Source organism: Falco punctatus, assembly GCF_963210335.1.
Source record: "Falco punctatus genome assembly, chromosome: 11".
Lineage (NCBI taxonomy): Eukaryota > Metazoa > Chordata > Aves > Falconiformes > Falconidae > Falco > Falco punctatus.
The window spans coordinates 409552-986267 of NC_137591.1; the positions used below are offsets into that span (position 1 = coordinate 409552).

General features: G+C 44.8%; 6 protein-coding genes and 3 long non-coding RNA genes across 16 annotated transcripts; 6 read left to right on the forward strand and 3 right to left on the reverse strand.

Annotated features, from left to right (window-relative positions):
• Positions 1-12244: 12244 nt before the first annotated feature.
• Positions 12245-22804, reverse strand: LHX8 (LIM homeobox 8). The gene is made up of 9 exons (XM_080406827.1): positions 22788-22804; positions 22390-22561; positions 21978-22136; positions 19384-19505; positions 17681-17901; positions 17118-17221; positions 14803-14898; positions 13159-13342; positions 12245-12381 (listed from the first exon to the last, which is right to left on the reverse strand). The coding sequence occupies exons 2-9, from the start codon at positions 22468-22470 to the stop codon at positions 12305-12307; spliced, it is 1044 nt and encodes a 347-aa protein (XP_080262953.1). The 5' UTR covers positions 22471-22561; positions 22788-22804; the 3' UTR covers positions 12245-12304.
• Positions 22805-100853: 78049 nt separating this feature from the next.
• On the reverse strand, positions 100854-108625 carry TYW3 (tRNA-yW synthesizing protein 3 homolog). Its single transcript, XM_080406834.1, has 6 exons — positions 108351-108625; positions 107962-108042; positions 103244-103342; positions 102351-102422; positions 101914-102047; positions 100854-101135 (listed from the first exon to the last, which is right to left on the reverse strand). Exons 1-6 carry the CDS (start codon positions 108522-108524, stop codon positions 100913-100915), a joined length of 783 nt encoding a protein of 260 aa, XP_080262960.1. The 5' UTR covers positions 108525-108625; the 3' UTR covers positions 100854-100912.
• On the forward strand, positions 108564-117973 carry CRYZ (crystallin zeta). 4 transcript variants are annotated; one of them, XM_080406829.1, is made up of 9 exons: positions 108564-108680; positions 110595-110719; positions 111030-111182; positions 112833-112996; positions 113818-113869; positions 115937-116086; positions 116192-116293; positions 116387-116482; positions 116743-117973. In XM_080406829.1, exons 2-9 carry the CDS (start codon positions 110609-110611, stop codon positions 116902-116904), a joined length of 990 nt encoding a protein of 329 aa, XP_080262955.1. In that variant the 5' UTR covers positions 108564-108680; positions 110595-110608; the 3' UTR covers positions 116905-117973. The 4 variants fall into 4 exon arrangements, with proteins under 4 accessions (XP_080262955.1, XP_080262957.1, XP_080262954.1 ...); XM_080406831.1 differs by lacking the exon at positions 108564-108680 and adding an exon at positions 108725-108835; XM_080406828.1 differs by lacking the exon at positions 108564-108680 and adding an exon at positions 109470-109633.
• A 360-nt stretch (positions 117974-118333) lies between these two features.
• Positions 118334-164459, forward strand: ERICH3 (glutamate rich 3; the record flags this gene model as incomplete). Its single annotated transcript, XM_080407693.1, has 15 exons — positions 118334-122655; positions 131765-131858; positions 132666-132791; positions 133390-133461; positions 135217-135345; positions 136004-136087; positions 136585-136740; positions 138100-138318; positions 138965-139145; positions 140623-140809; positions 142690-142988; positions 145458-145679; positions 153661-154164; positions 159650-159796; positions 162886-164459. Coding segments are annotated over exons 1-15 (4014 nt in total), but the record flags the coding sequence as incomplete, so codon positions are not given.
• A 3-nt stretch (positions 164460-164462) lies between these two features.
• Positions 164463-175734, forward strand: LOC308071432. Its single transcript, XR_013931203.1, has 3 exons — positions 164463-164939; positions 165393-168429; positions 168541-175734. It is a non-coding gene; the product is annotated as an uncharacterized lncRNA (long non-coding RNA).
• Positions 172315-287703, reverse strand: LOC308071422 (serine/threonine-protein kinase TNNI3K). 2 transcript variants are annotated; one of them, XM_080406822.1, is made up of 27 exons: positions 287569-287703; positions 287305-287472; positions 286184-286276; positions 263920-264028; positions 259219-259304; positions 257590-257687; positions 254217-254327; positions 243822-243920; positions 242016-242154; positions 235950-236094; positions 235756-235860; positions 235015-235109; positions 234204-234353; positions 232957-233043; positions 231251-231307; positions 230135-230227; positions 229992-230049; positions 229682-229876; positions 229232-229336; positions 207931-207983; positions 206314-206366; positions 204959-205091; positions 199231-199340; positions 185273-185332; positions 183468-183637; positions 177546-177625; positions 172315-172438 (listed from the first exon to the last, which is right to left on the reverse strand). In XM_080406822.1, exons 1-27 carry the CDS (start codon positions 287648-287650, stop codon positions 172362-172364), a joined length of 2811 nt encoding a protein of 936 aa, XP_080262948.1. In that variant the 5' UTR covers positions 287651-287703; the 3' UTR covers positions 172315-172361. The 2 variants fall into 2 exon arrangements, 1 of the variants encoding a protein (XP_080262948.1); XR_013931199.1 differs by lacking the exons at positions 172315-172438; positions 177546-177625; positions 183468-183637; ... (19 more) ...; positions 259219-259304; positions 263920-264028 and adding exons at positions 279611-281024; positions 281395-285322.
• A 133-nt stretch (positions 287704-287836) lies between these two features.
• LOC308071430 (uncharacterized protein) lies at positions 287837-383908 on the forward strand. Of its 4 annotated transcripts, none has more exons than XR_013931200.1 (6): positions 287837-287964; positions 287995-291711; positions 334526-334573; positions 334732-334880; positions 345079-345171; positions 358508-383801. XR_013931200.1 is itself a non-coding variant. In XM_080406836.1 (6 exons), the coding sequence occupies exons 1-6, from the start codon at positions 334851-334853 to the stop codon at positions 374444-374446; spliced, it is 633 nt and encodes a 210-aa protein (XP_080262962.1). In that variant the 5' UTR covers positions 334750-334850; the 3' UTR covers positions 374447-374545. The 4 variants fall into 4 exon arrangements, 2 of the variants coding, with proteins under 2 accessions (XP_080262962.1, XP_080262961.1); XR_013931201.1 differs by lacking the exons at positions 345079-345171; positions 358508-383801 and adding exons at positions 336386-338554; positions 338670-338768; XM_080406836.1 differs by lacking the exons at positions 287837-287964; positions 287995-291711; positions 334526-334573; positions 345079-345171 and having other exon boundaries at positions 334750-334880; positions 358508-358638; positions 362131-362300; ... (1 more) ...; positions 363053-363254; positions 374432-374545.
• Positions 383909-405160: 21252 nt separating this feature from the next.
• Positions 405161-416098, forward strand: LOC308071431. Its single transcript, XR_013931202.1, has 5 exons — positions 405161-409419; positions 409715-409809; positions 411471-411668; positions 413433-413520; positions 414781-416098. It is a non-coding gene; the product is annotated as an uncharacterized lncRNA (long non-coding RNA).
• A 39942-nt stretch (positions 416099-456040) lies between these two features.
• On the forward strand, positions 456041-468696 carry LOC308071270. Its single transcript, XR_013931033.1, has 2 exons — positions 456041-462948; positions 464867-468696. It is a non-coding gene; the product is annotated as an uncharacterized lncRNA (long non-coding RNA).
• The last annotated feature ends 108020 nt before the right edge of the window (positions 468697-576716 follow it).

The window sequence follows — 576716 nt, forward strand, 5'->3', positions numbered from 1 at the left end:
GGGGCTTTGGGCTCCCGGTTGGCCGCTAAGGCAGGCGTTGTAAGTCGTTCCGTATGTGGGGAGCCTTGTCTGAGGGTGCTGTTGGCATTCAGCAATCGCTGCAATGAAACCTCGAGATGAAGTTCTGAGTTAGCACAAGCTAACGATGCCGACACATGTGGCCAGCCAGGCAGAAGAGTGCAACTGCAGCGGGAGGCGACATTGGCGGTGCCTCGAGGGGGAGGGCATGGCTGTGTGTTCAGGGTTCGGCGACTGACAGCAAACTGATGCACTGAAGCTCACAGGGTACACAGAAACTTTAAATTCAGAGCTCAGCATATACCGCTTGAGGGTAAATGGGCAGTATATCAGGCCTACACTGTAGGATGCTGTTTCTTAGAGAAGGTTTAATGCCGTCGGTTCTGGGGGGGGGCTGGTGGGTTTGTGTTGGCCAGCCAGCTGTGCCACCGTGGCTGTGAGCAGCGGGACTGGCCCAGCACAGCAGAGGTGCGAGGCCGCTGTGCTCGGGGGGGTGGCGGGAAAAGGCACATTGTGAGAAGGCAGAGCCGCACGGGGAGCAGAATGGCTCAGCCCGCGTGGTTTAGAGGTGGGCGGTTTGACAAACTGAACAGGGTAAGGTGAACTGTAAAAATTCTTCAGGGGGCTACCGGTGTATCCCTCGGTGCTGGAGCCCAGCTTAGCAGTGAGGCTGCCAAGGCCATGCCACACAGGCAGAGGTACAAGCCTGGCAGAGAACAGTTGCTCAGAAGAGCTAAGGGATGCTGCTGCTGCTCTACAGTAAACCTTCACAAAAGCATACCCCTTCTTGTTCTTTTTCTTTTAGCATTTGATCAGATGCAAATTTGGCAAACAAAGCCTGCATGCTTTTTGTTCTGTAACGCATCACTGTGAAGTTCAGTTCTGACCGCGGCAGTGAACAACAACAATAGTAAAGCACTGTGTATGTTAAAGCACAGTTGTAAGGGGATTTTTGGAGCATAGAGGACCTTTACTATGTGTCTCATATGTATGTAGTTATTTTAATTAAATTTGGATTAGTTATTTTTTAAACTACATCAGTATCTGCTGTTAACACACATGGTCTGTTGGAACTGACTGCAGCTAATAGTTGTATTGTCCTCCTTCAGAAAATGTCAGGCTTACTAACAAAATTGTCTTCTTGCCTCCTTTTAAATGTGTTTGCAGACCGATATGTTTTATATCACGCTTGGTTTTCTTGCCATTCATATTGCATTTAAATCTATTGCTGGCTGCATGCCATAGAAACTTTAATCCACATCCAGATGAATTCAAAAGCTGCTGAGTTTTCTCTTGTGTCCTGGCTGTCTAATCTCCAGACTTTTCCAGGGATCCTGCTTCTTTTGCAAGGTTTGTTCTTTCTAGTTACCCTAGGGGAACGTTGCACCCTGCAAGTCTCCCCTACAGGCCTGGGGTGTGCACCAGTGAGCCGTGCCATCACTTGAGCAGATGCAGCACAGCTGCTCGTCTTTAATCGCTGGGTTTTTTGTGGGAAGCACCAGCTTCTGTGCCCTGCTTGGGGAACTCTCCTCACTGGCATCAGTGCCTGCGCAGGGAAAGTGGCTGCCTGCCTTTCCACTTGGGCACGTTCGGCGGTAATCCTGCTGCAGTTGCGCTGGGATGGAACAGTGGTGCTCTCAGCAGCGGTGCGGGCTGGCTGCAATATCCACTGAAGAAGGAAGTGATAACGTAACCAATCTGTTACAATGAAACAGACCCTGGTCATAAACATGGGGTAAAATGTTTCTGGTTTTGTCTTGGCTGATGTTTGATATGTACCACCTGTGATGTTTGCCTTTGCAGATGAAGGTTGCTGGTGGTGCATTTCCTTCTAGGAACTGGCATGCTACTTTGCAGATCACACACAACTGCAGGTGGCTTGGAGAAGGAAAAGAAGGGATTGCTTCATACAGAGCTTCATAATGTAGTTTCTGGTTGCCATCATTTTCAACACATCTGACAAACTCAATTTCCTGTCTTGAATCAACTTTCATTTCATCAAGTCCCTGGTTCTCATTTCAACATGTTGGTTTGGCTGGGCTCTATGGGTGATCTATTTTAATTTTGGAGTCTGAAGGAGCCCAAGTTTGGGAAAGAATCATAGTTGTCTCAGGAGAAGGTTGCGTGCTTAATTTGCTCCAAATGATAAAGTCAAAGGGGGGGTGGGCGTTGTTCCTGTGGTTTGTTTTTGTTTTAATTTTTTTTTAGTTTATGCAGTTCCAGTTTCTTACAGGAAAACTAAATACTTGAATAGCGTTATCATATTGGTATGATTAAGCTCACAGCCGGGTTATTTCATGAGGACACTAAGAATGGTCCAAAACAGTTCAGCACATCATAATATAATACTCAGCTGTATTGGCTCTGGGCCACCACAGCTTAGAAAAGTCAATGTTATCTTTGTGAGCTTAATATTAGTGGCTCTTGGTGTCCAGTGGTGGCAGCTCTTTCTGAACTGATGTCATGACAAGAGAACTGTAGCTGCAGGTTTGAACATACCCTGTGGAGTATGTCTTGGTGTTTCAGTCCGCTACCAAGACACCTGCACAAATTTCTGCACAGACACTGAAGATCAAAATGCATATTAAAAGGTAATATTTCTATGAATTTAACTATGTGTAACATGCATATGCACATATTTTTTGTCTTAAATTCGTATTTTGGGTAAGTGCCTGTATACATGTTTTAGAAATGCCAGTATTTCTGCTGATTATTTCTGGAAATAGTAAAAAGGGTGTCTGTTAGTTGTTCCTGAATTCAGCAAACTACAGTTTACATCCTATTTAAATGATAGTTTTACAGTTAGCTTTCTTGGATGACCTGCTAACTCACACTAAAAAAAAAATCGTTTCCTTGTGTGGTTTTGTTTTTGGGTTGTTGTCTTTTTTTTTTTTAAATGGATTAGCTGACTTTCAAATGCAATGGCTTAATTTTAACATAAGGAAGTGTGTAACTTTTTTATATACTGGTGTACTGTTATTTGCTCTAGGTTTCCCATATTTTGGTGATAAACTTTGTTTGTAGGCGGTTTGGAGCAGGAGACAGCTTTCTCCCAGGAGGTCAACTTGGGAAATACATTGGTGCAGTTTGCGATGGCAGCTGATAGAAGTTATCATTCGGGGGATGGGGGGGTGGAATTGGTTCCTGTTGAGATGTCAGAGGGCCTTACAAAAAACCACACACACACACAAACCCGACCAACCACAAGACAGCAGTGTCTGAAAGAGAGCTGATACATAGTCATGTGTGTGCCCAACAGGGAAAAGCTTTTTACAAGAGGGGTGGGGAAGAAGTCCCCGGGGGTGGGGGGGAGCGGTGTAGAGAGAGGGATGTGCGGTCTGCAGGCAGCAAGGCAGTTACGAGGTCTTTTCCCAGGACTGCTGTTGGTTTGCTGTATCCTTACTTGTGTGGGGAAAAAACCAAATTAGCAGGAGTAGAAAAGAAAAGATGGGCAGGGAGGCGAATGGCAGATGGAGAGTCAAACATTTGACTTTGGCTACTCCACCTGTGCTGCTAATCCTGGCCATGATTAAATACTGTAAAGCTCACTTATCTTACATTGTGTTTTTAACTGTTTCAACCAAAAGAGTAAATTCTTACTTCATTATTCCTTTTTTAACTTAAGGGCTTCACAGCTATATGAAGTAAGTACATTTTAAAGCACAAACCAGATGAAGAGAGAAAAGCACACACACATGCATACACACATACGCACACATATATATTTATAAATTATGGTGTTTTTAAAGCATTTGTCTAAACTGGTCTGAGCTACACCCTGGTTTTTTTTCTTGATAGATTTTACCCTGATCAATACCTGTTTGCCAGCTCATCCTGGTACAGTCCATTCTGAAGGTGTAAATACCCTCTTATAATGATGATATGTTGGATGGCTTTTTGTCATCTTAATATTTGCATGAATAATTGCTCCTGCATAAGATCACCATGTGTTGACATAAAAGCAATTATGATGGGAGCGTAGCTGTGCTGGAGCCGGCAGCATGACACAAAGAGGCGAAATCTGTCCTTGTTCTATTGGATGCTTTAAAAGCATGTTCCCACACGTTGCTTTTTCGCACACACAGAAGTCACCAAAACCTTTTGCACATTTCCATTAATATAAAATGAGAGAGAAAACTGAACAGGATCAGGAAAAGGTGCATCTTTATAGCTCAGTGTTTAGATTAGATTGTGTGATTTTTTTATTATTATTTTTTGGGGCTCTTTTTTCTTGTGGAAGTAGTATTGTTTCCTTATTGGTTTTGTTCTGTTTTGAGCCACTTTGTCAAAACCTACTCTCAAAAGTCTCTTTATATAGATTTGATTTTTCACTTCTTGCTCTGCCTTTCAAAATGGTAGTCCAGAATACTTACTGACAGAGCCCAGGTGACCTGATTTAAGACTAGTCTGTTGTAGTGCCAGACATAGCTTACAGATTATTTTTTTCCCCTAGCCCTGATCCTGCTCCTGGAAGAAGCTGTAATTCTTTCATGCTGGAAGTACCTTTAATATTAACAGACTGACTGTGGGTGTCCCCATCAAATTGATTTACCCAGTTTTTAACAAGAAGGGAGTGATCAATAGCCTGCATGAAGGTATCGTATTGCACCAGCAGCCTGGTGAGAAGATGTTAGACCTCAGAAGAGTTATGTTGTGTTACCTCATTTGGTGACAGCAAGTCAGTAGGCTGGGAGTCAGCACTGATTCTAAAATCAGTCGTATTTTTCATCTCAGGGGAGTATATTTGGAAAATACAGAGTACACTGCACAGACTTAAATTACTAGGAAAAAAATGTGACTGCCAGACAATTTATCCCTCAAATCCAGTAGATGAAGAACAAAATTTTGGTTCTAGGGCAAGTTTACACTTGAAACCACCCTTACTACTCCACAGAAGCTGTATGGCTGGGCTGGCTCCCAAGCAGTTTTAAGTAATCTCCGTGATGCATCTCTGGAGAAGAGGATGTATTGCATTTCTGGCTGGTGTCCTTACACACAGAGCCACATTTGTAAAATGCTTAGAAACCGTATGGCCATTATTGCAGCAGCTTAGAACAAAGAAATAAGCCCTGAGGGTCTACACCTGAGTGCAGAAAGAGAGCCACTGCCTTTGTTGTGAGTTGTGAATACTGTCTGTTATCTTGGCCTTTTGTGGTTTTGCAACAGGGCCCTTAAGCAGCATGAGCGAACTAGGCTCCTCTCAAGGATTGGTGGAGAAGGGGAAAATGAAGGAGAGAGTGCCACGGAAGAGGATGCAGTTGTAACAAGTAAGTTTGGTGTAGCCCAGAAAGATTTTGCACATTTTAAAAGCTCCTCTGCTAACAGGTTCTTAGTTTTGTTCTTTTTCTTCCCTGGCATCCATTTCATAGAAGATCAGATTTGAAGCCATTTGATTCTAGAAGGTTTAAGTCTGCCTAAGTCAAGATCAAGTGTGGAATATAAAACCATCATCCTTAAAGAGAATGAGAAAGTGTAAGTGATGATAATGAGCCAGCTGGGGATAATGATGGATGCCAGGATAGAGGATGAATGCAGATAAGAATCAAGATTTATTTTTCTCTTGGAGACTACTCTTGATGCGTAATTTCTTTAAAACAATGCAGAAAACATTTGACAGGGAGTTGTTTTAGCATATATGGAAAAACTATGACTCAGTAAGTCTTTAACTTCACTTTATACAGCATATCAGTCTACAGTAATCCTTTTCCCCACGGGAGAGGAAAATAGCTATCGTCACAGACTTGTATTGCAGTTATTACTACCAGACTTATTGGAAAAAACTGTAAATAATTTTAGTGGTGGTCTTGTAAAAAATGTAGACCTCTAGAGTTTGAGATAATATTCTTCTAAGTGACATAATCCCAAACATACCTGTTTTTCAAAGTTAAGTTGTTGATGAAAGCACACAGTTAGTACCCACAGTATTCCTTTTTTTTTTTTTTTTTTTTTTTTCAAACCTCCAGGAACAGAGAAGCTGCATGAATGTCACCTTGCTCAGAACATGTTCTGGACTCGGCATTTCTCAACGGGCTGAACATCAGTGACAACCTTACCTACGAGTGAAAAGGCATCCTCTTGTAACTTGAAGGAAAACTATTCTGCTTGAAACCAGGGTAGCTGTATAAGACAACAGAAGGTCATTCTCTAAAACTGATGTTAGAATTGCATTCCATTCCTGTGTGTTAAAGCCAGTTAGAAGTACCCACTGTCACAGCAGAGACCCTCTACAGTATCTTGTTCTCTTAGGTTCCATCCAAGAACACGTGTGAGAGAGAGTGCTAACAGAGTGGTGTGTTTTCAGTAACTATTCATTCTGTTTTAAAAGGAAATATAGGAGCACTAAAATGTGCAAACATATACTTCAATGTAAATCCATTTACTAACAACTTAGAAGCAGTTTGTCTTTCTTGTTATTAATCTTGTACTATCTTTCTCTGTCCCTAGATGTCACCATTCTGGAGGCTCATCCACACGTAACTAAACTGGATTTTCAAAAATGAACTAAACCAGTTCAGGGTTTTTTTTCTGCTCTACATTTAAACTAATAAATTGTTTAATTTTTTTTGAAAAAGCTTGGTTATCATGCTGTTAGTGACCTGTATGACAAGTGTAGTAGCTTAATTTTTAATTGTAGAATGAGCAGGAGTTAAAAGTTAACAAGCAACAACAGTAATACATTGAATTAAGTTGGCAGAAGTTAAGTTTTTGAACTTGCAAATTTTTTTCTGCTGCAGGTGCACACCTTTTTCCCAAGTAGTCGTCTAGGGACTACATATGGAGTAGCTGGATATTTGGAGCTTAAACATAAGTTACTGTAATGATAACAGCCACGGGTGAAATCGGCAGTATGGAACAACGTGAAGCCTGGGCCAGGGTCGGCAGGGCTCCGGGCAGCTGGTCACTGGCCCTGCACGGGGCAATCAGAGCGGTGGCCTTCTGTGAATTCCTGCCTTGGCATTCATGTCGCTAGCACAGCAGAGAACGGGGATGATCATTACAGTGGGTTACACGTGGGTTTGTACAAAAAGCAGAAGGCTTGCAACTTCTTCTTTAATAATATATACTTCATAAACCAGCAGTCATTCTGAATGAAGGATAGAAACAGGTTTATCTGTCAGAGACTATTGTGACTTTTGAATCAGTAATGATTTTAAATGCAGTGTAATTTTTAAAAGAGACAAGGAAAAGGGGGACAAAAGCACAGGTACATGTGTTGAAATATTTCTGGAAACAGTGTCTTTTATGAAGACGCTATTCCTTGTACGTCTACTTGACTACCCATCTTTATAACATCACTAACTTCACATGTCCTAAGGGGTGGCGTAGTGCAAAATGGTAACTTGGGGGTTCAAGAAGGCATACCACCCACCCAGAGCTGAGCTGTGACATTTCATAGGCTGGGGGAGGAGACAAGAATCATCAGTTTTTTCAGAAGCGAAAAGTATTTGTAACAGTTATCTATACCTACAAAAACTGAAAGAGTAAAGGAAAGGTCAAAGTGTAGTAAGATCAACTTGCCTAAACTTTAAGCAACTCTTCAGCTTCAGAGGTAATTGCAGAAGGGACACAGAAGGTAGTTATGGCTATTGTAATGCAAATATAAAAAACGCGGACTTCTGGCCAAAAACCAACTCACAGAATCAGGTAGCATTAGCAAATGTCAGCAAGGGTAAAGAAAACAGCATTCTGTACATTTCTGAATGAATCTAATCAAAAGTAAGGCTAGTGCTGATCTGTTACTCAGATCAAAACTACAGCCAGTGAATACCAGAAGGCCAAACTGGATCTTCACTTGTATCAGCTTTGACCACAAAAAACCCCAATCAAACATAGAGAGAAATCTATGAACAAGTCACTAGTACAGTTAGTACCAAGGTCAACAAAAGCAAGCTTTCTAGATAATTGCAAATTAAATGTTTTCAGGTAGCTTGGGCCTGCTGCACTTTCTCCTAGGGCAGTTGAGCTAGATAGCAGCCTCTCCAAACCATCAACTCTTATTTTTGGAGAGACACCAGGACTGAAACGGTGTCTAGAGCCCAGGAACTGTGCAGAGGAAAGCCAGGGAATCCAATAATGCAGTTTGTCTAATTTGTCTAATTATTTTATCCAAGAATTTTATAATCTCAACCACGCCAGCATTAATAAGAATACAAACAATGAGATTGCCTGTAACAGTGGTGTGTGTGGTCAAGAAGCTGTACACATCGCTGTCTGGCATAAGCAAGACAGGGACATAACCTAGGATAGCAAAGTTGGAAAGTAAGCTGTTGCAAGCAGTTCACACGATACATTCTCTTGTTTGAAAAAACGGAATTACCGAAGGGTCAGGTTCTAGTCAGTATTTTAGGTAATTACCTGAGTGACAGAATAAAGAGATTCTTAGTGAATTTTTGACCACACAAAAGAGGCAGAACCGGGGAAACTCAGAAATGGAATTCAAAATTATTTTGAAAACTTGGAGAAATAGTAAGAAAGAAGTGGGGTGAAATTCAGTATGGTAAAATAGATTGCAATAATCTATGGAGAGGGGTGAACATCAGGGGACAAGATAACAGCTGGTGACAAGCAGAACGTGGAGGGCAGTGTTGTTAGAAGAAAAGCAGTCATCATCCTGCAACACACAGCAGCAACCAACTTGTGTGCCCTAATCCTCCTGCTGAGCATCAGTAGGGGCTTGGCTAAAACTGAGCTTCGTGCTTCAAGAAGATGGACAAAGAAAACAGCATAGAAACAATTAAGACATTTACAAAACATGACTTGGTATGAAAAACTCAGTGAATCGGATTTGTTTGCAGGGAGAAGTCTGGGGGGTTTATTGGAATTTATTTATTTATTACCCTAAGAAAGTGCCAGAGTTTTTGTGGATTTCTACTATTGGAGAAATTGAAGAACAGATTAGTCAAACATCTCTGCTAGTGGTAGCTGAAATATTTCATTGTGCCTGAGGGTGAAAAGCAGGCTAGAGAATGCCCAAGTACTTTTCAGATTTACCTTTATATGAACACAAACCTGTATTTCCACTGAACAGCTGGAATGTCAAAATATCTAGGATGCTATACCAATAGGCTACTGCAAACTGAAATACTACCAACTTCTAATAATAATCAGACATCCTTTAGAGATTCTGTGAAGTTTGCACTAGGAGGATACTTTTCGTGTATATTTCTCCCTCCTTCTACAGCAGGTTGAAAACAGTAAGTTTTAGTTTGCAGTGTAGTTGCTTGTTGCAACACACAATATGCCAGCTAGCCCCAACCTGCATTGGTTGGACAGGTCAGGGAAGGAAGGAGAAAAAGGAGTGGAAGTTGATAGCCAGTCTCCTCACAGTACTTTTTTGAGACACAACTGTTAGAGTGGTAATTCCTCCTTTGAGAACCTCTTGATGCAAAATAGGCTCTGCATCATTAGTTCTATTTTGGATTTTTTAAGATATGTTGTATTGCAACTTAGCATAGAAACTGTCACCCTACCTTGCAGGCTAAGCACTTTGGGATCAGAGGGGACACATTACAAATACAGCGCTCTGCAAAAGCACCCACGTAGCAGAGCACTAGGCAGAGCTCTGTATTGTTCTCTGTTCAAGGCAGGTCGCTTTTAAGTGAGATGTTAAGACCAATTTATTTCATATGATAATTTCATACATCTCCTCAATTTTACATTGAGCCTGTGCAGTCTAAAAGGCCCCGACTCAGCATTCTACCTGTTCCTGCTATAGCTGCATTCTCTTCTAGTAACAAAAGTCCATAAATTTCCTCAGCCCGGCAACATCCAAGTTACTCTTTTAACAGCAAGAGGCAGTAAGGATGGCTCCAGGGTGAGAAGAGCTCAGCAGTATTCACAAATGCAAGCCCATGCACAAGCAGGAGAAGACAACAAGCATTCAGACCTGCACGTCAGGCTACAGCAACAGCTTCAGCTGAGAGCAGCAAACTAACGCTGTCCTGTTTTCCACGTGCTCTGTCAGCCCCATGCAGCCTAACACCAGCCGCAACGGCTGAAGCTACCACGGCACAGGTCTGGCATTCTCAATTGGGAAGACTCGAAAGTCCACATCCTCTGCTGGGGCTTACCATTTTCAATGCTACATTTCCCCAGCTGCACTTACAAGTAGCTGCTCAAGCACTCACAGCAGCAAAGATCAGTTCTGCTGCTTCCTATTTTCATAGGGAAACAGGAAAGCTGCTCCCCATTTACTTCAATCCTGCGCTGACTTTGGAACTGAACAGAAGGCAGTGTTTCATACATAAGCTTAGACTTATGTTTCAGACAACCTGAAGCTGTTTAGTCCTTCAAATTAGAGTGAATAATTACTTCTTTTTCAAGGGACTTGATAGAAGTCAAGTCACATTTTAAAACAAGACAACTCAATAGTATTTTAAATTGCCAAGTTGCATTAAGATCTAGATTAGCATTATTTAGCATTTAACTGGTAGAAGCTGAGCAGTAATCTTGTCCTACTTGCATATCAGACCCAACAAATGAACAAAAACCAGTCTGTCTACCAATATGCATGCAGCTTTGTATCAAAGATACATGGAGCTAGCTTAGGTACTGAAAACAGCATACCAAATTCAGTGTTCCACCCAGAGTATTTCACTAAGAAGTCACGTATGTTAGAATAAAATGTAAAGTCAATCAAGTTCCGCAACACTCCATGTCTTTAGTGTTCTGTGGAAAAAAAAAAAAATGTGGCAGGATAATATTAGCCTAGACAAACCACTGTGTCAGTGCAAACAGATTGCTTTTGCTACTCAGATTAGCTCAGACATCTGTGAGTAGCACTTGAAACAGTGCCAACATTTAATTTATGGAACTTGAATAATTCAGAGCTCGCCATTAAAGCCCATGCCCTCAGAAGCCATCATCTTTCCACTGCAGCAGGGAGAATGCTACCTTTTCCACATTGAAATGGTTTGACCAGGAAGTTAAAAAAAAATTCACAGAGTAGTGACACTAACTCAAGAGTTAGGAAAGAAGAAAAAAAAACAACAAAAAATCCCATACACATATGGACAAACCCCCTGCCCCCCGCTTCAAGAGTATGATTTCCTTCTGATGCAAGTAAAGTTTAGGTGTGCAGACAGGACCTACTAGTCTTAAATCCTTGAAGGAACTAGTCTGTGAAGGCAAAAATGAGTTGAATCGATAGTACACAACTAGCCTTTGTCCATCAAATCAGTGTACCAAAACATGCTTTGCCATTAAATCTTAGCACATTAACAATTTAAAACACAGTAGACTTGTGCATTTGACTGAATGCCAGTCTGTTCACATGCAGTTCTATACAGGTCAGTTAAAATACTGAACTAAATTTACTTTAAAAATGCAGACTCTGTTTCAAAGTATTGCGCATTGGTTACCAACCTGCTTAACAAAATCATGAGGTAAAACCATGGAAGAAAAGAGAAGCTGAAGTAGTAAAAATTCAAAATGTTAAAGAAGATGCAAATTCAGGCCCTCTACTTGCCAACTTAAGCCACAGTTAAAAGTCTAGCCCATACATCCACCATCTCCCTCGCCCTGCAGTTGTGCACCTTCAGGAGTAGCACTGTTTTGTGTATACTTAAAGTAGTAATTTGGAGTGTTTCAAGACTAAGCCCATTAAAGTTTTTTTTAAAAAAATCAATCGAGACAGATGTGAACACTCCTGAAAGGGTTTGGTGTAGTGTATGTAAGGATACTAGGGACCTTCTCTTAAAACTGAGGACTCAGGTTAAGCACTTGACAAATGATCACAGTTCAGCCATAAACACAGCAACATTTTTGCTTGGCATGCTACAGCAGAAACTTTATTCAGTTCATTCTGAAAATATTTGCAACCAAAATTTATTTTTGTAAATTCACAGAAATAAGCTTTAACATATAGGCTGTATACAACTCAAATACAGGTAATACTTTCAGCAATAACTTACAAACTAATGATAAACTACAATTTCACAAAGAATTGTAAACATTTTGCACAATTGTCAGTCCTTTCTTTTAGGCAAAGTGCTCTTTCGATGACAAATAAATTAACACACATAACTAGAGTGGACTACTTCCAGACAATACAAAAAAAAAATGTTTAATAAGGCTTGTAAACAACATAATAGTTATTTATGTAGAATCCATAAAAGTGTCTTGCAGGCTAAATATACGTACATACCTGGGCAGCAAAAATGATCTTGAAAATGCTTTAGATGTTAAATAAAAAGTTAACATTAATACCTTTCCAATGATATTTTTAATACACAATAAATGACTTCAGGTTATATCCTTAATAGCTTGTATCCCTGACAGAAAGGAATTAGGTGTGACTTAGTGGCAGTTGTGTCATTGAATGGGGTAGCAAAGACTGGAGTCCAAGAGCTGTAGGTGAATGAGCTACAAAGACAAAAATATTTACCCGTCAGATTCATCTGTGGTAGAAAAAAAGATTATAAGCCAGTAAATCCCGCTGGGCAATAACAGTTCACTGCTCCCAGCTGCTGCAGCATGCTCTGTTTTCCCTCGCCCAGCATTCACACTTCCTCCACCCGCAGCCCACCTTACACCACTGCCTTGGAGAAAAACAGGCTCAGGCCACACATGCAGCTCAGAGTCCAGTTCTCCCCAAACCCTCACAGTCTCTTCTAATCACAAACACAAGCCAAAGTTGACTTGCTGGGTCAAAGTATTGACGACAAAATAAAAACGACGACTGTTTCAGTACTTCTGACCACCCTGCTCCCTGCACTATGTGTTACTGTGGGGGAAGCTTAAGTTTCCAGTGAAGCTGCTGGACTGAGTTCACCTACAGTCCCCAGGGGAAAAGCCAAGGAGTAGGTGGTAAAGTTTCATTAAAATTACACATTAAAAAATGTGGCATGGGTGTTTAAAAAAAGCCAAGCATTTGATTTCCTATTACTAGCATTCATAGGCTGGAAGAAGCACAAAAAGTGGTCTTCATTCCCAGATCTTCAGCTATGCTCTTACAGCAAAGGACTACTGCTTGATGAGGCGCCCTTAATGAGAGACAGATAGCAAGGATAGTATTAAGATACTCTATAAAGGACACTAGAAATTAAAAATCCACTAAGTTTCATTAATCAGTACTTGGTAAACTGTTCTTGCTACAATGAAGAATGGTTTTACGTGGCTACGCGAAGCGATTACACCTACCATCCATATAGCTGTGCAGGGCAGTTAGCATGGTCCCGTCCTGGGGTACGTACGCAGAGTATGCCATTTCTTCTAACATGGGCGGCGACAGCCGGGAGGGCTGAACTGCTGTGACAGGAGCAGTAGACGAATGATTAGGACTAACGTGTTTCTTGTGGCGTGCTCTGCAATTCTGAAACCACACCTGAGAAGGGAGAAAAATTTCTGTGATGTTGATAGATTGGGTTCTGTTTCAACATTAGCATAATAAAACCCTCAGCATTCTAACTTCAGCTGAATTCAGTTAGTTAATCAGGCCTCTCACATAACCCCAACTGTCCAAATGAAGAAATACCCATTCTCAGCCTACACAGTGCCACAAGCAAGCACGGTCAAGCCAGGAAGGCTTCTGCAGGGACCAGCAGCACGAAGGACAGTGAGGGCTGCAGGGTCCCACAGGCTGAGCGACGGCACCTGCAGCCCCATGCCCTGCTGGGGCTGCTGCCCACGCACATAACGGGACACAGCCCGAGCCCCGCTGCCCACAAAGCGGGTTTCTCACAGGATACCCACTTTCCTTTTCACATTGAGAAGTGTGAAAGTGTCACAGCACTCTCCAAACTAGCCAGCTGCAACAAGGTCTTTTACCATCTCATACCAACATACTCTTCACACCAGTCCCTCTGCTGCCTCCTCCTCGTCTTGTCTCTCCTCATCCAGGACGCACGTGCTCTCTCTCTCTCTCCTTCCTCCTCTCTCTTCCTTGGCTGCCCAACCCCTTAACAGAACCAGCCACAGCTGCACCTTGTCTACATCAGCCAACCCACCGCCCAGGAAGCCAGCCCACAACTGTATATTATCAATGTTAATTAACCCAGCTTCATTCCTCTACAATTCCCCCCTTTTTTTTCTTTTTAACATTTCATACCTCATGGTTTTAGCGATCACCACAAATTTTTTACAAATAAACTTTTCATACAGTCCTCTATAATTCCTCTACATGTAATCTTCTGTACTTTTTAAGGCTTGATTGCAGCTGCCAGATACCTCATTTCTATATAAACACTCCATTTTTGCAAGCTAGAAAGAGCCCAAGGAACCGCAAACTTTTTATTTATACAAGCATATAAATACATAATGTGTACTATATAAGAGTTCATGCTTGTGTATAAAAGCACACATATGGTGTTTGCTGAGAGACATCTTCAGGCAAAGATTCTAAGTTCCTGTTTCTCTCAGTTTTGCATGGCATGGGTATATATTTTAACTCTGCTCCATAGAACAGATCACCAGGTGCTTGCACCTAATGTGTCAAACCTAAAGATGTTTGCAAAAAGAGTGCAGGTCTTAAGAACAGACTATTAAAGTCAAAAACTTGTATTTAGAAGAGCTCAGTGCCATTTTCTGTGCTATTTAGTCTGAAGAGTTTCTTCCTGGAAGATTATTAATCCTCCATACAAAGTGCAAGAGGAATACAGCAAGATTTCCAAATTAGCAGGTTTGTTCTAGACCTATTCCTGACTAAGGATGCTGTCGGAATTTACGCTAAAACTGCCAGCTTAGAACTTTTTCCATCTCAGAATAACAACCTGGAGAAAACTGTTATTAAGTATTCCCAGTGGATGAGTACCAGACTTTGTTAATCAACTAACTTTGCACAATTACCTGTATAACACGCCTGCTCAAGCCTGTTCTTTCTGCCAGTTTCTGAAGTGTTTGTGCATCCGGATTGTTGTCCTGAGCAAACTGTGCTTGCATAACCTGAAAAGGCAAGGTAAGAGATTGTAGTTTTTGTGTGTGCAGTCCTGAGAGCAGCATTAGAGACTCCTCTCAGACCGTGCAGAAGGAAAAAAAAAATAATCAACCCTCGAAGCCAAAAATACAAGCTACCCCTTATTATGCTTAACTATGCTGAGACGTTTACCAGAAATGATATAAATTAATTCCGCTTGGTGGCAGTAAAAAAAAATAATGGAGGAGCCACTCTGTTACGGTTGCATTAAAAGGACTGTGGGAGAAAATATACTGCAAAGCAATTCAAACACACTCGATAAAGAAAACTTCCGTAGCAGCAGACCACGGTGCGCCGCATAAGGAAGGAAGGAACTTTGATCCACCTCTGAACTTGTCAGTTGCTATCTGCATCTTGCATATACAGAGCAACCTGACCCTCTTTTCAGCTGCCTGGAGGACGCCGGCAACTGGGAAGCACTTTGTGCCTTGTTTACCTTTAATCAACCCAAGGAACACAGAGGCTCCACCTTGGCTGACCTGCACCATGTAATTGTTTGCTTACACTTTTTTTTTTTTTTACAGGAAATTTAAGTGAACACTTGTCATTAGGATATGAATTATGTTTTTTCTGTGAGGAAGTAGATGTCAGCTTGGCCTGCATCCTGAACAGTTTTAGAGCCTGTAAGAGTTTACCTTATTTAAGAAAGTAAGGCTTCATGGATTTCTGCATGGTACCTTCAGCAACTTAGTAAACTGTAGTTTCTCATTCCTGGATTTTGACCTTTGATAGTCTGCACATTTTCCCTGGTTTCATCTTTAAAGATTCAGGCTACTGCTCTCCACAGTCAGAAATGCTGAAACTATTTACCTTCCTACTGTTTCATACCAAGCCATCAAGAAGCGTGGACACCCTTTTGTACAAGTGCTTCACGAGGTGTGTTACTACACACTGCCACTCAGACAATCCGTCACCTATCGGGCTGATGCTTCTCTTATTGGAGGCAAAGCCTTACACCAGCATCAAGGACAGCTATAGACACGGTTGCCCTGGGCAGACAACAAGCGTCATTAAGTGAGGCCCTAAGATCTCCAACACCTGCTGAAGTAGGTTATGACCCATTTAAATCAGGAAAAGAGGGGAACATGGAAGTTTCAATGACAGCAGAGGGGAAAAAGCCCTGAATGCAGTTCCTGCCCTGATGGCTGGGGCTGTCTCCCCTTCAGCTGCTGCTGGAAAAGAAAGCTCCCTTTCGCAAAAGTCCAAGCCTGATTTGCAGAGCCCTTGCCAGATCATTGCTGACATGCTTGTTTGGTATTCACCACGCATTCTGTCTCCAGCCACGACTGAAATACCAAACCAAGCTTTGGACAGCCACATGCTGTGTTATATGGTGATGTTTAAATGTCTCACATGTTTTATGACAGCGCAGCTTTAGTTTTTCTCAACTGCTTTCACCACGAACATGGGGACAGGCCGAGAAAACAGAACTCTGACAGAGACAGTAGCAAACGAACAGTGTGGTGGCCACGTGTGACCAGAAATTCAGAGACACATTATAAACTGAAAGCACGGGTGCATAGCTAGGTTTAGGTGGAAAGCCACAGCATCCTTCCCACTACAGGCTGAAGCCTCTACACCTGGCCTCACCACTACCCCTTTCACAGGGAGCTGGCCCCAAGCACAGTGCATTTCCCTAGAAAGCTAATTTAAGTGAAGTGGTGATCCAGAGGGCAAAATAACTCCTATTTGAGGCAGTCCAGAGCTAACTCTTGCCAAGGCAGCAACAAGACAAGAAGCGTTGAAAACAGAGCAGACGCAGGCATTACAACAAAATTCAAGCTTCCACCCTGTTAATGTCTTGAAGTTCTACACAGTACCCATCTCTAGTACAACTCTCACATTACATAATTCTAAAAATATTTTGTCTTCATTATGTGTAGCGATGTAAATGCCTGATTAAATAGATTTTATCGAGCAATCAAAATAGAACCACCTTTTTGTTTCCACTCTGCAGAATTACTGGCTGCCCCCAGGGAAATAAAAACCTTGAAGAATAACTATTTCATATTAAACTGCTGAAGCTGACAAACAATTCCAGAAACATGCTGTGTCTTGACAGTTTATGAAATAGTTTAAAAGCACGCAAGCTTTCTGTTTTCCACACACACGCATCCGACTTCCTACCAGTTCAGCACCCATGTCCTGCGCCAGCCTGAGCTATGCAAGTTTTTAGCACTGCCTCTACCTGGAGTTGATCTGCTGTGAAGCTGGTCCGAGCTCTTTTTGCTGGTTTTGGATGGTTAACATCTTGTTCTGTTAGTAATGCACCTTCCACACTAATCCCATTACCTGAAGCATTAAAAAGAAAACAACATCATCTGCTAAACATTCAAAATGATGTTATTTGTAAGTCAAACTGTCCTCCAACAATAGCCAACAGTACTTAGGCAGCTGAATTTCAACTGTAAAAAAAAAAAGCTGCCTTCTGTTCAAAGTTAAATTGATCTGGCACCGTTACCCATTACACCCCAAATTACTCCCTTGCAAGCGAGGGAAGAAATAAATCCAGCATGACATTTTATCAACTAGATATGCCCTTGCTCTCTTTTCCTTAGGATAGAAAACAAGTTACACAAACTGAAAAAAATTAAAACAAAATAATTTGCACATTATTTTAATTCAAGAACCTGTGCTTCCAGCCTTAGTAAAGCCAGGTAATTACCACTTAATAAGGAAGATGAGGTAAAACCCAACAATTTGATTAAAACTAAGCCACAAACATAGTTCTTAACAAAAGCAGTACATTACCATTTTCAACTTCTCTTTTCAGATTGTCCAACATGCAGTCATAATGTACTCTACAAAGGACCTTCTCTTCCACCAAAGCAAACTCCTCTCCAGTGGAGAGTTGTCTTTTGCAGGAGAAGCACGCAAAACATGCCAAGTGGTACACGTTTCCTTTAGCCCTTCGGACCCAGTCAGTAGAATGAATGTGCCTCCCGCAGCGGGAGCAGCGGGTGCCATACCGCCTGCAAGAATAAAGGCAACAGGAGGGTGAAGGCACAGACACTAACCATCTCGGGTGAGATGGTGACTCTGGGAGGGCTAGAGGCGACCAGGAAGGGGTAGCGCAGCTGAGACCTGCAGGAAATGGGCCACCCGCAAGGGATAAGGGATGAGGTGACAGCGTAACTGTGCTTTTATTGAGGGGGGGAAAGCAGCAAGTTTGCATCTGGCAGCTTAAGGCAAGACCACTACTGAACTACGGAAGTTAATATTTTCATAAGGCAAAGAGTAAAACTGAAGCATCTTAACTGTGACATGAATTCACCGCTCTTCATCTTCCCTGTTATAATTACTTTTTAAAAAGCTATGAGTGGGAGATGGAAACAGCTGACTGCATTCAAAATTCTCCCCATTATTCAAATATATTTCACATTACTCCAGTGGTAGCCTGAATTATTATATTTAGCTACATCAACTTTCAACAATCACTCGGTCCCCTTCAGCAGAAGAGGGACAACCTGTATCTTCATAGTTATTTCCTTAATTACCGCAACATTATGATTTTAAAAGAAATTCAAATATCTGCAAGTATTTACATTACTGCAGAAGAATATTTCTCTTTGAAGTGGAAACTAGCCACCAAGATATGCTGATTATTTAGATAAGAATTTGTCCTGAAAATCTTTGCAGACTCGGAAGGTCTTTTTCTGAAGTCCCAGAACACTTTCCAGAAGTTCACAGTATTCAACTTGCCCTCTCCCTCTCTTTCAGCGTCAATACTGACTAGCTGAACATCATCCACTCACTACACAGGTGAGAACCCCATAAATGGTTTAGTCTAGGGAAGCACTAGCAATCACATCGAAATTAACAGCAAAATTTTTTTCCTGCTTTCTGGACTAAAGATTTTTGTATCACGAGTACTCTCAATGCCAACACGAATAAATAAGTTTTTTCCTTACAGGAATAGACCTTAAATTTGGAGAAGGGTTCATGTTCTAAATCAGATTTATCACAGAAAGGTGTAACTGCTGAAAGTTTGTTTTAAAGATCACAGGATATATTCTGGGTTGTTTTTGTAGTTCCACGTGATGCCCTAAACCTCACACCAGTGAAGTGCTAGCCCAGAGTACCACCTCAACTCTTCCTTGTACCCACCCTCAATCGACACCACCTAAGGATGATTCTTTGCACATACGACAGCTTTACAACCTTGCTGTGGCAGGGACTCAACCTACTTCCCTGGCCCCCGCGCATGCAGAAGTGAACTGCTCTATAAATGTTGTTACAGAGGGGCAGAAGGCCAGTCTTGGGGAGTAATTACATTAGACAGGCTTGGGGTTTCCCAAGTACCTCTACAAGATGTGTCAGAGTTTAACTACCAAAAAGAAACCTAGCAAATAAAAAAACCAAAGAGCCTCGTTGTGCATTTTAGTTGTGGCTTAAGTGAAGAGTAACAAGCAAGAGTAACATTATCCAAAAAATTGCAATCTCCTACGATATACCTGAAATAGTCAAGTTTGCAGAAGATATCTTTATCTTTGATGTAACAGCTGGTGTGCCTTCCTAGAGAAGTCCTGCAAACACTGCATGAGAGACAGCGCACGTGCCAGCAGAGGTCGTTTACCTGCAAAAATGCAAAAATACCCCTCAGCGTTCGTGCTACTGGTACTGTATTTCATGTTTACAAAAACTATTTTTTCTATCCATACAGATGAGGCCAAAAATTACACGTACTACTATTCACAGAAAATTTATCTTCAAGGCAAAACATTTTTCCTTTAGAACTGCATGCGTATTAAGGATTAAATAATTTGATAGAGGTCTTCAGAATAAGTTCTCTTAGTCTGTAATTAAAAGCACCAGAGAGGAAGCAAAAGATTCAAGCTGCACGTAGATATTTTGTGCCCAGGTCTGTTCTCATCACATTAGAGTAACAGAGCAAGTTTTGGCCTCGCATGACCTCAGGAAGGCAGCTAACTTACATACTTGTATTTCCCAGTCTGTAAAAAGTCCTGCTTCACAAACAACAAACTCTGCAAAGGGATTAATTTGAAATTTTAAGATGTGAGTATTGGGGGAGGGGGGAGGTCTGCAAAACAGAAACACCTCATGAATCACATCTTCTTTTGCCAGGTTTCTGTTAAAGCCAAGTCAGTGAATGAAGCGTGAGTTTCAAGATACCAGCATTTGTTTTAATAGCAAATTCAAGAATTCTCCAACATGTAACATCCATAGTGAAACTAGACATAGTCACGGAAAGCAGCAGAAATCAGCAGTTTTGAAATCTTGCATATAATTTTGGGGCAAATAAATTGAGTGCAATTACTTTCATTCCTTCTTTCCTATAAAGACCACTCTTTGTTGTACATTGCACATCATGCATAAGCCAAACAAATTATTTGAAAGCCCAAGACTCCGAGTGACCATAAAAATGAAGTAATAACCCTCTGCATAATCCCATGCTGCATGGGAGGAATTATGTAAACCAAACAATGACTAAGTTCAGAATTTTTTTTTTTTCTCCTGAGCCAATTTCTCATCTCATACCAAACAGCCCAGATATTGCCTACGGCAAAGCAGCAGATCTGCGATAACCCAGAACGTGCCTTTCCTCAAAGCGCTGCCAGACAAAGCACGGCGAGCGCGAGGCACCGCCTGCGGCACGCGGGCTGGGACCCCCGCGCCCGTCCCGCCGCACCGCACCACTCTGCGCCGCCCAGCGCCCTTCCGGCTGCTGCCCTTGCTGGCAGCCGTCTACCCCGACACTGGCAAATTCACAACACCGCGATACAATGCCACGCTGCTGGTAACAGCTGTCAAGCCGATCCTCCTGAGTATTTCCCAGGACGGCTGCGCCGCGGGCAGGCCCGGGGCGGCCCAAGCAGTTGTGCCCCCGACGGGCCCCGGGCCGCCGCTGCGCTGCTCCGCCCGGCGGGGCTGACGGCCCGGCCACGCACAGCGCATCTCGCTGCGGCCTCTTCGGAGGCCGATGCTCTTCCACGGAGCGGGACACCGATCGCTTCGGTACTCGTCCCATCTGACGTCACTTATCTACATTCTCATTAATTTACAGGGCTGAAGTTGGACACCACGCTGGTGGTCATCAGCAAGACAGCAGTTCCCTTGCACAGATGCCTTTCTCTCTCTGCCTATGCGGGAAGCGGTAACAGCTAACTCGAACCTCAGGCTAAACCATTTAGAGGTCTGTTGCTCCAAGCCGTACTATCCCAGTCCTTTAGACAGCAGAGATCAGTGAACGAGCTATCACGGGAGTTAGCGGGGCGGGCACCAAGTTCCACTTAGCTCTGCTCCCAGTCCCAGCACACCTTGCCGAGGCAGCCGGGGCTTGCTGGAACAGAGGGTACATGGCACCCCCTGCACCCACTCCCACGGGAACACATACCGGCCCAGCACACGCCTGCCTTCGACCCCTGCGCTCCTGCCGAGATCTAACAACCGATCTAATAGAGACGTTTTCGGTGGTGTTACGGACTTCGGCTTTGCGGGACACACAACGGCTTCATTTAAGGCTGCATCTAAGTGGAACCAAGCGACTTCTAGCACGGCTGTCTGACCTCCCTTCTGAAAGGGGAGCGGGAGAAAATCTGAGCCAGAACAATTCTACCGGCCGTAAAACAGAAGGAAAATACCCACCACTGCATTAACGCATGGCTTTCTTTTTAAATGATCTTACTCGGTCCCGAATCCTAAGGCCAGCAAAACCGCTCCGCGGTCCCGCAGCGCCTTTCCTTCCCCGACGCCACCAGGCCAGCGAGCCGCCGCGGCTCATGCCCGCGTCCCTCGAGCGGCACCTCCGCAGCCCGGTACGGCGCCAGCGGCGGCGCCGCCGCCCACCCCCCACCCCGCTCCCTCCCGGCGCGCCAGGGAATCGCTGCCCGGGGCGCCGCAGCCCCCGGCCCGAGCCCCGCCGGGCGCAGCGGGGGCGACCCGCGCCGGTGCCCGCAGCCCGGGCAGGCCTGCGGGGCTAGGCCCCGGGAGACGACGACGCCAGCCCCAGCCGCCCCGGCTGGCTATGCCCCGGGCGCGGCACCGCGGCGCCACGTCGGTGGGAAGCCGCCACTCGCCGGGCGCTTACCTTCAGCAGGTACTTGTCCACGATCTCCAGGCCACAGCTGCTGCACACGCACTTGCCGGGGGCGCAGCCGGAGCCCGAGGCCATGGACCGCGGCGAGGAGGACGGCGACAGGGCGGCGGAAGAAGAGCAGGAATCCTCGTCGGCCGCGGCGGGGCCGGCCTGCGGGGATCGCACGGGAGACGGCGGTCAGCGCCCGGCTGCCGCCCGCCTCGCCCAGCAGAGGCGCGGGGCCGCGCCGGCACCTGCGGCGCCCCGCCAGGAAGGGCAGCGGCTTGGCGTCCCTCCGCGGGGCCGCGCCCGGGGAAGCGGTGGAGCCGCCGGGCGACCGGAGCGGCCGCCACCCCGCAGCCGGCACCGGCGCCGCGCTCGCCCCGCGCCGCCCCCGTCCGCGCCCGCTCGCCGCCCCGCGCACCTTCTCTGAGGGGCCGCCGAGCGCGGGAAGGTCCTTGTCCTCCAGCCTGCAGACGAACATCGGGTCGCTCTTCCAGTACATGGCACTGCCCTACCGCATACCAGCTGCGCGGCGCGGCGGGGCGCGACGAGGCTGCTCCGGGGACCCCGCGCCAGCTCTCTGCTCGCAGCCCCTGCAGGAAAAAAGTTTTGTTTTCGAGGGGGTGGGCCCGGCCGCGCGGACCTGCCTCGCTGGCCTCACCTCCTGCGCAGGGCCCGCCTTCTGCCGGCGGGATGGCGGCTCCGCCGGCGGGCCGCGCGGCTCTCGCGCAGAGGAGGGGGGGCACCCCAGCAGCGACGGCAACGAAAAAAACCCAGAGGGTCCCCCCCCGTTCGCCTCCGCCGCTTGCCACGGCTCACCCCGCCGCAGGCCCCGGTGACGTCTGTCCCGACACAGCCGGCGCGCGCGCGAGGGGGGCCGGAGGGCTCCGCACCGCCCAGCCCCAGAGCCCGCGCGCGCCCGTGACCGCCCGGCAACCCCCGCCCCGCGTCCGCGGCGCCCCGCCGTAAAACCTTCCTCATTAAGCCCAAACGGGAGCATCTGAGCGGCCCCAAGGCCGCCCCGTCAGCGCGGTTCAAAGCAAGCCTGACCGACCACGGACGTTGCTAACCTACATCGGTGTCCGCCGCGGACCGAGGCGCCGGGAGCCGGCTGCTCGCCGCTCCCGGAGAACTAGGACACTTCCTTCAGCCGTAGGCTACCGGCACGCTTTTTCCACGATTACAAACCTCCCCCGCAGAGTTCCCTCAAACCAAATAATGCCGGTGCTCGCGGGACATTTCGGGAGAATAAAGCAACAGCTTGTCCGTCGCAGGTGAGGTAAATAACCGGGGCGTCTGCTTCTCTGCACGTATTTAACTAGCCAGGTGTTTTTAATTAAACTTGTCGTTATGTTTCCATCTTTCCCCCGTCTCTTTGTTTCAGCTCCGCCCGACGATAGACGCAAGACATGTTGCAGAGCCTCAGTAAAGCAAACAGAGAATTGCCCGTACGCTTAGAAATACGATAAGTTTGATAAAAGGGAATTCTGCTTTCGAGAAGCTGTACGAAAGGAGAAGCCCCGTATTCTTCTTCCCCCTAAAAATTACGACCGTTGGTTCAAATTCCAGGACCCGATTTTGCAGGACCGTAACGGAACGAGCGGCGGTGCCGAGCCCCAGTAAACTCGGGACGTCCGTAGTCGGTCACTCGTTTGTCCCGGGCTAAAACTGATCTAAACCCTGGACAGAATTTAGTCCTAATGTCCCTGACAGCCGTTACCGCAGCGAGGCAAGCAGTGTTGTTTGGTTTGGTTTTTTTTCTGGCCGCGACGAGGCTGAGAGCAGCGCGACAGCCCACCCGGCCGCCCAGCCACGGCGCGGCGCGGCGGGCAGAGCGGGGGCGGACGCGGGACCCCGCCGTCCCCGCCGGCCTGGAGGCGGCTTTCGGGCGTCTCCCCGGCGGGCCCGGGTCTGCCCGCGACGCCCCCGGCCCGGCCCCTCTCCCTGGGCGGCCCGCGGGGCCGTATCCTGCAGACCCCGGGCACTGCGCACCGGCGCGTCCCCTCGGGGCCCCGCTCCCCTGGGCTGCGTGGGGGCGCGGGCCGAGCGTCCAGGCCCACGCGTCGGCGCGACCCTGTGGGCTCCGGCGGGGAGGAGCTCGGCCCGTAGCCCGTCGGGCCCCTGCCTCTGCGCGGGGCTGCCCGCCCGCGGCTGCCAGAAACACGACGCAAGGACTGTCATCTGTCCCGGGCGGCGCGACAGCAAGCGACCACCTGGCGGGAGGCCCCCAGAGAGCCGTGCCCGGGGGAGCGGGGGCCGGCCCCGCCGGGAGGGGAGCCACTGACAAGCGCAGGGCGCGACGAGAGCGTGGCACGGCCGGCAGCAGCGTCGAGCAGGTTGCCCGTCGCTCCTTCCCTGCTCTGTTAGAGAAGTTAGTTCAGGGTGTTCGTGCGCGCTTCACGGAGGGCTGCGCGTGGGATTTCTATAGCATAACTCCTTTCTGCGTGCATACACCTTTTCTCTCTGAAGAATACAGCAGTAGGAGCCAACAAAGTCAGTCCGCGCGCTGCTCCCCGCGGCGACCGTGGACTTGCGGCAGTAGTTCACAAAGCGGTTGCTGGCGGAAAGCCGTGGACCGGGGATGTCTCCGTGTCTCTTAGCGTTCTCGGCGCCCGGCTGCGCCAGACGAGGAGCGAGTGCGGCGGACATCCGCGGATGCACTGGCAGGCCCCCCCGACCACCCCCCAAGCCGCGGTCCTCTCCGCCCCCTGCCTCAGCTCGGGCCGCGGCGTCGGGGTCGCCCCCGGGTGTCCCGCCGCCCCCACCCCCACTCCCGAGGACCTGGGGTGTAAGGGTCTCTGTGGCGGCGGAGTGGGGGACGCGCTGCGAGGGTGCGGGGCTTGTCCGGGGCATTCCCGAGGGCTGCGTGGAGCCCGGGGCTGGGTCGGCGGTCCTGGGGACGCGGAGGGGCGTGAGGACGAGTCCCCCTGAGAACCGGCGTGGAGACACTCATGTAGCGGAGCCTGGTTATTGCTACGGCCAGGGGTGTTTCGCGAGAGGTGAGCGTTTTTTGCCGAGCTGCTTGGAAAGGGGCGTTATTTCCGAGAAGACCTGGGAAACGCTATGGTGTGTACAGGGTGGACGGGGAGAGTGCACGGGCTTGGTTATCCGCGCTCCACCCGTGCTTCGCCTGTGTGCTTTTACACCTATCCCCCCAAAGTCTCCTCTGAACTCCATCGTTTCAGTTACACACCCTCGCTATTTCATTGAGCGTTCCCAGCACCGGTTTTGGCGGAGGTGAAAGCAGGCAGGCACGCAGGCTTTAGGGGATTCCGATTGCTGCGCGCCCCCGTCTCTCTTGCTGCTGTCTCCGAGCCCCGGGCAGGACCCCGCGGGGACCGTCGGCGGGCTCTCAGCAGGGAGAGATGGGGAGGAAGGGAAATCTGCCCGGGGGGTGGGGGGCAGGCAGCGCGCCGCGGCTGGGCTGGGCAGGGTGGCCCCGGCCTGGTCCTGCCGAGGTTGCGAGCGGAACGGGGGACTCCCGCGGGACCCTCAGACGGGGGTACTGCGTCTGGTTCTGATTCTCGTCTCTCGCAAGTAATGCAAGGATGTGAGTGGGTGGGAGTGCTAATCAGTCCGCTTGTAGGAGAGATCTCTTAACACCTGACGGAAAGGCACGGCGCGGGGGAAGTGCGGGAGCGGAGAGCGGAGGCTGCTCCGGCGAGAGGCGGTCGCCATACGGGCTTCCTGACCAGCGACGGCACCGCGCTGCGAGCCTCTGGAGGTTCTCTGGAGCTTGCTCCAGCGAAACTGGTTTTTCCGCTAAAACAAGGTCTGCTGAGAAATCACAAACGGCATTGTGTCCAGCTCACGAAAAACGGGTGCCGAGGCCCGGGCCACGGTGAACACGGCTGCCCACCCCCGTCTGGCCCCGTCTGGCACAGTCCCCGGCGCTGGCCGGTGCCGGGCGCGGCTGTTGGGGCGGCGGCAGGGACGGGCGGCCCCGGGGCGGAGCTGGCCCCGCGGCTCGGAGCCCGCCTCCCCTCCCCGCTGCCCCCGGCCCGCAGCCTCACCGCCCCGCTCCTCGGGGGCCGGCGGGGGGGTCCCGCAGGCAGGCTGCCCCGGCGCCCCGCTGCGCTGTCGCTGCGGGGCCTGTTGTCGCCCGCTTCGCCAGCAGCTCTCTGGCAAGGGGGGCAACCCGGGGAGGAGAGCCTGACAGCCGTTGCCGGACAGGGCTCCCTTCTCCGCAAGCCCCCCGCCTTCTCTCAGCCGCCTCACGCGTACTTCGGTGCTTGCACACCTGCCAGTGCCCAGAGGCTTTCCACCTGTGGGCCGCAGCCTCCTGGACGGAGCGGGGGTGGGGTGGGCCGGGGGGTCGGCGGGGGAGTCAGGCCGGCGCTCTCGGGCTCACATTTCGCGAGTTTGCATCCCCGCTGCCTCCAGCCACTGGTAAATGCTGCAGGGTTTGGACTAGCCCTGCATTCTTGGTTCTGGGCTGGTTTAACGAGTAAACGAACCCAGTCTCTTACCAATGACTTGTTTTCCAAATCAGTGCGATACGCTTGTCTTGGGCCAGGCTGCCTGTCTCGGCTGTGTGGGTCCAGGACCTTCCAAAGCTGCAGGCGTGGCTTTTGTTCACGGCTGTTCCAGTGTGCAGCTCTGCGTTGCTTAATGGGGAACGACCAGATCAGTCGAAGGGAAAAGTTTCTAATTCCTAATTGGATTCCCGAGCCAGTGGTTCCCCCACCAACACTCAGAATTCGATGTAATGTGCCCTCCCCCGCCCCGGGGAAAAAAATGGGGGCTGGGGCGGGGAGGCAGAGGGCAAGAAGGGAGTTAGTGGGATGCAGCCCTGCATCTTTCTAGAGCACTGCCCCTTGCACTGCGGAAGGAAGCGCAGGGAGTAATTTCGGCACCCCAGTGTGTAACTGCAATAATTTTGCTTCATTTACTCAGATCTACTTACTCCACCTCTTGGTCCCCGCAGTAGGAACAAGGCTGTCTGGATGAAACCTGTGCGTGTTCGATTTAAGCGTTGCACTTCTCCGTCCCTGAAAATCGGTGAACGCTTCATCTAGAAGTTGAATTTTTAAGAGTCTGTGCTAATTGTGTCACGCTGTCATTCAGCTAGGGAAAGTGCTGGGGACAGAGGAAATTAAAGCAGCGATCAAATTATGTAAAAGAGCATTTTGCCCTTAACGCCCTGGAGGGCAAAACCAAAATGGAAACCATCTAGGTTTGTTTATAAATACATAGCTGCAAAGCTCGCTGCATGTTTTCGGTTGTAAGGATGGCCTGTTTTCCGTGAGCACGGTAACTCGGTGCTGAAGGGCCTGAAAGGTTCCCCTGAGCTATCCTATCTGCCAGCTTAATGCCTTTCCCTTCTGTTTATGCGATGAGTAAACACTGCTCTGGCAGCAGACCGGGGCCGTCAAATGGAACCGCGTGTGCCGGGGGGAGGAGGGGGCCCGCCGGAGCTCGGCAGGTTCTCAGCTCCTTCGGCCGCCGCCGGTGAGGACCGGGACCCTCGCTGCCCCGGCGCGGGGGGCGGGGGGGTGCGTACCGCGGGAACCTGGCCCTGGACGGACTTGTGCCAAGCATCCCTGGGGCTGCGGCAGCAGCAGGGCTCCCCCGGGGAGCGATCCTGTACCCCCGCCGGCTGCCTGGCTTTCCCGCTCCCCCCGTGCGCCCCGGCGGGGGGCGGCTCCCACCGACGGCCGGGCGACCGACGGCTCTCCGCAGCTCGTCCCTCAGGACGCAGCGAGGCCCGGGAGGGCGGGCTGCGCCGGGACCCCGTGCAGGTGTGGCGGAAGCCCTAAACCCTCCCGGCTCCCCCCCCCCGGGAGCCCGTATCGTGGTGTCCCGCCCCGGTAGGGGCGCGATCAGCGGCTCCGCGGTGTTGTGCGCATCCTCCGCGCCGGGCATTGCGCCTGGCACCCTGAGGCGACCCGCACTGCCCCCCTCCCCGACGGCTCTCGTACGGCTCCGCACTGTTCCCCTCCCGGTCCCGCACTGTCCGATACCCCCCCCCCCCCTCCCCGGATCTCTCATTACTGCCCGGTCCTCTTCCGCCTCCCGCCTGGCCCCGCGCTCTCCCTGGTCTCTCACGGCCCCCCGGGGACCCCCCACCGCTGCCCGTCCCCGGAGAGCATCGCGGGGCTCCGCAGCAGCGCTGCCCGGGGCCCCTTCGTGCCGCCGGCCCCCGTGAGCTCGGCCGGCCGGGAGCAGAGGTCGGCCCCGCCCTGGCCAGGGGGCCGCGGGGAAGCGGCGCGGGAGGCCGGAGGCGGCAGAGACCGTGGGGAGAGGCCGGCCGAGACGAGACCCGACGGCAGCCCTAGAGACCGCAACCGGCGGGCGGGCTGCCGGGGCCCCGCCGGTCAGGGCGGCCCTGGGCCCTGGGCCCGGGCGCGGCTCGACGGGCGGCTCCGACAGCCGCTGTGGCCGCCGCAGAGATGGCCCAGCACGGTGGCTTCCCCGTGGCACGCTTGGGGGCTTCCCCGACGGGCCGCCCGGCTGCGCCCCGCGGTCGGCTCACTGGTAACCGGCCCTGGAGGGGCGGCTGGGGGCAGGTGTGGGTCACGGCCGCGGGCGGGGGCAGCAGCAGCAGCAGCAGGGCCGGCTGGCAGGACGCGTGGCTGCCTCTGTCCGCCGCAGGACCTTCTCCCTCATTCGGGCCGCGCGTCTGAGCGCCCAGCGCCGCTCCGCCTGGGGCGGCTATGGGCAGTTCCCTCTTTCGGCGAATGAGAACTCCCTCCCCCACAGCAGAGCAAAGGCTTTTCAGAGAAAAATCGCATTTGCTACCTTGGGATCAAATCCCGCCTCTTTCCAGCGTCCCAGGCCACGCTGCGGTAAGCGGGGTGCGTGATGCCCTCAGCCCTGTCTCCTTGCGCAGATACAGCGCCCCGAGCACGGCACAGGCTTTGGAACGTCTTTGCTTTGCTTGAAATTTACTCAGGGATTTCCAGGTGGCTGGCTTTCAAGTTTCTTGGGGCTCAGCTGCAGACACGTTGAGGGGACTTCTCCTCACGTTGCGCTTAGCGCGGTGAAGCCCGACAGCCGGGAGGTGTTGTACTGCCTCTGGGGCTCACGCTCCTGCCTCCCGGCCGAGCAGGCGCCGGTGGGAGCGCTGGCTGCTGCTCGGAGATGCGGGTGGCAACGGCTGCTGCGTGGTTAATGCAGCGGCACTGCCCGGGGCACGTTGCACCGCAGCTCGGTGGTGGGACTTGTGGCATGTCGCCGTGAAGGACTGTTTGCAATGTGAATTAAAGGGCGGATTCACTGTACTTCAAGATGAAAGCTTTCAAAGCCTTCCCCAGCTAATTTATGACTTTGCATGCTGATACGATGTTCAGCATGTGTATTGAAACGAAAATACGTCAAAAACTGAGCGCATTTAGGACTATCTAGTTAGAGATGTTTTGTTTACTAAGTGGACAAGCTGGGAAGGGAGCTGATGAAAAAAGGTGATTCACTCATACCCGATCCGAAAACCACAGCGTGCCTCCAGAAACAGGATCCCGGTTTGCTACCCGCCGCTTACAGTTGCTGAAATGTTTGCATCTGTACACAAGTAAATCAACATTCATAATTTTGTGACTGGGGTGTACAAAGTGCTACTGTAATTCTCTGAAATAAAATACACTTCCTTTGAAAGTGCAGAGGCTGCAGGTGTTCAGTGTACTGTTTTAAGTAGAAATAAGGAATCTTACTCGTCTTTGTGTTTGTCATTTTTACGCTGATATGGCTGCCTTAACTCTTGACTGACACTCATAGAACTAAAGGGGGAGATTTTACCTGGTGCCAGAGTGGTGCTGTTCTGGTGATGTGCCTGGGCAGTGCTTGTTTCCGTCCAGGCATCTACTTTTATTTGCTTTAGTGCTCGAAAAGCAGGCCGGTACTTCTGGGCAGGGGACAAGATAGGGGAGATGCCAAGTATGTTTAACACAACTCCCTTTGTCCACCTGCTTGTTCTGAGCAGTTTTCTAAGATTAACTAATCTGTTCACACATGAAAGCACAGTGGTCAGGATTTAAAATGCATCTTTGATCTGTGAGCATATTGCGGCTTCAGGAAAAAGTGCTGTGCTGTGCTACCTTGGCAGTAAGTGTTGGGGACCTGGATTCAGTCCTGCTTCTACCGCAGTCAGTAGCACCCCTGGCTATTGTGCTACTGCTTTTGAAGGGCAGCAAGGAAGTGTTTCACTGAACACATATTAAAAAAAACAAAACAAAAACAAACAAACAAACAAACAAACAAAAAGGTAGTAAAAAAGTAGCAAGAGATTGATTACTTAAGCAGCACATGAAGCAGCTAAAAGATACTGGTTGCAAGCATAGGAGTAGTCTTGTTCACCTTACTGCTCTGCACAAAACTGCTTGTTCCCTTCATGTGGCTTAAGAGCCATCGCACTCTCTATGATACTCCCAGTTCTCTTTGCACTCCACAACAGAAGTCTGACAGAAGGTGATCTTTCTTTACTGGTGATCAAATGATAATCTTCTGTCCATTGCTTCAGTTTGGGATTGCAAGAAGGAGAAGAGAGTGACAGAGGGAGTGACTGGAGATTTTAAAGGCAACTGTTCGTTTTGATCTGTGCAAACAAACATTCAAAAATGAATCAGCTCTGGCTGGTTACCTGGAAAAAGCTTTACATAAAGCAGCACTTCACCGTGTGTTTTGCTGTTCCTTAGGACCATCTGAAAGTCAGTGCTTGAGCAGAAGAAAAAATTACTTATCTAACTCTCAGGGATGAAAGAAAATTCAAGAATTCAATGGAGAACTGACTTGCTGTCAGGGTTGTGCAGGTTATGATATTGATGCTATTCTACTGCTGTGCTATAAATACCGAAACATGAGATGCTCAGCAACCAGCCCCTGATGGCATCACAAGGCAGGTTTACAGAATGAAGAATCCCATGGGCTGGTGCTCAGCACGCCATTCCAGAGGGCTGCAGAACTGCAGATGGCATATTGCCCTGCTCCTTACCACTGAAACACTCCCAGTTCGCGGAGCCCATTGGGCTGGAGTCCGTGATTTTGGCAAGCAGAAAGATGACTTCCTGGAAGCCTGCCTGCTTTGGGCCCACCACAGCAGCGGCTGTGCTGCCATCAAGGTCTGTGTGGTTTTGCCTTCTACCTGGCTGCAAGCAGGGTGGGAGACGTGGCCCCTCTCTATCTTGTCTTGCTGTTTAAACTCTGCAGTTGTTTTGCTATGTTTCCATGTCTACTTTGCACTGTTGTTTTGAGAACCTGTGTTTTCTTGTAAGACAAAATCACAGAGAGTTCAGAAATGGAAATTACATTTATTCTGTCTTCACTGCATTCCACTGGGTGTATTTGCAGTTCATGCCAGTGTTTTGGAGGTGATTTTCATACTGATGGCTGATCACACCCCACATTCTCAAGGAGCAACAGACCAGGACATATGATGCTGCTTTGTGTCTGAATGTTGGTGCTAAATGGGATATGCAGGATCCCATAGCAAGTATCTTAGACAGCTAAATTTCTGCAGAGGGATGAGAGGAGAACAGATCATATGGATTCTATTCAGTGCTAGAAGCTGTGAATGTACTATTCAGCTATGATAGGTATGGCTAGATGATATATACAAGAGGAACGGAGTCTGACCAGGCAGCTATTACATCTAGAGACCAAAGAAGGTGTTGTTACAATGAGGGACTCCTTCCCAGAATGAAGGAATAGTGACACTAGGTTTAGAATGTTGATTGGTGCAGCAGATATGTGAAAAGATCAAATGTGTGGTGCCCCTCTAACCACAAGTATGTCTTCTGGAACAGGCAGAGGCACTAGCTAGGGCTCATTCCTGCAGTAGGATGGTGACTGGTCTGGTCTATGACAACACTTCTTGAATGAACACAGTTCATGGATACACTTGCCCAACTGACAGACAAGGTGCCTTCCTCACTGCCAGCTGCCCTGTGCATAGTTAAGAGCTCTCCCTGCAATATTTCTTCATTTATGCTGTTGTTTGCCGTCTGAGGCATTTGAGGTTAATGTTGGCTGCATCAGAGGGGCATCCCAGTGGAGCAACATTTGCTCCCTGGTGCTCAGGTATCAGGCTGGCTGAAGATCAGCAGCTATGTGGTAGATCCCCCTTCTTGGACTTCTCATGTGCAGTGTATGCTGCTGCAGGCTCCAGCTCTTGTTGAGCTCCAGGAGCATCCCTGCAGTATGGGCTCACGTGTGCATACTCAGGGTGAGAGGCTTGTCCGTCCATGCAGGGGGAAAAGTCTGGGCACCATCTGGAGAAAAGCGAGGTGAGAGGAGAGATCCATGAACAGCATCAAGGTGATGGGAGAGCAGCTGGACCATCCAACAAATCCTTCATGCTGTATTTCTTTTCTGCTTTCTGGCAGGATTATGACTCCTAGGCTGGGACTTACCCCATGAGTCTGGCAACAGGTATAGTATATCTTGTGTATGTACATATATGTACATGATGTACAGACTTGTGTACAGTGGGCAGGTGGCTACAGCGTCCTCTGTGTGTGCAGAGGTGGGCTAGTTTGGAAGACCTAACAGGGACTAATAACCCTCTGACGTCTGATTGTCACGTATGCGTGATACTGTGTATGATGAAAGAACTGTGCGGAGGCTCAGCTGTCTGGTGCCTTCACACCACCTGCAGCTCAGGCGTTACCACTGCAGTGGGGGTGTGCATCCCTCTCCACACTGTGTCCCCATCCCTCCCGCACAGTGCCCTCAGGGATGGCAGCAAGCTCCAGCCCTTCGCCAGTCACTGCAGTGCTGTTCTTAACACCAGAAACCCAGACTACTGCACTGCTACTGCTCTGCACACAGCAGCACTCATTTGTCTTCTGCTGGTGTCTCCTGAGACCCTCCTCAAATGGGGTCTGTGGGCCATGTGTCTGATTGTTACCTGGGCATATGCAATGGCTTAGCTAGAGAAATGAGTCTGGGTTCCATGTGGGTACTTCAAAATGGACAGAGCAGGCTGCCTTGGAATGAGGTGCCCTAAAGAAGTGTCTGTACCAAGCAAGAGGGAGATGTCAGCTCAGATCAACGAAGCATTTCTATGTTTTCCTTTGTTTTTGTTTTTGTTTTTGTTTTTTAACAAGTGTCAGACTTTCCTCATCCCTAGGCTAATATCTTTCTAATATCTTTCTTTATATTATACATTGTAGTTAAAGTTTCCCTGCACTGATTATTCCAAATAGCAGATCCTGTGTACAGTCCCAATACTTCTGAGCAAGTTCCTTACCAGAAATCCTAAGAAGCAGTGAAAGTATTTGCCTCGGAATCAGTGGGAACTGTGTGCTATACATCTATCAGCTCACACCAAATGAAAGGCTTTGTTTTGTTTTGTTTTGATCTAGATGTAGCAATTTGTGATTAGGATTTAAAAAGAGGACTTACAATGACTTAATTGTGTTTTGTGTACTTACTTTTAACACTGCAAGCAAGTTAAGTCAGAATGGGATTAATTCATTTTAATTTGTTGTTGTTACTAGTTATATGATTAAGATGTCAAATACAATAACATTTTTATTTGAGTAGAAAAAATGTTTAAAAATAGGTATGTAAGAGAAATAGCATTTATTGTCAGGACCTGTCTTAAGAAATACTGTTACATACATTCCTGGATTCTGCTTTTTCTGCAGTTCATATCACTAAAGAAGTTCTGCTCAGTGCAACGGGACCATCCCTTCTTTCTAGCTCTGTTACCCTTCAGGGTTTGTAGAGATGCTATAGTTAGTAGGCTGTTTTTACTATAAGTGAAAATTTGAACCAAGTATGCTTTCACCAGTTTGATTTAGCAAATGAACTTGTTTATATCCCCTGTGTGTAAGCACCAGTTGCATTTTGTTAATAAGAACAGTTAACGTCGGGCCACCTGCTCTGCCAGTGCATCTTCACAGTTTCACTGACCACAGCAAGTCTTGTTTTGTCACAGGGGATGAGGCAGGTAATTCCTTCACCTCACTTTCAGGGAACAGTTATATACTGGCAACAGAAAGTTCCTAACTTTCAAGACCCGTTGAGCTCAGATGCTCCCACAAAGCGTATGCGTTAGGGTTTGTCTCAGTCTTCAGTAAGGTACACATCAAGACGTGCAAGGAGACTCCATTCAGCTTGGTCCAGCAGAGGGAAGAGCTCACATCTTTTCCAGGGTCCAGCACCATGCTCCTATGCTGAGCACCCATGGGCCACATTGGTGCAGGATTTGTCTGTTCATGACCTTCTTTCTCTTGTTTTAGATGTGAGGTAATATTCAGGCAGAAGCACAAGCTCGTGGGTCTGATGCAAAGTGCTTTGAAGACCATGATCAGGAATGAGTAAGGAAACAGAATTAGACCAGCTCAGTGAGCAGAAGTGATGCTTTAAATATGTTCTGGCCTATGTATGTATGCTTCCTTCCACTTAAATTCCCGAATCAAAACAGTTATTTTAGGGAAGCACTGGAAGAACAATGGATCCAGTTAAGGGGCATTGGGATACTGGAGGAAGGGGTTATTTTAAGGTTGTATGCATACAGTTCGCAATACTAATAAACAGTCCCAGGGGTGGATTATGTAAACTCACATGCATCTATGAGTAGGTTTCATAGTCTGTGTTTCACTGTCTGTTCAGTGCTCTGGCCTGCAATCTGAAACTGTGGATTCCAGCAGCAGCATCTCCGCGCCTCATGTAAGAGCTCCACAATCTGCAATATGCATCAGAAAAAAAAGTAATTTAGACCCCCACCAGCCTCACATTAGGCTTACCCTGCTCAGGGTGAAGACAATCTATTGACTTTGGTGGGACAGCCCTGGGCCCACCGCCATCGGAAGAGGATGTTACCCAGGCCAGCAGGTCCCTGCGCAGATAGCTAGCACTGCCTCCAGCCCTGGCTTCTGCTGCCTCAGCCCTTGCCTCACATGTAGGTATTGGGTGATGGGAGGGTTAGCACAATATCCAGTTCCAGAGTTCTGGAAGTGGGAAATGTGCTCTAATGCTCAAGACACGTTGCAGCCAGGCTGTCAAAGGTGCAGGGCACTGTCCTGCAGGGTGCTGGTGAGGCCAGTGCCCCTGCCTGCAGGGAGCTGTGCGGGGGCAGCCAGCATGCCGGCCGTCACGGCGGGGCACCAGCAGCATGTGCTGGCATGCCAGCTTTTTCCGGGCTGCCTGTGCATGTGAGGCAGCAGCGAGCCAGAGCGTGGCCCATGCAATGGCTCCCTTGGTGGAGAGGGACGGGCTATATAATTCTGTGGTGCGTATCTCCAGGCGTGCTGCTCGGACCTGTTTTGCAGAGGAATGATGCCTGTTTTACTTGGCAGGGCGGAACTTAGGAACTTCGCCTCTGGGATGTTTTGAGGCTTTTTGACTTACTCTGTACACAGCAGACTGGTTTTGAGTTAAACAGTCCCTCCTGGACTGGAGTCACAGTGATCCAATTTACTGCATTTTCATATAGTTCATACTCCTCTTAATTTTGTCTTTCATTTCTAGGAAAGGCCACCCTAGACAAATGGCTTAATTCATGTAACGTGTTACAGTTTTGGATGCAAAAGCTACTTGCGTATTTAGTGATGACAAGTGTAGGAGTTCTGTGTTTAAAAATGAAACTGCAGCACCATTCATGCAACAGCCCTGTGGTCCTTGCTCTGTCAAAGTGCCCACTGCCTTCAGTCTGAAAAATGACTGCAAGATTGGTCTTCTCTCTGTGGATTTTAAGTTTATCATGGAAGTATGCATGTACACAGATGAAATACATATGTTTGTCTGCAAAGGAATGGTTATGCTGACATTTTAGATATGCTGAGTGAAAGACTGTAATCCATAACTATGGGTAAATTCTTCGAAGTGCAGCAGTGCAGGTACAGACTTTTAATTTTGTAGTGTCATTTATGATTTCAGCCTTTCATTCTGGAACAGGTATTTTTTCCCCCCCTTCTGCTTTTCTTCAAGTGTGATCTCAAATTTAAAAAAAAATAAGTGAACAGTCTGATTAACAAAATCAAAACACTGTATTGAGATTTTGATCTTACATTTTTCACTTTATTGGACAACATTACTTTCAAAACCTGAAAAAAGTAGGTTGAAATATCATGTTTTGTTTTACTGGAAATGCTTTCTCTTCATCTTTATTTTAAAACTAGCATTCCTCAAAAGTGACGTATTTTTCCCCAAATTGTTTCATTTCTGACAAGCTGGTGTTTTCTGAGGTACTTGTGTCCATTGGAAATTTTCTGACTGGTGCTGGTATAAAGTCCTAATTGTTTTTTGTTTTGAGATGAAGCCCATTTTTTTTGAAAGGTTGGTTGAATTTAGCCTGTGTCAAGTTCGGTGCATGAATCTTTCTTTAAGCACGGGCGGGGTCCGGCTGCGTTGGGGGGGCAGGGCTGGGATGGCTTTGCTGATCCAGGAGAGGAGCCATGGCCAAGACGTTTTCCCTGCTAAATGGCTGCCTTGGCAGAAGGCCAGGTCGGAGCTGTGTGCCAGCTGGGCTACCGCCTGCGCTCTCAAAGTGGAGACATGCACTTAAAAAATGTTATCTTATATTTTCAAGTTAACCAATCCTGGGAGGATTAGCAGATTAAATGCTGGTCATCCTAACTTTACTTAATTTCAGTTGTTGTGCCATTGAATATTTTCCTATAAAATATCGGGGATCAGTCTGAATTGCTTCTGAAATCGGGGGCATTTTTCTGTTGAGCTGAGTGGGCTAAGCTTCACTGCTGTGCTATGGACTCAGAACAGGAGGAACTTGCCCATTTTCTCCAAATCTGTTACCAATGCGCAGAAAAGCAACTGCAGCTGCAGCAGCCTACAAGTCAGCGAGTGTGTGGGACACGCTGCTGGCCGCTGAGGTGTGCGTGGCTTATCGGGGGGAGGCAGCTGGGGATCGCAGTGCTGGCAGTGCTGGCAATGCTGCTGGTGCACAGGGGGCACAGGCTTCCCATCCGATGGGCAGCCCCATGCCGTAGTGCCCTCTCCTGCCCGTGACAGGAGGGACTTGCCCCAGCCCTGCAGGGACATGCAGGAGGGGAGAGCTGGGCGTTAAACCTGTACGTGCCCCGGGTGCCTTGCATGGATAACAACATTTATTTTTGGCAAATGATGCTGCCCTTTGGTGAAGAGCTGTTGAGGACTATTCCACCACTGTCCAGAGTATGCTTGGAAAGCCTCAACTTCGAGGCGTTATTGGTCTTGATCCAAAGCCAATGGAAATATCTGCATTACATTTAACGGCCTCTGGAACAAGCACTTACGGAAATGTAATGTCTTATTTATTGGCTTGCTTGATACAAGAACGCCAGCAAAGGAAAGTTGTTCAAATGCCTCCAGATCACTGGCTCTTGAGCATCAATCTGCTGCTTTCTTTTTTTGGGGGGTGTGTGTGCTTTTTGGAAGGATGGGTAAGTTTTGACTCAAAAGTGAGAAGTCAGGCTTTAAGAACTAACACATACCAAAGCAGGGAGCTCCAAGAGCTTTCGATCTGTGCGCCAGGAGAGATGCTCCCCCACCCAGACAAAGGTAGCCTGCAGTCGTCCTTGCTGCAGAAAGAGCCCCTCACCGTGCTCCCCTCAGGCCTTAATGAGTTTAGTCTGCAGGATTTCCTCTTCCGGTGACATTATCAGAAGAAATTACTCTGTACCATTACCTGTGGCAAATGAAGGCTGACAGGCGTCCCCCTGCCCTCCTCTTCCAGACTGTGTGTGACTCCCCGAGACAGGAAAGTATTGTCTGGACTTGACCCTTTGAAGTTTCCCTCACCTCCACCTACTGGCTTGCCACGATTTCAGCACTGCGGTCCCCGGCCCCTGCCCCATGCACTTGGAAGCTGTGGATGCTGCCGTGGTTACATCTGGATGCCATGGGCACACGTGGGGGGCCTGCTCTTGGGAACCTGGTGGGGGGAGCCTGCAGGGGGTCCCCAGCACCCTTCCTGCCCAGCCCTGGGTGCCAAGGGCTGGCCCGTGGCTCACCGAGGAGGGGTGCGTTGGGCTCTGTGGCACGTTGGGTGGGGGCTGCTGCTGTGTGTCACGGCTGGGCCAGGGAGCTGGCTCAGGGCTGGGGGGCTGGCAGATTGCGGGGATCCAGCTACGTGTGGCCCCTGTGCCTGAGCACCCTCATCCTGAGTATCCCGTCCAATGGAGATGAACTGCCTCATGGCAGGCTTGTAAGGCTAACCCAGGATTTTTGCCTTTTTGAAAGAAAAAGGTTGTATGGAATTGTTCATAGAATCTAACTCTTCCAAGAATGACCACACATGAGCTTGCCCATGTATGTTTTGCAGCAGGCAGAGCAGTGCTCCCCTGGCTGTAAAACACTCGGTGCCGCAGCATTCTGCTGGTCCTTCTGCAGCACGAGCAATGGGGAGACGTGGGGATCTGTGGCCCACATACTGGTCTGTCATGTGTGCAGCCTGGATAATCCCAGCACCTGCTCAGTCCCTAGCACCCTGGAGTCAACAAGCCTAAATGTGTACTAGCTTGCTCGGCGGCAACAAATTGTCCTAACTATACCCTGTGAATGCTGAATTAAGCCCTCGGTGAATGAAGGTTGAATTTGGAAGCAGCTAAGTAAGCCTGATATGTGCTGTGTATTCTGTGGTTTTATACATAACTGTTCAATATCTTATAAACTTTCCCACAAAATCAAACAACACCCCTCTTAAGGGAGTGGTTTTCCAGCAGTTCTGAAAAACAAGTTGTGTGGCATCTGGGTACACAGAACTATAGCTAAACACCACTTTGTTGTTGAGTTTTTCCTTTCCCTCTGATTTTACTTTTAAACATTCATTGCATGGCTGTATCATTAATCTTGACAATTTTGGAAGGGTATACCTCAAGAGTGTTTTCTCTGTTTAGGACTCTGCTGGCTTCACTTTATATCTTTTGGCTATGTCCACAGCCAGGCGTTGTTTAGCCTATGTTATGTGACTCAGATCGGTTTTGTTTTACATCCACTTTATCATTCTGTATCTCCTATAGAATTACACAGAAATTCAGACCGCTGTCTGTACAACTAGATAAAGAAATGTAACTCTGTGCATGAGCTGCAAGGGCACTGCAAATACCACAGCCTTGATTAAAAATGTCTACCTAGCAAAAAATGGGGAAGTCTTTTTGCAGGACAGAGTGTCTCAACCCTTATCTGACAATACTGAATAACAAAAGGTGATGTCTTGGGGCATCAGCCCTGGGAGGGTGAAACAAGCTTCAGGAAAGCATTTACACCATGTGCCTTGTGGCTTCAGTGCTGGGATCCCAGAGACTGCAGGGAGGACACCCAGGAGAAAGGCGAGTACCTGCCTGGAGGATGCCCAGGAGAAACATCTTGGTCCCTGATTGTAACTTCATTCTACTTTCCTTTCACCAGCTGGGGGGATGCACTCTCCAGAGAAGGATTTACCGTGGTTGTCAGCAGCAGTAAGGTCTGCTATCGCTTTCTTCTCTGGCCCAAAATGCTGGCTTGCTGGGGAACTTTCTGAGGCTGTTGGAAAAGCACCACCCTCTGAGCCCCATCTGCAGGGAGGTAACTTGGCTCAGCTCCTTGGCTTTAACATGGATAAGGGAGGACACAAGGGGGATTACTGCTTCTTGTGGGGCATTTCTTTCCATGGCAGCCGTCTCTCCAGGGGAACGGAGGGCCTTTCCTGCTCCCAGGTGAGGCAGCAAGAATGAAACCCTGACTGGGGGACCCGGTATGGATTTGCATTGCTGTCGCTGCATCTGATTCTACAGCTTTTCTGGGGCTTCATTAACCCAGTTACTTGATTCACAGCTTGGAGAATTAGCATGGTTTTCTGTAACTGGGAGGCGTTCATGTAAAGCTTGATCTTGGTATAATTCTCAATCAGTTTGGTAATTTTATTGGGCCTCAAATATTCTGTGGCTGGAGGAAATGCTCTATGTAAAACTCACAGCTTCATCTGGTAGTGATTTGTCATTTACCATGTTTTGGGCTTGCTGCCAGCTCAGCTGTTGCCAAATGAAAGGAAGACAAGGGAATAAAATGATTATCAGGAAAAAGGCTTAGAAATGTTGCAAATGAAATAAATGAAGAATAACTTAAAACTAAGATGAGGCTATATATAATCAATCACAGGAATCATGGGGGCAGGCAGCAAGGGAGTTCAGGTTTCCCCCAGACTAGAGTTTTTTTCACACTGAGAACATTTCTGTGTTATCCTTCAAATATATGTGATTAAGTGGACCACCAAGACAAAACTTCCTGTCAACCTGTAAAACCACACTTATCTCTGTTTTCTGTGTCTTTGTATGGGTTATCTATTATTAGTGGTTAAAAAGCCTGTTACTGTTACTCCCTGTGGTGGGAACTAAAGGTCAGGGAGGTATGTGGACAGGCAACAAGGCCAGTCTCTGACCCAAAGAGGACAGGACTGCGGTACTGTTTGGAAGGAGATGCTGTCCCTGAAAGGGCTGCTTTGCAGGGCTCAACAGCCTGTCTGGAAACTGCTGGTGAATTCACCATCACAAGATGCAGCAGCCCCGGGACGGCGCCAGGACACCTTCTACCAGCGCGGACGTGTGATGCTGTGCTGCTGAGCCCCAGCCCTGCGCCACGCGCAGCAGCTGCTCGTCTGTTCTCATGGGGCTGGGGCTGTGCGGGAGGTACCTGGTAATTTCAGAAGCAGTGTGCCTGGGCCTGGGAATCGACTGGTGTCCCTCACCTATAGAATAGATGGAAGACTATTTTAAAATGGACTGCCTAAATTCATAACCGCTTTGAAAAAAAGTCCTGAGTTTTAGTTAATGGAAGTTTTGCTTTGAAGGGCTGAGCACTACAGGTGAAAAAATTTTGTATTCCATACATGAACTTTCAATGTTCGTATTTAATTTGTGTAAGGAGCTGTTTCTTTACACTTCCACTACTGGGTTTTGGTTTAATACAGATATGTGCATTTAGGCAGAAGTTGTGACTTGATGTTGTGAAAAAATAAAAGGTCAAAAGATAAAGGTGATTCAACAAATACTTTATCTGAATATCAGGCACTTCTAGGGCTTGTAAACTGTTTTGGAGACAGTTCCACAGCTCTGTCAGCAGCCAGCTGTGAGGGGAATTTCCCCCAACTTTTAGTATGCCCCTAATTTAATAGTTTTTCTTCTCAGCTATGTGAGGCAAGTTGGTAAAATTTAATAGAGGCAGAAACAGAGGTGTAGGGAGACAAATTACTTGCCTAAGGTCCTGCAGACCAGGGTGTGCTAGCACACTGCCAGCCCAGCAGCATGTCCTGCTGTGGGTGCCCACAGGTATAGCCTGCTGTGAGGGTGCTCTTTCCAGTCACACCGAACCCTGGCTAGGCAGGAAAGGGGTGGCACTGTGTGGAAGGGGCCGTGCCAAGCGCAGGGCCGGGAAGGCAGAGGGACAGACAGGGAGACACCCTTTCTGTTACTCATTTGGGTTGGGGTGGGGGGGTACAGGCATGCTGGAGCAGAAACTGCTCCCGTTTATCCACCCTGCTGCAGTAGTCAGAGGTGAGTGACGAAGTCTGGGCCCACAACAAGAGCAGCAGCACCGTAATCCTGCTGCATGGTACCTGACCTGCAGAGGTGGGCTTCTTGCAGGCTTCTTATCTTTTGGTAGAAAGAAGTTGAACAAAGGAGCAGTTATTCTGGTAAACATGCACTTCTTCCAGCTCTAACCCTGCTTATGATGTCCCAGTTTTCTCGGTCCAGACATCCCCTCCACTAATGAACTGCAAGCACTGTGTTTGCTCTTCTTTGCCCACTGCCCTTATCATGGTTATCCTTCCCACGGTTACTACTGCTACTTTCATCCCTTACTCTCCCTTCCAAATCCACTCTTCCTCCTCCTGCCTTTAATTTTTCTCCTGCTTTGAGATGCATATTGCCTTAGCTACTTTTCCCCTGCTGTGCTAAATTGGTCCTTGAGGAAGGTAATGCCTTCCATCATCATGTATCATTGCTGATTTTCCCTTATAGAAAGGAATGGATGCTGTCGAGGGGGTCCTGGCCTTGATGATAGGCGGCTTGATGTCTGTTATGGTTGTAGTCTTCAAATACATGAGCAAGAGAAATTTTCTTGACTTGTGGTCTTTTTATTCTTTCTTGAAGGTGCACTGGTACACTGAGAATAAGGAACCTAAATTGAGCTGGCAGAGGCTTCTTTGTGGTATCAGCACGCTGGAATACAGTTCTGTCTTATTCAGAGGGCAGAATACTGTTGCTCTCGGTGTGAGATGCACCCCTACTCCACCAGCTCTTCTCCCTATCCAAAGCTTTAGCTGATATTGAATACTTGTACACTTTTAATGGTGGTGAGCTATATCTTTCTGATATAACTAAAGAAGCTATTAGTGAGCCTAATGGAGAACTCAGATCAAGAAAATGTCAAGTTTTATTCCAATCCTTGAGACCAACTTCCTTGGTAGTACTGTGTACAGTGCTATGTACAAACCTAACTTAGGAAGTGTTAATTGAGCTGAAACCTGTAGGGACAGCACACACTCAAAGAAATATCTGTTTGTTGTGCTTGAACTTTTGGTTAGTGAAAGACAGGATCCATTTAGAAAAGGAGATGAGGAAAGGAAGACTGCTGAGGTGCTAAATAGACATAGGAAGGCAATGATAATTTAGAAGAGGATTTGTATTCCATGTCTGTAGAGCAGTGACAATGATATACAAAAAGAAAGAGGTAAACACATTTATATATATGTAGAGCAATGATTTTTGATATTCCAGAAATGTGAATTCCTTTTCCATGCTGCGTTCTGATGACAGTGTGCTTTTCCGAACCATGAAAATGTAGATGGTCACCACACTGAAAACTCTTCTTTTGCATACTTTGGTCACCTGTTACCCTATTTCCAATCATTTGGTGTCATTTGCATGAAGTGAAGTCTGGAAATATGATGTACTTGGGGCAGCTGCTTGAGCAGTTTGGAAGATCTGTGGAGTTCAGTCTTTGAAATTAATGTTAGTATGTCTGGGTGCATTATTTGAGTCTGTGTAAGAAGCAAAGAAATTAATATGATTCAGCCTGGTTTGTTCTACACTGGGGTCCATCGTGATTGCTGTGGTTTAATCTCGGTAGGCAGCTCAGCCCCCCCAGCCGCTCGCTCCCTCCCCCCAGCGGGGTGGGGAGAGACTCGGGAGGGTGAAAGTGAGAAAACGGGTGGGCTGAGATGAAGGCAGCTCCCCAGGTACAGCACAAGCTGTGTGCACAAGCAGAGCCAGCCCAGGCGTTCCCCCAGCACCTCCCAGGGCAGGAGGTGCTCAGCCCCCCCAGGGCAGCAGGGCTCCAGCACACCTAACGGGGCTGGGGGAGACCAGCGCCATCGCTGCCAGCGGCCCCCCTTCCTCCTCCTCCCCCCAGCGCTCCGTGCTGAGCGTGAGGCCGTACGGGGTGGGTACCCCTGGGCTCGGGGGGGGCAGCTGGCGCGGCATGTCCCCCCCCAGCTCCCTGTGCCCCCCAGCTGCTGTGGGGGGTGAGGAGCGGAACAGCCCCCGGCGCTGTGGGGGGGTGAGGAGCAGAACAGCCCCCGGCGCTGTGCAGGCACTGCTCAGCAGTAACAAAAACCACCCCTGTGTTATCAACTCTGTTTTTATCACAAATCTAAACCATCGAACTGTACAAGCTACTACAGAGAAAATTAACTCTAGCCTGTCCAAAACCAGTACAACGATGCATCAAAGGTCAAAGTTAAAAAGAAGAGTTAATAGGAAGTCAAGATGCCAGAAGGAAAAAGTTGTGTAATGATCTGAACAAAAAATACCGGTTGTACCTTGCTGAGAGACCAAAGTGTTCTTTGCACCCGCAGGTTTCTGCACCCGCAGGTTCCCTCAAGCAGGGTCTGGCTGGTTAGCAGCTAGTACAGAATGGCTAGTGAGAAAGTGTGTTTACCTTTTTTTTTTTGTTTGTTACCAAAATCATGGGTAAATGCAGGCTACAGAGGTTCACATAGCAGCTTTGTCAGAAAGATTAAGAAGTGAAAGTAAATGTTGTGGGGGCTGGCTAGTCTTTGTCTGCTGCCATCCTCGGAGATGTTCAAGCCTGATCTCCTTTCGAAGTGTCCCTTCTTTGAGTAAAGGTTGCCAGATCGCCTTCTGAGGTTTCTTTCAATCCAAATTATTTTATGATTTCTGATAAGAGAAATTTAGCAAAAAAGTTTGACTTATTCATTTATTCTGTCTAGATATTTCTTCAGCATATCCTTGCTTACTGCTGCATTTCTATGAGAATACCCTGTTTTGATTAACTGCCTGGAAAGATTTCTGATTATTTAATGATATGCTTATGAGTAATTCATGCTCCTTCCAGATGAGTGAGTCAAAATCCAGGCTAGCCAGCTATGAGTTATGCACCCAATTCGAAAATTCATTTTCATTTATTTTATTAATCTAAACTGTAGGATTTCTCTAGTATTTGTCTGCTCAAAACCAATGAGAATGCCATTTCTAAGCCCCTCAGCAGAATAATGGTAATATGCTTTGGAAACAGGAAAACCAGAAAGAAAATATTTACATTTCTAAACAAAGTATCTATCCAAGCAGGTAATCACTCTGAGGAAGGCGGAAGGAATGTCCCCAGGCTGAGAGCAGCCCATGCAGTTGCACCAGCAGTAGGAGTGGTGGGGAAGGGTAGCAGCTGTGTGCCTATTGCCAAACAGAAAGAATACTACTGCACTGTGAGTAGCTAGTAGAAAAAGCGCAAATTAAATGGGCTTCCAGGAAGACTTTCTAGGCACATCAGAGTTGTTTTACGCTAACAAACAATCATTACTATTGTCACAAAATCAGGATAGCAACAGCTGGGAGTGGTCCCTGGAGCTCGCCCAGTGCAACCCCACCGCCCCAGCAGGGTCAGTTCCACCAGGCTGGGTTTTGAATATCTCCGCAAACGGAGAGTCCATGGCCTCTCCTGGGTGACGTCTGACAGTGTCTGACCACCCTCACAGTGACAGGGGGTTTCCTTACGTTCAGGTGGAGCTTCCCGTGTTTCAGTTTGTGCCCATTGCCTCTTGTCCTGTCAATGGACCGCCTCTTCTTCCTCCCCTTCCATCAGGTATTTATACAAATGGATAAGACACCCAAGCCCCTTCCTCCCAAAACTGAGGAGTCCCAGCACTCTCCAACTGTCCTCATTTTCCAGCCTAGGAAACCAGTTCCTAGTGCAGAAGATGCAACGAACTTTTTCATGTCAGATGACTTCCATCTGCCCACCTCATTGAATCTTGGTTTGTGAACACCAGGGGTTTCTCAGAGCAGGCCATGCCCGCTGCCCGCGGCTTTCCTGGCGTACTCACCGCCGGGCGGCAGACGGGGCTGGGGGCTCTGGGCACAGCCTGGCGTGGGCAAGCGGCTGGGTGGGTCTCTGCTCTGAGGGCGTTTCTGCACAGAGCTCCCTGCCAAGCTCCCGCCCAGGCTGGCCTCGCCGCTGCCAGCCAGCAGAATGACTCAGTTCCCCTGCCTGGGATGCATTCGGGACATGCAAGGTCAGCATCTTACCTCACGTTTCTGTGTTTTACCTGAAAGTTTGCTAGTCATGGATAAGCTGTTCCAGACTGAAATTGAGGATGTGACCCAGCTGGTTTTCTGGTGTAGTGAGCTGCAGGGGTAGAGGGCTGAGATCAATCGTACATGGAGCGTCTGTGGGCATATGGACACACTCTTTATGTATAAAACCAGTTGTGAATTAAAACTGATTAGAAAAAGAAGAGCCACAAAAATGAGACTCTTTCTGATGACAGGATCAACTTCTATTAAACTCTCCGCAGTTTAGAGTTTGCTGCTTTAAGAGGCAAAAAGCAATCCTGATTTAAAACAAACAAATAAATCTCCCTTTTTTCCTGTTTTCCTATGCCACTATTCCCACTATGTAATCCGAGCATAAAGGAAAGCATGCTGCTAAACCTTCTGAAGCCTTCATTTAGCATCTGCATGAAGAACTTTAAGAGAAATAATGCAAACAAGTTGAATGTATATAAGGAGCCTTAGAAGATTATATCACAGATAAGGAAAATGCTTAGGATTTTCTTTTTGTATGTGTAATGCCTTTGCAACCTACTCGCAACATTATTCCCTGCATGAGGGCCCCCTAATTATTTCATCATGCAGCAGGAAATTCTGGTAGGTCATATATAAACAGCCTGAGGCAGAGACCTCTTCATCAGATAGAGCGTGACATCTGACATCTGTGCAGCCTGCCGTTCGCATGCCACAATTAGCCAGGCGGTCCAAACACTAAGTAATGCAGGAGCAACTGGGAGCATGGGGCTAACTAGTGGTGGCAAAGGTCTCCCCTAATCCAAGACTAAAACTTCTGCATCCCTTCCCTTCCTTGACGGCCACATCCCACCCCTTGCCTGGCTGAGCCCACAGCAGTCTTGGTCAGGGTGTGGTGTCAGCCTGGCCAGGTGGGGTGGGATCCTGACCCTGCTGTGCACAGAGGCTCTCCCCGAGGATGGGGCATTGCAGGCATCCCGCGCGTGGCCCTTGGGCAGAGCCGGGTGTGCAGCGGCTGTGCCAGGGCCAGGCTGGTGCGCCAAGCCCGGCAGAGGAATGGCGTGGTCACTGCTTCGGCTGGGGCTCAGCCCGACGCCGCGCTTAGAGCACCCCCAGCACCCACGCACCCTTAGTGAAGGCACCGGCTCCCAGTGCTGCCAGCTGGGAGCCTGGGATGCAGTGGTGAGGAATGGCTGGAAGTATGGGGACAGCTAAAAATTGGGTGACTGTGATGGACTGGGGCTCTGCCTCAGGCATGATCCATGACCGCTTATTTTTTCTTCTCATGGTACTTATCTTTATGGTTCCTCAACAACAAGGCAGGTCATTTTTCCTTCAATGAGTAATGATCAGTTGTGCTTCCTTGGGGAGGAGCTGGAGAAGTGTAGGGAAAGCATGTGCCAGCAGCTGCCACTCTGCCCTTCCGAATTTCTTACCTGAAATTCCCTACCTCGCTGTATCCCCCTTCCAGTGCCAGCTTGCCTGGGCCACGCTGGGTGCCCAGGAGAACCACAACAGCATTGCTAGCTCTGGCATTGGTTAGTTCATCTAGCTTTCTTGGGTGAAAGTAATAGACTGCATGAAAAACAAAGGAAAATTCTCCAAAGGAACATTCTAGGGCAAAAGCCGTTCCCTAGTGTGACATGTATCTTCCCCTCCAGTGTATATTTCCACTGTCTTCAAATACACAAGTCTATTTCATTATTATTGTTCAGACTATTGAACTCTGTTTTCATATGCCTTGGCTGTTTTGAATCAAATAAGAAAGGGTTTTTTACATATTTTTTGACTTCGGCTTTTTTTTGACTTAAGCATGGTCCTAGAAAAATCTGTGTTCAGCAGTGTTCTGCGCTCTGTCCAAATCTATTTACACAGGAAAAGGTTCTTTCCATTACTGCATTTAAGGCCATGATAAATTCCACAAGTTTTAAGAAATTGAGGATAGCGACAGTGTTTGAAGATAGGCTTTTAGTGTTAATACTAGGCGACTGAGGCTTGAGCTCTGCTGAGTCTCTGACTACAAAATCTTCTTCAGGCAAACAATTCATAATCAGTCTTTTGTCCAATTTCAGTCATTCAGTAATGCTAAGGATTTCCTGAAAAGTCAGTATTTTTTTCCCCTTGGGTATGTGGCTGAATCAGGTTAAATTTGTTTGCTGAAATCAGCTATTTTGAAATCCAATTGTGTCACTGACTGAAATAGCTTCCTATTTTCTTCTGCTGCTTTCTGATGTACTTTTTACATCAGTTGCATTTGTAATCAGATAATTCCTCGTTAACGATTTTTTCTAACCTACCATTCCTTTATTGCATCATTGTAAACTTCAGTATGCATGCATTCACTTTTAATTTGAAGACTGTAACAGAACATTTTTTGCACTTAGTGGAAGTTTAAAATCTAATCTCTGAACTGGACTAGAAAGTCCAACAACCTCCACCTGCATCTTTAAGACTCTCAGATAATCCTGACCCTGTGTACCTGGGTTAATTCCTGACTTGGGGGATATTCCTTTACCATCCCTTTGTTTCAGGATTAATAAAATGAAATGTTTACCCTTAAGACTTTCAGTATTTCTGGCAAATGAAAATATTATTTAAAACTGCCCTTGTCCTTATGGGTGATTTTAACTCCCCAGTGTCAACTGGGAGCATTGTAGGGCGGACACAAACAGGTCCAGGAAGTTCCTGAAGCCTGCTGGAGATAACTTGTTGGTGCAGGTATGGAGGCAGCAGGCTAGGAAAGGTGCCCTCCTAGATCTGTTGCTTGTAGACAGAGGGACTCGTGGGTGAAGTGTGGCTGGTGGCTGTCTCGGTCGGAGTGGCCACGAAGAAGTAGCCGAGTTTCAAATCGTTGGTGACAGGAGAAACACTGTCACCAAAAGCAAAGCTTTGGCCCTGGACGTGGGGGGAGCAGGCTCAGGTCCCCCAGGTTGGTAAGGTCCCCCAGGAGTCTGCTTTTGAAGGTACAGGGGTCCATGGGTGCTGGTTACTTTTTAAGAGCCATCTCTTAAGAGCAGAGGAGAAGGCAATTCCAAAGTGTGGGAAGTCAAGCAAGTGGAGAGATCTGGATAGGCTAGAGAGCTGGGCAATCACCAAACATGTGAAATTTAACGAGAGAAAGTGCTGGATTCTCCACCTGGGATGGGGTAATCCTGGTTTCATGTACAAACTGGGGGACGACAGGCTGGAGAGCAGCCCTGCAGAAAGAGATCTGGGGGTCTGGGTTGACGGCAAGTTGAATATGACTCAACAGTGTGCCCTGGCAGCCAAGAGAGCGAACCGTGTCCTGGGGTGCGTCAAGCACAGGACAGCTGGGCCGGTCGAGGGAGGCGAATGTCCCACTCTACACCATGCTGGTGCGGCCCCACCTTGGGTTCTGTGTGCAGTTTTGGGGGCCTCAGCACAAGAAGGACATCAAACTTCTAGATTGTGTCTGGAGGAGAGCAACCAAGATGGTGAAAGGTCTCGAAGGCAAGACTTACGAGGAGCACCTGAGGTCGCTTGGCTTGTTCACCCTGGAGAAGGCTGGAGGGGTGCCCTCATTGCTGAGGGGTGGCCTCATCACAGCCTACAGCTTCCTCAAGGAGGGCAGCAGAGGAGAGGTGCTGATCTCCTCTCTCTCCAGTGACCAGCAACAGGACACAAGGGAATGGAATGAAGCTGCGTCAGGGGAAGTTCAGGTTGGACGTTAGGAAAAGGTTCTTCACTGGGAGGGTGGTTGGTCCCTGGAACAGGCTCCCCGGGGAAGCAGTGACGGCACTGAGCCTCCCAGAGTTCAAGGAGCATCTGGGTGATGCTCTTAGTCATACAGTTTAGTTTTAGGTAGTCCCACAAGGAGCAGGGAGTTGGACTCCACGATTACAGGTCCCTTCCAGTTTGAGAACTTCTGTGATTCTGTGAGTCTATGACTTGTTTTACACCTTTTAAGGTGAAACTCTGATCTGCTTAGAGCTTCCTCTGCTCTATTTTGCAGCCTGGAACCTAGACATTTAGCTGGAAGCAAAATAATATTTATTTTTCATTAATCCATAAACAAGAACAGTATCCCATGAAGTTCAGGCTAGTATTACCAATGGTGGATGATGGTGCATTGCCAAAGTTCAAGCCATTCAATTTACTGTTGGCTTGAAAATTACTAAGTAAAGAGATTATTTCTTCCTTCCATTATTACTGAAGCATTAGTGGCCACAGAGGGGGGGAAAGCCCCTTTCAGGGAAGTTTTTAATCATTTTTCAATGCAAAGAGGATCTAGTTTCCTATTCACAATGCAAAAGCTCACTTCCCCACCATGATTCAGCTATTGGAAGATGTTACTATTAGATTCGCCGTAATCTACGCTACTGAATACAGAACACTCCTGTAGCTTCAACAGTCACCTTCTCATCATGTGACAGTTCTGTGTTACGAAATTTGTCACAAACATTTGTGAGTTTTCTTTTTAGAAGCTACGCGAGGATTATTCTTATGATTCTGTCTGGTTTGCACGGTCGTACATCTAACAATTCATGAGAGGCAATTGGGAAGCTTCTGCATAAACTCCCCTAAGCCTTGTAGCAATCATCGCTGATCCTTGTAAAATGACTCGGATGGCCCCAACCACCCGCCCCGGGGTGTCCAGCCGCTCCCTGCCCACGGCCTGGGCCTGTCGGTGAGCTGCCTGCAGCAGGGTCACCCCAGCTTGCCCTGGCGTGGGACGCCCCAGGCCCGCCCCGCTGCCGCTGTTCCTCCTGCCGTGGCTGGGGAAGGGGGGTGTGGGTGAGGGAAGGCTGCTCTGGCTGAGCCTGGGACAAAATCCCGAGAGAACAAGTGACTGTGGGAGACTGGGGCTTTTGTCAGGAAAGCCAGGAGTGCTCGACCAGCCAGCAGTGCTGGGCAGGGTGAGCTGCAGATGCTGCGAGCAGCGGCTGAGCAACGTGGAGCTCAAGCTGCCATCTCAGGCAACCACGCCAAGACCGACACACCCTGTGGAAAATAACACAGCCCGAGGTGATGGCTCTCGTCTGGAAATGGCTGCGGATTTCATCCGGGCAGGGGAAAACGTGGCAGGGATGGAGGGGATGAGTGGGGTGGCAGGCAGGGGGCCGGGGAGCTGGCGAGGCCACATGGGGGCTGGGGGCCGCAGCCGTGCCTTTCCAGAAGCAGTGGCACAGGGCGCAGCTGAGGACGCCTGTGCTAGGGTGCAGGGAAAGGCCGTTTGTCACGGATACCCACCGCGGATCAAGTCCTTAGTCCTGCTCATCAGGTGCATTAAGCAAAAAGGCAGCAGCTCTAGGGCGCGCCCTGTTTTTTAGCAGGGCACGCAGGAACAGGATTCCTAAGTCACACTCCTGGAAGCTGCCTCTCCTGAAGGCAGAAGCCAGGTACGAAGCCACCCATGTGGCAGGCAGGAGAGCTAGAGCAGGACTGGGTGCCACCCATGGTGAACATTCAAGACATTGTCCAACCCCCCTCATTTCTAATCCATTTGTAATATGTGATGGATCAGATTTTTAATGTCTCTACTACAGTTACAGCAAGAGTTCAACACTTAACGGATCCCAGAGATTCTCCACAGGAGTGACAGTTTCCCTGAACACGGTGCTGACTCGCTCCTTTGCTAGGTACAGATTTTCACCAACAGCTGCTCCACAGTCTCTCCATCATGCGAACCCGCCGACGCTGGAGGCAGGCTTTTGTTGGGCTTTCTCCATCAATATGAATATTAGTAAGATCCTCCTGCCATTTGGCCACCTGTTTTCACTAAGAATTTGGGAGACAGCATGCTCTTCCTCTGTCAGAGCTAGCTGAAGTTGATGAAGGGTTACAAGCCGATGCAGTGGGGACTGTCAGAGAGACTGTGTGTACATGAATATACTCAGCTCGGCTTCGCCAGTGAGCCTGATTTGTTAGGAAACTGAGCTGAATACTCAAGTCTGTTTTTTCCTGAGTATCTTTGCAGAAAGAACACTTCTCATTTCCTGGAGTGGGAGAGATTTGGGAGAGATGGTCAATGCTAAAAATATTTTTTTTAGCCTGGTGCCTCAAGTTCTGCCAGGTGCCTTCAGGAAAACAGGTCACACATTTGTGAGTGCTCAGTGGTTTGTCCAGGAGATGGCTTCTGCCCACTGCCGCTTGTGCTTCGTACCCGAGATGCTTCCCCATGAAATGGAACAAGCTTTTGATGGTCTTGAGGAAGAGTCACGGCTCTGGCCAAAGGTAAGCAAATCACGCAACTTTATGTAAGGGAAATAACAGACCTGGGGTAGACGTGAACACGGCACACTTTGAGAGGGTGGGACTGCTGCTGATACATGGTATTGATGGAGAAGAAAGGGATACTGAGTCAGATGATGACGAGTGCAGGAAAACTGGTGTCTTCAATCCGCTGCCGAGAGCGCCACTGTGTGCAGCTGTCCTAGCTGAATGAAGTGTTTGAGGAACTGGAGAGTGCAGCACTGTGTCTGGATTAACCAAGCTGTCAGTGCTGAATAAAGTTCCCAGAAGAGTGTTGACACCAGCTGGAATGAATGTGTTTGTTGCTTGACAGCAGTGAAAAGCAAGTTTGTGCAACCGTGCAGGGTACCCTCAGAGGCCTTTTTTAACTCTGTCCTTCATTTTAATTTGCAGGTAGATTATATGCTCTTGCAGTTTTGTCATGATGATTGATTGTTAATTGTTTTTATTCTTAATTTTGCTGGGAAATGCTGGTATGGGAAATCAGAATGAATTAACTGGAAACATGCTTGTTGCTAATGGTGGGCTCTATAAGCCACTTAGAACTGAACCATGGAATGTAATAGGCCCGTGGCCTACAAGGCAATGACTTGAACGACTCCATGAGACTCAGCAGTCTGTACAAGCAGCTTCTCAAGCAACTGTTGGGACTGAGCCAGGCTACTCCAGTGGCAGAAAAACAGGCAGAGGTGTCTGTGGATGTGGATTGCTAAGGAGAGGAGTACATTACCAGAAAACCTGGCTCTGTGTTCTGGAGCTACAGTTGTCTCCATGTAACCTGGGGCACAAGAAGGGTGACATCCCACCTGGCAAGGCAGAAGGGCCCTGGACTTTCCACTCTGGGAAAGGATTTGTTCAACGTGCAGTGATTCCCATGAGCTGTCCAGGAGATCAGAATCTGTGTACGACGGGGCAGTTTTTGTAGGTTTGCTGGGAGGCAGAAAACATGGAAGGTACTACAGTAAATTCAATACTATATTTTTTGAGCCTGAATTGTACTTTCTTTTCCTTGATCATGCAGTGCTTGTACCCCTCTTTGGTCCTCAGTTCTGAGAGCACCAGAACATTGATATATCCTTTAGTATGTAGGTGACCGTGAGGAAACTTTGCTTTTCCCATCACAAAAACTCATTTGGTTGTCTCTGGTGCACATGTTCTTTTTAACTTTCTGCCAAGTGCGCACTAGTGAACAAGAAGCCAGCTAACAGTTTACCAGCTACATTGCTATTTCATCCTGTAGAGCTGTGCTGCTTGGTGTTCAAGGCCCATCCCTGCCAGCGAGGATGGCTGGTGAGCCATGGCTAAGGCTGTGAACTCCCTGGGTTCCAGGAGAATGCCTGGATCCTTGGCACTGTGGCCACATGAATAATGAATGGGCTTGTAAGTGAGATGCTATCACTGCATCTCTAGAAGCTGTGGGTTTGTCTGTTTGTCTAGTTCATTGGCTTGGCCTCTGTCAACAAAAAGTAGTTGAGTTCTGAGATAATTATACTTCTGAGGGCATGGATATATGAGAGTCACTACACATCTTATTCCAGATAAGGTGAATAAACAAATCATAACTGATTCCTGTTTGTTTTGCTCTCTTGCTCCTGCAGCTCACCTGACTGCACTCCATGTGGCATGCTGTCTGGTGGGAATGGCACACAAGCTGCGTTGCCTGGCATTACACTATCTCATAGCTCCTTTCTAAGGGGCAGGAATGTGGAAATCTGATGAAACTGAGACAGTTCTGTCCAGCTCAATGAACGTTACACTTTTTGATTCTGGTTCAGAAAGCCTCTTAGGGAAGTTTCTTGCATGCATACTTAAGCGATGCTGAAACCCATGGGATTCAAGCTCCCATTAAATTCTGGCCTGATTACTGCTTGAGTTCAGCACGTGCTTGGGGTATTTTAGTGCTGGCAACTGGGCCACATGTTTGACACATGGGATTATTTATCAAGAAAGCCAAACATATTCTGCTCTGGGGCTTCTGCCTGTTCCATTCTAGGTTCAGGGAGACTTTTTTCTCCACAAGGCAGCACAAAACTTTAACTAAATTTTACTGGTTCTTTAGAGCATATAGGCAGTTAGCTGTGTCCGAGACAAAACTCTGAGTAAACTGTGCTGTGGAAAACAAAGATACTCCCCTCAGATGTTTTGTTGCAGACTAGTGATTCTAGCAGTCAGCAGATCCATGGTCTTTCCCACAGCAGAACCTTTTTGCATTATTTTTTTTTGCCTTCTTTCACATCCCTTGGTATGCAACTTCATTTCTGAAATCAGCTGTCTAAGTCTCTCATGTTGATTTCCTGTGAGTGTAGAAGTATCAGGCAGAGGTGGCATGATCTCCTTGGTTCTCTGTTAGTAGCATGTGGGTTTTGCTGTAAGACTGAAATACTTGGCTTAAATTAAGCCTTTGTTCATGTTATAGCACATATGGATGGTACCTTTTTGGGCAGTGATACGACAGAGTAAAAAAGGATGATTGTCACTCTGTCTCTAATCTCTATGAACCTCTGAAATCCAGTATCCTATGAAATCTATGACACCCTGTAAGGATGTGGTAGGTAATGCTCTGGACCTCAGCAGTGTGCATGGGCACAGCTTTTTGCCCAGTGTTTGCGTGGAACCTCCTAGAAATGTAGACAGGAAGCAGTGGAGTGGGTGGAGGTGAAATTCATTGTTGTGGCATCCAGGCAGCCCTGGTGAAGATCTCAGTCTGGGCTTGATGCTGCTTACCTGTGCCTTTAAAAATCCTTCAGTAATAAAAGTTGAAATGTAATCATTACTAATTATGTCATCAGCACCATCTGTTGGAAATAGTTGAGACTCAAGATGCTGAAGATTTTGAGCAATTTTGCCCTTATGCATCAGAAAGTGAATGTAACGCATACCTCCTGTGGTTGTCTTAAAGATCTTTATCTTCTCTTAATACTTCCCTCTCTCTGCACCAAATTCCTATAATTATTGCTGAAGAAGAATGAAAAATATCTGGTTTTTAGTAGGCATTACATAGATTTATGCATAGAGAGAATTATTACTGCAGATGGTGCAGGAGGAGAACATTCAAAAGGCATAAAGATACATATGTTGAAGGTAAAATCTAAAATAAAAAAACCTTGATATGGATGGGAATTTCATGAATGAATTTCTTTTCCTTTTTCCCTCTTCTTTAATGAAGAACACAAGTAAAATTGCAGATTCAAACACTTTTGAATACTGGGGCAGGCAGGGGGTTGATTAGAGTTCTCTAATTATAACTAATGACAGAAATAACATAGGCTCCTGTTTTGCCTAGATGATACAGGAATTGAGCCACCTCATATAAATACAGCACATCTCCCCTTATTTTTCTTACGGCAGATGGTACAAAACCGACTCAGTAAGCCAGGCTGCCGGTTCAGGTTCTCAAGAACCAGACACCTCACACTATCTCCCAGCGCCTGGGACTGTTCACTGGATTCTTGGTTATGTGAAATGGTATCTGACAATGATGTAGCAGCAGGTATTTGCGATTAGAGCTGTTCTCGGCACACTTGCCCTCATTTCAGCTGCAGCCTGTTACTGGGCTCTGTGTAACTCCAGGTACTCCGACTTGGGCATTTTGGTGCTTCCAAATGTTATGCTGCACTAGCAGTTACAAGCAGACAGAATTCCCGACCCAAATGGCAAGTGGTGCTTCTGTGGTGTTATTCTAAGAATCCTTGTGTATATTTTGATACTTGCTCAAACTTCTGACTGTGTGCAGCCTGGGAAGCACGGGCCAGGAAAAAAGCGCTTTTTGCTGGAACGTAGTCTGAGCAAGACCTCTGTAAAAGCACCGCCGGCGCTGCGCGTACCACGGGGAGTACTGAGCCCAGCGCCGCGCAGGGAGCGGGCCGGGGGCGCCCTCGGGTGCGGGGTGCGGGCCCTGCGGCGGGGGCCGGAGGCTGCTTTTCAGTGAGGGCCAGCGCCACCGAGCCTGTAAGGACGTGCCCCCTAATGCTGTTTGTTTTGTCTGCTAACGAACGCGCTCGCTGAAGCGGGCACCTTGTGCCCCAGCGCCGCGGACAACAACAGCGCCGAGCATTTCGGTTACGGACAGCCCCGGCAGTAGTTACGCGGCTCAGCTGCCCCGGCAGCGGTGGGCGAACGGACGGCGGCCCCATGCCCGCTGCGAGGGCACCCGCCCGCCGCCCGGCCCCGCCCTGCCCCGCCCTGCCCTGCGCTGCCCCGCCCTGCCCTGCCCTGCCCTGCCCCGCCCCGCCCCGCCCTGCCCTGCCCTGCCCCGCCCCGGCCCGCCCTGCCCTGCCCTGCCCTGCCCTGCCCCGCCCCGCCCTGCCCTGCCCTGCCCTGCCCCGCCCCGCCCTGCCCTGCCCTGCCCCGCCCCGCCCCGCCCTGCCCTGCCCTGCCCCGCCCCGCCCTGCCCTGCCCTGCCCTGCCCTGCCCTGCGCCCGGCCGTAGTCTCGCCGAGCGCCGCCGCGGGCCGGGCCGGCTCGCTGGGAACGGGGCGCAGGGCGGCTCCCCCCCGGCGGGCCCCGGGCCGGCCGAGCAGCGGGCTCGCCCCCGGCGCCCCCCCGGGTTGCGAGGGCAGAGCCGGGCGCTGCCGGCGGCGCGGGCGCTGGGAGCCGCGGGAAGGGGCAGCGGGGCGGGGGGCAGGAGTGAGCTGGCGCGCAGGCCGCAGCGGCCGCTGCCTTTTGTAATTTTTTATTTCCCCAGGGAACCCCGTGTTTATTAGAACGTTAAAAACCATGGCCTCACACATCCCATGGCTAATCCCAGCGCCGGCCAGCAGCCCCCTCCTGGGCCCGCTCCACTCAGGCAGGGCTGGGGGGGAGCTGGGGCCAGGGCAGCGCCCGAGCTGCGTGGCCCCCCTTGGGATGAGGGCACCCACGCACGCATGCTGCACCGTTCCTCAAACCTCGGGAGAAGGTGAGTATGTGCGACATGTGGTTAAGTGTAACTGTGGAAGTAGCCCAAGTAACTGTTTTGTAAAACACAAGTTTTTATATGTGTTTTACGCCAGGACACAAAGGAGCAGAATCGATGTTTTTGCCTGACGTCGGGTGTAGGGCAGGAATAACTCTAGGCTGCTGCACAAAACAGTTAGAAGCTTTTCTCATGAATAAAACGTTTGCAATGCAAGTGTTCTTCTTGTTTTAGACAGCTCCATCTTAAAGTCCCATCAGACCTTGCCCGGCGGTGGGCCTGGGGCCACTGTCAGTGGCAGTGCCTGGGCTGCCGAGCTGTGCCCCTGCCAGCAGCGCCCCGCTGCCTGCGGGGGACGGGCCTGCTACAAGGAAAGCAGAATAGGGCATAAAGAAGGAAAGTAACTGGTGGTAAATCAAAAAGAAATGCAATCCTTCGGAAGTTAGCAATCTTGCCTCCTTATTTTCCTGCTCCTGTTTGCAGACCGAGTTAGCAAGAGCTGGTTATTGCACCAAACACAACAGGTAGCCCTTAACATGACTGTGTTGGAAGAAACATGGATGTGTGTCACATGCGGTGTGTCACTGCAAGTTCTCATGTGTTTTCAGGCACTGGGTTGTGTCTGCAGATGCATCTGATCAGTGTGGGTCCTATGCTGGGTGATTTTTCCAGGAATAATTGTATATGCCTCCCCTTCAGTGACAGTGAGTGCAAATTAATCTTGCCATTTGGCAGGGTAAATTACAGGATGTAGAAGTTATGGTGTGGCCTGATGGCCTGTTAAAGATGACATGCTCCAATAAACTGTAGTTACTGTAGTGGTTTCTACAGTATTAGTGGGTATTTTGCAAATTAAGGTGACAGTGAGGGCAGTCCAGGTAGAGGAGATACTGACAGTAGAGAGGGCAACTAAATTTTAGAGGAATCTGATTCTTGCAAGAACCTTAAAACATGAAACATGCCTTTAACTCTTCAGTCTCCTTCACAGTAAGACAATACAACATGCAACTCAGTTCTTATGGTCAAAGCATCTGAGCTACATACTCTTCCTCGGTTATGCCTGTGTTTATGCCTTAAGTCCATATGATTTAGATAATAAGGGTTGTGACATGACTCTTGTATTCAGTGAAATAGTTAAACAACATTTTCATTTGTAAAAGTCCCATGGTTCAGGGGACTCAAAATGAATTTTTGCTTCAGTGGTTAGAGGAACTTCAGACACACATATCTTCATGAAAAAACGTTTGTGTACACATATCTATATATACACACTTATAATTTATATTTATTTAGATTTATAATTTCTTTTTATTTATAATAGACCCATCTATCAAATAGACTGGTGTGCCTTCAGGTCTTCTTGTAAATGTAAGATATGCATCAGTGACACTAGGGATATGACCCATTTGACTCCTGGTGCAATCCCTACGATTTAAATAAATGACAAGATTTGCATCTGGTCGAAAATATTTCTATTTGCCACCAATGAAACAATGCTTATCTGCAGGGCTTTCATTGTCAGCATTTTCTTCCCTTTCTGTATTATGATTCTTTCTTGGCTACTGGCTACACACATCAAAACACAATAAATTATCTCCTTAATAGGGGAATTTCGTAAACAGACATAACCCAGCCAGGGAGCCGCTTTTAAATGTTGAAGAGATCTCAGTCTGACTTACAAGTGGCATAAATAGGGGCCTTGAGTTTCAAACATAGCTGTGATTTTGCCAAAGGTGGTGTTGCAATGCCAGCTGGTGGAAAGCAGCAACTTGGACAGTGAGACCCGTCCCCTTCCTCCACCCGTTGTATTCTTCCCGAGAACCTGATCTTGAAGTCAGTGGTTTTCAGTGGTCAGGAGAGCCAGCAAACTCAACGTAGGAGGCCGGTAGCAGCAGACAGGAGCAGTTGGCTTGGGACTGTTGTGGTAGCAAGTTCTCGTCCTCTGGGGAGTGTCTGTGCATGCGTTAATCTGGGATAGCACTGCGCACTAATGACCTGATGACTATAAAGAACAAAGAAGGGCTAATGTGTATAGAAACCACAATTAGTCTGAGTCGAAATAATTTTGGGAAAGGATGTTATAAGAGGCTTTATTGGGGTAGTGCCGGGTGTCTGCTGTAGGCCCTCAGGGTTGGATTTGGAAATGGAGAGAGATCTCAGCAATGTTATTTAGAGAGATAAGTAGTACCAGTAATAGTATCATTATGGGAGACTTTTAACTTTCCAGATATAGATTGGAGAGCAACTGCTACTAATAATTACAGGGTCCAGATATTTCTGGTTGTGTTGGTCTTGATGTTTCTTTGCATATGGAAGAGCTTTGGAATTTCTTGAAATCAAAGGTATAAAAGCTATCCAGAGTCTGTATGGCAGACAAAGAAAAAAAATTGTTGTGGGGAATGACTCCAGACTGAACTGGAAAAATACCTCAAAAGGACACCATGAATAAGTAAAGAGCCTATTATGAAAAGAAAAATATATTAATCCGAACAAAAAGTTGTGCTTTAGAGGTAAAAAGTGGAAAATGAAGACTACCAAAGGCTATGTGAGCTGTATTTTGATGAGGGAAATTCAGAGTTTCTTCAACCAAGTCTGCACTGAGACTGGAAAAAGAAGTAAAAGGTCATTTAAAATAAAATGCATTTAAAATATGTTGATCATAAACGGATATAATAAACTAACACTTTGTCCAAGTTTCCCATAAATAATATTTCAGCCTTGTGGGCAGATGCTGGATGGCTAATGAGACAAAAAGACAGGGAAAAAGACCTGCATTAGAGACAGTCTGTGGTGGGTCAACCCTGGCCACCTACCAGCTTCTCACTCATTCTTCCTCACCCTGCAGTGGGATGGAGGACAGAATCAGAAGGGAAAAAGCCAGAAAATCTACACGGTAAAGACAGTGTAAGTGAAGGGAGGGGGAAAAAAACCCAACAAACCAAACCCGAGTGATACAGAGGCAATCACCTACCACCTCCCTCCAGCAGAGTGATGCGATGTGCTTTAGTAAAGCTGCCTGGCTGAGGCGGCGGTGGGTGGTCAGAGACCAGTGGTCTGTAACTCCGGGGCAGAATGAGGAGGGGTGCAGAGGGGGTGGTTGACAGCTGCTGGTTTTTCAACTGGCCCAGCAGAGCAAAGCAGCTTTACTTTGGAAAGGGTAATGAAAGGTGTGGAGGTAAATGATAAATGGGATAAAATACAGCATGAATTTGGGAAAGAGAGGTCATCCCAGACTAATGTGGTATCTTTTGCTTAAAGAAGTTTCCTATTTCTTCTTCCTGGAGTCTCAGTCCTTGGAGATATTAAAAATCCAACTGGACATAGGCCTGGGCAAGTGGATCGGCCAGCCCTGCTTGAGCAGGGGGGGTTGGACCAGATGATGTCCAGAGGTCTCTTCCAACCTCAGCCATTCTGTGGTTCTATGAGAAGGAGCATGGTTATTGGGCTGGGTGGGCTTGCCAGCCTCTTCAAGGGCTGTGTTATCATCTGTGAAGATCTGCTGTGTTACCATCCTTGGAGATCTGCTCTGTTTTCATCCATGAAGATGTCCCAAGAGGGACTGGTTGCCCCAGGAAATGCAGGACTGTAATGGTATTGTGTAACCAGAAATGGGCAGCCAGCCTCATGCAGACAGTATTTGGGGTTATCACTGATATTAGCGATTTTAGCAGAAGGGTGTGAGGGGTAGCACCTTGGTTCAGAAAACAGCTATCCCAGAGGCTTTGGTGACTCAGTTGTTGACATTGGAGCATCTGGGCAAACCACAGACCTGCCACATGAGTTCATCCTGGCTGTGCTACGGCAGGCAGCATGCATGACTCCTTCCAGCCCAGGTGCTAAGAGGTGCTGGACGAGGTGCATTCATATCCCAAGTCTGTAGCTGAGCACTTTTATGAAAAGGGAGCAAGAAATTAGCTAGAACTGTTTGAAATTATTTTTTTTAAATATTTTTTTTAGGAGGAACATCTTCCAATTTTTTCCTCTGCAAGTTTACAGAGGGAATAGTCACTTACAGTTAAGTTCTGGGGGTGTTACCACTGAGTGGAAAATGATTTTTCAAATTATTGAAAGATGGAATGTCTTCTCCTTGGGTATTTCAAAGAAAACCCCCGAACTATTGAAGAAAAATGTTCAAAAAGAAGATGAAAACTTTGTCACTTTTGTCATTTCCCCCACCTCAGGAACTGAAAACAGCCCTTGGTCAGCTGTTGGACTCTGCTCTTGCCTGCTCTGGCACAACAGTGCCATGCTCTTCCCAGAGCGCAGCCTTGAGCAGTAACGGTTACAGAATTGTCCAAAACCAGATGGTGGCATTGGAGCCTAAATGACTCACAACTGAAATGCTTTAGTCTTAAATTCCTCCCTGATGTTACTCCATCAAAGCCAATTAATTTGGCCTCCTGAGCCAGCATCCTCCTAAACTTTGCCAAACCTCTTTGGCTTGTTACTGTTGCTTGCAAATGGTTTTAGAACGCAGACGTGTGTTCAGAGAGCATGGTCAGTGGGCAAAGACTTGTGATTAGAAAAAGAGCTCTGCCCGCCCAGAAATCTACAGTCAGCCTGAAGATACTTGTTACTATTCATTAACAATGGGTCTGGTAAAGCTGGAAGGTTTTTAGAGACAAGTATTGACTTTTACCCGTTTGAATTTGCTGGGTTTTTCCTTGCCTCAAATTCTGCCAGCTGTTATGAATGCTCTCCTCTCTGGAGAAGGGAAAGTAATAAGTAATACTCACATGTCTATCTTTTCTTATTTGTTGCTAGAACATTTGTCTTTTCCATGACACCGGTGTTTTAAAACAATAAGAATTGCACTGAGGTCCACGTTTGACAGCAAAAATTCTGCCCAGATTAAGAAGCGCTGGATGGCTTGGCAAACGATAGCCTGACAAGGTCCCTTCTCTCCCGGTCACTGATTCAGATCCAGACCAGATCAATAATCACCAGATGCTCACTCCGGGGGAATGTAGTGCAGCTACCCGACGTGAGCCAAGTGCTGTTGGAGACTGAGTGGTCCTCTTGCCTCCAGCCTCCCCTGCTGCTAAGCTGATCTCCAGTCTCAAAGGCAAAGCTGTGGCTTGGAGAGCCAGTGGGCTGAGAGAAATGGGGGGAGGATTAGGCAAGTGTCAGAGTGGGGTTGAAAAGCTCTCCCTGCCGGTGTCACACTTTAAATTTATCATTTATGTTGTAGATGCTTTGGTAAGTATCTGTGTCCCACTGAGAGGGTCTTGTACAACTTGATCTTACAAGCAGGGAGGGAAACAGATAAACCATTTCTTCCCGCTGTCTTGCTTTCCACCCAGAAGTAACTCGAGAGAATTTCCTGGAGTTACTCCAGTTAAAAATTGGAGAAATAGGGGAGTCTTTGTTTAATGCAGTTCTTCAGAAATGCCATTTCTTGTGGCTGATGTCACCTCACAATGCCACATGCATCATTATGTAATGTAGGCATACTGTATTGGTTGGAAATGTTTCTAACACTGTAAGGCTGAAGTCAAAGTAAAGTGGAAGAGCATACGAGTGGCTGAACATTCAACTTGTCTTCAGCCAGGCGTGTGTGTGGGGTGAGGGTGTTTGTCCTTGGGCCCAATGTTTCTTTCCACAGGCTTCAGTTTGATTATATTTAAACTTTTAAGAAGCAGCAGTACCTTCCCAGGCTTTTCAGGTGCATTTTCCCTGTGTTCCAGGGAAGAATATAAAACCACAACACCGGTGCTGAAGCAAACAGCAGACTGAAATGTTTTGGCAAGGAGTCATCCTTCCATTCAAAGAGCCAGGGCTCATGGTGGGGGGTCAGGTCTCTGCTGATCTTGGTGCCCCTCATGTCTTTCTGTAATGCAATGCTGCATTTCCCTTGTGGAGGGGGAGAATGCCGTTCCATCTGGTAATGATGTTATTCTTATTGCATTCGTGTGTTGCACTGCTGTACAGACCTTGAAAATATACATCCAGCCATCTGATCCAGCTTTTTTTTTTACTATACACATTCACTTACTCTTCAGCTCTGAGGCATATTGACTTAATTCCCTCTGTTTTCTGATGCTGTGTGTGGTTTAATCACATCCCCAGGAAGAGGTGTAATTATTAAACCACAGGAAAGTTAATGACTGGTATTTGCTCTTCAGCATAACCCATTTTGGTGTCCGGGGTTTGGCGTGTCATCCAATGGGAAAACCAGCTTGGAGGCATAATCCTCAAACCACACATGATTTTCCAGTGATTTATACATCTTTTTTCACATACCAGTTAGAACAATAGTTTTGCTGGTTATTTTAGAAACCTGTGTTTTTTCGATCAAGCTGTGAGGTCCTTACCATGAAGCAGAAGGTATTACCTGCTGAAAATTCTTCCCTGGAATTAACTCATGTTTCATGTGGGGGATGGGTATTTCACCGTATGCAAACTAGATTTTACGTAAAATTTGCATACATGTGTAAATGTTGCCTGCAGTACTTGTCATTACACAAATGCATAATTCAGGGTTTTTTGTTAAATCAAGAGCTCCTAATGTACTTTGCTTATTATGTATAAAATCCCTAGGAAATTGGCTAACAATTGCTCAACATTTTCTTTACTGAAGGGATTTCCTGGCAGTCTTGCAATAGCAGTTGCTTATTAGTAGCTTTCCGTATGTCTTATGAATTCTATTTAACTAAAGATCCATTAAACTGTATCAGTTTTTATATTGGTCAAAAGGAAAGGCTAGAACCCATTAGAAAACAGCCTTTCTGCATTCAAGTTGGTATTTTATTTAGGAAATGATGATCTGGAATCAAATCTCTGCTTTTTGTCTGTGAGGTTCATTAAATGATAATAATAATAAAGGCTTGGAAACAGTGCCAGTTTAATCATCTTTCTTAGTCCCCACATGAAGTTTGCAAACCAAACAAGAAATCTGTGAGCCGTGGTTACCTGAACTGCTGCTGCGCTGATCTCTCGCCGATTGCACGCGGCAGCCTGCCCTGCGTTTGCTCCACCACCCATCCAAACCAGTGAGCAGCTGTGGAGAGACTTGGTTCGTGCAGGAGTAGGGAATGGCCAGAGTTGTGCTGTGGGGGTGAAGGAGGCTCGTGCAGGGCTCCTGCTGTTTGTTAGGTGTGAAGTGCTAAGGTGAAGAGGGAAGGGCACACCAGTGACAGGACAGTCTGTTCAGGGAATAACTGGGTGTTATCAGGGAAAACACCCCTGGAATAAGGTGCTATTCTGTGTGAGTAAAGGTATCAGAACTGCAATAAGTAAACTCAAAACAACCCTGCCTGTTTAAAGGTTGTTAGTTCTGGAAATGGAGGATTAACTATTTGCTGATGTGAAAATGACCGTGGTTTGCCTTCTGTTTCACAGAGCTGAATAAACTGGAATTCAGCTGTAAAATTGCTCAGTTGCATGCTGATAGTTCTGCTTCTTGAGCATTTGTGAGACTTCTACTCTTACCATGCATGAAATTAACTTTCCCCCTTTTTAAGATGTTTAGTCTGAGCTTTACATGGGACTGCTCTTAAAAACTACAGAAACTTTAAAGAGTTGGTTCTGGGCTCACGCACAAACTTGACGCTGGTGGTGGTTTACTACATTTGCTTTAAAGACTGTTTCTGATTTCATATATTTCAGTTCAAGAATGCCAGGTTTCCTGATTTAAACTGGCCTTGAGGTCAAAAACAGGCTTTAAATTTTTGCGTAGGAATTTATGGTCGTTTGCATATTGAAGGGGATGTAAACCCCTTCCACAACACAGTGACGAACCCTCCATGGGTGTAAAGATCGCACATGATTTGGACACTGGAGAATCCGTCTTTGGGACAGAAATTCATCCTCCCTCAGCCCGAACACCTCATCTACCTCCTCATCCTGGCAGCCTAGAGAGGACAGCAAAGCTTCCCCATCACCAACCAAATTTCCCCACCGTTTAGGCACAGGTGAGTTGTATCAGTGAAGGTGATCCTCAAAAGAGGCACTTCTGCACATCCCCCTTGGCGCTGACAGGGGCCAGGAGGGCTGATGGGCGGCGAAGCTGGCTGCGTGCTGTCAGAAGTACGTGGCTATGCAGTCTGAACTTGTGAAAATCAGATGATTTCTGAATGAAAATGTGCATGGCACAGGAATTATTTCCATGTTTTAGGGAAGATGAAATGTGGGAATGTGCCTTTGTTTTTGTACAAATGGGGCTCAAAATAAAAGAATGTCATTGGGGAGTAGGGAGGCGGTTGTTCAGTTAGAAAGTTTGAAACTTGTTTTTGAAGCAAGAGAACGTATTGGGGGTTTTTTCCACTCTATAAATAACTCTTGGCAGGCAGAAACAACCTTGATTGCATGAGATGAAGTAGAGCAACCAGCAGGCTCTACAGCAGAATAAATGGCACTGTGCCAAGAGCTTCATCAAATGAATAATAGCTTCCACTTGACAATCAGTAAAGTGCCTCTTCTCCTGTGGATTTAGTTTTTAATGATGATTAGAGAGGATGGGCCCCTAAAATTTCTCTGGTAGAAATGACCTCCTATTAATTTCTGTTACTTGAAATGCTGAATTTCAAAGCTATTTTACAGCTGCAAAACCAAAGGCACTGACATAAAGGAACTATTATCTTTGTAATTGTAGCAACAAGTACTAAATTTGTCATTGATTAACAGAGACTTTTTAACTTCATGATCCTTCTGTTGGCTATGTCCCTCACATAATGTTCTGAGCTTTCTAGATTGTTGTCCTTTGAAAGTAAAATGTTTGTTAGAGTGTGAAAGTACATCTTGTGGACTAGAAACCCTTTCTGTACTACTGCCTTTTTCTAATTCAATTCCTTTGTGTGTTTTTTTTCTAACATTTGGTATTGATCATTGTGGGTAGCAAAGGGTATGTTTCAGTACATGTAGCGTGGGAGAGTCCTTCCCAGGTGCTGTATTCAGGGGGAGGTGGGTGTGCTTTGTCAGCGGGGTGCCTTGCAGACAGCCAGAACAAGTAGGTAAATCCCAGTTGCCATTTTCCCCACGAACAAAGGCATTTCCCTGCTCTGCTGGGTAAAGAAACACGGGGATTTTAATGCAGAAGGAGTTTAATTGCCTTGAAAACCTAGACCTGCAAACATATCCCCTGCCTCCTTTCCTTGTGGCTTTTTTGTGTGTTTTGTTTTGTTTAAAGAACAGTTGTAGAAAGAAACTTCGGTGAACGCTGTTAGAGCCTCCATGATGCTGTTTTAGTGGGGAGTTCTAAGAAAGGCTGGTTAGGTCTTATTTCTAGTCTAGACTTCAGTCCTTGGGCTGGCGCTTTGGGACAACACATGCTACACGGTGTTTAATAAGACAGCGTAATTTTACAAAGCTATAAACCGCTTTGTACGATCCCCTCAGTGTTTGAAACATCCAGAAGGTGCCTGTTTCATTGTGAGCAAGGAGCCAAGGAGTACTCCAGCAGTGTGCAGGTGTGGGCGCGGGGGGGGACAGGCTGCCTGGTGCCTGCCGCCTCTGGCCGCAGGAAGGAGGGCGAGGCGAGGAGCCCCTTCCCCAGCCCTGCCCTGGGCCGTGGGCGGCGGGAGCAGCAGGCTCCGGGGGGGGCTGCCCAACCCTCCCTGCCCCTGCACCGAGGCAGAAAAGGATAGACGGGAGCAAGAAAGAAGGAGCAAACGGTAATTAATGGTCATATGGCATAAGGCTGTTACTAAGTGAGCAAAATGGTGCTTGAAGGAGGTAAAATAAACTTTCTTTTTTACATCCAAAGGGGATTTCAGAGTGCTGTCTCCCGTGTGCCATGCTGCGATGGAGCATTAGCAGAAGATGACGTAAGGAGCATTGTCATGGGAAATTTTTGTCGGTGCAGGTACTCAGACTTGTTACATGCGGGGATGTGACTGCCTTGGCGTGTCTGGCTTGACTGACTGCATTGTGAGCCCTCTGAATCGTGCTAATAGGAAGCTTTCCCAGCTACTGATGGTACTTAGAAGAATGCTGCAGGAAAAAAATCACGAGTAGAGACTTACGACCACTATCCAGATTTCTGGATGTACAGTTAGGGTGTGAGTGACTACTGACCATAAAAAAAAGCAGTCAGTTGTAACTGCTTGCTTAGAATATTTTTAAATATTTTGTTCTGCATTTCAGGTTTTTTTTTTTTTATGTTACGTTTATACTACCAGTGATTGCATTTTCTTAGTAAAAAACTGGCTTTGAATAAAAAAATTGGAAGTTGTCATTTAGACTATTGAAACTGGATTTTGAATTGCATTTTGAAACTGGCAATATGTCATAACCAACCTTTTTCCCTACATAAAAAGTCAGTGTTGATGAATCAGCATATTTTTGAAATAAACATTTCTCTAAAATGTCTTGGCAAGCAATGTAAGTATACAGAGCAGAGCGTGCAAGCAGATATAGGATTTTATTTCTGGAACTGGTCATTCTATATGTGTACCATGGGAGTTGGGATTTTCTTCAGTTTTGCCACGAGTGAAAACTGTTTTGCAAATCTTTTCTGTAGATACTTGTTTTGGCTGCCTTTGTGTGTTGTGTGATACGGTGGGGTTTTTGCTACATTAACAAAATAACTCAAATTAGCATTTTAAGTAAGAGCTTTGCATTTGCAAGTTTGGATGTTGGGTGGTGTGAACCTTGCATAATATTTGCATAAAAGGCGTTGTGTGTGTGATACCTGCTGCTGCGAAATTACACAGCATTTCTGTGGAAAGCCCACTGAAGAGAACAGCAAGAGAATGGCTGAGGTGCGGGTTCCCCCTGCAAAGGGAGTGGCTGTGGGGGATTCTGGCCTTCCCGGGGCTCCATCCCTAGCAGCATGCACAGCAGCTGGAGAAGGACTGGGCAGCGCGGTGCCTGGCTCACTGAGGACCAGGGGGGCTTGTGCGGTGGAGGAGCGAGGGCTTGGTGCTGTGGTTTTGTTAGGACACGCAGTCCTGCCAGCTGTTAATGACTGGCCTCAGCTTTTGGATGCCTCTTTTCTACCCACAGTCTCAGGGGTGATGGTTTTAAGGACAGGTTTAAATTAGCTATTAGGAGGAAACCCTTCCCCATGGGGGCGGCGAGGCGCTGGCTGCCCGGAGCAGCTGTGGGTGCCCCATCCCTGGCAGGGCTCAAGGCCAGGCTGGACGGGGCTGGGAGCAGCCTGGGCTGGGGGGAGGGGGCCCTGCCCGTGGTGGGGGGTGGGACTGGGTGGTCTTGATGGTCCCTGCCAACCCAAACCATGCTGCGATTCTGTGATTCTATGACTTCTGAACACAGCTGGGCAGTTTGTAGGAAACCAGCAGTTGCTGCCTGCAACACCCAGGTGTAATGTGGAGATGCTCAGAGCAGTGTTCACTGGGATGAGTTGACAATGATGAGGCACAGTATCTTGGGGATGGGTGCATCACCCTAGCAGCAGCCCAGCTCACTGGGCTGCAGAACATGCCTCCACCCACTCTTTGCAATGGGATTACAGTCTGGATTTTTCTCCTTGAGCAACTGGGACCTATATTAAATACTTGCACAATAATATTTTTATGATTATTGGCAGAAGTTGGGTTTCATTTAGCAAGTAGTGCCCTATCGCTTCATCTAGAGTTCTCTCACAAATGGTGTGTGATCAGCTAACAGCATTTAAATTACATTTCTGTGCTATCAGACATGTACTTCAGGGAATTTTCACCGAAACTGTTGGAGCTCTTATCAAGGTTTGGAGAATACAGTAGAATATCCAATGCTGACAACACTGAATTGCTTTTCTGAGATGCCACAACACTTCAAAAATTGTTTCCTGCTTTAAAGTCAGGGGAATACGGCACTATCTTGGATACTGCTGTGTGGTAACTGTTAGTAAATACTTCTTTTACCACAGTAACCTGTGTGTGACCGAGGTAACACCAGACAGCACTGAGACAGTAATGCAACCTTGGTTTGCGGCTGAGGGGCTGGGGAGGAAAGCGGAGGCACAGGAGTGTTCAGAAAATCAGATTACACTAGTAAGAAGGGCTTGTCTTCTCAACAGGCAGGGGCTTGGTAGCATATACCGTGGCTCTACAAAGTTCATACTCAAACGAGACGGTAGCAAGAAGACTGCTTTTACAAACTCCCTACTGCTGATACATGTCCTTTGCATACTCATGCATCTTTAAGAAAAAACCAGCATTTTCTTTCAAAATTGATGACCCGTTTTTCCTTTCTTTTTGTGCCTGCCTTCATCACAGAAGGACTTCCCAGTATTTACAGGGGGCTCCAGTGTAAATGCTGGCACTGTTGGCACACACTTGGTAAGGCTGTGGCAGCCTAGTGTTTGTGCTTTTATGTAAAATTAAACATACCTGGGCTATCTCAAAGGCACTAGCATTGCCCTTGGAGCTTTGAATCACTGTACATCTGTGAAAGCCAAATAAGGTTGTGGATAATACCCTACTAGGGATGCTGCCAAGACTGAGTCAAATTCAACCCAAATATGTTAAAGTTTGAGTTTATTGTGTCAAGTTAATAAGCACAGCTTTAACACAAGACAAAGACAAGAGCTGAAACCAGGTGAATATGGCTTCAAACCACACAGGAGTTTCCCTTGTGATTTTTTTTTTTCTGTTTGAGTTTAGTTGAATAAAATAATCAAAATACCCTGTAGGAATTATAAGCTTTAAAGTGTTTTATTCCAGTAATGTGGTTTGGATAATTTGTGGCAGCCTGGAACTCAGAAATTGGTCAAAATAATTTATGGAAGGTATTAGAAATAAAAATTACCTTTAGAAACCAACCCCTTGAAAAATTCTTGTGATTTAATCTTGTGGAGACTGATTGGACTAGCCTGAAAAGCTTTGTTACAAAAGATGTATTTTTTAGGTGATCAAGTTTTAGAGATCATTCGTATTTTTCCACAATAAATCTAACTCTTCTGTATGCCGTCATACTTTTTGTCATTAAGAGCAACTATAATTATTTTTCTAGAAGTTTCTTCACTCTTCCAGTCTCCGTTTACTAGCTACCTTAAAGAGAAAAAAGCAATCAGTCAATTGTTTCAAAGACTGGTAAAGCCCTGAAGCCCTCTGAAATCTAAACATGCAAGAAGGAACAAAGAATCCAGCTTTCCACAGCAGCCCTCTAGCAGCTTCCTCAGCTGAAACAGAACTCACAGGTTTTGTCCTGCCACAAGTTGTGCGCTGCTGTGTCTGTGGCAAAACAGAATTATGATCTTGAGGTGCACTCTTTTCTTAACTACAGCTTATTTTCATGTTATGGAGCAGATTCTTCTCAAACAGATGGTCACAGTCCTATTTTATCGGCTGGAGAAATTTCGGAAACTCTAAATGCAAGTGGAATTGAATCTACTGCTTTATTATTTTGGATTTAGCATATTTTCTACAGGTTTTATAGGTCTGAGATAAAGTTAGCTACCGAAGTGAGAGACTTTCTTCACAGGGGATGAAATATGTGTTAACAGATTACAAGAAAATGCTCCAGCAGAGCCTCTGCAAGACTCTGAAAGGGTTGCTTGATCATTTTTGATGTTCAGGACTTTTATTTTCTCTTAAGAGGCAGATTTTTGTTTTTCTTTGCAACAGGCACAAGATCTTGACATTAAGAGAAATTCAACCAAGTAAAACTAAAGACAGAAAGAAAAAGTGGAGAGCTAGATTGTCAGATGCTGTTAATTAGCTTATTTCATTGGCTTTGGTGCTGCTTTTGAGCTGAGGGAGGTGGACTCTAGTGTATCTATAACCCAGAGTGAATTAGCTAGCAATCTTAACTGAAAAGAAAACCAAATTATTTATGCATCTGCTTTGGCATAACACCTCCACACCACTGCTCCAGAAACATTTCAGATGTGAACTAGAACCCTGGAGAACTGCCTTTGTGTTTGGGGTGGATGTGCTCTAAATGAGCAATGTCTCCTGCCTCCGAATGGCTGGTGGTGAATCCCACCCTTGCTGCTGAGAAGGTGACAAAAGATTTGGCTCCATTGACTAAATGGCAGCAAAAGTCTCTCTTCAAGAGACTTTTATTAGTGATGCAAAAGCTTCTTCTACAAGGCTGCTTATGAATCTTGGCTTCTCCAGTGTGATATTCCTGAAAAAATGTCTAAATAGGTGCTTAGACCTCACTGAAGATGGAGTTTAATCCTTACTGCTCACAAGTGATTACTTCTTGCTATAAGGCAATTGGCTAAAATATCCTAATAGTTTCCTGAAGTCAGGATGAATTTGACTTGAACTGATGAACTGCAAAGCTGTAGTATCTCACGAGTGGGATGGAATAATAGTTATTCCAATATTCCCAAGGAGCCCTGAGAAACAAATGAACGTGTTCAGGGCTCTGCTTTGTTAATATGGGAGTAATAATAGATGTTTGTTGCGAAATTTAAGATCAGAACTTGCTGCCCTTGCTCTTGCTGTGGTAATCAAAATGATTCTATTTCCCTGGTATCATCATGCTGATCTTCCAAAATGTGAAAGCAGTACATGATGCAGCTCAGTGACTCACCCCAAAGAAAACAATGCTTAATTGTCTTTAATAAAAGCTGCATTTTTCAGGAAATTTAAGCCCCAGAACAGCCATGTTCAGGCAATCTGGTATTTATCAGTGAAGAAGGCCCCTTGTGGGGTGTGTAAGTGTTTGCCACAACGTCTGGGGAAGAACTGACTGATCCCTGACTGTCTGCATCGGTGGGTGGGTCTCTGGAGGGTCCTCAGCCCTGGCCCACCCCTGATGCTGTTAAGCCCCTGATGTAATCCCTATCTTTGCCCCTATCTTTGTTTTTTGATGCATTTCAGTGGAAGGACAGCAACGAGCTGTTAGAAAACCCTGTTCACTATAGAAAGCTGCAACCACTTGAAGACCTGCCAAAATGTAGGCTCATTATTTTTTAGTTAATTATATGGCAGAGGTACATTTGAGGGAAAAATGCGTATCCAGGACCCCCAATGACACCGGGGCTGTAATGAGCTGAATTCTACTCGCTGTGGCTGTGATGAGCTAGCACCTCTGTGGAAGGCTAGCGTCAGACCTACCTGCCACTGTAGCCTTATTCTGAAGCTGCCGAGATATCTAAGAAGTCCTCTCCCCTTGGCTCAGTAACACAGGTGAGCTGTTTGGTAGCAGCGATACTTTACCTGTTCTTGCTGCAGACAAAACTGATGTCTCCCGCTCACCAGACACAGCTGGCTCCTCTTGCTCCTGCGACTTCGCTTTGCCTCTCCATGCGTGCTCCCGTCCCCTTGCTCACTAACCAGCTCGCTGAGTGAAAAATATAGTAAAAGTGTAGTTTTTCCAGTTAAGAGAGAAGGAACTTTGATGGTTTGTGCAGGTAGGTTCACTGGAAATAATGCAGCAGGTAGTCCTTGTCCCTGAGTATATCGACTCAAGGCTTCCTGGGCTGTTGCAGTTTGTTAAAAGTGCAATAGAAGTAACGAGGCATTGAAGTTCTACCCATGGTGCTCCTCACACGGGACTGTAGGGCAGGTTTTAGCCAGCTCTGCGCTGAGCGGCACACCGCCTTGCCAGCCCAGGCAGATGGCTAGGTGTTACTGCTAGCCCCGAGGATGACAGCAGGGAGCTTGCAGCATGCTCCCTTCCCTTCTGGAGAGTCAGCCAGTGCTTGTGTCTCGGTGCAAGGGAGGGAAGAGCAAACCCACAAAGCTGCATCCCAAACCACTCAATTCTTGCTTTGGCACTGATTCTCAAACCAGGGCATACGCTTCCCTCTTTGCTTCAATGGGACTTTAGTATGTGTTTAAGGTTAAGCACATGCTTAGATCCTTTCCTGGATTAGGAACCACTGAAAACTGGTAAAGCATCTTGTATAAGGGTGTGCAAGCCAAAAGGATGGTTGGCATGACAACAGCTGAAAAATTCCCCCAGTTCAAAAAGCTAGAGCACAATAAGGAGAGGAATGCTTCTTCCCACCTTGCCCGTCTGGCTAATAGCTTCAGGCATGTTCAGCCAGCTTTCTGGTCCTCCTAACCTCTTAAATGTGGTTAGCTTCCACACCTTGCTCAATGCTGGATGAATGGTTACAGATATCAGAGTGTCTATTTTTTGGTCACTTTTGCTCATCGCTATGTTATACTTGTGTGATCTCAAAATGGACCAAATTTAGCCTTCACTCAGGAACTTTTTGTGTAATTGTTCCTGCCTATTAAGGTAATCGTATGCGTTTGATCATGGTTTTGACTTTAGCCAGAGAAATGTCCAGCGCAGCTCCAACAGGTTGTTAAGAAGACCTCTGTATGTCCTTCTAAAGTGACAAGTTTGCATGCTTTTTAAACACGGTTGTTGTGGGTACTTTTAAGTTTGCTCAGCAAAAAGACTGTCCTGAACTGGAAGGGACCTGTGAGGACCGTTGAGTCCAACTCCTGACTCCACACAGGGCATCGTAAAAGCTAAACCATGTATCTAAGAGCACTGCCCAAAGACTTCTGAAACACTGACAGGCTTGGGGCCATGACCACTTCTCTGGGGAGGTTGTTCCAGTAACACCATATTTTATTTAGAGTGCCGACTTTGATGGAAAACTGTAATCCAGAAAATCATTTCAGCAAAGCACTATCTAAGCAAAGCTTTACTTAAGTCTTGGATTTCTTTATTTAAATCTTGTCCCTCAGTAATATGCTTTACATGCGCAAAAGGAATCTTTTATGAATTTTATTTGCAGAGAACTTTTAAAGAGAGTGAATGAAGAGCCAAGTTTGCTTTACAGACTGAGCCCCTGAGATCACATTATTGACCCATCCATGTTCCTCTCCTGGTGATACAGTGCAGCCTCCAGGCAGTCTGGAATGACAGTCTGACAGTGTGAATCATCATGTTCTGAGAAGCACCTATGAATTCTCCAGGATACCTCTGCTCTCCAATGGGGAAGGTGGAAGAAGTGTGCTGAGTCCTGTTATTCATCTCTGCTGGGTTCAGGTGTGAATAGATCCTCTTTAGCATGGATTTTGTAATGCCGTGTGTGCACTACTGTGAGTAACAACACAACTGAAATTTTTTTTTCCCACTATTGATTCCATTTTTTTCTTTGTTGTGTCCTGTGGCAAAGATAAGCTTTTATGTAGAGAAAGAAAGACACAGATAAAATCTCTCACAGCATTAGTAATTAATGAAATTGTTATTTTTTGTTACTGTAAGTAGCAAGTGTGCAATGTTCCATGTTGGTATTTAGGCAACTATTCTATAAGGAAGGTTCCAGCACTTCAGGAGTGTATATATATATATATACAGCCTAATTCCTGGGTTTTAGAACCAATAGAAATAATAAGTGGTGACTGAGGATGATTCTTTTGTTCAGCTGTTAACACTACATTTTAGCACTGAAAAGCAAATAGGGGCCTGGCAGTCAAAAATGCTGAATAAACTGAATTGCACAGGAGATGCCATGATCAACAATGCTGTCATGACCTTGCTGTTTATTGGGCTGGGTTTGCAAAACCGCAGTGTTTTGAAAAAATCATTTCCATATGAATATTGGTGTGAGATTTTACTTTCTGAACATATCTTCCTCAGTTTTTCATGGTTTTCACTGCCATGGAGCTATGAGTAGAAACCTATCTGTTTTCAATTGGTTGCCAGAATGCTCACATACTTAGACTGTGCAGTTAAAATTGATTTATTTTGTGGATGTGAAGTTGCAGTTACAAAGTTTTATTGAATAGTCTTCATTGGTAAAGAAAAAGCTCAGACACACTGCAGAGAGATTAAATACCTGTGAACCCATAGGCTTTGGTCTGAGTAATGAAGCAGAAAGCCGTCTTTGATGATCCCAGGGAGAAGGGCCTGGGACACTGTGTTGTCAGCCTGCTAGGAGACCTCAGTTTCATACTCAGTGTGGAGTGTAGGTAGTAATGGATGTTTGATGGAATATTCTGAATAAGGTCACAATTGCCCTTTGCTTTTCTTGCCACAGTCCTTCTTTAGAAGGAGCTCTGTTTGTTAGCCAGGTTACCACCACACTGTGTGTCACAGTAGCTGGGGCTGGACCACTGATGGCTACAGCTAGAGGGTTGCTTTGAATGAAGCTGGTGAAGGGCCTAGAGCACAAGTCTGATGAGGAGCAGCTGAGGGAACTGAGGGTGTTTAGTCTGGAGAGGAGGAGGTTCAAGGGGAACCTTATCACTCTCTACCACTACCTGAAAGGAAGCTGCCCAGGGAGGTGATGGAGTCACCATCCCTGGAAGTGTTACAAAAAAAGTGTAGATGTGGTGCTTAGAAGCGTGCTTTAGTGGTGGGCTTGGCAGTCCTGGGCTAACAGTTGGACTCGATGGTCTTAAAGGTCTTTTCTAGCCTAAATGATTCTATGATTGCTATGCCTCTGCTTTTCTGCTCCTTCTTGCTGGACTACACATGCCTTTGGGCACAGATGAGGTGTGGAGAATGGGCCTGTGTTTGGTGAACAAGCTGAAGACTTTGGTCATCAAAGTTCGGTCGCCTGCTGTGACATGACTTCTCGTGTGCCCTTGGGTAAACCATTCAGCCACTCACTACACCACAGCTCGTGTTATGCAAAATGGTGCACAACCTCACCTCTCAGGGGTTTTGAAAGGAAAAAATTACCTAATACAAATCAAGTTGTGCAGCTTCTATGGCAATACAAAGTGCTACGCGAGTCCTGGAACCATGATTTGGCCTCCCTTGGGTCCCCTGGGTGTTTTGCTTCTGCTGATCATAGAAGGAGTTCACAGTCACTCAGCGCAGAGGAAAGGTTCAGATTAACAACTGTATTTCTTACGCTCACATTCATCTGTCATCTTTGCTCAGTCTCCCAGCATGATTAAGTCATCCAGGAATGGGTTGAAAGGGCTGGGTTTGTAATTAAAATGGGAACACATGTCTGAGTTTTCTTTTACCTGTTGCAGAACATGGAGCACAGGGCATGTAAGACATGAATTAGATGTAAACTTCCATGAGGAATTGAGTAATCCTTTCAGTGATACTGCCTGCAGCTTGCTTGCTTGCTTTTGATGCAGCTATAGGGTTACTAGAGGGTTGTTCACATCTCTGTGACTCCTGGGATCCTGGGATTTTGATGACATTTCCTTTCACTGTCTATTTCTCTTCTGCTCATTTGTAAAAGCGCATAATTTTTTAGTTTGTTTAAAGGAGTTCTAGTCATGTTTTTCACGTAATTTCTTTCTCAAGGCATCTAAACTGAAAAGAATAGAGTCTTGGCAGCATTTTGGCTCCAGTCTTTGGCAGGTATTGAGGAAAAGTATGGTGTGAAAAGTGTAAGCTTACACTATTTACATCTACAGTGAGTAGTTGATGACAATGGATTACCGCATTGGGTTTGTTACCTTTGAGTACCAGTTGCCTTTTGCAGATCAAAACCCACCATGTGCAAATGTCTGGCTGCCAGGTTTTTCTGAGTTAGGTTTTGTCCGTGGATGCACAGGTAAGCTTCCCAGAAATGTCTGTAACTTCAGCCGGTGTTTTCCTGGGTAAGCAGCAGAAACCTCAAGGTAATTCCTTATTACATGTTTGCGTGTCAGCAGGTGCTCAGTGCCTGTGCCTGGTGCAAGGGTGATGCTTTGTACCAGTGTGGAGTGCTTGCAGGGTGATGGGCTGCCCTGTCTCCTCCTGGGTGGCCCCAGGGTTTCCCAGCTGGCACCCGTGGTGCCCCATCGCCAGTGACCCATGACTTGGGCTGGTCCACGGGTTGTCCCCAGAAAAAACTGTAATTTGGATATGTTTTTTAAGAGCTCAGCCTACCTCGAAGACCTCATTGAGGAGTTTTGATACCTGATGCTTGCAAAGCAGCCACCCAAAGCTCTGCTCTGAAGGAGTCTTCACAGAGCACTGTGCTGGTGCAGGAGAACTGGGTAAGGCTAGGGTGAAGGTGGCTGGCACTGCAGTTGTTATTAGCACGTTATTTACCTGCTGCTTCAGGTGTATCACAGTCACCCTTTGAGATTAAAGCTCATGTTAAAAGGGCAACTGTAGTTTGCTGTGTTGAAAGATGGGGAAAACACAGGACCAAAAAACGGGGAATGTATTTATAGTTGCACAGAGAATCTACAGGAAAGCAAAAGAAAGATCAAATCTCCCAACTCCTGGGCCTCAGCTGTAACCACAAACCCATTTTAGTCTCATTCATTTGTATTGTCATCATGAGATGATTTATTAAAATCCCTAAAGGTCACAGTCCTCCCTATAGTAAGAATGAGACAATGAGACAAACCGTTATAATCTGTACTTGCCATAATCTGCTATAATTGTGTTAGCATTTATGTTTATTGATATACCTAGGAAACTCTTTTTAGAGTTTACTTTTGCTTGCTCCAGTTGTACATTCTCAGTCAAATAAGTAAACCTTGATATCCCACTGGAAGCCATCATCTGTCCTCAGTTTACTCAAAGAACGACCGAAGCAGGAGGAGTGCTTTGGTACAGACCCCGGCTCGTCTCTGTGGAAGCACACCTTGCTCCCACCGCGCCGGTGCTCCGGGCTGGGTCTGGCACTGTGCTCCGTAACTCGGGCAGGTGTGCTCGGCTGTGGTTGTGCGCTGACTGCTTGTGGCGCGTGGTTTTAAGCTACTAAGGTAGTGGAAGGATTCAGAGCTATCCTTGTTAATGTCAGGCAAAAGATCAGTAAGATTTGCAGGAAAAAAAAAAAATTCATGTTTGTGAAATTTCCCACTCCTGGTTTTGTCCTTACTCCTTTTTCTGGTTATGAAGGAAATTGTGTTTTTCCCTTCAGACCCTGTGCTCAGATAATGGAGATTCCTGGTCTGGGGACTCCATGTCTGACAGCCTGTGCCGTATTCTTCTTTATGAATGCGAGGACCTAGGTTGAATGTGTTTGTCATCCAGAGCCACAGTGGCAGCGAGTTCCCCAGCAGACCTGAAGAAAGTCTCCGGCTCCCTTCTGGAGCTTGCCACCTGGTAATGTCGCCTGGCCCTTGCCCTCCCGCTGGTGAAAGGTGGCGAGGAGGCTGGCGGCTTCCCTGCCTTCCCCCTCGCTGGCAGGCTGCTTGCTTGGCCAAAGGTGGGGCTTGGGGCTCCACACTGCCTGACTGTGTTTTGCTGCCTAACAGCTCTTTAGGAAGTCACCTCTTCCCTCGGGAGCGTTTTGTGAGCTCAGCAAGGGGGCTGGGGGAGCCGTCGGGTTCTGGCCAGTGGCACCAGGTGGGAGGGTGGTACAGCGGCTGCTCCACGCTGGGCAGCTGTAAGGAGTCAGCAAAAATTTGGTTGCTTTTTATTTCAGCCACAGCTTTCATTTTCACTGGTAACAGTGGGTCACCCGTGTTCAGATGCAGGGGGAAGTAATTTTGCAGAAAACAGAAGCGTTGCTCCTTGACCTGAGCTGGCAGGAAGAGGGAAGGCTGCCAGAAACAGCACAGGAATCGATGAGATTCCAAGGACGTGAGGAATGGGCTTGTGTGCCTTCTCGGACAGCAGCGGTATTTTTAAAATGTAGTTTGCATAAGCTGGGAAGGGTTTACTCATTACACTGATTTCAAAACCGGCCCCAGCAAGCCTGCCGTCTGCCAGCGGCCGGGGCCAGCTGTGGGCTGCGCCGGGCCCCTCCAGCACCGGCCACTGTCATCTGCAGCACTGCCAGGTGTCAGCACTCCTGTCCCCTCTGGGCCCGGCTGTGTTCGCCCCTGTGTCGGACCAGAAGGCAGCTGGGTTCAGGCTTGGATACTTTCTTTTTCCTTATTGGACTCAAAAACTGGAGAAAAAAGGAAAAAGAAAATGAAAAAATATTTAATTTGGGATTTTTTTAATGCTTTTGCCTAACTATAATGGAATTTATGAACACAGACTTGAAATAATTTGGCTGAATATTTTTCACTCAGCTATAATTTTCATATTTTAAGCTTGTATTAAAATGGAAACTGCTGAACAAACATTTCTGAAGTGCCACGTCTGTATCTGTGAAGAAGATTAGCATCTTTTCCACAGAGAGGTAGTATTGCTTGTGCCTGTCATTTCAGATTTGACTTCTGATCTTTTAAAATGCATTTTTCCACTTAATTTGTGCACTGCTTTATTTTTCTGTCCTCCGCATACATGATGCTAATAATAACTCCAAACAATTGTTATAACAATAGTATGAAGAAATGGTGGTTACTATCAACTGTAGGAAAAATCTGAGGCTTATCTGATATGAAGCTCACTGAAAACAATATGCCTCTATATGACAACCAAAGCAAAAAGGTGTCTTTAGATTCAGCTATTTGAGTAAGAACCCACGTTCAATCTCTTGTCATTCTGAATTTTTGTATACCTCATTTTTAATTTATTTTGTGAAAAATCGATTTAATGATTTTATTTTCATCCTCACGGCTTCATTTTTGCTATTTAATTCTGCAAGAGCCTGGCTTTCCACTTGGGTATTCCTCCAGGCCCCAGACTGTGCTGCCAGCGGTGGGGAGGGTCGGAGGAGGAGACCCCCGTCTGCTTGGGGACCGCTCATTTGCTATTTTTAATTCACTCCAAGCTTCAAGAACTGTGTTTTTTTGGTTTATTTTGGTTTTCTCCCTGACGGGGCAGGGCATCAGCTCATCTTGGCAGTTACTCTGCCCATCCCAGTGTCTCGGGCTGCGGTTTCAAGCACAGGAGAGGCGGCGTAGGGCTGGGAGCGGTGCTCCATGCTGGGAGCACTTCTGCTTGGCCAGGCCCTTGCGTGGTGTTTGCTGGAGGGGCAGGGCTTGTTGGGCCGGTGCCCCTCGCCCCGCCGCTGCTGCCAGCTGTGCCACAGCCCTCGCCACGTCTCTTCCTTGTGCGCACAATGTCAGCCGCGGCAGCCTGTCCCCTGCGCAACCGCACGGGGCTTGTGACAGATGCTCTTCTCCTGGCAGGCTGGATGAGATCTGCAGGGGAGTGTAATGAGGATGCTGCCGTAAGCCAGCTCTAAATGCACCTGGGTGCTCTAGCTGCTTTGGGGTTCAGGCTTGGCAGAGCCCGAGGGGGCACTGCTGTGTCTGTGTCCAGGTCATGCTACAGCTGCACCAGTCCTGCGGGTCCTGCGCAGCAGCCAGAGCTGTTACTGGATGTGGCTTTGCTTCCTCACCTGCTGCAAGACCTCAGAGGTTCCTAAAGTGTTTGTTAATTGGTGGTGCTTTTTCCCTGGCCTAGACTCGCTCAGTTCAATGCCTGTTTCCAGGTGCTGAGCCATACCAGCCACTGCTGCATCACCAGGAACTCCTGGGCTTGTGGTATCTTGTGCATCTGTTGGTCAGACTGTATCGTAATTTCATCTTAAAGAAATTATTTGTTATCGCCAGTGAATCCCTTTAGAGAAAGGGAACAAATAATGTTCTCCTGTGCCTCATCAGCTGACTTGGTGCTAGCTTTCAACAAGCAGCCTCAGGTCTGGAAGCAGCCTGGGCAGGGAAGCACATAGCTCAACATGAGCAGAACTGCATCAAAAGCAAACAGAATAGTGCTACAAGTGCAACTTTCCCTGAATGTCAGTGCTGCCGGTGGCAAGCCCATGTAGGTGTATCTGTAAAAGCTGCCAGAGGTGACAACTGGGCTAAACCCCCTGCGCAGGGGCCCATCTGTCCTGCCCAGAACTAAGTCTGCTTCCTCTGCATGTTCATCATTCCTGGGCTGTGGAACTAGCTGTGCATAGAGCTTAGCTGCTTTGCCTTTGACCGACCAGGTCAACGGGGATGCGGCTTCACCTGGAAGAGGGCCCTGCTGCCTCTGGGTCTCGGCGTGGGCAGGTTCCCTGCCTGCGGCTGCGGGGGCCCTGGGCCCGGGGAAGTGGGTGCCTGTCCTCACAGGGGTGCACCTTCCAGGTTAGGGAGGCTGAGCTGTGCCAGCAGTGGTGGGCAGCCCACCTTGGGTTTTTGGTGCACTTCAAATACTGGTGAGAACTATAAAGATCTAGCATGGCTGACCAGAGGCACCAGGATTTTGGAGATCGGCTGTCACTCTGTGGTTTCCCAGGATAAGGAAGACTGACCAAAGATGTCTTCTGAGTTTGCAGGGTGAGAACACACACATCTGTGCATACAAGCCCTGACTGCAGTTCAGCACAAAGGCGCTGGGGAAACGCTACTGGACTGGGTGGTGGGATCTGCAGCCTAAGGCCACATGGTGGGGATGAGCCTGGGATGGCTGGACAGCATAACGTGAGTGCTGTGCTCCCCTGGGGACACACTGAGGGGAAGCGGTGGGCCATGGGCTGCAGCTTTAGTCTTATGAAATGACTGAAGGACCGATGTGACTGCAAAACATGGTGAATAAACTGCTTACGACACTAAAGACAAGCAGGGAGCCCGAGTTCAGAACCAAACATTTGAGGAGGGGTAAGGGGAAGGAACAGTGAGCTAGTCACTCCAGAAAAAAACCTGCCTTGGAACCTGGCTGTCGGTGAAGTCACTTGACTGTGCCTTACTTTACAGTGTGTTACTCAGCAGTGGTTACTGTTGAAAAGGAGGAGTTGCAGCTAATTTTTGGAGGAGAAACACATTCCGTCCAACACTGGAAAGGCAAAACCCCCACTATACAGTTCTACCAGTCAGATTCTGGGCTGCGGTTCTGGAGCTTCCTCCCTGGCAGGTTGCTGGAGAAGGAGTACATCGACCCCGAGGGCATGATGACAGTCCGGTTCACTCTAAAGAAAAAGGAAAGTCAGAGTTTTACAAAGGGTTTTAATTATTGTCACTAAAGCCCTTTGCTTTGGGTTAGTTCTAGTAGCACACACCAGGACAACTGGCACAAAGGCAGTTGGAGCTCCTGTGAGAAGGGGAGACCTCCACCTCTGCCTCTCCGTTCTCAATTTTTTATGTGGAATTGTTACACTTTCCAGAGTCACAGCGCTCTGCTGCTGCCAGGACCACTGATTTCCTTGACATCGTTTCTACCCAGGGTTAATAACATCACACTTTTTTGTTTAAAACTACTAACAGCATTCTCAGAGTGCACTGGGACCTGGATGTCTGAATTATAATGTCAACATCCTCAGCTGTTTTACTTCTGTGGAATGAGCTGTAGTTACCAGAACTCAAATTACTCCCTCTGCTTCTGCTTTTGCTCAGATGTCTCCTTGTGCTGCCTTTCTTGAAAATTAATCTGTGAGTCCTTTCCATGTTTCCTTAGAGCCCATTCCTGAAGCTACTGTGGACATAACTCTGTGAACTGGGAATGCTTACACAACTGCTTTGTTAATTAATTAAAGTAAAATGACATAGCTGCAGGTAGTGGAGACAAAGCATAATCATTGTCCAGCTGTTTTTCTTACTTTTCAACCACTTATTTCTGTCAACATTAAGAAGTTGGGGTTTGGTGCTGAGACACCTTTGCTGTGCAGTGGTAGAACGAGCTGGCATATTTGGGGCACAGCAAAGGTGTTTGTGGGTTTTTTCAGCTCAGTTTTGAAGATAGGTTTTATGTCTCCATGTGCCACTTTGATTGATTTAGCTTTACTGCTCACCTCTTGGTTTTTTAAAAGTTTCCACCTTACTACTTTCTGACCACAGAAAACACACATGCTAGAAGTTTTCCATGACAGAAAGTTCAAACTCAGTACAAAGTTTTTTTCTTGGAAAGTAGCTGAGGAAATAAGTTTTACAGTATGCCCTGAAGATCAACAGACCTGGATCCCCATCAGTCAGTGACAGAAGATAATTCCAGAGTCAGGGAGCTGAAAGACTTCATCTTCTTTCCCAGGATACTTAAATTCAATGGCAATGAACAATTAGAAGGTATGGAAATCCCGGGATCTCTCAGTGCCTGCACCCTAATTAGATTAAAACAGAGTGAAGGATGAGGGAAGGAATTTAGGGGAACTAGGCTGAAATGAGTCTGCTGTTGACAAACTTACTTGAAGAAGCTACCCTGTTTAGATTAACTTCAGTGAATGATAACCTTAGCTGAGAGATTTATAAAGATATATAAAACCATTTCTGGCACTTTAGACTGTTTGAAATTTCTACCCTGAATTTTTTATTGGTTCCAGCTCTAAAATAGTGCAAGCCATTTATGTAACTCTCTGAAGACTCTTGATATGGAGCAGCTATACATCCTATTCCTAAACAACTCTGCATGAAAAATGTTTTTCATTCAGCTCTTCAAGGAGGCTGGAGAACTCCACAATGGTATGTTGCAGACCCTTGAAAATTAGCAAAAGTGGAAACAGGAAGGTAATGCAATAGTAAATCACAGATTCAAGGGGAGTGAGCTAGAACACTAAATCCAAAATTATTGAATGAGGGTTCATTACTATATGCTGTGAGTGCTTTGCGATTAAAGAATTGGGCCAGATTTCCTGTGGTAATGCTGGACTAATCACAGTGATTTTGTCCCAGCTATGTCAATATAATGCAAAGGAAAATGAGACCCTAGAAATGCTTATGGTTAAGCGTTAGCAACTCAAAGGTTAACAATCAAATTGTGTGGTTTCCAATGACACGGAGCTCCTGGTGAAGTCAGCAATTAAAACTGTTGTGTCACTGCAAGGAATAACTTCTGTGGATAGGAGCATCAGGGAGCAAGAGCAGCTGCTCCGAGTACCTCATCCTGTTACATTTCTCTTGTATCAGGTCCCTGGTCCTGACCCTGACAGAGGGTTACCCCTGGTAATACCACAGGGTTCAGTCCTTCGGGTGCAGATGAAGAGTGAGCATCAAAAGTGAGTTATTCAGAATGGCTCTTCAAATACTGGCAGCATCTGTACAACTTTCATGGTAATCAGAGTTTTAAGAGCTTATTTTCAGTTGTATCTGCTTTTCTGTAAGACTGCAAAGCTGCAACAAGGTGTCCAACAGTTTTGCAAGTTTTTACATTAAATCGGATGATGATAGACCAAAGTATTTCAGAAGACCTGTGCATATCTGCACATTTTTGTAGCAACACACCTCCAGTTCCACCAATAATGGAATTTCACCAACTGGCTTTAAGTGATACCACTACGAGAACAAGATGTGCAATTGTAGACTCCTGTGATTAATAACATCATTGATGTCATATGGTTGCCTCAGGAAGACATGTTGCTGTCTTATAGTACTTTCTCAGACCTGTGAAGTCAGTGACTGTAAAGGCACTCAGGCAATGCGTTCATCAGATTGCTTTAGTTAGCATCATAAAGCTCTACTCACCAGGATAACCTAGGACCATTATAAGGGATTTTCATCCTGCATGTCCTTTTGGAAGGATGCGGGCTAAGAAGCAGTTACCTTTTCGGTCCTATATTAACTAGAAAAGCTGAAAGTAAAGGTGAGAGAATGGAGTTATCAGTCTCAAAAGCAAAGATTTGTGTTTGCTTATGTTTTAACTCCCTGTGGATTAGTCAGTCTGTTGTGATCAGTAACTTCTGTTCATCTGATACCCTGAACCTTCTTGTTGAATCACTTTTCCTCTCTGATTTAGAGTTGCTAGTTCTTTTTTTAAGCTCAAGTTAACTCCAGCTGGCATTACATACCACTATATATTATGTTAGAAGTTTGTTTAACTCCACATAGAAATATGTGGTGACAGATTGATCCTCAAAGAATTCATTGCTTTCACCTATTCTCTGGCTTGACACTTTGCTAGCTATTTTGGAGACCTATTTTTCAACAAGGATCGTGGATGTTACCAGAAGGGTTAGGGTATTTGAAGGTGAGAGCCAACAGTCTCATGCTTTGCCAACTATGTGTATTGCCAAGGTAAAGCTATCATGTTATAGGCAAATATGCTCTAAACTGTTTTCACGTACTATTTATTGGAGCTAGAAATGACCAATACGCTCATGGTACAAAATACGGGACTAAACTCTGTTCTTGTTTTCTTAAAACACTTTGTGGCCCTTCCCAAGGAAACTTTCTGCTGCTGTGCAGGTTTCAGCTGTTTGGGCGCTGCCTCCAGGTGCCTGTGGAATCAAATGCTTAGTACCGACCCCCCTTAACACCAAGGAGTGCTGGTGGTCAGGACCCCCATTCAAAGGCGAAAAAGCACTGCTTTGTCTTTGAGCTTGTTAAAGGGCTGTATGGCTGAACAGATGCTGCCACATCTAACCTCTGTGACAGTGACCACCTTGAATTCAGTCCTGTGCTGTGGCCATGTTGTCAGAGAGCGGGGTGCAGCCCTTACTGTGCCGTATTGACTGCCAAAAAGGCTCTCACATAGACCTTGTGAACATCCGATTCAGTGCCGTTGCTTTCCCTCTTTAGACCGGGTGTCTACAGAGCTGTGCCCTGCCTTTTGGCACGACAGCCCAGCAGTGGGGGTCAGGCTGCCCCAGGTCATAAAGAAATGCACTGGGGTTTTGTGAACCCACCAGGAGCTCCCATGCGTGTAAGCTCCTCAGGTTTGAGGTGATGCTGGTGTTCGTCTGCTAGGGATAACCTAGGAGGCCAGGCATCTCCAGGCTGAGAGAGGAACGCAAGCTGGCTAGATGAAAGCAGGCTCCTGTGCTCAGGGGAGGGCTCTGGCAGGTGCCTGTGGCTGGGAGGAAGGACCTACACCTGGGGAGAGGGAGGAACCTTTGATGAAGGGCCCCCAGGCGAGCCAGGCATTGCAGGTGAGTGTGGTGTGTTGCTCTGTGCCTTTCATCTCCCTGTTCACCAGTGTGTGCAAACAAGTATCTCAAATTGGGGCATCTGACTGTTCTCCTACCTTCCCTGGAAAACAAGGTGTATGGTGCTGGCAGCTGCACACCAGTAAGTCATCCTCTGGAATGAGGTGAGTGGTCCTGGTGCCCAGCTTCCTCACCGGCCCTGCGAGTGCCGTGCATTCTGGATGTGGCATGGAGCAGTCGCTGGCAGCGCTTGCCTGCTCAGGGGCACTTTGCCACCTTTGCTAGGGCACCTCTTTTGGTAAGGGGAATTTTCACTGTCCGGTTGGGATTTTAATTTCGTGTGAGGTTTCCAGTCTTGGGCCTTGGGTAACCTGCCTGCTCCAAGAGGCGACAAGTGCTCAGTGGCTGTGGATGAGCTTATACCCTTCCTGTGTGAGCTCTGCCTCACTGGCATGTTTACTACATTGTTGTAACTTATTATGGGCAATCTTTAGAAGCTCGCCCTCACTGGTAGAATAGTGACCTTCCTAAGTCCTACTAGCCAGAGGAGTCCCACTGGAAGCTGCTATGGCTGAGGGCAGCAAATTAGCAAACGACGCAACAAATAAACGAGGGTTAAGAGAGGAAGCGTGGGCGCAATGCATGTTCTCGGTGAGCATAGCTGACCCTGGGGGTTGCCACGATGCAGTTTGGGTTGCTGCTTGAAATTCTGTAGTCCTGGAGAAAGGTGGAAGCCCAGAAAGAGAGACTTGTGTTTTGTGGGCCAGCAAGCAGCACTGAACATGGCAGTGTGCCCCAGAGCCTGCTGACTTCGTCCCAGCACACTCCTGTGCGTACCTGCATGGAGCTGGGGTTTCTGCCTCTGTGCATAGCTAGATAGGGGCGTCTGCTCACCCACTGGCCTGATAGTGCAACGCTTACTGGGAACAGCTCTTGGGAAAACAGATTTTCATTCTAAGGAGGACAGAAAATTTGTTACTTAGCAGTTTTTTTGGTGATTTCTCATGTCTGTGAACCTTGAATATTTAGATGCTGGCACAAGTGATTTATTTTTTTTTTGTTAGTGAAAAAAAATGAGTTGTGTAATGGAAAGCTGCCTGAAAATGTCTGGGTTGGGCTTCCTTAATATGTAGAACAGTGTCAATGGAGCAAAAATGTGGAGGACAATAACTGATTTGGCAGGTCTGCCCATTGGAATGAATGTCTTTAATGAAGAGGAGTTCAAGAACTGTAACTGGATCACAGAAAAGCCTTAAAGCTTAGAATAGACTTCAGAAACTGGTTGAAAACAGTGTAAGGACAAACCAACAAAGAACTACTACCCTGACTGTCTGGTAGGCTCGAGGTGATGGTCTGGGTCTTGTTGCAGGCAGGTCTTTAAATCCCAGAACCTTACTTAACTTGCTTAAACCGTGGTAAACAATGATAAAAATCGGGTAATATATTAATAATAGCTTTAACAAAGTGACTCTGGGTTAATGCTTTTTCTCCCTGCCCTAACCACACACCCCGGGGCCGGACTGATGCAAATGGCAGCCCCTCTGACCGGCACCTTGCTGGGCATCTCCTTTGGGAGCGCGATGCCACGAAGGAGCTGCAGAGCTCCCGCCCTGCACGTAGCGTCTCACCCCTGCTGAGCTACCCCGCTGCGCCCTGGCGCGTGTCTGAGTGCAGAGTGCCTGCTCCGTGTGATCAGGATGGTGCTCCCACAGCCGGCTGGGGTCTGGGACAGACCGGGCAGATGAGCTGTCTGGGATCTGATCTGACTGGTGTTTCAGAAGCACGCATCCCACAATGGAGTTAAGCCAGCCTGCGTGGCAGTGCTGTGGCAGATGCAGCAGCCGACGACGTGCTGGCGCTGAGGAGGCGGTGGTGAGTCCTGAGCTGTCTCCTACCAGCAGGGACCTACCTGCACCTTCTGGGTCAGCATATCCCCACCCATGAGCAGGCATGGCCGGGGCACCACCCTCTGTCCCCCCCTTTGATTTGGTTACCCTCTATGTAGAGGCACCAGGTCGCTGCAGGGGAGAGAGAGCACAAGGGAGGGTGGGAATCTGCTCCTTGGCCTTCAAAAAGGGTGTGTGGCAGCCCTGGGAGCTGTGCCGGTGTCCCACGCTACGCCTGTACGCTGCCCAACGCAAAATGTAAAAGTTGTCTTGCAAGCAGACCCACGAAGTGAAGACGTGGGGTGGTTTTCCTGGGGAAGGGCCCAGAAGCTGGTGCTCGCAGTACCTAGCTTGTCCCTGCCTTGGGCTAGGGCCGGTAAAGCGCATCAGGAATATGTTGTTTGTTAAATGAGGGTTTGCACTCTGTGCCAGACTGCAAAAGTATCTGCATGATGTGAGTCATTCCACCAGAAATAGACCCTAAACAACCAAAAGCTTGTTGCACTGTGTCAGGAATAAAGTTTGGACAGGAAATGGAGGTTTTTTGGCTTCAGCAGGCAAAGTGAACCCCTTGTGAAAAGAATTTGCAATTTCAAGTGGAAAATGTGGAAGGAGAGAAGAATGTACAAATAATGCCAAGAAACAGACTCACTTCTCTGGCATGAAATATGAAGAAGTCTTTCCAGCTGATGGTGGGGGACTTGAAGGCAATGTAGTGGTCAAAGGTTAGTAAACCAAGTTGTCTTTTTATTCCAGTTAGTATGAGTAATTTTCAAGTAGATTTTGAGGACCCTACGGTATGTTATAAAATCCCTTTTGGATGACAAGAGTGAGAACAAAAAGCAGATTTGAAGTTTGTCAGACACATACATTCATGTTTCACTGGTGAAAACAAACAGAAGGGACAGTTCTTTTGAACTTGGGTGTAGGTGTATACAATGAGCTCATGTAGATCCAGGTGCAGCCATTAAGGAAACATTTGATATTGTGAAGTTCCTTGAACTTCAAATGCTGGTACTTCTAGAAAGTGTGTTATTTAATGTAAGTGTAAATACCAGGCAAGAAAGGGAACTGCTTTTTATAGCTTGGGAAGTAATGTGCTTTCTCAACGATAAATACAATTAACCATTTTGTACGCCTTGCACACAAGGAGGAGGTTTTAATGATGTAGAACCTGTGACATTATTCCTCCATACACTGCTGATAAATGAAACTGTGACAACATTGCCCACTGACAGTCTTACCAAAACCCATGCTTGAGCTGTCTTCTGCCTACAAAACATACACCCCCGCCCCCCCGCCCCGCTTCTGAGGCTGTTGCCAGCTGTTTCTTTGCAGAACTCATCAGTAATTTTCCTGCCTTCGTACCTCTGAACTCTTTCTTAGAACCAGCTTAGGAAAGTGCCAAATCCATTTCCCATGCTGGCAGGTGGTGCTGAGCAGGACGGAGTGGGGCAGTGGTCCTGGCAGGGACCCCGATGGCTGCACCTGGGGAGCACCGACTGTTGTGGGGGCGGCTTTGCCACCTCTAGCAGGGACTTAGCTCATTCCTGCCAACGGTGAGCTTTCGGTGTGGCGTGCCTGGAACACTCCCTGTGAGCAAAAGCTGATGGTTTGTGTTTATGAATGGGTTGGGAACCGGTCTCTGACAAGGAAATCGCTTTCGTTTGGGCTAAACAAAATGTTAGTATGGTGTTAAGACAGGCCTTGTCCCGCACTCCAAACTTGTTTGTTTCAACATTGTAAAGCAGGAATTCGTATCTTTTTCACTGTTCTGACTCGTTAAAATGATTTCCATCTTCTAGCAGCCTCTAAAGTTGGTAGAGAATTAAGGCACTAAATAGTCTGCTTTTGGGATGGTGTTAAGTGTTGGGAGCATCAGCATAGTTGAAGGTATTTGAGGGGGGGAGTTAAATGACAGATAATTGGTCAACAAAACTTTAGACCAAACTCTACTGTCTGCAGATGTTTATCCTGTGAAATGCAGACACAAGGCCTCTTCAGATTTTAAAGGCTGTTACGCTTTTTTTTCTCAGTTTCTAGTCTTTTCAAAAATACTGCCTAAAATTCTTATGTTCTCGCCTTCATCAACATATTTAGATCTTGAAATGTATTGATCATATCTCTTTAAGTTCTTTTGTGCAGGACTGGAAAGAAATTACCCTAGGTCAAGTTCTGTTTATACAATGGACTGTTCTTGCAGAATTACCTTCTTGACTTAATAGCTTCCTTTTGGATGACATTTCTACCAGAAAGAAGACAAATTGTCTAAGGTCAGTGTGCAGATCAGCTCAGAGTGTAGGAGGAAATTGTAGCGGATCAGCTAAATTGCAGCAGGTCTGGCCGGCAGCGGTGGGCAGCACGCTGTGGCAGGCACCGCGGGGGCATGGCCCCCTCCCTGCACGGCAGAGCACAGCGAGAGCCCTCCGGCTTTCGAAGTTGCTGTGCTGTAGTTTGTCCAATTCAGGCTGTTCCTGAATCTGACGAATTTAACTAGCGTGGTGACAATGCATTAGATCAGCATCGCTATCCTTTCAGCTTAATGTTTATGTGTTCAGTGGTCCCCCAGACTCCTTGTATTAAACCTACCAATTACGTGGCCATATCCAAAGCGGTCATGTTTCTCTGCAGATGTTACACGGTGCAATTTTCCCTGCACCTTCCCTCCCACTCATTCCTGCAACCTTCTTCAAAACGTCTTTGAATTATCTTATGAGTAGTGGGGAGCTGAAGCCTTGCAGCTGAGTCTGCTCTCATAATTGCACAACGGTTCTGATGTTGAATTTGTTTCCTGATGTGTAACATTGGGGGACAGCACTAAAGGACCTGATGCAGACCCCGTAATCCTGCTCTTGGTGAGCTTGATGCTGTTCCATTTATGTATGTATGATGTATAGAACACATTATGTTATACAGAACACATATATATGTTATATATATAACATTCTTTTGCGTATATATATAAAACAAAATAAACATGAGTTGATGGAGAATAGTTCTGCTGAAGTTAATGCCTTTATATTGCATGAAATTTATGGTAAGAGAACAACAAGGGCTGCAGGCGCTGGTCAGAGGGACACCAAAACCTGTATGTTTTGCAGATGTGCTTAAAAAATTAAGCTAAGGCTTGACTCCGTGCCTGTCTTGCAATAGACCCTGTTCCTTGAGGCGGGGGGTTAGCTGGCTGCTCTGTTGCATCGCTTGTTACTGCACCTTAGCTCGATCTGAAGTGCACCTCCAAAGCCTGTGCACGTGGGGGGAAAGCACCGAAAGCACAACTGCATCATATCTAACCCGATGAAGTTACCTTTTCCCTTTGCAAATTCTACTATTTATTCTATGTTCTACAAGAGAAGAAATACAAAAGCCCCCTTTTAATTAAGCTCTCCACCCTTTGAAGTTATTTTGGATTTTTTTTTTCACATCGGTGATGTAATTTATGTAAATAATCATGTATCTATGAAAGGAGTGTGTCTGTCAAAAGCTAAAATAAAAAACATCCGTCATTTTGAAGTGATTAACATTCTCCAGATGTTTAAATCATCAGATTTCAGGAGTTTCCCTTTGTTGTGATAATGATATAGTATCCAGAACAAGAATGTTTACTTTTTTGTATGGGTCAAACACAGATTTTTCACAATCCTATTAAAGCATGCAGTTTATTGTAATTGTATGTGCAGATGAAAGCGTATGCAGTTATTATTATTTCCCTTAATTGTAAACTGCTGCTGGTAATTTTACTGTAAAGCTGAAACAAAAGGAGCATACTTGAAAGGACCACCACTGCCCACTTATGTAATCAATTTATAGATGTCAAGTTTGTACAGAGATGGTTATCCCTCCCGTTAGAGGACCGGTGACATGCTACCACCCTGCAGCGCGTGCTCTCCCCCTCCTGTGTTTTGGGAAGTTGCTTGGCCATACAGTAGATGTAGCTGATAATATTAAGTGACAGTTCTGAACCGCTGTAGTCAAACGCGTTCAGCTTTAGACTTTGGGGAGGAAATAAGGCACGCATTCCTCTCTAATGTGACGGACCTCGTGGTTGATCAAGAGAGCTTTAGCCATCCTCCGCTGGCCAGCTCGCAATGGTAACTAGAGCCACAAAGCTGGGAGTTAGGGGGGCTATATAGCCAAGGGGAATGGCTACACGTGTATGAAACGGGTCGCTTCCTTTCCCTTCTGTGGTCCTCGCAGAGCAACACCCTTCCGTTCGTAAAACTAGCCAGAACACAAGGGATGTGTACAGATCTTGCAAGTCACCGTGCTGGCAAACCCAGGTGTATTTTGTCAGTTCTGAGAAAAAAAGCTTTGAGTAGACTGTTGGGTGATGGCAACTGGCTGACGTTTTTCAGCGTTTGTTTTAAACAAAACCTCCCCTGAAATAGAAGTTTTGAAAAAAATTCCCTAGGAAAATAATAAACAGTTGTGCCAGACAAATAACTGCTTTTTCTGCCCCAAGACTTCATTTGAGCTGAAACCTTAACCAAGTAATGGTTCAAAATTCAACATTTTTTTCAGTTGATGGAAGGTTCTTGTCAAATGAATCGATACACCCTGTGGGAACGCGGAGTTAGGTGGCAAAGGCAAGGGCTATGGCTGCTCACTGCCTCCGACGCCTTCCCCTCAGGGCTTGTTTTAGGGACAGCCACAAACCTGTTGAAAGGATTTCTTCCTTGTACCACCCAGAACTCGCATTTCTCCAAAGCTGCACTTGGATGGAGTTCGCAAGGGGGAAGTTCAGCTGTGTGCCGATCCCCGGGGCATGCTATGGAAAACATGCCTTTTCCCAAGCATTATCTCACCCCCCTCGCTGGCCTTTACACCACGGGGGAAAAAGCAGATAAGTGAAAGCTGTGTTCTGTGGAAGATGAGAAACCAGAATCTCTCTCTGTTTCTCTCCAGGGCCCCCCAAAGATACTACACGTGATTTAGTCTCTAAAATGTTTATCCTTTTTAATCTGGCTTCTCGGCTCTGATCTTGCCTCAGGCAATGTGAAATAGAAAACTCATTGAAGTATAGCTTTTTAAAAGTCTAAGCTCTCCTGAAGTAAGTTTTCTGCAGCATGTAGACTTCACAGGGTCATCAATGCACTTGCTTAGGATGGCCAAAATTATTTATTAAGGACTTTAAGATTTATTTGCAGATAAAACTGCTTGTTCCACCAGAGACTTGCTCTGCGGCCAGAGGGCTGAGATGGTGAGCTGGATCAGCTGGGCAGCCAAGACATGTAGGGAGAAAGAAAATGGGCATGTGGTCAAAGCTCCGAGTGCTGGCCCCAGAGTGGCTGCCGCGAGGAGAAGGGACACAGGACAGGAGGGCAGAGCAGTGGCCGTGGGGGCAAGGATGGGCAGGGTCCTGGGGACAGCAGGAGGACAAGGCGTGGGGAGACGGGGCATGGAGTGGCACTGGCGGAGCTGTCCTCCTCCAGGCAAGGGCTCGGGCAGCCCTGGCCACATCGCAGAACTGTCCTCACCGAACGGCGACTGCGGTCGGTGCTGGCACGGGCTCGCGTGGGATGTCGGCAGCTTGCATGGGATACTGTTTTCAAAAGTGGCGGTAGGGCCTGGATGCTCCAGTTTGCGTTATGTTTTGCAAGGTGTTTAGCAAGACCCACTGCCTGTCGGGGAAGTGCTTGCCCCCCTCGTGGGGCAGGCGGGCAGTGGCCAGGAGCGGGGTGTCCCTGGCCAGCTGCAGTGCCCGGGGCGGGCGGACCTCTGGGTGCCTCTGTGCACCCATGGGCAGCCTAGGAGCCCGCGCTGAGCAAAGCCTTTCACTGAGACAGTTAGAGCCTGGCGCTTCTTTGCAACCACGTTTCAACATTTTGATTGCCCTTGTGTTATTTTTGTCATGCCGGACTTCCTGGTAATTTTAATTACCTTAGACAGAAGAGCTGGACAAAGGGCAATTATTCTGGGTCATGTTTTGCATAATTTTGCATCTTTTTTTCCTTCTCTAGTTCTATTGGCCTGATTGCAATGGATGCGTTAGCACGATTTACAAAGCTAGTAACAAATGGAGGGGGCTCGTTGTGGGTCTTTGCCCGTAGCTGAGATGGCGACATCAGGGAGTCCAGCAGCGGCTCGAGGCTCGGCTCTGCTGCGTGAGGTCTGGCTCTCCATCCCCAGAGCTTCTGTGGTGCTCGGTGGCTCTGCCAGCTTTGCAGGCACAAAACCCTCACCAGTCAGTGTAGCTGTGAGGATAAGGTCAAGCTCCTCACTCCTTCCAATGTACTTGCACCCTCCCTAGAAACCAGTGTGCTTCAGAATATATGTGATTAATTATGTAAATGCTCCCATTATAGTCTGGGTGAGCTGCTTAGATGGACAAGTGCAACTAGGTACATTTATCTAAACACAAGGAAACGGGGTGGATGGGTTTGGTTCTTGGCACTGGGATCAAGCGGGAACAACAGTTCTCATGCGGTGTTATGTTAGCAATACCTAGCATAAATGAAGGATGACTTAAAGGCAGAGGCTCTCTTCTGTCTGCGTCCCGCCTTGGTATTTTCACAAAACAATCCTTTGCACTTCACTCTGTACTCTTTGTGCTTGTTAAAAAGGTAAAGAGGACGCAGCACAGTGTTTTTTGAGTCTGTGTTTGGATTTTGAGTGTGGTTTGTTAATTGCTTGTGATGTCCTGGTCAGAAATGTGCCTTGTGTTGCCGCTGGTGAATCGTGCACCCAGTTGTCACTTTTGGAGCCGGTTCTCCCATTTGTTCCCAAGGGCTTACGGCTCCGCTTTGCCCTCTTTGGGGCTCCTCGCTCACCCCTTGTAAGTGAGATGAGCACGCTGCCTTTCTGATTGCCCGAGCAGTGGAAGCCCAGACCCCCGGCCCTTGCCCAGGGGCTGGCGAGGGAAGGGTCCAGTCAGGCACAAAGGAGGCAGCGGGAGCACGGGGAGTGGATGGGTGCACGGGGAGTGGATGGGTGCACGTGGCGAGGGGCCAGGGAGACCCAATGCCCGGCTGCCAGGCCTTGGGAGGGAAAGTGGCACCTGGACTGTGCCCACTGCCGTGGCGCGTTTGTGTGGGACAGCGCTTCCTGGGCTGGAGGTGCACAGGGCTGGTCACCGCACCCTGGGGCAGAATGCTGGGCAGCTCGCTGGCATGAGCAAGGGCAGGAGAAACACTGTCTTTCCTTGGGTGAAAATTTCATCAGGGTTGTATCGACTCTCTCCCCACCACTGTCCTGGCAGGGCTTTCAGGTGAAGGTGCGTGTTGGTGCTCTGCAAGAATGTGCTGTAAATACAGATTTACGAAAGCAAATAATTTCTGCCATTGCATTTTGACTTTGCTGTGCATTCCCTCTGAGTCTAACGTGTTTGGTGGTTTTTCCTGGGTAATGCTGAAACAGATTCTTCCCTTTTCCAAAGTAATCTCTTTTTGTGAGTCTTCCATTACCTTATTCACATAAGCTTGCTAACTGGGCTGAAATATGAGCTGGTTGTGTGGCTAATTTTCCCCTTGATATACGGGACCCTCCAAAATGATGGCTTTGGAAAACAAATGACTGCAAAACAGAAAGAGAGTTACAAACCTATACTGAAATATCTGTTCTGCTGCATTTGCAGTCCTGTTGTTTTCACTCTTCCTGTTTTTACACACAGTAGCCAGTACTACCTTTCTAACGCAGTGCTACATTACATAGCACAGCCTGGCTTCTGTGCTCCTGGGGCCTGTCACACCATGCAGTTGTGGATTTGGTAGCATTTCAGTGCTACACTGCTTATTTTAGGGATACACCACTGGACCAAGGAGGTGTGTTTTATGTGGTTAGTTGACATAGAGTTTCTGCCTGCAAATGTACTCCAAAGCAAAATACAGCTATCTCAGAGCAGGAGAAGTTAAGGAAATAAAGTAGGTATTTGTGGCTTCCTATAGGTGTGCTTGTGTGTTTCTGAATGCCACGAGCCAGCAGTTTCTGCAGGTTGGCATCTGAGCAGGGCTGGCCGCAGCGCAGGCTGCACTGCCTTCCCTGAGCCAGCTTTGCCTCGCCAGCTGTGCACAGGCTGGGCGATGCCAGCCTGGAGATGCTCGGGGGACGGGGTGACACAGGTGGTCTGCGAGGCATCTGTCCCTTGCACCGCGACTCCCTCAGCCGTGTTGCACACCTCTGGAGCCGGTCTGGGAGAAGCTGTAAAATACAAGATACCAGCAAAACAATGATTTCTGGAAAGAAATTATATTAATACAAGCTCTTAGGCTTGAATCTAGTTTTCAGGCAAACAAAACTGTGAACCCTATCACCTAGACACCCATCGGTGCTTTTGGTTGACTTCAGTCATTTGAGCAAGTCACTTCGTCCCTGTTTCTCATGAAACTGCAGGTTTGTTATATGCTGTGGAGTACAGATGACACCCTAGGTGGCTCCAGCTGTCTTCTTTCAACTTCATACTTGGAATTAAACTTCACACAATATTTTCATCCCCCCCCCCCCCCCCCCGAAAGAAGAAGTAGGGGGGAGGAAAAAAGGAAAGAAAAAAGGTGAGGAAGGAAGGGGTGGGAGGAGAAAAGACAAACACAAAATGCAGTTCATGGAAAAATATCTCTGCTCGATGGAGGCTAAAAGGTGGCAGCTGTGCCGAAGTAGTGGACCCTAAATCACTGAGCAAAAAAGCAGGGAAAGCTCTGATTGCTCCTAGTACAGTAGTGAATGTGTGCTTTCAGCCACAAATCAAGCAAGCTTAAAAAAAAAAAAAAAAAAAAAAAACCCAACGGAAAAAAACCCACCAGACTCAATCAAGCAATAATGGCCTCCACTTCACAATCAGACAAGTGCTTCTACTTCAGAAATCCTACCATTTATGGCTGATTGCTAACCCTGGCCTCATTTCTCATCTAAAGGGCGAGTAATAATTTGGAAAAGGAATTATAACAACTTCCCAACCATTTGGTAAATCGTTATTATTTTAAAGAGGTGTTGGGAGGCTGTTGCTGTTTGTCAGATATTTTTTTTTCCTGCTGCTGCTCTACCACTTCCACCACACTGATTCTCACTGATGTCACACTAGAAGGACAGTAATGTGCAGAGAAAATATGTAAGAAAGAAAAGCTCAGAGCGATACTCTGATCACAGGGCTTCGGCGTGCTAAAAGTTGATATGAAGGCACACAAAGAGGGACGAAATGGCTCTTTCCCTTTGTCACTATGTAGTGCCCAGAGCCTTGCACCGGGATCCGCGGCTGCGCTGAGAGCGAATGCTGCTGCCGCCCAGCAGCTCCTGGGTGGGTGACTCGAGTGGAAGCCGCCTGGCTCAGGACCTTCCCAGAGGAGGGTGTGTGTGGGTGTGTGGGTGTGTGTGTGTGTGTGTGCAGCCGGGGTTCCGGGGGGCTCGCTACGGAGGGGCTGCCACGCACCCAGCCCGGCGAGAGCCGCCTCGGCAGCACCCTGCCCGGCCGGGGCTGCCCAGCCTGGCGGAGCCAGCGCTTTGCGGTGCCGGTCCCGCTGGCACTGCCTCCTCGTAGGCAGCATCGGGAGGGACAACGTTAATCGTTTACCCGACGGGTTATCGGGATGGGAAATGCGCGGTGCTTTCGTCTAGGACCCTGATATGCCAAGTGCATTTATTGCACTTGTTTTCCGGTTTCAAGCATGGAGAACCGCATATGTAAATATTTCAGTATTTATGTAAATATTTATTCCAACATCTTCCGCAAGTCTGTCATGATTTTCATATGTGTATTTTCTGGGGAGAAAACGCTGAAACAGACTCAGACAGTGTGCCTTCCAGCCGTGAATGTCGCTCCTGCCCCGGGTCAGAATGCAGGCTCCGGTCAGACGCCGCTGTTCCGAATGACAAAGCATTTAAAACCAGATGCGATGTGACGCAGAGAAAAAAACCCAGGGGGACCTGTGTGCACTTCACCTGGGTCAGCTCATCCTGTTGAAATCATGGTAGTGTTTTGATAACGGCAGGCATTTGTGATCAAAATACCTCTTATTTTAGTGAATTGAGGACAAAATGGGATGCCATCATTTCCCTGGATGGATGTGGTATGTGTTACGAAAGGGATGATCAGTGTGTTTTGGAGGATGGCAAAATTTCATTCACTGACTTGGAAGATAAGCACAGCAACAGCTTTCATGCAGTGTTATATCCCTTATTTCTGGTTTGTGTTGTCAAGATATCTGTTGCCACAGTTATTTAAGTCTGTCTTTTAAATGTGATTTGAAGAGGGACCGATTCAAAAATTTTCAGTGACCCAGTGATATCTGAACTACTTACTGGAAAACAAAAAGTATAATGCTTCAGTCGAAATAACAACTTGGAATGTGTTTTATTAAATAGAGTTCATTTAATATTACCCTAGAGTGCCGTGGCTTTGGAAAGTGCGTTCTTGAGCTTGAACTTTCATACCTGGGTAATAGGAAGGAGGGGAAAATGGTCGTTTGTAATATTGCACATTTTGGGCCAAGTTCTGATCCCACATAAGCCCAGCCATGGCGTTTCTGCCTGTATTTTCCAAAAGTGCCGTGTCCCTGGGTCCTGTCTATTGCTCCGAGGTGAGGATGGTGCAGGGAAAACACGTAGATCCTGCACAGAACTGTACATAAAATTCGGCTGTATTTTACTTTCGCGTCACTGCTGTATTTCCGCAGTATTTCTGAGGTCGGTGGATTCTCAGTGAAACAGAACCAGGTTCAGTCTCAGTGGAACTGAAGAAAATTGGGATGAATTTTGCCGCTGAAATTGTTCCACAAAATAATGGAAAAAGGTCGCTTATACGCATAAACTCGGGGCGCATTTAATTTGTAAATATTCCCTGATTTTTTTTGTGGGCAATGTTATGCAAAGATATTTAAATTAGCAGATTATAAAAGAGCAGCACTGCCAGTTCAGCACTGACACAGGAGCGAGTGTTCAGGGGAGGAAAAACTCAGAAAGCGAAGGGATCCGTTTACATCCCCGTTCGCGGAGAACCGGTGGCCACCCTGCGGGGAACGGGTCTTGCCGGTCCCGCCGCTCGGTACCTCAGGGCTCGCGGCGGCTCCCGCCGTCCGCAGGCAGCGGCCGCCGCTGGGTTCGGCTTTTGGAGGGGCGGCGTGAGCGGGGCCGGGGCCGGGGGGGGCAGTGGCGGGGTCGCGGGGCTCGGGCTGCCGCCGCGCACTCGCCGCTTGGCGCCCGGCGGTGGCTCGTTCCCCCCGGCGGGGCGGCCGCGGCTCGGGGCGCGGAGCGGGGCCGCCTGGCAGCGCCCCCCGCAGCCAGCCCCCGGCCCGGCGGGGCGCGGCCGCTGCGCCGCAGGGCAGCCGGCAGCGGGGGGTCCCTCTCTGCGGGGCTCGGCGGCTGCGGGCGCCGGGAGCCTCGGCGTGGGGCTGCGGCGCCGCTTAGGAAGCTGTCGGGCGGGCAGGGGGTGCGGCGGCTCCGGCCACCGGAACTGGGAGCACGGCGGGGCCGGCGGTGGGCGGCCCCGTGGGGGGTCCCGCGGGGCACCGGCCGGGTCCCTGCCCTCGCCCAGCGCGGGGCCCTGCGCCCCAGCCCCAAACCGGGACCCAGGGAGCGGAGCAAGCATCTCTGAGCCTGCGGCCGCAGGGCAGCGTCACAAGTAGTGCGGAACCGCGCCGGAGCGGTGCCCCGGCGGGGCAGGCGGGACGCGGCCGTGGCGCGGGCGGGGCCGGTACGGGCCCCCCGGCACCTGAACCGGCCCCCCGCTCCGCCGAGCGCAGCGCATCCCCCCCGCGCCCGTTCCAGCGGCGCTGCGGGACGGGAACGCAGGGAAGGCGTGTGCGTCCCCAGGATGCGGCGCTGGAATTAGCGTGTCTGCCGGCACGAAAAAGCGGTTTCACAATTAAACCGTCAGTTTGTTGTTTGTTAACGTTAGGATTCTTCTTCTTCAAAAGAATCTAATTACAGTAACTACAAGACTTGATTACAGCGTTATTTGAGGAAAGGAATTATATTTTTTTGATAAAAATTCAACTGGTTTTGAGAAAAATATTCACCCCCCTGCTTTTAAAAGCAACAACTGCCACCTCCGCACACAAAAGCTGCCCACTGGGGCAGTGAGGAGGCACCTGGGGTGACGCTGGGGCCCCCACCAGCAGGGATGGGGAGGGGGACAGCCAGCCAGCAGCTTTGCCGGGGGCACTGGCCTGCAGGATCCAGCCACCCCTTTGTGCTGAAGCAGATGTTGCTCGTTGTTGATGGAGCTCTGAGGCTTCAGTTCAGCTCCATGCAAAGAAACAGTTGTGCCTCAGGATGGGAAGGAAGCAGTATGAAAACTCACCGTGGCAAAGGCCTGAGGCAGGCACGAGCCATGTCCCCACACCCCGAGGAGCTGCTGTCGCTTTGGCCTCTGTGGGGACCCTCGGCTGCTCCCCCGCTGTGTGCACAGCTGTCTGATCCCTGCTTTGCTCACCCACATTCCCGCTGCCATGGCCCCACTGTGTCCATGCGACATGCTCTGATCCCACCAGGCAGCTGGCACTTGCTGCACACCTCCCAGCAAGCAGCTTCATTGGCACCGGAAACAATCCCCACATGGGCTCAGTTAGAATTAAACGAGGATCAGTCCACCCAGATGCACGAGGTCTGAAACAGCATACACAGCGCACTACTTCGGAAGGTTTCTTGTGGTATTTCATCATCTTACACACTTCGTCATCTCATGAGCTGATGTTCTTTAATCTTCAAAACTTTTCACCAGTGCCTCTCCCCCTCCATGAAGGAGAAAAACAGTACAGCCTGCTCTTCCTGCTATTTGCTTAATTTGTGCTTGCAGCCAACAGTCAAGGACAGCGTCAGCCACTTGGCATTTCACTTGACACAACTGCAACCTTCTGGCATGGACAGAAATGTGTTGGCCTCTCACTTTCCCATGCCCTGACTGGGCTCTGAGGTCTTTCAAGTGACCAGCAACAGTATGAAAGCAAGCACACCAAACTACTCAAGCTGTAAGTTAAAACACAAACAAGCAACTCAAAAGGTGCAAGTTTTTTTTTTTTGAATGCCTGCTACTGGAAACGTAGCCTAACAGATATTTCAGAATCTATTTAAAGCCACCAATTACTTTTCCTGTTGGCTGCCACTTAGTATATAAAATTTTTACAGGGGAATTAAAATGATCCCAAGACGCAGGCTTATGTAATGGAAACAATGACAACTCCCTACCTGTATGAAATGGGAGTTTCAGCGTTTCAAATAAATCATGTCCTTTAGTCACGGTCTTGCTTTGCAGTGATAGCGATCACCCCGTCATAGAGGGAAGGGCTCACAATTCACTGTTGCTAAGGTTTGCAAATTAACCATTTTTCTGAAAAATACAGTATGGAGCGACTACTCCAGTGGTACAATACAAGAATGCATGAGTTACTCCACTGGTTTATATTTAACACTGATGGCACGTCAGTGTTCACAGCCTGGTAAGAGAGCCTGTTACTGTGTGCTTCGGTTGACTTTCTGCCCAACAGCCGGACCTGAGGCTGGGTGCTGGCCGCACAGAACAATACGCGAGTGAGCTAACGAACTGTCAGCGTACAGAGCTGGCTAAAAGATACAAAGAAAAATAACGCTTAATGGCCGCTGGCCGAGGGAAGCAGAACACACGAACACCATGGGGCTGGAGCCTGCAACACAGCGCAGTGCAGGAAAACAGCATCAACCCTGCTGCCCAGAGCAACGCTCGGGATGGACCCTGAAGCTGGCACAGAGCAGCATGTAGCTTCTGCTTTCCTATTCTAACCCCGCACCAGGCACTGCTCTTCAGCTGACCAGTATGTGGTTCTGAAAGGGCCATCTGTGTTGGTGCACACTGTTGTGCAGACGTCATACAGGCATTAAAAACCTTCATGGATATTAACTCGGTTTTTAAGAGTTTCTCTGCTCTGCAAAAATCAGAAGGCCAAAACCCAGCACTGGGAACTGAAATGCTTCCATGGAGAACATGGCTGAAGGCTGTAGCAGTTATTTTTGTGATAACTGATGGACAGAGTAAAAGATTGTTAAATCAACAGTGCTGTTAAAAAAACCTGACAACCCAAAATATTCTAAGGGTTTGTTCTCTCTGCTTCTGTGGCACTAAACCTGTTTGCAATTCTGTTTAATTACCTTTTTTTCTGGTAAATGTCCATGAGAGTGTTGCTACCTAGAAAAGAGTAGTATTTATATCTCTTACAAAGAGCATTACAATTATTATTCAGTTTGCCATTTGCTTTCAAATGCCTTAGTCTATATCAGGATTTCAGCAAAAATACCAAGACTGCTTTCTGTATCATCCTCGGGCTCCAGTGCTTCATTGTGATCCTTTGGAGAGGTATGTACGTCTTGTTCTTGAATGGTCTTTCTCTTTCTTCTGCGAACGTACACAGCGCGACTTTTCGCTGTCTCCTCAGACGGTGAGTTGTTTGCACTGATGGCAGTTTTCAAAGCTAACTCTAAGCGTTTGTAGAATCTAGAAGGAAACAATTGTGTAGTTGTTATTTTTGTAGGTTTGCTCAGGATCTGCTACTCTGAGAAACTAATGCTTTTGTAACATAAAACATGCTAAGAGAAGAAAATTGTTACTAATGTTGAAATATTCTAGCCGATACTGGACGAAAAATTAGAAATATCAGCACATGTCCTTGTGTATGCCATGTCACTTCTCTCTGTAATGTTTGTATGTTAGAAATCAATTAGTGGATATACTCATGTGCCATTAAGACCCTGGTATCAGGTTAAATGTTTGATGAATGATGGCGTTAATGATCAGATGGACTGCAACTATTAGCAATTACTTTTAACAAACAGGGAGATATTTTAAATGTGGACATATAGCAAGAAACTGGTCTTAGTACATGTAGGTGTCTCTCCAGAGTCCTTTTCATCCTCGTGCACTTTTGGATCGTCTGCCTGTTCTGTTCCTCAGTTGGATACAAAGGTAAAGACCCAAAGTTCATGTCACCTTCCACCACCTTCATAAATCATCAGTTTTGGAAACTATACAAAGCATTTAGTGGATTAAAGTGTGCACTGTGATCTAAATACTTCTGAAATGGTTACTGTCGTAGAATAGCAAATGCTGTTATCATTGGAAAAAGAAACTTAAGCCCCATTCAGTAACAAAGAGTCTGCAAATTATAGGTTTTCACTTAAAAAGTGTATAGTCTTCAGAGCTCAAAAAATTAATTTAAATTCCATTTCACACTTTGGGGGGGTTGTCTGGTTTGTGTTGGTGTAATCTTACAAACCTGTCAATCCTTCTTATGTTTTCTTCCATTTTCTGATTAGCTACATGTATCAGAAATTCAATATATTCTTCAGAGACCATCAATTTCCCCTTGTGGCTCAATGGAACTTCTAAGCAATGAGTGCTCCGGACAGCCTAAGAATACACACACACAGATGAGTTTATCTAGAATAATTTTTTTCATTTTATGAAGGTGATTTAAATAAATTTTAATATGGGGAGTTCATTACAGAAAAAAAACAAACCCAAACCAATCCCACTTATCCACACAACTGGTTCGTTTGCTGTCAAAGCAGAAGGGTGTTTCTTTGCTACAGTGTGCCCTGTGACAGCTGTCTATCACATTACAATTTAGATCTTGGCTTGTAAAAAAATCAAGGTTAAGAGTAACCATATGATTTTGTTACGTTTCTTACAGGGGAGTAGGAAAGTCCTTACCATTGTAATTTTTCCTCCTCTGCCAACTGTAATACCAGAGTTCCTGAACCCAGATTCAATAGCCACTGAATGCTGTGGAACAAATAAATGCCTTAAATAGGTCTTATACACTTTCACAGAGCAACAAACAATTACGGATGGGTTGCAATGCAACTTACAATTTCAGTGTTGCAAAAAAACTTCTTCAAAGCCATCTCCCCAAATTAATGCAGTAATAATTACATTGAAATGCTTTTAAGATCAAGCCCACGCAGCATCACAAATCGCAGCTGTTTTTTCAAAGAACCACAGTCAATCTTGGTTGTCTAATCTTAGCCCGTTAGTGCAGGCAGGACATTAACGTCTCTCTGGGTGCTGTACTATTTTATCTTGAAAAGCTGGTAACCATATAGACAGTCGTGCAATACTTTTATAGCTAAAAGTACAGCAGTACTATAAAAGAAACTAACCACCTCTCTTTTTACATTAATAAAGGAACAAACCCATCACACGTTACTCTCCAGAATAATTCTGGAAAAGCAGAAGGCAAAAGTACCACACAATTAGTTGAAACACTGGAGCCAAATGATATCTAAAATACCCCTTCGCTTTTAGCCAATGAAAGCAGCCCCAGCTCACTGGGATTTTTTTTTTTTACCAGGCAACCTGCTTCAGCTCGAAGACTGAACTGTATTCAAGTAATTTTGTTTCCTAAAAAGTACAGCAAAACCTCTATCAAGTTTAAAGCTGTATTTTCTTCATCAGCTTACTTTTACTACCCTAGTTACTAAACATACAGCACATTTGGGACTATTCTTAAGTGCTAATGCTTACTCAGGAGCCAATACTGTTACTTCTACAGCAAGGAATATAACGGAACAGCAGCGTAACATTGTTGCTTCATGTAATTTTACCAGAAGCTGTGCATCTTGCAGCTCTTGACATAGCACGTGAAGAACAAATGGTTCAAACTTCAGCACAATGTCGCCAGTGGCTTTCTCTAGTGCTTTCATCTGGAAAATACACCAAAATATTTATATTAATACTGCAAGTGTGTACTGTTAAAAAAAAGAAAATAATAGCTAGTCAGTGTGAAACAAGCACTGAAAATGCAGCAAATGAGTTCCACGCAATCAGGTTTGTTCATCTGCTTCTGATTTTTCATTGCTCGTAATACACAAAAATTCCATGGATTTCCATGATACTGTTTACATAACTGATTAGGTTTGATAGAAATTAATCACAAGATGGACTTTAAAAACTTGGAAAAGTGTGCTTGCCTGTTTATTTCTTTGTACATTCAAACAAATCTATACAGTTAGTACAGCATTGGAAGAGGACTGCCTTATTGCAGTCACGTGCAAACCGAGTAGGTTTGGGTTGGTTTTTTTGTTTGGTTAGTTTTTTTAAACTGTTCTTTAAAATCAGAAGCACTTTAAGTACATTCCCTAACTTCAGGAAACTTTATGGGGTTCAGCATGTTAAATTCATGGCCTAACATACTTGATCACATTCTAATCTTAGTTTAAATAATAATGTGTAGCCCTATGTAAGAGTTGTAAAGATAAAAAAAAAATCAGGGGTTGAAATTAGAGGATAAAACCCACAAAACAAGAAAAAAAAAAAGAAAAAGTAGTAACGTCATAATTATAAAATTCAAGAAATTACCTTCAGACCCCTCAGTTCTGCTAGAAGGCTGAGATGCTAGTGGCAATTTTTCCTGGATTTGTGAGCGTGGAGAAAGCTATGTAATAGTAAGCCATGCAGAATGTTATAATAACTCTACTTTTCTATGCTATCTTTATGCAGAGAAACCTTAAGAGCCAATATTACCTTCCTCCATTCAGAAAGGTTGCTTTGAGGCAGTTATATTACTTATTTCATTGTATGATTATTTAATCATAAGCACTGCTTGCCCCCCCCTTCTTGTCTGCCTTCGCTTCCTTAATTCATAGCACAAAAAAAATTTGCTGTGTTAACTTGGGAAATTTCAGCTATTTTCCCATACTTTGGTGTTTTGTCTAGCCCTTCTCATCTTTTTTGTAAAATGAAAATATTAAATAAAACCTCCAGGAAATAATCAAATTCATATGCTTTTTAAAGACAGGATGGCATAAAAGAAAACTGCTGAAGTAACACTCTCTCGTCCTTTCCTTTAAACACTGAAAGGTATTTAAATGTATTTAAGCAGCATGTCCTCCGTAAATGTTCTTGTTTTAAGTTGAAAGGGAGGTCTTTCTGCATGGATAAGTTTGAAATTTGTGTGCCAGATTAAAAAAAAAAAAAACCACAACAAAAAAAGCCCAAGCAACACAGCTGTACTAAAGCTGATGAGAACAAGAAACAATCAACGCTGCGTAATGCAGTGTTGTACAGAAATACCTAAGGTAACTTATTTAGCATTTGCTTGGGTCTGGAAACGAGTTGTGTTGACACAGTGCTCCACTGAGGTGAATTCACCCTGCCCCGAGAGTGTGCTAGCATGGTCAGCTTCCTTATCCAAAGCTGGGCTCTGCAGAGTTTGCATGGTTTCTCCTCGTGCTCAGTGTGCCGTTGGCTCGGTCTGGGTGGATTTCAGCAGAACACACATCCACGCAGCAGTCCGTCGGCACTCACGGTGCCCAACACCAGCTGGGACCCGCCACGGGCCTGTGTGTCCCCCTTCAGACACATTTCCGTGACCTCTTTTCAGACATCTTCCCACGTCTGAGAGCTCCGTTCGAGCCACCTGAGCAACAGAGGGTCCTGCTGCAACAAAATGGTCTGTGTCCACTGTGGCTGGAAGCCAAGCCAGACAGACTTGTCTCTGAGACAAGCATTGTAACAGAGAACACAATATGAGTGCGTGTGATATTGGTGAGGGTGTTTTTAAGGGTTTCTGTTTCTCTGAAAAGGCAAAGTAATTTAGCAGATACCCTAGAGGTAGCTTTTCAGTGGGAATACAACTAGTTAAGAAAGTCATACCAACTGAAATAATCTATGCATGTTAGCACCACCCCAAAGCTGTCTTACAATACTTGTATCCTTAAAAAGCTTATTAACAGAACGAAGTATTTTCAGTAGAGGGTTTTTTATTATCTTACTGTGTCTAAGTAATTAATTTCCTGCAAACTCAATTTAACAGGGAAATACTGAAAGCCATTTTCTATTAAGTCCAAGAAGTCTGAGGCCCAAGATTTGCTCCCAGTGAAGCTGATGGGAAAAAACACCCAACGGGAATAGGATTAGGCCCCTCACCTCTGAAGAGTTGGTCTAACGGCTCTTATGAAATGACAGAAAGTACCTGCCTGTGCTATCTAAAAAAGCTCACACTAATGAACCCCCCCCTGTTGCAAACACTGGAGCCAAAGCAGAGAACAACTGACTGTTACATGACTAACCACGGCAGCACGTTCATGCAACGCAGAACACGGCCCTTTATCTGGAAAGGGTGTACCTTGGGGTACAGCGAATGCATTCACTGCAGCGCTGCACCACTGCAGCCACGTCACCCACTCGGGCACGAGTTAGTGTGGTATGGGCAGTGCACAGCCCCACTGCATGTGGCAAAACCTGCTCACGAGAGAGGGATGCACTGACACTCAAGCTAGATGCTTGGAAGGTTTGCCAGCAGTACACCAACCCAGCAGCTGACGGAACATGATATGGGTCCGGGTGGGCAGAACTATGTGCACACAGGTCCTGGTGGAAGCAAACGCTCTGCACACGCACGTCTTAAAAGTATTAAATGGCAGCTGGCCAAACGTACGTTCAAAAATCCAGAGTCGAAGGTGGTTGAGATCTGCACCAATCGTGTACAAGGAAACAAGTATACCAGTTCAGTTTTACTCTATTGTGTAATAACAAGGTTATATTTGTGTCGTATCAATAACCTTGCAAAGTACTGCGTAATAAATGATGCCTTTTCTCTAAGCATTGGGAGGATAAAGGGATAAAAATAAATTACAAAACAAATATCCTATGTTCGTATTGTTTGGGTTAATATCTGCAGTGAGGTCAAATGATCTGACAGCCGAAATGCACAACACACAGCGTACAAGATCCTGACTTCCCTTCTCATCTCCTAAATACTGCACTAGCAAAGCTTTATTACACATTAGAGTACAGTAATTTCAAAATTAATCAAACACTTTTTTCTTACATTTTCAACTCATGTATAAAAAAACCCCACCATCTACCTGTTAAAGGGAACAAGAAAAAAAATATCAGAGTATTTCCTCTCATAAGAAGAGTCAGCAACAACCTGCTGTGTCCTACTCAGCCTCAAATTTGCTAATGGAAATTTCAGCAAGCTCTGCTTTGCTAGAACAAATACTAATGAAGGCAAGTATTTTGGAGTAGATTTTTTTTGTACATGTCTGAGAATGCATGCATGCGGTAAAGTGAGCTATGAACCGAATGAGAGAATTCTGTCCTTGTAACTGCTTCTTTTTTGGGACAGGCAAAGCAAAGAGATGTATGCAAAGAGCAGACTATTTTTGAAGGCATACCAGAAACCCCCCCTCTCTATTTTTTTCAATTTCAGTGGATTTTAAGATACTAAATTAAAATGCAGTATTAGAGATTCACCGTTAGACTAGTTCCAGATGTCTGTACATAAAAGGCTGTTAGCACAGCAAGCTGGAGTCAAGATTGTTAAATTAAAGACAGGGGTTTTTAACTCAAGACAGTTTAACTGACTTGAAGGAGTTACTATATACAAAGCGAATGTGCTCACTGGCATGCTTACCTGAACACATCTACATTTAAGGGAAACAAAAGCATTCACTTTGGTTGCTTCTGGAACTGCTGACTAAACCAACAAAGCAAGAACGGCCACAGCTTATGAAACAGTTAATGAACACAACACAAAATATTTGTTAATTACCATTACTGTGTCAACGTGCATGTCGGGCTCTAACTGCTGGAGAATGGGATAAGGGCCACATCATCCTGCATCTGTGTCCTGCAGGTATGTTGCTGCTTGAGTAAGCGCCATCTCGGATGCTGCCTGGCACAGAACTTTTACGAGGCAAATGCCTAGCATCGTACAGCAATTGTTTATGGCGTTAACAAGGAATATATGGCTTTCATTTAGCCCAGCACTGTCTGCTAATGCCTAGGTCACTGCTGTCCAAAGACCAAGCGAGTATACTCTACAGAAATTAAGCTTATTTTACTTAATAGTAAGATAGGATAGGATAGTAAAATAGTATACTTAATAAAAGATAGGATAGGGAGCTTTTAAAATCAAATCTAGTCTCTGGTCAATACCTTGCCAGCAATCTAAGAAGAAGGAAAAACAAAGAGCAGATAAAAACTGCACAAATGAAAAATGCCTTGTTATACTAACAGTAAGCCTTCAGGAAAGGAAGAACACTTGCTTAGAAAAGCGCTGTTTCTGCTTACTTGGAATAAGGAAAGGGCTTTGAAAAAGTAGGTTTTTGAAACCTAGGTCTAAGACCTTCAAAACAGGTCGTAAGAATTTACCAAGTAAAAAACCTAAAGAGAAGTTTATTTTGAAATTAAGAGTGTCAACTCATTTCAGTACCGGGAACGAAACCCAAACATTTCTTTGCGTTTCACACGACATTTTGCGTTCCGATAACACGAGGAGCACCGCGGGGCACGGCGGCCGCACCGCACCGCTTACCACATCGGCTTTGCCGCAGGCGTCGTGCGCGACCATGAGCCATCCGCAGTGTTTCTTCTGGATCCCGCAGCCGCCTGGGCCCTGGCAGTGAAGAGAAACGCCTGAGCCCGCGCTACGGGCAGGCGGTGGGGGATCTGCTGCGGCCGTGGGAAACGGCCCGGCACAACCAATAGCGGCGCTTCCAAAAGCGCCCGTTCTCCGAGCGCACCTCGTAACGGCGGCTTAGAGCGGCCTGTCCGCACCAGCCCAGGGGCACCCCCGGCACCGCAGCGCCGCCGGGACAGCGAGCCCCAGGGGCCTGCCCGCCGGGCCCGGCCCCCGCCCGCTGCCCCGCACCCCCGGCCCAGCCCGGCCCCCACCGCCGGCCGCGCCGCCGGGCCCGCACTCACCGCCGCGCTGCCCTGCGCCAGCACCAGGCGGCCCGAGCAGGAGCTGGTGGTGCAGAACCGCGCTCGCCCGTTGAGGAGCTGCACGACAGGAGCAGCCCGCTCGTCCAGGCCGCCCTTCCTGCTGGCATCTACCCGTGCCAGGCGCCGCGCCTTCTGCTGCCCGAAGGCCGCCATCAGGGGGCGGCGGCACCGGGCCCCGCGCCGGCCCGACGGCAGCCCGCGAGGGCCAAGCCTCCCCGAGGGGCGGGCGGCCGGGCGGGGCGAGGGACCGCCCCCCGCTGCGCCCGCGCTCCGCCGCCGGCCGGCCCGGGCCCGCGCTGCGCCGCGGAGGTAGGCGGTGGGCGCAGGGGCCCCGGCGGCTGCGGCAGCGGGGGGGGGCTCGAGCAGGGCGCGGCGCGGCGCCTCCCGCCGGCGCTGAGGGGACGGCGGCGGCGGTGGTGGGCCCGGGCTGTGTCTCCGCGCCGCGCTTCCCGCCCGAGCGGCCGGTGAGCCTCCCGGGAGCTGGGGCGGGCCCCGCCGGTCCCGTTGCGCCCAGGACTGCGGCGGGGGCCCGGACTCCGTTTCCCGAGCGGCCCGGCGCCCGGGCTGCCGGCGGCGCCCTGAGGCGGCGGAGGCCCCGAGCCGGCGGGAGCCCGCCCTGGCGGCCTGCGGCTTGGCCCCCCGGCCCGCGGCCCGCCCGGCCCGCTCCCCGCCTGCCTGGGGCCGCGCCTCAGGCGCCAGGCGGGGCCGGCGGCGAGGCGGAGGCGGCCCGAGCCCAGCTCGGTGCCCGCTCGGTGCCGCGCTTGTCCGGCGGGGCCGCTGGGATCGCAGCGGGTCAGCTTTGACTCTCGGGGCCCCCCATCCGCGGGGGGTCTCCAGTGGGGCAGCGCCCGCACCCCGGCCGGCGGGCTGCGGCCCTGCCGCGGGCCCGCTTTCGCCTCCCGTGGCCGCGGCTCGGCCCTATCCCGGCGGCTCGGCCTGTCCCGGCGACTCCGGCCGTGCGGCTGCCGCCTCCCCGTGGGGCTGCGCCGGGCCGGGTGTGCCAGCTGTGCCCCCCGTGCCGCGGGGGTGCGCTCGGTTGCCTGAAGGCCTCGTGCTGCGGGGTCGTTTGTTAAAATCTGCATCGCCGGTTTTTTCAGAGCAGGCGAGAGGCTGCCGTGTAATTGGGTTTATTACTGCTGCGTATAGAAGTGACCTGTACTGCGGAGTTACTTGGCAGTGTAGATTGATTGTCGTGACCTTTTGTCAAGGGAGGCCTTGGCAGTGTATGACCCTGCGAGCAGTACTCTTCCTGATTCAAACAGGTAACCAAGGATGCGAAGCCTTACAGACTGTATCAGTTAAGAGAAAAGAAAAAAAAAAAAAAAGCGATTAAGTCAAGTACATTTAAAAGCTGTAATCATCTTTGGGAAAAAAACTGCCTCTGGCTACAACCCTGAAGTTCTTCAGCTGGAGCTGGCCAAAAGCCTGATCTCTTGATGTCTTTAAGGTGCCCATCTGCCGTCCTGTGATTAACCGCTGAGTATCCAGTGAAGCTCTCTGGAGTCCGTCAAGATTCCTGAAAGAACCGTGTGTAGCTGTTGTGTAGGCAGTGTTTTCATAGAATACTTCACAGATGAGTGTAGTTGGAGTAGCTTAATGTGTTGATAAATCATTATCACTTCCGTTAGTGCATATGGAGCTGTGGGCTGCAGCAGTCGAGGGCTATGGTTGATGGTCTCTGTTACATATGGCAGCAGTGGTGAAATGCAGCTGGAACTAGGGACTGGAATCTTGAATGCCTGCACTTTTTTTCCTGGATTGTTTTAATATCTTATGGTATCTTGGGTTTTTGATAACTGATTGTAGTTTTTTATCGCTTTTTTTTACATACAGGGTTCATAGTAAGCAGGAGCAGTGACTGGAATCTCACTTGGCTAGGTTACCCAGTCAGCTAATGTACAACAGGCTGTTTTGCCAGTCAGTGTTTTTCCCCAGAGTACTGTACGTGTCTGTGTATGTCATATCAGTGCCATGTTCACAGGAGCTGCTCTAGAAATACTTCACAGATAAATTATTTGCATGTGATTCTCTTAAAATCCATAAACTCCTGCAAATGGTATTTTCTGCCTTTTGCATATTTGGGGAAAAAAACCCAGAACTAAACAAATACACCCCCCACCCCAGTTTAAATCAGCAGTGAGGCTGTTTGATTTCTTTATTTTGAAGATGCAGAATAAATTATGAAGGCAATACAATATTACTGTGGTTTCCTCCCCTCCCCAGGTATTCTGATCGCTATGGCAGCCACAAGAAATGTGATGAGAGCTGTCAGAGTTTTTGAATTTGGTGGCCCTGAAGTACTTAAGCTCCAGTCAGATGTCTTAATTCCTGATCCAAAGGAAAATCAGGTATATATGAGTTCTGCAAACTGAAATCATGATGTTGAATGATAATAGGTAAACTTACAACAGAATGAAGCATACAAAATAAAATTTTTTCGTCGCTGTGTTCATACTACCTGAGATGTCACAGTTTAACAAATGTGAGCTTTTTACAGTTACACGGGCTACATATTCCATATAAAGGATTTCCTGAAAATAGTTTCAGTTCAATGCTGAATTTTTGCCGACTCTGTTTAAGAATTTAGTTAAAACGACATGATACTGTGCGGGTTCTAAATCTTTTTAATTAACGCTTAAGAAGCATCTTTTCTTTTAGGTGTTAATTAAGGTCCATGCCTGTGGGGTAAATCCTGTTGAGACATATATTCGTTCTGGAAGTTATGCTAGAAAACCAGCTTTACCCTATACTCCTGGCTCAGATGTGGCTGGTGTAATAGAAGATGTTGGGGAACATGTGACTGTATTCAAGGTATTTATGCATTGAGTTTTAATTCATTATTTATTGTATCTTCTTTGTGTGATTGCTATACTGCTGTTCCTGTTTTTATTGCTTATAATCATGTAAGCTGCTTGGGGCAGGGGGTGGGAATCATCTTCATTGACTGGTAACAGCAACATCCTATTGGCAATCCAGTCTGCAGACTTAACTGTAGGGAAATCTGATGCTGTTGAGCTGCAAGAGTTAAAAGGTCTCAGAAGAGGCACTTCAGTTTGTCTGCTTAAGCAATGATGTCAGGTGTACAGAAGTTGTGGTTCAGAAGTGCTTTTATGGCATTACAGAAATATTTGAACGTGGGTGCTTCCTGTTTGAGGTAAGAATTTCATGCAGAAGTGAAAAAAATTCTGTACAGTTTTTGTTTTTTTAAAATGGAAATAGCTTTTATTTTGCTGACTTACAGAGCCCCACAACTTACATATTTGTTGTTAAAACTCTTCAGATATTTTATTACTCTGGTCTAGTAATTTTACTTAGATTTTCTCAGGAGGGAAGTGCTGGAACAGGAGAAGACTTACTGGTTTGCTAAAAGGTATCTTTGAAATCTATTTAAAACCTGTTCTTCCTTTCAAGTCATTAGACTGCAGGTCTCAAACATAAAAATTGTAGTTAAAATTGTGTTGGAATTTCCTCATTTGGGATTTACATAACCTAATCTCTCATCTCTCCCAAAATAGTTATCTCAGGGGAGAAGGATCATGTTTATTCATATTTTCTATTTAGTCGTTTGCTATATCTGCTATGTCTGCTTTTTGTTTCTTACGGAAATTGTGATGCTCTTGGCTTGAATGAAGGAGAGAGATGGGATCAATATGTGCCACAGACACACATCCTGAAAATGCCGAGTAGCCAAGCTCACCCATTTGCATACTCATAATGCTTGAGAAACAGCTATGCTGATACGCAGCTCTCTGCACAGTAGTTAATACCCAATGTCTGTAAACCAAACTGACGTAGCCCACATGCTGTATTTTTATTGTGATCAACACGCAGACAGTAAAAAGTCAAAGCTCAGTGGCTGCATGTCAGTGGATACTGATGATGTTCTGCAGGTGGGCTTGGACAGTCAACAGGACTGAAGTGCCCAGGCGCGTGCACGTGCAGCACGCTGCCCAGGGTGTGTTCCCTGAATCGCCTGCTGTGTTGCTGGTTTGAGTATTCCCTGCTGAACAACGACAGCAATATTTAGTTGCCTTAGGGTGTATTAAGAGCATTTCTGTTTTCCATTCTTGAAACAAAAATAATTGAGAAATGTTTCTTCTGTGTTTCTCAAAGCTTTTGAGGTTTTGCATTTGGAATCTGTGGATAGAATTCTTTAGTGTTCAGGTTCATTAAAGGTAATATTAATGAGACAGTAAGTTTGTGCGTTAACACTGTAGAGTGGGGTTATAATTCTGACACTTTCAGTACACAAAATTACAGTTTGTGTTGCATTGATTGTGTGTATCGGCGTTTATAAAAATATTCTCTGTGAAAAACATAACGGGTTGTTTTTAATAGGAGAGCTGTTAGAAATAGCATAAACTTCCGTGAACTGGTGCCTAATGAACTGGTGCCTAAGGTATATTAAGGAAAAAATAAGGGCAATGATTGATTTCTCTATTTTATTTCCCTCCTTTCTAGAAAGGTGACAGGGTATTTACCACCAGTACAATCTCTGGAGGATATGCAGATTATGCAGTTGCTGCAGTGAATAGCGTCTTTCCTTTGTCGGATAAACTGGACTTCAGGCAAGGAGCAGCGATTGGAATACCCTACTTCACTGCTTATCGTGCTCTTTTCCAGAAGTAAGGTGCCAGTCTAAGTTTGCACATTTCACTTTTGAGTATTTTAAATGCCAAAGTTCATATTTCCATTGTCCTGTAAAATGGGGGGAGATCAATGACTGAGAAATGTTTAAAACACTTAAGTCAAATTTGTTATACTGATGGAATTGTCAGATAATCGTTATTTAGAAGCTAGTGACTGTGTTTTCCTGTTACGTGTTTCCTCTTAAGAGAGCAAACCAGGAAAGGCGCTTCTTCAATAAGTACCATGTAATGAAACCATATAACACTTTTTCAGTACTCATTGGTAATTTTAGCTAGGGAGGAAAACCAAGAATAGTTCTAATTTCTTAATTAAATGGACAATGTGCTATAGAGCAGACCCACCTTTCTTCATGATCCTCTCTGCCAGAGACTGCCTCGCTGTTCAGTCCTGTCTGTTGCCATAGGACAGCTTAACATAAAAGCCAGACTTTGCATCAGCTAGGTGAGAGCCTAGGACTGGAAGTCTGGTTTAGTTTGATAGAACAAATGATTAGAACTCGTGGTTTATTTTAAGATCTGTAACAGGTGAACATCTTGAACTGAGGTTCGGTACCAGACTGTTACTTCCTGCTAGTTGCATGTTGACATAATTGTGTATTACTTAAATTCATAAATTATATGGTTTATTTTGCCTCCTTGCTTTCCTAAAGAGGCTGATTATACCTGTTTAGCCATAACATAAATTGGAAGTAATGCTGTGTGAAAGATGAGGTTTGATGTCATTATGTGCAATCTGATACTTAATGATTATATATTGCAATCATAATGCTAAATTTTCTGGTTTTTTTTTCATTCAGAGGGTGTGCCAAAGCAGGGGAAAGTGTGCTAGTACATGGTGCAAGTGGGGGAGTAAGTATTTTGAGAAGGCAAGTTATAAGGAATGCTGCTTTCTGTCCTTGTATCTGCTTTTGCCTGCTTGTCTTTTTATCTGCTTATTATCTGCCTTTTTTTTCCTGCTTTTTTTGTGATAAGATTTATGGTTGCATTTATATCAATAAATGGATTAGAAAAATTAGGGTTTTATTTCAGATGCTCTAGGATACATTTTTCTTAGAGCAAACCCTTTTATTCTGAAGAACTATGAAACTGCATGAGTGATTGCTTAAGGTCCCTAATACACAGGGTCACATAGTGAACATACTGCTGCATTTGGAAGTTGGTCCAGAAGCTTTATAACTGGTCTTCCACAGATAAAGCTCATAGCAGAAAGCTGTAATTTTAAAATATGTACAAGTTGTTCTCAGTTCTCTGAGAAGTAATCACTGGTGCATAGCAACTCTGCATTTCTGGGATATTTTTACCTATTCTCTGATAGCTAGCAGCACAAGGAGAGATACTGGAATATGTAAATTCATGACTGAATAGTATGTGAAACTGCACATCTCTGTTTTTTTGGTTTTACATGACAAGCTAATTTTAGATTTCTTTCACATAACATTCTAGTTTCTCTCCCACACTCTGCACTTTCTTGCTTCTGCTGATGCACTGAACAGCTGCTATAAATGGGCAAAGTTTCCTTAATTGTTTGGTAGACAGCAAAAAGATGCATTCAGATCTTATTCTGATGTACTAGAATGACATTCAGCATCATAGCCTTTTTTTTTATTACAAACTAAACATAGTGTTTCTATTCTTACTTATTTTATATGTTTCTTGAAAAGATACATTGCTTTTCATTTACAGAAGCATGTAATGCAAGTCTCTTGTTCTGTGGACTTGTAACCTTTTTTGCAGGAATATTTGTAAAAGCAGCGAGATGTGTGTAGGGATGAAGCACATGCTGAAGAGAAAAGGCAGTTTGTGCTGCATCTTTGTTTTTTTTCAAATATGCTGACTTCCATAATAATTCTTTAAAAATTGCCTTCTTTTGACTTTTTCTCTGAAAATCAGTCTGGCCATGATGCATTTTAATTAATGGCGTGGGTTTTTTTTAAATTTAGTTGAAAACTGACGATGTACTATTGAGAGAACGTCACATTTGGCAAACAGTTTGGGTAGATCCTGGCCAGACAGAGGGTCATGGTAGATTTTTTTGAGAAGCCTGTCCATTTATTTTGTGTGTTATTCATAATGCAAATGTAGATAGCAGAACCACAGAATGGAGTTTATATGGTTGTCTTTGTGTATGTGTTTGTGTCGTGTCCTGTCCTGTCCCCCCGAAATCATGCATAACTTAATGTATCCTGGTGGAGGTATCCAGCTGTATGGCCGGTACAGTGGGCTGCTGAACCCGTAGCCTCAGGAAGCAGATCAGTGGGGACTGAACCCCAGGGAGGCATTGTACGTGTCAGCTTTTTCCTCATTTTGCTTTCGCATTCTGTTGCTGCCACACAAAGCAAAACGAGGAGATGGCATTGGCATGTCTTGAGTGATTATTGGCTCCAGCATCAGGTTTTTATGGAGGCATCCCTCACCTCTCAACATCCTCTGAAGTGCAAAGCTGTTATGAGATGCTGAGAACTTGGTTTCTAAAGATATCATCTAATCCATTTGTGAAAGGTGCAAAAGCAGTGTTAATAAAATTTGTACTTGCAGATTTTCTTTGCAGTATATAATGCTGGTATCAGTATCAGGTGATTCTGGGAAGGATTTTCTTGGCTTTGTATCAAATATATATGGCCCAGCTTTAAGAGATAGACAGCATTCTTCATGGATTTATATCAAATGCTGATAGTTATTAAAAAAACCCACAGAACTTTACTATGCCTCTGTAAATTCTTTTCTTTTTTTAAAGGCTATTAGGTGACCTTTAAGCGCCAAATTACTTATTATGGCTAAAAAACCATATGTTACCAGGCCAACTTTTTAAATATGTAAGTTACAAGTTGCTGGTAGAATATATAAAATTTAAGATGCTAAGAAAGAGAAAAAAATGCTTTGCTTTTTTCCTTTTTTGCTTTTCTTTTTGACCCTCAGGTGGGAATAGCAACATGTCAGATTGCGAGAGCTTGTGGTTTAAAGGTTTTGGGTACAGCAGGAACTGAGGAAGGCATGAACGTGGTTCTAAGAAATGGCGCTCACCAAGCATTCAATCACAGAGAAGCTAATTACATTGATAAAATTAAGGTAAGCAGGTATTTACAGTTTATTATTTATCTGTAGCATATGAAATAAACAGTCATACCCAAGCACTAATTGGAGTGATTTAAATAAATATTATGTCCTGTCTAGGAATACACAGGGATGGAAGGAGTTGATATAATAATAGAAATGCTCTCTAACATCAATCTTGCCACTGACTTGCAACTGTTGTCCTGTGCAGGAAGGGTTATGGTAAGTTTTGCTTGTCACTGACTTCAGTTTGTGCATTTAGCCACACAATTCAACAGTTACAACTTGAACTATCTTTTAACTGGTTTGTAACAGGTTGTAGGCTGTAGAGGTCCTATTGAGATAAATCCAAGAGACACTATGAGTAAAGAATCTAGCATAATTGGAGTCAGTCTGTTTCTTGCAACTGAGGTAAGAAACATTTTTATTTTAAAGAATGTATTGTTGACTTACTAACACCTCTCTATTTCCAGTTAAAATCATTTGTAGGGATGAAAGCATAATTTCACTGTAGCTAACTTGTTTTTTCATTCCTTTATGTTTTGATTTAATCTCAGAACATCATGAAATATTTTGGGTTGGGAAATTTGGTTAAACGCTGGGATAAATAGTCAATGCTTTTCTAAAAATGTTATCTACCTTGTGGTAAATGCTGTCTTTTTTACATGCAGGAGGAGAAGCATGAATGTGCAACAGTACTCCTTGATGGCATAGAAGCTGGCTGGCTGACACCCACTGTAGGCTCTGAATATCCGCTGGAGAAAGTAGTTAAGGCTCATGAAGACATTATTCATAGCAGTGGTGCTCGAGGAAAGATGGTGCTCCTTCCATAAAGTATTTTTCCAATTATTTTGTAGCTGTTCAAACTGCACCTTTGCTTATGTGAGTCATTGAATGTATGTTATAAAACACACTTTTGATCAGGTTTCACAGAACGTAGCAAATGCTAACTGACATAAATTATCAATCTATTTCCTTTTTGTAGTAAGCAGAGTTGCATATACTTTAAAGTAATTTTTGTAGCTTTTTTGACTGATGAAGAAATAATTCTTTTCTGCTTTTGTGGCCTTGTGATGCAGGGGAAACTTAAGACAGAATTTGATATCATGCTGTATGTGATGTTACAGTGAAGCCACTGTAGGTAGTGCAAAATGAAGCCTGCTTTTTAAAGAGATACACAGATGCATATAATGAACAATACACATATAACTATGACTTTGTAAATTCCTTAGCCACAAAATTTGTCTCATTCTTCTTTTGTCACGTAATTGACTTGGAATAAAAGCTTTCACTGCCAAAACAGTTGACTTTCCAGCTCAAAAGATGGCCAGAGAATCTCTCGGATATGGACTGCTTGGAAGCAGAGGCAGTTTCCTTTTGCTATGGCTAACTTAGTACCTGATGTGGAAGTGTCCCAGTTAATCCATAGAGACCGTAACTCTGAAGCTGCATGCTAGTATTTGTTACTTTGCAACTGATTGTATTGGCAGAAGCTGCTGATTCCTTGGTTGTAAATGGTTGGGTAGTGAGGACTTAAATTCTTTCTGTGACCTTTATTAAATTTAATGTCACCTGAATCCCTGGCTACAATGAGGAGAAAAGAGAGCCCTGCGCTGCTTTCATGAGTACTTAGAATTTATGTTACTTCATAAATGAATGTGTATGTGTTCTTGACTTGTTCCAAATACAATCCAATTAAGGAAGGACAATTTCTTTGATAAGTTGACAGCTTTTACACTCAAAATACCATTTGGTATTACAGGCACTTCCTTTTAATAATATAACCCTGTAATGGGCAGTGAAGTCATCACTTGCAGAAGAGTTTTCTCAACTTCAAGGGTTAGCTTTTCTGCTCCTTTGAGGAAAAGTGATTCCTTACTAAAAAGAAACTTTTTAGAAGTATCTTTGTCTGTGAAGGTTACTTGCTTTTTAACATTTGGTCTGGATTCTTTTGGTATCATACTGTCATAAATCAGCACACGATCTCTGAATCCATATACAGTTTCCTCAGGGTGGTAACTTCAGCACACTACCATTTTCCAAGTTGTGATTTTTTTCCTGAACAGACATTAATTTCTACTGACGTTTTGCTTAATCTAAACTAAGAAAATAATTGGTGAAATCATTTGAAATGTCTGGATTTCTCCTCTGTTTGTCATCCCTTGTTAAAAGGTAAGACAGGGCCCTGCAATCTGTCTCTTTGTAAGCTTCTTGATCAGACCTTAATGTTTTGTTTTAGTACTTACTCCACTGCGATCGTTCTGTGTGTAGTTGGGAGAAATCAAATCCTGACACACTACTTGTCTCTAGAACCTGAAATTGGTTAGTTGTTTTACCTGTATGTCCTCTACAAACAATTGGCTCCTTTCAGAAAATTGGATACTGTGTTGAACTCTTGCTGACATTCAAGCATTTGAGTGTCTTCATTGTACTTGGCAGACATATTTAAAACAAAACCCCATGCCTGATCTCTGTTTTTGCGTGGTGGGTTGGTTTAGCTTTTTTTTTTTTGGTTTGGTTTGGTTTTGGTTTTTTTTTGTGTGGGTGGTGGTTTTTTGTTTGCTTGTTTGGTTGTGCTTTTTTTTAGAGTAGTTGGAATTGAAATATTTTCCCAGCTTACAGGCATGTTAGTATACAAATACTAGGTATACTAAAAAGTGTGGAAGAAAATTGTTGACTTATTTACACAGAAAACGTTGCAAGTGATAGCATCTGTCACCTGTAAGGTCCTCCTTCTTGCTAAGTGACTTACCCTTGGAGGAGACCAGGGACAGCTGGATCATTACAACTGATGCAGTGCCAGCTTCTTTAAAACCTGTCTCAGAAAATATCCAGTCTTTCTGCTTGATTTTTCTCTTGTGCATAGCTATGCAAAGAGATGTAAAATACTTGCTTGCAAATGAGATAATATGGCTTTACTTCCTTCCACTCTCCAAGTGCAGTCCTAACAGACCTGGAAGTGGGTCTAGACATTAATAGTTCTGGACTTCATGTGGTCGTCCCCAACAGCCATGTCCCTTGTGCTGTCACTGCTAAATGGATGAAAGTATTTTGGCACCTTGTTAATGGCAAGTTGATTGTTTACTATAAGTGGGTGGAAATTGATAGAGGATTTTCTTCAGAGCTCTAGCAAAAAGACATTTTTTTGTGCTGTTGTAGTTGTTTGAGTAACAGTGGTGTAAGTGCAGAATCATAGAATGGTTTGGGTTGGAAGGGACCTTCACTCCAACCTCCTTGCTGCGGGCAGGGCCATCTTTCACTAAGCCCAATCCAACCTGACCTTGAACACTTCCAGGGATTGGGCATTCACAGCTTCTCTGGGCAGCCTGTGCCAGTGCCTCACTGCCCTCTTTGTAGAAGAGTCCTTCCTTAGGTCCAGCCTAAACCTGGCCCGTTTCTATTTACAACCATTGCCCTTACTAAAAAGTCCATCTCCATCTTTCTTATAAGCCCCATTTAAGTACTGGCAGGCTGCTACGAGGTCTCCCTGGAGCCTTCTCTTCTCCACACTGAACAGCCCCTGCACTCCCAGCCTTGCCTCACAGCAGAAGTGATTGTTGAGTATGTCTGCATTTTCCAGGTCGGTTGTCACCAGCTCTCCTGTCTTACTTACTGTGGGTGGTACATTTTCTTTATTCTTCCTTTTCGGGCCAATATATCCATAAAGGCTTGTACCATTCTTTGCATCCTTCACCAAATTCAGCTCCAGCTGTGCCTTAGCTTTCCTAATACCATCTCTACAAATCTGGGGCAGTGTCCCTGTAATTCTCCCCCGGATACCCATAGAATTATGTGTGTTCACACTATAAATCTAGCTAGCACAGTTAATGAGACTATTGGTAACCATTCTTTGCCCAGTTGCATGTTGTTTTCTAATTTGAGAGAATTTTTGAGATAATTTGTGAGATAAATAATAAACATAGATATTTTTTCTAAATAGGTATATTTATTAATCTTTTCCATTTTCTAAATTTTAAAATTCTCACACTAGCACTCACTTTTGGCTGAGCTATCAATGATAGGAAAGACTGGTGTCAGATCTGTTTGGGGCATCTGTCTTTCAGTCTGTAGTCTGTCCCTGTATGTCACATGCTGCATAGGAGTGGGGAGCTGCGTTTCTTTTTGAAGGTTTATGAATGATTAATCTAGTGTTAAGTGATCTGGGTAGCTAGTTTCTTAGCTGATTATTCAGGTAAAAGATACTGATGATTCCTATTCATTTAGGTAGAATGCAGTCTGAAGCAGTGATGGCATGTAGGGAATCTGCAATTCGGCTTGACAGCACTGTTAGAAAAAACAAAATATCTCTTAAGAGTAATGGTTAGCAATGGATATGATTATGGAGATGATGTGCATATAAAAATATACATGTTCCTTATACAGTGTATGTTTTAAATATTTAATTCCTTTTAATTTGGCCTTTGGTCAGGGGGTATTATATGAATGAGAGGCTTATGATTTACAGTGGCTCTTTTCTTGCTTAGTGCTGCCTCTGCTTTGTGGCCAGTGTTTAGAGACAAAGTTCAGCGCAGTTTTCTTGTACACATCACTGCTGTTAACACGGGCACTGTTTGTTACGGGGTTTCTCACCAGAAGGTGTCAGAGTAGTTCTTCCATTTTTATTGCATTGCAGCCTGCTCTCTACAATGGTAACCCAGCAGAATAAACCAGCATAGTTTAGACTGCTTTGTGAAGAAACGGAATATAACATTTAATTCTTTTGTCCATTTTTTGATGTATTGTACTAATGGAAGGGGAAGTTTTATTCACGCTACTTTTTCCAAAATTAGAAGTAATGACGTAGCACTGAACACAAAGTGCAGGAAGGAGTGAGGAAGCTGTAGTGGGTGCACTCAGGCTGTGGGCAGAAGATAGGTACTCGAGAGGCCTGGGTTGTGCTGCTGGTATTGTACAGAAAACAGGGTTGGGCTCCAGCTGTAGCAGTGTAAGATCTTGTCACTGCCATGGTGATGAAGGTGGGGGGCATTGGTTTGCCCATGACTCAGTTACAGGAGTCCAAGCCTTGCATATTACTGCAACCCACCTCCACTGTGATCTGCAAGGGAGGAATGGTGGAGGTGTGCATGGTTGTTTCAGGCTGTGTTCTCTGCTGCAGACACTGATGTTCAGTGGTGGGCAGTTAATCTTGGCTAGGTAACTTCTTCAGCTGTTGCAGCTGAAGTCCTTCCAGCTGCTATTTGGTCATGTTTGTGGCTAATCTTTCAGGTGTATCTGATCTGTGCAAGCCACCCATCTAGAGAATGTCAACCTAGGGAATTGGTTGATTCAGCTCTCCTTTTGGGACATGCCATCCCTTCGGCAGAGCGAAGAAGAATGGAGGAATCGATTGAGGATCATAGACAATTGAATTAGGCAGACTAATTCTGGCAGGTTGTTTATTTTTTAGTAACTTGTCCTGATTTAGCCACCGGATGGGGTTTCTGAAGCAGTGGTTCCCAGTGGTAACCTGCTTACTGCTGCCTGGGTGGTGGGACAGGTTGTCCAGGCTCTTGCTTTTGTGCTGGCCTTTGCCTGCACAGGTGAGGTTTGAGGTTCAGAGTGTGCGGTTGTGTACACATGCCACGGTCTGGAAGCTGCTGCTATACATGTTTCTGAAATAGAAAAGCGTGGAATTATTCTGAAAAGCAGCTGCTATTTTTTGATCTCATTGTACTTAAATAAATGCTGCCTAAGCTTTCTAGTCACGAAGAGTATCCCCTCTCCATTGTAATCATGCGGTCCATGTGTATTCCTGACTTTGTGTGCTATGGCATGATACAATATATTAGTGAGACTTTAATGACAGGGTTGGGAAGGTAAAAAATCAAGAGGATATTGATGTTCTTGATAGTTGCTTTCATCACAAAAGACAAGTCGGTATTGTGCGTGGGTAGTTCCTGACACACAAGACCTGGGGGCAGTGGACTTCCTTCAGCTCTTTGGAGCAGGTGCCTCAGCGCGGGAGGCAGCCCCTGCCCCCAGGCACCGGAGGTCTGCGCTCCTGCTGCTGCACTACCTGTGTGTTGGTGCTTCTACTGGAGCTCACAAGGAGTGAAGGAATAAAGGAAAAAGAGGAGCACGGAAGGATGATTGAATCTCCTTTATTCAAGTAAATCTAGAGTCCACTGAAATGCGTGCTTTGGGGCCTTGTGTCATTTGTACTGGAGGATGGATGTTTGAAACAATTGTGCATCTCGTCTCACGGTGCTGTATTTTTCAGTTTGTAGATCTGTGTTGTACCAAAAGACCTTATTCATTGCCTGCCCCCACCCCCTTTTTTTTTTTCTCTTTTCCCCTCTTTTTTTCCCTTCCGCTTTGCCTTTCCTTTCCCCGGGAGCTTGCAGCCGCCGCAGGGCACAAAGCGTGCGGCCGCCTGCTCGGCCAGGGCCGGGCGCTGCGGCGGGGCGGCCCCCCGCGGCCTCAGTGCCGACCGGCCCCTCCTGAAGGGCCGGGCGCGGCGCGGCCGCCATTGGCGGCGGGAGCCCCGCCCGGCCCGGAGCGTCCCCGGCGTGTCCAGGCGACGGGCGGGCCGCGGGCCGTACCGGTCTCCTCGGCGCCGGCGCCATGAGCGGTCCGCGGCCGGGGTGAGTGGGGCCGGGGGGCGGCGGGGCGCAGGGTCTGGCCGCCCCGGCCTTCGGAGCTAGGTGTTTAACATTTAATTGGCTGCGCCGCTGGCAGGTGACGACCGATCGCGTTATTCTGTGCCGGGGACGGAGGCGCCGGGCCGCGGGCTCGGGGCGCCCGGGCGGGGCGGTGGCGGGCCCCGGGCCCCGGGCGGCGGGCAGGGCCCCTCGGGCTCCCGTCGGCCTGCGGCGTGTTGCGCGAGGCGGGAACCTGCGGCGCGGTTCGGCCGGGGCAGCACCCTCGCACAGCGCCGTGCGTGAGAATCTGTGGTGAGGGCTCGTATGGAGCTGCAGGCGAGGCACTTGAAACCTGCTCCTGCGAGGTTGCCTCACTCAGGTTACCGTGCAAGGGGCTTCGGGAGCCCGGACGGCATTTGTTAATTCATTTTTTGGGAAACGGTTATGCCGTGGCTGTGTTTACCTCACAGGTATTTGAAGAAATACCTTTGGTCTGCATCTGACGCAGAAAACGGCGAGAGTTACAGAGCTGTGGCTTACGAAGAGCTTGCTGAGGTGGCCAGGGAGGGGCCAGCACCTGTGGGTTTGCGGCTGCCCCTCACTCGTTCCCTTCTGGCAGCCCTCAGACAGCAGTAGCCCAGTGCAGCGGCCCAGCGAGCCGCGGGCTCACACCGCGGGAGGTCTCCAGCTCGATCTGCTCGAAGGGTCAGCTCTGAGATCAGGCCAGGTTACTTCCTCCAGACAGATCCCCCAAACCTCTGAGGGTGGGAGCAGCACCCCCTGCGCCTCCCCCGCTGCCTGGCCCTCCTTGTGAGGGAAGCGCTTTTGTCATCGCTGCCTCAGCCCTTCTCCTTTCAACTTGTGCCCATCATCCCTCCTCTGGCTTCGTCTTTGCCGCATCCCTGGGCCCTGACAGGTCCCCGTGGGGCCCTGGAGCTGCTGAGCAAACTCTGGCAGCTGCTCCTCACACACATGCTCCAGTCCTGCCATCCCCAGGGTTGCCCGCTGCTCGCTCCGCTGCATCCATGGCTTCCATGGGCTGGGCCCCAGAAAGGGACACAGTGGTGCACATGGGGCCTAGCGGGTGCCAAGGAAAGCGGATGATGGCTTCCCTCATTCTACTGCCTGTGCCCCTCTTACTTCAGCCTCAGATGCTGCTGGCACTCCTCGCTGCCTGGCTGGCTGATGCTCAGCTCGTGCTTCCCAGGGCCAGCTGGGCCTTTCCAGCAGAGCTGCTGCCCACCCCGGCTGCCTCCAGCCTCTGCTGTTGCACAGGGTTATTCCTTCCTGGGGACGGGACTTTGGTCTGGCCTTAATGAAGTCTGTAGGGGTCCTGTGCCGTGGTCTGGTAGTGTTGGGTGAGCCACTGTCTGCCTTTTGGAGCGCCATGCCTGCCTCTGGGTGCAGGCAGAGCAAGCTCATTTCTGTCTACTCTCAGAGTTACAGGTGCCTTTGGGCTTGGTGACAGTCCCCTGGGGCAAAGTATTAATAAAATAAAATAATTCTCACTAAGTATCTAGGCAAAGAATCCTCAGTGGTTTGGCTGTTTAAATAGTGAGGTTAAATGAGGAGTAAAGACAGTAGCATGTGGTTTTTGAAACAAAAACCCAGGTGAAAGTGGCCTGCGTGTGCATGGGGCAAGACAAGGGTGGTCTCACGTGTCGCCAGGGCTGAAGGGTCCTAAAGGTATTTAAGCAGAGGTCCAATGTGACTTGGAGAGACTGTGGCCTCTTCCTCAGTTACCACTTCAGTCAAACTGTACATGTGCTTAAGGCTTTTGTGGGCTTGCAATAAACCAATCAATTATTGTTAGACTCCAAAGCCCTGTCAAAATTTCAGGTCATGTGCTGACTTGAGTGAGTTTCAGTTCAGTCGGTGTGTTCCAGCATGGCTTCTCATAAGCACAGCTGTAGTAGTTCAGATTAATAAAGGTAGAGGCCATAGCTGTTCCTCGAGGGCAAGTCCAAGGGTGCTGTAGCCGAGGGTTGAGGGTCGGGAGGGTCGGCCAGTGACAGCAGCAGCTTCCTGGTGGAGGAGGGTGGCCCTGGGCGTAGTTGGAAGGGTCAATTTACACGTGTTACAGCCCTGTCTCCTGGCAAAACAAGAGCATCCTTTTGTGGGGGTTCCTTTTGTGTTTTCGCGACTTTTCATCTTCTGGATAGATGGCCCTTTCTCAGAGAGAGGAGCCCCGGCACAGCATGGTCACTAGCCCTATTCGCTTGGCTTGGGCTTGGAGGCACCAAGCTAAGCATTTATGCTGAATAGTGTAATAAAGGCAGCAGTTATCTTCTGAGTGCCTGTACTGGCGAGTAGATGGCAAACCCACATTCTCTGTGGTGGAATTGCATGACCTTTTGATTCCTAGGCCCACATGTGCCTGCTAGGCTGTTCCCAGCTAGGATTCACAAAGTCCTGGCCTTCAGGATTTAACACCAAATTCCAGTTTTGTGGGATACCACTTTGCTACCATCTGCTTAATCTGTCTGAAGACCCTGATGGCATTTTTTTTGAAAGTGGAAATACTTCATGGTGGCTGAAGAATTTCCTTAGGGAGGGAACGTCAGACAGGTGCCAGATCTCTGGAAGGTCTCCTAAGAATAGTCTTTGCTTTCACATGGAATGGGCCAGGCAGGCGCCCTCACCATGTGGGATGTTGAACTTGCTGTTTGCGGCTGACAGCCTGTGGTGAGATTTGTTCTGTCTGAAAGCTAATCAAGTCTTTCTTGTTTATGTCCCCAGCAGAAACAGTGCAAGATCCAGTAATGTGCTGGAATGAGGAATGGTCTGCATCAGGGGCAGGGTTTGTTTGACTCAAGGGGCAATAAACACCTGCTGCAAGAAACAGCACAGGGGCTGGGATTCCCTGTGAGACACTACCAATCAATAACTAAAGTTTTTCTGCTCTCTTAATTTATTTGGTGAGCAGTCACTGATTTAATTGCACTCTAAATTATTAACTGTGAAGATTTGCTTTACGAAACTAATGTAGGATGCCTGCTGTGACTTTGTTGTGATATCCTTTGAGATGAGTAAGAACAGTCTTAAAAATCATTGTGATACACAGCACTGGCTCTGCCTATAGTGCACTGTGTGCTGTAAGCTGAGAAAAACCAGATACTGTTAATAAAGAACATTATAGAGTTCCAAGTGGACAGTTCCTTAATTTACTAAAATCGTAGTCATCAGCTGTAGTATGTTTTATGTTTTGCATACTCATCAGGACAGCTGGACTCCCTGCCGCTGCAAATCTAATTCTTCCTGGGCATTTTGGTCTGATGTGTGTTTTACTTTGGCCCCCAGTGCATTTTTTAAAAGCAAAATAAATTGTGGCTCTCTTGTTTTCTGTGGCTTCATTCTGCCTGTTAATCTGGTGTTTGTACTTGCCTTCAGCTTTTGTTAATGGGAAAAAGATTTTTCTCAGTGACAGTGATTTATTTTTCTGAACAGGCAGATCAGATGTTACCTTGGGAGTGTAGATGATACTGAAGTATGAGTGGTGGTAAGCACCCAGACTTCTGCTTGTCTTGAGTGGCAGAAGGCCAGGCTACGCACGTGAGGCCCAGCTGGACCTGGGAATGGGATGCACCTGCAGGTCCCATGGCTAGTCCAGGTGTTGGGCTGCTTCTTCATGTGTGGAGTTTCTTTAGGGTGTTTGTAGAGGGTATGTACTCCACACATATGGTGGCTTTTGATAGATGCTGTGCCATGGGGAAGGAAGTTGCTTGGCTTCTTTCCCGTTGTTCTGGTGGTCCAGAAAGTCTTCGTGTTCAGAGAACTTCACGGATGAGTATTATGGCTGGTTTCACCTGATGGGCGAGCTTGGCACCTCTTCCCCGCCTTGGCAGATCCATGTTAACTGAGATCCAGAGGTTTGCTCTGTTTCAGTAGCACTGGCTAGGTAGTAAAAGGTGTATGTGAATTGGGGAATTTTTCTTGTTTCTTATGGTATATGGTCCATCACTTTAAGATTCTAGTCAGGTGAGAAGCAGAGAGAATTTTGACAGTGACCTTTTGCTTTTAGAAATTTGAAAAATGTAATCTGTAATACAGTGCAAAGTGTATTCTCATCTGTGATAGTAAGGAAGATAAAGAAAATTTATTAAAAAAAAAAAGCGGACGCCCACTGAAATGTTATTGTTAAAACAGGGTGCTGCTGTTTCTTGATGACTGTAGTAAAAGTCCTATGTCTGGAATATCACCGTTGAAGAATGTGAGGAGATTACTTTGCTTGAACCAGTATTGATTGGGCATGAATTTGGGCAACTTGGCTCAAATTTAGATGCAAGTGAGGGAGGATTTTTAGCAAATTAATTACCTCCCCCCCAAAACCAACAGGAACAAACTGTGTACATTCAAGCATTCTAAATAACCTTAAACATGAAATTACTGAACTGACAGCGGTATGTAGTCACTGGCTGTGATACCACAGAAACAAATGTGATACTAATTTTGAGAAGAGCTTCAAAATTAGGCCTGGGAACTACAGATCAGGCAGTCTAGTTTCTGTGCCAGGAAAATTGTCTGTAATTCTAATAAAAACCCAGAATTTGTAGAGAGAAGAATTAACAGGATAAACAGGTAGAGAAAAAGGACTCCCAGAAATATCCAGAAAAATGGGCTTTCTGGACTTACATGATTTGACTGTAACAAACATTTTCTATAGTACTCTTTGAGACTGATGATTTTCCTTTGCTGTATGTTTCTCTAACATGCTTTTTTGTCAGTTCTGCACTTCGATCTGTTGTAGAGGATTTGGAGGTGACATTTGTATGTAGTTCTTAAATGTCTAAGTCTCTGGAAGAAAACTTCTCAGACATGAACTACTATTATGCTGTTATTGATAATAGGAGCAGGAGCAGAGACATAAATGAGACCAATGGTCTGCTTTGCTGAAGAGCTTGGTTCTGGCTGTCATCAAGTTGGGTAATTCATGACATTTCTGAGATAAATTGCTCTTGGGGAGATGCCGCAGAAGTGAGGGGTTGCATTACTTTGTGAAGCAAACAATGAACCCGAATCTGTGTCATAGCAGTTCTGTTACTGCATCTCTGAATATCTTCCTGTCTGTTTCACCCTTCTCATTTGTAAGCAGCATTCTGAATTTTATCTCCAGGCATGATCTGTGAGCCAGCAAAGACCGATGGAAGGAGCAGGTGGGCTGCCGAACGGGGAGGGGGGACATGCATGGATGCTGCTGGTGCCCTTTCCCCAGCGCCACACATGTGTGTGCTGTAGTCATCTGTTGGCACGAGGGAGCGTGAGTCTCAGCTGAACCTTGGGCTTAGCAATAAGTTGTGTGTTTTTGAGTGAATGGCACAGATTCCGTTCGGAGGATGAGGTCTTACCCTGGTTGCCCTTAGCCTGGAAAATATGCTTGCACCCTGTCCGCTGGAGCACTGAGTGAGTCTGAACCATTGGTCTCCATGGGAATTTCCAGAGGGGTCTGGGCCAAGCCCAGGCTTAGTACTAGTATGGCCCACTCCCAACTAAACTTGTCTCAGATCTGCTGGTGAACTGATCAGCTGAAATAAGCAGGAAAGCCGGCAGAAATTCTAGGTGAGCGTAGGCTTGCAGGGCCAGCCCCTGTTTGCTGCATGTGATTTAAATCCGAGTTCAAGCTGGTGCCCAGGGTATTCTGTGAGGCTCTGTCTGTGCTGGTTATTTTTGACAACGGAGGCATTCGCCTGGGCAGATAGCTCGGGCCGCTCTCGGCAGCGTGGCTCTGCCAAAGCCCAGTGGATCCAGTTGTGTTCTTTCCAATGGTTTGATGGGTTTTGGTTCAGGCCCAAAACATTTCCTTATTTCCTCCAATACCCTTTTGAACTTTGAATTTAATTCAGCATTTTTGAGGACCAGCCTGTTCATAATTTAAGTGAGAAAATATAAATACAGAGACTTCTTTGAAACTAAAGTTGCTACATCACTGTGCTCAGGAGGGAGTTGCATTTTAACTAGTTATATGGTCCGTGAAATATTAGATGAAGGTAGTAAATGAAAAGGAATGGGATTGAGTTTCTCCTCTGCCTCTGCTTGCAATTGCCAGTTGATAACATAAATCAGTACTTAGCACAATCGATGTAATCTGGTGGATTAAAATGCAAATGCAAACAGTGGATTAAAAAAGTAATGTAGAACAGTTGTTATAGTACCAGTGTTTAATCAACATTCATAACAGGGTAAGATAAATTGTTTGTTTAAAGTTTAATATATTGTTGGTAGGCTACCTGTGAGATGATTTTGAAACTCCAGATAAAATTCCAGTAAGTCTGTAATCAGTTTGGGGTTTTTTGATTTTTTTTTTTTCCCCAATTGTTCTTTCTTTCCTGGAGTATACTTGTGTGTGGTAACTCAGCCTAGCAACAGACATTTATTTTGAATTATCCTATTGAAAGATATGCAATCTTTCAGTACAGTGGCATTTAAATTTAAAGCCAAAGGAAACAAAAGAGATTGATCTTTTGTTGTGTAATTAAAACATACCCTGCCTAGAGAGCCCAGAGGTCAGGCTGAACATATTATGCAATATGTTGAGTGTATAAATTTTGCAAATGTGAATGGATTTAGAGTATTAAAAACTCAAACCATGTCATTTACTTTGTTATTTTCCTGTTTTCCATAGGGTGAAGTAAGATAAGGCTGTGCTAAGAAGTATTTAAAATATATCTGCTAATTATGGATGCTTCAGTTTCTGTATTCAACTGTCAGATCTTAGGTTCAATTTTTGGAAGTACTGATCTTAGATAGCTGTGATGGTTTAGCTCATGGGCAGAGCAGGGGAGGGCCCTGCTTGGATGATCTGCCTGGTCTGGTTCTCCATTTTTGTTGGTCTTACAGTTTTTCACCAATAAATAGAAGAGAGATGCAATTTGTTCACTTTGCGTTGTTCAATGAATGCATTAAAGAGAATCTTTAGTATATTGACTTGGGAACTGGAAAAGACTTGAGAGGTTCTTGCATTTCAGTTTTACTGCTCTGGATACAGAGGAGGACTTGTCCACATCAGGGGTCTTTACAGGGGAGAAGATTAGCAGAACTGTCCAGCCCAACTGTTCTGGCCACAGCAGCAGTGTGGTCCCAGAAGTCTTTTAGACCAAATGGCACTTCAGAGCCGTCATAGTACTAGCTGGCTGGTCTCTGTAAAATCTTGGGAGCACGGTATGGTGAAAGCAATCCATGTCTTTAGCTTTGACCTGTGCAGGCTGGTAAGCTGAGCGATGGGTTGTCCAGTGTCTGCCCACCGACCCGGGTGGGGCTGGTATCTTGCAGGAGAGGCACAGTCTCTCACTGCGCAGCTCTCTTCTAACGCCCTGGCTTGGATGAGGACTCGTTCCTGTCCTTCCAGCACAAAGCATGCTCTTCACGGGAGGACTGAGGCTGGCAGCTTGCTGAGTGCCAGAGCAATAGTGCGTCAGGATTCATGCAGACAGATGAGTGCACTTGCTTGCCTTTTGCTCAAACACTTTGGTTTCCTGCAGAGTACGTTTGTTTAGCTTGAGCAAATCAGTCACATAGAGCAGATCTGAGGATTTTTGGTAAAATGTAGTAGCTGTATTTAGAGGAGGGGGAAGAAAAGAAGTATTCTCATCAGTGCAAGCTGCACTTCAGACAAACTGCTGCTGTAGGTGACAGCCAGCAAAAACACACTACAGTAACATATGCTTTCTAGCCTGTAAATACCACAAAAGTGATGAATCTTGCCCTGTACAAGTTTTGTGCAACTGAATTTATGAATAAGTTTGTGGGACAAGCTTCCTTGGCTGTTTATTTAAATATCCTCGAGTCACTGTTGTGTTCAGATAAATGGTCCTTGAAACAGATGGGACAGTTCCTAAACTTGTTGTTGTGGGTTAGATTTCCTGAGTGGTTTGCGAGTTCTGTTGGTGTGAAGGCCAGTTGTTTTTTGAAACAGGCTTTTTTTGTTCATGGACAAATTAGTGGTTGGCCAGGCAAAATTTTAACAGGTGTGTACCTGAATCCCAATTGAGAAAATGGTTCAAAAGAGCAGTGTATTTTTTTGACAACTGAAATGGAAGCCACTTAGTTTTCTGTGGATTCCATTCACATTCCATTCCATTTCAAAGTGATGAATTTGATGTGCAGTCCCTCTGATGGTGAGAGCATTAAAATGAGGGAAGTGCCATAAAGAAATGAGTGGAAATGTGGATACTGAAGGAGACTTTGGCTGAAAACACAAAGAGGTAGTCTTCATCAGCACAGAGATTTGCACCCACGTTAATAAAGTGGATGCTAATTTTCAGTCCAGTGAAAATACTATGGAAACAGCATCCTGTCTTAAAAATATTTTTAGTGCCAGCAGTTTCTGCTAACATGAGTAGACTGAAGAAGGTAATTCTTTTGCATTGGCAGACAATAATGGCTGAGAGCTAGCAATGAAGACCAGCGGAAAATGCCCTTGTGTAGGTAAAGTCTGATAAGTGATACGCGTGGAGCTGGAGGCAGGACTGAATGGCCTCTGGAGGTGCCTCCTAGCTGACACTATTCTTGCGGGTCTTTGGCAGTGCTGCCAGAAACTCCCATCACTGCTGTGTCTGCTCCCAGTTGGGAGGCAGCAGCAGGAGGGGAGCGCAGGGTGTGTGGTGAGAAGGGGTGCAGTGGTGCAGGAGGTCTGGGGCAGGACATCCCCGTCCCTGCTGTTGTATAGTATGCTCATCTGCTTCCAACAGGGCCTGCGGCAGGGTGGACAAGGAGCCAGGTCTGTGCCTGCTGCACTCAGCCAGGAATCCAGCTCCAAATGTCGTGTGGCATGATACTGACCTGCCGAAGGTTGGAGCCTGTTTTCTGAGGAGACTGTTGCAGGAATTGGTCTTGAAGGAGACATTTGGAGCTGGGCACTGTTGGACCCTGTACCCTGGTGGTACACCGTTCCTGAGCTGCTGTATCTCATGTAGAAATCATGTCTTTCTAATACTAATCTTCTGGAGGCGATAAGATGTTCCTTTTTCATAATCTAATGGGCATTTACTTGACAGAATGCTGTGCACAATTCATCAAGGCAGCATTTTGTGCAGCAAAATATTGGGTAGGTCTGTATAACTTAAGCTGTAATAAACTGCCTGTCAAGGGGATTATATGCATCTGTATTTTATTTCAGATTTCTTGCAACCTACAATAGCCTTACAGACAAACACCTGGCTGGATATTTCAGCAACACCAGGATAAGACGACATCTTCAGAGATCAGGACTGGTGAGATTGAAAAGTTTTCTTTTATAAGAAAAAAAGAATTCTTTGTTTCTTATAATGTTGCACAAGTCAAACCACTGATGGTTCTGTTGTTTGTTGAAGGTATGTGTTGTCATTGGTAATGATGTGACAGCTAGCCAAACATGTGGAATTGTGCTGTGCCAGGACAAAGCCACGTGATCACACTGTGACTGAGGGTGGGTTTATTTAATCAAAACATTTCCCACTGCATTATTATCTACTGATGGTCAGCTAGGTATTGCAGGGACACAGGGCTGTGGTGCATAAGGCTGTGCGACTGGAGGCAGAATGACAAAGGACAGGTAAAACTGTGAAATCTAAGCATCTTTGACTCTACTGGTTGTTTAAATAGCTTCAGTGTTATTCAAGAGTATTTAATGAAAACAAGGATTTGGCAAAGGTGAAAGTGCTGAACATTTTTAAAAATACTTAACGCACTCCTGGGTGTGACTGTTTAGCACAGGCAGATGCGACCCTTGCACAGTAGGAGGGCAAGTATCTAATTCCCCTCCACTGACTTGGGCAGTGGCCTGTGAAGAATAAGATTGAGCCCTCAGCTGTTAGGCAGTATCACTGCTGCTCTCCTGCTTTCTCCATTTGGCTGATGGGACCCATGGGGTCAAAGAAAATACAGTTCTGTGCTGGGAAGGTGAGTTCCAGCACCGTGGCAGAAGCAGAGGTGGTAGCTAACCAGGAAGGGAACGTGGTCTTTCTGGGAGATTGTGCTCTGTTTAAAAACATACTTTATTCTGTCTTCCCCTTTTTAGTTGTTATATTTGTTTACGGCAGATCTCAAGGAGTGGAAGAATAGTATCCGAGAAAGAATACCAGCTAAATGCGATGAGGAGGGATCACCAAAGATATGTGCAGGAGTGCCTGGCTCACGCCATATTTCATAAGGTCCTTGACATGGAGGTATGCATTTACTAGTGAGGTGTAAGCCTGTAAAGACACTTCCCTATTGACAGCCAATGGCTGTCAACTTGTACTGGACTATTTTCTGTAGCCATGCCCTCATGCTCCCCTGAAAGGCACTCTTATACTGGGAAAGTCTTTGCGCTTGACACCCCCCCACATGAAACCTCCGCTGGCCTCTAGCTGTTAAACCATGCTGTCACTAGAACATACACTGTCCTGGCTCACTCACAGTCACCAGATTATAGCATGATGTTCACAGGGCTAGTTTGCTTAAAAAAATTCTAATCAAAACAAATAGTTTGAATGTGATTATGTATCTTACCTGAGTACAAAGTTTGGGCACGTTCCTGTTACTTATCAGGAAGGGAGTTGGTCCCTACAACTTTATAAACACTCAGTTGTTCCCTTGACAACGTTAACATGTACAGGTGTAATGCAAATGGATTGAATCAAAAGTAATTTTATAGCAGGGCTCAATGAGGGTAATGACCAGGGAGCAGACGAGTGATAAGCAGAACAGAAGCAAGTGTTCTTACATTTAGTTGACGTCTCATAATGTCCGTTAATGAGATTTCTCTTTCTCTTACATTGATAGAGACATCATCAGTTGGAAATAAAAAGGAAACTTGAAAATTCTGTGAGGAAGGAGAGGGTGCAGAAAATCAAGGTAAGACCTGACTGCTATGGAGTACTGGTGGGACATGGCAGTTTTGCCTAGTGTTAAATAACACCCACGAGCCAGGCCAGAGATTCACTAAGCCAAGTGTTCCATCTCTGATGTTTATGGAAAAGGTACAAGAAACAGGCAAGTAGAGGATGATCCTGCCCCAGGTTACATCTCTTTCTTCCTCTGTCTAGTAGTTCAGGAACTTCCGTTTGTGCACCTAATTCCTTTTGAGTCTACTTGTTTTGGTTCTGCGGTATTCTTGGTCATGGAATATAATTCTGAGTTGTATGAAATGGTACTTCCTTGCATTTCTGCACAGTAGTTAATATATCTGCTGTCTACTAATTCTGTTCTTTTACAAGGCATTTGTGGTTTTACATACATTTTCCTATTTCTTTTCAGTTTGCCAGGCTGAAGACTCTCAGTCTATTGAATCTTTCATATATGAGCCGTTCTGGGCTTCTCATTACTGTTTCCAATTTTTTGCCTTTTCTAGTTCTACTGTTTCTGTTTTGAAATGGGGAACCAGAACAGGATGAATAATTCAAAATATGTGTTGCAGTTCTCCTAGTAATTCTAGACATGATCTGCTTTTGATGGCTGCTGAGCGCTGAGATCACATTTTCAGTTGTTTGCCTCTCCACATGATATTTAGCAGAACCAGCATGTAAGTAATGAAAAGAGGTTTCAGAAGTCTTCACTTTGGTTTCCTGTAGGTAGAGCTTGATTCTGTAGTTGTAAGTGTCATGGAAATCCCACAGAATTCAGTGGTTCTTCTCCCCATGAAGACACTTGGACTCATATGGGAACAGTTGTTTTCATTTTTAGCTGAAATACACTCAACATCTTATTTCTTTATTAGGAGTCTGCATACATTGAGAAGAATGGATTGAGAAGCTAGCTGCTTCTCTGAACAGTTGAAAAGCAATGTCAAATCTTTCTGATTTTAAATAATGCATTTATGAGCAATTCATCAGTTAGAGAAAGATTTCAATGAAAAATGCTGATCACTATGGTAATTGCAAAGGCATTGTTTACTGACTGAACTCCTGCTGATAAAAAGTCACCACAGCGCAAGCAGCAATTAAAGCACCCTGTCAAAGGATTCTGGACTTGGATGATTTTGTCTATAAAGCAAAACAGCTTCTTTCGGTGCAAAGTATAAGGGAGACGCCTGCAGATATGTGATCTGTGTCTTTGTGGTGATGCCACACTGGGACACACAAACCTGGCTGGAATTAGCAGTGTAATTTAATTCTCACCTCATACATTCAGTGAGTTCAGCTGAGTAGCTGCTCTAAAAGGAAAGGAGAAAAGCGGATGACTGAGCAAGGGAGAGTGAGAGAGCGCTATCTATTTCCAGAAGGCTGGTCAGCCCAATGTGGAAATTTTGAGAAGAAAAGTTAGGGAGGTGCAGCAGTTGGAGCAAGGAAGTGGCAGATGCACTCAAGTTTAAAAAAGAAAGAGACCTTCAACCAAACCAGGAACTGGATGCAAAAACAGGCAGATGAGTTGAATCTGGGGGGATCAGAAGCTGGAGAGGGCTGTAGGCAAATGAATCAGAGGGGCGAGAGTCTTTTCCCCCGCCCTCTCTTATTCTCCCCATGATTTCCTTTCCTTCCTTAACGAGGTGTTTCATCGGATCTAGGCAAGCTGATCACCATAGCTGTCCAATGAAAGACAGACAGAAAGCAAGCTCAGACATTGCTGTTTGATTATCTAGTACCTCAGAGACATAAATTTCTGTTCTTTTAGGTGGAACAATTCAGAAGATTAGTGGAAGATGCTAGCCCTATGCGTTCCCCACATCCACCACTTGGTCCAAGAAATCGTTGTGGGTTCCATTCTTCAGTGGCTGGAGAACCAGCTGGTCGCTCACAACTGGTGAGTTTTTCCAAATCCTCCATATGCTGTAATGTAAGCATGCAGAGCTGGAAGTGTGCACATACACCTGTGACACTGTGCTTACTCTAGAGCATTGACTGCCAGATTGTTCCAGCTTAGGGTCTCATCTTCCATCACTTGAGGCTGATTTCCTGTTTGCAGGGTTGTGTCATCAAAGAGAAATCTGGAGAAGCTGATGTTGCAGGAATGGCACATCATAAACTAGAAAAAAATAGCTTTGCTTTGTGATAAATCTGCTTTAATGTTTCCCTTTTATCTGCCTTGTCACCTAAGGTTAGGCTGGTGTCAGTACATTAAGTATTGTCAGTGAGTACTGTGGCTGTAGGCAAGTTTACACATGTTGTAAAATCCGGAAAGCAGTGGAGGTCTTCTAGAAAACAGACTTGAAGGGGTGAAGTAAGACTAAAGCTCATTCCAGAAGGCTGTGCTGTGACCTCTGACTCAGAAACCTCTTACTCTGTTAACAGGCAGAGAAGGAATGTTAATATACTCTTGAAATATAATGGTACTAAAGTCTATGGGCAAAGGTCAAAGGTCAAATATATAGGTCAGTTTTAATTGAGTGTCCATTTCAATAATGATAATTGGTGCAGATTGAAGAGACTTTGTCCTGAATGACCTTCTTCTCTCCATACAGAGGGCACCTGGACCTGTAGTTGGTTATAATGGTGGACATCCTTCTCATCAACACCAGTCTAAGGAGCCTGCGTTTTCTAAGGTGGTGAGTTAACTCAGTTAAATGGTTTTCTTATGTTTGAACATTTTAACTTGATATTCTGAAGGGTATACAAAGAAAAGATGAAATTAAAATGTCAGAAAAGTGCTGAGTATTGAACAAAAATAGGCATCTTTTTGTTGTGCATTCTCTGTGTCCATGTGCTGAAGTCACCAAAGCAGCACACTGCTACAGTTTATGTGAGTTCAATAAGTTTGCTTTAGGGCTGCACTGTGAAGACACAGTAGCAAACCCCATATTTATGGCTAAGAGTTATTTCAGATGCTCCAGCTTTTGGTTGCTCAGTTAGAGATGCCTAAAGGGGTCTGGCTCTTTGGAGGCAGACCAGAAAATTTTATTTCCTGAAGGTACCTGAGACTCAATCATCACTTTCAAATATCTTGATCAGTGCTACTTTTTTTTTTCTTTTTTCTTTATGATGCTGATCTGCACTGGGAGCTATGCACTGAGATTTTGTAGCTGTTTTCTTTTTCCTTTTCTAGACTTCCTGGCGACCAAATACAGCTCCAGGAAATACGCAACACCCACATCGACTCCAGCCACTTCGCAGCTGTGCTGCAGTAGGTTCTGTACCAAAGACTTCAAGGCCTAAACAGAAGCGCCACACACTTGAACATGATCAGCAGTTTGCCGTTGGGGTGAGGCCATATTTCATTCTGAAAATAACACAATTTTAGGGACAGCTTTATAATACTGCTTTAGTACTGTAGTTTCCAGAATTGTATACTGCGGGCAACATGCCTTCCAAATGGGTATCACCTTTTATTTAAACTCTCCTTTTTAACCTTCTCTTAATTTTCAAGACATTGTCTTACTGGCTTAATGCCCAGTTCTTGATCACAGGGTGGGAAAATGTGGTGACTTATCTTTTATAGTATAAAATCTCTCTGTGTGCAAAATTTTCTCCCTCTACGTAGATTTTCTGTTATGTGGAGAGGGAGGCAGCCACCTGGTTAGCACCAAGAACTCAGGAATATTTTCACACAATCCTACAAGTTTTCATCTTTATCTGCAGCTGCAAAGTAGCAAAAAGCTCCTTTCTTTTGTTTTACCATTCCTCCTACTAAGTCACACTAGCGGGCTCAGAGAATGAGAGCTTTTTGGAGTAGCCAGACATGATCTTTATATGTATGCAGTTACTTTCAGGTGAGATTTGGACTTGCCTTCTGCTCTAGAAAAACATTATGTAATTGGCTTTGTGTTAGGAGTCTTCTGTGACTGGAGATTTTAGAATGGCACTGTGACCTGCTACCACCGACTGGCAAACACTGTCTGAATAGCTTGTTTCTGCTGTGCATTTGCTCTGTATTGCAGTGGTCACAATCCTTTCTCCAAGAATTTGCTGGCACTATCTACATCTACTCAAATTAGGGGTGATTTAAATGGTTTCTTCAATGCTCACTACTGATAAAACAGCTAAATCAGTCATAGATGATGAAGACATGATGCAGATGCAGAACTCTGATCCAGAACACACTGTCTGCAGAATTTATTCTCCAGACATGTCTTGCTTTGCAGGGCCCTGGTCCTCTGCATTTCATCCTGAAGGAGGACTAAACCTCTGCTACAAATGGGAAATAAGTGTTTTGAACCATTTCTTGTACAATTGGTGCAAAATGATGTGACTGTTGGAAGATTCTAGCTGCTCTGGAATTTGCTTGCTGGCTGAGAGAACTCAGCAGTGCTGTGGGGTTGTGCAGTATTCTGTCTCCTTGTGAGCAGAACTTTGCATGCTTACAAGTAGTACATAGTTTACAACGTTGAATGTATCTATGAAGGTGACATTTTCAAGCAATCTCCCTGTTGCTTTGCAAATTAAAAGGAGGGAGTTAGCACAGAAATGTTTTCATGAAAAAATTGCAGGCACCAAGTTACGGAATTGTTCTGGAAGTATGTGTGTTGCTAAATGTGAAGAGCAGTCAAACTATGGTTAGTTCAGTATGCTTGGTAACTATTTTTGCATAACCTATTTAACCTGGGAAAAATGTTTTTTGCAGGCGGAGAGGAGTGGGTTAAGACTTATGAATTCAGTGGAATATGTGACTGGTATATCCCCATATCAACTCCCAGTCATTAACAGTTACATGATACCAGTGCCACCTCCCCCCTTGCATAAGGGAGACAAGAGCATAAATGCCGTGAGAAATGGGATGCCCAGAGGGAGGCGATTTCGTCCCACCACTGCACCAAATGATGTAGAGCAACTTTTAACAAAGGTAAGTTATCTCTGTCTGCCTGTTTGTGTATATTACTTTCCTTATCGGTGTATTTGCCTAATGCTGAAAGATGTGTATACCTAGTTTGCATAAAGATTCACTGAATTTTGGAAAGGAAAAAAACTTAAAATATATAGCTGCCACCCATCTCTGTATACTAAAACATTTGGGTTTTTTCATCAGTTGGGGGGAAAAATGGTGCTTGAACAAAGAAGCCATAGGAACTCTTACTTAAGGCCTTCCATTTTAGTCAGTCTGATCCTGTCTCTGACCATATCTGGTACCAGAACTTCAGAGGGGTATATGAAATTCCTTGAGTGTAGGAAAGCTTCATCTGGTACACTATATCTTCAGCCAGTTTTGACTCATGTAAAGGAAACTGTAGGAACCCAGGATTGGGAAGGACGATACGGGTTGTTAAACGTGGTCCCTGCAATTTTGGGTAATTCAACACGATGGATTTTCAGTTCAAAATATTTTCCTGCCCTTCTGCATGTTACAAAACACTTTCCAATATAAGCAGCTCAAGGCCTGTCTTAAAAGACTGGAAGTCTCAAGTGTATGCCATACATATATATGATCTTTTTGTTCATCGTTTGTTAGAGTTGGAAGCTGAATGCATTTTTTTGTGTATTTCCTGCTGCAGAATGCTGGAGGATTCCCCAAGTCCCCATTACGCAGCAATGCATTTGTTACCATGGTTTTTCTAGGAAAAAGTGTGCATTTATCTCATGATGATGCTGATTACAGAGATGAAATCAAAGTCTATCAGCAGCATTGTGGAGGAGAAAACCTTTGTGTCTACAAAGGCAAGCTGTTGGAAGGAGGTAAGGATAAGGAGTCAAAGAGTTCATACTGATTTGGGCAGCATCTTTTTTTTTTTTTTTTTTTTTTTTTTTGCTAAAATGTTGATGTGATATCAAAATGATTTCAGCTGAGCCCAGTCAAGATGCATGCATCCAGGGATTTTTATACCACCTGCCTCCACACTAAAACTGTACCTGCTGTGCCATGATTGAAAGTTAGGTTACAATTACTTTTGCAGGTTATGGTAGAAGGAATTTAGAGAACTGATTTAACAAAATACTGTAGCTTAGATTAATTTTGTGTAGATATGTGTGGTTAATAAAGTAGTTATAGCAGTGAACTGTCCTTAAATAGGGGTTATCTATTTCTGACTTGCTATAATACATCAGTGCATGCTGCTTATTATTCCAGAAGAAAAAGTACATAGTGGGAACCCAGTTCCCATCTCTTTTATGTGGGTGCGATTCCATCACACCAGTAAAAGGTGAATTGTGTTCTGGGAAATTGTGGAGAGGAAATGGCTGGGAGATTTTCATTTATGCGGAAGAGTGATTTCACAGGTTGTAGCCCTCATTACAGCTCACAGAACCCCCTGTGTTTGCATTTGCATTTTCACTGGATAGGGGAAGATGGTGCAGAGATCCCTGAACTTCAGTCTGTCCCCTGAGGTTATGGGTGCGCTGCAGTGTGCCCACAGGTCTGGTTTGGGTTGTGTCCCAGCTGTGCAGTAGGTGTTCTCTGCGTGTGCCTCTGTTGTCACAAGCCCCATCCACACCTCTTCGGGAGCCTGCAGGAGTACAGTGTGGCTTCCTCCCTGCTGCAGTGTGCTCAGTTGACTTTAGAAGGATACTCTGACTTGTGAATAAAGGGAGTAAGACCCCGTTCCCCTGGCATGGAGCTGAGTGGCAGCCTCAGTGCCCTTAAGGCCTGGATGCCGAACAGTACCCTGAAATGGCTCCAGAAACAGCATCTTTCAGCTGCTGGGTGTTGCTGTGAGTACACCTGTATTAGCGCAGGTCCAGAGCCACTAATGTTGCAGCTGTACTGATCTGGAGCCTGAGTTGCACGCTGCACTGTGCTGTGCTGAGGAAGGCGTGCGTTGCACTGCCAGAGCTCTAACATACTGCACTGCACCATGTAGAGACACGCCAGGCATCCTGAACTTTGTGTGCATAATGTGCACTCTCGTAAGGCAACCAGCAGAGAGAAAGTTTTTGAGATGGGAGGCTCTGGTCCCTGTTCTGCTGTAGCAGAGAGCACCAAACTGACGATGTATTCACTTGTCATGGGGGTGTCCAGCTTGGTACTCTGGGGTTGGAAAGAGACAAGGCTGTTGTGTGGGAAGGAGGTAGAATTTTGCCAACTGATTAATACAGCCAAGAACCAAAGTACCTCAGAGGGCTGGGTGCTTTTGTGGTGGTGCAGGTGAGATGCAACAACTGCAGCAGGCTGAAGCGTAACCTTTTTCTTTGAACACTTTCCTTTCTGTGATTGCAGAGACCTTCCATTTTGTCTCAAAGAGGCACCATGGTTTCCCATTCAGCCTCACCTTTTTTCTCAATGGGATACAAGTGGACAGGCTGAGCTGTTGCTGTGAGTACAAACACCAGAAACGTTCCAGGCTGGGAGGCAGACATGGATACTTTGGGTTTCTCAATGTGGAGGGAGCATCTCCTTGCTACAGGTATGGAGATGAATACGCTGTGCTCACAAGGACTTAGCAGCCCAGTTTTTAGAGAGTTTATCACTTGCTTCCTCTCTTTTCATCTTTCTGGCACCCCACAGCTCTGTAGAACCTTATCTGTTTCTCAGCGCCTCTTGAAAGGTGCAGAATTGAGCTTATCCCTCAGGGTCTCACATCCAAGGATGCCATCAAAGCCAGCTACTTCTGTGCTGCCTTCTTCAGTCACTCTGTGGAGTGTGTGCAGCAGTGGACAGTGTTTGCACGGGATCTGTCAGCTTGTCAGGGGGCAGTCAGCTCTTCTTCCTCAGCGGTTGAGTCTGGAAGAGTAGGTGTGGGGTGGCATACAAATACCACTTACATGTTTCTGGTGGAAGTGATAATGAAATAAATATCAAGAGTGCTGCTGCTTAGTGAACTCTAGTTTTCAGGGGTTTCTTTGCGGTTGTGAGAACAAGATAATTTATTTTTAAATAGCTCTGCCTCTAAGGTGGGATTCTGCTGTAATACCCCAGGCTGCAGAATAAGACAGTACTAAATGTTACACAAGTTTCAGAAAAATCTGTGCAGAAGATTCTTGGGTTTGGGCAAAAGTCAATGCTGGGAGCAACAGGTACGGTTTTGCCAAGAGGCTTTGATTTTAATAAAATCTTCCTTTTGTGTGATTGTGAAGTCATGCCAGACAAGTAAACTTCTGCACCCATGGATAATTTAAAAACTTTTGTTCTTATTCTTAAGTAATTTTCAAAAGGGCAGCAAGTAGTTGGAAGAGGAGAACCTCCAGAGAGATATACTCTTATTTTTTCAGTAAGGACTGAATTCTAGAAAAAAAAAATCTACTTCGTTTTACCATATTTTTTCCTACTACAATTGCTACTACTACACTACTACTACAATCCTAACGTGATTTATGTGTATGCCTTACTTAGTATGTTTGAAGTAGTGACAAGCATCAGAATTCAGAATGGATATAATTGCTGCAGAGTTTAGGAAATGGCCAAATCTCAGGTTTTGTGTGATTTCCAGAAAGATTTGAAGTGAGTTTCCTGAATTAATACAGTCTCCAGAAATTGGTTAATTTCTTCCTGAGTCACCCCAACTTTCTGACCACCTTCCTCTTGTTCTTAGCAATATATCAGTTCTCCTGTCTCTTGTCAGTCCAGCCAACCTTATCTGGTGACTAAAAAGCATCTCCATTAACCAGATTCTCCCAGTAAATGACAACTATTTTCACGTTTCCTTCAGGTCAAATAGAGCAGTATTTGTTTTCCTCTTTGATTATGACACCACACCCACACATTAAATACCCACTCTGATTCTCAGTAAAGATCCCTGTTGATTTTCCCTGTTGGCTTAAGGCTTTGGTTCACAAAGAGGTGATGCTGCAATGATTTCTACACTGATACTGTGATCCCCACACTGAGAATTTTCTCTTGGCCTAATTCCAGCATTTCTGTATGGCAGAAGTGCTTCAGTATCTCAAAGGTCCCTGAAAAAAATACCAGGAAGAAATAATCAAAAGGTAGGGCTCATCAGAAATTGTCACGTTATGCCTGCAAAACTAAAAGATTTCTAGACTGAGTGACTGTAGGATATTTCACAGTAGTTTGTAAACAGCTGGAATGTTGGGGGAATTGCAGTCAAGCCTTACAGGAAAAAAGCAGTTTTGCGGAGGAAAAGGTTTTAAGACATAGGTGTCTGTGAACAAAATATGGTTTTCCAGAGAGACTTGTAATTACCTGAAGTGAAGGTTCCAGTTTCAATTTCATTCTCTGCTTGCAGATTTGAATCAATGTATGACATACAGCACTGTTTCTGCTGCCCTTCCATTGTTCATGGAAAGAAAAACGTGATATTTCCCGCTTACTCTGGTTATTTTATAGGTGCATTATTGCAATGGGTCTGGACAAAAAGCCATCCCCTCCCAAGAGAAAGATGGAGGAAGACTGTGGGGAAAAGCGTGTGGGTTCCTGGGGAGCTGGAGTGCACAGTGAGCCAAGCAAAAGCAGCGTTGAGCAGAAATCGAGCATAGATTCAGAGTTCATCATCTTACCAGGTCATGAAGCAAGTGTGGAAACTATTGAGGACAAAATGGAGACCAGACAGGAGTATAAAGAAGAAGAAAGGAAAAAACTATCTGATCGTGAGAGTGAAGATAGTCAGGAAGACACCAGTAAAAATGGTATGGTATTCCAAAACACAAGCAGGGGACAAAAAATGGGAGAGGTTGATTCCAGAGAAGGTATGGAATTGTGGGTCTCCAACTTCCCCTGGGCCATCCTCTCTTAGGATACCTCCTGTGTGAGAAATGTGGTGATGCCTGTGTCTGGGCAGTAAAATCAGTGGGGCTTCTGGCCAAGCAATGGGATGAGGGGGTTTTGCAAGAGCCAAGGAGGTGAGTAAGGAAGGCCTGGAGGGCCAAACAGGAGCCTGAAGTAGATGGAAAGCAGGAGGGAAGGGGCACAGGGAAGGAGGAGAATGGCAGCAGGTGGAGGACAAGTAGAGCAGAAGGAAGAAATGGGGCTGGGTGAGGGTAGGTGGACAGCGGGTCTGAGGTGAGCTTTGGGGGAGGCAGGACATTAGCATCAGGTGAGTGGAGAGGCAACGGTGGCCGTAGGGGCAGGAGATGGAGAAGCCTTCTGCTGCCTGCTTTGAGATGGGTGGGAGGGAGGGTGGAACTCTGGAGGGGAGGAGGCTGAATGCTGGGTGCAGAAGGGGAGGGAAGGGGGGAAGAGCACACAGCAACAACATGTCAGCAAGGTTTAGTGCCAGCTGAAATATTTTGGTCTCTTCTGCTGTCTGTTGGCAGTGGGAGCTTTGTTGACCTATGGCTCTTTCCAGCCCCTTCCCCACAGCACTGCCGCAGGCACCTCTTACCTGATGCCTGCCCAAACCTCCAGCTTCCTCATTTCTCTGAGCATTTGTTCCCTCTGCTCCAGGTGATCAGCTCACCTTTCCTGCCTTCCCTGCCCCAACCCCACCGTGGCTGTCATCCTTCCCCTTCACTGAATGCCTGTGTTGCCTGCTGCAGCTAGCTGACCTTGCCCCTTCTGCTTGAGTCCCATCTGCTGGCAGAGATTTAAAAAGAAAGACCGGAGAAAGGCTGCTCTCGCTGAAAGTTTGCCCAAGGGGTGTTTCTTGTGACAGGCAAATATAATACCTGTGGTATAAAAATGATGCATGGCAGCTCCGGCTGCATGCTCAGAACATGCCATTTGCCCCATGCCAGCTCGAGCCCATTCCCGCTGCCGTCCGGCTGCCTGTGCCGCTGCCTGCCTGACGGGAGGAGGTGTGAGCTCAGCCTGTGCCTTTGCTTATGCCTTACTGTAGAGTTTTTCAGAGCAAGTCATATTTAGAGAGGGATTTTAATTCTTAGTTCCTATTTTTACTTTCATAATTCTGCAGTGCTACTGCTCAGTTTCCTCGCTAGTGCCTGTGGATGTGCGTTTGTGACTAATCAAGCCTTTCTCCTCCAGGAGGTGGGCACCTTTCCGACAGTTACCTGAGGAGGCCTCACTTCCAACAGTGCAGTTGGAATCTCAAATGATTTTTTAATGCAGAAAATAAATCTCCTTATTCCCTTAATTCTTATTGTCTGGGTAATTGTATATTTGCCTAATTGGTTCTGCATCAGATATTCTTCATTTCTGTCCTTGGTGTTCTGTCACTTCAGTACTTTATAAGCACTGATGGAAAGAAAAAGAAGTGAGCAATAAAAGCTGAAAGGTGAGAAATTATGGCCATGAGGGACAGCTGGCATGTCAGTAGTGACAGCTCTCCTTCACAATGTAGGTTTGTTGCCTCTGTGCTGCACGTAGTGGGAGCGGTGGAATTACTGAATTTTCAATGGAAATCTCTGGCATCGCTGTATGTGCTGGTCCTGGGATTTTAAATAGTGTGCAGCCTTGGCTGGAAAGGGGAGGATTCTTTCATGCATATGCATGAAGACTGTCTTACCTATAGATCTGGGCAAAGCTATCTATCAAGTGTTACAACTTGTCAGGCTAGTAGCCTGGGATGAAATCCAGGCCATGTTGATGTAAAAATGGCAATTGTGCCGTAAGCTTCATTTGTACTAGGATTTCACCTGGGACCTGAAGGAGCACATTAGAACAGTGTGATAACAGAATGTTCCTCTGCAGCACCCTTTGGCTGGATTTAATGAATTCATGTAGTTTGTAAGCTACTTCTTTGCTAATTAGCCATGTCAATCCACATTTATCTTACTTTGCACTACAGTGTATTACCTTTCTCCAGCTTTCTCTGTTGCTTGCATATTTTTTTTCATCGCAACAAGTTTTTTTTCCCCTGTGATAAGTGTGTTGTATTTTATTTCTGAGTTTGCCTAGCTCTTAATTTTTCTAGTCCTTTCAGTGGCAGTGATTTTGTTTGTTTTATTTTTAATGTGTTGATGATCCTTCATGCATAATTTACTGCATTTCTGCTACTCTAAGAAGAGCGTGATGCTTTTTTGTGATAATGTGCTCTTATGATTCCTGTCTGTGGTCTTAGATTCTCTCATGGCTTTAAAAAGACTGAGCAAATGCCAAGGCAAAAGGAGTTTAATGAAGTCAACCTCTGTCTGCCTAAAAGGAGCTTGACTTGTTGTGAATTCCATTTCCTGCCTCATAGTATGATTCTTTTATTTTAGAGTATGATGAAGATTTTGAAGCAGTTGAAGAAGTTAATGAAGAGGGACAGACTAGTGATCAAATGAATGAAATGTCAAAGTCATCCTCAGATGATAAAAAACATAATTTAAACTATGAAAAGGAGAGTAAAACCTCATCACAGAAGTCACTGCAGGCCTCTGACAGCGAGAAAGGTGAAAGTGGTGGGTATTCTGTCAGTGACTCCGAGGATGATAAGCGAGGTTAGTTTTTTCATAACAATGCTTAGAGAAGTTAACCTGATGCATGTTTTACATTTTGTGCGTGTCCAAGTATGTATGTTGAGTCTGCATAGGAAAACCCCGTACAATTCCTACTGAATTGGTAAAAGCTAGCTATTTTATCTGTTATTAATTCTGCCATACCTCATAGAAATACTGCCAAAACCCACAATAAACATGTGCCAGCTCACAGCAGACTTTGCTGAGCTATTTAGTTGTAGAAATGGAGATGGAGCCATTCAGCAGATTCACTCTAAATAATTGGGCGGATCAGCACTTAATGTTGGTGGTCACCCTACATCTGAGAAGCGATGCCCAATGCCCACATACGCATTCTGAGGGTACGCACTTTTATCTCAGAAGTCACCAAGAAAACCCATGTACCTCCTTGTATTTTAGAAGTGCTATCTTTAGTGGCCCTGAATAATCAGAACCTCAGCTTTGTCTCTGGTACATCCCTGACTCTGCCCTGGCTCGGAGCAAATGCCATCAGCTCAGCTGTCTGCTCTGCCTGTGGCAGTTCAGCAGCTTGTGAGGGTCCTCATTGGAGTCTGGCTGTGAATGAGAAAGATTCGGAGTCAGTAGGATAGTCTGTGATTCTTGATCCAAACGTAGGTACAAAAGCATGCAGTAAGTGTCCAAGATCATTATTATTATTATTAATTCAGAAAGATTAAACTGTTCTGGAATAAATTTTCATAGAATAAGTTGTGATTTCTGTCACTCAGTTTTTTGAATCAGCGCTTTCATTGTCTAGTGTTTTAGCTATTGGCCTTCATGCAGTCCAAGCCATGTATCTTCATAAATGATCCCACAGAAAACTTGCAGGCTATTCCTTATTTATTAGATGAACAATAGTATTCCTTTCACCATGTGGTGAGTAAGTCAGATGTTGAACTGCCTCTCCTTTGTGTCACGGTGTTTTATCCCTCTAACACTTCTCTATGGCTTTGTTAGATCTTGAGCTGACTTATGTGCCTCTGGCTTGTTGTAATCTACCAGGATTTCTCCATTTACTGCTGTTTCAAAATTAATTACTTCATATTCCTTACATTTGACAGTCTGATGTGCAAACTATTTCTCAAATTAAATGGAAACATTACTTTCACATTTGTATTTCTAGGTGAAATAAGCAGAGGTAGTACAGCTGTTTCTGAAAAGGTTGCAGCTGCAATAAAGATACAGTCTTTTTATAGAAAGTATAAAACCCCAGAAATTCAAATCAGGTTTGAAACATCCTTGCTAATAAAATCATTCCAATGATCAAAAATAATCTTAATTTTTGTTTTCTCATGATAATCAGAAATGGCTTTGGTTCATGAACAATCTGTATGATTAAGCATTCTTTTCTGCTTGTTAGTGCATGGCATTGCAAACTTCTTTGTGACTTTCATCAGCTGCTTCTCAAGCTCTGGCGGTGTGTGATGGTCAAGTGAAGGTGTATGAGTGTAGATGTGTATAGGTGGAAAGGAACAGGTAACTGTAAGGGCCTTTCATGGCTACCTTTACATTAAAGCCTTCGTTAAGGGCCAACCTTATTCACCTTTGTTCGTACTGGGATGTAATAGTGCTGCATGCACCAAAACTCACTGATTCAATATACATTTTTCTGTATATTGAGGATATATATATATAAAATATATATAAAATAATATAAAAAATATTTTCTGTATATTGAGGGTATAAGAGGAAGGGCTGTTGGGAAGCCACCAAACCTTGAATTATGGACATTTAACATCAGCAGCTAATAGTGTAAAACAGCTAGTCATCTAGGCAGGGGTTCCTTACCGATCAGCGGGCAGGCACGGCTGATGTTTTTCAACTTGTATTTGTCGCGGCTTCCCATGTTCTCCTTTTCTGCAGTAACTCAGGACATGGATTTAAATCATTTACATTTGTTGTGTATTTAAATAAGACAGGTTTAATCTTCTTTCTTAGCAGCCTGATTTGCTGCATCTATCTTTCACATCAGCACACTATAATAGAGCAGTCATCAGTTATTGCTTGCATCTCATTTGGCAATCAGCAGTGGGCCGTGGGTGTCCGGCGCTCAGCAGCATTGTCTCTGGAAATGAGGGAAGCTGATCTCAAAGGTGCTTCTTGAGAAGCTCACGACTTGGAATCAGTTTCCCTTTGGCCTACGTGAGCTTTGACGACTTAACCTTTGCACTGTGACTTTTGGAGAAAGGAGGCAGGGAAGCTGGCTTTGCTTTGTTATCCCTGTTGAATTTTCTGAGCATGTAAGGAAGAGACAGATAACACCCTTATCTAGCATTTGGTATATTAGTGTAAGGAGTGGTTACCCAAATATTGGATGGGGACCTAGAGAGGCTTTCAGCAGTCTAAATATATAAGTACAGTAAATAATGGAAGAGGCATGGATTAGGAGCTAGGGCTACCGGTTGAAGAATGTGAATTTCCGTGGTCGTTGGTTAAATTGTGCATGCATCTGTTCTGTGCTCTGAGCTCTGACTGCTCCCCATAGGTGTAAATTACTGTCAACAAGAGGAGCAGTGCTTCCAGCATTTACCTTCTTGGGGCAGTAAGCCTGAAGGAGTTCTGCAGTCCATATTTACCATTAGTAAATGGTAGACTGTTGTGGTGGGTTGACCCTGGCTAGATGCTGGGTGCCCACCAAGCCATGCTATCACTCCCCTCCTCAGCAGAACAGGGCGGGAGAAAAAAAGATGAAAAAAACCAAAACAAAACAGCTTGTGGGTCAAGACAAAGGCAGTTTAATGAAGCAACAGCAAAAATCACACGTGTGGAAGCAAAGAAAACAAAAGGTGTTATTCCCTACTTCCATCAGCAGTTGATGTTCAGCCTCTTCCCAGGAGGCAGGGAAGACAAACATCATAAATAATGAGTGTCCCCCCTTACCTTCTCCTTTCTCTTAGCTCTTCTATCTGAGCAGACATCGTATGGTATGGAATATCCCGTTGGTCGCTTTGTGTCACCTGTCCCAGCTGTGTCCCCTCCCGCAGCCCAGTGGTGAGGGGCAGGGGGAAGGCTGGGGAGACAGCCTGGACGCTGTGCGAGCCCGGCTCAGCCGCAGCCAGAGCGCTGGTGTGTTACCAGCACCTTTCTGGCTGCCAGTACGAGCGCAGCGCTGTGAGGGTGCTGGGGGCTCAGCCAGACCCGGTACAACTGCAGCATCAGATAAGGATGTATGAAGGTTACTGCTGGCTTTGGGTGGCATTTTGGATCGCTGGAATTCCGGATTTCTAGGCACTTTGCATTTAAGTTTGAAGGTCAGGATGATCTTTTTGTTCTGGCTGTAGTTATTAATCTTCAAAGAGATTTCTACACTTGGGGTAGTAGAAGTATTCAGAAACCAGTTGGTATTGACTCCTTTGTGCTTGCATAGAATGTTTTTGTAAACAGTAAACAGTGGAACCCAAACTGATGCAGGGCATTTTCTTCCATATGAATAGGAAATTCCTTGTAGGAAGGGTTTGTCATCTCCCAGATGTCTATTTATTGTTTACCCGATGACACTGGACTCCTCATCTAGTTTCATCCAGATTTGTTTTGAATCCTTTAAAGAAAATGACAACTTTTTTGCATTGTTTTTGTTAACCACTCTGGGCATTGATACAGTGAACACAAAATGCCTGTGATTTTTCATTCCTGTTTCCTATTTGTTGATTTTTGATATGTTCCCCTTTGTAATGAAATCTTTCTACTTTTTTTCTCCACAACTGAACAGAAGAGGTAGAGAGAAGGGATAAAAGAGATGCGGGCTTTTCCCAACTGAGATAGAATAATAAATTTATGAAAAATAAGAATTCATTGGTTATTTTGAGGACAAGAAGAGCTTTCTGTTTGAATGAAGGACCCCTGCTCTCTGAAGATAATATGCATGGAAATATTTCAAGCAACTTCAGTAGCAACTACTAGTTCCATTTTTTTTTTTGAAGATTAAAGTGCGTAATAGTGGCACTGTGGAAGTGGAAAAAAGCAGTGGAAGATTTTTCCGGATATTCATTATTAAAAAGATTTTTCTTTAACACCATTTTTTTTTTAGTTACACCTTTTTGCACATCCTTAAGCAGTTCTTTTCCCTCCTTTATGTTTACATTTACAAATTCTGCAAGACAGCACGTCCCCTGCCTGAGTTATCACTTTCCCAAATCCTACGTAGTTTTAATCTTATAACAGAATCCATTTACCTCTTTAATAGCCATCTCTTTTCCACTTACCTGAATTGCTGCTTCCCTAATGTATGTAAAGTTGTGACAGAGAGATCTAGAAATTAATATGCTGTCTCAGGGGAAGCATCTGTAAAGGAACTCCCTTCCTCAGCCCCTTGAATTATCTGGTGGAGGGAGAGTGCTACTGTGAGTGGGGTTCTTTAAACTGTGGTTATTAAGATTTCTTTGTACACTATCTTTTTCTGAACATGCTGTTCTGCATGGGTGACAGTTCTGGCATATGGATGGCACATGAGCGGAAGCTATAGTTAGAGAAGGAATTCGCCCTCTTCTTGCTTCCGCAGGAGCGCCTAACATGTGAAATTCCGTGACTGTATATTTTTCAATATTGAATGCGAGGCCCTGCTGAGGCGTCAAGTTCAGTGCTCCATAGCGCACCTTGCAGAGTCCGGTATTGGTGACAGGGCTAGCCTAAACAGGGTGTTACTACATTTGCAATTCAGTCCACAAGGTGAATTAACTTTAGGTGCAGCTTTGTTTTGCATCTATTCACAGTCATGCACAGCATGCAGAAATGCACCACTGATGTCCCCAGTACACTTTTCTATGTGACAGAATCAAGATGGAGGCTCCCTTGCAGGGTGCATGCAGGATCCTCCAGCATCTAACATTGTGCACACACAGTGCGTGCCAAGGGCTGGGAGCTGGTGTGAGCATCGTTGCCAATGAGGTAGGACATGGGTGCGCAGTCCTGGAGCTGTATCAGAGTACAGCGAATCAAGCTTTGGTCCTTCCCTCTTTGGTAGTGTAGATGTACTTGCAGTGTACATTCAAAGTAGCCCCACTGACATCTATATATACTGTTTTAGCTCTCATCTTCATTAAATAATGTTAGGCATGTGAAAACTGTGTTGGGAGTTCCTTAAATATTGTGTCTCTTAGCCCTAAGGTATGCCCCATTTCCCCTTGCTTTAAAACTGTGTTGTCTTCTGGACTCGCGAGGCTTACAACTGAGTGTGAGTTGTCAAGCCTGCAGTTAGAGATGTCCAGGTTAAACTGTGAATCTGTTATTCACAGGTCCCCTGGAGTCGGCCCACATGGACTAGTTTGCTCTGGTAACATGTGTCTTTGTGGGAAGCATTATGGGGGCATCATGCTAGTGATAGTAACTCATTTTCTCTTGGCTTGCAGAGAATAGTAGAGCTGTGTTGGGTTTTAGGTCTGCTACTTACTTTTAGATCTGTTACAAGTTCAGCTCTTGAATTTGTCTTTTGGCACATAAGTAAGTGATTTCACTTACAAAGTTATTGAATACCTGTAACTGCTCTTACTGTCCACGGCTGCTCAGCACCCTGAAATCACTCCGTTCCACTGTGGTATGTACATACGCAGTTAGGTGGCCAGCAGAACGTGTTCAGCTAAAACATGTAGGAAAGTTCTGCTTCCAGCCATGTTATTTTTTCCTTCTTTTTGTGGTTGTTTTGTTGTTAAATGAGTTTTTGAAGTGTAGGTGAATTTTTGCACTGTATGAAATTTCTTTTGGTACAGATTGCCCCTGCCTCACAGGGGTGTGTTGGACACAGGTAGTGCAAGTTTCCTTTCTGTCAGGCTCCTAGAGGCAAACATAAACCTGTGACCACCTAGAGATCACCTACACCACGTGTTTCTGCATAATTCAACTTTACTTGTTGCTAGCTTCAACTTTTATCTCCTTGTGGCCTGAAATTCCACGTGCTCTGTACATTTACTGTTTCTTGAATTCATCTGCCAAGCCTTGGACCCGTTTGAAGAACTCCTTACCCACTTCAAGTGAAGCGTGTGTATTAGTGTTGGTAGAACAAGATCTTGGACAGCAAGCTTTTGGGCATAGATGCTATGTTTTTGTGTTTCAGTATCAGTAGAACACTAATCCACTTGTAATCTGGGAGTGCTGCTATAGTAGAAATAACATGCTAATAATAATGGGATCTGAATTTTTATAAGCATATGTTATGGAGAGGTTTTGTCTCTTCTTAGTTCAGTATATCATTGTGCTTGTTCAAGAGTGTCTGAATTCCTCAGACCCCTTGGGTCAGTTCAGCCAGCATACAGAGTTTTAGAATAACATCCAGATAACTGAGGTGCCAAAGATGTTACTTTTGCATGCAATATTATGAATCAGACATTGATAAAGAGTATGTAAGAGAGACCTTGGCATTCAATCCTTGTGGACCATAAGCCTGTGAATAAATTGGAAAGAATCACTGATAGTTCCCATAGTACAATACGTAATCTGCATATTTGAGTTGTTCTGTCTCTGAACATGCTTGTTTATATTCTTATAAGTGTATTTAGGAGCAATGATGTTTTTGGGGAGTCTAAACATACCTACTGTTAGAACACAGGTGCAAATCCAGGGGAGACTGGAAGTGGCTGAGAGTCATTACCCGGTGGTGGTTCTCCAGTAGTTTGTGCCTAAAATCCATTGCTGTGGAGGTCCTAGGGGGTGGAGGTCTGCTCCGTGCTGGGTACCACTCGTTACCCCTGCTGCCAGTCTCTGCGAAGATGACAGAATGAGCGTACACCTGAATAACTTATCCAGAGATGCAGAGGCAGTTTTCTCACACCACCAGTAAAGTGTGCTGGGAGGTGGAGTTGCGCTCTGGTCCTTTTCCTTTGCTACTTTTAAGGAATTCTCTTGAATTGATAATCTGGCATCTATACAAGGCAGTCCATTAGTTTATAATTGCAGTTTCCATTAAAACACACCTTCTTTGTTCTAGTTTTAAAATTAAGGGAAGTAGTTGACAAATTTTAGGGAAGGTTTAGCTTCCATATTTTAGGTTTTTTTAAAAGCAGTCCTGCAAAGCTTTTGTAATACATTGCAGATGAAAAGAATAATTTAAAATATTACAAAAAATTGCAGTGAGCCTTCTTCAGATCCACAGAGGAAGGAGAGGCATAGAGGCTGCTGGAGGACTGTGGCTGCAAGAAGAAATGATGTGGTGCAGATTGGCTCCTGTGGCTCTGAGAATTTGGATCAGGGGTCTAAATTCTACCTCTGCCCTTTGGCCAGCAGTGGGTGCCTAGAAAAAATACAAGAAAATGGCAAGAATACTGTGCTGCTTCCCACCCGTGTAATTAGCTGGTGTCAGGGGTGGTCCCTTTTACTTACGAGGCCTGACTGGATTTATCTTCCTTGAGTTTGACTGATCTCCTCTTGAACCTGTGTGAACTTTGGACACCGGCAATGCTGTGTAGCAGTAAGCTCTACTGTTCAGCTAAATGTTAGATGAAGAATTATTGCCTTTTTTTCCCCCTCAAATTTTCCATTTATGATTTCATATTATGGTCCCTTTATGTTTATTTAGAGGAGACAGTGAACTTCACCTCCAGTTCAGCTTGAATGATTTACACTTGATTTTGGAGATCTTTATCATATTCACTGAGTTAACAGGAGTGCACCAAAGGATGTTGCTATGGTTGAAATCTTTTATCAAACGGAGCTTAAGAAACTATTCTAAAAACTGAGTCATATTTAGAGGTGCTTCTGGAGGTGTACTTCTGTGTGATTGATGAAGCTAATCTTGTTCATTTCCATTACTAAAAAAAAAAAGTTAAATGGCTTTGATTTTAACGCTTTGATACATCTGGGCAATGTTCTGCTGCTGCGCTTACTGGCATTTGTCACAGTATTCTTAGATGGTGTAATTCAGAGATTGATACCAGGTGAGCATCTGTCCCTTTGTGCATAGCAAAGGGAAGTAGTTGCTGATGAATGCAGATGTTTTAGTGACAAATACTGAAACAAAATTTTTTGCTATTTCTAGGTCAGAGGTCTACACACTCACCTTCATCCATCAGTACTCAGTATAGCAGTGAAGATGACTCTCATGTTGAAACGATAAAAGACAATGTTAAAGGCAAAGAGGATCATGATTTCAAAAGGGCATCTGATAATGCAGCACATGCACAATACGGAAATGAGAATGGGGAGAATGAACTGCTCAGAATGGAGGAAAATCAGGAAACTTCTGTACTGGAAAAGGAAGGAATAGAGGAAGCAGAAAAGGCAAAACCAGAAGATCTAACGACAAGGGAAGATACTGGAATTTTTCGTGAAAATACAATGGCAATACAGCGTCAAAGTCCTAATGTTAATGGGGAACTCAAACAGGCTGAGTCAGTAGAAAGTAACGTAGGGGAAGATGGGGAGAAGAATACAAGTACCAGGAGGGGTGATGGGGTGGAAGGTCTTCTGGTGCCTTTGGAAAGCAGTATGACCCAAGTAGAGGATAGTGATGAAGAGTCTCCTCAGAGCAACAAAGGAATTGGTGAGTACAGTCCTTCTGCGCAGCTGTGAGTGGTGCGTACAAGTATTGGCTGTATTTGCCTTTATACTAAGCCATGGTGCAGCATGGGGAATGCAGTTGCTGGGCTGTTTTCAAGCTACTAAAATACTCAGCTGCTGTGAGTGCAGTAACCACCCAGACTGTAGCCTTGGTTTTCTGCTTCTTTTCTAGTATTTCCAGCATAAAAGCTATTCTTTTTTACTGCAGTAGCTGGGTTTCACACATCATGCAATTATTAGAAAATCCAAATAAGATTTATCACCTGTAGGAGAATCTGTGTGGAAAATGGGGGGACTCTCTTTATAATGTCAAAATACTAGATTCAAAAAGAATACCAAAAATTACCATGTGAATTATAGTCTTTCAGACGAAGGTCAAAACTATGTCAGTGGATCCATGGTTGTGTTGCTTCACTCTGTCACAGATTGTTGGCAAGGAGCAAATCAGTTGTGTGACACCTTGTTTTTACTGTCGATAAAATGGGTATCTTGCAGTTTCAACCTTGCCTTTATGGATAAGGGACAATTAATGAAAGGCTGGTCACATGAGCAAGGCTTTGCATTGTTATATCTGAGGAATGGAAAAAAATGTAAGCCCTTGCTTTGCAATGTCATTCAGCTCATGGGGGAAATGTCTTGGATGCTGTTAAATCAGGGAGAATAAAAGAATAGCTGTCTGCACTGGTGCTGATGTAAAGGAGAGCCACAAGCCACGGTAGATGAAATTTCTAGTTGCCTTTCTGGATGATGAATTTGCAGTGGAATGTAGAATGCTTTTCCTTTATTTTAATAGAAGTTTTTGGTTCTGTTTCTGTTGCTTTCTGTTCACTGCAGTGCATCCATTCAAGAGAGCTGTGTGTGGGATGCTGGTTTGAATGCTGGTGCTTAATGATTTGCAAGTCTGTTGCTCCTGGGTTACTTTCTCTTGTGCATTGCTTTTGCTTTGTTATGCGTTCTGAATTGAGACAGTAAAGACAGTAGCATACTATTAGTTGAATAATGCTGAAATCTTCAGAGACGTTTGCTTCTGGAACGCCTCTCTCCATTTGTGTGAAAGAAACTTAAATTTAAGCACCTTAACCACTAGGCTCAGATGAGTTGATTAAGGACTACTGAAGAAGAAAGAACTTTAAAAACCTAGACAGAATATTATGCTGTAATACGTAACCCAGGAAAGATCAATCAGATGTGTCAAGCTAGTAATCTGGTACTGAGTTAGCCTAAGACAATAGCATTGTTCTTTTTTAGCGTGAATTCCAGTGTGCTTACATTCCACACACATGGTTTCATGACTCTAGGTCTGAACAGAGGTCCTCTGTCAAATGTCCCAATGTTATGTAGGTAACAGCATTTACATTTTAGTCAAGTCCTGCATCATCCCTGCTTCTGGGAGACTACCAGAGAGTCAGGAACAGTGCAGGTCAAGGAAGGACAAGAAAAATCATTGCATCATAAAAATTACAGATAAGAACAACTTCCTAAATGGCATACAGATTTTTCCCCATCTACATGCAGGTTGTCTACGTAAGTTTTGTTGTGAATAAAGAATTGGCAACAAATGGTGCATAGAGCAATGAAAGAAAAAGATAACACCTTTTTTGAGTTACAATGAGCATGCTAAAGGGTTATTGTGGGGTAACAAAGGCCACATGGGAATCCTAGCTTCTTCTAGCCACTGAGCACAGTTGCTGCCATGATAGATTCTGATTCAAAAATTTAAGGATGTCTGTAGTCTTGAAAGAAGTACCAGATGGTTACAACTCCCACTGCTGCGGTCCCCTGCAAGGCTGAGGGCTAAAAGCCTCCAGAGACACCTGGAGGGCTGAAGCAGCTCAGTCCCTTGCTGCAGCTGCAGAATTGGTTCTCAGTCCATTCCTGGGCCTCCCTGATTTTTTCACGTGATCTTCTCTCTAGGGCAGGTCATTCTGATCGGCTGTCCAGCCTGCCTTGAGATGAGACTGATATGGCACGGTTTTGGTTTTGCCCTGGTGAGACCCATCATGCTCTGCTTATGACAGGATTTCTCCTAACTGGTGCTGCCGTTAACAGTGCAGAACTAATTTGTTGGAGAAAATTGTATATGCTGAGGAAAGCAAAAGGTACAAAATGCTCCTCTGGGGTTGTGTAGTTGCAGGCTGAGTCCGGGCAAATCACAACTGGTGGTGTGACAGGATCTGTCAGAAGTGTGGAAGTATCTGGGATGGGCTCCTGCTGTGTGTTTTCTGATCTTGCTGTGCTCTTTGTGACAAGGAGATGCTGCTGATCCCAAGAGAGAGAATTATTGTGAGCAGTATTTGTCATCCTTCCCTGGGCAATGTGTTTTGATAGACTGCCAGTTCCCTTTTGTCAAATGTTATGCAGGCAGTAAACTGCAAAGAATGGGAACTGCCAGCTAGTCAGGCTTCAGGCCTTTAATCAAGACGAAGTACAATATGTGCACTGTACCTAGCAAAGCACTCGGTATTTCAGCAAGTCGGAGAAAGCACTCCAGGACAAGGGATGTCCTGGAGCAGAAAACTTCTTGTCTTCTCTGCAGAGCTGAAATGTCAGAATGATTCAGGCAGGTTGTGCACTGTTGCACAGACACCTTTGTCAGGATCTTGGTCCCAGGAGGGACCTTATAAACACTGTCCTGGGACCTTCCCTGCTCAGCTTTCATGGTTTCTTGCAGAGAAGTTCTTTGTGCTTCACCCAGGTGAAATGTGACAGCAAGGAGTGAAGCCATTGCTGCCCTTTAGGACCTGTGGTGTAGGCAAAAAGGCATTCATGCTGAGCCTGTAGACTGAAATGGTCTTTTTCAAATAATTTTCTCAAATTTCAGTTCAGAGCTATGTGGGTGCAGGGTACTGATGGGGTAGGAATGATCGGTGGAAGCATAGAGTAGGAGGAACCACAGGAGGAGAAAGAAGAAAAAGTAAAAGCAAATGTGAAAAATTTGATCAGAAAGACAGAATCATTGGTGTAGAAAAAAACATCATAGGAAAAAGGTGAGAGAGCACAGGCTGTGCGTTGGCAACAGAGAGGCAGGGATTTGGGAAGGGGAGAAGCAAGCTTGTGGCAGGGAAGACAGTGTTAAGTCTTCTCCTCACTGCCAGCCTGTGGGAACACCACCACTCCCACTCCTGGACCTTTCAGTGCCCTGACTGACACTGAAGCAGCAGGAAGATTAAATCCCATACATACAGCTACATGTGTAAAAAAAATCAGCCTTATAAGAACTGGTAGCTATTTTGCTTAATAAATTGCTGGAGGAAACATAATGCCATGTGCAAGTAAGTACATGTGATTTCAATACATGACACCCAGACGCAGCAATCTGTAGAAGGCATGTACAAACACTCTGAGGCAGGACAGTATTTCTGGGGGTTAAGTGGGCAATTCGGATGAGACTGGCAGCCAGGTCGGGCAGTCTTACTGTGCTTATTTTTATGCAGCTGCTTTTCTTCTAGCAGAGCTCCTAGTAACTTCAGAAATGCCCAGCAGATCAGCCCAAAGGCATGTCTCTCACAGTAGTCTGCATCTCACAGTGGCAAGAGAAGATGCTGTTCACAAACACGGGAGGCTCTCTTTTCTGGATTTCCCTCCTTTTGTAGCTCTCCTGCAGTCCGATCTGTTGTATAATGGCTGTTCAAAAAAACCTCCCGCCTAGTGCTCTTGTATCCATTTGTAGATCTGATGCCCATGTGTTTGTCCAGTCTGTGTTTGAAGCTGCTGAGACTGCCAGTCCCTCAGGCTCCTGTCACAGCAGTTAAATGCTTCTGTCCTGTCCATTCTTTATGAAGCCCAGAATTTTGGCTACCTTTATTACATACTCTGCTGCAGAGTGGCCCGAAGTCAGCCAGCCAGCTCCTTAGTGTGGGAGCATTAGCTTTTTACTCATGGCTCCTTGTTTTTATTTTCAGAGAAGCTGAACGAAGGTGTTACTTGAAAGCCGAGGTGTTATACCATGTAACACCCCTTTCTCTAGGCTGTGTGTCAGGATTTAGCCAGAACGTGTTGAGTGGTTTGTTGTGGCAATTGGTTTCAGTCTCCATGTTTTTGTAATAGAAGGCCAAGTCAGGATTCAGATCTTTTCTTCTTGCTGGCTGAAACCCTGCTCCTCTACTCTCAAACAAAATACTCTGTCTGAACAAAATGCCGTAGGCTGATTCTGGGAAGGTCATTGGTAAAGATACTGAGAAGTGTCCTTGTTCTTGCTGAGCCTTGATGTAGAACTTGTCTATAGAAACTGAAACTTGCAACAAGTGTCTCTGCAGCACTTCCACTGCGTAGATGAAGCTGACCAGTGTACCCCTTCCTATCGCATGCGGTAATAAGATCTAGAAATGTTGCGACTGTCTCCTTTACGTTTTGAAAGTTATGCTTGACATAAGCATTGAGTACAAGCAATTGACTGAATTACTCCCTTTCAGTCAAAGCTTGGTTGTTCCAAGCTGCAGGGGAGCAGTCTGAAATGTGCCACCACTGGCACCATCCAGGCAGCAACAGGAATTAATCAAGTCTCACGCTAACAGTCGTAACACTGGCAAAAGCAGGCAGCTCTTTCGGACACGTACCTGGAGGTGTGTGGCTCCTCACGGACGTGGTATACTGGCAGTAGAGCCCATTTGGCAGTAAAACCAAGCGTGAGATTTGACGTTAGGCTGTCAGTCCACACCAGTGACAAACTGGCAAGCTCTTTGTGTAAAAGGCTAACCCAGTAACTACAACAGGAAAGGTAAGATACAGAAAGCAGATGGAACTTGAAGGGAGAAGCCTGGGCTGCTGGAGGGGAGAGCTCTCAGAGGAGATGCTGAAGGGACCGGACTGCGTACATAGCTGGAATACTGCTCATAAAGAAGTCCTTTAGTATTACTGGCTTGAAATCCGTTTGCATAATCATCCAGCAACTCATAAAGCAAAAAATGGCACTGATAGCACAATCTGAACAATCTTGTCAAGTGTACAACTTGACAGTGAAGCATCGCAATCATTGCATTTACAGAGCGGAAAATACTTCCCTACTTGTTTATAGGCAAGCATAAGTCTTCAGTCACTTACATTAGTTTGGGGAATTGAGGAATTCTTAGAACTGTGCTTGGGAGCCTAACACAGATTTAAAAAAAAAAATACTGATGGAACAATAACAATTTAATGTCTGTAAAACAATGTTGTCGCTTGTACGTTGAACCCCCCTCAGAATGCCTGACAAAATCTCATTGTTTTGTGAAAACGTTGTGGAAGATTGCCGCTCTGTGCTTCAGTGGATGCTCCTGTATGAATTTTCCCTTGGATTTTTAATGGTTGTCTCCATTTGGTTTTAATCTGCTTAACAGAATTATTGCTGGTGAAGATTTACATGGCTCTAATTGGGTCTGCCCTAACATTTTAAATTTTAAACCAAGCTGACATAGCTGGATGACTTCTTCTCCCCTTTTGCTTTTTAATGGTTTCTCTTTCTTGCTTCCTCTTTTGTAACTTTGTGATAGTTTTTGAAGATTTCAAACCAGTCCAGGAGGAAATAGCAAATGCAATTGGAAATGATCACGATGTGAATTCTGAACCTGAATCTAGCAATTCCCATACAGATGAGGAAGAAGAGAACATAACAAATACAGAGCGTGATGCTGCTGAAGGTGAGGTGGGCCATCAAGTGGGGACATGGATTAAATCTTACTCATCTGAAAGCTTTTTATAGAAGTGTTTGCCCTTTCCCTTTCATTTCTAGGCTGTTAAACCCTCCTTGTGCTCTTTTCTTTCCTAACTTGTATAAAACTGGATGCTGACTAGCTGGCTTCTGTAGTCATGTATAATTAATGCCTTTTTGGCAGTTACAATGGTCTTAGGCCATGAAAAAACTGGCTGCCAATCAAAAAAATAGCTGTGGAAAGCAGGAATCCAGTGAGTTTCCCTTTGTTTCCAGGTAGCATGGGGCCTCTCTGGGAAACACGTTGTCAAGACAGGCAGGATGGGACTGACAGACTGGGAGTGAAGCTGAACTGCAGAGCTGATCTCTGTGCTGTGCCCTGTTTGTCTCCCAAACTCATCTCCCTGTTAGTAGTTGGCATAATTGGTGGTGAGGAAATTTCAGCTTGATCTTGGTTCTCTCCAAAACCATTTCTGGTCCTTGCAACCCTAGCAGTTTATTGCTGGAGATGTGATCTGCCTGACAGAAGAGCCTTGTGTGTTAAACAGGGGATGTTAAAGCCAGCTACCCTGCTGCAGCAGTGAGCCGCAGTGACAGTAAACGTGGTTCTACTCCACACTAGCAACGAGTCTGAAAGAGAAGAAAACCATAGGTTAAAACTGACCTCGGTCTGCACTGTTGCTCTTATATTTCCTTCTTCCATCCTCTGAGAGTCTAACAGCTGGCAGGAACAGGTCATATATATTGTCTTTAAATTGCTAGTTGTGCACAGTCTTGTACTTCAGCACATTAATCCAGGGTGTTCTAAGTTTGTTCCTGGTCAGCTGGGAGCCTTTTGATCTTCTTCTTCTTCTCTGTAGTCCAAGAACATAGTCTCTTAAGGTTTGTTGTCTTTCATCCAGAAGGTATATACAGGAGGCTGGAGATTCCTTCTCATCTCTGGTCGGTCAGTAATCATCTTTTTCTCAGTAGTTCTTTCTCAAATGAGATTGCTTCTGCCTTGGTCTCATCAGCTGACCTCAAACAACTGTCTATAACATGTAATTTCAAAGTCCAGTAGTCTTCAGGTGTTGGTCTTCATTTCTGATCTGTGTTCCTGACACATAGACCAGGGTAGAGGATGTGGTTCCTGGGCAGCCTGACTTGTGTGTCCATTGTCCCTCCAAATCACGGTTGAAACAAGATTGCTTTCCAGGCAGGTGACCTTTGGAAAGCCTGGAATCTCCTAGTTGTTAACTGCTCAGGTTCACACGGTGCCTCATTCCAGCCCAGTGCAGGACCTCACTTTACAGAAGGGAATACTATGTAAGCAGCAACCAGAGCAATTAACTCCTCTCTCTGCTAATGAAGCAGGTAAACATGTAGACTATAGCGCACACAACACAGCATTTGGTTTCTTTTAGACAAAGTGAATAAAGCATCTATTTTACAGGAACTGGCAAAATCCATTACATTAGACTCAGTCCAGTATTAGCAGCCAGACAGTTCAGACACTGTGCTTTTGTGGAGGCAGTAATATTTAACACTGGGTGACAGTTTGGAATGTTTTATTTTGTTTTGTACCAAAACTTCCCTTAGAAATTTTGTAAATGATTACTTGTTACTGATCTTGATGGTGGGCCTGAGCTCTCCCAGATTCAGGAGGTGGGATTTTCAGTGTGAGTGCTGTAAAATTATGATAGTGATTGATAACTGATTTTTATATATGTGTATAAGAGAAGAAACAATTTAAAATATAAGGGACAGAAAGCTAGTAGTAAGCATAAGCAACCAACTTGGTGCAAGGCGCATCTTGAGTGAAGGCATGATTTCTCATATTGCAAAAGACAGAGTTTTTAATTCTAAAGTGTGGTCTAGTGTTCAGGTGATGTGTGGTCTGGTGGGAGGAAACAAACTGCTGTGCTCTCTTCTCTCCTTCCCCGACCACCATTCTCTCTCTGGAAACTTTCTTCTCAGTCTGTCCTCTCTTCTTCTGGTTCCTTTACTGCCTGCAGCTGCTTGAGCTGCCTTGTGCACCTTCTGCTTTCCTCTGCAGCAGACCTGCCCCATGAGTGAACCGGGTGCAGCTCTGAAGGGCGGGGGGGAAGAGTGGCAGTGGGGATTGGCCAGGCCAGCGGAAGGGCTGTGGAAGGCAGGTGCAAGGCGCAAGCTCTGCTCTGCTGGCAGAGATGGGCTGGACAAATAGTGTCCTCCAGGCCTGTTTGTCACCTGGAATCTTCTCTGGCTGCCCTTCCAGAGATGGGGTCCAGTTGCACAGCAGCTGCCTGAGCAGGCAGCAAAAAGCAGTAATTGTGGAGTGCAGTAGTGAAAGAAGGTAAAAATTAAGTCAGAAGCAGTGGGAGATGATTTGGCGCGAGACAGCCTTTGCCCAGTTTGGGAAAGGGCAGCTTGGGACAGACATTGCTCCTTGCTCCTTTCAGTGGCACAAAACTTCTCATTTTCTAAAGAATGGGAACCTGCCACATTCGTACATAACATCAGTGTACAGGCTTTGTGCAGACTGCTGCCGGTGCCTGCCTGGGGATGGATCCTGGAGCGCCGAACTCAATGAGGGCATTGCCGTTAAGTTCCCAGGGGGCAAGAGTCTACCCTGTGTTATTTCCCTGGTGTAATTAAGGAATCCATGGGAACCCATTTTACAGGAACAGCTGACTGTTCTTCTTCCTGTAGAAATGACTGTGTGTGTATTTCACATGAGCAATTTACCACCTATTTGTGAATATTACTGTGAAGCCTGTAGCTATTTCGTACACACACCTGAGCTCCCTGCTGGGCAGATGAGGGAGAGAGCGAGAGAGAGAGGAGGCAGGGCAGGCAGAACTGCCAGAATTGAAAGCTGGTCACGTATGAACATTTTTGCTTGAATTAGTTATGCCAGATGCCAGAACGTCAGCACTAGAAACATAGTCAGAGCACAGGTGTGTGATGAGAAGCAGCACAGCACATTTTCTTCTTGTCACCATGCTGATGTCCTTTCAATGCTTGGGAGAGATAGCATCTTTAATAATAACCCTGTAAAACAGCCTTAGCACTAATACAGTTCTCAATAAAACTTATGTTTTGATTATTTCTTAATAGCACCAGATGGAGCTTTCTTGGCAGAAGCCACAAGAGCACTTGATGTGCAAAAGGCAGCAGAGCAAGTGGTACAAGCGGGGTGGATTGCAGGGGAGAGACACGCGCTGGAGAAGGAAGGTTTGGTTGCTGAGGGAGGAGATGCTCGCACCGAAGAAGCAGGAGAAGAAATGGCATGGGCAGGAGATTTGTTGCCCAAGGAGGACACAGTGGCCGCGCTGGAGGCAGAAGGCCAGCCTGCGGTGCTGGAGTCTGCACCTGGGGAGAGTGCTGTGGCAGAAGATCCGCGTGGAAAGGGGGCAGGGAGGGGAATGGTGTCTGGCGTAGAGGTGGCAGCTGGGTGGCAGGGGGCTCTGGTGGAGGGGACAGAGAGCGAGGCAGCACTGGGGGAGCAGGCACCCGGGGGAGAGGAGCTGGCAGGGGCACTGCTAGGGACAGGGGTGGCTGGAACGGTGTGCGAGCAGGTGGAGGTGTCTGGGGGCACCTCTCAGGCAGAAGAGGCTGCGGAGGCAGCCCCCGAGGCAGGGGAGGCCGTGAGGGTGATGGGCCCTCGGCTGCAGGTGGTGGCCGAAGCAGAGGGGCCCGCAGCAGAGGGAGGTTTTGCAGGGCAGGGCCTTGCCGCGGCTGTGCCTGAGGGAGAGGAGGCTGCGGAGGATGCCAGCCTGGCAGAGGGGGGCATTGCCGGGGTGGTTGGCCCTGAAGGAGAAAAGCCCGTAGGGGAAGCCTTTTCTGAATGGGAGGTGGCTGTGGAGAAGCCTGGGGCTCTCCTGGAAGCATTAGGGGACACAAACATTTCCCCAGGAGCTGCAGTGCCCGGAGGACAAGAAGGCTTTGTAACATCAGATGAGTTTGCCCAGCTGAAAGCACCGGGGGAAGAGTGGATGGAGGTGGGGAAAGTGGCCATAGGGGCAGCGACATCTGAGAGTGGCGAGACATCAGCGGTGGAAGGGAGCTCTGCCCCGAGAGCAGAGGATGTGGTGGTGGAGCCTGGTGGGGGTCCTGTGTGGCAGGTGGCACCTGTGTTAGAGGCAGTGGTGGCTGCTGGCGGGGACCCCCTAAGCCAAGGGTCACCTCAGCTGGAGGAGACCGCTGCAGCGGAGAAGGAGGGCTCAGCAGAACCCCTGTGGAGTGGAAGCCCATCTCTAGGCAGCAGAGCAAGGACAGACAGTGCGATGGACGGTCAGCCTGGTGGAGGGGTGGGGGGAGTATCCACCGAGGGAGCCAGGACAGAGGCAGGAGGTGGGGAGGTGGCGGCGGCCGGAGTGCCGGGCCCTGGGGAGCTGGCGGCGGGGCCGGAGGGGTCTCCTGCGGAGGGGGTGCTGGGCAGCACGGTGCTGCCTGCCCCGGGGCTGCGCGTGAGCGGGGCGATGGTGGCAGGGGAGGTGGGCGGCCAGGCAGGGCGTGGGGCAGTGGCTGCCGGCGATAGTGGGTTGGGGGCACAGGAGGGGGTGACAGGAGCAGCGTGTGGGGGACAGAGCGGGACGGGGGCGGCAGCAGGGGGGGCAGCTGGGGAGTCTGGGAGGCACCGGGAAGGGCTGGCTGATGGAGCTGTGGCCTGTGGGCGAGGGGTGAAGCAGGGAAGGGGGACAGCGCCGGCGGGGTCTGAGGGCCAGGGCGAGGTGGAGCAGGAGTGGGGCACAGCGCGTCTTGTGTCCCCATGGCCTGGAGAAGTGCGTGGAGCGATGGCCTCTGGGGAGCGGCCGATTGCAGAAACCTCGAGTGCCCCCGCACTTGGGGATGGGGGAGTGGAGCCAGGGGGGAGAGTGTCTGCAGGGGGCGAGGGGCTGTGGCCGGGCACCCAGCTGCAGCGGGCAGCCCGGGGCACAGGGGCAGCGGGGGGCAAGGATGGGCCACAGGAGGGGGCAGAGCAGGCAGGAGCCAAAGCCGAGGAGGAACAGCCAGGCCCCTGTGAAAACACAGCGGGAGAGGTAGCGAGCGCCTGGGCGAGGGCACCGAGCGCTGCTGGGGCCGGGGAGCCACGGAAGGACGGTCCCGTCGGAGGGAGCGCCGGCACCCTGGCAGCTGATGTGGGCGAGAGGAGCTGCGGTCCCTGAGAGGTGAGTCCTGCGTGAGCTGGATGCTGCCCCCACGCCCACTCCGCTCCCCACGCTGGTCCTGTCAGAAGTGGAGGATGAGCCACTTGGTCCCATTTCTTGTACTTCCCTTCAGTATCGGCTGCTGGTGGCTGGGGTAAGGGACAATCAGTCCTTTCAGGTGGGAGCTTCTGCATTCTCTCCTGTTCCTGAAATCATGTTGCCAGCACCTCTGCTCTGGCGCTAGTGCCTGCAGCCCCTCCGTTGTCTCGCCCCTCTGGCCGCACGGAGCAGCTCCCACCACCCAGTGCGCAGCTCCTCTGCCCAGTGCTGGCGGCAGGCGAGCCTTGGCAGCGCTCATCTTCTCTGCTTACTCCTTACTTACATCTGCTTGTAGGAAATCTGTAACAGCAGTATCTCAGTAGCTGAAAGTTCAGCATGTTTCCTGTAAAGCTAATGGTTTTTCTTGTATCGTAGGATGCTTTAAACCCAGCCGCAGTTGTGGTGCCCTCAGTACAGCCTCAGGATGGGGAAGAAACTCTCCTCTGAGCTTTTTCTGCAGCTCCTTCAGTGCCGTGTCCTGCAACATCTACACAAATCGCTGTGGATTTGTGCCAGTTGGGATGTTCACTTCTTTATTTTACTCTGCAAGTACTGCAACCATCTGTCTCGTTTTACTAGAGCAGCTTCTCAGTGTGTGGCAGACAACTGAAATAAGCCTGTATATTCCAGCCCAGGAAAAAGCACTCCATAATTATGAAGATAATAATCACAAGGCTTGTGCCACAGCTGTCATGCTTGTTTTTCCCAAAACACAGCAAAATATTGGACTGGCTGAACCTCCCCTCCTCCCCTAGACAGCGCTTGCTTCTGCTGGCTGGTGGGAGGGAGGGCTGAGGGCAGATGTGCCGTACGTGTTTCCATAGGGCAAGGAGCGTGTCTGTGAAGAGTGCCGGTGTTTGTGTGTCTCTGTGTGCTGGCTGCATTTTTCTGCGTGTCATTTACCTTCCTGAACCACAGGCTCTTCGCCCCAAGCTGGGGCCGTGTCTTCAGTGCTGTGCGTAGGGACATGCCTTGGTTCTGGTAAGAGCATCCGGGGGTGCTCGGCAGAGGTGTGGAACAGCAGCGTTGCTGGGGGAAGGGTGGCCTCGTGCAGGGGTGTTTAGCTTGGGGGCTGCGGCCACCCACCTGCCAGGCCAGGGAGCCCTTCCCGGGTGCCGGGCGGGTGGTGCAGGGGGCTTCGTGGGAATCCGGGCTTGCTGCTGGCCATGCTTCAGGGCATTCTTGGGACCTTGAAATGTTGTTGAAAATTGCTAAATCGAAACCGTTCTAATGTTTGTCACTGAATAAAGCCTGGCCTTTTGCTTTTGCTGCCGTCTGTCAGGAGTAGCTCCCTGGGCCCACAGAGTCCCTGGCGGGAACGGCAGGAGGGGTGGTGAGCGCAAAGCTTTTCAGCGCGGTGCTGGCCGTGGGTCTCCGTGACTGCAGTCTCCTTTCCAGCTCTGCCACACCTCCGAGGGCTCCCCGAGACCCTCCTGGGCTGCAGCGTGCAGGGCAGGGTGTGCAGCGCCTGGCGGGCCTTGCTGGGGGGGCTGCAGGGTGCTCAGCCCCCACAGGGCGGGACTGCAACTGTTTCACTTTGGGAAATAGAACTGAAATGAGCAGGAGTTTCAGTGAGTGGATTGTTACCGTAAGTCACTTAAGATCAATATACATGGGATAGGGCATTTAAATGGGATCAAGTAATCCATGTTTGTTCCCTCCTGTAGTAAAGATGTTGCATTTGTATTTTCAGTCTGGATGCTAGGGAGTGCTTTGGGAGGGAAAGGCAGACAAAAAGGGCTGGTAATAGCTTTACAGTTCTCAGTAGTCTAAATGAAAGCACTGTGTCAAGTGATCCTGAGCAGTGCGGTCGAATTCAATGCAAGATCTGCAGTATTTGCTTAAAAACAATATTTGACTTTTGATCATTAGGCAATGGGCTTTTGCTTTTAACTAGGGAATGTCCATGAAGTGTGAAGGGGCTTATTCACTGGACCAAGATTTCTTCAGTGTTGTTCAATATTAAAAAAAAAATAATGCAGTAAATAGCTGATTGGTGTTTACACACTCCACAGTTGAATTCACCTGGTATGTGAAGTGTTCAGAATTTAAATTCATTCTAAAGACCTTCTCCAGAGGTTTGTTTTTTCTCTATACATGTGTGCACATGCACATTTACTTGGGTCTGTGAAAAAAACCCACACCAGTCTGTGCAGTTCCTTGGCTTTTTGCACACGATATCATTGTAGGAGTAACACCTGCCAGTCGGGTAGGGCCCGGTCTCCGGTATTTCTCTCTGCTTTCTAACCAAATGGCTAATGTTGGGTTGAGTATTTGTGCCACTAAAACTGCATCGTGCAGGTATCCACGCAGAGCAAATGCCTGTGGCTTGTGAGCGTGCCTGTACCAAGGCCGTTCACATGCACAGGCTCCTGCACACGGGCTGCAGCTTGGGTGCGAAGGATGGACACGGGCAGGGGGAGGAGCGCAGGGATTTGCCTCAGGGATTCCCAAGGCCAGGCTGAGGCTGCACTGGGGCAGGCCTTGAGCTGCTTTGCTGAGCACAGGATGGAAATGTGAGAGGTAGGAGGTGTGATTCTTGTAGGCAAGTGCCGGAGTCATCTGCAGTGTCTCAAAATACTCTTAACCAATACTCCTGCTCTGGGAAGGGAGAGCGTGGGGAGCGGGTCCGAGCTCCGGCGCTGGCTGTGTCATGTCAAGGGGGCTGTGGTCCTGCCCTGCCCAGCCCTTCCTTGGCAGGGGTGATGCAGCGGTGGGGGTCAGCACCCGGGGCAGCTCGCCCGCGCTCGGGGCTGGCTGCAGCTGCAGCCGCTGAAGCGGGTTTCTCCTGGTGCAGCCTCTCACTGGCCACCAGCCTCCACTCCCAGCACTGGGGGAGAGGTTCTTTCCGTGCGGGCAGCAGCTTCCTTTAAAGAAAGGCGGCATCCAGCGCATGCTGGGGATGATTAAGTGGCAGTAAGAGTTAGCAGCAGCAGCAGCCTCAGTGAGATCCACTGCAGCCTTTTAGAAAAGAAGGCAGGAGCTGGTAATCAAGAGGCAGCTGAACTCCCAGGGTGCTCTCAGGCTGTAGAAGACCTGGGGCACCAGGGAAGCCCTGGATGAACAGTGCAGTGGTGATGGTAAGGCACTGGAAAGCGGACAATTCATCACTTAAAATAGTTAAAAATATTTTTAAATGGCACTTGTGTGTATGATTTTAAAAATTGGGGAAATGAATCCTTTGGTGAGGAGGACCGTGCAGACTTGTACAGGCCCTTGTATTGCTCTAAAAAACCCACACTTCAAATACTCTGCTTTTATATACTGATAGAAAAAAGATTTATTAAATTTCCCAAGAGCACTCCATATTTTTGGAGCTCATATCATATTGATGAGATCATCTGCTCTCTTCCATGCTGCTTTCTCTGACGGCTGTATTTATGGGATGGATCCAGGCGAGCTTTGATCTGTGGTGAGGAAACAGCCCACCCCCCACCCCAAGAGCTCGCCCACGCTGTGTGCAGACTGCCCCTGCACGCCCGCCACCCCCCTCGCCCCATCCCCTGTCTGCTTTGTTTGCCAGCGGCTTGGGGGGATGGCACGGCGGCGAGGGGATGGTGCGGTGGCACGGCAGAGGGACGTGAGCTAGATTGGCACCTGGGCCCACTGAGACAACTGATTTCTGAAGTGGTCGGAGGACTTGAACCAGGTATGGAATTGAGTTTCTTTTGGCAGTTTTGGCTCCCAAGAGCTGCCCTAGTGCTGCTGGTGTGGCTGTTGCACATGTACCACTTGTGTACTTTCAAAACGTGAGTATAGCTCTCATCTGAGCAGGTGGAATTTTGGTAAGAAGCTAAACCACTGAAATGGATAATTTTACAGTTTTGGAAATGCTACCCTGGTCTCCTATCCATTGCTAGTCAGTATTTAACTTCAAAGTGAAAAAATGTAGGTAGCACTTAGGGAAAAACAAAATATGCACCACACACACACACACAAAAAAAATAAATAGCCTAATTAAACTGAACCTATGTGAGAAAAGCTACCACCTGACACAGTTGCCACTGGCAAAACTCATTTTTGGCTCATCAGAAAGGCTTTTTTCTAAACTGTCTAAGCCACCAGGTGTTCTCGGCAGCCTGCAGCCGTGCTGGTGACTGCTGCACCTGCACTGTTACTGGTCTCGCAGCCAAGTCGTGCCTTGTGCCACTGCTCAGGCCATGCATTTCACCCACTGGGAACCCAGCTGGCTGCGCACTGTGGGCACGGTGCAAGACCGACTCTTCAGCTGGCACCGGGCACAAGCCTCGGACATCGCTGGTGGGGATGTGAGGTGGTGCCCAGCGGTTGGCGGGGGAGCACCTTGCACGGGCGTGTCTGTCCCAGCCTCGCGCCAGCTCCCAGGTGAGTTTCTCTGGCGGAGCATTTTCTGCAGTGCTTGGCAGGCTCGGCTGTACAACGCAAGTGTGACCGAGCCCTCTGCCTGCCTGCGCGCCCGGGCCTCGCGGTGGCCGTGCCCTGGGAAGCTGGTGGGGGCCACCCTGCAAGAAAAGCCCTCTGGCTCCCGGGCTGCCCCTGCTGCAGAGGCGCTGGGCTCGCTCCTGCTTACGGTGCAAGCACTTGCTTGGTTGGACACCAGTTCATTTTAATCTAGATCATCTATTACTGCTATGTTAAACAATTTAAAACATTGCTACAGCTACCAGGCACTGGCTGGTCTTAAAAGCATGGTAAGAATCCTTGGAGCATCTTATTCTTTATAAATATTTCAGTGTGCTGGGCTCCTTGGGCTTCTCTGGGAACACTGCAAACTCATTTAATTCCTGCAGATAACCTTAGAGCATGTTCTATTCAGTAATTTACATTTTTCAGAGTTTTCATTTGTATTAATAACTGATCACTCCTATGAAAGACACTTTCCCCCTAAGCCTGATGATCCTTCTATAGGGACCAATTAACTAAGACACTATTTTCTTCAAGGACCCAGTAATTTTAATCACTAGTAAAATTATTTGCAAGCCCTTGGCCTTGTAAAGACCTTTCTAAACTACAAAAGTTTTGCCTTCAAAAGCTTTCTAACTTTTTTGTTGGTGGTGGTTCCACGTGCCCACTTCTGACGCTTGCTGAGGCGCTCAGCAGCCATACCAAGCAGCTCAGGTACCGGTGAGTACACAGAGGTATTAATGCAGATGCAGTCTGCCCTCCTTGCTCTATTTTCTGTTCTCTAATCCTGTTTAGTTTCTGGTTTTTTTCTGGGTTTCAGGTGTGGTTGCTGTATTAATGAAGAGGCATCGCATAATCAGTTTAAGCAAGGGAAAAAGACATGGTGCAGAGGTATTTGTAAGAAAAAATTCCTGTTGAAAAGGAAGCTTAATACTGGAACGGATTTTTCAGCTATGACAATTGATTGATCCTTTCTGCCCTGTTGGTGTCTCACACACAAGGAGTGAGATCTGACCTCTGTCCATCCCCACCTTCTTCAGCTTGTTCCCTACCTGTGCTTCGGTAGCTCTACCATAGGAAATACCTGGTCAATTAGAGTCAGGCCAGGAATTTTCATTGGCATCCCAAATGCACCCTCTCCCGTCTGCTGTGCACGTCTTTCCTCAAAACCTGTCAATGTCCGGTGTTGCTCTCACTTCTAGAAAGAATACAATCAATTTCCTCCAGTTGCAAAGAAATCTGGATGCTGTTTTGTTGCAGTTTGCTATCACAGAATCACGGCATGGTTTGGGTTGGCAGGGACCTTTGAGACCACCCAGTCCCACCCCCCACCACGGGCAGGGCCCCCTCCCCCCAGCCCAGGCTGCTCCCAGCCCCGTCCAGCCTGGCCTTGAGCCCTGCCAGGGATGGGGCACCCACAGCTGCTCCGGGCAGCCTGGGCCAGCGCCTTGCCGCCCTCATTGTAAAAAATTTCTTCCTTATACTGAGTCTGAATCTACCCTCTTTTAATTTAAAACTATTAATCGTCATGGGGTTAATGAAACAAGGGGCAAGTGAAACAAAACCAATAAAAAACCACCTCTAAATCTTGCTAAGTGAAATCTTCCCCAATTTTATTGCTTCATGATTGTGAAATTAATGGCATGCATGGAAGGTGTGAGTTGGTAAAGCCTACTATGCATTTATAGTTCACATGCATTGCACTGTACGACGCCTCATGGCAGACCCTGGTTCAGGGACCACAGCTGTGAGAGACCAACACCCTTATAACATCCACAGAGCAACACACAGCAACTGTGAATGCACATTTCTGCTCAGCCAGTAAGACAGCTGTGCCTTTGAGGACAGCTGAGGAATAATATTACAAGATTGCTTGCAGCTAAATGTTGCTAATTTGAAAAAAGACCTCAGAAAAAACCAGCATAATTAAGTTTCTAATTGCTTTTAGAAGAGTTCAAGTTTTCCTGCCCTACCTCTTTTTCCCCGCCTTTTTTTTTAATATTTAATTTCCAGTGATTAGAGCTGCTGTTGCAAAGCCTGGTGGTGGCTCTGGGTGTGCAGCATGTGGGAGATGGCACTCTGCTGCAGCTTTGCTTTGAGTCAGAAATGCAGTTTTGCACTGCGTTAAGATTATCATATTTGTGACACCATTTTACATATTCTCCTTCTGGTTTAAGGTTCTGGAGTTCCCGCATTGCTTTCTGTAAGCAAATGACTGAAAAAAGCTTACACTCTGGTAAAAACAATCACTCAAACCAAAACAAGAAAGTGGATAAGAAAACACAAACCTCTGGAAGAGTACAATTAAGATGGCCACCAAAATACCTCTGTTCTCAGTGAGCAGGAAAGCAGCCAAAGATCAGGGCTCTGAAGAGCCGCTGTGCTGGGGAGCCGCGTGAGCCCATGGTGCCAACAGAGAGACATGGGATGTGCCTGGGACGGCAGAGAACTCCAAAAGAAAGCAGATCTGGTTCAGAAGCTGGGGGCAGGAACATCTCTGCCTCCATGGTGGCCTAGCTGGTGGGGGGCGGGGTCAAGAGGCTGCTTCTCTCCGTCTGCCAGCCAGGGAGGGGTTGATAGCCCCACGCCTTAGTGCAGTCCAAGCTAAGGACGCCTGGACTTGGAGCTCTGAAACTGCAACAGATGCGTTTTTACTTTCACCTTGTGATACTATTAATGCTCAAGATGAAAGTGCAGCATTCCTTGTGGACATTCACTTTGTTAAAGGGTAGATGCACACCACCAAAAAAACCTCCAACCCTCAGGCAGGTCAGCAGAGAACGATGCTAAAGCAGAGCTTATGACAAGGACATTCACCATCAATAATAAAGCGGTTTGGTTTAGGCACCCTCAGTGTACCACACGGTGCCTGGGAGCGAGGCTGGTGCAGTGACAACTGTTGCTGCTGGTTGATGGCGAGTCTCTCTGCAGGTGGACAGTGCAGGCGGCCGGTTCATGCTGTCAGTTGCTTTCTTCAAAGCTGCCGCTGCTGCTGCAGGAGTGAAACCTCATGGTACTCATGGGATCCGACACGTAGCCTACAAGATGCAGAGAGAAGTTCACATGTGGCTCAACATAGCAGTGACTCTCCCCCACTTTCCCTGCGGTGACAATGTCAACAAAATAACGTGCGTATCAGTTTGAGATGAGCAGACACAGATCTTTTTGCTGGCTGCAAATTTCCATTCAGTATCATCTGCTGCAGAAAAATTTTAATAAGAAGTAAACTGACCCTATCACTCAGGATGAATTCACAATAATCAAGCACAAAGAAACTTTGGTGTAACAGACAATATCAAGTTTTAGTAACACAGCGGAAATTTGCTATTCAAAAATAATACCTTTTGCCCTTTCTGCTAGAGCTTTGGAGGGCTCAAAATAAGCATTTTGGTAAGCATTTAAATAATATTATAGGTCTTGACACTACAAAACAGAAAGCAACTGGTCTTGCCAGCACAGTATTTCAAATCATGAGCTGCTCCAACAATGCCAAAGAAACCACGTCTCCCTTTCCAGTGTCACTGGTCAGCTGCTCCCGTTCTTATTTTACTGTAGTAACAAAATACAGTGGGACCAACTCACATTTCACAATGACCAGGCATTGTACAGAGATACTCGGATGCTTGAGAAACAAGTGAGCAGAGGAATTGGAACACAAAAACTTTCTGGGGCGCTGGCTGGGGTGGGAGAAGGGTTAGAACACATCACTAACACTCCTGCAAGCCAGGTTCCTGGTGATAAACAAAAGACACACAGCTGCACAAAATGAAGACTCTGGTAATTATGACAGTACTGACCACAACATCGCTAAACTGTAGTTCATAAGCAGCTCTGGTTTATCTCCTAATCTCGACACACCAGGCTTTGAAAGCTGGCAGCCAAGGTTTTCCTTAAGGAATCTCGCGCATATCCTAAATATGCCGGGCCTTAACACTGCCGCTCTTCTGGCACATGCTGGATGTACCCTGGACACTGGGAGGTGAAGGTAGGCGTGTCGGTGCTGAAGCCAAAGCCAGTGTGTCACTGTGTACGTGAGGAACAATGGTCTGTGGCGGGGCACGCTGCAGGAGCAGGATGTACTTCTGAGGGCCTCTGCAGCTGTGGGGACAACGCTTGGCACTGTGCTGCAGTCCACTGAGCATCTGGGTGGGAGACCGTCCGCTGCTCCACCCTCACTTCCCTTTGCCTTCCTGCTGCTACACGGTGGGGAGCCTTTGCTTTACTAAATGCTTTCATGTTTCAAATGCCCTTGACCGTATCCTCTGGTGGGGTTTTTTTCCCTTGCAGTGCTTGTGAGTTGCATACTAGCCAGGATGAAGACTTGGAGGGTGCTTGGCTTGGCTGACTCCTGGGGGTCTGGCTCTTCTTGCCTGCCAGGGATGTACCTCCTCTCGGTTGGAGGGTGCCCTTTCCAAGCGCCAAGGGGGATGACAAATGCTCTGCCAGAGCTTGCCTTGTTGCAGAACTGCTCAGTGAGTGCATGCACTTCCCTGTGTCGCAGGACCGCTTCTGTGCTGCAAGCCTTGCCAGCGCCTTCTCTGCAGCTGGGAAACTGGTGACTGTTGCAGCAGCATCATTGAGCTTGTCTGCCAGCGTCTGAGAGCTGCAGTGAGCAAGGAGAAGCCAAAGTCAAAATTAAACTCTGTTTACGGCAAGAGGACATACAGTTTTCTTTGGGCAGTGTGTACCTGCTTCATCAGATTTCACTGCTTTCAAGGTAGTGTTTAACTCAGAATTTGTGAAACTTCCTGTGATGAGCAGGGGCTTTGCTTTCACTGTAGAATCCAGGGTTGTGTTTACTTGCAGAATTTCTATTTTCAAATATAGCCAATGAAAAAAATTGTTGGCTATCACAGAGGCTCTTGCTGGAATGGGAGCAGGGTGCTTTTGGGGTTTTTGCTGAGAAAGGAAAACAGTGAGTGTATTCTCTATTGATAACAGACTGCAAGCACCAATGAGGATAATGGGAAACATTAGGCAAAAAGCAAACAGAAAGAAAAAAGATCAAAATGGACATGAATGGGGAGAGACAGCGGTGAAATCCGTTTATGTGGGATAAATAAAGAGTGCAAATATTTGCAATCATTGCACCAAGCACACTAATAAAAAAGGGCTCAGGGCTTTCTGTCTTCTGGTGTGCTGCTGTGCATTGTAATGGCTTCGTCACTCTGCCAGGACCTGGAAGCCTGGGCTGCAGCCAGGGCAGCGTGGCTGGGCCTCTGGAGCAGCTGGGTTTGGTGCTTTGCAACGAGGGATGGCGATTACTCACGATACATATCCTGGTGACACTGCAGGACTCAAAGCTGCAGCGGTCTGCTGAAATGAAGTACGTGGCAAGGAGTAGCTTTTCCAGTCCCGTTGTGTCTAGCAGGCAGGTTCTTCACTTTCCTCTGCACCTCCCTGGCTTTTTCCACTGCTCACAGTTAGTGCAAGGCTCAGCTTGGCCAGCTCTTGGCTGTGCTGCACTGTGGCCCTGATAGCCCGACCAGTGACACGGGCCTCTGGCTGGGGCTGCCTCCTCTGCTACTCACACACTTTCAGTCCCTTCTGTGGAAACTATGATTCAAGGAACAGCAATATGTGAAAATAAATCTTGAGGTCTCGTGTGTGGAGTCTGAAATCACACCTTAATCCCACAGTTTAAATGCAGCCACTGAGAGTCTCTTCTCCACCAGCCCTCCGTTCCCTGTTGTCCCTTTTTAATACAGACTTGAGAAGCCCTCTTCAGTCTTGCCTGGATGGTCTTACTCTAGGAGTTCAGTAAAGATTTCTGTTTCATTCTTGTTTTCTTCCTCCTTGAGTTTTCCAGTTGCCAGGTACCTGATGAAAGCTGTGCCTCGAGGAATGGCTCTCTGCAGCTGTGAAATGCACACACAATGCAAAGGGTTTGTTATTTTTCAGTTTTAGAGGTCGTTACCTTGCTACTCATTATGACAGCAACACTGCTGTTAGCATTGTACTCAATAAATATTTATATGACCAGGTTTTCTCTTTTTCTCACCCAATGTGCTCTGTTCAGAAAGGGGCGAGAGTGCGAGAGTCATGCTGAGGCCCGTGAAAAACAGCAAAATGACAAGCTTCTGACATGTGCTTCAGGCAGAACAAAACACTGAATTCTCCTGGTCACATAAGAGGTTGGAACGTGGTAGAAAAGGGAACAGATGCTGGGAGAGGAGTGAGAAGGCCCCAGGGCAGGGGACAGCAGCCAGCTCTGAGGATGGCAACCCTGTGAAGTCAATGGATCCACTCAGCACAGTTGCCATCTGAACATACAGAAAAACGTATGTAAGCACAGAGCATACAGAAAAACGTGTTTTCCTTGTACGTACTTATGAGGTGTGCCTTGGACAAACGGACGCTTTACACAGCACGGAACACCTCTGCTGATGGCAGATGCAGAGAGACCTTCCTGCTGGGGTGCCTGGTGTACGTATCTCCTTCGAAGTCAGTGTTGCTTGTCAAAGCCCAGCCCCACGCCTTGGTACTGAAGATGTTGCTGTCATTCTCTGCCATGTCAGCCTCACAGCTCCTGCCGCCTTTTTGCCTTCTTTGTCCATCATCCCAAAGCCTGATACAAGTATTCATGAAAAAAAAAGTCCTACCCACCTTTCAGAACAGACGTGGCTGGTGCTGGCCATGCCAAACCCTCGTTGTCTGCCGGCTCTGTGGTGCTTTTGTGAGCGTATCAGAGTCTGGGTTTGCATCTGGTGTTGCTGGGCTTACGGCAGCGCTCTGGTATGGTGAGCCCTCTAGCAATGGGTTCAGAAAATACCTTCTTGCACTGCTTCATCTCTGGGGCTCCCTGAGCATTCACACTTGTCCAGGGGGGTGATGAGATCCAGAATATCTGCGTGGCTCCAGGCAGATGGTGGAAGCATGGCCTGTGGCGCTGTCATCAGGCAAAGGTAACTGCGGATGCTGTGCTGCTGTTTGCTCAGCAAACACAGCAGCCAGAGCGGGCAGGCCCTGGCCGCGTGTCTGTGCTGAAGTGGGGAAGCGACATCCTGTCACCATGGCCCTGGAGCAGCTTAGGATGGTTCAGGCAAACAGATCCACTGGTGCTGGCGGACGGAGCAGCAGTGCAGGACAGAAGCTGGAGGCTATCCAAACCCACACACTCGGTAGGTGTAGTCCCGCTTCAGCAAGTTACTGAGCTGGGACGTACTGCTGTCTCACGCTTGAGCGTTAAGCACGTACAACCCTGGCAGCACGTCCTGAAAGCAGCTTCACACCAGTGGCAGATCTTTCTAGAACACAGCAGCTGAGCCTACTGCGAACGAAGGTTAGCATGAAGGTGAAATTCAGAGTCTGACCTTCAGTTTCACACCAAGAAAGAAAGATTAACCCAAGATTTATGAAATCCAGTCCGCTTGATACCACTCTAATGCCAACTACATCTTCATATGCTCTTTATTTTAAGGTTTCACTTGTATGTTATGCTGCTGGGCTAAAAATTCTTCTAAGCTGATGATTATTCTGTGCTGGGGACACTGTAAAGAACGAGCTACTGAGCTTGTAAGCTGTGTAGAAAGAGTGGGCGAGCCACCCCACGGAGCCGCCTGCAAGACAAGACCTGTGCAAGGGCTTTTAGGTTTAGCAAGAGAGTTTTACTGGGGATGACTGCAAATGCAGGGGCTAGGAAATGCTGGGAAGCTGTTTGTGTGGCAATGCATAAACACACACTTCAATGTGGCAAAACAGAGCGCCAGGAAGGCACGAGCAAGCAGCAGTCAGGACATCTCTGTTCTGGAGGGAAGCAAAGCGAAGCGATGCCCTCTGACAGGAGTGTGAATGGTAAAAAGGATATGCTGTGTCATTTTGTGCTCCCACGGAACTCCAGAAATAGGACTGTCTTACCCACTTTTTGCAGAAGTAGCCTTGAGGATATAATGCCACATCTCCTCCTTATTCACAGATCCACACACGCAGACAGAAGGTCCAAAGTGCCTGGGGCATGCACGCAGTGGGAGCAGCCATGAGTGCCAGGGGCACAGCACGAGACCTTGCCAGCTCCAGCTGACTGCATGCAGCAGCCTGCACTCAACAGTATTTTTCTCATGAGACTTTTTAATACCTGAGGAAACCGTAGCTCTGCAGTGGTTAACCACAGTAAGATGCTCAGAAGAGTATTCTGCCTTAACTCACCGTTTTTGTCGATTGGTGGGTACTGGAAGTTTCTTCTCATGTCATCCAAAGACAGACCCTGAGAAGGGTGTTGTCCAGTGCTGCAAATTAAACAGGAGGTGTCGGTTTAGATAAGACTGATAAAGCCAAGTCTCCAGACCATAAGAACTTTTTCTATGGACTTGGAAGGAAAAGATATTAACATGAAATATATCAGCCTGATGCCCAGCCACTGGCACGTGCAGTAAACAAAAGGCAAGAAAAAGTTATGAAGCAAGAACATGAATCACATGCATGCTTGCATTTCATCCATTCTTAGAGCGACTTCCCTCAAACATACTGTTTGGGGCATCACAACTATTTTAAAAGCAACTCTAGGTATCAATTCAGGATCATAGTAACGTACTTTATGCATCACTGCTAACAGACTCCTGCAAATAAGTTTCTCTGGCAAGGAAGATCACTAAATTATCTTCCAGTTATCGACCAAAACCACTGTCCTGCCAAAAGGTTGTTTATCCCCAATCCTTATCATGTACAGGACTGGCCTCTACCAGCTCTCCTCTGATTACAGGCAGACAGAAACCAAGCGCAGACAAAAACAAAAGCCCAAACTTTTCTCACTTAGCCCCTATAGTTCATTTATTTCTGAGGAGCTGTCAAAAGAATAAAGCAAGCGGTAATGGTGACAGTGACACAGCCGAGGCACACGGAAGCAGTGCAACACATGGTCGTAATGCAGGGATGTGCTTCTGAGCAGTTTAGATATGATGGAGAGCCCAGATCTATCACAGCGTACCCCATCTTGATTGGGGGACTAAAGACAACCTACTGGATTTAAGTACTCCATGAAAATAACAGCTCTTTAAAAACGACACTCATTCATTTGACCTGCCTTTTCCAAGTATGCTTACATAAACCTTGAGAAGCCTTTTATTTGAAAATACCATTAGCCACAGTTCTTGGGCTTTGACATGGTCCAGGCAGAATGCACAGTACTAAATGGAACTTTATATCAACTTCATTAGCCACTGTGGATATCATTTATCTCACAATATATAAAAACCCAAAGGTCTGTTACCACCAGACTATCTAAACTTAACAGATGTTTTCACGGCTTCTGGCTTCTATTGAGAAGTCACTAAAATAGTCTTTTCTTGTCATCTCTCTGTGCAGATGTGAGGGGTTAATAGGATTAGGTTTACTGAATTACACTACCTGCAAAGTAACTTGCCACCAGCTTCACTTACTTTTCAAGTAATTTCCTCTGGTAAAACTGATCAATCTAGCTTTTCAACCTCTAAAACGTGAAGTCATGAAGTGGAAAGGGCAGTTCAGTGAATTGTCCAAGCGACAGAACATGAAACGTTGACACCAGCTGGCAGCAGCAGGACACAGGCTCCTTGTTTCAGGTTTCCTTGGGGCTTTGCCCCAGACACAATTTTGTACCACTGATGAAAGCGCAGGGAGGCTCAGGATGTGTCCTGTGGCTCTGGCTTTCCCAGCTTCTTTAAGACACAGCTTTAAGAAGGATGGATGGATGGGGGTTCCCTGTAGTGACATTGCTTGTCAATGCCTGGAACGGCACTGTGCCCCACAGGAGGAGGCTGGGCAACTGCCTGGCAGGCTGGAGGTAGTTTAATGAGGATCAGGATATCCTAAGGAACAGGCAAAGCTTGCTCCAGCTCAGCTGGAATCTCTGGAATATTGTTTCTACCCACTTTCCCACTGTCCCGTCCTCCTCTGCACTGCTCCTGGCTTCCCTCTCACTGGACCATTCACCTCTGTCCCCAATCTGCTCCCTGCCATCCCAAAGAGCTGTCCCTCCCCTGCCGCACAGCCGCTTGCCCCCCTGCCATCACAGCACCCTCTCTCCTGACCCCTTGCCTGCACACCTGCGAAGGAAAGCCCTGTGAGGGCTGACCCGCAACGGTATGGAATTTGGGTTTGCTATATCACTTGCATTACTGAGGCTCGTTCATAATTAAGGACAAGAAGCCCTTCTTTGGGCAGAGGAAAACAATAAGGAGGTCTATTTTGGGAAAACACTGCCCAGTCAGAGGCTGAAGAAAAAAAACAAAAAAAACCAGTGAATACCTTGTTGGCAAATCTGCATCTGAAACGACTGCAGACAACTATCACAGCATCTACAGGCTGTGGGAAGAACCAGGAGGTCTCCAGGGGAAGAAATAAAACATACACTTTGCTTGAATTCTGAGCACAGCATTCACAGAGTAACTCCTGATGTGTTAGCCAAGAGAGATGGGCTGGAGGCCCAGGGACACCAGCCTGGAGCTACAGAGGAGCCACAGCACTGGTCTGTCTTACGTGAGGATTTCCTCAGAAAAGGAGAAACTCTTAAGCAAGTTATTTGGCCTTGTTGCCTTTGGAGCAATGTACTCAGAAGCACACAGGTATCCTCTGTTTTTGTAAACATAAAAAGAAAAAAGATGGAGAGAATTGCTGCTAATGAACAGATGTTGGGAACAGAGCTATAACAAAACATCAGACATGTTAATACCACTGTGCAAAGATACAAAGAAAGGGCATGCCAAATATTTCTGACTTGGGTTAATTGGGAGCTACTTAAACAAAAAAAAAGACTCTTCTGCAGATGTTGTCCTTGGACTCTGTGGGAAATGCTAAAGGTGTAAAGAAGCAGAAAATCAACACTTAAAGCTTCTATACAGTGATGAGTTGACACATTAAGCTGTCCTGCCAGACAGACCATTAAAATGCACTGCTACTGCATCCCATTTGTTATGCACCTCCTGCATCCCACCTCTCACTACCTGGCTCAGAGCAACAGCTGCCGTGCTGGAGAGAGATCCACTAAACAGACCCTAAAGTTACAGGGCAAGACACAAACAGAAAACTCGGTGCCGTGGCTGTTTAACTCCATGCACGGTACAAGGAGATTTCATGAGACGAATTGTTTCTGCCATGGTGTGGAGTTGCATGCTGCAGTGTGGACACAGGGCATGAAGTCATTGGAGCAGATGGAAACAGGAGGCAGCCCAGGAAATACAGTCCAGCCTGGGAAAAAGCAGCGTTACCGCACCCCTCTAAAAATGCCCACGCTTACCAGAATGAAACCCCAACAAACCACTGTCATTAGGAAGTGAAGCCGTTAATCATCTCCGTGTGTTGTATAATTGAAAAACTACTGAAACTGTGGAAACCATTCCCTTTTCATTGAGCACTGTGCCTCTGGGTGGATCCTTCTGGGTGCTATTTATAGATTTGAATGTTGTTAGTTTGTATGGCAGAGCATTTGATAAAAAAAAATCCATCTTTAAATAAGTGCTGGGGTTATAGAGGAGCCCATTTTAGTGGGCTAACGAGCCTCACTACTGCGCCAGGAACACTGAATTACAGGACAAGAGGGCACTTGCAAGTGCCCCTTCTCTCTCGTGCCTACACTAACCTAGATGTGCCACTTGTTTATTCCTCTCAATGCAAATTATTACATTCAACAGCAAAATCTGGCCCTTTACAGAAAATAGAAGTCTGACTCGCATTGCCTTCATCCTCACCTCAGTGCCACCTCCATGTCCTGCTCCATCAGCACATGACAAAAGCAAAGCAATTTATGAGACATCACATTATGTCAGATGAACGTTTCAGGTCTGGTTTATATTTTCATGTAAAAGATCTCGGTGTCTGTCTGCAGGTGTTTGCCTTCTGCCTCTCCATACGAGCCCCTGAACAGGCAAGGGACTGAATCCTTTTGCTGCTCTATTCCAGCTCCCCATTTTAGCAGATTATATTTCTGTCTCTCCACATCCCAGTTAGCAGGAACGTATCACGAGGGCATGGCTTGCTCTGCTGTTACTGTTTCTGACTGCTAAGCGGTGCTAAAGGGTGAAGTTTAGACTAAGCGCACTACCCTTCTGGCAGAGACTAAAAGCACCATTTCATTTTCACAGCACTCTCACTCCCCATGGGATAGAGATCAGAGATTGCTAAATTTGCCCTCAAAACCAGGTCTCCCAAGTGGTAGGGTAGATTGCCTCAGATGTTCACCGTACAGTAATATAGAGAACCCACATGTCACCTTGCCTTGTAAAATATTGGGAGTTCTTATCCTTCTAAGGACATAGAATGACAAGTAACTTTTAGGATGTACTCCAGTACAGCCGACTCCCACGAACCTCTGTGAGGCTCTTCCTTAAGGAAAAGGGACTTGGCATTTTTATCTCCTGCCTCTGTACCTGCTGGGACGGTCTGCTTTCTGTCTGTCTGTCCCTCCCCTTCTCGGCATGGACACCTTCACCCGCTGCCCTCCCCAGACAGCCGCCTGGGATTTGTGATGAGCACAGGTGATAGCACCAGTCTGGCAGTGCTCTCTCCTGCTAGTGCATCACCATCTTCCAGTAGCGCAGCCCACCTCATTCATGTAGCCATATAACAGTTTGAGATCAAGGTGAAAAAACCCAAAACTAAAATCCAGAACTCAGAAACACAACATCAAAAAATGGCACCTCTTCAATCTCTTTGCTTTTCCACCACGGCTGCTCTCTGGGATCACTAGTCTCTCCCCATGTTTTATCTTCATCACAGGCTCTTATGATCAGGGAACCAGGTGTTCTTCCTGTCCATAAAACTCCCTCTCATTAAACAAACTCCACTATTACTAAGAATCTAATAGAGGTGGTGGCATGTTAGAAAATAGTTTCCAGACACTTGGTCAGACAGAAGCTATGCACTCCGTAAGGGGGACATATACATACAAGTGTAAGAGAAACAAACTTTCTCACACATAATAATCATAACAGCACTTCAGCGTGACCTTTCCTCACAAATCTTCTTATTTCTAGGATTTTCAGCTGGATTTTTCCCAAGCGTGCCCTATTCCTCTTAATCAGAAGGACATGTCTGCCTTGTATTTGGGCAGAGATAACAAGCCATGTGTGTGACACAAGTCAGCAAATATACTTCACCACATTCCTGCAGGGCTTGGATTTCTGCCGAGAGATGAGCTCACCAGGTGACTCTGGCCCCTTACAAGGACCAGCAAATCCTGCCCTCCTGTTTTGATGCGACACACTAACACAGCCCTCTATTTTTCAGACAGTAGGTAGAAGTTATGTTGCCTCCAGTGTAACAAACTGGTTCTTCAACCACAATAAAGCTCCTACACGAGTGAGCTCCCCTAAACAGCATGACTGCACAGAAGTAACTATATGAGCAGTTCTTGGAAATGTGAGCAGTGCCCACACTGTGAAGGGGGCTCGGAAGGCTCTGAGCCACAGGACCACCCCATGCCTCCAGCCATGTCATTTGGTACCAAAATGTTGCCCAAGGTCTAATCTCTGCTTTCCATCCTGTCACTGATGCCACACACTCAAATACTTTTATTTTTTTCCAAAGAAAAATGTCTCTTTTAGCTTTTCTCTGGTGAAATTTTTCAAATTGAAGACACATTGTGATATAAACACTGGCCTTGCCAGACCTGCTGGCAGATAGTGAAGGTACACCCAGCTAATGACCACTCGCCTCCATCCCCTTGGATGGGCAGTCATCAGTCTTTGGTTTCATGTCATAAAGCAGCGGTACTACATATAGAGCCCGTACATGGCAGGACTTGATTTTCTACTATTTTTATGTTACTCATAGTGAAAAACGCAAATGCTTAGCTGTTGTCTTGGCAGCAGGAAGGCTTCCACAGCATTCAGATAACCCAAGCACCCTGTGCTACAGCAGTCAGAGGAGAAAACAAGATGCAGAAGTGTTTTCCCCGGCTGGCCCTGGCAGTGGGTCATCCCCCCAGAGCGTGTTTCTACTGCTGGCTTCCCACGCAGCCACATCCCCTAGTGAGGCACGATCCCTGCTGCAGGGAACTCCCGTTTGACACATGCGGGCTGTGCAGTTTTGGGGAGGACTCTCTCCATCCCTTTCAGAGTAAGTGTGCTCCTCAGCCCTGCCATGACTGCTACATACCTCTGCGACCAGACAGCATAAGCTCGTGCATTCAAGGCATATTCCAATTCAAACCGACTACGCAGTGCTGCAACGTGACTACGGCCAGGACCACCTCGTGCAACAAGACAGTCTGAAGATGAGGAGGGAGACAGGGAACCACTGCTGTTGCTGGAGGCTGGAGACATTAACTGGATGTAAAAAGAAAAAGAAAAAAAAAAAAGCACTGTTATTACATATTTACAAGTCTTCCCTCAGCTCTTTCTCTTGTGTCCCCTGTATTTCCTTTATAATTTGGCTGCAGAAAGCAGTGCCTCCTGACTTGAATCAGCTGCAGAGAACTGGATGCTGCCTGCCAAATAAAGTGGTCAGTTCATCATTATGTGGGGTTTTCAAGGTGGGGCTGGATGTCTTTCCAGAAGATGCACTTTATTTAGTTCAGCCATGAGGTATATGGCTTGCGAGCATCAGCTGTGCGGGTGGGAGACATCCCTGCCTCCCTGGCAAGAGCCATCAGCTGAGACTTTCCAATCTGTGCTAGAGAGGTGTCAGTGCTGCCTGATCACAGCGTCCCAGCATAGGAATTCTGACTGACAGGGCAGCGTAAATGCAGGGCTAGCACATCAATATATGTGTTTATATATACGGACCAACTGTGCAATACAGGTTCCTGCAGCAGCAGGGACCTGAACATGGTGTCACAAACGGTACCTGCCACTCCTGGTTTCAGAGACACTTAAAGGGAGTAGAAATTATTTGCAGAGAGAGAAGAAAAAAAAAAAAAAAAAAGAGAGGAAATAGAGGGAGGAGGAGAGAGAAAACTCTCCACCTTCATCAGCTGCAGTACTGAACTTACTAGAGACCTTGTTTCTTAAAACTTCTCTCAAGCAAGGCTTTGCCCTGGGCACAGGGGAGCTCAGGTCTAACTCTCCACCTAAATAATGTTTTCTTTATTTCTTTTTGTATGTAAGCACTTGCCCCAGATTTCTTCCTGCATGCACTGCTGCCTGTGTACCACAGAAGTCAGGTCTCCCATGAGATGACACAGTTTCTTGTGATACAGTGCTTCACTTTTTTTTTTTTTTTTTTAACACATAAAAGCTTCCACCTACACATAGAGCAACCAGCTGCAGTCAGAGCGTGAAGAAATGTAATAGATTATGGGTGTCTTTTCTGACCCTTAAGCTCAAAAACAGCACTCCATTTTAAAAGGAGGTAGTGGTTTGTTTCGTTTTTGGGGTTTTTTTGTTTGTTTTTAAAAACCTCTTACTTGCATACACACAGAAACACAGAGAAAATATAACTTCAGGAATTGCAGCCCTGAATCATTAACTTTCTATTTGACCACTTATCTAACACCAGGCTGAAGGATGATACATCCATCTGTGTCATAGCCACAGTCCAAAGCAGGAATTGCCTTTGCATTTATCCTTCTTACATTTTCTCTTTTTACCTTTCTCAGTTTGTCTTTTCTTCTTTTTAACCCAAACAGTCTTGATGGGATGAACGGGAGTGAAAAATTCTGCCCAGGTCTACTGTGACGGGCATTCCCACAGCGTCACACTCTCATCAGCGTACCTCCTGGAGTAGCTCCTGACACTCACAGCAATGTCTGGTCCCTGCCTCCTCCTCCTGGCGCCCGTATAAGCTGCTATCAATAATGTGCCTTAAAAATACAGTGTGTTGGCCAGTGACAGCACGGAGCTGCTCCAGTAGCTTTGCAGGCTCCAAAGCCACCACTTTCCTTGGCTGCTGCTGCTCTTCCTGCTTGTACTCCCAACCACGCAGCACACATGGATACTCCACAGTGGAAATAAGGTCCTTACCTCAATATTGCACAGACATTCTTCTAATTTTGTGACTACTTCTGAAAACTCTGGTCTCCCCTGTGAGCACAACAGAAAAAGCAGAGCTCTGTTAAAAATTGAAAGGGGGGCATATCTTCTGTGATTAAACCGACTCATAGATAACGTGATGAACCACAGGTTCCCTCAGTTTCCCCTTCCTCTGAATTTCATGGCATTGCTTTCAGTCTGCTTGGGAATCTGATGGGAACTAGGAGTTCAGTACTAAGCTACAAAACTAAGAGGTGGTGTGTATAACAACTTTAACTGCATCATTCTTCTCTTTTCCTGTAACAACTGGATTTGAGCTAATAATGACTAGATCATAAGATTACAAAAATACTAACAATAAATTCTTGGCTCTGCTTATATATCTGGTATGCTTCCTCTGCCCATAAACAAGACTTTGAAAACAGCAACCGCTGCGAAGAGCACTGGGCAAGCTCCTGACCAATACTGCACTTACAGCTACCCTCTTCCTTCCCTGGCTGGCGTGCTTGGATCACCCCATGCACTGTCCCCACGGCCGCTCCCCACCACCCACCGGCCCCATTCCCAGACACGTATCTCCTTCTCTGCATGTTTTATGCGGCACAAGAGTTTGCAGAGGCCATGCCAGGGACAGGATCAGGCAACGGAGGGCAATGACAAATACACCTCCTTGTTATTGCTGATCAATACCCTGTCCCTGTTTAACAGCGCAGTCGTTCCCAGGGAAGTTCAGGCTTAGCTAAAGCATTGCCGACAGCGGCATCTGACAGAGGAGGACTGGGAATACCTCAACTGAGTAACAGTTAAACAAGCTCTTTATTCCCATCACCACATCTTCCTCACCAAAACTGCCTGTGAGAGGCAGGCATAATTTAAGAGCTCTTGGACAAAGTCCTGCAGCCCTCACATCTATAATTTATGCAACAGCAGAGGGATGACACACACAAGTAAGGCTTCAGGTTTTAGCCCTTTGTGGGGAAGTATAGTAACAAAATGGGTGTGAAATGCTTCTTTTTCTCAAAAGGGTAAGAAAGAAAGTGACTAGTCCATTCTAGGTTCCATAGACTTGCCCTTGTCTGCAGTTACACGGGAAAGGGAGGGAGGAAAGTGCAGTTACTGGTGTCCGCGGCAGTGCCCTGGCTGCTCCATGCCCCTCGTGGTAGTGGCTTAAGGCAGCGAGACAGTCCACGTCCTCCTCCTGCCCGCAGGCACCAGCCCGGGGCAGCAGGGTCGCTCCCCCGCTGTCCCTGCAGGCCAGCTGCAGGGGGCTGCTGGCAAAGAGGAGCTGCGGCGGGCTGGGCTGCGCGGGGTGCAGACCTCTGCCCACCTCTCCCGATGCCTTCCACCAGCCTTTCTGTGATGGTGACAAGCCGTGGCAGAGAGGCAGGATTTCTCCACTGACATTTGACAGTCCCATGGGTGCCTCCTTCCTCAGCAGCCTTAAAGACTTCTGCGCTTCTGACAAATTCCATCATTCTGCCACATGAATCCAACCATCACACCGAGATACTCCACTTGATTAAACCCTCTGGAAAGACACTGTTCCCACAAGAATCTCAGGCTCCAGTGAGCACTGCCATCAGTAACTTACATCTAGGAAAGTGCTGGGGCAAACTACCATGGCAAAACCCGCCCCCTGAACACCACGTCCTTCACAGGGACAGGGAGTCCTTAGAGCTGGCTCTTCTTCAGCTGGATGAAGGCTGGTGGGAAGAAGGGAGATGCCAACCGATGACTAGACAGATGCTTGATTATGAGGTGATTCCAGTGGTTCCTTTTATAAAATATTCTGTTATAAAGCAGTATATGACCACAGTAGAGTGTTTCTGAGCTCTAACCTACAATGTGCTCAAGAAATACTGCATTTATTGCCTGTAATAAGCTCTGTCACTTTCAATGGAACTTGGTTGGAGCCTGTTGGAGACCACAGAAGAACTGACTGTAACATCAAATTTGTACTTAATAAAATCAAAACGATGTTTATTTCCTTTATGGAACAAAGCCCCAGGTACTGTGGCAAATACGTTGACTCTAATTAAAGCTTACAAATCAAAGCAGTGAATGAAAAATGCTGCTTAAGAGACACTGTCTAATTTTCTAATCATTAGTTTGCCTTTGGAAACAACTACTGTCAAAAAGTTTCTGGAAAACAGATGTTCGAGTACCTGATAAATAGTAACACTGACATGACACATGGGAACTAGTTTTTAGTTGGGATGACCCTTGAACAAAATCAAAGGCAAACAAAAGGATACATTTTCAAATTTGGAGGCATTTCATAGATGCCTAGCAAAATCCATACAGATAGACTCCATGTTCTGCCTTTTTTTTTTTTTTTTTCTTTTTTTAACTGAGCAAACCTCTTGGAGAATTCTGACCTATGAACAGTCACTGAGCCCCAAAATTTACCATTTTCCCCTGAAATATAACCTCTCTTTTAAGTAAATGTCTTTACACATCTACAGTGAGATGCTGTAAAATGGTTATTGATGTGGTGATGCTTTTTATCTTTTGGATATTTTGCTCATTCTGCTTGTTGTGGTGTTTCACTAACAGCGTTTAGTCCCTGCTCGAGTGGTATGCTGAGGAGATAGGACTGTCGGGGTTTGTTATACATACTAGCTAGCTAATTGAGACACTTTGAAAGAACTTCTTGTTCATCTCTGCAGCGAATTTACGGCAGCACTGTAGATTTGTACGGACTGTGTTAGGATAGGCTTTTGACAGCATAGTAAACTCTGCAAACTTTGCTGTTGAGAGGGTGATAATACGCTTTGTTTTTCTCTGACCAGTGGCCTCCTGAAGCTATTCCAAGGCTCTTAGAAGTAACTTAAACCTTTGTTACTGAGAATGGTAGCAAAACACCTTTAATAAGGCCTATTTTAATAAGGTTTGCCCACATCTTGCACAAAGTTCAAGCCACCCACTGGCTGATTGAGCTACTGGTTGCCTTACAATTTTATCACGCAGCTCTAACACATTAGCAAGATTAAGTGATGTTGGAGTGAGTAGCAAAGTGCATTAGGATTCTGAAAAGATGGTTTATTTTTATTGGGGCTATATAAGCTCTGGAAATGCTAACAAGATGCAGTGACTATATCCATTACGTAGCACTTGCTTAAATCAACAATTTAATACAACATCTTATTAATAAATTTAAGTAGAATGTGAGTTAAATGCCAGTTACTACTAGTTGCTACTATGGAGTTACATAGAAAACAAACCAAACCTCACCTCCCTCCCTCGACTTAACATTAGCCCATAAAATGCAAAGACAAGAGCGTATTCAAGGATCCTGGAAACACTAATAACAGTAAGTGAATTAACAATGAAATAAATTAGCTACACCCTGCACTGCAAGTATGTTTTATCTGCAATTCTTACCCCAATATGTTATGTAGATAACCAGTAAGGAATACAGTAAGGGGGCAAAGCTTACTGCAGTCAATCAGCTGCCCAAAATCTCACAAACCTACTACCTCTTTCCCTGTCCTGGTAGAGCATGTCCTTTATTTCACTACACCAGGTAAGAAAGCTCTCAAGTATCCAGGACAAGGACAGGTTTAGGCTCATGAAAACCCATCTTTCTAAGCTAGGCTAACTAGAAAAGGGACTCTAGGGCACAAATCCAGGACTCGAAGCAAGCCCCTATAACACCGGAAAATCACACAGATTTTAAAATCTGCTGCCATTCATCAGAAATGAAACTTCCACATTGTTCAATGAAGACCCTGAATGCCAGAATAGCACCAGAAAACCAACAGCCAAGCAAAGCGTCCAAACCCAAAGCCTGTCCCTGCCAGGTGTCACCTAAAGCAGCTAACCCACTTTGTGGAACATTTATTAAGCAATCTGAAATTCCAGTCTCTGGCATATATTTCTGACTTTTCAGGCAGTTTAGAGTCACGTACAAGAACATCCGTGCAATTGCCATGGCGGCATATGCAAAGATGGCATTATAGAGCACACAGGGTCCCTTGCCTGGCACACAAAAGCACATAAAGAACATAGCCATCTCCATAGTCCTCCGAGAGGAATGCTTCACAGAGATGACAGTCATCTGGCTCCTTTCTATTTTCCATCACCAAGGAACAATGTCAAAGCCCAGAAATTATGAACAAACCCATCATTCTTAAGCTCTACAAATGCCAGAACAGTAATGCTGTCAGTAAGACAGCCCTGACTCATCTCAGCCAGCACAGGTGCCCACACGCCCCACTATCTGCATTTTCATATGCAAATACACAAATCTGTGTATAATCCATCCAGTCAGGAGATACTGCTGGCACACAGCATCAGAAAAGTGCTGGTTCTCAACCCTGCTTTTGGAAGACCCTCAATATAAGCACAGAGATACAAAGATTAGTTAAGGGAGGGTCACTGCTGTCCCTCTACAATGGATGGTCTCAAGCACCATTAAATCCTACCATGGTCCTAAAGGCTACCAGTCTCAGGATTATGGTGCTAGTTGCTGTCTTGCAACTAACTGACTTTAGTTAGTTCACATTCCCTTTAGTGCAGAAATAGCGACAGACTGCAAAAAACAATGTGAAACAGTCTTTCTTTAATCACCACTTTATAATCTCAGAAGGGATCACTTCTGTATTTTATTTCTTTAATGCTGTTGCTATTGACTTAGTTGGTATAATCAGATGGATTTCTCCAGCCGTTAAAAACCAGTCACAATTACAGCATGTGAGCAAGGTGCAACAGCAGCAACCTTACTGCAATAACTCCTTGTTAAATCAGACTCCTGTCCTGCGGACATTGCTGGCGTCCAGAAGACAGTAGTTACAGCAGATGCAGCACACAGTTTGGAAACTCACAGTACAGTTACTTTCTATCCTAAAGAAGAGTTTATTAATTGTAACATATATCTGCGATTTGTCTTTTTCAACATTAATCAGAGTCCCACATGAAAATTCCCAGGGTATCAGCTGGGGAAAAAAAAAATATCCGTTGTGTTTACTATTTTAAGCATCTGAAAATTAAATTCCTTGTCATATAGAGGGAAAACTGAAATAATAGGAAGACCCATGAAGGGTTTAGCTGGAATAGGAGAGGCCCATTTTAGGATTAGCAGTGATGTAGCTGATGAGAATGAGCCATTCCCAGCTCGCCACGAGTGTGAAATGCATACAGCATTGGCTTGTATGCTGCCTGGCTCTCAGTGTTGCTGCTTCCTCACTTCCCTGAGCAATGAAAAAACGCATCCCAAAAAACCAGCAGTGATAACAATAATAAGCAATGTAATCACTTTGAAATATAACAGAACAGATGGCTTTCAGTTTTTCAAACAAGTATGTCATGTCACGGTATAGCAAAAAAACCCAATTTAAAATCTAATAGACGCACAGGGGAATTACATGATGTGTCTGATAAATGATCGAGTGCCTCGATGAAGAAAGAGGCTGGAGGAGGGCTGGGTCCCTGCAATTCCACCCAGGCAAGATGCAGATTATGCAGGGCGATGCAGCTGGACAGACTGACAGAACTGGGCACTGACAGAGGCTGCAGCTCAGCATGAGGGGGATCTACAGCATTAATTCCTGCACTGCTCCCTCAGGGACCGTGGGGAACAGCATTTTTGCCATCTGAGGCTGGCAAAGCAGCATGTGTGAACTTTGTGACTGCCAACCCTTCCCACCTGCCCACACTGCATTCTCTCCACAGGACTGCTCTTAATGATTGCTTGGAGTCTTGCCATGTATTTATTCCTGGTCTCATCCCAGGATACACAATCACAGTTACCAGTAGGTTTTGGGGGAGCTGGTGTAACCTCTAGAGCTGTTAATGCTTTGACATGTGGTTGTCCAAGAGACTCTCCACATGCTCATGCATTGACATTCTCCAGGCCACAGCTGGAATGGCCCTGTATGGAAAGGAGTCCTGTAAGTGACCCCTCCTCTGTCCCAGCAGACACAGAACCAGAGGGCACCAGACTGTGACTTCTGCGAAGTACAGCTGTCCCCAGGCCATTGGGAAAGATTTGCAGCTGACTGTATTTGTTCAGTTTTAGTACCCAAAATGTGTTTGCCACTGGTTATTTAGAGAACTGTCAACATAGTACGAGTACTCCTTGAATAAAGCAATATTAATCAAAGGAACAGACATGTTCCTGGGATTTCAGAAGTTAAAAAAACCAAAGAGTAAATTATTTCCCCCCCCCCCCCCCCCCAATAATCCAAAAGAACCACTCTTTTTGCATTGGAACAAGTGAAAAACATGGTTTGCCAGCTCCAAAGATCACAAATACGATCTTTTTAGGCTTAAAGCTATGATAGGAAACAGAAATCAAAAGCCAGAACATTTCTACAACTTGTAAATCATGTTCCTGTTTCTCTTTTACAGCTGCTTCTGTAAAAACTAATGCCTTAAGCATCCCTTAGGGGACACTTACAAAAAGTCAGAGGTGTTTCACAGATGTTCTGTGCCCCAGGCAAAAAAAAAGGAGCAGTTCCAGAACATGGGAAGACTCCACAGGATGAAGAAAAAGGGCTGGACTCCTGACACAAGTGGTTTCCCTGCCTGGGGTTCAGTGCAACTGCCTGGTCAGCACATCAGTCACCTGAGACACCAGTGAATATTCAGTGCTGGTTTTGAATGTGACACCCCAGGCAGTGTGCATAGTTGTCACTGTCACATCTTTTAGCTTCTTGAGGTGGCTACTGTTTTCTTTTCTCAAATCCCACATAACACTTCACACCTATCACCTACATTTCCCTCTCCTGCTGAAGTGTGGGAACACTTGTTCCTGTGTGCTGACCCTCAATTCTGTACAGCTGCCAAAAGCCATCCTTGAACATACTCTCTTTCTTATAGCTTAAAATTTCGCCTGCAGCCATACCACTGCCTGCAGTCAAATCACCTAAGGCTGAAATCTCATGTGAGCAGATGCAGAAAGGTTAGGCATAGTCCATGCTTGGACAAAGACCGCTGGGAAGCAAACCAAAACATGACAACCCATCCTGGAGCCTAATGGTTGTTTTCTTAGCTGCTTTTATCTTTTCCTATCGCTTGGGTTAATCGTGGCTTTGCATTTAATATTGCTGCTCATGCAATCTGACCCCTGAATGCGTCATCATCTGGAGAAAGTCTGTGGGGTCACCGTTGGGTGATTAACTGTCAGGACTAATGGGACCTTTGCTCTGCCGCAGAACATGCCTGCAAAGCTGCCACTGCTCTGCATCCAACAGGCTGCTCTGCCAAGTCTCACCCAGTATTGCAAGATGAGATGCGTGCATTGTGCTACCTGTGAGGTGATATGGCAGAAGACTTTTACTGACCTTACTATTCTCTCTCAGTTTTCTTGTGGTGTGCAGTGGCTGGAAACTATCACAGTATTTTCAGATTTATAGTTTCCTAACAATATGCTTATGCATGCAATTTTGTCTTTTATTTGTAACAGGAGTTTTTCTTGTCTTGGCCTTCTTTACCTAGAAACTGAAACAAGGTAGAGCAAATGAACACACACCAGAAAACTCCAGATGCATCCCAGTGTGAACATGAGCCAAGAAGTTACCTCACTGTGGGACCCTGTTACTGCTGCTTAGCTCAGGAAAATGAGATAATAGTCATGTCTGTTGCTGGGTCTGACCAAGAAACGTGCCGCTTTCCACGGGAAAATGGGCCTCATGCAATGCTAAGGGGAAATGAAATGTCCACGTGCCAACAGATGTTGCTGAGGAGCATTCAGAGGGACACATCACACAGAGTGGCTCATTCTCATGCCTCAAGCGTGGGTTGATGGAGTTGTGCTTTTAAGAGCTTTACAGAAACGTGTCTGTGAATGATGAACCAGAACCCTGAAAGATTTCTGTGGAGCTGATACTAAGCCAAGCAGTCTGGGCCAAAAGGAAGATTTACAGACTACAGCACTGCATGACCTTTCAAAGATTGATAAAGGTATATTTTCTTCTAGAACAGAACAGAGAGGGCTGTAAGGTGAGAAGCAGAATGAAATCAAAATCCAGAAGGAAAGTTTGATTTTCTATTGTCATGCATTTAATGAGGACATATCTGAGTAAATCAGTAGCTATAAGCAAAATTCAAGGATATGTTATATCTCCTGTATGCTCACATGTGGCTATAGAAAAACCAAAGCAGTGATGACCAGGCCTAAGTAGGAGATTGTCGTGGTTTCCCAACCTTGCAGTCAGGTTAAAAGTAGAACCCATAGAGGATAATATTGGACTAACATCAGGTAGAGACAGGAAAGCAGTATATTTGGTGTGACTCAAAAGCAGAGAAACAGTACAAAACTCAAGATTTTCCTACTGTACCCTTCAGAAAGCTGATTGATATTTTTAATCAGCAAAGTTATCTTTAAAAACCCCCTCACGCTCACTCAAGTTACTCACACATGCACTGTACTCCCAAGTAACAGCATGCCATTGAGGACAAGAGCATTTGAATAACTTTCACACTAGTGGGGTTATCTTTAGAAAAATACAGTACTATCTGCATTACATTCTGCAATACTCTTTGTGGAAGGGATCATGAAGGGGATCCTCTACCTTCTTGAGAACAAAAGCAAGAAATATGCCCTGGTTTTGTAACTGGGATGATGGAGTAGATCAGGAACTTCTGCCAAAGAGATGCTGAAAAAAAAGATTTTTAGTGTGTTTTTGAAAGGAACCCAGATAACTCACTGAACTACATTACTTTGAATTTGAAGGCAGTATAAAAATCAAGTTTTTATATAAGTGAAAACAATTTCTGCTAGAGAAAATGATTTAGTTTGCATCACCATCTCTGAGGCAAGGCTTTCTTCCATTCCACATCCCTCTTCCTGTATTTCTCTTTAGTTCTTCTCTCCTTCTCCCCAGACAGGGTCTGCGTTCTCTGAGCAAATCCCTCCCCTGAAAGTGCCCTTCTCAAGAAAGTGATACCAATGTTCAACCATCCTTAAAAGTTTGTATCTTTCTACCATGTTAAAAAAAAAAAAAAAAAAAAAAAAAAAAAAGAGCAATAGACAGACTGTTCTTGCAGCCTTTTCACTGCATTGCACATTTTTTCTGAGTGCCATATAAAGCTGACTGTTACTATTCAGCACCCCCAGATTACCCATTCTGGTTTCACAGAGCAGCACAAGAGCATCCAGCCCACAGCCACAACCTCCCTGGCACCACCACCAGCTCCTTCCTCTCAGCACTCCAGTCTGCGCGCAGGTCAGAGGAGGAGGACAGGGCATCCCTCCCTCCTGAGGCTGCATCAGCAGAGGGGAAACCCACCCAGCCCTACGTCCTGTCTGAGTCACAAGTGGCCACTCATTTGCCATGACAGCTGCACTTCCAAAAGCACTTACGCAGCAGTATCTCATCAAACACATCCTTAATATTTACAATGAGATTTTTTAAAAAATGTATGTAAATGCCCAGCTCCATCCAGCTGCAGACTAGAGGTTTTTTTACAAACTTAATGAGTCCAAGCTATTAATAATTAAGTGCTTATGAGTCCAAGTCCCTTCAATCAGATTATACTCCCCAATCTTTTTTTTCATGGTGAGACAAAGAACTTTCTGAAAATGTTGCCCTTTATGTCATTTCCTTTCTTTCTGAAGACCATACCAGGTTGGTCCAATCTATCACCCCACCACTGCGGGCCGCTGCAAGTAGGAAAAAGTTACAGAGAAAAAAAACCCAACCCAACCCTCCCAAATACAGATGCCAAAGGAACTATACGGAAGACAGAACAGTACCTGCTCTGACATTGTTTATTTGTCCTCTATTCAGGCCACCTCATGGATCAAACTTCATTATTTGATATAAATAAACTAAAAAAAGCACATAGTTTTAGCCAAAACTTTCTCATGACCTTGAATCTTCACAGGTTTCCCTATGCAGTACCTTTGTCCAGGACGGCCTGAGAACATCTAAGACTTCCATGGTCATAATGAGAGCCATTATGAGTCAGCAGAATCATGACGCATCCTTACACAGCCCTCTATGCACTGGGCAGCAATGGGATTAAAACGCTGCACTCCTGTACCCACCTCACCCCCAGTCCTGGCTCCTGGTGATGTTGGTGTCTCTGTATTGCAGGAAAGGTTTTAAAATTCAATCAGTTTTATTGGACTTTATACAATGCAGTTGTAACATGAGAGTGTTGTCTCCATAGTGCCCTAAAGTGATAGCATCTTATCCTTCCTGTGTTAAAATGTTAAGTTGTTGATGTTACGCTGCAACTAGAGAGGCTTTTTTTGCACTACGTATATAAGCATCACAGCTTATAAATAAACAGCTATTTAATTGGTATAACAATAATAATGAATGCCAAGAAACAGCAGCTTTTATGTACCTAAGCTAGCAAAGGGGACGGGCAACTGGCTCCTGTGAGACAGGATCACAGGAAAAGTGATCCCAAAACATTGGCATCAAACCCAAAATGGTTACTTGTGAAACTGGGAGACACAGAAGTTCAGAAATAACAAATGGGAAAAGTAAACAGTCTCCACTCAGGATCTTCCTGGAAGTCAACACTGGGTGACAGAAGATGAAGCCAAATGGAAAAATAAAATGAAAATAAGGGGCCATGACTTGTTGACTACAAAATTTAATTTGCATCCAAGATTAGAATCCAACCAGGTGGACTGGCCTGTAGTTAACAGCTGGAATAGGAAAAAAATCAGTCACCAGCACAAGGAATTGATGAATGAAAACATGAGAAAACTGTCAGTGGTTTTGAATATACGACTGATGAAAGCAGAAATAAAAATCAAGAGAAATAAAAATAAAGCAGATCTTGTGCAATCACCAGTAAGCACACTAAGACTCATTAAGAAAAAGATTTACCCCAAAAGCGTTGCTCTGCATGTTGTGACAAGCAGCTATCACCTGGGAGCAAAACCACAGGAAGTGCAGTTATTGTAACAAATCGTGTTAGATGTTAGAAAATTGTCAAGTTTGCAGTGTCTTGGTAGTGGATGTTAAACATCCTCCCCACAGTCTCTTTGACACAAGAAGGATGAAGGGCCCAAAGGCAGAAGTCCTAAAGAAAACAAAAACCTTACCTCTGTCTTCATCCCCTGAGACAGTAAGAAGTCTCTCTCCTATTTTCAACCCTGAATTGCAGAATTTATTTCCCACAGAGGGAAATGAAGATGATGTGAGGGAGGCCACAGGATTACATGTGGACAGATATTTAAAAAACAGGAAAGAAATGCCATTTCTTCTTCAGGTCTCACTAACAAGACAGGAGTGGTAAAGAACTCAGAAGAAAAAAAATCCTAGCATTGAACTGGGTAGAGAATAGGACTAGTTTTTGAAAAATACAGCACAATACTTCAGCCAAACGCAGTAACGCAAAATCCAAAGCAAAAATGTAACTATATTAGAAACGTCAAGGATTTGGGAAGCACATGAAAACATTCACCAGGAGGCCTGCCTGTTCTAAATCCTGCAATTCGGCTGCTGTGGCCCAGGTTTCTGCAAAGAATGGTACAACAACACAAATGAACACTGTTAAGAATTGCCATGTTTATAGTTGAGTATTCTGGTTAACCGGCAGTTAACTAGAAGTACAAAGAAGAAATCGATATTGCAGACAACCTGAATAGGACTGATAACACTGGAGGTGACTGAATAAAACTAGAGAAAAGAGGAAACACAATGGCGCTTAATGAAAATGAGCTGAAGTTGAAAACATTATTTTTCAGACACACAAATAATCTCAGATACCAAAACAGAAAACGTGCTACAAATTTTGGATAATGTGAAGAGCAAAACATACCAACACCATAAAAAAAAAGTGCCAAGTTACACCACCTAGTACAGCCAGCATCCTTAGTCCTACAGAAAATGGAAATGCATTGTTGGGTGGTAATACCAGTCTTCAAAGTAACAGTGCTGTGCATGCCGAAAACTTAGGATTTGCCAGACCTTAAAAACAATCAACTTTATCAAGACAGCCAGGAACCCAAAGAAGCTGAAATGCCACTGGAAGAACATGAAGAGACTTTATTACCAGGATCAGGAGACAGTAGCTTTGAGGCAGAAAATGAGGTGCCTTTAATTCTTTGCAAAATACATGAAACTGAAAACTGCACTGCAAAAGCTATATTGTACCCACCATCTGTGGAATATGCTAATGCATCACCTTTGGAGGTAAAAGAAAGTGAGGAAAAAACCTTCATAACAGTGCTCATTTTCTTTCTTCAATTCTACAGACAAACTGCTCAGGTTTTTCTGGAAGTTATTAGCATCATTGTGGTGGGAAATTTCAGCAAATCCAAAACAATAAAATAGTTTTTGATTAAAATATTTTAAAAAGTAAAAGTATTTTGGCTCAAGAAATTTTACCCAACTGAATAGTACTTTTGGTAATCACATTTGGTGGTGTCAGAGCCAAATGGAACAACATGAAATACAAGTGAGAGGAAGATAAACCACGAAAAGTTCACTGACCAGAGCAGCCTGTGGTGCTTATGAGCTGGAACATATAGTATTAAATGACTTTAATGTAAAGATTTATATTTACAGTTCTCAAAACCACATCTGCTCTCTGTAACGTACAAGCTGCAGTACTTAAAAAATTTCTGTGCTTGGATTATTACTGTTTGCTTGATGGAAAGTACAAATTTTTTTTTATACCTGCATCTATTAAATTCTATCTTAAATTCATATTGCTTGCTCAGTTTTCTGGTCTTCCTCCCATCGTAAAGCACAGGTACCTTTTCAGGTACACCTTCTTAGTGGCAGGACTGATGCTGGGCTGTCTCCAGGACAGGGGCCCTTCCACTCACAGCCTGGTAGGCTGCCTTCAAGATTGCTGGGTGGCAATCCCATAACCAGACACTGCATGCTCTCTAAGCTGTTAGCTAGAGCTGCTGCTAGGAAACTAAATTTTAACAGAGGAGGAATTCTGAGCAGATCCAAAATAGTATTAACTATTTCCTTAACTTCCAAGTCTGTGGGTCTGAAAATTTATCACTAAAAGATTACGTTAGGAGGACTTGTGTCTTGGACCAGGCAATGTGTCCTTATTGGTCTTATCTACTCTGTGTTTGAGAGGAAAAACATATATTGCTTTAAAAGCAAAAAAACTGTGATGAATAAATATATGTAAGTGGTTTTTCATGGAATGCACATACACAAGACCAGTAAGCAGAGTTTGTCTTAAAGCAGCTTAGGAAAGAAACCCACAAACCACTGAGAAGATTTGGGTATTATGAACTGAGAACAGCTGCCATGAAGAAGAAAGAGGCCCCAAGCTGATCCCTATTTCTCTCAGGAACAGGATTTCTCATAACTTCTGATTGACCAAGGCCAGGCTGGATGGGGCTGGGAGCAGCCTGGGCTGTTGGAAGGTGCCCCTGCCCGGGGCAGGGGGGTGAGACTGGCTGGTCTTGAAGGCCCCTTCCAACCCAAACCATGCGACTGTGTCCTACGCCCAGCTGTTCCAGGAACAGGGACTGCAGCAATGTGCCAGAAACGGCAGTGAGAGCATTTCTGATTGTCTTCAGGTCATTCTGCCTTCTACACACCTCCTGTGCTTTTATCCTATTACTGTATCAGGGAATAGCCTCAGGACATGGTATAAAAGTACACAGAGGTTTATATACTTCCAGGGTGTATGCTTAGCTCCTCTTTGTGATGGTACAGATTTTATTTTTCATTGTAGAAAAAAAAAAAATCAAGAATCCATAGAAAATACCTACCGAAGTCTGAAGCAGCAAGTTTCTACTCACTCAGTAACAGTCAAAATCAAAGTTACATAAATAACATGCGGTTGAACAGCTAAATGTTAATTTACTTTCTTCCTCAATTCACCAGCTCTTCTGTATTTTTTGGCATACACCGTTATCTGTCTCAGGGCTTCCTGCAGTGACACCTGCCTCAGAAACCGGGGCTTTTGGAAAAGCCGTGTGAAGTCAGACAGAAAGTTGGTGGCCAAAGCAGAAATACCTGTTTTCCCACTGCCTTTCAGCTGCAGGAGGCTGGGGCACTCACCTCGGGACAGGCGTTCCAGCCCCTCATCAGCAGGGCGGAGATGGGCTTGGGGATGGAGTACCCGATGGGTGGGCGGATGTGGTGGTAGGCCATGTCTGCCGCCGCCGCCGCTGCAAGCGAACAGCCCGACAGAAACCTGTTAGCACCAGCAATCACACACGTCCCCAGGAAAACACAGCCTATTTGCTACTGAAATACACCCCAGCAGGCACAGAAATGCTGAACCACCAAACCCCTAAAGACTCGTAGCTGAAAAGATGCTTTCCAATCCTTGCTGTCTGTAAAGATAGCTAAGGCAGGCCATAACCCTGAATGGAAACGCGCTGCTGTTAAGACTAAGTGTGGGTAGAGACGACTGATTTAGCTTAAAGGCTATTACAAAAAAAAAAAAAAAAAAAAAAAAAAAAAAGCCTTTGGGGAAAAAAAATGAGTTAACCTTCAACTCACTTTAAAAAAATTTGTTATCTTCATTATTAAGACAGCATGACAGGTAAACTCCAGTTGCAGATAAATTGGTAACAGACTCAGATCTCTTACAATAACCCAAGGCTAGCTCTGTTACAGTCCAAGACAAATTAATTCTAAGTGTTTCTGTAGTAAAAAGCTAGTGAGTGCCTTTTTATAAATGTCACTACTATAAAAAGCCACTACTGACTGAGACAAAATTGCCAAAATGTATTCCTAATTAGGTGTACACATTTAGTGACTCTAAATGCAAATGACAGTTAATCCCTCTCATTCCTTTCAGTAAGATTTTTTTAAAGTCAAAGCAGATGTATTCTGAACCAATATCAAACCCTAAGTAAAATCCTTTGCCCAACACTTTAAAACGATGTGATCAGAGTATATAGGATATGCAGGGAACTGTAAGATTGCAACCATGAGACTGTAATAGGAATGGTCTGATTGTCTTAACCATATCCCGTTCTCATCACAGCACTCCTCGTAAGAATAGGTTAATGTCAGCCATTGTCTGTCCTCATTGCAGGTTTTGTCTGCATAATGATGTTTCAGAACGTTAATATCAGATAAATCCTGTGATATTGTAACTATATGTAGACAGGAAGGGCAAACAGTTTGCCTAATTTTGATTCCAGCCTAACAAGGTTTTGAAGGCGTGACTCAGGTACTACCAGATTCCTCTTTTGCCTAGCAGACACTATGAAAAGAGGGCAAATGCAAATCCGATTAAGACAGCAATGAAAAATGCTCCATTTTTTTTCTGCCAAAGGTAATGTAAGTGATGTATTACCTACTGGCAAGATCTCACCTTACCAAAGTTAATAGGATTTATTCCATCAGTTTAACAGGGTCAGGATTAGAAAAAAAAAAGGCAAACTGTGTGCCTCTGTGTGCTTTTGTAATACTTTACAAAGTTTGTTTGTGTCACTGTCGTTCGGACTCTCCTTTCACCATGGTTAGGTTTTTCCTTCAGGTAAAAAAAATGTACTTTAGAATGGCTGAATTAAATGACAAGAATACATCCTTCACAAAAATGAGGAAAAAAAAAAAGTTTGGGTCATCCCAAAACTCTGAACTTAGTGATGCTTTCCAGTTGTACTATGTGATAGCCTGAGTATTTTCTGATTTGACTGGTTGGTCAGATCCTGCCTTTCTTCTGGGTCAGAGCAGCTATAAACTATGAGAGGAATCAATGACCACCTACCTATGAAAATACTATTTCAGATCTATTTCTTGCTTATAGATCAGGGGAACAACTGAGAACATTAATCAACATCTGTATCGGACATATGTATATTTATAATTGTAACATGCCATCTCCTTGTGCAAGTGCCATCTTTACTTTTTTTTTTTTTTTTTTTGCTATGTGGGAGGCAGTGGTTCAGATTCTGAATCTAGTTTCACACCTGCAATTTCCAGACACCTATATCTTTGCGTTCCCCCCCAAAACACTACCCAAAGCTTATGTGCAGACAGTTTTACAGGTCTGAATTGAATGCCGTCTGTGGAAAAGGGCCAAGGAAGAGGATGTTCAGGTATCAGAGGGTGTCCTCTTGCCACCTGGGCCTTCCAAAACAACTTTTAAATGGAAGACTGTACACCAGGTAACTGCCAACTTTACTTCCATGTACAGACCGTGCCCAGAGCACAGAGGGACGCCTTTGCAGTCATGCCTTGTGCAAACATATACAAAAGGCACGTAACGCACAAGTAGAGAACTGAGCCATGGCTCTCAGGAAAACAGGATGGGATCAGCCTGGGAACCATTCATGGGTTTGTAATTTGGTGACAGACCCAATCACCTCGACTACTGCTCAAGGAAGTGGGCAACTGTCAACGCATCTGCAGAAGAGCCTGCTTCCCAGCCACAAAATCCCCAAAGGAAAACAGCAACAACAAAGATCAAACACATCACCCACATGCGCTGATTTGCAAAGCCACTCTGTTGGCTTACCTAAGCACAGTCCTGCCGAGGTGATGCAGTGTTGTTGGCATACAGTTCTTGTGCCTTCTGTGCACATGTATTTATGCTCATGCAGCCTCACCCTGCATGTGAATCCTGACTGTTTCCTGACTGGCTACAGACCTGAAAGGCATTTGCAGCGTAGCCTGGGCCCTAACAATGTAATGATCTGATAATGACACAATTGACTATCAGCTGTTGCCCCATTCCTATGTTTGAAGTATATGCAAACTCCCAGAATGTGAAAACCTCGGCAAAGAAGTAATCTCTGTATTTAATAAATATTCACTTTTGCATTCTCCAGTTACTTCTCAGAACCATCATTATTTATGTTTTTTTCACCGTGTCCATTTTACAGGTGACTGTTGAGCACATTCAGTAGGTTTCCTTACTAACCAGAAGTTATGTTGCAGGCTTTGGTTCTGCAAGACTGCGTGATGTGCACCCCAACAAGCATTATGCTTGACTTAATGATGAAGTGATTTAATTGGGGAACACACCTGTTTTAGTAGATGTTCCATTTGATAAATTAAGCAGTGACATTGATCCAATACCTCTAAAGATGTTTATTCATATTCATCAAATAGAAACCCGAAGAATGGATATCTTATTCAGTATAAAGCATACCCTTATGTAATTGGATACTGTACTAGATTCAGCAGAGAACATGGAACTGCTTTTAACGGGGCAACTACTTTTATTTCAATGGGTAACATCTAGTTTTTGTTATAATCAAATTTTATAATCATATATTCCTTTCAACACATAATTATTTCAATGAACATCACCAGAATGGCTTCCTGGACCTCTAAGCCTACACAAAGGTAACTATAAGCCAGAAAAAAAGTGATGCATAATTAGTTTTTGCGGATAACATCCATGTTTTTCACAAAGAAAATCCTTCACCTTGAAATACATACTTTGAGAAAAATATGGGATTTGTATTTAACTGAATAGTCATTACCTGAACATATATCTTAAATGTGGGAGTTTTATATAGACTATAAAACATAAAACAACCTCAAAGCTGCATTTTGCAGAATATCTATCTATCTATCTAACTCAGATGCGCACATTCAATATCTTTTCTCATGCATAACTGTGTCTTTCACAAGCAGAACAGTACCACAGAGATGAGGAACTAGTTGTAAACCATGACTGTTGCATCTGAAAAATCACCTGCTTTCTGACCCTGTACAAAGTCTCAGTTTCCTTATCCATGGAAAGGGGAAAATTACACTTATTTAGGCCATGGAGAGGACCAGAATTAGGTACTAGATGGGCTCAGTTGAAGGAGAACAGGCCCAGATCAAAACTGAGCATTTTGGAAAACTGCATTCCCATGTTTGTGGGCACCAACATGGTCTTTGGAAAATGTGTTTTCTAACAGGATTCAAACAAACTGTTGGTGACCTGGAGATGAGGAAGAACTCATCACTACAGTGAAGGACAAGGAAAGAGCCCTTCCCTAGACAGAGTGTCTCAGCAAAGAAAGAAGGGACAGAAAATACTTCTCTGTAAAGCTACAGAAATGAAAAGCCAGCAAGCCCATGGAAGTCAGGATAAAAGGACCTTATCATTCAGTTGATGCAATACGGTAAAAAAAGAAAAGAAAAAAAAAAAGAATTGTGGCAAGAAACAGTATTCCTTGCCTTTTGCCTTTTATTTCACTTATGATGCTCCCAGTGAGCTTTAACTTCTCTCGAGTCTTCTAGTCCTATCTAGACCAGACTACAATTTGAACAGAGTAGAAAGTTAATTCCAAATTAACTGAGATTAATGTTAGAAATGGTAACCTTACAGAAGGTTGTGACACTATGGATGACTGTGTACCAGAACTGCACCCAAGAACATAGGGTTTGACCTTCAGTTAAATGGCCATGAAAAAAGTACCAATGGAAAAGGAACAGAAACACAAAAGTGATTCAGAACTGAAACATTTCTAGAGCCTGAAGTGGAACTGAGTCAGATGTTTGGCTTCTGCATCACTTTAGCAGTTAGAAATAAAGAGATATGAAAATCAGCTAATACAGTGTAGAAGGTCATACACAAAGCTGGCACACTAATTGCCAATGATATTCATGGCAGCTGCCTTCTGCATGCGAGAGGCTGACCTTCTGAACATCGCAAAGGCATCCAAAGGAATTTAATAGAGGTATAATATCAAAATAGCAGAAAAGTGAATACTTAATGAAACAAAAAAAACTAATCAAGGAAGGTATTAAAAAGTAAGACTCTGCATGTATCAAAAATGACTTTCAAAAGTTAAGAGTAATGGCCTAATAAGAAAAATACATTCGATTTCATTCAGTATTTGAGCAATTTTTAAAGCAATCGACTTAATAGGAGAATAGCATATTGGTCGGTACCTAAGAAACAGAATTAGACCTACAGATAGAAGCAGACACACAGCTGCATGAGCACCAAAGGACTATATATTGTTACCAATATTTACAATCTGCTTGGGCATAAACATTTGTACAAACTAAGAGAAATTCACCTTTTTCAAGGTCAAAATGCTTCCATAGGCCATGCTTTCTCTAAACATCAGAAAATCTATTTGAAATCCACCTGAAAAGCTTTGTGCATCTCTTCCTGCAGCAGCTGTTCCCTTTGCACCCCAAACGCAGCTAAAACACAACAAAAAATCCCCCTATTTTGGTTGTTGGAGTGAAATGTCTCAGTAAGGTCGCTACAGGCCTCCTCCTACGCGGAGAGGGCTGCGCAGCACCAGTATGGCCACAGATCCACCCCAACCACGGGCGGCGGGCTGCAGCAGCTGGTGTCTGGTGGCATGGGTGTCCAAAACCTCCCTCATGACCTGCGCTGGCTCTTCCCCATCCCATGGCACTCTCGGCCTCTAACAACTGCTGGCAGACAACAAGGTGCCAAAATCTCAGGGAGTGAAAACTGTGTCCTGGAAAGGTTGATTTGCTGTCGGAAAAATCAGGTACCACTGTTTTCAGGTGCTTTCTTAACCTACACAAGAATAGGCTCAAGGAGGAGATTTATCAAGAAATGGATTTACAATCCCAGCACAAACATGAGACAAAAGGCCTACAGTTAGAGTGAGTTGTTCATAACCCTAGAACTGTACAAGGAATTGTAAGTTATGTAGATTTATTATAAGTAATATATACGATTATAGTGGGGTAGTTCTATGCTTTTCACTGAATGCATATTAATGCATATTAATAATCTTAGCACTCAATAACAAGCCAGTAAACTATTGGTTAATATTACACCGTGTAGCTACTTCTCTAGTTCAGAGAAATTTAAATATTAATTCATTGAGCATCTTACCTGGTTTCAGGTGAGCAAATGGAATTTCACCTGTTAACAGCTCCCAGAGGCACAAAGCATAGCTGAAAACATCGGCTTTTATGGTGTACCTTGTACACTGGGTGAACACCTCAGGGGCCATCCAGCGTAGGTTCTGCGCATCAGGAAACATCAATAATACATTCTCAATGTTTTCTTCCTCATATATGCATTTTTTCCTGTATTTGTATGCTTGTTTTCCCTTCTTTTCTTAGTTCCTTGCCTCCATTGCTCCATAAAATAACTGGTAAATTTGCCAGGAAAAATTTTCACCTAGCTTGCAAAATCCAGGTAACATATTACTGCGCATTATACATAACAGCATTAGTATGGTAGCTGCCTCAACCCCATAAAGCCAGACTGATCAGGCTTTAAACATGAGCATAGTGACAGAATAAAAGGAGAACACCCAGCCTCAAAGTCTGGAGACCAAATCATAAGGTCCAAGCATGTCATATGGTACCAGCTAAGTACTGCTCCAGTGGCTAGATGGAAAAACTGATGACAACTCATTGGGTTGGTGCCTCCTCTCTTGGGATCTCACTGCTTTCTGCAGAAACCCAGTTCTGAGGCTGCTTCACAAGGAACCAGCCTCTCACTGGAGTGATGAGTTCAGGGTATTTTTGCAGATTCCTTGCACCTCAGTATCTTAATCTACATTCTTTACATGACAGCCCTTCTCAGTGAGACATTATCAAACCCTGGAGGACCCAGGTCTGCAGCAGCAGTATTCACTCCTCACACAGGGAGTGCATATTACAATTTGTTAAAAAGATGATTGCAAATGCTGGTTTTAGCATCACTCATGCTACTCCACAATTAATCATTATGATGATGCAACCTTTCATGACCATGGAGTGATGCACAGAATGCATCTGGACTAAAACTTACGAAAACAACAATACTGTCTTGTAAAGCTGGCTGGCTGTAAGCCATAGACTTGCAATGGAGAAAAGAACTCTGAAAGAAAATTGGTGTAAAAAACTAATTCCCTATTAGAAATAGGAACCACCTGCCAGCAACATGTGTACATGAGTAGGGCAGGATGGATTAAAACCCAACATTTTACTAAGGATTTGGGGAAAATAGAGCTCCAAAACCAACCTTTATAAGCATTATTTTCTGCCACAGATATTGCATATTCACTTGTCTCTGCTATTAAAGAGGATTAAAGGGGAAAAAGAACCCAACAAAAAACAAGCCACAAAGAAATGTTGAGAGATAAAATACTTTACCAGTTCATCTTTTCCAACAAAAATATTTCAGATGTCATTTCCTCTAAACTATGTTTGCCTGTATGTTCATATTAATTATGTGGAACAAAACAAGAAACAAACCCCAGGTTGTTTTGTCATATTGTCTTCATCCAGGGACTGCAAAAATCTAGATTCTGAAACACACAGAACAAAAAAAATAATTACTGTGAAGCCAATAGATACCCACTTTATTATATGAAAGTCTTGAGGGAAAAAGTGCCATATTTTTTATTTCTTTAAATAACTCTCAGGTTTTTAGAGTCCAGGAGAACTGTGATAGCTGTTTTTCAACAAGGCTGTGTACAGACAACGAGGCTTCTGAAACCTGCATGTCAAATTCAGCACTGGCATAAATCTACAAAGCTCCACTGACATTAATAGCAGTTTACAGCAGCAAGGATCCAGCTCAGAATTTGTGACCTCATGGTTATTTGTACTGGTTCATACGACTGTATCTAGATTTACAACAGTCAGTCACTGAGCCCTGTATTAAAATGCAGTCCCACAGAAGCCTGTCAGTTTTATCTGATGTCTCTGCATGAATATAGCGAGGGTGGTATATGCTACATTTTGTGATACATAGGTAAGTCCCCAGGCAGGACTGAAATGCCTTTGACATACCAGAAAAATACACTTAAGTGTGCATCTGCGTGAATACAAATATCATCAAGAATGCTGCAGACAAGACATAGCTATTCCCATGGGGTCCAAGCCTTGTGCTCTTCCTGCTTCAGCAGGTCTTCAGCCCTGGGTCCCTTACAGATGTGGTCATGCTGCCACCACCTTCCTCCTATATTAAGCTGGCGTTCACGCATCTCTGCTGATCACATCTGTGGTGATACTGCACAGTGACCATGGCTGTGTCTTAAGCCAAGTAGTTCCTGAGGAGTCAGGTCAAACCCAGCTCCCTGAACTCCACCTGGCACCATCAAAAATGTGTTCCCATGGAGCCTGACTGATAAACACCAAGAAAATGCATGAAATACAGATTCATAGAAGTATAGCCTAGTCTAATTTTGAACAGAAAGTTACTAAGGTCCATAACTGAAATAACAAGCTACATTCTGCTCTTTTAACTAAAATGAAATAAACCTGCCCTATTGCCATGGGGCTTGGCTGCCTGCAGGCAGACTTGCACATTAACACCATCCTTGGATCCTGAGCACTTGCTATGGAAAAGGAGGGCACATCTATTACAGGCATTATCACTCAGCTTCTTCCTCTAACCTACCGCTAGAACTTACTCAAACTGAGATGCATCCATCTCGCTATCAGAATCACAGAATCAAAGAGTGGTTTGGGTTGGAAGGGATCTTCAAAGACCACCTAGTCCAACCCCCTGCTGCGGGCAGGGACATCTTTCACTAAGCCCCGTCCAGCCTGGCCTTGAGCCCTGCCAGGGATGGGGCACCCACAGCTGCTCCGGGCAGCCTGGGCCAGCGCCTCGCCACCCTCATGGTAAAGAATTTCTTTATATATACCATCTGTGCTTCCTCTCAAAAAAACAGCGGGGTACTCCACAGCACCTGCTAAGCTAGATGAGACAAAAAATAGGGGTACTCTCAACCTGAAAAGCCTTTTGTGTCTTCTCATAATAACAAAATGAAGAGCAACCTCCTCAGCATTTTGTTAGCCAGGATGTGTTTAGTTTTAGAGAATCTGAGGTTAATTTATAAACGTTCCATAAAAACTCCTTACCTCCAAAATCAGCAACAACTGCATGACCATCCTCATACAGGAGAATATTGTGACTAGGGGAAAAAAATATTGTTATAGGTAATTGTTTAATAGTGTCTTAAAGATGGTGAAAATTTTAGGGTTTGGTTCATAGCTAAACTTTTGAGTTCAAATCACCTGCTTAAGTAGATACATTCTGTAGATAAACCACTTTTAGCTACATCTCTTATTTATTTTTATAAAGTAGGCATTAACTCTGGGAAGGCAAACCCAACAGCTTCATAAATGTGAATGTCAGTTTTTAATCAATACTAGAGCAAAACAATTTCTGTCATTATTTATAGATCAAGTATAACAGCTTTATTCAATATGTGCACTGAATCTCAGTGATGAATTGAAAAATATTTGAATATAAACACAGTGGAAGCCTTTAAATAAAATTATGTGGACTGATTCTTTTCTTTTTTAAGGCTTACATAAGTGTAAATTCATAGTGGTAATTCCTAATTTCTGCTGAAGTATAGAAGGGAACGAACAGATCTGAAAAGTTCATATAGAAAGGATCACTAGAAGCCATAAGAAATCCATTAAGCTGGGGAAAAAAAAAAAGATATGATAAAATGGTAAGCTTTATTCAATTTAATAACCACACTTAATAATGCAAATGTTACTTTCATGAGACAAAGGTACTTTATTTCTTGAAATATCTCCATTTGTTTATGAAAAGAAGACAGATAATTCATCCTGTAACTTATCTCAGTGTCAAGGAGGAAAGCTTCTCCCTGCTTCACTAATGGAGATTTGTCCCCAGAGGTAAGATTTCAGTCCTGCCCTCCATGCGCATTCCACTTCTACAGTGTCACATTTTCTAATGCCTTTGAGAGCTAGCAGAGCACGACTGCTGATGTGTGCTGAGTTATTCTGGACCGGAACCAAGTCTCAGGTAAAGTGCCAGATTTCCATCTGCTTAGTAAGTCAGGAGCACTTAGTGATTTTTTACTGTTTCAACTTACTGTCCATGAAATGCATATTCCTTGTCATTGTTTGATGGGCATAACTGCAAGCACAAAGTACTGTTCATTACTGGACATCAAAAGGACCACAATTTGCATTTATCCTTAAAAACTACACTTGCAAAAATTACAGTGCATTCTGACTGTGGTAGTGGAACCTCTTGGTGGCATCTCCTTCCAAAGCTCCCTAGGCAAAGTGGTTCATGCAATGAAGTTAGCATCCCTGCAGACTGGTGGCTGCAACTGTGACCAGTAGCAAGGAAGGGTTTGGGGCGATGGCTGGTGCCCCGCGGAGCGCAGAGCCTGTGCTGCTCAGAGCTCATGCTGCTTGGGACTGCAGCCGGAGCTGTGGTTTAACCAAGCAGGATTTGGTAGACAGGAACACTGTGCAGCCCAATGCTTGCGGGAAACACTGCAGTTACAGTGCGAGGGCTGCAGAGCTGACCTGTGTCTGTTCCCTGCTTCTGCTCACGCCGACTCTGGTGCTACAGCTAGAACTGCCTCTGCACCATGGATTTCAGGTGTACTGCAGCCGGGGTGAGGCTCGTGTTCACATCTTCTAACTGAACTGCAGACAGCAAGAAACCCCAGGAAGATGTGATAGTCATGTTAGATGTATATGTTAATTTTAATTTCAATATAAATTTTTCATCTTTGCCCCAGACAGTTTCTGGAGTTAGGAAGAAATGAATAAATGTGGGACAATTCTTGTTTGGTCAGCACATCTATGGGGCAATCTCTGTCAGGACATCTACAGATCAGAGAAATCATTTATCAAAGATAATTACTTGTACTGACACCTATCAAAGTGTTTTGATTCCTGTGAAATCTCTGAAACCATAGCAACTGCAAGCCTCAGGGAATGTAAAGGACTGGATAACCAGAACTTTACCTTAGATTGTCAGCAGAGATATTTGGAGGCTTAAAGTTAAATCTGCTGTATTTGTCCTAAAACTACTAGAATGAAAGAGGTGAACTATGGGATTTTTGTGGTGGTTTAAACCCATTTCTTGAAGGTAATGTGAAGAAAATTCAGCTTTATTTACATATTATTTGCTCAAAGACAGTGAGGGATATGGATAATGACTGGGAGGAAATCCAACCCTACATATGCATCCTTTCTATCAATTAGAGGATTTTAAAAACAACAAGCTTCCATGTATGAACAAAGCAACTACAAAAAGATTTCTACATAAACCCAGAAATATTTCTTATTCATTTTGTAAAAGTGCCATCTTGTGAGCAGGTAGGCCGGAGAGCTGCAAACCAAACCAAACCAAACCAAACCAAACCAAACCAAACCAAATCAGAGTATTTGTAACACTGAAACTGTGAAAAGGAACATTCTCAGATTAGATGAAAATCAAATGGCAATTTATTACACATTTTCATCTTGACAGCTTCAAATCAGAGAAAAAAGTAACATTCCTCTTGAAAAACAATGAATTCTCACTTGGGGGCACTTTATTCTTGCACTTGGACTGGACAGATAAAAGGCTAGATGATAGAAGTGAGAAAAGTATCAGCTCCTGAATTCTGAGATTTAGAGCAGATCAAATACAAGTGAACAAGACAGAAGTTCCCAGTCTTGCAAGCAGAGTATCTGCTCTGAAGGAATGCGCAACCTGAATGAATTAGCCCTCCTTAGGGGCAGGGATATGTCTTACGGGCAGACTGCCATGACAACATACCAGCGTTTTTAGCTCAGGGTTGGTATTCTCATGCAGGAGTATGGGTATGTGTTTGGTACAGCTGCACCAGCTCACCTGCGACTAGCTCAGGAATGTTTCACATGGGGTTGGCACTTGGAAATGCCTTCTGCTGACTTGGAAACTCATGTTTGAAAAGGAACTACTAAGGGTGAACCGCCATGACTGCTTAAGCAGAATGGAAATAAGAAGAAATTTTGTCTGTGTAGGAACTTATGGTAGGAAACCCCACCCCTATGTATTTGGCATTTTCAGGGAGACTTCAGTTCATTTAATGTACCAGGGGACTTGGAACCAGTCCCAGGATCAACGGGTCTCTATACATACATTGAAAGTTGGAGAATATCAGCATATAGAGCTGTGACACCATTCCAACCCATGCAGCGAGGAGGTGGATATATGAGCTGCGGTCCAAGGTGGCTGGCATTTACAATGACTATGCAACTTACGTTTTTGATGAGGATGGAAGAATTTCTTCCTCAGACCAACATACAGAGCTTAAAACAAGGGCTCCTCTAAAGTCACTGCAATTATTGCACCTTGATTGAAACTTGTGGCTCAAGAACCTCACTTCTCCAGCATCACCTGGCAGTTGGATGGCCACTGCCTACAGAAAGGTACTCTGGATTTCTGAGGTTGAGAACCTTGTCAAGAGGAAGGGTTCCTCCAAAGGGAGGAAGCAAGTGTGTCAGCATGTGTAGCACAAACATCAGCTCTGTCAAAGGAGGAAAAACAGAGTTGGGCTGAATTTTATCCACATTTAATTAAGAGCAGAGCTTCTGAGACCCTGTAGGCTGCATTCAAGTTAGAAACAGTGTCTTAAAGATACCCATATATACAGTCCATAGCATAAACCGGGGACACTTTGGATTTGCTGCCTGCCCAGGCACTGCTGAATTATCTGTTCTTTGAGAATAAAGTTTTCTTTTAATTTGATAATGATGATGTCTAACTCTGAAAGAAGATGACACTATTCTCCCTTAAGCTCAATGTACTATAGATACTTAATCAAGTGACGTCCAAGCTCTTGGTTCTGTTTCCCTGATGGATGTTGTATAGGAAAAGATTCAGAGCTACAGGGTAGCTGGAACTTACTTCCCTCCAAAAAGGACATGGTGAAACTCTTGTTCAGAGATATCTTATTCCTTAATACTTACTAAAAGCATATTGCCAGGAACCTAAACTGCTGTAATCTCTTGTCTCTGCCATACCCCATAGTTTGAAAGTAAACAGATAGCCATCAAATTAAGCACACAACTTCAGTTTATAACAAATTAAACAACCTGTCCAGCTCTGCCTCAGCTCTTAGTTATCATTTTGCAATTTCATTAAGAAAAATCCACCAAACTGAAAAAATAGAAATGAGATTTTTTTCTTTAGAGAAGCAGCAAATGATAACTGAAATTTGAATCAGTTTCAAAGTGAATGTCAGGTTTTTATATCATCTTTATCTCTATAGTATACCTCATCTCTCACTATTTCAAGAAACGTGTGAGGATTGCACAGATGATTTTCTATAACCACGTGGCAGAACAGACAGCACTCTGCTCCCGGCCGCATCGTTTTTTAAGATCACATTTACAGGAGAGAGTGGATCCAGTTCCACACTGCTTTTCACAGGAGGAACAACAAACACTGACCTTCACACACTTCTGACCAGCTGCAGGGCTTGCCCTTGGCCATAACCCCCTGCAGCGAGCCGCAGAGGTGCTGTCGCATCCTCCTCTTCCCTGCGGAGACCTCGGGGCTGCTGTGGGCGTGTGGGGGCCATTCTGCCTTTGCCTTCAGGCTCCCGAAGTGCCAGGTTGGGTGGCTCCCAGCTGTGCTGGAGCGCTGCCCTCAGCTTTCTAGCACGAGCCAAGTGGCTTAAAGGCATTTGGCTCACAAGCAGACTCCTTTCAAAAGCTCTGTAAGGTCATGAATAAAGCCAATCACAGAAACAGATAAATATATAAAAGAAAAGTAATCAGGGAAGGAGAACTGAGTGCTTAGCAGGTCTGGAGTACTTCTGTTGAGGACATGTACTTTCAGATACTTCTTTCTTTCCCTCGAAGCAATCAGACATTCAGGTAATGTTACTGTGAGTCAGTGCACCCTGGATTAAGGTGGTGAATCCTCAGCTGCCAGTAGCTGTCCCCACACCCCCAGCTCCACCTCTCGAGGTCCTGGTGGGTTCCTGCCTGAATGAAGGAGTGTCGGGCGGGCAAGGGGACAGATGGGGTTTGGTCCAGTTCATTTTGGGTGGTGCAAAGCTGCACTGCTTGCACCTGCAAGCACTGTACCTCACTGCTGGAGATGATCCCAGGCCGACAGAACAGAGAGGCAGCATGAACCCATCTCTCACAGCGCATTCAAGAGGCTGCAACAGCACAACCCTCCTTCTGCATTGGTTTCCAGGGTGTTTGATACATGGGGATGGAGCTGCGCAGCTCTGAAGGGCAGTAATATGCATTGCTCTGGTTTGAGCGAAGAAGTCTAGGGAGTCTGCAGCAAACACTGCTCACTGTTAGAGCAAACTGCAGAAGGGGCATCCTGTGCCATTATTCCAGAGAGTTTTATGTACCACTCACCAGTGAAACAATATTTGCTAAGCATTAGTTTTCTGAAAAATTAAGAAAAGAAACACGACAATACAGAAACATGATTGGCCAAAGTGGGAATTCTGTTTTCTTTTTTAGCTGGGGGACTATTTGTCTTGATAATCTTTGCACTGCTGACTCTTTGCTTCAACAAGCAATACAGTCCCCACCACTGCTCACTCATCCTGCTGTCTCCTCTGCAGCCTTGCCCCAGCCAAGAAACCTGACCACTAACGAGATCTGGAAGAGAGGATTGTGTCTTTCAGCACAGCCACATCTTGCTTTGGCTGCATGTCTGTTAACTTTTGAAGGTCAGCAGTAGGGCAGGGTAATTCTTGGCAGTGTTTCTGCTTGTTTTTAAGCTCAGATCTAAGGGGCAAATTGCAGCCCATTTGCCGCTTTCCCAAATGAGCCCAGAGGGGCTTGTTTGCCAGAGTCCAAATCTCTGGCAAACCAGCTTGATGTAGCACTTAATAACCAACACAGAATTTTATTTCGAAGCTTCAAATAGCTACTTTTGGTGGTAGAAAACAATTAGTGCATTGCTATTCCTCTTTCAGCTGTTTGTATCTGAGCAGCAGATGTAAATCTGGGCCAAGCTGTGATTTGCCCACATGAACAAAAGTTAAAAAAAAAACAACCCTTCCTCTTCTTATTTGTTCTCCTGGCCTGCCTGTGATATACATAAATATATCTGGTGGTCATGATGGTGGCATAATCAATGTTAATATATATCTTCAGAACCACAGAAGTACTGATAATTTTAATTAATCAAATGCAACTAAATAATGGTAATTATTTACTCTGACTCAGGGTTTTTCTCAAGAATAAACTCACCAAGAGAAATGACAGAAGACAAATAACAGTGTGACATTTAAAACAAGACTGCATGAGGATGTAGGAAAAAGATGACAGGAAACAATTCTGCAATAACCTACAGCATTTATCTGATCTGAAGTCCAATGTAACGCAGGACATTCAACTCCTCCAAATTCTTGCTCTGATGCAAGAATTGTGCCTGAACCAGATCATATGTTTTGGCAAAAGAAGATGTGTTCCTCACTGGCAAGACAGTTACTTTGCTCTGATGTTGAAAGAGCCAAAAGGCTGTTTGTACTGGCATAATCTTCCAAACAGTTACGTGGTGTAACCTACACTACTAATGTGTAGCCCTCTCTGGAAGGCTTTTAGCTGGGCACATGCATTCCATTTGTAACTCATAATAAATCTGCAACTGACATGTCACCACAATGATCCACAAACCAAAATTCCTCTAATTGACAGTGGCTGGAAAGTCTAAACAGCTCATGCAGAACACATACACAGACTCTCACACGATCTCCTACTTACACCTATTTTATAAATACTCCAGATGTTTTGTATCATCTTTTTAAACCCCATTATCTCAACACAACTACCTGAGAAGAACACAACAGTGCAAGACTGACAATAGCTCAAGGACTTCTTGCTGATTTTCTGCTACCCACTTGGATAAGATGCACATCGATAAATGTTAGAATCATTAGCAAAAGGACATCGGGATGGAGGCATTTGCAGAAAATTGGTAATATACAGAGACTAGGTTAATGTCCCAAGAAAAATTAAGCCTCAAAGGTCTTGGAAATAAACTCATTTAGTAGACTGGGTTGGGAAATAATCCCAGGTATTTCTGGAAATTTTCAAGATTGCAACTTTTGATTTTGTGCCAAATTAAGATGGAAAGCAGACATCTCATAATGTGCTGAGCAAAGAAAATTACATTTCCCCCCCTGTAAGTAGCTAAATAACTTACTGAAGTTTGTTCTGAATTTATCTCCTAAACTGGCCTATATTATGAATTAAGATAAATCCTAGGAGCATGCCTTCTTCGACTATCAAACAACTGCATGTAAAAAGGAAAATTTTGGTAATTCTGAGGCAGAATTTCCATGAACTTCATGCCTTACTGAAAACACAACAAAACCATAACTTCTCTGATAGAAAATACTTCAGATGGGAAGTTTTCAGTCAGTCCTACCAAGGTTTATATGCAGACTGGTCACTAGAGGGGGATGCAATGCACAATTTGTAAAAATGTCGTATTTTCTCTGAACTTTCTTTCACTGTGATCTTTATGATATCAATCAATTACACCCTTTGGCAACACTTGTTTTAACTTAAACGCACATGTTAATTCTGGAGAGGTAATTCAAATTATATTTACTTTGCCAAAAGTATAGAGAAAAAGATCAAACAGAAAGCATGGGAAATGTTGGGAGTAGATAATACTTTCTTTTTGAGGACTCTGTTATCTTACATAGCACTACAAATTAAGATAGTTTTGCATGTTTCTTGTGCTTGTCAATATGTTGTGGAACTAAGCCATTTGGTAGCAATAGGCTTTATCAGGTATGCATCCTTTTCAAAATATTTTTGGTTTCTATGTGCTCACTCTTTAATGGACCAAAAAAGGAGTAAGAAAGATGGAAGAAAAGGAGAGATCTCTTTCCCCTTGTCACAGTCTTTTAATCTCTAGTGAATGGCGAGAGCATTAAATCAAATGCGTTTCTTTGACATTCTTGGTTACACCTCTCAAAGACAGACACGTTCCGTCGTTGTTTAGAAGACACTACTGGTTTTACCAGCACTGTGATACTGCAAATACGGCTTAGTGAATCTTCAAGACCTTAACCTTGAAAATCTGTCTTTCTCCTAATATCGTTCCCTATTTCATGGCTTTTGATTGGACTGTGGAACTTGAAATTAAAGCTGTTGGCAGCAGTCCTTCCTCTTCTGCAGTACTTCGGGGAGGGATAGAGAAGCAAAGAATTGAAGCTCTGTCAATCAAAATGACCAAAACTGAATCCAGTCCAAAATGCCTTCTCTTCTGTGTTTTACAAGGGGCTCAGTCTAATCTGCTGGTAGGTTTTGCCCTATGAAATATTCTGCCAGAGATAAGGTTTGAAGCCAGCTTTGTATTCTATGACTAGATTTCATATAGGCACTTCGTTTTGACGTCAGTCCAAATCTGGGGAAGGTTTTGGACTAGATGATCTTGGAGGACCCTCCCAACTTAACTGTTCTATGATTTTATTAACTGTAGCTTTACAGTGGCACCTCTAACCTTTCAGCACGCAAGCAGCTCTTGATGTTACCAACTATACAGGGATTTGTTAAGGGAATTAATTAATTCCCCAAGCATTGAGCAAACACCTATATGCCTATTTATACACATATGGACTTTTGCTTCTCTGGATCCATAAAGGCCTTTTGAATGCACTTATTTTCTGCTCTTCTTCACACTATACTGAGTACACAAAATGATGTGTCACTTTACTACAATGCTGACACATTTGACAGCATATAGTTATCAGAACTGAAGTGTTCCAAATGAATTTTAGCTACTCATGCTCAGAACCGGCTATAGAAAGACCCTTCTTTTCATGCTGGCGTAGCAAACATGATGAGCACTTTTGCAGAAGGTAGCTAACCAACAAGAAGGAAACAGCATCTCTCTCAGTTCTGCAGGCTGGAATTTTTCCAGGCCACTGATTTCAGAGGTCTTTCTCAGAATGGAGAGGATACATTGAGTGTAAGACAATCTTGGTGCAGTCTGTACACTGCTGTTTGAGATAATCCATAACCATAGTTTTCTTATGCACCATAAAGAAAGATGGTTGCATTCTTAGGACTGCAGTATTTTCACTCACCATCCACCTGCTTTTGCTTGGGAAAACTCATGGTGCAACTCATTCACAAGGTCTGACAGAGCTGTTTATAATTTGGAGAGCTGAACAGAAACATGTAACATTCATTTAATAAAATAAAAGTGAAGTCACTAAGGAGTTAGGAACATAAACCATACAAGACAATGTGACATCAAATTGGAATTAGGGTTTACAATGGTGAAAAACTAAGGTGAGCGCCTACACTGCTGTCACTAGGACAAAATATGCAAAGCTTGTCTAAAGGGAGAGAACACAGTGGTTTTGGAAGGCACCTACTTTACATTAAGAGACTAAATGTCCTATAAAAATAATTTCATAATCTGATCGTAATCATACCATAATCCTATGATAAGAGGTCAGTCGATAGATGTTGGCAGATCTAGGGCACTTTCAACTTTTAAAGTGAAGAAGGTAAGATATGAAAGGATCATCTGTTCCTTAAAGTCTTGAATACATAGTGGTGTTCCAGCAGATTTGTATGCACTAGTCAACCAAAGCTACAGCCCACGTCATACACGCCACACTCTGAAATGGTTGCCTCTAACAGCAGAAGACTGGGTTTGTTGACTCACGTAATGTCTCACAGTCCTAAGCTGAGCGATGACTAAAATGATTCTGTTTGGTTTTATTATTTGCAGACCAGGATGAACAAGTGACTAAGCATGGTGTTTGAAAAACATGCCCCATATGGGAAAAATCAGGTGCTTTCATTCCTGGCTGTGCAGAAACAGGCTACTTTGAATTGAAGTTTGTTTTCCAGTCTTTGGAATTATTCCAGGTTCATGTCTTGTTCAGTATGATGCTCAAATTGAAGGTTTTTTTAGAAAAGAAGCTGAATTCTAAGATATGAGTGTTTGGCAAACCACAGTTTGAGGTCAGTAAATTGCAAAAAATAAGGGTAATAGTTTTCAAGTAAGGATAGCTACTAGTTAGACTAAAAGGTGATCTGATTCACTTCACTCTATTTACAGCTTCTGAGATCCTTTATTCTTAACCTTGCAGTGGATCATTGCAACATCAGCGCAAAATTATACATGGCTGTATCCTGCAATGGGTATTGATTCCAGGGGATACTGCTCTATACCAATGCCTGATGTGAGCCATAGGACTTACTGATTTCATCAGTGTCCAGAGTGCTTTTCTTCTAACATTGACATCTTTCTGCAAAAGCGTGTATATGTGAGCAGACTAGCTTTCACAATTAAAGAGTCTGGCTCTCAAAACAGTTAAAAACATTTCTGTGCTACCCTTTCAAGCCCTGAGCAGTGTTTCTGAATCAGATGTGGGCAGACTGTGTGTAGCATGGAAAAAAGGCTAAATAAATCACGAGCCAGTACCTGTCCTGCCTTGTGTACAGGAGTCCCACTGAACTCCCTGCAAACTGAGGTTTTCAACACCTCTCCTAACTGTGGTGCTTGTTCAGGTGTAGAAATGAAGATGTAATAGTTTAACACAACACATCCTGACTTAAAATCCTTGCTATGATGCCCTGCTCTCTCTTCTGTGTACAGAAATACAAAACCAGGTCTGCTATAAAACAGAAATGTAATTTCTCAAAATGCTGACGTAAGGCCTAAGCCGAGTGATGGTTTCTAAGCTGTGTTCAGGACTCGAGACCAAGAATGTGACTGAACAGGGGACACCTTAGCAGAGTGGTTCAGGTGGGGCTGTGAGCAGGAAGCCCTCTGTGAGTGCCTCTCTGGGCAGATGCAGACAGATGTTGCTTTCCCTGTGGGAGACAGGCCAGCACTGGGGCTGTGTGTGTCTTGGTACGACGCTGTGTTCAACATGCTCTGCTCTGTCAGCAAAATGCTTAGATCAGACACAGCGCCATGGGCATGTGTCATTTCCAGCAGCCTCAATGCAGAGACAGAGAAAGTCATGCCAGTTTACACCTGTGGGGAGATGTCTGCCACATTTCCAGTGCAGCTCTTTGCTTTCCCACCATCCATTACAGGACTGTATTTTCCTCCAGTCAGGATGCTATCTCTTGAGCTCCCCTCTCTTCCTTTCCCTCCTGCCTGCTCCCATGTCTGATCCTGGGGTTCATATGCCAGCTGGCAAACACAGGCTGCTTCCTTGTGTGGCTGTAGGGAATGGGAGTGCTACTCTTTAACCCTTTCTACTTTTCTGACTGTTTCACTGATTTTTATTCCAGGTAAACATGTAGCTGTGACTAAACCTGGAAGGCAGCATTTAATGGGTGTTTACATACCCCTGTTCATGTAGGGAGGCACAGCAAAGGGAAGATGGCTGACGAGAGGAGCTTGTGCTTGGCATGAAGATGCAGGTACTTCATGGTTGGGTCTTTCTGACATTTTTTGGGGGGTTGGTTTTGTTTTTTAAAAGGAATCACTCTAAAGAAAACCTCCTAGCTTGAAGGATGCTCCAGCCAGGACTCCCACCCATGCTGTCCTGGAGCTGGGTCACCCTCTCAAATCTCAGTGTGACACAAGGCAGCATTCTCCCTCCTGGGCACCCGGCCAGGTGCAGCTCACAAGAATGGTGATTGCCAGGGAAAGCTGGTGGCACTGGGAACAGCAGAGAGCATGAGAAGCCTGCTACAGCCAAATCAGTGCTATGGAGTGGGGACCTGAAGTCAAAGGTACGTACAAGGGATGCTTTCCTCGGCTGTGCCCTCCCCTTGCCCCGAAACCCGGCATCCCCCAAACTCCCTTTGTCAGCCAGATCGGGATGCCTGGTTGAGGGTTCCCCAGCAGAAGCAGGGTGCAAGGCATGGTGGCAGGTCTTATAAATGACCTGAAAAGGAGGCTGAAGCACACTGGCTTTGGTGGGATGTGTGCCTTTCTGAACTGGTGATTTTAAAACAATCATTACAAAAGCAGAGGCAGGCAGTACTCAGTCACTACTAAGAGAAGTAAACATGCGCTCAGTGAAGAGGCAGCATGGTTATAGTTCAGAATGTAGAGGAGAGCTAACATTTCTGAGTTCTCTAAAAGGGCTCAGTAAAATCCATTTATTGTGACAGAACTGTAACAATGGATCAAAATTCATTATTATGCTGTAATGACGCCTGGAGATATAACCTTTTCTTTCAAACTTTGGAAAAGCTTTAATGGAGCTCAGTTTCCTGGGGGAGACTTTGTAGTAAGTATATAGAATGCAAAATGGAAGGCAAACTTGTGAAGAGATACCAGGATTTAATAAAACTGAAGCTTTGATTAGTTTTCTTTGTTTGCTTCTATGCTTGATCAAGATGAAGCACAGCCAGCAGCCAAGTGAGAAAGGAACTCAGTGTGTGTGTTCCAAACAAAACATTACATTTACCTCAGTTTGGAAAGACAACTCAAGCATGTCAAGATTTTGTAACACTGAGGTAGCGAAGCAGCACCATGCTGCACAAATTAGGATTATTTAGAAGGTATCCGTGACACTCTAATCAGCAGGGAAGTATCTACCTGCCTAAGAGGAGTTAAAATATCTTTAAATATCTTTAAATGTGGGGGGGTCGGAGAGGAAGAGCCACACAGCAGACCCACTGCTGTATGTTTTTGCACAGAGGCTGCCCCAAGCAGGATCAGCTCTGTGCAGAGTTGTGGTTGGTCCCTCCTTCTCTGCACAGTGCAACTGCACTACTCTGCTGTCCTAACAAATCCACAATTTAGGAACCAGCTGTACTTTTCCAAGCAGCCCATAAATAGGGTGAAGTGTTCCAAGTAATTCTGAGTGTTTACACACTAATTCGTTTTTCAAGCCATTGTGATACTATCAGAGAATGTAAATATATATTGCTTGCAGGGACAAGTAATCTACCATAGACCCTAGCAACCAGAAAGCTGGAAAGAGCTGGAATAACATCTGCCCACTTCTGAGCTTAACTAGGTCTAACTGGACGTCTAGCTGAAACAGCAAGGCACTGTTCAATTACTGTCACTCTTGACAGAGAAAAGAAGAGGTTCTGTACCTGGTACAGAAACTTGATGAGAGAGGAAACTTTTAAAAATAACTGGAAAAGTGAGCTATTGCCACATTTGCAATCTTTTACTGCTCTATAAAAGTTGGATAGAATCAAGCTTAGGGACAAAGACAAAATACTTGCTATTTAAATGTTTGCTAGTGAAAGGCAGGCACTATATCCAAGATGCAGTACAAGAATATAGATTATGACCATGCAGGCAAAATACCTTTTGCTTATTGCAAAATGTCATTTAGCAGGAAAAGTGTTTATGAATCTATTGAAAACTGATTTCCTGATTCAAGGAAGTGATTGCAATTGATTTAATTTTCAGTAAAGAATACACAAGAGGAGGAAGAAAAATGCCAGCTGAATGCAACAAATAAAGAGCAAGGCTTTTAGAAATTAGCATCACAACACAGATTTTCAAACAACCTGGGAGTGCAGGGAAAGATTCACAAAATGCTTTAGCTAAGTCAAGGCTTCCAGTAACTCTGAAGATGAAGGTTTTCACACAACAGTCACTATGCATTCATGGCACATGGCTTTTGAAGGGCTGAGCAAATTACAACATAGAAGGGTATGAATGTGGACACAACAATGCTTACATGGTATCTATCAAAAAGTTGACTGATCCAAGTAAATTCAGGAGAGTGAAAAGTATATAAAAAAAAAGTGAAAAAGTTGGCGAAAGCTTAAATGATGCAAGGAAAATGAAAGCAATATTGATGGTCTCAACAAAAAAACATAACTTGCCCATATTAGAGCTGTAGATACGAGCAAGAATAGCCAAGGAAGGAACACGAATTTCACCAGAAATCAGCTTTTAGGACAGAAAAAAATTAAGTTCTCCCAACCAGGACTCCCACAAATCACTGCCTTCAGGATTTCTAGCTTCACCTGAACCCAAATCTTGGGATGATAAATTTAACCATCAAAGTATAATGGGTTCATACAATGTAGCCATGACTCTTTCAGTTTATACCTAATCTGATTTTAGCTCCCATATATACTTTCCATCAAAATGTATAATTTGAGTATGATATTTGGAATTGTTCTGAGACCCCCACCAGATGTCAAATGAAAATTTTAATCAAACACAAGGCTGAAACTACAGAGACTCTTGAAGGCTGTACTCTGGCTTGAATGTAGGCACATGAATTGTAAAAAACTAAAGACTTTTATCTGGTCTTGGTTCAAGTTTGACTTCTGTCAGTAGGGACAAAAATCATCACCATTTCTCAATGTGAATAAAATGTATTGAGCCCAGGCTTTAACTTCAATTTACTTAAGGGCTGTGCAGACGTTGAATAAACCCAACTTGGCCATACACACAGTCAAGACCTGGGTTTATGGTTTTTGTGGAGAAGCCAAGAAATCAATAAACACACCCTTTTCTATTAATGTTGTGCATAAGTCTTTCCAACAAAAAAATGCTGAAATGCTCATCTTGGTGCTGAGTGTAGGGACATATCTGAAAGTTGGAGGTAGTCTCTGGCAGGGTTTTGTCAGTCTGCTACCACCAGTGAACACTACAGTTACTAATTTTTCTTTTCTAAAGTAAAAAATATAACCCACAGAAATAGGGCTTGGAAAGTACAGCTCAAAAAGGCTGTTACTGCCTCAATGGCACTTCAAAATTTGAGAACCATAGATGAGAAAGGAATTCTTAAGCCTGTGTTTCGAGAAATACAGCAAGATAAATCTGATCTCAGCTGAGATGACAGAAGGTTAATAATGAGTTCAGCAGAATCAGAAATTAATTGTCTTCTGTTAAGGCCACATAGAGTTTGAGATGGTGAGATCAAGCATCATTCTCTTCATGAAACCATGGAAGGGAAAAAATGAGAAAAGAATCAGAAGTGTGTAATCATCCTGGCTTTTGAAAAAAACAAGTAGTTCTGCGGGCCTGCCAGATGCAAGGGCTTCCTCCTCTCAGGGCAAGCGACAGGCAAAGCACATTCAGTGCGTGTCCCTTTCCCAGAGAACAGGGCCATGAAAAGATCCTTCTACCTTTAACACGCTGTGGGTTTAATGAAAAGCAACTGCTATTTTAAGATTTCATAGGGGATTTTATAACAAAGAGGAGTTGCAGACACCATCCCCATTACCACCAGGCTTCCATCCTCTCTTTCATCTTTCTCACTAAGCCAGCTTTCAGAAACTTTTACAGATAGTTAGAGCTATCAAATGAAGGTTAGTTGCTCAAAGGCTTGGTCCAGCCATGTTCAGCTGTTATGGCTTAAATTAATTTGATACTAAAATGGTCTTCTTTTTATTAAAGTGCTATAATCATTGTGGCTACAATCCCTCACCACAGTATTAGTAGTAATAAGCTGATACATGTCACCATTGCTGATAGCTGTCAGAACTTCTTTTTCCAGAACTGGAAAGCAAAATATAACTCCCAATTATTCTCAGAATGGAAGGACAAACTCTTTTCCAGAGTAGAGACATGAAAGATCCGTTTTCCACTCTGTTCTGTCAAGCCCCATTGCAGATTTATTTAATGCATTATGTGCATTGCATTTAATTTCAGAACTCACAAAGAGGGTTACAAGCTATCTGAAAATTTAAGGTAAAAAATTGGAGGCTCCTGTGGAGCCAGTGGCAAAATTTAACACAGAATTTCACTCTTGGTCTTTCTCTTAAGTTGTTGTGAAGATTTTCATCTGGTAATTGTGCCAGTGGGCTGACTGGGACTCACGCTGACAACACGGCTCCTGCTCTCGCACTAAAAAGTTTCAGAAGTTAAGCTACTCTCAGCACCACACATCAACCACTGATGTCCTTATAGCAGATTATCTTTTGACCCTCACAAATATGATCTGGTAAAAGTTCTGTAAGGCAATGATATGCTTTTCAGCTCTCTAGAGGGATACTGTTTTGGGTTTTCTTTTGTGGAAAACATTTAAAATCTTTCCATGCAGAACTATTTTTCTAACAGCCGGTAGTGACAAGGCGTAAAGCTGAATTAGAAGCTCTGGACATCCGCTGTCCTAAAACAGATACACAGATTGCAGTGTTCAGACATGGGGCTCCTGGCTTGCACCATGACTGAGGCAAGAACTACAGCTTCAAAAAAGAAAGCATCTCCCTCTGAGCTCTGCAGTTTGGTGGCCCAAAAGGAACCCATGGAGGGATGCAGGTATATGAAGGAGACTCAGTGTGAAAGTCGAGGATATGTGAAGTCAGAGCCAGTGGGGTGGGGAGAAGGGAAGCTTGACTGTAAGGAGAGCAAGAGGTGGTGGACACAGATGGTATGCAATGGAGAAATGAGGCAAGTACCATCACAGAAAAAGAAAAATGGGGTACTAAGACGACATTCTTCCAGGCTTTTTTGTAGGTTGATATGCTGCTTGCTTTCTGCACAGCGAATCCTAGTGAATCTACCTTATACTTTGAAAAATGGATACTCGCTAGGGTCTGGCCTAAACAGCTTGTGTTCATAACATGTCCAAAGGCCTCTAGGAATTGTGGAGGCATGTTGCTCTCATCAATAGCTTTTTCTTTTTTTTTTGAGAAAGAAAAGTTGATTTAGAAAAGCTCTGTCCACTGCAAAGCTTTTCCTCACAATTTAATATACTGAAAGTCTGCAATATCAGTAATTTCTCAGTATCAGTAATAAGTAATTAGACTTTGTCATACAAGATGGGGTAAGATGCATTTGCCAAAAGATTAAAAGTACCTAGCTAGAAAGTGTTGGCAGACCTGACTTGGGCCAAAACTGAAGAGCTGACTGAATGTCCATCTCAATATTCTGGACTTACAAGGGATGTCTTGTAAAGGCAGAAGAAATGAAAAAGGCAGAAAGCTGTTTGTTCAAAGCAGTGCACAACCAGTGAGAGTAAAGCCCAACCATCCTCAGTTCAAATGATGTGCCTTTTGCATCAAAGGGCTAGCAGAACTAAGAATCATGTTTTGTCTTTAGCAAAAGGATCTTTTTCATCTAAATCTCACCATTCAATATAGTTAGGTGTTTCACCACCCTTCACTGAAATATGCTGATCACGAGACTACTTTCATAGCTAGAACAGCAACAACAGATTTTTCTCTGCATTCATCAAGGACTCAGTGCTTCCACTCAGATATCACCAAAGGAATGGAAGGAGTGCACAGTGCTGCACTAGGCTTTAGCTCTTAGCAGTGAACCCATCAGCAAATGCTTTTACCTGTAACAAATGGGCCAAACAAACCAAGAAACAGTCAGATGAACTCAGTGATTACGGAAAAATATTTAAAGTAAAAATCTCAAAACAAAGGAAACTAATGAAAGAAAGTGGCAAAATGTTATATGAAAGCACAGTGAAACTACACTGAAAATAAACTGAAAATTCCGAAACAGAGAATTAAAAAAGCCTAAACAGATTAAACAAGTATTTGTATCCATCCTTGCGGGACAGTAGAAGTAGTATTTGCCTGTGTGGGAAATTCAGTCAACAAAGACAGAAACCAATGAATTAAGTGTTTGGCATATCATCATTTCAGTTATTAAAAAATCAGAGAGTCTTCATAATGACAAGATGTCAGAACTGAGGAAAAATAGCAAGACTTGGAGGCAGAAACTGAAGAAGCCTTAGCTGATATTATCAGAAGCTGACTTAATTCAGGAGACACCCTAAAGACTAGAAAGCAGCAGTACAAGGTACCAGGAACACACCAGGAAATTACGAGACCAGGCAGCTCGCTGCCAGCTGTGTGGGGAGCACTGGAAGCTGTAAGGGGATCAGGAGGTGCAGCATCTGCTGCAGTGAAGCACTGCCTGGTCAGCAGCAGCTGACGGCTGCAGGGCAGGCATTATAGATAAAACGGTTTGGGTTGGAAGGGACCTTCAAGGTTGTCTAGTTCCACCTCTCCTGCCACGGGCCTGGACATCCTTCCACTAGACCAGGCTGCTCCAAGCCCTGTCATACCTTGCCCTGAACACTGCCAGGAATGGGGCACCCACAGCTCCCTGTTGATCCCCGCGGTCACTGCTGCCAGGGCAAGTGAGGTGCCACAGGGCAGAGAGCATGGGGCTTTTCAGGGTGTGCTTGCTGCCCACCTCCGCTTCATGGGGGAAGGTGAGAGCCGAGACCTCTCTACCTGCTCACCCATGCTGCGGAGAGCCCTAGCGCTGCTGAGGAGGAGGATGCCCAGGGGATCAGCGCCACACCAGCAGCTCGTGTTGCGGGCAGGCATACCTCAAACACAGTGGAGAATACAGAGTTTGTGCGCGCCTTTCCAAGACTTCCCTCAATTCATCCTGAATGGCTCGGAACTGCTTACTGCAAAGCGTTGCAATCAAATAACTTGCTAATGAATTGTAATTAGTTCAAAATGTATTAGAAGAGAATCTGAATTGCGCTTAACAGTTTGATTGTCCTAATGGCTCCTGCTAATTAATGGCACTGTTTGAGTAAGTGACCGTTACGGACTGTTTCATTTTGCGCTGACTCAGAATATTATATGGAGTTTAACATTACTGAATAAAAAGTGAGGAACAGACATTTCTTGACAAGATTTACTTGATTATGAAGACAACAGATTCAATTTTTCATTTGAATTTTTTTTTAGTTTTATTTGCTAAGCAGAATTGTATTTTATAAACTTGGAATTTGAATTTGAATTTAAAAATCTAGGAAAAATAAAAAAAATGTATAATGTCAAAAAGAAGCATTTCAAAGGCCTCTGAAGTGTGGGTTCAAGCTTTCTTAGAGTAAAAGAATTTTGGTAAGTGACATGGGTTTTGAAAGTATTTAGTCAATCCAAAGCGCACTGAAAATACTCTTTGACACACAAATTTTATGTAGCTCTGCTACAGTAAAATTGCAGAATATGGCTTAAATTAATATACTTAGATTAAGCCTCCATCTGTATAGTCAATATACACAGATGAACATATCAGCAATAGTCTTCTAAACATCATACATTTACCAGAACCATGCAGAAACACCGTATCTGCACATTTAAATAAATTGGGTATGTAATAGGTAATGGTTAACAGTAACCATTCTTATGTTCTTGTAGCAGTTTTAATGTGAGCAGATGGATGCACTCATACATTGCAGTAGATGAATAAAGCAAAGTGTGCTGAAATTTGGAGAGCATAAAGCATAATTTTTGCCAGTATTGCTAACCTAGGGCACATAAATCTGTGTGGTTTGAAGTGATACGGTTTGTAGACCACATTTTTCAGGCTAAATTAAAGAAGTGTGCATTTTCTTTTGCATTAGTGATCTGATTTTCTTCTTTAGTCTGCAAGGATACTTTTTCTTTTGTAACCACAGAGTTATTGTTTCATATAAGAAATAACTTCAAGAGCAGATAGTAATTTTTGAAAGTATCCTTTTGAACCTAAAGTTCTTGCGCACTGAGAGCAAATTCAAGAGTTTATCATCATATAGATGCTCGGCTCTCAAGTTTGTCACTACAGGCCACTGCCGGAGGCAGGACAATGAGTTTGGTGGGCTTCAGCTTGCACACCTGTGACTGGTCTTAAATATACACACACTGCCTCCTTGTTACGTTTCACATCCCAAGAAAATTCCTGTTTATAAAGGACAAATGCTACATTTGAAGTTGCTCCCTTCACAGGTGTCCTTTGCACAGCTGTCAGCATGTGTACACCTGGAGCAAGAAAACAGACCTCTCCCATGTGCAAGCCATGCTATGTTCTTGAAGATGCCACAACGATGCCCAGAAAATTGCTCCTGCCTCATATTTTATGAGAATTTCATACCAGAACCCTGAACTGGGCACAGTCTCACAATCAGTTTACTTCTTTGCTCAGAAAAGGGAAAAAACAGCTTTTTCCAAGAGAATGAGTGTCTTTCACAAGGAATCTTCCACTGCAGCTATCAGTGTCACCAGGAAATGAAAACTTACAGCAAGATGCAGGAAAATGTTATTTATGGTATCACCGCAACTATAGGACTGGTCAGCTGAGATATAACCAAAATGTATGTTTCTGTAATGTGGTTTTAAAACAAGTGGTTAAGCTAGTGGAGTGACAGTGAAGGAAACCCATTTTGTAACTCATTACATTTGTAACTCACTTCACCCTACTTTTTAAAACACTTTTTTGTAGCTTTCTTTTCACAGCGCTCATACATATGAAGGAGCTGTTTACAAGCCAGCTATTGCTGCTAAAAAGTGCAACAGCTATTCAGCACTAACTCTGCCTGGTTGCTTTTCTTTCAATACAGCTATAAGTAATTTTGATTGGCCCACTTCCAAAGCAGAAGTTAGTGCAGAATGGATAGTTAGAGTGATTTCTGATGTAGACATGACACAGAAAACTTCCACTTAGTAGAGATGATGTTTCCTGCTTCTAACAAAGGCTGAACATTGGTGGGCCAGATGTGACAAAATACTGGGTTTTAGCAGTTGCATCCTTCAGTGACAACTGCAGTTCCACCAATGTGACTTGTAGTGGTTTGTATAAAACCTCTGAGTCTGATCTAATTCAGTTTCATTTCCAGAAGGGAATCTGGATACTTGACTCACACAGACTCTCTCCTACTTCTCTGCCAGTGGCAATGTCAGCTGGCTCCCAGGCTGGGGTTTACCTACCATACCTCTGAGTGTCAGCATTAGGCACTCGGTCTAAATGAGATGAGTACTTCCCTCCTCACAACAGGCACAGGCTCATTCAAGGTTCCTCCCTTTCCAAGACAGGCACAGATGGGAGGGATTGCCTTCTAGAGGTCTCTACATTTCTGCATCGACCTTAGCGAGGCTAGTGACTAGTTTAACTCAGGCATCAGAGGGGCAAAAGTAGGTGACATGAATTAATATTTTGGATTAAAAAAATTATACTGGGGAAATATACTAGATAGCATAAATTGTAAAAAGACTGTCTCACAGGACTAGCGTATGCAGATAGGGCATAAATAATTTGTAAATTTCAGATATCTGTCAGTGAAATTATTGTAAGCTTGAAGTGGACTACCATCTGTTAAGTCACTCAACTAAAATGTATTAAAGCCTCCCATGAATGTGAAAGCATCGTGCCACAATTCCCCAGTCCAATTGCTGCAAGCAGACCTTCCTCCAAGCTCCATCAGTGTTAATATGACACTGCATAGTTACCAGAGTTTTCATACCTTGGTGATTTTTCTAAGAAATGGGGAATAATGATTACTATAGCTTTTTATTACACACGTATTCTAGCTTATTTGTTCCATTTAGCCAATATATTACTTGGAGCTTCTGACATGCATGACAGTTTAGGTGCTTCGGGACATGGGTTAGTGGTGGGCTTGGCAGTGCTGGGTTAACAGTTGGACTCAATGATCTTAAGGGTCTTTTCCAACCTAAATGATTCTGTGACTCTCTAAGTACAGGTGAGACCACAGACCATCACTGTTGCTTTGAGGCTTCACATTCCCTGAATTTTTAGGATAAAGAAACCTACCTGTTCAAATCACGATGTATGATTGGTTGTGTCAGATTGTGGAGGTACTCCATGCCTTTGGCAACATCTACAGCAATGATTAATTTAGACTGCAGATCAAGAGTTCTGTATTTTTTTGGGGAAAAAAATACTCAAAGTTAATAAACAGACAAAAAGTATCTGTAAATTATTCTTATCATTAATTCATGGAAGCTTTAAAATTGTTTTAAATACAAACCAATGTTATATAATCTATGCAATGTAAATGTACACAATCCAAAATAATGACAATAACAATTTTGTGATTACTTATTAATTTCCCTTGTAAACCAAATAATCTGAATAAAAGCTAAACATTAGTGTTATTTCCTCTGTTGTTTTATATTGAAAAGAATAACATTTACATCGGCATAGATTTACTAGTTTTCCAAATTCTGTACCGCAATCCCAAGCAGAGAACAAGCAGAATACCTCTTCTGTTCATGAAGCAGGGAGAAGAGTGATCCTCCAGAAATATACTGAGTGACTATAGCAAACTGGCTTGGGTCATCTAAGCAAGCTCCCACAAACTGGATGACACACGGATGATTCAGTCGGCAGAGAATGGAAACTTCACGGCAGAACATGTCCACATCAGATTTGGAGCAGTAGGTATTGGCTCGATAGCTTAGAATTTACATGAGAGAAAACAGTAAGGCAAAAATACCCTAAGATATGGGGTTTTTTAATACTTCAAACTAGGTCTTTAACCAAACAAGATGCAAAAGTCTGATAAACTTACCGTTTGATTGCAACAATTTTATTCCTGCACCGTCCCTTATATACTTTTCCAAAAGATCCTAAAATGGTTTAAAATAAATAAGAACAAAGATACTTATTATGAACATCAGACATCTAAAGTGCATGCGTTTTTATTTCTGGTACCTGAGCCGATGATCTCATGGAACTCTATTTCAGAGAGCTGAAGATGGAAATGTGATGGCAAACCAGCACGAAGGAGAAGAACATCTGCCTTTTCTGCAAAAAGAAAACACTTACCCTATTTGTAAAATGCAGGGTCACGGGGAAGGACAGAATATAAGCATTTACATTCACAAAACTGTTGCACAGTAAAAGCTCATTTTCCTCCTGTAGATTGGCTGACTGGTAATTCCATTGCCTTTTCAGTAAACACAGTAAACCCCAATAACAGACAAGTACTTGCAATGCTACAGTTGCCTTGGGCTTTCTTGGCTTTAAAATCTTATCACTGATGAACACTGTCCCATAAGTATATTCTGCCTGTATGATGTGATGGTTGTGTAAAATTCTTTATACAGAGAATTAGTTCTTTTTTCTGTATAGCTAGTGCTCATTACTAATGCAGGGTATGTTTTTCCAGATCTGACTGACTCTTTACCGACATGGGGAACCTAAATTTTGCAACTTACTTCAGTTAGCAAGCATCTCTACCTTGTTAATCTTTTTGGTTTATTACTATAAGGTTTCTCAGAATATTTCTAAGCCAAACATTTCAATGCTGTCATGTAAAGGATGCAAGGATTCGATTATATCCAGAGCAAGTATCTGAAGTGGAAAATTGAAAGTACCACAAAAAATTTAGTATTTTAAAGTACAAATATTTATCTAAATATTTTATATGTGTTTCAGATTAACACAAATTCTTTTTGGACATAATTTTTCTTGTAAAGATAATCCAGGCATTTTACAGTGGAATTCAATACAATATTTGTTTGCATTCATGGGTATGTGTGTATTTCATTAGTACTAATTCACAATCACATCCTTTTCTCCAAATAAATATATTTTTTAAAGTAAATGAAAATAAGATCAACGCAGGAATTATGATGATGCTGAGCAACAAAACTAAGTATTTTGTTTCCTAAAATTATCCTAGGGATATATATCTGCTGCTTATGCACATCATTACATTTCTAAACAATGAAAATTCCAGGAATCTTGTGTAGTATGTTCAGGCTGACAAGCACCTTGGATAAGAAGACCATAAAAGTTTAAGTTTTCCCTTGCCATTGAAAATACCTTTAGTCATGCTTTTAATCTTTCCTAGAGGGGATGGAACTGACACATAGGAACCATCTGAAATAGAAGAACACAATGAATTTTATGGAATTCAAAGACAGTTTAAACACCTGTACTGATAAATTGATGAGGTAATGATTGCTTAAAGAAAGAATGAATAATAAGGGGGTGAAAATACACACAAGCAAATGGCTTAAAAAGACATATGATTGTTTGCTGGTCTTGGCTGGGAGAGAGCTCCTTCCCTTCGCAGGAGCTGGGATGGGGCTGTGTGCTGGGTCCGGCTGGAAGCAGCCCTGGGAACGACAGGGATGGCTCAGCCATTGCCGAGCAGCGCCTGCACAGCGCCGGGGGCTGTTCTGCTCCTCACCCCCCACAGCAGCTGGGGGGCACAGGGAGCTGGGGGGACACGGCCGGGCCAGCTGCCCCCCCCGAGCCCAGGGGTACCCACCCCGTACGGCCTCACGCTCAGCACGGAGCGCTGGGGGGAGGAGGAGGAAGGGGGGCCGCTGGCAGCGATGGCGCTGGTCTCCCCCAGCCCCGTTAGGTGTGCTGGAGCCCTGCTGCCCTGGGGGGGCTGAGCACCTCCTGCCCTGGGAGGTGCTGGGGGAACGCCTGGGCTGGCTCTGCTTGTGCACACAGCTTGTGCTGTACCTGGGGAGCTGCCTTCATCTCAGCCCACCCGTTTTCTCACTTTCACCCTCCCGAGTCTCTCCCCACCCCGCTGGGGGGAGGGAGCGAGCGGCTGGGGGGGCTGAGCTGCTGGAAGGCATTAAATCACGACAGATTGTGATGTTATATTGCTGTGCTCTTGAAAGTAATTTTTATGTAGCTTCACTAAACACTGTAGAACAATACTGACTTTCCCTGCTGTTAATTAAGGACAACATAGCCTTTTCTGTTGGAAGGAACTCGGATCAGATTCACAGATTCTAACAATTGGGCTGTGAACACACTGCAGTGTTTAGTTCACTGATGAGATTTTCCAAAAGACCTCAGCTTTCTCCATGTACCAAAAAAATCATCTTTTGTTTTTCTCCTTAAGTGGGAGTTGAGTTCTTTTAACAATGAACATCAAAAAATCTGTCTGGGTATGTTAATTGCTTGCCAAAAAAAATTTCCAGTACATGCATAACTTAATTCCCTAAAGATTTACAGACATTTGAGATATACTACACCTAAACCTGGAACAGGTTGAAGTATGCAGGAAGCAGATCAATCCTGCTGCTGACCTTAGGGCTCCTTCTGCTTCTGCGACAGGAGGAGTCAATGACGTGGCCAAGCTGCAACATATGACATACCCTTTCTGTTGGCAGCATTCTCAACACACTGCAAAATGTTTTGTTTATCCAACTGCTTGTGTTAACATTCTTCTTGGCACTTGTCATTTAGTTGCCAATACAAATTAGTATTTTTGTAGCAAAAAAGGTAACTAATTCTTCCCAAAGGGGAAAAAGATATCCAAAGATACTAAAAAATATGAAGAGACCGAGTATAGAAATACACAAAATGTCAGCAAACAAACATCAGAAATAGACATAAGTAGAGGGCACCTCGAGAATGACGATTCTTAGGACACTAATTTTATTTGTTCCAGACAGAATTGATCCAAATCCCCCTGACATCAGTGGAACATTTCCAGAGACTTCAGTGGTCTTTGGATCAGACCCTTCAGTTAGAGAATAAAGTGATTTCTCAGACCATACCTCCTCCAGGTTGCGAGTATTCATTACAGGGTGATTCATCTTGAGGTCTCTTATAATGCTTCAGAAGGGTCACAATGGCATCATGACCTAAGAAAGAAAGAGGAAATACAAGGGTTTGCAGGTAAACTCAAGTTGTTTTTTTTTTTTAATTCACTTATAGAAAATTGGGGGATTTTAAAAAAAAAAGTACAATGTGCCTATAAAACATGTAAACAAAGATACAGCGCTGCTGATCTGAAACATACTAGTATTCTTTACTACAGAAATACAGGGAAACACCTACCAATAAATACAAGCATGTTATGTTCGTGAGTCCACCTAATCCTAAATGGTGATATATTTCAATGGAAAAAGCCCTCCTACAGAAATCCTGAAATGGAAGTTGGCAATAGTCTTCAATGGGCCTTACAGAGAAAACAAGTGCCTGAAAATATTTCTTTTGGTGTCCACAACTGGACAAAATGTGTATATTATATATTGCTGTAGACAGCTGCTATACTCATCATTCTGCTTTGCAAGAAGCCAGAAGAGAGCATGCACAACATGCTCCCCCTCTCAGATGTTTGATGCACAAAGTTGGAAATATTCAAAATTCCTTTCTAAACCTTCCAAAGATGAGTTTTCCCTCAGTAATTCCACAATTTTTGCCAATATCAGGTTTTTGAAAGGCCTTTGAAACCCATAGTTTTACTATATTGCAGTGATTCTCATAATAAATGGTACTGCAATGCTTTTGGAGGAGGGGGGAATGACGCAGAAGTCATGGAGTCACGAACAGGACAGAAAATTAACACATTGCTATACATGTAGGACAGTACAACAGGAACCATGGAAAATGCCTTGCTTTGATCTATATATGCAAGAATTTAAGATTACTGACTGATTCATTGTTCCCTGTAATGCCTCCTTCAGTAATAAAATTAAAACTCATGCACACACCAGAGGGACAAATAGCCTTTTCTGAACAGGCTGCATGTTTGCTATTTTAGCAGCACATAAATACTCCTGTTCTTGAGTTTGTGTTTTTGTGTTGAATTAAACTGACGTTTAACAGAGTATCTGAGAAGACAAATAAAAGGGCTGGGTTTTATTATGTTTCATGCCAGGAACTGGAAATCAGATGGTGACAGCTCTTCAACTACAGGGTCTGAGGGGTTATTTTATAGTGCTGTCTCTTTCCTGTGCTGTTCTTGCCTTCCTGTACTGTTCCTACGGATTTTGTAGCAGAAACTAGAAAATGGAAATACCTTTCTCATAAGCCCACATCAAACAGGTCTGCTCATCCTTTTCTCCACTGGATCTGCTGGGATCACAAGCTACCAGATTCATATCAGCTCCATTATCCAGTAAAAACTGTACAAGTCGAATATGACCATGGTAGCAAGCACAGTGTAATCCTAGAACATCAGAGAAGTGTGGTAAGCACAACTGTCACAGAACCATTTAGGTTGGAAAAGACCTTTAAGATCATCAGTCAGAACATCATAATAGGACTTGCAGCAACAGCTATAAGTGCAAATTTATTTTCTCGATAAAGGAATATATTATCAAAAAATACCTGAGGCAAAAGGTGAAAATAAAATATTAATGCTGCAAGAACCAATCTATTGCCTGCTACTTAACATGTCAGCATTTACTCTGCCACCTGCAAATCACATTTAACAACTTTGTGAGGAAAAGCAAGTAGAAACAATGAAGTTTTTTTCTTTGTTGCCTGCAGCAGGAACATGGAAGTATGCAGCCCTTCAGACACTATATCCTATACACCTACTACCTAGCAGAATAATACTTGGGCCCAATTCTTAAAATGACTTAGAATCCTATGGGAGAATCAGTTTACATCATGTTTTGTTACTTATATACAAGCTAATGAGCCTGACACATTCTCAGTGAAGTCTTATCACTTCTACACCTGCCTGCAAACATATTTCAATAGAATTGTGATCTGTCCGAAAGGTAAATGGATGTTGATCATCAGACTACCATGGGAATTACCCTGGAAAAAAATTTTTTGGTGCTGGTATATGCACTTGCACAGAATAAGGATGATGATGTTACCTGTATGTCCATCTCTTCCCTGGTGATTGATGCTTACAACATTCTGGTCAAGAAGAAATTTTACAAGTTCTATGTTCTTTCCATAGGTGCAAGCACTGCAAAAATAAAGGGAGAAGGGAACATTATAGTCCATAAAAGGACAAATATTTTGTGTAGCTAAAACTTTTAAAAGAATTACAGAGATAAAAATGTAGTGACAGAATAAAGGATCTTCAGAAATGTGCAAATGTGTGATTAATCCACCAAAACATGTTCATTTCTATTGTTTCAGAAACACTCTTAATTATTGCTGTATAAATTAATTTTGCATAGCTATGCGAAATTAATAGTCTGTTTTGCAAAGTGCCTCTTAAATAACACTTTACAAACATACGGCACCACGAGCAAACTGTGTTCTGCCAGCTCATTTCTAATTTCCAGCAGGTTTCTACCCAAAACAGGCTCTAAGCTCAGCTTCCAAACTGGACAGAAGGAGAAACTGTTATTCATCCAGATGCTGATGACTGATGACTTTCCTACTTTTCTCTCTCTTGCTTGCTCTCTCTACCCCCATTCACTATTGGGTTCTACCCCTTACTTCATGTCCTCTCCTGTTTCTCAGGATACAAACCTACCATCCACATTGAGCTCACTGCTCGCTTTGTTCATCTGGCTGTTGGTGGGACATTTGTAATTTTGGGTGTCATGTTGCATGCATGTGTAAGTGTAATTCTATTGATAATAGCATTTTAACCATCTCACCTGTGGAAAGCTGTTTCACTGAATATGTTTTCTTTAGTGAGACTTTCTGTTCCTGAGAGCTGAATTATTTCCTTGACAACTTCAAACTTTCCATTGTAGCATGCGCTGAGGATGAAGTCAATAAAGAGTTGTTAACACCACCAGCTTTCTAATAAGGCCCAAACCATGTAAAACAGCTTCTCCACGTGACTCACAGATGTAAAGGTGTGTCTCCATAGATATTCACCACATGGGGCTGAACTTCAAAGCTGCTCTGCAGTAAGAACTTTACAATTTCATGGTGTCCAAATCGACAGCAGAAGTGCAGAGGAACATGATCTTCATTGTCTTGAGCATTCACTGCCATTTCACCCAGAAAGAGACCAAAGAAAGTATTTTATACTTAACATAGCTTGTTTTGGATATTTAGTAATGCTATATGTTTTGTACTTACGTGTTTTGAAACCTCCTGCTATAATATTTATGGCCCTATTTCTTTAAAATTGAAATTTCTGTGAGCTTTCATATATCAAAACTGTATTACTCAGTGACACTTGTAGTACATTGTCAAGATGATTTTTTGGACTTAGGGTATAATTTCTTTCTTCCAGTAGCAGATGTATTGAATATTTTGATGTAGCTTTCCATGAACAAATCACAAGTTATAAATGACCCCCAGAAAGAGCAACTGCGAAGCAAGCTATGTAGTTACCACAGGTAAGAAAGCAATTCACTGAGTTATTCCAAATGCATGGAAAAATGCAGATCCCCATTTCTGAAACCATCTAATTTTGACTGCTGGTGTTTTAGTATAGCAAACATTGATACTACACACTTTTTACCATGAATGTCTATTAAAAAATGATTCTGTAATAGAACAGCATAAACCCAACAATTCTTGAGAACTGCTATTACCAAGTGAACAGTGCGAGACTATGGCTGCATGTGTACTGACGTAAACACGACTGGGAACCTTCCTGGCATTGAGGCCAAGTATCACAGAACTGCTGGTATCTACCAATACAGCGAACTATTTTAAGGGCAGTTGCATGCAACCTGTCTACTGGGGAGCCATCCCCGGAAGATCTTTGACCCACAGGCACGAATCGTTTGACACTGCCATTTATTCTGGAACACAACCATACTGGGGAGTCTTCTGCCTGTTTAACAGGGCCAGCAATTGCATTCCAGCACCTGGGAACCTTCTTAAGCGTACCTGAAATGGATATGAATATACTTTCTGTGGCTTACTCTTTATCTAGTAGGAAGCAAAGAAGAGACTGGACAAGGCTCTGGGCAGAGTTCTCCATTGGTACAGAGACATACAAATACTGGTTTAATTATCCAAAAAGGGTCTTTATTCAGTTTTAAAAGACAGCATGTATTTCTGTGATTCTTAGTATATTTTTTCTATGTTTAGAGATAGAACAACCATAACTGGTTGATATCACAATTGATAGAACTGACAAATTCAGTCTACTTCGTGCAATTTTTAGTTCTCAATTCAGTCTAGCATGAGATCTTTGAGACCATTTACAAGAAATTAATAGATTACTAAGGAATAATCTGTCCATTAGAGGTGTCCAGACTTGTACCACACAGGCTTTTAAGCCCAGCTTTGACAAATGTCTTGCAGGAACAATTCTTTCCTATAACTGAACCTCCCTGAGAGAAAGGGTAAACCAAACACATTCTGAGGTTCTGTCTTCTCTTGATTTTCTCCGAGTATAAAATACAATGAAAATTAAAATAAATCCATTTAAAAACCTTTCTGAAGTAATGCTGAATGCTCACAGAAATGGACAGTCCTTTAAAATAATCTTGTTTTATAACATCACTGATGTCTACTGACAGATGTTTCCAGAGGTGAATTCTGTTTCAGGCCAAACAAACAAACAAAAAAAAAAAAAAAAAGGAAAAAAAAGGAATCCCTGTAACTTACATTAAGTTTGCGGCTCACAAATGTCATTAACTGCTCCCGCTAACCTTCCTAGCAATCTTATATTAAAAGGAGTAAAGAAAACTGTTTTATTTCTCTATTCTAAAATGATAATCCACTTTATAGATTCATGTGACATGGTATCCTTTATTTTTATTATGATGCAGTACCAGACACATTAATTCTAAAGTACAATAAATAAGAGGGAAATAAATGTCAAAGTTTTATAATAATAAATGTCAGCATTTTAGAATATATACCCTCAGAATGGCCTAAAGGTCATCAGGGGTCTCAGGACCATGAGCTTCTACAACACAAGGTCTAAGGTGGAACAAGGGAAAACAATGTACCTTCTCATTTGTTCATGCAGTTGGAAATTATGTCAAATACTTGCAAGCCATTTCCTTTGGCTCTGGAAGGATATATAACTAAAACAACTCTGGATGGTGTTTTTTGTTTTAATTGATAGCTTTTTTATTTCAAAATGAAATATGACCGGTAAACTGGAATATTGTCTTAAAAAGGAGAAGTTGAGAGCCAAAAGAAAATAATATCAGTGCAAACCACTTTAGAATAGAGTTATAGCAAAAAAGTACATCATATTGACTCAGAAATTACTAAAAAAAAAAGTACAGGAGAGTTCTTCAAATTTAGATTTAAAAATATTTTTCTATTAAATTGAGGATAGATAGTACAATTGTCATGGTAGTCAGAGACTAAAAATTGAGGGTGCCTTACAAGTAAACAGTAAAAATGAGCAAATGCTAAGTTCTTGTCTGGAACAAAATGGAGTACTGTAGAAATTAGTCTTCAGACTGAGGCATTATGTAGGTCAAAAGTAACAGGTGAAACCATTACAGTAAATAAAAGGATGATAAGAAGACAGTGCAAGTCTGTTTTATAAAAATAATGGAAATTGTCCAAGTCCCAATGAGTGATAACACTTTAATATTCAGAGAAGCATGACTGAACATGCCTGGATTTTTAATAACAAACTCTGGTTTTAAATTTACAATTGATTGTATTTGGCACAGGTGGCAGCAATTTTCAAAGATACTTCAAAAAAGAGGAACTGCAACTCTAGGCAGCTCAGTAGTACTGAAAACAGACAAATTTTATTAGAAGTCCATAGGAATTATAAACCCAAAAAATATATTTTATATCACATGGTTCCTGAAAGAAACCACCAGTGTGAAGAATAAAAAATAGCATTTAGCTTATGTGAAGCAAAGGAAATGCTTGCTTCCTGGCCACCAACTAGTTCTTCAAATCTGTAGATATTCCATTTCTTAGCTACCCCATCAGGCTATAAAACAGTTTTTTACATGTAGTTTCTTTCTTTCCTTTGGAAAGGAACAGTTTTTGAAGGCATGCAAACATTTACATTAGAGGTCCTACTTCTACATTCATGGATTTGAGAAGCAGTTATTTCCAGGCCCTTCCTGATTTCAAAGAACTGGAACAATAGAAAAAAAAAAGTGGAATGTACTGATAATTCTAAATTACCCTTACTTCTTAGAAAAGACAACCAGCCTTTCATTCACCCATTCCTTTTTCTGGTGGGGTGTCGGGACACCACCAGAAGCGTGGCCATACAATCAGGCCAGCTGACAGCACAACAGGTGAAAATCACAGCTCTGTTTTCAGTATTCAAGCTTCTCTTCCTTCACATACATGGCAGGTGAGACTGAGAAACAACAAATAAATACGTGACTTGGACTTTGGTTCAGAAGTCAGCCCTCTTGAGACCCAAACATGTACCCTTCTGGTTACCTAAAGGGCTCAGCAGCTAGACAACACACCTCTCAGGGTCAAGACCATAAACAGGCAACTGCTAAAACAAGCAAGTCATCTGGATCTAACACGTGTTGCTGAATATCCGTTCTTAGAAACTATATAGAGAAAAGTTGGGCATGGACATGAGTATAGTGAAGCTACAAGAAAAGCAAGGAGGAGACAAAACAGTTCAGTGCAATGAAATGAGGAAAGAGAATGGGTATGTAGGAATCTTGATGGTTTCTCATTTTAATGATCTCCCTTTTCTACTTTACTTACTTTAAAAGAATAATTCTTTTCATTTTGTTTATTACAATTACCCTAGGAAAAAAATCTACCAGATTACAAGAATGAATCAAAACTTATGAAGTGAAACTTTGTATCCCAATTATTGCTACATTCTACCATTTGAATATTCTAAAATATAAAACCGAATTTCCTGACAGAATAAGTAATGCAAGTTGGTACCAATCATACTGACTCAGTAATGTAAAAAAAAAAAGTCTCTAGGGTTTTGGAAGGTGTAAAAAAAAGAAAGAAGGAAGTAGAAGCTGTTAAAAATAGAAATGAGAAATTCCATGCTAAATCAGTTTGTAAAAATCTCAAGATAGTTAAGGTGCTTTAAGTGATAGCAGCTAGTAATGGCATGCTGGTCTTTGAGATACATTAATGATCTCAAAATGAATTTAGAGCTTAAAGGAATCTGATCAGTACCTCAAGAAATGTGCTTGATAGGTCTTATGCAATTTCTGAAAATACAGAGAATTTACTTAAGTCCTCTACAGTTATTTACATTAAAAAAAATTACCAGATTAGCACCTGGAGAGCTGACTGTACATGTAACATACTGGTTGTCACAGCACTCTCCAAGCTAGCCAGCTGCAACAAGGTCTTTTACCATCACCTACCAAGTTAACTTCACCAAGTAGTTAACACACCTTGCCCCAGCACAGCCACCAATCCCCCGCAAGACCTCACAGGTCCATCTACTGATTAAGTTGTTCCTTCATACTCTTTGTGCCATTCCCTCTGCTACCTTCTCCTAGTCTCTCCCCACCAAAGGCACACTCGCCTTCTACTCCCTCCTCTCTCTTTATTGGCTGCCCAACCACTTAACAGAACCGCTGCACTTTATCAGCCAACCCCAAGACAGCCCACAGCTATATATTATCAATGTTAATTAACCCAGCTACATTCCTCTACAATTGGGTTTATATATATGAATAGGTAAAATAATAACATTTGTGATGATATATACATGGCTAGTACATTTCTTTAATATCTTTTTCTTATATATTGTGGTTGAGTTTAACAAGTACTTTGGCTATTGTTAGACTGCAGATGTTGCTATATTTCAGCAGTATTCTGACCTTTTCAGTCTGATTCAGTGGTCACTTTCTCTTCAGTTCCCATGGCCTCAGAGCTGATCGAGTCAGTCAGGTTTTGTTAAAATAGTTCAAGTTTATGACACCAATTACTGGTCTGCACAGATTACTACCAAAATTTCTTCACATTGTTTCACCAATTACTTTAATTCCTAGGAATATAAGAGTTGTTCCTCCACTCTTGTATGGACATAGATTTTCAAAGTATGCTACTTCATGAGTGATAGACTTCCCACTTCCCGTCACCTTTTACCAATGCTGAAGATTCTGTTTGTAAAGAAAGAATTTGAAACGGTGTTCCAGATTTCCTTCCTTTTGGAATAAACTAGCTAACTGATAGCAAACTTCCCACTGCCTTGTTATGGTGAGTGAACATCTTTTCTTTTCCTCCTCTTTATTATAATTATATCAGCTCAATGCGCACACATTGAGACCGAAACATCAAGAGTGCACTATTGAAAAAATACTTTAAAATCTCATCATCACTCATCATTCTGTTTCCCTCCACGCTTTTTTTTACTGTGAGAGTAGGATGTGTGTACTGTAGGCAAGACTCACAGAGAATGTGGTAAATTTACACTGTTAAAATCTAGCAAAGAAGAGGAAATTGGGGAGAAACACAGTCTTTGTGCCATTAGCAGAGTAGGAACAGGGGTATGTTAATGCTGCTGCTTTTGGCATGACTGAGCATACTGAACAAGGAAGAAGCCTCATGCTTGTGAAGCATAGTAAAGCATGTGCTAAAAAGGTTCCATTTTCTGTGGAAGTGTTTGTGAACCATTTCAATTTCTCATCTGAATTATTTTAAATTCCTTGCTGTGTAATTTTCATTCATTAGGAGTTCACTATGCATTTAAGTTGATACATACCACACAGCCACATGTTTCCTTATTGGATCAATGCCTCAAAAGTAAGCTACTTCTGTATATTAATTTTAATTTCATTTTCTGCTGCTGTTTTTCACCTCTAACTTATCAATGGAAACAGAATGCACGTGAGAGGACAAACCAAGCATACTTAACTGAAGAAAACTCTCCAACTGCTTTTTTTTTGTTTCGGTTGCCAAAAGATGATACACAAACGCACAGAGTACGTGTTAGGAAGGTAAACTCAAGATTTAACACCTGACTGTCTATAAAATACAATGTTAAAGTAAATTTCTTTAAAATAACTTTTCTTACCATCAGCTTTGCTTCCCTCTTCCATCAAGAGCTTTGTAATGTTGAGAAAGCCTTTGGCAGAAGCCAAATGGAGAGGTCTGTCTCCAACTTCACCACTTGCATTCACATCAGCTCCGAATTTCAGTAAGAGGTGGGTTACCTAAGTATTTCATTAAGGCCAATTAAAATATCACAGGAAAATAAATCTTTTGACAAAATCAGATAGAATATTGTGTTAGGTAATACTGTATGTGAGCATCTCTTTGAAGTTAAAACAAGGAGAAGAGATTCAATAGAAAACTGATTTTTAAGTTACATATCTATAAAAATATCAAAATTCACAAAAGCAAGTGCTCATTCATTCTCTAAAATGTTATTGATGGTAAAAGGCTAGACACATGTATTTGTTTAATTGACCAGTCAACATAATAAAGCAAATGCCCTCAAAGTCCACAAATGCCAGAGCCTTAGTTTCAGTGTCTCCGATTCAAACAGATCAGTCTCTTACCACAAAAGAACGATACGAGCTTTTAGCATAATTTCACAAGACTATGACTACTTATTCAGAAGTGGCTTATGGCAATAAGCAAACTATTCTCTAGCCCAACATGCAAGGATTTTCTTACTGGATGATGAGGTGCATAAGTATCCAAACAAGCATCTCAAGACCACATCCACAGTTCAAATCCTTGCTGTCGCTCAGCTACAGATGTAGAGCACTTTCAATTATCTATGCATCTGGACTCCGTTTTTTCAAAAGCTTTTCCTACAACTCCTTAATGCACTCAAAGTAACATGTCACTGGAGTGAAAAGTACACTTTACCTAGAGGTCATCCCTTGAAACATGAAAATATCCCAGAATACACGCTTTTAGCCAAAGAAAGGTATAGTGAATTATTTGCATAAGCCTAAATAGACCCAGTATTACATGTCACATAAAATGGCTATTCAGGACTGCTAGATTAACCACATGTCAATTATAATTTAGTAAAAGAAAGATAATTGAGAGGTTCAATGACAGCTTTGGTCAGAACTTCAGATCACAGAATCATAGCATCATTTATGTTGGAAAAGACCTTTAAGATCATCAAGTCCAGGATGACCAAGTTAACCCAGGACTGCCAAGTCCATCACTAAACCATGTCCCCAAGCACCATATCTACATGTTTTTTAAACACCTCCAGGGATGGTGACTCCACCACTCCCTGGGCAGCCTATTCCAGTGCTTGACCACTCTTATGTTTCAATAAGTTTGTGATCTGTGTGAATGAAGCAAGCACATTTGCATTTGTCAAGTGCACAGTATCTCATGGAAAATCCTGCTCCCTAAATGATAATTTTTTCCATTAACTTAAGAGTGGCCACAATTTAGTTTGTGAATTCCAAGGAAAACCAATAGAACTGACATTTAATTATTACTCGGGAATGATGTTCACTTCCTTGGAGAGGTATAAGGAAGTATACTCATGTTCCTTATGCAATCTCTGAAATGTAGGATAAATAAACATCAAGTGAAACATGTGTCTGGGTCCAAGTCTGTTTATAGGTCATCAAAGCTAGCTAGATAATCACTTGTTTCAAGAGGTCTAGAAAGCAAGACATCAGTTTTTGCTGGGGTCTAGCACAGAGGATTAAAGTATAGAAATTTCCTGTTGATATTCAGACTCTTAAGGCAACCAGAGATTGACTTAGAACTGTAACTTCAGTACGTATACCCTTTTCATGGTAAGTTCCTCTGGAATGTAAAGCAAAAATATCTAACACTGAACCTGTAGTTGCCTTGGTGTTCTGCTTATCAGCTTTGTGAAATCCCTCCATTTAGTTACCTGTTCATGGCCATAATATGCAGCAATATGCAATGGGGTGAAAAAAATAGCATCCTGGACATTCACATAAGCTCCATGCTGCAAAAGAATATCAACAGCCTAGAAGGAAACAATCAGAAAATCCAAGTTAGAAGCACTGTATATATGTGGTCTGCTAGTAAAACAAGATTTTGAAACCTTACATCACTGGTTTAAAAAACAGCAAAAAGCCCCGAACAAGCAAGCTCTGAAGGTGAAGGACTGTGTACAACACATAAAAGTGATTAACTTACAGTACTTTAACTGAACACTGAATGTCACTGATGCTTTATAAATAAGCCTGAAAATCTGTTTGGCAGTAAAAAGACTGATTTGTGAACTAAAAGGCATGGAAATCTCTGGCTGGATTTTCTCAGAATAACCTTTAATTTCCTTTTAAACATTATGAACAAAGAGCAGTAAATATACCGGAGTTTTTAGAAGTAAAAAACTGCACCAAAATGAAAGATCCTTTTAAATGTAAATGTGCAAAGGTAAATCCTCAAACATAATTCCCTCAGTGTGTAAAGATTTCTTTGTATTTTAGAAGATAATAGACCTTTGGCTTCAATAAATAACTCTAAGTGTTTTCTTTCAAATTTCCACTTTTTTGGTCTTTCAGAGGGCCAATGTTTTCCTGGACAGCCATGAATTATCAGACATTGGCTTTCTGAGTAACTGTCAAAATAGAAGTCTGAATAAAACCACTTTGGATTATATATTGAAGTCTAAGGGCTGCTAATTTTTTTGAAGCACAAGGGAGTCTTTAGGCACACTAAGGGGCTTGTACCATGGGTTATTTGAGTAGTTCTACATATCATTTTGACGGATGTTAATTTTTGAGTCTAATGATGATGAAAGATGCTGGACCATGAATCACCCACAGTACAGTGAGCAACTGGGAAACATCTCCCTGGCAGCTGTAAGAAATGACAAAGAAGGTGAAATGGTCAGCTTCTGTGCTATGCTATTTGTACCTGCAGTTCCCCATTGAGACTTCCACTGATGATGCCAATTAATGCTAGCTGCGATGATGCACATTTCTGTCAAATGCTAACTAAGCTGAGACCACCAAATCATTCCACACATGTAAGAAGGGTGCCAGTCATTTAAATCCATGTCATTCTCAAGTACTCAGAGAACGAAAACCTGTTACCAAGCAACATTAGCGTACAGGGATTATTTCCTCACACAATTTAAATTGCAATATTTTTTTTCCATGTGACTGCCTCAGTAAGTTTTCTGTGTAAGGTCCATTCCCTGACATATGCAAGTGTGTCTATGTCCCATCATTTTTAACCATTTCATCATGGTATCACCTGTAAGCCTCCCCTGGAAGCTGCGCTGCAGGGCTAACTCTGTCTCTTCAGAACCCAAAGGCTTCAACAAGTCCAGCACATTATAGGAGGCACCCATGTGTTGCAAGGACTAAGCCCTGCTATTGAAGATAGGCTGGAGGAGGTGAGCATTGCTGTGTTCCTATGACAGTATTCTTCAGCACCTCTCTGAGTACAAATGATGGGGAATGCTGGCCATCTGTGCCCGATATTATTTTCCAGAATCTAGAAGTATCCTGGGATAGGTAGGGAAGGTAGGAGCTAGCAGGAGTGAGAGGACTCCTGAATAAAGGCAATCCTGGGGAAGAACAGCATCCCAAGCAGCCATAGCCAGACTCTGCGGATAATACAGTCACATAACCTTTGAGGTTGGAAGGGAGCTCTGGAGAGTGCCCAGTCCAATGCCCCTACACAAAACAGTGTCTCCTAGAGCAGGTCTCTTGGGGCCATGTCCAGTCAGGTTTTGAATATTGTCCCATTTCTAAGGATGGAGGCTCCACAGCCTCCCTGGAAACCTGTTCCAGTGTTTGAACACCCTCACAGTGAGAAAGAAGAGTCCTCTGGACGTGTCTAGTCACCTTCTTGATCAAAGCAAGGACTAATTTCAAAGGTCAGGTTGCTCAGGGCCTTGTCCAGTTAATTTTGATGATTTCCAAGGATGGAGGTTCTGCATCCTCTCTAGAAAGCCTTCAGTGCTGCACCACTCTTACTGTGATCCCCTCGCTCCCTTGATATATAATCAGAATTTCCCTTGCTAAATGTCGTGTGTGTTGACATCCTTTTGCTGTGCACCCTTTTGCTATGGATCTCAAAAAAGTCTGACTCCATACAAAAAAATAAATAAATTCTGAAAGCTCTAAAGCTGATCTTTAGAGAAGCTGCTACTCCCACATCAGCTGAAGAACAGCTCAATCACAGCCTTACAACGTGCACTTACTAGCTGAGTGCTAATGTGTTCAGGTAGTGAATAAAGAGCATGCTCGGTTACTGGTTGGTTAATACAACTGACTCCCTCTGTTGTGCATCCCATGTCCGGACAATTTTCAGTATAGTAACTTGATGGACGAGAGGTGGGGAACACAGAGTCAGTTAGTCTGTGATTTAATGGCTTGGTGGCTTTCGAGTGATTCATCTTAGACATTTTTCAGCAAACTACTGTAAGACTGAAGTTGTTGTTGTTGGCTCTGAAGAGAGATGTTTGGACCTGTAGCTTTTACAAGAACATGGTTGAAACTTCTTTGCATCAGTTTGGTTTTAATTTGGACAAGCAACTGTGAGGCTATATAACACATTTAGGGATGTGACCACAACTCTGATTCTCCTTAATCTCTTTGGAAGCTGGGATTCAAAATTTAGATTAATCTAAAAGCTTCAAGGTGGATCTTCAAGATGAAAAAACTGTGTTGAGCAATGTGGATCCATTTCTGATGATAAACATAGAACTAGATGGATTTTGACACATTTTTCCGGGCTGTAGAAATGGCAACCATGCTAGCTACTTTATGATCTGATAAAAATAATTTTGTGAGCTGTATTAAGTAAACTCCACTGTGAATGATGACGGGGGTACAGAGACAATCTTCATAGTTTCACAGGCAAGCTATCTTTCTAAGAAGAAAGGAAACTTAGAAAACACTGAAAGTTGTCACAGGCGTTATAAGTATGCCTGGTGGGTATGCTGGAGTGATGTGTAAGGATAAAATTACTTCAGAAAGTAAGGGAAAAATTTCTGATGCAAAAACATCTTTAAATTCTTATAGAAAGACCAAAAAGATTTTCATCCTCAGGAGACAAGCTATGACTAAAGACACAGCTCGTAACCTAGGGGAAGTTTTGAAGCTGCAGAGAAAGCATTTCTCAATGCCTCAGTGCAACTGGGTACAGTCAGCTGGGATTTACCAGGAGTTAGTCTTGCCTGACCAACCTGATTGTCCTCTGTGATAGAATGACTGGATTTTTGGGTGAGGGGAAACAGCAGAGGCCATTTAATTTGACTTCAGAATGTCTTTGACACTGTCTCCCAAATATTCTTGTGGCAAAGCTGAGATTTTATGGTCTGGATGCGTGGAAAACTAGGTGGGTGAAAAAGCAGATGATGGGGCTTAGAGGGTAGCAGTTAAAACGTTGTGCTCTGCCTCAAGGCCAGAACTGAGTGCTACAGGGGTCTATGCTGGGGCCTGTTCTTTTTCATACCTTTAGCAATGGTCCTGGAGGCAGCGACAGAGTGCACTCTCACTGCATTAGCAGAGGACATCAAATTATGTTCTCGGTACACTTGAGGGTGGGGCTGCTGTCCAGAGGGACCCACGCAGGCTGGAGGAATGGGCCAACATGGCCCATACAGAGTTCAGCAAAGACAAACACAGATGCCTCCACTGCAACAACACAGGCTGCAGACAGCTCTGCTGGAAAGAACCTCGGGACCCCGGTCGACAGCAGGCTGGATATAAGCCAGCTGGGTGGCCTGGCCACAGAGGCGGCTGGCAGCTTCCTGGGATAGGTTCACAGTTGCACGGGCAGGAGAATGAGGGAACAACCACTCCCCTTTCCCTCGCATAACTCATTTTTCATTCAAAACATTACTTCGAACACTTTGAACAATGCTCTTTGTATTTGTTTTTTAAAATTCTCTTATGAAATGTTTATTTGGAAGCTTTTTGAACATTCAAGTCAATTATGTTCACTTCAAAGACAATTAATTAAGCTACTCTGAAGGTTAAAAGGAGTCAACAAAATAAAATGTAAGACAGACTACACTTAAGGACTTTGTCTTTGGGACAAGGGCAAGGGACAAGAAATCCTTTAAGAAAATAAGATCAATGATTATTGGCTTTTTAGCAGGTAAAATTTAAATGAGAAGACAAGTACAACAGTTAAGGCCTTTGCACCAGTGCTAGCCTCTGTACAGCCCTACACTAAAATATCTAAGGAATTTATCATTATTTTCAGAGTTGCTTTATTAATTAAGCTATTAAAATAAAAATATGATTAGTGTTAAGCGTCTGCCTAATTCCCTCCAATTTAGCAAATATAGATATTTCATGTCCTGCAAAGTGTCTTTTCATTAAATTATTACAGCTCTTAACTCTCTGTGTATCTTTAAGAATTTTAGAAGAAATTCTATCAGACTGAATTAAGAAACTGCTAAAGGGGATTCTGAATGTTTTAAATACAACTTGCTGATGAATGTACAATTAATTGTCTTAGGAAAAAGTCTATTGAAATATTTAATACGTGCCCTTCTGTAACACATGAGGACAGACATCAGACCAGCAATAAGCTTTTGCATGTTCTTTTATCTTAGCTCTTCCAGTCAGATGAAACACAGGTCACAGATAAATCATTAATGAAAGACGCAGGTACTGATGTCTTGAAATATAATGCTTTCCCTTGATTGTTTTTGCTACAGGGTAGCCAAAAAATGGGATTTAAAAAAATATTTTGCCAGTATTGGTAGATGCCAGACACTGAATATTTAAAAAGTTTTGTGCAATATTACTAAAAAGTAACTGTCCTGGGCAAAGAGATTGCTGTAAATTTAACAATACCATAGTTTTTAAATGTTGCATTTACTTTGAGTTCTTCCAGCTTAAAAATGGGTCGCATAAATTTGCTGCACAGGACATTCTTGGGGAGGGCGCACAGCTGAAGAAAACTGTTGTCAAAATTTGTCATGTTTTCAGACAACTTAGCATCATCAGGTTAATGTAAGCTCCTTTACTGAGCCACAACTCAGTGCTTTTTCATTTGTGTTGGTCAGACACCTCATGCTCCCACTTGTTGTGGGCTATGAAAGGCTTCCTTTGCTTCATTCAATCTGGACAGTTTGTTGGTTGCTATTAAAAATAGCTATTGAATTCAAAACTCATGGGTTTCATTCCTCTTTGTCACTGGTCAGATCCTCAGACAGAGGCAAATTCAGAGGATCTTTGATTCCCCATTACCCTGCAGTTTGTGTAGTTATGTATACTTATGTCATGTGAATACAATTCCTGCATTCCTGGTTCTAGAATGATTCTGAAAAGGTCTGAAAAATTGGTGTCAGATAAAACAAAGGGCTGGGAAGATGAGGGCTAGCATAAAATGCATGGAATGAAAGAAGAAAATGGGGATTTTGTGAACCATTTAAATAGACTCACATAAATTTAATTTTTTAAGGCTTCTTGAGTCCTTTGAACATACTCTTATTACTAGTAAAATTCCAGTGAAGACAGGAGGCAACAAACATGCTGATGTAACATATGACTTGTAAAGGAAAAGGGATTTATTAATGTAGAAATTCTGTAAGATGGGACTAACTCCCTTTTCTCCAACAGGTCCTTGCTACAAACACACTCATACTTCAGATTCTCAGGTTTGCAGATTGCAAAAATTAAGTAGCGCTGGTTCATCCTGCCTGCAACCCTCAGTCCAGTTCACACATCTGTAGATGTTGCAATCTCATAATAACAACTTTAATTTACAAAGTGAAATAGGCAATGGTTTTCCAGTGGGGTAATAGTAGACAAGACATACATGTCTGAGGCACACGCATTATTTATTTAGTAATGACCTCTCTGGGCTGGAAACATATAATGTTTTCAAAATAGCAGACCTAATGAGAGATTTTTTAAACTTATTTGGTGATGTTTCTAATAACGGTCATCAGCTTATTTTATAATTCTTTATTACTTTTTCATCCTTCCCATTAAAACCTGCAATTTCCGCTGATAAAAATAAGCAAACAGCATAGTGTTTGTGATGTAAAATACAGCACTAAGTCGTAGAGCACGTGACACACTTATAAACCACACTGGCTCAAATGAGTTGGAAGAGCCCATTGACGCCGATAGCCTTCAGTATCCTCATTTTAGAGAACTGATCACTCCAGTGGTTTCAACTGTGGTGATAGACCCAAAGCCAAAGACTGACTCTTCAGGGAAATGAGGAACAAAGCATTTATTTCTCCCCAGTTCTTTCTGTCTTTCTCTTAAATACTGTCAGTCCTCTTCTATAGTAAAAGACTATATTGCATAAATTGGTGTCTATATCTCTGCTTTTTATTTATTTAATAGTATAAATAATTATTTATCTTATTGGAATTAGGGCAATTGTAGAGCAATGAAGCTGGGTTAATTAATATTGATAACATACAGCTGTGGGCTGGCTTCAGGGGCAGGGGGTTGGCCGATGTAGATAAGGTGCAGCTGTGGCTGGTTCTGTTAAGGGGTTGGGCAGCCAATGAAGAGGGAGCAGCCAAAGAAGAGAGAAGCAACAGAGAGTGAGTATGTCTTGGATAAGGAGAGACAAGACGAGGAGGAGGCAGCAGAGGGACTGGTGTGAAGAGTATGTTGGTATGAGATGGTAAAAGACCTTGTTGCAGCTGGCTAGTTTGGAGACTGCTGTGACAGATGATGACCAAAAAAAAAATCTATTTTCTCAATCTTAAATTTTTAGGGAGGGTTGAAAAGTTATTCCATATTCCATGAATATTAATGAAATTGTGGACAAAATAAGCTATTTAATGTAGTAGAGGAGTTTCTAAGCTGACTGAAAATTTCAAAAATGTGTAAAGAAGGAAAGAAAAAGCTTGCACTTGGACTATACATCTTCAGTCCCCAGACCAGCAGATGAGCTGAATGAGTTATACACAGTCCCACTCCATGTATAGAGAATACTTCTGATAAAGATCTGATCATTCCCAAGGAAGAAATAAGAGGCTTTTCAAAACTACTCACATTAAGTTATTTCTTATCAAGTTAATGGTCCTAACCTTGTCAGATTCTGAGCACCCTGATCTTTCAATATCCTCAGTAGGAGCTAAAGACATGAAACAAATAGTAGGCCTTCCTTTGACATTTGCAGGACAAGGCCCAGACTTTTTAAAAATTACTTGAAACCCCAATGCAGATAAGAGTACTTTGTGTTTCCTAGAGAAGGAACATTAAATACATACTCTATAGAAGTGAAAAAGATCATTGAAGACTTAAGACTCTGGTTAATAACTCCATTATACTTCTTGCACAGAGCAATTAGATGTGGAGATTCCTTGTCTGTTTTTTAGTAATGGGATACACAAAGAAGGATTTCCATTAAGTTAATAAAAAGAGTTGTATGTGTCCTTGAACAGAATGACACGATGCCCTGGGAGCTCAGAGGTGTAGTGCTACAGCGCAAATGCCCCCAGCCCTGCTCACTGTCAGTGCCCACGCTTGTGGGCAGACACACCAAGGAGCCTCGTTCTTCCACCTGGAGAGGTGACATTCAGAATATAAATGGTTAGCTTGCCCTGTCAGCATGCTTCCTTATTAACCTGCTTAAACAGATGCTACAGATTGACTTGTCCCCTGATGACCACTGGAGTTGCTGACTGAAACACTGAAGGTTTTTTTAATTGAGTTCCTTGGTGTGACCACCCGTATATTGTTTTAACTTTCTTTCAGCTTAACCTTCTCCACACACAGAGTCTCTCTAGGTAACACAAGGTCATCACCAACTGTGTCTTTATGCATCCTGTCTTTAACAAGCACAAACACACCTGCTGGATTTAAATCATTTTGGAGGCTGCCATGTAAAGCTAAATTTGGTTGCTCATAGCAGCCCACAAACCTGAGAGAGGTCCCCAGCAGACAAAGTATACACACACAGATATACATATACACAGTCACATACATATAGGCTACATATGTAGCTCTTAAAAGGGTGAAACAGCAGAACGTGTATTGCCATTAAAAATGGGGGAGCTTTTTCACTGACACAACTTCTCCCCATCACGGGACATACCATGCGCTCATTACACCAAGCAGTGCTAAAACTGTTGCTCCAGTAAATCTCTGCCTCCTTCACTCCCACAGGTAGGCAGCCTTTTACAGCCAAGCTACAGTAGAAAATTTACTAAGGGTATACAGCTATTACTTGCACTTTCAAAAGTGCTGCTACGCAAGCTGTTCAGAGCTGTATTGCAAAGCATACTTGTTTCTCCCAGCGAGTACTTTACTGCTGGTATTATATGCATCAGTGTCCATAGACTCCAAAGAATTTTGAGCCCTGCAATGACTACTGTGACGTTAGGCGCTGTCTCTATGTATGCGTACGTGCAGTTAATGCACAAGGTGAAATACTCAAAGGCATTAAGTACAAAAATTCCCAAAGGGTGACCGGTGTATTTTCAAAAGCTTCAGAGTAACTCAGATAGGTAATTAACTTAATAAGAAGTTAAAATCCTGACTGCAAGTTCCAGTAGGGATTTATCAGCATCTTTGCAAGCTTAAATAAAATAGAAAATATAGCATAATATTACTGATCCACAGATCTGATAATTTCTCCAGACTAAACAGAAACAATAAGTTAAAGAAAATCTAAACTCCATGAAGGAGGAAATATTGCCTTTCCTCAGCTGAACTTCAGTGGCTAGCCTCATAATTTCTCAGACCAGGTATTTAAATGTTAGCAGATTTCTTGAGATATTTCTTGAGATATCTTATTGTGCTTCCTTCACACTCAGAAAGATGGTATTTGGAAGCCTCAGTCCATATCCAGGTTCAGAAATCTAGACACATATGAGTGAGTGTTTCATCATCTATCTATTGATTAACACTTCTGATATTCAGAAAAGAGTGCCGTTTATTGCCAAGACTTTAAAGACATTTTATACTAATTAGTTATCAATTCCCCAACAAAACTACCTGTTTGAAAAAAGGTGTCTTTTCTCTCTTTCAATATATAACTATGTAACTATTTCTATATGCATACATATAGTAAATAGTTGATAAAGACGGCTTTCTTTACACCAGTAAGCTCAGTGACTGCTGTAACTTGAGAGTTCATAAGACACGTATTCTTTCTTGCCATGTACATTCTACACAGAGGTTCTTCTTTTCCATCAAGAACTGCACACATGCTTTGTTCTCATCAACCAGCCAAACTATGATACTTGAAGGGAATTTGTAAGATGCATAACTAAATTCACAGCATAAAAGCAATTATTAATATCACCTATATTTCCTTCTTTGGACTTAGTTATTTTTTCTTGCATTTCTTGCTGATTATCTCTCTTTAAAGAATGCTGATGTTTCTGTCTCCATAAATTAGTCCAGCACTCTGTGTAAGTTAAAACTTTTACTCAAGCACAGGACATAATCTTTGTTTGCTTAATGGACCCAAAGGACATAAAAAGCAAAGTACCTGAATTCATGAGTACGTTTACAGTCATAAATCCTTCATGACGAAGGTAATTTTGCACACCCAGTACTTTAAGAGATTAAAAAAATAAATAAATTACATCGAGTGAGCTGTTGCCAGGGTGACAGAAATGAGATGATGTGTGAAATGACTGAACTGAGGTGGTGAATGATAAGAAAATAGATTCATGATTGACAGCATGTCTAAAAAGGGAAGGGCCTGATTATAGGCATCTGGGGAATCTCATCCATCTCTTCCTCCCTCTGCTCCCCATAGTGGTAAGTCTCCAACTCACAGGAGACTTATCAATATGGATGTTTGAGATTCACACAAGACTTACCCTGACAACAGTTTTCTCTGCACTAATCCGAAGTATAAAATAGCTCTAAACCGAGAACCTCTGTCCCTTTCTGAAGTGAAAATCACAGAGCTGTGAGGCGGAGCCTGTGACATCTAAAAGAGGGAATAAAACTCTTATTGTGCTTCCTTCACACTCAGAAAGATGGTATTTGGAAGCCTCAGTCCATATCCAGGTTCAGAAATCTAGACACATATGAGTGAGTGTTTCATCATCTATCTATTGATTAACACTTCTGATATTCAGAAAAGAGTGCCGTTTATTGCCAAGACTTTAAAGACATTTATGTAAAGGCAAGAGATGTACAAATAAATCTATGTCCTTTGTGCATGACTATGACTGTTAAATGTAACAACATAACCACAGATGTGAGTTTCCCAAAACGTACAAAAACTTAAATAAAATTCAGCTGTACTTATCAGTTCTGAGTTTTGTTTTAAATGGCATCAATCGAAACTAAAATAACCTGCTAATATTAGCACTCACTTCTACAATTTTCTGTACAGAAAAGGCAAACCATACCTTATGATGACCAGCAATTGTGGCAATGTGAAGGGCTGTCAAGGCTCCATACCCAACTTGCTGAATGTCCGCTCCACCATGCAGCAGCGCTGTTAACAGTTCTGCGTTGTCCTAAAAAGCATGCATTTAGAACATGATATTTCTGGGACACAGCTGTAACAATTGCAGGCACAGAGACAAAGCAAGCTGCATATATTCAGGCCTCCCCAGCTATTACATTGCTGCATTTCAAAAAAAGGGATGGGTCATGACCCCAGAAGCACAAGAGCACAAGGAAAGGAGTGGAGGGAAGATTTGTTCCAGGCACCAGAAGTCTCTCTTTTGCTATACTAAAGCCTCTGTCTTTAAAAAGAGTCTCTGTTCTGGTTTTATGAAGTCTTTAAAGATCTCTTGGTCTCCAAGCCATTATTAAGTGCTCACATAAACTGTTTTACATGTCAAAAAATTACAGTATCTAACATAGAAGGGCACCTGAGGGGTTCCTAGGATAAATATATAGCACATATGCCAAGTTCTGAACTGTGGGTTTATTTTTTGTATTGTTCCACTTCTTTCCTGTCATGCATACATTTTTTGCTATGACTTCTTCCAGGTATAACAGCAGCAATGGACACTTATCAAATGGTAGTAACAAAAATAAACTTGAGAAACACATTAAGACGTGTAATGCCCAGGCAATATGAATGTTAACAAATTCTGCTTTACAATGCACATAACTCAAGTGCAGAAGAGATGGTAAAAGCTCCAAACTTCCTCACTATTCTCTACTCCTTCGAAGTAGATACTAAAAGAAGGGCAAGAATTAATCGATGCCAGCTGTTAAATTACATCTGTAAATGCGTAACATTTGTTCATACTGAAATGGTTTTCCTATTTTCAGAAAACATTAGAAATTTCTTTTTGATAATAATGTACAGTAAAAATGTGTATCAGTTTTCCTATGAAGTAGTTTTAGACCTTGAAACATGTTACTTGGTTAAATAATGGATTGAATATTAAGCAGCCTGGGAAGACAGGCTGAGTTTGTATTATTTTTAAATGTTCTGCTCAAATTAGTGACTCAGTCCAGTTTTCCTAGTTCTATTTACCTCTTATGAAATGCTACAAAAAATTCATATTACAGATAAGAAATAGTTAAGGATTTTCACAAGAAGTTGCTCTATCTCAAAATACATTGCTGTATTGTTTCAGAGGTATCTGTAGGCTCCTTTATATTTTACTTAGAAAAGAACTATAATACAACAAAAGCTGTCATTGGGTAATTTATGGTAAATCTTTAAGTCTCAAAATGTCACTTATGGGAGAAATGCTATATTGCATTTTACTTTACATCCCAAAATGTACACTAGTTTGCTTAGCTTTGTGCAACCTGAAGAAGACATTGTATTACATGACTTAAGTGATTAAATAAGTTGCTGATACAGTTTTGTGCCTAAGTGGATGCAAGAGATTTATCAACTTTATAGTGCAGGGAAAACAGACAAAACAAGATTTGATAGCAAAATCAAAACTATTCCCAAGTAATGAAAACATCCTAGAAATCTGTTATAAAAGTCCTTTTAAACAAAGGAATGTTTTTCTCCAGCTAAATTATTAATTGGAAACCATTCACTGAGGCTGACATTAAAGAAAGGCAGAGGAATTCTTTAGGCAATTGGCTAATTATGCAACATTGCACATGGGGGAAAGTTTCTTTTATGATTGCTGTAAACCACTACTCCATCCCATGATGTATAAGATTTTATTATTGTTATCATTTTATAGCTTGCATAGGTAATTGGTACCAGTGGTTGTAAAATTAAACTAACATAAGAGTTCCAAGACATAACGCAAGATACAGCAAGAGCTCATATTATAGTAACCAGGAGAGGAAGGTAGCTCATGGTGCAAATATAAAGAGCTAAGCCATGGAACTGCAGAGCAGAAGGCATCCACAGCATAACTTTTAGGTATCTGACTCCATGATTGAGTCTTCAGCCTGTTTCATGACCACCTCTCTAAACACACCCAGGGCAAGTTCAGAGTTCCACTGACGGGATGCATGAAATCCAGCATTTGGAGCAGGAAAGTGGCTTAGCTTGTCCACAGCAAACACTGGTAACAGGGCGGTGTCTTTCTTCCCACCTTCAGACAAATTGCAAAAGCTGCTGCTTGGATCTGCTTGGATCTCTTCTATCTTTCCACTCTTACTCCCCTCTGCAACAATTACAACATTGGTATGTTGGGGCTTCAGTGTCTTCCTTACACAAACAAAACTCGAGGCTGTATGCCCCATGTCCCAGGAAATACTGTCATTACTCAACCTGTGCTGGGCTTTCCCTTCTCTCTCCCTGTTCTAACAAGCCCCTTGCTCATCTCCACAGGAAAACTGATTGCATGCTCACTCCAGGACAGCCACAGCTTGCTGGTTGGCAATACGGGTTTGAATTCTCTCAAGACCAGAGTTGGTTTTCTGGTCCCTGGACAAATATTCTAATCATCAGATTATTTCCTAATAGAAGGCAAATCATCTTCTCCTCCACAGGTGAGGTTTTGGAGAGGAATGACTGTGACTGTAGTGATTCCTGCTGCATTTGGAATTAGGTATTTGGATTAAAGATCATCTACCACATATGTGTCCTCTTGCAACAGAGTGAAGAATACTGCCTACGATCAAGAGTGGCAAACCTTCTATCAGCTTTGAACATACAGCAAATCAGAATGGTATCTGCCATGATAGTTTTGCAGAAGAAAGAAGCTGTTATGACCTTGTAGCACCCATGGGACATGTAAGGGTTGAACGTTGCAGTCTAGAATACAAACTCCTAAATTTGATCTGAGTTCCCCCTAAAAAGCTACGTGCTTTTGGGGCTGGTCTATATATGGATTTAGTTTCTAATATGCTCCATCTCAAAATAAGATTCATAAAAATTCTTTAGGAAAATGCTTTGCCCATTTTATTCCTTGCTACAGTTATTGTTGAGTCTTAAAAGACAGATACAATAGTGAAGAAAATTAATATTGAAGCTGAATGTGGAACTTAAGGAGGAGCAACAAAAAAGGAGCAAAAAAGACAGAAATTGTAAAATAAATTCCTTTGAAATTGTTTCTATTAATAGCAATAATAATAAAAATAACACTCCTCTATCCTGAGTTGCATTGCATGGTTTAGTCAGTATTTCCAAAGCAGTATCATGTCCTCGTGGATGACATCACAAAAGCACATGCTCATTTCCTGTGCATAGGCTCTTCATAGATCATTTTCCTATGCCCCATAAATGTGAAATTTATATTTTCACCAGAAGTAGCAATGTGAGAGTTCAACTAGATAGCTCAGACAAATAAGCTGCTTAGTTGTGAATTCTTTTCATCAGTTCTATTCAAAATAATTTACCTTATAAGCTGCCAAGTGCAGAGCTGTAAATCCATTTCTTGTTAATCTGGATGGACGCAGTCCTTTTAGCATAAGAGTTCTAATATGTGATTTGTTACCTTCAGAAAAACAATTGGAAAACAAAGCCAGAAAAGAATGTAGATGAAGTAAGAAATTTCTGTGTGAGTTTGAAAACAAAGAGAATTAGATAGCTCATCTGCTGACCTGAGGCAAGTCATAAAACATATCTTGTGAAACCTCAAAATGGAACTGGACACCATCTCCTTATCCACTGGGACAGTTGCAGATCTGGCCATGTACTGGCTTATTGTTTGTTCAAGCTTTAATACAGATTTGTTAAGCGTAGATGAACTTCTAAAGAAGCAAACTCCTCTTTAACATCCAGACCATGCTGCAAAGAACTCCATGAACCAGCAGATGCTTCCAGAGTCTCTGGTTTCTCAGACATGTAACTCCTTTGCCCTTTCAGAACTGAAGCACTGCTCTACCTCTCTACACCACATTATTACAGGGACAGTAATTTTGGTGGATGCTAATGAATGTCAGCATCGGTAAAGACCTTTACCCTTACCTTTCTGATGCACAGTGATGATCTCAAAAAATGTATCTGCCTTTTGAATACTTGTGACAGTAATCAAGGACAATGTTGGATCTAATAGCTTCTTTTCCTCCTTCAAGTGTTCACATACCGTACCTAACTAATTAACATTTCTAAACTTCCTCTCAGCAATCCCACCGATGCCTCTAATGTTACCAGGTACTGATGACATTTTTGGATATGATCTTGCACCCTCTGAAATGAAGAGTAACGATCCACTTGTTTTCAGAAGTGCAGGATCAGGTCCTCCATGATAGCATCTAAGACTGAGCAAATCATTTATGCATGTTATTAGTAAGTGCTTTGCTAAGGCTCTAGTCTTAGGATCATACTCTCTTTGCCTCTTTCTGTCAATTTCTGCTGAAAATTGTATAACAAGAGCAAAGTGTGTCCATGAACTAATGACTCACTATGTGGATAACAGAGCAGCAACGTGGATTGGAGTGGAAAATTCCACCATTAGTGTGTTTTTATGAACATCCTAGAAGGTATCTTGCACTCTTTTCTTGCATACTCTGATTTGCTGTCTGCAAAAATCCTATCAACTGATATTTTTCACTAAAGCATTTGAGTTATTCTTTTAATCACCATGAAATAAACTAAGGGTATTTTCATTATACTTAAAAAATAGACGTATGTATGGTAAAGTACTGCTAAAACTAGGTCCTTATCCTGAAATCTATACCATGCACAGAATAAAGAAATTAGGAGAAGTAATCTATGATGAATATAGACTAATTAACTAATGCATATAGCAAGTAATTTTTAATTAAACACCTGTAGTAAAACATGCTACATTATCAACCAAAACTTTCCTTTCACTGAGGAATCAGCTATATTGGGGTTCAGCGTAACTTGATTCAACCCCCTTAGCAATAGAATAATGCTTATAGATGCTTATCTGGCTGTCAACAAGAACAACACAAAAAGAAACTCACTGAAGGTATAATCTTCCTGACAGTGATCAGACAGAACAAATCAGTAGCCATGTAAATAACAGGTTTAAAGAACATCATATTTCAAATACATACCCCCACATATGCAACATAAATGCAGAAGAGAGAGTCCATTTTCTGTGCGGTAATTTAAATTGACTTTGCAGAAGGCTTCATCAGAGCTGAGAAAAGAAATTTTACAGATGATTACTGTTCTTATTCTTCAGCACAGTTTATTTCATTTTGAAAAAAATTAAAAGAGAAATCTCAATGTGAATTTTTTGAGACACAGGGCTAAATTTATACACAGTTCACACTCTGCAGATCTAGAAATACTTTACTGATATCAAGTGAGTAGTCCAGATTCATTGTTTTCTGAACAATTCTGTTACTCGGTCACAGTATATATGCTAAATTCAGCTAAATTAAGAAAACAAAAGAGGAAAGACTCTTCAGAAATAGAAATAATCCATACAAAACCACTTTCTTCACTGATGCAATAATAACTCCGAAACATTTTTACAATCCGTGTATTCGTTCTAAAATTATGAGGACATGCCCAGAATTGGAGGCAAACAAACTAAGTGAAAAGAATAACCAGAAAAAGCCTTTCAGAAAGTAAGTTTATGCCCCTGAAATGAGATCATAGCAACATTATACAATCAATACATGGAAACATTTATATGAAAACACTATGGAAGCACATACATGGAAGGAAGGTAACCAAAGCTCACACAAAAATTTAAGTCCTATCTCAATATGCATTATAGCTGTACTGGAAAAACTCGTGAGTGCCTGAACTGTCGCACTTCGTTTTTAAACAGTGAAGAGAGCCTCTGAAAAGTTGAAGAAAACAATCATTCAATTTTTACTTACAGATTGTTAAATGATTACCATACTGGGACATTTTAGCTTTTGTCATTGAGTCTCATGGTCTTCCTTTAGCACAGATTGACTTCTTGTTGCTCTGTTAAACATTCTAATTAGATTTGTTGAAAACTAAATACATGTAGCAATTAATGGTTTTGTGGAGAATGCTGATTTTGGTCTGTCAATACAAGTTTGGGTTTTTTTTCCATTCAGTAGCGGTATATCAATGACCACGGTTTAGCAGAACTCTTGGATTTGTATATCTATAAATTCATCTTGAGTGAGTAGCACTGTTAAATGTATTTAATTAACAATTAAAAATAAAGTTTTAATACTTCTCTCTCCTTCTAAAATATAAACCTATGCAAAGTCCCCCTTAGCAAGAAGACTGCTTTTAAGCAAGGCCTTTTCTGTCAAAAAAAAGCTCAATAATTTCAATATTTCCATAAATATTTCAATAATCTCTTCTTTGTATAGAATTTAAAATGCAGACAAAGCCAGCGACTTGTCTTTACTTCTGTTCTCTTTAAGTCTGTTATAAAAGAAATTCTGCTTGCTCAATGTGTGTTATCATTCTAAACCAGGAATAAAACACATGTTTTCATCCTCTTTTTCCTGAAGTGTGACAAAACAAATTTGGAAATGTTACACCACTGCATTTTTCTGGGTTTTATTTTGAAAGAAACAATTTTGACTTTCAGAATTTGAAAGTGACTTTTCCAGTTTAGTGGAGTGGTTTGAGAGCTATTACATTGCAAAAGCACACACTATAACCCACGGAAGCTGTAGTCTGGGCTCTCAGTGTGTTCTTTAGAGGGCAGTCTCCCAGACTGGATCTCTGGGCCAAGGCAGCCAGTGCCACGGCCCCTGCAATTGTCTAGGGACCAGGCAGAATAAGGAGCACCCCATTGCAGTGGGAGGAGTGCACCTCCAGGAACATCCGTCCACAGAAAAATATGGTGGTGTGAATTATGGATGTATAAAGTATTGTGCTGGTAGGTAAATAATTTAGCAATTCAAACTAAAATTAAATGAAATTGTAATTAAATATTAAACACATAAAAATTAATCATTTTCCTTGTGAGAAATTTTGACAATTTTGTTTCTCATGAAAACTGGCTTTTTGGGTAATACTTTTTCTATCAGAAAGATTGCTCTGATGGAAACTCTTGACTGCCTGTTGTCAATACTGAGTGTTTTATAATCTTCAGAAACAGTGCATGATTTGAAATGGATACAGGCCTGATCAAAATAGAGCATAGCATTTATTTATAAATGCCAAAATTGGACTTATTTTGCCAAAACTGTGTGCTTCAAAGAGATTAATCTTATGCCAGTCTAGACTTTCACATGCATTCCTTAGAAGAGTACCACATGTTAACAAAGCTCATTTTTTTATGTCGCATATGTAAACCACTTTTGTATGGAACTTTTTTTTCTCACATTATAGCCACATTTACCTTTGGTGACAGCTCTTCATCTACCACTTCCACTTCAGTAATGTGAAAAATGTTTTGCTCAGTAAAAATAAAATGTCATTCTTCAAATATATTTTATCTTTGTGCAAATCTTCTCTGACATCATGTGATTAATGAGAGTGATATAAGGCTCATCTATTCTTTAGGTTTTCCTTCAGGGGCAATTGAGGGAAAAATAAATTCCAGGTTCTGAGAAACAAGTTCTTTCAGTTAACTTGTCTTTGCTACAATGTGCTGGGTATGCATGGGTGTGCAACCATACATATCAATGCACTGTGGTGACTGCATGGGGGAGTAGATTGTTTTGTTTGAAGGACGTTTTCTGCAAGTCTCAAAATCACAGAATATTATCATGCTGTAAAATTATGTCTCCTGCTTTGATTTCCATCTTTAGAACTACATTAAAAATTCACATTCCTAGTATGTAATGTGTGGTTAAAAATCCAGGTTTTACTGTTTTAGCTATATACTTAAATTTTCCTCTTCCCTCAGTTTGAAAAATAATAATTGAAAATTTCAGTTGGTTTTCTTAATGATATGCAATTTTAATATGATTTCAGTTCTTATAAACTGGTGAAATGTTAATGTTTTTGTAGGAAAATATTGCAAGGAATTTTTTATATATTAAAAGCTGCAATTAAAAAGCCTATACTGATAAGAAAAACTAGCTCAAACAACCTTACTCCAGGCTCAGTTTTATCTAGGTGTCCTCCTAATTCCTTTCTTAAGACTTGCATCTTCTAGGGAAACAAAATTCTGACTTCTTATTTTTAGTGTGGTCTTTTTAGTAAACCATTGCACTAGCAGCTCTGAGATACAGGAATAGAATAGGGTTAACTTTTATCCAGAAAGTGACAGGTGCCATGCTCTTTAAAAATTTACTTTTCACTGTTGCAACTCTTGGTTTTCTATGGCACTGGACAATCACCCACTGCCCTGTGCATGTGTTCCCTAAGTATAAATGGGGATGCTGACAGCTCTTTCCTCTGCTAGTTTGTCACTTTTGTCCTGTTTGTGTTCCACACCTTTCAGAGCAGGGACTTGAACAGTTACTTATTTCACTTCCATCAGGCAAATTACCTTCTTTGCCTTAATTTCCAACAACCATCGGTTTCACAGTTCTGAATTTTTTAAAATAAATGGATTTGTTTTAACAATGGGAAAAATATTATTAATTCCTCTGCTACTTCAGAGATGAGAAGCTTTCCAAAAATAACCATTGCTGTGGTAGGAAAAGTTTTTCGTATAGTCAAAACTGATTTTTTGCACAGGCCAGCTTTGGATTCTAGATACTTACAAAACCTACTGACTTAATTACCCAAGCCTCTGCAGCTTCTGGAAATGAAATCACTGGCTGATTCCTCAAAGCTGACTAAAAGAAAAAGCCTTTCCAACGCCATGTAACCAGTACTGTTAATTCCCACTCCTTCTGTAGAAAAGAGCAGTGCTCTGTAGCCAAGAAGAGGAGTTTGGCTTACATCTTAGGGAGACTTACATGGGCCAGTAAGACTGAGAAGCTGAACTGCCAAAGGTCTGCTAACCTTGAAGTTAATTTTTCTTTATTCTTATGCCTAATGTAGGAATTCAGCACTATGACCATATATTCTGCTGTCTTGCTTATCTCAAATAAAGAGTACTCTGGCTCCAGTTTGTTAAGATAATTAGTTATACTACTAAACAGGCTTAAAATGAGGCAAGTACTGAAGTACTGTACTGGATCACAGCCAAAGTAGTCAGCATATTGCAGTGAAAGCTGAATGTCATCTTCCACTTTACAAGCTCAAATAGTGACAATTATGCTAGCTAGAAGTGAGCATGATGAATAATCCATATGATCATTTTAGCTTTTTTGAGCTTGTGATTTATTTCTGCTTAAATACCCTATTTTTTCAAGTGGTTTTGATGTCTGAAATTATTTACCAGATCGTTTTCTTAACTTATTCACGAGTGGGGTGTTTTCTGTATTTCAGCTTTTCAAATAGTGAACATGTAAGTATGTTACTTGTTGGGTGAACTATTTGTTAGCATGTGCTGTCCTGAGAAAGTGATTACAATCATGAATTTGACATCCACTTTCAAAAGTGCTTTTGTGTTTGTTTAAGATCTGTTACTTCAGCAATATTCCTGTCTGAAGAAACACATTAGCAAAACTGAAAAGTACACATCCCATTAAAATTAGAAATCCCATTAAAGCTAATTAATTTACAAAAGTATATAGTTGTTTTTTGTAAAAAATAGGCATTAGTAATTAACAGCCACTAATTTTGGTACTGTGTTGTGTGACTGGCCCTGAATTGTAACAACATATTCCCCAAAATAGACACTAAAGTACATGCGTCCCATACGTGAGAAACACCTTCCTCAAGAAAACACCTGTAACTGAAAATATTGTTTAAAAACAAATACTCATTTGAAAGCAATTAATAAAGAGGTTTCCAAAATATTTTACCTAAAAACATGCTTCAGTTCTGCCAGCTCCTTTTCTTTGATTTGCAGGTCATCTTCTAATCGTTCTATGATTATAGCATATGATTCACTAACTTTCTTCTTCCATTCATCTAACAAGAAAAAAACCCTGATTCATAAAACACTTCAAAGCACATAAAAATCAGGAACTGAAATCATAACATCCCAGTAACAAAAGCAGTTGATTTATAAACATCCAATTGTATACTGTTGCACTATTTTTTCTACTAAAGTATGAAAGTTTAAAAAATTACAGCTATTAAACCATTCTTGCTGCAACCAATATAGACACAGATATACCGATCTCATAGACAACTAGTACATATGCATCCTTATCAGAAATATTTGTAACCTGAACAAGAGAAAGATTAACAGTTGTACTTGATCTTAAAGGTCTTTTTCAACCGAAACAATTCTATGATTCAATGACAGACACACAACATAAAAAGGTTGGAAGTTTAAAGGTTTTTCTAATTAAGTATGAGTTAAATCAACATAGTTAATATGATCTTACATGATTGCACAAAGAAATTTAGTTTACTAGCTTTTTGTCTTCTTTTACAGACTGTACATGCAATGTGGGTTAAGCTATTCTTTTTGTAAACCAAGAACAATACAATACCTTATCCTTAAACTCAAGATTAAATTAGCAATGAGTTATTTCCTGAAATATCTTTTGTTTCTTGTAGATGGATGTATGATATATTGCATTTAAAAAGCAACATTAATTACCAGTGCAAGTCTGGGTTGGTCTAGATTTATAATTTCCCATTTATCCAATGTATCTTCTTTGTTTCAGCAAAGTTCTTGCAGTAATATGATTCCTTGTTCAAGAGCAGTGACAGTCCTACCGAAAAATAGTTTTGATAGTCTCTGGCTAAAAATAAACCCTGTGCCAAATGGAATGTCATGCAACAATGACACAGAGCAAAGCAGTCTGTGCTGTCAACTGTAAAAAAAATCATAAAGGTACCTAATCAGCTTACTTAAAAAGCTACTGTCTTCTTCAATAGAAACATTTGCTTTCATCTGTTGAATAGCTAAAACTGGTGGGAAACAGATAATTTGGCAGCTTGCTACCAATTTGGTAGAGAAAAAGGAATTTAAGAAGCTGAACCCCAAGCATAGTTTCAGGATCCTCAAGGAGTGCTGTGGGTCCCCGGTTTGGAGAGGCCAGAGGTGATCTCAATTTGTAACTGTAAAATGTATGCAGATGGCTTTGGAGCATCTGGGTATTTCACTTAGGATGGGCGTAAACTGTGTTGTATCAGAGTACGGGCTTGTTGCACTTTGGTAATATTTCTACCTGTTATTATGCTAAGGAAGTTTTCCCCATGTCTTCTATCAAATGGAATTAATTTACACGTATTGCCCTAGGCAATTACGGGATTCACGCTGGTTTCTGTATGTCTCTCTTCCTCCTTTTATTGTTGTTGGGTTTTTTTTAATTTATTTATTTGGTGTATATATATGTGTACAAATATATACATACATACATTTTTTAATATATATGCATATACTTAAAGTGTGTTGATTGACCTTGGCAGCTGTTCTTAGTTTTCTCAGTTAAGGATTTCAGTCAAGAAGATATGTAAATATAATATACATACATAAAATCTTCAACATGCTTCATCCCATTGTAAACAAACTTGCACTCCTGTGATAGCTCCTGACACAGCATGAGCTCATCCATTTATCTGCACTGATTTACACATAAAACCAAGGATGTATTTCAGAAGACTTTGAACTGCTTTGACAATATGCCCTGTGATATTCAACAAAATATTTGCAAAAAGGCACTAGCCTGGTGACTGATCCTCCACATCTAGTTGCCAAGCAACTGAAAAACCTGGAAATGCAGCACTCAGGATGGGTATCTTATCTCCCACCGCTTTTATTAGCTGAGCGCTGTTTGTTTTTCTTTTAAATGTCTAAAATGCATCCAAAGCTGTGCAGCCAAAGACAAGTGTTTTGGCCATCTCTCCCACCTGCCAGAGAGTACTGGGGTCATAAGGCCTGCCAGGACACATTTGCTTCAGCGCGTATCCCCCTTGGCAGCCTGGACTACGTCAGGAACTCGGCAATGTACACATTATGTCTTTTTATAGCAGTGGAGCTTTCTGAACATTTTCTGATCTGTTCATGCAGGAGAGTGTTACTAAGATTTTTTTACCTTTGATTGTCAAATAACATTGATCAGCCTGTTTCTTCATAGCCTGTTCTTTTAGAAGCTGCTTTGAAAGAAAGGTCTGCAGCTGGACCGGCTGGGTCTTCTGGCTCTGACACAGGGTGTCTCAGCGACTCTCACTGCTGCCATAGCAGCGCACCACTTGTGCAAGTATTTGCACTCCTGCAACATTTACTCAGCCACTGCAACAGAATTTGCTAAACTCAGTCCTAAGGCATCCAAGGCTCAGCCTTTTCCTCCTTCCCCTCATACACATGCATGCAGCACTGCACGACACTCTGTTCCATGCCTCCTGCGCCAGCCGCATGGTGGTGGAGCCCTTCCTTCATCTGAAGGCTCTGCCTTCATGAATGCTGTGCCTCCCCCTTGCACCACCCACCCTTCGGCCACCTCCCCTCCCACGTGGCAGCTTCAGCACTGCCTCATGTGCCAGGGAGATGGAAGATACTGGAAGGATGCCATTGCTGCCCTCAGCAAACCTTGTCTGCAGTTGCTGCTCTGAAGGCAGCTCAGGTTGGCTCCCCAGGGCTGTGAGCACCCGCCAGCTGCAGCTGAGACTGGCTGGCAGGCAGCCGCCTCCTGGGACTGTAGGCCTTGTGTGGATTGGTCAAGTCATCTCCACAGGCAGGAGTTTGATTTTCACTTTTCAACTACTGTGTCACATGATCTGGGTACAAGCACTTCAGTTTTCACTGGAGTGATAATAAAACCAGTAATAATATTGTCCTTTTTTGTAAAAGTAATGAGATTTATGAAATAAACGCTTATGATCAAGGCTGTAAAAATCACAGAATCACGGCGTGGTTTGGGTTGGCAGGGACCTTTGAGACCACCCAGTCCCACCCCCCACCACAGGCAGGGCCCCCTCCCCCCAGCCCAGGCTGCTCCCAGCCCCGTCCAGCCTGGCCTTGAGCCCTGCCAGGGATGGGGCACCCACAGCTGCTCCGGGCAGCCTGGGCCAGCGCGGCGCCGCCCTCACAGGGAAGGGTTCCCTCCTAACATCTAATCTAAATATGGCCTCTTTCAGTTTAAAACCATTACCCCCGCATCCTATTGATATGAGCCCCGCTAAAAAGTCTGTCCCCGTCTTTCTTAGCTCCCTTAATAAAGCTTCTCCCCTCTGGGTCCCTGAACACACCGGTATGGGCCTTGTGGCTTGGTTTCTGCACGCTCCTCTGTCCTCACTGGGTTTGTCCCCACAGAGCAGCTAAGGCCAACAGCAATGCTGTCTAGTGAGCCAGGGCTGGCTGAGGGAGGGCTGGGGTACTGTGGAGGATGGCACCCCCGGGGGACTTCCCATGGCGGTGACTTAGCTGCCCCACACACATTAGGCCTTCAGAAGGGCTTGGCTTCAGCCTGCTGTTACTGAGGGGCCTGGACGTCCAGCACAATCCAAACTGCAAGTCGCTCATTGCAGGTAAAAATCACGGGATAGCCTGAAACAGGCCAAGACAGTGCATCGGCCCGGGAAGCCCCGTCTCCGCCGCCACGGCTCCCGCTGCCGCTGGGGAAATGCCGGTGTTGCGCCGCCGTCCTGCTCTCTCAGCTGGCGCCTGCACGGAGGGAAGGCGGGAAATGGCTTTCAACGGCAGCTAAAGGAGCAGCGAGGCGAGGTGCCGCGGTGCAACGAGCATAAAGGAGAGGCGCCGCGCCGTGAGGCCCGGCGGCGGGAGGCGGCGGGAGGCGACGCGAGGCGAAGCGGCGGGAGGAAAGGCCCGGCCCGGCGAGGTGCGGCGCGGCCCGGCCCGGCCCGGCGGCAGGAGACGCGGAGAGGTGAAGCGCGGCGCGAAGCGGAGCGGCCCGGAGCGGCCCGGAGCGGCCCGGCGGCGGGATGCGCAGTGAGGCACGGTGAGGTGCGGTGCGACCCGGCGGCGGGAGTTGTGGCGCGGTCCGGTGAGGTGAGGTGAGGTGAGGCCTTGGTACGGCGCGGCCCAGAGCAGCGAGGTGAAGCCAGGGTACGGCGAGGTGAAGCCTAAGCAAGGTGCGGCCCGGCGGCGGGAGGTGCGGTGCGGTGTGGTGCGGTGCGACCCGGCGCAGTGAAGGGAGCTGCGGTTCGGTGTGGCCCGGCGCAGTTTGTCGCGGTGCGGGCCGGCCCGGAGGCGGGAGGAGAGGTGTGCCTTCCGTACTGTGACTAACGGGCAGTGGGATCCAGCAATTATGAGCTTGGTGAAAAATGGCTTGAAGAAGTGGGCCGCTCCAGCAGCGGTCAGGTCTGCCGGTGGGGAGTGAAATGCCTGGAACAAATCCCTGGAATTGACAGAACAGGTTTTGGCGCTCCTCCTGGGCTGAAGAACAAAACTTTTCTTCATCCAGACAAAGCAAACTATGACAGAAACAGGAACAGGACAGACTCCAGAGCCCAAGAAATGCTCCGTTCACTTCTGCACAGAAAATGCATTTTAGTAGAATAGCTTCATAAAGTAAGAGCGTTACATTTCCATGATGAGATAGAGATAAAACAATTTGCTTCAAAATAAGTAAATACTTTGCGTATTACTTATATTCTAGTACCATCTACTTTATGAAAATATGTCAAAACTAGGTCACCACTTTCTTTGCTGACATTTCTGTGGGTGAAGTTTCATTTGTTAGGACACTCAGGGAAGACCAGTGGAAACCACTGCAGAGGAGGACAGTGTGGTCAGTCAGTGAAGCCAACACCATGGCTTTGTTCACTGTGAAAGCAACTTTCAGGTGAATTCTTGATGCATTCGAATCACAGGCTATGTGAAGCAGCTGCAGAATAGTTGAAACTCTGTGTGTGTGTGTGGGACACATGGACAAAATTTAATAGTAATTGCAGAGCTGGTTTGCAGACGGTTTGCAAACAGAGGAGAAAGGAATAATTGTGCTATATTAGGTCAGTTCTAATTAACATCTATTCAAGTACCACTAAAATGTCAAGAGTGATGTTTTTCAGTCAGCAAAGTCTTCAGATGTAATGTTTACAGAATGCTGAGCTGCACAATTTTCTTTGATTAATATTTTAGAAGTTTCATTGCAGTTTTATGTTCGGAATGTGCAGCTGTCATGTCCAATCTTACAAGAGAAACGTGAAAAATTCTTTTCCTGTTTCTGGTTTTAAATGCCCTTCACAGGGAGGCTTTACAGGATTAAGTCTTTTGAACTGATCTTTATTTCAAATTAATTAGCACATATCCATATCTACCATTTACTTCGAGAGGCTGTAAGTTGTGCCTATACATTTCAATGTCATTCTGGTGATATTCAGATATGTCACATAAAATGAAAAGGGCATTAAAAGACAATGCATTTTTATGAAAATAAAGGACAAGGAACTCTGTAGCCCATATAAGGAAACAGGTGTTTACAATGGCCTCTCTGTGGCAGTGGATTAGAAGTGTACAGAATAGTACTGCTATTTTTGTACTCACAATACTACAGTGGCATTTGCACGGGGATTAATTTTCCACATGTGCAGAGAGCAGAAAATGAAGCTGTTGCATCAGAGGTTTAGGAACGAGAGGAGGCTGGAACCACTGAGCTCCAGTACAGACAAACTCCCTGTCCAAGTCAAGAACATTTCTATGCAGGTCTGAATGATTGTTGGAGCTTACTTTCTTTCGTCAGTTCTCCAAATCCTTCTGGCACAGATACCTTTCAGCTGCCTTCCCCTGTGTTCTTTTTTAAGTGCCCAATTTCTCAGATTTCAATTTCCTGCCTAAAAGGTTACTGAAATAATCCTCCTCTTTCAAATTTCATAATGTAATATGTACAACATGGCTAAATCTCTGTTCATTATAGCATGCTCTCAAAGCATTCAGGGAAATCATTAAGATGATGTTCATTATGAGCCCTATTATTGCACTACACAGCAAAACTAATTAAATAAAGAAAGCTGACACGAGTAAAATCATTAAACACTCATCTTGGCTTTATTTGAGACTTTACCAGCCTGAGCTGCATTTCAGGATAGATGGGAGCCAAGTCTAAAGGCCCATATGAAAACTAGATCCATCTAGGAAACTCAATAAGCCTTAATCAAAATCAAACTCCAAATTTCAGTAGAAGCCTCCTGTTCTTAGAAAGGCCTACCTGACTGGCATTTTCAGTGTTGCATCCTTTATTACTCAGAGTGGAGGAAAATTGCAGGCACAGATGCCACAATGGTCTTGTTTTCAGAATCCGATAGTAGAAACAGTAACCCCACAACTGCTATTGTTTTGCTGTTAAGTTTTACTGTGTGACCTTGCACAAGTCGTTCAGTTTTCTGGGGACAAGTTTATCCCAGCTGGTTGCGTGAGAAAATTGATGTCATCTACCTTAACAGCAGACTGTGAAAAAGAAAAATTAGCTAAAGTTTGTAAAATGCAATATGAATAAAATACATATGCATATTGTGTACATCAAATTTGGATTATTACTATCAGGAAGTGTCCAGTCTGAAGGCTTTTTGATTTTAATAAGATTTAATCACACTATAGCATAGCCCTTGTTGTAAGAACTAGAATTTGTTGTAGCTAAAAAACATACACGCCTCCCTAAATAGCTGCAATACATACTGCAAAGAGTTATCTCCTGCCTAAATACATTGTTTTTCAAATGTGTCATCAAGGATACATACTAATACTTGCTTATCTGTCATCTCCTCTTTCTCCTTTTGACAGAAATACTGTTTTGTTAACTCAGAGCTGATGTTCCGTCCACTACAGATTGACTGTTTCTCCTTGCAGCTGCTGTCCTCTACCACTCCAGTGCTTTCTTTGCCTACTGATCTCCAGCTCATGCAACACCCAACAGAACTCAACAAGCTGCACAGCAAGGTGCAGTAGATTAGCGTAGGTTTGGCAGGCATATGCAGGGCTATAACACTTGTTGTCAGGACACTCAACGAGAGCTCTGTAGTTGTTCTTCAGCTTCTGGTCCCTGGTAGACTATAGAAACCTTTGCTTCACCAGTGTGCTTGCCAGGGGCAAAATCCTGTCCCCTGCTTAAATCAAAGGCAAAACTCCTAATGACTTCAATCAAACAGGGTATTCGTTCCAGGTTTTCAGATTTTATTCTGAAGCTGATACAGAAAAATCAACAAAACTAGCTACTTTCTGTAGCTTGACAGGGTAAAAGCCACGTTTCAGCACTCAAAACTCCCCAAAAAAGCCTGCAAAAAAATACGCCTCATGTCTACCAAATCCTTTGAACTAAATTCATCAAAGTGCAATGGCTGTATATTTTAATTTTTAAATTCCACCAGCCCTTGATAGATGGATGCCTGGATTGCCAATACCATTATCAGTCTTCATGCACTATCCTTCTCTATAGCACAGTCCGTTTTCTCTGAATATTTCCATAAACCTTCTAATCTCATACTTCTCAATGATCATTTTATTGGTAGTAAGAAAGACCACAAAAGTTTATGAATGCATTAGAAATTCAGTGGGCAAACACGCACTTCCTGTGACTCCGTGGAAATTAGTGGAAGCTTATATATTTATTCCTAGAAGTGTGGAGTCCAAGAATGGATTTACAGAATGTGTGTGTGAACATGCACACACTTAACTCTCTCTGATACAAAAATATGTGGGAAATTAGATTTTTAGATTATTAGATCTCTGTATTAAATAAAATATATTTGTAAACATTTTTCATAAAATATTACATTAAACTTGATTGTAGTCTAAAGATGAAAACTAGTACATATCCAGATATTTCAGCACCTGTGGAATAAATTCATTAAGCCTGCTGACATTACCTATGGCTAATATCGACCCAAATCTGCTTTCTAAAATTTGAGATGAAAACATTTAGTGTAAAAGGAAAGTGTGACATGGCATAAAAATTTCAAGCAGTCTCATGTTTCTTACCTAGTAAATCAAACCTATGCTTATTCCATTACAACAGATTTTATTTTTTTAAGTTCTTTGCCTCAAGATCTAAATGCTTTATTTCCTAACTGGGCAATTAATTGACATGCTGCTAAGAACAGTTACATGAGACTAGACATCATATGGTTCACAGGTTTGCTAGAAAAGGTATCCTAGGCCTTCATTCAAAGGTCAAGAAAATATTTCTAGCTCCTCACTGAAGTGTTTAGCCATAAGCTTTTCAACTCGGTCACATATTTTAAGAGCTAGAGATGAAGCAGAGTCAGACTGCACATTTGGCTGGTGTGTTTAAATGCAGACAGTGTTCAAGCAATAGCTTCCCAGAGCTGCACTCTGCAAACTGCATAGCAGAAGAAAAGATCATGAAAAAATGTCATGGTTTGAGGTATGCTGACATCCAGCTCTTCTGCGTGCTGCCTATAGTACAGCCACACTCTGTGAGGCTGCAGCCAAAGAATACTTTCAGCAAATCTGTACAGAAGTTTTCCTCATTTAGGTCCTTGACAGCAGGACTAAGCACAGCAAAAGTGTTACTGCCCTCAGTGAGAAAGACATGACTGAGTTTTCCAGCAGTTACCTGTGAAATATGTAATTTGAGTTTTCAATGAGTGTTTACTGTTTGCAAGTGCCAGGCTTCTTTGTGGGCCCTAGGGAGCACCCATCACACTCACAGCACAGACCATGAGTGTGAGCCCAGGCTGATGGTCAGAGTGGCAGGCTGGTGAGGCAAGGGATTACCAGTGGAGATAACTGCCCTGTCAAACCAACAGAGTCACTAGGCAGCACAGTACATTACTGTTGCACAGTAACTTGGATCATTCATTCAGACACAGAGGCCAGGTTAAGGATTGACAGTAGTGGACAGCACATCCCAGAGGATACTACTTTTTGCAGGGAAGTGAGCACCTACTTCTTACCCATCCAGGATGCAGCTGAACCAGCATGTCTGAGCAGTCCAGGGCAGGACAGCAGCATATCAGGAAAGGAAATCTGAGAGAAATACTCTTAGAAGTACCTCTTACCTCTCCTTGTGCACTTGGTGGACTGACAGAGCCTGAGGCAGCCTGCTGACCCAGGAGCCAAGCACAGTAGCCTGAGACTGTGACTTGGATTCCACTAATTTTCTTTTTTTTTTTTTTTTCTTCTTCCCTTGGGAGGAACACTGCTTCCATGACCACAGCAGCTGCTTTCCTGATCAAGCCTACCCCAACACTTTGCAAAAGCTAAGATTAATCAGTATGCTTTTCTTCAGTCTTTTTTTCCCATTACTTATGTGTCAGAAGCAAATCCGTTTTCTATTTATATCCAGATGGCTTTCAGTAATGAAATCAATATGTGGTATTTAGGGAATTTAGAATAAATGCAATTGTAACAGTTAAAGTGAATAATCGCTTTCAAAGAATGCAACTTCATTTTATTGTTACTAAACATCCAGAAAGCTTGTCTAGGAGTAAAGCAACCATCAGGGAAGTCTTCTCAGAAGAAAGTTTGGTCTCCAGCTGAAGACGCAAATTCTATGTACATTTGCTTTCCCTAAAACGTTTTGTATACTCTTAACAATAGATGAATGTGTTACCGAAATCTCGGAATGAAAAACTTACCAACACCAATGTGATGTAGATAAGCAGACACTTCTTTATTGACGGCCGGGTGTGTTGATCATGAGAGGAGTTCGGTAACAGTTTTTGGCGACCCAGATGGTACCTAGCTGAAGGAGGCCGGAGGAGTCGGGGACCTGATCGGTTCCAACCGTCACCGAGGATTTCTTGGGGATACCCATCGATCCCCGATCCATAAGGCTCTTCGTGACTTTCCCTGGATTTTGGTAAGTCACTTCTTGTATGTAAATTGTAGTAAGTGGGTTAGAGTCCCACTGTAAGGAGTGGGTTAGAGTCCCACTGAGTAAGTCTGCCTGCCAGTCGCGGCGAAAGCTGTGCAGGGTTGGACTAAAGGATCCTTGTGGAAGTGGAAGCCTAGCCGTCTGCCCGTAAGACATAAGCGAAAGCTATTGCAGGGTTGGACAGCAGCGGAGACAAGAGAACCTATATGCTATAGTGTTCTCTAAGGTAGCACCTCTAACAAAAAGTTAGAAGTATTGATATTGTATGAACTCACTCTAGGATAGAATGAATTTTGTAGTTAAAATGTAATGAATATAAGATACGTGACATCCCCTGTGTATTGTGTCTGCCAACATCTTTTGAGGCTGTGGACATCCTGTTATCTGTCGGCATCCTAAGCTAAAACACACCCAAGGAGGAAAGACAGATAGCAAGAGCTGGTTGAAACTGGTAACTCACCCAACTCAGCATTTTCTGGCAAAAGGTGAAAAGTACACCTTGAGGAAGACCTATGGCCTTCCTCCCAAAGACCACCACCCACATCCCGAGGACCCCTGCCCACAATTCTTGGAAGAATTTGCGCAAGCACAAAAGACTGATAAGCTAATTAACATACAAAGCAAGAGTAGGTGGGTTTAGGTAATGACTATGTATAGGCATTAATTGAATAGTCATTGTTTTATGGTATAGATATAAGATAATTAGTTACTTTAGACATGCACGTTATGCGGAAGGATCCCCCATGCATCCAGCACTGCCAATAAAGGATACTTAGTCACTAAGAAATTTTGACTTCGTTCTTTAAATCAATCTGGCACTCCAGATGGGACACCTCTCTGCTGGGCTGTAGGACCCGCTGGGGATAGGACTCCCTAGGGTACCCTCGGGATTTCCCGGAGGGACTGCTTGACTCAACGGATCACTGTGGTGGCAGACAAGGACCCTATTGCTGTAAGTGATGGTATTCTTTATTTTGGTTTGTTTGTTTGGTAGACCGGTCATTTGGAACTGCCTGTAAGTCAAAAGTTGAACTTCTGCAGGGTGGTGTATACTTTTGTGGCTAGCACCTTAAGTATACGTTTGGTTTGGTTGGCATTCAATTGCTGTTTGGAGCCTGGCAAGTTCACCTATAGGGCTCGTTTGGTACGGTCTTGCCTATTATGGTTTTCTGACTTAGTGGGTGTGGAAATTTGACTCTGATTATCGCTATTGTGTTTTCGGCTATATTCTTGGTAATTTTGCTTATTACAGTTTTCTGACTTATTGAGTGTGGAAGTTTGATTATCTTTGTTGTGATTTTTGGCTATATTCTTGGTAATCTTGCTTATTACGGTTTTCTGACGTACTGGATGTGGAATTTGACTCTGATTATCGTTATTGTGATTTTGGCTATACACTTGGTAATAATAGTGGGTTTTTGATGCTGCTGTAGAAAGGTACCTGCATGTTGCATTTTGTAAGTGTTAAGTGTATTCTGTTAGTGTGAAGGGGGAAAACGGGAGGAAAACAAAGTGGTGGGGTTTTAAGGAAAAGTCCTTTAAGATGTGTTTTAAGTCATTGGAAGGATATTGGAGGATCTGCTGGTGGGAACGTGAATAAGAAAACATTGATAAAATATTTTAATCAATGGTGGCCGCTTTATAAGCTGGAATGTGGAGAAAAGTGGCCTTTTAATTAATAATTATAAGGTTATTAATAATTGCTATACTCATTTATGCTGGGAATGTGAGAACATTTCTGTATTAAGTATATTATAAATGATGGTATGTGGTTATTGTCTTGAACATCCGAGGGGTGAATGTGAACCTCTATATGTTTTAAAGTGTGTATGGTGTAAAGAGTTATTATATGTGTGGTGGGGACAAGAAATTGAATGCCCTAACTGTAAGGTTTGGACGCCTTGGGATAAGAGAGAAAGCTGTAAGTGAAATTAGAGTCGTCTGTGGCTGGGATAGCGATTGAGATAGCAAAGCGGTGGGATAGTAAGAAAGAGTCCGTTGGGATGTGTTTTAAGTCACTGGAAGGAAATGGGGGGGCAGCCTGGGGGAAGCGTGAATAAGAGAACTTTGGTTAAGTGCTGTAATCAGTGGTGGCCCCTGTATAAGTTTAAAAAAAAAAAAAAAAGCTCAGGTTGTGGTTCCTTCTGTGGAGCAACCAGAATGAAACACATACGATAAAAACTTGTACTAATGTATGTAAGATCTGAAGCGGGGGTGGGGGGTGGAGAATCAAAGACACTGTGAAAGTGTTAAAGTATTGGGGTGAGTTTGTACAAACCCCCGTACCCCCTCGAAGGTGCGGCTGAGCCATGCTGGATGCATGGCAGGGTGTTTGCTGTTTGCCTGCAAAGGCTGGTGTGTAAGAACACAGACTTAAAGCAACAAGTAGCAGTTTTGCATTCAGAGTAAGAAAGAGTTAAAACACAAGTGCTGTTGCAGAGGCAGGCTTGTGTAACCTGCAGAGCAGGAACAGCATCTCCTGCCCCGAACCCTTCTGCTGGTGAGGAGGAGGGGGTTGCTGTTGCTGACAATTGAGCAGAAGGACCTGACAATGTCACCCCAATTGCTGCAGCATTTGCAGCACAACAGGACCGGTAATGGCCCCTCTAGGGCAGGCAGTGGGTCTGAGGAGAATAAAGGTGAATCTTTGATGGGGAAATTTAGATGTTTGAAAGTTGGTTATGAATAGGACTGCATAAAGGTTCGATTGATTGTTACTAGGTAATTGTGATGTAGAAAAGTTGGTGAATACAAAACCAACTTATTTTGTGTTAAACTTCAGGGAAAAGAATTTGTTACAGTTGTGGGGACCTCTGGCCACCAGGAAAACATCCTGAAACCTTTAAAGTATAAACTAAGAAAACAAATAAGAATGCCAAATTCACCAAAATCTTTGTTGGTGTTATAAATTGAGACCACAACGAATCATAATCCAATTAAAATTTTATTAATTATAGCAAGTAGAATATGAGCAAAAGAGCGCTGGACGACAGGGGAGTCTGCGTTTCACCAACTGCCGTACTGAGCAGTTCAAACAGTCCCTTTTTATACATCTTTACTTCCATGTTCATGAGGTAGTGGAGTCATGCTTTTGTTGTTAGGGGGGTCGTTTTCTGCCTCCTGCTGGTCTTCCTCCTTTGTCTCATTGCCCTGTTTCTGTCGGTTCCTGGACACCTGGTGGCATCCTGGACACCTGGCGGTGATCTTATCTTTTGTTGTCTAATCTTTACATTTACATATGGGCTTAACATAAATTTAAATAAACAATACCCTAGTCCATAGTTTCTCACAGTTGGGATGAGATTTATTAGAACATCTAGACATTTAAAGAAGGGGAAATGAAACCAAAAGTTAAAAATGATCAATTAATTAAAATGTTGAGCTTATCTTTGATTCAACAGAAAAGTGAAAGAGAGGACCTCCCTGAAGTAAAATAAATCTTTAACCAGGTATATCTGGAAATAAATTCCAGGTAAGGTGAAAAATGCTTTCCCTGTTACAGTAAAAATGATAAGTGGGAGGCCTGCCTAGTTCAGGTAAAACAATATCCCGTGGTCAGCAGGGCTGCGGGGGATATTGGCATAAAAACTAAAATAAAATACACTCTGTAGTAGTTCTGCTAATGTAAATCTGTGTGTTTTGCTATGACAGTGACTTGTTATGGGATGCGCAGATGAAACTCTGCATTGACAACGAAGTACAAGGAATAAGGTTGGTCAGGTGCCTCCTGCCAGAATCAAGGGCAAAACTGGGTTGGCCTCTGTGTTTGCCACCAAGAAGAATCTTGAGCTCTGCTGCTGGCTGCAACCCAGTAGGCGTTGAGTGGTGGGAACATATGCCATGCCAGACCTTGATGTGAGGAATGGCCCCCGCTGGTATAAGAGGGTCATCCAGGAAGAAAGAACATAAGATGACCCATTGAGGCACTGATTTGGAAATTGGAAACCGCCTGGCCGACCATGAGGCCAGACGGGTAGCAGAGGAGGTAGGAAAGGAGGAATTATCCTTAATACCAGACGGTAAAATCCAAACTGTAAGTACAGATCAGGAGCCAAACTATTCTAAAGAAAACTTAAAGCTAATTCAGGACATGAATGATAAAATAAATAAGTGGATTTATTTGAGGGATGGTCGTATAGTGGTACCATCCAATTTAATATGGACCACAGCCCTAACAGAACATAATAAGATGCATTGGGGAGCTGATAATTTATATAAAAGCCTAAATCAGAAATTGATAGGGCGAAACTTGTATACAGTAATAAAACAGGTGACTCAGCAATGTGAAATGTGGTTGAAAATTAGCCAGGGCAACAGTGGCAAGTTGATTTTTCCAAACTCCCAAGAAAAGGGGGGTACCAATATTTATTAAATGAATGGACACCCCAATGTATCATACAGTATTATGGACCTGCAACTTGGAATCTAATAAACTCATTAGCAGTGCTCGAGAATCTATCTACAATCTGAATCGTATCATTCATCTACAGGCTGTCTTGGAAATTATTACTAACAGACCAAGCAACTCAAATACAAAATGCGATTTATTAACACAGGATGATTCTTGATTACCTGCTAGCTGAAGAAGGAAGTGTTTGTGGTAAATTAAATGTTTCCAATTGTTGTTTGAAAATTGATGACAATGGTGAGGTAGTCAAACAAATCACATCAGAGATAGGGAAGTTAGCCCATGTTCCCATCCAAAGTTGGAAAGACTGGAACATTGACTTGTTTTCCTGGCTTCCCGGGAGCCCCTGGGTAAAACGAATCCTATTTTATTTGTTATGTGGATTAGCCACCTTACTGTTTTTTGCCATGTGCTGTTCCACGTTTTATAAGATTAATTCAACATGTTATAAGTAACATGCAATTTGCTACTATGGTTTCACCCGATGGCATTAAACAAATTCAAGTAGTACGCAGAAATGTACACACAATAACAATTTAATAGCCAACAAGAATTTGGGAATTATTGACTCTTAACAATTCAGATAACAATTTAGGCTGAGTAAGAATAACAATAAAATGGCAGCAAAAACAACCGCCAGGAACGCAAAGACGAGGATATGGTAATGCCTTTTATACTTTTCCACCTCCGCCATAAGTTCTTGACATGTGACAACAGAAAAACGTACCCTCTGCCTAAACAGCAACAGGAAGAAAAAAAAAAGTTTTGATCCCCTTTCTAATGAACCATATAGGTTAAACGTTTTGAGAACACTCACCTTACAGAATGTTTGGAGGGGGAAATGTGCACTCTAGACCCTTCTTCCCTGGCAGGTGACACAGCGGTCTCGTGGTGAGAAAACATTACATTGGAAACAGGGACCTATTGTTTGACCATAGTGCCATAAATGTTACCATTAACAGACTTACCGGAGTGGTAAGCTCGGGAAATGGGTCTGGGACTTCATCTGGACACGCAGTAGCCATTTTTTATCACACGAATGATCCGTGGATGCCTTTGAACATGCGCATGTGCAATTTTAAAGCCCCACGGAATGTGTTGGAAAAATCTGGAAAGACTGCGCATGCGAAATCCCTATAATCTAGCCATGATAGTGATGCATGTAAGAAAAAAAAAAAAAAAAAAAGAGGAATGTGTTAAGAAACTATAGTGTTTATAGTTCATTTAAATAATATTGATTTTTATTATTACTTAAGTGAAACATATAGCTATAAGTGTTGTTTTTAGGTTTTGTTTTTGTAGGTTATTATTATATGTATTACCCAACCCTTTGGATTTATTTTGAAAACTGTGTGTTTGATGCAAAGTAACTTCAATGAACCATTTGACAACCAGTAAACAACAAATAACAATTTATTAACAAACATGAACTAGAAATTGAATAACAGAATAACAGTCCAGCAAAGCCTCATGGAACGTGAAAACAGACTTCTTCACTCGTGAATCCAGCACAGTCCTGAATAATGTTGGGGTGGTAACTCCATCTGTTCCCTCCATGATAGTCTGTGCCTGGTCCTTGGTATTTCTCTTCATGAAGTGACGAAGATGAACAGAAACGAATAACAAGTCACATGGTAACTTTGCCGGAGATCAACATTTTCCTTTTGTTTATAGAATAGTCTCTCACACTCTGCTTTGGTATCCCACAAGTTCCACTATTAAGGGCGGACTGCAAGGAGGCGATCGCACTCTTCTATACCGGCGTGACCAAAAGCACTCACAGAAACACATACTGATGGTTACTGTATTCACGATAATGCAAAGGCTGAACATCAAAACCGTGCAGAGTGTGTCATCTCCGGCTCCCATCTTTTCAAATGGTAAAGATTGTTTGTGGCGAGACAAGCAAATTGGTCCGTGACCCTCCTGGTTGAGGTTCAGGCTAACACCCTGACCAAAACTGCACAATGAAAAACGCGTGTGCAGCCACAAATTGGACCCAACCTTAAAGGGGCATGAAAATTTAAATGCCCACCTCCTGGCTCTTGATTCTTAGCGACAATTAAACAAGTATTGGGAACAAGGCCAGAGGGTTAGATCAAGCAGTCCACTCCTTCAAACCTGGTAACTATGTGTATATAAAGACTTTTTCAGGAAAACCTTTGGAAGAAAAGTGGGAAGGACCACTGCTGCATTCACATTGAGTTACATACACAAAGGTAACTCAAGATGTGGAACATGATCTGGACCTATTAGGTAAAATTGAAAAGGAAACAGAATCAATTCAAGAAAATATGTCAGAAGATTGGCTGGGGAAAATTTTTAACAAATTGGGATGGAATCTAAGCTCTTGGATACAATCTATAATCAAAACTTTGTTTCTGTTACTGATTGTCTTTCTGATGATCATGCTAATGTATCAATAGAATTGCAGTCAATCTCATGATCATAAGAAAAGTACCAACCATTCCACCAAGATATAGTTCACCACCAAAATATGCTGAAACAACTGCTATGTGAATAATGTGAAAGTATTGAAATAATGATTTTCAACACTTTCAGAGGGGGAAATGTTACAGATTTGCTAAAATCATTTTAATAGAAATATAGAGGAATAAGAAATATATTCTAATGAAACTAGTAGTTGCACAACAAAAGCTGCTATGAAATCCTCTGTACAGCCCTGTACCAAGGCTAAGAACTTATACCTACATTCTTTGAGTAAATATAGTAATTAGGTCATGTAACCATAGTCTGAAAGAAATAATTAATGAAATAACTGATCAAAGGAGGAGTCTGTTGTGGATAACTGGCTAGCTGAAAAGGGTCACATAGCCATAGTCCAGCTGGCTGGACAAAAATGCACATCGCTCTCAGCTTATGTGAAGTAAAGCAAAAATACACTATCCTTGGCTGTTCTTGTTACACAATAACAGGAAGATTTTGGTGGGAAAAGAATGTTGCAGGTGGGAACAGATAACTACAGAAGAGAAACTAGGGGCGGGCTTGGTATTTAGGCAACTAACCAATAATGAGCTTAACTTTTGTAATATGTATGAGCTAATTATAACAAGGCTTAAAAGGTGACTGTAAGAGACAATAAACGAAGTCTGCTGATCACTCATATTGAGTGACTGTGTCTTCCCTCCGTCGCGACAGTCTGTTTCTTTTTCTTTAACTTTCTCTAACAAGGGGCCTGCTTCTAAGTTATCTAGAGGAAGCAATTAAAAGAAACAAGCAGAAGAAACAGATGGTCGACAAGGACATAAAATACCTCAGACCGATAAGAACACTGCAAACTGGCAAGATCATCACATACCAGGCAAAAGGTGAAAAGTGCACCATGAGGACGACCTACAGCCTTCCTCCCAAAGACCACCGCCCATGTCCCGCAGACCCCTGCCCACAATTCTTGGAAGGGTTTGCGCAGACGTGAAGGACTGATAAGCTGATTAACATACAAAGTGAGAGTATGTTAATGATTTTCGGGAAATACTATGTTTATGCATGAATACTTAATGAATATGTATGAACAAGTTCTATATGAGGTGTATGATTTTGAAACTTGGTGTGCGTTGATTGTGAGAGGACTCACTCATGCACCCGGCCGTCAATAAAGAAGTGTCTGCTTATCTACATCACATTGGTGTCAATAAGTTTTTCATTCCGAGATTTCAGTAACAAATGGATCACACAAACAGGATGATATACAAACCACAATTTCATGCTCCATGTTCTATGACTATTCTTACTTCGTGGTGTTATGTGTTTGTCTGGGACCTTAGTGTTCTCAAATCTACGGCTGACTTTTAAAACCTCTTATTTGCTCAGAAATTGTCCTTATTCCTTCAAAGTCAACCTCAGCAATTCCCAGCCTCCTTTGTATTTCTTCTTGTTCAGAAGAGATCCTCAGGAACAATACTATGTCTCTTGAAAGATTTCTTTATCAATGATAAAGAAACTTGGTGAAGGTTAAACCAGCTTGAGTCATATTCAGGAGCTGTTACACTGTGGTGCATAGGGACATGGTTTAGTGATGGCCCTGGCAGTCTTGGGTTAATGGTTGGACTCTGTGATCTTAAAAGGTCTTTTCCAGCCTAAATGTCCTATAATTCTACTACCTTGTGGATGGCATAAGAACAATGCCATTAGGGAATTCAGTCAGTAGGGATGTAACACTGTTATAATGCAACATTAAATAAAACATGAAAACCTATAGATAAATGCAAGAGGAAAAGATGCACTGCATTTGCGGTCAAATTGCACTGATATAATACACAGCACATTCTTAAAAATAGCATGAAATGGAAAAATTAAAAATCCAGTCATTGTAGAAGCAAAATTACAAATGATTTGATGTATCTGCCTATAAGTTTAGTGTGAGCAAGCTTTTTTCTACCTTATAGCACTGAAATATATACTAATTGTGTAATGAGTTGTTGGAAGCACAGGGGATCACAGAATCAGATAGGCTTGCATGCATTCCCTGCACAGCTCTGCGGTACCACAGCCAAAGACAGCACATGGGGCTGAACGCAGCACTGGCATCGCCCACTGTGACACCTCCTATGGTTTTAAAAAAGGGGAGTGGGGAAGAAGGAACAGAGAAAAGTAGATTTAAAGTTGCACACATGAAAAAAGGCACTGTCCTTTTTGATCAGACCAGAACAGAAAGTATAAAAAGTGTACTTATCTATTTGGAGCTGGATCTTTGGCACCTAAACTAGAAACAAAAGGACTTCATTAGTAAAGGGTGGAGAAGACAGAACAGATTGGAGATTTGCATCGTGGAACCACTCACAATAGTTAACCTCTCTGTTGTCTACTCCACTGGTCTGCAGGATGATTAAACATCACCCAAGGATTCCAATGGTTCAGTTTAGAGGAGGAATAAGAAACATAGGTTGTCATGTGGCACATATCAGCCCACCTGTGGGCAACAAAAAGTTGGTAGCTGCCCAATCAAACTACCAGCTTCCAAACAGTAAAAAACCCCAACCTATCAGTATGCCTCAATGCCAGGTTTTGACCCCAATATTACTTCTTAGTCACCAGGGAAGGAATGATCTCTCATGCAAATCTTTCTCCTCTGATGAAAAACAAGAAAGTATAAAGAAATTACAAAACAACAAAACCTCCCCAAAGCAAGAGAAACAAAATGATTAATGCTTAAGACAGGATGTCTTCATTTAAAAAGTACTTTTAATAGATTTATCTCTACCCATTTGAAACACTACTGCAAAAAGGCTGCGTGACGAGAGAAACATGTTATTGCTATATCACTCCATGTTGCTGGAGCTAATATTCTACTTTGAAAAACTTTTAAAGCAGTTTTCAGTCAAATCTCTTAATTAATTTATTCTGTATCATATTTTTACTGACAAAGACTACAAAACATAGTAACATGTACCCCAAGAAAAGTCACCAATTAGTGTTTTCAGACATTTGAAGTATTTCATTACTTCTTTCATCAAAAGATGCATTTGCTGCATTATGAATGTGATGCTACAACAATGTCATTAATGCAATGCCATTATTTCTCTTCAAAGAAATCAGAGAAAAGATCTGTGTACTTTTTTCTTACGAGTTTTACAAGCTGGGAAGTAATCAATCATCCACAAATGCAACTAGGAAATTTGTTCATGTACTGTTCATTCTACAAATCAGACTTCTCTTTTTGTCTTTGTAGATAGACTTCATCATAAATTTGCTTCCTGAATTTCAACATGCCTTCTACATCTTTGTAGGTGAGCATTTCTTCAACAGATAAGAGGCTGAAGCTATTCAATTTAAAAGCTGACATGCGCTTCACAGAATTTAACATTTTTAATGACATTCTAACCGATTCACTTAAAGTAGAACAAACAGGAAAAATCCTAGCAGTCCACAAACCCAAGCGTGTGTTCTCACTGGAGAAGAGCTGGTCTGAAACCTTTATACTCCAGAGGTCCAAGCATTCTAGTAAGCTGACCCCCAAAAACTGCAGTGAACGTATATCTGACAGAAGTTCTACACTCTTTTTCAAGTCGTCTTTGACACTAAACACCATACTTACATACTTTACTTGACCCTTGATTTTTATACTTAATGAACTCAGTAAACAGTCTGAAGGTATGTCTACTTTAAAATTTATGTATGATCCACTAATAATGCACCTCTTCCCTACTGAGACTTCAGGTCCAATTCTAGAGTATTCAATAATGGATCCAGGTCCTATAAAACACCCAGGCTCAAGTACACTTTGAATGATACTTGCTGATTGATCCAGGGTCTCAGCTTTGTTAGAAAAGATGCTAAAAGCCACAGGCAGTAAGCCAAGCTCAAAGTTCAGTTTGCTATCAGATGTAAAATGAAACAAATATTCCTGAGTAGTTCCAATGTGATAGAACTTAGAGTTGTTTAAGACTATAACATTAAGCATAGTTCCCCTCAGGAGAGAGTATAGCTTCTGCCGGACTTCAACTAACTGGGATTCCTCTCTTGTGACGTTACTTGTATTTTTTGTGTAATCTTCAGTGGCTCCAGGTCCCAGGGCCTGGAGGAAGTCACCATATGCATCTATTTCACAGCAAAGAGTACCTGTCTGCTTATAAAATGTCAGTAATTGTTTTGCAGTGTTATGATCCATGTAAAATATACTGTCTGTATACACACACTCCAAGTCTGTTTCTGAGCCGTTGTGGTCTCCAGAGGTACTTAGCCGAGAAGAACTCCTTCTCATGCATACTGCGCCACACTGGCGCATTGTCTCAACATCAGGCTTGTGCAGAAAATGATGGCAAGACGCATATTCAAGTCCTCCTTTGCCTGAAAAACTGGACGGATCTAAAACAAATACTCCGTGAGTGGTCCCAACTGTCAAATCTGAAGGGTGAGCTAATGCGGTAAATCCAGGTTTATCGAATGTGATGGTTTCTGTAACTTCTGTGCTGTAAAGTTCTATGTCATCCGAACATGTGATGAGAATTCCTGGTTTCATGTGACTGGGAAAGTCAATGTACATGGCGAGCTTCAGTTCCAACATCTGGTAAATGGGATCGCCAAAAGGCAAAGCTGTGAAAATCTTTCCCAGGGCACTCGCATTAGGTAAACGTTGACTGTAACCCCCTTGAAGAAAAACACATTTTTAATTACACAGAGACACTGTACATAATCAAGCAAAAACTAAAGCTACACAGCCATTTTATATACACACAACAGTATTGTCCCCTACCCCTCCTGCTTGGTCATACACTAGATATTCCTCAGAAAATGACAGATGTAAGATAATCATCAATGATTCCTCTTCAAACATTTCCCAAAACAGATCTCACCTTATGGCCAAAATTTGGTATGCCTTAAATAGCTTGTATTAAAATGATGGTTGATTGCATTACCCTTAGTTTGCTGCACAGCTGGAACACAGACCACTTGCTATAACTAAGGTGAAGAAAGCAAACAACGCTTGCTTTTTGCTTGAAAAAAAGGAGGAGCCCCACACCCCTGCTGGGAATTTTAAGTCAGAGCTGAGTCAAGCAGTGGTTTGGTCAGATGACTTGTTATTGCCAGGTTTCTTCCTCCTCTGCCAAAAGTGATGCCCCTTTTGGAAGTGTTCTGACTGACTGGGTAAGAAGGCAAGTATTTGGTCTGCCTGCAGTTCTGACGCTCACTAGGTCCCCTGCAGAGAGGGACATGGTTCCTAAATGGGTATTTCAAGGCAGAAGCTTAATTCAGATACTCTGAATTCCACTCCTTTCTCCGCTGTTTGAACAACTGAAGTGTTGGGGAGAAATGCTTAAGTGACAGGGGTATCTCCTAAGTATCAGTCTAAACTCAAATGGTCAGATCAGACACATTTGGGATTACTTTACTGAGGGAACTGTATTTCAGATCTCTTGACTCCTCTGCCATATTATTTTTAGGAAAAAAACCCAAACCCCAAACCAGAAGCATACAATCTTAGAACACGGAATGTAAAATAGAATTCACCAGAATGAATTAGCAGCACAAGAAAAGAAGTCCATTTATCACCATACAGATCTTCCAAGCACCGAAGAACATGAAGTGTTGATCCACCATTTCCTAAAGAAAAAATATTTTAGTATCTGCTGAAAAGGGCACCAATAACATCTGCACTGCCATGTGAAGCACAGTGGGATCTGGTGCTGTGGCAGGGGCATCTGGAAACATTTTTTAAATGCCACCTTCTGCTGCAGAAAATACGTTGTAATTTATTTTTAAAAAGCCCTTATGACTGCAGATGATCTTTTAAACAACCCAAGTGTCAATGGAGGCACAGATACCTATCTGAAATGTCCTAAACCAGTTCTGACAAAAATCCTTCTACTGTATCACTGCTGAGAAAATCATGCAAAGATGATGACAGTTACACAAAAGTTCACTAATGACTTGAAGCAAGTGTTCAAAAGCAGTTTTGACATTTACAACAAGGAACTGAGAAAAAGGGCTTGGGATACGAGGAAGTGATTTGGGATACTTTTATGTGCTCCTACAACTTAAAATTGCTAGATTTCTGAAAGTTAATCTCTGCTTATTATTCTATGCTGCAGATAGACTGCTGAGATTAGTCACTTTCTACATCCAAGCGAACAGGAATTGAGAATTACAGGATGGTATTCAGGACTGTCTGGCTGCTTTCTAATAGGTTTTTGTTGTGCATCGGGCCACATATTAGAACATGTTGAAGCTGGTTAAACGATGAGGTTAAGGTAAGCAGTATGGATTTATGAAGAAACAGGAGTTGGTGTTAACCTGCATTGCACAGGACACACACGACATGGCTCTGCTGAGCGCTCATTCACAGGCACCACGACCGAGCATCAGATGCTACAGTGGGAAGGGCGACGGCCACAACGGACTTAGGTGAAGCTGCCGAGCAGCCAGCGCACGCTGCTGCAGCTCAGCCCAAACGGCACACCGGGTGCCACGGCCTACACCTGCCCTTGGTCACCGCCTCAGGCCACGGCCGCGCTTGGGGCTCACGGCCCGCCTCGGCCCGGCCGGGAACTAGCGCCGCGGCGAGCAGCGCGGGGCCGGCCCCGCCGCACTGGCTGCGCCCGGCCCCGCGACCCCCGCGGACGTGTGCCCACCGATCTTGGGTCCAGGTGGGTCCGCGAAGACGTGGTAGCGGACGCCCCGCGGCAGCTCCCTTCTGCCCAGCTTCTGCGCCAGCTGCTGCCGGTATGCCAGCGCCTGCTCCGCGTCGGCCGCCGTCACCGCCACGACGTCCCAGAAGTCGCCGGGGCGGGCGGCCTTCCCTGCGGGCACAGCGGCAGCCCCCGGTCAGGCCCGCGCCCCTGCCGCTCGGCCCCTGCCGCCCGCCGCCAGGGCTGCCCCCGCCCGCGCCGCCCCACCTCTGAGCGCCGCGAACCGCGCCAGCCGCCGCGCCGTGGCCTCCCGCCGCGCCGCGCTCCGCTCGCCGCCCGCCGCCGGCATGGCCGTGCTCCGCGCCGGCGCCGCCCCAGCCGGAAAGGAAGCGCCGCGCCGGGGTCCGGGGCGGGCCCGGCGGCCGGGGGCGGGCCGGCTGCGGGGCGGGCGGGAGGCTGGCGGCGGCGGCGCGGGGCCGCTCCCGAGGCCCCTGCTCGGCCGCGGCTCGCCGGTGAGGGGACGCCTGGCGCGGGGGCCGGAGGGAGGCCTGCCCGCGCCGCCCTGCCCGCGCTCGCTGCTGCTCTGCGCCCTTCTCCTGCCCCCGTTCACTCGTAACAGCGCCCGGTCGCGCGGTTCGGGGCGCTCGGTGCTGCGGACAGCGCGTTGTGCCGGCGCGCCGCCCCCGGCCGGAGCCTGCCCCTCGGCCTGCGGCGGGCCGGGCTCCGCGGCGGGCCCGGCGGGCGGTGTGCCGCCTCGCTCTAGGCTGGTGTTACGGCGCCGTGCCAATCGCGGCAGGCGTAGGGTGAGTTAAGGTTGCTGGTTTGGTAATTAATTAAGGAACGGAGTCCTAATGGCGGTGCGGTTGTTGGCTGAAGCCCTGCTGGGCAGAGCTGCCCGGTGTGCGGTGGCGCTGCCCCCCGGGGTACGCTCTGAGCGCGGAGCTGCGCGGGGTTGGCGTTCGGCGAGTGACCCCGCAGGGGCGGACTGCGGGCGCTTGCAGGGCGTGTAGTCCATCTCTTGTCTACGGGCAGTAGTCACAGAGCTGGAAGTTTTTCCTGCTGCAGTTATTTGCCCTGGATATTGTAGGTTTTGATCTGCGGACCTCATCTGTCTCCCTGAATTTAGAGTTTGCTGAGACCTCAGACACCAGATAGAAACAGATGAAAATGAAAGGGGGGGTTGTCTCTGTAAGATCTCATTAAAGATCTTAATTACATAATTTTAAGGTCACAAAGACCTTAAAAAGTAGTTGTAAAAGCACTATAGGAGCTGCTAAAAAAAAAAAAAAAAGACTTAGGACATTAAAAAAATGTTATGAAAACATAGTTTTTCATGATTGTAAACCACTGACAGAGAAGATTAAAGAAAAAAAGATGAATACTTTACTGCTGCTGTATCAGTTTGAGACTTTTCTGTGATGCATGTGATAACAGCCTTAGAATAATGCACACTTGCAGAAGTCTGTTTGATCTTTCCTTATGTTCTCAACTTACTAGAGTAAGTTAAGAACATCAGGATGTTCCTTACTAGAGTAAGGAACACAGTCTATTTTGTTGGAGCTATGCTTGGTTGTTTTCTTTTTCATTGGGTGTTCATTCTTGGCAGCAGCTTTATTGACTTAAGTGAGAAAAAGTTCCTGGGCCCTAAGTCCAGCTTTAAAGACGTAAGGTTTAGTTGCAAAAGATGAAGATTCACTGCTTTTTACAGGGTTTTTTAGTGTTGTTTTCCCCTTTCTTACCTTCTGGGTAATGTGGCATTGGTGATGAATTCCATCAATTGACTGTATTTCATGAACCCAATTAAAAACTGCATCACCCCAATTACATTAGAAAGTGCTCTAGACATTAAGCAAACATTTCCTATTTTAAGTGGGAAGAACGAGTGATTTTTAACAAAGCTGGGGACCCTCAGCTATTATCCACTGTCTCATTCCTTGCGAGTAATTTATTTGCCAAGGGAGAATGCCTAGCTTTCTGAACTGCAAAAAGGAATTGAAGTTGGGAAATCTTTTTATTATATTATGGTAGATGCTCCCTTACTGATTGCGTTTTTCTTACTCTTACCTCTGTCTCGCATGTCTTAAGACATTGTATATAATAAATACAGTTTGAAGAAGATGTCTTTTGTAACTTATCTGTTTCAGTCAATAGTGAGTTTTCACAGTATGATTAAAAATACGTACTAATTTACAAGTCATTTAGGAAGCTACTAGACATACACAGTAATTAATGGTTTTCTGACAATACTACTAATTCCTTTTTAACAGCAGCAAGCCTTTGAAGCTATAATTAGGGCTCTAATGCTTGCAATGAAATATTGCTGCAGTTGAACAGAATTTTTGTTTTGAACTTCTTATTGTTAGTCAGGCTTCCTAATGCATATGTTTCTGTTTGCGCTCTCTAAGATACGTCTAGAATAATTATTGGATCCAACTATTCGTGGTAATAATATCTTTGAATATTATTTCAGTTGGATGGTTATTCATACTTCTAATAGTGGTATTTTATAAAAACTTAATCTGATAGTTGATTCCAGGAAATAACAGGTTTTCATCAATACTGCATTGCTCTGTCCCCCAGAGTTTCAAATAATATATTATGTCGGCGATTCATTGGATTCACTTGGCAGAGCCAGTAAACGTCTCCAGGAAATACTGTGTGTGAAAGCAGAGGTGCTTACCGTTGGTGCTAAGTAAAGAATCCCAGGAGAGTTTTGTAAGAGCAAAACTATTTATGCTGGTATTTAACTGAAGTATAAGTCCCCAAATTGCATTTTTCTACAGAAATTGTGGTTAGAAACCAGCAGAAAATGCGTATGTTGTGTGTTGCTGAAACACATACCTGATCATGTTGGTCTCCCTTAGCCTTCAGGGTTTGGTGTGAACTGCCTTCAGTCCAGCTCAGCTCTGCAATCCTTGTGTCAGGTAGAGAAAATGTATTAATATACAACTCATTGTATCTGTGTGTGAACATTTGGTTGAGTAAATAAAATGTGAGTGTTGTGGAATCATGCCAGTAGTTAGCAAAGTACTTCCTGTAACCCCTTGGAACGCAATGTTTTGTATACAATATGTTGTTAGCATGACAGTATTTCTTACTTAAACAGTTAGTACTGCTGGAGTTTTTTTCTGCTCTGTGGGTGTATGGTATTTTACAAGTAGTAGTATAACAAATATCTGGATATTTTCTTTGGTTATCTGAGATTCTCCTTTTAAAGCTGAACACACAGCCTTTTACATAGTCTCTGTATTCTTCTTTTCCTGGATCTCTGAGGGATGAATCAAAGAAAGGAGCTTATTAAAAATAAGTTAACTGAGGATGGGATATCTTGTTTCTACTTAAAAAAATCTGATACTTGATTGTCGATGAGCTATAGATCGGAATCTGTTGTAAAAAATTTAGAAGGTCTGGTCATGTAGTTCGGTTAAATGGATTGTATCTAAAGAATGTGGTGCATTTGCAATACTGTATTTTTACTTAAAATACGCATCTTCTCAAATAATTACATTATCAGTATTGATTCACTTGGTGCTGTGCTTGACTTCGATGCACACCAGGTAAATAGTAATACTTTGTGAAGATGCAAAAATGAATTTGATTTGTCTTTAGACTTGTGTAATTATATTCCGTAGGAGCAATGCGTAGTTTGAATAAAGTATTTCTTTAGAGGGAAAGATCTTCTATGTTCATTTTTTTTACTAGGAACAAGTGGTTACATCTTGGGCTTGCAGAGTTTTTGCCATTTGTGATAAAAAGGCAAGTGTTTTCCCCATGGCTACCCTGCCGTTTGTGGAGAAGGCCTGGTACCAGAAGTTTCAGTGTTTGATGTCTCCCTTCCTTTATAAAGGAATGGAAAGGATGACAATGGTAATGGAGTTAGTTATCAAGATTTTTCAATGTTGAAATGGATTTGGCTTAAGGACTGTAGTTCGAAAAAAAAATATTTTTGCTGCGCAGAGGAAATGATAGAATAACTTCTTGTGAGTATTTTGTACATGTTTTAAATGACATAAACAATAGGAAAAGTCTATACAACAGCTTACATATTTTAAGCTGCTAATGATTTATTCTTCCTGCTGTGTGTTGAAGTGCTTCATCTGTCTCCCTGCAAATGGCTAAACCAGGAAGGCATCTGTTGCTTCCCCCATCCCCAGACTTACTCAGAAGGTTTTTCTGTAGATGCTTGGTATACGTTTTCCAGTTCTCACTTTTGATCTACCGTTAATCTACTATTTAATCTTCTAGTTCATGGAGCAAAGTTTAACTTCAGTCTGCAGTTTCACATTTGGCCTTCAGAGCTCTATACGTGCTGGAGATAAAATGAGACAGAACAAGCCAGAAACAGAAAAATTCTGCAGCCCTGCTTAGAACAACCTCATCCAAAATTCCACTCTTAACGGATTTCTTGCGGTAAGTCCAGCTTTGCTAGATGTGTAAAAAGACAGTGCTGTACGGGATGGCTGAGAGCGTGCCTGGTGTTTCACGGCTGCTGCAGTGAGCTCTGGGTTTAGCGTCACCATCCTGCAGGCGCGAAGGCCAGGTTCAGCCATTGTCTAGTTGGTAATTTAATTCCGTGTATTCCAGTATCGAGCAGGCCTGTATATGGTGGTTTATAAAACCTTAGTTGTTAATAAATTACATTTTTCTGAAGGATGAATTTTCATCATTACTTCAGATATGGCACCTTCCATGTCCACTGTGTTGGAGGGATGAAGGAATGAAGGAATTTCATTATCTTCATGATAATGAAATTGGAAAAATGGCTAATGTGCATTCGTAATCTTTTGGTCCTAATCTGATAGGCCTCACCTTGTTTGATACGCCACTGAGCCTGAAAATAGCGTGTAGGCATATTGTTGTTAATGGCATTTTCTCCCTCAAAGCACTGGGTTACTGTGCAATTTCTGATGAGGGAATTGTTGAGAGATGGAAACTTCCTGACAAACAAAAATGTTTTTGCCATTGTCTTCTCCTTGATGTCTCTCCTATTGCTAGAGAGGTAAGCCAGCTCATGGCACGCTGTTCTCTAAAAGGTTTGGTTGTGAGGATGTTATTTCTGATTGCATGGCTCTTGTTTAATTAGAATCATTAATGCAAAATATTATTGAACTGTGCACAATCTAATAGGATTAGGGATCCATTACTGAAAATGTTGATTTAACGTGGCTGTATAATGTTTTTAAGGTGATGTAGCGGGATTGTATAGTATGTTTTTCATAATGGATCATTTATGTATTAAGAACAATACTCAACTGAATATATGCAGTTCACTTAGCTCACATCCTAATTCTTCTGTCCTTCACGTTCGTTCATACCTCCTGAGGCATCCTTTGGCTGAACGGGCAAGAGATCATACCTGACATCCTTGTACGTCTTAAACCAGTTGAGCTTCCCAATTTGAGAAGATAAAATTTTTGCAGAACTTGTGCTGGGTTCCAGTGCTGAGGTCCTCTTTCTAGACGCAAAGTAGTGGTCCATGCCCACTGTGTGTGGTTAGAGCAGGTCCCGTTGGCTGCCCTGCTGCTGTCCCCTGCTTTGCCTTCCGACAGGTGAATTAAGCAGGCTGGGGACATTGCTCTGGCCCCGGGGCCAAATGGCATGCACAGAGGTCTTTCAGAAATCTTATTTAATACTTCATCTCTACTTGCTTGATGGGAGAAGAAAAATACAGATGTAGAGAGATAAGAAGCCTGTGTTTTATTGCTTTCTGGTGTTTCCTTCGGACTCTGGACTATGTTGTCCTGTCCTGTGCATTTTCTTATCAGTTTTCTCTAGAGGTATTTTCAGCATGCCTTTTCTCACCTTGGCTGGATTTACAGCTGAATGAAATATTTCTTCTTTACTACAAAGTCATACTATTTTGTTTTCCTCTATATTCAGGGTTTTCCATTTTCCTCTATATTCAGGGTTTTTAAAAATTTCCCCATTTATTTTTTGTGTGACTCCTTTCTAAACATTTTCATTATAATTTCTGTTACTTTGTCTTTGGGGAACCCAGGTCCTTTGCCTGAAAGCAGATAGGGAAAAAATTCTCCTGCTTCTAACCATTCTCTAAGCCCAGTAGTTGTTGTAAAATATTTTCCATTTTCTAGGCCAGTAGGCATATGATAAGTCTTTCATCAAAACTGGCTACCTTGAGATGTTTCATGATAAAGCTATTTTGTTATTACAAGTGTTCATCAAAATCCATGACTTAAATGCAGATGGGCTCTTGCACTGTTTCCGCATAGGACAGTATGTTTTCATAGGCTATTTGTAAATTGGTTGTTGCCTTGGTGACTAAGGATAGCAAAGACACCACCAAAAACATTATCAATTGTCTTAAAATTTCTAACCGTATTTTTGTAAATGATCACTCAATGTGACTCAAGTCCCTTTTGATAGAACAAAACTATCACTTATGGAATTTCCAGTGCTTGTTAATAGTCAATCATTATTTAATCTATACAGTTTTAAATATGCCAGTGATTCAAAAAATAATACTTGTAGAAGTAAAAAAAAATATGAAAAATTTCTGTGCATGGAACAGACTGTACTTTTACTTCACACAGCATAACTTGATTTGGTAGGCTATGTAAATCCACTAATGTTATGAGATATGAAAATTTCTATGTTATTTGCTTTTCCCGAAGTATGGTAGCATGAGAAATTTGGTACCTCAAAATAAAAAATACACAAGGACTGTACTGTGAGCCAGAACATGGGATCTGCACAACTCTGAACTTGGTGTCTTTCATATTATAATTTTTCAAGGTCATTGTATTAGAACTCTGTGTATTAGAATTATACGCACACTGCATTCAACAAGATACTTCTTTTGTCATTGAGGATGAACTTTTGGAGTCTCAGCATTTGTTTACAAAGTTAGTTTAATTTGTTAAAGTCAAGTGAATGGCAGAAAACAAATACAGTAAGTAGCATCTCTACTGCAAATAAAATCATTACTGCATTCTCACTTTATCCCTTACATTGTGAAAAACTTGATTCTGTTTCACTGTGAAGATGTAAAATAGCTTCATTTGCATGTAAACCTGCCCATACTTCATAACTACAAGAGCAATCACTCCAGTAATAATACTAAAAAGCAGTATTTGATATCTGGATTTATTATATTGGAGAACTTTATCAAAAAGTTTGTATATCAGGATTTATTTTAGCATTTTGTCAGATCCCAGTGCTGAAACTATTTACAGGAGTTATCCAGACCTCATGCATTTTTGCTGTTTGGTGAAGTTAATAGATGTTAATAGATGCAGTTCTGTTGGTCAAAGCATTTCTTCATTCAAGCCTGTTTTGATAAGTCAGTGTAGTGCATCCTGACTTTGTAGGCTACGTGATTTACTTTGTGTGATTTTCTCTCTAGCTTGCATGTTTAGCTGTGCTTTCACCAGGTACAGTGATCTGTGCTGTTGTCCACCATTACATGTATACTTGGATTGCAGTAATTTTCCTGGGCCTGGAGGCTTTCTGCAGTTTGTTGATATTTTAACGTATAGTTGTTGTCTTGTTATTTTCTTGAAGTAGGTTATTTTCTTGCAGCTTTCCAGAACAGGCTTGTACCTTATGCTTTTTCTTTACCATCTCTACTGTCTAGTATAAGAATGGTTAATGGAACAGCAAAGTATTAGTGTTCTTCAAAAGGCAGAAGAGGGGGAAATAAGTGTGTTTGACAGAATTTACTTCCTTTGATTCTCAAAAGCTTTGGTAACCTGTAATATATTTATGCATTTTTCCTTGGAGTGAAAGCATGTTCTTGTGAACAAGTGAGGCAGAAATGCAGGAGGACGCTGGGGGGGAGGTAGAACATACAGTTACTCAGCATTGTTCAACATAAACAATGAAAGACTGATTTTTGAGGAGAGATTATTCCTTCTCTTCCCAGTAAGTGCAGCCTTAGCTTTGGTTACCACTTTTTTTTTTCAGAACTGCAGTTTCAAGTGTGGTAGAACTGGTTTTGGTCCTGACCTTTCTGTGGCGGCGGCTGAGGTCCGTGGAATTTACTCTGCATAGGTTGTTGCTCCTGTCATTAGATGATGTCGTGTTTGCTTTACATCTGCTTCAAAGCTCTTGGGGTTGTTTATCCCAGAGGAGGACTTGCCTTTTGAGTGACCTTGTGAAAAATTCCCTGTTCGCGATTGGTGCTATAGTTGGATCTTTTTGGCATTTTTTGTATTTCCTCAACTCATTTCCTGAGGATGTTTTTAAATTTGTGTTCTGTCCATCAGAATTTTAATCAAGACATAAGAGGATCATGGCATTATTTTTCTGCCTGTTGATCCGTCTTATTTCAGTTTGTTTCAGTGGTATTTTAGTCTATTTTTACTTAGTGGTTAAATAAAAAAGATAAAAAAATTCACTGCCCCAGTGATAGTTTTTCTGAACTACTAAGCTTGTGAAGAGTGACAGCATCTGTATTATTTTGAAAGACCAAGTTTTTCCTCTGGGAGAGTGACATTTTCTCACTCCAGCTACATAATTAAAAATAATCTTGGAACACTAATGCTGTGGGTATGCAGAGCAGTGTGCCGCTTTCAGGGAGAGCTGGTGGAGCTGGTGATTAACCACCGTGCTATGACTAGGATGTTGGTGTGGGTACCTGGGGAGCCTTGCGAGGTTCCTTTGGTGTGTCAGAAGCTGCATTTGAAACGATGGGAAGGGGTTTGCTCATGCTGTTTGATGCATGGTGTCTGAAGAGCCGTAGTCTTTGTTAGCAGAGGTAAGCTGCCTCACTAGTTCACTAACCTGCTGCGGCTCTTAAAAATGTCTTCTGGGTGTCCGAGAGGAAAAACTGTTAAAATGGAGAAATCATATCTCCAGATTTTTCTGCTGCTCTGTAGCAGGCTGCCCGATTTTGCTTGTTGTTTTGTATAATTCTTGAGTTATGGCAACTTCATATCGAAGCAGTCCAGAAAAAAACAGTCTGTGATTTTTATTAACTCATGATTAGTAACCTGGAGGATAAACCACCACCACCACGTGGCTGGAGGATGAGCACTGTGCAAGCCTAGTGGTGACTTCCAATGGCACTGGGTTGCCAGAGTGGCTCTGTAAGGCATGCTCTGGGGCGAGCTTGCCTGCTCGGCTGTGTACTCTTGGGTAACCTTGCCCACCTTGGCTGCATGCTCAGAGGTGAGCTTGCCCGGAATGCCCCTGTGCAGCATGGCTGAGCATCTGCTTGCTGCTGGCTGTGGGATGAGTGGCATGCTGCAGAGCTTGGCAACAGCACAGCATCCTTTCATCCCACCTGGCCGCGTGTGTAATGGCTAGAGGGCACTGGAGAACACAGCAGCAAGTCAGAAGAGTGAGCAGAAAACTGATGGGAGGTGGGAGGAGAGGGAGCAGGAGCAGTACTGCAGCAGAGGCAGGAGGGAGAAAGCGGAGAGCATGGCATGGCAGCAAGGGCAGCAAAACCCCCATAGGGAGACACATCTTAGCAGGGTGGAATAGTGGCTCTGAGTCAGCCAGATGCAAAGCACACCGAGAGGATGATTTATCAAACACCTTTAAGGTGGTGTGGGGTTATGAAAGGAGAAAAATGCTACCTTGCTTTAATGCTTTGCTGGGAGATTGTGTGTATGCTGACATGAGTCCAAGGAGGACCTGGCCTTAATTCTTGCCAACTGTTATGTGGTGCCTGATACCAAATATTCCGCCTAGGTACAAAGGGCATTACTGCACACTGGTAATTTTGAGTTCTTGACACAGATAGCAGGATTAAATGTGATCACAGTGACAAAGCATGCATGCTTTTCTGCCAATTGGGCACAAAACACATTGTCTTACTTGTTCCAGTGTAGCAGCCGAGCTGTGTTTATTATAAAGCAACAAGACTTGTCTTGCAGACTTTTCTGTCCAAACCTCGTGCTGTCATTCCAGGAGAGAAGGGAAATGGTGCTGATGCCCTGATCGTGTGTGTTCACACAGAGGCAAGTAGCTATAATTCCTAAACACAGCTGTACTCTTAAATGAAGAGCTGTTCAAAGTAGGGACCTTTAACATTTTTGTTCTTCATGCTTATGCATTTTACGTGTTTTTATCGCCATATTACACATTACCATAAAAATCTCAGTGTCTCCATAATGGCTTGAAAACTGTTTCATTATTATGTTAATATGAAGTCCTTTGCAGATAATGTTTTGTCAATCTTTCTGAAGCACTGTACATTAAAATCTAAAAATTATATACTTACTCTTTATACTTACTAAATATTAACTGTGACTAGCAAGGATTTCCTTGAAATTTGAAGATCTCTTCCAGACAGTGTTTCATTTGATTAAACTCTTTCTTTTTGTAACAGAGCACCGTCAAAGCTTTCAGGACAAGAAATATCTTTTCATAAAAAACACTCTCATTTTTCTTATTTCTGATACATTAAAATCAGCCTCTACACTTAAGCAAGGAATACCTGTGTAAAATTAATTTAAAATGACTGCTCCTCCTTCAGTAACAAATCCAGATTTGAATTAAACCAAAGATGAACCTGGTCCCTTGTCTTTTTCACGTACAAGTGCCAGCTGCATGAGAAGGCTAAGAAAACTAATGAAAGATGGTAATTCTAGAACTTAACTTTCATATGCTAAACGTATGGAAACATACAAACATGAAATATATATGGAAACCCATGTTTAATATTTTATGTGTTAAACCCCTCTCTTTAGGCAGCCTGTCGTTAACGTGAGGGGGGCGTCCATTCCCCTGTCCCCAGCGGCTGCAGCCATGGGGAGGTGAGGCTGGGCTCTCCTTCCCTGGGGCTTGAGCACTCCTCGCCCCTTCCCCATGCCATCCTTGTGCCCCCCCTTCCACAGGCAGGTTATTCGTTCCTTAAAGACCATTCTCTTGACCACTTTCGAATTTGGCATTTTTAAATGGGGTTGTGTTGGCCTGTTTTGTACTATGGGAAACAGTGGGAATGTCCAGTCTCCTTTCTGATCCTCACAGGATTTATTTGAATGCTTGTTTCCATGTGAGTTTGTATTTATTTTATTCCTTATCAATATTTGTGATTTCCATTTGAATGCTTATCTATGCCTTATATAATTTCCATTTTCCATGTGAACTTTTCCCCCCCCCCCCCATCTTTTCAGTTCTGGTTATAGCAACTAGAACAGTATTCTTGGTGAGAAGATACAAGTAACCTTAAAAGTGTCACTGTATCCAATTTAATTTCTTTGGCACTCATTTATTAGGTATTATTGTTACATTTTTTCATTGATGGTACACTGTGTTTTCATGATTTTATTTTAGAAATCAATGAAGTTTATCAATAATGGATCATATCATCAATACACATCAATATTATCAGAATATTCTTTTATATGTGCATTACTTTGCATTTATCAACACTGAATTTTACCAGCTATTTGTTCATTTGCTTACCTCTGTTAGGTTTCTCTGAAGATCCTGCAGACTGCATTATCTCATTAGTGTAATGAGATGTGCTTTTTGCCATTTTACAAAATGATAGTTGTTAAAGATGGTTAATAAATCCACCTTAGAGGTCTGGAGCATGTGCCCTGGGTTACACAACTGTGTTTGTTAGTGCACTGCCCTGTTCAAATGCCAGCAGAGAGCAAGGAGGCATTTTTCTTTCTGCTCAGAAACTTTGCTGCTTTGCCCATAATGCATGGGAGCTTTTGTTTCTGTTTTCGTTTCAGTCATCTTATTTGGCACTGAAATGGGGCTCACTACCAGTCCTTAATTTAAAGGATTACTGCTGGCACCTTAAAAAGACGTGTGGCTTTTACCATACATTGGCATTCCTATGTAGCCACTGATTTTAAACAAGAAAGAGTATTTTCTGTTAGCATCTTGCCCTTGGGCTTGAACATCCTTCAAAGAAGCCCTATGTTATTACTGCAGTTCTGCACTGGCTTAGATGGGGTGAGACCCTGTAACCGATTTAGGTGGGAGAACCCACTGTGCGCGTGTGGTGAAGCCTGGACAAGGGTGGAAGTGGCATAAACGGAGCTTTGGGGTTTTGTGACAGGGAGATTGAGTAAATCTGGGACCAGAGAACAGGAAGATTTCCTCTCACTGCCTGATGATGGTGCTGCAGTGCTGTGGGAAAAATTGCTCCTCGCTGTTCACAGTACATCGTGGATTCAGCTTTTGTTACCGCTACCTTCATTTCTTGGGCTGTGTCTGTAGGACACCGGTTGTGTCTAATGCTGTTCAAGTGAGAATAAATTTATAACTCTTTATATCTAAGTAGGGTTGTTGATTGTAAGAGAGGGAAGACTCAATCATAGAATTGTTTAGGTTGGAAAAGACCTTTGAGATCCTCGAGTCCAACTGTTAACCCAGGACTGCCAAATCCACCACTCAAGCATGTCCCTAAGCACTACATCGTGCTTACCGGAGTATTCATTATGATATCCATAAAAAGAAGGTAAACGGACAAGTAGAGTAGCAACCCTGGGGCAGATTCCCCTTTTCAGTAGGCAGGTTTGCCTTACAGGAAGGCTGTGCAATTCCTACTTTGGACGGGTTTAAGTTTGACTGATACAAGTAGACCTTTCTATAGCCTATTTTCTTTGTTGCTGATGGCAGCCCAAAAATTGTCCACCCCAGCTTGGCAGACTTCTTGCCCAAAGGATCCAAGAGACACTTGTGTGTGTTTTAGTTCTGCATATATCACTGCATATTGTATAGGAAAAAAACCCCTTTGTTATTCATCCACCTTGCTGAGATATGTTAAATAAGCTTGAGGAGTTTAAATATGGATTTTCTTAAATCTTCCAAAATGTCAGACTAGATACTTCATTAACATGAAATAAACATTTTGGTATGGTGGTTCACTTAATTTCAGCTGCAACAAAAGAATTAACTCTGATTTATTCCAATTTTGAGTATAACTTACTTGTTTATATACTGTGAAATAGTCACAGAAGTGGTTTTTACAGTAGAATTTGTTTGTCTGAACTTCTACTGCGGAGGCATTACGTCAGAGATGAAGATAAATGAATTAACAGTCAAAGCACACCTTCAGCGTGTGATAGGAAACACTTTATGTACCACATCATTAAACCAGAACAGAACACTGAGGGTGAAAAGCGTTCATCTGGGAAAAGAGTAAGTGCACTATTCAAAACATATTTTTTTTTTCTAAGATAAACGAACTCTTCAAACAGAGGAAAGAACCATTCTATGAATTCTGGGAAAGTCTGATAAAACCAGAGACTACACGGAGTAATTGTCACTGAACCACAGGCTGGTTAAGGTCAGCAGAGACCTCTGGAGCTCGCCTGGTCCAAGCCCCTGCTCAGGCAGGGCCACCCAGCGCCGGTTGCCCAGGACCATGGCCACTTGGCTTCTGGATATCTCCAAGGATGGAGGCTGCACCACCTCTCTGGTGGTACTTGGTCACCGTCACAGCAAAAAAGAGTCTCTTGGTGTCCAGAGGGACCCTCCTGTGTGTCCCTGTGTGCCCGTTGCCTCCGGTCGTGCCCCTGGGCACCACAGGAGGAGCCTGGCTCTGTCCTCAGCACCCTCCCTGCGGGTGTCTGCGCACACGGACGAGACCCCTGAGCTCTGCTCCAGGCTGAGCAGCCCCAGCTCTGCCAGCCTCTCCTCGGAGGAGAGATGCTCCAGACCCTCCAGCTTGGTGGTCCTTTGCTAGAGTCTTTCCAGTCTGTCCACATCTCTCCTGCACTGGGGAACTGGACCCAGTGCTGCTGGTGTGGCCCTACCAGTGCTGGGTGGAGGCAACAGCCACCTCCAGCTGCTGGCAACGCTCCCCCTCATACATCCTGGACTCCACCGACTTTCTGACAGTTGTGCTGGCATATGACACAAATACAAAATAAAGGTAAATCTCTAGGTTTACATGCTGTATGTATGTGAAGCCTGAAGCCTTGATAATAAGTTAAGTGGCCTTTAATATCCTGGTGGCTGAAAGTAAGGTCTTGGAGAATTTGTGGGGAACTGGAGGTCGGGGGGGGGGGGGGGGGGGGGGAGCCGAGAAGGAGCTGGGGAACAGGGGGTCAGGGTGCTGGGGGTTACCGGAGAGGAGTGGGTTTTGGTGTAATTTTTGTTCTGCTGTTGTGGCAGTATGATCCCGTTGCTACTGTAGCTGAAACACAGGAATGTGTTACCGTTTAATGTGTTTATCTGTTGCACTCATCTCTAGGTTACGTGTGTGCATAGACAGTGCTTTGCTGCACGGCTGTTACTGCAGGAGCTCCCCGCAACCGAGCGCAGGACGCTTATTTAGATGCGCCATCTTGTAGGGGGCTTAAATAAGGACTGCTGTACTATCTTAGAGGTATCGGGTATAAAGAGCGTTAGAAATCCCGCTTTTATGAATAGAAGAAATAATCTGCTTCCTTTTTAGATGGAACTTCTCTGCTTTTCTGCCTTTCCAACACCTTTTTGCCCTTTACAGTTTCAAGGTAGGATGGTATTGTCCCACTCTTCTCAGTTAATAATAATTTTCACCTCAGAGAACAGAACTAGGATTTTTTTCTTTCAAAGTTTAAAAACTCCAAAATTATACCACGTAGGCCATATGGCAGAAAAAGGAGGTGAGATAGATGAAAGAAAGTTCAGAGCAGGAGGGTTGGTAGAGTTGTTGGATTTGTCTCTTTCTATAGGTGATTTATCTACAGCATCACTCTGTTTCTTCTTTAAATGGGCTTATAACCTACAATTTTAATTTCATAATGACTTTCATATAGAAAATTTGTGCCATAGAGGGGAGGGAGGTTATGACTAATTTTGAACTAACAATGCTCATTATTTGAACCTGGAAAGCAAACTTCGCTGAAGAGGTGGGTTCTGGAAACCGAGTATTCAATGGTAGACACAATAAAGTAACCATTTAGATAGCCTTTAAAGTTTGAGTTTTTTCTTGTCACATGTCTTTCCAGAGGGAGTATGTTAGTTATTTCTGCTGCTCCAAGAAGAGCCGAAAAGTCCACAGAGCATTTCTTCCAAATCTTCGATGACTTATGATATGTCTGGCCTTAATATAAAAAAATCTTTTATTTGGATGTTGCTCTTTCTTTACCTAGATCTGTTTCATGTATTTTATCATATAGATGATGAAGTGTGAGAGGTGCGCAGCAAGGTGAATGGCAGTGCTGCTGGCATCATGACTGCGACACATCCTGGCTTTGCCAACGCAGCCCTCGCATTTGGCACGCTGTGAGAAGGGCTGTCCCCAGAAATGGCCCTGTGCCTGGCACGTCCTGCCTTGTGCTTCGTCCCCTGTGCCCACGTCACACTCGCTGTGACGCGGGGCTCATCCCCACACTGCCGCTGTCCTGGCTGCTGTGCCTGTGCAGGATGGCCAGAGGGGTGTGCGCTGCCCCAGCCCCTGCCATGCTGGCACGTCCCGGCGTCCCGTACCTGCACAGGTTCCCCAGCTGCGGCACAGCTGGTTGTGTCCTGGGGAGGTTTTATCATGTGGGCCAGGAAGAAAGCTTGTTTCGGAGCTGATTTTACTGGTTGTTTCTGAGTATTATGTCCTTTGTAGTCTTTTATGTTCTGTTAGTGGAAAGGCCAACACTTGGACACAAATGTGACAGTTGTGGTGATGTTTGTAACATACAGCCATAGTTACACAAGTGCTGAAAAGATGATAACGATTATCCTTTCAGTTGCAAAAAAAAAAAATAAAAGACTTTCTAATTGTGTTTAGTTCTTAATATCCATCCTTGTATTCGCACCTGGTGTGTGTCCTGTCATGCATCATCTTCCAGGATAGTATAAAACTGTCATTAGGTATTGGGGAGGTGCTTGGATATATACTCAAAATACCAGTTAGTAGAATGATGCTAGTGAGGGGGTGTGTGAAGCAGTTAGGAATTAATACATCAGTCCTAAAGTGTTAATGTTAGCTAGTCCTTCACTTGGTGATCTTCTTGAAGTTTATCTGTTCTGCAGCCCAGTTTCTGATAGCCACCCTCGCTCAAGCTCGAGGGGCTCTGCATAGCTCCATTTCCCAGTCACTGCTGGCCCCACAGGGACGAAATGCTGGAGTCCCAGTTTCCCTGTCTGCAGCATTGCATCTGTGTTCATGGGAGCCCAGTGGTTTTACCCAGTGTCCCTCATTAGGTGACAGTGCATGAAGGCTGATGCACACCAGGGCTGTTCCCTGAGACAGGCAGGTGTCTTCTGGCAAGGGCTTGCAGAATCGCCGCAGCTCGGTCACTTCAGGCAATAGTGCCCTGTCGTCAGACAAAATCCAAATTTGCCGCAGATGTTTGACCTATCCGATCTACATAGCATTGTAGGAATAAATGGAGTTTGGACTACATTCTGGGAGGCTGGGGTGCTCTCATGTGCTGGCAATTCTGTCTCAGCGTGAGCAGCGTGAGCTTGGGCAGGGCAGTCCACGTTCCAGCTTCCCTCCCTGAAGAGGAGAACATCCCAGCAGGGATCCTTATACTGAGAGTGGGAAGGCGAATCCTTGTTAATCCAGCCTTGATTCAATGCTAACTCCAAAGTACAAAAAGCAGAGAGTACAAAAAATTGGGCAGAAGGGGGATGTGTTGTAACTTTCGGAGTGCTGTATTTTGTTTGTATTGCATTTTATTATGACACACAAGGAGAAGAACCAAGGCTTTATAACAGTTTTAGGAACAAAGCACTTGTTTTGTAAACAAAATCCCCTGCAAAAATAATTCTTAGTCTTATATACGGTCATGCTGTTAAGATTTTCCTTGTAAATAAAGTGACATAGACACTATTTTAATCTGGTTTATATTTGGGTTATAAAACCAGGAAAATTGGATTTTAAATGTGAATGTAGTAGATGGAATATATGTTTCCACATAAATCTGATGCATAGTTTCAAGGGAAATACTGGAGAACTGTTTTACCAGTAGACAAGGAATACATTTAAAATATGGACATGCAGAAACTTATTTTGTATTATTGTCTGCCTGTATACAGTTTTATAGAGTGAATTTGGCATTGTGAGAAGATTTTTAAAAAATCTATTTAAAAAAGCAGCTAGTCTAGGGAGTTGTGAAACTTTCAGGAAATCATTCATTTTTACTTACTTTGTTTACATAAAATTAGGGTCTAGAAATTGTTTGTGGAAAGGCTTGCTTTGACTTCAGTGGCAACAGTGCTGAACTTTACCTTGGCAGTCACAGTGAGCACTTGTGCTGTCTCAAGGGAAGTTCCTGACTGGCTTTTTGCTGTGAGCCATGGTGTAGTCTCATCAGCGTGTTTGGATGGGCAGATTCTGGGAGGTGGCGGCGTAGTATATAGAAGACAACCTGTCTGAGTCACATTTCAAAGGACTGTGATATTTGACCAGTAATTTGGCTTATACAGTAAATCTGTTGTCAGCAAATACTAAATTTAATAAAAACTGAGAATCTTTGTAATTGTACGTTTTTATATTCCAAAGACTAGGTTTAATGCTATATTGTTTTCTTCATGGGTCCCCTGAAAATGGAAAACACTGATGCAGAAAAACAAACAGAATAAAATTTGGCCTTTCCAGCTGTGCAAAGCTGTTCCAGCAGTGAGAGGGGAGCTGGCGTCTCCGCAGGGCGAGCAGGCTGCCCGCGGTGCCCTGCGAGTCTTGTTTATGCTGTTGTTCTGCTCTGCAGGATGATGTCGGACACCACTCGTTAATTTAGGAAAGAGCTTTTTTGCTAGAGCATGTGATCTGGCAGGTTTTGCCCATTTAATTTTGCTGGTAATGCTCCTCAAAGAATGAACAACGTGACAGCTACACTCGGATGCTGCCCAGGTTATATGAATGTAAATCAACACAGAGAAAGGAAGTCGGTATTTCAAGAGTTTCTTAAAGAGAAATGCAGAATTCAGGAAACATGTGAAGAAGAGGTCTTGAGAACTGAAAGAGCTTTACAACAGCATCAAATGAAAAGATCAAGATTATTTAAAATGTGAGGCAAAGGCATATTTTGTTCTTGGGAGGTAAGAAACAAAAAAAAAATTCGGTGCTCGTTAGGTCGAGACTTCTGTGCTTGACGTTTTGCTTTGACATGGGCTTGGTTAAGACTTGACAGTTGGAAAAAACATGAAGATGCCATAAAGAAAAGACAAAGAACCGTTGAGGAAAATGGAGAACAAATGGTGAAATACTAGCAGTTGATCAAAAATTTTATGGATGACAGGTATGTCTCTTAACGCTCCATACTGTGAATGTGAATGTATTGCACAAAAGGAGGTTATTTTTGGATACTTAAAGACATCTGTATGCTTGATAGATTTTTTCAGTAAGTACTTGTTTGTTGAGTAAACCAGATAACAGATAAATCATATTCAGCTTCACAAATAGATCAAAATTTTGATTATAGTATTGTAAAGAAAAAGGTCTTCTAAAATGAAAAATACAAACCCAAAAGAAACGTAATGCTTTCTATTCCTCTAGTAAATTGAAAGAGTGAGATCATCCTGGGACTCACGTAGCTTGTGTTGTTACATACTTGCTTCGATGCTGAAGTACACAATGGTGCGTGCACAAAACAGTGGATCTAGAGGTGCTGTGCATGGGTCCCACCACGTGGCAGTTCGGAAGCTCCCGCTCTCCAGTGCTGCTGGGGGACAGGATCCTTTGCACTTTGCCCTTACTGTAAGGGAAAACTGCAGGTTTGGAGCTTTGATTAAAAATAAAGCAGATGACTCACTCTTTCTGTTGCATCTCTGAATAACAGAAAATAGCAATGAGTATTTATGCTTTGCCGTGCTGCCACTGAGAATATTTGCTTAGTAGTATTGCATAGGTTAGACACAAGCACTTCAATCTATTCATGTGTTGCACAGTGCATTGTTAAATTGAATGCTGAATTGAAATTTGTGATGCCAAACATTTAAGTGTTTTTTAACTTAAGCCATTGTGGGTGCCAAAAAAAATTTAAATATAAAATAGTCAAGCGTGTCACTGTGTATTTTGGAGTATATCCTTGTTCAGTTAGGATAAGATCTTGAACCAGAGAAGTTAATTTTTTTAAATGAATGGTTAAAGTAAATTGTCTAATACAGGTTTTCTCTATACCCAGAAATTGCTTTTTAATGATTTTATTTACAGGCATTCTTTTCAAAGGCACTTTACAAATTGCCTGTTGCTCTGAAAATTTACTTTAAAATAAATGTGAATTTCTGTGTTTGTTGGATCTGAGTGATGAGACAATCCATTTCCATTCAGAGTTTCGTTAGTGTTTGTAAAAGTCTCGTAGGATTCACTAATTTACAGCCATGTCAGTGATTCCTCTGTTTATGACCTTTGTGTCACCCAAGCCCATCAACTGTGCTCTTTTGATTTACACTTGTGATGAAAATTAAATTAATAAACAATGCACAAAGTGTAATTGAGTGATGCTTACACCCCTTAAGCTGTTTATTCTTCAGGTTAAGTGGAATAAGGACTCGTAATGGTGTTGTGAAAGATAAACTGACTAGAGAGACACCTGTGAATTGATGGGAGAAGCTGGGTTGGTCTTGTTTGTCCAGGAGATGGTGAGGAGGTGATGAGATCCTGGTCTGTGAGCACCATTGTGGAGAATTTCTTCTGTGACTGGAAGCTGATGCTATAGGCAGGTTTGGCGTGTAAGTAAGCTGCAGTTATTTAACAGCTAGTGCAGTGTGCCATAGGAGCAGCTCACTTGGAGATGTAGTCGATCGCTTGAAGTCACTAAATCAAACTGGATGGATGTCTCTGCATTAGTCAGCCAGAAATTACGGGCTTCATATGGGAATCACAGAACGAAAATCGGTTATGTTATCCAGAAGGTCGGACTAGGTACTCGTAATAGTTGCTTTCTAGCTGTAAAAGCAGCAAATTGATAAATGCTTATTTTTGTCAGAAATGTCAGTGGGTATGACTATTCAGAGTTCTGAGGAGAAACCCTTTTGGTCAGATTTCTTTATAATAATTAAAACAAGCACAAGCATTTAGTTCCAAGAATGATTATTCCACATGGTCAGGCTAAACCCAGATCCTGTCAAATTGTGTTTCTCTACCAGGAGAAGCTCTCCTACATCTGCAGTATGAGAAACAGTAACCTGTGCTTCCAGGGGAAGACATAGTCACTCTGACACCTCCTGTAAAAAATGCTCAGATTCTCAATATTTATGGAAGTGCTGAAATGTGATGCCACTTTTCTAATTTGAACTGAGCTTTCATATAGGCACAATGAAAAAGCACTAATTCTTAAAAATTATAGAACTGTAATACTAGACACACTGTTTGTATTTGCCTGGCTGAAACCACAAAAATTGATACAACAACAAAAATTAACTACCATGCTGTAGTGTCTGATTTAGCTCAGATTTGTCTGTAATTCCACTCAGAACAGTAAATATGTGGTGTTTCAGGCTGATGGTGTGGCGTTAAATATTTACGTTGTTAAAATAAGTACTGTAAATCTGCACGGCTACCTGTCCTTTCTCTTACAACTGGATTTTTAATAGTGCATAATAATGGGGGGAAATGCCTACATTGTTAAGGTGGCAAAATACAAAAGGACAACGCGCAGCCCTGAGGAGAGCTCCTGGCAGGTGCCACCAGCGGCTGCGCCCGTGCCTGGGGGTGTGCAGCGCCTGCTGCTGCTCCTTCCCCCGGGGTGCACGGGCATCTCCCTCTGCCACCTCCGACACAGCTGTCTTCTCCTAGCTGCTAATGCCTGCCGATGCATCTTCTACTTTCGCTAATTTCCCTGTTTTCGTACATACCTTTACTTACGCTTTGGGTTTATTTTGCATAAATTATTTGTGTATCTGTGTCACTGTGGAAATACACCTGATGCATGTTGGGGGCCATGCCACAGAGATCCTCCTCTAGGCCCTGGATCGAATAATGGAAATATAACTTGTAAGTATCATTATTAGTATTAACACCACTGGTGGTGTTACGAAAAAAGGGAGTACAGGCCAGAATATTTGCCTGTAAATAGCCTTTTGCCGCCTGAAATTAGTCTTTCTGGTTAGAATAAAATTATTTTTTAGTAGTATGTAATTTGGTTAGAAAAAGCTTTCATAGAAATAGAGAAAACATTTTATAAAAGTCATATGTTAGAAAAATGTTAAATATTTTAGAAGTATATCGGCTGTGCCTGAAAATCCTTTGTTGTGCTTTCTTGCCAGTTGAAGGTAATATCTGTAATGTATTGGAGAAAAAGCAATTTAAATACTCAGCATAAGATAAATGATCTTTTTAGTTGGAGTATAGAGTCCGTAATTACAGTAAGAACAGATTAGGAAAAATAACATTCTATCATATCTCCTGTTCAGCGTTTACAGAAATTCTGGGTATTTATTTAATGTATAAATAGTCCATCTCCAAGAATGTTTTCATTGTTTGATGTGGTTGAGGAGTTCTCTGACACCCTTCATCATTCATCTAGATTATTTTTGTAGGCGTACAATATTTTAAAATTCTGTCTTTTTATCTGCTGAGTGTTTTTACCCAGGCATTTTGTTAAACAGCTAATGAGTCCTGTGGGGCAATATGTTTAAATTAAACATACATTAATACCTGTTACAAATTAAAAAAAAAAAACAAACACCAACAGAAAAGTCTCACTATATACATAAAAAGAAATATGAAGGTAAACTGTACCGTTTAATAGGTTAGGGTTAGGGCAGCCTTCCCTGTTTGTTTTGCGGGGGTGAGTTGGGCTGGTCCGGTGGGCTCGGGGTGTCGGGCAGGGGCCGTGCAGGTCTGGCAGCTGCGGGTGCTCGCGGGGCAGTTCTGCGGGGCAGTTCTGCGGGGCAGTTCTGCGGGGCAGTTCTGCGGGGCAGTGTGGGGAGGGCACGGCCAGCCAGCCCTGTGGCCAGCCCCTGTGCACTGACCGGTGCCTGCCCGGCACAGCTCTGCTGGGAGCCAAGGGCCACTGGGGATGTAACCTGCACCCTGGCATCGTCCTCTGTGGCCTGTCCCACCTCTGCCAGTGCCTGAGACGTTACCTGCTGATCCTCCGTCTCCGCTGCTCCCGCTGTCCCTAGAGTGTGACAGTAATGGTAGCGCTGTGAAGATGCAGCAAGTGCCCATGTCCCCGCGTGTCTGCCTGTGAGCTCTGCTTTGCTCTGGGCGCGCTCTGCCTCAGCAGTGGGCTGGGCTGGGGGTGAGCTGGCCGTGGGGGTGTGAGTGCCCATCAGCACACCACCCTGTTCAGGAGCATCCTTCACTGACTGGCTCGGCGGGTATTTTTAGCCAATGAGACTTGTCTGCCCAAGCAGCAGCTTGGCTGACGGGGACCTTGGGGCACGGTGGGTCAGCCAGCTGCCTGGGAGGGTGTGCTTCCCGGGGAGGGGAGGTTCGGGCAGCGGGGTGGGTGCCCACGGACAGGTCCACAGGAGACCGGGTCGGGTTTGCTGCCTTCTGCCTGGCACTGAAGTACTGTCCTGAAGGACGGGCAGGCTGTTATTTCAGTTTATTTGACTGAGAAGTTCTGTTTGGAGATACCACTGCTGCCTGTGCTTTGTAAGAGGAAAAGGGCACCCAGCGCGGTGGTCTGTGGGGAGGGGGGGCCTTGTCGGGTCGGTGCAGTCTGCGGGGGCTGCCTTCTCTGGGTTGAACCCCCTGTCTCCACTGCAGCGCGTCATGTGGGATTTGCATTGTCCTTCACAACGCTAGGCAAAGGGACTAGAAAACACAGCTTCCGAGGACTGCGCTCAGCAGTGCCCACTGTACTTGGATGAAATTAATCTCTGTACTTTGCTATTTATTAGCCACTTGCCTGTGGCAGTTTTCTTGGTCATGTGTTTCCTTGAGTTGTTCAGACAATTGTTTGTTTTTATCTTCTCAGTAAATCAAGTTACCTGGTAATGCTACTTTAGAGCTAAATCATGCCTGGTTTGTTCTAGCTGTCCAATGCTGCAAAGATAATTCCCCTTTTAATGACTGTTGGGCCAAATGTTTGCCAAGACCCTACTTTGACTAGTCCGTATTCTTCCTCTGCTTGTTACTCTTCAGCCTAAGAGGGTTTGTTGCTAAATGCTCACTTTGAAATTCCCTTGCTACTGGTCCTAATCTCTCTTTGTGTCAAGTTAAACTGGTCAGTGTTCTCTCACTGTGCACCACATAGCTGAGGCCCTCTTGGCGTTTCTCGTCTTGGGCATTGTGATTATTTTGCAATCAATCACGATCATTTACTGGTCTCTTGGGTGCCCCTTTGGCTGTCATATTGGGCTTTATACCTAGCAGTCCTAGATGCCATCAGAACAAATTTTTCACCGATCCTTTTACCTGATTTACCCCTGTAATAATGTAGTTGTGGTTACTCAGTAATGAATACTCAAGTGAAGGACTTCTTTTACTTCCCTGTGTAGTTGTCCATCTTTGTACCTCATCCTCTATTATTTCCCTCCCAAATTTATTTTACAGAGATTATTCTGTTTCTTCCCCAGTGCTGTCCTTCAACAGATACGTTGGACTTGCAGATGAATACGTAGACAGCTCTTGTTTCTGTAAGGACTTTTTGCTAACATTGTGCTTTTTTTAAAATGATGTTCATTTCTTATTGCCCTGTCCTTCCTGTCCTCCATATGTTCTCTACTTCTAGCTAAATATTTTGCTTCTTTTTTATCCAGCATCAAAAAAGCTGCATTGTCTTAATAGGAGAGGCTGGTGGGTGCTCAAAGTGTGGGCATCCTACCAGTGCTGCAGGGTAGCGGAGGTGAGGCTGGCTCTCCTCAGGCCATACCTGAGATATCCCCGTGGTTGTCTCAAAAGGAATGGGAGTTGTCTTACCGGCAATTGCATCTGTGTGAGGAGTGTCAGCTCCTATTTCGTGTTCTGTTGCATTGGCCACTACAGCCTCTTCTAACCGGGAAAAAACCAACCCAAACCCCAAAACAGGATAGAGAAACAATGGTTTTTCACTAATATGGCAAGAACTGGAATTGTAGAAGAATAGTGTGAGACACCAGTAAGTGCTTTAGAAACCATAATTGAGGAATGCAAGTTAAGAGCATTGGAGGTTTCACTGCGGCTTGGGGCACTGCCTCCACGCTGAGCTGGCTGTCAGGGAGCGCCAGTGGAGGGAGAAGAGCTGGATGCTGAAGAGCGAGGACTTGACGTGCAGGGTGAGGAGCATCAGTCTGGGTGGGGAAGGGAGTCAGCTGAAGGTAACGCTGAATGTCTAGCAGTACTTTGAAACTGTTCTCTTGTTTTCTTCCTCAAAGCCAGCAGGCTGTAAGGAGTGCGGTCAGGCTGTTCTGCGTGAATCCCCCCTAACACCTTACTTACTAAAAGCTCAGATAGGTATTCCAGGGAGGGGAAAAAAAAAAAAAAAAAGTAATGTGCCTATTTGGCCTCAATAGTGACAGGTAGAAGCTTGCAGGAGGTGCAGTGAGAAAGCTGCTGCAGTGAGTTTTGCTCCTGCTATGGCTAACAAACCACTGACGTGTATTAGGTATTTGTTTACTGGTTTAGCTTATTTTTCACTGTTTTAGATCTAGTTTTTCTGTATATGCTTAATGTTAAGCAACAGATAGTCCTTTTGAATTAAGCAGAGCAACTGTAGGAGAGTAAAGATGATCCCCTCCCAAAGTTTTTTTGGGAAAAAACCACTTAAATTTGGCTTGGTGAAGTTGTACTTTCCAGTAGATGGCAGCATATATTCAGTCTTCATTAAAAAAACCCCCAACCCCAAAACCCCATCAAAATCAAAAGTAAAATCTTTAGAAAATATGAAAGAAATGCTTACCAAAGTCCAAAATATAATCCTTGCAATGTTGTTTACAAGTATCTATTTTTTATATAATCAGCGAATATTTGATAACTATCGGTCTTAATGTTAATAAATCCTTTTAGAAATTGCTGTTGAGAAGCACACTGTAGGAGCTCAATAGAGGAAATTCAGTGAAGTGTGCAGTAAGTGAAAGAAAGGAATTCTTTCTGACTCTAGGGTGTTTTTCAGGCCTGAAACACAAATGAGAAAGGCAGGGGTGTGGGGCTGGGTTTTTTCCTGCAGGAGAATGAAGGCCTATGACCTGTGCTTTAGCCTAAAAGTAATGCTCCAGTTAAGGGTTTGATTCAAGTTCCTTAGTATCAAACACACCTTGATTTTTTTTTTTTTTTTTTTTTAATATCATACATCCACCGTGTGCCATGGATTGCCTGCTGCAGGGAGATGCTGTGGCAGGCTGTGGCTTGGCCAGGGGGCTCACCTCAGCCCTAGCCTGCGGGGACCCTGGGCGCAGCCGGCTCTTGGCACCTCTGGGGGACCCTGACCACACAGAGCTAGCCTTGTTACTTTGTGCTTGTATGGAAGTCAGGGGTTTTGTAAGAAAATCTTGTGTGCTTTGAATTCTCTAGGTATACTCCCTGGAAAGTGATGCTAATGCAGGAAGACGTGAACGATTATTTTGTACTGCTCTTGGTAGTAGTTTCAATATTCTTATTTTCTGTTTATTGCCAGCACTTTTGCCTTTTCAATACTGTACTTTTTTTCTTTAATATGTGGCTTTTGTTTCTGTTACACTTATTTATTATAAATACGTTATTCTGCTACTGGTTGCACTAATGTCTTTTGGGGACTTTTTCCTTCAAAGATAGGGAAGGAAAGAGGGAAAGAAAAGAGGATTTTCTGCTTTAGGGGCTGGTCAGTGCTGCCTGCAGAATGGGCTGATTGGCTGCTGCTTTTGTGAGAGGCTCCTACAAAAAACACACTTCATACGGCTACTTGTCAGTGACTGACTTTTTTGGCTAGAGGAGAGCTACCGAAGCGCTGGGTGTGTACTTGATTGACGTCAGCCCGTACTGGTAGCGGAGGTCACTTGTGCTGGCCATGGCGTGGATGTCCCAGCTGATGCTGCACCTGCTGGGTGGCCGGCACATTGCCGATGGGAAGCTGCCCCCATGCTTACAGGTGGTGGCACAGCTCTTGGAGCAAGGCCACTTGCTTCACCTGTCAAAATCTCATGTGAGCAAATTCATCCCTGTCCTTCCCAGCTGTTCCAACACGAGTCCAGCCCGAGTTTGTCTTGCCAGGGCAATGGAGGCCAGCCAGGTGCAGCACCCCTCTTGCCAAGCTGTGCTTATACATCAAGTCATATGTGATCTGTTCACCTTGTTCTCCTGCACCTTAGAGGCCTGCTGGCACCTGTTGCTCCAAAATACTTTGCCTTCCTGGACCCTGGAGAGATGCTTGCAAGGTGCATGAGGTTGCTCAGGTTTTGAGAGGATGGAGAAACAAGGCAGGGACAAATGTTTGTGTTGGCAGGATGCAATGGTTAGGGTTGATATACTGTGGCTGGTTAATACCTGGCCTGGGGACTTAGAAGCAGCTTGTGTCTTTATAGTTTATTTTTATTTTATAGCTTTTGGCAGATACCCAGAGAACTAGATGAGTTCCTTTTTTTGTTTTCTCCAGTAACAAAAAAACCCCCACCAACAGCCCTGTGCTATGCACCACTGAGTATATAAACGTAAAAAATAGCCTCCGACACAGAGAGGTCCTCCATTTCTGCAGGAATGCTGTGTACTTCTTGTGTGAACTGGGGAAGCATTGTCATCCCCTGCTCATGAGTGGGGAGTGAAACTCCAGGGCATCTGGGCTCTTCGGCACGCAGTGAATGGTTTTCCCTGAGAGGGGACTGGGCTGTGCTTGCGGTGCAGGAGTCAGAGTAACTGCCCGGGTATCCAGCAGAACCAGGGGCCGACAGCCCATGTTTGAGTCCACAACTGTTTCTTCTGTGTATTTGTTACTGAATTGGAGAACACCAGGCAGACACAAATGATGAACTTTGTACAAGGCTGAGTGGTTTTAGATCGTGTAACTGGTGTTTTCTGTATTTGGTTTCCATGAACTCACATTTCTCCTTAAAACACTGGAATTCTGTGAGCAGCACAGCCCAGATAAATCTTGCCATTTTCATGACATTTCTCAAAGTAACAAGTTTTCACTAGCACTTAGAGCAGTAAATTTCTACATTGTGGTTTTGTTTTTTTTTTTATGAAAAGAGTCAAGGTGTTTACCCCAGCTGTAGTTCTAGAGGCTTTTGACTCTTTTATATTAAGCAGAGAAGGCTAGGTTTTTTTGTTTGATTGGTTATTTTTTGTGGTGTTGTTTTTTTTTTAATAAGTCCACTTTAAATCCAATTTAAATTCAAGACTTCTAAAGCAGGACCTTCAGACCAAGAGACTTGGTGAGGGGTGGCAGTGAGCTGTGCCATTGAGTCACCAGTTCCTTCCACGCTGGCTTCAAGCACAGCTGGAGCGTGCGTGCCACAGGTGCTACCAAAGACCAGCCAGTGAAGTTAACTTTTTTCATCTTCATCCATCCTCAGGTACAACTTGGGATAGGAGGGTTCCCTGCTGGCTGGAGGTGCTTTGAGAAATCGTGTGTGTGTATGAAACATAGCGATGCACATGTAAACAAATATGTGATCTATTATATATACATACATGTATGTAGGTACGCATACCTATGCGTGTGCACATGTGCTAGCTGCCTTTGCCCCCCTCGTCTGAGGCCCTTCTGATGGGATCGGGTGTCTCTACTTGGAAGGAGCCCCAGGTATTATGGCGTGTGCTGCCCACCTGTGTGAACAGAATGAAACGAGTGGTCCGTTATGGTGTTAAAAAGTCCAAGTGGAGTGATTTGGCATGCCCACGGGCAGTGCGAGTGTGCGGGACGTGTGATCTGGCTCCTGGTAAGTAAGCCGCACTGCCTTTCGTGGCTGTTTACAACAGGGAGCAGCATGGACCAATCCTCCTGAGGCAGGTGGAGTGCTAGATGATGCTCTTGCTCTTCTCCAGCTGTATTTTCCCCAAGAGGCTCTTAACTTTAAAGCTGTGAGGTATATTTTACATACCTGTCTGTAGAGGATGTCCCCCTCATACTGTCAGCTGTCCCGCTGGCTGCTGGAGTCCGTTTGTAGCCGTTGGGCTTCTTCAGCCTGTGGAGCCAGCATGCGGTGTACTGTATGTGACAGATAAATAAGCCGGGTTCTTGCCTAACTCTTCTTGAGCAATTTCTCTAATTTATTAGGCATAAACAGTCTTTCTTTCAGAGTTAGGCATGCATGTCTCATTCTAATTATTTTTTTCCCCTCTAACCCGTTTTTGTTCAAGTTGTTGCCACAAGCAATGGTGATAATGTTCTCTTTTCATTGTTACTATAGAGAGGGGATCTGCTATAATTATTGCTTAAATTGAGTTTTTCTTCATTGAAAATGTTAAAATATCTGCGAATGCATGATAATGGATTCATACATCTACCAAAGATGCCATTTTCAGGCCTGGCAGAGATGCTTCTTCCATCTCCCAGTCATCATTCTGTCGTGGGTGAGCAGGACAGGATCTGGCCATGCTGGAGGTGCAGGCGGGAGAGGAGGCATGAGACGCAGCACAGGCGGGTGCTGCTGCACCAACTACAGCAGCACGCAAAGTGCTGCATCCTCCATGTGCACACAAAGAGCTGCAGTGCTCATTGTCCTCTTGAGAGTCTGATTTCTCAGGCGTCGTTAGCCGGCGGCAGGTAGCTTAACTCTTGTTCTGCGCCTTTCCGGAAGCACGGTGTTTACACCACCAAAAACAATCCGAGAAAACACTGCTCTGGCAGCGCTCTCTGCTTGGTGGTTGAGCCATCAGTTGGGTAAACCTGTCCCAGTGCTTGTGCTGCTTGGCATAATGGGATTTAAAACTGTGCTGGTTGCTTAGAGGCTGTGCCGCTGGCCAGTTGTGTTGCAGTGTTTTACAGGGCTACAGCTGAGCTCTGACGCATGTGAGGTGTGTTCATCTGGGACCCAGCCTGACATGGTGCTACTGGGAGTGCTCTTAGCTTTCAAATGTCATTTAGTATTGCCTATTTTAAAGACAACTATCCTTAAAATTGGGTTAGCTCGCTGCCAGCCTGGACAGGGCTTATGCCATCTTCTGTGCCAGCTTGTAACGCCATCAGCAGTTGTGGGTGTGAGCAGGGGAAGACGGCTGAAAGCGGGCGGCAGCAGCAGAGAGGAGAAGCGATGTTATTCAGTCAGGCAAACTGCTGCTTTGAGGAGGCTGCAGAAGGAAAACTTCAAGAGCGGCAAAAAAGCCATGGGCCAAACTGTCATTTGATGGCATTCATTCATCCTGGGGTTCTTGCTAGGACCTTGAAAATCCTTTTTTCTCCCTTCAGAGTCCCTTTGTTTCCGACTGCTGAAAATGTTCAGAGAACTGTCCTTGTGGGCTGAAGCACTGCCCCTTAATCGCCCCCAGAACGGCCATGGAGCAATGCTCCGCTCACCTTTGCTGGGTCAGCTTGGGCAGCGACAGCTCACTCTAGTGGGAGGTAGCGCGGATTTTCTGTGTGTCTTCATGGGATGCTTCTGTGGGGATGTGGCTTCAGTGCATGGTCTGCACATGGCCACGGGCTCGGCATGTCGGCTGCTCTGCGTCTGCGGCACAAGGAGTGGTAGGATCCTTCCTCCTAGTTGTTCACTACGTGAAGTGTTACCTGGTCAGCCAGCCAGCTAACAGAGTAACGTGGCTTATCTTTTCCTATTTTTAACTGGTTCCCAGTGTGCCTCACAGTTGAAGCCCTCATGAGAAAGTCCTGTGCTTTTTGCACAAATCCAGACAGATGTGGAACCTGCTGATACGAAGCTTGCTGAGGCGCAGCCTGAGTTTCAGCTCGGCAGCCTTCGTGGCACGTGAAGGCACCTGGAGTTTAGGGTGATGACTCTATGCATTCATTTCTGTAAACTGGGTTCCTGAGAAAATGAGATTTAAACAGTGATATGCTCTATTCATTTTGGGTTTTCCCCAAGGTCTTTGGAAGCTCTTCACTAAGCCAAAGTAACCTTGAAATAAGGATGGGAACCTTTAAGATAATCAAGCGCCTGCTTTCAAAACCAGGTAGGAGGCTGGGTGGGTTGGAAATGACCTCAGCTCAGCCAAATGCTGATGTGTTTATCTTCTGATGAAATTGGACTCTGAACCTGACTTAAATCTGTGTACTGTCTCAGTCAAGCCCATTTCTAAATTTTTGGTGAATCTCCTATTTGTTTGGAAAAGAAAAAAAAAAAAAAAGTCTTACTCTTACATGACCAACAGAGGAGAGCTGTCAGATCTGTCACTGGGAAGACATATAGAAACACTTTCTCAAGCAGCTACTTTTCCCTTGGGGGTAAAAAAAAAAAGTAAAAAGAATTGCAAATAATTCTCTCTCTTCCTAGTCCTGTGTTTAATAAAAGTCTAATGAAATGATGTCAAAATGGGTGAGTAACTGTTAGATGTATAATTAAACCTTCCTATGTAATATGGGGCACTGTGAGATCAAATGAATTATGAGATTTCCCTTCTGGACATATTACCTTACTGAAAGCTGTCAATATTTTTTAACAAGAAAGACTGAAAGGATGTGGGTTTTCCAAAGAATGGGAAAGTTGTAAGCTGTGTAACTGTCTAATATTAGCTCTGAAAGAAAAAAATGTGAAGTCTGTAAAGAAATATTATTGGTTGTATTGACACCTGAGACCAGGCGATGTTTTTAGCTGGCTGGATACAGTGTATCTTCAGTGTTGTGTTGTTGTTCTGAGCCCTTTGTTTACAAGCTCCTTGCCAAGATTTAGTCCTATAATGGTTGCTGGTTAATAAAAAGATGAAGAATGTGATTGATGGCATTTTAGATGCAAACAATGGATGCTTGATTTTGCCCTTTTCATCACATCCTTAAGGGAAGAAGAAATAGGTACGAGGAGCCCTTCACAGCCAGGGAAGGAAATAAGGCTCTGTGAAGACTTTTGAATGCAGCTCTAAACAGATCCCAGACACTGCAAAAGAGCAAAGCAGCTTCTAAAGTGGAGGGAAAAATAAATATTTTTAAAGGATTTCAGCATATTTAACATAAAACATATTGATTTATAAGAGTCTAATTATTACAATCATTAAAAGACCATGATTATCATTAAAAGGCTATTATCAGAAATGAAATGCTAAAAACAAATGGTATATATTAAATAGGATCATACATATTTCATAGAACATATTATACTGCAAAATAAGTTGTCACGTAGCCATGGCAATGACTTTTAAGTTACCCTTTTTGATGCCTTAATGCACTGCTCTGCATGTTTTAGTGTCAAGCCTCTGAACATGCCCAGCACTCAAAAACTCCCACTGAGAATGAATATACAGGGGCAATTATACACCTATCCGGTCACTTGCATATATAAATACTGTTTACCGGCACAGGACACAGCGCTGGGAGCTGTCGGTGTTGAAACAGAAGTTGCAGATGTGGACGGGCTGGCTGTGTTTCGTCTCCCAGGAGCAGGGTGAGAGCAGCTGGCGGCAGCTCAGCTCCACTGGCCCCACTGTGGTTTTCCACAATTATCCATCCGCAGAGTTCCCAGTAGAAGGCATTCAAGCCTCGGATGTACGTGCCTGAATCTCACAAACCACAGGCAAATGTGTTTATTAGGACATAGATTGCCAGCGCTCCTAAATGCCCCCTAACTAAGAAAGTTTTCTGGGTATAATTAAAATGCAAAGGCCAATATTGACTTCTCAATTAAATTCAAAGCCAGGGTAGGTAGGAAGGGTTTTATTGTAGGCAATGGGGCTACTCCTGATCCTCTTTGTTCTGAACCAGACATCTGGCTGCAACAACTTCTTTAAAAAAAAGGGAGTTCTGAAATATATTTGTGCATCTAAAGTTCATGATATTTTTGTAGATATCCTCTTCCTTTTCCATTTTATACCAGTTTCCTTTTATTTTGAGTGTTTCTTTGATTTTTGTGTCAAAGAGCTGATAGGTACAGCATGTCTGATAAGATTCAGCAGAGATTAAAATAAGTTCTGTTTCGTGGTACAGAAGAGGACAGTTTTTACATAGCAGATCTCATAAAAGCAGAAGTGTTGTATGCATGGTGGGTGCTGAACTCCCATTTACCCCGTCATTATCACCTGGAACGCGGGGCAGTGCTCGGTCCTGATGCTGCAGCGGCCACTGGAAAGCTTCTGCTGCAGCTCCTGTGGTGTGGCTGCAGCCGGTGGAGGGGGAGACCCATGGGCTTGAGTGGGCACTGTTCCCTGAGAGGAGGGCTCCAGGGTGGGGAACTGTCACTGAAATACACCCCGGAAAACATCCAGGTGTCTAGGCTGGGAGGCAGCTCAGAACAGAAGCCTTGGAGGCAGAGTTGCGTAGACCTGGCTGCACCAAGCAGGGCAGCTTCTTATTTCTTTCTTAATATTTCAACATAAAGCATTGTGATATTTTTTTTTTTTTTAAACGGGTATGGCATGCTCTCTTTCTGTGTTTATTTGGTTTTTAACTTGGCATTGTAGGAAAATATCCCAGACTGTGCCTTCATTCTTCAGCTACATGTTAATTAGTATGTTCAAGGCCAGGCTTTATGTCCTCACCTGTCTAGCGATTAAAAGTGTGTCCATTCAAGGATGTTCTGTTGGCCTCTCACCTGCAAGGCTGGGAGAAGGGGCTGGGCAAGGTGGGAGGAGGGAGGGTGCTCCGGGGTGGGGGTGGTGGGGTGGTGGGATGCAATGGGAGGAGACGCGCCTGTGTAATTAGCAAAAGAAAAGCAAGTGGGAGTGAATCATGGGAGAGCTTTAGATAGTCGGGTACCCAAGTAATGTTTTCTCAGTTTGCTTCAGGAATGCTTTACTTTTGTGGATCAGTGTAATTATTGTAGCTTCAATATGAGAAGAATTGGGAATCGTGTACATTTTAAAGGGCCAGAGTTTCTTGACCTATGTATAACATTATGATTAATACCTGGTTAGAGTTTGCATCTTGAGCTGAAAAAAATGGGGGAGAGAAATGCAGTTTCATGAAATGCAGCTCTGTATATGTTAATCCACCAGAAGATTCAACATGAATTGTACCACTTATTTTGGTGGTGTGCTCTGGCACCTTCTTTCTTCCCTCCACCCCCAAAGTCCTTCGGTTTCTTGATCAAAAATACTCTTCAGGTTCCCCCAAAAATAAGGATTTCCACAACTTCTCTTAACTCATTCTTCCAAGGTAGTAGATTCAGTAGATTTCCCCCTGGCTCCACTGCTGGCGACTCACGTGTTGCTGGCACGCTGCCGCTAGCAAGTGGCCAGGCCTGCAGAGCCACGAGCTGGCACGGAGCAATGAACCCCACACCCACCCTGAGCGCCTGGCGGCGGGCTCCCGCCTGCCCCAGCACCCGCGGAGTGCAGGGTGTCATCCAAGATCAGACCTTGAGGGCTGCATTCACATGCACCGGCTGGTGCTGGACAGCATGCTCCTCCAGGTTAAGAGAGAAGAGAAAAGCCACCAACATCTGCCTACTCTTCATCTAGCTTCTGCGTGTTGTGTGCACTGCAATCATTAACTCGGGATCACCAGATCTAAGCCTCAGAGAACAGAGAAAACCAAGTGTTTCCAAGTGTGTGAATGCACGTGAGGGAGGAGTTCAGGTGGGAGCTCAGGTGAGAGTGAAGAAAGCCATTTCAGTTCAGTTTTGTTGTTAGCTTCGCTTTGGTTGTAGGCTTTTTGATGACTGCAGGTGACACTGTTATGCCTCTGCAGTGATCGGTACCTGCCTGCACCCAAACAGCACACCCTATGTGTGGGGCAATATTGCAATCATGTCATCATTGCCACCATCAGAGTGTCTCAACAAGCTTCAAGGTGACACCGTAGTCACTCAGAAATTACACAGATGTGTTAGATAGTGACATTCATGTCATCCTGACACAATGGTGACATTAGCATCTAATTATCTTGTAGTCGATTTAACATCAGTCACATCCTGTATATCACGTATTGTACGCTCTTGACTAACTGAATCTCCCAGGGACATTAAATAAGTTCAGATCACCAAGAACTCAGGTGGTTGAGGAAGCATTCAATAAATTCGATAGGTGTTGCGGCGCAGAGCTGTGTTGAATGACAGGGTGGTTTGCTGCTTAAGGCCTGGATAAACAGGGATGCACATAGTGATGCAAATGAATGGGAAGGAAAATGAGACTCAGAAAACCAGACAGGAACAGTGTTATGGCCATCCAGCTTCCAAAGCCAGTCAGCACCCTGGGACCTGATGCCTGATGGATGTGGCAGCAGCTCTGCCCACGCAGGGCAGAGGAGCGAGCATGCAGGGAGCACAACAGAAACCCCAGCTTTGCTGGGAGGATGATCCCGTTGATTAATACAGGGCAATTATAGCTGACCTAACTTAAATCTGTTCAGCTTCTTCCTGTTGTTGGGACACCACTAATATCTCATTGGCACCAGCTGCAGCTGGGGCTGTCTGTCGTGGCATTTTTGTGTGAGATGGTGAAACTTAGTTTGGATGAGCAGAGGATAGGGTGATCGTTACTGCCGTTACCGAAGACTGATCATTTCATCCAGACATCTGAGACATTGTGGAGGTTGGTCAAGTGATGAGAGGAAACAGTGAGTAATGTTTTCTACAAAATTCCAGCGTGAGCGAGGTGAACGATCCACATTAAATGATTCAGCCAGTTCTGCAAGTCCTCACACATTCTGCTGTCCCGTGAGATGCTCCTTGTCTCCAAAAGGATGAATTTTAGAGAATAATATTGAACTCTTCTGTGAGAGTGCACACACTACTATAAAACAGTACCACTGTTCTTACTAATAAGCACTCCTGAAGAACAACTGTGGTGTTAGGGTTCTGGGAATCTAGCCACCAGAATGTTTTCCTCTGTTTAATTAGGTAACAGTCAACGTGTTTCAGAAATAATGCCTCTCCCTCAAGAGCCATTTGTTATAAGTGTCAAGTTTTCTGGTTCTCAATTACCCTTTTTTTTTCAGAAAGCATTTCTGATTTTGATTGATCTTCGGTTGTTATTAATGCTTCTCTGTTTTTTTTTGTTTTTTCCAGAAATGAGAACTAGAAATATGTGTTTGTGAAGGTAATCATACCTGTATTAAAGGCTCATCACAGAAAAAAATGAATGCATCTTTGCATCTCAATATTATTCAGATAAGTCCTTCTTTTTCTTTTTTTTTTTTCTTTCTTTTTTTTTTTTTTTGCAGGTTTCGGGATAGTTTTATGTATATTTATTGTGTAGGTAATCATACCTAAATATCTTCTCACTTAGCACTTAAGGTAATTGCAAAACTTAGTTTTAACAACATGGTTAGTAATGAATTGCATTGGCTACCCAAGAGCAGTTGTCCTAATGTTGTCAGTCAGCTGCTTAGATACTCACAAGGGAAATCTTATCGTTATTCACAGAGACAGAGAAACAAACATTAAATTTAATTGCACTACTGAGCACCAGAGTCATAATCTTTATATGACAGTTAATGCTTTCATTACTTATCAATTCACTTATTACGTTACTCTTTCAAAAAGCTTAAGCATCTAACAAGTAGAAGTAGTTCTTTCTCTTCTACATATGTAAAGACAGATAAATGACGGAGTATGATTGAATAAGCATACTGGATAATTTTATTTTATATGAATAGTTTTACTAACTCCTGATGGCATTTTTATGTATCTTGTGAAATACGTTTCCCTTTCAAATTTGGAAAAAAGTTTTCATCTGTGGTATGTAGGCCTTCTTTCAGCAAAGCCTGCTGTACCTCATTAGGCTCAGGCAGTTCCTGAAGCACGTCCTTCTCCAGAAGCATTCTCAGGCAGAGATCTGATTGTGCAGCTGGAGTTTGCAGTGTGCCGACTGATCCAGCAGGCTTCCTACACACACAATTAACCCTACATACATGAGCAATGTCGTGTATGTCAACAGTATTTCTACATGTCAAATATTAGTCATGTCCTTCAGTACCCTCCCGATTGTTTTCCTTGAATGCTTTGTTAAACGCCTGCCTAAATGTTTGGAAGTGGAAGGTCTATAAGAGAATCAAAGAATGACAAGGAAGTCACAAAGTCGTATTCAAATTTTGATGCTACTTTAATGAGTTCCATGCAGTTTTTGCATGCAGTTGTTTTGTGTAGAACCAGCCTGTACAGGCCATTCCAAACTAGTGTTATCAAAGAGCAGCTGATACCTGATTTATTTAATTATTAAACTATATCTGAAGCCTGTTACTTAAGTTATAACTTGCTATGTTATAACAAGTGGTGTTATAACAAGAGGGTGTTGTTTATAACCCTGACATTATCGCTGCAGTGTAGTTGCAGTAGTTGCCTTCATTGTAGTCTAGCTTCTTGCTGATGAAATAATGCAAAGAGTGCCTGACAATATCTCTTTGGTGTCTGGAAAGAAATTAGATTTTGCCATGGTTTTTATTACTCATTCTGGATACTGTCCTGGTTTCAGATGGGATAGAGTTAATTTTCTTCCGTATTTTTTCTGCTGGTGCAGCGCTGTGGGATGGCTTTGGTGCCAGAGCAGCGCCGGTGGCTTTGCTTGTTGCTGGGGCTGTTTGTACCAAGTCAAGGGCTCTTCAGTGTCTCAGGCTGTGCCAGCGGGAGGGCTGGGGGGGATACAGGAAACTGGGGGGGGGGGGACACGGCCGGGCTAGCTGACCCAGACTGGCCAAAGGGACATTCCCTACCATGGAATGTCACACTCAGTGTATAAACTGGGGAGAGCTGGCCGGGAGTTGGCTGCTCGGGGACTGGCTGGGCACCGCTCAGTGGGTGGTGAGCAACTGTATTGTGCATCACCTGTTTTCTTTTCTCCCTTCCCTTTGTATTTCATTTTTATTATTATTATTCTTGTTGTTATTATTACTGATTTTGGAGTCTTTTTGGTAATTTTTAAATTGTTCTTGTCTCAGTCCTCAAGTTTTACACTCCTTCTTGATTCTCCTCCCCATCCCTTTGCAGAGGGGGAGGGCAGTGAGCGAGCGGTTGCGTGGTACTTGGTTACCAGCTGGGTATGGATATGTGTGATTGATAGAGACAAATACAAACAAACAAAAAAAAAGCATCTTGCCAAGTTGCCTGACCAGTGCTAAGGGATGCAGGTAACCGCTGACTCTCTCTGTTTCATGCTGGCATCAGAAGAGCTATATCCATAATTTCACCTTTAATTAAAACTGGGGATTGTTTATTTTATTCCCTGCAATGGTATTGGAGATGTATCCAACAGCAGGCACAGTACATGCCAGCTTCCTTCCGATTCGGTGATCCTTGCTATGCACCTCTATTTAAGCTCTAAAACCAAAACTCTTCAGCAGTCTAAGGCTTTAGCTTATTTTTAAATGATTATAGTGCTGGTAATAAAGCTTTCACAGGGAGTAGAGAAGGAGATGAACATTAAAATAGTCAGGTTAAGTGGCACAATAATTGCACCTGCTAACAAATTGGGAGGGAAGTCCTTTCTGTAATAATTTCTTTGCTTTGCATAATATTTGAGTCTAAAGCAAACAGTTTTTTTTTTTTTTCAGTGTTCTGTTGATGTGTGTATACTTGATGTGCCATGTTAATAAAGCACATGAAAATTCAATAATCGGCAGGTCGTCCTCTTAACACACAGGCTTCTATTACCCAGAGTGCGCACAGCAAATGAAGAGTTCAATAATTCATAAACAGAATTCTGTACTTGGCAGAATGGAGGAAGTGAGGGTAATCCTGCCTTATAATGCAAGATCACCCTGAAGTAAAGCCCTTTAGGAAGAACAAACCTTAATAAACAAGAAGTGTCTGGAGCCACTGATCTTTTTGTTTCAGACAGACAGCTCCTCTGTTATTACTTTTCAGACTTGTTTTGATCGTTACAGCTTGTATCGCTCTCTTCAGGCCCAGCATCCTCCTGGTGTGCCAAGATTTTGTTCCTATGCTTGCTTTTGCTGTGCTCCCGCAGCCACTTTGCAGGCGTTGGGTGATGTGCTCCCCGGCTCTGATGAGCCTGCGCGGGTGACTCCTCTCTAACTGTGTCTTCCCATTTACGTGCTCCTTTTGCCCCTCGCTCCAGGGTATCACAGTGCGTTCGGAGGTGATGTGCTGCTTCGAGGAGGGCTCAGGGTTGCTCCCTCGGGAGCAGCGGTGGAGCTCAGGGTGGATCCCTGCTTCCCTGGCTTCCTTGGGCTGCCTGGGGACCCGGCGTCCCCTGCCTGGTCTTCCTGCTGTGCTGCCACCAAATGCACCGCCGCCATGTAGGCGTCTCCCCGGCTGTTTGGTGTTTCTGTGCATTGCCTCGCAGCGTGGCTGCCTCAGCGTCTCTGCGTTGCCATTTCCATCTGGCCTGTCACTGCCTGCAGATGCCGAAATGTGCAAACAACTGAGTAAAATCACTCTCTTTGTACGGGAACCAATGCCTTTCTGTCATTTTTAATACAGCACCCAATTTACAATCTTCACTATGCTCACGAAGCAGTGGAACGATACAAATTACCAGCCTCATTTATTTTGTTGCATAGTTTGTTTTGTGGTTACGGCGCGGTGTCGGCTGAGGAGCGGCGGGCTGGCCGGGGGCTGCGGAGCATGCCTGTCCCCGCGGTGGTGAGCGCTCCCCGTCCGGCCGCCACGGAGCCAGGCTGCCACACCACGGGGGTGTCTCTGGTTGAAAGCAGGGCCGGCCGTGCCCTTTCATGTTGTTTTGGGTGAGTCGTCTCTTGACCGTGAAGCCATTACTGATGGCCCTGGGTGCCCTGGCTGGCCTGTCAGTGGCCACCCTGGCCCAGTGCTCGGGCAGCCCCTCGGGCTGCAGGGAGACCCCCTTCATGGCTGCCTGGGGCGGCTTGAGCGGCCCGGCACCTGGCAGGGCTCTGCCAGCCGGCAGCCGAGGGGAAGGCAGCAGCACCGCTGAGGCTGGCGGGGGTGCCACCAAGCACAGCACCAGTTGCTGGCTGCTGGAATGGCTTTGTCATAACAGCCGGCACCTTCATGGGGGGCAACGCACATGGCATTCTGCTCCTGCAGCAAACCACCGGCACCGGCTCCCCACCAGTACCGGCCCTCCGGGATGGGTATGGCCGCTCACCTGGCATCTGTGCTGCCACCGCTGTGTGCGTGACTCCCTTGGCTTCAAGGGTTTAAACTGGTCTTCAAATTGTTGGTGCCACTGGGACGGCTGTAGCGGCATAGATGGGATAGGGTTTTTCCTGCCAAAACGGTGCTCGGCGTTACCAGGGCAGCGGGACTGGTCAGTGCTACGCTTTGTGCGTTGACTTTTCATCTACAGGATTTAGATGTGACTCTTAATTGTGTGTGAGATTTATGAATGCAGTGTTCAATTGCATGTCTGGGAGAGTTTTTTAAAATAACAAAATGTAAATTGCTGAGCTTTTATGAAGTTTACAAAATCCTTATCTATAGGTCTATCAGTTTCCTACCAAAAGCCAGCGACCCTTGTGGTGCTGGTCATCCGTCTGAGCAGGGTACTGAGGGAAAATGTCCACATTGACAATGAACGTAGATTACTTAATGCATTCACTTTCCTAGGCAGAACTAATGTGGCTTTTCTTTGACTTAGCCAGCCATTTTTCAGTCTCTGTTTCAGGGAGCCGTGGGGTTTGCTTGAGAGCCGAACCCAGGAGAAGGCTGTTGTCCGCTCCCTGCACTGCTCTGCGGGGGTCCGCGATGTCCCCCCCTGCAGTTCCGGGGGCCTGCAAATCCCAGGAAGGCTGAAAGCTGCCACCTTACTGTAGTATAATCGGTAAGAGAATTAAGTTTAAGGCAACCAGGGGAATTGAACTTCTGAATAAGGCTGTCCATGTGAAGATACGATGATGTTAATCTGCTCTATATTCACAACTCTTGTTAATTTAGATTAACTTTTGCCAAGCACCTTCTCGAAAATGATGACGTTGGTGTGGGGAGGTGGTGTTGGCTCGTGTTTTGTCTGCAGGGCATTTGCTGCCAGGAAGAAGTTTCCACCATTTAATATAGCTATTGGAAATATATCTGCATGTGTGGTTGTGGTGCTTGCGTTCCCCTCTCTTTGTGGCATCACCTTTTCAGACCAGGTGGCTGTTGGAGGAGGGGGTCTCCGACATGGTATTGCCAGCCTTGCCAGCAGGCACCTGTTAAACAGGCACCCAGCACAGGGGAACTGGCTGGACCCTGCTGCCTCCAACCTCCCCACATCCTCATCTACTCCCCAGCTTCCCGCATTCACAACTCTGTGCTTACAGACTGAGCATCACCCCTTGCCATGATGCGGTGCCGACAGCAGAGCTGCAGGCTCTGTGCCCGTGGTGGAGGACAGGGGCCTCTGAGCAGGTGGAACAGGAGCTCAGGGGCACGCCGACCTACCCTGGGGGTATGCCAAGCTGCCCTGGGGGGTCCCGCCTCTCTGGCCAAGGCACAGCTTGTGAGGGTTGAGGGGCAACTGCGTTGGCACCTGTGGGGAGCAGAAGGGGAAATCCAGCCTGCCAGTCAATTGGGAAATGCAGAAAGAAAAAAGTCACACATCTTATTTTTAAGTGTCATATTTTTTTAATGAGAGCTAGTATTGGATTCTTCAGCAAAACACCTTTCCAGGCTTAATGAAATTTGCAGCCGGGCCATGATTTAAGCCTGGTTTGTAAGTGACACTAAAGGTTATGTGGTTAAACACTTGCTGCATCCTTTATATTGCCAATGATAACTGAGACTGTAAAAGAAAATACAAGCAATACCTGCATTAATCAGCAAATGAATTTGCTCTGCCTGTGCTAATATTGATTTTTTTTTTTCTTCATTTTTTTGCAAATCCTGGCTAATAATTCTCCTGGCAAGAGTGCTTGACAAAAAAAAAAAAATAAAAAAAATATTTGGTCAGATGTTGTAGAATTTTGATGACATATCAAATGATGGTTTAGATCACAGAGTATATTTGCTAGAACCCAGTTCTGAAGTTCATCTTGCCAAGAAAAATATGAAATATTATCATATTATCTGACCCGCTTGCAAACAGGCAGCAGACAAAATTGCTTCCAGGATGTATTCATTTAATGGCTTAAAACTCCTTAAAAGAGTGCTGTGATCTCCAAGGCAAAGGCTGTTGAATAGTTAGAAGAGTTTTATTTACCCAACTCCCAGTGCGTGTTGTGACTTCTTAGAATTTCACAACTGAACTGAGCTCAGGAGCTTCTGCTGTAATACTCAGTGCTTAAAGTCAAGCGAAAAAGAAATCTTGTTTAATATGCGTTCAGGGCCAAGCTGAATGGGGCTTGGGGCAGCCTGGGCTAGTGGAAGGTGCCCCTGCCCGTGGCAGGGGGTTGGAACTGGGTGATCTTGAAGGTTTCTTCCAATGCAAACCATACTGTGACTCTGATTAATTGTTAAGGCTCATGTCCATGTCTGAGTGACTAGAAGGCAATATGATCAGTGCATGTCCAACAGGGATGTATCAGCTGGTTTGGTACCCATCCATCTCCTCCCTCCCTAAAAGGTCCCAGCAACAGTCATTGGAGCTTTTGTCTCTCCACTGACTAGGAGCAGCAGGAATAGGTGGCTTTTGTCAAGGTGTCTGGCACTTTTTGACAGCACCACTCAAGCACTGTACAGAGAAGGCTAGTGGTGTTAGCCCCATCATCTCCGGATGGGAAAATTGAAGAAACAGAGCTTGCAACTAGAGGCAGGCTTGGTCAAGGTCTGAATGAGCCTCTTTTGCATTTGATGTCATTGGAGTTATTTTAATTGTAAGCTAATTTTTTACATTGTCAGACTCGATATCATCAGTGTCACTACCATGCCTGTCTGCAGCAAGGCCATTGCTGCTGCTGACACCATGGTCATGGTGTCACTGCTGATAATTTACGTCTGACATTAGAAAGATTAATTTACTATGAAAATGACCCTCAGGAGACTAGTTCAGACACAGGATGAATCATATTTGAAAAATTGGATGTCTCATTGTTTCAGAAGTTCTAATTAACTTTTTTCAACCATCAAAAGCGTTGGATACAATTATATCATGGCTGCCAATTTCATACCAATGGGATGGCTGCAAGGAGTCAAAATCCCCTTTTGCCTTTCTGTGGTAGGTGGGACAGCTTTTGTGTTGTGCTGGGGCTGAACCGGACTATTTCCATCTCATGCATTTTCACTCTGAAGGCTGAAAAACCATGTCCTGGATAAATTTGGAGCCAAGTTTTTTTCAAACATTTTTTCATCTTTTTTCTGGAAAACCTAACAATCAAATCTTTTCCTGCTCTTTGTGAGCTCATGTCAGATACTTAGTCTGATCAAGTGCTCGTAGCTGTGTGTGTAGCCAGATGGTGCAGAATCAGAAGAAAGAGTAATTTTTTTTTGCATGAGCCTTGCTAATTTATCCCATCCGAAGGGGTCAGAGTTCAGTATAGACTGTCTCCAGCCAGAGGTGCATGAAGCAGCTTCCTTCTGAAAAACTTTGTGCAGTGCCCTTGTTATAGCGGGTGGTGATATGGACAATTAGGAGTAGAAAACATTTAAAATGCCATTTTATGATAATTGCTAGCTCTGCAAAACCTTCCAAAGGGTGTACATTCACAGGCTGATTGCCAGGGTCTGTTTGGGACCTGGGAGACCTGGGAGAGCAGAAGAAATTAAACTAAGATTATCCTTTAAATCTGTAACTGGCTAGGTTTTCTGATGATAACTTACCTGCTTTTCTTCTTTTCTGGTGTTATTCTCATGTTCCTCACCATTTCTCCTGATGACACCTTTCATCCAATATTCTATAAAATATGATAATACAAAACTCTCAAGATGTGGAGGCAGCATAGGACCCAGCAGCAACTCTAACTAGAGAATTTCTGCCACTTAAGTATTTTTGTCTTACTATTTTGACCTGCTTTATATGCCCTAGCAGCTTCTTTCTTTAGGAAATTTTGTGTCTCAGCTGTGCAGAAAAAGCTGGGATGTCTCTGAGATACGTTTGAGTTAATATGCCTGCTTGCACATGAAAGATGTAGGAAGAGGAGAAGGAGGGTGTGACACAACCAGCAGTATGAATTCAGTCTAGTAGTCTACCAGCAGTAGATCAAAAGAAAAGAAAAATGTATTTCCTTCTTTATTTTTGTGACTCTGGTTTGTGAAGTGGGGTCATGCAATGCTTCCAAAACACTGTTCCTTACATATCTTCAGTCTGAGACTTTGGGTGCTCAGAGCATTTACGCGGCAGACCTCCAGGGTTTGGTCTGCTTTTCTCTGCAGAAAGCCACATGTCTGCATCCTTGGGTCAACGCTGTTAACTGTCCACACCATCATCTGAACATTAATAATGGATTCCTGAGTAAGCTTTCCAGAGCAGTGATACAACCGTAAAAACCCCCCTCGTGTTTTCCGTGCACTTGCCTCTGTTCTCCCAGGATGAAAAAGCACGAGCTAGCTCAGTGCAGTTTGAGTGCCAGCTTGAAGGTGTGTTTGTGCAAGGTTGCAGAGGATTTTTCTAACTTGGATTTGCTGAGTTCAGTTCGTAAGAGCTGAGGTTGGTTTTGCAAATCCTCTTGTCCCCTGTGAATTGCCATGTTTGTTGAGGTAAGGCAATAATTGAAAATGGTAATTTCTGAGTTCAGATGCCAAGGTGCTAGATGCAGGTTTCTTTCATTGGGAGGTCTCTGATGTGAAATCTCTGGTTTGAGAAGGACCATTGGGATGGGTCTGTGCCTAGCCAGTATTAACTCGTGTCTCTGCTGCTGAGGATATACGATTAAAGGAAGCTCTTAGTGTGCTCTCACCAGGACTGTTCTCCCCGCCTTGCCTTGGTCCTGCTGCACAGCTGCAGTTCAGATTTTAGATTCCTGCTTTTTCTTGCATCCATGATAATCAGCAAGGTCCTACGGATGCCAGTGCTGTCGTCTGTGCCTGCAAACTTGCCTCTCCCTGCTGGTTCTGGGGCATTGGTGGGCTTTTTGTTGCATTTCATATGTAAAAGCTCTGTCTGGACTGTATGTGATTGAAAGCTTCCCGATGGCTCTTGCTTAGAAACTTGGCATTGATGAAGCTGGAGGACAGACAACTTGTGCATTAGATTTCGTAGAACAGCTTTCTTGTTTGGAAAGGAAAAAAATCCCCAAAATGTAGATTCACAAAGAAGCGCTTGGTAGCATGTGTCAAATCCATCTGCACATGTAAAACATGAAAGGAAGGTGAAAATTGTTATTAAAATGTAAATGCCAAAGTTCTGTAATAGATGAGAGATTCAAATGACCTTGTTTCAGCAATAACTAACCATAAGATTCCCAATTTACCAGTCTATGTGTACAGTACCTCTCATTCGGCAGAGGGGAGCTCTGGCCGGCATTTGTGGGCCACCACGTGCACAGCGCCTGGGCTGCTTGTGTCCCCTGCTCCGAAACCAGGCTGTGGGCTGGCAGCCAAGAGATGTCAGTGACCTTCCAAGTTCATTTGCTTGTATTCACTAAGGCAACTCAATTGCGAATGCAGCTTTTCCCTAGCCATCTTCTGTGGAATTTTATCTGAGCTTTTGTATGGGCGTGTTAAACAAAGGCAGACATTTCTTGTCACTGAGGGACATTATTTAAAAGGTAATGGTGCCTGAAGAGGCAGCTAGGTGCCCACTAGGATTTTCTCAAAGCTTACTTTTTCTGGAAATATGCTTAATTCTTATTAATACCAGTATTTTCATCAACTTCGATTTCAGCTGGACATCTAGCTAGTTTGAAAATCTATCCAGGTGGTTATGAGTATGTATTTATACCCCAGACCCCTCAGAAGTCAGGCTTTTCCATACCGGCATGACGGATGGCAAGGGTAGGTTCCCCAGTGAATCGTTCATCTCCTGGTACTGATCAGCCTCGGCCAGCTGCCCGGACCAGCTCTGTGCCATGTTCAGAGCTGGGGAAGAGGGGAGCACTGCAGGGGAATGAGAGCTGTCACACGCCTGGTGCTCGGTGAGGTCTGGAGAGGTTCCTCCTGGCCTGGGGAACGTTGTTTGTGTTGCACTTTGCTAGACCAAGTAGCTGTTGCAGAAGGTCTTTGATCTTAACACCCTTTAAAATCTCTTATTGTCAAAATAGCTGCTGCCTGTGGGGGAGTGTGGGAGCCAGGCACCATGCAGCAACAGCAACGCGAGTACTTGGAGCAAAGGTATTAGTGGACAATGCAATAAGCAAGTGAGCAAATGAATACCTTGGGCCATTTATCATGAGCCAGACACGCAGGCAGAGCTCTCTGCAGCTCTGTTAAAGAGAAAAATAGCTCCATGACAACTTGTCTATCAGTGTCAAGGAGACTCTCTAATTTACTGACGTCTGGAGATAGCTGCCTCTGGGGGAAGGAAGATCACGGTTATCTGCTCGGGCACCAGCCAATGCGCAGAGCATGCTGTGCGCTATATTGAACGGTGCTGGGAGCGCTGAGGCGGAGGAAGAGCCTTGCCCAGTACATGCAGTGCTGAACATACCTTTCTCGAAAATGACTCTGGAGATCTGCCCAGATGGTGTACTACATCTATTTCTCCAATGTACCAATTAGCATTTGAGCAGGCAATGTGGATAGTTACTAGCACTTTCTCAGTGGGTCTAGTATTGGGATTTCACTACTTTATTTTTTTAAAAAAATATTGGCTGCTACTAGCTACCTGGCAAGTGCAGAGTCCAGCACCTGTGTTGCTAGGTACTGCCAGGGCAAGGAGCAGCACGGGTGACTGCTGGGCTATCCACAGCGTGGCACGTCATCTGCACCGCCGTGGTGACACTGAAATGCAGTTCCCTACCCACCGCATTGTTGCGGCTCCGCACCCTCTGTCTCTTTTCAGCTCTGGCCCGAGGGGACGGGCACCGGTGTGCTGCCCTGCAGAGGGCACGCAGGCAGGAGTGGGCTGACGGATGGTGCTGGCACGGCTCAGCGCGCTGCGCTGCCAGGTGTAGGCAGCACCGCGGTGGCTGCAAGTGGGCAAGTGAACATGTTCAAGTGGGGAAAAGAGCGTTGCAGTTCGTGTTCACCACTGATTAAGAGGCTAGTGGGAAGATGTTGCGAGAGGATGGGAAGGTACTTCAAAGTTGTTTTGGATTGATGAGTACTGATAGCATGTTTATAGGTACAGATGGGAGAAGAATCAACCACAAAGGGAACTTGGTTTTATTTATCATTAATTTTGGGTTGCTTCAACAGATGTTTGCTGGGAACTGTTTTAACCTGCTTAATTTGTCTCTGTGTAATGGGAAGCAGATAGCCTCAATTAAGAGACTGATTAGTAAGTTCTTTAATGACTTTCAATAGTTTTAGTCATTAGTACTGATACAGGACACTGCATCCTGGGAGTTGAGATTTAAATATTGCATAAGATCTGAAACACATTGCAGTTGCTTGTGTACAGTGAATTTGCTACTTGTCCGCTTCCCTTCTTGGCCATGTCAAAAGTTGCCAGATATTTGCTGCACATGATTTTAAATTCCGAAGTACGCAGAAGGGTTTTGAAATGTGTGATGCCACCCACTGACCTGTCGGGTAGGGCGGGCTGTTCCCTTGGCCCTCCTTCAGTAATTCACTGTGGGAACTAATTTTGATAAACCTCAGGGAATTGGGGGCAACAGATCTCTCACCAGGAATTTAAGCAAAGTGTTGAGACTAACAAGCTGGAGTTGTTCTGTTTGTTTGTTTCTGGAAGCACCTCTAGTCAAGAAGTTTACCAAAGACGAGGCAGTAAAACCTCATGTTAGCAAGTGTGCTTCAAAGGATGTATTACACACAGCCTTGCAGATACCTGGCATGTATACACTTTTTTTTTTTTTTTTTTTAATACCAATAGCCTAGGCACACAATGCATGCTACTTACATTAACAAGGTAAACGCATAACTCATGGCTGTTGCATTTATGTTGCGTCCCTTAATGTTTTTTCTTGCATCACCCCCATTAATCTATCCTGTTGGGGACCGTCCTTAATATTTGCAGACAACTTGGAAGCTTCTGTAGGCTTCTGCTGTCGCTGGGCAGCAATTACCCATCGCAAACATCCAGGTGACCAGTCCGCAGGAAGAGTTCTTTTCTTCTGCCGTGCATAGAGGTTTTTAAAATGGACAAAGCCCTAACGGAGAGCACGTCACGTTTCTGATTTTGTGATGTTGATGAGAGGGACTGTTACTAGAAATATTTGGCTGAAATGACTTGGGGTTGGCAGACACGAACAAGCTGAAGAGAGCTTTGTGGTGCCGGCAGCCATGCAGCAAAGGTGCCAGGGCAGCTGGCACTGCCAGAGCGCAGCAGAATGAGAACGGAGTGGTTGAGACAGTTGTGAAATGAAGTTTAAAAATAACATTGAAATGAAAAATTAATGTGCTCTTTTGAATATATATATGTTCAAAATAGGATACTTTGATGTTACTGAGTTATTTTGATTAATTTTTATTTTTCTGCAGCTTAGTTTTTTCAAACTTTGCATACTTCCCATTGTTCATATAAATTACGTGTGAGCAGAAAATTTTCAACAGAAGATTTCCAAGCAATGCAGAACATGGGGACAAAACACTGATATTTTTGTATCTTGCAGTGCTATTCTCTTGTTTTTTTCAGGAGCTGACATACGCACAGCAATCCATAAACTGATGAATAGAAAAGAAGGTGAGTAATCTGGACTATGGTTGTGCCAGTATTTGTGTCAAAATTATTACTAGGATGAAGTGGACAGTTGACTGGGTTTCCATCCTCACTGTGCCCCAGCTTGGCTTCAGTTTATTTACAAAAGAAATGCATTACTGTTGTTTTCTTCCTCCTCACAGGTGTGATTCAGACTCTTGCTCAGGCTGGGATAAATTTGGTGGTAAAAACTGCAAATCATTATTAGAGGGGAGGACGACACAGTCTGTGTCCCAGAAATCCTGCAATCAAAAACTGTGACATGAGAGCACCGTCATGCAAAGACATGCTGGTAAGCCTCAATTATCAGCCGCTTTCTGGGTAATTTTACTGCCTTGTCCTTTTTCTCAATATGTTTCTCTGTGCTTATTTTTGTGTTTCTCTGAACAAGTCCTGGCAAGTACCATGAAAGCTTTTGCCCCTTGTAGTGAAATAATGGAAGGGTTTTTTTTTCCATTGCACTGTTTTATGAGAGCATAAAATTTCATGACATTTATGGAAGTTTCTGTCATGAAACAGGTGGCTGTTAGCCTTTATTTTATTTTACTGGACTCATTTGTACACAGATAATATTAAATCTTTGTTATAAGTTTGTGGATTATGCTAAGATATTGTCTGATATTGCTGTCTGATGAACCTGAGGAATCTTTGTTGATGGTGACTAAGCAGGCAGGTATATTTATCTGGTCTAGATTTTTCTGTAGCGTTTAAATGCTCTGTATCAGATAGGAGTGACAGGACATAAGAAAGGAGAGAACTGTGAGGCTGTGGAGTGGCAGTCTGCCACTGATGGCTTGCAGATAAACTGAGCCAGCAGGTTTAGCTTTTCCCTTCCGTCTGTTCTTGTCCTACCTAATTACAGGCATGCTGCAACTCTGGACTAAGTGAGGGGATAGTGTTTCCTTGGTATCTGTAAAATGCTGTGGTAGCTAGCCTAACAGGTGTCTTGGTGGGCACGCAGAGAAATAAGGAAGAGGAATTCAGATGACCCTAACAGTCAAGACTCTGGGTTGCCTTCTGATCCAGATGTTCCTCCATGATGCTGCCGGGGTGCTGGTTTAGCAGCAGTAAAACCTGACTCTGCACGTCTCTGCAGCTTGTATTCAGCATGTGCCAGGAAAGACCTTTTAAAAGATGTTCCACTTTCACCAGCTGGAGGGATTTTTAAAGTTTGAGGGGGCTTGTGGCTCTCTTTATGCAGAAGGCGCTTGTCAAATCATTGCCATGATTAGGTGGTTGCTGTGAGTGTCCCATGTTACACTGAAACCTGCATTTATGCCCCCCTGTATTTGTGGGCACCTGCTTTAGGTGGTCACTGGTGTTAACAGGAGATGAAATCTCGTTCCCTGGGAAATGTCCTCTCTTTTGCATAATCCTTCACTCTCTTAACAGGCAGCCACCTGCCTGGCATGCTTTGGCCACCTGTGGGCCTGCCCAGCTGTGTAAATTGCATTGCAATCAGCATGGCAAGGCAGCTCGGAAGAGGCACCACTCGGTGCCGGCAGATTACTGTGTAACATGTTTTCAAGCCATTGACTTTTACATTGCAAACAAAGTCTTTTTATTTGACCTTTTAAATGCTCTGTTGCAAAACGCAGAGGAGGTGCAGTGACAGTGTGTATGTGGAAATTGCTTTCATGCTGATTTTTGGTGTACTTTGGCCCATTACAGTCTTACAGAGGTTTTGTCTGTTTTACTTTTTCTTTCTTTTTTTTGGTAGGGGGTGATTCCCTAGCGTGTCCATTATTAACATGTTTAACTCCAAAACATTAATGGCATCCCTGGTGGTATTCCCAGCAGATACATCTCTAGGGCTGGAAGGAGTGACAGGCCTGTCATCTCACAAGATGCATGTTCCAGCCCTCCTGCAAGCGTTCCTTGCTTCACTGCAAGTCCAGCGCATGTGCCAGGGTCAACTTTTCTCCTGGCATCTTATCTAGCACAACTGATTAACGTTTCACTTTATGCCATCTAGCTCGCCCTGTGCTGCATGCAAGCTGAATGCTATTTTTTGTCACTGTTCCTGAGCCCTGACTGAGGTTGCTGCTTTACCTGGGTATTACCTGACCACGTGCTTGGAGCCACAGAGAGATGAGCCTGGGAAGGGCTGCTCCAGCAAAACACTTAAGTACACACTTAATATAAGTACTCTGGCGCTTTAAAAGGTGTAAGGTCAAACACTGGATCAGTGCCTTGTTTTGTCTAGGCAACAAGCTGCTGGGGAACGATTTTGATTTCATCAGATGCCAGAGCTCAGGTTGTCCTTGCTTCTGCCTGTAGTCTCTGGTCACACCTTTTCCCCTGGATCTCTAGTGAGGCTTTTCGAACAGTGACCATGCTTCTGCTGTCCTTGGGATACAAGCATTGTGAACGTGGTGCCTGCAGACTCGAACACAGCAATCCATTCCCATCATCTGTGAAATGCCAGGCTGGCAAATTAAAGCCAGGGCTTAAAAGGAAGAATTGAGAAGAGAACTTTAACGTTGCTTGGGATTGTGAGATTCATCTCTGTTCAGCCTTGGAGTAGTGAGGCCTTGGACACCTTGTAAAGGGGAAGGAAGAGGGAAGAAAGCTGGAGCAGGCTTTCCACTAGAGCATCTTTGGGGATGAAGAAAACCTTGACTCAGTTCTTTATTCTGAAACAATTTTATATCCCGATTCTGAACTTTATTCCAGACAGAGACTCTAATTACATGTTTGCAGAGTTATGCAATTCCCATCATCTGTAGGATTAACTGCGACTGAGAGACACTGACTGGCTCTGCAGCCTTCTTGCTCAGCGGCTCACCCCAGCTGCAGAGGTCCAGTGCCAGGCCTGCGGCCAGCTCCCCCCATCCCAGGCGATGCCCGCGCTGTCGGGTTCCCTCCTCTTCCTCGGGAGGCCAAGCGGCAGTCCTCTGTCACCACCTCTCTCTGAGCAGTCATTCTTGTGAAAAGCTTCGGTTTTAATACGTCAGCTTATTAAACTGAAATGTAAGCTCATTGTGTAATTAGAAAGGTGCCAGGCAGCTCCAGCGCTTGGCCGTCTCTCCCTCTGATGCAGCCACGTGCTGTTCCAAGTGTGGTTTGACAGTGGCTGCGGAGCCCTGGCCAGCACGACCCGCTGGAGCTGGCGCAGCAGCTCAGCGCCCAGGGCAGGCGCAGCACAGATGTTGCTGACTTTCACTCATCAAAGGCTTATTAACAAGTCCTCGGCTGGGCGCGGGCTGGGGGGGTTCTCTGTGCTTCGACAGAGCGACAATAGCTGCCAGGAATCTCACTTGCTGGGGATCTCAAAAGAAATAGAAACCAAGTTCGAAAAGAAAAATGCTGTTTAACACGATATGACAGATGTATTTGCACTAGCAGAATTACATTGTGTCTTGTGCTTATTTCCACCGGACATCAAAGGACATGGAAGGTCTTGGCTAAGAGATTAGAAGTGTGGCCACGGTGTCTGAGGAGTTATTTTCTCCTCACCACGCGCATCCACGTTGTCTGGCTGGACTGTAATCTTAATTAGTTAGGTGGGTATAATCCAAGAACGAATCCTCAGTGCGAAGTTAAGCTGGTATTGATAAACTTAGGCTTGGATAATACCATTTAATGTGGTAGATGTGTGGCTGGTGAGCACTGGCTGTAGCATGGCCGCACGTCTGGGACCTGATCCTGCTATGACCCTGAGGATGAGGACAGCAAAGTGCTCTTTTTTTGCCTCAGGCTTTCTGGTAGATTAAGCTTTGGTTTCTCAGTTCACTGCTAAAAGTCAGGCAGCAAAATACCTGGTGTTTGGATATTAACCAGGTTTTGAATGTTTCAGCTGGGTGCTATTAAAACAGGTAAACAGGAGTAAAGCAACACAAGGCTTCCGTTTGCCTATAGATATTAATGGCAGAGTGATACTGAGCCAAGTCTTCATTAGAACTTCCAGTTTTCCTACAAATGGTGACAATGGATAACATTTACAGCTTCTGTTTCAGTTCTCAGGTAGGAGCTGTGTGTATTTTTTTTCCAGCTCTACCAGAAGTCAACTATTCGTTGACTTACTAAAATACGTTTTTCCTCCCTGCGAATCTTGCCTCCTTTTGCATCCTTTCACCAGCATGATTGCCACAACTACCGAGACTGTTTGCAATGGAAGTCTGCGTGTGCTGGACACTTTTGTTGTGGCCTGGATGCTGAAAGACCTGTTGGTTCTTACAGCTTCACTGTATCTGCTGCTGTCATTTAAATGTTTTATGTCAAGGCTGGCAGAAGCACTTGCTTGTGTTTCATGTTTTGTATTTCATGGGAACACTGCTTGAACAAAGCACGCAGCTAGAATTTTTTGAAAGGAATAGTTATTTTGAGGGCCTACATTTCCAAAAAAAAACAACCCCAAAACCTGTGGAGGCATTTTTAAAGGACCGAGGACATATGTTACCATTGTCCAGGTCGGACAACCCAGGCCTGTTAGTTGAAGCTGCAGAGCAACTTTAAATTGTCCTGGGAGCAAGCAGGGTGAGAAAGAAAACAAGCTGTGCACAAACAAGAAGCCAGGTGCAGAGCAAGTCCTGGGAACCGCGAAATCAACACACTCTCCTTGGCACACTCTGATCAGGCGCCTGCAGCGCGCTCACCGACCAGCGACACAGACGCCCGCATGGCCAGAGACTTTTATCCAATCACCTGTGTGTAAAGTCGGGTGGGCGGTCGGTTAAAGTTATAAATATAACCTGTTTGTTTAATAAAGTGAGCGCGGCATGTAGCCATATTGGTGTGACTGTCGTGACTTGGCCGACTCTCCACGGGGGACCCTCTTCGAAAACCAACCAACCAACAAACAAACCCCACCAAAAAACCTGAGAAACAACATGCTGAAAAAGTTGCAAGCTGACCACACAAAGCAGTCAGTCATTTTTGGAAATCTTGACTAGCAGTATTTTGGCTTGTTAGGCACATCCCAGTTTACATGTATCAGTGCTGTATCCAGAAGCCAATATGTGATTTGATCACTGAGAATTAAGTCAATACACAAATGTGTAGAAAACTCGGCCAAGGGGAAAAATCAGTCTTTACAGCAACCGTAAAAAGGTGCTGGCTTATTTATTTGCATCGTCACTCGAAGAACGTTGGCAGAATCACATGTAAAGTATTAAATAGATTGTGGCTGAAAATTACATTGCAAGCGCCCGAGGAAAGTTTTTCTGTTAAAAAGTAAAATAAAGCAAACACAGGAAAGAAGGTCTGGGAGAAGGAGCCACAGGAAAGCAGTAAATCTGCAAAACAGAAGGGTAAAGCACACTGTCCAAAATACCTCATTCGAGATTTATGGTGAACAATAGTTAAGTACTAATGAAACAAGGCACTCGGTCTTTAGCTGACTTCACTTGTGTTTAATGATTCTCCTTGGACTACAAGATGAGACCTTAATGATCTTAGTGTGTAGCTAAAAATTAACTTCAGTAATCTATTCTCAAGCCTCTTTCTGTCTGGAAAGGTTGAGAGGAACCTTGTTCTGCAGCGAGGGGAGGATCTGGTAGCGAAGCCTCATGATGGCCCCGCTCTTAGGCTGCGGCACGGAGCACAAAACGCAGCTTCTGCAATGGCAATGCTGGCAGAAGTGCAAACAAGGAATTACTGTAATCCTATCTAGATGCTATTAAACTGTGCAACTGCTTTCAGAACAGCAAGGGACCAGGTGGGATTTAGTCCAGGAAATGTTTATAGGATAGCAAAAGATTGTTTCAGTTATATTTTAATATGCAAGGCTCTTACCTCTCTTCTGACAAGCATAACTCCTTGACTTTTTGCAGATGTGTAACATGGATATAGTAATCTCTGAAAATATGTTCTGAGTAGGTAATTATTTTCCTAATTCTATAAGGATAAGAGAAAGAAACCAAACCTTAGTTATGGTTAGGATTCTGGTTTTGCCAGTCAGAGCTCCCCTTCCTCTAAACCATCATGTACAATCTTTTCAACTGTTAAGGGCCTGTCAAGAGAAATATATAAAGATGTGAAGTAACAAGTGGAATGGCAACATTGACCGTTCCTCAGGATGATCTTGTTAAAAGATACTACTGACATACATATTACAAGTTTTTATGGAGAGGGATTTTTTGTAACTGTTACATCAACACCTATGATCATTGTAGCAGAAGAGACCCAGAAAGATTGATTTCTTCTGCAGGTTTTGAGTCTCCTTATTTTGAGCACTTAATGCTGTGATGTTTCTGTCTCTCTGTTTCTCAGTAAGGCTGTTGCTGTGCCTTATGCACATGGAATCCCTCCCTGAGTCTAGCGAGCCAGCATCCATGACCAGGGCTAGGTGTGTGGGCGAGAGCTCTGCTGGTCTGGAGCCAGAGTTAGTATTCCCTCATTTTTTAAAGATAGTATTACAAGGAAGTTATTTTTTTCACTAGGGAAATAGGATGATAAGGCAATAAAAGTGGTGAAGAGACCTGTTACTAATTGTGGCAAAATGTGTACATGGAATAACCTTACCTAAACGTGCTGAAGTTGGTTGTTCTGAGTGGAAGCTGAAGGTCAGGAGTATACTTCAAATTGTTCAGCTGGCCAGGAGTTAAGAACTGTGTCCTGGCCAGCCCTTCAGCCCTAAGTGAAAGTACCTTCCTGTGGTGATGCTGGTATGGACTTTGGTGAAGGCCCACCTCTGGAATGACAGCTGGACCTAGGTGAGAGCTGCATGCCAGGGATGGACAGCTGGAGAAGTCAACATGAGGTTGAAACAGGACAGGTAACATCAGAAAGCAGGAGAAGACAAAGGCATACCTCAACATTAGCTCTATAATTGTTCTAAAAACCGGTTCTTTATTTGGGCAAAGTGAGAAGGATTATTTGTAGCAGCTGAATGACAGCCTGCTTGTTTTGATTTGCTCTGGCAAGAACAAATATATAAGGACACATTAACAATGGGGAGCTCTCAAAACACTTGTGTATGTGTGTGTATAGGATAGTGCCAAAGAGACTGGGCATGTGCTCATGCGTATGTGCGAGGCAGCGAATTCCTGCCACCAGTCCTGGGAACCTACAGTACTTTGTCTCCAATCGTGCAGCCTCATCAGCCTTGGGCATGTGGGACATGGCTGTTGGAAGTCTCTGTGGCAGTGTAGTAGCCCCCAGGAAGGAGCCCTGGGTCTGGAAATGGATGCTGCGAAAGGTCTGCTGTTCCCTGCTATTTTTGCTTGTTTATCTGGTCAGCGCCAGCCTATTTCGTGGGCAGCTTGTGCTTGTCTCAAGGTATTTGGATTTGATAATCTGATCAGTGCCAGTCTGTTCTTGGCTTCTCTGTCCACCTGCTGACTCCCTTGTGTTACCCTTCTGGTGCTCCATCCATCTGTTAAGAATTTACTTATAAAATGCATTAAAATAAATCACTATGTTTTTATATGCGTAGGTATCCTGTTTCCAGCATTTCAAAAATCGTAATAATTAACTTTGTCTGTTAGTAACAGTATCATAAAGTCTTTCATTTTGCCATTAGTGATTTACAGGGAATGCCACGATGCTCAGAAAACAGCCTTTTAACATTCAAATTTGGTGGCTTTCAGAATTCGTTTTATACTTTGTTGTCGGGTAATACAAGTTTTCAGGCCAGGTGCACGTGCTGAACACTGTTATCAAAGAAATATATTCAGATAGAGGGTACAACAACAGCTTCCATCAAATTACTGCTTGACTGTAAAGAAGATCACAGCTGGGACCTGGGACAATGGAAACACAACAGATCCAGACGTTTTTTAGTTTCTGAGTTATTGATTTTTCCATGGGGGAGGATGGGACGACCGTGCAAGGAGAGAGGGCTGTTTTTCATCCCCCGCAGAAGCTGTTCTGAGCATTGTTTGTACCAGCACGAGTCATGCGAGAGCTGCGGGAACCTGAACAGGCTGATGCCACCACCCCAGCTGCTCAGGCAGGGCCAGGAGACCGGGTGCTGGCTGAGACCTGCGCTGATGGGCTGGAGGCCACGGGGGAGGCAGGCGGTGCTGGACCTCCTTCCCAACCTACATGGAGCTCCCCCGAGCAGCGGGAGCAGCGCCTGGTGGGGTGGCTGCTGAAGGTGTAGCTCTGTAACCATCAAACCGTGAAGATGTAGGAGAGGAGAAAGATGTACCGGAGGCAAGGTGGAAGCTGGTGATGGGCATGCTGGCGTTTGGAAGCTGCTGGAAGGCCATAGGGAAGCTTGGCGGCTGAGTAGGATCCCCCCATGCCCCTTTGTGTGGGTTTCTGCTGCTCATCACCACCGACCTTCCAGCCCTTTCCAGGGACTGACCCTGCAGGGGGGCAGGCTGAATACAGCGTAGTCGATGCCATTTTATCTTCTTGTTGAATGCTTGCGAGCTGTAGTTTATTTAAATGAAGCCTTTATCTGTGACATACCAGTTAAAGCCATAACATTATGGGACAAGAAGGGCGGCTTGGCTGATCCAGGGATTAAAATCTTTTAATATTATGTCCCAGACAGTGAGTAATGTGCTACAAAAAGATTCCAATGCATTCAGCAAAGCCAACACAGCAAGACCTGAACAAACCCCAGAGGACACCAAAACAACCATATAAGTAAAATATAGGTCAGTGTTTTCAAATTTGGTGTAAGTCCTTTTTGTCTAATTAATCTATATCTATCAATATGTTAATGAGAAGGAGGCACAGAAAGCTGACTGCCACTGAAAGGTCCCCAAGGTTGAAAGAAAACAGTCTCAGCTTGTGGCTAATTATTTTTTTCCTTAAAATTTATTGCTCTGGAAGATAAGCAAACATGGTGTTTATTTGACCTATGCATCTTGTACCAGACTCTTTCCAAATACCATTCTTTAACACCACAATTAAAATTACAGAGAAAGAAGAAAATGCTGCTGAAAACAGCAGCACAACAGTGAAGAAAAGAGATGGAGATGGCTTGAAATTACAGCAGTTGCTGCATCAAGATGTTCATCACCCTGGTCCGTGGCCACGCAAGATATGGGCTGAGTTTCCAGCCCTGGTGATTTTCCTCACGGGTCTCATGACATCTGCTGTTTTCTTCTTGAGAACCCAAGCCTGGAAGTGTGTTGCTAAAGGACAGTCTCAGCTTTCCTTTATGAGGTGCCTCTGCCTTATTTTCCAGGGCAGTAAGGCATGGCCCCGGGACCCCAGGGTGGTCTGCAGTGGCCATCTGCTGCCCTTGTCCGTCCTCTGGCTCGGCCAGCCCCGCACGCCTGGGCAGCATCGGCCTCGGTGCGGGGCTGTGCTGAGCAGGTGGCCCCACGGCCGGCACGGCACGTCACCGCGCTCATGGGGCTGCGGGCGGCTGTCCCCAGGCGCTGTGGCTACCCGTGCCTCATGTACAGCTGTACTTCCCTCACCAAGGTAGCCTGTGATCCTTGGGGAGCTATCACGATATCTGATTTATGCAAGAGTCTGTAATCAACTTCTGATGGTTATTTCTGTAGCTGATAGGAATGTAAAATTTCAGATAACAAATATTAGTAATGATAAGCAGAATCTCCGATAAGAACACCCCCCCCACACTAAATAGGAAGACTCTGCTCTGACTGCTGCAGCGCCTCTGCCCCTTGCTGTCAGAAACTTTCCTGAAAGATGAATTTGTGGAATAGAAGTAGGCTACCAAGACTGAAAGTGTCATCACTAGACACAGACCTTGTTCTTCCCAAGCAGTTAGGTTGGTTGTGTCTGTGTCCGGTGACTCCGTTTAACCTAAGATGAGTCAAAGAGGGGGGCCTTTCTGGTTTACATTGTGTTGCATCTTTGGGAAACCAATTTAAAATTGATGCCCAGTCAAAGCTCCTGGCAATGATGGCTACTGCACACAGCTGCTCCCACTAGTGACTGACACGGGGTCTTTGATCATTTTGTTGATGCTTTTGAAATGCACGGCTTTTCTTCTTCCACCCTAACGGCTTTATAACTGATTCATAATCTCACTTTTCTGAATGAGGTTAAGGTATGGCTGAATATGTTGCTGAGTAAATGGCTTGCTTGGTGGTGTATCTATTAGGCTTGAAAGAAATTATCACTGACTCGCCTAAGAAGAGGTTTAAATTTCATATAATAGAGGATATACATCCCGATGTGCATGCTGTTTATAATGCATTGGTAGAATTTATTATAGGAACATCCAGACCTCTTAAACACGCACTAAATTTAACTTTAAAGCAATGCTAATTCAGGGGGAAAAAACGGTAAGCATCATCTGTCGTCAATTTGATAGTCTGTGATATGTGTAACCAATTGTTCTTATTTACATTAATTTGCATTGTGAAAAGCAATTTTACAGTTTCAGTCAGACTTAATAGGCAATTTGCAGCTCACTGCCTAATGGCGTAGTTACTTAAGCCTGCCCCCAGGGTGCTTTCTAGACCTGTTATGAGACTAAACCTTTTAAATGTTCAATTGAACATCTTAAAAAGTCAAAAAGTCTTTAGCTATTAGACCTGGTTCATACTTGCCTTGTCATATTAGATGTTATTGCTACAGATGCCCTTTGATTCAGATATTTTTTGCCCTAGACTGCAGAAGTGGTGATTTGATTCTACAAAACATTGTGGCATGAATGGTTCCCCCTGCCCCCAGAGGCACTTTGATGAAGGAAGAAGGTCAAGGTAAGAATGTCCTGGCCAGCCTTGCACCGTGGCATTTTGTGGATCTACTAACTTCATTTAATGACTGGCTTTTCACCAAGGCTTCTCATCATAATGACACATTTCCGCATTTACGAAAGCATGAGGCATCTTTGGTAGGTGTGATAAAAGCTAATTTTACAAGAAGACTGAATGAAAGCCGTTAATTCCCAAAAATTTTACTTTGGGCTGAAGATACTGGGGCAAACCAAAACCCAAAATATCCTACATTGGGTGATGCTGCAGAGGCTGTTGTGGTTTTTGGCACTCTCAGAGCACTACCCTAGGAAAGGTTCTTTGCCCCAGCAAGTTACATTAGGGGATTGCAATTCTTCTGATGATATGTATGTTTGATTGTTGAAGAAGCACTTTGAGAAAGCATATAAGCAGTCCTGTAGGGAAGGTCACTGGTTCAGAGTGTTGCAGATGAGGGACAAAGCAGCAAAGACCTCAAAAGACAGAGCCTTCTTAATTCCTTACTCTGGTTGCATGCAACAGGTCACGGAATGTTTTAAGTTATGTATGGTAAGAAAAATGCAATGTACACGAGACTGAAGCAGGTTGCTGACGGTGGATGGAGTGAGCAATGATCGTGGTTGTATCTCTGGCCTTTGTACCTAGTGGGTCATGTGGGAGTTAGTTTTGTTAGTTGTGGGAGTTACACAAAAGATAGGGTTGGGATACTCGCTCGTTTATGTGAAGATATTGACAAGTTTGAGATCACAATGAATCAAGACCTATGTTGTAGTTTGACAGCGATCCTCTTTCATATTCAGCAGTGTTCATTTCCAACACGCTTCCAGATGTTGAGATATTTGTTTCTAACCCATGCTGATATCACTAGATATATGCACTTCACAACAGATTATGGAAATGTGTGAATGTTATTGGATTTCTGTCTTCTCTAATATGCTAGAGCAACTAAATGGCATTTTCTAGGAAAGAATATTGTGCCACACTGAACTAATGTAATACCACCATCCTTCTTCTTTAGGGGTCTGCTTTATTTCTACAAGAGGGTGTTTTACTTCAAAAGTTGTCACAATTCACTTCACAGTAGTATACTAGAGAGATCCAAAAAAAATTGCTGTAGCTCTGTGCTGCTCGGCATATCTTGCTTTTGCAGCGTTGTGCAGAGCGTGGAAAGATAGTCAAGGAAAGTCATGTATCAAATCACGCCATGTCATAATGCAAAAAGTCCCTTATCTACAATGAGCTCAAAGTATTTGAGCCTGTGAATATCCCAGCCAGTTTAGCAAAAAATAGCTAAAGTAGAATTATGCTTTTGTAATGTTTTTCAGCTAGATCTGGCTAGTTTGAGGCCATCTGAGCTTTGTGATGCATGGAGGTGGTGTAGATAGCCTAGGCAATCTGGTACTGTCTATATTTGTACTTCAGAATAGCAGTGATCTAACCTATTTTCAGTTTTAAACCTTTTTTTTTTTTAAGATGGCCTTTGCTGTTTTCTCACTGTGACATAATTAAAAAGCACAAAAGTTCAGAAATCACAAGTGTGAGAGGTTGAAGACAGCCTTTTAAGATGGGAGGTATAGGACATTTTCACAGCACTAGCATGAATCTCTGCTGGTTTTCAGAGGTTTGCTTGTAACACAGCTAATATTTTTAGCTTTTTATGAAGAGGAGTGACAATGACAGATGCACACAATGTGAACTGTGTTCTGTGATTAAGGTGGTGTTAGACCTCAGGCAGGAAGATAGCTGGAGCTGCTCTCCCTCCACCCTTGCCCTGGATGGCCTTGGTTCGGGTCTGACTTACCCCACCGGGGCCTCGCCAGAGCCCAGGAACCTCACAGGTGACTTTGCTGTTGTCCTCTCACATCAGCTACTACTGGGTAATCCTGCTGCAGAGTTTGCCACAAAACCCACCAGGGAATAATGTTTCTTTTCAACCTGCTCTGGGTTGTTCCTCTGCACTTACCAAGAAGTCCATACCTAGTGGTAAAGGCTGGTCATCTGAGACAGCCACCCACGACTAAGGTTTGATTTGCTCCCCCCCGACCCCGGGGTGTCCACTCAAAATCCTAAGGGCATTAGGAGCAGTCCCTGCTGTTGACCACACATTTTAGAAGAATGTTCTTACGGAACTGCCGTGCAGTCTTTGTTCTACTTCCCAGACACCCAACTCTCTGCAAGTCTCTTGTAAGTCAGTTGGCTTTTGTGTTTCAAAGTCTATATTCTCCAAAAGGCAAGAGGTAATATTTAAGAAAATAAAAAAATCACAATAATGGAGGATTTTGGACTACTTGAGATCTTTTACCTTTAAATCAATGAATGACAAGGACAGTTTCTAGTTTGCTGCAGCACAGTGCAGACTCAGAGTTGTTTCTTGTTTATTAATGTTTAGTAAACAGCAACCTGCAGATAGAAGATGGTACTTTACAGACTAGTGCTGCTATGTACCATGCTAAGACTATTTTTTTTAATCTTTCATTGATTTTTGCAAGATGGGTTTTATCAGCTGAGCTGCATACCCTCTAGGTTCATGCTGAATACTGAGTGTATTCATTAAAGCGTAGAGAAGAACTCAGGAAAGACATTAGTCCATTAATCACTTGCACGTAATGACCTTCATGCCTGTATCTCGAAGTGGCCAGCCATGTCAGCCTAAGTAGCAATGCCAAAACACGTTAATTCTCAGCCCAGGTGACACAGGACAGCGCACTCCCCAGAAGTGGCGGCAGGAGGAACAGTGTCTTGTGAGAAACGGGGTGAGGGTGCAAAGAGATCGTCCCAAAGCGTAGAGGGTATGACCAAGAGCAAAGAACCACAGGAGCACGGTCAGTCCCAGCTGTCCCTGGCAGCCCCTGCCACTGTGCCCATCGGTGCCTGTGCCAGACCTGGCCCTGGCTGCGGGACCTGGGGTGCCCGTGGGGGCAGCACAGCGCTGGGAGGTCCTCACCAACAGAAGAAAGTGATGTTCTTTAAAACGCTGATATCCACAGAGAGAGGAGTCTAGAATTCTGATGTACTGAAATTAACTCCTGTACAGATTACTCACAACTTACTTGCACAGACTGTTACGTGTGTAGAGTCCGTTTCAGTGGCTAGGAATGATAATTAAGGCAAAACAGAAATCAAATGAACAGGCATGTTGTGCTGTCAGTGATGATGCCAGTGTTTAAAAACTGTGGTTACAGCATAGAACAAGGCAGAACATATTTCTTTAAAAGGAATTACATACAAAAGCATGAAAACTTTTCTGCAGCTATTCTGATAGCAGAGTGCCAAGACTGTCTGCAAAACCAGGACAAACAACTGTAAGAAGCTCTTCAGCTTGAGTGAATTTTCTGTTGGTGCTGGTGCCTTGTCCTCTGCTGCTGTGAGAGTGGGCTGCTCCAGACGTGGTGGGACCTTGTGAAGAAGAGACTATGGCCTGTTGTAGCTGCCAAAACCAGCATCTCGTGTTTTATTTCTCCTTTTCCCCTGTTGTGGTGCTTTGGCAGGGCTGGGAGATATGTTACAAATTCAAATCCCCAGGTGAACACAGGATGAGTTATCCCATGCCAAGGACTGATGTTGTCAGTGGAGGTCTGTTGATGTGGGCTAGGTGTGGCAGGGAGAAATGAGGGGAGACCTAACAAAATGCTGACCTTTCACTGTGGCAGCATCCCAGGGGAATCCGGAGAGGGCAGTGCTGTACCCTGGGCTCACAGGGGGCTCCGGGCAGAGGCACCGGCAGGTGGGAGGGGCTGGACAATACCTGTCTGCTGAAACAAGCATGGCCTTGAGCACAGGAACATTGTCAAACGGGGCTGTCTGTGGCTGAGATCACTTCTTTCCCACTTGAGTAGGAATGCATCAAATTGCTGCTAGGAAACAGCCTATGAGCTGTTTAAGTGATATAAAAACACTTTTTAATTTATCCTGAAATGGCTCTGATACACTGAAAATCCTGATCGCACTGACTGCTTTTGATTTACTTTTCTTTCTCATTCTTAGTGCTGTAATACTTTCCAGAAAACTCCAGTGTCTAATTTGCCAGTTCTTTGTTTTCATCTACCAAATCTCTGCTAGACTTTGAAAAAAAGAGGTGACTCTATCAGCTTTGTTGGCAAGGTTTAGTTAACTGTCCCCAGAACACCCACATGCGAGCAGCTTGTCTCTGGATTTTTAGTTGACTGCTGAGAAAGCTGCTTTATGACAAAAGTATGATTAATGATTGCTTTTGCATGTTTCTTATAAATGAGATGCTCTGTCACTAAATAAATACAGAAATAAATGGACTGGGTGTAAAAGAACACGTTTTTCACCAAAAATGGCATCCTTAGTTGTAAATTTTAACAGATGTCATGAAACCAAAGATACTATAATCTATTACAAAAAGCCTTTGAAGTTCCGTTTTAATTAACTTGCAAAGGCATCAGGACTCTCAAAAAGTAAATGGTATGTGAAGTGTATCTCCAGGACGGCTTGAATGTAATGAGGATGTGATGGGCGGGGCTGGAGAATGGAAGTACCAGAGAACACAAGCTAAGAGCAGTCACTACTGTGGCAAAGCATAGTTGATATTTAGCAAAGCAACCCTGGCATGGAAAGCAACTGTGAAAAAATTCCTGCCACTCCCTTAAAGAAACCTTATTCCAGCAGTGAAAGAGGAAAGGCTCTGAAGCTGAGCTTAACAGAGGCAGGGAATGGTATATGCTGGTTACCCCATGTTCACATAGAGATGGTGAATGTAATTTAAGTTGTTTTTCCTGGGTGCTCTTGCTCTTGACCAATGTCAGTGGCTCACAGCACACTTGTGGGTTGCTGTCCCCACTCCCCAGCACAGCAGTGTGGGGCAGTGGGGGCAATGTGGGGCAGGATGTCCGCTGCCTGGCCAGCTGGACCTGCCCGGCACTGGGTAGCGCAAATGGGGCCTGTCAGGACTGCTGTAAAAATAAATGCTGTGAAGCTGCCCCAGAAGCAGCACCCTCCCAGACCAAAGTTCCAGTTGGCCCCCAGAGCCAGGTGAAAGCAGGAGCCCCAGCACCAAGAGGGGGCTCAGCATGCTTTGCACAAAAAGGTAAATATGCCTTGAACTTCTGATGGTGGTGATGCCTGTGAACCCCAGTCACATATCTCAGGTGGAGCATGAACTCGGACCAGCCAGAACTAGGTCTGAGACAGTTTTCAGCTTGTGCCCTTCCCGCGCTGCCCAAGGTGGATGTTAGCATTGTCAGGATTGCTGCGTCTTTGCAGCCTTCGGACCAGCTCCGGGGCTGGTCCTTAGGAAATGCAGCGTGGCTTGTTCGGTGCGTGGGTGTTGGTGGGCAGTCCATCGCGCGCTGCAGACACCTTGCAGCTTTTCTTTTCTGGAAAGCTCTGACTGAATGAAAGGAGACTGGGGCTGTAGCAGCTTTGTCTCCAAATATTTTGTATTGGCTACGGATGGAGCTCCTGCTCGCTTTATAGCATCGCTGTTTTTTGAGTGAAGGTAACCATATGCTGTATTTTCGTAGCATGTGTTTCCATGAGATTTCCGTACCAGAGCAGATGGGCATGCTCCAGTATGGCAGAATTATATCTCTGTGGCACCGCTATGAACCCCAGTGTGTAACCACGGAGTAGATGGCACTTCATGTTTGTGTATGATAAGCATGTTTTAAATAGGTTTGTGATTCCCCTAACTAATATAAATTCCAGTAATATCTGAAATCCCAGTTGCGTGCCCACTACTCACTGGCTTTCCAGTTTTGTATTATCGTTCTTTTTGCTCCTATTGATGCCATTGTCGACTGTGTCACTACTAATGCATTATGGAGGTCTTCCAGCCTGCTGTAGATAGACATTCTTACAAACTCTTTACTGTCTACTTGGTCATTGAAGCTCAACGAAGCAGCAGCACAGCAGTCCCAGGTGAGTCTGTCACCAGCTACACCTTGTCCTGCCTATGTTCAACACCCTGTTCCTCTACAGACTGAATAGCGGGCAAGTCGTTTCGAGGCGCATAGTGACCTGATTTCTCCTTATGGTGGAGTTAATCCCCGTGGGCTGTGGGCTGGCCCCTGCAGCCCAAGGCCCCGCTCCCTCGCCGACGGTTTGGCACTGTTGCTCTGCACTTTGCAGCCACGGTAGGGGAGCGGCGCCGAGGCAGTGGCACAAGGCACAGGTAGTCTGCAGTAGAGCAAAGAGAACGTGAGCTGCAGCCGTGCATTGAAACACCATTCAAGCAAGGTATCTACAGTCCCTCGAGAAGCAGCATTGCGGCATTCGGTGCTCAGTTCCGCTGCCTGCAGCTGGCTCCCCCTGCCCGGCCCGGCCCTGCCCGCCTGCTTTTCCCGCTCTCTTTGTGGCTGGTGTTTCCTTGGGGGCCGTCTCCGCTGACCACCCGTACGTGCAGACAGTTTTCGTTCACCCACTCATTTCCTGTTTTATTTGATTCTCAAATAATGCTGCTCAAGCATTAAAATAGTGTGATTAAAAATTTTTTTAAAGGGCAACATGACTGCTCAGGGTTTTGCAGGGGAGAAATAATGGGATGAATAAATGGATGACTGGTGGATCTGAGTTTTAAACACAAAAAAGCAACCAAGTTCCCTCTGTTACAAGTGTGGGATTTAGAAGGTCTCATTCGGGGGTTTATCTGATGGGGGGGTGTTTGCTTGTCTCTGCAATTTGCAGCTTGATCCCCAGTGTGAGGTTCTGCAGAGAAAAGCTATTGTTTTGGGGTCCAGGAATAGCAAGCGGGGCTGGATCCACCAGAACAAGGTGGATTTTCAGCGTGAAGGAAGCCAGGCAGCACTTGCCCTTCATCTGTATTTGAATGTGGGCTCTCGGCTAGAACAGAAGCCCTGGAGAGCTGTCAGAGGATTATCTCCGCTGCTCTGCAGAAGTTCAGGGTATTGCCACCAAAGCAGCCTGAGCCTCCGATTTTATACCAACTTAGCCAAGATAAAAATCAGACTCGGCATTCCTAGCCTCTGAAGGCAGCCTGATAAAATTAGCAGGAGTAATTTTCTGTAAAAAAGTGTTTTGATATATTAGCAAAAGCCAGAAGATTAAATTCAAGGAGTAGGACTTGAAGCTACGTTTTCTCTGTTGGTGTAAACAGAGATCACTACACTGAAACAAATGGAAGTGTTCTTAATTTACACCACCTGAAGGCCTGACAAATTCCTGTTTCTTTAGATGCTATAATGAATAGACATTTCGGGGGTTTGAGTTGAATTCAGGTACAAACCTTAGCTTTTAATTTCCCGCCTGCTTCACTCTGATCACTCTAGCAGCTGGCTTTATTTCACTGCAGTTGTTTAAAAATTAATAGTGTAATACACTCTAGTCAATCCTTCCTACCGAGCAATAATATTTTTTGTAAATTTCATTTTTGGGTTTTAGGCTGACATCCTCTTCATTCTGATTTCCACCAAGTGCTTGATATTGTGAATTATGTGGAATTTTTAATGGACAGGCTTCTCATGTAAATTTTGCAACTCCCAGTAATCAGACTCACCCACATGCGAAGCGGGGAGCAGGAACCTCTGTAGTCATCAAAGGTGCAGATTCAGGCAATGAAGCAAAGCTGCATTTTCCCGGAGAAGCAGGGGGAGCTGCCCTCGAGTTTGCTGTGTGTTACTGCGAACAGCTTCGAGGCAAAGTTCCATTATTTCTGACCTTTCTGTCCACCACACAGCGCAACTGTTGCCATTTGGGACAATTTAAGGTACTTCAGACTGTTGTGTAAGAGTCAGCAAACCATTCTAGCATCATCATTAGCTGTCCCCGCAGCTGGCGTGGAGTGAAAGCAAACACTTTCAGGCAATTCTGAGCAAGAGTTCCTTCAGCATCCTTCTATTTTCCAGTAGTTTGATACCAAATGCGAATTTCCGTTTATTATTGTACTGAGCAGGATACATTTCTCGGGTTTTTGTTGCTATCTGCCACGAACCCAGAGAAGAGTACATTTATTTGAACCTATAATTTATTGGCATAACGACCAAGAATTAAAAGACCGGGGATAACTGGCAACAGCAAGTTTTTTGATCTTTTTGATCTAAAAACTCCCATTTTTTAAGGTTACTTGCTACGTGCTTTGCTGTACCCAACAGACATAGTTTGGGTCTCTGTTAACCTGCAGTTTAGGTCAAAAAGAACCACAGGAAAACTAAGAGTTTGACCAGCAAGAAACAATGGCGAGTTTCTTACAAAGTGGAGGAGAGACAGCAGGAACTGGTGCTGTGGCTCACGGGGCCAGAGCCTGCTGGGTCACTGGGGAAAGCCCCGCAGCATTCCTGCAGCTTGCTTGGGCTTGCCACGCATAAGCCTTGTGCCCATCCCACCTATTCTTAGGGCAGTTCCAGCTCCCCACCCTGCTCAACCCCCTCCTGGCAACCCCATCCCTGCCTTCAGCTCTGCCGCGCCAGTTTGCCTGGTGCAGTGCTGCTTCGTTTTGGAGCAGTGGTGAGAGCGGTGGCAGCAGTGGTGACACTGGTCCTGGGTGACGCGGGGGGTACAGGGACCTCACCTCGGACCCAGGCCTGAGCCAGCAGAGCGTGGTGAGAGCAGGAAGTGCGGAAGGGCTGGAAGGCTGGGCTGGCCCCCACACTGGGTGATGCTGGCCGTGAGCATCGCCGGCTTCTGCTGCCGACGTGGCGGGGAGCACAGGCGCCCTGCCATTGCACGCCTTTGCTCTGCTGACCTGTCCGGCCTTTCTCAGCCCTCCCTGTTTCAAAGTGCGTATTGTATTTACTGCCCTGTCATAACTGGAAGTTTTATGAATGGTGCCTTCAATAAATTTGACTGTTAATGTTTTCTCCATCCTGTTAGGAAATACACTGTTTACAGATGATTACATTTTCTAAATGACCGCATTTGCTGCTTAGCCTTTCAGTGAAATGCCTGGAAAAATGTGTTTCTGTAGCCTGCAAGGGAAATAACGGGAAGCCCCTCCCTCCCGGTTCAAAGAGGCTCTCAAAAAAACACCCAATTTTTAGCACTGGATTTATCTCAACAATGCAGTCATTTAAAAGCTTCCTGAGCTGTTTGTGCTTATGAGGAACATTTCTAATGCAACTTTAGAGCACGCAAAGTGAATATGTCTAGCTTGGCAGATGGCTTGAAGAAAACCTGCTTAGTTCAATCATTAGGTCAAGCCAAATAAATTTCTACCTTCTTCAAAGAAAATCACTAGCGAATGTCGAGGCTGAAGTGATTTTAACTTCCTTGACGTGGAGGATTTAGTTAAATCAAACAATAATAAACAGCCAAGAGATGTAATTTTTGGTTATAAAAAGAGTTCAGCAGCAACACGTTCAAAGACAAAATAATTCTTGCTATTCACTGCATCATAGTATTTAAATACTTAGGGCAGTAAATATTGGTAAGGTTTATTTTTAGGGGCAGCTGACAGCTCTGGAGCTTAGTCCCCACTCTGTCATATCCTTCAGTTTCAGAGGAACTGTGCAGGAAATTTTGTTCTTCAGTTGGGCTTTTCGTTGCATTACAGATCAGTAAATGGCAGTAAATGGAGCTCTGGCGATGGAAAGGTCGCTGCAGGGCGTTTGGAAATGAAAGGACTATTTTGTGTCTCATTTAGGGACTTTTCTTATATATTGGTGTGTGTTATCCAGTGGCCAGGGTAATGGGCCTCAAGAATAAAGTGTTGTTTAAGTAAAATAGCTGTGGTTTGCGGGGGGGAATAACTAAACCAGAAGTTCTGAGAAGCAACGACCATGTTCTCAGGCATCTGAAATGTATCTGCTACTAAGAGCGAAGCAATTTTTTCTAATACCAAAATCCCAGTTTGCGAGGATGCTAAATCATCCTCAGGCTTAACACAATAGTCTCTTGGCAACTGCAGGTGCTTATCTTGAAAGATTCATTTTTACAACAGATTGAATTCTCAGAAAAGAGGCCAAACATAAAGATGTTAGAAATCAAAGTGAAAATCCAAAAGGGTTTTGAGGCTTGATTTTGTTAAGCATCCAAATGTTTGGATATTTATTTGAAACTTATTCAAGCTGCTTAAGTCTAGAAAACCGGTAATAGGCTGCATCCTCCCTGCTCTGTGACTGAAAGTCTTGGCACATACAGTTCCAAATTGCATTGACCTTTTTTGCTGCCAAATTCTATTGCGTTTTCATTTCTAATTTACTGTCCAATCCAGCCCCAAGGTCTCTAGCTTTTACTACCTTTCTAAGTTTCTGTTTCGTATTCAATACGTGCTTTTCTGCCTTGCTTAATAGTTTTCATTTTTTTCCCAGTTAAGTCTCACCTTATTACTCAGAAATCTAGGGACTGACATATGAGATCAGACTGACAATCCATCCGCTTTGTTATCCTTTCTTCTGTAATTTACCACTGTCAGATGCTTCAGAAGGCACAGGAAAAACCACAAAAATGGATCATTATGGGAACCTTTGTCCATAGGAAAAATCCAGAGTATATTTCTATGCTAATATAGAAGGTCTTATATCCTCTTCCATAATACCTGGCTGAAATAAGTTTTTTGTCTGAGCACCTATATACATAGCTGAATTCTATAAAATGTTCACTCTCAGCAATATCCATTGGCAGTGAGTTCCACAGGTTTATTCACGAGATTTTCTGGTTGTTTCTGCCTACATCTTTATTTCCTCTGATGATACTATTATTTATCTTTTTTACTGGTTTGCTAATTTTCCAAAGTAGTGTCACTTGTGATTCTCATTAATGTGCTAAATGTCACTTCCTTTTGAGCAGCAAGGACAATGCTACGTAAAAAGAATTACAATACATATTCTTCCTCTAATTTTTAAACTATATTTGCATAAAGCATATTTTAAAGTATACTGTAAAGGCTTTTCTTCTGAAATCTGTGGTTGGAATTACTCACCTCTTTCTTCCTGGCAGCTCTTTTGCATTGCTATCTTCTGTTAAGTAGCAAATTTGCAAAGGGAAAAGTATCCATGTAAAAAAACCATCTTGGCATGTTTCTCTTTTTTTCTATTTCCTCGGAGTATTCCTGATGTCATTTCTTTAATTCACTCTTAGTGATGGTTGCACCATTTTCCTGAAAATGGCAGATGGAAAGCACCATACTGGGGGTGAAGGAGGAGGGCACAGGGCTCGGGCAGCTCCTCCCTGGGCTGGGCACGATCAAGGGTGGGGGTCTCCTGCACTGCTGACCCCTTCACCCTGCCATGGGCCACAGCGGAGGCTGCGGGTGGCTGGTCCTTGTGGTGGCCCAGGAGGGCAGTGCGGACCCCAGCCGTGGTGCAGCCCAGCCCCGCGGCCGAGGAGGACCCGCCACTGTCCTTACCCAGACCCACCTCTGGTTCCTTCTCTTTATTTCTTCATTTTACCAGTCCAGGCTTGCCAGCCGTGCTGGACTGGCGGGACCTTTGCAAATCTTGGTGCTACTTCTCACCTGTCACTCGGCTTGCTTTCTCCATATTGGATGCTTTTGATCCATGCTTGGGATTTATCAGTTTAATTAATCTAATCTCTGCATTATCATCCACGCTAACTGACATAATTCCTGACAATGTTTTGTTGATCCCTGTGATTCTGAATGAGAGTGAAGCTATGTAGCAGCATATGGCAGTAGTTCTTATCTGTGGTGGCTAAGTTTAGCTTTTTTTTAGGCCTTTTTCTTTTAATCAGAAATGTATATTTGCTTAGAGGTTAGGCCATCTTTGTGTGTTTCCGCATTGATAAAACTATGCTTTTGAATGTTCTGTAAAATCCTATTGTGTTCCCGCAGACTTTTGCAGGAGCAAACTTCATGTGCGACATCACAGGGCATCGCTACAGGGAAATGCACAGAGAGGTGTGGTGCACAGGCCCTTTTTTTTAAAGTATTAAAATTTGTTGGGTTTTTTTAAGCGTTTGCGGAAAGAAAAATACTATTAAAAGAAGTATGTGGCTAGATTAATCCAGGACTACTTCCAGTATTGGCAATGGTATGGTTTCAGACCCTCAGTGGTTATACCTGCAGTAATTTTAATTGGCTAATGTTTCTTTAATTACAAACTGCCACTGAGTTGTGAGTTGCCATGATAGTCCTGTCTTCCAAGGATGCGCTGAAGCGTTTTGGATCCCAATGCCTGGTATTTACGAAAGGTTTTTATAGTACAGACTCAGCAGTTTGCACAGTTTGGTGAATTCGTTTAGAGTAATTAGTGTAACACCAGGCTGGATTTGCAAGTCTGTTTAAGCCATTTCTGCTTCAAGTATATCAAACGTTAAACATCTCCAATACAAACATTGATTTGGTTTGGATTATTTCATGTATTCTTTCAGCTCCGCTGTAACCAGTTGGTTGACACAGGTCCTGGTTGTTCCTTAGGCTTGGCGGACCAAGGGCCTGGCCGCATCCCACGTGGGGTCTGAGATGGACCCCTTTCCTCTGAATCGATGACTTTCCTGGCTCTGCTGATAGAAAGGGATGAGAGCAATTCTCTGCTGAGCCCCAGCAGCCAGTAGTGCAATATGCTGTACCGCTCACACCATAATGGAAACTCGTGTTGTTGCTGTTGCAATGTGCAGTGCTACACCTACACACCAGTGGCTTTGCCTTCCCCTTATCCGGATTCTGGGGTGGTTGTTTCTGTTGGTGACAAAAGAACCAGTCAAAAATTTACTCCTATTTGATTTATTTTTCACTTGCAAAACAGAGAATCGGTCTGCATGTTTTTAATACAATTCTTTTCCCCAGGGATGGACCAGTTGTATTCCACATCTGTTCTCTGGGGTGTGCAGAAAGCCCTACAGTGCTATCATAGTCAGAGAGCATGAAGAGAGGGTTTTTTTTGCAACTCCTGGTCTAGATTCCCTGTTGTTATTTTTTTTTCCTCCAGAAGTAATTTTTTGCCCTTGTTCACCTAAAACAAGTGACAAGAGGATAGTTGAAACTCTCCTACCTCTTATGGGTGTTCTACGTGCCACCCCAAGTAGGGTGGCTTTACTGCTAGCTCCGAGTCAGTGTTGATCCCTTGTACTAGCCAGCTGATCTGTACTGCTGAATTGCCATATTTCTCTGGACACCATCAGAAATGGTGTTGCTTGTGCTTATTGCTCCCTTAATTTTCACAGGTGAAATGATTCAGAGGAGCTGGGCCACCTCTTTCGCCTCGGAGGTAGTCCACCCAGGCAGTCATATTCTCCCCTCGCCCATAAGCAGCTGGTACTAACGCAGTCTGGCCTCCTGGTCGCTGTGGTATTTAAGCAGTGGCCTGAATACTGGGTAGTGCTTTGCTCCGGAACATCAGACTGTGGCCGCCTTTTCCCTGGGGGGTGCTGTGAGGCTGTACTGGTACTCTTTGTGTATTGATTTTGAATCATACAAACACAAAGTTCTTCTCAAATTAACATCTTTTTCTTGTTTTCTCCTCACCAGTGGAACTGGCCAGAAAAAGCAAGTGGAAGAGTGATGGTTCAGGCTGGGGCGCCGGGGCCTGGGCAGTGCGCGCAGGAGCTGGAGGCATGCAGCCTTGTGCCAGGGCGGGAGGACCGGTGGGTACGACGCGGGTAAGTCCAGGAGAATAGATGATATGAGACTTGATTAATGTATAATTAATTAGAATGTATTCTAATTAGTGTCAATCAACGTGCGGGTATGGAAAATGGGACCGCTAGATAAGACTGGCTTTTGTTTTTAATGAGATGACAAATGTGGTAGATGGGGAGAGTATTGATATGCCAGCTGCCCGTATGGCATTTGCTTTGACACCAGTGTGACATCTGGGGTGGAAGTGAGATGCTGCTGGACTGTCACGTGAGCTGGGCTGTCAGGTGGCAGCTGGAGGTGGGAGGTGAGGGCATGGCCATTACCTCTGGACAGGGCTTGGCCAGCACCCTCCGTGCCCGCAGGGATGGGGAATCGGGGGAGGCGCAGGCGGCACTGCTCGGGTCTGGCTGGTGTGGAAACCCTGTGCTGAGCTGTGGCCGGTGCATGTGGGGGAGGGGGACCACATCGGGAAGAGGGACCACACAGAGGAATCATGGAAGGCCATGGGTAGCAGAGGGGTAAGGGCCAGGAGAAGAAGACGGGCACCGAGCACCTGGAAGGGGTCAGCCTGCTGAATTCAAGGGTAAGATGGGCCGGGCATGATTTGATCTCAGGCTGTGAGTATGAACACAGGGAGCAGGGGGCTGATAACAGAAAGCTTTTCAATTTAGTGGACAGGGACATAAGGAGATCTAAAGCTTGAAGCTGAGATAAACACACATTTTGTCTATGGTGGAGGTAACTTGGTAGCTGGAGCATCCTACCAGAGGGTGATGGCCAGCTCCTTGTTGCCAAAATGTCTTAATGGAGATTGGTTTGTGGTTTCCTGAAAGGGTGCTCTACCTGGAAGGGAATTAATTAATCCTGGAAAGTTTTATGTCCAAGCCACAATGGATGCTCACAACAGCACTTCTTGGCTACGGAGCCACAATTACTTGCTCCAGTTAATTTTGCTGGAAGCAGGATCAGACCCTCACCTGTGGAGGAGCGTGGAATGCCAATGGCTGTCGCGGTGCTGTGGCACGTGGGCGAGCAGCACTCATGTCTGTGGCTCTGCAGCTAATCAACACGTCAGCTAAAGCGAATTTGATTTTGAGAAGTCTTATGGACCCCAATAAAGATCAGTAATCATTAAAATTAACCACACGCTGATTTAATCAACATATAGCTTTGTTAATTACCAGCTCTTTCTTCGTGTCCATCTGTTTTAAAGATTTTAGTGAACCTGCAGCAGATGTTCATGTAAATATAATAAGCTGGTTGCCATGTAAATATAAAATTTGCAGGATTGTTTTTGTAACAGACTTCCAATTTATTTGTGCTGTTGTCAGTATCACGTCTTCAGTGGCTTAAACACAAAACTGATAACTTTGTTAAAATCCCCATTAGAGACAGTCTGTGCTACCAGGCTGTCCCTCTGCCTGGCCCTGCCGCCGTGTCCTGCTCCTGTGATTTGTGCCCAGGAACTGCCATGTAGAACTGAAATAGGGCCCATCTATTCACGCTGCCTTCCAGGGTATAAAAAATAATTTCTGCACTCATGGTGATTCGTTCATTGTCAGCGGTGAAGGTGGGGAGTGGCTTGTGCAGCTGAACATTGGGTTTCCAGCTTTCCCCTCGGAACCGGGTGCCAGCAGGGAGGTGGGTCCGGCGGGCAGGGGAGTGGAGGGGGATGCTGGCGCATGGCTGTGGGATGCCTAGGGGAGACAGCAGCAAAACTGGGCTGCCATGACAGTACAGAAAGCAAACTGGCAAGCTTTTTAAAATCTAAAAATGAATACCCTGTGGGGAAAAAAAACCCAAACCCCTAGATTTTACTTTGCCACTAGTGACCAAATGGGTTGCATTTTGCTGGATTAATATTTTTCTTGTGAAACAGAATCCCCAACAGAATTGGAAAAAAGGCATGAAAAAGTGCAGAAGAGCTATGTTTTGCTGAAAAAACTTCACAGTTTAAGACTTAGCTTTTGAGTCTACAAGCCGAATAGCAGAGGGTTTTTTGATGTGGCAGCATGTGGGGCTTTTTCTGTGCGTGGGAGTTGCAGACTTTGCTCCGTGGAGATCTTTTATCTACAGGAGCATGGCTCTGGGTAAGTTTCTTCACCAGCAGTGTGCGGCAAAGGGGTCACGAAGGCAGAGTGTGGGCATGCAGAGGAAACCTCTTCCACTTCCATCCGTGGGGAGGGGGAGGTGGCTGCCCTGGAAGCGAAATGTTTCTTCTCTGTGCTGGGGAGAAGGTGCCCAGCCACAGCCCTGCCAGCACAGGTGCCCAGCGCCCTCATGGTGGTGGCTTTTCCCTGCGCAGGGGAGAGATGCTCTTCAGCAGCTGCAGAACTAGGCAGGAAAACCTGGCTCTGAATATGTCTGCATTTGGTCTTTGTTGGATTAAAACTGTTATGGAACATAATTGCCCAGGTTTCCTGTGTGACAGTAGCCTGACAGCCAGTCTTGTACGGTGGGACTGGACTCGCGGTGAGGGTGTGAAGCAGAGCAGCCGAGGGCAGGTCCCGTTTTATCACTGGGAAACGGGTGCTTCTCTAAGGGAAGAAAACTGGGAGCACTGGGGGGCACCGGCTGCAGCAAGTCATTCGTGTGGTTCGTGCTGTGGCAAGGACAGGCCAGGACAGGTTTTGGCAAGGTGGTTGTAGGGATGCAGTGTGGTCCTTACGCTCATGAGGGTACAGCCATGAGCACTCCTAACGCACAGCCCGTCCATCCCTGGAGTGTGGGCTGCCACCTCTGAAAGCGGGTAGTGTTCCCAGGTGGCAGTCCGTTCTCAGCTGCAGATTAACCTCATAAAAGGCACCACCAAACCCCCCCAAGCCCTCACAGGGATTAATACAATAGGTTCAGATTGTGAATTCAGAGAGGGATCTCTTTTTTTGTTATGTTTGTGCAAAGAAGGCCATGGTTGATAGAAGGGATTCCTTAATGTGGCTGTGGTATAGTTAAGTGATAATAATCCCAAAGGCAATGAAACAACAAAGGAGGAAATTCACTGTTCATCTGCAGACCGTGGAAAACCACTGATTCTCAAATTCACTTGGCAACGTCAGCCATGTAGCTATACGCCCCCTTTAAGCTGTGTAACCCCAGCGTCCCAAGTGGAGACGTCTGCCTCTGAGCACTGCGCCTGGAGTCGTGTCTGGAAAGGGATGAAACCCCATGGCACGCACCTTGCATCGTTGTCCCACCAGCTGGCAGGCAAGTGTCCCTGCAAGGTGGTGGCAAGAGGGGACCACCAAGAGGCACAAGCACCTTCAGCACTGGTGGGACAGGCTCTTAGCTTGTTTGCAAAGCCTCCTTTAAGAAGGATTTTAAAGTCAATTAGAGATGACCTTGTTGCATAATGGGAAAACTGACAAAATGCAGAATTGCAAATTCATGTTGTTTGTCTAGGTATTACCTCTGCCTTCAGAGAATAATTAATCTGATAAATAACAGAACTCCGGCTTCAGATTGGGTGTTTCTCTAATCCACTGTATGTGTTTATTTCTCCCTGCGCTCCGCAGGTACACCCGCCGGGTACGGACGGTGGGCAGGATGCAGACCCTTGCCCCCAACCTCCCCGCTCCAGGCGCTCCTGCAGCAGCCCCAGGCGGGCTCCCCATCCCAGGGGACGGTCCTCCCTCTGCTGGGGCCCCAGTGCTGGGCAGTGAGAGGCTGGGAGCTGCTGGCTGCGGTGAGCCTTGGGAATTTGTCACCACCAGCCCTGCTGCAGTCCCCCCGCAATATTCTCCTCGGTCCCTTTCAGGGCCAGGCAGCTCAGGTGTCCCATAGAAATACCACAGAGAGATGTTGCTTTCTGCTGGCTTGTCTGGAGCGGATCCCCGTGTAGCACACACTGACAGCCTGACGCAACGGCAAGCTGGGTGGCTTGCTGACAGAGCTACTGATGGAGGTGCGATGGAAGGTGTGAGCCCAGCTTGGTGCATGGATTTGCCCACGGTTCGATGCTTCTGTCCCAATAAAACATTCGCAGCCTGGCGCTCATCGGTCCCTTGCATGAATTTATCTTTGTAAGGCATTATCCAGCAGCTGAGTCTGCATGCTTGTTGGAGCTGACATGAGAAATGAAATGTGTGTTTTGGTACTGGTCGGGGGAGTAGAGGGAAAGATGGATCTTAACTCAGAGTTTCCTGCGGAGAGCTGGGTCTGGAGTTATCTTTCGTTTACGTCTGCACTTGAAAAGAGCTCTGCTTTCTGATTTCATGTCTTTATTTTTTAGCTTCTAAGGATTTTGGTTTCATTTTGCTCTACATTGACAATGACTTCAGGAGCCTAGAGAGGAGGATGAGAGTGCACAAAGGCAGGTCATTAAACAGCTCTTTACAGGCACCTATTGATCTGCGCAGTCCTTGCTCTCACATTGGCCAGGTAAGGCACTGCTGGCATGAAATTCCCGTTCATGGTAGAAGATTTACTGTTTTTCAGGGAGTGGAGCGTAAAGAAACAGACACCCGCAAGTGGCTGGAAAGCTCCAGGAGCAGAGGCTGCAGCCCCCCACACCCTTCCCAAGACAGGCACAAGGAAGCGGAGACAAAAAGCAAGGTGGAACTGGGCAGCGATCCGGCGTCTCAGCAAGGGCAAATCAACACTGGCAATGAAGAAGAAATTTAAAGGTGATAGCAGCAATGTGAGTGGAATTTTATCTAAACCAAACTCATTACACTGCTTATATAAAGCAGTATTTTTACAATTTCAAGTAATCTTTGCACAGTATTTACTAGTTTTTCTATTGTTTTAAAATGAAAAATCTGCCCTTCTTGACTGAACACAGCAAACAGTAGAGAAGCTTCTACTTCCAACAACGATTGAGTCTTACTACGTCAAATCTTTAGATTTCAGATGACAGAGGAAATTAATAGCAAGAATAAAATCTTATAATTGAAACTGAAATGAAACTAAATCTTGTAGATGGGATACTAGCTTGAACTTCAGTCTGAGCATCTAAAGAATCACTGTGCATATTTTAATTCTTTGACTCTTCTCCATAAATGTTTTGACGTGCTCAGGAATTTATCTTCATTATTAAGACTGCTAGATCATCACATACTGATGAGCCCAAAGTCAAATTTTTTACTTGCCGTTCACTCAGAAATAGATTTCCAACTGAAAATCTACAGTATGGGCTTATTTCTCCCATCAGTCACAAGAAGCACAAGCCTGCCCAGGCGGCCAAAGCTGCTCTGTGCCTGCCGAGGCTGGGAGCATCCTCCATCCCGCAGGCACTCGGGGAACGGTCCCAGTTCCCACCAGGAACGTTTCATTTTTATTACCAATACAAGCAAGCTATTTGGTAAGAATATGGCACTTCTATAACGTATCTGAATATTACTCCTGCCTACAAGCCCTGGTATCTGTTCTTTTTAAAAATATGTTTTTAGTTGTAGAACATACTGGTATTTTAGTTAATAGATTCAGGACCTTCCCTCTTGCAACTGTTTTTCTTCAACCCTGTCCTTTCAGATGTTGCATTTCTCTTGTGTATATAATTAAAAGATGGCCTTAAATGCTTAGGAAATGCAAGGCTATGAAATGGAGGAGGAATGCCTTTAACTTTGTGCCTTTGTCCCATGATGATGTTACACGGCTTGAGAAGTGAACTCCTTACCAGTGTGAGTATGTGTTTCTGGTCCCGGTGTCTCGGGTGCGCGGATGCTGAGCCAGTGCTGGTGAATCGTCTCTCTGACGGCACAGCTGCTGTGCAAGGGCAGGGAGAGCCAGCGCTGGGCTGGGGTTTGGTTTCTGAGGGCTTGGACCGGGCCCTACAAACAATCCTTGGTGATTTACTGGGATCACACTAAGCCTCTTGCCTTTAGAGAGGAATTAAAGTAATTGTGGGACATAATGGAGGAAAAATCCTTTAGTATTTCCTTCTTTATAATTCATATTTCTATAATATCCTTTAATTTCCTCTAAGCTCCTTAAGTGCCTATGAAGAGTTCAGATCCTTTCTACAGTGTTTTATTATTGAGGTGTGAAATGCGTGCGCTGCCGTCAGCGGCATGTGTGAGCCCTCCCGGTCCCTTCCTGAGTGGCCTTGCTGGTGGTGGGGCCGGGCTGTGCAGCGTGGCGAGGAGTATTTCTGTGTCAGTGCTGCTTGTAAGAGGAGGCATGAGACACTTCTATTTGCGAGCAGCCCTTTTGCACGTGAGTTTAGGGTATTACATTCGCATATTTGCAGAAAACAGTATCGCTGGGTAACGTTCGTTATAGGTTCATATAGGTTCATTGGCATACAGTAAGCGTTGCTGTACCTCTGCGTCATGTGTGCATTTATCAGCCTCTGCTTGCAAAAAGCGAGCAGGGAAGCCGCAGTTGCCAGGGTTGGGTAATTTTACTGAGTAAGCGCAGAGCTCTGAGCCTGGCGGTCCCTGCCATCCTCTGCCTTGCCCGTGGGGCGGTACGGACCACTGGCAAAGCCCCTGGGATGGCAGCGCTGGCCCCGAGGAGGGGCTGTGGTTCCAGCTGCCTGCCCGCAGCATGCCGGGCAGGGGTCGGGGGGCGCTTGGCTCATCCCCTGCTGCTGACGTTGGAGGTGCAGGGACGTTAAGGCTGGCAGGCCCCTCTGGAGGCCGGGCTATGACCAGCCCCTGCTCCCAGCCATGGGTGCGAGGATGTAGCCTGCTCCTGGAGGCTCCGTCTCCGACCATCTCGGGTCTTGGTGCAGCTCCCCCAGCTTGCTGGGCAGCATGGCCCTCTGGCTGGGAGCCCCTTACTGCTGTGGTGCTCCAGTCCCCATCCAAAACTGGTACCAGTGTACCCATCACTGGCATGGCTCGCTGTAAGGATCAGCTCACAGTGTTTGCCACCTCGCTTGGTGTCAAGGACCAGCTTCAGGTCATCAAAACTATCACAGACCTGTGTTAGTTTGCCCAGACCTGATGAAATGCATAGGATTTACACGATGTAATTCAGACCACAGTCGTTTCTGATCAATACCTGGAAGATTTTTCTGTTTTAGCGTGCACCGGCTGCAGTGCAAAGCCCTGAAGTTTGGTGCTGGATGACTACCAAGGTGTTGCTGGGGTGGGTCATCTTTGTCACTAGTCCTGGAGGTGGTCAGCTCCTCAGCAAAACACAGTAACAGCTACTAAATATTCTCCTTGAGGCTGAATGATTTACTGCAGCACTTCTTGATGTTTATTGCCGATTGGAATTTAATAACACCTTAAACATTGTCCAGTTAAACCACTGATTTTAATAATATATAGCGCTTTTAAATTTGAATGGCAGGAACAGGTTAAATGTCTCTCTGTTGGGAGATGCGTGGATTATGCGGCCAAAGTGTCTATTATGGCCCCCTAGTTTGACCTTGTGTGTAACAGAAGCTTTAAAATTAAACCCGCAAATCCTCCCTGAAGCCCTTTTCCTTGTTTAGAAAAATCCCTTTTGATTTATTCGGAATTGTTTCATTTCTTCACAAAGTGAAGCTGGTTTCATGTGCGAGGCTGGAGTCCTGTACTGTCAGTTTAAGCCACCTTCTGAACACTTTGGATTAAAAGGAATTGTTGGTCTTCTCAAACCTTTTACTGCAAGGAGGCTTCCAGTTGCAAATTACTCTTGTAGGTCTTCTCTGTGCTACTTGTAATGTTTCAGCACAATTTTGATGTACTGATGTACCTTTCAGCACTTGAAGGGGGCTTTTAAGAAAGATGGGGACAGACTTTCTAGCAGGGTCTGTAGCGGCAGGACAAGGGGCAATGGCTTTCAGCGGAAAGAGGGTAGATCTGGATTAGATGTTTGGAGGAAACCCTTCCCCACGGGGGCGGCGAGGCGCTGGCCCAGGCTGCCCGGAGCAGCTGTGGGTGCCCCATCCCTGGCAGGGCTCAAGGCCAGGCTGGACGGGGCTGGGAGCAGCCTGGGCTGGGGGGAGGGGTCCCTGCCCGTGGTGGGGGGTGGGACTGGGTGGTCTCAAAGGTCCCTGCCAACCCAAACCATGCTGCGATTCTGTGACAGTACAAGGTTCAGTATTTCACTACAAATCTCACAGTAGAGGTCGATAAAGGTTTACTAACTCTATTTTTTCTTCTTTAAAAGAAGAAAAAGTTGAAGCGAAATTAATGTGTGTGCTTTGTCAAATTGTCAGGTGTGCCATTCACAAATCAGTGCAGTCTCAGAACTTCTCTTCTTTTTTTTTCTTTTTTCCAAACTTTGTCTTCAGACATTTCCCACATTTACACTGTAGAAAGCATATCCCCTATTATTTTTACTTTGGTGGCAATAGTGAATACTTTGCTCCAAGGCGATGTTAAACATTTTTAAAGTTATTTTTCAATTCAGCCAGCTGATTTGATCTTCTGAAAATCGAGTTTTTTGACTTTTTAAAAAATATTTTTTATCTTTCTTTCCCTTGATCTGGGAGACGATGACAAGCCTTTATGTCTAAACCATATATGTTTTTATGAAATTAATATCAGGCAGAGATAAGTTAAAAAATGATTTACCACAGTATTGCAGTTTAGGTTTTTGAAGTCTGCCAAACCAATGTACAATGAAAAATGGAAGAAAGGAGTTTCAGGTTGCACTTGAGTGGCTTTTTGGTATTTGTATGTATTAATGCTGCAAATCAATGCAAATTTTCTGAAGAACCAAATTTACTAGCTTTATTTCTTCATTTGAATAATTACTGCCAATAAATATCTCAATAAGCCGCCATTTAGAGAGTGATTTTCATAAAAAATAGTAGCCAGATCTTCTGCAGTGATAAACTTCCATGCACAGCGTGTTTGCAGCAGCTGACAGCCCGGCCCCCTCCGCCGCAGACTCTGCAGATTTTATTAACCTCCCTCTCCCTGCCATTTTCGGTGTTCTGCATAGGAAAGCTCTGCGATGGGCTGCTGGTGGGCCGGTCATGATTTTAATTCTCTGCAACATCATGGATCAGCGTGAGAAAGCACGCATTCCTCACTAAGAAACCTGCTACTGGAAAGGTCCAAAAAATGGTGTTTTTGGAAAAGCACCTCCCAACGGGAGCCTTGAGGCTGTCGCGCCGCCGGGAGTGGGCAGCGAGCTCAGCCATGGCACACCTGGAGACTGCCAGCATGAATTCATTGCTGTCCTTGCAAACACAGCTGCCCTCACCGGCGGGGTCAGAAAAACCCAACAAAATGGTCTGAATAAGAAAACAAACCGAAAATAAACAGATTTCATTTTTGAGGGCAACTCTCTGCTATGGAAACAAAAAAGTCATTTTGGCGAATTTAGTGTTTTTTTCTGTGGTGTCTGCTAAAATACTTGTTTGGTTTTGCTTTTTGAAATGCTTGGACTACAAAAAGCATGCACCAGATTCTTCTTTGTTAGTTTAAAAAATAAGTAAGAGCAGAGCATGATCCGTCCTTCTGACTAATCGCATACCAAATTGCTTTACAATTGCACCAGAGAAAGCCCGTTCCTTTTTTATTTTTTTTCTCTGTGAGTGAAAGATCTTTATCTCTAGATGCTTCCCAGGAAGGAATTTTCATAACAAGAGTCTATTAAGGGATGCTTACAGACTTCCAGGCCATCTGAGAGGTTATGGGGGAAAAAAAAAAGAAGCAGAAAATGGTGTGACATGGTGCACATTCCGACTAAAGTGTCCGTTGCTATAGCAAATGAAGGAGCATAACTAACCTCTAACACAGCCTGCTTTGAAAATCTGTGTGGTTTGTTAAGGCTCTTTTGTTCCGAGCCATTCATTTTCTCCATTTCTGCTGCAGTTTGCTAAACTGCTCCCAAATTATTGGAATTTATAGTACAGAAATGGTGATAGATGTTAGGTATGACCTATAAAACCTTAAAGCAATGATGAGTAAATCTTCTGTGTCATCCTCACTAGCCCATTAGTACATTAATGCAATACTTGTGGAGCAATTTCAATGTTTTATTTTATTTTTTAGATAAAAGATGGATCAAAGCTAGAGGAGAGAAAGCATGGGTTATCCAAGCTGTTAGCCAATACGTGTCTGCTTTAGGGTAACATGTGTTGAGGTTTCTGCTGTCTCCAAGCTTTCATTGGCTTGAATGCTCCTTCACACCGACTCTTTCATTGGTGCTGTCAGCACCTTTCCTAAGTTCTTGCTTTTCCTCTTGGTCCTTCATGCAGTTTTGCAGCCCTGCCTGCTCTAAGCCCCCAGAAGCAGCATGGAGCCCCTGGGCCGTCTGAAAGCTGGAGCTCAGCCTTTCCAAGAGCATGGCCCTTCCAGGGGAGTTGTCTTGTGGCCAGTACAAAGAAAACAGCTCTGCGTTTCAAATACAAATATAAATACAAGCAAATACGTGGTTTTCAAAAGTAATTGCTATTTACATTAGCTAGTGCAGGAAAGAAATCTGATCAAAACGGTGAAAACCACATTCTGTTTGCTCTGGAGAGCAGCAGCTTGCATGAACTAAGGATAAGCTAGGGTTAATGGTCAGTGGCTGAATTAAAAAAGCAAAAACCAGTAGGCATAGATAAACCCAGAGTTTGCTGTCTGAAAGATACAGAGAATTCCCAATATGAAAACCAGTGAATGACTGTAACCCAAACTGCTATACTTTTGTGAAAAGAAATAAGATGGTGAATATATATAGAAATGCCTGTTCAGATCCAATTGACATAAAAGACTATAAAACTGAAGTTAAATTAAAAGTGAAGGGAGCTTCCCACATCACACGTTAGAGCTGGACTGGCATCGACTTTACTGGCCCAGCCTGCCCAGCAGCACACACAGTGCCGGGTGCTGCAGGCGAGACGTCACAGGGTGCTGCCGTTTAAAGTGCAGAAACTCGACAGAAAACGTGTTTTCTCAGAGGGGACTTTAAACTGCAGGGATCTCTGCCCTGTCCAGAGGCACGCACAAGCCCTCAGTGTAACCTGCTGTGGCCGCAGCCCCCCGCATCCTCAGCAGTGGCAGCGGCTTCCTCTTACATACCCAATGTAACCTTCTCTGCAGAATAAAATGAAACTGCAGGCATTGCTATTCTGGTATCATCAGGTGTCAGCGTGGTGTTCTGTAATGGTGAGGATTTACTGCTCTGATCTTCTGCAGGGTGGGAAAGGCCATAAAAGCAATGCCACTGAGACTGCAATAAAGTCAGAGTCAATTTTCCTGCATCGCCTTTGAGGAAGGAGGTGCTTGCTGGTCCAGGCTCCGCTGCTGCCCCTGCTCGTGTGGGCTAAACCAGGCGCTGGGGGACTCTGCAGCCCCCATGTGGGTGGGCAGAAGATGCAACTGTGCTGCCGTACCAGCCCTGCAAGGGCAAACTGCACTGGTGATACCAGCAGCCGCTTTAAAAAATGCAGACAGTTTACAGTTAGCTTTACTTAATTTACTCTGTTGTTTTATCTCTTGGAATGCAAAGGCTGTGCCTTGTTCTAAAACTGAATTGAACAGAGCAGCAAAGAAACACAGTTGTGCCTCTGGAAAGGCTCCGTCCCACAACCCTTGGCAAACCACTGTTTTTCAGCTCTGAAATAGGTTGATTTGTCTGTCCCCTAAGCGGGAACAAACCAGCATCACCCAGCACTTACCAGTGCCGGGGCACTTCTCCCGGGGTTGGGGAAAGACCCCATCTCCCTGTGGTTGTGTTTTTGCCAGGGCTGTCAGAAAGTCTGGTGCTGGCAAACAGTTACGGAGCTCTTGCACTGAAGCAGCTGAGCTGAGGTTGAAGCCGTATTAAATCTTGACATTTTAAGAGAATAAAATAAATAAAAAGTACTCACTGTTTTATTATAGCCCGAGCAGAACCTGCACTGCTCCTAAAGCCTAAGAACAGCAGTTATCGTACACAAGGAAAGCTCTTACAAGTTACTCAATTGGGAAATAAATCTAAAAGTCAAGTTAACCAGCAAAATACTGAACTTTTTTTTAAAACGAGCACACTGTAGCAGTCTATTTCTCCAAGAGGAGGTTGATTATAACTGACATCATGAGGCTTTACAGCCACAAAGGCTCCAACTTTCAAAATATTTGCAGTCCTTGGAGCGCTGAACTGTGGCGGTCCTCGTGCTCTCGTGTCCCGCAAGCACCAGGTGAAATCGCTCCTCTTCGCCCTTGCAGCCAGGACCTATTCAGCAAGATGCGCTTGGCATGGTTTTCTCCTCTTGTCTCGCCTTGCCGTCCCTTACCACAGTATTTCCTTTTCAGCTGTTCTGAAAGAGTGACTCTCTTACTTGAGTGTGTTTTGGTCCATTAAAGAAATGAAGAACTGCATGAAAAAAGGATTACATGCTATGGAATCCCAACAGAATTAATGTTAACGTCTGTGTTTATATTAGATTTTTCTTTCTTTCTCACTTCTTTAGATTGCGACAGATGCGTATAACAAAGAAAATGGGGAAATATGCACTGCATCTCTCCGTGTGTGTGTTTTTTAATAAGGTTTTGAATGCCATTAAGCCCAAACCCCCCAAATCTTGAGCTTCAATGGAGACTGTGATCATCTGTGTTTGAAATTATAAATCTAAAAAGTACAGCTGGAAAACAAGCATTTGAAATCTGAAAATATTGTGCCTGTAGGACTAATTATGCTTTTGCAAACTTTATCAAAACATTGCTGTTTATTTAAAGTTAGCAGCACAAGAACACCATCGTAATGAATGGTGACTATTATGACTCACGCACACAAACATCTATTTTCTGAAGAAAGTGACAATTAAGGGCTTATAATGGATTTTGGTTGTTTTAAGCTCTCTGCCAGGACAATGCAGAATTGGAGACACTGTAAGTATAAAGGATGCTGAAAGCCTGTTCCCTGATTTCACAGGACACTTCTCAGTTTCCTCTGAGGTGCACACTGAGGGTCAACTCACCACGCAGAGTTTACTGTAAACTCTGGAGATGGGGCGCTGATGATGCAAAACTATCAGGGCGATGGCCGTTAAGAAGCACGTATCTTGAAAATTCCCTCTTCTTCAGCCCTGGTAGGGAAAAGACCCCAAACCCACTAGAGACATGTAAGGTTTTTCTCAGGTGTGGTGGAGAAATGCTGGTACCTGCTGGAAACAGCAGATACCACAGGATGTAAAGTACTCGAATTACTCAAAATGCTGAGTCAAGGCATAACGGTGAGGAGAGTTTCAGAGTTCAGCACAGCAGTCCCTTGTAAAGATACCTGAATTTGGAGCTAATTTCCTTGCCAACCAAAGATAAAAATGTAAAAGAGCCTTTTTCTCTCTACTTGTCTGTGTATCTAATCTCAGCAAGTGAAATTAGTCTGCAGCTAGGTGTCTAGCTCCTATTTAAATAGTAATAATCCTGGATTTATTGTCTCTCCTCTCTAATTTACTCATTTTTTTTGTGGGTGAGATTCCTCTTCTTGCCTCCTTGATCCCCCCTGTGTTGTTTTTACATGATGGAGGGGTGTGTGTGGGTTCCTTGTGTCCGTGCAGTGCTAGGATCCGTTGCCCTGGGGTGTATTGTGCCTAGCTTGTCCCTGCACACCAGGATTATTGCAAAATCTTGGGTGAAGCTCCCTGCTGCCTGCGTGCCTGGTGCGAGGGGTGGGGGTGGGGACCCCTGGCATGAGGGACGCGGCTGCGGGTGCTCGGTGGCACCCCTGGCCCTTGGCTGGGCAGATGCCTCCAGGGTGCCCTTTCACCCAGGTGGAAACCGGGTGGGAAATGCAAATGCGGGGTCAGCTGCAGCTGTGGGGTCCGGGGGTGTGATGTCTCCCACCAGGCTTGGTCCCACACCAGGGCTGCACTTGCAAATGGTGTCGGAAAGCGGAGAAAGAGAAAAGGGGCTTTTATTTGTACACTCATGAGTGTATCACGTTATGATTTGACATCACTCAGATGGAGGTCGCAAGCTGTGCCCAGCTGAAGTGAGAGAACTGTGCTGGCAAACGCTTTAAAAACCATTAAATTAGACGCAGAAAATCTTTGAGAGAGGATGTTAATATCTTTATCATTTCCTCACATTTTTTGTTGCCTTTTATGCAGACATGGGTACAGATTAAAACTGTTATTTTAAAGGCCGGTAGATCCTGTGCTGTGCAAGTTTTTTGTCTCAGAAACAACTTTCATCGTGAACATTATCATACCAGATTGCTTCAGCTAGTGCCACGTATAATTTTAAAACAAACCTTCTCTGTGAGAGGAAGGCCGTGATCCCCTGACGGTGGTGCAGCGCGGCGGGCAGCGCGGGGTCCCCCCGTCCCGCGGGGAGGAGGCACAGGGTCTGTGCTGCCTGTCCTGCCGTGTGCCGGGGGTGGCTCCCGTGGGACACCCAGGAAGGGGGCTCGGCAGGCAGAGCTGGGAAATCTTGGTCTTCCGAGTCATATCCCCACGGCACTGCTCAGCCACGGGCTTCTGCCCGTAAGAGGAGGCTGTGCCGGGGCAGCTAAGGCGGCTCCTTTCAGAAAAGGTACCATTTATCATCCGACTGCGCTTTCAGGGGAAAGATGAAATAGGGCGATTTCGGGAAGATTTCAAAGCACCCAGAAATTTGCATTGGAGAAAGACCGTGAAAGAGGCATTTAGTGGGGGGTCCAGGGAGCTGGGTGGTGGGTGTCCATCATCCCGTGGGGCAGAGCCTCAGCAGCAGGGGTTGCTTTCATCTGTGGCTTTTATGCTGCCCACTGCCTGGAGTTGTCTTCCAACGAGATGATGCAGAACAAGAGGATTCATGAGGCATAAAATAGAGCAGTTATTAACAGAATTAATGCACTAGAAACATCCCACTGCAGCCAGTGTGTTTGCACTCTTCCCTGCTCTCTCTTTGAGGGGCAGCAGGAAAGAAATCGGGCCTGAAGCAGTAATGAGGTGAGCCAAAGGAACCACAGTAGCTCTCCTGCAATGAAATATTGCAACTATAACTGAGGGCTAAAAAGAGGTGAGGCTGAGGTGTTCTGTGTATGAGGATGGTAAGGACAGGGCGAGCTGATGGCTGACAGTACCCAGGTTTTCTGAGGTGACTGCAGGCACCTGTGTGACCCAGGGATGCTGAGCAAGTGCCACATCGTGCAGAAAATCACACTGTAAAAAAGTCCCTACTCCTAACTCCAAAGTTAGGAAACAGTGTACAGTGCAAGCTCTTCAGTCCTGTGGATGGGAATAATTACAGGAATGGAGAATGCAGCAGGCAGACTTCCATAAGTGGTCTCTGAGGGAAGAAGAGGGGACAAATATATTTAAAAAAAAAAAAAAAAAAAAAGACAAGGAGAAGTGAAGACTGAATAACAAACCAGGCAGTAATGCAGGGCTACCAGGAGAGGTGGCCTTTTCCCACTGCTGCTGAAACATCTCATACTGAAAACCTGATGCTATCAGACCATTTTGGACACCCTGGGAAGCACCTGCTGCAGTACACTGGCGAGAGGTAATGCATGTACTAGGGACTGCTATTAGTGAAAGGCTTCATCAAAATACTTTGATTTCCCTGGAGATGAAGTAGGTGCTCAGGTCTTGGAGAGTAAATCCAGGTCCTTGGCAGCTGTGCTGTGGATTTCAGTGATTCCCCAAAGGATTCATCAGTCTTTGAATTTTCTCTCCTTTGTGGCCTTTCTCCCAGCGGTGTGAGTCAGCCGTGTTCCTCCTCACAGATGGGACAAACTCCCCAAACCTGGATCTGGTAGATTTGAGTGTTTCCTGATGAGGATTCAGTTTCCTGATAAATACATTTTGCAGGTATGAAAAAGTCCCTGAGCCACATGCCCCAGGAAGCGCGAGGCTCCTGACTCGCAGAAAGCTTTTGATCATTAATTCTCACTCTTTTGGAAGTGCTGAAAATACTGCCTCCATTGTCCAAGGAGTTTTATGTTTCCTTTAATGCTCTAGTATATTGATATTCTAAATATTTACAGTGTAAAGTAAACTTATATCAAAGCTTTCCCGTTTTGCTTTCTTAGGTAAATCCTGTTTAACACCATCCCTGAGAGACTAATACAACCACCAAGGCGCGCTTTGTTTTGTGCTGAGGTTCAGACTGGGCTTGAAGTTGCTGGTGTGTATTTCTCTAGAGGAACATTCTGTCCTGGCAGGGCAGACTGAGCCAGACCGGCCCATCCTCCCGCCCAGCACATGACCCCTTGGAACGGCAGAGCCGGGACTCGCATGGCCAAGAGCTCTGCTCTGAGCACATCATTCAGCTCCACCAGAAGCGTCTACCCGGGGAATCCCACAGCCTGCGTCAGGCCGCGGTGAGGTGCCTCATCCATCCCACCGGCAGCAGGCAAACCAAGCTGCGGACGGCGGCGGGTGCTCAAGCACATGTAGTTGTGTCAGCACCTCGCCCACCTCAGTTTGTGGGAAGTCAGGTCTGAGCCGCAGCAAGGTACCAAACGTGTCAAAGAGTTTGCGGGCCAGAGGGAACAGGACACAGCAGTGCTCTTTCTCCTGTTCCTTCATCTGCCTCTGGCTCAGTCGGTGAGAGCACATCTCTTCACTCCTCCTTTCTCCTTTGGAAGCAGCTGAAGTACCACTTAGGCAGGTGCAGTCTTACTCTTAATGATGTCGGGAAAGAGTTAATTAAAGGCAATTCACCTGGGATCACTGGGTTAGGTTTTTGGATGTGCATAACTTTGGAATCCAGATGCCTGTTACTGCCAACAAGTGCCATGGAAGCCTTGTTTTGCAAGAGGAGAAGGAGGAGGTCAGATTGCAGTCTGTGAAGCTGACTACATGATACTACATCCCATGGACAGACAGGAGTCCTGGTATCTTTTTATCTGCACAATTAATTTTGACTACTGAATACACTTAACATATGCAGGAGGAAGAGCAAACTATTTGTTAGCATTTGATGCGGTTCTTTTAAACTGCCAAAGTCTGGCATTGCAATTACTACTCTTACACTATGCACTTGCAGTAATTTACAGTGGAAGTCAGAGACATCTCCGAGTTAAAAGCAGATCTCCTGTGAGGAGGATATGACAAAGTTTAAGTAGAAAGCTGATCCCCTCTGCAGGAATTCAGAGATGCATCTTGATATCTGTAAGGCCTTGTAGGATGCAGGTTTTTGTCTTCTGCTTTCAAATTGATATTCTGTTGCTAAATCTAGGCCAGCTTCACTTAATTTTTTTTTTTTTTTTTATGGTGTCTCACTTGTTTAATTATTGAGCTCAAGTCCACAATGGTTTGACTCTTTTTGATGTGCAGCAGCTGGTCGTGGACTCTGCAAGCAGGACTGCATTTGAAAATCAAGCGAAGGAAAGTGCTGGTGGAAAATGGATAAAACATGGATTGTTTCCTGTAACAATAAGAAAAGTGCTGTGTGTGCAGTACCGTCTGTGATCAAGCATGCTGCTGCAGCGTGCCGTGCCTGAGTTCGCGTTACACAGTTGACTGGAGCAATTTGGGAGAACGGAGTGCTCTGGAGTGATGGGAGCATCATCCCAAAGTCCTGGATGTGGAGCAGCCATATGGGCATCTCAGTGTTTATCCTTCTGGATCTATATCTTAGCCTGTGTGGACAGCATACCGTAAATGTAACCTGGGCAGCCGGAGGAGCAATAAATCAGGAGTGAGCCCAAGAAACCGAGGCTGGTATGAGCTTGTGCTGCAGAGAGGGGTATGTGATGGATATCTGACCTTTCAGATGTGGGGGAAGGATATTTCTCTGTTTATAGATACTAGGATTTGCGATTAAAACTGTATAAAAACAATGGCTTTCATGCATTGCGCTTTGAGGGCTCAGCCTGAACTGGTTCACAGAAGCACGACCCAGTTCCTATAGAGTGCTGGCTTTCAGCAGCCGCCCCTGCAGGAGGCAGGGCTCCGTCCAGAGCCTGCTGCAGTTAATGGAAAGGCTCCTCTTCATTTCCCTAGGACTTGGATCAGATCCTTAGAAGGCAATTTGGGTAGTGAGGTGAGAAATTTGGGATGACCAGCGTATCAATAACACGAGCATCAAGCTTCACTCCCTTCACCTCAGTTCACAAACTAATTCCAATCCAAATGCTAAGCAGCAGACCTTCCACATGTTGCCAAGGCAGATGCAGATACTAAAAGGTACATTTGTAAATGGGTCTTTTTAATGCATCCCTCTAGTGTGTTATTTTTGTACATTTATTCTTAGTTTCATCATGGCTTCTGGTTTTAGTTACTGTCCTAAGGTGGTGCTCTGACTGTACCAACACCTGTTAGACCCAAATTTTAATGTGATTTAGATGAGAGGAGGGTGGGCACTTTCTACTCCACTGACCCAGTCTCGTGTTTGCTGGGAGAAGCCAGTGGAGCAACACAGATTTGTCCCAGTAACTTTATGGAAGGTCTTTGTTCCTGTAGGATCCAAGCGCCATTTTCCCTTTCAATATTTATTTCTCAAGCTCAGCATTCATGGAGAAAACACTGGGCACTGACGACTTCTCACAGCAGCAGTGCCCCTTCCCCCAGGCGCCAGCGGTGAGCATCACGTTCCTGGCGCAGCGGGCGTGTGTCTGGCTGTGCCTGTGGTGAGCGGGGCACGCTGGGGAGGCGGTGGGCAGGGGCACTGCGGGCACTGCGGGCAGGGGCACTGCGGGCACTGCGGGCACTGCGGGCAGGGGCACTGCGGGTAGCCCAGTGCCTTCGGGGAGCCCGTCCACATAAACATCAGCGTTGTGTTGAGTGGCGGTACTTGTTTGTTTGTGGAGGAGACGCGTGTCCTACTGAGAACTTCAATAGCTTTGTGCTTCATGTGTTTCTGGCACGGTATTCCTAAGAAATGCTGATTGTGTAAAATGGGATTTTGGGTGAAACCACCAACGTTTGTGTTTAGCATTGCCCTGACAGAGCAAAGAGAGGGGGGATGCTTCTCTCTGTGTCTCGGTTCAGTGCACTGGGAAGGTCCATTCCCAGATAGAGGTAAGCGAACAGGCAGGCGGGTGAGGATCACCCGCTTTCAAGAGACCATTCCCTCACAGTTCCTTTGTCCTAAGAAAGAAAGAAAGTAATTTCTAGAGGATAATTTGAATTACTGTCTGAAGGTGCATTTTTCTATTTCTTTCTCTCCAATACAAGGATGGTTGGGGTGGACAACCCCAACTTCTCTGCCTCTGAGAGTGGGGGTGAGGCACGTGGTCCCGCACAACTGGCAGCTGAAGCCCAGGTCTCTCAGAAGGAGCAGCCTTTCCCTGCTTGTGGCGGTGTCCCAGGGTCCTGTCATTGCTCGGGGCACAGGAGGGGTGGGGGTGTGCTGGGCGCTGCTCTGCAGAGCTGTGCATGGACCCAGCGGTCGCACGGCGCCGCTGCCTAGCGGGGCTCTCCCCTCGTGCGGAGGGGCCGGGAGCCCGGCAGCCTTGGCCCTGCAGAGGGGTTCAGACCCCGCGGCGAGGCCTTTGCCTTGCGAGCCCTGTGCTTCCGTGCGTGTGCGCTCGGCGTTCGTGAGCGCTGGCTGCTGGCTCTGACGGCCACCCGGTACGTTTGTGCGGTGCCTGCGGACGCTGCGCCGGGAGCTGGGCCGGCTGTCGGCTGCCCCTGGCGCGGGCGGCTAGGCAGGGGGGGCTCAGCCAAACCGCCTGCTAGCCCAGGGCAGGGGGGGCAGCTCATGATGCCCATCCAACTTTATTGTACAACTTCATTATCATCTGCCGTCATAAATGATTTCTGGGGTTTTTTTTACAGTTTGTCAGAACTTTAAACTCTTGCATCAAAGTCTTGCTCTTGTCCATCACCTTGTAACTTGGTAGAAGGGGTACAGGATACGCCCCTGATCGCGCGTGATTGCTGCTGGGTAAGCGCTCGGTGAGGCCCAGGAAACAATGAGAAGGGTATAAATATCAGTTACAGAAGGAGATGTTACTGGACTCCTGTGGCAATTTCCTATGGTAATAAGCATCTAGGAGGATATTAAAAATGTCATTTGTGCTTTAAAAGTAATAATAATTGGAATAGATTCTGGCATCTTTTATAACAACAGAGCTAGCAATTATTACTGGGGATATTTTAAAAGAAAACAAATATATTAAATAATTAGTTAATTGAATTGCCAATATTGCTGATGCTGTTGATATTATTCTGAAAAAGATGAGATTAGCAGCATGGTTTTGCACAGTTATATTTGGTTGGAGATAAAATTAAGAGGAGGACTGAGATGCATTCAGCTGGCTCCACCCCGAGGCTGGTGTGCGGTGGGGAATTCTGCAGGACCCTGGTGCTCAGGCACCTTGCCGGCAGCTCACGCATATATCCATTCCAGCATTTTACTGAATCTATTTTATTTACCCATTGGAGCTGCGCACTGTGGACATTTCCCTTGGAAAACCTCTCCTCCCACCCTGCCTGTTGGCGCAGTCTCAACCCTCAGTTTGTGCGAGCTCCAGACCTCCAAACGCACCCCTTCTCCGTTTGGACACCAAAGCAGAGTGACAGGTTTTTGAAAGCAGTCAGCACATCGGGTGACCCCCGTGGAACATGGCTGTGCAGTGCTTACGTAGGAGGGAATCTGGCTGGAACAGCTGCCCTCCGCACGCCGAGCTCCTGGAGAGGGCAGGCTCATTCTCAAGCCTGCTGCTCGGTGCGTGCCTTATGCCGCCAGGTGCTAGCGAGGGGTCCCCGCTTCCCAGCCCAAAAGCTGTCCTTGTCCTCGTGTGCAGGGCTTCTCCAGGTGCCCCAGGAGTTACCTCTGTGCCATCCATCGATTGCGTCTGCGTGGCTGCCAGGGATGGATGGCTTAGAGCTCATTGCAAGATTGCTGCTTACACAACTGGGTCGTTCATGCTGAAAACGGGCAATGTAAAATGCTGCCTTCCCTCCTCTCACAAGCAGGAGCTGTTTTTTCCTTCCAGTGCCGGTATGCAGGCTCCCTGTGCTTCCCTTGAAATACAGTGCAAGAGCTGCAAAAGCAGCCTTCAGCTTCATGCACCTTCAGGCTTATTCTTTCTCCTGTAGCTGGGACACCTGCGCTGCGATCCAGGGCTCAGCCATGGGTTTCCCTGCTGCATTTCCATTTTCTTCTACAGTTTCATCATGCCAGTCACATGCAAACTTGCATCTATATCTATGTATCTATATCTACGTGCACACATGCAAGGATTTAAATGCGTGTTCAGCAGAGTGACAGCCCTGGTTTGCAGGGAGAGCTGGAAATGAAAGGCTTAGCGTGTACCAACTTAAAAATACAACCTTTTGTGATAAAACAGGATTGCTATTACACTTTTCATCCTGCTACAGCTCTCACAAGGAGTAAAGTGGTGTGGGGTGTTGCTGTTGTGAGAAGGAAGTACAGACTGGAGTCCCTTGGTGCCAGGGACAGGGCAGGGTGCCCCGGGGGGGTCCGTGTGGCTGAGGGCTCTGCCCCTGCCTTCTCCCCACAGGGGAACGTGGGTCTATTCCTGTGCTCTTTAGAGACCTCCATGGGCTGAATCGATTTTCATTATTGTAATGCACTTAAAGGATATTTCCTTTCTTTAAAGAAAATAAATGCATTGTTTATTTCAAAACTGAAGATGTGTGTGCAATTTATTTCCACCCAGCAGACACCAGGAAGCATAAATGCCTGATGAAAACTTATTTTGCCACATTTGACCGTCTCTGAACTTGTCAGTAAAAGCACAGGGCTCTGCAAAACTTGTCCATCATAAAGTAATACCCATTGTGTGTTGTCCTAATTTTAAAAGAAACAAAAATATTTTGAAATTGATGTTTCTTGCCACAACCTTGATGACTGCTGTGCTAGTATTATTTCTTCACGTCTCCCCTTTAGTGAAACAGAATTTTTTTCCAAGTCTCAGTGGTAAAACTGAATCTTTAAATGTTTAAAATTCTGCCTGTGCATCCCATGGCGCTGGGTGGAGAGGCACTCGGGCACACCTGGGAGAGCACAAGGACTAGCAAATCAGCGGCAGCCACACATGCGACATCTCCGTTAGGAACCCGTGGAAGGAAGCTCCCAAAATGCTGCTTACAGAACAGTCACGGATTAAATGCGGAAACCAGAGGCCTCCCGGCAGACGTAGCTGTTGGAAGGGCTCTGGTTTAACAGCAGCAACAAAAAAGTGCCCTGTCGGTCCCCACTGCAGCGCGTGCTGATGCAGACACCTGATGCAAAGCCGGGGGCTGCTGGCACGTCCCCCACACCGTGGTGTGCTGGCCCTGCACTGGCTCAGCGTTGGCACGGGGGCTTCAACCGCCTGGGGAGTCTGATGTCCTGCAGAAATACCCAGAGCAGCTTCCCTAAGTCCTGCACCGGGCGCTGCCGCCGTGGCTCCGTGCTCTGCCTCTCCTCACCGCCGCCGCTGCTCTCCGCTCCGGAGGCTGGTTTTGTGAACTTCTCTGCCTACGGTTGGCAGATCTCTGTAAGGCAAATTTCCTGATCTTATGATGCCAATGGGGAAGAAAGCCTCTTCTAGAAACTATTATATTATAGCTGAATGGTCCAGGTGAATGCAGTGAAAGGGAACGTGACTTTTTTTACATTGCCACTCCATATCCTGCTTGCTTTTTTCCCTGGGTTAAATAAAACAGCAGCATGCTTTGAGCCCAACAGCAGAGAGCTTTCCCAGGCAGCATCGCGCTGCTAATTGTATTTTTTATTTTTATTCAGCATCAGGCAGCCTGTCTCACAAGAGAGTTCTACCTTTTACCCTTTTTTCCCAGTATGTTTTCACTCTTACTCAGTCTCAAGAACCACTCACTAAAGCAGCTAAACCTAATCTAAATGGCTTCATTCAGGCTGCAATCTCCAGGCATCTGGCCTCGCCGCGTACTACTGCACTCCCTCTTTCTTTTTATATAAATTACAAAATACAGACAAAAAAATTTCTGGTTGTAAGTCTGAAGACGTAAACATTATTTCTAACTGGCGTTCAGAGAAAAAAAATAATTCTTTATTACAACTTATCAAGCCATGCCACTTGTCAATTTTATGAGTTTTTAAAATAACATCTAATGTTAACGTGGCAATGAATCTGTCTTAAGACACACTACCCACTCACATTTTATTTCCTCTATTAAAGGAAATGATGTATAAACACTACGGGAAAGCACGGATCAAACTTTTTAGTATCACATATAGTGCAAAGAAATCCAAGCACAAGCAGCTGGAGGAAAGGCGAGTGTCGTGCACGTTTCCTCTGGGCTGCGGAAACCAACAATTATTTTATCTTGATCCAGCTGCACAATAAACAGGAACAAATACTCCATTGTGGGGATACTTTAATTTTGGTTTCACCATATTTATAGTGAGTGGGTATTGCTTGCTATAAAAAGTATGTTTAGGTCAGATGGTTATGCTTTAACATTTATTTTATTTTGGAAGCTTTATGATTACACTGTTAGCCCCTGATTCATGGGTGACCTTCATGCATGAACCCAACTTAAGGCGTATAAATAGTCTTATTGATTTGAATTTTAACATTGATTATAGTGGAGTGAGGTGGAAGTCAATGTGAATAAAAGTAATATACGGTGTGCCACCATCGTTCTCAGTAACACAACAATGGAATTAGAATCCACTACAATCTTGCTAGAAAAAATAGCAGGCTCCCTTTTTGTGATGAGGTATGGATTTTAATCACTCTTGAATATACTGGAGTTCAATACATTCTATTTTGTCCTTACAAATCCACACACAAAATACAGGGGTTTTTTTGCATTTCTAGAGTTGAGAATGTCAGTGGTTCAATTTAATCCTCTCCTTTAAAAAAAGATTTCTGGAGTGGGTATAACACCCACTTCTGGCAATTTTACTCTCAGTAGCTGCACATATTGTCATTCACACAAAAAGACGTGTTTAACCTCTCACTTCAGAAGAGATTCTTTTGTAACATGAAGCCTGATTAGTTGTGACACAAACTATGTTATCTATATAATTAAGTGCCCTTGTGGGTTAGTCCACGTTGGGAAGATGCTGTGACCCTTAATGGTGAGTACAAATGAGCAGAGGAGCCCAGCCCGAGGGGCGGATGGAGCCTCCTGACACCGTCTGCTTTCACGCAGTGGAAGGCGCCAACAATATCGAGGGATCTGCCTCCTCCCGGGTGCTCTGCAAACGCTGGGTGCTGTGGCAGCCCCTCGGGGAGCTGTGAGCTGTGCTGCTCCTGCCCTGGCTAGCTGCGGCACGGGGCACTGGCCGCAGGGCTCCTGGCGATGCCCACCATGCCAGGAGCAACGACCTGAGCGCTGGCTGCGCTCCTCCTTGCTCCGGGGGAAGCTGCACGGCAAAGCGCTGCTCTTGGCTAGATGCTGGGAAGCCCCGAGGGGGAAACCTTCCGCAGGGGTGCAGGTACCCACCCTGAGCCGCCACCTCTGGCAGTGGCAGCTTTTGTGCCAATGGGTAACGGCGCCGAATCCCTTCCCCTTCCTCCCCAGCAGGAACGGTCATCCTCTGCTGCCTGAATAACGGGTCCATTTGGGGCCGGAGGGGTGGGCATTGCCGGGGCAGCGCTGCGTGTCAGACTGGGGGGAAACCCCTGCTCTGAACATGGCTTCAGCCCTGAATCATATTTGCCAGGCTTTCACGCATGTGCTTGGAGAACATGGGTACCAAAGCAGGGTAAACTCCTGAAGCAAATTCATTAAACATTAAAGCAAATATTTGCAGACATTTTGGTTTGCACCCTTTACACATCTCTAGAATGATAGTGATGGAAGACGGGCACGTGTTCAGCTGGCAACGGCAAGAGGGAGAACATCAGTGCAAGCGCCGAAGGGACAGAGGAAGGTGGCAGGAGGTGGCTCCCCGGGCCACTGTGGCCAGGTTGTTCCACTCCTCCTGGGGGAATAGACCCCTGATCCCTTGGCTTTTTGTGCAGCACGAACGGGAGACCATCCCTTGGAGCAGACCAGGAGCAATCCACCACTTTGGAGTTTGTATGTTGAAGTTTGGGGAATGAGGGGCTGTGGTGGGGCAGGTGGTCCTGGACCCCCCTCTTCTGTGGGGCAGAGAGCTGGCAGATGGGGAGAGGCAGGAAAGAGCAAAGGGAATGGTAAAAGGAAAAGAGGGAAGAGAAGATGTGGACACAGACTGAACTGCTGAAAACTACACAGGTAAGTATAAATTTAATTGCCTAATATTTACACTTTGGCTCAGCTGGGAATCAGCTGCTGCTCACCATTACAGCCAGCAGCTGGTCAGATTTCTGCTCTGATGGAAGGACTGAAGCCTCCGAAACAGAAGAATGATGGCCAACATTAAACCAAATATTTTGCTGTGTACTTTTTTTTTTCCTCAGCTCCTTATTGCTGGATCTGAAAACATTTGCAGGAATATCTATATTGTCTCAAAATCCTTGAATAAATAACACATGGGGAGGAAAATAAAGCATCATAACATGACTCACCAAAATACCAACAAAGGCAAAGATATTCCACTGTCTTCAGCATTACCTCCAAACCCAGCTGGTATTTTGGGGCATGTTCCTCAGCGAAGAGCATTTCTCGTGTGGGAGTGGTGTAAGCTGCCCGCTCTGCAGAGGGGTGATCAGCACTGATAACGTGCAGCTGTGGCCTTGCCTCAGCGGCAGTGGGTTGATTGACACGGATGATGTGCAGCTGTAGCTCCTTCCTGCTAAGTGGTTAAATAGCCCTGAGGAGTGTGGGAGAGGGGGTCAGATGGGAGGGAGGGAGTCAGATGGGAGGGAGGGAGGGAGGGAGGGAGGGAGGGAGTCAGATGGGAGGGAGGGAGAGAGAGAAAGAAAGAAAGAAAAGGGGGAGAGGAGGGAAGGGAGGTGGGGAGAGAGGGAGGGGAGAGGAGAGAAGGGAGGAGGGGAGAGAGGGAAGGGAGGGGAGGGAGAGAGGGAAGAGGAGTGGGACCTGACCTGACCTCACCTCACCTCTGGAGGAAGGACACACAGCATGAACAGTAGAATCTGGCTGATGGTGAAGGCCTTGTTGCAGCCTGATAGCTTGTGCTGCAGCACCGCTGTACTCCTGCAGCACAGCTGGGGTGGTGCTGACTGTCCGAAGACCACTGAAATACCCACGCCGGCGGTGTACCTGTTGGCAAAGAGGTAACAGATGGCAGGCTCTGTCTCTCTGCAGCCGGGTACATGTGCTGCCATTAGAAACACATACACAGGGGATGATGTAAGCCTTGATGTCAGAGTAGTGATGGATAGGAACGGGGGAGGCTGCCCACCGGGATGTCCCAAGGACAATTTTTATTGCATCCGTTTCCCTTTAATGAAGTATGTGCTGACACCTGTTAACTGATCTTCTGAGGGCAGAAGGATGCAAACACAACTGAGGGGGCGCAGGCACGAGGGGCACAGCAGAGCGGGGCACGACGGCTGCGTCACAGCTGAGAGCAAGGGCCACCCCAGCCATTTCCCAAGGTAACACATAGGATCATTGAACCGTTTGTGTTGGAAAAGGCCTTTAAGATCATTGAATCCAACCATTATTAAGCACTGAATTTTTTGCTAATTTAAAAATACAAGAGTAAAATTTTGTAAATACAAAAATGTGTATAAGAAAAACAAAAATTAAAACAAAAATTACAAAATTATGCCCCTCCTCAAAAAAAAAAAAAAAAAAAAAAAAACCAAACCAAAACACGAGAGTTTAGGTCTAAGCATATTCAATTTACATACATGGTTGGAAGCTCCATGCAAAATCAACAGCTTTTCAGTGAGCAGAGAGAAGCTTGAGTTAATGAGTTATAAATGGTAAGGTAAAGCATTTACTACTGTTTTAACATTGGATTAAAGGAACTTTAAAGCATGCAATGAGCTGCAGATAGGGTTATAAAAAACTGTCGTTAACACTTAACTGGTGAAGTGCAAAGGAAATCAGAAGCTGTTCTTTGTCTGCTTCCTAGAGGTTATTGTGAAACATTTGTATGTAAATGTATGAAAGGAAAGTCATGGATATAAATTATCTTTACCTCAGAAAGCATTTTTAGATTGAACTGACATGGCAGAAGTTGAATAAGCATTCAGCTTTATCATTTGCTATTTTAGAGTTAGCTTTGGTTGAACACTCTTTGACAATTGTCTAAATAGGATTCTTGAAACATGTAACTGGCCCAAACCTGCTGAGGGGACAGCTACAGCACCACCTGGATGTTAACATTTCTTCCCTGAATACTGTAGAAAAAGGCAAAGTTGTTCAGGCTTTCATTTGCATTTTTTCTTGTTTTTTTTTTTTTTTTTTTTACTTTTAACCATATTTCCAACAATTTTATTTACACCTGACAAATGCAGTCCTCTTTATTTTACTGTCTGTAAATTTTACCTGAAATCCTGTTCGGTTAGCAAGGCAAACCCAAGCACGTTGGTTTAACGGGCACTTTGCAGACCCAGCCGAGCCTGGGCAGTGGCCCTGGTCGGGCCCCTCTCCTGAGGGTCTGCGCTTTGTAACCACGGCTCAGGGCTCCTTTCTCTGCCCCTTTTCAGAAGGGTCAGCCATGACCTGAGGCTGTGAAAATCCATTTGACGATTGCCTGGTTTTGCCGTGACTCTCTTCGTGTCCAAAGAGCAGTTGTGGTGGCGCAGATGTGGTGGTACTTCGGTATGACGGTTCATTTCTTTGCAGAAGCTCTATGCGAAATTGAGCAACCATAGATGCTGCAGCAGAGGCTGGAAGGGGCATTAAGCCCAGGTGCTGCACATCCCACACCGTTTAGCTGTATGCTGCGGTGTAGGGATGGAGGATCAGTCTTGGCGTTACAAGAGATCAATCTCAGCATTACAAGGTGGCCTTTGTCACAGAGCAAACAATGCCAAAGTGTAAAAAAGGAGAATCTTATGTGCCTGACTTTTGCCATGTCATTCAATTTTTTAATACATACTCATTCCTCATTCATTATCCATGTGGCAGCTCCACAGAACCACCCCACAACAAATTCCTCTCCTGTGACTGTGTTTTTTGCTGTACACATACCTTGTTTCTGTTGGGTTGCTGTCATTTTGCATTTGCTTTCCTGTTGCTGTGCATACCACAGGCTGAGGCATTTCCCTTATGGTAAAACCTCTAAGAAACAGGGGAAAACTAATTGCTTTCAAACTTAATAAGCAGTGATCAAGGGTCTGTACAGAGCCTCAGCAAACGCTGGCTCCAGACCTCCCTGACGCAATGGAGCAGCAGGGCTCAGGCCACCGGCACTGATGTTTTGACCATGTTCCTGCCCTTACGGGAGCTGTGTGTCCCTCTGCTGCCTTGCACCTCACCGAGGGGCTCAGCCCAGCTTTGGGCCCGTCCCTGCAGCGGCACAGCATGGTCCGGGGTCAGCTGCAGGATGGATGGGTCGGGGGTCAGTGCTGGTCCCACGGCCACTGGGCAGCTGGTTGCAGGAAGGGAGGCTGCTGCCATCCCCGCGGCACTGGGGTGAGGTGTACGGTGCTGCATGGCTTACCATTGTGGCTTTGCTTGCTTTTGTCCTGTGTGCTGCACACTGTACTCCAGGTTTTAAGTGTAGCTATGTATTTCTGCTGCTGGGGTTATGGAGAGATGAAGGAAGAGGTGTTTGCAGGAATAGGACCTTTCTGAAAGATGTGATACACCACATAGTGCACAGAAGGGGATGGTAGATGTCTGTGGTAAGAGGAGATACAGCAACAGAGAAAAACACTGAAGAGCACAACGCTCTGGTGGAGTCATGGTGGGGAGGACCCAGGTGACTGGGGAAGATGGGAAGAGACCACTGGGCCTTGTGGAGGTGTGCTATGGGTGGGAGGACTGGTGCCCGGGAGGATGCTGCTGGAGCCCAGCTGCTGGTGAGGAGGAGGACGGTCCCTGCACACCCGGGAGGGAGGGAGGGCTCCGGCTGGGGGCTGCCCAGCCAGGCTGCTTGGGGGACGTGCGGGAGTTCACGGCTGCTGCTGAAGGGGGGGGTGACCCTCCAGGTGAGATGAGACACTTGACAGCTCTCTCCAAATAGAGACCTGACTTTATTATTATTATACCAATTTCGTTGTGGAAAAAGAGACACTAGGCTGCTGCTGCCAGCTGTGCAGCTCGTCACCTTCGTTTAGACCCTCGTCAAGCCTGCGTAAGGCCACCCAGAGGCACCTCTGGTTTGTGTCCCTCTGAACACAGGACTCGGGAGGTGCTGAACGCTGTCTCACTCGTGTTGCAGGGACGATGCCGTGGGGCTGCAGAGGCCCTGACATCTCCTTTGTCTAGTGCCTTTCTGGAGGAACAGGAGGAACGTGCGCGCCCGTGTTGTGGTGGCTCTGCCTCTTGAACAGATGGGGCACGCACCACACTGGGTCAGCATGAAAAACACGGGCTCCCTCTGTCAAAGTGGGCCAGCGCTTATTTTTGCTGGCCTTCCTTATATGCAAAAATATAATCCCCTGACAACCAAGACTTCTACATTTTAGACCCTTAAAGCATTGCCACAACAAAGTAGCCATCCTTTTCCAGCCTAGTCAATCTTAGAAGAACAAAGAGAAATGAAATTACGGAGTAACAGTAATCTTATTTCAGTTAATGATCTTATATAATAGCTTGTTTTGTGACAAAGCTCATCTTTTCCTCCTGAACACTCTTCAGCCACTAAACTGTGGAATCAAGATCAATTTCTAGAATAGGAAAGAACATGTTCTTGTTTGCTTCATTTGAATCTCTCTTTTAATGTGTTGGTAATATCTGCAATGCCCACTGCTGATGTAATATAGATCTAATTCTCAGCTCATTTAGTTGCTGCCTCAATAGGAAAACAATGCCTAGTGGGAGTGATGATTAGAAAGCAACAGCAGAGATATAAAGCATAGATATATGAAATAAATTGCAGAAAAGTTACTAATGACATAATCTCTGGTCACATCAGTCAACTGGTACTCTGAGGCACTACATTGCTGCTTTTTTTTCTTTTTTTTTTTTTTTTTTTTTTTAATGATAGCCACATTATAAAGCAGCAAAGAGTAGAAAAGCAAGCAAGAATGCATAATACAGCCTCTCCTTCCGACCCCAATGTCATGAGAGCATCAAGTGCAGAGGAGACAGAGTCATAAAAATGAATTGCATGGAGCATGTCTCTCAAGCTGTTATCTGTTATTTATAAAGAATTAAAATGAGCTACTTATTTCATATGTGCCAGAAAAATGGGTTCATCAGTATTGAGCTGAAATGCATTATGACTTACTGATTCCTGATTTCATAGCTGTTGTACTTATTTGAAAACATATTTATATGCTTTGTATCAACTGCTAACCATTGAATTTTTATTGTACATTACAGAGAAAAATCTTATGTTTCAATTTGCATCTCACTTGATTCATTGACATACAATTCATAATTCTGGTCTTCTGTGATTTATTTGGGAAACACCTGATCACAGGCTTTGAGCAGATCCCTTCCTAGTGCAGGCAGGTAACCGCTGTCGATGCTCATCACACCAGGTGGCTGCGTGTGCAAATGGCCTTCCAGCCTCTACCCACAGCCAGCCGTGGCACGTCAGAAATGGCTTTGGCCATTTCTGGCAAAATCCACACGTGGAACAAAACACAAATGAAAAGATCCAGACTTCATGAAGGGCATTGAGGAGCTGAAGGGAACGCAGTGCCTATAGAGCTCTTGGCGGTGTGTCCGGCTCTGCTCCTGGGACAGCTGCCCGAAGGCAGGCGAGGGCAGAGAGCTCAGGCAGGAGATGGAGCAGTCTCTTACCTTAAAGTACATAACACTTAAAATCAGACTGTTCTGAGACTGGTCCGTGGGTCAGTGGTCCTTGGTGAATTCCACGTCCATGCCAAGGTATGCCAGAGGGTCTAGGTCAGTATCTTAATTAAAGTTGCTGGAAGCTGGGAAAGTTCTTTCCTTTCCACCTTACCACCAGTTTACAAGCAGATGTTCAGGGTTTTTTTAGAAAAAAAAAACCAGCAACTTCCTGTTTTTTAAGCAACTGTACAGACAGACAGCGTTTTAGCTGTCAATGGGAGCTGCTGATGCTTGGTGCATCTGAAATTCAGACTGCTGGTACTGGGGAGAACAACCGTGATTTCCAAAGCCCTCTCTGAGGCACCTCTGCCTGAAACACCAGTTTTTGCTGGGCAGAGTGGAGCCATGGGGCGTCCTGCACGGAGCTGGGCATTCTGTGGGGGGAGCAGCGCTGCCTCGGCGAGACGACCCTTGGCCATCGGGGCTGGCCATCCCAGGCGGGGCAGTGATGCCCACAGTATGGGTACCAGCATCATCGCAACCCGCACGAGGGGGGAATAAACACACGGCTGGATGAGCTGCTCAGCAGCCATCTTCAATGTGGCATTAGTGGTAAAGGTTTCCAGTGGGTTTCTGCTCAGTCCTGGCTGAGTGAGCTGAGAAATACTGAGGACAAACTCCTCCTGCTAAACAAAATGGCAAAACTTCCATTGCCTTTAAAGTTTCTCACTTGTGATTTTTTTTTCTTTTCTCCTTAAATCATTACCAGAACATTTCTATTAATTTTATCCCTAGCCTCCAGGTACAGATAATTCCCAGTGACTTACAGGTCTGGGCTGTCAAGGAAACTAAGTAGTTAGACTCCAATTAATATAATCAAGATACAGAAGGCCAAAAAGGCTTTGTTGGAAAGATCGCCTGGAATGAAGGGTACTGGTAGCACCCGTGGTATGATTAGTGAAAACATGTTGCTGAGAAAGAGTCTGCCATTGTAATAAAATAATGAGCTGTATTTAATCTTCCTAGTTTGTAAACTTAATTTTATTTATACACGATGAGATCTGCCTGAGCCTGCTCTGCTCCGGGCTGAGCAGCCCCAGCTCTCCCAAACTCTCCTTGGAGGAGAGATGCTCTGCTCCCTCAAGCATCTTGGTGGCCCCTTGCTGGAATCTCTCCAGTCTGCTCATGTCTCTCTTGCACTGGGGAACTGGACCCAGTGCTGCCAGTGTGGCCCCACCAGTGCTGGGTGGAGGGGACAGACCCGCTGGCAGCACTCCTGATGCAGCCCAGGTACCACTGACCTCCTCTGCTGCAAGGTCACGTTGCTGGCTCGTGGTCGCCATTTGACACACGCCACGTCCCTCCATCAGGCCCCTGTGCAGTCTGAATTTGCTGGTGCTACCACGAAGCACATCCTATCTGCAGTGATTCCTGGTGCTTGCGTGTCAGCCTACAGCCACCCAGAGCCACCTTTGATGTTCCTTAATGATTAAAGAATAAGGAAATTTGCATTAAATCATCCAAGTTCCCACCATCTTGAGAAGGTCATCAGGGTGACAGTGGTGCAAGGTGTCCTACTGGCCATCCATCGCTGCAGAGCTCCTTGCAGACTTTGCTCAGTGCTGTTTGTCAGCAACACTGAAAGAGAAGTTGGGGTTTTGAGAAGTTGTGTTTCTTCTGATGGGTGACATTAAACCTACTTTGTGCTGAATGTCCTATAATTTGATTTGATGGTTGCTTCTGCTCACTGCTTGGAATCCCAGTAAACTCTGGAGATGAGGCAAATGGGAGAACCAGTCAAAATATGCATTACTTTAAAGGTCAGGTATGCAAGGTGTTGGACAGGCTTTCCTGAAGCTCTGATGGTGAGATTCCTGACTGTGAGGCTTGGGATTTCACATCACAGTACCCCTTGCAGAAGGACTTGGTGATCCTTCCGACTCAGCTGGGAACAAACGAATTAGAATCAAAATGAAGGGCCAGATCCTCACTGCACAGTGCTGAGGGAAAACAGCTCCACTGGTTACAGCTGAATATGCAAGACTTAAGATTGAATACGTTGCCAAGTACAAGTGTAGCTCTCGGGTCGGGACACTTCCAACCAGGAATTCGGGAGGAAACATCAGCTGCGGATCTCAGGGAAGTGAGATGCAGAACCTCCTAGTGAATGCCACAACTGCAGACTTGAATGAGCACGGCTCCGTGCCGTGCTTTCATCAGTTGTATATCGCTTTTCTGTGTTCGGAATACACAATGTACTACAGAAAAAATTTTGGAAAAAACAAATATGGAGTGCTTTTATCGTAACCATTTCCATAATGGAAATAAAATCACACTGAAAGGAAAGTTAACGTTCAAAGTCTTCTTCTATACTTGCTTTTGATTTGTGAAAGTATTCACTGCATTTCTTCAGCATCTTACGTTTTTAACCCTTTGCTTTCTGCTGAAACATCTGTACCCCCACATCAGTATATGGAAAGTGACGTTGTATTCAGGTAGACTACTGCTCTGCTCTGTTACCTTGGTTCTATACTTGAGAAACACCTCTGAAATCAAAGGCAGGTAACTGCCTGAAAAATCACACATGATATCTACTTCCCCTAGATACATAAAGAATCTAATGGACCAGATCCTTCCATTGATTGATGCTGTGGTTGACTTTGGTTTCAGAGGCTTAACAATTTGAACTGGTAATTGGAATGACCCCTGAAATCAAAAGGAAAAAAAGTATTCACATTTTCCTTTGGTGAAGTAATAAATAAAAAGATCCAGAGAGGGCCGAGCACAAGTTTATGTCTCATAGAAGAGGTGGCAAGCAAGTTACAGCTGCTCTTGCTTTACATCAAGAATGAATATCTATTGAATTCACTGCTGAAAGCTGTCATCTGAGTAATTAAAATACTAAGAATTTCCACATTCTGTAACTGTGGAAAATATAGAAAATGTTTAATAATATTTGGCATTATTAACTAGAAGCCTCAGAGCATAAATCATCGTTGTATGACAGTAGCTTTGTTGTGTGTCTTCTATTTGTTAACTGCCAGCTGAGGGGGTTGTCGCCTTCCCTGTATGCCCTCCAGCTCCGGACACTTCGGGAGATGGGCGCTGGAGCAGGTGCGTTGGGTTTGCCTATGGAGCATGGAAATTCTGATGCTCCTATAGAGATGACCTTGAAAATAGATTAGGCTACGCAGAAAATAAAGAATCTCTGCTTGCTTCTACAGTCTGACACAAATGCCCCCCAAATTCCTTTTAGAGTAAGTTAAGAATGGGAAAATAGATTTTACAGATTCACATTCTAGATTTGCATTATTTAAATGTAATTCACTAACTTCATATATAACATCCTTAATGTAAAATACCTGACTGTTAGCAATGTGAAGAGAAATCAGAAATACCTCAAAAGGGACGGTTTACTTTCAAACTCTCTCCTTTCCCTTGTGCCCGTATATATCTGGATTTGTCTGTCTAAGTGCTCACCACGGGAAGCTTTCACTTCTCCTCCACTTCCACTGGCGTCAGGTGGGGCCAAAGCCACCCGCAAGATCCTCTGCAGGTGATGTGATCTGAGAGTCACTTATGGCAGAGATTACGATTTAGCATTGCAGTCGTTCTGCACTGTGATCAACACTGCATCGAGTAAAAATTCTGGAAGAAATAATTCAATTTGAACCCCTTAAAACAGACTGAGTTCATGTAGTAATCAAAAACTGCTTGTGAAAGAAGGAACTTTGCAGGAACACCGCTCCCAAGCTTCCCATGAAATGCCCGTACCCGCAGGCGTTACGCGAGGGCAACGTGCCTTGTCACGACGTGTCCGCTGGGCCAAAATGCCTGGCAGGCTGAATGCTGTGTCGTAAAGCCAAGTCCAGTGAAGATCAGAGACTTGTCCAGCAGGAAACCCTCTTCAACAGCAGGTGAGTACTGGGTGCCCAGGCCAGCCCAGGCGTGCTGCCTCACGCCAGAGCTGCTGTTGGCATTCCCGTAGCACAGCTCCAACAGGACCGGGACCGAGCGGGGCCTCAGCCCCGCTTCACCTTGCAGGACCCGTTCTTCCGACCTCCCTCACTGCGGCTGTCTCTGCTTTGTGGTAACACAGTTTTGGGGGTCAGGAGTTGAGCCCATAAGGCAGAATTTTATGCCCAGTCGCCCCGGTGTGAGCGCAGATGGACGTGTTACTGCCAGGAGAGCGACGCTGGATTTTCCTCAGCGCGGTCACCACAATGCACTTGGATTTCAAACCCAGCACCGAGAAGCAGTTTGCTGGGTTGCGGCAGTAATGAGGGCTGCTGGCAGAAGAACCTTTAGTAGATGTATAGCTCCACTTTCCCCGTGCAAGGGCTGATCCCTCCAGCCTGCTGCTGAACACGGTGTTTCCATCAGCAGGATTGCCGTTTGCTGTGCCAAGTACGGCCGTGCACTGCACAGTGCTGCATTAATGTAGCAGAACAGCCGTTAGAGAACATAAGGCAAATATTTACACAGAGCATTAAAACAACGCTAATAGTATACTGGTAATGGGTGATAATCGTGAAAAAGTGCTGTGGGTTTTTTTACAGTGATGGTTGACGTGAGACATGGTTGTGGCATTTGCAAATGCCAGTGCTGTGGGAGAGGCTGGCCAAGGTATTGGAAATGTTTGGGGGTTTCATCTACTTCTGCTTTACACAACCATTATTTCTAGTAGAACGGGTACATAGTGTTTTATCTTGCCCCTGAATCTCAACTTCTGAACTAAACAAAAGCACCATTTTGTTTATTTTGAGTGACTTTGGTAGCTAGGAAATCCTGAGTGCAGTAGTATATCTTGATAAGCTTAAATAGCATCCTGCATAGAGACAGTATGTTTACGAATTAATTTTTGGTGTGAATTCAGTAATAGTATATAAAAAATCTGCCCTGAATGTGACAGAAAATAAGAGAATTCTACATTAATGTTTTATAATAGGTTTATAGTTAAATAAATTTTATGAAAGCATAGGGGTCTCATTGTTACCAAGCCAGCTTTCCCCACAGCAATATTTTCACATGATTAAGTTAGAGATCAGATAACCACCTTATGCAGTATATACCCAATAGCAATTTAAAAAATTCAATATCAGCTGTATTATTCTAAAGACTCATTCCATTTTCAATGCAAAATGAGTACAAAATAAAGAGATAAACTACATATAAAATGTAAAACATGGAAAAATTTATCACTTGCAAACATAAAAGCAAAAAGGATAAAAAAAGAGAACAAAAGCAAATGGAGGCTATAAAAGAATACAGAAAAAAAGATAAATCTGCAGTGTTACCTTTTCCATATGCAGTTTAGCTGGGGTTTTATTAAGGTGCATACACTCTAGAACAGGAATATAATCATCTCTGTAATACACTTTACAACTGCAGGCTAAATTAATTTATGCTGTGCTGAAAATTTTCAGCCCCACTAGGTACAAAAGGACAGGGTGTGTTAGCCCAGGCAGCGAAGCAGCCTGAACCAGCTGATTTCCCTTCCCACCGCACAAGGGCTGAGCAGAGTAAGCGTGTGCAAGAGCTGCACGCTGCTGCGCCGGGAGGAGGGTGATGCAGGGCCGGGGCTGCGGCTGTGCGGGGTGAGCGACCTGAAGCGTTGTGGCCCACGGACCAGGGCCGTGCTCCAGCTTCTGCTCATCGTGCTACCTGGCAAGAGCCAGGAGGAAATCCTGAAGGCAACCAGTCCAGTCAAAAAGGTGGTTGTGGGCACTCAGTAGATGTTCACTGACACTGTGGCAGGGGGGAGTGTGCAGGTAACCAGGCCATCCCCATCAGCCCAAAAGTGCTTTTTTTCCTGTAGCAGCACAAAAGCAAGCTGTCGTACCCACACACGAATGTTAATGAGCCTGCCCACAGTCCAAGGTGCTGCTGCGGCGTGGTACCCACAGCCATGGGGGTACCAGAGCAGCTGTGGGTGCCCCATCACTGGCAGGGTTCAAGGCCAGGCTGGACGGGGCTGGGAGCAGCCTGGGCTGGTGGGAGGGGGCCCTGCCCCTGGCAGGGGGGTGGGATTGGGTGGTCTTGGAGGTCCCTGCCAACCCAAACCCTGCTGTGATGCTGTGTTACACAATGGCCCCACACCGATCCCGGAGCGTGAAGACACTGCTGGCGAGGAGAACTGAGCTGCCGGCTCTCTGCCTGCAGCCCAGACACGGTCGTCTCTGCCTCCCCTTCTCCCGGTGGGAGCACTAGCCCGGCAGGGCTGCACTGGGGAGCCCTCCCCAGGACAGGGGTACGGAGGTGTGGGGCTCTGAGAGCTGGTTCTTCCACCCCACCAGCTGTTGATGGCTAGCTGGCATTAGTGCCCTCATCCTTTGGGTGCTGGACAGCCAGCGGTGTTGCACAGAGCTTTGTGCTCCTTAATCCATCATAGCAAACACCTAATGGCATCTTGTTCCTATCACAGTAGTTAAGGTCATGCCAATGATTCCATTATGAACTTGCTCTCAGGAGTTATAATTGCTATATTCCATCCGTAAAAAGTTGCCCAGAGCTGACATTTTGCATACATGGTTTTCACCCAGGCACAAATTGTTTTGTTTTTGTTCCTTTGCTAAATTACTATTCATGTCACAAAATCTGACCAGTAGTACAGTTCATAAACATAACAACACATTTTTCAGCGGGCACTCTGGGTTCACACAGCCTTTTTCTCAGGAAATAAAAAGGCTATTTGTGGGAAAAAAAACCCACAAAACCCAACCCCTACCAAAACACAAAAAGTCTTTCAGAGAGAAACCGGACTCGTGTGTGTTACCCAGTGACTCTCATTTCAAAGGACATCATTATTTCTGTCCCAAAGTTACCCATTTTCTACTGACTTTTGTTCTTGAGAATTTGCTGTGTCAGAAGTAGAGTTATGAAACTGGGGCAATAGAATGAACTATTTACCCTAAAAATAAACTGCAGTATGTAAAGTTTCTTGTGTGAGTAACAGATGGCATGTATTCTGTCTACTGAGTCTTTTTCATGCTGATATAGAGTATGTCCAAGCTTTTGGCTAAGGCTGACCTTCAGTCTATCAAGCCCAGACTTTGAAAAGAGCGGGGTGTGAGACTTCACGCTTCTAAGTATGTCCAGAAGGAGCCATCCATGGTGGGGCAGGTGACCAGGAGAGCCACAGAGCTGTGCTGACTGCTCTGCTGTGTCCCTTTGGTGTCTGAGGCACCACTGTGACTGTGCCTTTTTCAGCATCCTGTGGGGATGCCGGGTAGGACGGGCTGATGTGCTTCGGACCACAGGCAGGAGGTCCTGGTGTTACTGCTGCCATTCACATCTGCACACATTTGCATCCTCCCTATTGAAATCATTGAAAGAAATCTGAATTTACCCTTCCTTGAACATTCATATCAGATGCTGGTGTGGCAGATTTGCTAGGACAGGATTGGGCAACGTGAGGTTGGATTTATCCCAGGTGTGCCTCTTCTGAGTTCACCAGGTGTGCACCTGTGGAAGAAGGAAAAAAAACTTATACCCAATCTTTTTCTTGCAAGGCCCAGACACATGCTTTAAAGAGGCTATCAGATCTTTTTATCCTTCCTGGCACTCAGCAGTGCTCTACCTGCCAGATACCATCTACATCTTCATGGCAAGGTCACCTTTATTGCAAATCGGTTTTGCTGCACCTGAGCATTGCATTGCGTCAGAGCGCAGCAGCTGTCCCCAGGCTAGCAGCCCTCCTCCCATATAGTGACAAGCAATGAAAACCACCCGTGCCATTTATTTTCCTAAAAGCCACCATACGAAAGTAGAGACTTCACAGGAGGACTGATAACTTCCAGTGGTGTGCAAAGGTTTTTATCATCACTGTTAACACCTGAAGAATTCCTTTAGCACTTGTGAACATGAGCACATTAGAAGTGAAAAAAGCTCAGTGGAACCGCAATGGAAACCTAAGGAAAGCAACATGGGGACTCACTTCAGGTGTCTTTGTTCTTTCTCATTCTTCCAGATACAGCTCCATGCGAGTCTTCTGGCTTAGGGGATCTAAAAGTTAAGGACTGCTGAGCGACTGCTGTGGCTGTGTTAATCGAGATGTGACTAACCTGTGGGGTTTTTTTTTTGTTGACAAGCACTGATGGGCCAGAAAGGAGCTGAGTTTGGCGAGAACCATCCAAGGAGAACCAGTCCTCGCTCACAGGACCAGTTGACGCTGATATCACAGGTAACCTCATTCCTTTCCGCATTGCTTTGAGAGGTTTAGATCTCGTGGTGGGCTACCCTGAATTTTCAAGTTTATTTTTACTTTAATGTCAGTTTAAGGTAGCTCTGAACTGATGCTTCTTTATATAGCAGGTTTCCATAGATCAAAAGGGTGGCACTCGAAGCTCAGGAGGGGAATGGGACAAAGAGGAGTGCCTTTGATTTTCCCTTGACGCTGTTCCCCTCTTAGCACATCACAGGGTTTAATTCCTGCCATGAAGATCACCTCTTGAGCCTAGACCCATGCCTAGGTGACCCTCCACTAACCTGTCCACCCAGGGTCTGCCTGCAGACTCTCACATAGAATCGGCTGTGCTCGGGAGCGAGTGCTGCCTGCGTGGGGCTGGCTGGTGGAGGCACATCTGTGAGAGATGCGGGCAGCCTCTGCGCGTACAAAAGCAGTGGCCAGGGACAAGGACAGAACTGGCAGGCTGTTTGGGACCTGACTTCAGGTGCTGCTCAGTCTGTGCCTCACCTCCTGCCAGCCCCACTAGCCTGCTGCTTTGGGGTGCAGGGGATGCAGAGCCCTGCTGGCATCCCCACAGCTGGGTGCAGGCTGTACCTGCTCTCCTGGGCTGCTCTGGGGATGAGGGGTTGTGCAGAGAGCCTGGGGGCTGCCACCTCCCAACAGCCCCCCCAGCAACCAAGCTGCCACACACCTAACTGGGGCTGGGTAATAAACTTAATGTGTATGCATGAAAAACCCTGCCGTTAACAGTGCCAGATATTTTTTTTTAATTTACATAATGCTAAACAGTATCTTGCTCACATACCCATGGATCTTAGTGGCTTTGTTGTCATGGAAACCAGTACATACCTTGTTTTCTTTGAGATCTATCAAATATGTGCATTTGGATGTTTGCTTTATTTGCCTCAACGTTATAAGCACGTTTTTTTACACTAGTAAATAATGTTAAGCAACTGTGTAATTTATGCTGGAAGACTAAACAGACTTTAGCTCAGTATTTTAACACCCTTTTTTCACCCCTGAAATTTCAAATCCAAACACCCTGCCCAAATACTATTCTCGTCGAGACTGAGCATGACTTGCAAGAAACTGTGTTCTTCCTGTAGGATTTTACTATGAAGGACCCTGTCATGCTAACCACTCTCCAGCCCACAGGTGAGGGAAGAAATCAAAAGCCTTGTTTTCAAGCATGAGCCAATTCCTTTAAAGATAACATTCCAAAAGATACTCCTGGTCTAGAAAAAAAAAATTGATCTAGCAGGCTTTCTGTATATTGTAAGTGCTTCACCTTTTTAGTGGAGGCAATGAAAATATTGCAGGCTCCAGGCACTGGGGGGAAACCTTGGAAGCAGGTCCCACATCGCTCCCCTTTTTGAAAACCTGATTTCCCACATGAAGGTGCCGTGCACTTGAAATGCAAGTTATGTCCCTGCAATTGCAGAAAAGCCACACTCATCCCTTTCGCTTCGTTACCTATTCATTAGTCCACAGCCACCTTCATGGCACCTTTGTGTTTGACAACATGGAGCAGACTATCTCATTCACAGCGAGTACCAAAAAAATGTATGTCTTCTGTTACAATGACAGGCCTTCATTAACATTATAAATAATATGCCAATGCTGCAGGCTTCATGTCCTGGGTCTGAAACTGGTTAAAGCTGGGGAAGCAAATCTTTGACTCAGTCTACTGAGTCAGCAACTAAGCTGTAAACTCCCTTGTCTGGTTAGTGACTTTGTACCAGCAAGCACAACTGAAGTATCTCAGGCTAGCTAATGGGCTCGCTCTCATGGTTTACATTATTAAATTCAATTAAGTTCCATTTATCATCAGCAAAGAAAGAAGACATTGAAATAATGGGAAGGGAATGGTATTATTAGTGAAGTAAAATTTGTCATGATTAAAGAACAAAATTGCAATAGAATCAACTCTCGTGTAATTTGTGAAGTCAGGAGTATATCAAACAAACATGGGAAAGCTATTGGAGGTACGTATGCACAAGCCCACACCTCTATTAAGGAAAATGCCATTTTCTTGCACAGTGCCTCATTCCATGCTCTAAAATGGCTTTGGAATTACACTGTTGCAGCACTAGCAAGACTAAGCAGCTGCAACAAGGCTTTTACCATCCTATACCAGGCTAACTTCAATAAATGGCTCCTGTGCCTTGCCCCAGCACTGCCACCAATCCCCCACAAGGTTTCAACGGTTCATCTACTGTCCATGCTGCTTCTTCATCCTCTTCAGACCAGTCCATCCTGCTTCTTGCCTCTGCTGCATCCAGATTCCTCCTTCCCCAGGCTCCTCTTCCATCCAGCCTCTCCTCATCCAGGCCCCCCTGCCTACATCCAGGACACCCTCCCAGCACCTTCCACTTCTTCCAGGCCTCCCTTCACATAGTCCTCCTCCTCCATACCCCTTAGAGCTATTTAACCACTTAGCAGGAACCAGCCACAGCTGCACATTATCCACATCAGCCAACCCACCGCCCCTGAAGCCAGCCCACAGCTGGATATTATCAATGTTAATCAACCTGCCTTGGTTCCTCTAGAATTCCTCTACATCACACCTCGGGCCTAGATAATGAATGTGTATTTCTTCTTGTTGCAAATAGCTGGGGTGAAGCTATGGCCCACAAAATGAAACCGGAAGGTTTCAATGACAGGTGGTGGCCCAGGGGCCCAGCCAGGTAAGGGCTGGCTCCCGGGAGGGCCGGGCGGGAAGAGGGGGGATGCACACATCTCTCGGGATGGGGACGTTTGGTAATTTTATTTTCTCTTCCAAGGTCGCAGACAGAACCAACTTTGCAAAACAGCAGGAAGACTGAAAGCTATGAAGTTTCATAAAGCAAGAAATATGTCTGAGAAACATGAGTCCCAGCCCGTGGCCGCCTGCTGCCCACAGAGCCGAGCCCCCGGCCCCCGTGCTGCCCACCGGGCCGGCAGCTGCCTCGGGCAGGGGGTGGTGTGACAGTGCTCGGCGTGAGCGCCAGCAGGTATGCTCACCTGCAAGGCCTTGGTGCTGTAGCCAAACAGCGCTGGCATTAAGAGATACCGGTGCATCGTTCTCGGTATATTGTATTGGCTTTCAGAGAAAATGGTTGGCTTGACTTTGCACCACGACTCTGAAAACAGACAAAAGCCATCCTAACAGCTCCGGGCAGAAGTGAGGTACACAAAATGCAAAGGTATGTGAGTCCAGGCTAGCCGTGCGAAGCAAGGGAAGCGCAAAGAAAGCCAATAACCAATCTTTCTTTGCTTATGCCCCAAAGGGCTCCTCTGAGCCTTACCCCGAGGGCCTGCTGCTGCGTGCGAAAGCATCAGCTAGCCAAGCCAGCGCAGGTGCTAACAGGACATGCAAAGCCTCTGGTTACTCTTAGAAAACAGCGTGTGTCAACTGTTCACTGACAAGAGGCTGATCGGGTACGGTGCAGGCAATCGTCGTAACAATCGTTCCAAGCCAATGACCCTTCCTGCAGCATCTGTCATGGAGCCATCGCGGGATCGCTGCACACCCCACCGCTCTGCACCTTCCTTCGTAGGACAAGGGGCAATGGTTTAAACTGGAAGAGGGTAGATCTGGATTAGATGTTAGGAGGAAACCCTTCCCCACGGGGGCGGCGAGGCGCTGGCCCAGGCTGCCCGGAGCAGCTGTGGGTGCCCCATCCCTGGCAGGGCTCAAGGCCAGGCTGGACGGGGCTGGGAGCAGCCTGGGCTGGGGGGAGGGGTCCCTGCCCGTGGTGGGGGGTGGGACTGGGTGGTCTCAAAGGTCCCTGCCAACCCAAACCATGCTGTGACTCTATGATCTTTAGGCACGTTTAGGTGTGATTGCAGGACATGTCTGCAGGCCCCATTGCTGTAACCAGCACAGGAAAGCAGGACTGCTCGGAACAGGTGACCAAAATTAATGTCTTGACTACAGCTCTGGAAGATTTCAAGCATAAAGTCTGTTTCCTTAACAAGGTCCTTGATTAGCAAATTTCAAAGAGGGATCAAAACCTGAGTAAAACCCTAATATTTAAAGGAGGCTGCTGTCTTTTCTTTCCTTTGTGAAAAAAAAAAGAAAAAAGAAAAAAATAGAGAAAAGGGAAATGTAATTCTCTTTCATTTGCTTGTGCATGAACAAATTAGTTTCAGAAGCAATTTTACAGTAATTATGACCATCTCCAATGGATTAGATTTTCAGAAATATTCACTCTAATGTCATGATGACAACTATCACATCCTGATTTTTTCATTTGATGTTCTAGCAATTTAAGGGTTCCAATAATTTGTGTGCATGACTAGACTAGGACAAAAACACATTTACAACTTACAGGTTTTGTGACACTGAAAATTTTATGGTGAAGTGATTTTGACCTTTGGAGGATATGAAAAATTCAGTGGTAACACGATCTTTATCTTCTCAGCATGGCATGTTGATATAGTCTGTCATTTCAGCTCACATTCCCTGATAATGAGGTACGTTTGATCTTTTATTTCTCATAATACTTTAAGTGTCTCATAATTATAAATTTATTTGGTAATCACTCTGATAGTACTGATACAAGAATCCATTTAACATTTCTATGTCTGTCATACTTCCTTTCAATGGTGATCCTTTGTGATTTCCTCAAGAGTTCAAGTATAAAGCTTTCTTGTTTTCTTGTATATGGAATGTAATGTAAGTAAACTTCAGGGAAGTTTGGTGAGTTTGGGGGAATTCTGCATGAAAAATATCTAGTGCCCTATTTAATGGTTACTTGGTTACTCAGCATTTGTCTGTTTTCAACGGCTTTTGTGGTGAATTAATTGTCTGCCTGATACTCTGCAGGAGTACACCAGACAGTTTTTTAATATTGTTTGAGAAACTTGTATCTACCTTAAGAGTTTTTGTTTTCTTTTGTTTTGTATGTTTTTTTTTCCAGAGTAATGCAATGATGGTTTAACTTCAGTGTCCATTGAGAACACCCAGAAATTTCCAGCTGCGGTGCACCCCATGCCCTGGTCAGACTGCTTTGGGAAGAGGGCAGCCCCCAGCTCTGCCGCACTGACGTTTTCATTCAAAGCCAGCCCAGTCAGCCTTTCTGATGATGTCATTTTGAACTGATGTCTGATTTTAGGTGGGCTTTCTTTTCTTCCCATGCTGCACATCTAAGTTGTGACAAGCCGTGTTCTGGGGATGTTTTCTGCACGACCAGTGCCTCTGGCTTCATTTCCCGTTCTGGGGCCTGAGCTGGTTGTGTTGCTCATGGCTGTGGTGATGTGCTGCAGATCATACGGCAACATGTGCTGGTGCGGAACAGTGGGTATTTCTGAAACTGATGTCAATATTGTGCTTAATTCTTCACATCATTTAAACACCGCTGGGGTTTCTCAGGGGTCAGGTGGTCAGAGATGTTAGTGTCCTTTACCTGTGTTTGGTGTTTAGTCTGTGAAGCCCCTCTCAGATAGCTGGTGTGAACTTGAGGACCTTCACGGAATGTCCCTGAGTGCTCTCAGACCCTTGTGAGATCAGTGGGAAGGGACAGCATCCACCAGGTGCGGGTGATGGGCATCACCCCTGTGCTTTGGGACAGCTCGGGGGAGCTGGCCGTGGAGTGACAGCAGGCTGAAACAAAGACCAGGAAACAAGTGATAACTGGGGCCACCAGCAATGGAGCCCTTGGCTGGTATTTTTGACTCAGTAACAGGTGAGCTCTTGGCTCATCTTGCGGTGAGTGGTTCATATAATGTGCAAGTGGAGGAGCAACTTCAGTGGGGTTCAGCTGCTCACACGGCCATTGTGTGTGTGGGTCAGCATAGCTGGTAAGCATGCAATTCCCTGCAGCTCCCTTTCCCGGCTGCGTGAGCTGATGGTACCCAAAACAGTGCCAGTCCATTGAAGCTGCTGCTTTCTGGGATGATGCTTCATGCAGTTTGCATGGAGAGTGGCTAAGTCAACAATTATAAATGATCTATTTCTTGTTCCGTGCGATATCATCCATCACTAGACATTGCTAAGTGAGTCTAGTAACATTAAAACCATGTTTAATAAAGCAAAGATTTCAATACCACTTATGATAGGGTCAGCAGCTGCCTAATGCAATTAATCATTTGTTTACTGAGAAAGGGAAGGGACTAGAGAGCAAGAGAAAACAGCAAAAGTAAGTGGAAGAATGTTCACACAAAATAAAAAGTAGTTGTTATGCAATTAGTGATGATTCACCTCTGTTTTCTCCTCCACAAATACATCTTGAAGTTTGTCAGGATTATCTGACAGGATAAAGCAAGTAGATTAAGAAGATACACCCTAGGGGTGTGACGAGGATATTTCCCCAACAGAGACAACTATAGTAACTTAACATCGTCAAAAACCGAAACACACCTATTCTGTCTCCTTTACAAAACCAGAGAAAGAAAATGGTCAGCAAGACAAAGACAGATGGGTGTTAGTTTTTATGCTGGGGACACTTCCAAAGCCTTTCTGAAGCAACGGATGTGCACTGTGTGCTTGCACGCGTGCATGTACACGGGCATGTTCGTGTGCACGTGTGTGTGTGTGCATGCAAGTGCATGTTGGGGAGACTCAGCGGCTTCTGTAGGATTTTTCTGAGCCCTACTACATGTCTGTGCTGTGACCACAATCATTGCCTGTTTTGAAAGGAATTGCCAATGATTAATAGTCTGATTTCTATTTGTAGTGTGACAGAAAGTGAAAGGCTTTGCAGATTTGTCAGCAAAACCCTGGGCAGCAAGCTGCCTTCGCTGCAAGAGCCCCGGGCTGGCGCCGGGGGCTGCGGCTCCTATGCCAAAGCTGCAGCAGCCTTTTTACTTTCACTTGAGAAAAGCGAAATCCTTTCTCCATGCTGCGCCTCACTCTGCATGCCGGCAAAGTAGGGAGAGCAACGCTTGCTACCAAAGGACGAGTCAGAAGTTGAACTCGGGACTACATCAAAGGCCGCCAAGACATTTGGACTGCGGTCGCCATCAGAACAGAAAGGCTGCCTTAATTCATGAGCTGTTTAGAGTACGCAGACAATGTACGTTAAAAGTTTTGTTCTGAAGGGCGCTCTGTTTATCACGTATCGAAGAACAGCCACTGCAGCCAGACCCATTCACAAAAGGCGGTGCGCTCTTACTACAGATGAGCGTCTCTGCCTATCCCAGGAATACTTTCATTTATATGCATCTGATAACCCAGTGAAGGGAAAATGGGAATGAGTTGGCAGGTGGCCTTTCGAATGAAAGGGCACACGGTAAACTATCTGTTTGCTGCTTTCTCACCCTGGAATACTAAAGACATCACATGGTATGCATATTCCTCCCCATTTCCCTTCTATTTTGTCCTTTTTATTGTTCATAATCCAAAAAATTAAATATAATTTAAAAAGACATAGATGAGTAAGATGCATTTTGGCTTGTTTATTGCATTTGCAGCATGTAAGTTCTGCTTTTTATCCTAATGGTCCATATCAAAATACAATGAGTATGAGACTTAATGCCTTTGTAAAACAGACAAATTGGAATAAGTCTTTATTCTGTAAGCAGGATGTGAAAACAAAATTAGTGCTACTTCTTGAGGCAGTTACCTCCAGGTACCGTCTCTTTCTAAACAGCAACAAGCTGATGCCAAGCATGGCATTGCCTTTAAACATACCCTCTGATCTTTCAAGCAGCAATACCTAGACATGAAAAACCATCAGGAATCAACATTAATATTTTAAAAAATAAATTATTTAGTTATTTACATTGACTTAAAGTGAAGCTATCACACTGATACTTCAATTGTTTGCATTCCTCAGGCTTACAGCTAGCTGTGTGCATAGATGTCATCTTCTGAGGGAAGGAAGCTACCTGACAGAAACCTGGCTTTCTCGTCGGTTTGTGCTGCACTAGCTCCACAGCAAATTAGTCCTTATGGTGAAAATAAGTGTCGATCGTTGTTAATATCTTCTATACAGATCTTCTGAGGACAGAGTAAGGCCAAAATATATCAAAATATTAATTTTTCTTTGGCATCCAGTTCTCCTGTACATGCAGATAATGACTGCCGTAGCTGAACTGAGTAATTGCAACTCCTCTATTTGAATTTTTGTAGTTATGACAAACTTTAGCTGTTCAGTTTGAAATGTTCTTAGTGTCTACCTCGTACTAATAGTTCCAGTATTTCTGCAGAAACAGATAAATACCTGGGTCTTTAAAGGGGTATGCACACACATAGTGAGCATGCAATTACACTACATTAATTACGAGCTGACTGCTGGTCACCGCCGTGCTGGAAGTAAACTAGGGTAGCTGCTGAAACTGGTGGAATTGTTTGGTATTTTAGTAACATAAAAGAGATGTGAATTGAACTTCATATTTTTTGCTGTCTGAAATATTTGTGAACTTCCAGTAATTACTGATGGTAAGCCCACGGTCTGTGACCAGAAATGAGGGATCTGAGTGACAGTAAGGAATTGATAAAAAATGGAAGAAATGAATCACTAATTGACTGTTAGGGCTCCTCTTGCACGAACTGTTGCTGTTCATTTGCTAATCAGGTCTCTGATAGCAGGGGGGAGGTCGGAGGAACCGAGTGTAGGTCCTGACGGCTCCGAAGCTGGTGACTGCAGTAGCAGTTCTGTAGTTAGTGAATGAAAACCTGACAAGTTTAGTGTCTGCTTGCTGCAGCAGCCTCACAGCAAGGTGGATTGCTGGCTGGGGCTTGGTGTGGCTATAGGTAGCTGGTAATGTGGGGAGAACGCATCATTTATCAAAGCGTTTATTTTTTCCCTTTTGCCAGGGCAGAGAAAGTTTAGTCAAAGCACGTGTCCTGTGGGAAGCCGCTGCCTCTCTGGGTCCTTTGTACTGGCTCAAGATGACCCACCTGGGATGCTCCAGGATGCGGGTCTGTCGGTGCCCTGGGTGAGCAGTGCACGGCACCTGGGTGCTGGAGCAGGGGAGGTGATGGCTGTGCCACTGGGCCACCCTGCGCTGGTGGCTGCCAGCTGTGGAGGCACAATGCAGCCCGGCCCCAACCTGCTGAACAGATTTCTGCTCTGCATGCTTCCCTGCATAGACCTGTGACATGCAGGTTAGACCCACGGTGCAGCAGTGCCAGGCAGCAGCGTGAAGGCGTGCCGAGCAGGGGCGAGGATTCATGCAGAGGGGGAAGGACAACAGCCTGGGATGGGATGAGGCTTTACTCCAAGCCAGAAGATTTGAAGTACTAGTTGTTGCATGAGAAAACACATTTAATAACAGCACACTGGTCTGCCTTGCTCCTCCAGGAACAGCTCTTCAATGATTTAAATGAAATGGTGCCTCTGGTAAAGGTTGCATGTCTGACTGAGGCGAGAGGAGCCGTTCAGAAGAGGCACTGCTGTTGTCAGTAAGAAGGTGTGGATCTGTACGAGGCTGGGAGGGCCAGGCGAATCCCAAAGTCTCTGGGTTTTTTTGGTTAAATGTATTAAATATGGTTCGTTTGCTTGCAAAACCCCAGCACTGATTAAGCACTGCACGGTGCTTTCTGGATTCCTGGTGACGTGACTCAGATTCAGCAGCTGGGAAGACCTTTTACTGAAATGGACTAATGCAATATTTATATTGTCTGCAGCCCAGCTTCCTCTAAAACTTCACCTTCAGCTCTCTCCTGGGTACTATTTATCTGTTGCTGGTGATGTCTTACCAAAGGAGAAGCAAAAGAGTGAGCAGGCAAAACGCTGAAGAAGGTGATCTAAGGAACTGAAAAACAATACAGGGCTTTTTCATTTGCAAAACAATATTTCTATGTTATGCTGCAGGAATTTCTCTCCTGGCACTGCCCTTTGATCCCAGAGACATTTAGGTTTCATGGTTTAGAAGCTATGTGAGATTAATTAAAGTCAATTACATGCATGCACAAAGAGGAGGACAAGAAAGAGAAATAAAGCTCTGGTCTTGGTGTTTTGGTTCCAGATTGACATCTCCGGGTTTCAGCAGAGAAGAGAGCCAGGGTTTCTCTCCTGGCCAGCTGTGCTGCCTCTGGTCTGCAGAAACCTCCTCCCCAGGGAGTGCTGGGGCAGCCCAAAGGTCTCGCTTCAGTACCGATAGGCAGGGGCTTTTTCCAGACAGCATCATCGTGCTGTGCTGTCTTTGGGCACCAGCCGTGTCTGCCCTGCTTCCAGCAGCATCATCTGCAGCACGTGTCTCGCGGTGACAATACCATCTCAGGTCCCTGAGCACTGCCGCTGAGATGCAGCAGCCGCGGCTGTTCTCCACTCGGCAGCTTAAGCCCCCGGTCCACATGCCACGGCGCAGAAAGTCTCACACAGACTCTAACCCCATAGAGATGTATGGCCATCGATAGAAAGTATGGCTATTTAAGGGACCTCATCCATCAACAGCTCTAATTTTCTCATCTAGAGCCATGGACGTCGCGTGAGAGGCAGCAGCCAGGCTGTTACCTGGCTGTTCAGCTGCTGTCTGTGGGTTCTTTTTAACGTGGGGATATTTTGGGGTTTGTTACTGAACGCACCCCATGGTTCCCTCTCAGTGTGAACTCATTTCCATCAGTGATACATCTGAGTGAACTTCTGAAAGGGTTGCTGCAGCAGTCCCCATGCAGGACGTGTCACAGAATGGTATGCAAATCTTGTGGCTGTATTTGTGTATCACGATCCTTTGCGGAAGCATAGTGCTGCAAAGGGTGGCCGCTATTTGTCATAAACAGTTAGGAATATTTGCATAGAGTTGAGAATATTTAACATGTCACCAGAAGGTGTTTTTATGATTGGTCATTTGCTAACTGCTCCTGTGTAAGGGTCTGACCCAAAGCCCATTAAAACTAATGGAAAGACCCTCAGTGACACCAATGGATCAGCTGACTAATTTGCCCAGTGCATTAACACAGTCCAAAGCTGTTCAGCACGATGATGATGCAGTACTGCAGCCAAGAGAGAGCCTGAATGCGTTTTTTCTGCCTACAGCCCAATGATTTCTTTCCTGGTGATGCTGACCACTGCAGCCAGGACAGTAGGCTATCCAGCCTTGGAAGCCAGTGCAAGGATAATTAAAGTCGGCTTTCAAACCAAAGTTCAAAAATAGGGCAGCACAGTGGATTCTGATGGGGATTTTCAGGATGCTCAAGGCTGCTCAGCAGAGCACTGAAATAAATAAAAGCAGAATTGGAAAAGAAAGGAGAGTTTGAGGAAAATTCTGTTGTCTAATGTTGCAGATTCATTATTTAGATGCTCCTGAGGTTTGGAGACTACTTTGTAGGAGCAGGAATTTTGGCATGTGGTTAGTTGCTTTTTATGCTAACTTCATAAAGAAAAACTTTTCACTGTCTTGTACAGATTTTTAACAACATCTGCATCATTTTAAAAATGAAACACATATTTCAGCAAGTTTTAGAAGAGGAAACCAGCAGGGAGTGGGCAAATATTTCAGTCGAGTTAGAAAGATGTTTCAGCTTTTGTTAATACAGTACTATGCCCCTACACCCGAAGAGCAAAATTGTGAGTTAACACATACATGAGAGCTGGAGCCCAAAAATTGTTTGACTATCGATCATGTTATGAGACTTAAAATGAGCAGAAGAGACCCTTCCATGGCAGAAGACACCAGTTGTCTTAAAAATATACTGATTAAATGGTTCCCTGGTTTCTCTTCATGAGAATCCTAAAGCAATGCCAAGGGGAGGACTCTGCTTTTCTGTAATGGCAGAGAAAGGACAAAATACTGATGTGAAACTTAGCAAGACTAATAAATGTCATTTTTGGTGTTGCTTGGTGTGTGACTCACCTCCCAAAACATAGGCACCTGGGGACATTTCTCCCATTCTAAGGTGTCTGAGACATTGTGGGGGGCTGGCAGGTAAACCTGGAGATCTGGAGAAAAGAGCCCCAGGTGACCAAAGCAGCACTGAATACCTCTGTGAAGGCAACCAAATCCCCCATCATCCAAAACCCAGCTTCCCGCAGCCTGTCTGAAGGTGCCCACCTGTGCCGGTGCACAGGGAGCGGTGTTGGGAGGGGATGCACGGCCTGGCTGCCGCTGGATCCCAGGGAGGGCTTGCCCTAGTGCTGCTGACATCGATGTGTCATTTAACCGTGGACGACGGTTAAATTGCCAGCTGAGGAGTCAGAGGAAGAAGTAACTCAGAGTAACTTCACCCCTTTTAATTCACTATTTGCCTTCAGTTCCTCCTTCTTTAACTCATGCAGAGTTGGCATGAACAGACCTTGAAGACCTCTCTGGCTGAGCACAGTGAGTGTGTGAGATGATGAGAGATGGTAGAAGGAAGAAGGGCAGGAGCCAGCACATGTAGAATGAATTTGGATTAATGCCTTCTCCATAGCAAGCTTGTGCAATACTTTGCCTGGAGGGTAATTTTTTTTTGACCTGAGATGCTAGTGTTTAAGAGTCATCTTTATTTTTATTTTGGCATGAGTGGGCTGTATTTCCTCCTTCAGTTCTTGGAAGCTTTAGCTGATTAAGTAACAGAAATGAGTTTCTGGAAGAGTCTGATAGGAAATGTCTTACTTTCATCCTTGTTCTTCAGGCAGTCCTGCTATAGTGCGCCTACCCGGGCTCTGAGAGGCAGCTACTGGCCAAGATGGACCTTTCTGGGAGGACGTGCACCAGGCTGTGCTGCTGGTGGGGAGAAATACTTATCCGTATGTTGTCACCTGTGTAAATATGTTTCAAGGATTGATTTACTGCATATAGCATGATTGTAGTTGGACTTTTGAGTAGTGAGCCAAAATAGCTTTTAATTTGTGGTAACCTTGAAAGCACAGTCTCAGGAAGCTTGACAGTGCGTTTAGAAAAAGGAGCGATAAGCATGAACTCATGTTAACTACCGTGGTTTGTACAATCGGATCATTTAAACATATTCTGAGCAAAAAGATGGCAAGAGAACATTGTTAGCAAGCTCGTTAGCCGTCTGAAACTGCCAGGCAAAAGCCATTAATGGTAAGGATATTTGATAAGAATAGTATTTGCAGAGGCAGTCTGGTGGAGACTTGGAAAATGTGAGCATTTAGACAGGGTGAGTTTCACCAGCTGGCTTCAGAGCACGGACAGACAATGCACGTCCATCCGCTGTGCCCTTGCACCTGGCACTGGCCACAGCCATGGCCCCATTTTCACTGCACGACCACCGCGTGGTTTTGGCATTTCTTTGGGGATGTCTGTAGCAGGTCAGTGGTGGATGAGGCACTCATCATAAACAAACAAACAAATGCTGATTTGTGCCTGTCCTTCCTTCCACTATTTATTTTCCATCCTGATTTTATTAATCTTATTCTATAAATTTCTCTGGGCCCATACTGGCTGGCTGTGATAAAATTTTTGCTACTGCTTCTGCCACTTCATTCTTCTCTTTTACAGGCTGCCATTACTTCTGCAGAGAGCTTTCTCCTCCAGTGCAATTTTGCTTTTAGTGGGTCTTACATGAGTTGTGCTGGGACCTCCATGTAAAGATAAAGGGACTTTCCAGAAACTCTTTGTCAGGAACCTGAAACTGCAGCTTATATGAAGTACACAAAGCCAAGTACATGAGCATGGCATAAATTATTCAGTGCAGGGGTTTGGGAGGTCTTGTTTAAATAAATACAGCCTTATTGTGAAATACCCTGTGTGTCTGGAGAGTCTCGGGGCAGTTGCAGCTGGCTTCCACGGCTGTTGCACAGCCGAGCCCTGGAGGGGAAGGAGTCCCAGAGCAGGGGTAAGTGTAGAAAGCCCCTTTATGACAAACACAATACGATATGACGCATACAATACACATCAAGAAGTGTCAGTTACCCTAGGAAGGAAAGAAAGGACAGGCAAAGCAAACAGTTTTTTATGATTCAGTTTCTCTTTCTCAATATTATAGTTCCGTTATATGTTCTGTACGCAAAACAGTATGAGCTTTGCCCCCCGCCCCCCCTGAAAAATGCACCCCAGGTAAGTGGCAGCTCAGCTTGAAAGTAATATGTTCAGCATTGAAAGTAGTATGCTTAGATAATCTCCAGCATTTAATATTTACTACTTTTGCACAGGCTGAGTGTTATTATTGATAGGAGGGTGTGATCAAGCATGAAAGTTATTATTATAATGATTTTATGAGCAATATGGTGATAAGAGATTGCCTATCTCATGCTAGAATTGGGGCCCAAGACACAGGGCAAAATGGTCACTTTTATTTGTTTATTTACAGTAAAGATGACTATTTCTCTTTCAGTGGCACAATTAACACCCCTCCCTTCTGCTCAGTCTGGACCCTCCTTTTACTTCTTTTAAATCTGAACTCCTTTTTGCTTAATTTCTCACAGAGAGGACTCGCTCTGGCCCCTGCTGCAGTGCTGCACCGACCTGCTGTGACTAACGCTGCCCGCTCTCGCCGCCGACTGATGTGCGATCCCCATCGCCAACGTCTGTCTGTCAACGAGCGAGGCGAGCTCCAGCTCCCTGCGGCTGCTGCAATCCGTGGTGACCCCGTGCTGCAGCACGCACCGGTTCGAATCTGCGTAGTAAGAAACATTTGCTTTATGTTCCGTGTATTGCTGTGCACGCAGGCTGCGTTGCCTGTTTCGAGGACGGGGAGGGGCTGTGCAATACCAGTTCCAGGCTGATAACACACTGTCAGGTCTCATCCAGGCAAATTGTAGAAGTTACACCATAAACCTTTAAAAATAGGTTTGTAACACAATTTTCCACCGATCCTGGACTAGAGGGTAGTGGCAGATACTACTGTACACCATTACATACATATTTCTGTACACTTACACAAACACCTGTCACAGATATAAACCAGTTCAAAAGGCTTTTGACATTGGCTCTTCAAACCTAGGAGTACTGAAACGCTAGAAAGAAGGCAAGTGGTGAGCTGCAGAGTGCAATAAATAAAAATAAATCTGTATTTAGATTTCAGATTCGGTAGGTAGTAAATAATAGTTGGCTTGGAAAAACAGTTTGGGCTGGTTCCCTCCTCATGTCGAGCTGAGTGAAAGGTGATGCACGCTCTGCCTCGTTTGTTGTGGGGATTTAATACCAAGGTGTAATGAGCCCATAACTACAATTTATACCTCCTGTGGCATGGCTGTGTTTTCTGGTCACGGCTGTGGCTGCAAGTGTGACACAACGGGGCTTTGCAAAGTGTCTCTGAGGGGCTTCTGCGGGTGGTTCCTCCCCTGCGCTCTCTGAGACCTGTGTGCAAAGTGCACCATCAGCCGAAGGGTCCTCCTCGGTCCCAGCACCTACCAGGCACTCATACTCTGTTCTCCTCACTGAGACTGTAAAATATAATGAAATGCTGGTTTTGTGCCCCACAGCCTATTTGGGGTATAACAAGGTAAGTTGCAAAAATTAAAAATCTAGAATGTTAAAAAATAATATGTTAAGTCTGGTTGTAATATTGAAATTTCCAGAAGTGGGGGTTGATTTTACGTACAGCCCTTCTGCAGCCTGGACCTCTGCCCTGAAAATGGGAGAGGGGAGGAAAAGCAGAGGGTCCCGTGTTTGTAGCAGCCCTTTGCTTCATGCTTGTCTCTGCTCGTCTCCTGTTTTATGCCTGACATCTCTTCAGCGCTCAGCCTTCGCAGTGGGCCAAGGGAGGATATTGTGAGCTTTGCTCTTGAAATTATCAGTGCTCAGACAGAGCTGTGAATTGTGCTAAGCTCCCTGACCTCGTGGCATTATCATAAAATAATCTTTACGCAGAATCCAGCTGCCTCAGCAGTTCCCGCAGGATGTCGTACTCCAAGTATCTGGGGGTTTAGTGTTGTTTATAATCACTTTCCCTTCAACTCTTGCAAATTTTTGCTTCTGGCTTGAGCTGGGCTGTCAGGTTTGGGCAGAGATGGGCAGCACCTGAGCTGCACTGATTTCAGATTGTTCCCGCCAGGTCCTGTCCCTGCTTTCGGGGGGAAGGCTGCCTGCCTGCCAGCTCCTCCTCAACACCCCGGGTTGACCCTGCCCTCCTGCAGCCTCCTGGGGCTCCTGCTTCGGGGGCTCAGGGACCCCCTGCAGCAGCAGCTGCCCTTGGGGACAGGGAGCGCCCCGGGACTGGCAGCCTCGGGCACCTTGGCGAGTGTGTCTGTCCCTGGAGAGAGCAGAGCACCGGCGGGGAGTCCAACTCCTCTGCCTCCCCCCACCTTCACACCAGCTGGGTGCTGCTGGTGCTGCTCATAGGGATTGTGATGGCCAAGACACATGGTTAAGCAATGTGCAAAACTTGATGGATAAAAGTGTTCTAGTGAATCATATTTGGTTCATTTTCTTTTTCAAAACTGGAGATAAAAAGAGGGAGCTACTGCCACAGTGAGACACTGCAATCCAGAATGCCAGTTCGGAAGCCTCTGAGCTCTGGAGAAGTGGGATAAGGTATGTAACTGCAGGGTCCATTGCCAGCAGCCTCATGACCGCACCAGTGCAATGACTTTCTTGCAGGTGATGGTCTATGGCCAAATTCACCGTGGCATGTGCTGGACTTTGCTGTGCCTGCCCCTGTCCCAGCCTGGGAGTGGGCTCACAGCCCTGCAGCCGCACTGGTGGCTCGGGGGCATATGTCAGGGTGCCACAGGGCACAGAGGCTGCTGGGCTAACCCATGGCTGGGCTAACCCGCGGCTAGTATAACCCATGGCTGGGACGACTCACTGCTGGGATAACCCACTGGCTGGATAACCCATGGCTAGGATAACCCACAGCTGATCTCACTAGCAGAGCAGGAGGGGATTTGCTTTAGATGCACTGGCTGATGCCCTGATCTGTTTCATCCAGGGATTTTATGTACTTTGCTGTATGTATGTTGATGTCTTTAGATGTCAGTGTGGTGCCTTTCTCTTTGCTTCCCGCTTAACTGCGTTTAAAGGATCCTTTCAGGAGGAGAAACAAACAAAATTTGACAGCAACGCACAGATTTGATCGTGGGGGTGTTTTGATTTTTTAGAGAAGCTTTGGAGAAGTCAGCCAACCTTGGAGCCATAAGCTCACAAAAATCAGTTTTTTCCACATTATATGCTGGGTAACTGGAAGATTTATTTAAATAATCTTTATGGCCAGTACTTCAGGTAGCATGATGGTCTGTGTCCTCCTTCAGAGAAGTTGTTGGTTTTTCTCTTCCTCCTTATGTTTTGGTTTGGTCTTTATTTTATGTATTTTTTTACTGCCACCGAGGCAAACGATGTATATAAAAGGCATATACTGGATCTGAAACATCTGGTTTGGGAATATCTAAGCAATTAATGGGGCCTTACACTCAGGCAGCCACGTGCATATGTATGTGATTTATAGAACTTGCATATACCCTATATGATTTATATTTTTGATTAATGCAACAATATGGCTTATATTCTGTTGGGGCCATTCACACAAAGCAGGTCTCAGGTCTCTCCTTTCCGGCCTGGAGCAAGCTGCTTTCTGCTCCCGCTGCCCTGTCCCAGCTCAGGGGATGCTCCTGCACCCCGGCAGCTCTCCTCCTTGGGCTGCATCTCCTGGGGAGCCACCACGTCAGCTGTGCCGCCTGTCAGCCTTTGTCAGACCTCAAGAGGTTGTCCAGGATGGTGTGGGAAGTCTCTAATGAGAAAGCTTCCTTGTGCTTTTACATATGGTCAGTTTAAGAGTTGCCTCATCTGTTGTCTCAGGCAGCCTCCAAGGGTTTCAGGAAAGCTGCTGGCTCCTGTGGACGTCCGACCTGTCCAAGCCGGCCCCTGCTCCCCGGGCTGGTCCTGCTGCTGTCTTCTGGTGGCTTCAAGCAACTCCCCAAGCCTGTCCTGCACCCCACACTCAGGATGCTCACCCGCAGTGTCACATCTAACATGTCAGGCTGATTACAGTCGTGGTGAGACCCATGTATTCAGTAGGACAGTGAAGGTTCACACTAAATGACCTGGGCAGCAGTGCGCTGTGATGCTCTGCAAGTCCAGATGAATTTAGGTGAAGTTCTGGAGGAAAATTCTGATCTTAACTGCACTAGTGCAACTAATTACACTCCTAATTATTCTGATTTTCAATTTCTGCTGCTGCTAGTTACAAAGTCTAGAGCAGAAATTGATAGTTACTGTACTGGCTCCTGTATGACTTAATCCTTATTTCGGAGGATTTACAGGCTAAACCCATACTTTGTGTCTAATTTTGTTTTGCAAATACGGAGATGTCAGCCCCATTTATAAAGTCATAAAATTTATGTTGTGTTGTCCTGCCTGGCCTCCATGGTCTCCCACTGCTGTCAGTGGACTCTGCTACTGTGGCTTTTTGATTATTTATTCACGTAACACGTGATAAAAGAAACAAGACGTCTGCTACAAGTACGGTATGGCTAACACTCCAGAAGGCTCCAGCCTTCATTTTTTTTTTTTTTCCACACATCATGCATAAATTGGAGAATGAAGGGCATCCAGATTTTGTTTTCCTGTTTCCACATTTTGAAGAAACAAAAGCTGATGGTTGTGATTTCTGTGATGACACCAACACAGGGACGCCACCCCAGAAACCAGCTTTGCTGCTGCTGCATCCAATACCACCGGTGCTGGCACCACGGCATGGGCTTGCTTTCGTGGCAGGCTTCCCTGGCGTTCAGGAGATTCAGTCAGGGTACAGATGCCTTTTATTTAAAATTATGTAAGAAAATTTGCCTTGGGTTTGATATCAAATGTCTTCTTTTTCTCTCACTGCAGCTGGGACCTTGAGATAGTTCATCAGCACATGGGGAAAGGCTGGGAAAAATCTTCAGGGTTTAGTGTTGAATGCGAAACCTGGAATTAGTAGGCTGTTCGGGCTAAGAGATTGGAACTGGGAAACTTCAGGAGCTGGAAGGTACTTTCGACATGTATCCATCTGCATCACATGAAGCTGCAAGAAATAATAGTTTTGTTGTTATAACTTTCAAGGCTTTGGGCTTTGTTGTAATTTCACTTTGGAATGAAAACTGAATAAAGCACGTGAACTGTGTTGTGACCAGCACCTCACCTGAGGGCTCTGAAATTCCTTCTCCATCTCCAAACCAACAACCCACCAGCCCAGCGAGGCTCGTGTAGCATTGCTGATACCTCAGTCAGGTTTCTAAAATTAAGTGCTATGAATATTCCAGAAGTGGTTTTGATGCTTCTGAAAGCGTCCTTTTCTGCTTTAATTGCTCATGTATCTCAGTTATCTTTCTCTGAAAGGAGTGGAGATGTGTAATGCTTGCTCACAAATTTTGCTAGTTAGCCTATGTATCAATGAAACTTGTTGGCTTTGATAAAACAACATATTTAATGGAAAATGTTTCATCACAGATGTTCCAAGCAGTGCTGTAGAAGGGACTTGCCTGTTTTTGTGCCTTTTTCTTTTTTTCTTTTTCTATTTTTCGTAACTATTCTTACATTTCATGTTTGCTTTAGATATCACCAGTGGCATTTTGGGAGACTACAGCATGCGCTTTCCCTCACAGGCACTTGGTGCAAGTGGAGAAGGACTGGAATATTAGGAAGCCCAAGACTAGGTCTTCTGCAGAGGCAGATGCACAGACTGGCCCACGAGCAGTGCTGGCAGGGAGGGTGGAATCCGCCCTCGCCAGGTGATGCACGTGCACATGCAGATGTGCACACGCAGACATGGGCACACGTGCTGTGAGTGGGCTGCCGGGCCTGCTCAGCACCCTCATTGAGACTGCTCCACACCATTTAAGAGCTGAGAAATTGCAAGCGTATTGAACGCTGAATTTTCACAGCACAAAGTTAGCAGAGATGATTCTGTAACCGATAAAGTGGGAAACTTCACAGCATTGAATGGTCCTCAGATTCACACTTCCATGTGTGTCATAGTCTGGTGTTAATGTACTTGGAGCAATAACATAAAACATGTAAGAGTGCTGGCTGGGCAACAAAACCTGCCAGTTTTTCCCATGCTGTCCACACTGTTTGCTTGCCTTGGGGGTTCTCGCCTCACTGACGGTGATGGAGAGCTTTGCAACAACAGAGAGTGCAAAAGCTTCCAGCTCCCTGCCCTAGCACCAGTGAGTTCATTACCTGCAGAAAAGCTCCTTCAGCCAGATGTGTGTGGTGCTTGTGTTTCATATACCTTCCTTCCACTGGTAAAGCTTGCCTGTGGTTTTGGCATTTCCCCTTGTTAAATAGGACAAGAGGAAAAATCCCATAAGGTTTCTTTGGACTGTGAGCCTTGCAGAGCCATCAGCCTGATCTGGATGCATCCCCTAACATATTTCTGATAACTCTGGCTAAACTCCGTATGGAAACTTTGGAAATTCATTTTATTGGGGGAAATAAAATTTGTTTTATTAACATCAGTGGAGCACAGGGAAGTTAAAATAAGCAGTGTTCCGTAACAAAATACAACATTGCAACTCCTATAAATGGAAAATATGTCTTAAATCTCTCCATGAATAAAGAAAATGCAGACAAGAAAAGGCATAACCAGGTTGCACAAGAAGAATATTTTAATTGATGTAGGGGCCTACAGTTTTTCATATGGGAACCAGAGCCTTCTAACCAGGGGCAACATCCCATCTGGACAACTTTGGTGGCATTTTCAGAGAAAGGAGGTGGCATTTAAAAATATTGACAGATTGTACGTTGAAGATGGAATAAGTATTTTAAAAAGCATGAACTAATATACCAGGGGTTGGATAACTGTGGAAAGCAAAGCAGACCCAGTAGAATTGGGTAAACTAAACTTAAAGCTGACTCAAAAATCATGAAATATCAGTGTCCTCTTTAAGATCTCGTTTAAGTACATGTATTTGAAGAATTTTTAAAGTTACCCTAAGAGCAGGACTTGATAAAGGAAATATGTGGAAAACATTATTTAGTTTCATCTGATATTCATGCTGAGGGGCTAAGGGAGTCAGTAAATGAAGTTTTTGAACCTCATGATAACAGATTTTGAAAATGGAAAAAGTGTTTTCCTTTTGAAAATGAGAAATGAAAGTGTTGGAGCCAGCAATGTAGAGGGAAATGAACATAGAACTAATGTTTACAGAGGAAAAGGCAACTGATCCCAAGCAAGGGGGAACTGGTTTCACTTTCGGGAGACTGGGCGTGTAGCAGGAGAAGGAGACCCCTGGAGCCCTGTGTCCCATGTGCCGACAGCACGGCTGTGGCTGGAGCATCCTCCGGTAGACCGAAGTCTTTGGGAAAGAGCCTGGTGGGCACCGGTGTTGGGCGCAGCTGCCAGAGCCACTCTGCCGGCAGCGCTGCGAGGATCCTGGTCATGGTGGCCACCCCGGCAGCAGCCCTGGGAGCCCGTTCACGCTTGGGTGTCCTGGGAAAAGAAATATTTATGAGGAAATGCCCGGAGTTGTCAAGCTATCCTGCAAATTATTAGAGAACTGGAACATATTGTGGAGGGAAAAGGTATTTGCTGAAAAGCCCTTTCAAGCACAATGCCTCATTCTCTGCAAGGTTCATCTTCAAAAACTAAGAATGGGGAAGGATTAATGGTCCAGGAGCCTGAGAATTCACACTTCCCGAAACAAAGAACAAAGATGTTAAGCCTGTCTTCAAATGTCCCTGTTTTCTACAAAGGAATATAATTTTGCTTCTGTCATCATTTCAAGAAATACTTTCTCCACAATCATTTCTTTTCCAAAGTCAAAGACTTGAAATCTTGCAAAAAAAAGAGGAAGAAAAAACCCTTGCATTTTCCAAAATAAATAAATAAATCCAGCAACACAGGCTTTTATTTTGCTGGCAGAGGCAGAACTTACTTGAAACAAGAAGAAAGAAGGAGAAGCTGAACATGTTTCAATTAAAAAACCATTATTAGCTCACAAAGGGAGAGATAAAATAGGGTTTGCTCTTCAGGAGAGCAAGGGTGCTGCCTGCCACGAGCACGCGAGCAGCATGCTCGTCATGGGGGGTCTGGAGTGTCGGGAGGGGAGCAGTGCCTGCTGCCCGGCCCAGACGCTGCTGGCACAGCAGTGGGGATGCTCGGGCTGCATCCCGGTCCTTGTCAGGCATCCCGCTCTGCCGGGCCAGGCTCAGCTGGGCTCTTGGTGGGTGCGACGGCTGCCCCAGGCTGGAGGACGTGGCTGTGCAACTTCTTTGTGGCTGCAGACTGGGGAAGGGAAGTAGCACGAGGAGCCTGGGATGCCCTTGTTTTCTTTATTTTCTTGGTCATTATTGCAGCACCTGTGGCACTGAGCCTGCCACTGGCTATAGCCTGACACACTGCCCAGACTGGAAATAAAATTGTTTGTTTGATTGCATTGGGAGTTTGTTTCCAAATGCCTTTTGCCTGGCAGTGGCCAGAGGGCTGGAGAAGAGCCCTGGTGCTTCTCAAGATGCCATGGAGAGGACACCGAGGGGTGGCCTCGGCAGCCCGGCTGCCACCACTCCAACCCAGCCATGCGGTGGGACAGAGGCAGAGGAGTGTCTCTGCAATACGTGCCTTAGGTGTACACAAATGTATGAACTTTTAATCCATGTGGCTTTGGTGTGTGGGCAAAACAAGTCCGGACTGTCAGACAGAGCCCCTGTTGATTGCTCAGTGCATGCTCAGGTAGCACATCGTGCAGAATTACTGGGACCAAAGGGAAATTCAGATGAATCACCAGAAGCCATGTAAGAAATGAATCAAAATCATTCTTACTGCTCATGCTAAGAGCAAACAAAATGTAAGGAAGGTGTGCTGGCAGCATCGTGCACTTGATGGTCACCAGAGATCTCACTTTCATTAATCAATATATCTTAATTTCCACGCACATGTTGTGGACATCTAAGTAGTGATATCTCATCTGGAAATAGAAAATTAGGAAACAGCACTTCTCAAGCTGTGATGTTGCTATGTAGAGAAAACATTTTGAGAGTAACAGCCTGACAAGTAAAATGCCTGGCAATGCTAGTAGCCTGGGCAGGCTGCTGAACTCCGTAGCTTTTGAACTTTATTTATTATGAATGAAAAAGCGAGCCTGACCTGAAATAGTGAGGTACTGCTGAACATAACGAGCACCAGAGCACCTTAACAGGTGCTGACCTGCTCAGCTACTGAGCTGTCATTGTTTAGACTCTTGCCATGCAAAAGCCACCATGTTAATTCGTCATTTTGCACAGCAGTACTTTCAGGAATGACACGGTTACAGTGTCACACAACACTAATTGGCTGTCACTGTCACATCAGTTTGGAGCTGTCATCTCATGGAGGATATGAAGTGTCAGCAGCCAGAGCACCCTTGTTCTCAGGAAGGTGTGTGTTGGTGCTGGTCTGAAGAAGCAGCCAAGAAGGTACCTGCTCAAGAGGAACAACTCGTTTCTTCTGTTTTACCATTGAAATGTTTGGCTGTGCTGGAGGAGAGATGAGAAGTGTGCCTCACTCCTTTCTGGTTGCCTTCCTCCCAGAACACATCCTTCTTCACAGGCCAGCATGCGGGGTCCTGCCATCCTGCTGTGAGTCACGAGTCCAGACGCCCCATGTGCTCTGTGGGCTGCAGCGTCCGGAGAGCGGGTAAGGGGTGGCTGCACCGCAGCATTGGTGTCCTTCTCATTTGTCTGTGGAGGGCTTCTGGGGATGATGTGGGCAGAAATCTTGGCTCTTAGTCTAATAAACACAATTTTAAGTCCCCTTTCCCTGATCCTTTCCAATGTGAAGTCTTCTGGCTTTTTACCCAAATGATATTTTAACCAGAGCTCTGTGTATTTCCCCTAGACTAGAAATGTCAAACCTGAAGATAAATTATGAAATGTGTCATCGGCGTTAAATGTGTATAATCTGGACAGTGAACTTTGCAAATCCCCAAAATTAAGCGGACACAGTGCTAGCCAGTGCTGGACCGAGCGGTGGCCAGGAAGGCAGCAAGCATGTTGACCTGAAAACGGGATGTGTTTTGAGCAGGAGTTCCCAATGCTCTGCGCAGGTTTTACAGGTTTCCAATGACGAGTGAAAAGTTCTGCTAACCCACATTCCCAAATCTTTTGGGACGATCCATCTGCCACCAGCCCTCAGGGTAGAGAAGGTCTTCCCAGTGTCCTGCGGCATGTCCTGGCCCGCGGGATGTCCCTCTGTCCCCTGGCAGCCCAGGCAGGGGAGCCCTAGCCCCTCGGGGAGTCCCCGCCAACGACCCCCTGGCAGGGCAGGGGCTTGTGTGCCCTGGGAAGGGCACCGGGGCATGGGGGGCTTGCAGCCGCCCTCAGTGCCGCAGGGGTAAGAGCAAGGAGAGGTCACTGCTGTCAGAGCACCACCAACACAATCCTTGGGGCTGCAGAACAGCAAGAGGTGATGAGTACTCCTCTTGTCACAAACCTCTGCTCATTTCAGATACAGTTTTTGGGATTTCACATAGGTTGGGGATTGTGCTAGGGTCATTACGAACTTTATGCCTCAAGTTATAAAATAAATCTATGATTACACACAGCTAAACCTCCTTCCCTTCCTGTCTCATATAACTGACCTGGCAGGTTAATTTTAATGCTCTTCCTGAAAAATTATTGATGGCTTTTGCTCAACTTTTAGAAATGGCAATGCTCTTTAGGGCAAGAATGCTGGAACTGGCTCCTGTCTAGACAATAAACAGGACTTTTTGTCTGCTGTCCCAGTGCTTGTGTATAAATTAATCATCAGCCTGCGGTGGTGGAAATGTTCCCATTTTCTTGGCAGCAGAGGGATTCAACCCTTGCTTCATGAATTCTTTATCACTAAAACTTATATCTCATGTAAATTAACCACTAGTGCCTGCAGCTTACAAAAGAGAATGCTGCATGTGTTTCATGGCCAGTTCTTACGCCTTTGAGAGCTTGTGGTCAACAGCCAGGTGAAGAAATTAAGACGCTTTTGGAGACCCCAGTTGGGATCACTTTTTCTTCCTGAAGCTTCTCGAAGAATTTCATCCATCTGTGACTTGTTCAGACCCTTTGCTGTAGTTGTCCCGGTGGGACCAGGTGGTTCTGAGTGTTGGGATGGCCTGGCAGCTGACAGGGCAGGTCCCAGGCTGGGCTGGGACATCAGATGGAGCTCAGGCAGGACCAAAGGCCTTGTCCTGGGCTGAAGTGGATCCCTGGACCCTGGACAGGTGAGGCATGGACATGGACTGGGGCCACTGTGGCCTATTTGTTGCACTTTGGAAGCCCTGAGAGTTTGGGCTCCAGACTGGGGTGACACATCACAGCATCCCAGACTGGTTGATGTTGTCAGGGGCCTCTGGAGATCATCTAGAGGTGCAGACCAGGAGTGGCACACACATCTGGTGCCCTCGTCAGAGCTCACTGCAGGCAGGGAGCCTGGGGTCGGGAGGACAGCTCTGTCCTCATCCTCATGGTACTGTGCCTCCCACAGGTCCTTCTCCTGCCCGTCTGTGGCAGGAGATCACTCAGATCCATACAGATGGTGAAAGCTCCTGTTCATGCTTTGTTCTCGAGCTGCCCACCGTTAATAGCTGCTCCCTGAGCTGCTTGGAGACTTGAGTGCTCGTACAGAAGAGCTCCAACAGCAAGTTATAAATCATTGCCTCACTGAGATGCGGCATGCAATGCGCTGCATGCAGTGACAGTATAAGGTCAATATCAGTATCAATAGGATGTCAAAGACACCTACAGATGCTGACGGGAAAATTTTAAATGGTGAAGGCCATGAGAGGTAGCAAAACTGCCCTAGATTTGGATCTCTTCTTGAGGAGGACACAGGTGGCAGCTGTGAGCATCACAGGGCTCAGTGAAATTAGTAAATCATCTGTTCAGGCAGGTGCCTCGCTGAGGCATGGCATGCTGTGCGTCCAGGCGTGAGTATGACGTTGGTTTTGGAGTAGAACGCAGCTTCGTGAAGTCTTGGGGTGTTTGTTGATACAGCGAGAGAACTCTGCCTGCTAGGTTGCCTTTAATCCACTGCTCCTTCAGGCCCACCTCCCACCCTCCTGTGCTCTGTAACATGTGCTCTGTGGATGGTGTTTTAATCCAGCTGAGGGACTCGTCACTTATCACTGATGTTAGCTTTATGGATTCCTTTCAGTGCTGGATGTTAACGTCTTGGTCTTTACCTGTCCCTTTGCATCTTGCACCGTAGGTTACAAGCATTGCTTATGTGAATCCCAGCAGAAGGTGCATATATGTTCTTTACAACACACCCAGGCACTAAAATATAAAGAGACTTGATGATGTTCTCCAGGAGCCTTGACTTGAGTTTGCAAGTGCCATTCTCTCTCCTGTTTCACAACAATTCCTTTTATCTAACCCCAGCCACTTTGGGGCTCATTTTTCCTCTTTTTGCGATGAGCCTCTCCTCTCCTTTCACCAGAGTACCCAGTGAAGCAGGGGGGGAGGTTCTCTCCCACCCGAACCTGATGTCAGTGGTAGCAGTTTCTCTTCTCCATCTCCCACTGAGGTTCTGAAGAAGTCAGAACAATCCAGAAGGTCTTGCTCAGCTGGACTGGGAACAGGAGCCTCTCGGAGACCTTCCCGCCTGTTTACTGCCCCATCAGTGCTGGTACCCCCTGCTCTGCCTGCAGGCAAAATAAACATTCCCTCTCACACAAACCGTTCTGGCACCACTGTCACCGTGTTAATGCAGCACGTATTTACCAGAACGGAGTGCTGATGACAGGGAAAATTGCAGTCGAGTCACCATCTTTAAATGTGCTAACCACAAATATTTACTTAATTACTAGAAAAGCTGATATTCATACATATAGTCAAATACAAACTGGGCACAGTAGTTTTGTATTTTGTCAGCCTGTAGGCTGCAGCTTGCCTTCTTTTTGGCAGCTGTTAGCTGTTTAGCCTCTGCGTTGTCCCACACTGCTGGTTTATTTATTTTACTGCCATGATCTGGCCAGTTTCTCACCGATTGCTATTGACCTTGCTCATGGCAATGGAAGGAAACACAGATAAGGGCCACCAGGATTCATTCTACCTGTGTGCCATCCCAGCCTAGCATCGGTTATATTAGTTGCTTTAAAGACAGATTTGAGGAAAAGCATGGTGCATTATTAATTTTTTTTGCATCATCAGACATTTTCCCATCTTCTCAAAACCTCATCTCTGTGTTTGCAACTCATCATGTTCAGATTCAGCTCCCAGCTCTGTAGTAGGAGGGCAGCTTCTAGGATACAGGTAATAATCTCCCTTCTTTTCTTTCCGGCTTATTGTATTTTTTTCTTTTGAATGCCAACCCAAACTCCCTCTTTGTACATGTATTTTCTATACAATAAGCCTTATGGAGGTAGCACCTTCAAGTGTTTAGTTTTATGATGGGAGCACTGAGGCAGCTATGTGGATAATTTATTTGATTTCAAAATGCTGCCACATTTATATATGGGAAACTTTAAAGAAAATTAAACTCATTAAAAAAACCCACATAAATTGTTTTTGCAACAAAGCAATTAAGAAATTCCACCTCTCCATCACGGTGGGCAACATTCTAAATAAAATAAAGCCCAAATTACCTTTTGCTGGAAACAAAGTAAGAGCTATCTCTTGTGACTTAATAAGAAATGGAGGTTTTTAGAATTAAAACAGAGATTTAGCAGCTTCCTTCTATACGTGTTGCTAAGCATTTTCCTGAAATTGCCTCAGAAAAAAATGAAACAATTCAAAAGGATCACATCTATGAGAGGGTTTGGGTGTTTATTTTTTCCCCAACTAAATTACTCTGCTTTATAGGATGGAGAAAGGAGTCAAGGATTTTATTTCCCTCCCCCAATGCGTGCATATACAAAGGTTTGATAGGGTTTTGTTTTGTTTTATTTTCATTGTCTTAGCTTCAAACTACTCCTTAAAACCTCCACGTTTCTATGGGAACAAAGGAATAATGCTGAATCAATGGACTGCAAAATATGAGGCCTGTCCTATAAATCCTGAGGAGCACGTTTTATCCATACCAATCGTCCCCCTAAACGCTGAGATTACTCCTATAGGTAGGAGCTCTCAGCTGGCCCTGACAGGAGAGGGTGACACCGTGGCTCTGCCTGACGGAGCACTGGTGTTTCTGCGGGGCTTGCGCTCCGGAGAGGGAGGAGATGCCAAGGGGGCAGGGGACTGTGTCGGATGGTGGGGCAGGGCGGGATGCGGGTATCCAGGGAGCGCCCCAACCTGCCACCCGGGGCTGCCCATGCCGGGAGCCCAGGGGCTCGGTGACCGCCTGATCTCCTCTTGGCAGGCTGGTGCGGGTGTCCCTGGCGGAGCTGGTGCAGCTGTGGGATGGCTTTGGTGCCAGAGCAGCGCTGGTGGCTTTGCTTGTTGCTGGGGCTGTTTGTACCAAGTCAAGGGCTCTTCAGTGTCTCAGGCTGTGCCAGCAGGAGGGCTGGGGGGGATACGGGAAACTGGGGGAGACATGGCCAGGCCAACTGACCCAAACTGGCCAAAGGGACATTCCCTACCATGGAATGTCACACTCAGTGTATAAACTGGAGAGAGCTGGCTGGGAGTTGGCTGCTCGGGGACTGGCTGGGCACCGCTCAGTGGGTGGTGAGCAACTGTATTGTGCATCACCTGTTTTCTTTTCTCCCTTCTCTATGGATTGCATTCCTCTCCCCTCATCCCTCCTTTTCCTTTACAATTGTTGTTGTTGTTGTTATTATTAATCATTATCGTTATTATTTTTTATATTTTATGTCAATTATGAAATTGTTCTTATCTCAACCCTTGAGTTTTGATGTTTGCCCTGATTTTCTTCCCCATCCCACTGCGTGAGAGAGGAGTGAGCCGCTGCATGGTACTTAGCTGCCAGCTGGGGTTAAACCAGGACACAGGGACACCCCAGGGCAGGTTGCTCCCATCCCCTCCTGGGACTGAGCACTGTGGAGGGCCAGGGTGTGACTGTTGGAGGATCCCCCTGGGCACTAACAGCAAAGTCAGAGTGATCTTTCCCAGGATGCTGAACATACCATTCATTAAGCCACAGGTAGGAAGAGGAAATACTGATGTCTTGAGATTTTTCTACTGGGTCAAGCTGTTCCTGCCCCTCCTGGGAAGTACCTGATGGAGATCTCATCTCGGCAAGGACTCTGATACTCCAGAAAGAGCTGAAGAAGTGTGTAACACATTCGATTCCTTGCAGATCACCACTACCAGCCCTGCTGTGTGTGCAGTCCATCTCATGTGCTGGGGTGCTGCTGGTGCTGCTGTGGGGATGGTGCAGGCTGGGGGCCGCCACCGTGGAGCCACCCGGCCAGTCCCTGCGGCAGGCCAGCGCCGCAGTCCCACAGACCTGATCCCCACAGAAAAGCCCATCGTTCGGCTCTGTATGTCAAGAAAAACAACTCCACATGAAAGGGTGATCGGCTCTGGAGCAGGAAGACGTGCAGGCTGGGCTGTGCAAGCCTTTGGAAGATAGCCAGTCCCGTAGGGTCCCTCCCGAGCCTACTTAATTGCATGAAATAAGATGAAAAGACAGGCTAATGAGAAACCCCATCTGCCAGCCAACTAAAATTAAGGCTGCCTTCTTCAGCGAAATGTGCTTAGATATCTGTATTCTTTTAATATGTCTTCATATGGTCGAGCAGGTTTCAGACACGTAGCAGTGCCTGTCTCAGCTCTGATTCTTTTTTTTCCTTGGTTTTCCTAGTTTGGCCCTGAACAGCAGGGTAAGTGGAAAAAATTGGCTGAAGGATTCTGTTTCAGCATGAACTTATTTAAGAGAGCATCAGCTAATAAACTCTGCAGTCCAACCTGCTTATTATTATATTATATTACGTGATTCAATGATTCATGATATCAGATTGGTTACAGATGCGATAGAGCAGGTGGTCTCACGGCACTTTTGAACTTCCTAGAAGAAACTAGGACAGAAATGCAAAAGAAGAAAATTCGCAGAACCCTAAGAGTATTTACATAGGGAAAGGATATACATATGTATAAGGAAAGGTCCTTTCTTTTACTCAGTCTGCCCTACACTCCCATGCAAATTCTGTGCCCCTAAGTTGTCTGATTTACCTTACTAACTGCTCTGCTGATGCTGAAGGAAAAATATTTCTTGCTGCAAAGGATCAACAACCCAGTGCCCATATCCTGAAGGCTTCAGTGTGAGGATGGAGTTGGGCAGCAGCTGACCTGTGTGCAAGCTACGGTCCTGTCCGCATGCGCATGCCAGCAAGGGCAGCAACAGCAAAGGGCTGCGCAGAGGCGTCGGGACCCTCTATCGTTTGCAGGGGGGGCATAAAAAACCTTGCCAAAGCCCGGCACGGGCCCAGGCTGGCCACCTATATAGCTGGATACTGATTGGAGTCATCATTATGCATGCATCATTTGTCCTTCTATTAAAGTCAAGCCCAGCTGATGAATAGAGTGGCATCTTAATTTTGCTTTAAACATCCGTTGCTGTAAATCAGGAATCACTTCAGTAAGTCGGCAAAACTTACAGCAGTGTAAAATTATGGATAAGAAAGGAGAATCTATAAAACCTTAGAAACAAGTAATAACCAAACAGCTCATAGTACTTGAAGAGCATGCATGTACAAATTCTTAAAGCAAATTGCACACATCTTTGGAAAACATGTATTGATTTTTACCATGCCAATTGAGAAATAAACGTCTAATAACTTTTTCATGGATTAAGAATGAGGGAAAATGTATTTTTTCTCTCTCCACAGCCTATTGTTCAAACAAAGTAGTAGAAGTTAATCAATCTTGTGATAATAGCTTGCAGGATAACTGTTTTATTGAAATTCGTCTTTATTTTTCCATACAGCATTGCAAAAAGAGCCAGGTATGGCAAGAACAAAAATACACTGATCTATTTTTACATTGTATATTATTGTAGGACTGGGCTTTTGGAGGTTTTGGGGGCTCTCTCGAAGAATACAAACTTTCTGCAAACTGAAAAGGTTTCTTTGGAAGTGATTAAGCTCAATTACTAACTGCAGACCTTACATCAAAGGTTTTTATCAACTCTGGTGAATGACTGAAGTGATGAATGAGCATGTCTGTATGAGTGAATAGCAAATGACATATCTGCCTGCCCAAGCAGTATAAATTTCCCTAAAACATTTGATTTCACTTTGTTTCGAAGCAGGATCAGAAGCAGGGAGGGACTTTAAGTCAGGGCAAACTGCTGAGTCCCCAGATTTTTCTCAGCCTCCCACATTTGCTCCCTTCCCTTTGCCCCAGGATGGACCCATGCAAATGGAACTCCCTCTGCTAATCAAAGGAATTCACCTTTCAGGAGGGGCTGAGCACCGGGAAGGGAGAAGGCTTGGCCAGCACTGCTGCAGATGGAGAGAAATGCTGGGGGCAGGGGTGGGGAAACACAGCAAGACCCACTTAAAAATTAAAACTGAGATTAAAGTGAAGAACGCTGGTACTGCTGAAAGAGCCTGCACGATACGATAAGAGCATGTTTTTAAGGAGTTCTCATTTTTATGAAAATTAGTTTTGGACCCTCATCAGTGTATTCAGGAGAAAAATATTACCCTAATGTCTACAGAATAGAGATAAAAAGGAGATCTACTGAAGGAGAAATAATGAATTTACACTTTCAACACTCGTTCTGAGGTACAGAAGATACATTACTCTACATTATGCCTATATTAGACTTAAATAAATTTCATTATGAAAACAAGATTAGAGGAGAGCAGTGCAATTTGAAAACATCCAGTACTCATATGACTGCTTAAAATAAAGAGCTTTCAGGTTGGTAATATGTGGCTATACTTTTGGATAACCACGTATAAAATATATATTAAAAGGATGTAAAGGGACAACATTAAATATACAACAGCAGAAGGATTCAGGGCTATGTAACTCCTGCTGTCCCAAGCTCTGCTGTCCTGCGCTAGAGTCCCTGGGGTTTCTGGGCTGTTTGTGGTCCTGCTGCCTCATGGGAAGCAATGAGGATGAAGGCTGAAGCCCACCACTGCCCACCCCGCTCCCCCAGGGCTCAAACTGCTGCGTGAGTCAAAGGGAGCACTGGGTTACCTCCAGCTATGTAACTCAGTGGGATGTTGCTCCTATCTCGTGCACAGTGATATTAAAGGCATTTTTATGACAGTGGGCTGCCCCACCCTTCCACGTGTGCGGTGAAGCTCTGTGCTTTTCTACCAAAATGCTGAAAGACTCAGTGGAGGTGCTGGTGTATTATCCCATTTCTTGGGAAAAAAAAGCAATGCATCGGAAAACATTTAGTGCAGTGACAGATGTTGTGATTGTATACTAAGAGCCAACAGAGAAATGATGCGCTGTCTTCCTGTGCTCAGTACTCCTACAGTGCTCATACAGTGCTCAGTACTCCTACAGTGCTCATCAATAATTTTTATTATACCAAGGCCCATCCACCCACAGCAACAGAACCGGCTGCAGTCAAAAAAATGAGCAGCCACAACTGCTCACGTATAGATAATCTCGTAATGCTGATACACCCGCCATTTTCTTCTCCCAAAACATGGTGCTTTGCAAAATTAATTCTTATTATGCAAAGCCACTTGGTACCAGTGTTGCAAAAAGCTGTCTGCTTTCTGGTTGAGATCCTTTCTTATTAAAAAAATATTTGGAATCGTGGCAGTACGTCTTCCACAGGAAGTGCACTTGTTAGAAGTGGGCTGTTAACTTTTTCGCTCATTTTCAGTAGCTGTTTTATACAACCTGTGTATATAAGCGGGATGGAAAATGCAACCTCTTGATTCTTAAAATACTGCTTGTGGAATGTTAGAGGTCTTGGATAATTAGCGAAAGGGACTACCAGCCGTTACTTAAACGCCAGGAAAGAAGGGCAGAAGCTGGGCTGGAGCAGGGCAAGACCCCATGGTGCTGGGGCGAGGGCTGCTTTGCCGCTGGGGACGGGGACACACGTCCCCACAGGGCAAGGAGGGGTCCCGGCCGTGGGAAGGGGCAACGAGGCTGTTCCCCACTGTGGCTCTGCAGGACATCCCCACAGCCCCCGCCCCAGGGGACAGCTGGACTCCTGCAGAAACTTCTGCTTGAAGTCTGTGAGGAGCAGAAAGCAGATCAACACAAAGCTCTGCAGCAGCTGAGCCTTATCAGCTTTTGTAATTAATGGGCTTCTACAGGACTTAAGCGCAAATCTAAATATTTAAGTTTATGTGTACACATCTTTCAAGTGCACTATAATCAGCATGCTAAAGCTAGACCTTGTTTAATTAAATGCAAATTCTTATTTCCTCCAGTTTTATTCAGGGAAATCCTGGTTAGGAACACAGCAAAATTTAGCACTTCAGAGAAACAGCAGAAAATAATTTAGAAAGAAAAAATAAAAATCAATTGCACTTTAATGAAAGGTAAGCAACATCCTGTTTCAGCGAGATATGAAGGGGCTGTATATTTGTATTAAGTACTGAGCTGCCTCAGGACCACGAGGAGACTAATTCTGTGTGGACACGCTTCAAAGAGATGCATTCCTAGCACCTCCTTTACATCACTTGTGAAACTAAACTGATAATTAAAAGTTTATAAATGCAATTTATTTATCAGTCAGTATTTTTCTATATGAGAAGCTTCAAAACAAGTTTTTACTTTGCCAATATTTTGACTTTTTCTTCCTTGGCTCCTCTTGCACCACGTTCCTCTTGCCTGAATATGAGTAGAAGCATAACAATATGATGCTGGACTAAAATGCCAGTGCAATCTTATCTGAGCTCATCTAGCTTAGGAATTTCAAGCTGATCAAAGCCTTTTAAAACAATTTTATTGGGATAATTTATAATAAAATTTGAAAGCTGAGATCTAGGCATCTCATGGGAAAAACCCCATGTACTAGAGCAGGACAGGAGCCTGGGGTGTGTAGTGGAGCCGCCAGAGATGCACAAAGTGGCTCTGGGTAGGTCCTGCTGCGACCTACTTACAGCTCCTCCAGCACATGCTTGGTGCATGAGTTGTGGGATGCCAAAGAGTAAAATTACATGACAGCAGTAGATCTTAAGCTCTCGCTGAATAATTTAAGTATGAAAAAATGAAATCAACCTTCCTCTCCTGGAAATCTATAGTGAAGAGAGAGTGGTGCAAGAGAGAGGGAAGAGGAAAAAATCAGGTTTGAGAAAACACGAGCCGCTATTAGAGGAATCTGGAGTATGTAGAAGAGGTTATTTTTGCAGTCTAGTCAAGTTTCCAGAATCTTTCAGTCAATTACTGATACACTGAAGTTTTCGGAACACCATTTCAAATATGACTTTCTAACAATTTTGGCTCCACCACACTAAGGTATTTTATTTTCACTGCCAACTCCAAAGTGACACAACAGGTAACAGGCACCACTCTGAGTGCAGCATTATCAGAAAAATGAACTTTGATGTTCAAGGAGTCAAAACCAAAGTCAGCTCACTCCTTCCTTTCCATGCCAAAAATAATGTGTATGTCTTCATATATATATATATATATGAAGGTATAATAGTAAAAGACTGTCTGAAGACAGTATATCAGATAAATTAATTGAATGTTCTTGGGTATCTATTGTGCATGGTGTGATGTAGGTGGCTTGCTAGAAAAGAAAACTGCATTTAGTCTAAGATATGGAATGGCCATGGATGGTGTGGTAGAAGCTTGGAGGCTGGTTTAGACAGACCTTGCACTCTCCTCCAGACACCAGTCTGATTAAGCCCTGGTTCAGGGCAGAAAATTCTCACAACCTGGAGGAACCATGTTGTGGCTCAAAGTCTATCAAAGTCTTCCAGACTCATATCACCCCCTTCTTCTTGCTAAAAGCCTGTTTTCACTCTGTGACCCATCCATCTGATGTTACTGCCAGATCGGTGTCTGCCCTGCTGTATTCTTTTTCCCGGGCGAAGAGGAGGGCGCCGCAACACTGCCCGCAGACACCCGCAGGGCGCTGCCAGGCCCGAGGACAGAGGTCACGGCACAGCATGGCACGGCACGCCTGCCTCTGCTCCCAGCACAGCCCCTCCTTCTAAAGCCTGACCCGGAGAGCATCCCGCTTCCCAGCAGCTGGGGTGCGAGCCGGCCATCAGCAGAAGGCGAAGGAGCATCAGAGCAGCGCCCCGCTTGGGCACAAACCGGTGGCCCAACTCTAATGGCTCCGTGGCTTCTTAAAACTTGAGCAAGGTCTCAAATTAAGCTTGTGCTAAAAGAGGGTTTTTTCCAGTCTGGGTCCTCAGTGAGCCAGGGTAAGTGTGGGTGACCAGCATGAAATCTTATAAAAAATTTCATTTACTCTTTGGGATACTTGATGCAAAAAGCTTATAAAGAGCCCATTATCCTAAGTGCACTTATATTCATGCCGTGATGAACAAATACAGCAGATTGTAAAAATTACCTGAATGTGCAAAACTTAAGAAAGCCCCAAAGAAATGGAAGGAAGATCTGACTGCAATAACTGCCTCAGGCAGCTCTTGTAGGTGCACTGGCTGCAGCAGATAGGCACTTACCAACATTTATGATGTTTCTCTATCTCTTTCTTATTCTTTTGGATAAGCTTACCTATCATTTTATACTGACACCAGCAGTAAAGCCCCCAAATCTGTGTGAAACCAAAAATCACTGCTACCAGCTCCCTATATTACCACCCGCTGTTAACAAATCACCTGCTTGATACTTTGAATCACTGTCTTTATAGGCACTGAACATGGATTAACTGGTTTGTAATTCCCTTGGTCCCGCTTTTTAAAAATAAATACTCTTGTTCCTTTCCCAGTCCGCTGGGACACTTGTGAGCTCTTGAAGATAATCACAAACACAAGTGATTGCTTCCCCACGTTCCCCAGGTTTGCCTGGGTAAATGTCACAAGCCTTCCTGCTTTTGATTAACATCTTAATTTAAATATTCATTGATCTTTTATCTCCCTATTTTGACATGGGTTTTTAACATCTTGCTGTAAAGCTGTGACCGACCACCAGCAGGGCAGGTCAAAGTCACGTAAAACCGCATGCATACACACATAACCCATCACCATTTCTGAAATTCCTTCTTTTGCATGATAAACACGAGCTACGATTTTTCTGATGAGAGATAAGAAGGCCATCGATATCACATCAGTTTGGCTCAATTACATTTTAAATTCCTTGAATGTTGCAAATATCTTTTCTAATTTCAACAACTCTTCAATCTCTTCCTGATCATTAATTGCATACATTTGGACAACAGATTTTCCTATGTATGGTTCATTTAAATCTAAAGACTCTTTGATTAATAGAGATTTTATGGATATTATATGGAATTTCAGATATATAAAAATACATGCATGTATATAAAGTATGAGCAGCTGTACGAAAAGATCTTGACCTATTAAGCTTCAATTGCCAAAGCACTAGGAGATTAAAATAATCAATATCTACACGGGCTGACAAAAGCTGAGCTAAATGTAATTAATAACGTAATGATATAAATAATGGACACAATTTGATTAATACAGTATAATAACATAAACTGCATAAGTAATATAAACAAATATAAATAATGTAGTAGGCAAATGGTCTAAAGAAATGACAGTAGTAGGATATTTCTTTCATGCATTTAGTTGCAAACCCCCTGGATTTGAAAAGTACAAGAAAGTTTTCTTAGAAAAAGAGCATTTTCCTTTCCTCTTGCCCACTGCCCTGCGAACATGGGGCCAGCCCACTCCGTGTGGGTTTTCCCAGCCCAGCAGGCCGGGCAGCATTCTGGGGGTGCAGCTGGATACCTGCCGCCCATGGAGCCCCCCTCCCCATCAGGCTGGGGGTCCCAGGCAGCCCTGGGCACCACGCTGGGGCAGGTCTCGGGGGGCAGAGAAGGGCCTGGCAGCACCTGCCCGCTGCCCCGACTGCCTGTCCTGGTCAGGGGTGCTGCTACGCTGGCCACCCAGCCCTGCAAATAGAGCAGTAGGTCTCTAAGTTTGAAGCCATATTGACTTTCCTGGTTATTGAGTCTTTTCTTCTCCTTCTGAATCACAAAATATCAAGGAACAGTATTATCTTCTTGCCAAATAGGCAATATATTTTGGAGGCTAGGCTGCTGTTAGGAAGAAATTGTTCTTTTGACAGTTGTATTAAAAATGGTGACTACTGTAGGGTTTGAGCATTGTGGGGTTAGGGTGAAGGAAAAGGGTAGATGAGGATAAAATGTTGAATTTCTCACACATTATCGATGTCAAAATTCTTCAGTTGTGTACAGGGAGCTTTAGTATTTACATGTTTCATTGCAATCCTTTGATTTTTCTTTCTTTTATGCCAGCAAATACTAAGGGATGAAAACTTCTCCCATCATTCAGTTCACATTGTTATTTATACTCGCCGGACACTTACAGTACAGTGCTATCTCTTTACAAATAGGAGGATTTTGACATGTCTGTGAGAAGCATCCAGTAATGCGTTATCCTAACACTGAGTGTACAATTAGGACATAACACCATGTCCATTTACTTCATACTCATTGATGTTTTAATTATCAAGAATCACTAATGTAAGATCTGCATAAATGAGGTCAGTGTTACGGTCCTTGTGTCTCCAGATAATTTTTCATAAACTTGGCATTATCTGTGAGAATCTAAATGGCCACAGCTCCAGACCAAAACACTTTTCTTTCCTCTCTGTGAGAAATAAAAACATAAGACTTGATGTTTCCTTCTAAGAGAATGAAAATGGGCATCTCCCCTCTCTGCTCCTTTCGCCCGTGCAATCGCACACCCACATACCCAGCACCTCAAGGGGTCCTTCTGCGGGGCACAGGTAACGCTGCTCGGCTCTTCGCTGGGGCAAGCCGTGGGGGAAGATCATAGAATCACGGCATGGTTTGGGTTGGAAGGGACCTCCAAGACACCCAGTCCCACCCCCCACCATGGGCAGGGACCCCTCCCCCCAGCCCAGGCTGCTCCCAGCCCTGTCCAGCCTGGCCTTGAACAAGATGTCCCCTACAGTTACACATTGCTGTCACTTTAACCATTTTTGTCCTTTCCTGGTGGTATTTGAATTAGCAACAATACCTGCTCTCTAATGAGGAATACTGGGCCAGGCAGTCCAGCGGGGCTGTGCGAGTGCCGTCCTCGCAGGTGCCCACACCTCGGCGGAGGCAGCCCCAGTGCCATGTCTAGCTGACCACTTGAATGGAGGTTGGGCTGGGGACATCTGCATGCCCTGTCCCTCATGAGCTCTGTTGTCATTCTGTGTCCACCTGCCCGGTGCCCAGCCCTGGGGCCGTGGGCAGTGGAGGCATGGTTGGTCAAGGAGATGTTAGGGCTCTCTGCTAGAAAGGACTTCTCAAGGCTGCTAATGTCAAAGGAGGAAAGAATAATCCATAAATGCCGGTGGACATGACTGACTGGTATCAGACTGGGATGACAGTCCCAGCGTTCTGTTCTGTTACAGCACACTGACTGCTACGCCTTCTTCGCAGCTACCATTTCAAAAGATGCAGCTCCAAAACCTTGCAGGAATTATTACCTACACAACTTCATTTGTATTTAGACGAGTACCATATGTCTTATTGATTTGATAGTGTAGCTGTTTCCAATACATTGCATTTATTCAGAAAAAAATAGGGAAATAAACATCAGTAGCCATAAGTGGGAGGTGGGAGCACTGGCAGGAAGAAACGAACCTTAACAGCACACGGTTCAAGAACCTGTGCAAATCCGGTCTGAAAATGGAGTGGAAGCACAGGGTCATTTAGTGCTGCTTTTAACACTGCAGCAGCAATGACTTTTGACATTTTCCTGCATAATGATGTATTGGTGATAAAACATTGAATTAAATATCTCAAGTGATTTTCTTTTCTTTTTTTTTTTTTTTTTTTTTTTTTGGGCAGAGACTGTCAAAGCACCAAGGAGCTTCCGCTAATTTTCCTTCAAAAGGACAAACAAAAGCGTTACAGACCATGCCTTTTTAAATGGGAAGTGTATTCTTAGCTTATTTGATCTGTAGAAACCCAGGATCCTGTACAGCAATTTTAGTTTCCATGACACATAAAGGATAATAGTTTTGAAAATAGGTCACACATAATAATATGAATATGAAAAACTACCACCACAGAGGAAAACAAACAAAAAAAAATCATTATCCACACTCTAACAAAGGGAAGTAAGCAAGCGTGTATCTTAATCACACGGCATTGAGATTTGCAGCAATTAGCACTTAGCATTTTTCATCTCTTCTGTCAAATTTGCTCTCCATTGCATGAACCTTCATTACTTAAATCTGGTGTCTCTTGCCTTGATGTCACACATCCAAACTCCATTATTTTCACTGGACTTAATCTGGATTTATGATCCTGTATCTGAAAAGTAAATAGATGGTAGATCTTATTTGTTATTGAAGATGCAGTAGGATCTTTTGAGATTAAAAATGTAAACTAGTCATCACATCTGACATGTAAGCTGTATTTGCACCAAAAATCCAGCTGGAAGAGCTCTTTCCATTCCAGTCAAATGGCATGAAGCTCCAATGCCATTTTTGTATCTGCAAATTCTGAATATCAACCTCCCAGACAGAGGGATTACTACTAAATTTCATTTGAAGAATGAACAAATGAACCAAATAATTCAAAGAATAATTCCAAAATGATCATTGCATTCAAGAGAAGTGACCCCAGACAATATATAAAGCAAAAAGAGGTGAAAGCCACTGATTATATGATTCACTGAATTAGCCACACATATTCTGTGCTAATAAAATTAACAGCTTTCATCAAATTTAAGATGTAAAAAGGATGATATCAGGTTTGCAATCTACTTTTCTTTATCACAAACCATGCAGTTTCACCTGGGACACTTTCCTGTACACACTTTTGATGTATAGTATTTTACATGTTGTCTGACGCTGAGCACTAGAGATCTGATAGAGCACTGCAAATTTCTCCAGGTGTATAATCAGCAGGGTTGTTTTCAGTGGTAGCCTTTATTAGATTAATTTGATGGCCTTGTGCTTATTTTTTTTTAATGCATGGATTTCTCATACACTTTCATTGTTGAATATGTGGTTACTCCAAATAGTGTCAAAAAGGGAAATCGAGAGCATAGATCTCTGCTGGAAATTCTTCTAAGCTTTGCTTCAAACAAGCAAATATAGCAATGTAAATTTACTTAGGTGCTGTACTCAATAGTGAGATTTCAAGAGTGGCCAACAGTGATTTAGGATAAGATTTGTTTTTCTGCATCATATTCTTGCTGTTTCAAAAGCAGCAGCAGCTGGAAAGCAAGCTGTATTGTTTTGGTGTGCCTGAAAGTTCATTCTCTTGCCTAGCATGCAAAAAAAATCAAACTCAGGAAAGAATTTAAGTTAATACTATAATATATTTTCAAATATCCCTCAAATCTTTAATGACTCATGAAGAGCAATATTGCTTTATTGCCTGTAAGACCACAGCAGAGTCCTCTTTCCATTAAAACCCTTGACAAGATTCCCTCTGATTTCAGCAGAAAGAGCAAGAGCGCAGGAAGTCCTTTAGCACCCTCCTTTTGGTTGTCTCGAGTACTAAATGCCTGGAACCAGAATAACTCAGTTTAATGGTACAAGTCACCCAGGTTTCACCATGGTAATGCTTTTCCAACTAGAGCTGGGCTCTTCCTGCATGGCAGGGGCTGCGAGGGTGAGGAGAAGCATCCCTGCCCAGCTCTGCACGGGTGGGCTTTGCTTCCCGCAGCACCCTCGCCCGCAGGGAGAGCCGGGCAGCAGGACAAGGCTCTGCAGCAAGGCCACCGGCATGCTCAGCCTGCAGCTGGCCTGGCTTCTATTATAAGTACAATGGAATTCCTGTTTTATTATTGTTTTCCATATAAATGCAAGTATCCTCCATGGTAAATAATATAAACTTTTAATTTCCTTAAATTCCCATAACAGTATCACTGCTTTTTAAATAAGATTATGATGAATAGTGGTATTCTTTGAACCCATCATTCACAGGCGCATTTCTGTGCTCAGCTGAGTCAAAAAAAACCCAAAAAACACAAACACCCAAGCCAAATGTACCCCCAGCCCCAAACCACAGAACACTGAGCTCCAGAGAACGCAATTAAAAATGGTAACAGGTCTCCACCTAGACAGACACATTTTCTAATTCAGACCAATGAAAGGCTCTTTTCTGGTTTGTTTAGATGCAATAATTGTAGAACTCACTAGCAAATTAAGCATAGGAGTGCAGAGGTATAGGCAGAAGTCTTTATATTGGAGAAAAACTATGACAAGCAGTCTACTTGAAATGCAGCCTAGGCTTTTTTTATTAGATTATTTACCATTAACTTTATCCCAGGTGGCCAATTACTGTCCTTTTTATGTCCTTTTACTACAAGATACAGAGAAGACTCTGCAAACAAACCCCTTCTGATATTCCTCAGCAATTATTTCTGTGATTATATACTTTTTTCCACACTCGCAGTGTCCACAGAGCCTCAAGGAGACAGAGCAGTTACTCCTCAGAGCAGCCCCAGCCCCAGCTCTTCTCTGCTAGATAAACCTAGCCTGAACCTGGTCCAGCCGGAGGGTGTTAAGCCCAGCCCAGGGCGAGTTGGTCTGTGCCTCCCTACCTCCAGCTGAGAAAGTCTTCCTGGATTGGGGCTATAAAAGTGTTTTTCAGCAGTTCTCTTTTTTCTGATGTTGCTGCCCAGAGGTGGGACAGTCCTAGCTGGAGGTTCAAGGTATGTGGTACATCCTCTCTCCCCAGATCAGGTGCTATTGGTGGTATAAGAGATAAATAAAAGTTTTTTATGTTAGTGATAGTGTATTATGGAGAAAGAAAAAATCTGTAAAACTTCTGAAAACTTCTGTAGTACATAAGGAATTTTAAAAAATAATCTTTTTAGTGCTAGCTTGACCTTTCTGCTTGGTTAAGCTGCTGTTTCAATCTATGTGTAAGTTGCTATTTCTGTGTGCATCTGGATGAGCAGTGTTCTGAATCAGTATGTGTGCCTTCATCTGAGAAAAGTCCACAGTGTCCTCAAGCAGGACCTCTCTGTTGGACCATAGAGGGAGCTGAGGCATCAGGTGTTACAGGGAAGGAAATAAAAAACTAAGTGTGGTATCAGGAAAGATATTAATCTTCAGGGCGCCTTGTATTTGTACTTGGTACATGAATACTATGTGTTAGTAGTCACTGCATTGCAAACCCTTTGCAGCACCTTCATTATTGCTTTTTGTTTTGCTGATTGCACATCAAGGGTCTCTGCTGAGCCACCTGGATGTCTGAGCACTCACTTATTCTGCCTGTGAGAATGGGTGTGGGGGTTAAAGGGAAGGGTGCCAAGATCCTCAGTCGGTTCTTGACTATGATAGACGCGTTCAATAAAGTGGCTCAGCTTGGTGAAGTGACCTCTTTACCCTGATCCATCTGATAATAAAGCTTAAACCAGATTTCATCTACATTCAGGAAATCATTTTATGGGAACGTGTTGATGTTTCCCTCTTCCACAGAAAGCAAGGAGAAGCCTTGTGCTTGGGATGCTCTCACAGCTGACACAGCTAGCTGGAGTATTTGTCATGTGTGATGATGCTTGCTATTATCAGAGGGATATCTCTAATCTAATTTTTAGCAGTTCAACCTGTACAATCCCCAAAGGCTGCTCAAGAAATGAGCCACGCAGGGCTGTGAGATATGTGTGTTAGAGAACACTTACCTGAAATTTGTGCTCTTGTAAAAAGCTAAAAAATGCAAAATGCAGACGAGCAGCAGGGGAACACCTAACTTTAAGTGGTGTGGCTTAAATACGCGTGTTCAAGAGCTGGTCTGGTCAGTCTGCTGTGACCTCATCTATTCTATATTCATACATGTTTTTTGGTCCAGATTTTGACCTTGGTGACAATGTGTGCGTAAGTACTATGTAAAGACAAATGCATATACGTGAAGACAAATATAAAGTACTGTAGCTGTTCGTTGGTCTGTTTTAGCTTTTGATACACAGTGTTTATCAGCTGCTATTATGTTTTTATTTATATTATTTTAGGAAAAATGATTTTATTTTTAGTAATCAGGAATCCAACACAAATAAGTGTCCACCCTAAAAATCTAAAATGCAAAAATCAACAAACCCCACAAAAAAATCCAACCTTGCATATTGCTATAGTTACCTGACAAAAAACCACCTTGCCATGTACTCAATGAGGCTCTCTTACTGGTGAAGAGGTGACAATATACTGAGGTACCTTGTGTTTGTAATATGCACTTGTGGACTATTCATGTTCAAAACAAAAAAACCTCGGAGAATGATTAAAATACCTACATGAAAGCATTTTCTGTTATGAAGTATTCTTCTTTTAAGAGGTATGCCTGTAATTTCATGTGCTCGCAGACTGCAGGAGGTCTATTATTTACAATAGAAAATGGAGTTTAAAAAAAACATACCAGAAGAAAAATCTGGCCTTTGCAGTCTATTGTTTTAAAATGATCAACTACTAAACCACATCTCAAACTTGTTAGTTTATTTTACTGTTGTCTTTAAAAGCTCTTGAAGATGGACCAGGAAAAGTAACGCGTGTGCTTGTGTCTGCACAGCTGGGGTGACTTTGCTGAAGGGCAGGGGAAGTCCCCTATGGCCATTAAATGCCTGTAAACTGTCAAATCATTAACACAGCTAATCCTCATCATAGTCTTGTGTAGACAGAGCAAGCAAGCAACAGGTATAACAATTATATCATCAAGTCTGTAGTATGTTCTTGCATTTTGAAGTGTAGGAGCCAGCCAGCAGCTGCTCTCCCTGGGAGAGGAACTGCAGTTGTGTGGGGCAGGGAAAGCAGCAGGGAAACGGGCTGTAAGGACGCACCGTGCTTGGGGGTGGCTGGGATTTACCGTGTGCACAGGCTTTGTGTTCCTATGCTCGTATGTGGTGAGGCAGCGCTGCCTGTGTCAACCCTTCTTTGGATTTTCTTCCATGGTAAGTCTGCTGCCCCGTTCGGTGGTCCCAGCCCTCTCTGTGTCTGTCCAGCTTATAACAAGGTTTGGGTCAAATAGAGTAGGGAAGTTTTGGGGACTAGTGCATAGCTTGCCCTCCTCCCAAAGAAGATGTGGGCTGTTGGCTGGATAACCAGGTAGGTAGATACGTATGCACAAATCTGCTTACACAGCTGACCTGGTTAGAGCTTGTCCTCTGATCATGTACCTCCTACATAACCCACTGGTTTACTTCAACAAACTGTCCAAACATGTGCTTTAGGAACTGCTAGCACAGGAAAATTATTCATGCATCTTTCCATTGGCTCATAGCAGCTGCAAGAATGTTTTCTGTCCAGAATCTGTTTTGTCTTTAGTTTTTCATCTTTTGACTAAGGGAGAACACTGATCTTGTCTCCATTATAAATAAATTCAAAGTGACTTTACATAAGTGTGAATAACCTGTCTGTGCTTTTCTGGGGTGGGGAAGGGCAGTAATCAAGGGAGAAATTTGAGGGTAGAGGTGGTGGAGGCAGCACCAGTGATGTCTCCTTGTGCCACCCCATGCCTGGCACCTGGCACCCCAGCTCAGAGTGTTTCTTAGGGTCCTTGCTGCAAGGTCCTGTCTCCTTTGTCCAGACCCACTACTGGAAAATTTGCATGGGCCTCTGTAATGTACGGGCAGCTATACCATTGCAACGTGCCTCTGGTATGGATGCTTGGCACAAACTGGTTTGACGTTCAGCTTTGAAGTCTAGCCATATAACAAAGTTGTGTTCTTACTTGTATATCACAAGCCTGTGGTGAACTTGGGGTGTTATCTCGGCTTCACAAAAACATAAACTACAGCAAGTCAACAGATCTCCAGCAAGGCTGAATCCTCCTGAGCTCAACCTGAAATCTTTGTGCTGGAGCAGATCGCTTTCTAAAGTGTCTAACATGTGAGGCAAGGTTTTTAAAGATGAGCAGAACCAGAAGCTCAAATAAAGGTAAAGCATTCTGGGGGCAGTGGGGTGGGTGTAACCAGTATCCCCCTGTGAAGATGCTTTTTGGGACTGCAGGCCAAGAGAGGGTCTTCAGGGACAAAACTGCAAAGCAAAATGTCCCCAGAGGTTCCTGGGTGAGTACCTGAAATTGCTGTGGCTCCCAGGTAACATCATTGTAAAGGAAGACAAGTCTGCCTGTTTTCTTCCTTATGGAAATAAATACAGAAGTGGCCCTGCGGCAGAGCTTGTGCAGACAGGAAAAAGAAACCTTTCTGGATTTAAGTGTTTTCAGAACGGTGCCTGCAGCGTGCAGTGGATCGGTGGGGAACTGAGGCGGTCTTGTCCCTGCGGTGCTCCCGAGGACTCATACCAGGAACTTGTCTTCTAAAGATCAGATTTTACTTCACAGTAAAAATGTCCCGTCTGCCACATCAAATTTTACTAACGGTGCTATTATGACTGTGAGCATTGCTCTACATGCCCAGAATCCTGTTGTGAACTTCTTCTGCTTGATCTCTGGGCATGAGAGGATTTGCTGCCTCTTTGGTCTCCATCGGCAGTCACGCTGCCAGCTCCCTGGGCGCTGAGGCATTGCTCTCGCATCGCTGTTCAGGGGGCCTGGGACTGCGCTGCCTTCGTTGCCTGCTATAGCAGCATAGAAGCACTTGTAGTTCTCCCTGCACAGACATCTAAAACCTGTGAGAAAGGGTAAATGTCCACTGCTTATATGGTTTTGATTCCAGGCATTCAATGTCCGACTTCAATCTCACAGTATTTCTTCTTGAATCTTGCCCTAAAAAAAGAGATCCCAGCTCTAACGTACCTACTGCTAGGGAGGGGGGACTGTTTTGGCCATTTTATTTACTTATTTTTAATTAAAACTAGTGTCTGCACTAGGAAAAGTAATGCCTTTCTGAAGTGTTCCTTACCCAGTCATGGGGCTGGGCACCATGGCTTGACTTCTTATGGTGGAAAATACAGAAGCAAATATTCAGCCAGGAGAACTGCACGTGGCCAGGGATGGGATGTGAAGTGGCAACTGCATCACCTCCTGCACACCTTTCTGCGTGTGCCCCATGGGGTGCTGTCCCTGCAGACCAGGGCTGTCTGTAGGTCAGAAATAAATGTGTAGGAGGGCAGGGAGGAACAGCTGTGCTGTGGTTATCCCTGGCTGCTTCCGTGCTGTGGGACCAGCCCAGCCCCACCAGCATCTGCAAGGGTCCCCACAGCTTGGGGCAGAATGTGGCAGAAATGCTGCAGAAATCAGCAAATAATTGACAGGGGCGTTTCTTGCTGAACTGGGGGGATTACGTGTGTGTGGGAGGGGGAACAATGCTGTGGTTACCCTGGGCTGCTGCGCACCACCTTCCCCCCCCGCTCACAGGGAAATGTTATTTGGGGTGGGAGTAAGCATCCTGGCAGCTGCAGTTTCATGTGCTGTTGCAGCAGTGATTGGGAAGCAAGCGGCTGCGTTCGGGCAGGACCTGGGTGAGGAGCACCATGGCTGGGACAGGGTGGTGGGGCAGGGTCGGCAGCCTGCGGTGAGCCGGGGGGAGCAGCTTCAGGTCAGGGCTCCCACAGGACCATCTCACCACTTCTTGTGCTCCCCACCAGCCTGGGCTCCTGCTTTCAAATGTAAACCTCTGCATTTGTTTTTAATCACTGATGGCTCAGAACATATTATACTTGGCTTGCTGCAAAAGGTAATTATCAATGGGAGGCTGGTTTTAGTTATCAGAATTAAAAAATAAAAGCCATCTGAAATGTCTAAATATTGACTCTAATTTCTGCCTGTGACACTAGCAAGCCTTCTCTCTCACCTCCAAGCAGAAGTCTGTGATTTAAGTTGCATATACGGCACAGCTCTGGTAATTAAAAATGGCATTCCGGCTAGAGTTATTGTAACTGAGAAATAGTTAAAAGGATCTAAAAATCAGACTGAAGCTGTTCCATTATTTTCTTTGTCATGTTGGTGCTGAAAACCTGGCAAGCCATTAAAGGTGACAGGATGTTGTAGCAAAGCCAGTATCTATTGCTAGTTGAATCTATTGGAAAATAAAGCATATATTAAAGAGCTTTAACTTTATTCTAGAAAAATATAATCATCTTTTTTGTAGTGTGAAAAAAAAAAAGTTAACAGCTCAAATGTAGCCTTTAAACTTCTGTTTTCCTTAATCAACATTGCAATAGCTGTTGGTGGCATAAATGTCCCATATGATGAAAGAGGAGTATGCAAATCCCTCACTGATCAATACTTTTACTGGAACAAAAATCTTTACAGCTTACAACCAATTTAAAAACTCAAATTCAGTCCCTTTAATTTGATGAAGAGACCTCCTTTCCTTCTTGCAGGTACTATTCCTTGTGTTCCAGTAAATATTAACCAGCTCTAGCCACCTCCATGCAGGGTAGTGCTTCCCATGAAAGCACCACCTGTACCGGGGTGAGGTGCTATTCAAAACCACGTTGTCTCACGTAACCTCCCAAACAAAAGTACTAAGGCCTCTGTGCTCTCCCCCATCTTTCCTGCTGTTATCTAAACATCAGTGGGGCCTTTCTTACAGTGGGTGAAAACTCTAGAAGCTGAAGTGATGGGAAACCTTTGCTCATGATTTATTCGTTATTGAAGACCAACTTTCTGAGGACTGTTTATAGGTTTCATTAAATATTTGTGCCTCATCTAGATGTGAAATGGTTGCACAGTGTATTCATTGAAGGAATGGGAACAGAGTGCAGAGGCACATAGATAATTTTGCAGATGAGTTTCCCTTGACTGCCTTGTGCTGCTGTGTCCAGTATTTTTCCCTGACTTCCTTAGATAATCTACATGGGTGATTCTGGATCACTCCCACCAGCTCCACCTTCCCCCTTTTCACTCTCAATGCTCTTTGCACTTTTAAAGTATACACAATTTCATGCTTAACAGCTCCTGCTGTTAGAAGTGATTTATAATATGTACATATTTATAAGAGACTCTCAGGGCACTGCCTGAGGGAGCTTTCCAGCTGTGAACTCTTGTCCACCCTCGTGCAGGCTGGAGTTTGGCCATGCTCTGCCAGGAGCTGGGAGCACAGCGTGGTGATCACGGCACGCTAGCTGAGAGCTTGCTGCTAGAGCCTGGGGTTAGCGCACACGGCAGCTCACCTCCTTCCAGCGGGACACAGGGTGGAAGTCCTGGTGTAATCCATCTTCAGTGACTACCTGCCCTGCAGTGCATCATGTGGACTTTGGGCAGCACAGACCCTGTCCTCAATGCCCATGTCTTGTCCTGAAAGCAATCATAATAAATTACAACAACCGAGCTGCAAAAATTTTTCTTTCTAAAAGGAGGAACTTGAGACTAGAGTAGTAGCTTGCTTGACCCTGAACAACATCTGGCTTGGTCCAGCAGCTGCTGGCTCACAGGTTCACCCTGACCGTGCTGTGGAAGTTGGCTTCCTTCTGGGGTCATAAAAATTCATGACTGCAAGACTGGAGCCTATCTTCCTGCCCATATGTGTACTTATCTAGCAGATTCACAGGGATTCCTGCTGACAAACTTCCAAAATGTGTATTTCCATGCTGTACGTGGTCATTAATCCTTTCCTCCTAATGCCTAGGTTGAGGTTTCAATGTAAACTGGAGTTTGAGCTCTTCTCCATGAGTCTCAATGGGTTTGAGCAGATTATTCCACCTTTGTTACAGAAACCTTTTATGTATTTCAAGACTACTGTGCCCCTTCTCTACTTTGTTAAACAACCCTGTTCAATTTTAATAGACAATCTTCTTTTTCTAGGTCTCACCATCTGACATTCAGTGCCCAGAAATGGTTGGAGCGCTCCAAATCCCTGCGGTAAGTGGGTGCTCCATTGTCTTTCAAGCTGTGCTCTTTTGTTTGCTCTCTGAGTGTTTCATGTTATAATTTGTTCCTAGTGAAATGTATTTTCAGCCATTTCTGAAATCTAAGTGCGTCACCTGACCTCTGCTAACAGCTCCTAGTGTACTAGCTTTCCAATTCTCACAATCTACTAACCCATAGTTTGGAGATTTTAAACAAAAAAAATTAATGAAACTGTGGGATGCATATCCATGAAGCTCTGCCCCATCCATTCTTCTTCTCTTTGGATAATGATCATTATTCTCCAGGACTGGTTTCCAAGGTCTTTCCCATCTCCGGTGCAACGGCTTTATCTGTGCAGTGTTTGCCTTGCTCAGTTAGGAAAACTCCTTGCTTAAGGCGCAGCTATTCCTCACAAGGTCCACCGCTGTGCCTCGGAAAAAGACTAGAGTCAATTGACATGAAGTGCTCTTTGTGAACCAATGTTGACTTTTTCTTTTCCCTTTGTTTCCTTGAGAGGACTTACAGCTGGTTCAGTTGCTTATTTCAGCGTTTTTCTGGAAACTGGATTTAAGTTTCTGTAGGTTATGGCTCTTCCTTTGACCTTTTGTGTCTGTGTGGGACCTTTCCCAAGAAAAGTACAAAAGGGCAATTAAATCTCAGCACGAATCAGGATGTGTTAACATCTTACTGTTCTTACTGACCAATAGTCACCTAGAGTAGGAAGGAAAATCTTCAGTAACTTTAAACTTCCCAGTCATTCCTAGACTTAAAATTTGTTGAGGTTAAATGGATTCTTTTACAGAACACTGGATTAAGAATTAATCAAGACAAAATTATTTACTTCACGTAAGCGGAGATATGAAAAAAAATGTGCAAATGATCTTGCCAAAGTTTGGCTTGTGAACTGAATTCAGCAGAAACACACTTCTGCAAAGCAAGCAGCGCAAAATCAAATGAAAGAATTGCCTGCCACGCTGAGTTAGTTGTGTGCTCAGAGCAGCCTGGGAATACTGCTTCAGGGACGGAGTGGAGGGAAGATGTTAGTGCAAATCCTGGAAACTCCAGGGCCAAATTCAGATTGTTTTCAAATTTCCAACTTGCTTGTGGTTTGATAAACTCTAAATACTAGAATTTAGAAATGCTTTTCCTCCTTCAGCAAATGCTGGCAGTCTGTCCCAGATGAGCAGGAGAGCTGTGTGCAGTTTCCCTGGGGGCTCGGGGGCTGCTCTGTGCCTGTCGTGCCCATTATGAGCATGAAGCCAGCGAGTAGCGGTGGTGTTGAATGCTTTGAGGAGGTGGGAAATGGGGTGGTTTGAGCACACAGCTGTAATAGTTGGAGGACTGGAAGCCCAGTGCCCCCTCAACAGCAGCATCCCAGTTAGAGCAGCTGTTGGGGCTGGTAGTGCCGCGCTGGAGGAGAGCACCAATGGGAGCAGCAGAGCCCTTCTCTGGGGAGCCCCACTCCTACTGGGCCAGCTCAGCAGTGCTTGGCATTCCCCCTCCTGGTCTGCTACTTGTGGGCTGCCAAAAAATGCATCCTTGCCTATTGTGATGTTTGACATAGCTGTGTCCATGCAGCAAGGGTCAGAAGCCAAGCGAGATGCTGTTCTCAGACCCGCTGAAGGCAGAGGGTGGCAGGAATCTGCTGGACCCTAAGGTGGGTCCCAGGGGCATGCAAGGGCCTTGTCCATACAGCCCTAAAGCACCCTACTACAGTATGTGGTTGCTCAGGTAACCTCAGTGTCTCAGAAGCTGGTGCAGAAACCTGTTCCTCTGAGACCTGCTGGACTGGGGGCTTGCTCTGGAGAGCTGCTCGGGATCAGCTCCTCTTCTCCAATAGCCCCCCCGCCCCCCTCCTCCTCAGCTCCCTCCTGCTGCTTGCAGCAGCTTTACAAATGCTTGTAAAACAATCACACATAAGAAAATTCATGTAATTAATCAATTGCAGAAACATTCATGTCAGAAAATGCAGTGAAATATATGCAAAAACCATTACTGCAGATTGCCTTCTACACAATTAGAAGGGCAGAAAAATGTGTTAGTAAGTATCAAGTGTAAGTTTCCAGACAGTTAAGGAGAGAATGAAGCTTCAGTGTACTCTCAACAGGTTCATAAAAAATGTTGCAGTGTTATAAATGTTAAGAAAACTATGCACACATGGTTTGCATATATCCATACAGGCCATTATCTGCATTAGTACGGACAATAAAAGGACTGTGATCTTTTGTATAGCATGGGGGAAGGGGGGGTGAGGACGATGACGCTAGATGATCTTTAAGGTCCCTTCCAACCCATGCCATTATTCTATGATGCTGTGAGCAAATAACTGATGCTTGATCCTACAGCTTCTCTTAATGTTTATTTCTCTTTGTCCCTCATTTGTGCATGAAGGCAGTTTGCTGCTCCCTCTTGAAACTCAATTAGATGTGCTGGGAACAAGGTTAACTGGGTGTATTTGTGTGTCTGCATCCAGGGATTCCTGAGCAATTGAATCCCAACATTTTCTGGATGTTTTGAAAGTGAGAAAAAAACCACAAACCTTTGTGTAATGTGTATAATGACTAGATCTAAGTGTTCTTATCTGTTCTGTAATTCTTTCCTCTCTGTAATAATGGCAACGTGTTTAAGAATCTCGAAGAGACTTAACTACCACTTCTTTTTCCAGTGTGCTAGGCCCCCCCTTTTTCCACCCCTTTTTTCCCCCCTCCTACTTTTACAGAAAGCTATATGGAAGATTTATATTAGAATTGCAATCAATAGTGCTGTGGAAAATATAATTTGGTTTTTGAGGCCAGGGTTCATCAGCTGGACCCATGAAAGAGGTTGTATCCTTGGTGTAAAGCAGGGGTCCTCAAACTTTTTAAACAGGGGGCCTGTGCGCAGATGAAGTGGCAGGAGCTCATCTGTGGCTGCTTAGTTTCCCTCCCAACCCCTGGCAGGGGGTCAACGATGACAATGGGGTTCTGTAAATACCGGGGGCTGGATTGAACACCCTGGGGGGCTGTATCCAGCCCGTGGGCCATAGTTTGAGGGCCCCTGGTGTAAAGAACCTGCATAGGTAAGATGCAGAATCCCATCTCTGATTCAGAATTTCTTTCAAGAATTTAGTGATGGGTTTCCTCATGTACATGGGCACATTTTACAAGTCAAGCTAGATACGCAAAAGCCGTAGCATCCTCCTCATGCTGTTGGCGCTCAGGGTGCTAGGGACACAGACGCGTTAATTAAGTAAAGGACACTCCTTACGTGTGTTTTTCAGCTCAGCATTTGCTGCCCTACGCTTTGGCAATAGTTGTAGTGATGATGTTCTGGGTACAGCAAGCAAGGTAAGTGTTGCTGGGAAAACGTAACGTCCCAGTTGAAAAAACACAGACAAATGTTTAGGTATATACGAAGGTTTCATTGAACTCCTAATTATTTATTCAAAGTGTTTGGTTCCTTCTCCAGAGCAGAAAGCTGTTTGCTTTGGTTTTTTATGGCTCTGATTCTGCAGCTTGACCCTTGTGAGTCAACCTTGCCCCCGACTTTGCTCCACAGGAGCCCTTGCTGCATGAGCCTGGGAGCCCTTCCACTATAAACACGTCTGTCTGAGAACTGAAAACACATCTTCAGTGAGTACTTGGGTGTGTGACTGGGAAATCTGCTTGATGTTAATATTTTCACAGCAAGAGTTGACCTGTAGATCATCAGAAGAAGAAACAAAAGGGATGCAAATATGGCCTTACTTATTTACAAATGTGATTAATTATCTGCAAGCAAATTTTGTTGTCACAGATCTTACTTCTGTTTCTCCCCAGACACACTGAGCCTTTTTGTGTTCGCACTGGCAAACACATAAACCCTCCAGTCAGATGACATGTGTCACTTAAACCTACCCCAGATCTAGATTTGATGTATGTCAACACATTTAAAGTTGTTAAATTTAAAAGGAGTTTCTCTGCCTGCTCCTCAGTTGCCAAGGGAATGCTTTTAAAGCCAAACCCAAACATCACTGGGTTACCCATCTGATGGTACAAACATATCTGAATGTTTACTTGATGCGTGTGAGCAGACAGATATCGATGTTCTAGCAAAAGTTCTGTGACTGTGGATGAGGATTTAGGGAGCTGCAGAGGTGAAACAACTGTGCTGGCCATCGGAGTGGTGAATTGGGTGTGCCTGGGCCTTTTGGGTAACCCCTGCCATACCTCCTTCTGTCTCAACACCCCCCAGTCATTTCTGACCTCATTCGTGGCTCGGTCCCAGCATTCCAGAGTGGTTTGGGCTGAGGTGAGCAGGTCCCATCAGACACCTTCCCCCGGCAGGGTGCCTGCAGCAGCCTTGGTCTGGGTCCTTGCACTCGCTGCTGATCTGGGCATGGCCCTAGGGCTCTGCCTGTCCCAGGAGGCTCCAGGGCTGCTCCCACCTTCGGGAGATGCAGACCAGCATCAGCAGGTGGTGTCCCTGCCTGGGAGAGGGAGAAGAGGCATAGAGTAGGGAGTGTGTTTTACATGTGATGCCTTCTCCCTTTGCAAAGTCTGTATGGAAGCTAATGAAATCTGTGCTTTTGCCATTATCTTTCAGTTTAATAACACTACCTTTAGAGCAGATTAAACCAAAGTGTTTGCAATCTGTCACTGATTTTGGAAGGGATGACTGGAAGCAGGGTAAGCCTGAAAGCCTTGCTCCAAGCAGCCCTTATGGGACTTCCAGGCAAAGGTGGCTGGAGACTGACTGATGCCCACTGGTGCTGCCTGCAGGGACTGAGGACTGGTTCAGTCCTCTCCTCCTGAACTCTGTCATCCCGTTTTCTGCCAAACACTATGTGGCCCTGCAGGGTGTTAGCTGTAGCTTAGTCACTGCTATATTTTCATTTTAAGGGAAGAAAAACAGAGCATCTTGCTTGTAACAAATCCCCTAACCAAAAGCAGTCTTTTGGAAAGTAAACTATTAGGTTAAATTAATAGTGAAATTAAAGTTGACCAAATCAGTACCTTGTCTGTGGCTGATGACACACTACAGAAGCACATAGTCCACAACGTCAGGTATGGTGCTTTGACAGCACAGAAATTTGTGTTCATTACTGCCACAGTTGTTAATCAAGAACTTTTCAAACAAAACTCTGCTTCAGCTGCCTTTCTGCCACCCAGAGCGAAAATATGTATGATATAGAATAAAGAGGTAGTTGGGCTGCAGCAAACCATAAAAGCCCTTGGTAGAGCCAGTGGGACTTGAGCAGATCAGCTGTTTCTCATTTCAACTGTCTCACTGCACCCACAAGGACCCACTGGGTTGGCCACTGAACTACAAGTAGGGGAGGGCTGAACACTCTTAGTATGTATAGAGTTTGTTATCTGTGAGTAAACTATTATGATGGTTTTCAGGTGTTCCTCACAGAAGAAATAGATTAAAACAAAATCAGGAAGAAAAAAAAGAAGTTTTTACATAAGATGCAAACTGGCTTTGCCAATGAGATAGCTGCTCTTTACAGTGGGGGTCTTTACACCAGCTTTAGCCTCTCCCGAGCAGCTGTGGAGCTGTAAGAGCTTGGTACTTTAAGTCTTGAGAAAGAGCTTTCATTCAGAGTTTCTATACTCCAGTATTAATATTAATGCATGGGGAAATCATATTTTTTCTTCAAGTTTATTTGCTGTATGCCTTCAAATATATTTTATTTGCTCTATTTTCAAGCATTCAGTATTAAAGCTTGAAAACCTGCCGGAGTCCTGCTGCCTCCCCCTAATTCATGACACTGACACTGGGGAAAGGCAGAGCCAGAGACCTGGCATGGAGGAACCAGCAGAAACTTTTTCTTTGGGTCCTCCACTGGTACAGAAGGAAACACTGGCTCACTGTTCATACGTGTGTGTTTTCTGGCCTTCTGTTCCATATTTTAACATTGCTCGTGTGTGTTTTTGCTTTTATTTCAACGTATATTTTTTTTAAAGAGAACCATGAAAACTAAGTGAAGAAGAAAAAGACATCAGTGCCATGTTATGGCTGAGATTTTACACACATAAAAGCCCTTAAGTAGACCTGTGTAAAACTCATTGGTCTCGCTTCACAGGGGCTTGTGACAAGATTTGCTCTGGCTTTTGATCCACCTCAGCCTGCACCCTCCGAGCCTTGCTGTGGGATTCAGGGCTGAACTCACTCGCTGTCTCAAGGCCAAATTTAATCAGAATCAGTTAGTTTAGACACCTCTGTCATCAGCTGTCTCTCAGATTGACCTTTTCACATGTTTTCTTCACAAAATCACATTTGTTTCTTTCAACAATAACAACAACTTATTTTTTCCAAGAGATTTTAGGGACCTTGATGAATAATTTAAAGAATCCTGAGTTTATAGATGAAGGACATTTGCATGAGACCATTGCTAATTTTTCAGTCTGCTGTGAATGCATTTTAGTCACAGAATATGGTTGTACTAAGCAGGCAAATACTTCTCTGCAGATCAGCTGATACCTAGGAAATCAAGCCAAAATAGTCATGGGAATTTTTGAATTTCCTGATTATGAGGATGCAATATAAGCCCCTAATGGTATATTAATAGCAAGGGCATTAATTGGTAGGTTGTACACTGCTGGGCATGCAAATCCCATATGATTTTCCACTCTGTTTACCCCTTCTCTGCAAAGGGAGCTGTTGTGCTGCAAACCCTCCTGCGGTGGGAGGTGAGGAGTTGCACCATGACCTCTCTTTTCCTCTTGCATTTTTCCAGCTTAATCCATTGATAAGTCACTTTGCAATGGCTGGTAAGTAAGGTGTAACTCAAAGGACATGAGCCCCCCTGGAGAGCACCGTGGCAGGGTGCGGGATTGCCCAGGATCTTGGTCTGGGTTATGCTGCGGTCTCTGCCCAGGAGTCGGGCAGAGCAGGATCAATGGGACTTGTGTCTGGAAAGCTTCCAAATCATTACCTGGTCTCTGGTCCAGCTGCCAGAAAAGGTGATGCTGAAGAAAAACTGCTGGAATAGAATAAAGAAGATTTAAAGTGGGAGAGGTTGAAGGAGGCAGAAGAGATTTGCAGGCAGCAACTGGGCATTTTCCAGCCAGGATAACTCAGCAGGCAGCCTGAGCACGGCTTTTAATGAGAAATTCATATTGTTTTCCAGAGAAAATTGTTTTCCTTTCTTCGGAGTTTTTGTTTGCTTTCTGAGATAGTATCTACAGATATACTTAATCACCTTTCTAGAAAAACATATTGATAAGGTGCATCGTGGTGCTCTTCTATCCCATCTCCTGCAGGGAAAAGCAGAGTTGTGAAGGGGGTAAGCATGGTGCATATGCTCAGACGTGGCTGAGACACAACACAGCCGAAAGCAGAGAATTACAGCTTCAAGACACATAGGAGGAGGAAGATCCTCAGTACACAGATGACAATTCTATACTCGGAAAATTACAAGAAGGCTCCAGCAATCTCCCTGAAAAAACCCCCATGGCTTCTTCCTTTACTGAAACTGGGAAAGGTTTGGGGAGAAGTGAGTGGCAACGGAGTGAAAGACAGGAGGGGCACTTAGCATGGTGAGTATTAGTCACCAGAAATGAAGAGGAAAGGGCTTCAAACACCACCTGTTGCACCACAAACAGCAGCGGGGGTATAGGCAGCAATGAATGCGAGCAGGTCCTTAGGGAATGGTGAAGACTGTGAGAGCTCAAGATGCTGGTTGGTAAAAATAAGAACAAGGGGTAGAAATTACCTACACATCTCAGTAACAAGCAAAATTCTGTCTTGCCTACTTAGGGACAGTAACACTTAGAAACGTTCAAATGGATGTGATCAGATAGCTTGTACATAGGAGAATTAAATTAACTTCATTGAATTAATAATAATTAATAATAATTTTTAACAAACCCTGGAACAATGGGTTGGTTTCTAAGGAGGAGAAATTATTTATTATCTGTGTTTAAAAAGGGTAAATATAAAAGTTCCAGTAACCAATGACCAGTTGTCAGGCCCAGAAATAATAATGGAACACCTCACGTGAGATGTCATCATTAACGAATTCCTCAGTTCTATAGTGCAATTAATGCCAAGCAAAGTGGTTTTATGAAGCATAAGTCTTAAAGAAAATTGCCATGGGAGATGATAACTTTGCTGACTGAAGGTAGCTGTCACAAAACAGGTTTCCTAAAATAATTTGATTTACTGCCCCAGGCACTTTGAAAAATTGCCCTATGCTCAGTAATGCCTCAGAAATTAAATGGATTAAAACCAGTTAAATGATCTAAAAATGTAATCAAAACCAGGAAGCCATCATTCTTTGGTGTGTTTCTACCAAGTTGCCATAGGGATCTCTCCTTAACACAATATTGCATTGCAGAGGACATACATCAGCGAGTGCTAATAGCCTGGGTGGCCGTAGCTCAGCCGGGCAGGTTGGCTGTGGTTGAGGGGTGCTCACGTGGGCATCCCACTGGGCAGAGCCCAATCCAAGGCATAAGTGTGGAACGGATGAGGAACGTTCTGGTAGGAAGGAGGCAATGTCCAGGAATGCAGTAGGAGCAAGAACTGACAAGAAGGGTGTGAGGAAGACCCAGGAAACTATAGACCCTGTTAGTCTAACCACAGCACCTGGAAAAACTATGGAGAAGGTCCTACTGGGTGGTCCTGAAAGATATTTATGGGACAATGTAATCATTAGACACTATCAAAATAGGCTTACAAAGGGAAGGTCCTGTCTAAATTATTTTATATCCTTCTATGACAAGGTTGCCTGCCTCATGGTGGAAGGGCAGGTGGTGGATGTTGGGTTTCTGGTATGAACCCCTATTGCTGAAGTAGCTGAGAGGGTGAACAAGACCCATGGAAACAGAGGCAAGATGGAATGCTGCCGGACTCCTCCGCAGGGTGTGTTGTTACCAAATTGTTTGGAGACAGGTGCTAGATGAGGTGGCACCTGTAACATCCTCCTCATATGAACCCTCTGAGGGAGGTCTCCAGGGATGTCTGATGGGCAGCGGGGCAGCACCACCACCATCCATGGAGAGCAGGCACATGGAGCCATGTGGCATGGGTACAGTTAGCTGCGGGGGCTAAAAACCAAAAGCAGCAAAGTCAAATCAGGAACAGAAATATTCTGGCTACCTAAAGCAGTTAATGTCCAGAAGATCTGACCCAGGGACTGCACGCTGTGAAGATCCTCTGAATGAAAACTGGGGGGTTATTTGGAAGCAGTGCAGAAGCTGGAACAAGCAGTCACATGTTAGGAAGAAATTAGTAGATGAAGTGCAGATCATATTAGATTATCCTAATGGTCCCTTCTGGGTATGCATTTAATGAAAGAATATGTGTTTTTTATGCCTTTATTAAAAATAGCAGTTTCATCTAATTTGATTAAATTTTCACCATCTTTTGCAGTTAGCCAGCACCTCACTTGCAGATTTAGACACAAGCCAGCACTTTGCTAGAGATACCAGCAGAGCTTTGTTAACTTCAGCTCCAGATGACCTTGTTTTGCTCATCCCATGGCTACAGCTGAGTGAAGAGCTGCATTTCTTCTCCCTCAAACTTCTGAGATTTCAGAAGAAAAGAGAAATTCCTCTGGGTGAGGGCGGTGGAGGGGAGGGCAGCAGCCCGGTGCAGGGGCAAGCCTCTGCGCTGCTCTCCAGCACACGGGATGATGTGGAACATCATGGGGGTGCTGGGGCTGGGTCCATCTCATACCCCGTGTGCTGTACATCAATGCATTGCTGAGCACCCCAAGTCTTGACCAAAACCAGCACCTAGGCACTACTGCAACGGTTATTATTTCCACTAAACTGGGATCTGGACCCACAATGAGTTTCCATTGCTGTCATTAAATTATCCATTTCTATTTTTTTCTGTCAGATTGTTTTTATTTTCACAGATTGCTTCCTGTTGCAGTAAAAATTTATCTTTCCTCTGGTGATTAAAAGTGCTCAACCCCAAACCTATGGATTAATGATCATTACTAATGGAAATGGTAAACATTACCCTGAAGGTTAGATTTAATTTCATGGTTATATAGACAATGGTTAGATAATGTAATCTGGGAAAATATAGTGGAATTGACAGTATGTTTTAAGCAAGATTGAAAAGAAAAAGCTAAGAAGCAGCAAGCACTGGCTGTGTATTGTGGATGTGTTTGTAAACGGCAGGCTGGCAAGGGCAGGCGATGCACGGCGGCTTGGGGATGCACGGCCATCCTGGGGAGAGCCAAAGCTGGAGGTGCCCCACGGGAAGTGGTTTGGCTGCCATGGCACTGCGGCATAGCCGAAAGCAGTGGAGCCCTAGCCCGTGCCCCCGGTGCCCTTGCCAGCCTAAGTCGGTCTCCCCCGCCCCCGTGGGCACCAAGAGCCAGCACCATCCCGGGATCTTCACTGCTGCCATCCGCGCCAGCCACCCGGAGAGCCTTTCTGCAGCAGTGGAAATCCCTGCTGAGGAGTGCGAGCAGTGATGGATTACCTCGACCTCATCACACACCGCCCGTCACCGTGTGATGAATGGCCTTTTGTCTGCTAATTAGGCAAAGGGGACAATACAGGATATTAGTTTTCTCACGAGTATCAAATTAGGAAAGCTGTCAAACAAAATGACACGTATAACAATTAGGCAGTGCGTTTTGAGTTATTTACCTGACAATGATGTTAATGCATGCATCAGAGATAAATTTTATGAATCTTTCAAGAAGTCATCTCCATATCGTCTGCTGAGCGTGGTTCGTGACCAGTGACTCAGCATTGCCTCTGACAGTGGCAGGGCTGAGGGAGGAGGAGCCGTGCCCTGTGCCATGCTCCCAGCACCTCCCCCCGAAGGCCCTTCACACCAGCTTTTGTCATGTGCATCAATGACGTGGAGCTAGTTTCTCAGCACGGTGAGAGAGGAGAGGTTGGTCCCATCTATTGCATTCCACATGTGAGTTTGTCACATGCTGGTTGCAGAGAAAGGGTGTTGGAGAGTGTGGGCACCATGCTGGGCACTGCGTTCACACCAGCCTGCCAGTCCTTGGCTCGGCAGGAAAACACGGCAATGAAGAGTTATCCTAAAAACCATTATAGACGCATCCAGCTTCCTGACTGACAGTTTTTGTCCTATTGCACTATTCTGGGAAAAATGGTCTTTGGAAAAGAACAGGCCCATCTGCAAAGGCAGACCAGCGCTATAAACACTTCAGTGCAATGGAATGAAACACACCGTAATGGAAGTGAGTGCTAATGAACTCCACTTGTTGAGCTCACATTGACACTCCTGCCCGCTGTTGCTGATGCTGTAGGTGGGGAAGCTCGGTGTTTGTCCTGCCTTCCTCAGTACCCAGGTGCAGTCCATCCTGCCCTGTGTGGGATGGAGGGATGCAGCCACTGGTGCTGGGAGAGCACTCACCTCTGCTCATGGTGCTGTGCCATTCCTGGCTGGCAGAGATGCCAGAGATATTTTTCACCCACATTTTGCCCAGCATGGAGCATGCTGGGCTGGGCACCACTGGGGCTGAGCTCCCTCTTGGTGCCTATGACCTCAGCGCCATGGGGGCCGTACTAGGGACCGTAGATGAGCGCTGAAGAAGACAAGCATGGGGAGGCGTTGGAGGACACACCCAGCCAGGATCTCCTCCTCTTCCTAAATGTTTGGAGGAAACCCTTCCCCGTGAGGGCGGTGAGACGCTGGCCCAGGCTGCCCGGAGCAGCTGTGGGTGCCCCATCCCTGGCAGGGCTCAAGGCCAGGCTGGACGGAGCTGGGAGCAGCCTGGGCTGGGGGGAGGGGTCCCTGCCCGTGGTGGGGGGTGGGACCGGGTGGTCTTGGAGGTCCCTGCCAACCCAAACAGTGCTGTGATTCTGGGATAACCTTGCTGTGTGCCAGTGGTGACTAGGATACTGAAACTCAGAAGGATGCACCTGGAGCTTTTTAAACAGTGGGGATTATTTTTCTAAGGATGTGCTCCAGTATTTATTAGTTCTGAATCATCATGTTCAGCTGCATATTCCTCTTCACCAAACGTCCCAGCAGCTACATTTCACTCACCTGATTCCAGTTTTACTCTTCCTGAAAGGTGAGTTCCAGTGTCTTCTCCAGGTTTACTAGCAGGAACCAGAAATGACCTCTCTGTGCATCAGTTCTCATTCCAGAAAACCACATGGCACTGGCTTATTTGAGAATTGCTGTAAAACAGATTGCTATAAACCATTTCCAGACTTAGACCAGGAACACTGACAAGTTCCTTGCAAGCGATGAGGAGGCTTCTCCCTGGTGTCCCTCCCAGTGGTGGTGACCCATGGGGACACCCACTGCCCAGCCTGGGGCTGCCATATGGAGCAGTGCCGCAGCACCAGACGCGCCAGGGATGCCCAAGGCTGTAGTGAGGCACTCCCAGCTCTCTTCTGGGCTAATGGTTTTGCTGTCTGAATTTTTTTTGATTTCTTTTCTGTTTTTTTTTTTAAAAATAAAATACCCTGTTCAAATGGAAAAGTGAAACCAGAGGAGAAACTTTTTTCTTCTTTTTTTTTTTCTTCTGTGCTCATGCTTTTCATCTGTAATCATTTTCACAGCCTGGAATAAATTCACACTGGATCCATGAGAAAGCATCTCCTCATCCATAAAGAAAGTGATAACGGCTGAAGATCAAAAGAGCAAAAGGTTCAACCTGGGACATGCTTATGCTGTGAGAAAACCCAGAGCTCTCCTTACTGGAGTAAGCAACAATTTACAGACGTTTTTGTCTTCTCAACAAAAATGTCTACTAGGACCACACAGGAAATTGGTGCCGAAGTAATGAAATTCTCCCTGTAAAAAGAAACCAGAAGAGAAACTTGTAATAAAAGCCTACCAGTGAGCATATTTGTATTGCAAGATAAACGGGGCTTGCTTCAGCGTGCATTTACCCTGAGCGGCTCTCGTCTGCAGGGCTGTCAGATCTTGGTGGCAGTGCCGGGCTGGTGCTGGTGCTGGTGCCGGCAGCATGGGTGGCCCACAGCCATTATAAAGTTGGAAGACCCAAGTTACTTGTTTAATATTCTCACACTGAACCCAGCTCCTTGGACGATGTGTCCTGCTATTTAGCGGCTGACCCAGCTACTCCAGAGTCCTCAGGAAAAAGAGCCTTTAACGGGCGTCCTGTGGGTCACGCACATGGCCTTTCAGGAATTGCCTTCAGAGGTTTTCATTACCACTTGCATACACTCAAATCAAGTGTATTTTGTTTGTTTAAAGTTTCAGTCATTTGAATTTTGAAAATATTATTCAAAAAAAATTTCCAAGCCAGATTTCTTTTGACAATTATATCAAGAGGATTTGGATGGTGCCAAGTTTGAGGGTTTTGTACGCTAATTCTCAATTGTGCTTCGCAGGCATTGGTTTGCTGACAACCATCTGTTTCAACCTAACTTTCTTCCTTAAAGTCAGCCCAAGAGAAATTAAAATATCAAAAGGAAATATTTCAGAGGGAGTGGGAAGGAAACAAAAAATGAGGGTGCTGAAGCTGTAAACAGCTTTTGAATTTATGTTTAGCTTAAGCCACTCTTTACAGCCAATTTGCCTGTGGCTGAGCTGAAGACGCTCAGCCTGGAGCGTTGCCTGCATCGCCGGCACTACGGGCTGTAGCAGCTTTCGGTGGGCACGAGTGTTTGGCAAGAGTTACGGAAACTCTGCTTGGATTTTCCAGAGGTATTCCCAAGGGCTTGGGGGAAGCTTATTTCATCTCAGATGGCCTCCACCCCAAAGTGGCTTCATTGCTTTTCCAGGTTTCTGTTTATCACATTCTGTCCCAAAACCCTGTTGCAAGGCGCTGTGACGCTGAGCGTAGGTGAGATCTTACAGGCGAGAAGCCTCACCGCAGAAAGAGACCCCTGCACCGCTTTTAGGATGTACAGAGCTCTGGCCGGTTTCTCTGCCTATGATCAACTTACCCCATGACTAAATTAACCATTTATAATTAAAATGGTGCTAAAAAGCAGATGGAACATATTAATTAAATGTCACGGTTGGCTTCCTGTAGCCTCTTGATATTAAATTCTAAGCTGAATACATAAATTAGAAGAAGGAAAAGGCATTTTTACAGGCTTCACGATACCTCCCATCCCAAGGCACTGCAGAACTCGCTGGCATTGGCAGTGGGACGGATGGTGTCTGTCCGGCATGGACATGGTGTGGTGCAGATGGGTGGCATGCTGCAGGCTGTCCCTTCTCCTGCCCCGTCCCAGGCAAGCTGGACACGCTGCCTCAGAGCTGCTGTGCTCCATCCCCAGGGACACACAGCAAGCAGAGCACAAGCCTCAGCCCCAGCCTCCCTGTTTCAACTTTAGTAGTGTTTTTACTTAAAAAGCGATAAATAGCGTGTCTCAGACCTTTCACTAAGAAAAAAAAAAAAGAAATAAGAACAATGAAATTAATTCACAAAGTATTATTTTATCACAGCTGCTGTCTCTGAAATAATTTGGTGAAAGGCAGAATTACTGTCATTTGTGTCAAAGCACAATTTCCCCTGTTAAAACAAGGTGCATTATGCCCCATCTTTACGGGAAAATAAAATAGAAGTAAAGGTTTACATGTATGTACACATCTATGTGTGTGTGTGTATATACAGACACACACACACACACACATGTAACCACTGATTTTTGCTATTGTTGGAAAATACTTGTGTAAGCAAAAGTGTCTCCTGTGCTAGGAGCAGAAGGGAGCAGTGTGGGTGCTGGGTGCAGGTGGTTGTGCTGGGGGTCCCGGCATGGGGCTGCCCCCCGGAGCAGCTGGGACGGGCCATGGAGCACTGTGCCAGCCGCTCGCAGACCTGTGCATGCCAGGCACCTGCCCCGCCGCTGCCTTCCCCTGGGGTTTTTACCAGAAAATGCAGAGCTTCTGTCTCCTTTCAAGATTAACCTTTTCAGATTTATTAATACACACTGTGAAAAATATGTGAAAATATGGATTCAAATTAATGAGAAAATGATGGAAATACCACCTATATTTTTTCCTTTTGCAGAACTATATTGTTGTAAGCATTAAGACTTGCTAGTATCTACTTAGGTCAGGTAATAGTCTGACTTGGATAGCCCTGAAAATTTATTACATTTATTTTTCCCATGAATTCCCAGTGGTCCATTGGTGCTGAATGCTGCGTAACAGCTACAGAAGCTGGTTCCCATGGTGTCTGGGTTTGATTTACCAGCTTCTGGAGTGCAGGTAAATGTCATCATTAATATGCTTATCTGTGGATTTTTGAGTTTATTTCAGCAGCAACTTTTGCAGAGGGGGCATGCAGCAGTCTCTGGGCAGGCCTCCCCCCAGCCCCCCAGCTGGGACAGCCCCCTGCCTTGCAGGGCGCTGGTAAAGCCTCGATGAGCATCGCCAGGGCAGACACTAGCTGGGGCAAAACGGGGGAAACCAGCACGAGAGGGAGCAGACTGCCATGCCTGTCCCTGCAAACAGACCTTCGCCTCTCCGCCCCACCACCGAGGGCATCATTTGCTGTGGCTAACCAGGAGGTTTAAGGCTCTCTGTGCACAAGCAGTGCCCGTACGTACCAACGGTCGGTCATGCAACTACAGACCAAACTGTCCTGAAAATAAGAAACCACAGGTTGCTGTTCCCCTTGCACTCAACATTGTAATTCAATATTCTTTACATCCCTAATATAATTTCACTGCCATGGATTGGATTTTCTGTGAAAACAAAATACCAATGCATAACAATAATAAAAAAAGAACAGAGAACACTTTGTCATCAATAAAATGAAACAAAGACCCCTGTGCTTCATGTAAGAAAAAAATAAATGATGGTAGGGAGTTCAGAGTCACAAAGATGAGGGCTAGGGAGAAAGGCTGCTCAGAGACAGGTCGAGTGAGGATGAAGAAGAGGGACCCTTGCAAATGGACGGTGCTCTCCTGACATATAAAGCTGAAACCTTTGTCAGCATCCCCTTCAGAAAGCTTAACCTGATTATGAATAGTATGCCACTCCACTTAAAAAAACAAAAACATGGAAATATTAATAACTCTGTCACTAATCAGTGTGAAACTGTTAATTTTAATTGAAATACAGCAAACTTCAAGTCAAACAGATAAGTCCTAATCTTGTAATGCTTTAATTTTCTTTCTAATACTTTTCTAATATTCTAAAACACCATGTTACTTACACTATTTAATCAATTTCATGATGAATTTGTGAAACGTCGATATTGTATTGCTGTTTTTAAGCAAATAAGTGGGTTGTAATTTCCAAAGGTTATTGTAAAAGCAGCAGGCAGCAAGTGAAGCCTGGCTATGCCTGGGGAGGGGCAGCTGGCATAGCAATCCGCAGGAGCGGACACTGATATCTGATTTGATGTCAAAGCCCTGATGCATCACATCCGTGCTCTCTCCTCGTGCCTATAGATCACTAGCACAGCCGCAGGGCAGCCTGGGCACAAACCAGGGCACGCCGAGAATGTCTTGAACAGTCCCTACCCCATGCTCCTGTCCCCAGGAACGCCAGTGTTGTCCTACAACTGGGGTCTGGGCATGTCTTACTGGGTTCTGAGCATCTGCGAACAGGGTCTGGGCATGCATTACTGGGAGCTGGGTACACATTACTGGGAGCTGAGCACATGTCACTGGGGGCTAGCAGGTGTTACTGGGGTCTGGGTACGCGTTGCTGTAGGTCGGTATCTCATCTCTGCCCTCTGTAGATGGATGAGTTTCTGTTCCTCTTCAGTCAATTCACAAGCGGCCTCTGAGCCTGCAAAGTTGTTATAAAACAACTCCACTCATCAGCAGATGTTTCTTCTCTTTTAGATCTTGGATAAATATTGCCGCGGGTCCTTTCCTAGCATCCTCCGCAATGGAGTTTGTGGTCAAGCTGTAAAACTCATTACTTGGTCCTACAGCCACGGGAAATACGTACTGTAATAATAATAATAGTAAAATATTCAAAATATATGCTGTAAATAGGATGGAAACTATGTTTGTGTAAAGCATTTTCACTTCCTTTCCTCCACGCTTCCCACAGCCCACGAGGGCAGTGGTCAACGCAGCCTGGTGGCACCAGGGAAGGCTGTTGTGCCACCACTGTGGCCCCGTGCTCCACAAGCAGGTGTCGCCCAGATTAAGCACGGAGGATTTTGGTGCTTCTCAGCTGGTAGGAGGCTGTGTGTCTGCCATCCTCCTGCCGGTGTGGAGCCAGGAACGATGCGGCAGGGTCCCGTGGCACTGTGAGCAGCAGCCCCTGCATACAGCCCAGCTGGGCAGCTCTCGGATGCAGCTTATGGAAGCATCGTCCCCAGCTTCTGAGGACAGGAGGCTCGAGCACCTCAGCACAGGCCTGTGGAAGCTGACCAGCCAGACTAACGGGAAGCAGCAGACATGGCTAAAGCTGTTCCTCACCCTTCTGTGCAAGATGAACATAAGATTTCTGCTGCAACAACCAAAATAAAAATTGACCGGGGTGCCCAGGTAGAGGGGTTTTATTGCAAGTTCTCTCAGGTAGTTTGTCCTTCAGAAAAAAAAAAAATAGGTTGCTGAATTTCCCAGCATTTCCTTCAGTGGAGATTCTGCCTCTTTCCTCCGTTCACAACCACTTCCAGCAGAGCAGGCGAGCATCCCGGCAGCACCGCGTGCGCGGGCCTGGCACTGCCATGCGTGGCTGTCGGAGAGCACGGCGGGGAGGACACTGGAGGGGGGACCCATGTCGGGGCTGCGTGAGCACTGTGTGCACTACCACTGCCTTGCCTGCCAAACCCGGGAGCTGCTGGAGGCTGAGCCCCACTCAGTACCAGCCCCCCCGTGGCACGGGCAATGCCAGTATCTTTGCCGTGACCCAGATTGCCAGGAGATGTGTGCTCATCCCAGGTTGCTCTTGGGAGCAAAGAACTGGGCAGGATAGCATTCGTGTTCAAGACCAGCTCACCTGCTGCTTGCAAGGGAGGATTTCAAAACTTGAGGTGCTAAGGCATGAATGTAAGCCACCGTGGCGGGGTTTTTATGGAGACAAGGCAGAACCTGCAGGCAGAGGCATCTGGTGCTCTGGACTCCTCGGACTGTTCTTCCCCATAGGCCTGTGCAAAACTTAACAGATTTATAGAAAAGGCAAAACTTGCAAGAAACAAAAAGGCTCAGTTAAATCCCTCTCTTCAAATTTATTATGCCAAGCTAAAGATGAAAACAAGAGTGCACAGTACAACTAGATGTGCACACAGAAAGCTGATTTATGCCCCAAACCTAGGAGCAGCAAATGCCTGAAGAACAGGAGACATTCGTAATGAGTGAGTAATCTCTGGGAGAGTTTAGCCAATACCTCAAAGAAAATAAAATAAAAATGCCTGCAACAAGCATTGGGATTTTTTTAAATGAATTTGCTTTGTGAACTGTTCATAATCCGTGTTCATTCCACCTTCTAAAATTAGGTTTATCTGAACAAAGTTCAGACAAATATGTTTTTAAGGTCTGTTTATATGCCTTTAGAAAAACTGAATGTTTAGTATTGTATTATCAATTTGCACTTTACAGTCACATGGAGAAATATGCCTGTTGTTCCTGCCAGCAGAGCCAGCCCCTTCTCAGGAGGGTGACTCCTGCTCTGCTGCCCAACACTGAGTGCTGCCTCCCAGCCCTGGGCACCGGCTGCTGCTCGCCCCTGGCACACACACCACACGGGCACGCGTGTACACATGCACACACGTTTATACATGCACAGTTACACACAAGCACATGGGTGCACATGCACACACACACATGCATGCTCCTCAACTAGTCTCACACAAGAAGAGATTTGGGCTTCTGTGTTGCCTCTGTTATCAAATGCTTATCAGTGTGTTTCTCTGCTTTCTTTATCAACTTCCCTGTTAATTATTATTCCCTTTGAACTGAAATGCATCAGGTGCTCTCACATCCTCACGTGAACCAAAATGGGGAAGTAAACACACCCACTGCAGGGCTCTACTTTAGCAATGCACTAGTAGGTATAAATAAAGGAGCACAGGTGGAAAAATTACAAATTCAGGTTTTGCTCACCCAGCTGTTCCAAGGACACCTCATTTGTGTGTCACCCCTCATTAAGGCTAAACTTAATGACAGTCAATCCCTAAATTTTCCTTCCAGAATGTGTGTATGAGAAATGCCTTCATACTTCATTCAGAGAGGAAAGCAAAAATGGGTGAGCTATTTGACCAGTATTAATTTTGACTGTTCATGATCAAGGCAATGACTGAATATTTTGAGAAGACTTTTCAAATACATTTGTGCATAGGATAAATACCAAGGAACTCATCTTTTCTTCCAGATAGCCTCTGCAGAGTAAGATGCTAAATTTAGTGACTAAATTATTCATCATATGATATTCTCTTGATCTTAATCTTTGACTCTTCTATGCCAGGCAGCAGAATACCCGCTGAAGACAAACATTTTTCAAGGCTGCTGTTTACTACACACAAAAAATGTACCTTCCGAGGCAGACGAGACCAGGAAAACATGGAGTCCATGAAGTAAGACCTCAGCAGTATCTACCAGTGATGGGGTTAGTTTCTCTCTCTGCACCCAGTGGCTTCGAGGCTGCTGTTTACACCAGTGTGGCTGGGGTTCCCAAAGCATTTGTGGGTCTCAGGTCCCATAGGAAGCATCATGACTTTTTTCCTTGGCTTTCTTGGCATTGGCTTTCAGCCCATAGGCATGACTGAGCGTGTGGCTGTGCTTCATGGTCCACAGAGAAGGATTTTGTCACGGCTGCTTCATGCCTTGCAAGCAGCGGTTCATTGGGGCTGGGAGGCAGCAGGCACACCAACGGCACCTTCTAGCCCAACAAGACCAACCGTGGTGGGCAGCTCAAGGAGGAGCAAAGGAGCTCCTGTGTGCCGTGGCTAGCTTCAGTCTGGGAGGGATGATTTCAAACTAGTTTAAATTTCTTCATCCAGTATTGCAGTCAAAGACTTGTCCCAAATGATTATCTGCAGGCCTGCAGCTTTCAGACTTCTCCTGACATCGTGGCTTAACCCCAGCCAGCAGCTCAGCCCCCCCAGCGGGGTGGGGAGAGACTCGGGAGGGTGAAAGTGAGAAAACGGGTGGGCTGAGATGAAGGCAGCTCCCCAGGTACAGCACAAGCTGTGTGCACAAGCAGAGCCAGCCCAGGCGTTCCCCCAGCACCTCCCAGGGCAGGAGGTGCTCAGCCCCCCCAGGGCAGCAGGGCTCCAGCACACCTAACGGGGCTGGGGGAGACCAGCGCCATCGCTGCCAGCGGCCCCCCTTCCTCCTCCTCCCCCCAGCGCTCCGTGCTGAGCGTGAGGCCGTACGGGGTGGGTACCCCTGGGCTCGGGGGGGGCAGCTGGCCCGGCGTGTCCCCCCAGCTCCCTGTGCCCCCCAGCTGCTGTGGGGGGTGAGGAGCAGAACAGCCCCCGGCGCTGTGCAGGCGCTGCTCGGCAATGGCTGAGCCATCCCTGTTGTTCCCAGGGCTGCTTCCAGCCGGACCCAGCACACAGCCCCATCCCAGCTCCTGCGAAGGGAAGGAGCTCTCTCCCAGCCCGCGCCGGCACAGCTGACCCTTGGCTCTGCACTGGATGGCATGTTCTGGTGCTGAGGACAATTTCCCTCGTATGTGACTGCAGCCTGGACGGCAGCTACAAACCTCATCACCACAGCGTGGCTGCTGGTCTCTGCCAGGGGAAAACCATCTGCATGATTTCACCAAAGTCAGTGCTCATCACCAATGAGAACTGTGTCCCTTTTTGGATTAAAGCAATATTAATACACAGAGCCAGGTGAGAACACTATGTCTCTAGAATTTATATTATATTATATTATGTTATGTTATGTTATATTATATTATGTTATGTTACGTTATATTGTATTGTATTATATTATATTATATTATGTTATGTTATATTATATTAAGTTATATTATATCATATCATATTATATTGTATATTGTATCATATTGTATCACATCACTTTACATCATTTTTTATATATTTACATATTTGTTTTATATTATACATAGGACATAATTATATTCTATTACAACATTACATTAGCAATAAAAGCAGGGCTAAAGAGAATATCCTTTATTGGGTACAGGGAGAAACACAGTGACAAAGGCTGAGGTACTCAATGCCTTCTTTGCCTCCTCTTGTTGACCAGTTGTTGTCTGGTTGCCCAGTCCCCTGAGCTGGAAGACAGGGACAGGGAGCAGGATGAACCCCCCCACAATCCAAGGGGAAGTGGCCAGCAACCTGCCACACCACAGAGACACACAGCAGCCTCTGGGGCAGGGTGGGATGCCCAGGGTGCTGAGGGAACCAGCGGCAGGCTCACAGGGCCACTCTCCATCATTTACCAGCAGCCCTGGCTAGCTGGGGAGGTCCCAGTGGACTGGGAGTTAGCCAGTGTGACGCCTTTCTACAAGAAGGGCTGGAAGAAGGGTCTGGGGAACTACAGACCTGTCAGCCTGACCCCAGGAGTAACAGCTGGTTCACTTAAGGAGATAATTTCCAACCTAACTCTCAGCAAAGAGCTTACTGGCTAAACAGTTTCTTACTATTTCTCCAAGCACCTGCTCTGGCACACTGCTGCTCGGGGGTCCCTGGCTGTGATGCTGGCAGCAAGCAGTCCTGTTTCTCTCCTCCCAAGCTGAAACAGGCAAGGAGCATTGGCTACAAGCAGCATTTTGAGGGCATATTGCCATTTCTCTTGAGGATTAGCAAGGCTCTGATACAAAAATTCAGATGGTGCCTATGTTGCCCACGCATCTCCTACACTAGGACTCAACATGCACAAGAGCCTAGATCTGTTCCTGGGTAAGCTTGATGAGCACCGTGAATGCAAGGTTAATAGCACGCTGTATTTTTATTTTCCTGTGAGTTATCTGCATTAGCATAAGGCAAGCTGGTCACTTGGTCTCACACATGGTCTGGGCTGTGGCTTTCCGTTTGGCTTCTGGGTAAATGCTTGGTGCTGCAACCCCCTTTTCAGGTCTTTTCCTCTTTTTTTTTCATACACGTGACAGGAAGGGAGCCTTGCATGGAAAGGGATTTGCAATACTGGGCATTAAGCTTCTGACTAACCCATTTCATGATAAATTAATGGTGGGGGAGAAAGAAACCCCTCTCCATAGTCCTTCTGTACGGAGCTGAACAAGGGTTTTCCTGGAAGCCTTTTCCAAGCGTGTCACGTATCAAGTGCAAAGTCCAGCAGCAGCAGAGTTCATTGCGAAAGAGAATGCATTTCTCTCTTCTCCTCCAGGCTCCTCCAGCCCACAGCTGCCCCATGCTTCTCTGTGCAGTGTTGACCCCTCTGCCGGGTCCCCAGGGGGGTGACGCAGCAGCTCGCTCTGCCCGGGCACCGGGGGCTCCTGCGCCCACAGACCTGCAGTGCCCTGAAGCAGCCTCCTGCGCACCCCAGCATCACTCTGCAGAAAGGTGCAAAGCCTTCTCCCTCTTGTCTCTACTCCTGCGATCCACCTTAATCCTGCACCCAGCTGTGCCTGACGAGGCCTGAGGATCTGTGCTGGCTGCTGTTCGGTGTCTTAGCACAGGGTGTCCCCACAGCCACCTCCCGCCCACACACAGCCAAGAGCATCCCACAGCCGGGCGATGGATCTGCATTTGGGTACTGGAGTTTAATTTGTAGATTCCCCAACATGTACGAGTCAAAAGCTTGCAACTAGCAGATACGGGCATTTTAAAAAATGCATTCGGGCGTATCTCTTTAGAAATTAGCTTGTGCTGGGGCAGACCATAACACATCTGTTCAGGCACCGTCATGGGCTTTGCTTTTCTGACAGGTAGAAGTTTATCTTTGAAAAGTTGGCTACCTGCATAAGGGGAAGGTTCATTTTATGCAGCACAGTGAGAAAATATGAGTGTGCATCCAGAATTTATGCTTTTAAATAGCAGACAATTCTCATCTCATCTCGAGGCAGCTCAGCACCTATTCAGCTGCAGACCAAAGAGCTTGCTTTCCTCCTGACATCCTGCCTCTGCCGCTATAGCACAACCAGTTTTGTTGGGTTTTGTTTGTTTGCTTATTTTTGTGCTAAAAGCATTGAAAGAACTCTGAGGAGCATCTGTACACTCCAGTTATGCTATTATCTAATGATTTAGGATGTGGCACAACTTCTCTGGTAATATGGAAATCATGTCATGTTTGTTAAATTGAGGGTTTAGTTGTGTGAGTCAACAGATTTAATTTCTTGGGTAATAAACTGCTCTGAAATGATTTCTGACTCATCCTTTTCTTGCTTTAGAAGATGTATGAGGATTGCAGCGAGCCCATGTTGGCGGGGATCTTGCACTGTGTGTGAAGGGATGCCCTGCCTGATAAGCTGAGCCATCTGCCCCAGAGCACTTTGTGTTACTCATCCTCAGGGGCGAGTAAGATTTGCAGCCATGAGTCATCCTGCCCCATGCGATGGATCTTCACAGCATCAAAGCAAATGAAGCCTGGGGTCAATTTATTCATCCTCTACATGGGGTCTGGTCAGTTTTATCAGTGACTTCAGTCTGCTCCTCGATAAACTTCTCCAGGCCTTTTTAAGGCTCTTTCAGCCAGCCCGATGGCCCTCTTTTAGTTTGCTCCAGCAGGCAAACATCTCCTTATGCTTCAGAAAACACATCCATCTGCGGGGATGGTGTAGAGTGCCCATCGGAGGGCGGTGCAGGATTGCCCTGCCCAGGCTGTGCACTGGATGATGCACTCGACAGTGCCATGCCAAGCTTTCCATGCAGAAGTGAGACGACTATGTCAGACAATCATAGCTGTAACATCCTGAGATTTTATTTCTTTTCCTGTTTTTGGTTTGGTTTTTTCCTGTCTCCATTTCCTACTTGCCTAAAAGAAAAAAAGTTTTTCAGGTAGGACAGCTATGCCATCTTTCTCCCAGTGCAAGGCTGATTTAGATGTAGACACTAGAGGTGGAGACTCAGTCCTAACTTCCCAAGGATGATAGAAACTCTTTTGAAAGTTTCATTTGAAATCCAAGCTGTTGCCTAATTTTCACAGGTTTTGCTTTTCCCCCTGCCTTTTTTCCATTTCTCCCTCTGCTCTGCACACACGTCTGCACATACCCGGGCAGGTACTAATATGATTTAATCATCAGCTTCAAATTACACTATGATGATTTTTTCAGCATACTGATGTTCTCCCTTCAAGATATGAGATGCTGTTGATGCAAGAGGAAGAAAAAAACCTCCATGGATGTGAAAAGAGAATTTGAACAGAAAGCCGCGACTCTGAGGCATGGTCAGCTTCCATCTGCCCCTAAACAGAAAGCCATCACCTTGCCGGGTCTGACCCATAATCGGGAACTTTCCATCTCAAGGTTCTTTAAACTGATAAGACTGTAACAGTATTACGAACACATTTATCATCTCATATTTTCTCTCCCACCTTCACAGACATTCCAGATAAGGCAACGTACTGAAGAGTTATTTATGGTTAGCGTGACCATTAGCTGCATAGGTGCATGTAATGTGTAGTTTCTGTAATGGGACTATAAATCGTTTCAATTATTCATCTTTGCTGTATTTACAGCAGTGACACTTTTTAATATTGCAACTTCTTATTCATCTTTGGTAAATTTACAGTAGTGACATTTTTTAATATTGCAGCTTCTTTTTCTGCAACAGGCAGCTATGGGTCTCTGTCTGACCGAGATGAAATTCTTTGGGAAGTGATGAGAAAAGCTCAGTTCAGTTAACCGACAAAGAGATCTTTATGCACGGAGCTTCCCAAAGTAGATAATGAAGAAATATGTGCCTGTTTATGTATGCAGCTAAACCAGCACAGATGACTCACCCTTTGATCAAGAGTCATTTGAAGTAAGGGGCTGCCTTTAAATGAAGCAAAGTATCAATGTAAATTAAAACAGGAAAAGAAGCATGACATGTCGGTCCCAGACCTACTATTGACTCCACTAAGAACAAGATCAGGCTCATTATGTACCCAATTAACCAGACCCAGCATGAGAAGTCCGCGCGGCGTGGAGGGAGGAGGCGGGAGGTGGCGGCAGCACTCGCCCCAGGGGACCAGCACCGGTGGCTCGGCCTTGGCACCCACAGCCCCCGGGCACTGAAGGCAGCGGGTGATGCCAGCCAGGCAAGGCAGCTGCTCTCACCACCACTCACCACAGCTTTCCCTTATCCTCATGGGAAAGGCTTACCCCAGGTTTACCTTCACCTCTGTCTGAGCACGAGATCAGCCTTCCTCAGGATTAAGGTAACCATTATTCATTCTAACACAATGTATGGAGATGCTAATGGGCAAAGAGCTCTAGGGCAAGGCGGGTGGAAAGGAAGAAGGTTTGATGGTTGCACAGCCAGAAGACTAACCTTCTACTGAAGTTTCTTTTTTGCTTCCTGAAATGCTTGCACCTTCCCCTGTCAGACACGGTCTTCACCTATTCCTCTGCCCTGTCAGTCTGTCTTGACCGAGACCCTGCGGATCAAACACAGTGCCGAGAAACAACAATTACAGAATCGTTCTGTGTAGCTCATTTCCAACCCAGAGCACACAAAGCTAGGAGGGCTTAGGTGACTTATCCACCTACTACGGGTTTGCCATTTTGATTTCAAAACAGTGGCACAGAAATGCAAGAGTGAACCTATACCCCAAAGGACAATTTTAGTGGGAACATTTTGATAGGAATAATTTTAAGAAAAGAATTGCACCAAGGTCTCTTGCAAACCAGCAACAGAACGGGAAGCAGCTTCTCACCAGCAGAATAAGCCCAAACATGGACTTCAGTGCCATGGGCTCCTACCGGCACCAGAGAGGGCCGAGTCTCTTATGATCATCCTCATTTTTCCATTCAGTTCTATAACCATTCCTAACGAGCTCTGAAAACTCAGGAAGCAACACAGTTATGTAATGACAAAGCAGTGCAAATAGGTTTGAATCTCCTGAAGGGGGAAAAAGGGAACATGTGCCATGCTGCCTGATCTCCAACTTTCCAAAGTCATTTTGAATTTTTCTTCTATCTTTAATTAGCTCTGAATCAAAAAAGGAACACTCCAGAATAAGCCTCTGTATTTGGACTTCATACTTATTCATAAAAATCCTAGCGATAAATATCTTATCAATTAATCTGAGATGTATTAGGGCATACGAAGAAGTGACTGGTCGTTGAATATCACATATACCGGTATTATCAGCCCTCTGTCTCACCGGTGATAAATGAAGGTACCACAATTGGTGAGATATGATCACATTTTTATTTATTGTTTGCTACTGTATCCTGTTCCCGTAATGGAGTTTAAGACAAATGGTAGCTTGCTTATCGGCATCCCCGGCACGCAGGGCATGCGCCCGCCCGGGCTGGCGGGGACAGGGGCACCAGCAGCGGGGAATGCAGTGGAGGCTGCGGGCAGGATGGAGCCAGCATTCTGGCCAGTGTGTCTGACCAGCTCCGGGAAGTGGAAGTATGTTCATGTCGATGCCCATGTCAGAACCCTGCCATTTCTCTGACTTGAGATCTGCATTTTTTGTGAAGCATGGGACAAATGCTTATTATTTTCAACAGACATTTCTGCTCTCTCAGTAGCATTTATTTCTGCCAGCATATTTCCAAGAGCGTGGATGGTTAGAAACAGGGAAAGTACCTAAGAGGTTCAAATAAAAGAATATAAGAAAATGGGGGATGATGCTGGGAACTTTCTTTAGAGGAATGCTTCTAAAGACTAACAAGACAGAAGGAATTTAGCAAGGACCTGATCCTGGAGTGTGGTGCTGGGAGAGGGCTCCAACTCCAGTGCTGGAGAGCTGGCTATGAATTTTATTTGAAATTTCATTCTCTGGTGAAAAAAAGTTGTAGCAACAAGCCAGTCCGCACTGACAAACAGCTAAATACAGTGAAATTCCACATTGTGTTGCAGACCTTGGGCATGCCCGCATAACTGCGCTGCTGCTGCCTCTCATCCCCAGCTCCCCGCATCGCTTTTCCCAAGCTGGCTCTGCACATGCAGGTGCATGTGTATATTGCATATTACACCCGCCAAAGAAATTAATACAGCAGCCAGGTCCTGAAAAAGCAATAAGTGCTTGGAAAGCAGAGGATTAGATTATTTACAGTGTCCTATATTTTAATGTCAAAAAGACATCCCCAGCATGGTAGTGGAGAAGAGGAATTTCTGAGGGATTTGAAACACTAACAGGGATTGCAATGCTGATCAAGATAAATGACTCATACGGATGAAATATTTTTAAAAAACCCTACTGAAGAAACACAGTGTCCTAGAACTTGGAAAACTTGAGATAAATAAGGTGTTCAGGCAGAAATGATTTCTATGCAAAATACAGTAAACAAATAGAAGAGGCTACCAGAAAAAAAAGTGAATGAAAACATTTTTTAGTTCAGAAACCCACAGAGGTATTCTTAAATACACGGTCGAAAGCAGAAATGCTAAAAATATTCAGCAATGTCAAATGAAATAAACTGAAAGGTAAAAAAAGAAGAGTATTTCTGAATTCTATTGTGCTAATGGAAGTATCACCAGGTAAACGCATTCAGCTGAGACACTTGAAAACTTCAAGGACAAGTTTGAGTTGAGTTTATGGAGTTTTTGGTTTGAATTTAATCTCCCTAATTATTTTATTAATTAAAGATGTTCTGCTAAAGCAGGTTGTAATTATTTGCTCTGTTTATGTTTCCTGGTTACTTATGCATTTTTTATTATTCTGCTAAACTGAAGAAAAACTCTCCAGAAGTGTCAGTGTTTCCATCTCGAGGTGTCTGGCTGGGAGGGCTCGGGGCACTTGTGTTTTCTCTTTCGAGGAAGGAGTCCTGTCCCGCTTTGGGAGACTCTGGGCTATGGCCATGGTCACGGTGACAGTGCCCTGCAGCATCACAGCCCTGCCCGTGGTGCCAGCTCCTGCAGCGAGGCTTTGTGCAGGTGCCGTGGGAAGGATCAGCCCCACTTCAAGCCTGTCAGTATTGCGATAGCTGCGTGAAATTACGCAGCTCCTCATTTGTCTGTGCTAAGAATAAACACTGAATAGCTGTTTTAATTAATGAGTAAATATAACTAATTGATATAATTATAATTAATGCAGGAAAAGTGGTGAGAACTTGGGGCAGTGAGAAACTCATTCGCAACCTTTGCTTGGGGTAATGAAGACTCTCATTTCCCCCGCCTCCCTCCAGCCCTGGGCTGATGCTCCCTCCCTGCTGGCAGCAACAGGCGACCTTGCGAGGCAGCAGTGTGAGAGGAGGAGAACCAGGCCAAAACAGTGTTCTCCTTGGTGTCAGCCGTGAGAGCAGACACAGCTACGGGCCATCCCTGGCTGCACAGGTCCAGGGGCTGCTTTGCAGCAGCCATCCATAGCATCCCACAGCGGCTGCGTGCTTTGCTGGCTCTCTTCTCTCAAGGGACAGGCTGAGCCCACAGCTCTTCCACTGGGCACATTCCCCATGCAGGGCAGGAGACATTTCCTTACTGAGCACACTGCTCCCTCCCAGTCCTGCCGAAAAGTCCCACTGGCATTATCTGTCCCATGCACGTTGTAATGGCTTTTTTCCTCCCTCAATGCCAGAAAGCTGGGCATTGCCTTGATAAAGGAGATAAACAGAGAAAAATTGGCTATCTGGCTTTTCTCCTTATCTACAACCCTGCTGCCGCTGTTCTCGCGGCACTTATTGCTGCGCTATCTGAGTGCAGGAGCAGGGGCATCGCACGGAGGAGGGCTCGGGTCCCTGCTGCCCCCGCCCCCCCCCCCCGGCTGCCTCTGGCTGGGGCTTTTGAACGGATGCTCTAACCCACTGCTGGGCAAGGCTGGGCAGAAGGAAGCGGTGCTCCAGCTCGTCAGGCCCCGTCCTTTCGCCCTGGTGTAAGGTTTGCATAAAGACTGGGGCACAGGGAAATTGCAGCCCCCGGCCCATGCTGAACCCTCTGGGGGGTTAGGTGAAGCTGTGGGTCCCACCTCGGGACAGCTGCACAGCTCACACAGCAGCTCGGTTAGTCAAAAAACAGAGAAGAAAGGCTGGCAAAAAGAGTATGTGAATGAATTTCTCGAGAAGACAACATGAAATAATAAGGAGAAATGTATCCATATACAGAAAGCTTTAGGACATTTATTACTAATATATAACAAAGACAGTTAAACATAGATAAATGACAGCTTTGACGAACCTTTATTGAGCAGTTCTTTGCGCCTCATTAAATACGAAGAATAAAAGAAGAGTAGAGGACTCAAAAGACAAATCTGCACACACTGCTAATGAATAATGAGGAATATGAAGATAGAGGACAGGTTCTGGCACATTTGAGTAGCCACTGTTATAACAAGTATTTGTGCTTACTAGGAAGTGAGCACAAACGTGAAGGAGGAAGAAGTACAGACAGGAGGGAAGTTTCTCGGTCATTGCCTGGGGATGGGAGCCCAGTTTGTTAACTTAATTCATTACCGGGAAAAGACAGACATAGGACAACTTCCAGCACTGGAGGAGAAAAAAATATGGCTCATTGCTATAATGTTCTTCAGCTATAAGTTTGCCATGTGCTTGTCAGCACTCAGCCTAAAGTTCTCAGTCTCATCAGTGCTATAATGAGGGAGACTGTGAAGAGGAAAACTAGTTAGGAGCAGCTAGAGAAAAGGGCTGCCTTTAGACTTCGCTGTGTCCTCTTTGGAGCCCACGCATCGACCAAAGCTGTCCTCTTCCAAGAGGTGGTATGTCACGTTCATCAGCACGCTTGCTGTAAGGCTCAGAGCATCTAATTGGATGTGCTGCTTCTGCGTTATACATCAGGGACCCCACAGCTGACAGAGTTGCTCATGACGGCACACTGATCTGATGGTGCAGGCTGCAGCCAGCGGCAGTACTTCTGTTCCTGATCCCCTCATCAAAAGGGCAGCCGGGAAACTGGGTTGTTTTCTAGCTTCATTTTGACAGCAATCCAGCCAGTCACAGCATCACCAAGACTGCTGCTGCTTGGGGATGCTCAGCATCAGCCCTCTGTGCCAGCGCTTGCTGGAGACAGGTATGGTACCCCAGGGACCAGACGGGTCGGTATGGGGTCACGCCACAGTGTGCAAAACGTCGGGGGTGCCAGCCAGGCATGGTGATGGTACCAGTAGTACAAGAGAGTCCCGGGGCACCTTGCAGGAGGGGTGGCCCACACCGCCTCCCTGGCACATGGGACCAGGGAGACCTTCCACTGCCTTTCTGATTTGCACCCCTTCACAAGGGAACAGTCCCCATTATCACCACTGCAGGATATTTCCCCTGCTTCTCTAGCTACACCTCAAGGTTTTTATTTTTAATGCAGAATTATTTCTTTTTGCATGTGGAGTTCATTTGTTTATTTGCTTGAGAAGATTAGAAAAGTCCCAAGGGAGCGTGTGTACTTACTCATACCCATTTCCTACCTAGAATTACATTACCAACATTTTCTGTAGCCTTCCTGGGGTTTAAAATTAAAACAGAACATGAATATTGATACCACTATCCTTCTCCTTAGTGCACAAACAGCACATGCGTCTCTCTCACCTACAGGGACAAGGAGGAGGAAGGCAGCCCATCTGAGATGGACGCGGCCCGTTATGTCTCATCACTGTGTCCACACACGGACCGGACCGTATCCAAGCTGGCGTGCCTGTGCCAGCGCTGTGCTGCAGATGCAGGGTTCTCTTGCACCAGCCCCCCATGACTCTGGACCCACCTTTCCTAAGCTCCCACAATGGGTTTGTGCCCACCCTGGAGAGATTCACTGGCATGAATTGGAGCAGCTGAAAAGGGAAAAATGCCCATCAGGCAGAAGGGATGTCAGGACCCACGGCACTCTCCCTGATTGATGTCTGCTCTCCCTGATACTGCGGTTTCTATCCTGTGCTCGTAGCGAGCTGTATCAGTCCTTGTCAAATGATTCACTGACTCCGGAGTCTATGGCAGCTTAAAAGCTGTATTGCTTGCCAGGGTTACCGCACTACTGTCTCCATCGCTTTCAGATTCAGACTTCATTTGTTTGAGTAAGAAATGCATGTAGCTGATAAGATGCTCACATGGAGTACCATTTCAGACAGACAAACGTGGTGAGCAAAGTGACTGTGCCAGGTCAGTAAGTGGGAGGGAGGGCAACAGGTCCTCCACACCTGCTGATCAACACTTTTGCTTTTTTGAAGCTCTTTGATATTCTGTTGTTGTTGTTTTGAAAGTTTCCAAAGACAAGATATATAAAGTGAGCAGGTACACACCTAAAGAAGCGGGCAGACACGCAACATCAATCTGTCTCTTCAGCTGGCCACGTGCCCCCCAGCTGAGCCAGGCTGGAGGTGGCTGCCACTGAAAGACTCATCAGATTAGATAAAGAAAACAGACCTGCTGGAGCGAGTCCAGAGGAGGCCATGAAGATGACCAGGGGGCTGGGGCCCCTCTGCTGTGCAGGCAGGCTGAGAGCTGGGGCTGTTCAGCCTGGGGAAGAGAAGGCTCCGGGAGACCTTAGAGCACCTGCCAGCACCTAACGGGCTGACGAGAAAGCTGGGGAGGGGCTTTTCACATGGGCATGTCACAATAGGGCAAGGGGGAATGGCTTCCAGCTGAGAAAGGGGAGATTTAGGGCAGGTCCAAGAAAGAAATTCTTCCCCATGAGGGCTGGACGGCACTGGCCCAGGCTGCCCGGAGCAGCTGTGGGTGCCCCATCCCTGGCAGGGCTCAAGGCCAGGCTGGACGGGGCTGGGAGCAGCCTGGGCTGGGGGGAGGGGTCCCTGCCCGTGGTGGGGGGTGGGACTGGGTGGTCTTGGAGGTCCCTGCCAACCCAAACCGATCTATGATTCTAGGATATTCCTGCTTTGGGGTATGAAAATGCCTTTAAAATCCAGAAGTAAATGAGCAGTAAGGCAAGCCCCGTTGTACAAAGAAGAGCAGGTCAGTGGCAGTCTTCAGAGGAGCTTCTGTGCCACAGGGGCAATAAGCAGTGGTGCTCACCCTGAAGAGAGCTGGGAAAGGGGCTAAGCCCTGGGCAAAGCCCTGGTAACAGGCTGGGAATGCAAGCAACACTGCTCCGCTCTTGTCCCATGCTCCTTGAGCAGACAGAGAGCAAATTTGGCTTCAGGACTGCAAATATACACAACACCGGCATACAACCCTGGGGAAAAGTGTGCACAGCAGAGTAAACACAGCCAAAACCTCTGAAATCAGTAGGATTTAGATTTCTGAATGGGCAGTCTGCTGCTGTTCAGTGAGGGTTAAACTGCTAACTGACTAAATCTCTTGAAAATGACACTTTGGTTCCTAAGTGCGCTTAGCTACCCTTAAAATGTTACCCTGGTCAATTAGGGACAAGCTTCTTACAATGCTTACAAGAAAAACAGTACAGCAAATCACTCAGGAGGATTAAATCAAGCCAACTAACACAAAGGACCAGCTAATGCCCATTGAAGTAACTGACATTCTGCTTGAATTGTGTTGCTGAACATCCCCCTGACTAGTGTACGCAGCTTTACTCATGTGAATACCTCTGAAACCTGGCACCCAGGCTCCTGCCCGGGGCAGCAGCTCTTCAGCCCCAGGTGCCAATGCTCTCTGGGTTGGGGTACAGACAAGTGATGTTCCAGGCACCACTCCATTGATGCGCTTGTGACTGTCCTTTCAGACGGGCTGAGTGCAGGACTTGACATTGTCTGACTCTCACATTTATCAGACTTTACCAGTTGCTCTCTGTACACCAGTGAGCAGCTTCCTTGCGTGAACTCAGCACCATCTGCGCCTGCAGTTCTGCATCACCTTCCCCATGAGAAGTGTTGGTGAGCAGAGCAGCTGATATGCCCGGCACTCCCTAAAGAATCCAAACCTGTGGGAAAAATGAAGGACCTAGATGAGTTACCCAAGACTTGAATAATCAGAAGGGGAAGAGGGGGACTTATGACAGAGATACAGGAAACTGTAATTGCTGCTACACACATGACTGATACTATGCAACCATTCAGAAGCAAAACACATGCTCAGCCCTGTCCTCTTGCAGCTAATTTTGAGGACACATTATGTAGAAAAACGTGCCGCTAGCTCATAGCTGCATTTCAATGGAGTGGTGTTGATTTTTTGCCAATGAAAAGAAATCTCCTTTGGAGTGCTGCTCCTTTGAAGGACCTGCAGCAGTATATTATCTCTGCATCTGACTGCGCCAAGTCAGGTCTTCAGTGTGACCCTGAGCTCGTCCGGATCCAATTTTCACAGGCAGTAATGACAGGGCGCTGGAGTGATGCTATTTGAGATGAAATGAGACTGTTCTGGAAAATCCCAAAGTCTGTGGTGAGATCTAGCCAGCAGGGATGACCCTGGCTCTTTCCCACGAGGTGAAGATGAGCCAGCATGGCGTCACCCATCAGAGCCCATCTGCTGATGCCATGAGGTGGGAGCCACCCCCCCACCCCTCCCCAGGTCACACTGCCATGGCGCTGGGAGCAGGGAAGAGCCCCTGGTCCAGGGTCTGAATGGGGACAGTGGGCTTCAGGCCAGCATGCACCCATGGGAGTGGTGGGTGTCAGGGGGCATCTCCTCTGCAGGTACCCCATGTACTGCTCCTGCCAGAGCCAGTAGCAACAGGCAACACTGCCGGCTGCAATACAGCCACAGGCAGAGAAACGCACACATGCTACTCTATCCCTGTAGAGGAATTGTAGAGGAATTCTAGGGGAATGAAGGCAGGTTAATTAACATTGATAATATCCAGCTGTGGGCTGGCTTCAGGGGCGGTGGGTTGGCTGATGTGGATAATGTGCAGCTGTGGCTGGTTCCTGCTAAGCGGTTAAATAGCTCTAAGGGGTATGGAGGAGGAGGGTTATATGAGAGGAGCTCTGGGTGGGGTGAGACATGGGAGAAGAGTGTGCACCCTAGGTGTAGGAGAGGCCCTGGGAGAAGAAGGGGGCCTGGATGAGGAGAGGCTGGATGGAAGAGGAGCCTGGGGAAGGAGGAATCTGGATGCCGCAGAGGCAAGAAGCAGGGTGGACTGGTCTGAAGAGAATGGAGAAACAGCATGGACAGTAGATGAACCGTTGAAACCTTGCGGGGGATTGGTGGCTGTGCCAGGGCAAGGTGTGGGAGCTACTTATTGAAGTTAACCTGGTATAGGATGGTGTAAAAGCATTGTTGCAGCAAGCTAGTTTTCATAGTGCTGCGACATATCGCTCCATGTGTTGGGGTGTATCTGCACAATGAGATAGGCAAGTGATACGCCAGTGCAGCATGGAAGTCTCTGCAGGATCAGTGTGTGGGAAGGCAGGGACAGTCCTGACACCCTCAGAAGGTGTCACCATTTGCTGAAGACAGGATTTCCAGCAATGCTTCTGGGAGTCTGACCCCTTTCACAGCCCTACCCTGGCTTCCCAGCAGCCACAGACTGGCTATTGGTATGATGGTCATGCCTGTGAGCAGGGATGCTGGTGTGGACAGGGATGCAGGTGTGAGTGAGGATGCTGGTGTGAGCAGGGCTGCTGCTGTGGATGGGGATGCTGAGAGATTCACAGTCTGCTTGCTGCTTCTGCAGCTCTGGTGTCCGGTGCAATGCTGGGTGGCTGTAGCGGCTGTAGCAGCTGTACCAGGCTCCTGGGCCTCACCCTGTCCCCCCATCCTGCTGAAGGGATTGTACCCCAACTGTGCTGCCTCGGCTGCTTTGTCTCTGTAAATGAGATCAGTCATCGCACTAGATTCCCTTGCAGTGTCAGCTTTTGTTCTTGTTCCTAATCACTTGGTGACTTGTGTTCACACTCTGCTCCTTGGCTCTCCAGCACAGCCTGGCAAAAGCATAGGTCATTAAAGTCTTGCCTGATTAAAGCAGCAGCAGCCCTGCCACAGGCTTCACTCTTCCCCGTACACATTTCCAATCTGCCTTTCCTCTCCTCGCTCCCAGTGCGGTTCGTCGGTTCTTTCCCTACCAGTTCTATCCTTTGCCTTAATCCAGCCGATCCCTTCAGCAGCTTTTGGGCAGCGCATGTAACAAACACCTCCCTTTGTCTCTCCCTGTAACCTCCGCTCCCCTGCCTGCAGCCCAGCCAGGTGGTGGGACACTGACCTGCAGTGGTACTGGTGTTTATTGCCCGTGAGCACCAAGTGCTGCTGGGGTGTGACCCTGCCACTCACAGCACTTTGCATCCAACCACAGTGGCCAAGTGCATCTGCTAAATGCTGCTGCGCAGGCCCTCCAGTGCCTTTTTCCCCCTCAAGGTAAAAAATTATCTCCTCCAATTATTTTCTTTTTTTATGAAGAGAATTGCAATAACAATGTTTCTGTGAATTGCTTTTGCAGATAAATAGACTAGGCCCTCTTCCTGAAGTGAGGAAATAGTTGTACACACCTAAATGGGTGCTTTCCCCTTTATCTCCTATGCTTGCTTTCTTCCCTCAGCTATCAGATGGGTTTTCTTCTGCTCATTTCACACTCCTCCTCCTCACTCTGTTATCCAAGTTTGTTTTGCTCATTCTTCCAATAATCCGATGCAGTCTTCTCTACAAGGGAGGGAAGAAAGGAACTTTTGAATTTCCAAAAACTGCTTGTGGACTCTGAAGCCATTAAGATAATTCTGCTCACGGAGGCTCTGCTTTTATTCTCCAAACAGCAAAGCTCTTCCCGGAGGACAGGCAATGCAGCATCCGCAGTGTTGATGGCTTGGGGGTGGAGGATAGACTTGCTTCAGTGTGAAAATCTGGAAAGCATGTAAATTCATCAGGCAATCTGGGGTATCCCTACTAATTATGTCCCCTTGAAAAGACTCATATTAGACCTTATCTCTGGTAAATTAATTAACCGGTGTAAAGCTGTGCCCAGCTCAGAGTTAACATTTCTGCCATAAACTGTAAGAAGAAATTTCTTTGTAAGGCTTACTCTGGCCAAGTTTTCAGTGCTTTGAGTGGAGGCCTTGGTAATGCTCAGTTATTAGATGCTGAGCACCCTAGCGTACCTGACCTAATAGCCTGCCGGCATCCAGAGACTGCGGTGGCATCAGAATGGAGGATGAATTACTTTTAGAGGCTGTGGCAGAAATGCTTAATTCTAAAAAAAAAGGATGGAATAATTTGCCACATGAGTTTTCTACTCCCTGGTTGTCAGTCCCTTGCTGCCACACAATAACCTGCTGCTCAGTTTCCATTTTTGTGTGATTGCTATTTCTTTCGTACAGTCAAGCTGGCTATTCTCTTAATTTCCTCCTTTTATTCTCTCTCTTCACATCTGTCTTTTCTTTATTTATTTTAAGTTTCTTCCACTCATCTAATGCAACACTTGCCATTTCTACCTCTTTACTGTCTGAACCCCTTGTGCCTCTAATTTCTGATTTCAAAGCAGTAAATCTCAGGGAGGATGGAGTCTCCAGCTCTGCTTCTTTTGCATTGTGGTGCAGCTATGGTGCTGCTGGGGCTGAATGGAGCAGTGACTTCTCTGTCATCTTCCACCTGTTTGGTACCTTGGTGCACTTCCACAGCCTTCCATGAATAATCACATTAATCCCCAAGAAATATGTTCTCAGGAGAAATCCTTACACTCGTCCTTACAGCAAGGTGCTGAGTTCATTTATTCATGAATGGCAAGTCAGTCATGCCCACCAGTTTTAGACAGAAGTTTTTTCTGATGACCTGTTTCACAAAGAGTCAGTGTAGTGGTCTCTGTGTTAAAGCAGAATGATTTCATTTTATTTGCCCTGAATGTTTTCCAGGTGGAGATTAAAGAGGAGAAGAGGTGTGGGAAGAGAAGTGTCTGCAGAGTTTATTAAACAGAAAGAAAGAAGACCTAGAGCATCTCTGGCCTGAAGGCTGTTCTGTATTGTCTAGTCATTGCCACGCTGTAAGCGTAAGTCGCATCATGTGGAGTATACCCATCCTTTTGCTGCTTAAATTATGTATGGATATATAGATAAAATTCACTGTAAGCTGATACAGACTGGAAAAGCCTGAACACACGTTAAAGGAAAAATAATGCTAACAATATGCTTCTCATCTAAAGGATGCCACTCAGTCAGTGCTGATTGGTGTGGACTAAGTGCTCGTCATAGACTCATCACAAATACATCAAATTGCTGCTCTGTCTGTATTCAGTCATCTCCGTGGTGTAACTGTTATGAAATTCTTACATCTGAGTAGGGGAGTGTCATTGTCAGCATTCACTGTTCCTCCTGCTGAAGGAGCAGTTGATGTGCAGGCTACAAAATGATACTGTAATTCAATTGCTGGCACATTAGGGTTTTTGACATTAAGACTTGCTCTATAAATTCCAATTCTGTATTCTGTCAGTAACTAACAAATGCTGAATTATCTCCTTCCTTAGACATACACCATTGGAATCCATTTAAAGTGCTTAATGATGTATTAATAAGGCATGATTTTCCAGCAGAGTTTCTGAACTCCAGCCACTGGTGCCAGGACCAGCACTGCCAATCAAATTAGAGTGTCATCACTCCTCAGTAAGTAAAGGTTAATTGGATGTACAGTATGAAAGGATCAGGAACGTAAGACATATCTATGGCAGGTTTGTTCTTACTTGAAAGTCCGGTATTGCTTCCTGGTTCCTGTGCATGCTGCTCAGATGCTGCTGGTAGCTCCTGTGCCTGTTATGGACACTGCCGAGTAAGTGTATTCTCCACATTACTTGGGATCTTTGAAAATGTTCACAGAAAAAAAGTATTTAATAGATTCAGAACTGTTGTGACCTACTGATTTCTACAGTGGGCAGGGATCTGAAGAAACTCTCATCTTTAATTATTTCCATACAAGACCTCTACAAGAACATTTCTGCCGGGGGCTGGTAAGCTATAAGTTAGAGGTGTCAGCTGAACCTCACCGGGTGACTGCATCCCTTCCAGCCACCGGCCTTCCTGCACACCCTGATGCTTGTGCCTTGGCCGGGGGGACAGAGCAGGGCCCCAGTGGCAGTGTCCCAGTGTCACCTCCTCCTCTGGGACTCCTGGAGCAGGCAGCCCCCACAGCTGTGGCAGTGCTTTGTGGCGGGGCAGCTCCTCTCCCACGGCTAAGAGATGCTCCATGCCCCACCACCCAGCATTGCTCATGCTACCTGGCACTGTATCCTACTGCCCGGCACAGCATCCCACCACCCAGCACTGCATCCCACCACCTGACAAGATGGGATGTGGAGGCACCACCTTGCCAAGCCACCTGGGGCTGGTTCGGATGGCTCTCCAAGGAGCCTCTTAAAAATCATAATAAAATAAGTAGCCTGATGAGCACAAACCCATATTTACATTAAATAATGTGCAGTGTAGCATGAGCTGAAACTTCACATCAGTGCCTCAGGGATTTTGTTATGGAAAAAGTCCATCCTGTGTTTCAAAACCATTAATGTATCTTAAGTGGCTTTTCTCCTTCAGAGACTCTCTTTCAAACTCCCAGCTTTTGTTTAGTCTTTCATTGCTAATTAACCCTCCTGAGCTATTTGCTCCCTGTTCTGCTCTGGAGGCCTGACCTTTCATTGAAGACATCTGATATTTTAAAGCTCTGATTAAAATATTTCCATAAGTGCTTTTTCAATGAACAAAGGGCTTTTGACATGAACAAAAATGTATTATTTGAAATATTTGGTTTTGTTGAAATGTATCAATTTGTGACAAAATTTTATTAACTGCACAAACAAAAATATCTTCAATAAAAAAATAGTAACTGCAGTGGAAACAATTTTAGGTTTTTGCTGCTTATTTACAAATGTTCATTTGAAATCTAGCAGCAGTAACAAATTTAGAAAATACAGCTGAATTAAAACTACCCATTGAACACAGACACTGTTTTTGAGCATCATTACGTTTTGGTTGTGCCTTTCAAAGGAATTACAACTGAGGCAGACCTGCAGTTAGTGTTGCTTATCATGGCTCCCATTCCAGGAAAGTCACCTGGATTTTGCCCTTAACTCTTGAGTCTTTGGGTTGCAGACCCCTCGCTGGGGGAGCTGGCCCTTCAAGAGTGCACATGCAGAAACACAGTGGGTTAATAATAACTTTGGAAGGGATTGTCTTTTCTGCTTTAAAATATGCATTTACTGGGCTGCTCTGTAAAACTAATGAACTAATTTTCAGTAAAGTAAGCCCTTGAAAAATGATTGGTTAATGCTAAAACACTTCCAGCTTTATAGTATCATAGCATGATATTAACCAAAATGAGTGAAAGTCTGGCAACAGAACAAAAACAATGGGATGAGTTCAGTAAAAATGAAAAAGAGACAAAGGCGGCACAGTCTCCTGCATTTTTACACAATCCTGGCACACGCAGCTGTTGTGCCCTGATACCCCACCATCAGTGCATCTCATCGTCTCCACTCTTTGGCACCCACAGCTCTCGTCAATGAGCAGATTCGTGGGCAGCTGAAAGCATACACAAGCATCCTGTCAATTTTTAATGACATGTATTTGTCCCATTTTTTGGTGTCATTGCTATATGCAGCACACATCTACAAAGATTATGCAAATCAAATGCAAGGGTTTGAGGTTGACCTCAGGTCAGCTAAGCAAGATGCTCCTGCCTGGGAAGCCCACATTTGAGTTTTTTGTTTTCCACAGATCTTGGGTACCACGCAGAGGCACAAGGCGAGCACATAACCACCAGTCATGCATTTTAGATGCTTTTACCATATTTCAAAGTGTTTTCAGGTCACATGTTACTTTCCCCCTAATATTTCAGGGCTAGTGATCAATGGGGATGCGTGTGACGGAGCTGGGGCACTGGTACAGCAGGGTATTGGTCAGGCACCCGCCTTCTGTGACTTACCAACAGCTTCCTCTTGCATCACCATTTTCCTCTGTTTTCAGTTTCCCTGCCCTCAGCCGTGCCAGTTCAGTGCTGCCCACTCTGCCCTGGTACAGTGAATTCTTCAGCATTTAGAAGTGTGTCCAATTCTGAATTCTGGCGGTTCCCTGGGGCAGCAGGAGAACCTGCATGTGTTTGGGATTTAGGGTCCAAGGCTCCTCAGTGAGAAAAAAGATTGTTCAGAGAAGAAGATAAGCTTCTGCAGATAAGGAAGGTCTTCGGCAGCAAAGATGACGTGCTGATCTGGCACCTGTGGCAGTCCATTCTGTCTGTAACACTACCTGCATTATTTTTCATTTTATTTACAGAAGCACTTGTTGCCCTGCTTCTGTATGTAACAGCATTTTTGTTTTCTTCCTCATGCCTTGAAATATATATTTTTTATTTTATACATTGCTGAAAGTGCCTTCAAGCACTTCCTTCCTTCCTTTTTTTTTGCAATATTTTCCCAGCCAATTGTACTTGTTTCAAAAAAAATCTATCACAAACCATTCACCTCCACCCTGGAAAGAGAGATGCTGGGAGTCACTGCACGGGCCATCCTCCATGCGGGCAGGGTGGGAACACTCTGCTACAGCAGAAGCAGCCGTGCCCCTCTGTTTATCACATCCCACCTCCAAATTATTTCTCTCTTTTACCTCATTCCTTTACCATCTCTTCCATGGTCACATATTAACTTGGATTTTTAGTCACGTTTGCTCTGTCCTACGCTCCCCATATCTCTAAAGAAAAAGCTGGTGATGGAGCTAACAGAAAACTGCAGACACTTACCCAGGGACCCGGTTGTTTCCAATACGGGTATTTTGCAGTGAGGCATTAGCTGCCACAAAGGAGTCGTGAGTAGCTCCTGTCCCTACAGGTGAGTGTAGTATAGGAGCAGTTGGTAAAGAAGACCAGATATTTGTCTATGTAGTTTTAACTTAATCAATGGAAAAATATCTTTCTGGTCATTTAAATCAGATGCTGTCCAGTCTATCTGAGGAAGTGGATGGTGACAGGAACATCCCCAAATGCATACATGAGTGCTGTGGCCAGAAACAAGTTAAGGACTCGGGGTGTAAGGTGCTGCTCATTTTCTTAATGAAAGAAGGAATAAACAAAGGGACATAACACAAAAACTTGGACAAGTTTGGCCTCATTTTCCTTGTTATCACACCACTTTGAATGGAAGGAAAGAAAAGCAAGTGTTGGTATTATTGTGCAACGGATTGTCCAAGAAGGAAAGGTAAGGATTTCACCCCTCTTACGGGGAGCGGCTGATGCTGTGGTGAAGGCACAACCTCAGATCTGGGCCATGTGGGCTAATTTCTGCCCCACAACCCAAAGAATGCACCTGTCCTGTGGAGTGCCCTTGGTTACCTCCTTGAAGAAACAAAGGTGTAGCTGCATTGCCATTCTTCAGGTTTTAGTTGGTGTTACTTTTTAGACTGTTAACCCTTTAAGACAGAGGTTGCATCTTGTCAAATATTCATGCGGCACTGCCCTGACCTCCTTGGCAGCTGCTGCTGCTTCTCCAACACAAACAGGTAACAACACCACCAGCAAAACTGCCATGGAATGGCCACAGGGAGCCCTGACCACGCTGCAGGGACCATGGCATGTGCAGCATTTAGGGAGCTACAGTCAGAGTTAGTGAACATCTGCCTCCTTTCCTCACCCTGGAGAGAGCCGCAGCGTGGGTGCAGCGGCACAGGGCACAGGTGTCGGGGCTGGAGGATGGTCCCTGCCATGGCACGTGGCAGGCCATGCACGCTGCCTGTGCTGCAACATTGGCTGCTTTCCTGCAGAGCACTCGGTGATAGCAAGAAACATGTTAAATCCTCCAGCCATGCTGGGAATGAAAAAGGAGATAAGAGTCAAGTAGTGTGGTGACGTCTTTCCCCTACCACAGACTGGAAGCTGAAAAATTGACTTCCATTTTATCCATTTTAATGTTGAAGGGTAGGCTAGCCATGGCCTGACTTTAAGATTGTTAGTGCTTTGTCATCCCGACACTGCAATTTCAGAATATATGATGGGAAAGTCATATTGATGCCAGATCCTGGGTGAGATTTCGATGACACAAAGCTCACAGGGTTTGGAGCCAAGGTCCAGGGTGTCCTGTCCTCACTCCCCTATGCACATGTGCTATGGCTGGGCAGCAATATCAAAAGATACTCTGGTGCATGCAGTTAATTGCAAAGAAAGATGTTTTTCCAAACACACATCCATGCTTACCTCAACTTCTTTGCAATTCTGCTTAAAGGTCCTTTAGGGAGAGAAAACTGTTTCTATTACAGGGTATTTGAAGATGGGTTGAAGTGCCAACATTTAGACCCCAACCAAAATCACTCAAGTTTTATACACCCAAATTTATGTTCCAGTTTTGACTGTTGCCAAGTTACCTAATTTAGGATAATTAACAATTTTCAGAACAGTCATGCTGCTAGTTGGACCACACTCTGATGCTAAGCAGTCCATCAGGTCCCCTCCTGCCAGCCCCAGCCCCTGCCCACACACATTTGCATGGGCAGTTCAGGCAGGCAGCGAGACCTGGAGGATTTTCCATCACTGCCAAGCCCAGAGGAGAAGCAGCACCCTGCCATGTCTGCCTGCAGGAGCCGTGGGGCTGTGCCCATCCCAGAACAGGTGGGCTGCAGAAGGACCAGAAGCTTGATCTGTTGCTGGCTGAACCCTAAGACCCTGGATAATGCTGAGAAACCCACCAGACAGGGGAAGTGAGTCTTAGTGTAAATAAAGGCAAGTTCCCCCACTTCCCATTCCCAGCCAAACGGCTGGCAGGAAAAGAAAAATTCTGAGGAAGAGAAACTTGGAAGAAGTTTCCCTTTTTTCAGTTTTCCAGGTTTCCTAGAAGAAGGCCCAGTTCTGGTTTAGCAGCAAAATATGCCATAGCATACAAATCCACAAAAAGAGCCTGCAGAGCAGGGCTGGTGCGCCTGGTGGCTGAGGATGCTGCAGTCACTGCCTCTGGTCTTCCTGCACCCTGAGGTTTCAGAGGCGCCTGGCTGCTCCTCCCATCTGGGCGCTGGTCACAGCCTCCACAGCGGGTTTGCTCGCAGGCAGGGACGGGATTTACACCAACAAACCACACAGCTCCTCTGCGCGTGGTTTTGTGTGCAAAGGGCCCTGAGGCATCCGCATTGTCTGATGCAGAAATTGTCCTCCAGCATCAAAGCCTGACCCAACGAATGACTCCAACCATGGTTATGGTGGGACCTTGCAAAGGCCCTGGATGAGTGTAATGAGTCTCACTGCTCTCCTTGCACATGAAATTAATGTGCTAATGATCCTCTGATGGAGTTACCTTCCCATCGCCCTCATTTACTCTTGGCATCCTTCTCAGAAGTGCATTTCAGTATGATCCTATTACCCCACTGTACAGTTTCTGCCTTTCCCCAATTTAACATTATTTATACAATAGTCCAAAACCAACAGGATTTCCCTTACATATTTCAGAAACTATATTTTTGTTAGAGGAGGGTGGTTTCAGTTATAATCTTTTTACATATCTATTTTTTCAGCATGTGGTAGCACAAGAGACAGATAAGTAGGTGAAATTCTTCATGGTTTTTTTCCTATCATTAAAGTCTTACTATGCTAGAGAACATAAAGCACAGTCAACAGAATGTCATCTGCTCTTTAACCGTCATTTCATGATCATAATGCCATCATTAGGAACGTGTCTCAAGTATATGTGTAACAGCTTAGGGATTGCCACCTATAACAAATCCCTATCTGGGACTTGTTTAAATATAACAATCTGCCTTCCTAGATCATGTCAGATCAGTGAATACACACTACTCCTTGGAATTAGATTTGTATAAGGAAAGATTAGCCTTGTATAACATAATGTTACATTTTGTTGTTCGGAGCTACACTAAATGTAAAACATGTCTCAGATGCAATAATAATTCAAACAGGAAATGCAAAAGAAAAGACATAAATATAAAAGAGAAAGATAGGATATATAGGAATGCAGTGCATTTGAAACTTGTTTTGAAAGTCAAATACATACCTTTATTTACAATGTTCTGATACTATTCAGTTACCCAATGAATTTCTGTGAAATCATACCGTATCTGCAGCTTTATGAACAGCACGGCTGGAGAAGAATGTGAATGAGACAGCAGTAAGGCAGAGCTGCCAGAGAAGCACCCCTCAAAAGAAGCCCTGTCTCTTCCAGTTAGACAGCAGCGCAGAAATCTGCAAGCTCATACAAGCTCCCTTTGGAGAAAGGGCTGAAGAAAGCACTCCAGAAATGTGACAGGCTAACGTCTCAAAAATAAGTAATGCAACTCCGTCGTTTAAATAATGCTTTTATAAAAACTGAATTAAAGTGGAATTAAAATACAACACAGAGACAGGACACTTTGATGGCAAGCTTGTTATCTGCGGCAGACCGGCAAGCCTTTCCAGCAAAGGATGATTTCTCCAAAGAGAAAGCCCGCCTGTGCTGCGACAGCACGGGCACTGCTCACCTGCAGCTGGCTACGGAGCAACATGCTGGATAATCTGCACGTGACAGGCAAACGTAACCTGTCTGTTCCAGCGGGGAAAGTCAGCAACACCGCAGCCTGTGACAGAGGAAGGCAATACACTCCTAGCATCAGGAAGAGCTGCTTCTGGGAGCAAAAACCAGTGCAGTAGCCTGGCTCAGGCCAGCTGTGGAGAGCTAACTGATTTTCTCCAGGAGGCTATAAAAGGCCCGTGGCAGGAAGGGCTGGGCAGTGCGTGCCTGGGGGCGGGCAGGGTGGTCTGGGCTCTTTGCATTGTCACACAGTTAGCATCGGCACAGGCAGCACATGGGAAGGTGGGACCCTGACAGGCACATGGCCTTAATTCAACTTGACTTAAAGCTATTCTTCATTCAGCCCTAAAAAAGCATTTGAGACATTGCAAAGATGTTTTAACGTCACCCTGCAAGGTTCTCACTGTATTTCTTCTTGTGCTCTGTCTGCTGCTTGTCCCATGCAGAACCATGGTGTAGCGAGTCTTGCACCATGGCTGTGTGGCACTTAGAAAAGCTATCTGCTAGAGCTTCAGAAGGCTTGCTTCCAGAAAGCTCTGCAATGATAGAGCTGGATATGGTGTGACATAGGGAAGGAGGAAGAGCAGTTCGTAGAATCATTTAGGTTGGAAAAGACCTTTAACACCTTCAAGCCCAACCCGGCACTGCCAAGCCCACCACTAACCTGTGTCCCTAAGCACCACATCTGTGTGTTTTTTGAAGAGGTCTCTGCAGAGAGCACAGGATGACCATGAACTGCAGCATGTTGGTCACTTGCCTGGTCTGCAGTGGCACAGGAATGGTTTATCAACAAGGCTGGCCCACCTTCCCAGTCCACGTGAACGGCCTTTAGTGGAAGTGTCCCTTTCTTCCTTGCAGCGCCCTGTGCAGCCTCCTCCTGTGGCAAGGGGCTCTTGCAGCCGTGTCCATGCTGCTCCAACAGCTGTTGGGCTCGTCCCTTCCCAGCTTCGTTTTGTGGAGCGTGCAGCTTCTGGGCTTCCAAGGAGCTGTAACCACAAAACAAGAGCACAAAGGTGTGGAGAGGGTCGGTGGGGCTGCTGAAGGAGTCTTATATCAGGATTAAAGACGACTCTAGCTCTTGCTCTAACAAAGGGCCAAATGCTGTTTTTTTCCTTGTAACACGAATGAATCCCTAATGACATACAGTTTGGGTTAGTAAGAGCACTAACCGGTTCTCCTGTGTATCAGGCAAATCAGCCTTTTCCTCTCTAAACAGCAGTTTGTACAGATGTGTAAATAGAAAATGTTTTTCTTCTCAAGGGATGTATTGTTTGGTGGAACAATAATAATAGTTTCCAAATGTATTTCAGCATTAAAGCATGTGTATTTCTGCAAAGATCGGCTTTGCTTACAGGAACACAAAACCTCTCAGTGATTACCAGGAAAAGCTGACTCACTCTTTAAGACTTCTCTGTAAGAGCCAAGATGGAGCTCTGCAAGTCTCAGGCTGAGAAAGCAGCTCTGATACGACAGCCTCATTACTTCTGGGGCTTTCTCGATCCCTGAAATCATCTTGGTATTCTCCTTTAATATTTCATGGCACTGCGCATTCACATGAGTAATGCCGGGACGAGAGCATTCTTTGTGCTGAGTGTTACAGGAATAATGGGGTAGGGCAGCAATATAGGAAGATAAAAACCAATTTTCTACATGTCCAGGACAATTTGAGATGTAGAATTGATTTCTGGGGTTAATATGACACTGCAGGAGTTGGGTGGGTTTGGGGTTATTCAGACCAACGTTGTTCAGGCCCGGGCAGGAGTTAAAGTCCTGTAGTTAGCATGCAGAAAGGCTGATAGCTTTCTGCTGGTGATGATTTGGACTTCCAACACTGCAGCTTGTATGGCTTTGGTGTGTAGACAGGGTTTGAGCCAACTGAGATATGTGTTGAACTTCATCTCTGAGCTGGAGCTGATGGGGTGGGGAAGTGGAGATGTCCAGTAGTGCAGCTGCTTCTGCTGCACTTGCTCGCAAATACAAAAGCAGCTTAATGCTACCTACAGCTGGGAAATGGTGGGAAGGAAGGAAACGGTAGCCAGGTTCTGAAGTTGGTATGTTTGGACTTTGTTTGGAAACGTTTGAAACTCAGATTCATTACTTCCTGATCTGACATGCTATGCCACGGTTAATTAAATTAATTACATTTCAATTTCAATTTCAAGGGGTTTGTTTATTTAGGATACAGCTGAGGTAGATCATATAAACCTTTCCCACCAAGACCCAGGTTGTCCTGCGTTCCCTGGGGCGAGCTGACCTTGCAGCAAGCAGATTACCTGTTGTGCCGGGGCACAAACATCTAGGGATGCTACAGAGAGCATGGCTGCAAGCTCCGTCTCTGTGTGTTGCTGCTCTGTGGCTACCATCTCCTGATCTACCAGTGTCTTGCTGGGTTTCCATGAAACTACTGCAAGTACAGGCTCTAACTGTATCTGTTTCGCTCATTCTAGTCATGGGTACTAAAACCTGTCACCGTGGTCTTATGGTTTCATGGTCTCGGAGCCTTTCAGAACCGCTCTTTCAGGGTATTGCTTTCAAATGAGACTGGGATCTTCCCCACACAGGTCATATCCATGCACAGGTCTGCATGAGCAAAGAAACGCTTGGTTTCTGTATTTCCCACAGGGTGCTCAGCCCTGCTCTTGCTTGTCCTCTTCTGGGACACAGTACCAGGGTCTCATCCTGTCTCCGTTGGCATGAGATGTAGTCAGGTGCTTTGCATCAGGGGACTCTGGAGGGAGAACCTTTCTGCAGTGGGGTAGAGCAGCTTCAGTCTCGCTCTGTGAGAGCTGGCTAATCCTCTATCTGTCGCAGACCTAAAAGAAAATCCATTTATTAGGCTTTGAGAGAAGGCGATGGCTTTCCTGCAACTTGAAACAAAGACATGGAATGGTATTCCCATGTTTGCAGACAAAATCTCTCTGTGCAGATGGCAGAGCAATAGGAGAGGCTCTGGGCAGCTGCTGTTCCCCTATAAACCGGAGGGACAAACAGAAGGTGGGCGTCCGGAGAGCGAAGTCTGCACAGGACTCCAGGGTGTTAATAAATTAGAGGGAAGAGTTGGAGCAAGGCCATGAATGAGAATTTAATTGCACACTTCTTGTGTTTCCTGACTGGATTATACTGGCCAGGAGAGCTTTCTGGAGGAAATGAAAAGGTGATACCTGGTGAAATATTGCTGTGAGAAACTGCTTGTGATGAGTCCTGTATTGAACAAACTGCTCCCTTAATAGAGATATGATGTCTGAATCTACAGTTTGGAACTTGGATGCCTTGAGTATTTTGCTCAGCAATAATTTACCACTTGAGGACCACTGCACAGAACAAGCGTGGTCAGACTGTGACCACCTCCTCCTCCTCCTGCTGATTAACAGAAGATGAGGCAGGCAGGGGGTGATCAAGATCGGCCAGGCAGGTATCTAGGAGGATATTAGGAGGTTTGTGTGTGTGTTTGACCTCCATGAAGTCAGCAACAGAGGTGACTACATCTTCAGTCTGCTGAGTGCTACAGACCTGTGATCTACAGCCCTTAATAACCAGCCCTCTCCAGGATGCTTGTGGAGGTGACACATAAGCCAAATGTCACTCAGAAACATTGGGGGTTTTCAGACTTCAGTGTGTTTTGGAAACTTTTGTCAAATATCTGCATTTTCTGGCTTTACAGGAGTCAGGACGCAGTAGGACTGATGGAAATAACTTGTCAGCCTTCTAAAAAATGTCTTTGTCATTTCTGTATCAATTCTCTCATAAGGTCTTACAAAAAACATCATGCTACCCTTTCCAGTAAACTTGGCTAAGCATTTAAGACTATCTCTAAATTCTGTTTTATTTTGAAGGATTAAAGCAAGTCAGAACTTCTGTTCAGGTTGCACAGAAATTTTAGGGTACTGTGAAATGTGATATGTGTATGGAGGCTTTTTATAATACACCAGATAAAAATATTCATATTAAAAAATGAGATGAAGAAATGTGAATTTGAATCCAAGGTTTTGGGGTTATTTTTACTTCGACTTTTGAAGGTGGTCCAAGTATATTCTAGCAAAAGAATACTTTTTTATCTCTGCATGCCTATCCTTGATTGGCTAACACAAAAAGCAAGCCGGTCGCAGGCATTGGGTAACAACTGTTGTCAGGGGAAAACAGAAACGTACCATTCTGAGCTGCTAATGTAACGTAAAAATTGGGCTGCGAGTAGGGTTGTTGTGGAACTACGTGATCGTCTGCAGGCCTGGGGAATGAAGTACTTCACTCGTTCCCAGGGGGTGGAAGGCAAGGCAGCCCAAATACCAACAGTGGTGTGAGGTCAGCACCATGTGAGGGTGGTGTCATGCTCTCCTGGCCTCTGAGAACATGTCCCTCAGGCTGAAATCTACTGCACTGGATCTGCCTGTGGGCTATGGTCTTGGTTTGATTCGTTTCTTCTGGTTTACTGGCAAGTTTTCAATAATTGTGTGTTCTGAGACTGGGAGGCAGGGAAGATACTTTTATCACAACAAAGAACACGTTTTTGGGAAAAGGTTATGGTGAAAGCGGTTGGTGACTAATGCTCGTCATAGAGATGGTTCTCAATGAGGTTACAACCAGCATTCAGGGAGAAGGAAATAATATGTAAGGAAAAGGGATGAAGCCTTGGGTTGGGTTGATCTATTTTGGAGGAATACTTGGTTCCCAGAAGAGCTAAAGCCCTCTGCCAGTACCAGACCTGGGTGTTTTCAGTTGGGGTTGTTTTTTAACCTTTACGCTGGGGAACTATTCTGAAACCAGACACGGAGAGCTTCCTCCTGGAGGGGAGGTGCGCAGGCAGCTGCCCGTGCTGTGCTGGGTTGAGTCCTGGGCATATGGAGCAAGCTGGTTTTCTTCCTTCTCCCCAGCTGGGACCAGGACACATTGTCTGGATTTCAGAGGGAGTCTCTGTGAGGGCAGACAAGACCAAATCAGCCCTGATACCTGATGCAGGCAGGATCCTTAAGCCTCACCCAGCCTCTTCCTCATGTACCACCACCATTGCCCACCCTCGCCTGTCACTTCACGTTGATTGCAGGAGGACGAGGGGGGTCAGGGTTTCCTCTGAGACCTTGCTCCAGTGGTGAATCATCTCCCACTGCTGGATAGACAACCGCTGCCGGTTCGTCCAGGAATTTCTCTCCGGTAATTTCTTTTGCCATGTTCTTCATAGGTAGACTAAAATGTACTGTGGTACCCAATACTTCCTCTTGAAAGCATTTGGATGCTGTTGTAATTTAGTCACTTGTCTAAATGGAGATAACCCCCAGAGCCTACCGAGATCTTCAGCTCCGTGACTGTGCTATGCATTTTCTCCACCTCTCAAGTTATTTCTGTGGATGTCTTCTGAGCTTTGCCTTTGCACTCCTGGTGAGAAGGCTCTTTGCATTCGGGGCCTGCTGGAGCCTTGAGGCAAGGCTCGGTGAGGCAAGCTCACCTAACAAAGCAGGGCTGTCACCGTGGTGCTGGCGGGCTGTGGGGCTTGGCTGCAGCCCCTCGGTGCGTGCCCGCTCCGAGGGAGTCTTGCCAGCGCCCATTTCCACTCTCAGGCTGTTAATAGAACCTTTGAGCAGCATCGAACCTGGGCGTCTGGGGAACCTCAGCAGTTTCCTTTCCCCTCCTTCAATTTTCACTGCTGAAAACTATTTTTTTTGGACCTCATTTATAAAGATGCCCATCCAAAACAATTTCATAATAAAATGAAGTACAAGCCAGTTCAGTACAAGGTTTTTGGTTTGTTTTAGTTTGGTTTTGTTTTTTTTTTTTTTTTTTCAATCCAGACATAGAATATCAAATGTAATCAAGGCTGTTTAACCTGTAAAGCAGTGTTGATCAGTATTAAGTATATTTTTACCTTTTTAGTACTTGGAATTTAATCATGTAATATCATTGTGCACACTGTCCAAATTCGATGCCAAGTGATATGGGTCATTTGGCTGGACCATTTGAAATGCTGGTATGATTCTAGTGCTATCGCACCATTGAAATCTGCCTCGTATTTCAAAACATATAAATATTTTTATGGCTTTTCTCACCAGGCCTTTAGACGTTTGAAACTCAAGCTATCTGAACCTGTTCCTTCTTCAAAGTCCTTCCTGTCAGGGATTTTGTGGTGTTGTCTGAAGTTTTTCTTACCAACTAGAAAATGGAAAATAATCAGTATTAGGAGATAGCATTTTCTTGTATTCCTTCTAGCTGGAAATGTTCTTGCTTGATTATGGATTTTTGGGCCTTTAACAAATTAATTTTAAAATCATTCGCTTCTCATATCTATTCCCATCAGCATAACTCATAGCTTTCCTTTACTTTGGGCAGTTATGCTTCTGATGTTGCTGGAAATGCTTGCAGAGAGGAGCAGCAGCCTGTGGCATGCTGAGGTGTCAGTCTGGGCAGAGGGCTGGATTCAACACCAGCTCAGCATCTCTTTCTTTAAGCTTGATTTCTGTGGTGGGCGGGGTGATGGGACCCCTCCAGTGCCTTCCCGCACGTGTGGAGGAGCGGTCACCATGAGGAAGGTGAGGCTGTGGCCTTGGCCGCTGCAAGGCTGAGAACAAGGGGACACCCTCTCCTTCACCCAAAGGCAGCAGAGATGTCTCCAACCCTGGTGCAAATCAATTTCTAGATGCTAGATTACATCAGTGGATTCACTTAAAAGAGCTGTTTGTGTGAATTTTATTCCTTGACTGAGAACAGTTGTAAAACCTTCATATGACCTTTTTATGAGTTAGGTGCAGACAAGTAGAAAATGTTTTGTATTATCACATAAAAGTACCCTACCTGCTGTATTTTACTCCCACAAATAATTAGAGAAGAAAGTGGTAATTACATGAATCTATTGATAAGAGCATCTGGCTTAGAAAATGCTAGAAAAGAAACTATAATTTCAGCTTAACGTGTACTATAAATTTGAAAATGGAAATTTATGTAAATTCCAATATAGAATTTATATGTCTACAGAATATGTGGGATGCACATGTTTGACTAGTTCTTCAGGTTCAACTACTTAGGTTGGCTTTTCAGACTGAACAACTGCTTTACTTTGGATACCATCCTCTTAAAAGCAGCTTTTAAATTTCAGGAGAGTAAAAAAACCAGTTGTTTGTGATTTGATTGAAACTTCCCTCTTCTCCCACTGCTTGTTCCAGGAAGAGGGGGGCATGCTCACTGGGTGCCTTGTGAACATGGAGTGACCGGGAAGGCGGATGGGGTATTGTACGAGGTCTCACGGGTTCCTGCTTCATCTTGCTTTTCCTTGTAGCCACTTTTGTGGGGGCTGGGGGTCTTGAGCAGATACTGATATGCTACAAAGCACATAATTCTTTGACTTGCTTGCACAATTAAACACTAGGAGCCTCATCAGAATCCAGTTCTAATAGACAGGGTACCCGATATGGTCTGGCCCAAGATATCTCCAAAACATGCACATTTCCTCTCTTGTAGCCTATGAGTTGACGTCACGTATGATTTCGGGGGGCAGACTGAAGTGACAGAGACAAGTCCCCTTTGAGAGCACAGGTAATGGGGAGGTGGGCTCAGGGCTGGTGGGTCCAGGCTGGCACGGGTGCTCTGCTGATGCTGCTGGTGGTGGGTGTGTGAGCCCAACACTCACGCACCGGCACAGAGGTGAGCACCAGCAACGTGTTCTTTATTAGATTACCTTCATATGGGAAGCTAAGAGTTTCTTTTATTGTTTATTCCCTGTTATAATTTATTCTCAAATGCAAGAGTGAAGTGTTTTGAAAATAAGGTGAAACCCAGCAAGTCGCCTTCTGAAGCACGATCTATTCCTTTGTGTTTTCAGTTGCACCCGCCAACTTCAGCAGAAAACACAGGCTTTTGGTTGGATTTATTCTGTTCAAGAGCAGCAGAAGCCTATGGAAGAGTGGATGGGCTCTGTTTTATGTACAGAAAACCCCCAGAGGCTCAGTCCTACTCTAATACATACTTGCAGAAAACTTCCATTTGTTTGGAAATTGCACGATCAGGTTATGAATTCCCAGCGTGGAGCTGGCTTTTGCTCCTCTCTACATCACTGTCTCAAGATCAAGGCAGAATTTAGCTCCGAGCAGCTCAACTTTTAGTATGAAAACGTGTCAGAAAAACACCACCCATGTTTTTAACCCAACTTAAATTTCCATGTTGGCGACAAGGAAGTCTTAAAGACTGTTTGAAAACTGCTGACCAGCAGTAACCATTGTATGTTTTGTATCTGTATTTAGAATCAATTTATAGAATATAATGTGGATTCAGCTAAATTCTGGTCCAGATTAGAATTCTGGTCTTTAGAACAAGACCTTGGCCCTTTAAGGGGTGATAGGAAAAGTAACTTCATGTGCTTTTAAAATAACTTTGTGTAACTTATTCTTTAATCTGCCAATTTCCATTTCCATAAAAGTCTTTTCTCCACAGTTATTAAACATCTTTAAAATATAATTTAAAAAAATGTAATAACCTTTGTCATCTGTTCTACAGCTTGCCTTCAGCCAGTGCACTACTTGTGAATACAGAATTTCAAATTAAATTTACTAATCTCATGGAAAAAGGACACTTTAGAAAATATTGCATTCACAGTATATACTACCACAGCAAACTAAGAACAACTAATTCTATCAAGTAACAAAATAAATTATACATTCTCTCTCCTGGTTGAGCTAAAATATTTCACAAAATTATTGAAAAGCTCCTCATGTAAAACGGAAGGAAAATACCAATTAACCGCCCAGTTTCTGGCTGCAGATGAAGTGGGGCTGGTTGTGAGTGTTGCGCTCTCAAGTTAGTGGGACAGAGGCTAATTATTTCTTGGCAGATGAGGCCTGTCACGTGGCCATTGGGAGGGACGGGGGGAGTGATGGGATGATGCCCGTGGAGGCAGGGCTGTGATGTCCCTCCCCGGGCACAGCCCGGCACAGAGAAGCCGTGCGCCCCCGCCGGGCTCTCGGCTGAGGGGAGCTCCCACGGCGGTACCGTGCGGGGGGTCTGTGAGGGCTGCTGGAGGGCAGGAGGCTGGCAGCGCACCCCAGACCTCCTGCATCTCCCGTACAGCATTCTTTCACAGGGTACCAGCAAATTAAGGCGCTCCCCGCAGAAGGGTGACTGCGTAAACACATGGACATTAAAAAAGAGCGTGCATGTGTGAATATATATTTATATACGCATTTTGCATACTGCAAACTGACAAAATGTGTATTTGCCACAAGCAGGTGTGATTTAAAGAAATATCATTTGAACATACTGTGATCAAAAGCTCTGATTACCTCTGTTTGAGTCATAAATAATCCTGGTGACTCTGAAATCAAGGTGTCAAACCAGAGAAGTTAAAATCTTCACCTATAGTTTCAGGTTTTTTGATTTCTTTTCCTGCTGCATAAATTTACAGCTATATAATATGTAGAGAAATGCATAATCCTGCCAGGACTCTCTCCTTCCTGCAGGTCCTGCTGGCACGTTGCTGGATGTCCAAGGCCAGCTGGACCACGGCAGACGTGTCCCTGCCAACCCATCCCTTGGATGAGGGACCAGCCAGGGTTCCTGGGGGCTGCAGTCTTTAATTAGTCTGATATATAGTTCTTGTCAAGGTCAAAGAGTTTTCCCAGGGACATCCCAGAATCTCCCTGTAATCTCCAAAAAATCCCCGAATATTACAGAAGTTGGTCCAAGAGACAGTGGCCACTGGTGTGATGTGATGTGTGGGGTCTGGTAGTGGCTGGGGTAGAAAAGAGGTGAAATCCTGATTCTGATGAGTGAATGGGGCCCAGAAACTTTGAGAATTCATTTCTGCATCTAAAGAGGATTTCAGAAAAATAGGTTCAAGGCTGTAAGCAACACTTTCCTTCCTCCTTGCTCTCTTCTCTCTGGGTGGGGGTTGATTGGACTTTTCAAGCTAATGCTTATACTCCATATGGTCCTAATGTCGCGGTTTAACAATGATTAGCAATCTGGAGTGCCCGGCTTGGAGTCTCCACCCTGAACACGATCTTGCCAAATCAGAGTTTTAGGTGGGTTTTCACCTAAAAAACTGGGGTAGTGTTTTGAGCTCCAGTCAAATCTGTGCAGGAATACACTAGAGACGTTTGTTTTTTTTACAATATCATTTAACAGAAATCTAAATCGTACGTGCACGTTTTGTCTGTACCATAGGAAAAAAAGAAAAAGAAACTCCTCTGCAAAAAGCCATCTATAGGAATGAAGTCAGAAAGCATAACCCAGCAATGCCAGCCTTCCCCAATACTGTTCTAACAACTCCATTTTGACGTAGCTGTCTTTCTGTCCATGCTCTGAGTAAATTGCACAGAAAGCAGATAGAAATAAATGGGGAGGAATCAGCCTGCTCAAAACAGTGTGCTTTGATTTGTCTTCCCATTCAACCTCTACCTGTCTGGCCTCTGCAGATGACCTTTATTTAATTGGGACAAGACTGGAAGGATGACTAGAAAGCATTAGGTTCCGATGTCTGTTCCACCATCTATTTGCGAGGAGAGGATTGCCCATAGGGTACAGCTATATTCTACCAATGCAGTTGCCTGCTCCTGTCAGGGCTCTCGCTGGTGCTTCAGAAGAAGGTGAAATAAAACTCTCACACACCTAGGAAATTGAGAAGTGCTGCTCACCGAGGTGGCATTTGGAAGTGTAATCTTCAGGTACTCTGTTTTGAAGGAGAAGATTTGTTAGAGGCAATTTCCTCACTCATGGCCCTGTCCTGCAACCTCCCTTTGCAGGGAGCTGAGGGAGAGATATATTGTTAATGGAAGGAGGGAACGTCATGCATCAAGCAGGCGTTAAACATAAGCAACTGTCTCTTTGGACAAACACTCTAGTGCTAGCTGTAGGCATCGCTCCCATCTGCGTGGCAGTGGTTATGCATGGCAGTGCATGCACAGGTGTGGATGCTTCACCTCGCTCTGGCACAGGAGGAGGTCACCTTTTCAAAATCAGCCTCTTTTGTGTTTCCCCGCCGTGGCTACAGCTCCAGCAGAATAGATATTTCCACGCACCCCTCCCCTAGAAAAGATGCTTGGAGAAATATCCTTTAATGAAATGCTTTGGGATATGTAATCAGAATTTTTTTTTAATGATTCATGTAATAAGTGCAAAAAATTTTGGTTAAACCAAAAGGTAGGATTTTTTTAATCATCAACATGCTCATTATTCACTTCCCACTCTAAGCCAAGACAAGAAAAACAGCAGCTTTCTGATGAAAAGAAGAGGATCCATCAGGTCCCACTCACTTTTCATGAACTAAGAACTGATGTCAGTGACTGTCAGATTCAAGTGATTTTCTCCATAAATCTCCTCTTTACTTGCTAAAAGGAATCATTGTTCCCTAACACTGCACAAGCTTTTTGTTCAGGTTTGCTGTGTATAAAATTTAATGAGAACAGGCACAGAACACATCAAGAGCTGAGCATGTGTCAGTTAGGAAATGTCTGTGTTTGAAAACCTTTTCCTGTAATTATCTACATTTCCAGTTACCTACTTGGGGATGACGAGGGGAAGGGGGCTGGGCACTCGCTGAAAACAATAGCTCCCCAAAATGCCAGGAGAAGCACCTGACTGCCGGAATTGTGTATGGCTGGGAAGAAGATAGAAAGGAGAAGGAGCCCAGACGGCTCCAGAATCGAGTGTCCCCAAGGCAATACTGCTGTGGCTGCTTTTCAGTTTGAAGTGTTTGGGGAGCATTTCTTGACTGGCTGCTGCTGACTACGTTAATTGTGATAATCTGTTTTGTTGCCTGTTGGTTGTCCCCATCTGCTGTATCTCCATTTGTGCTCTGACCCTGTCCTGGGGAGTTTATGGTCTGTCCTTCCATCACAGCATAGAGTCCGGAGAGTGGTGGGGGCCGGGCATGGCTGGGGCGCTGGGAATGGGCACGGGATGAATGGCGGTCCTGGTGAGGACCGGGAATATGGGATGCTCACAAATAAGTGTCATATGGGATGCTTATAGACAAGCTGATTATGAATAAATGAATGCAGGTGGATGGCTCACAGGCTAACACTGGTCTTATTCACCTACACACCCAGCACAGTATGCCCTTACGAAATACAGCATGTCTTAATCTGCTTTTTTCCTAAATAATGTGTGATAAACTCTTGTTGCATTCATGAAACAGTGACGCCTGCTGACAAGCATGTTGTCTGCTCTCGTGGATCTCGCTGTTCTGGGGCACAACAGGTATTTTCAGGACCCTATTTGACCCTGCGTAGACCAAACTCTTCTGGGTTGACTGCGATCCACCAGACTGCATAGCCTTTAGACCTGCACTGCTCTGCAGGGAGCTAAAAAACCCTGGTTCTGCCTTCATTTTGTGAAAGAAATAACCATTTTGGTTCTCATGATTTCAAGCAGAAACATATTTTTTCTTTAGGGACATTGCTTTTCTAAAAATAAACGTAGTCAGGCTTCCAGGTCACAGGGAGGGATGGATGCAGCCAGGCTGGGAGCCATTCCCACCACCCGCCACCCCTCTGTGGAGGGGACGAAGCCGAGACCGAGGGGTCCCTGGTGTCAGAGTCGGGCACAGGTTATTGCAGCACCCTGTGAAGGAAGTGTACAGCCAGAAGACACCCTTTTTACAATTGCTGCCTTAATCATGTAGGGACGATTTTTGACAGCCATGTTCATTTTACAGGAGAAAGTTTTCCTCTTCTCTCCCTCTTATTTATGTCTTTGCCTTCAGTCATCTCTGACCTACCGTTTTCTTCCCGTCCTGCATGCTGCCCTAGGTGCAGTCACAGAATGACAGGGGTCCCTGCTTGCTGAGTGTTTCTGCTCGTAATCCTGCATAGATAATAGTAAAGAGAAAAGTTAAATATTCAAGATTAGCTGGGTAGAGTTCAAATGTGTCTTCTAAAAGCTTGCTCCGCTCTGGTGAGACCCCCCCTGCAGCACTGTGTCCAGCTCCAGGGCCCTCAGCATAAGGAGGACACAAACCTGCTGGAGCGAGTCCAGAGGAGGCCACGAAGATGACCAGGGGGCTGGGGCCCCTCTGCTGTGCAGGCAGGCTGAGAGCTGGGGCTGTTCAGCCTGGGGAAGAGAAGGCTCCGGGAGACCTTAGAGCACCTGCCAGCACCTAACGGGCTGATGAGAAAGCTGGGGAGGGGCTTTTCACATGGGCATGTCACGATAGGGCAAGGGGGAATGGCTTCCGGCTGAAAGAGGGGAGATTTAGGGCAGGTCCAAGGAAGAAATTCTTCCCTGTGAGGGCGGCAAGACGCTGGCCCAGGCTGCCCGGAGCAGCTGTGGGTGCCCCATCCCTGGCAGGGCTCAAGGCCAGGCTGGACGGGGCTGGGAGCAGCCTGGGCTGGGGGAAGGGGTCCCTGCCCGTGGTGGGGGGTGGGACTGGGTGGTCTCAAAGGTCCCTGCCAACCCAATAAATGTTCTTTTGATGTCTGTAGGTAACTCTCATTGTATGAGTATTTTACTATGAAATTCAGCTTTTGCGATGCCATGATTCATCCTCTTAACCCTTATTTATGAATATTCCTTTAAAAATGTCAAGATTCATCATCTTAAAAGGCAGAAGGCAATCAAAAAGCAAAGACTACAAGCAAAAAGATGTATTGCAATTTTTTAATGACATTTGAAGCAATTAGAAGTTCATCTAATTCCTTGCTTCTACAAAATCCTTGTGCTAGGAAGGAAGGTGTTGGGGGAAAATATTTTCCCATTTGCTTGAAAGCTGTTCCTCCAAACCCCTAGGCTTGGCCAGCCCTGGAGACAGAGGTGGAGCTGCCCTGTGCACAGAGCAGTAATCCATCCTTTGCTTGAAGGACCATCCAGAAACGCACTGTGACTCTTGGGTTTTGCCCTCTTCCTCACGTATCACGGCACCCAAGGGTGGAAACAGTGAGGAGGAACTGCATGACCGGAATAAAGTGCTTTCTTCCCCATCTCCAGTCTCTAAAGTAAATGGTAAATATTTCATCTAGTTTGTGATTGCCTGCCACACTCCAGTAGTTTAACGGGTACATTAATAAAATGTACGAAACGTGACCTAGGTACAATTAAAACACCCCAAATTGGCAAAAACTACACGGAGCCTGAAAGGTGCAGCAGTCATTTGCTTTCTTGACTCTTGCCTCTGTACCGCCCCTTCAATATTTGCATTGAGGTGACTTCTGAAACATTTACCAATATTGTGTTTTAAGCTCGGTATTCAATTAATAAAAAGAGAAAGAGGTTGTGCCCGTAATTTGTGTTTGGCATTAGGGAACTTGCAGGTTGTCAATAACATTTTAAATTTTTCTTTCCAATCTATTAAGGTGTTTAATTTCATTTTAACCTTAAACATTTAGGGTTGGTAGTAGCCATCAGCACTAAATTAATATTGCTGTTTTGTAAGTCATTAATTGGTATGGCTGAATTGCAACAGTAGCTCAACAAAATAAAAATCTGATTTTAACATCTCCCAGGTAGCATATCTGGAGCAATGGGTTATGAAGCTGTGTGAAGTCGTCTGCAATTAGGACTGAGTGTTCTTTATTAACTGGCCTGCGCCATGCGAAGCACAGCAAGTGTCATTCTCAGGTTTCTGATTTACTGCACTTCATTTATCGAAGTGTGTACATCAAAGCAGAGGTAATTTCCCATAACAGGGGTAGGGTGTGAGGACAATGAAGCCCAGATAGTAAATAATTACAACCTCTTTGAGATGCTTTTGTGCAATGATGTTTTATTGATGTTTCTTCCTGATCACTCTCCATTGAGTACAAGAAAAATAAAATGGGCTACCAAGTGCCTAGGAAACCATTTCAGAGAGATTATCTGAACATTTCCGCATTCTCTAAATTTGACAGGGTGGTGAATGTGTAAGGGATTGTTGCTTCCATTCCAAAGGGAAGGCATCACAGTAAATGATGCAAATTGGCAGGATTACAGAATATAATGAATCCAAAGAAGATTTTAAAATATAATTGGAAAGGGTGTCAAAGAAAAAAAAAAATTGGTTAGTCTGTTTTATCTGTTATTGGGACTTGAGCTTACATCCTATTAAGAAATTTACCCGTGCCAGAGAAAAAGATGAAATGTATCGTCGACTCTTGTGAGCACTATTGCTGAACAATAAACTGTGTGTAGGGGTGATTGCAGAATTGTTGTCGTGGGTTTTTTTATTGTTCTTTAAATCCTAAGGGAAGAGAAAATCTGTTTCTTAGAAAATTCTTCTCTGCATTTTGATTTCTCCTGCATTTCCTTATGCTAATCAGGCTTGTGTGATGTGAAGTATGATTATGGAAAGCCAATTAACTGTTTCAAGCTGCTGTGTCTTTTGCCTGCAGAAATAACTGCTAACGAGCACCACTGTGCGCTGGTTCCAGCGTTTCCAGGGCAGGGAGCCCAGCACCTCTCCTCGGGGCAGTGTGGGATGGGGCCAGGAACGTGGCAGTGCAATCGTTAGGGTGTCACTGTGATCAGGGAATAACAGGTAGCTTATTCCTCGTTTGGTAGAGATAGAAGTCATTTGGTGCAGATACGCAGAAACTGGAGATGCAGGTAGCTTCAGAAGTTGGACCCGGTGGTCTTCAAGGTTTTTTCCAACTGAAATGATTCTATGATCAGCAGGTTAACTGATGCTGTGTGGCAGAAATTAGCCAAAGTGTCTGTTGCCTGTCACAGGCATGCCCTGCAGTCCCCGTGCCAGCTGGCAAAGCTCCTCTCTAACTTGGGCCATGGGAGCTGCAGGTAAAACTGGCTGCCGAGATCACCTCCACTGAAGAAAGAGACCCCACATTTATACATTTGAAAGGATAAGAGAAAAATCATTTTCTTGTAACAAGGAGACATGGTAAAGGGTGACTAAATGGAAATGCTGAAGGCACTTAAATAATGAAATGAAAATGAAGGTTAAAAATTGTGTCTTGGAGAACTGTGTACTGAATCACTCAGGTGCATGCAGTGTACATTGCTTCTTGAGCACAAAAGCATTTTAACTGATTAACATGCTCCAGTGATTTTTTTTTTTTTAAACTCGTTGTTCTTTAGCTTAGGCCAGTTCTGTGATCTTGTCAGAAAAGAGGTAATAAATATGCAGGTTTTACAGTACCATTACAGAGGGCACTGGGCTAGAGTAGAAAAATTACAAAGCAATTCAAATAGGGCTTAACTGACGGCAGTTGACAGCAGCAGTTCCTCCAGGCACAAGCCCAGGTGCCTCATTCCAAGTGGGTTTGGAAATTGTGCAGGAAATTCCCCAGCCAGGAGGGTCCCCGGCTCCTGTCCGCCCACCGTCACCTTCAGAGCCACCCACCTCACCCCTCAAGGGCCTGAACGTTCATGCTGCTCCTTCTCCAGCTTTGGGAAAGCTAATTGAAGCTTCTTACTGATTGCTGTAAATAAATATTCTGGAAAAATGAGGCTTTCGGCACAAAACTAAAATATTTCATAAGGTTTGAATTTATTCTCATCGCATCTTTTTTCTCTCAAGCGCAGACATAATGTTAAACGGACCTCCAACCATCTCTATTTGCTACAAGAACTATTGCACAGGAACTTTTACAGGAACTGCCTAGTTTATAGGAGTTTTCTGGAGTTTCATATTCCCTTTAACATCACATATTTTAATCCAAAACCAAGCAGAGAGGTGTGGTCCCAGTGTCAGAGCAATAGGACCCTTGAAAACCAGGGCAACTTTTCCAGGACCTGTTCCAACCCCCTAAACTTCGTTGCCTGGTGCCACAGATGCTGCCGAGCAGAGGAGCAGCTGCAGGACGCTGGGCTGTGCCTCACCCCGCAGCGGCTGCACCTGGCCGTGCCGGGCGGTTTGGGTGCTGAGCTGTGCCCCATGCCCCCCACACCCCGTGCCCCCCGCGCCCCCCGCCCCCCCCCAGCCCTCCTGGCCCTGCCCGGCACAGCTGCCCTCCCACGCCACGCTGCACCCTGCACTGTAACGATTTTATTGAAGCCCGTTTCCACTGGGGAAGCCAGACGAGGCTGAGATTTGTTTCATTAGCAGGATACAAATGGAAATAAGATAAACCTTTACGATGTGGATCTAAGGGAGGGATGAAGCACACTGTGCTCTCTGCGCTGGCAGCAGGTTTGACTTGCAGGGATCTTTGCTCTCATCATTTGCAATCATTGAAACGATGAATGTAATTTATTTTTTAGGCCTGTAAAACTTAACTGTATCTTAGAAAATGTGCGCACTACGTACTCAATATAGCAAGCCCAGTACAGGGAAATGGCACAACCTGAAAACTGCCCTTTAGAGAGCTAATGCCATTGCAATCTGGTTTTATTGGATAGCTGCATCTGTTTAAACAGCTGATATATTAGTTCCTTGTTATGTTAATTTCAGAAATATTTTTAGAAATAATTTCTGTCAGAGATTTGGTTTTATTCTGTCTGCTCGTGGTGCACAATTCCTTTTCCTTTCCAGTAAAAGCCTTGGGAAGAGCGGGGAGGAGAGGAATAAAGAGTTTTGAAGATCTGTCTGTAACATTTCTGCTATTTGGAGAGAAGCTGACTCCGTCCCCTGTAAAAAGGAAGATCTGGATGATGTTCATCAGCCTTGGGGAAAGTCAGGACTTTTGATGAGCAAAAGCCTTTGAATGGTGTCGGTGGCTCAGTCACAAATAAGAGCTCAGCATATGTGGAAGGGTTTAGCCACCAGGGACAGTTTAGGGACAGCCTTGGTGAAGGAGAAGGAGCGAGGGGGGCTGTGGGACGGGCCGACGTCGGAGATGACCAGCTCTGGCAGGAACTGCAGCCTGGGCACGAGCGGCGGCAGGGCAGCGGGGACTCGGCGTGACGGAGCCCGTGATGCATTGAGCCTGGCTGGCCGGAGGGCCACAGGGGAGCTCGGCCATTGCATAGGGGGCACGTTGTCCCCCTGCGCAGAACAGGTAATTTTAGCGAGAAAGCACATGCGATATCAAAAGAAACTCAGGTCAAAGGATAATTCTTCTACTTTTTCTTAAATAGTTAGGTTGCAAATTGACCCAAGCCTGTTATTCCTATTTAAGAGGCTGGAAAAATTGATGTCTTACAGCCAACATTGCCTTCAGGACAGAACCCCCAAAGTCAACGTGTAAACCAATATGTACATTAGTTATGTGAAGAAGGGGGAAAAAAACCAAACCACCACCCACCCACCCCACCCCCCAGTTAAATTTTACCTGGCTGTCATTTGTTATGAGTGACGAATAATAGTATTGATATTAAATGGTAATAATATTTATTTATTGTCTTCTTATTTCTAAACCACCTACCACTTAGAGAGTTTAACCATGACTTCTCTTTGGCTGGGGTCGTTTCTACAGAGCACAGTGAACCACTTGCACCGTGATTAATGTTGTAACTGCTGCCTTGGAAAAGCTAAAGAAACAAGCAAAGCTCTTTGCTCTTTTTCAAACAGCTCTGGAAGCATGATGTGATCTAGTTCAATCAGCTACCAGAAACTCACTGTGGCTAACAGGCCATATGACAGAACTTGTGACAGCATGCCTGCAATTATCTTTTCATTCATAATTTACTTTTAAATCACTAAAAGAGTTAACAGTAATAGTCCCGGCATCTCATTTAATACTGGTAAATAAAGAAATCAGAACCAAAAACCAAACAAAAGATGGAGATTACCGTTTGGTCACGGAGGGGAAAGGTGTTAAGTATAGTTTGAAAATTAAATTCCAATTACAGTTTTTAGAAGCTCTGTTTTTCCTGAACCTTAATGCAATCTTGGAAATACTGGGAATGTCCATGAAGCACAAATCTTCACCTCTGATTAAGTGTGGAAGTAATGTGATTCCGAGCGAGTACCGGTTGCTCTCTGCCTTTGCCTGCCTTTCCAGCACAGCAGCAGGGCTGGATGTGCACAACTGGGCTTAAACATGCTGTTTATGTAGGGGACAATGAGTAGCAGATGTCCATTGATAACAGTAATGTTGATGCAGACACTGTGTTGAAAATGTTTCTAAAGTTGCTGAAGAAGCAGAAAAAAAAGTATGTTTCTTATTTGAATGAGGTTTACCTTTTTATCTAGAGATGGCGTATAGCTGAGGAGTCTCTCAAAAATGCCAGCAACCTGAACAGCACCATAAATACATTCCTGAATCAAATGTAAATTAAGCTTTCTGCTACATTTCTGTAATAATCCATCCAAAGAGGAGCAGAAGCTAAAAACCATAATGACAATGGGATAAATTATACAGTCCCACATTTTTTCTAGCACTGCTGTTAGTATAACACTAGATTGATGTTGTACCTATTTTTTTTTTTTTTTTTTTTTGCTGCTGGAACAGTCTTTGTCACAGAAAGGATGCATACAAATTTCAATATTTAATAAATTTGGTGAAATATATGGAGTGCTACACTAATCTGACCTTTTCAGAATTTTTTGTTTCAACTGGGCGGTCACCCCAGTCCTTTGCAACAGGTGAGGCTCCCCTTTTAATAGGAAGAAGAGGAGTGCAATGGTCAACCATTCAAAATAAGGAATATTAAAAAGGTCAACAGAGTATGGCACGGTGATGTGAGAATGAGACAATACAATCCCAGATACCTCATTGCAGTGACAAAAATTGTAGCAAGTAGAGAAAATGTCACAACATGAATCCATTTCCAGGAAGGGACGGGAGCATGGTGTGGAATGAATCTGTCCTTGCTGCAAAGTTACAGCTGCATTCCTGCAGCCTGCACAAAACCTTTAGCAGAATGAAGTTGCTTGGGGAATAGTCAAAGCTACTTCCCACAATCAAATGGTATTTGTGCAAATCATGCTGTTAAATGGCCTCAGAAACATGGCAAATGTGCAAATTCTGTATTATTCTGTATTTCCTTTTCTCCATGTGTTGTGCTATCCTGGGAACCTCCCTTTCTCAAGGAACAGAGACAGAGGAGTTTAACAGTTTGTCCTTTTCCTGTTTACAGTCATAGGAGTGAAAATAAATAAATAAATAGATAAAATGCTAATGAAAAAAACCCAGAAAATATATTTAAAAAACCAATTCGATTTTAGGGGTGGGGGGTGGGGGGGAAGAACAAATCTGAATGGTTGTAAAAAGTAAAATTTTTACTGCAAATAAAACATGAGCTTTTGCTTTCTGAGCCATTCATGCTCAGGGCATGGCTGCCCCAGGAGCTACAGCCCGCTTGCCCCGGGTCGCCTGCCACGCTTCTTGGTCCAGGCCAGCAGAGCTGAAGGTGGCTCCTTTGCTGGATTAGGTGGCCAAACCATGTGCAGGTGGGACTCTGCACTTTAACACCTTTTTTGGTTTGCTTTCTTTTTTTCTTTATCAATATTCATCAGCTCTTCATTTTCCATTTAAAACATTTGAGAACCCGAATGGTGTTTGTAAAAACTAACTTGTAAAATTTGTTGGGCTGATTGTAACTGCACAAACACTATTTCATGCGTTTCCAGTGTCAAAAAGAAGTACTTTGGTAACTATTTATTTTGCCTTGAAGAGATAAGTCAGTATATGGTAAACATAGATCTGAGATACCTGACTTGAGGCACCCTAGTTTGCAAATGCTAGCCGATGGCTACAAAGAATTGCTACTTTAAAAAATCCAAACACCAGAATTAACATAAATAAGCTTCAATTGAAAATAGGATTTCTACCCACCTGAGGCAGGAAGAATTAACTTGCAGGAATCCTGCCCAGCAATAAAAGTGCTTTTCTTTCACCTCCTCGAAGAACAACATTACACAGAAGTTAAAAGATGTCCCAGCCATGCGGTTTTATTACAACCTAATGGGATTGCACTGCCAGGCTGTGACAGACCCAGCATTTCTTTCAGAGCACTTTTAGCTTGTATGCTTATATTTTTGCTTGGGCAATTATAGGGAGCGGTCATTCTTGGAGGAGGGTGTACCTTGCCAGGATGTGCATGCACAGCTCCTGCTGTCACCAGTGAGGTCTGAGTAAAATGGATGGAACATAAAGCCCCAAATCTGACCTGACTACCTGGCAAAATGGCACAAGCATAGCTCTGCTCATGCTTCTGATTGAGTGCTGTATGCAGCAGCCTCTTAACATAAAACAAAACAACAAAACCCCACCCCAATAAAAAAGCCCAGCAACACAAGATGCCTGCCTGCTCCCACCTCTGGAAGCAAACCTGTGTGCGCACAGTGCAGAAGCCAAGCGCGCACCAAGACAAGGGCGACAGCAACATCATTTGGCTAATCTGCTCTTTGTGCTCACAGAATGTTTTTGCAAATGTTAAGATCAAAATCACCAGAAGAGCTCCTAAAAGCATCTCAGCTTTCCAAAGTCAGGCTTATCTGATGCTGTGACAAGTTGCCCAGCAGCTGCTGGCAGTGACATCGGTGCAAAACCTGGGCAGTTTGAGCCAGATGTCAGGATGGAGCAGAGAAAGGGATTTCTGAAGCAAAAGCATGGCAAAATTGTGTTGGGAAATGGAAATAAAGTAGCTTTATAGAGATCTGAAATTTAAAATTATTCAGAAAATGTGCAATACAGATAAAACAGGTACGTGTGCGTCCTGTGGAGAGTTACACTTGCTGTTAAGCCGGGGGGTTGGAAGGGGTCTCTGGTTCAGTGCTGTGGTGCCCAAGAGCCAGGGCTGCAAGGAAGAAGCAGCTCCCACTCCGCTTGAGTGGGAGTGGGTAACAACAGGTATCTCTAGGTCAACACAGCTGTGGAAATGAAGAGCAGCAATTATACTTCAGAATACGGCTAAATGGTGTCCTGCATCATCATTAGCAATAGGCGAAAATTGTACTCAAGCCTCTAATCCCCTTGCCAGCTTGAATGTCATGAAAATTGGATCTGAAGTACCCTCGGTCAAGGATTTAAACAAGTAAAACTCCAAAGAGGTGATTAGAGAAAGCCAAAGTCAGGGCTGAAACAGCCTGTGCCTGCCCTCACTCGTGCAAAAAATATTTCAGATGGGACACATGTGTCCCACCTGCTTGGGATGCAAAATAACATGGCACCAGGGGAGAGAGGCTGGTGCAAGCAATGCCTTGGGGTAAATGATGTGAGATGTTTTAGGAATAATATTCCCAGTAAGTGCTGGTAAATGCAGTAATGCTAATCCTTCTTGCTATTCCAGCATGCGTTAGAGCAGTTTAGGTGCTTTTATATTAAATACACTTAATAGAGACTATAGCTTCTCCAACACATCAACAATAAGTACTGTAAGATCCCCAAAGCATTAAGAAAATGACTGAAAGAGGAACTTGGCTTATTGCCTACTGGCATCCCTCTCCCCAAAGGCATGCAGGAGGTACCCTTCGTGCCCTCCCTGTGGGGCTGAGAAGGGACACGCTCCTCACCTAAATCCCTCTGGTCTATTTAGGGTTTTATGGAACACAACAAACACTGCAGGGTCCATTTACAAACTAATGTTCAGAAAATGCACGTCCCTGATCTCTCCCAGGCTGCAGAGAGGACCCCTCCTGGCAAGTCGGACCCAGTCTGGGAGGGTAATGGTACGGGTGTTTCTGAAATGCAGTCTTGAGATTACAAAAACAGAGAGGATTGCACTGAAAAATCAAACTAACTAAATCTCTACTTAGATCCACCCACAACAAAACATACATATCACGTTAATAAAATAGATTAGATAGTAAAAATTTTGGATATTTAAAAATAGATTTGATGTTAGGAGGAAACCCTTCCCCATGGGGGCGGCGAGGCGCTGGCCCAGGCTGCCCGGAGCAGCTGTGGGTGCCCCATCCCTGGCAGGGCTCAAGGCCAGGCTGGACGGGGCTGGGAGCAGCCTGGGCTGGGGGGAGGGGGCCCTGCCCGTGGCGGGGGGTGGGACTGGGTGGTCTCAAAGGTCCCTGCCAACCCAAACCATGCTGTGACTCTATGAATAAAGGTTGGTGCACCACCACTGCAGCACTGGGGAAATCCCAAGCCAAGGCTGTGGTGTGGGCCAGTAGAGCAGAGCTGGGCTGTGCCCAGCCCCCTGGGCTGATCCCCAGGCTGCTCCCCAGCTTGCTGCTGGGCAGGACAGAAACACCCAGCTGATGGCACTGGACATGCCTGTTACTTCTGCCTTGGTACTTCTGCCCAAGGGAGCTGCTCTCTCCTCCTGCACACACACATGCACAACCACAGAAACATGTCTATACACACACGTAAATATACATACATATACATAGGAGCTGACCTTTCCTCTTCCCATCATGTATAACAGAACTTACTACTTCACTCTGTCTGTGACGGCAAGAAGGTATCACATGTGTTGTGTTATGAGGGTGTTCCATTCATTTACTTCTTAAAGATCCTCTGTTGTCCCAGGTGCTCCTTGATCCATTTTCAGTCCCAGTTTCCAGACTCAGGGCTAATGTTAAATGAGTCCTGTTATTTCTAAGACACAATTGCACTAGATAACTCTTCCTCCGTTTCCTGTCATGGTAACTTTTGATAGTTTCTTTCTCCGTGATAAATGCTATGTGGTAAGTTTTTTTTACTCTCCCTTTTCAAATAAGGTGTTTCTAACTGCTTTTTTAAAATTATTTTTTTAACTTTAAAACTCCCATATCATCAGCCACCCTTCAGGTCCCCTGGGAACATGCAATCAGTTCAAGTGGCTTTAAGGAGCTGGAGGAGAATAGGAAAAGCAGCAGGTACCCCCGGGGAGGGATGATGACTGGGAGGAGTGAGGCAGCTGGGAGAGCACAGCTGGAGCTCCAGGAGCAGGACTGGGGCTTGCGGTCCCACACAGCCCCTTGGCAAAGGGACACTGGCTGTCCTGGGGGAACTATGTCCCTGACCTTCTGCTAGCTAATTACTGGAGATTGGTCCAAGCTCTTCACGACTCACTTCATTTCAAAGTGAAATTCCCAGTAAGCGTAGCAGGAGGCACATGTCACCTCTGAAGGATGCGGCTGCAGGACCTTGGGTTTATGAATCCAGTTTGGAAAGGGACATTTGGGTTGAAGTGCTAACTCTTACCTTTAATTATCAACAAAAACTCCTCAAAATGCTGCAGTCTAGTGCTGTCTCACAAAGACAAGGACTGCTGTTAACAGTGACACTGGGGAGCATGGGACATGGAAGGTGGCAGCACCGTGGTCCCGGCACTGGCAATGCCAGAGGGTTCCTCTCATCTGTCCTCCTCTGCCTTGACTTGCCTTACACCAGCTTCTGCTGAGCAGTTGCCCCCCCCTCCCCTTTTGGGTGCTTCCCAAATACTTGCTGACAATGGTGGCATGCACAGTGTTTTGCACAGAGGCTTTATTTCTCTGCTTTTCAAAATGCAGAATGATGATCATTAGTTCTTTACAGGATGGGTCTGATCCAAAGCCAAAAAAAAAAAAGAAGAGAGGAGAGGCTTCCTAGCCCCTTGAGAAGCCTTTAGATCAGTTCTTTCTAAACCGTTCCTGTGCTTCTCTGCTGGATGTTAATTATTACAGCTTGCAACTCAAGAATTTTGTTCTCAGTCATAGTCTAGTTTTATTCTCAGTATAGCTGAATGGCAAATTATTCATTTGCTCTAATCACAGTGGGGTTAGGATCTTTGGTATGCAAGTGACAATATTAATTGCCTGGTGTGTGGTCTTCTGAAGAACAGAAGTTAGAAAGAATGATTCCACACCCCAAGTCATTAGGAGAACAGTGCAATTCATTATCTGTGTGTTATTATTACTAATGACATAGTAATAGGCTCCATACTAACAATAAATATCTTTTTATAAGCTCAGTGTTTTACTTAATAGACCTTTTAACTTGAAGTCAGAGGCTTGTGTCATCCTCAGCTGAAGCACACCTACGCCGCCTCTTCTTGGGATCTGCCTAGTGCCCCCCCCCCCGCCCCGCAAACCCTTTTCTTCTGCAGGCGCAGTGCTCCTGGCGCTGTGCATCGGTGTCAGCCCACGCTGGGTGTTTTTTGGCCCTTCCTGTGCTGTGACTGTTTTGGCTGATGCTGTGAGGACAGGAAGGTGAAGCAGCCCAAGCACAGGCTGGGGAGGGGGCTGCCTTCCCGGTGTCCATCCCCTGTCCTGCTGTCAGCATGGGGAGTGAGGACCTGCTCAAACATACACGTACTCTGTCCAGCCTTTGCTTCAGTATCTCCAGGAACAAAAGCAAGCAAATAAATGTCTTCATAAACGTAGATATTACATCTCCCTTGAAAACCCAGAGTGCCGCTGGTTTATCATCCCTTGGCAATGGCACTTGCAGCTGATCTGTCTTGAAACTGTTGGTCACCACTGGCCAGAGTGATGCTGTGAAATCTCACTGTGGTGGGAACACTCTCCTTCCTCCCAAGGTGCTGAAACGGATTAGTCATGACTCCTGTGGATGAGACGGTGCAGTTCATTGCTTTGATGCTTCTTCTTACCTACCCTGAAAGATTATTCCTACTCGAGAAGATGTATATCAAGATCTGGAGGGTGCAGTGCTCATGTCGTGAACACAACAACTCATCAAAGCAGCTCATAAATTAAAAGTCACTTCTACAGGGAGACACAGCATCATTTTTCTGACCCCTCATGCCCCGCCCCCCCCCCCCTCCCCCCAGGCTATCTCAGTTCTGTGCAAACAAGCTCCCAAGAACAGACTTTCAGATATTTTTTTTTTTAATGACTAACTTCTTGCTCTTAGCACAACTGCATTTATATGTAGGGATGGCATGAGCCTTTTGGAAAAAGCGTCTCAGAGAAGGTGCTGCCTCAGACACTAGGCAATGAAATGGAAGGCTGCGCTGAAACCCAGGTGCTGCACCAGCTCAGGGCACCGCGCAGCACCGCAGCTGCTTGGCACAGACCACATTTTCAAGCCTGTCAATGCAAAAGATCTTCTGTCATGGCACCGAACCTCACCACCGCCTGAACAACCCGAGCGTAACAGGCCATGAAGCAGACTTTTTTTCTGGGTTTTTTGCACTAAGCTTAGTTTCTTAGGGCTGGCTGCCCCCTGCTCCAGGCAACCTCACGAAGCTTCCCCCAACAGGGAAGCTAAAACTATGGGCTCTGTATAGTGGGTATTGATTGATGGTTTTGGTTTGCTTTTGAGTCATTCAAGGTCAGGACATACGTGGCTCATCTCCCCAGCAAAACCCTTCGAGCACAGGACAGGCTGCTGCGAAGACTTGCACTTCTCGTTCCCAGTTGATGCAGTTTTCAAGGGTTCTGGACACCAGAACCTGGGGGCCCCAGACGCACCCACCGCTTTACACCCCTGAGTTTAGGAGAGTGAGAAGGGCAGAAAGATTGCTGAAGTCGGGGAAGAGGGTTAGGTCTATTTTATTTCCACTGGCTATTTGGCAAGAGGTGAACTTCTCTCCCTTCTGGCATTTAGAAGTGTTTGATGTGGTAAATCCCTCTGCTGCTGGTCTGTCACCAGGGCCCCCAGCCCGTGCCCAGGGGTGGGCACCCTCCTGCTGCTGAGGGTGCTGATGAAGACCAGAGCACTGGATTCAAAACCTCTGTCCCGATCTCAGAGGGAATCTGCTCTCAGAAAAACAATATTAAGAGACATTTCAGCACTATATCCTTTTTCCTGTCAAAGCTGTACCAAGACAGTTCTGGTGACACAGCGGAATACAAAACGATTTACTAATAACAGAAAAATCTGCACCCTCAAACATATCCCAAAGCAAGTTTGAAGTGATTGAGGCAGGGTCGTTACCATCAGCTCTATTAGCAAGACCTGGAAAATAGATATTTTAACTTTAATTGAATTTCATATAAGTTGCAACCTGGCCTTTAACAGAGAGGCTTCATTTTAATTTAGCGCAGACCCAGGCATTTGCTTTAGGCTCTTGCATTCAGTCTCCAACGCTGAGAAGAGATTTTACCCCAATTGCATTCTGTATTGAACGCAGAAACCTTTACTAGAAAATCAGCATGCTTTTGCTTTGGTGTTTCCTAATTTAGACGTAACAGAGCCCAGCACAGACATGTTAATGTTACAGTCACGGCCAGGTCAGCATCCCAAACGGCTTTCCACATACCAGTTTATTAACTGTGCCAAAAGCTGGAGCAGGAGCACCGCTCCCTCCGGCCAGCAATACCTGGCTCCTGGGGCTGGGATGAATCCTCACCGTGCATCAGCATCTGCTTCACTCCTCCCTGCGTCCTGGGCTCCTCTACAGCAAGTCAACAGAAATGTTCCGTGTCCTAACAAATTAAAGGAGAAGAAAGACATGATTCAAACTGAAATCACACATGGAATTATAGTAGCTGACCATGTATTTTTAATAAATGTATTAAATTATGCTGTAAAAAAGCAAGTTAATATTTTAAACATAGTGGAACTGTTTTTAACTTGTTTGTTTAGAAAACAATTATCTATTTCATATTACATTGCATTGCTGACTTATTTATTTACAGCTCAAAACACCTGTGTTATTTGTGCTAGCTGCTATTACAAATACTGAATTAATGTTCATTTATTTCTCCACTTATATTGTGGAGATTGTATTATGACTTTATCAATTGGCTTTTTTTTTTTTCAAAGAAACTTATTTCAATCCAATTTCTTATGTCATGTTACAGATAAATGAAAGCAAAGGTCCTCCATATTGTATGTGAAATCTGTAATACCATGGCTCTAGAGTAATGCCTTAAACAATCAAGCTAAATATGTCAAGGGATTTTTTAATACCCTGCACTGATGAAGCAAGAGTATTAAATTTATTCAACCATGAAGAAGGCTTTGATTATCATACACCTCAGCTGGGCTGGTATGTGTTGACCATGAGAAAAAAAAAAAAAAAAAAAAAGAGAAAATGAAATGTGATTAGTTTCTGATGGGTTGAAATTCCTTTAATACGCATAACATGGAGGGAATTCACATTACGAGCTTCCATCAAGATTATTTTTTTTTCCATATCTACTGCACAACACAATGAATCAGTGTCTCCAAAGTGTGATAACATTCTTATCAATATCTGAATGGAAACATATGGGATGGCACAATTATTGCTATTTTGTTGTTGCTCAGTTAAGTGGGACGTGTATTGTGCACATCTCTGAGGCCCTGTAAATAGCCATACCAATTTTTACTCTTGAAAACAGAAGTGATGATTGCTTTATGTCATTTTTGTCAGCAGATTTGATTGTGCAGATTTGGAAAATTGATGAAGTTACAAGATTTTAAAAAATATTTTTGAGCTGAAGGTTAACAAAACCCTATTTTTAAGACCTTAGTAAAAAAAAAAAAAAAAAAAAAAAAGCTGTAATGCATTTGAGTGAAACACGATTATAATATGCATAAGCCATTGTCAGTAGATGGAAAAATTATGAAAAAGTTTGAAAGGCTAATTATTAATCACCTGGCTTTGGCAGCACTACAGTATTCATTTTCCTGTTACCTAAGCAGATGCTGGATTTCCAGTGGTGTGTCTGAATTATTTTTAAGAAAAGGTCTAGTGCCTATGTGCACAGTACAGACGTTTACAACTGAATTATCACAACTCCATGTTTTGCTTCTCCGCTGCCTCTGCAGTGATTTCACACATGCTCGCAGTGAGTACCTGTCAGGGAGGAAGCACAGAAATTTTAACAGAATTCATGAAGAAGTGTGAAATTGAGTTTAAAATGTTCAGCATTGTTAATTTGTGAGCATCACTTGTAGAGGTAAAAGTGGTAAACGTGAAACCAGACCACAAAATAAAATCTGCACTGAGGGGCACTGTATTGAGGTCTGGCTGCTGGGGGGTGGGGTGGGGGGCAGCCGCTTTCACTGCCCCTGACACCGGCATGGGAGACCATGGCCATTTGGGTGCTGCTTCTGCACCCGCCTGGAGCAAAAAGCATCCATGCCCTCGGGGACCTGGGTCTGCCCGCACGGAGCGCACAACCCCAGGGGCCGCAGCTCCAGTATGGCCCCCAACAGAATCACAGAATCACAAGATGATTTGGGTTGGCAGGGACCTTTGAGACCACCCAGTCCCACCCCCCCCACGGGCAGGGCCCCCTCCCCCCAGCCCAGGCTGCTCCCAGCCCCGTCCAGCCTGGCCTTGAGCCCTGCCAGGGATGGGGCACCCACAGCTGCTCCGGGCAGCCTGGGCCAGCGTCTTGCCGCCCTCACAGGGAAGAATTTCTTCCTTGGACCTGCCCTAAATCTCCCCTCTTTCAGCCGGAAGCCATTCCCCCTTGCCCTATCGAGACATGCCCATGTGAAAAGCCCCTCCCCAGCTTTCTCGTCAGCCCGTTAGGTGCTGGCAGGTGCTCTAAGGTCTCCCGGAGCCTTCTCTTCCCCAGGCTGAACACCCCAGCTCTCAGCCTGCCTGCACAGCAGAGGGGCCCCAGCCCCCTGGTCATCTTCGTGGCCTCCTCTGGACTCGCTCCAGCAGGTCTGTGTCCTCCTTATGCTGAGGGCCCTGGAGCTGGACGCAGTGCTGCAGGGGGGGTCTCACCAGAGTGGAGCAGAGGGGCAGAATCCCCTCCCTTGAGCTGTTGGCCATGCTGCTGGTGATGAAGCCCTGGGTATGGTTGGCTTTCTGGGCTGTGAGTGCACATTGCCAGGTCACAGTCAGCTTTTCATCCACCAGCACCCACAAGTCCTTCTCCTGAGGACTGCTCTCATTCCATTCTCTGTCCAGCCTGTATTTGTGCTTGGGATTGGTACAGGACCTTGCACTTGGCCTTCTTGAACTTTGTGAGATTCACACAAGTCCCCCTCTCAAGCCTGTCAAGGTCCCTCTGTTGGTATCCCTTCCCTCCAGCATGTCAACTGCACCACTCAGCTTGGGATCATCAGCAAACTTGCTGAGGGTGCACTCCATCCCAGTGCTCATGTTGTCAACAAAGATGTTGAACAGTGCTGGTACCAGTATGGACCACTGAGGAACACCACTCATCACTGTTTTCCATTGGACTTCAAGCTCTTTGACTGCAACTCTTTGAGTGTGACCATCCAGCCAATTCCTTATCCACTGAGTGGTCAGTCTGTCAAATCCATGTCTCTCCAGTTTGGAGAGAATGATGTTGTGTGGGACAGTGTCAAATGCTTTGCACGAGTCCAGGTAGATGATGTCCGTTGCTCTTCCCTTGTCCACCAATGTTGTAACCATGCTGTAGAAGGCCACTGAATTTGTCAGGCACAATTTGCCCTTAGTGAAGCCACGCTGGCTGTCACCAATCACCTTATTTTCCCTGTCCCTTAGCATAATTTCCAGAAGAATCTGCTCTATGGTCTGGCCAAGCACAGACATGAGACTGACCAGCCTGTAGTTCCTCTATTCTTCCTTTTTTCTCTTTTTAAAAATGGGAGTTACGTTTCTCTTTTTCTAGTCAGTGGGAACTTCAAAAAACTGCCACAACTTCTCAAGTGTGATGGATAGTGGCTGAGCCACTTCACCCACCAGTTCCCTCAGGACCCACGGATGCATCTCATCAGGATGCCTTTTGCAGAGACAGCAACGTTCTCCCAGCATACTGTCCCATCAATATGGATGTGCAGGGCAGCCTGTGCTAGAGCCGGCCCCGGGGGTCGGAACAAGCCGGGACAGCGGGAAGAGCTGGGGGCTGCCACAGCCAGGGAGCAGGGAGTGCTGTGGAGAGAGAGGGTCTCACCTCTGCGGGGGATAAGCAGCTGCAAAGGGCAGAAAGCCTTCAGCAGAGGTTGTGTGTCTGCACTGTTGGGGTGAATTTTAAGCTGACTTTAAATTTCTGATGCTAGCTAAAAGTCAGAAAGAGCACTTAAGACACTTCATATCTTATAAATGTGACACTTAATGCAGCTTCATTGCGGACAGTGTGCGGAGCCATTTGTGCAGGTGCCACCTGGGCACCCCCTGCCAGGGTGAGCCGGGGTGGGTGCTGCATGGACCACCAGGCAGAGCCGGGCAGCGGAGCGGGGCATCCCGGCTGCAGGACCCCCTCCTGCACTGGTAGGGCAGCGCTCTGACCATGCCCAGGGCTTTCCACCTCTGAATGCCAAAAAGGCATTGCCGGGGGACTTAGGGCTCCGGGAAACATGCGTGGTCAGTACAGTAAGGGGTTTTGCTGTCTTATACTAAAATGTGAAAGTTTAGCTGGGTGGGTGATAGGTTTTATGCAAATCATGTAAGATCGAGCTGGCTGCTGTCTCTGAATCCTGTGTATGACAGATGAGAGAGCTGGAGAACTTGTGTATTTTAATGGTGCTTGTGCTGAAGATGATAAATGCAGTCTTCATCCAGCAACTTCAAGGTTCACTTTTTTTTTTCATTTTAAGAGGGACATGCATATGGTTAAAAATACTTGCAACATTAATAATACTTCCCTGCAAGAAAGATTGATATACACAGCATAAATACTCATGCAGCGTACATAGCTTCTGGTAGACAAGTAGTATTGCTCTTGCCTTCAAAATTTGGGCTGAAGATTGAAGTCCAAGTGAGCTGTTGGTTTTTTGTTGGTTTTTTTTTTTTCTTTTCAGAGGAGTGTGCTCCAAAGCTGTTATTTCACTCGCACCTTACTGATGACTGCACGGACACCACGGAGCCCTGTCTCAGAAGACGAGTCCCTGAGAGTTGTGCCACAGGTTCAGGCACTGCAAGAGAAAGCCGGGGTACAACTTGCTCTTGGCAGCGCTGGCGCGGGTGAGTGCTCGGAGGGGCTGGGCTCCATCAGCCCCGTCCCACCTGCGGGTGCCCTCCCACACCCGCAGCGCAGCTCCACCGAGTGCAGAAGAGGAGTGAGTTTTGCAGGACTTATGTTATAGGTACTTTATTTTCCAACAACAACAAAAACATTTTTCCTTGTGTTTGTAAGGAAGTAATTTAGAGTTTAATGAGGCTGCTGACCCCAGCACACAGTTTTTTTGATTAGCAGGGGAAGCTCGCACTTCTGTCACTCGCTCTTGCCCCGGGGTCACACTGCGCTGCACTAACACGAGCTGTGGCTGATGGCTATTTCAGCTTCACTGCTGAGCCTTGGGTGCGGGCAGTGGGGAGGGATGCAGGAGCAGAAACCTCCAGCCCCGGTGCCGCGGTGTCCTCCTTCATCCCACCCTGATCTCCCCCCAGGTGGAAGATACATCCAGAGATGCCAGTACTAACAGTCCCGGCACAGAGAAGCATCCCTCTCGCTACTGGAGGCTTTTTCTCCTCTGAACAAGTAATCTGGCCTTTAGTACACTAGAGACTTTTTCTTCAGCAGGCTTACAGAAATTTTGGGTGTAGAGCTGGAAAAACACCACGCCAGCCAAGGCAAGCTTAAATGGAAGCCAAGGCATTACTGAGCAAGTGAAATAAATTCTGGGTATTGGAAGGAAACTGGGAAAAGGCAAGACACACCGAGCATAAGACGGAGAAATGGCAAAACATACAAAATGAACAAACCTTGAAGTGCAGCCTTTATGAAAGACTCAGAGGTCTGCCTGCTTCCTCAGTTGAGTGCTGGCTGAAAGAGGGCTGGAGCTGCAAGCAAATACATGGTCTTCTATTATTGGGTTTCTCCCATGGAAGATTTCCTGTTTCATGGAAACAAAAATTGCATTAAAAAACAGCTGACCACTATGAATTTTTATTCCCAGTGGAACCGCGGGCAGGGGTCTCAGCTTTGGCTTGAAAGGGCTCATTAATTTAGTGGTCTGGGAAACATTTCACAGCCTGTTCACTCATATACCTCGCCACTCAGATGCTGGATACAGGTGAAAAGCAGGAGTCTCAGATTTCCGTAGCTCTTCATGAGGTCCTTCCTCTTTTTCAGTTAAGCAAGGAAGAGTGTCATCCTCAGTGACATTATGAGGATGAAAGCAGATGCAAAACCATAGGCACGGGAACATCCATACCCGTTCCCAGCAAGCCACTCTGGCTTGGGAGTTGCAGAGGGCGTAGGAGCAGAGCCAGCTGTGCTGCCTTGTCATAAACTCCCCAGGCAGCAGGAGCCTGTAGCTTCAAGGTCCTCTAGACTGAGATCTTGTATCTTCTTGTCAAACACTTAATTTCTTTTTTGTAAAGGGTTTAATTGCTCCTGGAGATTCCACAGTCTGCTGGCAGCCTCCATGCTCTGTGGCTTTAAGTTCTACTCTTTGCCTCTGATCACGTTGTCCTCCCTCCTGTTGATATTCGAGTAAAACAAATAATTTTTTTAATCTGTTCTGATTTAATGCAGGGTTTTTTCAATTACATTTAAGACTTTGTCTTCATCTTCAGCTTCATTACAGCACAAGAGGAGGCAGAGATGGCTCTGAAGAGATGGTTATAGGCGTTTGCCTCTTTGAGGATGTTTCAGACAAGTACTTTTGAACAAAACCTTTTCAGATCCTCATTATGTAAAGCTGGATGTGGTACTTAAAAGAGATAGACCTCTGATCAAGGAGGACCCAGCTTTATTTGCTTCACCACGCAGAGTCCCAATGGAGGGATGGCACATTGTCAGGAGCTCTCCCCTTGGGCAGAGGTAAAGTAGATTGTGTGAACGGGGGAAAAAACTGATGAAAAGAGGATGGGTAGGAACTAGCCTCAAAGCAAAGGCGCAGGGTGCTGTTCCCTGTTTGAGGCATTTTTATATACATAGTAGAACAGCATGAATCTCTTGATCCATGAGACTTAAACCTCAGTGATATTTCCTCCCAGTGCAGTGGTAATTAAAGCTGGACAATGCTGGGATGGCTGTTTCGGAAATCTTTCCAGTGTCCCAGCAGGGTTCATGCAGGGGGGTGTGAGCAGGTGTCCCCCGGGGCGGGCGCAGGGGCCTGGGGCACGCGGTGGCTGTTCTCCTAAAGTCCCCTTGAAATAAATTTTAATAGCGACGTGCCAAGCAGATGCTAGATCTTGTGTCATCTGCAAGGCACCCAGTTAATATTTCAGTAGGATTCAGACAAAAGCAGAGATGAAAAAATGACAGATTCACAGTATCATGGAATAATATTTGCTGATTGAGAGGCATGCAGCTTTTTTAAAAAAATATGGGGGACATCATTTTCAACTTGTTCTTGTGAAGAGAGAAGTCCCATGACAGATTTCAAATCTTTGGCACAGCTTTATAACTTTATCAAAGACAAGCATCAAAGCGAGAACTTTGTTCTGAAAAAAAAAAAAAGGCAGAAAAATAATCAATAGGAACCACAACAAAATATAAGATCAGGATAATCATGTTGTAGCATCAAAAAGGTACAGTTTTTGTGCCTTTTGTGATGTTTTCTTCATGACAGTTTGGTCTCAATGGCATAGTGAAAATAACTTGCCTGTCTTGTGATTGACAGGAAATTTAAATGCTAGCAAGCAAATGCCAGTAGGAAAAAGATCTTAGCTCACATATTGTACACCTTAATATAATATTGGATCCAACCGGTTTCCTTGTAAGTTAATGGGTAATTGGACCCATATGGCACCCAAAAAAGTGCAAATTTGGGTTTTCAGTATGAGGAGAAGTTACCTGGGAAACTGTCTACATTTAGTTACTTATCAATATTCAGTGCTATTGCCAAGATAAGATAAAGGAATAAGATGGAAACTTGAAAGCTTTAGATAAGATAGGCCAATAAATGCATCAAGAGAGAATCTAACTGCAGCAGTTTCTCCTCCTATTGAACTTCAATCCTGACCATCATAACAAAAATGTCAACTGCGCTTTCTGTAATAGCAGCACTGAATAATCCATACATGAACACTATTAATATTGTTGCCTTTTTTAGTCTTTTTTCTTTCTCTCCACATGTTTGATTAAAGAACTTATAAGTATTAATGTCTTCCCCCCCTTCTGTTTTTTTTCTTTTCTTTTTTTTTTTCTTTTTGTACTTGCCAATCATGAGTATATCTCCACATGAATTCTCAATGAAGGAGCAAGTGCATCTTGGATGTTGCTGGGAGAGTTCAGCTGAAAATGTTTGACATAATAAAAATGGCAAAACTGATGTATGGGCAGTGCTTCCTGGCTCAGGGGCCAGTAGGTGCAAGGAGGCGTCCAAGAACTAGAAATATCTGCTTGGAAAGAGATATATGCTCTGAGTGCTGTGTGGGGAGCACTGTTGAACCGGCAATGATCCAGTTAAGGATAAATCTCACACTGTGGTGTTTTTAAACTGTAATTTTTAGGTAGCAGTGATTTCTGAAGGGGGACCGCACTTGAGGCATGCGCCGGTGAGCTGGCTGGCATGCTGGCACATCTCCGTAACCTCTGGGATGAGATGTTTGTCAGCCACATAGCAGAGGGTCTTCAGTCAACATGGGACTTGCTTTAAAGCAAGCGACAATGTTGCTGTGACCAGAGCAAGGCAGGGCCATCAGGAATCCTTAGTTAGCTTAACACGAGAAGGAAGGAGGGAAGGCATAATGTCAGAGCCATAGCAATGGTTAGCTAGTTATCAACACTGAGCCTGGTATCGATTACACCTGTGGGTAACAGCGGAGATGGCACATTGCAAGGGAGAATGTATACCTACCCTGAGTGCCTAAAAAAATGATGTCATGCTTTAGGGAAGTGGAGCCAGACTCTCCTTTCCAGCTGCGGGAGTGGCCAAACGAGCCTTTGAGGCTGGGTCGTATACTGGTCACCCAGTTAACAATGTGCATCTGCGGGATCCTGCATTCGGGTTAGGTAGAGTTGTGAACCGGGGAAAAATAATTGTTTTCCTTCTGTATGTTTTGATGTGCTGCTTGTATGTGCTGGCACAAGCCTCTCATTAGTGACAGACTGTCTGTGACTAAAGTATAGGCAAAAATTCTTTCTGTCTGCTTTATCTGTAAAACAATAAAACGCTTTAATCATAAAAAAGGAAGAGCCAACAGCCTGCTTTTGTGATATGGACTTTTCTTTTTTATTAGGTCTGAGACTGAGAATGGCTCTCGTTAAGAAGTATGGGTTTATTGCAGTGGGCTGGGAGATGAGATAAGAGTGAAATACCAAAGTCGCACGCATAAACACAGAATGTGTGAAAAATTGAAATGATAAGGTCTTTGGAGCAGGTTCCTGCTAAGGTGGTTGAGGTGCGACACTGCATCATATTTGCTGGAGAAGTTGAGGACAATTGCAGTGTAATCAATTAAAATTGGTGCCACTTTGCCTGGACAGAGCTGTCTGAAAGCAAAATATAACTAAAATTCTTCATTACTTTTCTTTTTGTCAAGGTTATGTGACTTTGCAAACAGACCACGCAGCTGCAGGAAATATCTCGCTCCCAGCAAGGGTCCGGCACTGAGACAGCCGTTGTGTGGATGAACCTCCCACTGGGATCAGAGAGAGATGGCGCTGCCTTGCAAGGGAGGGATTTCCTCCCCGAGCAGATATCCCCGAAGCCTTCACCTCCTCCCAGACACGCTGAGGTTTTGGCTCAGTGGATGGACTTCCCAACCCGCCCATCCCAGCCCTGGGGGACACCCTGTCCCCATCTGGGTGGTGCTGACTGGACCTGTGGGGCTGCGGGACAGCAGCCGCTGCAGGGACCCCGGCAGACCCCGCTGCTTGGTCAAGGAGCACTGGTAAGTCCATGGACAAAGGCGGGCCCACCACGTGCCTGCAGAGGGGTCGAACATCTGCCGTGTTGTCTTCACAGGGCTCGCGCGGTGGCGTACCGTGCCGGTGGCGTACCGTGCCGGTGGTGTACCGTGCCGGTGGTGTGCCTCGGGGCCCATGCCCCGGGTGTGCGCCCTGGTGTGTGCTCGCATGCAAGGGACGGCCATAGGGGCACTTAAATAAGGTCTGTTTTCCTCTCTCTCTCTCAAGCGAACTGTCATTGCAGCCTGCGGGGCTCTTGGCGGGATGAATTGGGTACTTTAGTTAATACTCCCACTATGCCCACACAGAAATGCTGAACAAAGCCTCCCCGTCCCTGGCACCGCACTGATGTTATTTCTCAATTACTTTTTGTTAAGCAAATACGTAGTGTGCTTTAAGTACTGCATCCAATAATTATGTTGAACTTTTCAGTACTGTGTGATGGCTTTCTCACAAACCCTTTCATTATACCTGTCATATGAACTTTAAACACTTGGCAAGCAGTAAGATTGCATTTGAAAAACATAGAGATTATTTTTACACATGCCACCTGTTAGGGAACATTTGGGAGTGCAAAATTGAATGAAACCAAGGCATCCCACGTGGAAAAGATAGTATACGGAATGTCTTCAGTAAATAACCTTGGTGGTGTTTTGGTTTTTTTTAAAGAGACAGAAGTACGAATGTTTAATGCACGTACACACATATGTTGGCTGGAAGGTTTTGTTGTTCGCAGGCACAGCTGGAATTTATATGCCAGGAGCTGTTAATGTTAGAAAACTAATGTCTCGGTTCTCCTTATGTCAAGGCATAATCTTAGATAGAATTCTCACAAATAATGTCATTTCTCATTCTCATTTATTTTAGCAAATAATTTTAGGGATGACTGAATTCTTTCCAGAGAATGCTGCTATATAATGGGACTAATTAAGAGATTGTGGATATAAAAAGTATTCAAACACTTCACAAGACCAACTTTAAGTATGCCCATGATTTTATGGGGAACTTTTTTCTCATTTGCAGATATCTACATTACTCAAGGGCAACCCTTCCTCAGAACTCCCTCCACCAAAGCTGGGAAGAAGGAGAAGCCTGGTGTGGGGATGTTGCCCTTCCAAAGAGGATTGTTGAAATTTCTGCCCTAATGGCAAGGACAGGAGTTTAATTAGCACAGTAATTCTCATTCCTTTTGACTGTTTGGGAAAGCCCGGTTCCTTAGAAAATTGTCACTTACTGTTCTCTATGCAGCCTATGTCCTCTGAAGTGCTGACAGACACAAGGCTCTGTTTCTGCCTCAGCTACAGCTAATTCAGAGGATTTGGGTACTTCAAAGCTTTTGGTTGATTATTTTCTGTACGTTAGTTACATTTCAAAGTCAAATGATTTTTCAGTGAAAAAAATCTATTGTCATTTAAATTGAGTTAGTTTTAAAACATCAAATGAAGTTCAATAAAATTTTGTTTTTAAAACGCTGAAATCGTGTATTTCAGTAGAGTTGACATATTCCATTTCAACAGTTCTAATGGAAGGTTTTTGATCTTCACTTTCCAAAGAGCTTGTCCAAATGAAGTCATTAGTGCTTACACTTGAAAAATTAAGACTCCTGAAGATTAACATCACAACCATTTCAATTTCATTAACGCAACATATTTTTATTAATTCAAAATGACTTTAAAATGTGTTAGAAAGTTTGATTTCTTTTAATTCAAATTTGAAGACGCAAAATATAATTCATTGAAACGGAAAACACAGATCCTGCACAGTTATTATGTGAATTATCGTTTATTAAGTCCAAACCAAATTTTGCTTTAAAATCAGTGATGACTCAAAACATTAACCTTAATTAGAGTAAAACATGAGTGATTCCAAACAAGTTATGCTCAGATAATTTACTGTAAGTTGCAGTATTACTAAGATCGTTATGCTGATGATAAATGGGAAACCAACAGGCATGCAAGTGGGAGCAGGGAAATGATGTTCTTTAGATTGGAGTAAATGCTTATAGGTAAGGCCCTTCCTGCTGTGCGTTGCCTGTTTTCAGTTTTGAACTGCTCGCTGTTCACCAAAGAGGAACCTGCCGAAGGTCAGACTTGGCGGTGGAGGTGTAGAGATGCTCTGCTCCCTCGTGGGACTCACGGGCAAGGACAGCACGCCATGGGGACGGTGGAACACATAGCTGTGTAAGTTTAGGGAGCAGGAATAACAGACCCTCCTGTCTACGTGCTGCTGTAATGAAAAAGGGTGCTGAAGCAGTCCTGGGTGAATGAAATCTTTTTTTCAATCTGTGTGCATGATCCAAAAGCCACCCCCCCCTCGCAGCTGCCTGCGTCCTGCCTGCGCCGTGGCCTACTGCCTCCCGGCGTGCCAGGGAGAGGGAATTCTGCCAAGGCCTCCTGCTGCAAACCTCTCTGCGCCACAGCCTGCAAATTTAATTTAAACAAGTGTTTCCAAGAAATTTCATAGCAGGAAGGGGCATTCCTCCGACTAAAGTGATTACATTGGCAGTGTCTGAAATCAATTCAGTGTTGCTTTGGGTCTGTATTGAACCGATCCACTACACATCTGGTCCATTGTGCAGGCAAGTGCTGGGCAGAGCTGGAGGCAGGGACTGCTCAGCCGGCCCAACAGCTTTCCCCCGTCTGCTCAGATGAGGGGTCTCTCCCTAAGCCTAATATTTTAAGAAAAGTCTTGTGTACACCGCAGGAGAGCGAATCTGGCAGCAGAGCAAGTCATCCTGGGGTGGCAAGATAGTCAGAGTACATGAAATAATTCCGGCAATCCAGTAAACATGATGTTGTTATAATTTAGTCTTCAGAATCCTGCAGCTGCCTAAAGAATCATTTTAAAATACTATGCATGATATCTTCAAATGGAGGTGACCAGTACAAGCAAGCGTTTTTCAGGGATTGGCCTGTGGTTTTGCTGTTCTGTTGGTACGTAAAGTTGGGTTGTAAAATTTCTATCAAGAGTTTGTTTACTAAGGGACTGATTCTTCTAAATGAAATATTAGACAATATTTATTAATCTGAAATGCTTTTAAAACATTTTTTTGTTTTAAAAGACAGTAAAGAGTTTGTCTAGGTTTTTTGTTTTCCTAGTGGAAATGTTGATAAAATATTTTTTTTTTTCTTTTTTTCGGAGTTCTGCTTTCCACCCAAGGGGAGTGTAGTCTTTTAAAATGCATGCCATGTTCCTGTTAAATACATTTTAGGAACATTGTGTGCACATGAAAACACTCCTCTGCATTGATATATATCAATGTATTATAATGAAGGAAAGGCAACAGTCACCGAAGTACTGGAACAGGCAACTTCATACCCTATTTTCTGTATCTTAATGTACGTCCTTGCATGCCCAGTACAAATGGTGCCACATCTGTGTAACTGGTTGTTACACCTACAGAAGGAAGAAGCGCACAAGGGCAAAATGGGGCACAGGTTGGGAATTCGACGCTGGGGGAGGCTGTGCCACGGTACTGTCAGCTGTGGGATGCTGTGGCTTCTCATCACCCGCCGTGAGCTGCACCAGCACCATCTCATCAGGAGTGCTCCTCAGAGTTGGGCCGCTACAGGGAATTGATCCCCAGCTTTCCATTAAGGCATTTGTGCCATGATGTAGCTTCCTAACTTAATTAATGGCTTGAACTTTGAGTTCTCAGAACCTCATTGATTTGGGAAAATGTGCCCGCTTGGTTTACAGAATACAAATCACAGCTGGCAATGGTTTTTATGAGCTCTCTGCAACCTCGAAGCATACCTCATGCCATGGAAAGAAGGGGACTGACGTGCACGCATCTGGCTAAGGAGGTGGAAAAGAGCAGAGCTCTGGCAAGCAGAAGTGGAGCCTGACCTTTATCGCACACCTGCTGTGTTTGGACAGGTCCGTGTCTCCTGCAGCGAGTGGGGTCTGAAAGATGCTGGAGGAGCGGACCCCCTGGCCAACAGCAGCTTGCTGTTTTTCATGCCCAGCTGTTCTGAAAATAATAAGTTATCTAAAACACACAAAGGAAAAAAGCGTACTGAAAATACTTCAGAAAATGATGTTTGTCTGGGCTTTCAGGAAGCCTGCAATCAGGGTGTGCGGTCTGTTCCTGCTCTCCCCATACATATAAGGCATCCCAGAAGCCTTGAGATTAGGATAGTCCTGTAAACGCAGTTAAGACTGTGGGACAAGCCAAGTTTATGGGAAAAAAGGCAGAGACCTGCGCAAACAGCTGTGGGAGATGTCACCTGCTGCTGTTCATGCAGCCGATGGTGTCCGGCTGACTGCAGACTGAGTGTGGGAAAGGACCACTGGCTGTCCCTGCATCCCTCAGCATCCTCCCACTCCTGGCTCGAAGGTGGCAGAGCTGGCAGATGTCCAGCTGGGTGCCACTCACTGGCGTTGGGCTGAGGGAGGCAGGCTCTGCCTGCCCTGGAGTTAACTGATCCATGATCCAGATCCACCATGTACAAACTGCCACCACATCTGGAAAAATCAGTGAGGCTTCTAAAGAATGAAGAAAAAGTAAATCATCCAGCTGAGTCTTCAAGTAATCATATTTTTGTCACTTAATGATGGCTATTCTGGAAAACATATCCAGTGATTGTCTTACTTTAAAAATCTTTGACAGTAGTTTCATGAGGAAATTCATGTATATTAATGACATCAACTAGAATGATCAGTTAGATAAGGACATGTTAATTATATTGCTGAGCAAGAGAAAGCCACACACCCATCTCCTGGGGCCAGTGGTGGGTGCAAGGAGGGATGCTCTGGTCCTCGTGAGACCTGAGCGATGGTCCTGGCCCAGAGCAGCACCCTCTGCAAGGGGGCATGTGTGGCTGCATCAGGACAGGCGGCAGCGCAAGGCAACGCTGTAGTGACAGGGGCTTCCCCCGGGACTCAGACATTCCTCGCTGTGGCTTCGGTGCCCACGCGTTCTTCTGCTCCCAGATAATTCAGCCTGATGTGGTGTTCAGGAGGGGATGTGGTCTGCTGTGCTCGCCTGACTACCGGAGTGCTGCGGAGATTTTGCTGTGGAGTGTTTCCCATTGACTACTTAATTTTTCTACATGAGCATGGGGGAAAATAATGGAATTTGCTGCTGCATCAAATGTCCTGTGTTTTCAGTATAATCACATAGCCTCCGTTTGTGATGTTTAGCTGGAGCCTAATAGACTAGGGTTTTTTTCTGAGTTATCTAAACTTTCAGCCTTTTCTTGCAGCGTGGTGCCAGTGTCCCTGGACCATGTCTCCATCACCTTCTGCTGCTGACATCCAGCCCCTCTCATAACAGCTCCCTTCTCCTACCCTCTGCCACCGGCAGCCTCACATCTCTCTCTCCCAGATCCAAACCTTTCCTGCTTTGGGGTGGGTGACTGCTCAGACATGTCATACACCTGAGCCAGCTGCTGTGACCAAGGAACCACCGTGGATCCTGCAATGGAGGGTGTCCGAGGAGGGAGACAAGATCACGCTGGAGGTGATAATGTCTGAAGTCCAGCTGTCTGTGGCACAGTTACTTCAGCCTGGTTTAGAGCTCTTTAATGCCAACATGTCCACTCCTTCTCTTTGCTGGTGATGCTGCAGGCTGACAATTGGCCTGAAAATATATTCTCTATTAACTTCACCCCGTTACTCCTAGTAATTTCTCTCTTCTACCAATGTAAACGAATCTCTCAGATCCTTCATGTTTATGCCCTTGCAATATATTTATACGCTGTTATGCCCCTTAAACATATTTTCTGGTTGATGCAACTTCCAGGTTTTCATGGTTAAGTAAGAAATGAATGATGAGCTAGAACAAAGCCTCCTATTACAAAGTAAACTGAAGCGTGTGCTAATTACTGCACACAGACATCATGATGTAAGAGGGGTGTTAAGTGACACAAACACGGTCTCCTGCAGCCCCAGGCACCCAGCGAAGGAGGAGAGATGAGGTGAATATCCTGGTGTCTCCTGCACGGAGGATGAGCTCTCAGACCAGTAAGCTTGAAAGGGAGTGATGAAGTACAAGTGACAGGCAGTAAGACATGCATTGAAATGCGGTATGGCCAACACAGTGAGGAAGAAAAAAAAAGTGTCTTTTTGTAAAATTGCACTGCTATGAGGAAATATATTACTACTTCCCCAACAGAGCACCCTGAGAAATAAATTTTCTCCTCCTCTAACAAGGTGGTTTTGTGGCTATGGCTACTGATATCTCCAGCATCTGCTCTATCTGTAGGTGTGATTTTTGCCCATCACATCTTCCCTTAATGACAGGAGCTCTGACCTGCCAGTCCCTCACCCCAGGGCATTGTACCTGCAAGGAGACAAGGAGTCGCAGTTTCTGTTCCAATATAAATATAACGTAAATAAATATAATATAAATCTATACTGAGGCTTACTTGTTTGTGTAGAGGACAATGCACGTGGAAGCAGTGGGTACCGGTGTGGGTGCAGATGGCTGGCTGGTGAGCAGAACAGCAGGTGAGGGGCCGCAGTGCTGCCGGGGGCTGGGGCAGGCGAGGGGCAGGCAGCCCCCAGCCCCTCCCGCCATGGGCCCCCAGCCCTGCCCTCCCCCCGGCCACACGCCCGTGCCTGGCCGCGGCAGGGCATTTCCTCCCGTTAGTCAAATTCTGCCCCGGACCCCAGGGCTGTGGCCCACCTGCTCAGGTGGCGTGCAGCCTCCCAGGAGGTGGAAGATGAAGGACACAGAGACAGGCAGTGGCACCAGGGCAAGGCTGAGGGAGCTGCAGGGAGCAAACACAGAGGGCACGGACGTGGCCGTGTACTGAGGGCTCAGCTTGCTTTGCACTTGCGCAAGACCAAGCTTGTGTTCACCTGGCGTGCAGTCAGGAAGGAGGACAAACATAGAGCTGCAGAATTAAAATTGCAAAAACAATCTGCTCTTTTAAAGCAAATGGTAAAACTACCAGCTAGCACAAAGAGCTGAATGGATGCTACTTAATGACTGAGTTATATTTTGTAGTGAGTGATGGCAGCCCACCAAATAATTAACGTTTCAAGTAAAAAGAATATTGACAGAGGTAAGAGAGGCAAGCGTTCAGAACCTCAGATGAGAGGCTGTCTCCATTGCCTATAAAACAAAATCCCGTCTCTGGGAAGGGTCTGAGGACCCTGTTTGATTTCTTGGTTTTTTGTAAATCTCCAGCACCAAACAAGGCCCCCTTCACCCCAGGGCAGATTTGTGAAGCCCGCTGCACTAACACACCCATCACGTTGGCTGCCCCGACTTTGGCCACAGGAGAGCACCAGCCCTCACCTCCAGCTCCCCGCTGATGCAGGCTCCAGCTGAGGGAAACAGGCGGTGGGTGCCGTCAGCAATCAAAGGGTGAGCATTTGGGGGTGAAAGACCTAGAAACTTCAGTCTACTTTTTGCATATGCACCAGGAGCTGTCTATGAAAGGACTGGAGGTGCCACCATGCCAACAGGCAAGGGGAAGACAGGCTCCATGCATGCTCTGCCAGCACTGGGGGGGATGGACGAAGCTTCTGTCAGCCCCAAAAGAGCACAGTGCTTCAAAGGCTGGCTGTGCTGTGCCTGTAGCCTCACGCCACAGCCCATCTCAGCCTTGCGGTGCTTCAGGTCACTCTGCCTGTTGCACACCCTCTTCCATCACTCCAGGGATGCAGGAGCATGGGACAACTGGTCCCAGGTCGGAGTTGTCACCCCGGGGGGATGCTCAGACTTTAGGTGCGATGCTCGGACTTCAGCCAAAGGCAGAACCACAGCTTCTGCTGCTCAGCCACCAGCTCTGCCAGCTTGCTGCTGCCTTATGTTGTAATTTGTTTTTACTGGGCAGCTGACAAGAAAAATAGTATCTTAAATGCCTTATATAGTGCTTCTTGGCTTTATTATTAGCATTATTATTTACTGACATTCAGTGCTTTGTCTGCATTTTCCCCCTAGGAGATTGCTGTCCTGGACGCTGCTGCCTTGCATAAGCAGGAAAGAGCACTGACCTTATGAAATTTCTTGGTGCTTAATTTATAGCACATTATCACGACTGGTTCGGCATTATATTTGCAGATCAACCTTTGCTCACTTTTGATTTCTGTTCATTGAGCTGGTTTTCTTAACTAATCATGAACATTACTAATTCAGCAAGAACAAAATGCCCTTTAGTCAACAGCCTATTGACAAAAGATAAATTTCATTTTAAATGTAGGCAAGTTCTATAACTAAAAATTACACAAACGCTGAACCACAGGCTGGTTAAGGTCAGCGGAGACCTCTGGAGCTCGCCTGGTCCAAGCCCCTGCTCAGGCAGGGCCACCCAGCGCCAGTTGCCCAGGACCATGGCCACTTGGCTTCTGGATATCTCCAAGGATGGAGGCTGCACCACCTCTCTGGTGGTACTTGGTCACCGTCACAGCAAAAAAGAGTCTCTTGGTGTCCAGAGGGACCCTCCTGTGTGTCCCTGTGTGCCCGTTGCCTCCGGTCGTGCCCCTGGGCACCACAGGAGGAGCCTGGCTCTGTCCTCAGCACCCTCCCTGCGGGTGTCTGCGCACACGGACGAGACCCCTGAGCTCTGCTCCAGGCTGAGCAGCCCCAGCTCTGCCAGCCTCTCCTCGGAGGAGAGATGCTCCAGACCCTCCAGCTTGGTGGCCCTTCACTGCACCCTGCAGCATGTCCATGTGTCTCATAGTGGGGAACCCAGCACCGCAGGTCTGTAAGCAAAAATATACTCAGGGGAAACAATGACACAGGGATGGGTTTGGGTTTTTATTTGGGGTTCTCTTTGTTGTTGTTTTTTTTTTTCTCCAAATGCCCACATTGCATTAATCTATAAAGATCTACCACTTTTTTTAATAACTACAGTAAATTTACCATCCTTTCAGTAAACTGAACACAGGGTAACACATTATTTCATTTAGTATATTCTTGGGAATATGGTTTCTATTTTGTTTCCTGTTTGCTAAAAAGTGGAAAATAATGGTATAGATTTACTCTCTTTTACGACAGTTTAGTTTTGGATTTTAACCTGAGTTGATATAAGAGAAATGTTGCAATTAATGCAAATCCAGAGGGCTAATGACATCTTGTCAGAAAGAAGGCAGCTGCCCCGAGCAACTTTCAGTTGGCTGTTGTGAGCAACAGAAGGAAAAATACTTCCTGAAATGAAAAGCAGAGGTTTCTTGCTGTGCCCAAGACTTCTCCAGGCATCAGAAGCACTTTGGGATCCAAAGCATTTGACCGTGCTCCAGAGAGCGTGTCCCACACAGACCTTCCCCTCCCTGCATCCATACACTGCTGGAGGGCTTGTCCAAAGGTGCCTGTCACTGAGGGGACGTCTGTCAGGTTGGCGTCCATGGCTGGCACATCTCACTTCATCTGCCTTTGACAGTCCGGCACAAGATGTCGATGCTTCACAGCATATTTGGGACCTTTTGCCTGTGGCTCGTTTTCTCTGGGATGACTTTCTCCCTAAACTTTTAACTGGCTATCGAGTTGAGACTGCCTTCATTCTTGTGATGCTTCAAACCTGGTAAGACAGTTGCTTGAACTCTTGGGGTTTACTTTCTTCTTTTCAGCTTCAGCAGGTCCCTTCTACAGGCAAGTGCTTCTAAAGGCAGGCAGCACACTTCCCACTTAATTCCCTAAATGGACTCCATATGCACATTCTTTAACGCTGCCTTATAGATTCCAGTTCATATTCTTTTCATAGGACATTTAACCTTTCTTACTCAATTAGAGGAACTGAGACAGATGTATTTCTCAAGGAAGGTCCATTTATAGTTTTTAATTTAAGGTGAATTATTTGTGGGTTTGGGGGCAAAATTACTTTGTTCCATTAAGTAGTTTCCCAAGTTTTGACAAGATCCTGTTCACATGGATGCTGGATTTAGGATTTCCTTTGCGCCTTAGTGCCTCAGGCAGTGATGTGGGTCCCTGCCTCTGCACGGAGACAGGCACTGTGTCCTGCTGCCAGTGGTGGGTGGCTCCTAGCCTGAGGCTGGGGTCAGGTGGGCCTGGGGGGACAGGGGGGGTCAGCTGGGGCTGCCTACAGCTCCCTAGCCGGGGTGATGCAGATCAGCACGTGCTGCGCATGTCTGTCTCCCAGGGCTCTGCTCCCTCCTGGGGGGATGAGCATGCTAACAGCAGATCGTGGGGTCCTGGTGGTGAGAGGATCGGGGTGGCCGTCCCCCGGGTGGGTGAGCCCCAAGTGGGCTGGCACTCATTGTCAGCAATAGATATATTCAAGGCCTAATGTGATGCTTAACACATAAACATGATTCCCTGACTGTCGAGTGGCTCGCTCCGGAGCCTTTCCCGGCACCTCCCGCTCTGTGTATGCTGCTCCTTGATGAACAATGAGACTGTTGAGGAACTACTTCGTTTTCCATATAGCTATCAGTCAAAATAATTAGGTCAAACTGTGCATTTCTTATATCAGCAGACATCTGATGTGAATTCTCACCCTTTGGCAGGCTTGCGTTTGTCTTTTCTCATAATGTTTTGTCTTCTTATGTTATTCAGAAGACCCTTTCTAGCCATCTTAGGTGGTTCCCTTACCGCTGGGGCAGAGCACAAGGCAGGTGTGTAGGGTTCACCACTTGAAGGCTCAGGTTAAGGTACAACTGGGCCTCCATGCCCTGATGGATCTATAAACTGCTTGTTTCCTTCAAACACCTGAGACATGTCAAGAAATAATTCTTCCCTTATCCTTTAAATCCTTCTACCTACAAAAAGTGACAGCTGCTGATGACATGACAATAAGAGCCAACCAGCGATTGCTGCAGGCTGTCAGTTGGGATAACTGGAGGGCTTGGAAGGTTTAATTTCAATTGGAAATGATTTTATGTGGGAAAACCATGAGCGATAGGGTTATAACGGCAGATGACAAATATGACCCCATCACTTCACGTTTGTTTCCCGTTAAGTAACTCTGCCTTTCTTCCTTTAAATGTCACAGTTTTGGAGTCATGCTTCAGTTTGGATTTTTAAACTTCCTGGGGAAGAAGTACTCCCTGTGTTTTCTGTCTGCAGAGCAACAAATACAGAGGGTCATCAGCTGACATTGCTATCTGTAAACTATAATTCACTGGCTTGATTTAATCTCTGAGAAAATGGGTAAGGATGATTGCACATGACAACTGGATTCCTTCTGTTGTGAAATACATCCAGAATGCAGTGCAGTTTGAATTATCAGAAGGGTAAAAACGTCCCAGGCTAGTCAACCTCACCATAAATTCTGTATTTTTCAAAGCTTAATCAAGTAGCATTTAACGATGTCTCATTCAGATGTCCAGGGACGCTGCTGGAAGTGAGCAAGCACCACTTCAACGGTCAGCTCTGGTGCCTGAGAAGCTCCTCTGTCCCCGGGGCTAGGGAGGGGAGAGGCTGCCTCAGCGCAGGGTGGCAGGGCAGGGGGTCAGCACGGCACGCAGCGTGCCTCCCATCTTCCAGGGGTCCTGCCCAGCCCCTCCCCCCCTGCAGCCACCCGGCGTGGGCAGGAGAGACCTCTGACTCCAGGGACGTTTCCACAAGGCTGAGATGCCAATGACCCCCATGAAGTCACCATTCTCAGCCGGTACTACTATGGAAAGGGGTTGGGTTTTTTTTAATATTTTGTTTGTAACTTTGGGTACCAAAAAATTTCCCCAGATGGAAGTATCCCTTGTTTCAGCTCCCTTACAGCAAGCTTTGGTTCTCTACATCTAGTTAGGAGAAGCCTGCAGATTTTAAGGGTACCTATTTGGTTTCTTCAGTTTTCCAAGAGAAGGATTTTGATTATATAGTAATCTGAGCTCAGTAGGCTTTGGAAATGAGCAGTATTTGAGCCCTCACCATATTTCTGTGCCTGAGAGTGCCCATCCCTTTATTTTTCACTTGCTATTCTTTAGCTAACATGACGTTAATTGTGATTGGAAAATGATTGAGCCTGTGAATTGTGAGACTGTTCTCTTAACAACATAGCATGTATTGCTTTGATTAGATTGCTCTCTCCTTCCATTACTGAACAACTTTAAGCTTGAAAAAGAAGTTAGAAGTGAATAATAGTTGTGTTGAGACTCTTTCCCACACGCTACTGAATAGCTGTATGAAAGACAAACCTGCTTTTATGCACAGCCAGAGCACTGTCTCCTCCGTGATTGCTTTTCAAGAAATATAAGTAAGGATCTGCTCTCAAGGACTAAACACAGGGTTTTCCATCAATCTTCCCATTAGGACTTTTCTGTTTGCAGACCTGCCATACAACATCTTCCTATCTGAAGTGACTTCAGTGGGAAGAAAATAGTAAAAAAAAAAAAAAAAAAAAAAAAAAAAAGCCTTGCAGGAGAAAGGCCTTGTGGAGATGCCATCCCTGGGGAGAAAGGTGGAGATGAGGGCGGAGACCAGGGGCAGAGGATTAATAGCTCCCTTGCTGGAGAGGACCACTGGCTCCCCAGTTCTACTGGACACCCAGGGAAAGGGTTCTCCTCTAGTGCAATGTAACTTTCCTACTAAGAAATACCATCTGTCAAGTAGTAACTGTGGAAACGTGTTGGTTTAACTTCTTGTCAGTATCTTAATCCTTGTACATTATAGGGTAGCCAATCTAATTTCCTGCTATGAGATGTAAGGCAGGCTCTGTACTGCTGCAGCTTTTTTACCTTCTGGAGGTTTGCTCATCCCAAGCAGGCAACAGCCTTCTGGGGGTCCTCCTCATGCGAGAAGGCAGAATAAAACAATGACTAAAAAAAATCAATTAGAGTACTGTTTGTTCAATAATTTTCTTTCATAACTCTGTTACGTGCATCTCTTTGTGTTCATCACATTTTCAGTCAGCAGTCAGTGCGGAAAGGGTGACCAAGCATCTCCAGCTGGCTAGTGTGGAAACACATTCCCAGGGTGCCTCCTCTTACCATACTTTAATTAGTGCAGATTCTGTGTTTTGATGTACGTCAATAGGGAGTATAAGAGATCCACTGGAGGGGTATTTTGGACACCATACAACAATCCTGTCGATCTATCCTATGTTTTCTTTATCATGTGTAAACTAACAGTACTTGTGCATCTACGGATCGCCTATGCAGTGAGCTCACTTTTAAAGAATGTATTTAAAAAGAACAGTAATTTTGGGACAAAGCCCCATAGTCTTTTCTGTTTCTCCTGATAACATGAGAATTAAATTATTACAAGCCCATTTGAAAAGATGAGGATCCACCCCTGCATGTTGCAGAGAGGGCTATTTGCCATTTTAAAACTAATTAATGTTAGATGACCACAATAATCTACTCTCCAGAGAGTAAAAATCAATAAAGATGTATTTTAATACGAAGCACTACACCAATTTACATCAGGTGACAAAGCAGTATATTTCATATATACAAATTTGATTTTTTTAAAACATTTTTTTTATTAGCGATAACAGTGTCAGTGAGGGAAAGGCTTCCAGAGGAGGACTTTCCTCTGAAGAAGTGTTGCATTATTGCCTTGGTTTCCAGTGCATGATGGAGACTAGAGACTGCTTTTGATAATAAGATGCATATTTGTGCCTTGCCCTTAATTTGGCGAAAAATCTTTGTAATCCTATAGAGTTCATCATTCATGACCTTGAGCTTAGCTGCTTTATGGCTATGCATCTCAAAGAGGATAGAGCAGAAGGCTGTATAGGGTCAACCTGTCTGAAACCAGTGCAATGCTACCATTTGTTGGTTCTTAGCACAAGTACCCCTCAGAACAGAAATAACTAAAAAATGATTATTTGTCGTGCTATGAGTGAGAGTCCTCATGAGAACTCGTGTGTATTTTCTTAGTGAAACTTCTGGAAAAGGTGTCTGCACAGGTCTTCCTAGTGCCTCATTATTTAAGGTAGGATTTGCAAGAAGAGGCTTATTCAAAAATAGCTCATGTGTCTGTGCTTGAATGATCCTTCCAAAAAGGAAGGATTACAGCCTCTGCTGTCTGCCACAGAGAGCAAAGCAGGTGCATCATATGAAGAAATAACTGATATATCCACCTCCAGGAATGTGGAATCAGCATCCTGAAATCTCTTGCTGTCCAGCCCCAGGAGCCTGGCAGCTATGACCGTTTGGTCCCCAAAACTCAGCTCAGACAAAAAAAGATTAGTGTGCCAACAACTAGAGTGCTGTTTCCCAGTCAAATTAGTAGCTAATCCCAGTCTGGAGTAACATACAGAGAAATTAAAAAATACATTTCCAAACAAAAAAAATTAATAATACAACGAAACCTTTTCATTTAATTCCACTTATAGACTAAGGTAATAAATGAAGAAGCTCATTAAAAATCAATTAATAGCCAATTATCTGGGCAATTACAATTAAAATATGTTTTCACATAAAATCTTAACTCTGACCCAAAACCAGCTCTCTAGTTGTCTGTGGAATGCCTAAACATAAATACAAAATCAATTGCTTCTCTACCGTGATTTGCTTCATTGCAAATTAAGGAAAACCTATCAAATAAAACATTATATTAATGCCTACATTTGTCACCCTCCTCTGGAAGTTGATTTACCTCCAGAGCTGGAGAAGGGCACATGGTAGTGAAAGGAGTGATTACTTGCTCATACAAATTCACTTAGCTAATTCTGACCACTCCAGCAAGGAACGGGCAGCAGCAGGAGCTTACGGCAGCGTGGGACTCCCCACAGGCTGGAAAACCCAGGCATGGAGCCAGATAAACCTGCTGCTGGCTGGCCTGCCCTATGCCTGAGACTGCTGCGATACTCACAGCCATAAGCTGAACTTGGTTAAGTTGGGTCAGATTTGCTCATGAGCTCCAGGCACACAGTTGCCTGCAAAGTATGAGGAATTCAGAAATTTTGTGTCAGTCACTTTACCAGGGATGTTAGTCTGCAAAATGCCTGCTCTGGTTTAATCAAAGTTGTACACTGTAGAAGACTATGTAAAATATTTATTTGCAGTCTTGAGCCAAAGCAATTCAACCTTTTTGGCTCTGCACAGGTGAGCCAGCAGGAGCACAGCAGATGCCCAGCAGCATAAGCTACGCATCCTTCTCCTGCCTTGCCTTTAGAAGATGCGTGTCTGCCGCAGTGCTTCTCCCTCTGGGCCTCTCCGGATGTGTGGGATGTGTGAGCCTCCACCCGTCCTGCTGCGTCCCCTTGCCGGGACCGCTGCCGGCAGGCAGGTCCCGCAGGCTGGGCAGTAGCTAAGCCGAGCTGGCCCCCTCACAGCCCCGCTGGCCCTGCCCGGGTGGTGGGAGCCAGCCCCGCGCTCAGCAGACACCCGCCAGGCAGCAGCCCACCGCGTGTCTCTTGCCAGGGACCCTTAAAAATGCTTCCCACCTGATGGGGCTGAAGTGCAGGGTGGATGCTGCTTGTCTTGATAGATCTGCAGCCACTGCACCATGGATGCTAAGGAACTGTTTTAAAAGAGTTTACTCAGAAAAATTAATAACTTGCCTTTTAAGTCCCCTCTTTAGAATCTGCACAAATGTAATTGAAATGATAATTTAAATAATTTAAATACATCAGAGAAACAGCAGTGACTTTATCAAATTATAAGTAAAGATCACTTATTTTGTTTCAACCTTTATAGTGAAAATTATTTTCTTATAAAAAAAATCAAAGAGCTATTACTATTTTCCTGGGTTTTTAAAGAAGTAATGAGCAGTAAACTCAAGCAATTATTCACATACATTATTAAATGTCACTGTTAAACAATGGCATACTGTGAAGAGGAAGAAACATCAATTCATGGAGGAAACTTTGGGCCGACTTCATACTCGCTGAATTTCTTCAGTGTGATGCCTGAATAATTTAATGCACAGCAGTTCAAATAAAAGTAGAATTTTCTGGATATCTGACTATGAGTTTAATTGAAATTCTGCTTCTACCATCATGTGCGTTAATTCAGCCAGCAAAACCCCCTTACGTGCTCCTAAATGATACAAAATGAGATCGCGTATCACATTTTAAACATGATGTATACTGACACTAAAGGATTTGTATTACTTTTACCAATTCACTACCTCAGAGTTTGCAGTCGTCTTTGTCCCCAACAACAATTACTCCAGCAAGGGCAGCTTTAATGAGATGTCACACTTTAAAACCAAGAAACAAGGTGAAATATCCAAGGTGAAACTGTCCAGATCCTTTGGAGGGCAGGGGGAGAAAGGCGCCTTCAAAGTTTTCTGTCGAGTGCTTTATTACTTCTAAAAGTACCTAAGAGATCACATTTTTTATTTATTATATTTATTTCCTACTTAATATATTTTTATTGCTCCTTAGAATTTGACATGTTAAACTCTACATTAACACAAAACCAAAAGGGCAATAAAATGTGATCCAGTACAAAGCTACTTACAGCCCTGTCTTTTCCTAATAAAAATAGAGTGTGTGCTGTTTAGTGTCCACCTGTGCAAGAGGATGCAAACTGCTCTTACCCTGGCACAGGCGTCAGTTCAAAGCTGGACAGCTGTGGAGCTTCATAGTGTAAATCCTAAAATTCTGAAACCAGTTATGATACATTTTAGAAAAACATCCTGAAGTCCTTCAAAAGGTCACTGTATGGTATGATCAAGAAAGAAGGCTATGCTGCCTAAAAAATTGTCAGCCAAAGAGACTTTAACTGACCTACAGGAAAACTGCAGACATTTGTATGAAAAGCAAATGGAATAAAAAGAAAGCGAACAGCAATGAATATGCATGAGGGGTAGAAATCCAGAATGATATTAAGGGAAGCGAAGGACAGGCGAAAAGTCAGTATCTAGCAGGAGTACCAGAACAGTAAAAGTGGCCTTTCTAATGAATATTATGAATAAAAATAATTCAGGTTATGGGATTAGTGTATTTTGAGATGAAAATGGAAACCTTTTCAAGTATAAAAGTTGAGAGAACCCAGTAACTGTTTCAGGTCTACACCTGGTAGAAAACCGTACCACAAGAAGGCGTAGCACTTCTCATGCCACTATAACTCAGGGCGTACGTTAGAAAGATGCTGCTAAGCCTGGCCTTTAAAAGCCAGAACCCCCAAGTAAATCAAACTATTTTAACAGATTTGGTCATGGGGCTCTGGGGCCGGGTGCTCCCTGAGGACTGGCACAGCTTGGGTGCTGCTGGCGTGCCCAGGGCACATGGCACGGCACAGGCAGCACAGGGCTCCGGGGAAGAACAGTGGGACTGCTGATAAGGGACTCAATTAATAAATTGAGGAAGGGTAATATAAATAATGCCAATCAAGTGGGGTGTACTGGTAATGGATACTGTCAAACCAAATTGACGTCTTCTTTTAATGAGATTATAAGCTTGGTTGATAAAGGTAACAGTGTTGTTGTAGTGGATGTCTGTACAGCATTTGAATTGGTAACACATAACATTTTAATTAAGAAACCAGAATAATATAAAGTGCACATAATAAACATGCAGTGCATTAACAACTAGCTAACTGATGGTTCTTGACACCTAATTGTGTGCTTTCCAAATGAGGTGCTCTAATTCCAGATGCTATGGCTTGGTCGGTACAACAGGTCACATTAGCTGCTGCATATGGTCCTTTCTGGCTTTCTGAGCCCTGTATCGCAGTATTTGGAACCTGTTTTTAAACTTCAGATAGTTGGAGCAATTATTTGCAGAGGACTGTGCTCCTTCTATTTCAGATTTAATTTTTTATTTTTTATTTTTTAAAGAAGTGTGTGTTCCCTGCTTCTTGTTGTTTAAACTGCACTGTCCTGAGTGCAGTGCAATCGGTGGTGTATATTACCTGTTGTTTTCAACAGTGGAGGATCCACTTTTTTATTGCCTCCACCTTTGCTCTGCAGACCATTCTGTGTCACCATCCCACAGACCGGACCATCAGGTGGTGGTGTGGAAGTAAAAATGGGATGCTGGAAGGATGCTAGTAGACCAGGGCAGAGGATGTGAGCGCTGCACTCTAGGACTGTTCTGATCTGACTCCAACACGATTTCTCTGTGTTGCCTTCAATCCTGGCAGTTTACCACCTATCTTGAGACCTGTACGCACCATTTTTCTGAGAACTCCTGCAGCCTGGAGTCTTCAGTGTTTGGCATCTCAGTCCTCTCACAGATTTGCTCTTTGGTCAGGAGCCAAGAATTCCCTTCTCCGCTTGCAAGCCTGCAGCACCCTTCGTGGGGTCATCACCACGATTGTTCGGGTAGGAGCGTTAGGGCTAGTTTAGTTACTGGTGCTGTAGCTTCCCACAACAGAACTCTGGGATCATTGCTGGACCCCAGAATCCGTGCCTGAAAAGCCCACAGGCACTAGATGGGTTGCAGCAATGGTCATAGCCTTTGACTGGCTTCAGAAGTGTGAGGGAGAAATTGGTGCCAAAGAGAGCACAGGCTCTGCTGGTTACTGAGAAATGCAGGTAAAAGGGGTGTTGTATTCTTTTCCTTGAGAGAAAAGTCTAGCATAGAATATAAAAAGAATACAATAGAGAGGCATGTGTGAGAAATGAAAGTGTGGCTAATTTTTCTCTATTTGCTTTGTTTTGGTTTAGGCAGCGACCCTTATCGTACAACATTACACTAACCATGCAAGGTATTGAATGCAGGCAGCTCTTACACAGTTATTCTGATATTGTACAATATCCTTAATAACATATTCATTTAGAATTTGATTGATGTAAAGTTATTTCATCTTCTAGCTGTATGTTTTCAGATGATGAGTATGAATCTGAATCTATTATTATGGCATAGCCCAGCCTTCCATTTCTCCATTTCCAAATGTTTTTTTTTAATACATGTACAGATACACACGCACACATATATCTATAACTACACATACAGCTTCACACACAAGTACTGATGTCAGTTGTCAGTACCTGAGCAGCCCTGTAGACCTCAGGAGAAATACACAAACAGCAAAGTTCACGGCAGAACTCACTCTTGTCTCCACCCAATACGATATAGCAGGTAGACAAGGATATATGGGAAGCCTTCTGAATATGTAGGAAGTCTTCATTACAGCTACTGCATGAGACTCTGCAATAAAATAAAAGTGCTGTCACTTAATGTGCTGCTACAAAAGGTGGTTATGAAACTGGAATGTACACTGCTGTAAAAGGCATTAAATACCTGCCACTTTTCACCAAAATAAATTTTACTGTATTTTTCTGCAATAAAAATAAGTCAGCCCAGGATTTCTACAAGATGAGTTGTAATTCTACCTCGGCATTTGAGTGCCCAACTCAAATCTCCCTCACAGCGGCTGACTTGCAGAGGCATTTCTGGAAATCTGAAGTCATTTCAAGCTCAGCATCTAAAAGCTGGAGTACCCCAGACCACAGCTTATCTTCGTAAATGTTGTCCTTAAGGACTGTGGCAAAAATTAAGCACAGTGTGAAGGCCTAATTTTCTGAATGACAGCATAAATCATAACTGGAGGCAGTTTCTTAATTAAAGCTGTGCAAATAAATGACTTTTCAATGTTCTGGCAGTTCCAAGAAATCCAGAAGTCATTTCAGGTCAAACAAAATGGTTCATTTAACCCTTTGATACTCTTTCATGTATTTTGTTGCAGTTTTAAGCATTCTTAAAGCATTTACCTCTGAGACGGAAAGATCTGTTAAAAGACATTTCTTAATGAAAATTTAAGCTGAAATTATTTAAAATCAGAAAGCACACAGATTTCATTGGTGACTCTGAAAATTAGGTTTTGTATAATTTCCTAATGTAAAAACTCAGAAAAGCTGGAGCAAGTTTATGACCATTTCAGTGTACCGATATTTTTTTCTCTGTTGAAACCCCAAACGGTCCCATTTCCAGCTGCAAGTACACGGGGCAGGACAGTGGGTGCAGCTGAAGCAAGGGCAGGATGAACCATGGTTTCTGCCACACATTTGCAGAAGGAGAGACCACGGACACTTACTGGGAAAATATAAATGAGAAACAAGTTGAAACAAACAACCTTTTGGGGAAAAAATTGTGTACAGACTTCTACTTGAAATACTGGAAGTAATTAAGGAAAGAACTGACAACAAAACTTCAGAATCCCTTAACACGTCAGTGATGTGGTCAGCTCTAGCACACGTCCACCCACCACCCATACATCCTCCATCACTGACAGTGTGGCAGAAAATGACTGCAACCGAAAATGGTGTTCGACCTACTCATTAATGGCTTTAACATGAAAAAAAAGTCGTGAAACAACACATACTGGGAATTCAAAACTGATTGGCAGCCTCATTGCACCTGATACAGAGAGTACTGGAAGTGTGAGCGAGGTCCCCAGTGCTCCTCGCTGAAGGTCCCCCTGCCTGGCAGATGGGACGAGGACGCCCAGCTCTGTGCTGAGACCCTGCTGTTGTGCCCCGTCCTGCCGGGTCTAGGCTTGCCTTTCAAACCTCTTCTTCCCATGCAACTGCATTTCTGAATAAGGAAATGAAGAATAAAATGGAAACAAGGCAGATTGTCATACAAAAAATGAACAGATGGGGAACCTATATTTAGAAAACAAACAAATAAAAAGGGTAGGGAGGGAGGTGCTTGCGTGTGGAAGGAGAGATTTTTGTGATGTCTGGCTTAGCAGTGCTTATTATTCCTGGGCAAATGCAGTGGTCAGCTAATGTCAATTGCCTACACCAGATAAAATCTGATTTTGAGATAAATGGTAAATCCTACACATCCCAAAAGACAGTGATGACGCCTCTGGAGAAAGGCGAAAGCAGGCACGACTCACGTGTGACCCCGATAAATGTCTTGTGATGAAACTGTTGGTTTAGAGCAGTCACATTTCCAGGCTCAGTCAAACATCATACTGCCTCTCAGCTTCCCGATGTGCTGGAGGAGGCAGGAGGAATTCCCAAATAACACGCTGTTCATTTCTTCCTGACATCACAGCGCAATGTTTAGTGATCTATCAATCTCCCGTTACACAGCATTATTATATTCTACCCAGGCAGGCTTCCCCTCGTCTGTTATTTAGAGTGGACCTCTGTCCTCCATTTCTCGTAGAAAGGCTTAGAAGAAGCTGCGGTGCTATATTTAGAGCCAGCCCGCCTCCCAGCACCATCTTCACACAGAAAGCACAGTTTGATTTGAAGAAAAGTGTTTTCATTTTAAACAGTTTCAGAACCAGACTTCCCAAAAATGTGATACTGTTTCACACTGTAAGAAGAGCACGGCGCCTGTGGCTCCTGCTGATGTTTGCTTATCTGCGTTTTGTACCTCCACTGGGCACGTTAAAAGTGAGGGGCTAATAGCCAGGCGCCTTGAGATAGAACTGCCGCTAAACTGGAAAGAAGTAAGAGAGGAAGAAAACCAGAATTAGAAAAGCATGAAGTGCTCTGCCTGCAGACCGTTAGCAATTACGCACCGAGCTTCTGCTAACTACAGGGCTTTACTTCATATTTTTCCGATCAGTGATGTTATACGATTGACTTTCCCTCCAAGAAACTACGCTCCATCAGAAAAGCAGACACATTTTCATTGACTTTTAAATAACTCTGAACATTTTACAAAAATTATATGTATTGTTATAAGTAGATGTGACACCATTCTAACTTTCAAAGGCTCACTTCTTAAAAGCTTTACACTTTTTAAAATCCAGAAATCAGTGATTTCAAGGTCAATTTCTATTTCCTGTACACATTAAGTGAACTCATTCCCTATCAACTTGTCCACTCGTGACTTCAGGGCTGACCAACATAATTCGATTTTCTCAGCGAACTTATTTTTCATATACTTAAGTCTCATTGACTTCAGTGGCCACTAAGCATTGCCTTAAATTATCAATGCATGTAAGTCATAGACTGAAGTGAAACCCTGGTCAGTCAAAGGAGGGCTATTGAGAGTCACTTGCCTGAACCCCTCAGTTACAGAAGAATCAGTGCAAATCTGTGGATGTCATGGAAACCAAACTTCACACCCCACCCACCCCCCACCCCCCCAGTTTTTTTCATAGGTGTGGGGTTTTTTGTTCCATTCAGAGAAAGAAGTACAGAGAAAAGTAAAAAGGGGTCTGAGAGATCAGGTCACGAGGCTAATTTTGTGAGGTAGTCTACCAGTTTTGCAGAACAAAGAACTTTCAACAAATACTAAATATACAGCCAGGAAGCAGCCAAAAAGCTGAGAGCTGGATTTGTGGTACATGACAGAAATGTGATTTCTCAATAGAAGGATAAATAAAATTTTAGAAAATGTCAGTATTTCTGGAATGTATCATAATCAACTACATACATTTCATGTGTTCTGAAATCATGCATGTTGAATGTATATGCTTCAACAGCTAACAGAAACAATTTTTTACTATTTTCATTTTTAACACGTTCACGTGATAGCATTGAAATATAATTGCAAATTCATATATCTTTAGTACATCTAGCTTGAAATTGCACCTAAAGGAATGACTGTGAAAGATTAATGTCACAAGCACTTGTGGTAAGAATATGAAAAGTGATATTCTTGCCTATATCCCACGTGCATGTTTATATGGAGGATGCCATAAATATCCTTTGGAGATGCTGGCTTGTCTGCACAGGCTGCTGTTCCTGGGCCACACGAAATGGATTTACCTTAGATCGGGAGTCTGGATGGCTGCACCCCACTGCCAGAGATGACAGTTGCTCCCCGGATTAGCAACTGTGGCCTTGTGAACGTCCCATGGCTATTCAGTATAAATGGCCATGGCTGGAGAACACGAGCTCTGGTGCTCTTCGTGACCTCGAGGCAGCAACGGTGAAATGCAGCAGGAGTCCAGCAGAAGTTACCCCACGTGGTGAGATTCTTCCTGAGAAAAACTTATATATGATCATGAAGAGCAAAATAAACTATCCTGGTTATCTCACAGTGTCAAGACTTCTTGATAACATGGTCATGGTGTGACACTCGGGGCACCTCTCCTGCCTTTGGCCAAGACCTCCAGTGACATCTCAGTCTTCCTGCAGGTACACTTCTGGTGTATGTTTTCTTCATTATCCACTACAGCAAAAGATATCAACAACCTGACAAAGGCAGTTTTATAACATTTAGAATTATATCTCTGTGGCAGGAAAATGGACACCAGCGCTGACAGTGGCTGCCTGCTGTTGGGGTACCAAATTTTGTTCTCCTGCCCCAGCTAAAGGCTCGAGCCCAGCCATCATCCCTCTCCTGTCTCACCAGCTTTGTCAACAGGTATTGTCACTGACAGGGGTGTTACCAGGTTCTGGAGGAGTCTACTGCAAGGAATACTGCTTGTGGCAATCAAGCCATTTTCAGTGCATCACTATAAGCTGTTTCACTCTAAACCCCTTTAGATCTTCTCAAGGAAGGATCTTCTCAGCCACAGCACCTTTTTCCTTTAGATGCCTCAAGATTTTGTGTTCCCATAAACATCCACTCTCTGCCCCCCTGCTTTGCAGCTGGCCCAGCAGGTCCCTGCCCATGCCCTGGAGGTCCAGATGCGCTGCTGCAGCCCGCACCTCATGCTGCCCGGGGGCCACACGGCTGTGCAGTCACTGTCAGCTTGCTCTTCGGCACAGCGGGACCTAGTGCTAGTGAGGAACTGTGACTCTGGCCAGGGTGGGCTACTTGAGAATTACCAGTGCAACAGAAGGTGCTGCCTGATATAAACTCCAGGCACTAACAGATTTGTCACCAAGCTGAGCATCTTTCAGGTGCTAAATAGCTGTTTGTAGTGGCCTCTCCAGAGCCTGCTGCTAGTGCATCCTCGAAAATTCTGCCTTTGGTCTCTAATACTTCACGCTCAAAGCCATTACACAAATAGGGTAATGCTCCTGCTTTGCCTGGGGCTTACATTAAATCACAGTCTTCAAAGACACCTGGCAAACGATGGATGAGAAATACAACGGGGCCAGCTGCTGGCCTGGATGGGGAGGTAATGGCCCTCCTGGGGTGCAGTTATGCTATAGATGTCACAGAGCAGTGACCCTGCCTTCTGGGGGGGGAATAGCCACCTGCCGAGCAATGTCATATGCATGGACTCATATTTTTTTGTGCCATCTTTAGTTCTTTCCTCTTCCCCACTGATACAGGCTGATGCAGGAGGACATTAAATGAAGACTTTACTTTTATTTGCTATTTCAGTGTCCAAACACGACAGCCTAAAAACCAGTTTTCACAGTTTTTGCCTTTTACATGAAAAAAAAGATATGGACTGCTCAGCAACGTGCAGAAAAGAACCTCGGTTTTTATGCGGTACATGTTCTAGTCATACGTTCACATTGCAAGTAGCAGCATTTTGTCACAAACTCATTTTCCAAAGCATTCACTCCCTATGTATTAGTCTTAAGTTTAACCTGCTGGATCTAAACCAGACCAAGTTGTTAAAATTAAGGGGCCAAAAAAAAAAGAGAAGTTGTAAGAAAAACAACTTTGAGGGGTGTGTAAGTTAGCCTAAGCTACCTCCCATTCTTCCAATTTCATTTAGCTCCCAGACATGCAACATCAATTTGACCTCAATTAAACCCGCTTATTCCTTATATACTTCACCTCTGCATTTGGCTCTTTGTTTTACAAGGCAAGCTGATACAGTACAAATAATAATTCCAATTATTCTCTGTGTGTGCTGATGAATGAAAGATGACATATGGCCTGGTAGAGGGTGTTTGGGGGAAAAGGGCCAGATATGGGGAATCTGGAAAACCTCTCCCTATAGTTAAGCACCGTTATCTCTGCCAAGTTACAGAGCCCAGGCATGCTGCTCTGACTTTAAATGAGGGAAGTGACTGCCGCAAACTCAAAAGCAGTCTTAGAGACAAAGTCGGAACATTTGTCACAGTGGTAAACATCTGCCAAGCCTCATGTCTTCAGCTGGCTGCAGGACCAGACCTGCGCTGGGCAGGCATGCACCCAGTGTTCTTGTTGGAACTGGCACGGAGCCCCAGCAGCGCACTGTGATGGTCTCTGGGGCTGTGCTGCTGCAACGTGTTCTACATCAGTCTGCTTCCACTAAGGCGGCAGCAGAAGGGTTTGGGTCTCTTTGCCTACCAAAAAACAGCAATTGATGCAGCGTCTGTCAGCAGCACCAGCTATATAACATACCATCCACAGTACTTGATTTTTAAACAGATTTTCTGTGTAAAAATATGTTACTTCTAATAATCTATTTGTACACTGACTTCCTCATTCGGTCTTCTGAAGTACAGTAGCTCTGACTTTGTCCTAGCTACAGAAGACATCTTAATAACACAAGCAAATGTAGATTGCTTTTAGAAAACCGCCCCAAAGCAGCTTCTTTTGCATGATATAAAGCAGCACAGATCCACCGATAGAATCATCTTGATTTATGCTGGCTGTAATTCTTTGCCCACAATATTTAATGACTTTTATTAAATATTTAATTATCCTTTTGAATACTTTCCTTGATTTCTGCCCTTTTCTCCTGGGACAGGTTCCCAGGCAGCCAGGACTGACACTACTTCTATAAGAATATTAAATGTTTATAGTGATTTTTATATCAGATGATCTCGAACTGCTTAACACACTGGAAAGGATTAGTCACCTTGCCTTTGAAATGGAATACCTCCTCCACTCTGCTCGGAAAACATTATTTACCGCAAGCTTTTCAGGGGAGAACTAAGAACTGAGGGGAAATGTAGACAGAGCCAGAGGTTAACTATGCAAGCGTGAATCTGGCCAGGACAGCGAGATTAACCTCCCTCCTTACTTCAGGGAAGGTGCCATGTCAGCCTTAAGTACTGAACTCACCCGAGCTCCTGCTTTACATCAAAGAGGGTCATTTACATCATTATGGGCCGGACTCTGTCTGAGGCTAAACGATGCATCATGCTAAATGTGTGTTTATCCTCCTCCTTCTTCAGCTGCAATTTACTGCTTTAACTAAGTGAGAAGCTTATTTTTCTTACACTATAAGTCAACATCTTAGAACAGCACCCAATTAAAAGAAGAAATATTTTTCTGCTCCGCAGTGCGTGTGTGCGAGTGCAAATAGTGCTGGTGGTTTTAAGGGCTGTAATGGGCTTCTCTTACCATGGACTCTCTGGCTGCTGAGGGGAAACAGCCTGATGCTCTGAGGGCAATAACGGACTGTGTTTCTGATAGTGCCTGGTTCTGAAGCTGTGAATCAAAGAGGCAGTTTGGCATGTGCTGTTCTTTCAATATACAAGAATTAAGGGATCTCATGTTGAAGTAGTCATTTATCCTTGGCTTGTTTTAGATAGTCCCAGTCTTCCACAGATTGTTCCAGCATCCCAAGGAGTCTCTCTAGGAACTGAAATGCAATTTGGCACCTGGAATGTCCTCATATTTTATTTAAACAACAAAATGCATCTTAATTTTTTATATGTGCAATACATATTGATACACTAGAACCCTGAGAAGAAATTGCTTTCCATTTTTCAGCAAGGAGACTTATGGGCAAGGTGTTTATGCGGGACCTTTGGAAGGAGCGTAAAGCCCTCCCACAGCTCTCAGGTAGGAGCAGTTACTCACAGTGCCATTGTGAGCTCAGCAAAGTTACCGTGGTCAGCCCCTCTCACAAGACAGAAATTGCCACCAGAATTTGTCCTTGTCCTTTGAGATCTCTGGAACATGTTACCACAAAACAGCACAAGCTTTTATTTTGAAAGTGCTGTTGTTTTAATTAATATATGTAATCTGAAGCAGAAAGGTGAAATCCCAGCTGAGCTGGAGTCCAAGAGCTCACGTGCATCTGGATGGAGCCCTACCATCAGGTTGCCATGGCATTACACACAGACAACACAGAAATAAATTTTGACAAATTACTTTCTTTCCTAAACTTGTAGCAGTTAAACATTAAAAATGTGGGGAGACAACAAGCGGCATCAGCCACGGAGCCTGAGCGGGGGCATCCCAGCCAGCCTGAGCTTCCTGCTCAGAAGCAAGCTGGGGTCGAGCAGAGCAAATGGGGTTTACTTCCAGATGGAAAATGCTGAAAGAATGAGAAACAGAGCTGCACGGTGAAGATTAATTGAAATATACTTATTTTGTTCCACGCAACCATGGGTTTTGACTCTGTGTACATACATAAACGCATATTTACTGCACTGAATAAACTCATAAATTATTCTTTAACTGTGGGAAACTATTAGATATGAAATCATGGGGAAGTTATTAAATGGGACTGGGTAACATTTACAGAATGGGTAGAATGTGCTATTCTGTACCGGTCTGACATGTCAATACACAACATACAAATATTTAGCAATCATAATAAAAAACTTCTGTGTAGGCGACAGCACAGCTGCAGTAGTGGACTGAGGAATGCAGGTTAAACTTCACTCCAGCACCACTGAAGGGGGCTGATAGGCCTTTAATTACCAAACCACAGCAAGCACGCCAATGAACCAAGGGTCTATCTGCCCCCTCAGTTAAACTTATTAGAACTTACAGAGGATATTAACTTCAATTTTCCCATCATTGAAAGTGGCAGAATTATTTTCAGTAACCCCCCTAACCTGAATTCCTGAGAGCCATGGCTCAAACCTGGCGAGTGTCCGGCTGCCCTGCCTCAGGGCTGCATGGCAAGCCTGGGCTCTGCCCACCTGGAGCAGGCTCAGAGCACCCAGCAGGCTTAAATATGGGTGCATATTTCTACCTTTGAAGATGTGTTTTGGGTGAGGCTTCCAGAGCAGCCGGGGGAATATGCATGTCCCAAGCCCCTCAGAAGGTACTTGGGATGGGGCTCCCATGGCCGGGAAAATCCCACACAGCAGTATTGCTGTCCAGCTTTACACATGTGGATTCTGAGTTTAAAATTACAATGCTGGTTCATGCGGCATCTTTGCCAGGTTTATACCAGTAAATGACCTATACAAAGCTATACCATTCTAAGAGAAGTTTCACAAAATTATTTTCAACATTTAGACTCTTCACTCCATTTTGTGCATATACAAGTTAGGCAGCTTTTGCAGTCAGTCAGGCAGAGACAACACAGTTCAGTCAGGGACGTGTTCTTGTGTTTTAACATCTCTCATTCTCCTGACTGCCATCCACTCCTCATGTTCTCTCTAATCTTTTTCCAATTCTTACGCCTTTCACTTTCAGGAAGGGCTAATTTAGCTCAGTAACACTCTTGTACAGTGAGGGAGAGGGAAAATGAAAAAGCCAGTCATAAAGATAGAGTTATATAGATTCAATATGTAATGACTATACTTAAGATGTACTTAAAGACAGTGGGCAGCACCTTCATTACTGTGTTACTGCTTCTCACAGCAAAGTCACCCCATCACCAGCAAATCCCATTGTATGATGATTGTGATTTTTCTTTCATGAATATCACAAATGCAACAAAAAGCTGTGAGAAATGTTGACCAAAACCGCAAATAGCAAAGAAATTCTGCATCCAAGGATAGAAACTTGTTCTTGGAAATATCAAGAGATCTTGAAGGCTTTTGCTCAGTACTGGAGCATTTGCCACAAGACAGGGAGCCTAAGATGGAGCAGTGGCTTAAAGATTGAGCATTTTTCTGTGATCTGTCTCTTATTTCAGTTTCTTGTTCATTTTTAATTTAAATGTGTGCTTGACAGAAGTGTTAAAAATGTCATAGAAATAAATTGTCACTGATACATTTTTAAATTTATGTTTGCTTTAGAAGAACTGTTGGCAGGCTCTGAGATGTTCTAACGCTTGTCTCTATCATGAAATCAATCAGCAATCACAGTGAAAAGTTGGGACCTTCCACATCATTAGGAATTAGCCCAGCTCTGCTCTCACTGGGGAAAAACATTCACATTTGAAGAGGAATTACAGAGGAATGAAGCTGGGTTAATTAACAATATACAGCTGTGGACTGACTTCAGGGGTGGGGGGTTGGCTGATGTGGATAATGTGCAGCTGTGGCTGGTTCCTGCTAAGTGGTTAAATAGCTCTAAGGGGTATGGAGGAGGAGCTTTGGGTGAAGAGAGACCTGGAAGAAGCAAAGGGAGGAGAGAGAGTGCTCTGGATGTAGGAGAGGCAAGGAGAAGGCAGCAGAGGCAAGAAGCAGGGTGGAGTGGGCTGAAGAAGCAGTATGGGTAGTAGATAAACTGTTGAAAAATTGTGGGGGGGTTGGTGGCGGGGCAGGGTGTGGGGTGGTAAAAGCCTTGTTGCAGCTGGCTAGTTTTGATAGTGCTGTGACAACATTGACCATGGGGGGAAGAGGTAGGATATCCATGGAGACTTATGAAAACCTGGACATCTGGGATTGTTGCATGGAGTTTCCATGCAATAGATATCCATCCTGCTCCAGGTACTGATGGGGCTTTGTCCAGCAGAAAGGGGTGCAGGGTCAGCACAGGGCAAGTCTGTGGCTGCTGCTCAAGACCAGAGCCCTGCTCAGGCTGGGGCTGCTGCTCTGGAGGGAGGTCCCTCCCTCCCCATATTTATACATTTCCTGACATAATTTTCTTCATTGATTTTGCTCTCTCACTTTCTGGACAAAATCTGTAACAATGACAAAATCCTGCAGTGACTTTAAATCTATACTGAATACCAGTGGGATTTTTTTGCAGTAAAAGTTAAATATGGGGAGAACAAGTTGGGTGTCAGGTATGTGCGTTGCCCAAAAGGCACAAGAACTTCACAGGTTAGGTCTGCCAGTAGGAATGGCAAAGCTCAAGTTCCCCCTTCAGTCAGGCATCCCCGCCATGGCGATGAGGGATGGGGACTTGACCACAGCTATGAATATCTCCTCCCTTGGGAGGAGAATCCAGCTGGCCACTGCCCCCATCACTGTGGGATATGCTGCTGAAAGTACTGGCACAGCACTGGGGCAACGCTCTGATGACTGATGGTCCAGCATCACTTCTTGCCGCTCCTCTGCTGACATTACTTCACTCACTGATCACTAATCTTCCATGATATTGCAAAAGCTTGCAAATTTTGAAGCCAATTTGATATTAAAAAAAAAAAAGGGAGCAAGAAGGAAACACACAAAAGCACAGGAAGGATGATATTTATGCTGTGATGGATGAAATGAAGCTCCCATTTTCATTGCAAATGGTTGGACATATGGACTATAATTGGGGAACTTTTAAGCAGAGATTTCATCTATATCTCACCACAGCAGTTAGTATAGCTGAAATCCCTGACAAATGAAAAATAGCGCTGCTGCTCACAACTGCAAGGTCACCAGCAATTGATAGTTTGAATATATTTACATACACTTTTCTCCTTCTCAGTAAAGAAAACCTATCAATACAGAGGTGATTTCTGTGAGGATTTGATGTGTGCTGCTGCTGGAAAGGGATGAGGCGCAGGCAGAGATGTCTTTGGCAGCTGGGCAAGGCAATAGGGAAGAATTCCGATGCTTTTGCTACTGGCAGAAGGTGGAGAAAACTTTGTCTGCTGATACCTGGGCAAGGCCAAAAATCCAAAGGCAGAAGCCAAAGACCCATCATGATGGCCCTGGCAGGCCTATCACCAGGGCAGCCAGGCTGCCCAAGGTGTGCACCGCAGGCGTCTGGGCAGCAGCTGAGCTGGGGCCCTCCTTCCCGCTTGAGTCAGGTGGTACCAAAGGCTGCCCATCCCTCCCCATCCCTGTGCTCTGTACACCTCTTTTTATCACACTGCCACTGGGCCCTGCTCCAGTTACAGGCTAGGTGGGTAAAAGGACAGAAAGAAAGATGGGCTATGCCCTTATTATCTAAGGACACAGGGTGGGAAGTCAGAACTTGTGGCTCGGTGTCCTCTAACTCCAAATGTTGCTGGACAGGAGAAGAGGTGTGATGCTCCCGCTCTCCATTCCAGACCTTTGGAGGAAATAGACAGAAAATGTGACATCTGCCCTTAGGCAGGATGCTATTTCACAGGCTTAAGGGGTGGGTGTGTGTGTTTGTGTCTGTGTGTGTGTTCAGACTTAGAAATCGCGAAGAGTACATGCACGCTTGTTGGTGCAGCAATATTTCTGCAGGTGGCCAGGGGGACGTGCTTTTGGGAGTATAGGCATATATACAGGATCTTGTTGTCAGTGTCTGCATATTTTAACTTAGTAACACAAATATGAGAAGGGTCCATGTCAGAAACAAAACAAGCTTGTCCGAGCTTGGCAAATGTCCTAAAATCTGGCTCTGAATGCATACACAGGGGAATGGTCTATCTGCAGTTCATGTGAGCCTTGTAGGCAGGGCTCCCGTGAAACACGGTCTGGGGTACGCACTGCAGGGGAGCTAACTCCTGACGTGTACCCTCCCCTCTCCTGCCCCTGAAGATGGCTATTCCAGCAAAAACCTCTTGAATCTGCAGGCCCAGATATGAGATTCTTCTTGTTTTCATGGGATTGCAGATGTGATACCTCCCTAAGGTGTAAAAAGATACAGGCTGGCATTTTGAAAGTCAGTTGAATAAGAATTTTGAAAGTATTTGCCTGCTTAAACTCATAAAGTGCCATGGGAAACTGCTGCCACGGTCTCTATCCAAACACTTTTTAGCCCAAATCATAATGAAATGTAAAAGAAAGGAAATGAGAAAATTCGAGGAGTGCAATTTGCCTATTGCTTTGTAGCTCATATCTACAAATTGCTTAGTGCAATTTTGTTAGTTACACTGGGAATGTGAGTGTGCATGTATTTTGCTTGGTTATTATTATTTCTAGCAGAAGACAGCCCTGCCACATGCAGAACCTGCAAGTCCCAAATGATCATTATTAGTGGAACAAATCCCAGCACTATGAGGAGCATATTAACACCACAGTTTTCAGGTACAGCTCTAATAGCACTTACAGAAAGACAGTGCATTCATTGCACAGAGCTATAAAGTGCTGCTGCTAATGCCCCAATAAACTGCTTCCCAAATTGTTTTATGGAATATTCATCACTCCCTGGAAATAATGCAGACCTCCAAACATTACCATCCACCTTTTCCTTTTGACCTTCTCCAAGCAGGATGGTTTGTTTACACCAGGCTGGATCTCATGGCACCCCTATTAACCGTAGCCCAGCTGCCCAGTTTTTGCAGCACACGAAGTGTCTCCAGGATATAGCACACCTGAGCTTTGGTGCCTGCAGCCTCATCGCAGAGTAACAGTTAAATAGCATCGTTCAATATTTGGACCGATCTGCACAGACAGCATGCCAAAATTAAAGTAAAAGAAAAAAGTGAAGCAAAGCCGAGGTGGTAAAACAGGTGGCGTTGCATGTCATCTGAACTGGAAGCTGCTGAAGTCTAATTTCTGCCCACATTTCCTTGCTGGAGAAGGGGAGAGTTTCTGTCCTTCCCCAGCAAAGCCACCCTCCGGCTGTGTATCCTCTTGGCTGCCTCCCCCACGCCATCCCCAGCAGATGCCAACTTTTGCAGGTCAGGCTTAGCCCCGGATGGCTGCTCGTTCCTGCTGCCTTCACTGGGTGCAGTGGGTGCCATGCCTCTCTCCTGTCCCCTTCCCCATCCCTGCCCCTGTTGGGCAGCATCATCCCGCTGGCAGCAGTTTGGGCAACTAAAGGATCCTCCTCCCACCCCTCCACTGCTGCCAGTCACTCAGTACAAACTCCTTCCCTGGGCAGGGTTTTGTGTGAATGCAGATTTCCACTCCAGCTAACAAGGCCCACACAGTGCCATGAGATGTCCTCAAGCTGTCATACCTTTCCTGGTGCAACAGATTGGTGTCCTCACAGCTTTCATACAGCCACCACCAGCCCTGCACCGTGCCTATCCATAAGGCTGCATGCAGGAGCTCTGATACACGCTGTGATGCGCTGTACTACTTATTTTCCTTCCCTTGAATTTCATTCATTTTAGAAGTTCAGTTTCTTGGCAACTCTTTCAGCTTCTGCAGATGTATGCTGTGGGTGAGTTTAGTGCTAGCAGCAGAGACCCCTGAGCTCTCCTTGCACCAAGGGCACGATGGGCAGGGGCGGACGGAGCCACCACACGCCTGCTGGTCGGCCTCAACAGCTCTCTGGTACAGGGGCTGGCAAATGGGCTGGTCACACCAGACCCTGCCAGCAGGTGTGCGATTAATCTGAGCAAAGAGGGAGGGAGGATTCTGAATTTTTTTAAAAAATATCTAAATTTTTGGGAAAAAAAATTATAAAATTCATTTGCAATCAAGATCAAGACCTGAAGCCGCCACTTCAGAGAAAAAGGGCAAATGTCCACAGTCACCATGGTATCTGGCCTCTGTCACTTGGTAATTAACATTGTTCAACTCTCCATTAATCACTTATTGCTAAATCATTGTAATTATTTGCATTCCATACCTGCAATCCTAATCTAGTGACCTGCTACCATGCCATTTCCGTCAGTTTAAGTGTTCACAGAACGGGCAGAAAGGGCTGATTGACAGCTGCCCATAAAAGATGCTTCCCATAATTTGTCTGCTGCAATGCTCATCCTGGAATTCTTCTCTAGAGGTTTTCATAGTGTATGAAAGGATTTTATTCTTACTAGATTACTTTTATGTGTCTATGGGAATAGCTCTCCAAAGTCACGAAAAGTCAGGACTGAAATAATTGCCCACCTCAAATAAACATTGTGAAAATGTTCATTATTTCTCTCTGAAGTGCTGGCATGCTGCTGTTGAAAAGCGCAGTGCTCATGGCATGGTTATCAAATACGGTTGTCAGTGGGCCGGGGTGGGGGATGTTTTCTTGCAATGCTCGCTGTCAGTTGAAGTACAATGGTCTGTGGTTCTCTGGGTTTTCTTAAACTGCAGCTGAAAAGCAGTGCCTTTGCAACAGTCAGAACTTTTTCTTGAGCTAATTGAACATCTGAAGGGCTTTCCTGTTACACAGGATCAGGTAGTTGTTTCCAGAGCTGTAGAATGGCATAGCAGTATGTAAAACACAATGAGTATTTTTGGCAGGATGTGTAATAGTTTAGATATTATGAACCATCAAAAATAGGTTTATAGGTAATATCTGCACATCTGGAGGATGGATGCTCTGAACAGCTAGATTTTTACCTTCCCATTGCCACTGATTTATTCCAGTGTCTCTGGGCATGCTCCATGACTTGTTGAACAAAAATCTGCCTTGACGGAAAACCTCATATGAAAGGAAAGCTGGTACAATGTTAGTGGATTTGATCTCATATAAGCATTTGGAAACCCAAGAAATAGTAATATAGAGGCACTTTGAATTGTCTGTTTTGTTTTCTCTGGATGCAGAGACAAAAAATTTAAATAGCAAATGTTTGAGTTCACCAAGGAATAATAAATCTACATGCGAAACCTCCCTTTCTTCCCAAAAGCTGTAGGTAGAGTGTTTTGTAAGTTTTACACATCACTAGATAACACACGTTGAAGTCATTCAGTATCATGTAGCGTTATGCAATATACATTTTAATGTATTTATACATATGTCCCTTGGTGCTAAGTTTCATAAGAGGCTTTACATAAAGTCCTGAGCATGACAGGTAAAAAAGTGAAAGGGCTCTGGAGGGCTTGCAGTGGGGTCCCAGCTTGCACCACTGGCCCCAGGACAGGGAGAGGACTCCCCGGTGCGACCTGCCTGGGCAGCTGAGAGACCAGCCACCGAACCGCGTGGCAGTGGTGAGGAGGTTGGCCGTGACCAAGATGAAATTGGGTTGAGGTGGTTGTATGGAAAATACAAGTGAAAAAAGGAAGACAAAAAGGTGCTTACAGAGTGTGTGGTAGAGCTCGGAAATCCTGAGTGCTCTGGGGTGCCGGCGCACTGGGGAGCCACGGTGTGGGGCACAGCGACCTCCTTGGCACTGCGTCACGCCCTGGAAATGCTGAACAGACCTTTGTGCCCCAGCTGGGCATCATTCCCCTGTGATTGCTGAGCCCATAGCTCAGTTCTGGGCTGTTTCGGCTGCTCATTATCCTGGCCGATCAGATTGTAACACAGACAATTTGAATGCTTGTCCAGTCCATGCCATTATATAAATTATTTTCCAATATTATCCCAGACAGAAATACAGCGGCATATAAGGGAACATGGGTGCTTTGTACGAGAGGGTCATGATAGATAAAAATGATAATGGGTACTGTAGTGCCATAATCAAAGTCTAATTGTCTCATTAATTAAGAGCAATATTCGGTTATGTATTGGGTCCTAGAGTGATTATGACTCAAATGCCTACTAAAACGCACAGATTTATCTTCTGGCTTGCAGTTTTCAGCCAGGCAAAGCATTTGGTGGAGGTCAAACAGTTCAATTGCTGCTTTAAAATGTAGTTGAACTTTAGGCATGACTAATCATTGATCTGCCGCTCAGCTCGCCAGCCCTTGGACACTGCTGCGGCGCGGGGGAGTTGGCACGGCAGCTCTAATTGCTGTCAGCCGGTGCAGGGAAACCTCCTGGCTCCCGCGGCCGCATCCCGGCACCCAGTCGCTGAAAAGCCAGGCTGGGGATGAGCAACTGAGGAACTGCAAGGTGTCCTGGACCACGTGCCGTTCATTTATCCACCACTCATAGGCTGTGGCTGAAGTGAAAACACCTAAAATGTGCGCGCGCGCACACATGCACAGAGACCCCCGCCTTCTGACACTGACCGGATAATTTTCATAAGTTCCTTGCCAAATACGAAGCTCTGGTAACACTGGCTGTTTTGGGGTAATTAGATCAAGATTCAAGCAATTTGCTGTAGGGCCTGAACTCACATCATCCTTCATATGTGCCTGTGCTAGATCTGTCTTTAAATTAGATTATAATGAGCTTGGCAGTGCTATTAATAATACGTCAAATCATGGGAGAGTATGGTTTTATTTCATTGGTATAACGTGCACGATCGTGCTGCTTTTGCTCATGCAAAGTAGGTGACTGCCGCGAGTTTCTACCTTTTTTAATCATAAAAATCAAAGAGCAGGATACATGAGTTTCTAAAAATTAAAAGTACTTGAGCTCCTTTACAGTAATAAAATGGGTTGCACACAGGAAGTTTAATAAATTATTTCAAGACAGCACTACTTAGTTTAAATATCATTAGGGTTCTACCTCTGGAAGTTATTTTATTAAAATGTTGTCATTTATGGGTTTATTAAATCAGCATTTGCCTCACTCTGGGCAGAGCGAGGTGGTGGGCACCCGGGCTGTGTTGGGACAGCCAGCCAGTGGGGCTGGGACATCACTGTGCCCATGCCGCACGCATGTGCTCTTATCCTTAATTTTCCCCATGGATCATCTCACACCAGAAAAAGGATTTTGGTTTACACCTTCTGCGTCACTGTGAGGTATCCCCCACCGTGGGATGACAGGAGGGAGGAGGGGCAAAGAGAATAATTCTGATTTTGTGGCCATCCCCACACTTTTGTCATTCCAGTGCCTCTAAGGAGTGTGGAGACTGCACCCCCAGCCTGTGGCCATGGAGCAGAGACTCGCTGCCAGGGCAACCATTGCTTCTGAGGCTGCAGCAGTGCGGCTGGGGCTGCTTGTAATGAGGGGCATCAGCAGTTTGGGGAGGACATGCACCAGGCTATGGAAAGGTCCAGAGGACCTTCCTCAGGACTTTCAGAAGACTTCTTTGAGATTTTGATTAATGACTTTGGCACAGAAAGAGGGAGTACACCAAGGAAATTTGCTGACAATGCAAAGCGGAGAGATATTGTCAATAACAGGAGGGGGCTGGATGATTGCACAGAATTAACAAGATGACCTTAAGCACTGGAGTAATGTAATTGGATGAAGTTTAATAGAATGAAATGCAAGAAAATGCACCTGGGGTCTGACCACAGGCACTGGAGCTGCAAGCAGCAGGAGGAGAAGGGCAGGGGCGTGCCAGTCCCGTGTGAGGCTCTCATTACCCTTGAGGACCAGCATCACCCCTGTCTTGCACTGGCCCCAGGCTGCAGGAGTTCGCTGCTTCTGCAGGATGAGACATGCAAAACTTTACTGGGAATATATTTCTGACATTCAAAGAGGACAGGCTGCAGGCACACTGTTTGCAACATATGGCTTCATCAGCGATGATTGGCTTGACTAGCCGTGTAGGGTAAAGCGCTAGTGGTCAGCTGCAAATCTGTAACCGATTCTGGCTAGTATCACGTTTCTTGTTTTACGTATTTTATTCTATAGATAGAAAGGAAATAGCATTGATTCTTCTTTTCTTTATTTTTTTAATTAAAAAAAAAAAAAAAGGTGTTAACTTTCATTGAATTTCAACTTTCTGGAGCAGATCAGAAGATAGTACCATTTCACAAGCTGTTTCAGTCAGCCTGAACCCACGTTGCTGCTGGAGACTGAATCCCACTTCCCAGTCCTTTTAGAGAATGCTCATTTCTCATTGCTTTTCTCCTGATAAAAATGTCAAAAAAAAGAAATAGAACATAAACAGAAATGCTCTTGGTTTTACCCTTCTGTAAAAAACAAATGTAAATTAAAAAAATCAAATATTTGGATGTCATGGAAGATGGAGATCACAGCATGCCCTTTGCTTGCGCTCGGGGATGGTGTGGGGCAGCGGGTTTCAGTTGGGCGCAGTGTCTGAACTGTGAGAGCTTGCAGAGAGCGAGCTGCAATTAGGTCAGGGAGGCTGGTCCGGAGTTTGAACTCACAGCTGAAGAGAGAGGCTGAAGATGACAGACCTGTTAATCTTGTGTTTCTAGTGATCTCCAGTGAGGGTCACAAGAAAGGCTCCATCAGCCTTCAGAATGTGTCCTTTGATACTGCGTGTATTGCAATCAGAAGCCTCCTCCTAAGTATCTGGAATGACACAAACACCAGCGTAAGAGATCTTGCTGTTTCCCTTTTCTCACGTACAGGGATAAATATAGATTCTGTGAGGGTGAAAGACAGTAAATTAAAATTCTAAAAGAAAATCCGTCTTTGCAAGTTGTGCTGCTCATTGCTATGAGAAAACACTGAGAGCGTCCAATACCAGAGACAGGATACTGACACAGACAGCTATGGGACCCGTTTGAGACCTAGGGTTATTTGGAAAACAGAAAATCTTCCCACACCCAACACACAATTTGGGGCGATGGCAGGTGGAAGCAGCAGCGACCCACCCCTCAAGGAGTGAGGGGCATGGGCCAGTGCACAGGCCCAGCGGCCACGGCACTCTGCAGCAGCACAGCACTCCAACGAGGATGCGGCAAAGCGATGTCCTGATGCGTGCACGGGGCAGCTTTCAGCTCTGTCCCTGCTGTACTTTTATCTTACCTTTCATCATATAGCCAGTAGAAAGATAACTTGGGCTTTCACAGCTTGACCTGAATCTGCAAGACTGGCAGAAGTAAACATCTTCTGATTTCCACTCCGAGCAATTTGATATGCAGCTCTGCGAGAGTCTAAAAAAAGAATCCTTTCATCTTAGTTTCCTGAAGTTGTTTTTTTTATCATATTCTAAATTCATAGATAAAAACCCAGACTATTTTATTGGATTAAGAATGACCACAAACAACACAGAGTGTCTCCCCATGACATTAATATGCCTGTAATTGATATATTCATTCTGCATTTTTCTCATGAGGTTGAGATCAGTATGCTTACTCTGGTGCAGCCTATCTCTATATCTCCCTACAAGCATATGTACACAGGTGTATGTTTATCTCTAGTGGCAAAATCTAGCAGAACAGTAAATGATACTTCTTGCTAGGGAACAAATCTACCCATACCATTGTGCTCACTGATTGCTTTCCTGCAAAAGGAAATGTGGCCCGAGCCCAGGCCACCAAGGGGACGCGAGCCACCCAGCCGCGTGAGATGCTGGCCGAGCAGCGCACCCACTGCAGCCCCACGGCTGGCACCGCCTGCACTGCATGTGCTGAGCCCAGCGAGGAGGGGGGGTGGCGGGTTTCCGACATTGACCCAAATATTCGTAAGTATAGCTCTAAGCTGTTACCTGCAGTCCAGCCACATGAGATGTCTGTCAGCTCGCTTGTGAAAAATCAATGGCTGTACTTCATTGAATGAGAAACTATATATAACATGTATATGTGTATGTAAAACCCATGCATAACACTTACTTGACATATATGTACTTTATTTTCAGAACTTTGAGAAAGCCCTGGCGCACTTTCCTGACAGTGCAAGACTGCTTGTCTCACAAAATGGTCCTGAATGGGCAGTGATGCTCTGCTTGGCTAAAAACGTTGTGTCCAGCCCCCTCAGAGTAAATAGATTACATGTCTGAGGGAAAATTAAAACTCTGTGAAAGACAGAAAGTATGACAAAAAGGAGGGAAGTACAATAAAACCAGGATAAAAAGTTCTTAATTCAACCCTGCAGGGAGGAGGTGGACCTAATTTTCACTTTAAATAGACTCTGGCTCTAGCTTTGTTTCTACTATTTCAGAACAAGAATAATTACTATAGTAACCTCACAATCTGATAACACTGCCTGCACACGAAACCCGCGCTACCGTTGGACCTGGGCAGGCTGAAGCAGTGGGCCGAGGCCACCGTCCGAGGCTCAGTACGGCTCAGCGCTGGGCCCTGCCCGTGGGCCACACCAGCCCCAGGCGGCGCAGGGGGCTGTGAAAGCCCCCGGGGGTCTGGGTTGACAGCCAGCTGGACATGAGCCAGCAGTGTGCCCAGGTGGCCAAGGAGGTCAACAGAAGCCTGGCTTGTATGAGAAACAGTGTGGTCACCCGGACAAGGACAGTGACTGTCCCCCTGTACTCAGCACTGGAGGGGCCACACCTCAAATTGTGGGTTCAGTTTTGGGCCCCTCACTACAATATATGAGGTGCTGAAGCATGTCCCAAGCCGAGCAGGGGGCTGGGGAAGGGGCTGGGGCACAAGGCTGATGGGGAGCAGCTGGGGGCACTGGGGGGGTTCAGCCTGGAGAAAAGGAGGTTCAGAGGGGACCTTCTCACTCCCTACAGCTGCCTGACAGGGGGGTGTAGCGAGGGGGGGTCGGTCTCTCCTCCCAGATGACAGGTGATAGGACAGGAGGAAACGGCCTCCAGTTGCACCAGGGGAGGGTGAGGTTGGGAATTAGGAAAAATTTCTTCATGGAAAGGGTGCTCAGGCCCTGGAACAGGCCGCCTGGGGAGGTGGTGGAGCCACCGTCCCTGGAGGTGTTTAAATGACGTGTAGACGTGGTGCTTAGGGACATGGGTTAGTGGTGGGCTTGGCAGGGCTGGGTTAAGGGTTGGACTTGATGGTCTTAAAGGTCTTTTCCAACTTCCATGATTCTATTCTATAATTCTAATCAAACATGGGGTGGAATAAGGAACAACTTACAAGTAAGTGTGTCAATATTTTGTTCAATAGGTAATTATCCCTACTTGAAGGCTGAAAAACTGGGAAGGTAAGTGTGGTTTTTAATCAGTTACACATCTCGCAGGGTATAATCAGCATCTTTTAAAGGTATATTATTCCTGAGTTGCTTTGACGTGACCCAGCTTAATGGCATGCGCACCTTCTCAGTCATAACCCAGAGTATAACACTTTGAAACCAAACTTACCTTGCCCATGGACTGTTCCTCCTTCCTTTTGCTGCTGCCAACGCAAAGCAGTGTTCTGCACAGGTGGGGGGACAGGGATACAATAACCTTGTCCCTTCTCAGCACTGTGCAAGCATATTGCACAACGGAGAAATCTTTGAAGAACCTGAAAAAATGTTCCTCCAAAGGACACACAGGTCTGATTCACACGTCATCTGCCTCAGTGAGGCGAGTGGATTTTCTCCAGACGGAGAGGCTGCCCAGTGCTTCTCCGTTTGCTCCAGGCCCACGGGTCCGGTCTGGATCCAGATATCCTCTGGGTGGACAGAAAGGCTCATGTTGACTGCAAGGAATTTTTGGGTCATCTGTTGTTCTCTCTAATGAGGGAAGGATTTGGGGATTAATCACAGTGCCTTCCCTTCCTTGTCAGCTGTAGAAACAAGAACGGAGAGGAGGGGAAAGCTCCTTTCTGACCTTTGCTGGTAATTAATCATGAAGTATGAGAATTGGTTTGCCTGCAACCTTGAACAGTGATTGCAAATGATCACCTAGAGACAGGCTTGGTTTTGGTGGGTTTTTAGTTCTTTTTTTACTCATGTAGTAATTTTTTTGGCTAACTCTGGCAGTTGATATTACATTTAACTTAAGCTTCTTGAATCTCCGCAGTACTGAAAACCAAAGAAAATTAAAGGATAGTGAATTTTGCATAATTTCACTCACAGTAAAAATTTCCAATTAGCAAGGCATAAATTGATCCTCTTTGCATTAATATCTTGAGCTTTTTTTCCCCAGCACACAGATAACAGCTGAGTTTTAATTCATTTTAATTCTATTACCATACATAGCCATCATGCACTGTGATAAGTATCTCTCCTGTACCCAAATGCCTTTGAGAACTACCCATCAAGCACTTATTTAACCTCACTGTTGATGGAAATAATACCATTTACTGTATGTGTTTATTTTGCCTCATTTATAGGGCAAATTAACTTTTTCACACAAACATGCTGGTATTTCTTTTTCCATTGACATTCTTCCCAGCGAGGCTCCACTTCCTGGGCTGCATTCCCTAAAGCTTTTCGACATCTCTGTTAGTGTACCACTCAGCACATGTAACCAGATTTTTATTCTCAGCATTATTATTAAATATCATTAAAATGTGACAGAAAGTTCTACTGAGGTGAATGGGATTGGATTCTTACAGGAAATGCAGCATATTTAAATTGTGATGTGGATGAAAATTCTGTCCTTTAGAAAAGAAATGCCACGTTGCTACATATAAACATGTGTGCCACATTATATATGCTATATAATGCTAAAAAGAATAAAAGATTTTTTATTGTTACTTTCTAACTCCTTATGACAGCCTTTTTAGGTGTCTTGCTGAAAAATTATGCAAACTAAACCAAAGTACATTTTAACAAAATCCTCCAGCGTGAGTGGATACTTTTACTATGGAAATAAATCTACCGTGGTTGATAGTGATTGTAGACTAATGATAAAAACAAGACCATATTTCTCAGGGTAGAGGACATTCTTACTGCGACATGCACTTGGAGCTCATCAGGCTGTAGGAGGACAGTAACCAAAGGTGTCATTGGTAGGATTTACACTCTTCCTTGTGCCTAAAGGTAAAGAAAGGGTGCTGAGCTGTGCCAGAGGCCCATGGGGTCCTGGTGGGACTCGTGGCACCAACCAGCCATCATCATTGGTGAGGCTCATGGCAGGCATCCCTTTGAGACACTGCCACAGCCAGCTGAGACTGGAAACAGTTAAGTGTCTGAGCAGCAAGGGACCATCAGAAGATGGTCAGCTACCCTTGTGTGCCCTGTGGGAACCAGCACCATCCAGCACAGCTGGGAAGGTGTTAGCCTGGAGGGGCAAGGGAAGTCCTTCTGTATCCTAACCAGCTGAAAACTGACGGGTGCTCTTCCCTCTGCCTCGCAACAGCCCTTGCTCTCCTCAGTGGCTTTTCAGGGGATGCTGCTCCCACCTTGACAGTCCCAGTCCACTTCTTGCAGCAGGTGGGATGACCTCGCCTCAGCCCTGTCAGGCGTAGCGCTAAGGAAGGAGGGAGAGGAGGGACCTTTTAGAACAAAGTATTGTTTTCCTTTACTAATCTATTCTGCTCACCTGCAGCAAAGTTCGTGTCTGTATTCAGAGAGATCGTCACCAATCTTCATGATTAACACCTTGCAATCATGGCACTAGCCTTTCCTAGCTGCCAAAGGAGCTGATGATAGTAAATTAGATAATTATGGATCTAATTAAAATATTAATATCTTCCGTGTTGGCAGCGGATGCTCTTGTGTTCTGTCTTCCCCATTACTGCCCCTGGCCCATGCGTGGCCCTGCAGGTGCTCCAGCTGCCACAAAGCCACAAAGGAGCTCTGGGCTCAGCCAGGCGCGATGTAACGGACCAGGCACTACACCTTTTGGGAAAGGACATTCTCCCCGCAGGGCTGGAATTTGCAGCTTGGATGATGAGATGAAAAATGTGTTGCCGAGATTTGAGCTCAAATCTTATGCCTTAACAAATAAAAGTAAGTTCTATTTGTACCTGAATTAATACCTATAAACACTTAAATGTAGCTGAAGTAGCACGAATGTAGATTCACGGAGCAGGTCCATACCCACGCAACAGGGGGTTATGGTTCAACTAGCATCATCTGCCCATGGGAAGGGGAGAGACTGGGTAATCTGAACGCTTTCTTTTTTGGAGACCGAACCCGTTAAGCTTTGTCTCAGTGTTGTAACTTTTTCTTAACTTTTGCTCTGTGTTGCCACTAAGGGAAGAGACTGGGATATAGGTAAGGATAAAGCACACCATTCTTACAATGTGCAGTTTTACCTCTTTTGTTTCCCTACCCGTTTTCCACTGCTTCTGAAACAGGGTGGTTTTTTTCCCCTTTCCATGTAAAATTTTAAAGTTTGAGAAGTTATTTTCTGCAGATAATTAAGCATGTTCATGCATTCCTGGGTCCTCACCTCTTGTCACAGAAAAAACAAAATGGAAAATATAACCATATGGAGGAGGCAGTAATAACAGGATAAAATACTGTTGACCTCTTATCACTTTCACTTGGAATTAGCATTTATTTTTTTTCTCATTTGATGCACTGTCATTACAGGGTATGTGTGTGTTTTAGTATTTTTATTAATAAACATGGTAATTTATCAGCCAGGTTAATGGCAGTTTTAATGAGAAAGAATATTAATTGGACAGACTGGGGGATCTTTGGGTGGCTGTGGTTTTTTCCTTTGAATCTCACTCACCCTGTCCTCGAAAATACACAGCATATGTGCCAAGGGTTGGGGGTTCGTTTCAATGTTGACAGTTAATGCACACAGCTTGTACTATTTTGTTTCATTTCACAGAGCCTTTTGCACAAATGCGGATTCATGCCACCCCAGCCATGGGATTTACAGATTGCTAAATCTTAAAAGGTTTGCATAAACAGGCGTCTTGCTATTGATAAGACAGACAATGTGACCATCTGTCTTTCTTCTGCAGCCAAATGAAAATGACAAAGTATGGGTCTTGTCATTTCAAAACTGGTAATTTCCCAGCTCTTGTTAGCATTAATTTAGGCTCCCGTGCTGCGGTGTGCTGCTTGGCAGGCAGTTTTTCTCCCAGGGCGGGCACATGGAGCCCTGGCGTGGCCATGACCCAACTATCCCTGGAGAAGGGCACCGGCACAGGGCTCCGACCCTCATCTGTCCCCACCGCGCACAGACCTCTTGGCCTGCTCCAGATGACCATTGCTCAGCAGCTTTCTCCTAGCAGCATGTGCAGGATCTCCAAAATGCTCCAGAAAAGGGATCGCTCGGAGCAAACCAGAGCACAGCGTGTGGCGGCAACCGATGGGCACAGTGTTTTGGCTAAAAGCTGTAGGTCAGGCTACATCTGTCCCCGTCCTTTTCCCTCCTGCTCTGCAAATGACTTCTCTGCACGTTACCCATCTTACTCTGTGCACGCATTTTTGACAACACCAGCTAATTGCTCTGGCAGCCATTCAGGAGCAGATCAGTGTGGCCAGGACAAGGCTGGTCTCCATGGGGTACAAGCCCCAGCCTGGCTTTCTGCTTGCTGAGCCAGCAGTCAGCCCATTTCACCCCAGAAACCTTTACATTTAAAAGGCAAATAAAAGCAAACAACAAAAAAAATCCACCACCACCCCACCCCACCCAATCCAAGCAGATTTATGAAGCTGTTTGTACTTAAGAGATGCTGAACAGACAGTAGCAAGACAGATTTGCCATGGAGATACTCCAACAGAAAACAGGTTTTCTCCAGTGGAACAGGAAATCACCAGCTCTTTAAACCAGTTTGCAAAATGAGAAGATTTATGGTGATTGTGTGATAACAATCTACAGTTTATACTGTATAGCAGTTTTTACAATATTGTCCTAACGCTGCCGTCAGACCATCACAGACAATAATGGTGTTTTCAGGCTCTCCATAAATCTTGCACGGCTAATAAAGCAAAACTGAAAATTTACCACATACACAGCAATTCCAAGCTTGCCTCTGAACTGGTAAGGGCTTTTTTATTATCCCAGTATTGCTGTGTCCATGAAATACCAAGGACCTGTGTTCAGACTACCTGTCATCACACAGGGGACACAGAAAGTTCATCCTCCTCCTTCTCCTCTCCCTCATTATTAGCTGCTCTACATGTTTTGATGTGTTATTGCAGTAGGTGCATTCTGCCAACAAGTTACCCAAACCATAACTGCACCATTGCACAAGACATCAGGAGTCTTCAAATTTTAGTAATAGCAACAACAATAATAACAGAACTTTCTACAGATCCTCTCTTATTCAGAATCATGATAATCAGTGCTGGGGCTGGCCAAGGTTGTACAGGTCCTATCTGGGTCTAAACCCAACACATGCCAAGCTGAGCACCACCAGCCCCTGTGCGTTTACAGGAGAGTTGCAGGGTCTTGGAGGTGAAGCTCCACAAAACCATCATTATCTCCAGCTCCAAATGTCATGAGCAATTGCTTTTCTGTACGCCTGGTGGTGCGTTACAGCTATGCCTGTAGCTCCTGCAGCAGTGATGGGATGAGCAGCAGACACCTCCATAAAGCAGCAGGCGAGCGATCTCTCATGACAGCAGCACATCAGGCCGTGACACTGCGTGGCACCACGCACTCCCTTCCAGACACCTGATTTATATCTTTAAAAACAGCCTCAAACAGTTTGCTAACTTGTCTTTTATCTCACAAAGGAAACATAGCACACTGTTTTACTTGCTGTACCCCACGGGTGGCCGCTTAGTGATTTATTCATCTGCCAGCTCCTTCAGTTGAGTTACTCATGAAGAAAAGGTGCTTGCCCCTGACACGGTGCCCCGTGGGCACCAGGCACTGCCCTCTGTCTGGGCGAGTCCCACTGGCCCCAGGATGGACCAAGGGCTTCTACAACAAACATTTGGGTTTTGACTGACCAGCCCCAGACAGCAAGGCTAGTGCCAGGGCCCCAGGCAACCCTGGCTCTTTGGGATGCTCACCAAGCACAGTGTGGTTGACAGCCCTTCAAAGGCTCATTTTCATCTTCAGTGTTGATGTTTTTCTCATTAAGTCCAAAGTCAACCTTATTTTCCTGGTTTTGAATGGTGGTGTCAGCTTCTTTCTAGCAGACTCCAGTCTCTCAATATCTTCTAGTACAAAATTCCTTTGCTCTGAATATCCTCAGTGCAGCAGCTTTATAAAACTGTAACCAGTATGTAGGCAATTACATCTTTGGATAAGCAAGAGTAAGTGAGTGGAGCACATGGATTTCTACACAGATAGCAAAATAAATAAATGAATAAATACAGAATCTTTGAATATGAAAACTTTTGTTATAAACTCAGTAGGGTTCCCAAATGACCAAGCTTAAGGTAGAAAGATCAGGCTTGTCCATGCGATACCAAGAATTCTTTCAAAATGACAAATTCCGGTGGTGAGAAAACCCAGCCTGAGGCAAAGCTGAGGGATGGACACATTTCCATCCTTGTAAGGTTGCAGAGCTTCAAAGCATTGATGAATAAGGTCACTAGGTTTCATCCAAGTTTTGCTGAGACCAGTTTCCAGGGATTAATCAAATAGTTTTGCAAATCTGATCAAGCTCCTAGAATTGCAGACAGGGTGATGAGAAGTTGTCCCAGAGGTCAGCCATTGCTGGAAAAGGCAGAACGAGTGAGTTTTTCTCCCTTGGTCTCATGGGCTTCCCCTGCAAATGCAGGTAGTCCATGCCCACCTCTTGCTCATAGGAACTATTAAATAAAAAGATTTATCTGTGAACGCCATCTGTTTCCCCAGCTAAGGTCCTGTCACTGCTTCAGGGTGCAGAGAACAGATTCAGCAGAGCATGCATTGCTCTGCTAAAGCCAGCACCTTTTCCATGGTCCTAGCACTGTGCCACCACCTTCCTTCATGTTTCTTCCCTAAGCTTCAGCCCAACAATTAGAAGACTCCGTCTATAAAAAAGATCTCTTAGTTTAGCATCCTTATCAGTCTGAAGCTGGACCCACATCTTCCACTTTGATCCACAGTGCCCAAGGCTGGATTTGAGGTCATCTGCTGCCATAAGGACTGGAGAGGGAGTGGAGCGAACCACAAGCTCTTCTCTTCTTGTTGAGGCCTGGAAACAAAACTGGTGGGTCCAGAAAGAAGAGAAGCAAAAGGGAGAGCAGCTATCAGCTGGCGGTTAGGTGGTCTGCCTGGGAAGGAGATGAGGATGCAGGAACCTCCGGCTCCATGGCAGCAGTGGTTTTCCCCAGCTTAAAAGCCTCCTGCTCTGCCGGTGTGAGCTGTGCGCACAGCAGTAATGCGGAGGACTTCGAAGACATCCAGTCATACTGATACCTGCCTCTCCATGCCAAGGGTGTATGAAGATTTCAGTGTTTGAGGGCACCTGTTGTCTTGCATGTCTTTGGTTTTTTTACATGTGCTCACTTTTTCACTCTGAAATTTGTTTCTTTATGGCACCCCACGGTGTTTCCTCCCTACTGGTTTCAGTCAGATTTTAAAAGGGTCTGTGAGCTATGATGTGTTTCCCTTAACTGATTTTTAAAAGTAATATATGACTTTAATTGCCTAAGTCATTCCAAATAGCATAAAACTAAAGGCAATTGTGAATGCAATCAGCTGGAATAATTTCGTTTACTTCAACCCTTTTTTCATCTTCCTTTTTAACCTGTTCTATTCCCTCTTGAAAAAGCAAATGGTAAATTGTATTAACAAAAAGCTGTACAGCACTGCAAAGGTGAGATAAGCGTGGTCTCCATCCCAGCCACTCTCTGAACAACCGGCTCCTGTTACCCGCACTAGGTAGGCCTCATTTTTTTCAAAAGTAAATGCTTATGCAAACTCTTCAGACAGTAAGTTGTGAGCTAGGAGAGCAAAGAAAGGACAGGAAAAAGCCTGAAACCTTGAAAAGTGTTCCCAGATACCACATGGATTGTCTTAAATGGCAGCTCACGTCCTCAGTGGGGAGTCCCTTGTTCCGCAGCTCCTGCAGCACATGGTCCTGCTCGGCCAAGTTCCTTTTTCAAAGCTGACAGGACAGTAGCAGGTCCATTTTTCACCCTGAAAAAAAGTGTGATCTTTCAAAAGCCCTTCCAGAGCCTGCAAACTGGCACCAAAAATAACAAAACAGGATCCAGTGCTTTGTAGGGCAAGTGCTGGACCAGAGTCACCATGAAAACAAGCAAAAGGGAGGCAGAGGAGGGAACCCTGGCACCCGGGGCAGGTAGGGACGTGCTGTGCCTCCCGCACCACAGTGATAAGACAAAAGTGCTAAATGTTGCCCTTATTTTCTCTCCCTAAACCAATGACATTACCGAAGTCAGCGTGTGCGGGGAAAGACGCACATTCTTTTCTTCTTGAAGAGATTTCTGTGCTCTGTGGGGGAAATTCTCCAGGACTGCACTGGTCGAAACCAGGAGCATTGTGGCAGCCTCAGGGAAAGCCCTTAAATCTCTGCAAGCATCAACAGAGGCAGAGCTTGGCTGCTTTTCCAGGACTTCTGCTCCAGCGAGCCCCTGGGCAGTGCAAAGACATGGGACATCACCTAGTTACTCTGGGCGGGATCTGGTCATTTTAGGACAAGCAGCACAGACAATGCCGCTTCCCCTCTGCAGCCTCCACAGCCCCTCTCTGCTGCGCTGACAGACGGGCATGATGGCAACCATGGGTACCACCCCCCATCCTGCACAAGGAGCTCTTGAGTGCAGCAGCATGGGAGATGCCCGTAATCAGGTCATCTGTCAGGTTTTATGTTACAAGTGAACCTTTCTTTTTCATCGCGGAAGGTTTTTGCCAAGTTTTTGCTGTGAATTGATGCAAAAGAAAATTATTTAATCAAACAATAAATGATGCGAAGTCTTCTGAATTCATCCAAAGTGAAGCAGATCTATTTTGCTTCAACCTAAAGCAGGTTTTCTCATTTGTGTACAGAGCTGAAAAAAAGCTGTTTGCTCAAAACTAAACTATTTTAAATTTATTTCTGTTTTCCACCTCTGTTGAAAGCAGCCTCTGTAGCACCCTACATATCTCCCAGGCAACCCAACCATCCTAAAGGAAATATGGAGAGAGAAACCTGCTTCTCCAAGATACATTTGCACTAGTTGACAAATAAGTGACTTCTTTTCTTCTTTCAGGTAGCAATCCCACACTTGGCATTTGGCGTGTTTTCCCAGCCAGAGCCTCCCCAGGCAACCCAGCCACGGGGAATCTGCAGGCGACCTCCTGACCACGCAAACAGACCCGCAGCTCAAACAGGAGGCTTGGGAGGTGCACGAGCACTTCACCAGCAGAAGCACCAGAAAGCTTCACAGCAACAGAAAGTCTTTTGGACAGATAAAAAAGATATGAGAAGAAAAGGCAACTGTCAGAAAGAAGTTGGTTTTCTTTTTAGCAGCTTCAAATGGGACTTTCTCAGAAACCTGCATTTTAATCCAATAGAGGATCTCCTTCAAAGCCTGGCTTTCTCTTGAGCTTCGTTATCAAAGCAAACTCACAATTTCAGCTGATCAGAAGGCAAGAAAGAAGCTTCAAGTGAAATGCCCAGAAAATTAGATTAATCAGAGTTGATAAGAATCAAGTGAGACAATTCTGCAGTGTGAACATGACTGAAAATTGTAAGATAACTGCTAAAGTATTCCAATGACAATATCTGATTAAAATAAACAAGTTATTATTTTCACAATAATTTGTTTAGCGGTGTCACACTATGCTCTGAATGAGAAAAGACAAAAGCATCTTTGTGATCTAATTACTTTTAAAAAATCTTATTAACATAACAATTTGATCCAACTGTTTTTGAGGTGTTCCTGTTTAGAGCATTCATCCCTAAGACAACAGAACTTTTAAGTGCTTCAATTATTTTGGGACAAAACATCTTTTGAAGATGTCCTGCTACGATATGCAAAAACTTCAAGAATAATTTAAGAGAAAAATAAAGTTCAGAAAATCTTCTAAAAATACCCCTGAGCCTGAAACACAAATGTGAAAAATTCCTTCAAGTCTCAGTTACAAAATAAGATAGCACAAGGTCCCAAAAAATCTAGCTTTAGCGAAATGTCAGATGGAAATGTGGCTTTGGGCACTGCCCAACAATAAATAATGTGACTTCCCTATTTCTTAACTACATGCAAATTAAAGATACCTAGGATTTTCTATTCTTATCATTTTCTCACTTAACACTTCCATGGATAGATATTCCATTGGAAATCTAAAATATCTTGATTCAACTCTTAGTGGATTTCTGAAGTAAAAGTTCAATTTTCAGTTAAAGATTTATCATGTCAACTCATTTTTTTCCAGAAAGGCAGAAGAAAAGGCCAAAGCACCAAAACGCAATTTCCAGCCTTTCAGGTACAAATCCTACAGCTCGTCAGCTTTGTAAAGTAGCACGATAAAATATAGTTTACTATGGAGTAACATTAAGCTACATTAGACTTACACCACTAGCACGCTGAGCAAGACGCAATGCAGAATTTAAATGACAGCTAGTTCGGGTTAAAAGATAATTTGAAGTAATTTTGCTATGGCTTGCCATACGGACGAGCCTGGAGAACCCCCTCCCCTGGGGCAGGGGCTGTGGGCAGGCTGGTTGGAATGCGCTGTGCAGAGGGGGGCTCCAACCCAGCTCTGCCAGCCAGGACAGGAGGGACCGAGCCTGGCTAGTCGCACCCTAATTCCCACTGAGGCGTGGCTGACGCTCCTGGCACTGCTGGGACCAACCTCCCCTTAGCACTCATGTTTGTGGGTGCGCACGGGGAGTGAGAGCAGCAAACGCTGACGTCTTAATTGTACTGCTGAAGCAGCCCCTTGTGCAATGACAAGGATGATCACAATGTATATTCCTCCTATGAAACGCCTTTCTTGTCCTCGTGACCTTTTCCACAAATCAACTCTCATTAATTACCCTGAGTTATAATGTGCTACGATAATTATTTGCCGTGTTTAGGTTTGTGCAGCATGTTTTTTGTCTGTTTTCTTTTATCAACTAAGAGGAAAAGCCAGCTGAACTGTTTGCAGCCAGGTGTGGTGTGGCGCAGTCACGTGCATGAAGGAGGATATGAGGGGAAAAAGAC

What these genes read in the sequence shown, in the direction of transcription:
- CRYZ (XM_080406828.1), top strand. Translation starts at nt 109,597, where the DNA reads ATGACCCTGCGAGCAGTACTCTTCCTGATTCAAACAG. An exon ending in AACATGTGACTGTATTCAAG is followed by an intron (nt 111,183 to 112,832) that starts GTATTTATGCAT and finishes CCTCCTTTCTAG; the next exon opens with AAAGGTGACAGGGTATTTAC. An exon ending in CCTGTGCAGGAAGGGTTATG is followed by an intron (nt 116,294 to 116,386) that starts GTAAGTTTTGCT and finishes GGTTTGTAACAG; the next exon opens with GTTGTAGGCTGTAGAGGTCC.
- LOC308071430 (XM_080406835.1), top strand. Translation starts at nt 334,851, where the DNA reads ATGAGAGCACCGTCATGCAAAGACATGCTG. An exon ending in CGTCATGCAAAGACATGCTG is followed by an intron (nt 334,881 to 358,507) that starts GTAAGCCTCAAT and finishes TCTCCTCACCAG; the next exon opens with TGGAACTGGCCAGAAAAAGC. An exon ending in GCTGGGAGCTGCTGGCTGCG is followed by an intron (nt 362,301 to 362,846) that starts GTGAGCCTTGGG and finishes TTTATTTTTTAG; the next exon opens with CTTCTAAGGATTTTGGTTTC.
- TYW3 (XM_080406834.1), bottom strand. Translation starts at nt 108,524, where the DNA reads ATGGCGGCCTTCGGGCAGCAGAAGGCGCGGCGCCTGGCACGGGTAGAT. An exon ending in TGGCGCAGGGCAGCGCGGCG is followed by an intron (nt 108,043 to 108,350) that starts GTGAGTGCGGGC and finishes CTTCACTGCCAG; the next exon opens with GGCCCAGGCGGCTGCGGGAT. An exon ending in AACATAAGAAGGATTGACAG is followed by an intron (nt 101,136 to 101,913) that starts GTTTGTAAGATT and finishes GTTTCCTTCTAG; the next exon opens with ATTCTACAAACGCTTAGAGT.
- LOC308071422 (XM_080406822.1), bottom strand. Translation starts at nt 287,650, where the DNA reads ATGCCGGCGGCGGGCGGCGAGCGGAGCGCGGCGCGGCGGGAGGCCACG. An exon ending in TTTATGTTGCATATGTGGGG is followed by an intron (nt 257,688 to 259,218) that starts GTATGTATTTGA and finishes GTTTTTCTGAAG; the next exon opens with GTAACAAATCACATATTAGA. An exon ending in AATGTCTGTGCAATATTGAG is followed by an intron (nt 183,638 to 185,272) that starts GTAAGGACCTTA and finishes TTTTACATCCAG; the next exon opens with TTAATGTCTCCAGCCTCCAG.
- LHX8 (XM_080406827.1), bottom strand. Translation starts at nt 22,470, where the DNA reads ATGTACTGGAAGAGCGACCCGATGTTCGTCTGCAGGCTGGAGGACAAG. An exon ending in TGCAAACTTGACTATTTCAG is followed by an intron (nt 17,902 to 19,383) that starts GTATATCGTAGG and finishes TTATTCTTGCAG; the next exon opens with GCGGTATGGCACCCGCTGCT. An exon ending in GAAAAGAGAAGTTGAAAATG is followed by an intron (nt 17,222 to 17,680) that starts GTAATGTACTGC and finishes TTAATGCTTCAG; the next exon opens with GTAATGGGATTAGTGTGGAA.